The sequence below is a fragment of the Metarhizium acridum genome (assembly GCF_019434415.1).
Source record: "Metarhizium acridum strain ARSEF 324 chromosome Unknown scaffold_13, whole genome shotgun sequence".
NCBI lineage: Eukaryota > Fungi > Ascomycota > Sordariomycetes > Hypocreales > Clavicipitaceae > Metarhizium > Metarhizium acridum.
The window spans coordinates 1,130,175-1,651,474 of NW_027094016.1; the positions used below are offsets into that span (position 1 = coordinate 1,130,175).

A 521,300-nucleotide genomic window follows, 5' to 3' on the forward strand; every position below is an offset into this window, starting at 1 on the left:
CATAAAGGATTCAATTCCCCATGCCTTCTTTTCTTTTTTTGAAATTGGAAAAAAAAGAAAAAAAAAGGCGAAACCAGACGCCCGTTCCATGCACATGTATTAAAAAACAACGCCATCGTGGGCCCTGACGGTTGACGAGGCCACGTGCTATATACAAGACTACGTCTTACCCCGGTGCCCCCCCCAAGAACACAGGGGAGGGAATTACCTCTCTAGCTCGTAAAACAATAAATAAACCTCCCTCTGCATGCTGAGGACCTCACTGGTCTTGGCCTCGCGGACCTTTTCGTCGCTTACGCGCCACCACTTGTCGGCAGCTGGCTTCCGGCGCTTCGGCCTCTTGGGGATGCCATTGGAGGGGGGTTTCCGGAGGTCCGGGGTTTTGGAGGACGCCAGCCTGGAGAGGGCGGATTTCGTAGAGGCCGCGACGGAGCGGAGGCTAGTGGTGTCGGCGTCCTTTTCCCTGGGGGTGCCGGCGGACGAGCCGGGGGAGGAGGTGGGTTCGGCTGGGACGCTGCGAGGCGGCGCGGCCATGGACACCAGCGACGGCGTGGACGAGTTGGTCGCCGGGGACGGCGAGAGCAGGTCGGGTGTCGAGATGGCCGGGCTGAGCGTCGGGCGGGCGGCCATCTCGGGCGTGGACGCGGGCGTGGGCGTCCTGCTGTAGACGTCGGACTGCTGGAAGGTATTCGTGTTGTGGTACGGCAAGGGTTGGTTCTGCCGCCTAAAGGCCTCGTAGTGGCCGCTGTTGTGGCCGCCGCGATGCGTCACGGTGCCGAGGAGCTTGTACCTGTGCTGGTCCGCGAGGCCTCCCAGGGGCAGCTCTTCGGGAAACGCCACCTTGGCCGAGTTCTTCTGCGTCATTTGACCGATGCCGTAGATGGACCGTGACAGGTGGATGGCCAGGATTTTGGGAAAGATGGACATGCGCGTCGTTTTTGCTATTCTGCGCTTCGGCGCATAACGAATGTCGCCAAGGTCCACGCCCTCGGGGGGCTGTTCGGGATCCGTGTCGATGGCCGCTTGCAGCTTTTCGATGCTGTCCTTGGCCTGGGCTATAAAGCTCTCCGAGTTGGATCGGCCCACCTCGTGCTCCAGGTTGGCTTTGACGCGCATCAGCCGACACATTTCGCACTTGAAGTCGTCAATGTACTCCGTCTTGAAGATGCCGTCGAAGCACGAGTTTAGTGATGTCGACGAGACTTGCGGAACGGCGAGGGTCAAGGTGCAAAACGTCTCCTCCCTGGGCTTTGTCTTGTACCTGCACGTCTGGCACTCCAGATGCGACTCGTATTTGCCTTCCATGGGGAACCCTTCTTCCAGCTCCAGCGGGATTTGCAGCCGTATTTGGGGACCAGGTGCCTCTTGTGAGCTCGGCGAACATGTCCCAGACTCGCCATCATGGTTCCCATTGACGTCGCTTGCGCCGCGTTTGGTAGCATCCTCGTCTCGGTCCTGGGCGCCGCCATCGAGGGGGCTACCCGTGCCACCCGTAGCCGCGCGCAAGAGCCCGTTCTTGCGCGCGTGAAACCTCGCCCGCTGGCCGGCGTGGTACTCGTCCTTGAGACGCTCGGCGACAATCTGCAGAAACTCCTGGGCGTCCTGTTGCTGCCTGCTGATGCGCTGCTTGAAGGCAACCTCGAGCACCTTGACAAAGGGGAAGGGCGACACCGACTTCTTGTAGATGGGCCGCTCGTTGAGGGCATCCAGCATCTCCTTCAGACCCTGGGTCACCAGGCCGTCCTGCAGACCCTGCAGCTTCCACTGCTCCAGCCTGGCCGTGCCTTCGGGTTGTACGAGATTGGCGTACACGGCGGCGTCTTCGATGCGGCGGCGGTGGGTTTCGCGGATGAGATAGACGCGGAGGTCGCCAAGGCCGGCGAGGGCCTGGAGAACAGAGTTGATGAAGCAGTCGTTGGCCTGGTTCCGCAGACCTACGACGGTCTTCTTCTTGGGGCTCGATTCATGGTCGATGGTGAAGTTGGGCCCGAAGACGTAGATGAGGGCAACGGCGGCGAGAGAAGCTCCGGCAGCATACGATACGACCGTCGACGACTTGTCGGGCATGGTTCGCAGGTAGGCGGCGGGAGCCCGGCGTGGCAGCTCTTGGTGTACGCGCGCCTTTTTTGTGTTCTTTTCAGTCGGAGTTTCGGATTCCTCGGCTTAGGGATGTATACTGCACGGCCGGGGCGAAGGCTTAGTAGGGAGGGGAAGAAAAAAAGGAGAACAAAGAAAAGAAAAGAAGATGAATGAAGCAATCAAGCAATGCCCAATGTCATATGCTGCTCAAAACAAAAAAAGAGTGGCCAAGTGCAATATCAGATCTGCGAGGGAGTCGTCGACGTTGGATGCAGATTCATCGCGCGGCGCAAACCGGAGAGTTTTTTTTATTGTGCTGCCTAGAACCACTCGATGACGGAGGAGCGAGCCGAGGAGAAAAGGGAAAAAAAAAAGCAGAAAGGTGAGCGCCAGAGAAGGAAGGATGATGGTTGGACGCCTCCGATCCAACTGGCAGGACACTGCTTCGAGGCTGGCTGGGGGTTGACGAGGGTTTGACGGGGGTTGTCGGGTGTGGAGATGAGGCCGAAGATACTTTAAAATCTGGACTCGGTCGACGTGGCCATGCTCGGCTTATAAGCAGGCTCTAGTTAGTAGCGGATGGCTCGACGAGGGGATGAGTTCAATCGAGGTCCTCCGCCCCGAGCCATGTGGAGAGAACGGCTTTGTTCTCGTCCCGACGCAGCGGGTCATGGGTCGGTCGAATGTTGGCGCTCAACTTTCTCCCGTCTGCGTGGCCATGGTCCATCTCTCCATACAGAGTACCACATAACCTTCACATCGCCATGTAGTAGACGTGGTATGAACAATGTTCCAGATCTTCTAGAAAATAACGGCCGTGTTCTGTACACCCACAACGCCTGCCTGCGCCATCCGCACGCCCCATTGGCTCAACCGCGATGCAAAGCGCCTTGTCGACGGCGAAAGAGGGTGCTTCTCCTCCGGATTTTGTTCTTGACGCCGACACGGCGGGGTAAGCAGTGCATAACTTGACCGACTGGTCTGCCACTCATCGTCGTCTTTCGAGATCGGCTGCGCGACCCCCCCACGGCCCGCAGATTCAACATTGACCACCGACCGACCGACCCATGGTTGAACAGTGCGTTGCATGGGTTGACATGATTTAAATTAGTAAACTACTATGCGTGTGACGTGACATGCTGCTTTTGCTCCCGGGCCAAACGATGGCTCTGTCCGTCTATACACGTTATGTATACTCCGTATATACCTAGGTATATATATATCCATCGGGCATGAGCATCCAAACCACTGCCCCCAAAGTCAAACACATGCCCTATATACTCAAGCTTCGTCATCCCCCGTCAACTCACCTTGTCTCCCTTCCACTCCCACAACGTACCATCCAAAGCCCCCTTCCTCACCCACTCTGTGACCAACTCCCCATCACTCTCGTCCCCGTAAAACGGCCTCGGAACCTCGTACGTTTCCACCTCCATCTTTGCCTCGGGATCAACTTCTTTCCACCTCGCCGTTCTCACTGTCCCAATCTTGTACGCCGCATCCAAGAGTACAATGCGAATCTTCCTCCCCAGCCGCGGGTCGTCCCTGGGCAGCTTGTGAAAATACTCATCCTTGATATCCGCCGCGTCCACCCTCTGCGGCTGCGCCAACACCACGTGCCTCAGTTCCGGGAGCGTAGCTATATCCCACCAAAGCCAGTGATTGTCAAGCGGCACTCCAAACAGCGTGAGGCGTTTGAGGTCCGGCCACAGACGCCATACGTCGGTGTGTGCATCGGGCACGCTCAGGGCCGGGTATTCCGCCAGACACGTGAACTCTTCCACCTTGGTGAGTTGTTCAAAGCCCTCGCGCAGCGTCCTCCGCACGTTGAGATGGTCGTCGAGAGGGTCGAGGCTGGCAAAGGGCATGTGGACGACCAGCCGGCGGAGGGAATCGCACACTTCGCAGAAGAGCTCGCGCACCCATTCGGCCGTGGGCTGGTCGTCGAGCGAAGGCCCAAACGGCGCCAGGTAGAGAGACGTGATGTTCCGAAGGGACAGGACAGGCGGCAGCGTCGGTACCAGGCGCGGGATACAGACGAGATAGGTGGCGAGACGCTGGCTGGAGTCGATGTGCACGCAACGCTGGCGGAGAAGTCGGGAGGCGTGTATGTAGGTGGCGCGGCAGACGGTGGTGAGTGAGACCAAGGTCTTGGTGGACGGGTGTTTTGGGGGAAGAATCATGTGCGGCGTGCATGGGAGTAGACAGTCGATGATGTGCAAAATGAGCTCCGGGGGGAGATTTGCGTGCTGCACCTCAATGGCGGAAGTTGGAGGTGCTTCAGGCACGGGCTCCATGACATGAAGCATAGAGTCTAGACGACAAGCATCAACATCAATCTCATTTTTGCTTGCTCCTGTAGGAAAGAGATGGCCTCTCGGTTGGGGAGGACCACCGAGTCGAAAACCCCCGACCGAGTGTGCGATTATCCTCGCAATCTGAGCAAAATATCCTTGCTAAGCATAGTTGGTTGATGCGAGTGAAGGAGCCTATTGTCAACTTGGGTGAAAGTGAAGTGAGAAGTGAGAGACGTGGGTGCTTAAGCTACACAGTGTGGATTGAGCTGACCTGAACTATAAATCAACGTGTTGCACTGTCTCAGTCAGACCCTGATGATCCTCCAATTGCTGGCCCAGCATGAAAAACAAAAACAACAAGGCGAACAGGGCTCAAAGCTACGTTGGCTTGCCTTCTACAACTATACCAACCAAGACTTCGTACCAAAGCGTCTTTCCAATACATCAAATCCTGGAGCACGCGTTGCTCCTCCACGATCCGCAATTACATCGCCAAACTGAACGTCGAGCGGAAAACACACCCCTTCATAAATAAATTTTCGCATAATTGGCATCTGAAGCTTCTATACTAAACACAATCTACTCCTTACTACCTGCTATCGATGATGCAACTGGGCAACCAGGGAACAAGAATATCCGCCCAATCTGCTCACTTGCCAACATGGAACAGCCATCCCTAGGACTGTACACATGATTAAAACAAGAACCAAAAGGTAATAAAGAGCTCCAACATATTAGGTAGGAAAGCAGGAAACGCCTTTCCCAATGCAGCTTGACCATGACTGAGCTATGACCCCGAGGCAAAATGCCCAATGACCCCAACACCATCCCAGGAGCTTTATTTTACAGCAGTTGTAGTCTAAATGCACCTCTTTGTATTCCAACCAGTACTGACTCTTTCACGGCGAACCACCACCCCCGTCTCGCTATTTCCTCAATGGACCTTCGTATGAATAGTCCATACTCCACAGGGAATCCCACAACACCGATTTCTTGGACTGGCTTCCTGCTGAGTCTTCCCGTCGCACACTCATTCGGGCCTGCGTACATGGCGATCAGCAATATTTACGGGCCTAGCAGGGAGTCGACATTTCGTACCTCGGAAGAACTTCCTGCGGCTCCCTGTGCTGACGACTCTCTAGGCTGTAGACCGCCTCCCTCATTGCCAGACGTGTCCTTTTGTGTCTCCGTGCTCGTCATATTTTCAGAGCTGCTGGCTTGAAATGGGCCGTTTGACAATGGTCCAGCTCCTGCTTGCACGGGACTCGTTCCGGCTGGGGAATCTGGTGCAACGGCTCGGAGGGAGTTTGTTTCACTGGCCAAGGCACTACTCTTCAGCAATGCTGTCCCGCCAGCTGTTGGGAACGGCAGAGCCTTCTTCGATCCAGAGCTGCTACGTCTGCTCTCCAAACTCTTTGAAAGGCTCTTATTGATCCCCTCAATGCTCGCGATGCTGTCTCGATTCTTGCCCTTGGCCTTCATCGGAAGGGACTGAATGTCGGCCGTTGCTTCAACTTTATTGGAAGCAACGGTTGATTTGCCCATTCCGGGTGTTGATGGTGCGCCAGGCTTATCTTCCTGTGCATCGATGAGATACCATCGTAGGCCATCTGATAGCTGGAAGGGGTTGTCATTCTCATCGTCGTTGATAGACTCGGAATCGTTCGCTGGCTGAAGACTCTTGGACAGGTCAACTACACGTTCCTGAATACGAGAGATCCTTGCCACAAGCCACTCTCGATGGCGAAGACGGTGCGCATCAGTTTCACGGAGGAAGTAGTGCGGGAATCCAACATTGAAAGCTGCCCATGCCCCTGCCTGCTGGTTACGCGTAGGCAGGAACAGGGCTAGATCGCCCTCTTTGAAGTTCTTAAATGCAATCTTCTCGTGCGCATCTTTCTGCTGAGTATGCGCGCGATCCCTGTAGGCTCTGGCTTCTCGTTGCCACTTCCGAGCCTTGTGCTCTGCTTCCTTGATTCTCATGTAAATTGTTTCGGAGAAGACTTCTATGTCAAAGGACCCAAGTTTTTCTACGAATGCGCAGTATTTCTCCGACTCAGCAGCTGCGTCGCTCGCATTCATCCAATACATCAATTCCAGATCCGCACTATCCACCATCGACTTAGTGCCCAGGCTGATGGAACGACGTATGGAATTCCCAGGATCCGAAGAATCGTTGGGGTTCTGAGTAGTCCGGTCCGATCGTACAACTTTGGTGATGGTCATCTCCCCTGGCTTTCTCGCAACAACGTATCCGCAACGTTCGAGAAGGCGTGTGAGACGTTCGCTCTGAGCGTAGAGTCTCTGTGTGAGGTCCTTGGTTCGCGTATCTCTTGCATCATAGTGCGCGGTCAAGTCCGAAGACTTGGTTTGCATGTCTTCCATTCTTTGCTTGATGGAGTGGAGTTCTTCCTCCAGACTGCCAACTTGGGACTGACGAGATGCCAGGTCTTCAGTCAGTTGGCTAACCTTCTTCTCCGCTGATTCAAGCTTTTTCTGTAGCGTTTCAGAACCTGTTTCGCCGGCGGACAACTTCGCTCGTAGTTGACTGAGGTCATCCCGGGCGGCTGTGAGCTCATTCTCAAGAGCAACCACCCTAGATTTCTCCTCCGACACAACCTCGCGCAATTGCACCGCGCCGTCTTCTTCCGTGGCGAGCTTCGCCTTTGTGTCACTTATCTCTGCCTTCAACCCCTTGACGGATGTCAACGCATGCTCTAGATCCGCCTTGGCCATAGCCGAATCACTTTCAGTGTCCCGCAATTGTGCTGCCAGGTTTGCAATGCGGGACAGAGACGACTCCGTCAGATCTGACAAATCAGTAGGAGCAGCTTCTTCGGGACATAATTCGACGTGGATCTTGTGGAGTGAATCTAGTTGACTTTGGTTGAGTTCTTCTGCTTCCCGGAGCTTCTTTGATAGTGTGGCTATTTCCTCATTGGCTTCTTGTGCCTGCCGTATCGATGTGTCTAGCTGTTCACGATGCTTTTGCGCTTCTTTCCGAAGGTACTCGACCTGACCCTGAGCTTTCAAAGCCTCATCTGTCCTCTCCTTGGCCAACTTTTCGATTTTTGATTCGAACTCTTGAATCTTCCCGTCGAATGCAGCCTTCTCATTCTCGCGAGACGCGTCAAAGTGTTCCATCTCATCTTCATTTTCTTCCAGACGAGCCTTTAGCATCTTGATTTCGTCCTCTAAAGATTTTCTTTCCTCCATGAACTCGCGCTTCAAAGCCTCCATGTTTCCAAGCAGGTCTTTTTTGGTAGAATTAGCTTCTTGGATCTGGTCCTTCATGTCGTCGTGCTCTGTTGCTCGGCTGCTGAGATCTTTCTGGATGCGCGTCGACTTCTGCTTCTCCTCTCGAAGCTCATTCTCTAGCTGGGTAATTCTTCGTAGAAGAGGGTCAGCTCCATCGGAGGATCGCCGACGATCATCTAGTCGATTCGACCTGACAGACGAACTTGAATCTCGCCGCTCGTGCGGCTGCTGATTCTGAGGCTGAAACAAGTTACTGGGCCGGGATGCTTGGCTTTGCCTATGGAGCAAGTCCTCCAGACGTCTGACTCTGCTTTCGGCCGTCCTCAGCTTGCTTTCCATCTTGCACTTGTCGTCTTGCAAGGAGCGAAGAAGATCATCATCCCCACGAATCATAAGCCCACTTCTGCCTAGAGCCGCTTCGTGGACACTGCCATTCTTAAATGCCTTGAGCCGTCTTGACTGCTGCTTTGTGGGACTGTTGAGTTCTTGAACGAGCTTTTCGATGTCTTTGAGAATGGCTTGATCTGTTTCTTGTTCTTGGAGGGTCTGGAGGAACGTGTTCAAATCATCCTTGTTTATTGACGGCCAGGGCAAGTCTTCTCCCAGAAGGTTCACCTCAAGGCCAATGACGTGCGAATCCAAGGCCGGTCCGTACATGCTTCCCACCATCTTATGCCATTTCCTTCGCCTTTTTGACTCCTCATCCTGGAACAGCGCCATTTCGTTGGCAAGTGTGGAAGAGTCGGTTTTGACCTTGTCAACCCATTCACGTCGACGAATAGCCTCGACAACGAACGATGCATACATATATGGGAGCTGATGAATAAGTCGGAGGTAATCAAAGGTGGTCATGTCGTCTTCGGACTGGTTTAGAACGTTGATCTGGCTTCGCAAATTGCTATGTAGGGAGGTTACATCGGTAATAGTCCGCATGCAGCTAACTGATTCCGAGGCAATAGAATTTCGAGCCAGTGTGGCGTACTGTACCAAGTCGTCCATTTCCTTAGCTCTCTTCTTCAGAGATGGGACAAGTCGTTCGGTATGATTTGATGCTGTTTTGGATGCCTGTGCGAGGTCTCTCTGGGAGCCGCTATACCCCAGGGCTGTGCGATAGTCTGAGTCAATCTGGTTAACCACGGCTTCGATATCATCGAGTAGTTGAGCCGTGTCAGTGCTGTGACCCAAAGCCGAACGATTCATAATCTTGTCAAAGTCTGCAATGAGCTCCTCTAAACCCTGATACATTTGAGACGCCAGTTTGTCCAACGTGGCAGCCTTCTCGACAAACCTACGGCGAGCCGTAGGTGCAAGTTTTGCAGCCTTCCTAGCCGTCTCTGGCTCAATAAGGTCCTCCAAGGTGACGCTCCCCTTGGTCACTTTCCCTTGAGTCATGAACTTGACCATGACGGGCGAGATAGGGGTGTTTCGAGCAAGCCGAATATGTGGTTCCCACATGGAAGCCAGGTTCTCGTGTTCTGCCAAGGCGGGTTCTACCCATTTCTTCAGCTCGTGGTACTTGGGCTCAATCTGCTTGACACTGATCTCGAGGTTTGCAACGGCGGCGTCCAAGCACTTGATCATGACATCCATCTCATCGTATCGAGCCATAGCCTCGGAATTGAGGCGAGCACATTCCTCCGCCAACTTGATTGCCCATGCGCGGCGTTCTTGATACAAACCCTGCCATGACGAAATAGCTTGCACATCGTCTATAGAGTTCGGGGCGTTTGGTATTGATAACCGCGGAGGTAGTGGCGTGTCAGGAACCAGTGAGGTCGAGGTGCTGGAGGATGAATCGTGCGTTACTCGAATATCATACACATACAACTCCTTCTGTGATGTAAACCACATTAGCAATCGGCATTTCCCATGCTGCCTCCATTTGAGCATCCTTTCTCATGTAGTACCGACCTCGACGTGGAGACTAGCTGACTTGACGCTGCGACCTTGGGGAGTCAGGGCAACCATGTGCTGGGGTGGCACGGAGCTGTGTCGAGAGACCCATGATTTCAGCTCATCGATGCTGTGAATTGGTGCGATTAGTCAGAGGCTGTAAGGAAGGCAAGCCGCACCGGGACAGCTCCAGAAGTCTAGGGAATACATACGTCGAGAACTGTGAAGCATCTACCTCGAGGCGTTGGCCCGTATGGGCAATCAACACCTGCGTAGCCATTCCCGAGACATTCTCCCGTGGCAGGCGGAGCGGCCGAGGCGGAGAGTGACGGTGACGGGGACGGTGACGGTGACGGGGACGGTGACGGGGACGGGGTGAAACGGGCAGACGGCGATGCGTGCTGTTTGTTGTTGTTGTTTGTTAATGTATGTGCTGTGTTGTGCAAGGTCTAAAAATGGCAGGGGCGAAAAGACAACGGACGAGTGACGTCTGAAACCCGACTGTCCAGCGTCGCCCCGAGAGGTGTCGAGTCTGGTATGACGAAGATGCACATACAGTAAACCATGTCTATAACGATCCTGTATCTTAGCGATATTCGGGTTTTTACGATAATTCACGGTCATTTAAGGTTTTTCCCTAGTAAATCGTTAATAGTCGGGTTACTTACGATATCGTTAACCTCAGGCTTAGTCACCATACATTTTAGTATTTTTATCGTTATTAGGCCTCCACTGTAAGGGCTGAATTTCGCAGCCTTCAACGCGTTTTTCTTCCTTCAACACCACATGCACGCACCCATTGGCAGGGAAAATTAAAGCTGCGTAGCAACATTTAAAGCTGTAAACGCCAGCTCAAGGATTGGGATGACCGCCGCGAGGCTCTTTTAGCTGTGGCACGCGATACGTATTAAATTGAGGCCTTTTTTGCCCGCGTTGACGGGCGTGTTGACGGGCGCGTTGACGAGGGCCGCGATAAGCTTCAACAGCAGCTTCAACAGCAGCTTTAACAGCGGCTTTAGCACGATTGGCAGGAAGCTCGTGACGCGGCGAAAAAAAACACGATCTCTGTATATGTACCTTATAATACTATTATATATATTTACCTAGTAAATTTGGTCAAAGGTACAAGCCCCATAATAGTCGCACCTTAACGATAGTCGCCTTATAACGATGAAAAAAGCCTCACGAAGGATATCGTTATAGACCTGGTTTACTGTAGAGGCCAAGACAGAATACAATGCCAGATTATGAACCAGACTTGTGTGCAGGCCACTGCTAGATCCGGCTAGGCACACCAGCCGAAGCACTCAAGTGCTCCCAATTTGGCACGGCTTGGCGCTAAAACACGGCAAGCTATATACCCTGAAGCAAGATGCCATTCAGTGGCCCTGGGGACCCTGCAGCTGACTTGCCCATCAACTGGCACTGGGGGCCCTTGTGACATGCTTGCAGTGGATCCCACCCCATTCGATGTTATCCATCGACATCCAATCGTCTCTACAGGCCACGGTCAACCGACGCAAATCAAGTCGTCCAAAATCGCGTCGTCTTATCATGGGCCCAACGTGACTAGTGAGAACCTGCATCATCTGACATTGACATGAACGCATCGATGCCTGTTCTACTCGGAAACATCCGTCTACCGGTTTCCAGGTAAAATCAAAAGCAACTACTTACTCGTGATGCAACATGGAGGCTCAAGACATATCCATGGTCGATGAAGATGAACAACGCGACGAGGTTGAAGCCCGCTTACCTCTTTCCGAAGATGAGCAGCGAGTATTGGATTTATACGACCAGCTGCAGCAGTTGAGGCTAGAGATTGCAATCATAAATACTCAATCATCTTATGAACCAAGTATATCTGTCCGACTGCCCTTCGTGTTGACAAAACAGCATTAACATACATATAGAAACATCTCACAATGATGAAGCGGTATCAGAAGAAACTCAGCAAGCTCTCCTCGAAGCTAGAGCCAACTTCCGCCTGCGCAACGACGTGGTTGAATCTGTCATGACGGCCAATCCCATCCTCAAAGCCGTCCACAACGGCACTAATGCAGCTCCTGCAGAAAAGTAAGGAACAACAAACAAAAAAAAAAAGGAGGAGGCTCAGTACCTTCCGACTACTTTCTCACAAAGGCTCACGTACTTCACAGAGATCTTCTCCCACTTATAGAACAGCGCGACCAATCCGCCATAAACGTCGCGAAGCACGCCACAGAGGTAGCCTTTATCCGGAACGACCTCACCCAAGTCCAAAGCGACACAGCCCGCGTGATTCGAAGGAACGTTGGTCTCACGTCGACGCTGTTCGAACTAGCGGAGGAGGTGAAGCAGAAGCAGGCCAGCCGACTTGATGATGAGGAGACGCAGAGCGAGATTCGGCAGCTGGAGGTGGCGATGATGGCGAGTAGGCAGCGGTGGAGGGTGATCAAGGGCGTGGCGAGTGGCATTGTTGCGGGCAGTGGAGTGGACTGGGCGAGGGATGCCAAGTTGCGCGAGGTTGTTCTTGATCTTGACGGTGATGAATGATAGGTGTCGGTTGGGAACGGGGACCATTGAATACATATGGTCTACTGTGGGGAGATTACAGGAGTTGAATATTGTTTGCCCATCTGATATACGGAACCTCTGCTCTTGAACCCAGTCTCTCATGCTCGACGTCGGGGGATTTGTTCTCATGCCTACCTAATTGGTACTGAATCCCGATTGTGTTTTCCCACTACCTACGTACTTTGATCGCAGTGTCCCCTGGCAACATACGTCCGCACCAGTTCTCGGCGATATCATCGCTTGAGACTGCCTTTTTTTTTCTCGGCTCCTAGTGTTCAAGCCCTACTAGCCACGAAATTAGTTTAAATACCCGCCCAAAATAGAATATCATACGTGCCTCTCTGTGCCGTCATCTCATCGCAGGGAGATTAAACACACAAGGCCAAATTTTGGCATCTACTGCCTCATGCAATTAACGCTACGTGTAGATGTAGAGTTAGCCTTGCGACCCCCATGTTCAGCAAAATGTAAACTGGCAGACAAACCGGGGAGGACAGGATGTTTAATACTTTTCGTTAGGGAGCTTTACATCTCACCGCAAGATGTTTACGTGAAAGTTGCGTTTTGAAATCATATTTTACCACTTCTACCAAATGGGAAGCGTTTTCTGAAGATAAGAAAAAGGATGATACGTATCTGTGGCACTGGCGGAATAGATACATCTCGACAGAAAGTAAGTTTTACTTTGATTGCATCAATGCTATCTGCGGCTAGACGCGGCCACGATGTTCAGTTTCCTCTTGAATATTGCTGCGTAACCCTCTGTTAGTGATTGTATTGGTGTCATGTTGTGTCATCCTTGAGGAGGCCAAAACATCATGATATAAGCCATTTGTGATGCTTGCGTTGAGATACCAAGACACAGACTTTATACTGCATTACTCGTCTCTGCATCGCTGCATGCTCAACATCTGCTAACGGGGCAAAACAGTTCCGAAACTGGCATAGCAATGCCAACAGGCACAAGTTCCCGAACCACGATTTCGGGACAACATAACTCGGAATTTGTTCCGTGATTGAAGCCGATGTGGCCGTACTGAGCACAACTCTCATGTTGCGACTCTCGCTGCATGATACGCGGTGGGTCGTTGCCGCCATTCATGCCAGTCTGCAGTGCTGCCTTGTCATGCAGCGACGACGCCTTAGTGCCGGCTTTGCCAAGCAAGCTGCCGTCGTCGATCGCCACACAGAGTACCAAGTAAAACATTTTCGTGGCCGTATATGTATATCCTGTGGCCCTGCGGCCTTGCACAGGGCAAAATGCTGAATGTGACTCAATGTCCGCCCGTATCTCGATCTGATTAGGGTCAATTATTTGAAGACCGGGAGTTGCGGTCGTATGCCCTGGCTAGCTCAAAAGCTGGACGAGCAATGCTCTTCTGTATGCTACCAACTTTGAATGCTTTATCCCGCAGGGCAGTGAGTGTATTCGCAGCCAGCCAGAATACACGAACAGTAATATCGGGCGCGATCAGCCGTAAATAGTCCACACCAAAAGAATCGAGCAGCTGTCCGTCCGGCTGAGTTGAACACGTCATTCGGATACTCTTCTAAGCACCTCATGATATTTTTCTGCGCGGACATGGACAGACTCCAAGGTGAGCAATCTACTCAGAGTACGACATTTATTCCGTATGCGACCACCGCGCCCGATATATCTCATCGACTGGGCGGTGACCGTACCCCACGTGGCTGAGCAACACCCAGGAAAGCCACGAACTATCCCACGAGAAGCCAGAGGTTTGGATTGGATTATGTACGTAGCCAAAAGTTGAGATTTGCTAGCTTAGATCTGTCTGGGGAGGAGCCACCCTGACGCGGGGAGCTATGACCACGAAGAGGGAGCTGTTATGCACGTGATACGCCTTGGTGATTTGGAGTTAAGGACGCGGAACTGGTCCATTGACGCCATGGTAAGACGTGTTGTTCGCGTGAAAACCAATGAGGATCCGTTGAGAATGTTACTCTGTTAAGCCGTAGAGCTCACAGAGTTTTCTGCAAGTCAAGGACGATGAGTGAAGCGCCTGTCGGTCTGGTTGTTTGTTTGAATCCCGCAATTATTGACGACCAAGGCAACTAGTAACCCATCAGTTAGGCCCCGTCAATGTGAGCGGATTGAAAACGGGCCGGACGGTCGGTTCATCCGCGGCAAATATGGCAGGTTGGTGGGGGAATGAAGAGCGAGTCGACTTGGAACTGGACTTCTGGTTGAGAGTTGGGGGACGCAGAGTGTCGGAAACATTAGAGCCAGCCCAGGCCCCTTTGGCTGGGCGACCAGGTACAACACAGTATCAGCAAGAAAAGCCGCTACATCAGCAACATAGATTTGGTGTGTCGCGTACCCGCCTAAAGTCGCTGCGTGTACCTTCTGACTGTGGCTCTTGGCCCAAGCCTTGTCTGGCCTCCAAAAATTTGCTTGGGTCCAGCTGCTGGCAAAGGAATGGTGCGGGAGATGGAACGCCACACCTTTCGACGTCGACGCGCAACGCCGCAAAGGCTCCTGCTCCTGCTCCTGCTCCTGCTCCTGCTTCTTGTCCCTCTTCGGCTAGGACGTGGAGGTGGAGATGGACGGGGACGAGAACCATGGCGACGGAATAGAACTCTCATGAATGTTACATGGCCTCTCGCCGGGTTGTCCTGGTCTGACTAGGTCTTGGTTGGGCTAGCACAGGTCGGTTGCTCGTGTCTCTGAAGGCATTGAGATCGACTTCGTCTCCGTTTCCCTATCCCGCCCGTGTTTCTTGTGCCTCTTAGGTGCCACACGAGTTTCCAAGGCGCCTTGTTCCACAATGCTGCTCTCACCGTCTCGCTTTCTGCCTCCTCGGCATGTAGTACGGAGTACTCCGTTTCCGTACACCTCCGGGTATTACAATGCAAGTACTCCGTACATAAAGTACGGACTCAAATGCTCCAGATTGCGCTGTATTCAATGAGGCAACAGCGCCTTGAATTTCTGTGCGGCATGCTATTCATGTCAGCCTGGTACCAGCTGGACCGTGTTGAACTAGGCAGCAAGGCAGTTATTACACTTGTGAGCTTCACATCTCAAAGAATCAAAAGCTTTCACAACATTGGAATAGAACCTATTTGAGGTTCAGTGGATAGGCAGGCGGAGCTTCCAAAACACCAGCCTCGTCAGCTTCCTTCTCCTCCGGCCCTCTATGATCCAAGGGTCGAGGCGGGGTTGGTATGTCTATTACGGGTTGGCAAGCTGGGACACAGCTCAAAGCGTGCCACCAGGATGTGGCTTTCTTAGGATACTAAGGGTCATGTACCGGTACAAGAAATAGTCGTATGACGATACATTTCGTCATGTGCGCCGCAAAGTGCCCCGCTCTGTCACCTCGAGCTCTGAAATCAGATTAGGAAACGCAGCACGGAGTATTGGAGACTGTCGTTTCCATGGCTCATAATTTATTGTGCTGTACCCAACTAGCGCCACTTGCCAGACTCACTACCTGCTAGATATTATCATTAGAAAAAGAACATGGTAAACCCTGTCGTCCTTGTTGGAGTAATACTTCAGCTAAGCAGACGTAGCTACATTGGCACCTTACTGTACCTAGGTATGTCTTCCGTCACAGGATAACTTGTCAAATTGCTTTTCAGAGCGATGAATAGGGCAATATTGAGGGTACGTCAACTTGGTGCCACACGCAAAAGACTACCTGTAGTTACTCGCGCATGGCTTCTTTGGGTCGGGCTACGCAAGGATGGAAGGGCCAGAGATTGTAGCGGCAGTAGTTGTACATATGCGCACAGCTGAAATGGAAGAGAATGGGCCGGCGCTTCATGGGGCGAAACCTACGGAGGAACCGAGATATTTCATATCCGGCAAATTGATTGTCCTTCAAATAGCGACAAGTCTCGCAGGGTGGTATTAGTTTTGTAGGTTGTTATCTGATCTTGATGTCAGAAAAGATTTTGTACTTTGGCAACATGAAGTCCAAAACTTTGCTTGTCAAAGGAATACGAGATATTGTCAAAGCTATACGAATCTCACTTTCTGAGAGAGACCCTTGGCCATTTTGAGGCTGCTGGGTGCTGGATGCGTCTACTCCGTAGTGGTGCGCGCTTCATTTGCGCCGGAACTCCTGCATCCCGATCCATGCATGGGCAGCGTCTGACTCTGACCCCATCAACCCATGAGCAACAGTGTGTCGTGTCTTGCTCATAGTTCCATTATCCGAGCAGCGCTATTTTAAACTCTTACTCCTTATTATAGACGCAAGTTGAGGGATGGGCCCGCTGATTGAAACGTTTGGTGAACTGCGCAATAATCACAGGTGTGCATTGAATCCAGCCACCGTCTTGATCGCGTTCTTCCAAATATCATTATAGCGAGCCAAAAGCCCGGTGTTGCGGTCCATGCCATGCCATGGAGAGAAAAAAAAAGAGCTGTGCTCATGCCAAGTGACAATCTTGCTTGTCTCGATGGCATTAGTGACGTTTCAACCAGCCACCCGCAGAGGTGTTTTAGTCAACAATAAGACATGAAAGACGAAGCACAGCATGTGCAAGAAGCGGTTCGATAATAGCAAAGAAGCAATACCGATATCAATTATGAGGAGGGGATGGACGTAAGTAACTCCGTAGTACGTATTCAGTTGTTAGCTTGAGACTTGGATATCATACTCTACAAAAAGAGTCATGACTACTGAGTGCACACCTACCTAGGTAGGTATTAGTCTGCGGCTTGGACACTTTAGTTAATGTTCATGTATTTGAAGAGAGAGAAAAGGTCATGACAACTGCCGTTATGTGGTTTTGGGGGCTACGTTTTGGCTGGGTCGAGAGGCAGTTGCACTTGCAAATGCAAGGCAAAGAGCAAGAGCGGCCAAGAGCAGCTAGGAACAGCCAATGTTCAGCATTACCGTCATCAGGTTGCCTCGAGATCACCAATGTATACAGTGCGAATACAACAAAAGGAGACGTGGTACAGCGCCCTTGTACACTACATCGGCGCGACCGTCGGGGACACGCATGTATCTTTACAGTACCACGCGAAATTATTAGCCGTCGTCGGCGCGCGCATGGGCATCACCGCCCAGTCCCTTCGATGACCCCCGTCGGTCCCCAAGCCCACACACCTGAACTTGAGCAGGCAGCGCAGCCATTCAACAGCACGAGACCAGTCATGACCCCCCCTGGATCCCTGGACCAGCCTAACACCCGCCCGGCGAAGGGAGAAGGCGGCAGGAGTGTGTGATGCAGGCCAGTGGGAGTGTGAGAAGGAGAGGAAGGGCGGAGGAAGCAAGAGCTAAGCAGGGAGCAGGGAGTACAATCCCCCTACAGCAGTGGTACGACTGCGCGCGGTACCAACTGTACCTAGTGTCTTGTAACTGGCGTAGCCACGAGAGACCTGCGCTGCGGGTTGCGCGAGGCGTTCCATCATTTCAAAGTTCTGAGCGTTGACATCTGGCCGCTTACGGAGTATTGCCCCTTTAACATTCCCGTACTCCACACGGCGTGAAGTGAAGTACGGAGCACTGGCGTTATTTCCTGGTTTCTGGTCACTCTTGCCGAGCTGGATCATTACAAAATTTGGCCCGCCTCCCACGCTCCGCTCGTGGTCCCCTCTTTCCCTGACGTGCACGGCGCGTGGGCGCAGCAGAGTAGTAAGAGGCGCCCACAACTGGCAGGCGTGGTTTCCATGTCCGGTTCCGATGTTATTCTTAGCTTGGCTGGCTGGCCGGTACGGAGAATTGACCCCATGTACCTACTAGGCGAGCTGGTACGTGTACCTACTTAAGTACCTAGTAGTATCGTGTACGGAGCGTGCTCACTCCAGAAGTCATTAAACGCAGTACTTGAGTACTCAAGTACCCCTAGAAAATTGTACGTATGTAGCTGAGAAATGGAGTTCACCTGCGACATTTGCAGTCCATGGCCCTTCTGTATCAATGTACGGAGTACGGAGTACTCGACGTGGTGTCGAGTGTGTCGAGAGTGTCGATTTTAGAATGTCGAGGTGTGTACGCACTTGAGCAAGCAGGCAGCTTGAGGAGCGGGCTGGCGGGTAGCGGTGGCCTGGCACTGGGTGTTTGTTTGCTCAGGCGGATGGGCTGGCGGTCTAGATATTAAGCCGGGTCCAAATGCTAGCTGGGCAGGTTGGCAGGCAAGCAGGGTGCAAGTGCGCAAGTGCGCAATATTGAAGTGTGCTTGGCTGGCAAGCTGGGTTCTCGCCTCGACCTTGGACAGACCTGGGTGACTGGGGGAGTGAGGACTCAGGAGTTGAGTGAGGGCTGTGGACTTGGAACTGCGGACTGCGAGACGGGGACTCACCTCGACTTCTGGACTGTGTGTCAAGTCAATCAAAGTCCACTCAAGCATGTGTGTGGCCAGCCGCGTTCCTCCACACACGCACCCACGCTTCCCACATTGACCACTTTCAACACACACACGGTCGCGCCCACACAATCACTCGCCCTCTGCCCGCCGGGCCCGCCCATAGTAAAAAGGCTCTCTCTCCCCTCTTCCTCTCCCATACAAATCTCCCACCCAAATTCTCCCATACAATCTCTTCGCGCGTCTTCCTCACAACACACAACGCGACCTTTGGTGAGTACCTCGCTATTGCCCTGCATCGCCGCCAACCCCAGGTCACTCGCATCAAGAGCATCATTGGCATTGTTTTGCTGCCGCGCATTTTGGCACTTCTTCCGCGCTTCGGATTGCATTTTTGGATCTGTTGCGGCTCCAATTTCGCCTCCAGAGCCGTGTGCATCTTTGCATCGTGGTGCTTTGTTCGAGTCCTTGGCTTTCATCCTTCAACCCTCACAACGCATACCCCAACGTTGGATCCATCGATAGGGCTGACCAGCGACGGTGAGAATTAGACCATCCAGTCAACACCATTCTCTCGTTTTCACGCAAACGGCCTTCAGGTAGGTCAATTCAGCTTTTGCGACACTTTTCCCCTCAGAAATGGCTCATCTTGAGCTGTGGCGATTGCGCAATTGGCTTTGCGCCTCACCTCGGACTCACAATCAATCTCATCACTTACACGCGCTTTCTCTCCACCAACACTTCCCTTCTGCCCATCTCATCGCGCCCCCTTCAAGGATTGTTTACCCGTCTCCATTTGGCCACTGCGTGCCACTTGGCAACACCCACACACCCGGCCATTGGATGCACGCATCAGAGTTTCACCAAACCCGAAATTTTATCACTAACACCACCGCCTCAGTTAACCACTTCTCAAAATGCCTAAGGTTAAGCGCGGCAAGAAGGACGATGGCAAGAAGAGTAAGTCTCATTTTTTATTCATGTTAATCTACAACGTGGCTGACCAGTACCAGAGCGCGGCCCCAAGCGTGGTCTGTCTGCTTACATGTTCTTCGCCAATGAGCAGCGCGAGAACGTCCGTGCTGAGAACCCCAACATCACCTTCGGCCAGGTTGGCAAGGTTCTTGGTGAGCGCTGGAAGGCCTTGAACGACAAGCAGCGTGCTCCTTACGAGGCCAAGGCTGCCGCCGATAAGAAACGGTATGAGGACGAGAAGGCCGCTTTCCAGGTAAGACTTCCTTTTTTCGCGAAGAGGCGTGCCTAGATTTTTTTGCTAATTTACTCTGCAGGCCGAGGATGACTCTAACTAAGCAACATAATGAAGGCTGGGGTTGAGTCAAGACGTATCATTGTACTCTAGTCCCATCCTTTGGCAAACCTTTTTTTCCTTGTATTTTGGGCTGGGCGGTGTTGTATGATGCGCCGGATGGACCGCGCGCTCTTTTTTGTTTTTTCCGGGGAAACTAAATGGAACTGGGTCTCAATTTTGTGATCATCAAAGACGGCGAAATTACGTCGCAGGCTTTACGTGTCGGCGTGAGTCTCTGATCATGATCATATTTAATGTCTATGAGGCCACGCAATGATAAATCTTGTACGAATATAAGAGTACTCTGTGCACCTGTCACAAAACGCATGTAACAGTGGGCATGATTGAATTTTGTGTGCTCATGAATGTCTGACTGCGTGAGGGAGTGCCCTACTCAATTGCTACTATTTGAGGTTCTCGGCCGATGAGGGAGAGACAGCTAGAGCCGCCATGTCTTGTGATATATGGCGGGCGAATGGCCTCGCGATACTGCCCAGGTGTTTCGACAATGTTTGTTTTCACCAGCCGGCTTCGATCTGCCTCGGATACCGACCGATCAATCTTGCAGTCGAGAGCCGCCTCATCGCCATCATTGAGCACGGCTGCCACCAGGGAAGCGTCATTTGCGGGCCCAATGCAGCAGTCGACTATTTCGCAGAACCGACTAGTTAACTATGCATGCTGCAAGTGCCGGTCCAGTCTAGCCCGTCCAACTGTCATGCATGAAGCACAAGCTTGGCTGGGTCCGGACATGGCTGGCTTGCTTTCGTGGCAGTCTGTGAGCAGTTGGAGTCGAACACTCGGCTCCGACTGCACTTCGCACTTGGCGGTTGTGGTCGCAGTCTGGCTGTGGGTGCCATTGCCATTGCTGGCATTATCGGTGTAAAGGCATGTAAAGGCACGCAGTCTTACGGACACTCACACTCACAAATCGCGGATGCTAATGCTGATGCCAAGTGGAGTATAGTATCACGATAGTCGGGGGGTGTTTGAGAACAGAGAGGGCGGTTCTGGCTCTCGCAGACACGGTAGGGTTTTTGGTTGCTGAGATGGCTGAAACTTGCAAAGGAATTCATGATAGCACGTCGTCTTGTTCAACGAAGGGATTCGGTTGTTGTGCAGAACGTACAGTGGTCAGACGAATGTGTATGGCGTTTACACGCGAGACTGATCAAATGATTATCACCACGCCTCTGACTTGGCACCAGTCACGATCTTCTGCAGGCAAAGCCAGCGTCGACACTTGTGCCAGTCTCTCCAGTCCAGAGCCAGATCGTACGTGTCTGGCACATAGCGTATGGGGGACTATGCCATCAGGATCTGTGCCTCTGTGCGCCATGCTGCCGTGTCGTGTCCTGGTCGACGAATGGAACCCCAGGCCATCGGGAACAAGAAAAGGGGAAGCAAAAGAAAAAAAAAAGATTGTCTGATCAGTCAAGTCTGGCTTTAGCAGCCCATCCCGTTGGACTACTAAAGCGGCCAAGCAGTCATGCCCTCCTGGTGGCCATGCGGCTCTTGCCAAATGGTGCAGCGCGAAGTCGGGGGTGGACACTGGAAACCTGCCCAGTTCCTTCCCCAGACCCTCGACCTTGCATTTCCCTCCCGGCTCCCGACATACTTCGTGTCGCCGTGGACCAACTCGAAAAAGCATTGTGCACCGTGATAGAGGCCCAATTCCTTCTTGTTCGTGTCGCTCGTTTTCCAATGGCCAGTCGTTCGGGAAAGCGTCTATAACAAATCAACATCCCCGTTTCCATTTGCTCTTGCCCCCCAACTCTGCCATTGTATATTCATACGAGATCCGTGCCCAACCACGGCCATGGGCACAACCAAACGCTTCAAGATCAAATACGCACTCCTCATCGAATTTCTAACATCCTCGAGAATGGCATTTTAGTTGCAGAGTTTCGGTTGAACCTTTTCCAGGCGAGTCCCCAGTGATGAGAGACAAGGGCCTTTGGGTTTGCAAGAGTGTAACCGAGGAGAGCCGCTCCATGTCCGATAATCCAAAGTTTGGAAAATGGACATGCCCGAGACCGACGACGTCATCTTGCTGAAGGGGTGCTATTTGGAGGCATACCGATCTGATGACATTGCTCTCAAGTTAGAGGGCTTGCGTATTGCATTGAACGAACCCAGCACTTCTTATTTGGCCGTTACCGTCAGGGAAATCGGTAGCGTTGCTCGTCGTCTTCGCGAATTAGCCGACATTGCTCAGGTGAACCGAGACTGCCTGGCCTATGTGCTGGACCCCCTGAACATTGTGTTGCCCTGTCTGTCCAAGTCCTTGAGGGATATCAAGACCCATTATGATCGGTGTTCGCTGTCAAAGGAAAATCGATGGAGGAATATGTATCATTGCATGAAGGATGAAGTCAATGGCCTGTCGTTGCCCGAGAGATTCAACATCTATTATCAATACGCTACGCATCTACGGAATTTTCTTAGAAGGTTGGCTTTTCATCTTTACGTGTGGCGGCGCTGGCTAAGATTCGTCCTAACAATGTAATTCAGAACACCCTCTTCAAGGTACAAGATGAAAAGTCTCGAGCGTCGAATACTCCGTTTACGAGAGGCCAGGGGAATTGGTAGGTAAAGACAAACTTGGATAGCTCTGCTTTGAATCAAGGCCTGATATCGCTCTAACTTTAGTTCAGGCCCGCCGTGTGTACTTCAAGCAGGCCCGCTTGTTCTCCATTCAGGATATCCATATCGATTGGACCCGGTCTGTTCGGCCAGTATTGATAATAAACATCCGAGTCATGCTGACCATTATATCAGATAACCCACTGGGCTGAACATATCTTCTCTTCTCCCTGGCCGCGGACGCCAATTAAAAATGCGGCACAGTAAGTCTAGCAAGAGACGTCAGTTGCCAAGCTGGCATTGTGTTCTAAAATAGAGGGTTAGGACCATATCTTTGGGACCACATCATGAGCTAGGTCACTACGACATCCCGATGTATTCGAAAGTTCTCTTGCGACAGTAAACTCCCCTCCCTTTCAGTCAAACATATATGTTTAGGCCGTCAACCCATTTGACTAACTCCAACAGGTCCTTCGACGGTGATAAAGTATCGCTTATCGTGTTCTTGAACTCGCAAGACGACTGTGCATATCTACTCCTCCGAATGTTCAAAGATGAGAAGCCGTGGTTTTCACTTCGCGGTGCCCACGAACTTTGCATCAAGAGACGCGGCAACTCATTGCAATTTCGTCGTTGGAGTATGAATGCCAATAACTCCAAGATTTGGGCCAGATTATGTTTCAACGCATGGGAAGGTATGGCTTGGTGTAGTCTACCAGTAACAACCGTATCACCGAGCATTCTGCAAAACACATTGCTGACTGCAGCTATAGATATAGTCCTCATGTACTGCACCTTCGTATCCCTCAAGGCAAGGAACCATCGTACCCTCCAATGCGGCCGCAAGGAGCTGGCACTGGGCAAGGAGAAAAGGCTCTTCCAAGCGTATGGACCTAGGGCTTTCACTTTCTCGACACGGAAGTATACTAACCAATTCCGTAAGGCGTATATTTGACGATGGCTTCGACCATTCCCTGATTGTATATCAAGACGGTGCCACGGGTGGTCTTCGACTTCACGCAGCAGTTTGGGAAGGCGAACTGCGCCAATGTCCTGTCTGGACTGCATTTGGTAATAAGCCCATTGACAGCTGTGATTGACATCAAAAATGCCACATTATATTAACAAGAAGCTCAGTAACCGAACAAGCCAGATACACAAACTGGATTAGGCGAGGCTCCTCTCGTCGCAAAGTCTGGCTATCGGAGATCCGACTCTTTGTATTCTGCAAGCAGTATCGAGAACATAGTCAGCGCAAAGGACCAGCTGGCGAGTTTCAAATCAACTTTGTCAGCGATCGCGGTACGTCTTGCTTATAATAACTATTATTTGGAGGACTCGTGTCGCAGCATTTGACTCCTTGCTGATATACCTTTAGCTGCTGAACACTTTGAAAGCCTCTTTTACCCATTTCAACTGGTAGCTTCACGACTGAAATGATAATGAAACGATGATCCCTGGCGCCCGGAATCCAAAAAGATTGAATTTTAGGTCCTACTTTGGCGTTATTGGAACAGGGAGGCAGGGAGGTCATGTTCCCCGTCCCCATTTTTTTTTCTCTCACTTTTTTTTGCACGCATTTGATACCAAGTTGACTTTCCTGATGAATAAGTTTGCAAACATAGCGAGCGGGACGACTATCTCATCTCAATTTTTATTACGTTTCAAGCTATATTATAACCGTATTTTATTATTTTCTTGGAAAACGCTAGAATGCAATCATCTGTCATCGCATGTGAGCGGGATGTTATGAAACATAAGACTCATAATCAACATCCCATCTCAAATCTCCATGTCATTCTGAGCACAAAGGAACAAAAACTCTTTGAAGTGTCATTTAGGTCTTGACATCAGGCTCATCACGGCCAACATGCTCCTTGAACTTGAGCAATTCCGTAGCGAACTTGACTTCGGCCTTGAGGAAATCCTGGGCGTCCATGTCATATGTTGACGGGTCACTACTGTGCTGCTCAATGTACAAACGGATAGTGGCGCCGGAAGAGCCTGTCCCGGAGAGACGTACAACGATGCGGCTGCCAGTGGAGAAACACGCGTAGAGGCCTTGGTTGGAGGACACGGAACCGTCGAGGTCGGTATAGGAGAAGTTGCCTGCATTTGTGACGGTGCGTTCTGTAAAACAAAGCCAAATTCGTCAGTATATCTTTCTGCATGAGGGAGTGGGTTGTGAACTTGCCTCCGATCTTGCTACCGACAAACTTGGGGTCAGCAACCAGATCCTTCAGCACACCAACAACCTTATTGGCACCATCTGAATCGACATTCTCGTAGTCATAACGGGTGAAGAATGTACGGCCATACTGGGTCCAAAAATCCTTCTGGATCTGCTTGATAGAGGGTGTGACTGCAGGGTTTTGAACACCAATGCCAGCAATGATATTGAGCCAAGCGACAATAGCCCAGAGGCCATCCTTTTCACGGATATGGTCGCTGCCTGTTCCAAAACTCTCCTCGCCGCAAATAGATAGCTTCTTGGCGTCAAATAGGGCACAAAAGAACTTCCAGCCGGTGGGGACCTCGTAGCAATCTAGTTTCTGGGCTTGAGCTACGCGGTCGACGGCGCCAGAAGTGGGCATGGAGCGAGCGAGGCCGTTGACGCCATTCTTCTGAAAGTAAGGAATTAACTTGGCGTGATGGGCGATGATGGCGAGCGAATCACCGGGAGATACGAAGGCGTTGGCGCCGTAGATCATGTTGCGGTCGCCATCGCCATCTGAAGCGGCTCCAAAGGGGATGTTGTTCTTATCGACGACCTCGACGAGGGAGTGGGCGTATGTGAGGTTGGGGTCTGGATGGCCGCCGTTGAAGTCGGGGCTGGGCTCGCAGTTTTGTGTAGCGCCAGTGAGGCCGAGCTCCTTTTCGAAGATGGCCTTTCCGTAGGGCCCAGTGACACCACTGAGGCCATCGAAGAGCACTTTAAAGTCGGGGTGGGAGCTGAAGAATTTCTTGATGGTGGGGAAGTCGAAGATGTCCTTGAGCATGGTGACGTAGTCGGCGGTGCTGTCGATGATTTCGACTTCGAGAGAACCATAGGTGCGAGTGCCAACGGTGGAGATGTCGATTTCAGGGATGGAAGCTAGCTTGTATGAAGTGAGGGTCTTGGAGGTTTCGTAGATCTTGTTTGTTACGGACTCGGGGGCAGGGCCGCCGTTGGCAAGGTTGTACTTGATGCCGAAATCGTTCTTGGGCCCTGCAAAGAAGTCACCAGGAGAGGTCAGCCTCTAATCAACATCGTGTGTTGCATCTTTTAGAGGAGGGGAGCAAAGTATACCGCCTGGGTTGTGGCTAGCGGTGAGCAAGATACCGCCAGTGGCCTTTCGGAGTCGAATGACATGGCTCGCCGCCGGCGTCGACAGAATACCGTTTTGTCCGATGAGAAGCTTTTTAACACCGTAGGCAGCGCTGATTTTGGCAATCAGTTGAATCACTTCGGGGTTCCAGTATCGACCATCACCGCCGATGACGAGGAATGAGTCTGGCAAGCACGGATATTAGCTCTGGCGAGCTTGCAGGGGCTTGGCAAGCCTGTGCTTCGATGCACCAAATTCGAACTAACCTTTGACTCCTTCAGGGATCGACAACAAAATACTCGTGACGAAGGCCTCGCTGTAATGAGGCTTCTGGAAAACAGTAACCTTCTTGCGAAGGCCGGACCTGAATATCAATTGTGTTAACCTCATGTGATGGAGGGGCCAAAGCCAGCGACAGGGGGAACTTACGTGCCAGGCTTCTGGTCCTGGAAGGGCTCAAACTCGACAGTCTTGATATCCATTATGGCTATGTCTCAGAGACGGGTTTTATTTTGGAAATTGAGAAAATAGAGAAGAAGACAAATTGGCTAGAATGGCCAACGGCAGATTAGAGGAGCTCAAGCCGTTGGGAGACAAGAGATCGGGAGGGGGAGGGGAAGCTCGTTGGAGCTGGGTTGACGTAGTGGGGATATCATGGATTGTGAGAGGGGCTGTTTTCGCCAGGGTTGATCGACGTGTCAAATCGACACTGTGGGATTGGCGGCTCATCAGAGTTTACTGTACAGTGTGTGGACATTGGCGGGATTTTGCGATATGCATGGGTTCAGCTGTGTAATAAGAGTCGATCTGAACGACCAGTGTGTGGACACTATTGAAACGCGGTGCTCAACGTGGCGGCGGCGGTATTTCTCTTCCATTGGGGGGTTGGGGATTGCGATGAGGACATCCACGTTAAATGGGGGATATTATCGCATATCATTGTACCTAAAGACATTCAATGGGATCCCGTACGGGGCAGTTAAGTTGGATGGGGACTGTTGACGGTAGTACTGAGTGAATTTGGGCTCATAATAAGCCGTCTAGTCAATGTTGGATTATTGGATCGTCGGACGGTCTCCAACCACCAAAAACCACCCAGTCACACCACAACTACATACTTATCACATCAGCCCCAGCCACCTTTACGACACTCGCTGAAAAATTGCCTGCCGATAATACCTGGCCTCTTCGATGCTCTCCAGAATATCATCTCTAGCCAGGTGCCTTCCCTTCTTGGCCGGTGCTTGAGCCATAATCTCCCGCGAACACCATCTTCTGCCAGCCTCCTTGATGGCACTAATGTCCAAGATGCGGTAGTGCAAGTGGTCAATGACCTTGGCATAAGGCTCTCTTCGCAGGAACGCCCTATCTGCATGGACGCTGTTCCCGGCCAGTAAAGCCTTGCGCTTCTCGGGTATAAAGCTCGTGATATAATTGTACAGTCCCCCGGCAGCTTGCTCGGGTGTGGTCGACGATGCCAGGACGGCAGCGGTTAAACCAGAGTTGCCGTGTGTTTGAGTACACCATTCATCCATCTGATCTAATCGGGAGGCAGGACAGTGAATGACAGCGTGGTATCCTCCTTGATCTATGATTTCTAGATTGCCAGTCGTGATGATGCAATATATCTCAATGATCTCCTCCGTGTCAGGGTTCAGCCCTGTCATCTAGTATCATGACCATGTGAGTACAATGTCCGGGCTGAGCTACACCGACATGTAGCCGGTAGGGTTCCCGCCCGCGAGCAAGCCTCGCGGTCCCAAATCGAGACAAGACCGGAGAACTTACCTCGCAATCAATCCAGACAAGGGGATCATCCGTCGTTGCACCCGAAGGCGGGGCACCACCGGCTCCGGGTGCCATGGCCGTTGGTTGAAGGTTGCCTGTCGCCCCTGCACTGAGCAGCCAAGCTTTTGTTGGAGCGGAAAGTATTGGCCAATTAAACGCTATACGAAGCCACGAGGAAGCAGTTGACTGGCTTGACCTGTCAGCAATGGATTGAATCCAGGGGCGAAGCTTCCTACTTAAGTTTGGCTGGTAGCGGAGGTAATGGATGCTGAAGTTCCATGTGTCCCAACTGAATTCTACGATGTGTGGAGGTGATCCACTTTGGGCAGAGTTGTCCAGCTTTGTGAAGTGGGCCGATTGTGACATGTCGGATGTGTACAATGATATATGTATGACCTTTGGCCGACGGAAACAGACGCCGCCTTCCACTCGGAAAGCTTGTAATCTCCCAAGTAGTAGACTCACGCCGGCCAAAATTGCAAAACGTTATTCGGTGAACGCCAGGTATGAGTGACGAACGGGCCAGCGTACTCGTGGAGATGAATGTGGTCAACTGGTCTGTTGTGGTCTTGTTTGGAGGGAGACAAGGGACTCCCTCAATTTGCACGTGTTCAATGTTCAGCGCAAAGGGTGCCCCATCTGTCGCGTCAGTCACCTTCTATTGGCCCGCTTTGTCCCCGAAACGCCCCAGCTAGGGCCGCATAGTGCTGAAACGTTACGTGGGGTGTCCTCAAGTCCACTGATTCTCAATAGCTTACCTATGATTGGCAGTCTCCGCGGGCCTTGTTACCTACCATCCCCCACCCTCCCCGTTCGGGAAGCTCCAATCTTGAACTAAGATCGTCACCTTGTCTTTCGTGATATATTTAGGTTTATCAGCCTGCATATTGTATCCCCTCCTTTTCCGTTGCCGGAGGCCTTGTGGATCTTCGTTTCAACCACCTACATAAATGAAGCATCCCATCATGCTTCTTGCACCCCATCATTGCTTACAAGAGCTCAAGTCGATCCGAACCACTTTCGGCATCAAATACTCCATGTGCGGCGTGAATTTGCATCCTTAAGACATATAGAAGGTATTTTAAGGCGCAGATATATCCCCAATTTTCTTCCCATTATGGCTGGCGTCGTCGACCCAGAGTTTGCCAACACGGCGACCACGACTCTCGACAAACCTGAGATGTCCCAAACTCCACCCCGCTTCATCATCATCGGCGCCGGCTCGCGAGGTAACGCCTACGCCAACGCCATTGAAAAGGTCACCAATGGAGTGGTGGCTGCAGTTTGCGAGCCCCTTAAATTCAAACGAGAGACACTTGGTCAGAAATACATCTGGGGCAGCGGCGGCCCCCAAGAAGGGCAATCCTTTACCAGCTGGAACGAGTTTGTCGACTACGAAAAGGACCGCCGAAAGCGTGCTGCCGTGGGTGAAGAGGTCCCCGAGGGCGTCGACGGTGCCTTTGTCTGTGTCCTTGATGATATGCACAGAAAAGTTGTCGTAGCTCTTGCCGAGCTGGATCTGCACATCATGTGTGAGAAGCCGCTGGCGACCAACATGGACGACTGCCTGGCAATGTACAAGGCTGTCAAGCCCTTGAAAGGCTCCAAGATTTTCTCCATCGGACACGTCTTAAGATACAGCCCTCACAATATCATGTTGCGAAAGTTACTCGTCGATGAGCAAGTGATTGGTGACGTGAATAGTGTTGTCCACACGGAACCTGTGGGATGGTGGCACTTTGCCCATTCTTTCGTCCGAGGAAACTGGAGGAATGATAAGACCTCTGCGCCATCTCTACTGACCAAGAGTTGTCACGACATCGATCTCTTGCTCTGGCTCGTCTCAGCACCCGCAAAAGCTGGCCAAGGAGAGCCACATCTCCCCGACTACATCACTTCGACCGGCGGAGTGCAATTCTTTAAAAAGAGCCGCAAGCCCGCCGCCGCCGGAAATGCCACCAACTGTATGAAGTGTCCCCTCGGAGACTCCGGCTGCAAGTTTTCCGCCAAAAACATCTACCTGGGCGACAGAATCGGGCTTGCGCGCGGAAACACCAAGTGGCCCGTTGACATCGTCGTCCACGACATTGAGGACTACAAGACGGACGAAGAGCGCCGCCAGGTCATGGTCAAGACCCTTAGCGAAGACTGGGACGAATCGACTCCTGAGGAAGAGGTCAGCAAACGCCAATGGTATGGTCGCTGCGTCTACGAAACAGACAACAATGTCTGTGACGAACAGTTCGTCACCATCACTTGGCCCGAGTCCGTACGCCCTGCCAAGCGTGTCACCTTCCATATGTCCGCACAGACCAAGCGACAGTGCGAACGAGTAAGCACATTCTACGGTGAGCATGGCGAGATTCACGCCGACTCGAGGAAGATTGTTGTGGAGAACTTTGCCACAGGAGAGACTAAGACATACGAGCCTACTGTTACTGATCTTGGACACGGTGGCGGTGATACGGGTCTTGCGCAACAGTTTGTGCTGGCATGCGACAAGGTCAAGAACCATGGGTGGGGTGGGGAGAAGGCCCAGAATGAGGTTGTGGGATGTACTCTTGAAGATGTCATTCGTAGTCACGCGCTGGTGTTTGCAGCCGAAGACGCCAGAGTCAACAAGAGGATTGTCGACTGGCGACAGTGGTGGGATGACAATGTTACCAAAGCTATTAGTGCTTGATATGAGAGTGCGTTTGAGGTAAGTCAATGGCAGGTAAAGTGTATCCCCTAAAAGCAGCGAAGACTACAATTATGTAGCTGCGGGGATAAGCAACCAATTGAAAGCTTAAGTTTACATGGTACCTTAATCCCTTAACATTTTATATAATAATATAAGTGCCCATAAAAATCTAGGTTATAAAACGCTACATCATAAACGCTATAATCTTCACTATTATTAATGTCACTTGACGTCACCAGCTGCTACCCAGGGCCCTGTGGATACTGTGACCTAGTTGTAGTCTTCGCTGCTTTTAGGGGATAACGCGTGACGAATGCATGAACGTCGAATTGTGGTAGCACGAGAAATATATCAGAATTTTTACTGAGGTACGAGTCTACATAAGAGACACTGCAACCCCTTGCCCACATGAATTAATTCAGGAGCTTACCAGAGTGTTTTGTCTAATTAAACATGTGGAATGAGCAAAAAAAAAAAAGAAAAAAAAAAAAAAAGAAGAAGAAGAAGAAGAAGAAGACGCGCACAAAATGCAACTGTCCTAGTCCGGCCGTAGGGAGGCAAGTACCCAGTATATTTTGCTTCAGTGATCCAAGAAGACTCTTGACGTCGCCTTCGATCTCTCTCTCGAGGGAAACAAAACAGACAAAAAGACGAAACATGTTCAAAACGCAAGTCGCATACTCTCCGTAAGAAGTAATGACCTTTCGAGGAGCACCCATCCGTGGCCCGAAATGGCCATCAAAGACAGTGGTTGGGCTAGAGATGTAGAGTCTAGAGGGTTCTCCCGATGCACAAGCAAACCCGATACTCCGAATCAATTGCAATCGAAACCGACAATTTCATACTCTAGGATGGAGTTTAAAACAGTCCAGCTTCAACTTTTCTCCATTTCCAAGAAGACCCTTTTCCTCGAGAAAGCTGAGCATCACGAGTGCAGAATTAGGCTTCCAGTCTCCTGCCTTCAAAGACCTTTTCACTTCATCAACCGAAAGAAGCTGGAAGCCTTCGATGGCATCGGGCTCGCATGGCTTTGGCTCAAACCACTCAGGCACATGGAGGTCGAAAGTGTAGCGAACCCCCGGTTCCAGCTGCCCACTTTCCGAGCCAGCGATTTTAGTTTTCCTGTCGTAAAACGAAATCAAACGACCGGCAACAAGAGTCCCCAAGCGCTCGCCTTGCCTTGTCGCTACTTGGCAGGTTTCCACGTCGACCATCAAGCCAGCTTCCTCCATAGCCTCCCTGGCCATGGTTTTAATCGGGATATTTCCATCGCTGGGCGCCACAGCACCGGCAGCAAGCTGATCGTATTTTCCGGCATAAGTAACGTGTGGCGACCTCTTGGCGACCCAGATGTGCGGAATGCTGTTGCCGCTCTTGAAGGTGTACATGGTCATATGGGCTCCCGCAGTAACGATTCCGAATACTCCACGTACTGGCGAAGGAACCTTTAGCCAGGCAATTCGGGGTGGAAGGCCGAGGATAGGGTGGTATTCTGGGGAGTCATTTTCGTAGTATTGTTGAAGCCAGGAGTCGAGTCGGTCGATCTTGTCCATGTTTTCTGCACAGAAATCCACAAATGCTCTGTCGCAAGCGTGTGCCATGCACTCGCCGGGTCTAGGCTCTATGTTCAAGAGCACGGTCTTTTTGTCTAGATCGATTTCGAACCCGCGGACATTCCAGTTCATCTCCGTGATGAAGCTTGAAAGAATATATCCCACAGGCTTGTCATGGTCTAAAACGAAGAACCGGAATAACGAGTCCTGTTCTTTGTTGAAACAGAACTTGTTGCAGTTCTGCACTACCTGAGCGAATTCCATTGTTTCCGAGTCAAGGCTATATGATGTGCTTGATGGTGAGGGACCGAGAGTTGAAGAAGGCGTTGATACGAGAGACTTATATGCTAACGACTGGCGAATTGTGACAGTTTGCACTGCCATCGGTGCCATTTTCAACCCTTTGCTGAAGATTCACACGATTCATAAAGGGCGATTGTTTCTCATGCGCTTGTTCACTCAAATTCCCCACCACGTCTTGAAGATGGGCCCTGATCTTTTGTTTAGAAGCTGCATTGACCACGATCTGTGATGAGCACTCTTTTCCCTGGCCCGCATCAAGGTGTGGAAGCCGTGTTAGTGCCGTGAGCCGTGAATTATGCTATGGTCTTCTCCTTTGGTAAGAAAACCAAGTCATGGGACTGGCCAATGATGCTGCTGGTACCGGAACGGCATATCTGACATCTGTCCAGTTGGATTGCAAAAATACAACGAAAAAGAAAGAGCCGTTTTATACGAATACAGTCCGAGTTGCTAGCCTCGACTTCTGAGCACAAGAGGCCTTCCCCTTTTGCTCTGCCCAGCTCAACAACCGTACGCTAAAACACAATTTCCGTCTCGAGCTCGTCACAAATAGTCGTGTTACACATGCAGGAACGCAATGATCCTTCATAGGAGGGGTGGACGAATTCTCTCCACAATCATTCACAGAGTATCGTGGCTTTTTTTTTCCTTCTTTGTTGCGAATGGTATTCACATTCCGGGTTTCTGGGATCAGTAGCAGTCTCTCTCCGGTATAAGACTCCTAAAAGTCCAAGGATGCTGGCCTATAGGGAGAGTTTGCATTGGCTGCCATATGCAGGCTGCTCATCGACTGCAAGACGGGAAGAGGGCTTTCCTTAGGATTGTCCGATTGGGCGTGAGGAAAACAAGTTGATGCAGCCATGCTCACCGTTGCGGAGAAAGAGGAGGCCACTCGCCGCCACAGTGTTGTACTTTACAGACACATCGCTCTCATCGGTCTCTCATCGGTATTTGCTTTTTGAGACATGGCTTTCGGCCAACGACGCTTGTATATTGCCACGTTGACATTCTTGGCGATTAGGCGTCGGCACATGGCTTTCTCGCTAGAAAGCTCTCTGCAGGGTCCCAGAAGGGCGAGGAACTTTACCCGGGGGGCAGCATTCTCCAGAGGCCTCTATACAGGTTCGGTGCATCGTTGGTGTTTTGGTACAACATTGTGCTACGTCTTACCACTCGGCGCGATACCCTTATGTGGTCATGTACACAGAACGCAATGAAACCGAGATTGGTAAGACGTCTCGTGAGAAAAGATATTGTGAAGGCAACCGCGGGGATTGCATCGCCGATTGCACCCGTGTTAAGTCTAAGATTGTGAAAGTTGATATCGTGTAAGTCCTCCGTGTAACGCTCTAGGTTGGGATAAATGTAAGCCGACACTCTGATTGGCCGGCGCCCGCTTACCTAAACGGAAGTGGATTGCAACACCATACAACCTCACCTTTTGGCCCCGTCGCCTCTTCTGCTCGTCCCCTCCACGACCAGCAACAATTGACGTCGTCAGGTCCGCCAAAATGTTCGCCGCACGACAAAGGGCAGGCCATATTGCCCGTCAGCTTCCGCGGACAGCTCGCACCTACGCATCCGACGCCCATGGCCACCACAAGGCCGCCGAGGTCAACGAGTCTTTCGGGGTACGTTTTCTGGGGGAGAAGGGCGCTCCCGCACCAGCCGCACCGCCCCCCCCATTGCGAAGCATTGAATCTGGCTAACCGGAGGAATTCTTGTGCGCCGTTGCAGAAAGGATCCATCGCCACCGTTGCCGCCTTCTTCGGAGGTGTCTTGTTATATCAGTTTGCCCCCAAGCAGGGCGAGGACTCATCCGTCTCCAGCCTGATCCATAAGTATCTCTCGCGAAAGGAGGACTGGGAGGAGACCAATGCTCTGCACACCAAGGCTATGGAACAGGCTGGTTTCGACCGAAACCTCTTCGAGAACGCCTCCAACAAGCACAGATTCGTTGACGTTGCGTACCCTGAGTATGTTTCCTTGGCCCTGTCAACCAGCGGCACACTTCTGCCCCTCTGGATCATTGGGACTAGCAACGTTGGCTGACGTTCCTAATTTCAGGGCTTTCCAATCTCACGCTCCCAGGAATATCCAAGCTGGTCACCTTGTGAACCTTGACCATGTGGTGGAGCACTATAAGCAGAAGCACCTCGAGGACGAGGACAGGAAAGCGAAGAAATTGGCCGAGCAGAAGGTATAGAACCGTGGGAAGCAAACTGTATAGTTAATCGCGATAGAGAGGAAATCGTGTCATGTCCATATAGAAGAGACGTCTTCTTCTTATTCTTTTTATAAAGTATTCGTTCCTGGTAATGGGCCATGTGCGGTTGTTTTAGGTTCCGTCTTCGTGCAACTGCCACGTTGATATTCACTATAGCCATTTATGTTTGATGACTGGACTCCCTCATGCTACCGGTATTCCCTTGGCCACTATATTTGTGAGACGGTCCAAAAGTGTAGAGGCATGATCCCCGCGGGGCAGGTAATGTCAATCCGTGGTATCCACGGGAATAGATGGCTATGGCTTGATGCTATGGTGATGCTGTGGCTCACAGACTCTTATTCTTGCTTCGATGTCCCAAGGCTATGCGATGGTTCACAGCAATCTCAAAGCGACATTTGAGTGGCTCGTCCGTACGGTACTATGCGTCACAATCAGGGATACAATTTCACACGAACCTAAGCCCAAATTGCGAGACACAGAGATATGCAAAAAGCGACGATGCATCCTTATTGTACTATCATGGTACTCATAGTCATCACAGCAACCTTCGATAGAGCCATCGCCACTCTACCAAGCCCAGTCCATTTTCGCCCATAAATGTCCGTGAATGCAAAAACCACCCAAGACCACCACCAAAACGACCTTCTTATTTGAGGGGAATGAAGCGAGAAGAGTTGGTGGCACCAATACCGGGTCGGCCGTGCTTGACAGGCTTGCTGCAAAGGTTGTTAGGAAACGTGCTCATAATGGCCTTTGTCCAATCCACATCATTCCTGCTCGAATGTGCTTGAATGGGAAATAAACATACTATGAGATGGAGAACTCAGCAAGGTAGTGGCCAACCATCTCAGGCTTGATCTCCACCTGGTTGAACTCCTTGCCGGAGTAGATACCAATGACGCTACCAATCATCTCGGGAACGACAATCATGTCGCGAAGGTGAGTCTTGACCAAGTCAGGCTTCTCGTTGGGCTTAGCCTCCTGCTTAGCCTTGCGGAGCTTCTTGATCAAACCCATAGGGCGGCGCTTCAGGCCACGGTTGATCCTGCGGCGAGCACGGGCGTGAACAACATCACGCAGCTGGTCTGAGGTGAGGTCCAGGAGGCTGAAGAAAAGAAAATTAGCATCATGCTATTCTTGAACGACGATGTGAAAAGAGAGATCGGGGTCGTTTCGCATGGCGTAAAGGATTGGTGCATGTGTAATAAATAGTCTATTTGGCGTTGTGGCTGTATGAAGCAACATACTTGTCAAGGTCGATTCCTCGGTAGGAAAACTTGCGGAACGCTCTTCTCTTCTTGAGCTCGGCGGCCTCCTCGGCGTTCTGCAGAACAAACCATGGTCAGTACCTATGCCACTAACAATATCGGGATAATTGCACGTCTATCTCCAGCACGGCCGCCGCGTCGTCGGCGCCCCGGAAAGTGTTCGAGGACATCGAGGAATTGAACATACGTATTCGTCAGCCATGATCGCGGTTGTGTTGATTTCGGATTCGCCTATCGATGCACGGTATCGACGAGCGAATGTGGTGGCCGGGATGGAGTCGTTTTAGAAGGCTGTTGAGTCGCTTGCGGATTGACGAACTATCCACTTCCAAAATTTGCTCGTAGGGTTTTCATGCCCTTCACCCCTCACATCACGTGGTATGGGGGACAGGCGACGACCCTCTTTCCTCTTTCCCTCACACAGATTTCAATTTGTGGGAGCTCGTCTTACATAACCAGACAAATCACATGACCCGACCCCAGGAATTCACTCTGTTGCAAGTCTGAGTGTTTCAGTTGTCATCCGCCTCCCGGGCCAGAGACCCTCGACGTACTGCGGCTTTGTTTTGTGAGTGATGTTGGTCATAACATTCGATTTTTACAAGACGGAGCATATTCAGCTGAATGTCTCTTGCTTTTCTGATGCGCGGGTGGTTTTGCCATGATTTTTTTTTCGACAGCACATTCTTCTGAGACTGCAACCGTGAATGTGACGAGACCAGTCTGTATATCTTGGCAAGTGAGGAATTCACCAGGGACGGATTTGTTAAAACATAACGCTCCACCCACCTGTATGATATGTCTCGCCCCCAAAACTCCGTGCTCCCTGGAGCATTCGGTAATATATTACCGAGCAGGTCAAGCCAAGCGAAAGTCAAGCGAAAGGAGGACTGGAAAACCGCCACGGAGGATTACATGTCACTGGATGGCTTGGTTCCCCCGTGTTGGTCCAACCAGAAAATGGCCAAGCCCTGGGAATTTCCATAATCGACGCTTGGTACTACTCCGTGTTGTACCCCGTATGTCGGTTCCTGTGCCAGTTCCCTTGGCGAGAACAGCACATACGTACTTCGTGTCATATCACCGCCAAGTGTACCCGGTAGACCAGTGACTATTCAGAACGCGTCCCCGCACGCGCATATAGAGTTTTGTATTCTCCCTCATCAGACAGATTGAATGCAGGGCGACGGCGGGCAGTACCGGTGCCAGCCTCAGTCGGCTCCGACCAACGAGTCTGGTGTACATGCAACAAATGTAACGAGTAATTTACTACTGGGCAGTACGGCGTAACACCAAGCTTGTGCGCGTCTTGGCAAGCCTAGTGCTCCACGAAATGCATTACGCTGTCATTATTCACAAACGCGAACTACAGCAGCATGCACGTTGCCGGGCAGAGGTGCGAACGCTGGACCGCTGGACCGCTGGGCCAAAGAGCGCGACGGCTTCCATTTACCATTCATGGGGAGTTGCGAGGCACTAGCCCAGATTGCCACATGAAGCAATTTTATTTTGATACACGGCCCGGCTTGTAATCAGAGCCATGGGACAGCTTGGCACCGATTGCTGTGAGATGAAGACAAGGGACGCCTTGGGTTCGTCGGCATCGCCATGTCGGGGAGGCGGGTTTGAGTTTTGAGATTCGAAAAGCTGGACTGCCGAGCCACTTGGGCAGCGCACTTGGCAGCCTGGCGCTCAATGTTGTTGGGCTTGGCAGTCTCGGCGTCGTCTTCATTTCGCCCTCATGAGATAACTGCCAAGCCTTGAAGCTCCAGCCCAAGCCCCAAACTACTTTTCATGCTGAGCCGGCGTCCCCCCCCAGCAATTCCAGCAGAGCAATGTGCTGCGATATGTTGCATTCATATACGGCCTTGTCCTTCCTCGTCGGATTTCATCTAGATACCGCCCTGGTTGGCCATTCATGCGTGCCGTGTCCAAGGCTCCCGGTTCATCAAGTCAGCTATCCCGAAGAACCTCGCCTGTCCAACCATCCCTCCGACTGTGAGCTGTCGCTTGGTGTTGGTCCAAGCACCGCCCTTTGTGTGTCTGGCCTCGTCATCAGTCTAGCTACAGACTCTGTCGGATAGAGGGCACCGCGTATATGTCGTCAATCGAGCTGCTGAATCCTCGCAGCCTAGTTTAGAAGACCATCTTCGGAAGACGTCTTGAAGGCCATGTGTTCCCGCGCATGCGGAAAAGCATTTCCAGCTGTTGACAAATGACCATATTGTCACTTCGAGAAACCTTGTCCGTAAACAACGAGCTACGTCTGGGTCGACTGCAAAGACATATCACATCACCAGCGGGACGGCTGCACTGTTGGTGTCGATCGCCGCAGAATGGCGTCTCCTCAACCAGCACTTGGTTCTACTTCGACTCAACCGTCTCCTCTCACATCAACAACATCGACCTTGCTATCTGTCACACGTACGAGTCCTACCTCAACAACCGCAACCCTTCCAGCATTGACGACGCCATGGGGAAGTCCTCAGAGCTGCACCTGGACATATGTTGTCAGTCACCCCGAAGAGACTGCCTCGCCAGGCGCCGTCGCATTTCTGGACCTCGAGCCCATGCCCGGAGCCAGCACTTTGTCGTGTTATCCTAATGGCATGTTCTCATATGGTCGCACAGGCATATTCAGTCCAGGTACATGCCCTGGTGGGTGGACGACTGCATCAGTCCAATCGAATACAGATAGAACTACGGCTATTTGCTGCTCCTAGTAAGTCTTGACCAAATGATTGCTGTTGTCGATTTTCACGCTGACCTACGTAAGTGGATATACTTTTCGTGGATCAGACTGTAGACGCTCCGTGGCGACAGGCCTGGCCGTGCCCATCACCTACGACACGATAGCAGGTACATACGATGTTCTTACCCAATACACAACAACATTGTATAGTGCCATGTTGGCAGTCAGCACCATTCAGGTGCAATTTACAGCTGAGGACAAGAAGGAACTGGGAATCGGCTCAGATCAAGATGACGTATCTCGCACCTTGTCCATGGGTGCCCGTATTGGCATCGCCGTGGGTGCTTGCGCATTCGTATTGCTCTGCCTTTGCCTAATCTATTACCTCCTTGCCATGAGGCGACGGTCTCGAGAGGGCTTGACCAAGGACCGCCTGATGCGGGACTTGAAAACTATGCACCGTCGCGGGCCATCGCATGTCGATGGCCCGTACGCGGGAGATTTGAGCATGTCTTCCACCATCTCTAGTACACAAACAGCGTACGAACGACGTGAGCCACCACCCGCATACGATCCGGGTCGCGCGAGGAGGATTCCCGAAAGCCGTGATGCTGATAGTGGCAGACAGCGAGACGGACAAATTAGAGCGCTCAACGAGCAGAAGGCGGTGATAGAGCAACGCATCGAAGAACTGCAAATGCAGGAGACTGCGCGACATGAGCCCTTGGCGCCTAGAAATTGAAAGCACCAACGGAACGGTTATGAATTGAGGAATAGGCTTTGTTACTTGTTTCATACGATACCTTTTGGGGCGTTTGGCGTATACCTGAGTCGGAACATTTGAGGATGGATTTGCATGGCATTATTCGGCGTATAAACACGAGGCATTGGACAAGTACCTAGGTATTCACATGTCGTAACTAGAATCAAATCGCGCAGTCGCATGGATGCGAAATATTTACATAAAGGTTTGCACTGACTCAACATGTTCAACAGCACGCTAATTTCGCAGTGACTGTCCATGCTCTCGGCCAAGGGCAGAGGCACTTCCCCTTGTACGTATGGAAAAGATAGCTGGTGAGGGAATGACACACCAACGTTGCGCCGTTCAAGGCTGTGATGATTTGTTGTGCGTACGAATGATACCTTCTATAGCTCGAGTTCTTAGGTGCCATGGATAGATAGCATAACGTCGGACTGGCCGGAGTATTTTCTTTCTTTCTTTCTTTCTTTTTTTGTTTTCCTTTTTTTTTTTTTTTTTTTTTTTTTTTAGCATGGCAAGAGGACGACGCCGTGGTTCTGCGGCATATCGACTTGGCCTTAAAGCTTTAAACAATAACGATAGTGAATATAGTAACTCCGTACAGTCTCGGAAATGATTGTAGATCAGTGGTCACACCGTCCGATTGGCAGAAACTTGAGCAGCCCAATGTTGTCGTTGGTGCCCGTCTCCATGTTGCTGGAAATCAATGCGCTAATGGAAATGTAGAGATGACATGACCGTTTGCGAGATATCTTGGCCGGTCGTTATCTGATGATGCGGCTGGACAAGCACGCATCTGACCGTCCAGCTGGGGGCATCAATCACCGTTGAAAACGTCAAGTTGACTGCACATGTGGCTGGGGCAGTCAATCTCAATTGTTGCGCTAGGCTGCTAGGTACTTAAGTAGCTAGGCTCTAGCGCAAGCCACAGCCCCTGCATTCTGGAGACATTGGGCCCCTCACCACTTTCACTGGAGGCTTGGAGCGCTCTGGTCGGCTGCCAATGAGCGGTGAGCGGTCGAGGTGACCTTGCAGCTCACCGGGATTCACGGTTTGCCGCAGGTACCGGGTACTACTGTGCAATCTGTCTCTCCACTCCAGCACCCGCTGCCCCTGTGGCGCCGTGTGCTCAATTGCTGACGTCGACCCCGCCATATGCCCACAGCATGTCCCAGGTATGTAGAGTCTGGTGCGGCCTGGCAAATCATCGTCACCACCTCCTGTCTACTCAAGTGGTCCCTTTTCTCCTACCACAGCGCTGTGCGCCTAGTTCGTCCAACCGTCTCTAAGCATCTCGAGATAGCTTTGCCGTTGACAGGTTCTACGACTGCGTATACGAAAAATGAAGGGCGAGGTAAGGATTTGATATAGTCGTGAGCTGCCGCTGTGCTCGCGTTGCTACATGTCCGTCACTCAATGGGCCAGCACCACGTCCACCACAGCTATTCAATGTGCCCCTTATCTCTCTCTCTCTCTCTCTCTCTCTCTCTCTCTCTCTCTCTCTCTCTCTCTCTCTCTCTCTCTCTCTCTCTCTCTCTCTCTGGCTCGCTCGCTGCCGTTGCTGCCTTTTTGCATAGCTGAGCTTCTGCTAATCGCCTTGCCTATAACTAGATTCTTCACCTTCATCTGGGCCAAGCTGGTGTCCAGCTGGGTAACTCTGCTTGGGAGCTGTACGTCGTGTCTTCGTAGTTACATGCCATCTGTACACTCCGCTCTGGCTAGAAACAATGTTTATAACGTTTGTCGATATAGCTACCTTCTCGAACACGGCCTTGGTCCTGATGGCCGCCCCGACCCCAATGCCAAGGATGTCGGCGATCCAGGCTCTTTCGAGACTTTCTTCACAGAGACGAGCAATGGCAAGCACGTTCCTCGATCCATCTTCATGGATCTTGACCCCTCTCCCATCGACGAGATCCGAACTGGTCCTTACCGTCAGCTCTTCCACCCCGAACTGTTGATCAGCGGAAAGGAGGATGCGGCCAACAACTATGCTCGTGGCCACTACACCATTGGAAAGGAGATGGTTGACACTGTCATGGAGCGCGTTCGCCGCGTTACTGGTGAGTAAATACAACCCGAGGCGGACTTTCCACATTATCGTCAACGTGGAGGGGGAGATTGTCCATCTCCTAGTCTGGTAGTGGGTTTTTGAAATTAATTCGAGATAACTTGGGATAGACAACTGCAACTCTCTTCAGGGCTTCCTGATCTTCCACTCCTTTGGTGGCGGCACCGGCTCTGGTTTCGGTGCTCTCATGCTGGAACGCCTTGCCACTGAGTACGGCAAGAAGACCAAGCTCGAGTTCGCCGTTTACCCTTCGCCTCGTACCAATACTTCGGTTGTTGAGCCTTACAATGCCGTCCTCTCCACGCACAGCACTATTGAAAACTCGGACTGTACTTTCCTCGTCGATAACGAAGCTGTCTACGATATTTGCCGCCGCAACCTGGATATTACCCGGCCCTCGCACGAGCATCTCAATCGTTTGATCGCCCAGGTTGTGAGCTCCATAACTTCGTCTCTGCGATTTGACGGTGCTCTCAACGTCGATCTCAACGAGTTCCAGACCAACCTGGTTCCTTACCCACGTATCCATTACCCATTGATCAGCTATGCTCCCGTTGTTTCTGCTTCCAAGAGCAAGCACGAAAGCTTCAAGGTTGCCGACCTCACTTTCCAGTGTACGTTTATAAACCCAACAAACTTTAACTTCTTCCCCTGGATCCCTGGGTATTTGTCTAACATGGTGGCCGAAACAGGTTTCGAGCCTAACAATCAGATGGTTGTCTGCGACCCTCGCAACGGCAAGTACATGGCTGTCGCTCTCTTGTACCGTGGCGACGTTGTCCCCCGCGACTGCACCGCCGCCATTGCACAAGTCAAGGCCAAGGCCTCCTTTAACTTGGTCGAGTGGTGTCCTACCGGTTTCAAGCTCGGAATCAACTACCAGAAGCCCATGGCTGTCCCCGCCCCCGCCGAAGACGGCGCTCTTGCCTCTGTTGAGCGATCCGTCTCCATGCTCTCCAACACCACCGCAATTGCTGAGGCCTGGTCCCGACTTGACCACAAGTTCGACCTCATGCACAGCAAGCGCGCCTTCGTGCACTGGTATGTTGGTGAAGGTATGGAGGAGGGTGAATTTACCGAGGCTCGTGAAGATTTGGCTGCCCTTGAGAAGGATTATGAGGAGGTTGCTGCCGATGGCATCGAAGCCGAGGAGGAGCTCGAGTACTAAGGATGATGATTCATTCACTACACTTCTGCATCTTTACAGAGCTGGAGTCTTGATTGTCGTTTGAGCCTTTGGGCTGTCAAGCAGTAAAAGACTCCTAGTATGCTCGGTATACTTTGTTGAACGGAGATTTCGATCCTAACGGCCTTGGTATCAAGTAATATCGAGATGAGCAAAGTAACGATGGAAATTACTGGAATGAATATAGGATCCTTTGGGAAATGGGAAAAAGCCTTTTCATTTTATTAATTGAGCGCCATGCCTAATATATAGGCAGTCTGCCTCGTTTCTTTGGCAGGCAGGCGAAGTTGATGTTGAGATATCCCCTTAACTCATTTATTTTATGCGTAATTATCTTGTGTCATGTTCTGGTTCGCGGGAAGATGTATTTTTCGCCAGAAGCTGATCTACTCTTTTCGGGGAACACGAGCAGTCATATGAAAGTGTTTGAGACATGACGAGACGAATCTTCGTATCTAATGTGCTTATGCTTTTTAGCTAGCTATGCCTATAAATGTACGTAAACGCCAGAAAAAAAAGAAGAAAAAAAGACCATGAAGTCCACCCTCTATGAAGACTTCTTCCTCCACTCGGCTGCTCTCCTTGTCGCCCTATTCTGAGGCCTCCCCTTGCCCTTCTTCTTGCCTAACTTCAAATCCTTCGGTTTCCCATCTTTGGACGATGCGCGATTGCCCTCGAACACAACCTTTTGGTTCGGCATGGTGTTGAGACTGTCACTGCCTGATTTCTTGCGATGCATGAAGCCTCCTGCACGGCCGAGGAGCCTGTTTGCTCGTCCGGCGGCAGCTTGCTGCTCGGGTGTGAGTTTCTGCGAGTACTCTGTGTTGCGGGACTTGCTGTCGGCCGCGACGGCCTTCGCCAGAGCGCGCTCCTGTGTGCGAGCGGTCTTGCGAGGGTCCTTGGCTCTGGTTACGCGAAGTTTGCGGGGTAGCATGGGGGGGAATTTTTTGCCGTCAGAAAGGAGAGCCGCTTCGACATCGTTGGCGTCCTGTAATGTCTGGGTCAACTATGGGTGAAAGACATTTGGCGGGTGCGTTAGGGTCCAAAAAAAAAAAAAAAAACGGAAAAAAGTATTACATAGAAACTTACGTAGAATTGGACGTATGCGAAACCTTTGCCAACTCTTGTCTTGGGATCGCGAACGACACGGACATTCTCGACTTTGCCCGTCTTGCTGAATGTTCGCCAGAGGCCTTCTTCGATATCGGAGGGAACCTTGGTACGCTTTTTTTCAACATTTTCACCCCCCTCGTTGGTGTTAACGACGGTTTCGTCGTCAACGAAGCCCAAGTTGCCGACGAATATGCACCGACGGTGATCTGTGGGACTGGGGTGCGCAACGCTGTCTACACGAATGTGACGGCCGAGAATTTCGGTGCCGTTGAGCTTGGAGGCGACGAGTCTGGCGGCGGCCGGGGTAGAGAAGACAGCGTAGGCGTTGGCGGACTTGGTCGTGGCTCCCATGAGAGACTTTGTGATGTAAGCCGCTCTTTTGGGCATGGAGCCCGTAGAGAAGGCGACGGATCGGAAGCGGATGGATTCGAGTTTTTGGGCGGGCATGCCCTGCGGATCCAGGACGGAGGAGAGATGGGTGAGAAGGGCCTTCTTGGCAGCTTTGGAGGAAATGGCTTCTGTTGAGACATTGGCTAGGAAGACTGTTCGTGACGCCTTTTCGATATCCGAGTCTGTAGATTTCTGTGCCAAGCTTTCGTGGACTGGAACCACATCTTCCTCGTCCTTATCGTCTTTCTCCTCTGCTTTTTGTCGCTTGCCCGAGGGTTCCTCTTCGTCATCCTTTGTCAAATCGGCCATGTACTTTGCTTCTAGGTCCTCGTTGTCATCCTTCCTCTTCCGTTTTCTCTCACGTCTGGGTTGATTCCCATCTTTATCTGCCTCCGCAACTTGGTCTCCACCTTCAGCCATGGAAATATCCTCCCCTTTCTCTACCAGGTCTTCTTCACCATTTTCATCCTCTGCCACATCGTCACCACTGTCCTCATTGGTTGAGGAATTGTCTTTGCTATCCTCATCGTCGTCGTAGTCTAGTTCTTCGCTAATTTCTGACAGCTCCTCAACATTCTCTGCCGAGTCCTCATCTTCGTTGTTTTCGGTCTCAGTTGCTGACTTGAGGGTTTCGCGGGGCTCCCTCTCCAGCAACGCAGAGTAGCGAGACGCCGAGGGAGCTTGTACAGGACCCGACTGTCAGGCGTTAGTTGCATTTAAGCTGATAACAGATAGAATAATAATAAGTCAAGTGCATTCATGTACGTACACTGCTGGCAAACAAGGCGTCGAGGGTGGGGTCAATTGCTTTGGATGAAGCCTGCAACAGTGAGCTTCTGAGCCTTGTTAGTCAAATGATTATTGGACATGAGTGGAAAAAGAAACAGCAATGATAACCAAAGGATAATCAATTGCAGCTTCAACATACTTCTTAGCCATATTTGGGGAGGATTGGCTGTGCGGCCAAAGTGTCGTTGTTTGAGAGGGCTCGGTTTGCAGGTTTCCCTGCTAGCTAGTCGACCTTATCTGCAGCCAAAGAAAAAAAAAAATTCGATAAATATTCCCCAACTTCGTTGGACCCCAAGTCGAAGAGCTGGTGCACTTGGCACACAAATGAGGCCAGGCCAAGTGGGCCACAACCACAGCCACTAGCTAGAGCCTTGCGGCCGGAAGAATGCGTCATTGGCTTCAGGCTCGCGGCTGGATGTGCAAGGTCCCCATGACCTCGTTTGTGCCGCGATTCACCGCCGGAAGTCCCACCATTTGCCTGCCCGCTGTCGGTGTTACTACATGCGCTGTACGAAATGCCATTCATTGCCATGTACAGCGATCGAATGGGCAGGTGCGAGTTGGTGGTCCGCCAACCACGGGCTTGGTCACCACATGGTGCACTGTCATCCACCGCTGTCGCCCACCCTTGAGCATCCACGCCGCGCACACACAGCACACAGCGCTACTCCGTACAGAGTAACCAAGGTTGTAGTTTATTTGCCCAGAGACGGAACTGTCACAGACGCCGATTCTGCGCGAAAGCCGCCCGCCCTCTCGGTCCATGTCTTCCTCTTCTTTCGTCACCACACCTTCGCTCCTCCCCCCTCCAATACTACCATTGTTCTGTGAATGCTTCTTCTACATCCTGTTTATGCCGTCTTTGCCAATTCTATTGCTAGGCCGACCCGACCACCAGGTTGCAAACTGCAGATTCTGCCGCATCACCCACCCGTCCTCGTTTCTCCGCCAGATCTTGGGCTTGTGTGGTGCTGCCCAGCAGAGCTCCCCGAAAGACCTTGTTCCTGCTCGCACCGCCAAAGATTCCGTCTGTCCTCCGGCCAGGACTGTACTTTCGGCCCTGCTGCGTCGATAATCTGTCAGAAGCACACTCTCAACGCGATCGAGCGTCCACCCAAGGAGCCCGAGTAGTCATGGTGGCCACCACTTCTGTGCGCGGCACTGTGACGCCTCCAGGGCCCGGTGAAGCTGATCTTGAGGAAAGCAATGTTTCTAGTCCTCTGAGTGAGGTCGAAGACGGCGAAGCCAATGATGAGGACATCGAGCACATGCATATGGACGCCCGCAACAAAGACGCCGACAACTCGAATGCCAGTGGGGATGACCAGCCAGAAGCGGACACCAAGACTGGCGCATCTGACTCCGAAAGCGCTCTGTCCGATGCCCGTTCTGACGAAAATTCAGAGGCCAATGATACCGAGGCTGAAACAGAAAGGCTTTACGACACACCGCGGAACCAACGACGACGAGACGTGGTAGTTGACCAGTACAACCAAGGCCAGATTTTCGAACACACCCCTAGCAAGCTAAGAAGCGCCTCTGGGTTGATTGGCGATGATGATAACAACCTTGACGACGACTCATTGTCGGCCGACGATGCGTCAGTGGCCTCTGGCGACGATTCTCCTACGAAACCCTCTGCTAGCAAAGACACTAGTGTCGACGGCGACGCCAAACGAGACTCACAAGAGAGGAAAAGAAAGCGTTCGCCCATGGCAGACCAGTCCGAGTCAGATCAGCCGTTGCGAAAGCGAATCACTTCACTCGGGGCCGCCGAGACTAGTGCGGACGTGGATACCTCCATTGACGACGACACAACGCCGGCAATTCCCCAAAGCGGTGATCAATCTGCCGGTGAAGAGGACGACATCTCCGCAGCAAATCAAGACGCGCCCACCGACGGTGAACGCCCGGAGAAGGAAAATCGAGTCCCTAAAAAGCTTACGCGAAACGGTTCAAAGAGGAAGGGAGGCTCTGGTGATAACTCTCCTAGTGACACGCCTGGGCCCGACACCAATGGCGAACAATTAGACGTTGTGGAAGATGAAGACACGGAGCAGAGAAATCAAGACGTTGAGGGCGACACAGACGAAGCTGATCTGGCGGCCAAAAGCATTGAGGAGGGTACGTTACGGCCTAGCTCTGCCAATCAGCTCTTAATTTGATTGCCATGTTGCTAATCTGATCACAGCCGAGAAGAAGAACGCCGCTTTCAAGGATTGGTCTCATATTGAGGAAATGTTTGGCTTATTTAGAGACAGGTTCGTGCTCTCCTTTGCTTTCGAGCGCTCAGGATATTAATTCACACCATTCCAGACTATACAAAGACCGTCTACAACGACTTGAGGAGGAAGAGCAATCATTGCTTGCACCCGTTCCGACCCACCCCGAGTATCTAAATATGAAGCAATGCTTAGATGACCGGTTAGACAAGAGAGTACGCGAGATAAACCACGAACTCGTCTTTCGAATCGAGGCCCACGAACGACGTGCTGTGGCAATACGAGCTCAAGTCTGGAGTCAGTATTTTCAGGCCGTTCGAGAAAAACGCGAGGCTGCGCTGGAGTCGCTCAACCGCCAATGGTACGAGGTTCAAACAGCGAGAAGGACTGCGCATAGTCTGCCAGATTATGGGCTACTCTTCCCCAAGGACCACGTGCAACGAGTACGAAATGCGGTTGCGTACAACACCGAAGTCTCCACTCTGGCGGGACTTGCCAAATATGAGGGCTTCCCGGCAGGCCCTGAACTAAAAGGGGCTTCGGCCGCGGAGGTTGACGCTGATTTTGGCGCTATCGAGGTAAGTAAATGACCACTTATCATCTGCTACCGCCTGCAAACCATTTGAATCACATCTGACTATCTTTCCAACTGTAGCAAGTCCGACGGAGCCGGCAGAGAGGGATAGCTCAATTGCGAGATGATTACCCGAACCCCACATTCAGTCGTTTAGGTCCCGCGGGAGAGCAGTTCATCAAGGACACGCCATGGGCGAACCCGAATCACTCTTCCCACAAAGCGCACCAGCAATCAGCAGCTCATACTAACAGCCGACAAGCAGTGACGGCCTCATTTAGTCGGCCGAATCAACACGCAGCTCATGCGTCAACTTCGCATGCAGAGGTGAAAACGATGATTGATAGCCAGACGCCAATTCGCAAGTCGCCTGCTGTGCTTCATCAGATGTCAGAATCACCTGAGCTATCGCGATCCGTATTGAGCCCCGCAGCACACCAGATGAAGCGAGTTGCAAGTATACCAAATATTGGCAGAAGCTCAAAAGCTGCAGCTGTTTAGGTGCTAAGCTCTGAAGCCCCAAGGTGTAGTCGGGGAGGCGGCCTTGCTTTTATTTTGGACTTGTGCCGGCGAAATGCTTTCAAAACGGATAAATGATACCCAGAATATTATGTTGGCTTTGGTTTGGTATATGTGGTGTTTATTTCTTTGGACAAAACTTGACATGGACCAGAACCTAGTCGGAAAAAGTTTTGCATGGGTGGCGCGGCTTGCGTTTGTCGTTCGGATGGATTATTGTTATGGCACGAATCAGCGGCTTAGGAACAAGTGAGAATTGTGCAATGGGATTACGCAGCCTGCCTTCCGTTTATTCATACATGGCACTAAAAGATGGTGATGGTGGTGTATCTTGCTATTATACAAAGGGGTGGGTGGTCTCATGTCATGGGAGGCGTTTATGGTTAGCAAAGCAGCTGCATAAAGACAGTCATACTTTTGCATTCACACATAAAATATCAATCTCCCGATTCGATATCTCCCGATGCAACCATTGTCAATCCATATTGGGTTTCTTTGCCGCAATGTTGACGGTGTCTGTCATCGTCCGTGGCATAAAATTCCTTAAACTCGTAATTACTTTCTCTATTTTGCGGGTACGGGCCTTTGCGGCGCATCGGGGACCTTAACATCGTCAAAATCGTCTTGTCCGACAGCCTTTAGAGTATACCAATCTATGTTGATGAGTTAGACGATTGATGCTGATCTAGGCAACGTGTGGACCAGTTCCTTACATATGCCCCCCACGACGGCAAGAAGACCCAGGCCGGTCAATGCATTCTTGAACAAGTAGGGTCGGCGCGCGCGAATAAGCGCCGGGCCCTGGCGATACCGGCGATCGTAGTATGTTGAGTGTCCGCTGCGTCTCATGTTAAGTTAGCATATGGTTTGCGCCGGGCACGGAAATTTGGAGGGATTGCGAACCCAGCCATGTTGATTCGATATCGGTATTCAGAGGCCCAAGGGTTTCAGCGTGCTTCAAAAGAGCCCCAAGTTAAGCAGAACAAGATGTGGACACAATGCACGGTGAATTCAGCCTTGCAAAAATGTCGAGAAGTGTGTATGGCATGATCTATAATCCGAAGTTGAAGGTGCCGGGCCGGTTCATTATCGGTTAAATGTACTCATGTAGTTACAGGGGAGCTGAGGTCAGGCACGGCGACATCAGTAAAGACTGAAGCTGGGCTCCATGACAAGGGTGGGTCAACCCGCGTCTCATGTCTGTTGCCAAAACCTTGACTGCACCTTCAACGAAAGGCACTTATACCCAGACAACATCACGGGGCCGTGGCGGCGCGACTTTTGCTTGAACCTCACATTGACGGGCAGTACGAGAGTCAACGATTGGAACACAGAGCATGGGGGATGGTGGAAGGTAGCTGATTCAGCACCCCGAGGCTTTGTCGCGCGACCACAAAGCTGCCTCACGACGTCCCAAGACCACGACCTAGCCCATGCTTATGTAGCGCCTTTTCGTCGCACGACATCTCACAAACGCGCGCCTTCATCAGAGCCGGGCCTGGGCATTGATTTCATCTTTGCGGAGCAACACCAAACGACGACGAGAGGCTGCGGCCTGAAGACATTGCAAGAATGAGCTCCAACCTATCGGTGCCGGAGCAGATCCGCCAGCTTAATGACGCGCGAAAGCTCGTTCTGGGGGATGTAAAGTACTATCCGAATGTGGTGAGAGGTCTTCTTCCGATCATTGGACCCAATGCGCAGGTTGAATTGCGACGATGGGGAGCGGAATTCCTGGCCGAGGCTTTTTCAACGCCCGCACTCCCCAACGGCGAGAAGGAAACGATGCAGCTCTATGTTCTGGCGACGGTGGAATCCCTGTTGCAGAATGAGAGAGAGGACCCGCAAGTGCTGCGGAGTGTTATTCTGACGGCGGCGAGTATTTATCCGCTGGCTTTGCGATGGATGTAAGTTGGCCGGACACGCCTTCGTGTCAGGGAAGTTGACTCAGCATAACATAGCCTCGAGAATATGTGCTAATCCGTGCTATGTCGCAGTATAAATAATGGGTACGATACGGTCACATGGGATAAAATGTTGAGTATCAAGCAGAAAATATTGCGATTGTGGGAGAGTGCTGTCCCAACCGTAAGGATTAGCTGCATTAAGTTCGCCCAGAGGGTGGTTCTTGCGCAGACCGTCTCAACGGGGGCGGAATTTAGAGTGCGTATTGTCTTTTATTTCTGAGCTACATTTACACGCATCTGATGTGGATTATAGCACGCCGGTACTCTCGATATCTCACTAGACAAGGTTCCGCCTAACCATCAGTCACTCGATCCTAGAAACCTCGAGGCTGAGGCGTCAGGACTTTTGGATCGTATGCTTGTCGTTTTGCAAGAGAGCACGTAAGTATGATGGAAACCCAAATGTCATCAATGAGGCTAATTTGAACACAGTGATGCTCTTCTTGTCGATGCGACACTAAATAGTCTGTCAATCCTTGTACGGACCAGACCCGCGACGTCAAGCCGAATTCTAAACGCATTACTTAGCTTCAACCCTCTTCAATTAGCAAACTCGCCCCTGACACCGAAGAGTAAAGTCATGATCAAGTCCATGGAGAAAACTGCGAGATTACTACTCCTTCATCTTACTAAACGAGATCCTCATAATCCAATGGTACCAAGAATCCATCAGCATATTGAACGCATGATGCATATGGTGATGGAGGTTCTGGACGACTCCGGCAGGAAGCGACCACGGGAAGCACAGCAACACGATGGTTATGATGCCAAACGTCAGCGAGTGGCTGAGTCATATATACCACAAATTCCGCCCCTTGGCTCTGGGCCTCACAGCTTGGCCGATATGTTTACCCTTGTTGGCCACGATGGTTTGAAGTCATTTGACCTGTCACAAGTCCCAGCCGCCATGATAGCCAAGGTCACAGTCACAGCATTATCACGTATAGACTCTCAATTACTGTCAAAGGCTGTTGACGGAGTGCGTGGACGACTCACTACGTTGGCTAATGCGCCTGCTCCGGAATTGAATCCTAATACTGCACCGCTTGGCGTTGACGAGGACGACGATGACTACGAACCCGATTTCTATCAAGCAGAAGATACCGAGCAAATTTTGAACAAGCTAGATGGAGCATCGGCGCCCCTTTCTGCTGAACTCACGGCTCTGGACAGTTCATTGGCTCTGGCATCATTCAGCTTACCTCAGCCTGCTCAACTTACACCCGAAATGGCACTTAGCGCTGGAAGTGGAACAGTAGCAAAGGTGGTCGATATGATGAAATCACTGGAGGAACCCGCGGCCAAGAAGCATAAGGCTGGATTTATCCGTCTGGCAGCAAGCTCGGGAAGCAAGGACGCCTGGATGACAATACTGACCCGACTCGCCACGCGGGCGTCCACTGGATTAGAGGAAATTTCCGTAAAAGGCGAAGAAGACGAATCGTCGCGGCAACCGTCTCTTGGCAACAATATTCGCGAAGTTATATACAACTATGTTATGGAGGACTTCCGAAAACATATCGATGTCGCTGTGTCATGGCTCTGCGAGGAATGGTACAATGACAAAATGCAGGCTCGATTGGGCGGGGATTACCCCAGAAACTACGAGAAAAACACACTACGACTGATAAACGGCTTTCTTCCCTACCTGCACCCACAAGACAAGGTTTTGACCAGGTTTTTAAGCGAAATACCCGAGTTGAATCGCACCATGCTGTCAAGAGTCAAAGACATGTGTCGGGACCCTAGCGTTACGCAATTAGCTCTGACGAGTTTGTTGTATTTGGCTATGATGCGACCTCCTGTGAAAGAACTGGCTCTCGACACCGTTCAGGACATCTGGACAGAATGTGAGTTATCATTTATCCTTTTTTTTTTTTTCTTTTTTCCACTCATAGTCTCTCCTGGGCCTCTTGCTAACCTCGATTAGTTGAGGATGCCAGGCCAATGGCAAGCAAGTATCTGTCCAAGTATCGGCCTGGATTCGTGGAAGCTGCCGAGGCCAAGGCGAACAGAGACAGCGCTTGTCTAGAATCGTCAGGAACAGCCATTGCGACATGAGGAGAGATTTAGAGGATATTCGCCTTTGTAATTGTGGTCGTGCATAGCGGGTGTCCTGGTCTGCTTGCCAAGAGGTGGGAATTGTTCCCGGGAGAGAGCTCGCACAGACGACGTTGTAGATCATTTTGTGGTATCATACAAGGCATTTCACAGGCGTTCACTCGGGAATGAGACAGGTATCTTGGGATTCTGGACGTTATCCCATCAATGATGAGTTTGACACTTGACAGTTTTGTCCACGGAGGCGGGTTGATAAAGGCAATAGAGGCACAAAGGGGCCGATAGAGGATATGAGAAGGAAGGAGGGGGCATCAGACACCGGGTTGAGACTCAAGAAAGCGTCTGTCTATATTCGTTCACGGGGCATGGTACAGTTCAGATAATTAGTTGTGATGGCTGTAGCTGAGATGTACGTTTTGCCGAGCTCTGCCAGATCGCGTGATGGTGCGGATGGCCAAGCTGAGTCGCAGACGTGGTTGCCCTGACAATGGCATTGGAATGAATTTGGTCAAAGCATTGATCGGATCGGAATTGGCTTTGCGCCACCCACAATGCCCACCGCAAGCTAGTGGCAGCCTGATGTCCCGGACCCGCTCAGGACCAGGCTGGGTGGGTGTCCTGCATTATGCATGCAGAGCCCCTGGCAATAATAATAATAATAATAATAGTAGTACTCCATATTTGTTGTTTGGACGGAGAGACAAAGACCTCAGACAGAGGGCTGTTGTACATATTGTTGGGGCCGCGTCAGAACCGACAAATGACAGCCGGACGAGACGCTCGGCGGGAGCATTGATGTGCTTGCGGATGAGTTCATGGTTCTAATGTTTTCTTCTTCCCGGGAATAGGCTGCCTGGATGGGCTTTCGTCGGGAGTTTGGCGATGGCTTGTTGCAGAACATTGTCCTTTTTATTACAAGAGTGACTGTTTGCAGGACTCTGCAGTCACTAGTACCATCGTCCGGTTGAGCAGCGTCCATGTCAGTCCCGGGTGCTGCTTGCATTCGACAGCTCCGCCCCTTTTGACGGCCTCCTCCTCCAAGAGTCGGGCCCTTTCCAACTGCCTGGCCTGTCCGTAACTCCAAAGTAAAGCGAAGATTATACAGTGGGAGGCAGAAAGTATTTAACCAGGCCAGGTACCTAGCTATCGATCTCTCCAGCGTGGTTTATTATGATATGCTGTAGTATATCGGTGCATACTTTTTGGTGGGCAAATATCGTCTGCCACAGACTGTCAAGTCTGGTATTACAGACGATGACGGCACTGCTGTGCCTGACAGCCAGCACCGCGAGCATCCGCCGCTAACTCGCCTGTTCTCCTGACTCCACACACACATCCACCGGCCCTTGGACCGTCAATCACTCGAGCCGGGATCGTGCAACAAGACACGGCGACTTGTGCCCTCGACTACTCTTCTGCGCAATGCTCAGGAAGCGCCTACAGAAGCGAGACTTTGCTATCCATCGGGACGCTGCGCATGGTATGATGAATTCCCCCTTCCCCTTGTACTGTACATTTGCTCGCAAGGACCCTGATATCCGTGGTGCCCGGCCTGGCCTTCTTGAGAGTGCTCGTCTCGGCCTGTCACCCTCACATCAGTCGGCCTCAGTCTTACCTCCTCGCAAAGGGGACAGCGCTTTGAGCACAGTCCGCTTTGCTTTCCCTTTCATTCAGTCTTTTCAAAAGGGCGAAACGACCTTGTTGCTAATACATACGTGATTTCTCTCAGCTCTGAAACCTGCACATGACCAAGCACAACTAGATGCTTCAGCAAAGACCCTTGCGCCAGCGTCGACCGGCACGATAAACAGTATGACGACGCCACGTCCGGCGAACAACGCTGCAAAACACGCTCTTGCGAGGTCAGCCACTATTCGAAGCGTTCCCAGTGTCGACGGCTTCCGAGTCCAGTTCCGACAGCAGGCGCAGTGCCCTTTCAAGCAGCGTCAGTTCCGCTGCCGGTACCGCCTCAATCATGCCGGGCACAGATGCCGAACAAGACAAGACACCTTCGACGACCAGGTTAAAGCAGGATGGTGCACCTGAGACGACGTCTTCAAGGTGGCACGGTAATGGCGTACGAGCGGTTGAGCCGTACCTCGCACATGATCCATCGATGCTGCCGGAAGAAATCGACAATGGGCAGTGGGATTCAACAATTGGAAAAGCTGGCCTAGGAAAGACGGGACGCGTCATCAATAAGCTTGTTAGCGACAATGACGCCCTGAAGCGAGACATCAAAATTGAGCGGTTACGGGCAGAGGAGGCCAAGCAGGCTGCTAAATTGCTGGAAGACAAGATGGAGCGGATGATGAACGAGTACGAGGGTCGCTTGCTGGAAGCAAATGTAACAAAGACGCTGTTGGCTCGGAAAGAACGTCAGGTAGAGTCGCTTACGGGTGCGGTGGAGCTGGAGAAGAGGAAAACACAGGCAGCAATGGCGAGCGAAAGAGGCTGGAAAGACGAACTAGACAAGGTGAAGAACGAGTCAAAGGTCCGCGTAGAAGAGGCAACAAGCTATGCGCAGTTGATGGAGGGCCGATATAACGCAATCTCCTCTCACTGGCGAGACCAAGGCGAGGAGGTCAAACGTGCTGTGTCCAAAATGAGGGGGGAGATCACAACCATTGTCGACGAACGGAGGTCTGACGACGAGAAGATCACCACACTGAGGGACTTGTGCGAACAACAGGACAACAATATCAAGGAGCTAAGGCGGGAAAAGGAAGAGATCGCTCGTCTATTTGAGGAGTATAAGAGGACTCAAGAAGAGGACCTGAAAGACATCAAGACCAACGCGAAGAAGAGACAAGCCGAACAGGAGAAGCAGCTAGACGAGGCGAGAGAAGCCCTTCATAAGCTGAAATGGGCCTTGAACGTTAAAGAGAACGTCAGAGGCGCGCAATGAGGGAACACCATGTTTCCCCTGCAACAATTCCTCAACGAGCTGTTGCTAACTACCTACCGACACGCTTAGCCGCTACGCTACCTTCCGATTCCGTCATCAGGCTCCTATAGCTTCGGGGACATTGCAGCTTCACAGCGTCAATCTCAACAATAGAACACTTGCTTTTTACACCTCTCATTGCATTTACGTCACCACCAGCATAGACGAACACGTCAACAACAATAGGATGACCACTACGGAATAGGATACGACGTCTCCCGCAGTCTCGGTCCCCGTTAAATCTATAGAGGGGGGATTATAATGAGGCGCTTGGGGGCGTTTTTGGTCTCTTTTCTTGGCTTTTCTCATCCAGACCAACCTAGTATCCTTGCACATGTCAAACTGACCACATATTATTATTATTTTGCGTCGTACTTGGTGGACTTGGCTCATCTGAGTCTTGGGCTTTTGGTATCGCTTTGTTTTTCAAGGACCGGTGCCTTGTGAAGAGAAAAGGGAGTACACTATACAGAAGGATTAGTAGGCGGCAGGAAGAATGCATTGATGATACAACAGACATGGGATGGCATGTATACGTCTTTTTCTTCACTTTCTGAACTACTTGGTAACACGCCAGATACCCCCTAGTTGATTACCAATAAATTGTGTGTGCTTGTTTCGGTAATACTTACGATCTAGAGGTTTCCGAATCCGACTTGGTGCGAGCGTGCCTGCAGTCAGTGCATGAGGGTGTTGTCGGGCAGGTACAGCCAGCTGGCAGCTGGCACTGTCTCTGTTTGACATGCATAACACTCGCGTGTTTTTCTTCCCCCAATGTTTTTTTCTCTCTTCTTCATATTTCCGCAGCCCGTGGCGGCGAGAAAGGGACTTTCGGACGCCGGTTTCCTGGTGAGCAGGTGAGTTTTCTGCGTTATATTAGCATGATGCTCGTGCTGACTCTTTGCATACATACGCCACAAATGAAACGGAGATAAATTTCTACTTCTCTCATTTTCTCTTTGCATCCGGTTTTGCTTTCTCTCGTCGCCTCTTCATAGGTTCTGGCCATTTTCCCTCTCCTCAGCACTGTACTACCTAAGCACCAAGGTATTCAACGGACCTGCCAACCTTGTCACTTTTTGTTCCATCCGCTAACTTCAACCATGGACAACCTAGTCTTGGTCACTTAGATGTATGTATTTTACTTAGGATGGAATATGTCAAACTGATTCTGACGATAACTGCTTATGACTTTCAGTCACTGTCGCAATTCTACCTGCAAGCTTTCGGAGCAACTTACCTTACTTTTGTTGGTAAGGCGTGCCATGTGCTACCTCGCGGATTGATTGAGTCACGATTGAGACCTCTCAAAGCCATATCTTTCTTCCGCGCTACGTGTCTGACCTCCTTGTTTTGAGTTTTGCTAAGACAATGGTAGACGAACAGATCCCTTTTCAGTCCACCGGCCGATCGTGGCAAGAAGAAACCATGGATTCTTTCCAGTGCGTTGAATTTTACATTGCTTCGAACCCCCCCTTGAAGCCGAGCGGTGTCAAACAGGTCATGACTTGGGCTGAAAAATGGGACGCAGAGGCAAGTTTTCTTATTAGATGTTGAGAATAAACCATCTTTGCAAGTGAAAACTAATCAGGAGCAGAATCAGCGTATTATAGAAATCCTCTATGAGCCTGAAGTTCCATGGTTCAAGGTTCTCACGCTTACTCTTTGGCAAGTCGAAGTTGCGGACATGATTGAAGGCTGTTTGTCGAAACTTGTCGATGAACGTCGTGTCGCTGACAGAGCCTTGGGAGACGCAACCAGTGAGCTACGACATGACATTATGTCTTCTCCACATGCTATCCCCTGGGCCGCGGTCCTAGCCTCACAGGAAGACTATGAGCGGGCTTTTGATGACTATAGATACCCAGCGAACATGCAAGCATTATCGTATAAGCAGGCATGGACCAGACTAGTGATGGAGGAAGGATATACCTTCGAAACACTGACACAACTACCTGATGGATGGCATCATCTAGGCTTTCCTGATTCCTTTGTGGGCCTTCAGCAGCTGCTGGGCTGCTATACGTCTCATAATTTAGGAAGGACAATGCTCTATATCGGTACCAACACAGGCGAACATGCCATAACGAAAGCAGTCGCCATTCTCAATAACCTCTTACAGTGTGCAGTAAGTATATAGGATATTCAAGGCGAAGTTATTTATATTGCTAACTTGTTTATTTCTAGTTAATTACCGCCGACCACCAGCATCATCTCATCTATAATGAGAGCGAGGACAGAACAAAGTTTGTCTATAAGTATCTGTCTCAAATTGGTCTTCTACGAACTACGTACGCTTCCAGCCAGGATACGAAAACTGAATATCGTTTGCTGAGATCGGCCGTGACGATCAGGACTGCTATGAAAAGAAAAGATGGCTGGAAATCTGACTCGACAAGTTATCACTGCAAGGCAGGCATTGAACCAAAAAAAATCAAGCCATTTAGCGTCTTCACTGGCTATAGGTACAAGAGCAAAGAGGCCAGTGCCATCTCAAACCTGTTAAAGGAAGCAGAAGTGCTTATCCTTCAAGATCCACAAGCAACACAGCAAGGTCCAGGTGCAGATCTTTCGACTGCATGTGAAGATGGTTCTTCGTCTCTAGGAATGGGCACAGCTCCTACAGAAGGGTTCTCTCATACCATGCTTCTAGAGACTAATATTTCAGGCCGTTCTTCGCCTCGATTCCCCATCCGGCACGCATCTTATGACTCCCTAAAGTCAGAGAATCTCATTTGCTTTGACGGGGATATTGACTACTCCCAAGGACAGCCGTCAAGCAAACAACAGCAAAGTCTCTTAGATGACTCTGCACCAATTGAGCTAATGGAAATTATACCCATGTCATCCACTAGCACAACACTATCGTTAGAGGTAATACATATTCCCAAGCCTTGTTTCCCCACGAGCTTGGACTAATCATTACATGCAGTCTGGGCGGAATTACAACCAGTCCTTGCCGAGCTCTCAGATTACTTGTCCTGTTCCGCCTGGAGAATGCAGTATGGAGAAAACAATCAGCCCAGGCGGTCGTCCACGCGTGGACACAGAAACAGCCAAGCCTTTGGAAGAGCGCATCAAATCATTAGCATCCATGATGCAGTTTGCCCCTGGTCACGCCACAGTTCGTCTTAAGTTTGGTCGATTTTACATAGTAAACTCCGCCGCCGAACAAGTTGATGTTACCAGTGGCTTCAGTGGCCCCTACCGGAGAATGGTCAACCTTCTTGCCGATTTGGAAGATGCGACGCCATCTGGCAACCTTCGGTTTTCTACAGTCCTTTCTACAATTGGACCAGATGCCGACGCAATAGCCGGGACATTAACACCAATACCGATGTGGACAAAGCCAGTTATTGAGGTAATACTCCGAGTTACGTGCAACTTCAAAGGGGAGACATTCTTCGTAGAAATCAATGCGGACACATTCGATTATACGTGTCAAGGCCCAGTCATCGAGCTGGGCTCCGTCCTGGTCCACTGCCCTCGACACCCATGGGACATGAAAGTGTGCGGAGAGAGTTCCAAGAAGTTGGACGCGTCTAAAATTCATCGAATTTTTGGCCAGATTATTGTGAAATCTCTCCACATTATGTAAGTTGAAGCGAATGACAACTTTGAAAGTGCGTGAGCGAGCTACTGACCTGTCCTTCTAGTCCTGGTTCGAATGGGATCACGGCCTTTGAGCTTACAGCCAATGAGAAACTGGGTCTTGTAATCGAAGGAGTCGCGGTACGCCATGTGGCAAAATATTCGAACACCAAGACGATGGATAGCAATCTTTCTATTGTAATGACACAGAAGCTGTCGCCGGGTGATGCACGGGACGGTCGTCGACGGTGGAGTGTTTTTAAGCGCCAGGGCGACTCCAACCCTAAAATGTGGTTCGAGGCATACCTAACCTCATCAAGAATGGAGAAAATTATGCAAGAAAACATCGGGTTGTCTGTTGGTGGTAGATCATCGTGGAGTTCTGAAGATCTTTCATCCCAAGGTCTTTTCTTTAGCCTATATGGCCCGGCTCTGAAGATGATTCCAAGCCTAGATAAGATCGGGCGTTACAATGACAACGGACAGTCAAACGAAGGTGGGCTGACTTTTGGAGACTCTCTCGCAGAGGAGGACGCGCGGAAAGGTCCAATGCGGTTTTGGTGACGTGGCGAAATACAATGCAAGTGTGCAGATATTGGCCAGACACAATGAGGATTGACATCAGGAGATAGCTGAATGAAGCTGTGCGGGGTGGTGGTGCCCTGAGATAGCCCGAGGTTAGAGGAAGTTCTGCTAATTATCCTCAAGCAAGAGAATTATAAGATGCACCTACAGGTTGGCGCGGCATTACTGTCCAATTTCACGTGTCTGTGTCAGTGCGAACATAGCTATGTAATTACATGTCCAGCAAGGTTGCTTCCGACATTGTCGGGTGCTAGGAGTGGCAGGTGTATCGAAATCGAGGGTTCGGAAGTTGCCATGCTTAAGCGACGTTGCTAGCGCTTAAATGCCATTGATGGATGAAGCGGCCTGATCCAAACTTGCTAAGATGTGCATAAGATGGGCCAAGGACGAGTTAAAGGCACGTCGGCGGCTGTCCAACAGTGATTGCCTATGCCGGCGTCATTCGATCATCACCATGATTCTATTATCGCTGCTTGTGCTACTTGGAGTGGTGGTATTCGTTGTGCGGCTGAACAATGTTATGACGCGGACTCCAGAACTGTCGTCAGGTGTATCTATTTGCAAAGCAGAAGCATTGACCCGAGAATACGTTCGCAGAGTGGACGCAAAGATTAAAGCTGGAGGGATTGACTTTCGCAAGCATCACCCGCCAAGGCTGAACAGAAGATATACCGTTGTTGGTGGTTCCGGTTGGCCACCCTGTCTCTTGGATCTATTGGATTCTGTCTGTTGACGCGCATTGACTGACTTGCTAAACCCCAGGTCTTGTTGGAGCTCAGATTATTCTTGACCTCTTGGACGGCGGAACACCACCATCGGCAATTCGACTGGTAGACATTCGGGCCCCGACCCGCGACGAGTTCAGCATCTCTGGGCGAGCATCCCAGGTATTGTTTGCCCGAGCGGACATTACATCCGACGCATCGACGGCGGCGGCCTTTGAAATACCATGGCCATCATCAGTCGCCTGCTTGCCACTGACAGTCTTCCACACGGCAGCCGTGATCCGGCCCTATGAGCGACACCCGCTGTTCTACGCGCGCTGTTCGCGGGTCAACGTGGTCGGGACGGCAAACTCCATCTCTGCTGCGAAGAAAGCCGGTGCCGACATCTTCATCTTCACCTCGAGCTCCCACGTGGCCGCCCGCGCCGTGCACTGGCTCTCGCTCCCGTGGCGCCGTCACCCGCGCAACCTAATCCAGTGCCTCTCCGACAGGGACTTTTCCCAGCCGTCCAGGTCGCCGTCTGAGTTCCCGAGCAACTATGCGCGGAGCAAGGCCGAGGCCGAGCGCGTCGTGTGCGCCGCAAGCACCCCCGGCTTCCGGACCGGGTGTATTCGTCCCGGCAACGGCGTTTACGGCCACAGGGACGACCACATTGTCGGGCGGATGCTGCGGCGCCGTCGGGTGCCTACTTTTTCGGCGCCCTGGGTCCAGAGCTGGGTCAGCGCGAGGAACGTCTCGCTCGCGCATCTGCTCCTCCAGGAGGCGCTGGTGGGTGACTCCGGCGCGGCCGTGTCCGGGCGGCCGTTTACGGTGACGGACGAGGGCCCGCCGATGCGCTTTGATGAGCTGTATCTCTTGCTGGATGAGCTGAGCGTCACAGGGCTCAAGGTAGACTACCCCCCGCCGGCGGTGTTGCTGCTGGTGGCGTTTGCGATTGAGGCCTACTGCGTGCTTTTGAAGAAGGTGCCGGCTTTAGGAAGGCTAGGGCTGAGGGAGCCGCCGGAACCCGTGTGTCTGTTCCAGCCGGGCATTGTGGACTCGGCGGTCACGCAGATTGCTGATGATGGGGATGCGAGGAGGCCGGTTGGCGAGGGCGGGTTGGGCTACGAGGGGGTTTGTAGCACGGTTGAAGGGCTTTGTGTCTTGGTTGGCGAGTGGAATTCCTGGATTGAGGAACAGAGGAAGAGGGACTTGTGATGAAGACGAATAGTCTGTCGAGGACGGAATTCACGCTTGGTATGTTGTCGCTGCTTATTCTGTTGGTTGGACACTGCGAGGCCTCGGTAGGCATGTCGATTGGGGGCTTCGAGGTCTTACGATGAGCACCCATTCTTCATTGGCTCCAGGTGAAAGATATGATCGTGAGTCTCCAGCTATAATGCACCATGTACGTAGTGAGCACATGATGACCCGTCTTTTGTTTCACACCGTTGGTAGCTTCGCAGATCTTATTCTCTCCACGTCAATAAATGACTTTTTTTTCATCAGAGCCGCGAAAGGACACTGAAAACTTTTGTAATATAAGTCGTAGTTATGGAGCAAACAGCATCATGTGAAGGCCTCGGCGGGGTAACCAGTGATGTATTACACGGTGCGCGTATAATCAGCTGAATGTGCCGGCTGCCGACAGGACCGTTTGACACATTCACGACGAATTCAGTACCACATCTGAGGGACTGGATGCTAGCAAGGCAAGCCACCTTTGCTGATCGGTATCTCACGAGATGTTTCACGTATACTTGCATCACTTGACGATACGGAGTAGGCTTGTGCTACTGGCTTCGCGGACCTTTCTCAGACCAAGTTACTCCCGAGGTCCGTAGGAAACGAAACACATTTGAGCACTCCGTACTACCCCACAAATGGAATCAAGGCTGGGCAGCGGATGCAGCTGTGGTCCCGATGCGCCACGGCCATAACTCTGGGTGAGACCCTGGTCCGCAATTCCAGCTGATCCAGCAGGTGTAGGCCTCGACATGAGTGTGTGCTTTTGCTGACTCTTGGACTAGATGACGGGTCACGCAGGCTGTTGAGCAAGTGACGGAAGATGCCTGGAAGTGTAGCAACCAGTACTCTTCATGAGCAGAGTGCTGGTGTTGGCGAGTTCCCTTGTTCTTGGAGTAACCCAATTCGGACAGTAGCTTCCCCTGCTCCTTCCCAAGTCAACGCCCCAATAACGCCTCCCTGGAGCTGGCGCGTCGACTGGTAGTTATTAGCCCCTGTCAAATTGTCGCAGTTGACACTTTAAACATGGCCGGACCCAGATTTTAGTCCGCTCCCTGCATCTGCTCCGTAACCTTGATCCCATCTCACATCCTCCGCGTCCCCTCCACCTCCCTAGACGTCTCCCTCGCGCTCCCTACTTAATCGCCATGCGCTCCTTGTCTTCTCGCTGACAACCAGAACTCGACTGTTCAAGGACACGGGCGGTAGAGCATCATACGGGCACGCATCGTCAAAGATGGGCCTCGGAATTCTCGAAGCTCATGGCCAAGAAAGGGTCCCAGGTATGCACACCCGCCCACGTCGCACGGCAAGTTACAGAAGATGACGACAACAACCTGGACCAACACCAACACACCGATCACTTACTAAATTCGATTTACTCAGGTACCACAAGATACTTCGACGACCCAAATCGCCCACAAGAGGCTACCGAAAATGAACAACACTTGAAATCCGATCCAATTTCCACCATCATCCTCGTATGTCCCGCCTCCCACGTCCTGCCAGCGATGGACATTAAAGTCGTCTCCAAATTGCAATCCGAGAGTCTCTGAATGCAGCTGACGCCATTTTGCAACCCGCATAGGTTCCTCAACCTTCTGATGACCCCAACGATCCCCTCAATTGGCCAATATGGAAGCGTGATCTAATCACCTTCACCCTGTGCTTTGCTGCCATCTTGGCCACCGCCCTCGGCGCCATTCTAGCTTCAAATACACTTGTTATTTCCGCCTACTTCAGCGCCACTCTGCCGGATACCGCCGCGTTAACGGGTTACTATCTGCTTGGCGCTGGTTGCGCTGCAATCTTCTTCGTTCCCTCTGGTCGCATTTGGGGCAAGCGCCATCTGTTCCTGATTGGCATCATCTTTGTCATCTTTTCCAGCGCCTGGGGTGGAGCTACCGGAAACTTCCCTCCAAAGGCTAGAGATGCGCCGTTTGGCCAATCGCGGGATCAAAAATCTCATTATAACAGCCTCGCCGCGGCCCGCGCCTTCCAGGGCATCGGTGCCGCTCCATTCGAAAGTTTGCTCAATGCCGCTGTTGGTGACTTGTACTGCGTCCACCAGCGTGGTGTCCGCATGGCCTTCACCAATTTAGCCGTCTTTGGAGGCGCGTTCTTTACCCCTGTTGTTGTTGGCAAAATCACACACACCATTGGTTGGCAGTGGACCTTCTATCTGGTAGCCATCTTCTCGGCCGTCACATTCCCTGCAGTGTTCCTTTTCTGTCCGGAGACTGCCTACAGACGCGAGGCGAAACTCAACATCGATAGCGTGTTCGAAGAGGAGAAACTGAACCCTTCCACAAGTTCTCCTAGCTCTACCACTCCTCAACCTGTCGAACCTCCTCGCCCCCATGGATTTATCCTCTTTCCGAAGTCGTCGGCGATGCAGCCAATCGGTCACGCGAATACACCGGTGAAGACCTTTGTCGAGTCAATGTCGTTGTTCGACGGCAGAAAGACTCATGAGCGCTATTGGGTCCTATTTCTCCGGCCATTCCCCCTTGTCTTGAACCCTGCCTTTGTTTGGGGCTGCCTCATCCAGGGTGCTATGATTGGATGGACCATCTTCATTGGTGTTATTATTGCTGTAGTCTTTATTGGACCACCATTCTTTTGGGGCGAGGAAAAGGCCGGTTACACTTACACCGCGCCTTTTCTAGGAGCCTTGTTGGGTTTTATTATTTCTGGTCTTTTGGCCGATACAACGGCGAAGGCGCTCACAAAGCGTAACAATGGCATTTACGAGCCCGAATTTCGACTTATCCTCGTCATTCCTATGCTCATTGCAGCAGGAATCGGGTTATACGGATTCGGCATTACATCCAACGACCTGCTGTCGGGCAAGTACTCGTACATTGTTCCTTTGATTTTCTTTGCCTTTGAAGTCGGCGGCATGGTTATTGGCACTGTTGCTAGTTCGCTGTACATTGTGGACGCGTACCGTAAGTCTTGCTGACATGGGTACATCCGTACATCCTAGTCTTTCTTTTCCACACTGACACCCAATTACAGGCGACTTGACAATCGAAGGGTTCACCTTGATGATTATCTTCAAGAACATTTTCAGTTTCGTTCTCACCTTTTATGCATACGACTGGGTGATTGGCGGTGGATTCCAAACAGTGTTTCTCATTGTAGCATCTATCCAAATGGGGATCTGTTTGCTCAGCCTACCGCTGTGTAAGTATTCTCATCCTCCTCTACGTGAAGGCAGTCATTCTAACTAGAACAGACATATTCGGGAAGCGTATCAGAGCATTCTATGCCCGCAATGACCTTTTAGCCTTGACTCGTCTTCGATAATCATAATACCCCTTGCCGGAGTGTCGTTTGTTTGATGCAATTTGGAAAAAACAAGTCAGTGTCGGATTACTGCGAGGGAGTGGGTGCAGCTAATACCAATGGTTTTATACATATACAGCCAGAATATGATGGCGTGAATTACAGGCTTACAGGGGTTCATGTTCAGGTCGTGGTCGAAAGTAACATTAACAGCTTACGGCCCAGTTGACATCTACCTAAACGAGGGCTAACTGTGTTGTGTAGGAATTTACATTCAAGACTTCAAATCAACACCAGAGTGATGTTGTGCAACTATCACTGTTCGCATATTTTTGTTTCATTACCCAATCATGTGGTATCTGACTATGTACAAACTCTCCAGGCACTGCATTGCCTCAACTGTGTGACCTTCCTTCCTACAACCATGGGTATGCACTTTCGTTGTTGGCTGTAAAATCATTTACACGATGTACAGTTGCATTATGTACATGATCTTTTTTTTTTTTCGGAAATTTTCCGACACTTCAGGTATCCTGCTCCATTCCAAACTTGTGAAGCCAAAAAATATCATGACGAACGGTGACATCGACAAGATACTACTGACCCTTGATGCCAGCGGTCTCGGGGCCATTGTTGGCTCTAGCCAAGGCAGACTTTTTGACGAGGCGGAGACCGCCCAAGAGCATGACGGCGGCCTGAATGCCGAGGATGACAACAAGGGTGACGAGAGCGCCAATGACGCCGGCGACGGGCTTCGAGACGCCGTTGTCAGAAGATGCGTTGGACTGGGTGGAAGGGTCGTCGCTGCCAGAGGTGGTGGAGTTGGCCGCACAGGTGCTACTGGTGCTGCCGCAGAGTGTGCACCAGTGCTTAGTGTCAGCGATGGCGAACCTGGCCATGGCAGACTTGAAGTCGTTCCAGGGGAGAGAGGTTTTGTCCTGGCCGAAGAGAGGGAAAGCCTTCAGTTCGTTGTTGGCGGCAGTGCCATTGGCGAAGAGGAAGCGGACATTGATATCGTCAGCGCTGGGCTTGGCGGCAGTGCTGGTGGTGAACAGCTCGAAGGTCATGGAGGAGGCGTAGTCGACAATGCCGTAGAAGTCCTGGCTAACTTTGGGGAGCTGCGCGAGACCAAAGAATGCCATGAAGGTGCCGTAGGCGCCGAACTGGGCATTGAGTTTGGCGGCCCCTTTGGTGCCGTCGACAATGGCCTGTAAAGAATCCAGGACTTGGCCGGCCAGGACGGAACCAGCAATCGCACGCACGGGTTCGCTGGCGTTGTAGGCAAGGTTCCACTCATGGACGGAGGCAAGGTTGAAGAGACGGTCAAAAGTTTGGCTATTGATGAGATTGCCAGAGGGAATAGAGGAGTTGTGGATCTTGGCGACGTTGATGTAATCCCAAACTTGTGTCTATTAGCATCTATCATCATACCTCTCGGGCGCTGTTTGTGTGTCTGAACGAAAAAATGCGGGAAATAGCGGAGGTACATACTAGTGTAGCCGTTCTTGAAGTTGGCAGCATCCTTGTTATAGGTGGTGTTGATAACAGGCAGAATGCTCTGGTACAAGTCCAAGGACTCATCATACGTCTTCTGGTACTCAACGGAGGTGAAGTAGGCGTTGGAGCTCTTCACGCCATTGTCGCAGCCGCTGGCGCCCTGGAGCCAACCCTGGTTTTCAGCCTTGTTTGCCGTGGCAGCATTGCTGATGGCGTTGATAGGAATATACTGGTACCCGCCAAGAGGACCCTCGACCTTGGTTCCGTTGGCGAGAGTCTCACTCTGCCCAGTAGGAGGGTACAATCCTTGGAGGAAAGTCAGGGCCGAATTGTACAAAACGGCATCCTGGGGTGCAACAACGGAGAGCTGAGACAGGATGGGGTTGTTGCTGCTGACACCGGCAATGCGGACCGAGGCGTCGGTCTGGACGTAGCGTTTGCGATAGAAGGATCCGGACGAGTGAACCTCTTCGGCTCCGAGAGCAGTCAGGTTCACAGGAGCCCAAGCCTTGGCGGTGCGGTCACCATGGCGGTGAAAGATGTAGACGCCCAGAACACGCTCGTCGGCAGCCGAGACGAGTGTTGTGGCGGCGGCAGCCGACAAGGCAACAAGGAGCTTGGATTGCATTGCCCTCTTGGTGGGGGTCCAGGTTGTATGCTCAAGTGTGGTGGTGTGTGTTGTGATTTCCCAAGGTCCGGTCGAGGTCCAATTGAGGACCTGCAAGAGCCAATGAACACAACAGAGGATAGCAGAGCACGAAGCTTCAGCGATGTCAAAAAGGGATGTCAAAAAGAAATAGTTTAAAAAAGTTCCTGGCGGGACCAGCTCCTCATATAGCCCGGGGCTGAAGGTGTGAATCGGAGGATACTCGCAGCCATCCATCTAGTGAGGGGGGCTAGATGCCCCGCGGGACGGGCGAGCTAGGGAAGGCTCAATGGAGCATTTCGACCAGCAACAGAGCATGACAGGTTGGCAGGGTCGTACTTGCCCAACTTGCCCGCTGCCGTCGACATCCTTCAACTCCAGCTCATTCCCCATCCGTAACTTCTGCTCCATACAGCATACTCCAGTGCTGCAGTGCTGAGCAATCAATCCTTGGCACATACATGGAGCGGGCCAATATTTGAACCGTATTAACCTGTTTGCAAACATTCGAGGTCAACAGGCCAGTGGCAACGACCGGATGGGTGCAAACGCCAGAATCAGAGTTGATTAGTTATTTCTCAAGCTCTTTTCCTCACCTCGTACACCCCCGTCGAGCGATGGTCCGAAGCTGTCATCTCTTGTGTAGTGCCCGCGGGCTGTTGTATCCTTTCAGCCTGGAACTTCTTTTCATTGACCACTTGCGACGGCTTCCTATGTTCTCTCTTGTATGGAACTAACCCCCCACCCCCAAATGCAAGCGTTGGGTAAGCTTGGATCTTTACTCTACGGACTAATTCGGTCACATTTCAGCCGTAGTTAAAGTGGCTCATTTTTCCAAGCTAATGCAAATGCAAGCTCACATGCATGTACTCCGTAAAGAACTTCTTTCTCGTCTCCACCATGCCAAAAGGCGCACCTCGACGGTATGTGCCAGTGGAAATGCAGAAAACAATATTCCCAAGTCAAGACTGAACCGATTCAGAAAGCGAGCATGGGAGATACGAGCTGATCAGGGATTGGCTTCTTAGCACTACCGTTCTAGTTACATCCCAGCAAGCCCAAGGGCGACGAACAAAACGAATCAGAACGCCACGCCGGTCCAGATAGTTTGCGAAACGTGCGTCTCCGGCCGTTCCCAACTATCCGCCGATATGAAATACTGAATTCTTAGATAACGGATAGCGTCCCGATATGACACCCCCACAATGAAGCCACAACGTCCCGATGTCCCTGACAAGATACGCCGAAGCATTTTTGGAAGAGAACCCAGCCGTCACTACGTGCTTCTTATTATGCGGAAACTTCCCCCATGCTTGGTAGAGAATATCCTGATTTTTCATCGTCGGAAGAGGCTCGCCTGTCCTAGGAGAACGGCGGCTGTGCGGGCCGGGGTATCGTCAATAAATCGGGGCAATACCATCAACCCGCAAGTTCCCAGTTCATCAGCGAGATGCGTCGTTCCTGTATGCATTTCAACTTGATCTTCCATGTGTGGCCAATGTACTTTCGCCTAATTCGTTTTAGCTACTATATAAATCAGACGAGTCTCAAATGATGCCCGTTCCCACACCATCCTTGAGGACGGTAACGGAACAATACGTGGAGAAATGACCGCATAACCGTTTTGCCGGCATGAATGGATTATGCACATCCGTAGTAAACTGGAGAAAATTTACATCTCGGGTATGTATGCCGGATGCAGCTTCACTAACAAAAAGCTTGTCATGTGCTGGAGTTGAAGAGTTGCCTCGTCTCGAGACTGTTTTTTATTCACTTCATAATTGCGGCCAATCAATCTCAACGCAGCTTTATGTTAGTCTACTATAGACGGCACGTTTCTTTTGCAGTACGCAGCAAGCTTTAGTCGGGTTGCTCGAATGTTCTTTCTTGTCACCCGTCCCCATATGCGGCGTGCATAATGGGGACATTGGGGTCTCCAGCCGGCAAACAGACAGGTCGACTTTTATTCGTCTGAAGGAATATGGCTCTCCACAAACTCCATCGTTGACATTTCTGTCAGATTTATATTCATTGGTGAAGCATGCACTGATGTCCCTGTGTCTCCTAACGTCTTACACAAACGAAACATGTCGCGTAGCTGGGAAAGCTTGATTACACTGGCTCCTTCTTCAACTATAGCATGACACAAAGCACGACTATTTTACAGTTTCACCTTGGGCTCCTCACCCTCTGGGAGTAAGAAATCAGGGTACTTCACATCATCTCCGCCCATGGCAAGTGAGCCCTGTCTTCTCCACGAACCACCGTCAACGACCAAGACGTGCCCGTTTACGTGAGAGCCAGCAGAGCTGAACAAGTACACCGTAGCATCAGCAATATCCTTGACGGTTCCTAGACGACCAGTGGGGATAGATCTAGCGCGGTGCTTGAGGGCAGCTGCGTCACTTGTCAAAAGCCGGGCAGCACCTTCAGTATCGGCAATGGCGCCGGGAGAGATGACGTTGCTCGTGACGCCACGCGGACCGTATTCCAGAGCTACAGATGCCATGAGGGAGTCAACAGACGCCTTGGCAGCTGCGACGTGGCCTTGCATAGGCATACCGGTGTAGTGGAAGGTGGCGGAGACGTAGATGATGCGTGCGTCGGGGCTTTTGAGGAGGTAGGGCATGGTGGACTTGATGGTGTTGAAGGTGCCGAGGACATCGATGTCCATGACGGCCTTGAACGCGTTGGGGCTCATGGCTTCCATAGAGACGAGGAAGTTGCCCGCTGCTCCGGCACTATTCATGTGTTAGATGAGCTTGTATACATAAATTGCGCTAGAGAGCACGGCACATAAGGGCTGTTGAGAGTGTCGCCGCTATAGCTGGATCGAGACTGATTTATAAGGCTCATACCAGACCAGCTGAAATCTTATATCGGAAGTTCGCTTGTGCCAGCCTCTCTATGTTCACCGTGTTGATATGTAAGTATACTCACATGACAAAGTCGATACCGCCTAGTTCCTCTGCACAGCGGGCAGCAGCCTCCTTCAAGCTCTCAAACTAAGGCAAAGGGTCAGCACGGGAACTTACCAGATACAAACCTAGTCTACGATCAGAAGTCCAAAAGTAGAGCAGTGCAGCAAAATCAATCCCCATCATGAATTAACATCAAGATGGCAGACACCTGTAATGCAACAGAGACACTCTCGGGACATCTCCCCCACGCGTGCTTACCTTGCGGACATCGCACCCTCCGATGCCGATAACCTTGGCGCCGGGACGAACAGTGGCGATATCCCTAGCGGCCTCTTCTGTCTTCTCCGCGTTACGTCCAATGATGCAGGCGTTGGCACCCAGACGCACAAGCGCCCTCGTCTGCATACTGCAGATGGTGCCAGCACCACCCGTCACAAAGGCGACGCGACCCTCTGTTGCACAGATTCCGTTAGCAAAAGAACATGAGCAGAAATTCTCCTTCTTTGGACCCAGAACAAGTCGTTCAAGGTGAAACTCGGGGCGAAGACTTTGACAACCCAATTGGCCAAGGGCAGCAGCCAATGGACTCACTGAATAGGTCATCTCGCCAGATGGGGCTGAGATAATGCGACTCGGGGTAGGGCATTGTATGTACGGAACAACGGCGATGCAAACGACTGAAATCGTGCGACGAGCGCGAGAGATGTAATTTGTAGATGAGGCAAGCGGTGTCAGTGACAGGTGATGTCTTTCCGGGTGATTGGTTGCCGCCAGATGGCCCCTTTCCAAACCGCGGCGAGGCTAGCTACTCTGTTGAAGCTGTTGAAACGTCTTTGCTGTCCTCCAAGTGACAATTGAAATTCAGTCAGCAGGCAAATATATATTCGGCAGAGCGCCGTATTTATGTACTGTATGTTTCTAACCCAAGCAACGGAGATTCGCTTTTTGGAGTTTGGCCGCTGGATGCGATCGTGATGAGCCTCGGCCCGCTCGAGGGTGGGGACGATTTTCCTGAGGAGGAGGAGTTGTGGCCAGCCCATCCTATTGGTTGCCATGGACGTCGGAGAGCTTGGAGCACTCAATTGCTCTGCCATATCAACGGCAGGCATTGCGGAAGGACCAAGGTTTGTACGGAGTACTGGGTGCGCCAGCCAGTATTCATTCGAGCTTTCCGGATGGAAGGTGCGATTGAGCAAACGCTGTTCTAGCTCCATGGTCCGGGGAATGAGTGATTTTCTGCTGCAAATGCTCTCGGGGGATCTCCAAGGAACACTTGGAGTCGTATCATCTCTTCCCTTTGCAATGCACAAGCGCACCTGTCGAGTCGGACAGAGCCGAGAGTATCATGTAATCACTGCCGGACTCGGCCCAGCGGCTGTGCCAAGGACCTCTGAGCACCGAGTACCGGCATCTCAAGCTAGCACGGCCCAATTGTCACCACCGTCGGTACTGAGTACTACTGACTCCGTCGTGAGCCACAGTGATCGTCCTTCACGAGTGGGACACCAGGCCGAGAAGAGTGGTTGCTCCTTAAACACGGCCATCTGCCCCTGCAACATACCGCCACAGGCACGACACGATCGTATTGGACATCCATGGCGAGGCTGAGAGTATTTGACCTGACAGGAAACGTGGCCATCGCGACGCCACACTATAGAATAATGCAGTGTTGCAGTATAGTGGTCTTTCTTCGTGTCGGGGACAGGTAAATATACTCTGCCATAAATGTACTCAAACCAAGACTGGGACTGACCTTGGCTATCGTGAGTCGTGCATATCCTTTTCTTTCCTTTTCCATTTTAAGCGGTTTTGGCAGACGTACCATGCGTGCGCAATTCATTTCCCAATGGGACTTTCCGCTGTCGGCGTCGAGAGCCTCTCTTAACTTCCAGGGAATAGACTTCACGCCATGGCTGGGTTCCGGCACACAGACATCTTAGCGTAATACCAGATCGCTTGCTAACTAGATCTCCTCCGACGGGAAACCGACGGAGATTATCACTGTTAACTGCCTCTTGCAAGAGGCCACGTACAGCACGTTGGCCAACTGGGTACAAAATAGTGAGCCAAAAACCGTCTGGCCTTAATCTAAAATGTCTTGCCGGTGTCATAACGGCCGCCATCAGACGACAGTCACCATTCCGAACTTAATTTATGCTATTTTATTGCAACTCAGATGCGGGATGTCTCCCTTTACTGGTGCAATTACGAGCACTCGGACGTCTTGCTTCATCACAGAAAATGTTTGTTGGTTCCATAAGTGTGGCTACACAGGAGCCTCACTAATCACTGGCATCGGCATTTGCGAATCGTTCTCTGTCATCAACTGCTGCCTCCTTATCTTGGCCGGATGAACCCCTGCAAACCTCCTAGTGTCCTAATAGACAAAGACATGGACCTTCGCCACCACTGCGACCAGGCAGTTTTGGGGGCTATGAGTAAGGGTACAACGACAACCCGTCACCCAGGTATCTTGGTGTTATTAGTGGTGGCCTTTAATTAACCGGCTGTGAAGGCCAAGCTTTCAGACCACGGACCGTTGCAACATTATACAGCGCACGGCCATTATCCGTCCCAGAGCCTCTCCTGCTCAGTTCCCTATTTCCACTCCGGGTTTGGACAACTGGCAAGTAACAACCACCCCCTGGGGTTGAGGTTGTTGTTGCCGCTCGTGGACAAGAAAACGGTCAACCACTTCGCTTACTTGTTACGGATAATAGTGGCGATTCAGGCTGGTCGAGGGCTCATACAGTGTTGACCGCTTTGCTCTCCGGACGAAGACTCGTACTCTCCGCACCACGGAGGAGCAGAAATAGAGACAGCCTCTGGCCATGCAAGCCATACAATATCGGCCATCAGATCTTCACGGCGTTCCCATCGGAGCGGGTGCGGGATGATGCAATCAATCTCTCAGATTTTCGGCATTTGTCTGGTCTCTTCGTCATCCACATGGCCGATGTGTTCCTCGTTATACGACCTGGGTTATCCCTGACGCACTGTTGCCGGCATCCCACAAGGCAAAATGGTTAACCTCCGGATGCAAGACAACGTCATATGATCTGCCTTGCTGACACACAGGCACCTGCTTTTACTGGTTGACGCTCGGATCCAGGCACGTCGCAGGAGTGTTGGAAACCCTCCCTCAAACCTATCACAGAGCTAGTTTCGACAAACACGTGAGGTATTTGCGTCTGGAGTGCCAAGCGTGGGCATAATTTGGGACATGCGGGGGTTTTTGGCCGGAGTAATTTGATACAACTCAACTGTTTATCAGGGTCATTTGCCACTTCAGAGCAAATCTGCACAGCGTAAGGGTCCGACATCACCATCATTTCACGAGCACATGCAGCAGCTGGATACCCGGTTAGTTTGTGAGCCTAAAGTTCCTACGGCGAGTCCTTCCAGACGAATCTCATGCTGATCCGCAAGTCACACCTGTTTGCAGTCATTGCGCAGGATTGCTCTTGTGGCAATCCCCGTTTTGTCAACTGGACCACTGGTTCAGGGCACGATCAAAATACGAAACAGCTATTACAATTCAGTTCTTGTTCACGACTCCTTCAACGGCTTTCAACAAGTTTTGTGTCATCTACCAATAATTATACACTGGCAGTAGTGCTCTAACAGACGCCCGGCAATATATAGGTGATACTCGAGAGCCGCACGGTTACAGACGAGACAAACCCTCCCTCGTACGGCCTGCCAGCATTCGACACGTGGGATTGGCCATGTGTCTCCGCTAAAGTTATGAAGATGCGTCGTTCTGGCTAGGTGGGCTTGATATTCCCGTAAGCGGAGCGAAGCTTTAGTCCACCTTCAAAAGCAAAAATTGCCGCTTACCACCACCAACACGCAACCCTTGGTCGACGTGTACGGCCAAGACTACATGTATCCCCTGCCATCACGTGGAGAACAAGGGTTTTCCAATTGCCATGTCGCATGCTTGATTGAGCGGTCAGTTGTGCAAACCGAAGAAAAAAAAGGAAGCGATTCCCCTGAGCCACGCAACTCTGGTTTCTCATTGTATGAATGAACCCAGAACTTGTCACCCGCCAACAACCTCCGCAACTCTGGTCTTCAACCCTGGCAGTCTTGGAGAACCGCAACCGCGATTCGGCAATGCGTACGGGGTAGAGCAGTTGGGTAGTGCCGGATCAGCCGCGGCCCAGGGACGGAAATGAAAGGAGTCCAGCAGTTGAAGGCATTGCGCATTGCGCATCGAGTCGCCTTCTCTTGATGAGAAGCAACTACTGACTCGTTTGGTCCCTTCATAATAACGCTTGTGATGGAACGCAACGTGTGCGTAGTACTACAGATTGCTTTCTTCAGCACTCGGTAAATTACAACTGATGCTAGGCTGGCCCACATGCGCCCATGAACATGGGGTAGAAAAGCAACCCAAGTGACTAACCCGGCGTCTCGCATTTCTCGCTCATGGAGACTTGGGGTGGCTCCATGGACCGTGCCCTGGAGCGTCTCGTAACATTGAGGTCTGGCGCCACTTGGGCTTGGTCGGGTGTTGAAACCGACGGGACGCTATTCTCCACCTTTTCCTTGCCGTCCAGTGTTCGCCGTCGGCCATGTTAACTGCTTTGAGTATTTGTATCCTGGGGATATTTTTGAATTGCCGCTGGTCCGGCGTAGTTGCGTCACGGCACAGAGTACAGACGGGATCAAACTGTAAATCGGGCAATCTAGGACGTTGAATCGGGTGTAAAACGGCGCGCAAAAGAAACCATCGTGATGCTTAATCGATTGGCGCGTCAAAACAAAGCTGTCACGTTTTGGCATTGCGCTTTGGTCCGAGAACACGAGGTCAATGAGTCGGCTGCATCATGTGCGTCGGAGTAAAAAAAAAATGAACAGACGCTTTCCGGTACACAGAATTACTAGTATGCTACCTAATGCCTGGCTGCCTTGGTCGGGCTGCCTTTCCCAAACTCCAGCAAAACCCCATATGCTTGCTAGTGTAAAAGCCTAAATGACAGTAAAATGAATTTCATGCTGGTGCTCACATGGAAAATGAAGTTGCAATATGTCCTGTTGCTCAGTTAATTTCCGCTCTCAAGTACTACCGCAAAAGTTGCTGTCTTCTTTTTTTTTTTGGTCATGTCTTTCGCTGCTTTGGTCGAGACCGCTTGCGGGGCTGTGGTGTTGTGGTGCAAAGTGTAACTCATGGGCAAACCCGTGCGCTGCATTGTGTGTGTGTGTGCTCGATCCATCACCATCAAGACAAGACCTGTGGTTGCCCGAAGCCTGTCCCAACCCCAAATCAAATGCGTCGTCTTGCGATATCAACACTCCACCGTCCTTGTAAATGCCGTATCATGAAGCAAAATGTTGGGTATGGTACCTCTCAGGGCTGTACGACACGTGGTTGGATCATCTTGAGCCCACGTCAGGCGATTGTTTGACCACCATGTATAATGGTCCCCCAGGACGCAACCCATGCTGCTCATCCGCAACACAACGGGCAGCTCTCAGGGATGACAATGTACCGTTCATGAGGCCCCATGGGGCATGAGCGGTCCTTGCTTCCATCAGTCGAGGTACTGCAGAAGTGGGCACCGGGATCCGTGCAAGACGTATAGATGTAATAGTTCTTGGTAAAGTTGCACATGGTGAGGACTTGGCCGGAGAGGACAAAAGGAACGTCAGGATCGATAACGAAAAGGACAAGGACTTGGAAGATGAGGTTGCCTTCTCATGTGCCCATGCGAGTGGTGTTGTGGTTGTAGAACCAGTGCGAGAGGAATCCGGGCGAGTGACTGAGGAGGTGCAGCGTCCGTTATATAATAGAAAAAATTCGACGATCAATCGAGGTAACGGCCAAAGAAGTCGGACCAGACCAGAGAAGGTGGATCAAGCAACTTGCATGAATATATCGACTCGGTAGGATGCTTGTTGATATTAAAGCAGGCTCTGCTATGATGGTCGTCCAGCAAGAACCTTCAACCTAGACGAGGAGTATGCAAGCTTGGGGTGGGGCGAGTAGGGAAGACGGGAGGGCTTGGGACGGGGGTTTCTATTGCGGAGGGCGAGATAAGTTTGGATGAGAGGAGCGGGTGTGTGGATGTTATATCATAGAACCCTACGGGTCGTAGGACCGTTGGGGGGGGAAGGATGATGGATGTTGTGATGACGGCCGCTTTGGTGGGCGGAATGGGCATCCGGGGGGGCCATAAGACGGGGGATTTGCTTTTTGAGACGCTTTTATGCCATGTCTGAGAATGATAATGTGGCTGTTCTGGCCGCAGGGAGGGGTGTGTAGGTGTCATTCAGGAAAAGAAGCAAAAAAAAAAAGAAAAGAAAAGAAAAGTAAAGGACGGTAATGTCCTCCTGGGGGCGGAAAGAAGCACATACTCCCTCCATACAGAATAAAACAGCCAGACAGCGCCGGTCATGGACCGCCTCGTCCCGCTCCTTTGGTGGGACACAAAATCTTCGCTCCCAGGTCCCAGGTGAGAGTGTACCTACCTACCTAGGTACTTAAGTAGGTATCTACCTCCTTTAGGTAGGTAGGTACTTGAGTACTTAAGTAGTTTATGCAACATGTACATATCCAAGCTCAATACTCCGTAGGTTGCCAATTTCGAGGGACTTTGTTGTATTGGGAACGCTGACGTCGTAAATGGTCCAGAGTCCAGACAGCAAACTTGACTGCAAGGGGACCGGGTGGGCGCTTAGGTTGCGGTCTGGTACCAGATACCTAGTACCTAGACGTCCCATACATACATACGAAAGTACTCGGTAACGAGTGCCATAACCGGCTCCTGTGCTTTCCCGTAAATGTGCAACTGGGTGCCGTGGCTATCCATCGTCAAAGATGGAGTGCATGCCTGCAAGCCACCCCGTCCTCCACGCAGTAATTTGTAAAGGATCCGTACGCATGTACCAATATGGTCTATTGCCGTTCGAGTGAGTGATGATATTAGTCGGCGATCATGCTCCCAGGGCTAACGCCAACCGGTGTCAAAGCAAAAGTAACTTGGCCCTTGCGGAGGAGTGTGGGGGTGTGGGAGTATGGGAGTGTGTGTGGTCTGGTGGGCGTGAACGGATCGAACAGCTTCAATGTTCTGCCACGCTCACTTGACCGGGCCCAGCTCTTTTGTGGGCGCAGCTCATTCGTAGGCGGCAGGGAGAGAACATCACCATCTCCTGGTTCAATGTCGTGCGTGAGGCTGGCCCGGAGCTCCAGGAATTCCCCCTACTTGTTAGTACCAACTTTCGATGCTGCAGCCAAGCGTGACCGGGACATTTGCAGGCTGCGCAAAGAGGCTCAACGACGGTGCGACAATCCCTGGCTTGCCATGTCAGTGGTGTATGTGCAAATTACGTACTCCCAGCCGTACAGAGCTCGGTATTGGGCACCACGACCAAGCCTAATCAATCGTTTGTGCGCCACAGAGCCTTACCATTTGCTCCTCTCCAACGAGTCTGTGGGTGCCATGACCAGTTGGTACCATCCCCAGACAGAATCAAACTGCCTTGCCCAGGTGTTCTCTTAGTCCCTGTTCCATGTTGCTTTCAGTCCCATAATCTTCCGTGTCGAGGATTTCGAGACAACAAGGCATGATCTAGCATCCCTACTCCGTACTATCGTACATATAACAGAGGCAGGTATGGACCTATTGTACATATGTCAAGGAGTACGGAGTACTCTGTAACTAATACATGCTCCCACAAAGTACCGCCGCCTGTGCCAGGGGGGGCCACTCACTCATTCATCATCGACGACATGGGTCAAGGATGCAGCAAGTGCTACGCGCATTCCCTGGTGAAGAGACGCAGACGACGCAGACGCACCAGCCTCATTACCTTCAAGATCAAACAGGGACAACGTCCACCACCACGATCTCAGACCTGATCATATCAGGGCCACACATCACCACAATGTCGGTCCGAAGTGGGATTTCGGAAGCGGCTGCGTGACAGGGAGCGGCCCGGTAGACAGAATTTCTGAAACTTATCACATCACTATGGCATGATTGCTTCTTCGGGAGCACGGCAAAGCTTTGTTGGCAAACTTTAAACAGCAACTTCTTTGCCCGGCGTCAATGTGAGCGTGACAACTTGTCCATGAAGCGAGACGCTAATAAGTGCCCGTTGTCGGAGTGTACTTCCGTACCACGCCACGACTTATTAGACAATGGGCCAATGGCTCAAGGCTCCAAGTCGTTACTGAGTACTTGGTAGGGCTTCGTTTTTCAACAAGTGGTGGAAACTGACATCGATCAGAGGCCCGAGTTGGAATAATTCGAGTCGAGAGAGAGGCGGTCGGAAATCGTCCGTGCTCCCCAGTGAACCTTGGTTATAGTAGTACATATGTACCTACTTAAGTATGTACCTTTCCTCTAGCCGTCATGGGCCCAGATGTCCCCGTAGCATCGTAGCATCCTTTGATCTGGAAGGCGCGGCCCAGGAACGTTACGAGTGGGAAGGGGTTGGGGAGAAGAAGGGGACGCGGTTTACTTCAACGTCGGACTTTGAACATAGCTACACCTAAACACTGTGCCTTGCCTCCATCAATAAACAATGACTCCAAAATCATCTAGATCCCCGTACGTCAACCACTGGAGATTTCAGGTACTAAACTCCAGCGAGAACCGGAAGCGGAAACAGACAGGTTTGTCAATTTCGTGGGACTTGGCAAAAGAAAGTGCAGACGGCACAGATCCAAGACGTGATCCAAGACGTGATGTTGCGGCCGCGAAACACATCGCCAATCGCGAACACAACCAAACGAGGGTCCTTGTACAGTACGACGCTGCTTGTATGCATATGGAGTAGCTTTGCTCCAGCTTGCCATGCTGCCGCGATGCTATTGCAGCATACCATGTACTGGGATTCCCCCAAGGATAGAAGCCGTCTGGTGGGCGATCTGATGCAGCTACTCCGTACTGCACCGCTCCCTACGCCTCGCGTGCGGACCTGCCATCTCAAGCATCAGACCACACAGACAGGCTTCACGGAGTACAGCCCCAGCCTTCAAGCTCAGCGGCAAAAAGCGAATAATTCGCTGAAGAAGATGCAGTTGGCGGGCTACTTGAATGTAAGACTCCCTAGGACGAAAGCCATAATGCCCGAAGCCATAATGCCCGAGATCAAATGTGGTGCGCACTCTTCGAATTGACCTTCACCAGGAACAATGATGAGCTAGTTATAAGATGGTTATCAAAAACGCGATGATTGCTCCATTACTCACAGCCCAGAGCATGCTCCACTTGAGGGCACGGCCCAGGAGAACCGACGGGGTGGGCTTCATCGTGCCTTGCAGCTCGCCTGGGTCCTTGAGATCATCAACGGAGACCACAACATCAGGGGCCAATATATGGAGATGCCTTCATCTAGCTAGCGAGACACAGAACGCCCCAGTGATTCTAAATTTCACACCCGGTATGTCCGCTGTCCTCATTTGTATCACTTGTGCGCATAGATATTAACAATGGACAGTCTTGAGTCGGCGAAGGCTACTTTGCACCTGCACGCATGTTAACCGTGGAGATCAATCGTACGAAAGTGAATCGGGTAAAGCCATCCTCCCCCTGGCTCTGCAGAATCTCCCCAAATCCGCCAAATGCAATTGTGATTTTTCGGTCCACGAAAATAGTAAATGAATACCGACCAGTTGACCTTAGCTAGGGCTCTGTGCGAATTTTAAGGAATAGGTTACGGAGTACGGAGTATACCCGACGTCAATCGATTCTCCCCATGCCATCCAGTCCATAAAGGGGGTCCAAGCGCACCTCTCGAGACCAGCATGTCAGACTCTGCCCCAAATCCTTGGGTTCGAAATGCTTGGTCGCCGTAGGTGATTGTCGCGATCGCGGCCGCATCAGCGGGATTCCTTCTTTTCTTTTTTTTAGTCCCTCCGTCCCGCGTTGGAGTCGCAGACGGCGGGCCCAATGCTGGTCCATACCAAAACCCTACAACAGTGGAGTGGTCACACGTCAGTCAGTTCTCAGTTTCCCCTCGTGTTGCTCGTGTCTGACCCAGACACGGAGCCTGTGTCTGTGATGCGGCTGAAACCACTTCCCTTCTGGGGAAAGCTTTTCGTGCACTCCACTGATAGATAAAGCGGCGTTGGGATGACAATGACGTCTTGGGAACGAGACCTTACGCTCAAGGCGTATCATGTAACGAAACTGTGAGGACCTCCTTCTAGACCAAGCTTCAGGGTGGTTGTCACATGAGCCACCAACTCCAATGCCCAAGCATCAACGTCTCCGAAGACCATTGCGGCAGTATTTGAATTTGCGGCCACCGTTTTCATCTCCACGCTAGAGAAACCAAACTTCACTATGAAGAATACCTGGAGATGTTGTGACCAACCACCGGAGCCAGTTTTATGTAAGAATTCTCGATCGGGCGACGTGCAGCTTAACCCAGGCCTTTGACGACAATCATTACTTATTCGAGCCACCATGTCAGTTTGCTTTTTGCCATGGGTGATGAACAGCTGCCAGAAACGGTCCGTGGGGGTCGTCTTGGCATTATATTTTTGAGAACTGGCATCTACAACTAACTTACAAGTCTCTGTTTCCATGCGCAGCTCAGGCTCGAATCATACTATGGCAAGTACAAAGGGTCCTAGTTTCAGCCTGAAAAGCACACCATTCCGCGAACCTTTCTTTACTTTAGACTTCAAGGTATTGGGGAAACAGCCTTCATCCTACCTTTACCTTCAAGGGGCCAAAGTAAAGGTTATTGCAGCAGTCCCTCAGGCACCACAAGACGGGAGACGAAGTACTTACATACAGTTGGCCACAACTAACAGACTGACAGCGCAATTAACCATGGATTCATTATTTCGAAGACTAATAGGTACGCAAAGCCACTAAAAACCAAGATAGGAGATGATGTTGCGCAGGCACGACTGCTCTGGTTATTAATAGCCTTAACAACTCCCAGCTCGTTTACATGCCGGATCGGCTCGCTACCCAACTCTTGTAGTGTTGCAGGGTTCAAGGATGTGCAGCACGATATCCTGGGTGCGGAGGTTTCCAGCAATAAATGTCACTGTAGCAATGTGATATAGCAGCCAATCCTAGCACTGGCGCAGTCTGTGTCAGGGATCTGACCATTTCATCCGAGGCAAGTCAAGAATGAATGATGGCATTAGGATTGCAAATACGGCTGACATCATCACACGCCTGGCAGCCTTGCTATTATTACCTTCCCAATAGCCTACCAAAGTCTTGCAGGTATGGTCCTGTTACTTTGATACTACTCCTGCCAAGTCCTACCAAAAGCAGCCTTTTGCAAAGTATAGTGTTACTAAGGAGTATTGCAAGGATGCTTCTTTCCCACGGCCAAGTAACTGTTAAACCTCGGTGTTCATGCTACTCTGTACACGTTCCCCATCCTTATCGTAAAGGCATAACGAAATATCGAGCTTCGGTATAGGACCAATGAGATTCGACCTTTGGAAACAAAGCCGAACTTCCCGGATGTAACTAGTGAAGGCAGGGGAATAGACCATCCGGAATGAACATGTATGTGGAATCGGGGCTCCTTTAGCGGAGAGGTTTGAGATTGTTGATGGTGCTAGTACCTTGATAACCACCATTCGTCCTTCAAACTGCACCTTGATCAATACCTAGTCGTTTTGTTACCCACCCCGGGATGTCATCCGATGAATGCAAATGTGAGCAGGGGCTGTGCCACGAGACTTTCTCATGGCCCTACTCAACACCCTCTTGCGACATTTCAAGGATCCAGCTGTAATGTGTCAATATCCGGCTCTGTGGATCTATATGTCCATCCCGTTTTATGGCATCAAAACAGCTTTGCTTTTATCTGTCTGGGAAACCTATGATAGGGCTTTCCTACAACGAGGTCAATAAGTTTAGATGACTTGTAGAAGAATTGGATACTGCCATAGCAAACGCAAGGGCTCACGATCTCGTATTGAAATGGGCGCCAGGAAAACAGACGATCGGGGGTGGTCATAAATAGCAACATAGGTACTATTCCGTAGGCACTGTAGAATTGAGTATTACACGGATTGGTACACGTTAGTCTGCGCCTCTCTCGCCTCCCCCGAATATTGAATATTGTATGTATATCCCCGCGGCCTCAGCAAGCCAGCAGTCCGGTGGACAAAGATCACACTGCTTTTGTGGCTGGCTGGTTGTGCAATAATCTGCAGGTCTGAACAGTCAAAGCGTAACGCCCCAAGTTTCATGAACAAGCTTGCTCCTCTCCACTACGGGCCGAAGAGATGGAGTTCTCCTTGGATCTAGGTCTGCATCATTGATTAATACCGGATCCTTTATTCGCCGTGACGTTTGGCGGCGTGATTTGTAATTGTCGGTGAAACCAACGTGCATTCGCTGCGTGTTTGTTGGTTGAGCTAAAGCAGCACGCGAAATACGACTTGGTGGACTGTCTAACATGGATGACATATAATACTAGCCGAGTATTCGCATGTTTCCAAACAGTATGCGCGGCAAACTAAGAAAACATCAACGCTTTGACGGCGAATTAGATGCGGTGTCATATTACTTTCTATTGTTTGGCCACCACCGTGCTCTGTCTTATTACCTTGCGCGTTTGGCCGACTAGTGAAGGTTTTCAACCACAGAAGATTTGTCATGTCAGGATTTCATTTCACCGAGTATGCTGCTCCGGTGAATCAAAGAATGCCCAACGTATGGCATGGTTGATGACGAGCACACCATGAAGTAAACAGGGAATCCTCGCCCGGTGAACACTTATTAAAGGGGAAATTCGACAGCCCACCAGCCACACTCGCAGCACGTGCGCCACACCTTGCAAGTCGCGCCAGCCAATCAGAATGCGGTTAGACAACCAGGTGCCACCTCTATCCTCGAGCTTGCCACTTTGCGTGTCGCGCGGTCCATCACGATGTGTTCGGACGACAAGCTCAAGGAGGGCATGGAAGATCGGATAAGCAACCCATCCAACAACGGCTCTTACAATATCACCAACCCCAACCATCCACGTACACCAGTTGTCGCCGACGCAAAATAGTCAACAGCGACACTTATGCTGCGTTTTGACTACCACCCTTAATTGACTGTTGGCCATCGGGCTCCTCTTAGGTGTTGAGCAGGGTTTTCTGTTTGAGCCCGAGGGGCTCCCCGTTAAGCCCTGCCCCTGAGGCACTCGAGGTCGCCGTCATGTCGGACCCGTCTCCTCGGGCTGTCCGCTTTTCTGGCGGCGAGGATGAGCTGCAGCAGGAGAGACCTAAGCCACGAAGACCGTCGGTAGTCGTCAGCCCTGATGCTGTGAACTCGTCACCCGGGTCGGAGGATGAACCCAACGCTATAGAGGGGCACAACGAAATCAACGACTTGAAAAGATATATTGACACTCCCGCGCATGCCAACTCTCTTGCGTCAATACCCGCCAAGACTGTTGTCAATGGTGTTGGTGTTAGCTCGAAGACGCAGTGGAACAATGAAAATGATGACGGCACTGCGTATGCCAATAGCGGCCGACCCCAGCGACCGCTTGCCCCAGCCAGAACTCCGTCCAATACATACAACCCGGCCACATCTCGAAAACCGCGGCCATCGCAGCAGATCCAGCTGTTCGTGGAGTCCATGCGGTCGTCGTCGAAGACCCGAACCCGGCAGAGCGAGAGTAGATTTCGAGCACAAGAACGAGCCTATATCCAGAAGCTTCGGCATGATGACTCGGGAGAATACTTTTCATCATTTCAAGGAATGAACGGGGACGACTCCGACTCCGAGGGCGAGACACCGAATTCGGAAGGACCGTTTGAAGACCAAGAAACCATCATGTTTTACGGAAACGATAATCTACTACCAACCGAGGAGGACATGAAAGACCCGAACAACAGGGAGAGGCTTGAGTGGTACGGCATGCTTGAGGCTGTCTTGACTGGCGACGTTGTTCGTCAAGAAAAGAAGCGACTTATTGGTACTTCAGACCAACAGGCCAGTAAAACGGCCCACAAGTCAGAACTGTGGCTCGGCATTCGGGCCAAATGTTGCGGCAGACAGCTTCCTGTCCAGAAACGCATGGTCGAAGAGGCTCGGAGCACGGTTGATCGGCTCTTGGACGACATCATCAATTTTGAGGTCAAGGGCGAGAGCGAGGCTGGGAAACCACCTTACGAGCAGGTCAAGGATATTGTGAAGAAGATCGAGAAGTGCGAGAGTCTTTATCCTTCATGGCAATCCCTGGCAGCGGAACACAAAACGGCTGCCTCGCCTCAATTCCAAGAGGCCTATGAGGCCATCTTTTCATGGTACAACACGAACAAGATGATCAATACGGAACTGTCCATCTTGAAGAAGTGGGTTGGAAATGAGGAGCTAGACTTTTCTCGCACCAAACAAAGGTCACCTGCTGTAGACGGCATCACTACTGATGAGACGTCTTTCCTCGATAGATTGATGAAAGAGGATGGCTTGCAATCCCTTTATGACGACGATGAGCGGACTCCCCAGAAGGGTATGCTCTGGCCTATTTCTTCCATCATTAGCAAAGCCAAAGAGACGCTTATTCGCAACTCTGCGCCCTTCCGAAAACGCCACCTACCGCCATATCTAGAGGAACTGTTGACCCTCATCAGTTTCCCGTCTCGGCTCATTGAGGAAATCACGAAAACGCGTCTCGAGTACGCTAAGAGAGTTAAAGAGGCCGCTCAGCAGAATCCAATGATGCAAGAACAGATGACTTCACAGTTTCAACTTCTCCTCAAGTTTGCCATTAGAATCAAGGAGGAGTATCTTTCTATTGAAAGCCCTGAGCCCGGCTGGGACCTACCACCGTGTATCGATGAGTCATTCGATCAGGTTGTGTTGGAAGCGCTCAAGTACTATTTCAAGATGTTGAATTGGAAACTGAGCGGAAACAAGAATTCGTTCAAAGAAGCAGAATTACTGTTTCAGGAATGGGACTTTGCCAACTACATTGGAAGTCACTTACAGGGTGGCCATATCGAAGTAGCTGAGCAATTCAGCTCCCTAACATTCAAGGCTCTACACCGTTTGAGTCAAACGTTTGAAAAGGAGCTGCAGGCGAAACCCAAAGAAAGCGCCGCCGACATGAGCAAGCGATACAAGGCTTGTCTCGATTCCGTGCGTATTCGCCAACGGATGCTGCAAAGATTCTGGAGACTGCTAAGCGACAACTATGAGCATGTTTCTGATTTCAGCCTTTTCTTCCTGCCAGAGACCATGCAAAAGTTTTACGATCAACTAGTAGCGTCCGGCCACTTCCTTCTACAAACCGGAGTGTTTGAAGAGCAAGGTGCTTATGTTATTGCATCCCCGGAGCTTCATGGCAAGTTGGATGACATGCAAGCAATGATGGCTGTGACCTCGATAGATCGGTTTCCAGACCTGGGCGAGCAATACCTCCTCATCCTGCGACCAGAAGACAGTTTCCACTGGTTTGGAGAAAAGGCTACTGTGCCTCTGCGAGAGCAGAGTATCGATTTGAGACGGGGTCAGGCTCGTTTGTGCGCAACAGGGTCGCGGGCACTGCCAGAAGCAAGAAAAGCCTTCCTTGACGCAGTGGATATGCATGTGGATTTAATCCAGGAGTCTAGGTCCAATATTCCGAAAGTCAACTCCAGACTTGCGGAGATTCGACGGGTAGCCTACAGGCTGTCCAACACGTTCATGGACAGTGTCGAGGTGATCCGCAAACAGGCTGAAGGGAAGGACTGCCAGGAACTGATTCAAACATGTTTTGTCTTTGCTACCGAGTTCGGCCAACGGTCGCTACTCTTCATGGATAACAATAGACGGCCTTTGAACAATTTGAAGCTCACCAAGCTTGCTCTTGATTGGGTGAGCTTCATCTGTGACGACTGCATTGCTTCAGATCGAAAGACGTTCAGATGGGCCGTGCTGGCTCTGGAATTTGCCATGGGCATGACCAGGGGACGACATATTCTTGCACTTGGCGATGATGAGTATGAGAGGCTCAGAACAAAGGTGGGTGGCTGCATGTCACTCTTGATCTCCCATTTCGATATCATGGGTGCCAGATCCAATCTGGCCGCGCAAGCAGAAAAGGAACGGGTGGAAGCTCTTCTGGGACAATTCAGGAAACTGGACAAGAACAGAATGCTTGACGACGAGGAGGCCTCGCGCTGCACCACAGAGCAGCGTTTGATTCGGTTGGATGTTGTGGATGAACTCAGGCACGAGAAGGAAGGGGAGAGACGCGCACTGGGTCGTGTACTGGAGGCCAACAATGAAGCTGATCGATCGCTTGCCTATTTGTCCTCGTCGGCAACCAATGTCACGAAGAGATGGCAGCAGGGACACTTTGTTGGCGGTGGCACCTTTGGCAATGTGTACGCGGCCATGGACCTAGACACTGGTTTGCTGATGGCTGTCAAAGAGATCAGACTGCAAGATCCAAAGCTGATTCCAACCATTGCCGAGCAAATCAGAGAGGAGATGGGTGTCTTGGAAGTATTGGACCATCCCAATATCGTGCAATACCACGGCATTGAAGTCCATCGAGACCGTGTGTACATCTTTATGGAATATTGCTCTGGCGGATCGCTTGCGAACCTGCTCGAGCATGGACGAATCGAGGATGAGCAGGTCATTACCTTTTACGCCCTGCAGCTTCTAGAGGGATTGGTGTATCTACATGAGAGTGGCATTGCTCATCGAGATATCAAGCCAGAGAGTACGTGTCTACCGTGTTTAAGTTTCTTTATACGTATACTACGTTTTGCGCTAACATTATGCATTTGCAGACATCCTGCTCAACCATAACGGCATCATCAAGTATGTGGATTTTGGGGCTGCCAAGGTCATTGCCCGCCAAGGACGTACGCTGGCGGCGGATTTACATGCCACAAAGCCCAACAAATCCATGACGGGCACTCCCATGTACATGTCGCCGGAAGTTATCAAAGGAGAGAACCCGGGACGAGCGGGCTCTGTGGACATATGGTCGCTCGGCTGCGTCGTTTTAGAAATGGCCACTGGTCGACGGCCATGGGCCAATCTGGATAACGAATGGGCCATCATGTACAACATTGCACAGGGTAACCCGCCACAGCTACCAACAGCTGACCAAGTGAGCCCTGCAGGGCTTGATTTTCTGTCCAAGTGCTTCACACGAAACCCAAAGGAACGACCATCGGCCGTGGAGCTTCTGCAACACGAATGGATCATGGCTGTTCGAAGCCAGGTGGTCGAACCCATGACCCCGAGCGACAGCAGCTCATCGGCGCAGACGACTCCGCTGACAGCGAGCTCTAGCAAAGGCAGTTACATGCTGGATGGATCATAGTGGCGATGGGGCATGTTGCTGCCTGAACTGATACATGGCATTGTATTACCTGGATGAACGATTCTGCTGCCTTGTTTTCTTTTCGTCTTTTTCTCCCTTCTTCTTTATTTGTATCCAAACCAAGGGTGGGAGAGGCATATTTTCTATAGTCACGACGCAGCTGAATGCAGTTTCTGGGGTGTATATCTATGACGGGGATAAGATGATTCAATTGTCTTTATCATACCTAGTTGAGGCATGGCCGGGGAAACGTGTCGGGCGGAATTTATGAGATACCATTTGATGTAATGGCGTGGCTTAGCTTAGCTTATAGCGTGAGGTCGATGCGTGCAGAGAAGTAATGAAAGCGGCAAATTTTCGAGGCACTGATTTCGCCTGGACGAACCATGAATGATATGTATAACTATACATATATATATATATATATCATGAATACCCTGCAGACAGCCGTGGCAAAAGCTGCGTTGCATTGCTCATCCCAGCAACGGTCCCGTTTCCGCACCTCAGCAACAACCATGTCCAGTGTCCAATTCTGGGTAGAAAACGTCCACGGTCAGGCAAAACCGCAGCTCCCGCGGCAGGGCCCCTCTCGACAGCAGGTTGCCCAAAACGGGCTTGCTAACCGCCTACGGAAGAGTCCTCCGAGCGCCACCTCCGACGACCAAGATGCAGATTCCCCGCATGACAGCCAAAAATGTGGGGGAGCTTCCGGGCAAGCAGGCCGGAAAGAGTAGGCAGGTACTCCACTCCCGTACCCAGGCACAGCAAGACAACAGTACCGAGTACAAAACTCCATGAGAACCATCTTGCATCTCCTTGCCCTCCTCCCCTTCTCCTCCCGCCTCTCTGGAGCTCCGTCTCCGACCTCTTTCAGCAAATACGTGGACCGCCAACATACTTTTGTCCTGTTTTCCCCGGACCCCCTCCCCCGCCGCGTTGTGTCTTCCCGCCGCGCCAAGAATAAAAAACAAGAGCCATGTCCCGCCCGCCGCCGACCGTCCACGCCTCCTCGTCAGCCGACTCCATCGCGGCGACATGCGAAGCGCACGGCCTCACGCGGGAGCAGTTCGCCGCGCTGCGCGAGCAGGCGTCGGCCGCCAAGAGCACGGCCTACTGCCCCTACAGCAGGTTCCGGGTGGGCGCGGCGCTCCTGGGCGACGACGGCTCCGTCACCACGGGGGCCAACGTCGAGAACGCCTCGTACCCCGTGGGCACGTGTGCCGAGCGCGTGGCCCTTGGCAAGGCCGTTACCGACCGCGGCCTGAGGGCCTTCAAGGCCGTGGCCGTGGCGACGGATGTCGCTCCGCCCGCTAGCCCCTGCGGCATGTGTAGGCAGTTGTGAGCCTTCCCGGATATAACCCCCCGTGAGGAAGGGGCTGGTTTGGAGCTAATGCTGGCGCGGCAGTATTCGCGAGTTTTGCAGGCTGGATATGCCCGTCATCATGTTTGACAAGGATGAGAACTTTGTGGTTCTGACGCTGGAAGAGGTACGTCGTTTGCTTTGAAAAAAGAAGGGGGGGGGAAGGGCGTCGTTGGGGGGATTTTACTGACTGACGCGCCGGTTTGATAGCTACTGCCTTTGTCTTTTGGGCCCGAGAAGCTGGGTATGTGATGGGCGGTTTAGGTTGTGAGTTGGGAGTTGGGGCTGTGGAAGAGCGCTTTTTTTTTTTTTTTTTTTTTTTTTTTTTTTTTTTTTTTGCGTTGATGAAATCGAGAATCAGCATTGGATGGGGATTGTGGTCACGATTTCTTGAGAGAAATCCTTTACGACAATGCACACTAAAAACCTGACATGGAAACCCTTCTTTAGGACTATCATGGCTACCCTAAGCGTCTGGTATTACACTTCCTCCCTGTACGTGCCACTAGACAGAATAGCTTAGCCCGTGGAAATAGCTAATACAAGTACTACATCCACGACCTACATTTGAGACTGTTTTTGCGACTTCACACACCATTTGTCGTATAGGCCGCGTTGGCCGTTTGCACCAAGGCCAAATTTCTAGCAGCTGAAATGGCGCCGGCGCAGACCGATGATATCCATGTCTCATTTCCATGCGGACTCGGGAGGACCCTCGTCAATGTATCGTACATGAGTTTGCGTACTGCAGCTACAGGGGCAATTAATGAGTTGTGCACAGCTTGAACCGAACCACATCCACCACCTCAGCGTCATCTATGTAGCAATCAATAACCAGCCTGTAGGAACATCGTCGGAGTGCGTAGCTATGGCGAGTCCATTCAACAGTTATCCTTGATTTAGTTTCTAAGAGGTGCACGGTCTTCGGTCCGAAAAAGAGCCTGCTCTACCTGCAAATCGACGTCTGCGCGCCGTATTTAACAACTATGGTCTCTTAAAAACACCTGCGAGACCTTCCCTTCTCGCATATTCTACACACATCATGAGTTCCCTTCCCATCTTCCTCCACCAGCCACACCATGCAATCGCGTGAATGCGTTGGGTATCAAAGACAAGGTGACGTACTAAGCCCTCCAAACACGCCCTCACCAAAATGGACGGGCCCAGTCAAAAAGAAACATAACAATGACGCCAAAAAAAAAAAAACCACCAAGCCTGTGCAAGCCATAGGGGAAAAACCCTTCCGCTGTTCATAATGATTCATATCGGGTAATGCAAAGAAAGCTCGCCTTGCTCTGTTGTGTGTATCATGCAACGCCGTGATGCCATTCACGATTCATTTGATGTCCTTAGTCCTCCCAAATTGTCTCCAGATCTAAATCGCCGCGCCGTTCGGCTCCACAGACACTCCATCGCTTGCGTTTGTCCCTCGGTCCATAGCTAAGAGTTCTGCCCCTTGGAGGTGCGTCCATAGGTGGTCGACCTTTAGAGTCGGACGAATCGCCGCCATCCGCTCCTTCTGCGGCAACCTTCAGCTGAGTTGATTTCTCAGCTTCCAAGGCGGCCTCTTCTGCATCCGGGGAGTCAGGAATGGTTTCCAAACTTGAGATGCTGGGGCTGCGTGATCGAGCTGACGTTGGTGTAGATGGGATGGAAGATAGGCTGCCCCCATAACTGGCCGACAGAGCATCGTAGCCTCGTAAAGAGGAAGCTGACGAAACAGAAGACGGTGGCGAGGGTAGCAAGGAAAGAGCGCTGGAACTCGGCGGTGGCACACTTCGAAAAGGAGACGAGGATCTCCTAAGTCGACTCGATGACACAATTGCTCCTCCAAGAACCGGTGAGCTGCTTCGGTCGGGTTGCTTCTTGTCTTGTTCGAGAACACTCGTCCGGACCGGGGATGTCGCGGGGAAAGCTTCATCGACAGGCTTTTTCGGCGTTCGAACACGACTTGGGGAGCCAGAGTTGGAGGGACTTGCGGGTCGTAACCCGGGTGAGTACAAAATACGCCCCGAGCCGCTGACTCCAGGCATAGACTGGGTTCGTGACATGGGAGAAGCGAGGCTAGCGGCAGACCGCGAGCGTGAATGGCCTCCTGATAGAGGGGATGCAGTTCGTGGTCTATATGGCAAGGCAACAGAAGGTGACGGACTCCATGATGGCGAAACTGGCGAGGTTGGATTCGGGTCGGTACTGCGACGTATGGTGGGCGGTTTTCTGACCATGTCCAGGTCCAACGGTGGAATAGCGTTCGGATTGCTACTAAGACGAAGGGAGGGCACAGGTGAGGACTTGAACGCCTCCATACGCTCCGTCTCAGGAACGGGCTCCATGAGTTCTGGTTAGGAGAAACTGCATGCGCGTCAGGGCAAGCTAGCGTGGCTAGCAAAAGATATATGTCAGTCTTTAGGGACAGGAGGAGGGGGAAATGTTTTCTGTAGCGTCAAGAAGAGGAGTCGGGAAGTCGCTTGTTGTTGCTCCAGGAAGTGCAGGTCGCGGTCGCCAGGAACGCAGGAGTCGGAGCCGGTTGGAGTGACAAGCGCGACCCTGCAACTGGGGCACGAGGGTGGACGCTGGCGGTTTTAAGTAGTTGAGTTGGTTGGTGGATCTTCTTCACAACGCTCGCGCTGACGAAACGGACAATGCCAAGCAGACCAAGACAGGCGGCGGCAGCAGCAAAGACAGAATATAAAGGTCAAAAGATAAAGTAAGTGGCGCGGAGTGAAAACAAGAACAACCAAGAGGTGTGGTGATGGCTTATGTTCCCCTGATGAACCAGCAAAACAATCCGACGCCGCCAGGATGCAGACAGCCAGTAAAGTTTGGCTCAGCCCAGACCATCCGAGTCAGCTTTAGATTCGTGCGATTCGTGTGCTATGCAACCTTGTTGGTGGGCCGCGGAACATTCCTGTCGTGGGCAATTGAGCTCTGGGGCAGGTTATGGGCCAAAAATAAACACTAGAGGGCGGATTTGGGCTGTTCCGTTCAGTCTCAGTTGTTCGGGACGTCTTCCAGCTTTCTGCCACTGACAGCGTCGCGAAATCGACGACGAGACGTAACAGTAGTTGGGCTGGGTCTGCTTGGTGTCTTGGCTGCAATGCCAAAAATCTAGTCTGGCACAGACGCTGAGGTGCTGCTACCGGTGCTGAGGCTGATGCCACTTGTTGCGACAAATATGGTCCAAGGCTGCAAGACTGACAAACAGGGGGGTCAAGCGAGGTAGTTGTTGAGTCTGATTGATTGGCCGGCCCGACAAATCGCTAAGTCGCGAGTGCACTCGTCCTTATGGACTCCGTACGGGTTGAAAACCGAGTTGACGTGAGAGCGAATCGGACCTAAAGCCTGTGAACGTTGTCAAAGGTGTGCGTGGGTGAGTGAGAGACGCGACGGTGACCGCGTATGCTGCCTTGACCAGCAGGTGACATGCGCTCCTTCCCTCTGTTCGTCTTGTGGGGGAAAGAACGGGCTAGTGTTCGCCGCGGGGTCTTGCACTCCCTTCCGTCCATAAAAGGCGTCTGGGCGTCTGGGCGTCAATAGGCGCCCCATGCATCAGCACTGCTCTTGGAATTGTTTCATTTGTGCCGAGTGAATGCTACTCAATCACCGCGTTTGAATTACGCCATTCTGTTCAATTTGAATTCGCCAACATTGATTGTCATCAATTTTGCAGGGTTCCTGAATGACCACGCAGCATGGAGTACTAACTAGTACTCCGTACATAGATGGTTCGCAGATCCCAAGGGTCCTCTTCCGCATGTCCCACCGTCCGTACGCACGCACCAACGCACGATTACTCCGAGGCTCTGTTGGACTTGCGAAACGAGGACGTGACAAAGCACCGCGGCTGAACTAGGGCTTACGCGGGAAACCAATAGAAGGAAGAAGTGGCAAACATCACGGACACTCATGAAGATCCGAACCTGGACACTCGGTCATGACAAACAAAGGCGTCGGCAACACCGCAGAGCTCAGACACGTGTATACATCTATTATGGACCAATGACACGTCTTTGACCTGGCCAACAGCCTTGCGATGTCGACTACCCCTCCTAGCGTGTCGTTCCCCAGCTTCTAGCCCATGTGGCCCTCCCGAGATGGAGACTGTGGGTGCTGATCGTCCTCGTCTCCAAGCACCAGCCGACATTTCTTAGTCTACGCGGTCTCTCTCAGTCGCTGTTTCTAATCTCGTGGACCTCGACGAACTTCTGTGGTCCACTGGATGTATTGGATCTCATCCAAGGCACGACACACGCCTTTGCTCTTGACGCCGTTAGTGCCTCATCTTCTCGCCCAAACATGCTTTGCGCCTCTTGAGCCACCCATCCCACCATCTCTCCAGCAATCGGTCCCGGCCAATCAGTCTTGTCACTGTGCGGTTGGGCCTGGGTGAGCCAGTGGGTTCCTGACTCGCTCTAGATCTACTGCGTTTGCCGTCCACACCGTCCATCGAACGGTTCCACGGCGTATTCTCCTGCTCCTACGAATCATTGGACCACCAGCCCAATCGTCCTGATTCAATAGTCTGCGTTCGTTACTGGATTCAGAAATTTAAGGCGTTTTCACTGCTCCGTATTGCCTAGTCCTGGCTTCTGATATTTTCCATCCCATTACCATACACCACAATATCTACAAGAAACATACACCCTACTGCACCCAAGTTTCACCACCAGTCAAAGAGCAGCATTTGAACACTGCAAGAATCCCTTCTCTACACCAGGGCAGAACACTAGAATGTACTGTATTAGCATAAATTCGACCCTGTAACACGGTCGTGACAAACACCCTGTCTCGGGCCGCAACGCCCTACGAAGTATTCGTGTCAAACATGTTTTAGCAGCAGCATACGGAGCAAATCAGCCCTTATTGTTCCCATATTCAGAGCCTGCCTACAATGTCGGTGTCATGTTTCGTCTAGGAAGCAGCCACTGCTCTATCTTCCATTTCATTCAGCCGCGTTAACTGTAAATGGCCAATGAGACGAACCTGTTATCCTTGCTCAAAATAGTTGCCCCCTTTGGCTATTGGAGGGGCATATCCGGCAGGTTTGGGGTGTGGCTCGCGTTGCATCTAATGCAGCGCGTTCACTTCTTCACTACTTCCGAATCTCGTGTGTTCTGTGGCATGCGACCTTGGCCGCGCCATGAGGTATAGGGCGTGTTTTTTTTTTGGCCTCATCAGCTATGGCAGATTATATCTCTGTGCAAAAATGCAGTCAAGTATCCGGGCAGCTCCATTATACCATTCCCTCCCGCGGGCGAATAGTTGTTCTCATGTGAACATACTAATTCATGCCCATAATCACAACCCAGATCCCAATTTCGCAAAAACACAACGAAAATCATCAAATCCAGAGGAGCTCACTGTATGGTACCTTCCTGAGTCTGAACAGGTTCTGCACTCCCTTGACTAGACCCATTAGCCACAACAACATCACCCTTAACAAGCACAATCTGAGACTCGTAGTTCGTCCCTCTCGCATTCCCTTTCTTCAAAAGTATAGGGGTAACGCTTAACGTCAATCCCACGTTCTCTCCGGGCTCTCTATCTCCCTCTACCAGCTCCATATAAGATTCGCAATAGGCTGTGTGAATCCCAGCATTAAGCTCGGGTATCTCATTGGGCCATACCACGGTAACCATGGCTCGTGAGGTCATGATCATATCATCCAGCTCCAAAGCGAGAGAGAGTATATCTCGGAGCTCTTCGCGTGACTCTGCCCGACTGTCTGAGCGCTCTCTGCCATCCTTGCCATGAATCATTTGGTAAATTTTTTCACAGTCCTTTCGTAAGAGCTCATTGACAGAGTCGGGTGTTACGGGCTTTGCGATAGGCCAGCCTGACTGTAACCAGTCATAGACAGCCGCGATTTGAGACGAATCTCCAATTTTCAACTCTGTTTAAAAAGAATGCATATTAATACCCAAAATACCGTACCCTAGTGAATGCCAAGTACTTACTGGCATATTCTTTTCTATGCCTCTTGAAGGTTCTCCCCGTTTTAGCGGCATCAATTCTGCTTTTCGAGTCAAAAACTACTTCCGAGATGAAATTCCAGAGATATGCTTCCAGGACACGTCGTCTAGTGCCTGGCTCCTGGAATTCCTGGAATGAGGAACTGTCATGTAACTCATTCCCTTTACTGTTTCTGAAAGATTTCATAATTGTGGCGAAATCCCTCGCTTGTAAGGTAACAGCAGGATTATTGTCAAGTATATGCGCAGAGAGCATTCTCACATTAAACTTGAGTTGTCTCCATTTTGACTTGAATTCACAATCTGGTATCTTATTTCCGTTCGCTCGCGGCTTCGCGTTTGTGCCCCATTTGACTGCTTTTTCCGCGTGCTCTTGGACCACACGAAGGATCTCCCTAGTTCGATGATTTTCTAACCTCAGATTGTCATTCTCTGCGCACAAGTCCGCGTTTTGCTTCCTGAGGCTGCGAATTTCTTTTCTTTGACTCAGGACCTCGTCGCTCAGGCTGCTATATACACTCTCATACCATTTGAACTCAGATCTGGTCTCATCAATTAGCCATTCAAACATGGGGACTCTGCGTTGATACAGCTGATTATCAGTTCGCTCAGTTCCCATTGGTGTTGAGAGCATATCATGATTCCCGCAGGGTGCTTCGTCGCATTTGAGGCTCCATGGAGTTCCTGAAGTTTGAACAGTACCCAGGTGGGATGAATTTTGCCAAAGAGGCAGTTCGCCCATGATGGGCTCATTGCAAGGTGATGCCGATGGTATAAGCGGAGGGGGCTCCTCTGTCCCCGAGGAGCCGCAAGAAATCAGTTTGACTTCTTCTGGGTGCTCTGGGTTGCAATACTCCGTTTCAAGTGGCTGGTCCATTTCAAGAGTTAATGGGACAGAATTTGATTCGTAGTTCCTCCTTGGGAGCCACCGTCGAGGTTGCTCTAATAGACGATTCAATTCGAGGCCCATACCAATCATTGGTCATATAGTTAGCGAACGACTCAAGAATTGTTGGTGGGCTTGGCGTGCTTAGTTGCCAGGACTAAAACGTTGAAAGCTACGACCCAGCCGGCGCCCGAATATGAGAAACAAGAAGCCGTGAGCAACTGTCACCAACTGGCAAGCTCTGTGGGTGAACCTACCGCGCTCCGACCAAACGAGTGAATTGAAACTGAGTCTTCTCACAACTCAACTACATACCTAGGTACCTACCTAGATACACACTTGGGTAACCTGCACACAACTCTTGCTCCTTGGAACTAAATCCCTCTCCCTCTCCTCGCACATCATCCAGCCTTCGAATACCTTGCAAGGTTGCGTCCCTTACCGTACTTCTATCCGCCATCATCAGGTTGCATCATGGATGAATACATTATCATCGGAATCGACTTTGGCACCACGTAAGATTCTTAATGCGCATCTTGTTCATCAATATTTACTGATCGGACGCCTCTGACTGTCATGACAGATACTCTGGTGTGGCATGGGCATACTCAAATGAGCCCGAGGATATCGAGGTAGTGACTACATGGGAGTCTGAGCTTAATCATTGTTCGGACCTCGAAAAAACACCAACTCATCTTTATTTCGGCAAAGGTGATGGCAATATCAAATGGGGGTATAACATTCCTGAAAACGGAGAAGCCCTTGAATGGTTCAAATTGCTTCTGCTCAAAGAGAAAGATCTACCCTTGGATGTGCGCCACTCGCCCAAACTGGATGAGGCCCGTCGCCTCCAGGAATTATCCAAGAGAGACGTCGTCGATATTGTAGCATGTTTCCTAACCCGGCTTTGGAAGCACGCATTGCGATCCATCAAGGAAGCGAACGGTGACAACCTGCTTGAAAAGTGCCGTTTACATGTTGTGATGACGCTACCTGCTATTTGGCCCCATTATGCTCAAGAAAAGATGAGAAATGCCGCTGAAAAAGCCGGGTTCTTCAGGAAAAGGTACGCTGGCGAGACAACTCTAAAGTTCGTCTCGGAACCGGAGGCAGCGGCGCTGGCTACAATTAAAGATCATTCCAAGAAATCAACTATCCAGGTGAGTGATAAGTCTTCTATTAAGCCATCCAAATCTTAGTTATATGCTCATTTTTTCTTTCTCCAGTCGGGGGATCACATTGTGGTTTGTGATGCGGGGGGTGGCACAGTGGTAGGCTACGCAGTGTTTGACGTCGACGTCTCTCCCAATTCTTGAATCTCATACGTGAAGCAGGATCTCATTAGCTATCGAGTGGAAAGCAAAGAACCATTTGTCTTGAAAGAATGCGTTCAAGGACAAGGCAAGTAATGGAATGGAAATTAATCGTCGCAACTAACTACGAAAATAATGCTTGTCTAACAAAGTGCGCTTCCAGGTGGCTTATGTGGTGGGATATTCCTAGACGAAGAATTCAAGAAGCTTATAATGTCAAGAACCTCTAGTTCTCTAGCCAATATAGGCAAGGGACAGATCAAGAAGTTTCTCAACGACAATTGGGAGCACGGCATTAAACCACAATTCCGAGGTCAGAATCGTTCCTGGGGTGTTGAACTTCCCAACTCGGTGCTTGCAAAAGGGAAAGGCAAAAAGAGACCGTCAACGCTGGAAATCAGCACGTTAGTTTGTGAGGTACTCTGTTTTTACCCAGAATATAAGCTAATATCATGAATAGTTCCGAGCTAATTGACGTATTCAGCCCAATTGTTGGCAAGGTTGAGTCGCTTGTCACTCATCAATCAATGTCTATCGTGGGGAAGTATGGAAGAGAACCGAAGGTATGACACTGACAAGAATACAAAATAACCCTAACTCTCTGTTCCAATATATTCTAAACATGAACATTAGTTTGTAATTCTTGTCGGTGGGTTTGGACGAAGCCCATACCTATTTGAGCGACTCAAGTTGTTAGTTGGAGAGAACACTACGGTCCTTCAATCCCGAGGTTCTAAACCGTAAGTTGTTTTATTACTACATTAAATTAGTTCAAATTCATTCACATTTTACTCGCGAACATTTACTAACGATGTTTATCAGCTGGGTCGCAATATGTCGTGGAGCAGTGATTCATGCAATCACATCCTTGGGCTTGTCTAAATGCCTCGACGTGAAAGTTGAAACCAGGATAGCTAGGATGAGTTACGGCATCAGAGTCTCGCTTCCTTTCAACCCTAAATTCCACTCTGCTGAAGACTGGTTCATTGATCCTTGTACATTGGAACCGCGGGCAGATAACCAAATGCACTGGTTATTACGAAAGGTATGGACTGCAATTCGCACAACCCCATTTCAAATCTGCCCTGATACTTGGACCATTTCCCGCCACGCCAAACAATTCAGATTCCCTCAGCTAACATTTATTAGGGCCAGGACTTATCAGCCACCACATCAAAACGACACAGGTTCTGTCACATATTCAAAGGCGCCATTGGCCAAGTTTCTCAGGAATTCCACGTATCGGCTTCTTCAGAACCACCTTCAAGAGCAGATCAGTCGGTATCTGTATTGTGCGCGGTCAACTGGAGTAAGACTATAAAACGACACACTTTACCAATTGGAATCAACCGTCACGGAGAGCCCTATCGCATCCTAGATTTTGAAATAGAAATGACCTGCGACGGTACCTCCGTTGATTTCGCGGTATACCATAACGGAGAACGAGTCGCGCAGCACAGTGTTCAAGTAGAATACACCTGATTCGACCCGAAGCTCTGGCGGTCCGCCATTAAGCAACGGATGTGGCATTAAGGAGACCATGACAAGTTGGCGGGAACCAACACAAGGTGGGTTTCAGGTCTATCATTCACGAGAGTAATGGACCAGCGTTAATGGAGGATACACATTATCGGTTTTTTCCCTTTTTGCAGTAGCGGCTTGGTAACAAATGAGGGCATGAGACGTGGATATTGAGAAGTCAGGTTTACACAACTTACGCAATTGCTACCAGAGACACAAGGGACATATACTTGCTCTTGACAAAGATCAAAAAGATTTCATGGCTTGCCAATAATTTTCATAATCGTTTCATGCATCCTCCAACTTGATATCCTCCTGCCGAATAGGCAGCTCACCCTGCAAGTTGTTCGCCATCTCCACCTCGGACCTCATACTCCCATTTGTGACGCCGCCCTCCCTTACGTGTTTGTACACCCTAATAGTGTGGTCCTGTCCCGCACTCGCCAATATTTCGCCATTGACATCGACCCAGAAACAAACACCTTTGTGACCCGTGGAAACCCTCTGTAGTATCTCCTTGTTCCTCACATTCCACAGTATCACATCACCGTCTTCGCTTGCAGATGCGATGAAAGGTTCGCCGTCCAAAACACCAAAGCAGCCACCTATGGCGAATTTCTCGTTCCGGTGGCCCTGGTAGGTCTTTTTCACGGTCCCAGCCACATAGTCCCATAGACGTATGCAGTTGTCGAGATTAAAGGCCAGGACGAAGCGGCCGTTGGGCGAGAAGCAGACGTTTGTGACGGCGGGGTTGTCTTCATGCACGAGCGTTCGGAGACACTGTCCGGTCGAGGTGTCCCATACTCGACTGGGATTCGTTAGCTCTGGTCCATCGGTGGTATCAATGTCAATGAGGCGTGCCTACATTAGCCCATCCGTCGAACAGCTCACGACCAGTGTGCCGTCTCGACAAAAGTCGATCCCACTGACGGGATCGCTGTGAGCTGGTAAGCTTCTCATTAGCCGTCCCGCCCTGACGTCCCACAAGAACACAGCTTCGTCATATGACCCGCTGGCGAGGATGTTCCCTTTGGGCGAGAACGCCAGGCAGTGGATGTAGTTGTGATGTCCGCGCAGCGCGGCCATTTCCTGACCCGCGATTGCTTTGCGGGTCGTCGTTTTCGGTCGTCCCGTCACGCGATCCCACAGGCGGATGGCCTTGTCGTCGGAACCGCTCGCCAGAGTGTTGCTATCCGGCGTCCAAGCGACACAGCTCACGCCGGCCATGTGGCCGACCAGCGTGTCCATGTGCGCGCCCGTGGCCGCATCCCACAGTTTCAAGGTCCCGTCCGCGGACGCTGAAGCGATGAATTTGCCATTGGGCGATATCCTCACCTGCGAAACAGGGCCCGTGTGGCCGTGGAGCACTAGACGTGGTCTGTAGTTGGGTTTCGAGGGCTCCCGAGCAGGTGTGTGCTGTCGCGGCCGGGGCGAGTAGGACTCGGTTCGCGTGCGGTCAGAGGACGTGTGTGACCCGGACCGCCGGCGAGAACGCGTCCGGGAAAGAGGCGGTGACTCTGAGCGTGTGCTTGACCCTGAGCTGGAGATGGATCTCGACCGTCTTCTTGAGCGAGATCGCGACGAATAGCGCTTGTTTGAGCCTGCAGCACTGGGGCTTCTCGTCACGTCGTACCTGAATTGTGAGGGGTCGCGAGGCCCCCGGGACCTGGGCTCTGAGTGTTTCCTGGCGTTGGGGGACGTGCCCCGCGAACTCAACCGCTGCGATGAGTCGTCGTGAGTCTTGCGCCGCTTGATAGGAGGCGTACCGGGCGTGAGATCGTCTGCCGAATCCATTGCTGAGGTTGGGCTGCTTTGGTAGGGACAAGGCTGAGGATCAAGGGCAGGTGCTCGTAAGGCTCGAGATTATTGTGGGGGCGGTGGCGGTCTAGTCTAATTGGCTGAGCGAGGTACACCACGTGTGTTTGTTCTAAGCGTGAGCGACAGCTTCAACCTCACCAGTGATGAGGGGTACCCTATACCCATGGAACATTGGGATATCTGCGCAGAAAGAGAACTCTGGCAGTTTGAGCCTCGAGTGACGGTATGCAGAGGCGAACAATTATAACCCAGGTATTTGCGGCTCTCGAGCTGCTCAGTGCCGCCGTTCGTGTGCATATTTCATGTCAACGTATCTCTTGAATGCTCGTGAACTGCAGAGAAGACAGTCTGGGGCAAGGAGCCAATCAGGCCGTAGTATTTACCAGATACTAGTATCTAATTCGAGAGCGTCCCCGCAAGCTCGCGAGCACATCAAAGAGATTCTACGTCACACGTGCGCCAAGCATTTGAAGATTTCGTGCGTCTACCTAACTGTACTGCCCTACGAGCCCACGCCCACCCATAAAGTCACGGCGCAATTACACCAACGACAAGCTGTCAACTGGTACGTAGTACTTGTTCTCAGCCGCGGTGTAACCAAGTTCACACCGTCCAGGCTTCACATCTGTTTACTGTTTCTAGCATGGGCCTGGACACACCTGCGACCACGTCGTCTCTTTTTATCGTCGACGCTGTCACACCAGCGCTCGGACTGGCGGGGAATGGAAGAGATCATGGCCTGAGCATCCAAGCACAACGGTATCCAGCTGCCCAGATATCGTGTGCTCAGCCCTGCTGGTACGTAGCTCAACATGTCAACTAGTACGCCGTTGACTTTATTTCTCATCTTCCTAAATAGACAGATGAGAACAAGTATCCTCAATGGCATCATTTCCTGGTAATTAAGGGGGATTCACGGCCAAGCCTCCAAGACATCAATGGCTTGATCTGACGGTCAAATATTTACGGAATACGGAGTACACAGAGGGAACACTGATTTATCCGTAACATGGCCTCCTCCCGGCAACAGACGATGGGCTTGGGTCGCCGACTCAGACTCGTGGGTGCGTGTGGTCAATTTACCTGAATGCAGTCGATAAAGATGCCAGGTTCCCCCTGTTCGAATCGCGCCATGCTGCATGTTAATTGCGCTCATCTTTTTTGACGAAAAGCAACTCAACAACATCGTCTCTTTGTCGACTGAGTTTAGGGCTGACTGGTGAATTGTCTTCAACGCGGCATGGGTAAATTCAATATTGTCCTGCCGGCGTGACAAGCACTGCCGCCGCCATTCAGATGGGAGAGCACGCAATTACTACCCATGGGCCCAGGGGTTTGCCGCTGGCGTTTGCGGCTGAAAGTCCATGGCATGAGGGCGTCGACTATTCCCGCGCCGCTTTGGGTAGTGCCTGGAGTCCTGGACAGCGGCTTGCGCCCTCGAGCATGCTTACCATGTATTATATTATTGCGACATCCCACACCGGCCCAGGGAGTCCGCAGCCGGCGGTATGCTATTTGGGGGAACAGGAAATTGCGAGACTTTGCCATGAACTGGCGCAAAGCTGGCAGAAGGCTTGCATGAGCAGGGAGAAGATAATATATGGGAAATGGCAACTATCCACTTGGCCATTGTAGCATCGCAGCATTGTAATACTATTTGAGGATGAGCTGCAAACAGTTTCCACAGCGGCTGAGGGGCCAAGGGCATTGTACGATGATTTTTTCTTCCCCGTCTCCCTTCTTCATCTCCTCGTTATTAGCTGCAGCTCGGCCACTTCGCCATGCAGACTAGCTTCTTTCTTCAGAACCCACGATGTCAATCGCGCGACCCTTGACTGCCACTACCAACCCGTCAAAGGATGCATGCTCAGCCCCGCGCAGGCCCTGCACTGGCCAATAGCAGGCCCCCATTCTTGGGTGTAATTTGCTTTTCCCCTGACACGGGCTCCACCCCAGTGACATTTTTGGCCCGCCAAGAACCGTCATGACTTGACGTGCTGTGGGTGGGTGGTGCAGCGGGTGGTGCCTGCTGCCTATGTCTGGTGGCACTCCCGAATCAGCAGCCACCGAGCAAGCCCGCTGATGAAATGGTCCAGGAACCAACGGTCGGGCGCCATTGTTGGCAAGGCACGCCCCGTCAACCTATGGGTCCACGGCCAACAAGCTTGATGTCGACTACGTGCTGCGACGGAGAATACCCCAGTGCCTCCCCAAACTATTATTGCACTTCACCTCTTCGTTTCGGTCACGACTCGCACCTTCCTTTCTTCAACCACTGTCGCTCCTTTATCTAGGCATCTTTGTGCCACCCACGCTCTTTAAAACACTCTCCCAGTCGCTCTTTCGCTCCGGTCAATATTTGACCTCTCGACATTTGACATAATACGTTTGTATTTGTTGACCCATCAACATGCGTTTCTCTGTCGCCGCTGTTCTGGCTTTTGCCGCCACTGCCTTTGCCCAGGCCGCCGACTTCGACCCCATCTACACCCCCAAGTCTGGCGAGACTATTGTTGCTGGCTCTCCTTATACTATCACCTGGGACGCTCCCGCCAAATACCTTGATGGTACCGTCAAAATTGAGCTGATCGGTGGCGCTACCCAGAATACTCAGGTCAAGCTTGCTGATATCGCTTGTAAGTTGGCGCAAAATGACAATGATCGACATGGCCAAGACGAGACTGTTTCCTAACACGATGTTATAGCCGGTGTCAAGAACAGCGCCAAGACCTACACATGGACGGTCGGCGCTTCTCTCGGTGACAAGGCTGTATATGGTCTTGTCTTCCGCCTCGAGAGCCAGCCCGACACCATCTTCCAGTACTCCAACCCTTTCCATATCAAGGCATCTGGCAGCCAGCCCTCTGGCAGCTCGAGCGGCAGCATCACCATTACCACGTCTTACGGCACCAAGACTGTGACTTTGTCTACTACCAGCACTCCAGTCACTAGCACTGCCGCCGCCAGCACTTCCGTCGCGACGACTTCTGCTCCCGCCACAACCAGCACTCAGTCCAAGACCACCAAGTACAACACCACCCTTCCTGCCAACACCACCACCACTTTGGTTTTCAAGACCTCATCCAGCCAGTCTGCTCCCGTTGTCATTTCCAGCACTGCTGTTTTCAAGCCCACTACCACTGCTCCCAGTACTATTGCTACCCCTACTGCTGCTGCCAACGCCGTTCGCGTCGGCTCACTCACCATTCTGGGCGTTGTTGCCGCCGTTCTTGCTCTGTAAGCAAAGAATCGGTAACAGTGGGTGGTTACGCGTGTTTTTTTTTTTAAAATCTGGTCGTGGGCTTCTCTTACACATATACGATACGATACATGGTGCGCTCTGCTAATGGGCACCGGTACATGGGTTGATATTGGCACTGATTGGAAAGTTTCGGGTCATTCTTGCTAGTGATGCGCGGAACCCATTCTGTTTGGCTACATTAGTTGATGGCTTGATGAACGTTTCCGTTAATGCTAAGCCCGGATCGAGGTGCTACGTACACACAATTTCATCACATTAATTGACCACTGCGTGCATCTTTAAGAGCCCCTCTAGTGTTGTGTGTCTCTGAATCCCACATGGAATCTACGGTGTACTGTCTTATCCATTTCGTCAGCTACGCCCTGCCGTGGTTACGCAAAGCGTGCGACTTTGACTACATACGTTCAGCCTCAATCAACCTTGACCCAGTTGCCATCGGCCTCGCCTGACCATGTTATTCATGATCAGTACGGAGTACTAGTGCTACACCGCGCTGGAATGTAAGACATGTCTGTGGGTGATGCAGAGACAAACAGGTGTCAGGAAGACCCGCTCTTGGCTCGTGCTAGGGTTTCATCCAATATTCTGACAAGCAAGTGTAATTTCCCGAGTACATACGCACATACGTACGTACGGAGTACAGTCACGGGAGAAACGGCCGGCGGAAGCCCATTCTAAGCGTCAAGTCCAATGTCAGATTGCACACGGCTGGTTACAGGGCCGAGCCCAAACAAACAGTCTCTTTAACTGCAAAATGGCTTGTGGAGTTTCCCTCTTGCCTCACAACGCGCTAACTGATTGAGTCTCCGCAAGCCAATTCGCAGTTAAGGAGAGATCTCGGCGATCAAGGCTTGGCTCTGTATCGGATCTGCAAACGCCTTTTGGCGGGGTGGCACTCGGGATCGGCTGTGTTTCACAAGGCAGTTCACAAGCCAAGGGCTGCGACAAGGCGGGAAGAGTTCACCATTGTTCGGTTATTTGTCTCAGCACGTGAGGACAGTGTGTCTGACCTTCGTCACGTTGGGGGGGTTGGTCAGGCGACTGAATGCTTGAGACCGAGTGACGTTTGACGAGTCAAGAGCACTGCAAGCAGGCAACGCTGGAAAAAAAATAGAAGAATTAAAAAAAAAGAAAATGGCATTGTTTGGAAGAAATGGCCCAGGCCAATGAAAACTCGCTACTCGCTAGGTGAAAACTTTCAAATCCAATATATACATGATGCGATTTTGGGACCCTGACTGAGAGTATGCTTACTGCCCGCCGACTTGGCCCTTTGGCAGCGGCGGAATCCGACAGACTGCCAAGTTGACGGCAATATGAATGACGCCGATGACCCAGCAGGCAGTGGCGTAGCCGCTGCCGTGATCGATGAACCTGAAGATGATGGCGAATACCACGCCGCCCAGGTTGCCGCCGCCGCCGGTGCACCCGGATAAGACGCCGTTGGCGGCAGGATAGACGTGAGGCACGAGGGCGAAATTGGCACCGTTGCCTGCCTCTATGAAGAAGGCGGCGACGGTGACGAGGCCTACCATTGTGCCGATGTCGCGGCCATTGGCTTCCGAAGGATCAACCTTTCCAACGATGATGAGCAACGCCCCGCTCAGGAGGCCGGCCATGGTGATCCAGGCCTTTTTCGTCCACAGGTTTTGTCCGGACATTCTGTACAGGATGTCTGCCACGACGCCGCCGAGCGGCCGTGTGACAAAGTTGAGGAAGCCGAAGATGGCGGCGTAGTTGCTGGCTTTGGTCTGGTCCAAGTGTGGAAAGTTGGCCTTGTAGTAGGAGCTGAGGATGGAGTTGACGGCCAGCTCGCCGCCGAATGAACACGAGTACGTGGCGACATGGAAGAGGGTCTGTAGGGAGAGCATGACGGGTAGAGAGTCCTTGAAGCTGGGCTTGACCACGGTTTCCGCCTGGGCAATGGCCACGGCTTCCGACAAGGAGATGGCAGACGGTTGCTTGTAGAATTTCGAGTCTTCGTCGAATTCTTCCGCCTTTTCTACGTCTCGACTCGGCGGCTCGCTGAGGATGTGAGGCGTGTTGACGTCCGTGGTGCTCGTGGGGCTGTATTGGTCCAGGTTTTCTTGGAGCTTTTGCGACCTCTCTTCCCAGCTGCCCAGGGGGGTGTCCGGGCAGAGGAATAGCATGCCGAGAGCACAGGCGATCAGGCAAATGAGGGGGACAACAAAGGGGACTCGCCATGCCTTGGACGGAGCCATGCCCTGGGAAGCAACCAGGGAGTCGAAGACGGCCGGCATGATGAAGTAGGTGATGCCGCCGCCGGCGTTGCCCCATCCTCCAGAGAGAGCATTGGCCGTGCCGACAATGTTCTTGTCGAAGAAGCCGGTGCACCAGACTTGGCATGGGACAAACGTGGCTCCGAGAATACCAATGAAGAATCGGGAGACGTAGAGGCCGTTGGCGGTCTTGACGAGGGGCGCGAGGCCGACCGGTAGACAGCCCAGGAGGAGGAGTGAGGCATAGACTCTCCGGGAGCCGAACTGGTCGCAGAGGGGTCCGGCGACGAATCGTAGAAGTAGAGTAGCACAGAGGGATACAATGTTGGAGTTGGCTACCTCGGCGGCGCTGAGGTGCAGGTCCTTTTTAATCGTGACTGTCAACAATGGAGGAAACGTGTACCTGTGCAGACGACATTAGCCTGGAAGGAAGGGAAAAAGAGAGGTAAGGGAAAGAAAGGTCATCGTACCATGCCCAAAACCCAAGCATGAACCCCATCCAAGAGAAGAAAAATACTCGTCCATACGGATCAACTACGTTCAGAACAGGTATACTTCGAGCTTTCTTGTTGATGGGGTTGACCATCGGGGTCTTCCATAACAAAGATATATTGAAGCCCATTTTTTGGAAAGTTGTCAAATAGCTTTGAAAAGCAGTGCTCGAAATCACCTTACAGTGGAATTTCGCTATTCGATACGATATTGATTTGAGTTGTTGGCGTCGTGACCTCTAAATACTCTGGTTCATTGCGATAATAATCAACTTCAAAAAGACATCCAGCCAGGGTCCGATTTAAGCATCTCCAGGCATCTCCGGGCTGAATGCTTATCTAGATTCGATAGCCAACCAGCAAAGATCTTGGGTCCCGATTTGTTGGGACTGCGAATGGACCAGTCCTTCGACACTAGGGCGTTAAGGCCGTCTCATTCAATTGCCGGATACACCCGGCGTTTTCAGGGTACATATGATAACAAGGCCCATCGTACAGTACGCCCAGATCGACATCGTACCCAACTACCTCTGGCGGCGCTGATACGCTTGGGTTCTGACAATTGTCGCGGCCACTGATAAGAAATGAGCCAGCTAGCCCGGGCAAGATCCCAACCGCATCACACACTTACAATAAAAAGATTTTTGTTGATACTCCTACATATGCTATCTCTTTTCGTTTTTGCGGTCTCTTGTCGTTGATTCACCGCTCAATTCATCAGAAAGACACGTCTTACAATACCGCATAGTCGTGGTCCTATTTATTGACCAAGTAACCCTCAAAGGGGGCGGGTAATGTCTCCTGTAGCTTGGAAGGTTCACGTGATGAAAATTATCTCCCTCAAAGGTGTTTGAAATGTTAATCGAACTTGCCATTGCAGGCATGTTATCGACGGATTCGAGCGAATATCCGATCCAATGAATTCTATTGGACAATTATCCTATCAGAAAAGGGGTGTTCAAAGCGGTGATGTTGGTTGGTCTGACCTTATCTGGACGAGTTGGACACCGGCGCCAGTGCGACTCCACACTGCAAAGATAACCGACTGACCTGGGGAAGCTTATCAACTTGTACACCCGCGGAGAAGAACGCTTCGGCAGATGAGATAAAAACCCGGGGTATGCGAGATAAAATGTTACTCTATGAGTATATATCAGAGAGACCGACTCTGCGCGTGACGTGTTGGCAATGGCATTGTTCTGTTGATTGCTGTCAGGACGAACTCGGGATGCAGAACTTGGCCCGCCAGAGGAGGTATCCGGTGTATAGTGTTGAGCTTGACGTAAACCTCGATCGTCCAACTGAAGATGAGAATCACATGAAGGACTCAGTCCACAAGTATGACTTGCATCACATGGATTCTGTTCCGCGATCTGAACGGAGAGCTTGGCCACCGATGAACTCCGCGCACATCAATCGGTCGCAAGAGCAGCGCGCGACACCACATATTGTCGAAATGAAGAATACCTTCTTGGTGGCGTTGAAGCTTCTCAAAAACCATAAGGCTATGACATCGGCTGTAAAATTTTATAAGTTGAAGCTGCTCGACTGCGGATTTTCTGCGGATTTGGGCCTTTTTTCTCACCATTGGTGATGACTCCAGACTCTGGTTTTCCACGAACAATGATGGGCATCATGCGGAATTGTTCAATCCCCAACACGTGGTTCTAATAGACAAACGAACAAGACCGATTTCTTCAAAATTGGTGAAAAGGAAGGATTTATAAGTCGTGCACCCGCCAGCGAGTCTAGATGCAACGTTGTTGAGGCTCAAGGCCGAACGTCAAAAGTTGGTTCAAGCAAGGGAAGGTGCATTGGCTCGTCTCCACCATTTACTACTTGCTTACTGGCGCTAGTCCATGGTTAGTAAGAGGGGCAACTGCGGCATCAAAGGTTTTGGAGGGGCATATTTTTTTTTCCTCAGCGATTCGACGTAATCATGCATCTCCAATAGACAGTTGAAGCTTCACGAGTGAGAGCATTGTTGACCTGGCCTGTTGATTATAGGACGTGCAGGGAATCACAACCTGAATTGTTCGTCTACTGCCCCCATGACCCAATCCGCCTTATTCACTGACCAGTGACGATGTAGAGCTTCGACTTGTTCAAGGCTACATTGGCGGGGTTCTTAATCAAGACTTACTCCTCATCCGACTGTTGTCTGCCCAGCTGGATGGTAAACAATTCGACGCAAATACGGACTTGGTGCTCAGATAATGGCTTCGCCAGAAGTTCCCAAGACCTGCAAGGTCATTACTGCAGAGACCATTGCTAAGAATCTCTTGACCGAAGTCAAAGAGACGCTGGCCAAAGTCCAGGGAGGCAACCCCAAAGCACCGACGCTTGTTGCCTTCTTGGCAAACGGTGATCCCGCTGCGGTTCAGTACGCCCAGTGGTCAAAAAAGACTTGCGAGGAGAAGTGAGTAGAGCAGGATATGTTTTGCATCCCAAGGTGATGACCTGTAGACGCTGACGTCCTTCAACAGTGGTTTCAACTTTGACCTTCGCACTGTTGAAAAAGATCTCCTCGAGGAGGAGATCACGAAAGCCAATGAAGATGACGTTGTTGACGGCATCATCGTTTACTATCCTATCTTCCCCCAGAACCCCACACATGACAAGTACGTCCAGGAGACTGTAGAGCTTGCCAAAGATGTCGAGGGTATGCGCCACAAGTATCTTTACAACATGTATCACAATATCCGATTCCTGGATCCCCCGGAGAACCGGAAGAAGTCTATTTTGCCATGCACTCCACTGGCTGTTGTTAAGATCTTGGAATATCTTCAGATTTACAACCCCATTTTGGCAGCCGGGAATCGCCTGTTTGGCAAAACTATCACCGTCATTAACCGCTCCGAAGTAAACGGCCGACCTCTCGCTGCTTTGCTAGCCAATGATGGTGCTACTGTATACTCTGTTGATATTACCGGAGTTCAGTTATTCACCCGTGGTCAGGGTATCAAGAGCCCGCGACACCAGGTCGAGGACAAGGAGGGCTGGGGATTGAAGGACTGCCTGCCTCTTAGCGACGTTGTCATTGGAGGTGTTCCTGTGGAATCATTCAAGGTTCCTACAGACCTTATTCGCGATGGTGCTGTGTGCATCAACTTTTCTTCGTACAGGAACTTTGACGGACCCGCAATCAAGGAGAAGGCCTCGATCTATGTTCCTTCTGTTGGCAAGGTGACGATTGCCATTTTGCTCCGTAACCTCGTGGTAAGCAATATTTCGCAAAAATTGAGGACCACAACCCAAACTAATTAACATTTGTAGCGTTTGGTTGCCAATCGTCCCGCCAAGGATGACTCCGACAAGGTTTTGATCCAAGCCAAGACCGAGGCATTTGCTGATGATTAGTTTAATATCCCATTGGAGTGGACGTGGAGAGAGAGGGAGTTTGAAAAAAAAGGAAAATAGAGAGAGAAAGAGAGAGAGAGAGAGAGAGAGAGGAGATGGGCCATTTACATTTCCTGACGCAGTTACGAAAAATAAAAAGGAGAAGGTTGGATTCCATGATAACTCAAAATACAGCCGGCAAACCTTGTATGAACCTGACGGATTTTCAGATATATACAAAAACGGGCGACATGCTAATACTGAATTGATGCGAAATTAACCGTGACATGGCTATTTCTTCCATGTCTCGATGTCCTTGGTTACGTGCTCGTTATTGCTGAGCTAGACGGGACGCAAAAATGCGTCCCAATGCAATGGCCCTAGCTCCGAGATCGTGGGCTAAGCGCACTTACTCATTCTCTTTGCCCCTATTGTTTCGCGCTGCCGGTTCTTTCGGATCGAATCTCACATGGGGTTTCAGCACATATATCAACTTGTACTTGAAGCCGTGATCATACGGGTAAATACATCTCCATGCCATTTACTCTGTTGATGAGCCCGTGTTTATGTGTTTTCTGTATCACACATGATGCTGTTGGTGAAATCTAGTGATGGTTGGTTATTGCTCCAAAAATGAAGACAGCCACACATTAACGAGAAATCATTTGGGTCGGTATGTCCCGTCGGTTGCGCCGGTGCCTGGACGTAAAAGAAGACTGTGCGCCTTTTTTCCGTTTATGCGCAAGCGACACGCGGCATACGACATGAAAAGGTGCATTTTTGCGTTGATGCTGAGAATGGGCGCATTATGACATAGCCTCAGCTCTCTCGGGGGATGATGTGGAAACACACCACTAAAGGCGGGATGGAACTTGGCTTGGAGGCGTACAAGATAGGACGAACGGTCATGCTTGAAGTGTTTGCGGCCACAATTGCACCACCATTATTGTCAAGTACAGGCATATGTACATATTGTACGATGCTGTCGGGACGTGGAGGTGAATGGACGCTCAGACGGCGGCGGCGGCGGTGGTGGGTGGATGCCCGAGTGAACAAAGCCACGACTTGTGCCAGTTGCGGGCGTGGCACGGTCGTCCATTTCTTTTATGTACTCGGATGATGATGTCGTACCCCGTGCAATACGGGAGGAGAGATGATGTACAGAGTATCCCCAAGATTCGAAACCCGGCCCGACGTCGGGATCCATGTCTGGAAGAGTTCTTGGCTTTGGCGCATTTCCAGGGGCGGCAGCCAAAGCCTGCAGGGGTCAGTTGATGGGGAGTGTGGCATGGCGGAATATTAAATATAGTGCCGTGCTTAAAATCATGCAGTATTAGTAAGTAGTACATACATATGTTCGTACATATGCATTCTCTCGTGTTTGGCCAAATTGAGCCGTTGATGCAGCGACAAATAGATGGAGCGAGGTCTGCATTGGATGCGTGGCTCATGTGGACTTGGGGATGGCGGGATTGACTTTTGTGGCTGGCGCATTCGGTGACTCGCGGCTCAGACTGACTATCTGGCCCAGCAAGTACCGTCGTCAATCAGGTCTGGGCTCGTTATTAGACTTTGGAGGAAAAGACCCGAGCGCTTCCATGGTATTAGCCTGCTTGTCAAAGCTGTGGGTTCCGGCGGAGGCGAAGGCCGAGGACAAAGCTGCAGGATGGTAGTAAATACGGACCAGTTGACCACATGTGCAGTTGACTTGTTTGTGACTGCGGCGTATTATGTAAGTGATGAATGCTGCCCGGGGTGTTTCAGAGAAACATGCAAACAGTGAACGGCCTTTGTAGCTGCCTCTGCCTCTGTCCTACTCCGTACCCCGTGGAAAACCACCCCGTGCGCTTCGTTTGGCCTCATCTCATCGTCTCTTTTGGCTGCCGGCCCCCCTTCGGACGCCACCAAGATTCGTTTCTTCAACCCCTGTCAGATTCTTGTTCGATGTTGCGCCGACACATTCGATCCACTCCTTCCAAGGTGACCCAAGCGGTACATGGGGCGGGGCGTTTTGGTCTGATGAAGGCCAACTGGGAACTAAGAACCGGGCCCCCCTAAACTCTTCCCTTTCCGTCCCTAGTTCTCGTCTAGCTACTCCGTAGAGGCGACGGACCCTCTTTGCTTGTCCAGGTCGCCAAGGACTCCGGGGACCCAAGCTTAGCACAGGTCAACTGGTTGCAAAGGCACTTGGACTGGCCAGGACACACCATTCGACATTTGGCTGGGCTTTTGGTCCGTCTTGAGTGCTTCTAGTACAATAGTAGTAATAAATACTACCTACGTACTCGGCATTGACGCTGCTCAAGGTGGTGTGGCGGCTTGACCCCGATGGTTTGAACGGAGAAAGAAAAAGAACCACCAGACTTCTCGGTCTTCTGCAGCAACCTCACCACCGCCTTCCGATTTCCCACCTTCTCTTCTCCCATCATGATCTTTTGCTCTGGCTGCATCTGTCCTCAAACTTGACATTTTCGGGGACGGACATTGGGCCATCTACCCTGGCGGCCCGTCGAACACCCTTAACCACCCTTCATTTCGACATCAACTGGGAACACCCTTTAGGAGACCGTGGCCTGTCACCGAGCTCACTTTTCTCCCACCTGTCGCAAATCGCAAAACCTTTCCAAAGTTCCCAACTTGCTCCGATAGCGAACTCGAACTCTCAAAACCGCTTGTGCGATTTTGTCTCATGGTGTCTGGCATTCAAGACCTGCAGTCGCGCTTGTGGCCAGTGTAACCGGCCCTGGTGCAGGTGACCGCAGACTTTCCCGACAGTTTGCCCCGGTCCTCTGGCCGTTTTACTTCTCGTGTCTCCTTTGGGTACCTTCGACGTTCGTTATTGAGACCTTCAGAGCTTGCGTCGTATAAGAGCATCGCTTCACCGAGGTACCCGAGTAGTTGGAGGCACCTGGCTGCTGTGCTCATGCTTGGCCCGGCAAAATCCAACCCATTTAGACTTTAATCGGCCTTGGAAGCTCAACTGACTCAACCGGCGCCACTCCTTGTCGCGCATTCACTCCGTAATACCTAGGTAGTCAACCATGACCGCCCACACAATGGTCCACGCGGGCCGTGACAGTCGCTACGATGCCTTCGCAGCTGCGAATTTATCCTACCGACCTCAGCCAGGTTCGCCGACGTTGACGAATCCAGACATGATTCTCCCAGACTACGACGAACCGGAGCATCTCGACGACCGATCCCACTCACCACTGGTGACGTGGAATAATGCGCATCCCCCCCATGACTTTCACGATTTCTCGCAGGCTGGCTATGTCTCTGGACCACTCCCCCCCACGACGCCCATCATATACGGCAATGGCACGATGCTCTCGGATATTGGTGAGGTGACTGAAGTCGAAAGTACGGTTGGCCACCCGTCGAGTCGCAATTCTTCCGGCTTGTCTGGTACCCCATGCACCAGTAGCGGCACACCTCTACGCTCCTCCCCGACAATGGGAAAGAGAACGCTCAAGAAGAAACAGAATATTGCGAGGCGCGACCGCCGACTCTCAATTGAATCCACGAGCACCGTTCACACCATCGACAGCCCAGAAGCTACCTTTGACGACATTGATGACTCGGTTAGTGTCGATGATAGCGATTTCCAAGGAGATGATGAGGAGAGTTTGGCAAGCGAATTCGTGGATGAAACGTCCGTTCAACCCCCCAGTGCTGCGATAATGCCATCTGGACACGGACCGAATGAGCATAGACTTTCTACCAACTCGATCAGCAAACGAGCTGAACAGATTCTTGCCAATGCCAAGCATCGCCTTCTGGTATGTAGGCCTTTCCAAAAAAAAAGAAAGAAAGAAAGAAAAGAGAGGAGAAGAGAAGAGAAAAGGAATATTGGCACAAAACACTTCCAACTTTCCATCCCTTGAGTGTGAAGGTGACTTGCTAATTTGGTCTCTAGACTATGGAAGGCAACCTTAATAGGGCCATGACGTTTAGTTATTCATCTATGTCTGAATGTTTTTCCCCCCCTCCCGGTGCTCACCCGAATGGCTCGATTCACGACAGACCGCAGACCATTACTCCAACACACTCGAGGAATGTGAGCGAGAACAGCTTGCAGGGGGCTGCGCGCACGGCTACGCTCCCTCAACGATCTGCCAGTGCCCTCGGTGCAGCTGGTGGCTATCGCCAACACTTGACCTTGTCCAGGAGTGCCGACGGTTTAGGGTCCAAGCACAGTTCGAGTTCCCTCAAGTCTCCTCTCTCCTCTATTGGCTCAGCTCTAGAGCCACTCGACGAAGATGAAAGCCCACAAGACAAGGACAACTGTCGCTCTGGTAGCCGGGCTGTAGCTCTAGGCAGCCCAACCTATGGATCGCCTATGGAAGCTAGTGTGACGACGCGGTCCGCCTCGGCCGCGCAAATGCGAGACCTGCAGGATCAAATGCAAGGACTCAAAGGCAAGATCTCCAGTTTGAAGCAGCAGGCACAGGCAGACAGCATGAAAAGGCGTAGCTTGCAGAGTTTAAGGGCGCCAAGTCCGTTTACACATGCTAGGTGGGACCAAGATTATACAAGTCCCAAACAAGCAGATACGCCAGAGATCGGAAATGATAGGATTCCAGAAGAGATAAAAAAGGAAGAAACGGAAGCACAGCTGACGGGCAGTGCGGAGGCCGCTTCTTCCCCGCATGCATCGCACAAGGATGAGGAAACACAGAGCGTAGACCACCATCAAGTGATGAGGTCAGCAGACGCAGCTGCATTGAATGGCGAACCAAATACCACTTGCCACAGTCACCACGAGCGGGATGAGGCTCACCTTCCAAATGATGGCGTGCCCGAGAAGGACCAGGAAGACCAAGACCAAGACGAGTTCGCAGACTATGCTAGCGAAAGCGGCGAATCGCTCTATCATGATACACATCAGGAGCCTACTGATATCTCTCATGAAGATCGAGAAGACGCGTTTGATTATGAACATTTCTTCCTACACTCTGCCATGGGTACTCTTAGCCGGCAGCGGATGGCTAGACGTGACAGCGTGAGTAGTGAGGGATCTCAAGACTCTGTGGAAACCACACGCGGTCCGACAATGACGCACGCACGACGACCCAGCATTGATACCCTGGCTTCCGTCGACTCTTTTGCAACTGCCATGGAGGGCAGAGAGAGCCGCAGCTCCGTAAGCCGCTCGACGAGAACTGACGATGGGTTTGTCACGCCTACGGCCAATTACGAGGATGAAGACAGCCCATCGGCCACAACCACCGGGTCGACTTTTGGCGGGCTCAGCCAGGACAGTCCAAGTTGTAGCGGTAGCGGTAGCGGTAGCGGCAGTGATTCTACCAGATATTACCGAAAGCACGCTCGCTACAACTCAGTCATTCATCGACCCGTTAGTGCGAACACGTCATCCACCCTGCACCGTCCGTCCGTCTCATCGTTTGAGTCCACAGGGACAAATAGGAGCTTTCCCCTTGTCAACAAAGCCAGGCTGAGCCAGGGAGCCTTGACTCCGAGCGGATCGCCGGACAGCCCGCTCAAGCAGGTCGCCGAGTCGCTCATGAACGAGACAAGAAGCATATGTGACAAGGACAGCGCTGGAAGCGGACCGCAGTCTCCTGCGATACAAACACTCTCACGAGAAGACCAAGTCTTGGTGGAACAAGTCGTGGCAAATCTGGGACGATGCGTTTTGGGTCTGAGTGAAGCTACGCGGCTTGGTACCGGAAACCATGCTGAATACAGAGAGAGAATAGAAGCGGCTAGCAAGCTGCTCGAGAGCATTGGCGACCGAGCACCAGTGTCTCCGTAATACTAATCATATGTTCTATACCTACGACGCTGATGAAATGATTTTGCGGGAGTTGAGACGGGACAAATGATTACGGGGTGGCAAATATATATATATGTCGATTTTCGTTGAAATGGCTGACTGGAAACCATGTTTGTTTCTTTTTGACGATGAATGTACATTTTCTTTTGTTTTGCGACATGTTCGATACCCTTTCTGTATTTGCGTCTGGCTGGGGGGGCAGCAATTCTTGCCTATTTGCCTACAGTAGAATAGCGCACATATTTGTAGCAGAATTCAATGATTTATGATGAATGGAAATTTCAGAACCACCATGGGTTCGAACTCCACCGACGACGCGGGAACGTGCGGAAGCTCCATTTGTAGTTGCCAGCACGCCGATTGGCGTTGTGCAACGCGGTGCCACATTATCCACGGTCAGGCCTTGCCGCAACGCCAACCAAGCACATGGCAAAACAAGCTTCCTCCAGCCCCCCCCCCCCCCCCCCCCCCCCCCCCCAAACCAACCAACCACACCGCATCCACGCTTATCGATGGCGGGAAAAGGGTCTGGTCTTCTCTCCAAAATGATAACGTATACACTCCCTAAAAAAAAAGCCATACCAAACACAAAGCACACCGGCTTCCCGCCAAACACCCTCCCGTCTGAAAAAGAAATCGAAAACTCACCCTACTCCCTTTCGTCTCGACTTGCTTGAAGAAAAGAAGAAACAAAGAAAAATAATAATAATGGACGCGTCGCTAACGTCCCGCCTCCTAACGGAACTGCTGCCGCCGGACCTCGCGCTCTCTGTGCGCACGCACCTGCTCAACCCCCGCGCCCCCTTCCAGATATACAAGCAGGCGGCGGCCGCGCAGGTGCAGACGTGGCTCGCGTCGCTGGCGCCCGTCGTGCGGCCGCTCGCGGACAAGGTGCTGGCCGTGGCCGTCGAGAACGAGGGCGTGACGGGGCTCGTGGCGCTGCTGTGCGTGGTGACGGCCACGGTGGTGGTGATGAATTGGATACGGAGGCTGGTCCTGTGGTGGACGCGGCTGGTGGTGCGGGTCGTGTTTTGGAGCGCGGCCGCGGTGCTGCTGGCCTGGGTGTGGAACAGGGGCGTCATGGAGAGCGCGAGGGACGCCGCCGTGCTCGGGGGCAGGGTCGTCGGGTATCTGGCCGTCTTGAGGGACTTTTGGTGGCAGGAGTATGAGCGGTACGAGGCGAGGGAGGGGAGGAGTAGCGGTCACGGCGCGAGGACGGGGAGGGGGAGGTGATGATGGACGGAAACGGGGGTGGGTTTTGAGTGGAAATATAACTTGTTGGGGATGTGACGGGACGTTTTGGCGCTAATCTTTGTATGTAGAAATGGGAATGATGCCGATATTGGATGGTGTTTTTGATTTTCTTGTTTGTGCTTGCATGGGCGGCATCTTCTGGGCCTTTTGGTCACGCTTACGGTTTGATACTGGCGCAAAATATCATGACTTTGTTTTCTTGCTATCAACTTTGGGTTTGTGAGGAACCTAAACGCCGTCGCTATGCTGGTACTCCAAAAAGAAAAAACTGAAAAAAAGGGGGACAATAAGCAGCGGTCACTCTTCGACTTCGACCTCATCGTCCTCGTCGTTGGGTTCGTGGGGATCCTGGGCTTCGTGGAACTGGATACAATCATCAATATAGCTCAGAATGGCGCCTACGCTGTCCTCGTTTGTCACATCCAGCTTCAGGTAGTTAATCATGCTGAAGCTCTCAATCAAGCCTGCCACAGCACGATTCAACCGCCGGAAACTCGCGCCCTTCATAATCTGTTCACTATCGTCGGGTCTCTGTGACTCGTCGTCGCCCTCGGGACCCTCGGTGACTCGCCTGGCGCGCTCCACGGGGTCGTCCTCCAGCAAACCCACGTCGGGTGTGAGGAAGCGCTTCAAATCCTTCTTCTTGACTTGGTCTTTGACGAGATCCATTTTGGAGAGGACGTTGATGTGGGGGACCTCGAGCATCAGCATGGCACTCATGGCGCTCAGAGTTCCGGCGAAGAATTTGGCCCGGTCGACCACAAAGGTGGCCTCGAGGAGATACACGGCGGCCATGCGAATATCCAGCGATCCAGGTTGCGACAGATATTTCACTAGGGTCGGCAGGATGGGGATGTGCGTGTAGAGCTCAATCTGGCCGGGCATGTCGATGATGATGAGATATTCTTCTGTCAGGTTGTCCAGTGCCTCGGTGAGCCAGTCCAGATTCTCCATGAGGAACTCGAAGCAATAGATTAGGCCGCCGTTGGGGCCGAGGCCGACTTCCTCCATGGCATCCTTGAGTGAGATGAGCTCCTTAATGTCGAGGTCGGGCGTGTGCTCGAAAGTCTCGGCCGCGGGGTCGAGGTTGACGTAGAAGGCGGAACGGCGGTTGAGCTGGAGATGGGTAATGAGGGCGGCGCAAAAGGTGGACTGCGTGCGTGTGAGCGGAGGGCTTAGAATCCGGTGTTTTCGAAAAGGCGACGTCTATCTGGCAGCTAGCCGACTGTTGCTTATTCGTCTTACCTTGCCTGCCCCCGCGGGGCCCATGATCATGGCGCCAAACTTGCTCATGGTGGTGAAGCGCTACCGCCTAATCGACAGACAGCAGCGAGAAGCCTACCAATGTTTCCCTTTGTCTGAGGCGAGATGAGGCCGTGTAGAGCCGGCGGTTATTCTTGCTGCTAGTATTCTGGTTGTCTGTGGTAGCTCACAATTTTTTTTCTGGAGCTGCAGCCCACAGGCCACTTGACAACTTGACGTCAAGTGCATGTGGGGGGCGCTTTTGACTTGCCAAGTACTACTACTACGGAATACTAGCCTGGCGAAATACAAGTTGAGAGCGCCTTGACCTCAAAAGTCGGTCGGGCGGGCTGGCGCCATCGTCTATTGGTCTGCAATGTGCCAAAATCAGAGACACGCGGCGTCACATTTCGCAGACGCTACTCCGTACAGAGCACCTCGATATTTTATTGCAAGTTAGTCTCCGAAGTTTGTATGTAGTAGGTTAAGTCTCCGAAGTGTCTGCCAAGCATACCAGGCACATCAACCCTGCGAGACCGGATTCTAAACTTGAGCTCAAGCACCCGATGTCTCGGACAAAATTCCAATCTTTCTGATTCCCGCCGAAAGCAGTGTGGTGCCGCGAAAACGAAAGCGCCGACCATGCTATGCCAGCGACAGTTCGTCGGAGCGGCTGTCGGAGCTCAAACAAGTCGGAGAAACTATTGCGCCAAAACTGACCAGTAGACACGTTGTCCATCTGCGAGAACAGACTGGGGGGACATATGCGGCTGGCCTGGGCTGGAGCGCAACGGAGAAGAATGGCGTTGGTCGGGGTCTCAGAGGTGCTCGAGGGGAGGGGGCCAAATTACGGCAACCGAGCGAGATTGATCATGCAACACCGACACAATTGCTACTAGTCGTAAAAGTAGTTTCGCGGCCAGTACGGAGTACTTGGGACAAAACTCACAAGAATAGGGTACTTGCGTGCATTTATATCATATACGTGTAACTGTACATGTGCCATCTCCAGCCAGGGGTGACGTGCAACAACTGGGTTTTGCTGGACGCCGCCCACGCTTACTGGCTCCGAGATGGCGCAATTTGGTCCGAAAAGGTGGCGGCCGTCGCTGCCCCTCATCGCATCCGGCCAGCGCCCAGCAATCTGTTAGCAGTCGTATTCGGGGGTACCTGCACATGCGTGTGGCCTAATGTAAAGTCTCATGTACATCGCAGCCCAGACCCTAGCTCCTCCTTTGTGCCGATAACATCCCGCCCTGCCAATTTTTTTTGCTGGGCTGCCCCTCCAACCACCATTTCGGCTCGCAGCGCATGCAACTGCGAGCGGCCCCCCTCAGAAAATTGTCGGCATAAAATCTCTCCACCTTTCCCTTCTCTTCCTTCTCCCATCCTGTCTTACACCAGTTTCCCCCTCCGCCTGTCAGCTCCTGAGTGTCACCTCGTAGTGGTATGCGAACCCGTCAATTGCACTGCTGCCTAACATATTGCGGCTTGCGCTTCCCAAGAGAATAATCAATTGCTGACTTTGAAACTTGCTCTTCGCAGTTATTTCCTTCGGGCCCGCTGTCGAAGTCACACAGACCTTTCGTCTCGGCCAACTCTTGGATTTTGTTTGCCCTCTCATTCTTTCCTCATCTTCTCCTACAACATACACAAAATGCCTGGCGTCAACGGCACCAACGGATCTAGCCCTCAGGGTACCTTCCTGTTCACCGTAAGTGAATGGCCCGTGCTCAAATCGTTTGGCAACCTATTTGCCCCTCCTCTTGCAAGGAGAAATGAAGAAAGAGAAAGAAAAAAAAGACGCAAACACTGTTGATATGGCGCCCGAGGCTGGTAACTAACACAACCTATAGTCCGAGTCTGTCGGTGAGGGTCACCCCGACAAGATCGCTGATCAGGTCTCTGATGCTATCCTCGATGCCTGCCTGGCTGAGGATCCCCTGTCCAAGGTCGCTTGCGAGACCGCCACCAAGACTGGTATGATCATGGTGTTTGGTGAGATCACCACCAAGGCCAAGCTGGATTACCAGAAGATTGTCCGCGACGCCATCAGGGACATTGGCTATGACCACTCTGAGAAGGGTTTCGACTACAAGACCCTCAACTTGCTTGTTGCCATTGAGCAGCAGTCTCCCGATATCGCCCAGGGCCTGCATTACGAGGAGGCCCTCGAGAAGCTCGGTGCCGGTGACCAGGGTATCATGTTCGGTTATGCCACCGACGAGACCCCTGAGCTCTTCCCCCTCACCCTCCAGCTCGCCCACAAGCTCAACGCTGCCATGTCTGCTGCCCGCCGCGACGGCTCTCTCCCCTGGCTGCGCCCCGATACCAAGACCCAGGTCACTGTTGAGTACAAGCACGACAACGGCGCCGTTGTCCCCGTCCGTGTCCACACCGTGGTGGTGTCTGCCCAGCACTCTGCCGACATTACCACTGAGGAGCTCCGCAAGCAGATTCTTGAAAACATCATTAAGAAGACTATCCCTGCCAAGTACCTCGACGACAACACCATTTACCACGTAAGTTTTCTCATCGCAAAACAGCTCAAGATGTTTTGAGTCGCTGGCTGACCAACTATCCCCAGATCCAACCCTCTGGTCTCTTCATCATTGGCGGCCCCCAGGGTGACGCCGGTCTGACTGGCCGTAAGATCATTGTCGACACCTACGGTGGTTGGGGTGCCCACGGTGGCGGGGCCTTCTCCGGCAAGGATTTCTCCAAGGTCGATCGTTCTGCTGCCTATGTCGGTCGCTGGATTGCCAAGTCCCTGGTCAATGCCGGTCTCGCCCGCCGCGCTCTTGTCCAGCTTTCCTACGCCATTGGTGTTGCGGAGCCTCTATCCATCTACGTCGACACCTACGGCACCTCCGAGAAGACCTCTGACCAGCTCGTTGAGATCATCCGCAACAACTTTGACCTGCGCCCCGGTGTTATTGTCCGCAAGCTTAATCTGGACCGCCCCATCTACCTGCAGACCGCCAAGAACGGCCACTTCGGCACCAACCAGTCATTCAGCTGGGAGCAGCCCAAGCAGCTCAAGTTCTAAGTTGCACCTTTTTGCATCCTAGGACAATGTATGGAAGGAATTCAACAAGCCTTCTATTTATCACTTATCCAATCTTACGATGTGTTATAATTGGCATTTTTATGCACACTCTGGCGGCGTACGGTTCTCAACGAAACCATGTAATCTCCCCCCACGGGACGTGGGGACGGGCGGTTTCTGGCATCTGAAATTTTATTTTTGTTTTCCAGCTCTTCGTTTCTGAAAACCTATTTTTTTGTTGTTACGAAGACCACTCTCATGACGTTTTATTTTGGGAATGGAGTGGCGGCGTCTTTCAACAAAGACACTTTTGGGACACCTGCATTTGTGAGGCGAAAGCAAATCGTCAAAAAGAGACTTGCATTATGATACCCCTACCAGGGCAAAAACTTTAGAGAAGCGTGCTTACCGGCGTTTGGGGGACTGAAGAAGAACTTCAACATCTTTTTATTCCCCGTGTTTCTCTGGCCGAGCTTGTGCAAGTCAGTCAGTCGTACGGGAAGCAATGGAAAAGCGGAGGGGGTTAGCCATTTACCATTGAATTTGGGGATATTAGACCAGCAAGTATGACTTGCTACGGCTGTGATAGATAGCAGCTAGAGACCAAAGAAACACCTGATGAGGGAATATGTGCTTCATATTGGCAAGTGACATGTGCGACGTGCTGTGCGTAGTTGTATATTCCAGCCGAACATGTATGGGTGGGCCGTGTGCTCTACATGTGCTACATCATGATGGGGCCATACGTATGAAATTTGCCATTGGAAATTATGTAGAACGATGCACTCGTCCTTTTGATAAGTTGAGGCATGTGTCATGTGTCGTGTGTTTGATGGTGGGACATGTCTTTGGCCAAGTCCACTTGGCGCCACATGGAAGAACATTTTGGACCGAGAAATTGCTTGAAGCCTTTTTCGTCTTGGTTAGACGTCAAAATGCATTTCAGGTCAAGGTTTTGGTTGTATCAACAAGGAATGGACAAAGGCAGGCCAGAACCGCAGAGTATGAATTTATTGTGGATTTGGAGCGTGAAAACCGCTTGCCTCCTTGGGCCACTCACTTCATTGGATGTCAAGTATCTGCAACTTGGAACAACCCATTGTCTGGTGCGGCCTACAATGGATGGGAGGTATATTTGATTCCGAGGTTGCAAAACGACACTGTACTCCATCACACCCGAGAGGCTTCCCGCTCGGGGGTTTCCTGGAATGGGCATAATCAACTACGCTGAGTGCTTTTTTTTAACTGTGATTGGGTATCGGTGTTGGGAGTCGGGTTTGGTTTCGGGCATCGCTTGTTCTCACTCGTAACTACAATGTACGTTGGCTTTGTTGCAATTCCATGCGGGTATCTTTTTGCCATTTGTGATATACGTGTGTTTTGGATCATCTTTTGGATCGTCTCAAAGTGGCAAGTTGGGAATGGTGGGATGTGCAGGGTGAGCCGAGCGTATATATGTTTTGCGGCGAAGGATATGAGGATGCTGTGCGTGCAACGGGAAATTGAATGCCTCGAGCGCCATAAAGGGCGGCGGCGGTGTTTCCATCTTCTAGTGTTGATGACTTGTTGGGCAGTGTTGGTCTTGTGTGTAGATGCTATTGCTGACGCGTATTAATGTAGTGCTAGATGAATATGACTGGTGACTTCACCTGGAAGGTCTTTGACGACGAAGCATTGCAAAGGGTGTATTCTTGGACATGTTTCCTGATACGCAGACTGGTTGTATGTGTAGCAGGGTGCAGGAATATTGATGACTGTGCTGGTCATGGTAGATGCTCAGCTGTATCTTTTGAAAGCATCGAGTTGTACAGGGTACGATGGTGCCATGTTTACCTTTTTCTTATCCCTTTTTTTGGCCCCTTCATATGTATACAATGGACCTGAACGTTGGCAATTGTGTCTGCTTCTTTGGAAATGAGAAGCTTGCGAGAATATTGGCCCCCCCGGTCCATATTACCCACGAGCTTTGTCCACCTCGCTTGACGAGATCACCACGGTGAGTAAAAAAGCAAAATATGTTATGCGGAAAGGCCCCTTTTCAAGGCCCAAACATGCCAGGATCATTTCTTTCCCCATGTCTCTCCGTCGGAAGTCAAGTCCTACCCACACCGGCCGTTGGACAGAAGTGTCCGCATGATAGTGCCGCCTCACGACACTCCCATCAAACAACATCCCAGCTTTCCGCAATGCACCTCGACGATAAGCGTAGCGATCTTTGTTTCTTCTTTTGCATCCCCCATTCACACAATACGACAATCATTTCCCAGCTCTCATATGGATCTGCGTGCAGACCTTCCTCTGGACGACGCAGTGGGACCCCCTAAAAGCAAGACAATAAGAACCACGCCCAGGTTTATGCAGCAAAGAAGGTTCGGCGTGCTTGATGCACATAAATTCAGCAGATGCAAACTGCAGCACGACGAAGGAAAAAAAAAAAAAAAGAGGGCTGAGCAGACAATGAGGCCGCCTCCCCCCGCCTTCCGTCTCCGCCACGGACACGCACCGATCTATGCCCGTGTGTACAATAGAAAAAAGAACCATGCGCAGAAGGCAGAGCCTCAAAGATGTTGAAACACTCCTCGGCGGCCCTTCCCCATCGATCCCATTGTACAAGAGAGCAACACCAAAACGCATTCCTGCACCTCGCCGGGCCTCAAGCTCTGGTTGCCAACAATAGGCCCGTGTCGGCTGCTCCAATGTCACGAGGGTGACGTGATGTGTCCATCCGGCGCTCCGCTCGCCTCGGAAACAGGAAAGGGCGTAAACGAGCTTCTTTGGCACAACAGATCAACAATACAAGGTCATATTGCGCGTCGGCAAAGCCCGTCGTGTGCTTTGCAGGTTGCATGCATATGCCCTGTTGGCAGAGCAGGCGCCAAGACGCACATACGTTTTTTTAGTAGTAGTTATTTCTTAATTTCTCAGCCATGATACGGCGAGAGAAACAAGAGTACATACGCGGTAAAAAAAGAAGAAAAGAAAATGACGGGGGGAGAGAGAGGAGTATCGGCCCGTCTGCCCATGTGTTGTGGCAGATGGAGCAAGAAAAAAAAAGGAAGCAAAAGTAGATGCTCGTATGCAAGCTGTCGGCGGGTGTTTTAGATTGCGTGTTACACACAAGACCTTTTGACCAGTTGCTCGCACGCATCGGACTGCCCTGTGCTCTGGGCGGAGAGTTGAGATGCGACTAATCTCATGCCAACGGCGTTGTGAACGAGGGAGAGAGCATTGTCGTGATGATGGCCCTTGCGCCTGAGAGAAAGAGACAGAAAGAAAGGCACAAGATGACGACGGAGCGGGAAGAAGGAAGAAAAGAAGGCTATACGTACATACAGCCCGGGGGCCAAACAACGTTGGGTCAATGTGAGAGACGGTGCGTCTGTCGTCCACCTTGCTCGTCACAACACGTGGCACGACGAGGGTTAGGATTTGCTTCTTCTTTGGTTTGTTGCCCAATTCGGCAAGGCATGTAGATTCTGCCCCCAAGGTCCTAGACTCTCCTTTTGCACAGGGCTTGGCGGCGGCCCCCATCATCATATAAGGGGCCAAAGAAGACTGTTGGTTGCACACGAGAAACCAAGTGTTGCATGCATGCATGCATGAGCGAGATCTAAAGTTTGGGGGGCAGCGAGCATCAGCACAGAAAGAGAGCTCCCCTGCTGAGCCTTTCACCGCCCACACTACCCCCCCTTCACCCTTTGTTGTGCTGGCGATATCTGATGACTGGTGATGATGAGCGCCCCCCTTTTTTTGGTGGTTTTGTTGGTTTTCGGGCCAACGTGGGAAGAGTGGGTGTTGGTCGCAAAGATCATCACCAGCACCCCTGAACCGGTGAAGGAAAGAGCAAAAAAAAAAGATGAGCAAGTTAACGTTTCATTACTTGTCGTTGGAGCGTGCGAATCGTGAACCTGGACGCTGACCTCGCCACGTTACTTTGTAGTAGCAGGGGTTTTTTTCTTTTTCCTTTTTTCTGTACACACTTCCACCGGCAATCTGACCGACATCCGGTCACGGGACCAAGGAAGACAACCTTCCTTCTTCTATCTCGTCGCCAAGCCGCGACAGTGGACGCGCAAGACAATAGCTTGTTGGGAACCAAAACTTCCCATGGCAAGTGTATATTCAGTTTGCATTCGCACGGGGGCCGCCCGTCCCTATCCCCATGTAAATCAGAAAAAAAACAAAGTCATCATGCCCTCCACAGCAAGTCACAGTATCAGAAGACTAAAAACGATGAATCTTGGATGGACCTGGCCTCTGCGATCTTCAGCATTGACGAATAAAACCCGCCTTTCTTTCAGCCACGACTTATAGTATATACCCTTGGCAACCAAGGCAATTCTCACACCTCGATGAATATGACAGCGTGGTCGTTCGCAGCACGCGCCAGCAGCACAATGCAATGGTCTCTTGCAGATCCCAGCGTGCCCCTTATAAGCAGCGCGTAACACGAAGCCGTCGTCCCGGGCGGCTCGAGCCAGACCGGTCAATCGAATAATGTGAAGCTCGGCAGCTGAAAAAGAGTGGAAACGGGGCCCTTTTTATTCTTTCCTGTTCCATGCACGCATTGTGTGCGTGCAGAACCCAAAATGCATAGGGCGCCCGTGATGGTTTTCCCAAGACAATAACAAAAAGGCAAGGTAGCGTGTGGAGAAGGAAAGAAGAATCAAACAAGGCGAGTGGTTTCTTATTTTCCATGTCTTTGATTACCGGAAAAAAAAAATTAAACAAAAACTAACAATATTTACTGCCGAGCGGAGATGAGAAATTGAGCCTGGCTGGGCAAAGCACCAATTCTAAGTTTAGACAGCCGAGAGACGCTGTTGGGCAGGGGAATATACGGAAAACGGAGTCACTGCAGTTTATACATGGGCTAAGCGACATGATGCGTCGTGTTTCTGGTCTGGGGGTTCGTTGGTTCTCCGCCTCGGTGTGACGAAGAGTGAAGAGTGCCTTGTACGTGGCCGCCACGGGCAACTTATGGCAGTGCTCAAGGGGTGATGAAAGCTTAACTTGCTCCCCAACACGGCTCTGTCAGACGTCAACACATGAGAGACAGTTATTGGGGGTGTGTGCGCGATGCCGCTCACGCCGGCGCTGGGGCGTGGCACCCTTCCCAGCCAAATGGGTATTATTGTTGCAACAGCTATTGTTGCTTGCTGTCCGACGGATCGTGGGGGCAAAAGGATAGCGAGAAGGACCTGCCTGCGTCCGAGATCGTGGACACATGGCGAATCTCTGCAGTTCAGCATGGACTCCGGGCTTGTTGTGCGTGCATGTATAAGCAGCGGCTGCAGCATGTTTGGCAAGTCGCGACGTCGATAATGGGCCATGTATAGCGGTATGGTTGAAACCCACCCTTCCCCTTCTTCACCCCCCCTTGGCAGAGTTGATAGCAGAAGGATGGAGGCGGCGGATGGCTGATGGCGGATGAGCTAGCGGATATTTGCGAAGCCTTGTACCACGTCGTCGGGTACGCAACAGAGGAGTTGGGCATGGGGAAGAGAGAGGGAAAAAAAAAACGAATGGCGTGGGAGCATACATTGAAATGGGGCGTTGCTAATGCTCTTTTCCCTCTCTTTTTCGTGCCGTGGGTGTGTGAACACGCCTCGTGTGGTGATGATGGTAATGGTGGTGGTGTGTTCTTTGTGTGCTCAACGGTCAAGAGTCATCAGCCCATGCAGCACCCTATGCCTTTACACGGGCGGCATGCTAAAAGGTGACGCTTCCAAGAGCAAACTCGTCACGATGTGGCACTTGTAACCCGGCTTGGAGGTTCCATTCCGGCCTCGCGGCCAGGATTTCGGAGCACGATAAATGCGAGGACGAACGACAGATTGGACAAGCCATTTGCGTCCCCAGCACAAGTATTATCCAAAAGTCATTTTTCTCCCTCTCTCCCGAGGAGTCAAAAGAGGAAAAACTGATGATCCCAACCACGGGCAACATCACAACGGAAAAAAAAAAAAAAATACACGCCGTCGCAGTGCCCAAGGGGCTCCGACGGCCCCGTCATGTCGCATCGACTTGGCCATGCTGGAAAACTCTAGTTTGGCTTTTCCTTCTCTCACTTTGATAACAGACCGACATGACAGCTCAGCAGCATGATTCCGTCTTTGCCAATGTTTGCGCCTGTGGCCCCCTTTTGCCCCCTTCAGCCTCAAGGACAAGTAAGCACATACATTACAGCACAATACAACACAATCGCAGGGTGACGCCTCTTTTTTTTTTTTTTCCCTTCTATTTTGCAGGTGACATCATGACCAAGGGAGGCGACGCTTGGCGTTTAAGGACCGCCACTCGGAGGCAGATGGTATCCAATAGAGCGAGCTCCGGCGTCCCATCAGTCTGGTCGCACAATCCGACAGTCTGGCCGACTACTTTAGTGCCGTGCGTGGCGCTCAGAGAGAGTATCATTAGCGCGGGCGCCTCAATACACGACTGTTCATGCCGTGTTGAATGTCAAATAGCAAGCCACGGGTTTGTGTGGCCCCCGGGTTCTACACGGGTATTACGTCGTGGGAAACGAAAGGGACGACAAAACCAAGCACAACATGTTTCGGCAGAAGGACATGAACAAGGAGAAAAAGGGTAAAACATGCTGAAGGATCTCGACGATTCGCTTGGTCGTTTTTACGGCATGTGTCATATGTACATACAAGCCCTTGCCTGTTGTTGGTTCGCAGACTGGCCGCTTTCGGTACCGGTCAGAGTTTGATCACAAACAGCAAGAACAGGGCCAAAAAGTGAGTTTGCTTTCGAGGATGTCGTCGTCATATCGGCCAACGGGAATGTCCGAACCAACAGGTGATAAAAGTTGTAAAACAAAAACACGGAATGAGGCTTGGCAAAACGACTTGGGCCATTCCACCCTCCCCATCCCCTTTACCTTTTTTTCGTTCTTTCGGAGTGGCTTGCTTTGGGTTACCGCTGACGCGGATAATTAGAAGACAGCCTTTGGAGGATAAAAAAATAGTCGAGCAACCTCCGCCCTTTTGCATTGGCTCGAATCATGATCATGCCGTGGAATGTCATGAAAGTCAAAGGCATCAGGGCTACGGGTTGCGAAGCTGTCAGCTTTTGTTCTGGGAAGGGGGGGCCGATCAGCCGCTGACCAATCATGTTGGCTTTTGAGGTTTGGATGCCGAAGCGGGACCCAGTGGGACGGGTCAATGGTGCCCGGAACACGGACGCTAAGCCTGATCGGGGAGTCAATGGGCCGGTGGGCCAGCCCCGATTTCGACAACAATAGCAACTGTGGAGACGGACAATAGGAAGTCTAAAACTCATTGAAAGAGAGAGCGTCTCTGGTCACATCTGGCCATGTTTCCCGCCCGCGTCTCTGCAGGCAAACCGGGCGCTGTATGACGCACGCCAGCCGTCGCGTCTCGCTGGCCCATCAGTTTTACCCGGACCGCGAGGACAATATGAATGCCGGTGTGACGCCTCTATTTGCCTCCGCTTGCGCTGGCCGCAGCAGTGCTGAGCCGTCTCGCTCGCCAACCACCAAGTTGTCGACAGTAGGACTGTTATGTATGTAGAGTGTCGGTCCATTTTCACTTACATACCAAGCCGCGGCCACTACGCGCCTACTCGGGCCATGATCCTCTTCCCTTCCCCCCAGCCGGTGGGCGGTGTCGCCAAACACACGCTCTTTTCCTCCCCTGGGCCATGGACATGCCTGCTACGGAAATAAGTCAGCACCCATTGATGAGCAATGAGGCGTCGCTGCCAGCTAGGACTTTGTTCCGTCGACAATACCATGCCACTCCCACTCATACCCGTGAATAGCACATGCAATCTCGCTCCCCCCCCCCCCCCCCCCCCCCCCCCCTTTTCTTCTTTCGAAACAAATTGGAGGCGTAAGAAAATAGTAAGAGATGTATAAATCAAAAAGCCCTCAAATTCATAATAGGAAAAAAAGCCAATTAAAAAATTGGGAAAAACACAAAAACAATACGCCATGTCCCGACGCTCCGGAGTATACCCCGTGTCTCATAGCTTCGACCCGCCGAGCGGGTTACACGAGCAGTATGGGGTTCCGGCGGCTCGGAGGGACGTAGTTCTTCCATTCAGGCAAAAAGAATAAGCAGCCTCGTTTTGCCTGACAGATGCGGTGTAACCACTCTGCAGTGCAACGTCGGGTGGTTTCCACCCTTTGCACGCGACCTTTGGCCTCGGATACACGCCCCCCTTTTCCCGTATCGGAAAGGAAAAGAAGGTCAGTTCCAAACAGCTGAATGAATGGGAAGAAGGAAGTCGGTCCTGGGTTGCTGTTTTGGCCCCCAGTTGTGCGGGGTGGCTCCAGGTAGAGACGACGGAGAGCATCTGGCATTTGAGCTCGCTTGATGGATTGTCTCTGAAGCACCACACGGCCCTCCTCTCCGTGTAAGCACGTGAAGACAGCAATTGTGACCACGGCCAAGGACGGGGGGGGATAATACCAATGAGAATAGTAAACGCTTGCAAAAACAATAAGCCGAAATAAAACGGAAAAACTAAATAGTGTCCCCATTCTCCCGATTGGGCTTCAGGCGCTCCAAGGGAAAGCGAAAACGAGGAAAAGAGGCAGAATGCCCAGTGTGCGATTGGTGAGCGGGAACAGGTAGCTAGTAGACGGCACGTCACATTGGACAAGTTGAAACACCTTTGCCAGAGCCAGCAAGTAAGAAGAGCGGATGAGGCTGGCGAGGGCCCATGCTGGACAACCTTCGGTCCGTGATGTATTGTTTGTCAAGGCGTGTGGAGAAGAGAGGGCGATAATTCCAAGGGCAAAAGGGGTGGTCCATTCTTCCCTACACACACACACACACACTCATTCACACGCCCTCTCCTCTCCCATCCGTTCCCGGGGCGTGTGACTCTGCTGTGGAAAAAAGCCATGCGACCTGCCCGCCCCCATTCAAAATCGGTTGGACCTTGCCGTGCAGCGACGAGAACGGGGCGTGTGTGCGAGGCCTGTCTGTAGAATAATAGTGTTTTTCTCCCCCTTCTTTTTTTAGACCCAAGGGAGGGGTGTGCGTGCCGTGTGTCTGTGTGTCGGAGAGACATGATGTTTCTCAAACCCCAGCCGCCCCCCCGGAAGAACAAGTCACTGTTTTTTCTAGTCATTGATTCTCCTGATCTGACACGTAGGTGACCCGTGCTTCCTGCGAGCCCGTTGACAGGATAGAAGGGGAAAAAAAAAAAAGACCCAAAATAAAATAGAGAGAAAAAAAAGACCGGAGATATAATAGACCACCACGAGCACATATCGTCCACGGCCGTCAGGGAATTTCAATAATATTAAAGACGGCAAGCTTTCCACCGTCTTCTTCTTACTCAAAAGTATATTGGTTCCCCTTGGATACGCTTTTATCGACATTTTTGCTCCTCCATCTGTTTTTCTATTGAGTCTTATCACGCCACTCGTCCAAGACTGGTTGCCGTATACGGTCCGCCATCCATCATCCCATCAGTCTGGGCCGCTTGCGCCGTTCCGTCCAGTACATTTATTAGAACCCAAGCCAGTATCCTTATCAGGCCCTGCTGCGGAGCTACGGCCGAGAGAAGTCATACCCTTGTGGCGCTAGACTCGGGTCTGTTGGACGTCGAGCCTTGGGACGCCGTTTGACTGGGCCGGGCTCATCATCGCCGACGGAAGCCAAAAAAGCCCCCAGACAAGACGTTTCGGAACCCAAAAAGGGCGTGTTGGCGAAAAAAACCGACTCGGTCTTTTCTTCGGCGAAGCTGGGTGCCAACTACATATGCAGGCGTTTTTGAAGGTCGTGTGGCGGTTGGAAACACTATAAACACAATACCTGGCGTCCCGTCTGCCTCCCTTTTCAACCTGGACAGACTTGCAACATATTTTCTCGTCATTCAGACAGTTTCTCCAAGCTCCTCGAAACATCACCTCTGCAATAATTTTACATAACTGCAGCTCTGTCTCTAGACGTCAACCCTCTCACAACTTCACCACCATGGAGGCTGCCATCGCAACAATCCTTGACCCCCAGGGAGTACTCTTAAAAGAAGCTGCCAACGGCGTTTCTCCCCCACCGGCATATTCTCCCCAGCCACGACGACTCAGTCTCCCGAGAGTGCCTGCTGTGGAAGCACCATACTACCACAACATGCCTCAGGAGCCCGTCGTGCTGGGCCGGGAACCCATCACCGCCGTCGTCACCGGCGAGGACGAAGGCGATGCCGAAGAGGGCCAGTCACCCATAAGCCTGCGAATCAATACCTCTGTCAGAATCTCAAGCAACAACAATCTGGTCTGCTGTAATACCAGTCCGGCCGACAATGCCAAGGCTATTGCTCGTGCTGTGGTGGTTGCCCTGCAGGAGAATAGCTCTGGTCAGTGTGGCATCCCCATGATCGATGAGGACGGTCGACCTAGACCTGTCAAAATCGAGGTCGATGCTGGTGTCGAGGTACAAGGGACGGGCAATGTCATTGGTGATGAAAAGGTCATCAACGAAGTCTTGAGACAAAGGGGCCGGCTTCGTCGTCAACGAGATGCCGTAGAAGATGGCGACGACGGAGAAGAAGAGCCTACGAAGCGCAGGAGGACTGAGTAATCGAGCGCTTGGGTGATGTTGGCTTCCCGTCTATTACTTTACTTGTCTCTGTTCTGGTTATGGTTGCATATACATGAGGTTGTGGGATACCCCCCTGGCCGCTGCTAATAGGAGCAGTGTGAGCCCAATGTCTATTTTGGCGTTAGTAATCGGCTTAAATTTATCACATCTCTCTTAGTATTTCACTCAATTCTCATCTTCGTGACTTTTCTGTCGGATGTCCTCATGCTCTCGCCTCTGTGACCTGGACCTAGGCTTGGAGCGTCGAACGGTGTGAAGACACTGCACCTGGTACCCCAAGGGTATCGCTCGTCTGACTAGTCTTCTCATGCATTCCCAGGAATATGGTGCGGCTTCCCACATCCCGTAGCCTGTTCCAAATCGTCGGGACCCATCAACTCTGCCAAGGAGAGCTTGCCTTCGTCATAGCCGGTGGCTTGGATCTTTACCGCCAACCATGGCCAGCCTCCTCAGACCGTACCAGCCGGCTGGGTACGCTAGTGTCCATATCGCGTCCCGGCAATCAGTTTCCATGGCGTCCCGGCCTCAGCCAGCCTGTCCCAGCAATGTGGCCACGCTATTCAAGTTGATCCGGACATATTCTTCCTAGAGCGAGAATTACCGAAGGCTTCCAACCATTGATAGTACCATCAGCCAGACCAAAGCACTAGTGGCAGAGAGGAGGCCCTGGACTGCTGCGTGGCGAGCATCATGGTAAGCCCCAATAGCGCTAGCTGAATCGTTGCTCTGTTGTGGTCTTTAGTTGACACTATGTCGTGCTTTTTGATGAATACTATCCTCCTGTTAGCGGTCGCTTTTGCAGTTGCAAATGAGCCCACCTGTTCATTCTACCTGATTGAAATCTGGGTTGCCGGCTCACGTAGTCTGTTTTGCTCATTCTCCTTTACTTATCGAAGACCACACTTGGCTTTGAGGTGGTCTTAGATTGGTGTTCTGAAGATGAACCAACCAGACAGTTCTAGGAAAACGTCACCACTTTCCGCGGGAACTGACCTGGTTCTCCGGCTTCGGCCGTGCTTCCCTCCAATCGAGCGCTTATCAGGCTTATCAACCAGCGCTACATGATCCCAACAGTAATCCGCTTGGCTGCCAGTTGGTCGTCCGTCCCGCTTCGTCAAAGCTTGTGAATGGTCTGCGGGATGCTTCTTCAGCTTGCCCCTCATGTTCTGCCCTGCCCCCTCTTTCCAAGGAACTGTCCGCATTCGTATGGCCCACAACCATAGCCACATCCGCATAGGAAAATGCAAGCTGTCACTGGTTAGACTGTAAATTTTGCAAAGAATCGTAGGCTTCACGTATGTTCTCAAAGTCGTCTTCTTCGGGTCTTCCTCGTCTTCGCTTTTGATCCCAGGTGTCCTATCGTGATTGATAAGCCGGAGGCCCCCGTCACAACCAACATTATTTCGCGACAATGGCCAACTTCACCATTCGCAACCTAACAATTCATCCAATTGAGCTCGTCCATGTCCAACGATTTGAGAGCGAGAAAGTCAAGCAGGGCAGTGTTCTTCAAAATGTGACGAGCGCCATTTCTGGCTTCCTTAATGCTACCGAGAGCATCTCCCATGAGATCCATCCGAGAGGGGATTCAATCAAGAACGACGATGTTTCCGTCCACGTCGAGCCGTTTCAAATTGCTGAGACAGACATCAGGGCGGCGGATCCAGGAAACGAAGTGGTTCGTTTGACTTTCAAGACGGAAGACCATCGCTATGAGACCGACATTCCGAGCCCCAGCACGAAATCGGCCGTCATGAAAAAGCTGGATGACGGGCCTCATGATCTGACTGTCGTATACGTTCCAAATGGCGCTCTGGTTGCAATATTCTCGTCCGCCAAACTCAATGCCTGGATGCATGAACTTCAGGACGAGTGGCCTCTTACCGTCCTCTCCATTCCCGGCACTCACAATTCGCCGACTTGCTACACGGCACTTCCCTCGGTTCGCTGCCAAGCTGTTGGCATTCCACAACAGCTCCAGAATGGTGTCCGGTTTCTGGATATTCGGGTGTCAGCTAATACGGACGACGACGTCCTCACTCTGGTTCACAGCGCATTTCCAATTTCCCTCACCGGGAATAAATACTTCGCTGATATGCTTGAGGATATCTACAAGTTCCTAGAAGAGAATCCTAGCGAGGCCATCATTATGAGTGTCAAGCGCGAAGGTACTGGCAAAGGTACCGATGCTCAGATGTCCAAGTATCTCAAGGATGGATATGTTGACAAGCGGGCTGACCGCTGGTGGACCGATCCCAGGGCTCCTACCCTCGGCGAGGCTCGTGGCAAGATTGTCCTTGTACGCCGGTTTGCTCTGGGTGATGAAATGAGAGACGGAGGCTATGGTGTGGATGCCCAAGAGTGGCCTGATAACTGCGAGGATGGCGTTGGAGGAGGAGGTGGCTTCCGCATCCAAGATTTCTATGAAGTCACTGAGAGCCAAAACATTGAAAAGCAGATTGAGTACAGTCGCGGTCAACTCGAACGAGCTGCAGAACAGGCTTTCGCGCTCGCCGGAATGCCAGATTACAACGCGGAAGCCCATCCTCCACCATTCTTCATCAACTTCCTCAGTGCCAGCAACTTCTTCAACGCAACATGCTGGCCTGAAAGAATTGCTGCCAAGGTAAATCCAGCTGTGATTGAGTATCTCTGCGGGAAGCATGGTCAGGAAGGTAAGGGCCCGAAGCAGCTCAGAGTTGGCACTGCCGGAACTGGCATAGTGATTACTGACTGGGTTGGTGCGAATGATAACTGGGACCTTATCCGCTGCATTGTGGGCATGAACGCTCGTCTTCAGCTTCGAAAGTAGAGAGCGCAATCTCATCCATAAAAATCTCCAAACGAATCGATGTGCGGTAACTATATATGTATTTCACGGATGTAGAGACTAGATAAGATAGTACAGTAGAAATTTATATTGAATATCTTACGAAGCGGCCAAGAATTCACTTGTGTCTGTACGGGTGTTGTGGTTAGCAATTATATTTGCAATGCCGGCGGAAGGTGACAGAAAGGTAACAAAAGCCAAGATCAGTTCTCCAAGGTGAAAAAGGATGCTCATCACGATGAACTCAGCTATTAGCTAAACAAGTAGAAGTCATCCTGATGGCTGGGTAGTGAAATATCGTGTATGAAATGTGCTCACCATTACTGTCGGATATCTGACGCTACGATGGAATAGTTGTTCTATTTGAGGCAGGGTCAGTCTCGTGCAGTGATGTGGAATAGTATATTTAAGTGCATCGTCATATCTGCGCCTCGTTAGTTACATGCGCTGTGAGGAACAGCTGACTGGTACATACCGACTATATCAGATGTTGCAGTTGTGTTCATGCTCCAACGATCGAAAACGAAAGTGGATCAAACAGTGTGAATACTTGATGAACTCATCACAGTTGTCTTGACAAACAGCGGAAGTCAATTGGAATTACCTAGTTTCAGATACATGTCAGTTAAATGCACCAGTCTCCTAGAAACACACGAGCATGTTGCAAGCCAGCCAGTCAGGTGACGAAGTGTCATCCAGAGGTCCTGCCAATCTCCCACCACAAGGGTTGTACGACCTTGCTTTCAAGGATGAGAGGTGGCAGGGCTCAATATGTCCGCCCGTTCGTTCAAATCTTCATCATATGCTAGCAATTATCATAGGATCGGAGAGTGTTCAAGTACCTATCGGAACAAATGTTAGCCACTGCAACTTGTACCACCGAGACAGAAAAAAGCGTGCAATGATGATGGTGTCCAATCAGACAAGGCTGAAACTTATACAACGGTATCCACATTATGTATTAAGCATGAGGAATCCCTAAGGTGTCGTTTTGATCATCACTTGGAGAGAATTTGGGTGAAGGCGAAAGCAAGCTGTCAAGTTTCACCAACCTTTTGAGCAATAAATTTTTCGGCATCGGGGGTGATTTGACGCAAGCGGAATCTATACCTTGAGCTGTGTCAGCAGAGGCCTCAACGGTCAAGACTGAAAAAATATTGATAAGATCCAAAGCTTCTCAGTGTAATTCTAGAGTTTGCTAAGTCACCATGGTGTGGTATGAATTGGATTGTTCGTGTAAAGAATTCATCACAGATAATTGTGGGTTGAGAAAGAAGTGAGGAAGGGGAGTCTTACCAATAATTACGAGCACAGGCCAATGGTAGCCCAAGGAAGGTGAAAGCACTTGCTCTCCCAACTTGAGGCGGTGGGTGCGATGAATGTTTGGCATAAAAAAAACAGAGTTGCAGAGCGACGCAGGATTTTTTTTTATCTGAGGAAAGTTGGAATGGGGCAGCTAAAATCACGCTAACCGAACCCGGCTAGCGCAATTAGGCTTTCACCAGCCCAACTGTGGCCAATGGTGTGGCGGTGCACCCGGTCCCACCCGGCTGCGGCTTGCGTGGCAAACCAAGTGAATCTCGGTACGGAGTACTCCGTAGTTACCATCTTATAATAAGTAGGATGTCACCCAAGGCCAAAAGCCAGGCACACAGGCTGCTCCAACAAACCAACTCTCCTCTGTTTTCATCGTAAGAGGAGCGACAACAAACACCAACATGGCGTCCCCAGGGGCAATGTGGGGTTTCACGACCCTGCGATTCCTTAGGTTCGCTGTGGCTAAAACAACAAAAGCGGTTCGCATCAAGATCACGGACGCTACGAGGCCTCTCCAAGGCCAAGCACAAGCCATTCCAGTGCGAAGCGGATATACCGGTCGCCAGCCTATTCACCCAGCGGCGCTATTGAAACAGCAGAAACGTGGCTCAAGGTGGTTCTCCAGCACTACTACGCAGAATATCAATCATCTCGTCCGGCGATATATTAGCTCGGAGCGCACAGGAGCCTCTCGATTCGACAGGTCTAAGCTTCCTTCCTCAAACACATCCCGGCGAGTTGCCTCGTTCTCTGGACGGGCTCCGTTTGCAAACACGCTACGACCTAACCTCACTGGTGGTGCCATGCCACGAACTGCCGGCGGATACAGCATCGGTGGCGGAGCGAGATACTTTTCCCACACTCCTGCGGCTCCAGCCCAGGTCGTCCAGAACGTTTCTCAGGCAATGAGAGGATTCCTCCTTTCCGGCAAGAAGCTCCGGTATGATGGTGTCGGGCCTCATGGGGAGCGCCGATACCGTGCCGTATCGATGCTCGAAGACGAAGCTATGAACAGAATGGCTGCTATTCCCAGCTTCACTCCTGGCTCTTTCATCGACTTCCAAATGAGCCCCGTCATCTCAGCCCTTAGCCCCCTTGCCGCCGCTGTTGTCCGTGCCTCTAGAAATTCGATCTTCCAGACTGAGGCAGTTGTTGAGCCCACGGTTCTCGATACGGAAGGATTCCTCGAAGTCCTGTCTGCAGACTTACGTCGAGCACGGAAGCATTTGAAGGCAGTCATGTCCGACCTGCAACGGCTCAAAGCTTTGGGCGGCCTACCTGTTTCGTTGGAACTAGGCGGCAAGCTCCGCGTTCACTTCCCAGGTACAGACGCCGTGTCTGTTGAGCGGCTCTGTGACGACATGGGGATTGAACGAGGCATCATAGGCCAGGACCCTGACTTTGATTCCGCTGCCGGGGCTCGGCTAGCTCTCAAATTCCCATTCGCACCAGAATCCGAGCGAGCGATAAGCTCACCTGGCGGATCAGCCCGGTCACTTACTGGTTACGAGCTCGATGACGTGGAATCATCACTGGAGGATGATTCTTTCGTGAGAGAGGCATTTGCCTGCGAAATGGCCGAGAGCCCATGGGTTTCCGAGCCTGAAGGCTACGAGAGCATGTCACCACCAGTCCGGCCTCGAGAGCGTGTATCGAGTGAATTTCAACGCTATGACGAAATATACCGATTCTTGGCGGAATGCGACCGAGGTAGGGGACGACTGGGTTGAGACTGGCGAGAGTTCTTGGACGGATTTTGAGACCGAATGTGCATTTCAACTACTATATGATATGACTTAAAGCGTATCTACGCTCTTTAGCACCAGTATGTTGTGCCGTGGCGCACAAAGCTAGCCTTGTCAGGCACAGAAATTCCTATAGTTTTCATCGAGTCGCGTACCTGGAAAAGCTGTCCAATGCATGCATGTGCTTGTTGCAATGGTATTGTTTGCTCGAGTTATAGCCGTGAAAGGACTGAATGTCTTGTAGAAGGTTTCTGACGCCGGTCCTTTGTTACCTCGCCAGTCCCATTTGGCGGTAGAGTTTTCGAGCCCAGCAGGCTGGTTGCGGTAGCAAGATGCTGCAGGAGTATCCCGAATGAGATCAGTTCGGCGCATATGAGTTCACAGTGGTTGTCGGAGGGTGGCATGGTTACATGTACGGGCTGGCGCAAGTGTGTTACAGATGGCGTGTACTGATGTCTGGTCCGGTTACTTACGATGTTCGTTGCGGATGAAAAGGGATCAAAAAGTGGCTGTTTGTGTAGGGGTTCCATCCGTGGAGCCCTGTTACTGTACATGTCCACAGCAATAGCGCAGACGTACCCCGCTACAGGAGTATAGACGTGACGAGACCGGTATCATTTAAATCGTCGCCCAGAATATATCCCGATAGCACCAACACTTCGACGGAAAACTAGACCATTGTAGAAAAGAATCAAGCCGAATTTTGTAGGCCAATGTTTCGCCGGTCAAGGCACAAGACGGTGACTGGTGTCGCTTCGGAGCTATGTACATGCCTCGGTACCTACGCCGAACCAAGCCTCAGCAAGCTACTCCATACCCAGTCAGTATATCAAGAAGTCAAATGGTGCGGAAGGATTCAGACGACTACCTAGGTAGTCATCTAGTATGGAAGCTTTGACAAGGCGTTTTTCAAACGTTCTCTAGCCTCTAGAACCCTGAAGGGAAATCTGGGGTATACCTGCCTAGCTCGGGATTATCTTGGAAGGTTCACGCATCCGGTCCGACCACCACATAGCCGTTACCCCCACCACAGGTGCCTCGGCTCAAGGCAAGCTCCCTCGATAATGCCGCCGCGAAGTGTATATCTCTAGATTCCCTCACCCGCTTCCTGCGCCAGCTGCCTCGTGGTTTATGCGAACCCCCCGTCTTTGAAACGCCCACATCCACCAAGAATTTAAGCTCGGTTTCTCACAATGTCTGGCCCTGGTGTTGGTTTCGAATATCCTCCTCAGGAGGTCACTTGGCTGAAGCGAGATGTTTTGCTGTTCGCAAACAGCATCGGCGCGACGGCCGACGAGCTTCACTTCCTCTACGTATGAAAGGACCCAGGCCGTTCAGGCGAGGATAACCACAGCTGACTTTATCAATTTCCAGGAACTTCACCCCAAGTTTGCCGTCTTCCCTACATACCCCATCGTCCTGAGTGAGTGAGCCTGCGGCGCTCCAATGCCGCAAAACGTCACCCGCAAAGTTTGCACTAATTCCTGCCGCGCAGCATTCAAGGGAAAGACCCAGGAAGTCATCGACTTCTATGCCTCCTCCAAGGCCGTCAAGATCCCTGGCGTCCCCGAATTCGACTACCGCCGCGTCGTCGACGGCCAGCGAAAGATGGAGTTCTTCAAGGCCCTGCCCACCTCCTCCGAGGGCAGGAAGTTCGAATCCAGAACCAAGGTCCTCGGCGTCTACGACAAGGGCCGGCCAGGCACCGTCCTTGACGTCCAGACCGACCTCGTCGACACTGCCACCGGCGAGATTTACACCCGCGTGACCACGAGTTCATTCTTCGTCGGCCAGGGTGGCTGGCACGGCCCCAAGGGTCCTGCGACCAAGAATTTCCCCCCTCCCAAGGGCAAGAAGCCCGATGCCGTTCTGGAGCACCAGACCACGACCGAGTCAGCTCTGCTGTACCGCCTCAACGGTGACTACAATCCCCTCCATGCCACTCCGGAGCCTGGCCAGAAGATGGGCTTCGGGGGGGCCATTATGCACGGGCTGTACTCATGGAACACCACCTGCCATTTGATCCTGAAGACCCTTGGCGGCAGCGACCCCGCCAATATCAAGGAATACCAGGCCCGTTTTGCTAGTCCGGTCAAGCCCGGTGACAAGCTGGTCACTAGTGTCTGGCGCACCGGCGAGAAGCAGGGTGACTTTGAGGAGATTCGATTCGTTACTGAAGTTGCAGGTGGTAAGGTGTGTTTGAGCAATGGCCGTGCCTTGGTGAAGGTAGTTGAAGGCGCTGCTAGCAAGCTGTGAGACCGAGGTCCTTAGTCATAATACTAGCTAGTTGGCCATTTGAAACGCACAATGCAAATATGTCACGAATGAGAAAAAATTCACAATCCATCACAAAACCTTCCTCCACCATTTTTGTCTCCAGGAGTATAAAGCATGTTGTGGTGAGCGGCCGTCGTTGACATATTGGTTTTGCCAATGGCTGCGGAACTGGGGCTTCCCAAATTCTGCTGCTGCCTTGGCTCGTACTCTCACTCATCACAACATCCAATGCATCGAGACACCCCGCAACACACCCAACTTCACAGCAGGTCAAATGCTGTCCCTCGCTAGAGCTCGTCAATAATGAACCAAGAACCACACGTGGGCCAGCGAATTTCCTACGGCGGCGCACTCTGCACGGTCCGCTATGTCGGTGAAGTTGCGGGAACCACTGGTTCATGGCTGGGCGTGGAATGGGACGACTCGACCCGCGGGAAGCACGACGGCTCGCACAAGGGCGTGCGCTACTTCACATGTATGCTGCTCATAGTCTTCCAAGAATGGCTTTTCCCCTAACGGCATGAATTTAGGCCTTTCAAGGTCGTCCACGGCTGCATCCTTTGTCCGCCCCACGCGGCCCAAGGACGACGTCCAGGGCTTCCTATCCGCCCTCAAGGAGAAGTATCTCTCTGACCCGGAGCAGGATAAGAATGGCCAGCCGAATGCTCAAATTGCCATTTCGGGTAGAAAGGTTGCCGAGGAAGTGGGCTTTGACAAGGTCTGGAAGAAGCTTGCACAAGTCAAAGACCTGAAGATTGTGATTTTAGACGGCATGCGAATGGCTGTTGCTCGACAAGATGGAGATGGTTCTATAGCAGAGTCGTGCCCGAGCATTGAACATCTCGATCTGAGCCGGAATTTGTTCGAGACGATTGGACCAGTGGTGGAAATTTGTGCAGAGCTGAAGAAACTGCGAAAGCTTAGTATCAAGTGAGTATTGTCTTCGTGCTTCAAATGGATATTCGCGGCAGCGGCTAACCCTCCTCAAAGTGGCAATCGGTTTCAGAAGCTCTTGCAAGACGCGGCCCTGGACAGAATCGGCTCTGCATTTCAAGGCGTTGTGGAATTATCACTAGAAGAGACGTTGCTCACATGGGAGGAGTTATGCGCCATCGCCGCCCGATGTCCCAGCTTGAAGGAATTTAATGCTGGTTCGAATCAACTCACTTGCCTTCCAAAGATAGACCAGGTCCCTCTACCATCCACTTTAACCTCCATCAACCTCGAGTTCAACGAGTTTGCAGGCCTATCTGACCTTGCGAGCCTCGCGTCCCTGACGTCCCTGCGAAACCTGCACCTCAAAGGCAACAACATCACTGCCATCTCATCCCACGGCGGCCCCGGTCCTATCTTCCCCCCATCTCTGCAATATCTCGACATATCGTATAACAGCATATCTGCCTGGTCTTTTGTTGACCTTTTGCCCACCCACTTCCCGGGTCTCAACGCGCTCCGCCTATCCCACAACCCCGTCTACGACGCGGCCAAAGACGACGACAAAAGGGCATCGTCGTCGGAAGAATCGCACATGTTCACCATCGGACGCCTGGCCAACTTGCGTAGTCTTAATTTCGCACAAGTCAAGGCCGCGGACCGAACAAACGCCGAAATGTTTTACTTGTCGCGGATAGCGAAGCAGTTGGCTACAGTCCCCGAGTCCGCAGAACATATCATCTTGGTTCAACACCCGCGGTACAGAGAGCTTTGCGATATCTACGGAGAACCGGATGTCATTCGGAGGAATGAGATTAACCCCTCGTTCCTAGAAGCACGCCTCATCTCAGTGACGTTTCACCTTGAGGGGGGGCAGACAAAGACGTGCAGGATACCCAGGTCATTTGATATTTATGCTGTCAAGGGCATTGCGGGGAAGTTGTTCGATTTGCCACCATTGAGAGTGAAGCTGGTTTGGGAGACCGGGGAGTGGGATCCCGTGGCGGGATACGATGATCGCGATGGGGACAGTAGTGATGACGAGGAGCTGCTTGGTGTTGAGACCGTTGAGAAGGCCCAAGAAACTGGTGGGATGAATGGCAAGTCTGGGCGGTGGATAGAGAGGGAGGTCGAATTGAAGGATGGGCCTAGGCAGTTGGGGTACTGTGTGGATGGGCTGGATGTGTCTATTCGGATTGAGAAGCCTTGAAATGATAGACTGGTCGCATAGATTACTTGGATGATGGGCAAGTGTTTTGGCCAGGGTCCTCATTCCGAGAAGAGGAGAAGGACGAAGCACAAGTGATGGATGCATCTAGCATTATCTAACCCCATGATGATACGTTGCTTCCATTCGCCCGCGGAAGAGGCGTGCCATATTCCATGGGACTATATCGTTGTAGAATTTCGTCGGCATAACGCGTCGTCATGTTTGCAACGCTCGACTTGGTGCAATCTGATGATACGATCCGACCCTTCAGCACCACCCAAAGAACATATCTCTAACTCCATTGATTTTGTTTCTTCAAGCGCAACAGGGCAACAATTATGATACCCACTTCCACGCATTCTAGAGAACCAGCTCGATACGATTAAAAGATCAGTCATCATAGACAGAGTGACGTCATCACAGACAATTCAAAACTTCACCAACCCAACTGAGCCACCAGAGCACAACTGCAGGGCGGTCTCGCTGGACAAAAAAATATTGATTATTCCCACTCGCAAGGTAGATTAGAAATCTGGATTATACCAAAGTAGCATTACGTGTACCCTCTATGATGGGGGATAGACATTGCTCCGTGAAACAGGGTCATCGGAATAAGGGGCAGTTCAGAGCCTAATTCCGACAGTGTGTCTGGCTGTGCAGATAGCGGGGTTTAGTATCGGAGAGCTCGCAAGGTTAACGGAGATGGCGCACGGCGTCGTGTGAACCGCGGCGTACACCCCACTGACTCAACACGGAGGGGGCGAGAAATCCCATTTTTTTAGGGAGAAGCGTCCTCGATGTAAAGTATAAAGACGAAGGGTGTTCGGGGGCTGCTTAGAAGGGGGGGGGGGTCTCATCATCGTCTTTGGTACGATACATTCAGTTTTACAATCAAAGATTCCTTCAACTAACGCTGCGGCTCAAGAAAACCGTCAACATGCCTCGGGTCATCGGCAAGGACGTTGGACCCATTGGATACGGCCTCATGGGTATGTATGTCACCAGTTGAGCACGTTTCCCATTGCCCGATTGTTTGCTTACAAGGATAGGCTTCACCTGGCGCCCTGAACCTACGCCCATCGATCAGGCCATCGAGGCACTCAAAGCAGCTTTGGAGAGCGGCCTCACTCTGTGGAACGGTGCTGAGTTCTACGGTACTCCCGATTGCAACTCCATGACCTTGATGAAGGCCTACTTCACCAAATATCCCGAGGATGCCGATAAGGTTACGCTGGTCATCAAAGGCAGCATGGATATCACTACGCACAAACTGGATGGCAGCCCCGAGGGCACTCGCCGCAGTCTGGATAACATCATCAAGCAGCTCGGCGGAACTAAGAAGCTCGATGGGTTTGCTCCCTCAAGACGCGATCCCAACACGCCGCTAGAAGTTACTTTTGGCGTCATACAGAAGGAGTACATCAATACTGGAAAACTCGGTGCCGTCTACTTATCAGAGTGCAGCGCTGAGACTGTTCACAAGGCAGCCAAGCTCGCCAAGATTGGCGCTGCTGAAGTTGAACTGAGCATGTTCTCCCCCGACATTCTTACCAACGGTGTTGCTGAAGCCTGTGCTCAGCACGGCATTCCCATCTTGGCCTACTCGCCCATGGGCAGGGGCGTACGTCTTTTGCCAACATAAACATGCACCATTATCGAATTCAAATAGCTAACAGGCCGTCAAGATCCTCACCGGTAGATTCAGGAGTGTTGCGGATATGCAGGATCGCGGAATCACATCCAGTTTTCCACGATTCCAGCCTGGCGCCTTCGAGCATAATCTCAAGCTTGTTCATCAGGTCGAGGAGATTGCAAAGGCAAAAAGATGCACACCCGGCCAGTTGGCTATCGCGTGGGTGCGCAAACACAGCAACCGCCCTGGACTGCCTACCATCATTCCTATCCCTGGAGCTACCGCAGCCTCAAGAGTCAGGGAGAATGCGAAGCTGGTGGACATTACCGAGGACGAATTCACCAGGATCAGTGACATGGTCAAGAACTTTGAGACTGCAGGAAAGAGATATCCAGATTCTGTCCCTACCAACACCTGAAAAGGGGGGATCCTATCTTTGTTGTCAGCATTTGTTTATATGTCCATAATAGATGATGGCGTGTATTTTAGTGGGAAGTGACTATGAATCAGGGAATTTTGTCCACAGACAGGCCACAAATGGCCTTCAGAATTGCAGAATTCAATAACATTGAATGCATCATTTTCGAGCAAGAAAAGCGTTTGCTTCAAGTTGGAACTTACCCAGGTGGCCCCAGCAACAGCGCGATAGCGTGTACGGCGACAATGGTAATTTCGCGACGGTTCCGAAGCCCAGAATCATATGAGCCATAAAATCAGTCAATTCCCCGTACTACTCGGCGAGTCCATTGCGTGTAATGGCACTGGAGATGGTTGAAATCGAAGTGGAGGTCGCCGAAATATTTTCATTTCCACCACGCCCCCACGTGACCAGGTCTGGCATCATGGCAGAAAAACAATTTGAGCATGAACTAAGGCTGTGACACAATGAGGAGTTGGTGAGAACATTATAGAAACCTCCGCTATGCTTTACAGCTCTATCGTGTATCGAATGGGGTTCTGCATGTCAACCTTCATTGTCAATGCTGACTCGAGGGCTGCATATACAACAAGATCAAGAAACATTGAACCTCTGATCTTACAAGGCGTCTATTACGACTCTAGCGTTGTTGGGGTATACAGAATAAGCCTTTGTTGCCAATACTTCCAACAGGCGAGATACTTCCAGCCGAGTCATGCCCACCGTACATGCCTGCTTACACCATCATCGCCCCATTCAAGCCAACTGCTTCAACTCGATTGACCAACTTTTTGACATTGGTCCATTCCTCATTCTTCAATCCCTCCTTGCCACCCAAGCCACTACCTACTTCAAACACTGTCAACGAACCATCTATGCCGCCAGTAGCCAACCGCTTGCCATCGTTTGGCTCCCATGCCAGCTTGTTCAAGCTCTTGGAGAGCATCGTTCTTCCGTCTTGGCGCTGACTGGGGGAGATTCGCGAGATGGGCTCTTCAGTTTCCACCGCAATATCCCAGAGTTCTAACCATCCGGCGCCATCGACAAGAGCAAAGACGCTTGGCTTCACTGGCGACCACCTGGCATCATATACAACATCTTCCCGGACGAAGTCGATAAGTGGTGTAACACTGCCGTCCCCGGCCCCAATTGTAGAAGTGGCGGCTGGCGCACGAACCTTCCAAAGCTTCACACTCCAGTCAAGCGAGGATGAAATAATTAGGTCGCCCAAGTCAATGGGGCCACGGGACGGGTGGAAATCAACAGACATGACGGGAGCTGTGTGACCCTTGTAGCTGATCTTCTTATCCACTCCAGCCTTGGCGCCAGCCCGGTCGTATCTATGGCATGGAAAGATTGTACCTTCTTCACTTCCAACAAGAAAGAACGTAGGGTCTGTTTGAGGAAAAGAAACACATGTTGGGCTGACATCCTCCACAGCCACTTTGGCCTGGCTGGGATTCTTCAGTTCCAGAAGCTCTTGCGGCTGCGCAAAGACATCCATACTCCACCCACAGACGACGCCGTCCGTTGAGCAGGAAATGATGTTGTTCGCATTCTGCGTTCCGACAATGTTGACAGAGTAAATGGGATGCGCGTGGCCGTATCCTGTTAGTGGAGTCTTTTGCACAGGAGCAGCTTTCGCTCTCGTATCCCACAGAAGAACTTGTCCGCTGTAGGATCCGCCAATGATTAAGTTTGGATGATAGGGAGAGAATTTCGCAGTGAGAATATCAGACTGGGCGGTGAAAACATATTCGGGGCGGTCGTGCATATGCGTGTTCCAAACTTGAACAAGGCCGTCGGGTTCGTGAGGCGCCGTGGGATTCTTGGTATACGATGCGAGCAATAACTCGCTAAACTTCGGTGAGAAATCAATGCCGCTAATCATTCGCTTTTTTGACCATCGATCGTCGAAGAACTGAGCGACTTCTTTTATCCTATGCGAGCCACGGCCGCCAGTGTTGCCGCTTTTTTCGTCGTCTTCATCCTGATCCTTGCCCTGCAAGGCATAATCTGTCAAAATATCGTAGGTTTCCTGGTCAATGGCTCGTTCGATGACCTTGGTAGATTGGTCGAGGAAGTCAACAAATGCCTCAGACCGTGTAACAGCCTCCAACTCCTCTGCAGTCAACTCTCTGGATGGGTAGTTGGTGGATGACGCTGGTAATGCCGTGGCGGTGCCGTCGGCAAGCGACTCTTTGGCTGCTCGCAGCTCGTCCTCTACTTCCTCGCGAATCTTCTGGCGTAACTCCTCCTCCCTATCCCTTTCCCTCCTACTTTGCCTCTTATTTGGCGAGTCCGTGGTCCCCGTCAAGTCATCGCTAACTGACACGGTTGACTGCGCTCGGTGTCTCGCTGGTGGGGGCCATTCGTCTGAAGTCTGAACGCCCTTGCTGTAGGAAAAGACCTCCTTGACCGGAGATGGTGGACACTCATACACCGTCGTCAAAGGTGCTGTGCTGAGTTGTGGTGGCGGAGGAGCAGCAACTGAGGCTGCTGCGGACTCGGATGTCTCGTTGCTGAGTTCTCCTGCACTGAGGACGCTGTTCGGTCTGCTGGCACGATGGCCACCAGGGGATGCGGCGCCTCCCGTTGTTGTTGAGCCAGGCCGACTCTCGCCAACTAGACTGTTGATGAGAGATTCGATTTCACGGCGGTTGTCTGCTCTACTAGGAGTCGGCGATATTAACTGGAGACGGCTTGTTAGTAGCGAGGCGCAAAAGAGTACGCAGAAGCCAGGAATAGACCAACGTCACCGCCGCCTAGGCTTGGGCGGCCAGCACTGGCCTGGCTGGCTCGAAGTTCTCTCTGTCGCTTGAGTTCCGCAAGCTTGGCTTTTTTCGCAAGGATTTCATCTCGACGTTGTTGCATCTTGATGGCTTCTTGACTGTCCCATAGCGGGACAGGCAAATCAGGGGAGCCCCCAGGGAGTCGGGCAGCGAAGCAAGTCAAAGGGGGACAAAGAGAAGTCACTTGAGTGGTAGTGATGCGTCAAACCCGCCCAGAGGAGAAGTAAATAATAAAGAAGGACAGCTAAGCTCTGAAGTGTCAGCGTCAGGCAAACTGCTGTGCAAGTCTCTGGCGATTCGCGCGCTCCAAGACGATGTCGCATGAAACCAGACTCGACAACATTCGAATATCCTGGAGCCTTCAATGAACGACTGGCTGCAAGGCCCCTGTCGGCCAGTGCAGTCTCAGTGAGGTCAACCTTGTGCTAGGTGCCGACACTAGCGCCAAGACGCGTCTCGTAGGCAGAATACAGCCCCTGTACGGAGTATCTGGGGGCTGCGAGACACGCCAAATGCAGTGCACACATGCACAAAAGGCACAAAAGCACCAGTGCTTCACGTGATTGACCCAGCCTCTTCGGCCTTGTGGCGCCCAAAGAAGCGGAGAGCCACACTCTCCGACGACCTACCGCCTTGCCGCCCAACCACGAGCAACGAGCAAGAGCCATGCGCCATGGGCGATGAGCTCCCCTGTTATGGGCCAGTGGCGGGCCGTTGCCGCCTGTTCTGGCAAAACTGCGACTTTTCCCGAGCAACTTTCAAATCTTCTTCACCTTGCAGCCGACGCATCAATTCCCTCGAACCTCCACGACAGGGCCCCATTGACACCCATTGTCAGCCCTCGAGTTACGTCCTCACCTCCGGATCGCTTCTCGCATCTGCCGCGCACCTTGCGATCGTAATTTCCAATGGCCTCGACTGGCGTCAACGTTGGTTTCCCGCCCTCAGTCGTCTCCTATTGTGCAGCCGCTTCAGGTCGCTCATAGCCGCCCGATCATCGCCTGCAACACCGCGACATGCAATTGGGACGGCAAATTTTAACAGATTCACATGGTCGAATACTGACTGGGCTGTAAATAGGTTCTCCGGTGGTCCGCGCTCGCCGTGGGCGTCTTCTACGGATTTTCTCATCAGAGAACGATTACTGCTACACAACGGGCCGAGCATGCTAAGCACGAATGGGAGAGCAAGCAGAAGTTGATAGATCGGGCCAAGGCCGAGTACGCGAAAAAGAACAATCCTGCTCCCGCAGCTGCTTCCAAGGATGATGGTACGTTGGCTTTTCAAGATATGCGGCCACTCCCTGGGGCTCATCTTCCGGGTCCAAAACCCCGGCGTCTATACCGAGCTGAAGACTAACCTCCGTGCGCAGTTGTCACCGATGTCAACGACCCCAAGTTCGATCTTGAGAAGCTGCTGCTGAAGGTGTCCCAGGAGAGCCCTTAAAGCGATTAATTCGGAGACAGGACCGACAGAGGAGATGGATAGCTGATAACAAAACGGATTGGGAGGAATGATGGATCTGCTACTTGTTAAGGACTGAGAGTCTGCCAACGCCTCTATAGGGTCCAAATTATAGCAGAATCTCTGTATGATGGAGACAACGCGAGGCGCTACTGCATAGAGGTTTCCTTGCGTTCCTGTTTACTCAAGTGTACAGGTGTAAAAATACACAAAATTTAGACGGCAACATTGAAATGTTTCCACACAACAACCGCCTCCAAATACTTAAAGGTCAGCAACAACTTCACAAGGTTCACGTGTCTCATGATGGTGTAGTTCGAAGTGCAACTATTTACAACTTCAAGTGAAAATGCCATCTTGTCGAGCTCTCATGCTTTGCACATCTCGTGCGCAAATCCCTTGAGCCAGCCACCGTTATCGTAGCCATAAGGCCTTGGCAATCAATTGCAGATTCAAATATTGATTAAGCCTGTAATTGAGTACGTGAAATGCTGGTAGTCCATTGATCACTCGTCACAGCCTCGCAGACTACCGAACAAGTCGTGTCAGGAAAAGAAACGGGACCAATGAGAGGCGGCTTCGATGGTGACGACGGCCCCACATTTCACTCGACCACGCTCAATGCTGCCAGAAGCTCCAAGCTGTCCTCAGTCCAAAGTGTGTGGTGTCAAGTGGTCGTCGTCGCATCAAGACCAGAGAACCTACCTCTCCATCAACCCTCAGGGCAACCATTGCCAGTAGTCGTCGCCAACATGACGACCGAAGCCCAACCACGCCTTGATGGCGTCAACACAAAAAGCACAAGGACTCTCTTGAGAGTTGTCATTCTTCTTTTCATTGCCGGCGCTGCCATCTCAAGTCGATTGTTCTCTGTGATTCGTAAGTCCCGTCCATCTCGAGCAGCAACTTCTCTGGAGCTGCTCCCAGAGACAGCTACCCCAATGCGTGTCACACAGATGCTAACCTGTTTCAACAAGGATTTGAAAGTATTATTCACGAATGTCGGTTCCCTCGTTCATCCCCAATCAAAACATTGCCGTCGTATAGGACTGACTGAAACTAGTCGACCCCTGGTTCAACTTCCGAGCGACCAAGTATCTTGTTGCGAACGGATTCTACAAGTTCTGGGACTGGTTCGATGACCGAACATGGCATCCTCTTGGCCGTGTCACAGGAGGTACTCTGTACCCAGGTCTCATGGTTACCAGCGGCGCCATCTACCACGGCCTCAAGGCGCTGACTATTCCCGTCGATATTCGTAACATTTGTGTTCTGCTTGCTCCCGCTTTCTCCGGGCTTACGGCCTACGCGGCATACCTCCTGACCAATGAGATGACCACGTCTCCATCTGCTGGACTTCTTGCTGCTGTATTTATGGGCATAGCGCCCGGCTACATCTCACGATCAGTCGCCGGGAGTTACGACAACGAGGCCATCGCCATTTTCCTTCTCGTCTTTACCTTCTACTTGTGGATCAAGGCCTTGAAGCTTGGCTCTATGCTCTGGGGCGCGCTGTGCGCTCTGTTCTACGGCTACATGGTGGCATCCTGGGGTGGTTACGCCTTCATCACCTGTCTTTTGCCCCTCCATGCCTTTGTTCTTATCTGCATGGGACGCTACAGCACTCGGCTTTACGTCAGCTATACCACATGGTATACTCTGGGAACTATTGCCAGTACGCAGATTCCCTTTGTTGGTTTCCTCCCGGTGAAAACCAGCGAGCACATGCCCGCGCTAGGTATGAACGTCAACGTGTTGGAGTTAGCCCCAAATTACAGCTTGCTAATTTTTGGCCAGGCATCTTCGGCTTCCTCCAGTTGATTGCCTTCATTGAATATGTACGATCTGCCATTCCCAGCCGCCAGTTCCAGACCTTCCTTGTTACCATCCTTGTCGCCACCTTTGGTGTTGGCTTGATTGCTCTGGTTGGTCTTACCTCCTTGGGCTATATTGCGCCATGGAATGGTCGCTTCTACTCCCTGTGGGATACCGGGTATGCCAAGATTCATATTCCTATCATTGCCTCTGTATCCGAGCATCAGCCTACTGCCTGGCCCGCTTTCTTTTTTGATCTCAATTTCCTCATCTGGCTCTTCCCCGCCGGTGTCTACATGTGCTTTCAGGACCTCCGCGATGAGCATGTCTTCGTTGTCGTCTACGCTTTGTTCGGCAGCTACTTCGCGGGTGTCATGGTTCGGCTGATGCTCACTCTGACCCCTATTGTCTGCGTTGCCGCGGCCATGGCCTTGTCGAGCCTGCTCGATACCTATATTTCCGCCAAGTCACCTGACCCCAAGGAGGTGGAGAGTGCTACCGAAGCAGCTTCCAAGAAGCCACCGAAGCCCATCACTGGTCTCAGAGGCAGCGAGAAGCCAACCGTCGGCATTTTCCACTCATCATCCAAACTTGTCGTCGTGGCCTCTGTCATTGTGTACCTTCTCATGTTTGTTACGCACTGCACTTGGGTCACATCCAACGCCTACTCCTCTCCTTCGGTTGTCTTGGCAAGCCGACTGCCGGATGGAAGCCAGCACATTATTGATGATTACCGAGAGGCGTACCAGTGGCTGCGACAGAACACCAAGAAGGATGCCAAGGTTATGTCTTGGTGGGATTACGGCTACCAAATTGGTGGTATGGCCGACCGTCCTACGCTTGTTGACAACAACACGTGGAACAATACCCACATCGCGACTGTTGGCAAAGCCATGAGCTCAAGGGAAGAAGTAAGCTATCCTATCATGCGACAGCACGAGGTCGACTATGTTCTTGTCGTCTTTGGTGCCCTCCTGGGCTACTCTGGTGACGATATCAACAAATTTCTCTGGATGGTCCGTATCGCTGAGGGTATCTGGCCCGATGAGGTCAAGGAGCGTGATTTCTTCACGGCCCGTGGCGAGTACCGTGTTGACGGAGAGGCTACTGAGACTATGAAGAATAGTTTGATGTAAGTTCGCACAACATTGACGACGTACGAGATCGTCTTGGCTAAAAAACGAAAACCAGGTACAAAATGTCATACTACAACTACCACTCTCTGTTCCCGCCTGGCCAAGCCGCTGACCGTGTTCGTGGTGTGCGTCTCCCTGACCAAGGCCCAGTCCTCAACACTCTGGAGGAGGCTTTTACCAGTGAGAATTGGATCATCCGCATTTACAAGGTCAAGGATCTTGACAACGTTGGACGAGACCACGCCGCTGTTGCCGCATTTGAAAAGGGACATAAGAAGAAGAAGGCCAGCAAGAAAAGAGGCCCCCGGGTTCTTCGGGTAGATTAATTGCTTATCACGGCTATATAGAGGATTTGGGAAGTAGGGGATACAATAAAAGAGAATGGCCATATAGGTCCTGGAGAGATGTATGGTACGTGCAATGTATATCACTGTATGAATTGAACAGAAATTAGAGAAAGACAAAGCGACCGTATTTGCCATGACGCACCAGATACATGCCCAGCAACCAATGGGCATCTATGGAGTCGACAGGTCAGTGACTCGGCTGGTTGTGTGAATGCAGGCAGCTGCAACAGCCCGTGACAGCTGCCACTTGGGCGCAATTGAAAAATTCACAGTCTGGCACAATCCCTTCACTGCCTGCTGCGTTCGCGTCTTCATTAAATTCCTAACTACACGCCAACTTCACACTTTTGTCCACGCGCTCTCTCTGCAGCCATGATAATTTGCAACACTTTCCCCTTGCTCTCCATTCATCAACGCCATATTACTGGTACTACTGCACACGGCCTCTCTTCGGTCTGTTATAATGGGTCATAGATGGAAGCGATGGTATGCATCGACCTCGGCCGAACCGGAAATTGATCTATTATCAACGGCGTTTGGGCTACCTTCTCGGAGGGATCTCGAGCGTGCCTCCCAAACGGTCGGACCGAAACCATCACCTAGCTACGACTCGGACTCCGATACCACGAGTGATAATGCCCAGGTTGAAGAGCCCTATGATAGCTCCGACTCATCGTCCATACACGGAACCACCAGAAAATCTAAGAATAAAGGACTAGATCACTTAGTCACGCCGATACCCAAGCCGGTGTCGAGGAAGAGACAGCACACCCAGAGCCAAAGTTCGTCTTTAAAATCTCAGCGAAGCACCTTGTCCAAGAAGATCAAGGGCTCTCGGAAACTCAGAATTGCGACTCGAGCTTGCAAACAGCCTTCTCCCACGTTGACACTCGAAGACGAAGAACCTATTTCCACTTCAACATCTCCTTCGACGTATTTGTCAACAGCGAATGGGCTACAAGGAAGCCAGAAATCATCCTCTTCCCCCAGCTGGATCAATTCAAATGCTCAACAGGCTGTACCCAACAAGACACCTCAGCCACCGCTTCTATATTCGCAGCAACAGTTTCGGACTTTCGTGCCACATTATGTGCCAACATATTTTTTCCACCAGAGAAAAAAACCCCTCGCAACTCCAACCCCGAAAAGGAATCAGGACGAGTCGTCTTACTCTCTAGGTTCTAATTTCCAAGAGCTTCAAGAGCTTCAACTGAAGTTGGATCGTCTTCAACGAGAGCTTCTGAAATGGCCCACAGACTCACGGCTTCACAAAGACCATCAAAGTACGCGAAGCCAGCTCAATAATCTTTTAGACTCGGTAGTGGCAGGATAAAACAAAAGGCGTGCAGCAGACCTCATTGAATACAGCAAAAATACCCGCCGATGCAATGAAATCTACAAAACCAAGTGTGGATAAAGAGAATGCGGCCCCTGCCGCAGTCGACGAAGTCGTCTCAATAGAGGCTCACCTTCCTTCTGTGCCTCAAGGTGGCAGAGATGGAACTTTGTCGATTGCCCATATGAGAGAGAAAAGCCCATCTTGTACAATATGGCACCATCTGTGTTCCGGTTGTGGCAGTGTTCGATCGCGAAAATTCCATGAAAAGTACCCCATTGACACGTGGCCTAAACCTGTTTTAAATTTTTGCTCATCATGTCGAGAGATAACGCTTAAGAAAGGACAAATGGATAAACATCACTTTTGCTTTGGTTGTGGAAAAGTTCGATCCAAGGCTTTCCAGAACAAACACAAACCCAAACCTGGGCTCCCCCTTCTACCAAACTACTGCGGAAAGTGTACTGCCGAAGTAAGGGTAAACGAAGGGTTGGACGAGATTTCAGTTCTCGGACTGGTAAGTCAGCCAATGTTTACTAAAGGAAAACCAATCTCACAACGTGGCAGACGACAGCACAGTCGATCAGACCATCGGAACACGATGACAGTGTTGCAGATACTGCTTCCTCCACTGTTGCTGACTTATTTAGACATGGCTTACCACATTGCGATTCAGACTTACCAACAGAGGAACTTGGTGCCAAAACATCGAAGCCAAGAAATGCAGCGAAGCTCCGCCTTGACCATGCATCGATTACAAAAAGTTCACCTCCTCCGGTCAGCCCTGCTGAATCGTCCCCTTTTTACCCTGGACGTAGATTAGGCTCGGCCCAGCGTCGTGCCCAAAGAGAATCGGGACCACATTTCAACGGCGAGCACCGACGGAAAACTCATGATTCGGTTGTTCAAGGGGAGTATCATGCTCCGTATGTCGAGGAGGCAGACTCTGTTTCTGAAAACATAATGTCTCGCCCGAACCACAGCAGTGTTGAAAGTTTAGATGATGAAGCTTTCTCGGAGGAATACCGGAAAAAGAATGGCAGAAAGAGTAATAGGAAAAATATTGAAAAGGAGGACCAGAAATTGGCTCCGATGCAGAGTCCTGGTGTCGTCTATGAACGTACTGCAGCTTTACATTCCACCAGCTCGTCGGGTGAGAGAACTATACGATGCGATCCCCATGTCGACAGCGGCGGACAACACTCTAAGAAGACAAGGGAGAATCCCCAGCACAATCCACAAGATCTTCCTCACCAAAGCTCCTTTTATGAACCGTCCAGGTTCTCAAAAGGCGTCTTCAGAAAGAGAAACAAGGATAGTGGCTGTGGTTCTGGCCAGCCGATTCGGCGAAAGTCGCCACTTGCCGACATTGAATGCTCTCAGTATACAACATTCAGCAAGAGAGAAGATAAGAAAACTGAAACTCGCACTGCTGCTACTGAAAAGTCTGAAGCGCCCCCATTTCGATCATCTCGAGGGGCGTTTGGGCCAGACTACAGTCCCAAACAGTCTCACTTCAGTATGTATCAATTTGGCCGGACAGGCTCTAAACAGTCAAGAACCAGGAGTCCAGATGTGATAGAGAAGAGGCCGCCGCCGAGCGCCGAGTGGGAAGAAGACAACTCGCAAAGCGGTACGGGGGGATACTCCCAGCCAGGACATAAAAATACAACCACCGCGTCCTTCTCTTCAGGTTCAAACGCCGGCAAGCCTACAAACAAGTTCAAATCACACATGCCCAACGAGACAACGTACGCCCGCTCCGTATTCACAGATTATTCCCGCTCTACCGACAATCCATACTACAAGCCCCGAAGTCGCTCAATCCACAATGCCACCAACAGCGAGTTTTGCAGCACATGGGGCTGGAAGAGCAACAGGGGGCCGAGTACCCAGAATTCAAGACCCTTACGACCACTTTCACGATGGTGTACCGGAGCCTATTATCGAGGAGCCCGTTTCGCCGCCTTCGTCGCCTGTCCAGCCAACAAAACTGCTTGGTGAGTTCCCTACACCCTTTGCGCCATAGCACTATCTGACAATCTTGTAGAGTTTCACATTTCAAACGACGACTCCTCATCGTGGGAGCCCGAGACCGAAGAGGATAATTGCTTTGCAGAACGTATCGATCTTAACCCTACTGTGTCGTTTTCGGAAGTCACAGAGCCTATGAGCGCAATCAGGCAATAATGGCAAGTCTTGGTCACGGCGTTTTATTTCAGACCTGTTGGACGCTTAGCTCGCAATCGCCAAATGTAGGGTGTTTGTTTATCAAGTTGCTTCTGTCGGGTGTATAAACCACGAATAATCCCGGTTGCTTTAGCATTCGAACATATATAGCAGGAGTAATCCCGTAGACTCGTGCATCAGAAGAGTGGCATTGAAGCAATAGTGAGAGAGACACCTTGGCGGGGCTCCGAACGCCCAGCATTCTTGGGCACACCATTCAACCACGACGCCCAAAGTTGGTGTCCTAAATTGTTTGTATTCAAATTTTAGATTTCTATAATCCAGATTTGTCTTTTGTTCATAATGCTATTTAATCATCATATCTTCGCATACATCCCTCCTAGAATAAAAAATGAAAAAGTAAAATATTGATTCGCCACACATGGCTCAGCTCCAACATGGTATAGAGTATAAATGAAAGTAATAGCCTCGCGAACCCTTCCCTGGGATCCTTTCTTGCCGTTCCGCAAAGTCCTGGTGTTTTGTCGAGACTTGAGTCAGCATTCGCCGCCTAGTATATCCTCGTTGAGATACTAGCAGGCCCAGTAGCAGGAGAACCCTTCCTGGAAAGAGCCTGTCTCGCGGCCCAAAATTCAACGGCCGCCAGTCGCTTCTGTTCAAACAGACGGCTACGTTCTCGCTCGCGATCCACCTGCCGCGATCGCTCGACAATATCCGCACTGGCCTCATCAGACTTGCGCTTTCGTTCTACGGCGTCCCGAACTCGCTTCTCAGTTCGCTGACACACAGCGTCTAGCTTCGCGGCTACTTGGGGACTGGCCAGCTCCAACTGTTGTCTGCATGCGGGTCTTACAGTCGAAGATCCTCCCCAGAAACATCTGAATGTAAGTCTGGTTTGATTCATGGGATCCTGTCCGCCCCAAATCATGAGAGAGTCGCCATCGTAAATCTTGGCCCAGTATTGGGAGGGACCACTGGGGTTCTTGGGGTCTGACGATGCCAAGTTGTACCCATTGATCTTGAGGCCCAGAGTAGCCTTTGTAGATATCCAAAAGTGATATTGGGCATCTCCTTGCGAAGCTTCCTTGCACCATGGCTGGTCTCCTGCTGAAGAATGCCTTGATGGATCGAAGCCATCTTTCCACAACATGATTTTGAAGGCGTACTTTGGCACTCGGGGTTCTTGCTTTTGCTTGAAGCTCTCCGTGTTTTCTGGACCTCTGCCAAACGACACAAATGAGCCGGTGATTGGGAATGTGATTCCTTGGACACAAGAAGAGGCATCAGTGTCCACTAATGCAATCGCTCTGTTCGTTGATAGGCTCTCTTGAACTGGCACAACGATTTTCGTATCAGGAGGGCAGGTATCGGGTATTGAGGACGACTCAATTGGCGCCGCTGTTGGTGGGAATTCCACCGTATCTTCAACCATCCTACTATCCTCTCGCCTTAGTCCGACGGGTAGGGATATTGCTGAGTGGCCGTTTCTGCCCTCTAGCCTAGGTTCGGGAGCAAAGTATTTCATTGCCAGATCCCAGAGGGGCGTCTTTCCAGGGCCAAATTCCTCGCCTCCTTCCCTTGCCGCTTGTCTGAAAGCGTCGTGCTGGCGCTGTGTCATTTCGGGATACCGCAAATGCCAAGTCTTCTTGTCTTGCTGCCACCACACCATCTTGCTAACAGGGTAGTCAATCTGCCTACCAGAATTAAGTCTTGTTACTTGCGGCATTCGTGCCAAAAGTCTATATTCCTCGAGGATTTCAGGGGATGGATCTTCAAGCCTTCCTTCCGACTTCAATCTCTTTATGATGGGCTTCCCGGGAGGTGTATTCTCGTCATATTCCTCGCTAGTACCGGGAGATGGCGGCTTTCTCTTGCTCGAACTGGGGTCTACGGCAAAGGACAACCGTTGCGATGCACCCGGTTCTTGAATGACTGGAGCATTACCTCCAAGACTCTGTGAAGCTACGTTTTCTACCAGACTTTGGAGCTGGTCTGCGGACTGGTTTGGGTATATCGACGTGATGTTATGTTGATACGCACGCCGAGTCTTGGCCTTGATCGTGTCCGAGTCTCCTGAATCGTAAGCTTCGTCCTCGTGAGAGTCCAGTATGTCTGTCGCACCCGTGCTGTTCTCGTGGGGCAGGATTAAGATAATCTTCAGGAATAACACCAGAGGATCCTATGGCAGATACACCAACCTCTCCAAACAAGCGTGGTTGTTGTGCACCATGATCCATGTAACTATTTTCCTTGTCCGAAATATCGCTCATTGAGTCGCTCACTCTATCATTATCATACGCAACTAGTTGTTCAAGTTGCGACGGATACTCTTCATCATCCGTGATCTCATCATAAGACTGGGAAGCCTGTACAGTGGAGCCGAAGCCACAAAGCCAGGGATGACTTTCAAGCTCGACTATAGTTGAGCGATTCTCGGGCCGTCTCTGGAGCATTCGCTGAATAAAGTCAATGCCGGCCTCAGATACGGCAAATCTTTGGAGGGGCAGGGTGTCCAGATTCGTTGTCATAATCTTGTGCAGTAATTCTGAGTAGCTGATGCCAGATTTGACGGGGTAAGGTGGTGCACCAGTCAGTGAGTAAAACAGCACACCTCCAAGAGACCAGATGTCCACAGCATGGTTATATCTCTGTCCAGGCATGCGGCGCATCTTCTTGCCTCGGCTTCGGACCCCATTGTCATCATACTCGGCATACTCTGTGTACACTTCTGGTGCACAATACAGGAGAGTTCCGCAAAACGTGCGCAAAAATGTCTCTGCCGTATCAACCATTTTAGATAATCCAAAGTCGGTGAGCTTAACCACCAGGGGATCCATAGATTGGATAAGAATATTATCTGGCTTAACATCGCGATGGGTAATATTATTGGCGTGCAAATAGCCCAAGGCACTGAGTAATTGCCTTGACATGGTTTGTGTCATTTCCACAGTAAATGCGCCCAAGTCGGGGATAGTCTTGCCGAGATCACCGTGAGGTATGTACTCCATGATAATGATCAGCAGGCGATCCTCCCAATCAAGATTCTCAATATAACGCACAATATTGGGCTAACAAGTTGCCATTAGCTCATTCTCTGACGAGACACAAAGAGTCGGCAGACTTACATGATTCACGCGCTGCATAATCTTCATCTCATTCTCAACTTTTTGATCAAGGACGCCATTTTTGACAAATCGACGCTTCTCAATCTCCTTTGCAGCATAAGGCAGTCCGTCATATTTTGACGTCACCTTATACACCACTGCAAAAGCTCCCTTGCCAATCATGCCTATGCGGTTGTATTTCCCAGAGCCCTTCCACTCATTGCGCATCACACCATGAGAGTCCTTTAGCTTAGGAGACAGGTGAGGGGATGGACTCGCCTCGAAGGCTACCCTGTTTGCCTGCGGCCCGCCAGGCGCTTTGAAGAGATCAACGGGCCCAGGGTTGGTATTGGTATAAAGATTGATACCCGGTATTTCACCGCTCGCAGGGTGCAAACCATGGTGGATAAAATACTCATTGACCTTGTTGAGGTATGCACGGTCATAATCGTCATCGCGACGAGGTATCCTAACACGGAAAGTCAAGTCCAGAGTCTCGTTATGCAAGACAATGCGGATGAGATTCCCAGAACCCAGCACCCACTTGTTTGCCGGTGCCGACTTGTCCTTGGGGTGGCGTGTAAGGAGTTGTCTATCGACAAAAGTGCCGTTGGTTGATTGGTCCTCAATCATGACACTTCCGTACTCGTTGACGTAAATGCGGAAATGGACGTTGCTAATCCGGCGCAAGGGATCGTTGACAAAAACAATATCGCACCTAGCACTGTTTCTGCCAAAAGCGAATCCAGCAGAGGGGCTCTTGACGGGAGACGAAAGCCTCAAGATGATGGCGTAGTTTCCGTGGCTGACGGGATGTGACTCGAACCGACTCGCATGATCCTCCAATTCATAGTCTGGCTCGACATCATCCGCCTGGTTCTTGCCAATAATATACGGAGAGTCTTCTTTAGCTAGTCTCTGGACTTCTTCTCGTGCCGACTCGGAGTGCGGGTACAGAACGCAAATGATGTCAGATACGTCTTCGTCGGAGAAGCCAGAGTTCTGCTTCCCTATGCGTCGCGGATCGAGGACATTCTGGGTCGCTAGGAAATGAAGAAGGGAGGTCAAGCTGTCAGCCAAAGATGTGCTCCCTACTGGGCCCAGGAATAGGTCTCCGATTGACTCGCATCAACCATACCTTGTGTAGGCTCATCGCCGTCCATTGGAAGCGACCCTACTCGGGACCGACCGCAAAAGCAGCGTCAACTTTTTTGTTTGAGGAGTGGAAATCGGGCTGTGTAGGGTTGTGCAGCTGCCGGCGAAGGCAAGGTGAAGATGGCAGCTACAACCTCAACTTTGTGAGACGTCAAGGTCGCAGGGCAAGATGCAACAGTGACGTTGTCCAACAGGCCTCCAAGGGTCCCAAACAGCCAGGCGAGAGTATCGGCAACTACAGGCGTAGGGAATACGTATAGTTGTCGTCGCGAGAGAGAATAAGGACAGAACTCTGCATGGCCTGGCACTAGTTTTCTTTACGAAATGAAAAGAGGTAGCTGGATCGGAGCAAGGCGAAGGGGGACAAAAAAAGAAAAGAAGAAAATCGCAGCCATCGATATGCCTACATGGGGACATAAAAAATGTAGAAAAGCAGGGATCATCAATGCCGGATGTTACCAACGCGTTGGACGTATGACAAGCTGCAACAGCAAAAAAGCTGGGCTGTCAACTTTGGGACTGTTGCCTTTTGCTTGGCGGGGTCGACCTGGTCCGCCAGGGCAACCACCAGTCGGCGGACTCCATAGCGGGGGATTTGAAGTGCAAGGAGCGACTGGACACATCCATGTTGCAGCAACCAGCGTCCAAGAACATCAAGCTCCGATCCGGTTACCAGCTTTGGCCAGTCAGGCGCAAAACACCATCACAATGACTGGAGTCTAATGTTCCCACAAACCACCTCGAATGAGAATTCAAAGCCCAGTCAACCAACAGGTCAAGTGTCTGTTCTGGTCCTCCAGTCCGGAATCGGGTGGCACGAGACAGTCCCTTGGCCAGCAACTCGCTGGGGTGTGTGACCGCTCAAGTGCTGCGTGCCCAAACTTGGAAGCACTGGACAGTGTCGATTGGCGGTTCGGACCCCTCCCGCCTCCCTGTTGCCCCTCTCCACACACGACGACGAGGCTCGTCTGATCCATCATCACCAATTCGTGGCCAATCCATGTGCCCAAGTTGCATCGTTGTGCAGCAGAGCTAGGTGTTTTGTACGCCAACTGTTCGTCCATCTGGCCGGCGAGCTCTGACATCATGCAGAGCATCTCTGTATTTTCTACCAAATAACTATACGCCCGCAAAGTGGCATTTCATTATTCCCAGTAGCTTAAGCTGATTTCTTTCCATCCAACGCAGTACTGCCAGTACATACCTAAAGACATCAATGTCTTCAACAAGATGTGGTCACAACCAAGCATTAGAATTCACTCTTGCGATCGTACGATACTTCTTTTTTTTTTTCTTACTTTTGATCTTTTTTCTTTTTTGGTAAGTTATCCGGAGAGGTCCTCCCGGGTCAACGTCTATTTCCAAGTAGTTTCTATGAAAATGAGATAAAGATGCCTAATGAGTGCCAGCTTTTGGTCCTCCATGCTCCCGGATTGGTTATTTGGGCTTTGTTAACAACAACACCATATTCTCCCTTCTCCTCCTACTTTTTGTTCCTAATCTTTGAAGAAAGGTGACAGATAGGAGGCTGCTCGTTTCGCCATGTCAGTCTAGCAAAGCCTTCAATTTCAATCAATCCTCTCCACGTCAAACCAAGAATAGACAGAGAATAGTAAAACTATACAAACAAGAAGTACAGTGTCAGCCCCTACAAACAGGCCGGAATGTGGTAAACGCCTTTTCCCAACGCGCTAGTTTGCATTGTTGCCAATGCTAAAATCGACCCAATCCTCCAAATTCATGAACAAAGAAAACGCCCCGTCTTGTGGTATGCATCCAATGGCGCATTTCGCATCGCCCATTAATTTTATGTAACACACTGGATAAAGCAGTAACCGCCAAACAAGAAAAGCTCATCAGCATGCTCACGCAACATTTCGTTATTCGCTGTCTCTTTCCTCATTTCAGCTCTGCGATACTGGCCAACTTAAAAGGCCTGACCCTGGTATGGAGCATAATTGGGGACTTGACCATGGTTGTATTGTCCCTGTGGAGGTAAGCCGGATGACGGAGGGCCAAGAGGTCGAGAAGGGTTGCCTCCAGGGCCTCCATGTGGAGGTGGAGGCGGGCCACTGCCTCCGCGTCCAGCGCCAGGATACGGCGGATGGGGGCTAGGAGTCCTGACACCCATCGCTCCAGGTCCTCCCACTCCAAGATTACCGCCGTACTGTGGCGAGTTTGCTGCGGCTCGATGGACGTACTGATCTGGTGTCAGCGCTCTTGCTCCGGATCCTGGTCCTGATCCTGATCCCGACGTAGTATAGGTACCCGCGGGCTGCCAAGCCATAGTTCTTTGGCCGGAGTCCACGGGTTCCTGTCTCCCATGACCTGGCCGGGGTGCGTGAGCATTCGAGTTCGACTCCGGGTAGTAACCTGGCGGTTGACTACGCATTGAAGGTTCGACAGGTCCTGGGACTTGTTTCCGCGGCACCGCCGACGCACCGTAATTAACGGTAGGGCCAAAATTTACTTCTGGGATATTGAATTCCGAATTCTGTAACGGAGGTTCTCCACCTCCTACAGTCTTCAACACGCCGGCACGAGGTCGATCTTCGTCGCGAGTACCATGTGAACCGTCAAATCCGGGGCCTTGGTTGTGAGATGGCGGGGCTGGCCTTGCATCATATCCAGGTACGGGGCCGCGATACGGGTCAGAGGTATAGTGATCAATGATGTGATCGGGAGTGATGCTGTTGGTCTGTCGTGGAACTGGTTTTCGATGGGGATTGCCGGGAGGGCCACCCCGGCCGCCCCCGGGACCACCAGGCGGCGGCGGCCCGCCTGGTGCAGGTCGATAGTTACCATACTGGCCAGGGGGACCGTTTGGTGGTCCTTGACCTGGATGGGGCCGTCCGCGCCCATAAGGCCCAGGCGGTCCGGGGGGACCAGGTGGAGATCGAGCTTGGTCTGGTCGAAAGCCTTGCTGCGGAGGATTAGGTGATCGTGGCGGGCCTGATCCTGGAGGATAGGGAGATCGACGCCCTTCCGAGGTGCCAGGACGTGAATTGGGATTCTGGCCGTGGGGACTGGGAGGCCCCATGGGTCCCACGGGGCCTCTTGATCGCTGGTTTGGAATGTCTAGGTTTGGAAGGGTTGGGGCCGGCAGGTTCGTGGCAGGTGGTTGTCCCGGGTCTCCTGAGTTGGGGGCTTCATGAAGATTGCCCGAATTAGCGTAAGTTCCTAGTGAGTGGTCATGCGAGTATACCGCGGGTCCACGGAGCGCACCATCCTCACCATCTCTGTAGCTGGCGGGTGTACGACCGCCTTGCATGTCGGTTTCCATGCCACCAGCCGTGGCCATTTGGGCAAGTGTCGAGCTTGACAGCCGACTATTCGCTCGCCGGAGCTCAGGGGAGTGATACGGGTTGCTGGTGGGTCTAGCTTGCGATCCATGATTGAAGGCTGGAGGGCTTGAAACTGGCTCAGGAGTCTGAAGACTTCTCATGGCTTCCAGATTATGCATGGGAGGAGGCGGAGATGCACCTAGCTCTTCATCAGAGCTTGCAGGCTCGTGAGACATTTGACCGGCAGGGCCTCCACCATGGAAAGGCTGGTGCCGTGGTGGTGAGCCATCAGCTCGGGCATCATGTTGTTGCGTGCCACCAAGATTTGGGTCTGATACGTTACGCATATGGTTAGGCTCACGACCCGGCTGCAGCTGCTTGCCTACGTTAGTATGAAAGACCCGTAGAAGCAGGGGTAACAATGCGCGCTAATGACGGTGCATGAGATTCAAGGCATACCGAGTTGCCATCATCAGCAAACCCAACCCTGGGTCTACCTCCACTGCCAAAGCTAAGTCTTGCACTGGAACGACTCGCACTACGAGAATGAGATCTAGAACCGTCTTCCAATGCATTCATCCGTGTGCCGGTAGCGTCCTTGAGTCGCTTGCGCCACTCTCGTTCTGACCATGACGTACTGCCTTCTTCCAGAATCAGCGTCGAAACGTCGAGGATCTCAAGATATCCGTAGCGCTTGTGTTTGGGCATGGCAAACATGAGCGATCGCGGATCAAGAACGCTTGCGACCAATCTGCCGGGTCGGCCATACAGACCAAAGGAGTCCCAGGTAGGGAATAAGAAACGAAGCAGCATCTCAAAGCCGCTGACGGCCGGATGAACCTCGGGCATGATGAAGATGAAGCCTTCAGTAGCTGAGGGCGGGTCAGAGTGGACGGTAACGCGGCCTTCAATTTTGAGCAGGGTTGAAGCGTCAATCAAAGATTTTGCCTGGGGGATAAATCGCATAGGCCGAGTATGCATCGGTAACGGTGGCAATCGGTTGAGCCTTCTTCTGCTTTTTCCCGTCCTTTCTGGAATCATAGAATTTGATATCTCCCTTGAGAACAGGGACGTGAGACCGGTCATAGGCAGACCTCTTTTTGAGTTCCTTCTGTTGCTTCTGGTATTCCTTCTCATCCGGGGGTGAAATAACACACCAGCAGCGACGCCACGGCACACCGGCACCGAAGCGGACTCTGACCCACTGCTCCGACTTCATACGTGATCTCTCCATGATAACATTGATGTTGTTGAGTGATTTTCCCTTGGCCGCAATCAAGGCGCCGGTGTAAGCCTCCTGTAACGTTGAGTGCTCGAACATGGCAAGACGAATTCCTGCCGTCCACTGTATCAGAGAGTGGTGTGAGTTGAAGTGGAGAAGATATCGATTTCTGCCCGCAGTAGATATGCTCAGAATGTTTTGTAATGGCTGCTCATCGTTGGAACGAGTAGGAAGTGATTCGATCTACAACGCAGCGTACAGGTTAGACTAGACAATTGGGTAGTCGGGATGGGTTTGAAACTTGGGCATTCCCACAGCCGAGGCCAACGTACCATCTTGATTGAAGCGTCCGTGAGATTGATAAACTTTGGCAGGACCTCGCCGTCCTCGCCGGCCGCATCAAGTTCGGCGGCATCCCACAACGACAAGACTGTGCCGACAAGCTGTGCAAAACATTCGGTCCAAGTTCGGTCCAAGTTTGGTTTGCCCTCTGTGCAACAATTAGTTAGTCAACCGTTCTGGTCTTGGCGCCACCAAGCCTGTCCAATGTGTTGGTGAGAGAGCATGGTTATTGGGCAAGGGGGCCGGAGAGAGGAGATGTGTTCCCGTACGTGTGTTTTGATCGTCGAGTTTCAAAAAGTAGCCTTCCTGATACAGTTTGTTGGAGTGGCTGTTGAGCAGCGTGAAGATGGGCTGGAGCTCAGGAATAGTGTCTTCGTTGATGTCCATGACGGGCGGCTGGTAGGTCTGAACCATGGACAGTGGTCGCGATGAACTGCGCTGACGTCGGGGAGGAGTGTCGTTTGGGGAGCCTTCTGGCGGAGTTCCATAGTCCGGCCGTGACGGCGGCGTGACAGGTCGGCGGACAGCGTCGATGTTGCGATCTAGTTGAGGGAAGGGATCGGAAACGTGGTGCTGCTTCTTCTTGAGGCCCACGGAGAGGTCGTTGGGGGGCGACGATGATGGCGATGGGGTCTTGGCGCCAGCGGAGAAGTGGGACATAAAAGACAAAACTGTTCAGCGGCGACGTCGATGGACGCAGGAGTCAGCACACACAACATTGGACATTGAATGGGAGGATGGGATGTGATGAAGGAGACGGGCGAGAGGAGGGCAAGCGGCTAGGTACAAGTAATAGCAGTACCAGGGGTGGATGAAGCACAGCCAACATTGGACTCAATACTGCAAGTGGACTGGTCCTCCGTACTCCGTACTACATGCACATGTGTGCTTGGGATGGGACGGTCCCTGGGTGACGATTGATTCTCGGGCCTCCGTCGTGTGCTAAAGTGCGGTGCATTCGCGACGCCTCAATGAATGGCCAGCGATCAGACGGACATGGAACACAAGCAACATTGATGGACTGTCAAGTGCAGGAAGCCCGTGTTCCGCCAGGCCCAGAGGGGGAAAGGGGTCTGGCCAACTGGTATTATTGGCATATTGGCCGCAGCTCGCCGAAGCGACCAAGCCAACTAGCGGCTGGGCCTGGCTCGGATGCCGTCAACTGGTAGCACTGAAATTGCGCCCCCCCAGTCCTGGGCGTCACTGGGCGGGCTCTGGGCATACGGCTGACGTCTGTTCCGGTGGGACAAGACGCCGAACCAGGACAATACCCGACAGGAACAGAATGCTCGCATGCTCAATCAACGTGAACAAGGTGACCAGCATGCTCCAGACTGCGCCAGATTGGGCATCATGCGCGGGGGCAAGGGTAGGGGTGCACTGCAGACAGCGTCCTTGCGCCCAGCCCTGGCCGTCGTGCCCGTCATGGCCCGTCATGGGCGTCATGGTCGGGAACAAGTGACAAATTCGGGGCCACAATGCGAGCGATGTGGGCTGAAGAACTACTACCTAGGTGGTAGGTAGGTATGTATGTACTGTAGCCAGCCCTTGGCTTGCTGAAAATACTCGACATGTAATAATTTGGACTGTTTGGGATTGGGCTCTGTGGGCTCGGGCTTGAGACTATAGACTAATACCGACTGAGACTGCGGCGCACTGCACTGCAGATTGCCCTCGCCGGGCCTTGGCTCCATGGCTGGCGCTGTCGACTTGGCGACTTGGCGACTTGTGGATATTGGCTGGAATGGAGAGACAAAATAGGGAGAGAGTGTACAAACCTCGATTGCGCCCCATCTTGATTGATTGCTGCCCCTACCCAGGCTTGTCGTAAATCACCAACGGGGAGAGAAGCGGGAAATACCCTGGAGGTGGACCGGTCAACTCGGTCAAGTTGCGCACTTGTGAATGCGCCGGACCCTTCGGGCAGTGCAGTGCAGTGCAGAGCAAATTTGTTTGGCGATAGAGCAAATGACAGCCGTCCAGATAATAAAACGAAAACGCCGCAGTGAATTCCAATGCCGCTAGGAATTGCTCTTTGAAAAAGGCCCTCGTTGCTGCCGTCGTCGTCAGTGGCTGCGTCGCCAAGTCCGAGCTGTTATTTGCCTTCAAATGTTGTATGGGATTTTGGTGGTCTGGGCCTGGCAGGGTCTTCAGTCTTGGTCTCAGGTCCGTCCAGGTCCGGGGATTATTACTTTGGAAACAAAGCTCGGCAGCGTTCCAGGACAACGAAAACAAACACAGCAATGAAAAAAGAAAAAAGAAATCAAAGCCAACCCAAACAGGGCGGTGGGCGTTTCTTGGAGGTAGTGGGAGTAGTAGTAGTCGTCCTTTGAAGCGTGGAACCAAGGCGGTCGAAAACCAAGGCTTAGAAGTGAGAGAAAAATCCGCTCACTTTCCGTAGGCCGAGTCGTCTTTCACAACGGCAATAAGTAGCTAGAGCTCGGTAGAGTGGTGTGCGCGGAACAGTCGGAGGCCACTTGAGTAGCTTGCAGGCATGACAGGCCCGAGGTGAAGCCCAAGACTTTTTTTTTGTCTTGTTGTTTTTACGTTGTCGTCGTCGTCGTCGTCGTCGTCTGGTGCTCGAAGCAACCGCCACTTGCTCGATGTAAGTATTGGTGCGAAGAAGAGGGTGCGAAATATCCAAGGGTAAAGGGGAGGGGAGAAAAGACATGGGAAAGGACAGCAGAATAAAAAGAATGGACAATGAAACCAGACGTCCTGGCACTTACCAAAAGAGAAGCCAAAGAATGTATGCTGGGCTGTAGCTTCGCTTTTAACAGGTTTTCTTTTTGTTGAGCTTTTTCTTTTTTTAACTGCATCCAAGGCAATAGGAGGCAATGGAGTCAAGCCAAAAGGCACGTATAGCAAGATGAAAGCAATATCCAAAATTAGCCTGCACCTAGACGAAAGACTCAAATTTCGCTTTGTTTAAGCCGTTGCACTTGGGCGAAAGAAAATGCGACGGGCTTGCACGCTACTATGCAGGTTATTTAGCTCGGGGCCGCCGGCGCCAAATGCGGTTGTTATGACTTGGGCTTTTGGTCTCAAAGAAGATTTCAAAGGCCCGAGTGAATAACCTGGCAACAGTGAATCGTCAAGGAAAAGTCATGCACGTCAAATACATGCAGCCGGGGTTGCGATGGTGCTTCCGCCACACAAAAGGATGTCAAGCCAACGACGTAATTAATGAAAGGCCCGCCAAACAGGGTTTTTGGTTGTATTCCACGCGATGCAATTGTCGATCATCCGAGTTCGATCTGGCGGGCGGGCGGCACAGCCTGTTGGTCCTAGATTCCTAGATTCCCAGATTCCTAGACACACCGAGGAAATCGTTGAGGCTCCGGCCGAGCCTATTGGTTTGAACCTTGTTGAAGCGTCGCAGCCAACGGCACCCAGAACGTCCGAGAGGAGAGAGGTTAGGCGTGCAACTTTAAAAATGGGAGGCTGTTGGTGTATATAATGGCAGCAATGACTACTCTGGCCTGCAGCGGGTGATGTGCGAGGGAAGGATGCGGTGAATGGGATGGAATCGTATCGGAACCTATATCCGAGCGACGGCCCTTGGGAAACAAAATGCACATAAATGAACCATCTCGAAACGAGAAAGTTCAAAACGACATGCCGTCTCCATGGGGAGGGGCCAGGCGCTTCTAAATAAACGCGCATATCTATCCCCCATCTTCGCCCCCATCCCATCATCCCATCCTATCCGTTGTCGCCCAGCGATGCCAGTTGACCGTGTCGTGTCTGAGGCGTCTCATGATCCCCCCTTCCCGACGAGACCGAGTCACGGCCATCCTACACCCTGCCGTGGGCGTTGTCTCCTCCAAGGCTCAAGGCTCCAGGCGAGCTGCACACACCACGCAGACTCGTCGCCAATCCATCCAAATGCAGTCGGCGGCTGGGCTTCGACAAAGCCACCACCCATCTGCTGGGTCCGCGTGCCTATCAGATGCACCTCGGCGGGTTTCCTGCTCTCACTCGTCCGCGAGAGGGTTGAGAGGGTACGAACCATCAAGCTCTCGGCGCCAATGGTGCATGATTACACCGGCTGGGCCAAGACATGGGGCCTCTTGGTGACGGTGGGTTTAATAATAGCGTACCGCTTCGCAGATGGTGCGAATCCAAGTTCCACCAGCGGTTGTTTCCAACATACAACATATCTGAACTGATTCATCAGTCTAATCCGTCCACTTGTATTAGTTTAGGTATTTCCGGTGTCTCCGTCGGTTTTCATCTCCTCCGTACTACATGCGCAGACGATGAGACCATGATGACACGACGCCGGCTTATTGGGTGTTCCGTAACCACTTTAACCAGCCATAGCACCACGGAGTAGCCGCCAACTTGTCCATGACCAAAGAGAACGGTGCTCTGTGTTACGACGAGGTCAGCGGCATGCAATGAATTAATTGGCTCAAGCAAGTGTGGTTGAGTTCCGGCGGTAGGCCATGGGTGAGGGCAACTCAGCCACACCTCTTGTCAATATTCGCTCTAGGTTACGGAGCACCCAATCCGCTTGGCATGTGTTGAATCGTTCGCGGTGCAATGCTGGGCAATCAATCGACCTGCCAAGTCCAAAACTGTGACATTGCGTGGACTAATCCCCAAACCAACCCCCTTCTAACATGCTTACCACCTAGCGTAGCTCGGAAACAAACACAGTGTCCAGATATGCGTATGCCGACGACTTCGCCTGGCCGCCCCGGCCGGAATTGTCTGGATATTGCAACTTACATCCATACACTGCCGTGAGCCGGCCAAGCCAAGAGCCAAGCGCCAAGCGCACCAGACCATTGTGCCCCAGCCTGCTGGGGTAAGCTCTCCTCACTAGGGCGATACGCCTGCAGTCTGGTTCAGCTTAGCAGCGGTGCGCAGAGCCATGACTCCAGCACGCATTGCGGATACGAGAGGCCGGACAGAAGCAGGGGGGCTGAAGGGCTGCCCAGGCGGTCAAGTCCTACAAAGATAGGGCGGAGACATGTTGCAGAGCTTGCGCGGCACTTCCATTCATCCAAATCGACGACAACGGAGCCGGCAAGGCGGGGAAAGACACCATGCGCTTGGCATTTGGCCAAGGCCGTTCGTTGCTGAGACACATGACGATAAGTCAAGTTCTTGTCATGCTCGATACAATCCATGGTGGTGGGAATACTACGTACTACCAGACACTCTGCACTGCATTAGCGCCATGCCCAGGAACAGGTAATTCTCGAATCTTAGGCTTTGGTGCTGCCAAGTCTGCCTGTTGTGCATGTGGACGGCAAATACGGAGTACGGGCTACAGAGTACTCTCTGGCGCGTCCTCGAACACCAACACCGGCCTGTCGCAATCTTGATTTGCTGTCAGCCCACCGAGTACGGAGTACGGGGTAGATTACAGTCCGTACAAGGTGGAAGGGAAGGGAAGGGGCGGGCGGTTGGTGCCGGAGATGGACCAACCACTCTGAGTACTCATTTGACGTCATCGCCACATGCACCTCATGAGGGTTGAGCAAATGGACGACGGTCCTGCCGTGCAATGTCGGCGCCTATGTCAAGTTGGTGAATTGCCCGTCATCGCCATCATACGCTCAATACGCTATGAGCTGCATCATGTCGCCTTCTGGCCTTGTGCTAGTTGCCAGTCTGAGATGGCTGCCGTCCTTGCCTGCACAATCTGACTGTGTAGAATGATGGCTAGCATTGGACCACGCCGGGTATGGGGTCCGCGTCACCTAGTTATTAACCGGTATTGCGACGAACCGATGCTGAATATTTCGGTGTGTAGTCTCAGTGGGCTGCTGTGTGGCTCTCCAGACTTTGATACACGAACATCGCCTATCGCAAATACCGCCACACGTCGGAGCAATACTCTCGCAATTCAACATGGAATTAGTAGGGACCATGCCCAATGAAAACATAGCGATGCTAATCGTGACAGAATCCTGGCTTATTTGCATGGCTCTTGAAACATAGGTCCATCATGGGATAGGGTAGCCTCCTTTTTTTTCACCCATCATGTACCTAGATAATTACTTATGTGTAGTGTGGTTCTTTCTTCGCCAGCGGGGGGGGGAGGGAAAAGGGGAGTTGTCGGTCTTACACCAATCCCATGTGTATGCGTGTTGTAGTTGGGAGTCGGGAACATCGTATTGTCAAGTCGCTGCATCGAAGCTGCACATTTCAGAGGTGCACCTGATAATCGTGCCACTCGGAAAACTCCGCTAGTAATGCGGGCACTTTTGATCTGAGCAGGACAGGACAAATTGTCGGACAAGCCCAGCTGGTAACTTCCCCTCAACAAACCTAGCGTGGAACGTGCTGTGTTCCACTCGACACTGAAAGCACATTTCCAAGACCTTCCTGAGGCTGACGGGAGGCCCGACTCGACCAATCGCGGCGTCACGTGCAGACATTCTACATCCTTCAACACCACGACGAAGCACCAGACGAATACTAATTCCTGGATGTGTCAACACATCGACATCAACCGAGAGAGATTGCCGCAGAGGCCGCGGTGAGCGACCCGACCGGGTCAACGCCCGAGTTCCATAGTTGGAATGCGCACGTCACACTTTCCAACGCCCGTCGCCATTTCGAGATCTTTATCGCGACCGCGACAGCGCCAGCTTCAGGACCCGCTATGGCGGGGCCGTTACGAAAGACGATATTCGGCAGACTCATCTCCAGAGACGTCTGGTCGAAAAAAGAAGCTATCGAAATTGCCCTTTCGATTCGAAACGGGCATTGGGCTATTCGCTAAGCGGCAACCGAGACCCTTTCCCCCGCCCTTCACGTCGCCTCCGTCGGCGTCCTTCTCCGATCCTCTAAGCACCCATCATCGAAGTCGCGATCGACGGGGGGCATTTGTAAATGGAGAACTCATAAAGGGCCTAACAAATGGGGATGATGCGGTCTATGCAAGCGATTTCTTTATCTGCGCGAACGATGGGGTCGGGGCCTGGGCGATGCGACCACGCGGCCATGCTGGGTAAGATCCTTGCCCTGCACTCACCGTGTTCATGACAACTAACATACTGCGGCAGTCTGTGGTCGCGATTAATCTTACACTTTTGGGTGGCAGCTGTTGAAGAAGATGTCCTTCGATCCTTATCCTCCGATACACCGCATATGCCCGATCCCAAGTCTATGCTTCAGTCGGCGTATGAGCGGACACTTGATGCCACGGTCCCTCTCGATTGGCAAGGAACTACCACTGTATGCGGTGCCCAATTGCACTATAGAGCCTCGGGCGACAACCCATCAGTAAATCCATTGCCGCTGCTGCTCGTTACAAACCTCGGAGACTGCCAAGTGATGGTCCTTCGCCCGCGAAACAAGGAGGTCATTTTCAAGACCAAGGAACAGTGGCATTGGTTCGACTGTCCCAGGCAGCTTGGAACCAACAGCCCTGATACACCCAAGGACAATGCTGTCGTGGATACTATAGACTTGGAAGTCGGAGATGTGGTACTAGCGATGAGCGACGGCGTCATTGATAATTTATGGGAGCATGAAATCGTTGAGTCGGTTGTAAAGAGCATTAAAAGCTGGGAGTCGGGAAAAGGAGGAGAGTTGAAAGAAGATAGAAAAGGTGGCCGTAATGGCGGGATGAAGGTGGCAGCGGATGAGCTCGTCGCTGCAGCTAGAGTGATCGCGATGGATCCATTTGCAGAGAGTCCATTTATGGAGCAGGCTATTGAAGAAGGCTTGGCCAGTGAAGGAGGTATGTTTCTTTATTAAACCTTTTATTCCGACACCCCTAGCGATACATGTACTTACGATATATTACCTGCAGGGAAACTGGATGACATTAGTGTGGTTGCTGCCTTGTGCGTTGAGAACAAGTGACGACGGAACTATCTGCATTGGATTTTGTCTGGTTAATGCATGCAACCAATGATTGAGTCATTGTGACCAACTCTGGCGTCTGTCTATCTAGTCGGCGAGAGTTGTTCTCTTAGTTATGGATTTGAACTTGAGCGATGTTGGTACTGCTACTTTTCGAATTATTCAAAGCTTCTGGCCTGGACTACAGTTTTCATTGTTCATAGTACCAGACCACTTGTAGCAAGTAACAATGGGGTGCACCAACTCCCCTGGACTTCCACATGTCCATTAGTGTGGGGCTGAAATTGATCTCGGATGGCTTTTGCGCTTGGCCAGGATTGGGGGGTTGGCGGCTCCTACCTTATCGCACGTGCAGACCCTGGGTCCGCCGCCGATAAGAAATTTATTTTGGAGAGCTTACGAAGAGAGTCTCTTTAGCAGGGTCTAGATATATATGCTTTAGATTTCATCGCACTAGCCCATATCGCCATTCCCAATCGTGTCTCTTGTATCCGTCAAACATGAGGGGGAAACGATCCAAACAGTATCGCAAGCTCATGGAGCGATATTGTATGACCTTTGGTTTTCGGGAGCCGTACCAAGTTCTAGGTAGGTATCCGTGGTTCAGCTTCTTGCCTCAACGACTTGCTAACATTGTGCCCAGTGGACGCCGAAATGGTCCAAGATTCCTGCCGGTTCAAGATGGAATTGGAGCCGGCCTTGCAAAGAACAGCCCATGGAAAAGTCAAGCCAAGTATGCGCCCTCTTTTCGCTAATCTTTAGGCCACTCGTTTCAGCTCCCTGACCGAAATTCAGTGATTACACAATGCGAAATTAGGAAGCTCTACGCGCGGAAGAATGAACCTGGTATCAGCGAAGCCATAGAGGTAGCCAAGACTTGCGAGAGACGACGTTGCGGCCATCATCCCGATGAGTACCCCGAGCCGTTGAGTACGCTGGAGTGCCTTCAGTCTGTCATAGATCCCAAGGATACGGGCGAGAATAAGCACCGGTATGTTGTGGCAAGCCAGAACCTGGATTTACGGCGCATGTTGCGCGGAGTCCGAGGAGTGCCTTTAATATACATCAAGAGAAGTGTCATGATTATGGAGCCAATGTCCGATGAGAGCGTTCGACTCCGAGCCCGAGAAGAGCGTAGCAAGTTTAGGGCGGGACTGAAACCAACAATCGGGAAGAGAAAGAGAGCAGAAAGGGACGATGGCGGCGAAGAAGATGACGACGATGGAAATGTGATGGCAACTGACAAAGGCACCGAGCCGAAGCCGCCGGCGAAGAAGTCCAAGCGCCCTGGTCCGAAGGGGCCCAATCCCCTGTCGGTGAAGAAGAAAGCTAAAAAGCAGACTGACGGGACGAGCAAACCAAAGAAGACGGCCAAGACGGCCGAGACGGAGGAAAAGTCGGGTGAAGCGCCGGCTAAGCGGAAGAGAAAGAGAAAGTCCAAGTCGACGAATGCTGACTCGGCAGGCGAAGGCGGCTCGGGCGAGACCAATGCGCCTCAGACTGTCTCAAATACCGATGAAGGCTGAAATTATGGAAGACACTGAAAAAGGGAGTTATATTGCGTGGCTATGGTTTACAGTGTTGATAAGGACTGGTGTGGGAAGACGGTTTCGTGCATTTGGCTTAGACATGCCAACATATGAGTGAGCATTTTGCAGGCGAGGCCAGTCAAAATTGAAAAATGGTTTCTCTATGTCCATGGGATCCGATGACTTTAATCAAATACTTCCCCCCGCCCCCCGCAAAAGAAGTGCAGTACACATACTGCTGCGGTTATGAAAGGTCGGTATGTTGAATACAACCTCACTGTTGAGACTTCACAGCATGCATTTCGATGGTGGAAAATTTCGAATTTTTTTTTGTGCAAAATGGTGATTGGTTATTAAACAAATGAAGTAATATATCCGGTTTGTAGTACGGAGTAATGCGTGCAGCCCCTAGTTCGGCTGGACCTCTGGCGATGATGAGCAGCGGTCCGGTGGTGGTGTAAAAGGGGGGCAGATTGCGTTGGACACCACTTGAGCAGTTGACAGGCGGCAGGATACCCCCATCATCCCCAGTCAGTTTGAGAAGAGGAGGCGCATTTGGAGTTGCTGCGAACTACTGCTGTTGACCCAAAATGCGGCTGGTTTTCACACTCGTACTCTGAAGCTGGTTTGGAAGAGATACTCCTGTCAGTCTCGTCTGCCCATGTCAGCCAGTGCAGGTGCGCGATGTGGTGTCACAGTGGTTGAATGCGGCCCCAATTTCCGGCACCCACATCAAATTTGGTTCTCAAGGGTCAACCGGTGCCGTCACCTTGCAGCAGCTAGTGCATTCCTGGCAGCATCATCTCATTTTGATGACCAGACACCAACAGTCCCAGACCGGGGGCAGCGCGTCCCTGGGGCCCGCCTATTGCACTTGACCGTACAGTCATTTGACGCGCCCCGCAGTGAGCAGCCGATGGCCTGCGAGCTTCAGTCAGAGGTCTGGTGGAATGGAAAGGGGACCTCTGGATTTTTTTTTAATCTTCTTGACAACCTGGCGCAATTGGCATCAATTGATATGTACGGAGTATTACGGTACGGAATACATACCAAGTCTGTCCCTTATGTTAGTACCTTCGAGGCCTGCAACCCGGCCCTGTCACTGACTGCGTGGACCTCCATTTTCCTCCCTGCCAACCCGCCTTTCAAATTTATATGCCACCAACGTCTGATCTCAGCCAACTCCGCCACCGCCTTCTTGCCAAACGGGGCTCCTACAAAAGACGTCACACCTTATCTTTATCACGTCCCATCCGTCCCCCAAGGAGCCTTGAAGTGTTGGATGTGGACGTGGTACGGAGTAGAGAGACAAACGAGATTCGGTCTCTTTGTTCTGTTTCTGTTTGTGGGACAACGCAACAATGGTTAGCAACAAGGACGTTGTGCCTGACGACGCTACCGCCCAAAAGGCGTCACAAGCTCCTGTCCCTACGCCGGCCCAGCTTGAAACCGACGATTTTGGCCTGCCGATTCGACGTTATATAGCCCCGACTAACGATGCGACACTGCCGAAGCCTGACGTGGGGGTCGGCAATGTGACAACCACCTCGGAAACAGCAGACAAAGTGAATAATCAGACAAGGGATCCAGACTCGCCTACTCCTGAGCCGGAACTGAAGGACCAAAAGCCATCCACCTCATCCGCAGGCTCAAAGGATAGCAACCGCGCAGCGGAGAGTGGTAGTGAGAGCGACGATGCTCCCTTTGTGGATGCTCAGAGTGCGATGTTTGCAACTCCATCTATTGCGTCTACTCCCAAGCCTGCAGTTTTGACGTCCAGAGCACAAGCCCAAACTGCGGAGCCGGAGAAAGACGTCGAAGAGAAGCATCATATTTCGATGTCCACCCCTGCCGCGGGCCCGGACGAAACCGCTGCACGCGGTACGCAAACCCCAAAACCCGAGTCCGAAAAGGCCGACCCCGTTGCCAATGGCACAAAATCTTCTGTACCAGATGAGAAACAGGCTGAAGAAACTGCTACTAGATCGGAGCAGACTGACGAGAATCCCAAGATTTCACATACCCGAGATGTCAGTGCTGTTAGCATTGGTAGCGGCCCTCAACCCGGCCTCTCAGAGTTCTCACATCAGCAACTTTCCACGCAGCATCAAGATGAAAAGGAAGAGGACGATGGTGGTTGGCAAACTATGCCAGCGTTCGCTCCGTACGATATTTATGACGACGACAATCGGCTGATTGCGCGAGAACACAATGAGGAGGATGACGAGAAGTATGGTTATAGTGGCCTTGGAGGAGCTGGAAAGGGATACACTCGTGTTATAATGGATGAGGATGCCGAGTCTGCTACTAGCTTGGACGACAATACGCAATATCTGTTCCAGGAATCACGGAAAGGCACGGGTCTTGCGGATGACGAGGGCCGTGATGCTGTCGCTCAAATGCAAGCAACTAAGGACCTGTTGACCGAGGGCCAGAGAATAGCTTACGTTGGAGTGGTGCGCCTGGAGATTGCCAAAATGGTCAAGGAGGCGGAAGATTTGGAGGTTACCAAGAAGATAAAAAGGTTGGTCAATATGAGTGCCGAATCTGAGAAGATGTGGGGTCAGAAGATGATGATTCGCCTCTACTCTCACATGGATATCAGCGAGGCAGAACAGGTCATGATTGAGCAACTTGCTGAGCATGGTGTCATGCCCAAGGACCTGACACCAGCACTGCATGCCAACTCCAGAGTCCACAACCCCATGGCCGAGGACCGGACATCGGTCGACAGGAGCACCAGGTCAATTTCCAAGTCCCCTGGACCCCCGACTCCCAATGACGAGAAGCCAGCTGAGATGCCGCCACCGTACGAAAGCATCGACCATAGCGAAGTCCCAGACGCGCAGACACCCTCTCAGCTTCCCACAACCGAAAAAATTGATATTGACTTGCGTTGGACCGTTCTCTGCGATTTGTTTCTCATCTTGATTGCTGATTCAATATACGACGCCCGCTCCCGGGTGCTTCTGGAGCGTGTAGCCGACAGTCTGGAAATTTCCTGGATCGATATATGCAAATTTGAGAAGCGGGTCACCGATGCCTTGGAAATGCAACAAGCTGCTGAAAAGGAGAACTGGAACGAAGATCAACATATGGAATCTCGGAGGAAACAAGCACAAAAGAGAAGATACATGATGATGGGCCTCGCAACCGTTGGAGGTGGGTTGGTTATTGGATTGTCAGCTGGGTTGCTTGCACCTGTCATTGGAGCTGGCCTTGCTGCTGGTTTCACTACCATTGGCGTCACCGGCACGAGTAGTTTTCTGGCCGGAGCAGGTGGAGCTGCCATTATTACTTCATCCGCTGCTGCTTCAGGTAGTTTGATTGGCGGTCGAGCTGCCAATCGACGAACAGGTGCGGTAAAGACGTTCGAGTACCGGCCGTTGCACAACAACAAGCGAGTCAATCTCATCGTGACGGTATCTGGTTGGCTGACAGGAAAAGTGGACGACGTTCGCTTACCCTTCAGTACTGTGGATTCTGTCATGGGGGACATCTATTCCGTGTTGTGGGAGCCGGAAATGCTGCGAAGCATGGGTGACACGATTAATATTTTAGCTACAGAGGTATGTATAGAAATTGCTCATACTCATCAATGGACGGGACACACGGGTGCTAATATGTACTCCCCAGGCCCTCACCCAAGGTTTACAGCAGATTTTGGGTAGCACCATTCTTATGAGTTTGATGGCCGCCTTGCAGCTCCCTATTGTCTTGACAAAGTTGTCATATCTAATCGACAACCCGTGGGCTGTCTCTCTTGATAGAGCCACGGCCGCGGGCCTGATTCTGGCTGACTCACTCATGGACCGCAGTCTGGGGACGCGACCAATCACCCTTGTTGGATATTCTCTAGGCGCTAGGGTCATCTTCTCCTGCCTGCAGGAGCTCGCCAAGCGCGGCGCGTACGGGCTGGTACAAAATATCTACCTCTTTGGCTCGCCCATCGTTGTTAAGAAAGAAGAATTTATCCGTGCAAGGACTGTTGTATCAGGACGCTTTGTAAATGGCTATAATCGCAACGACTGGATTCTTGGATACCTTTTCCGACTAACCAACGGCGGCATTCGTAGAGTCGCCGGACTGGCTCCCGTCGAGGCGCCTTGGGTGGAGAACATAGATGTTACAGAAGAGGTACCGGGCCATATGCAATATCGAACAGCGATGCCTACCCTCTTGATAAAATGTGGTTGGATAGTAGAGAGCGAAGAGTTCACTGAAATAGAGGACCCTGATCCTGACAATCACGAGGAGCGACAACGAGAACTTATCAACGAAATCGAAGAAGCTCGGAAGGAGCTAGAAAGGGAAGGGAAGGCCAAAAAGGGTAGTCGTTTCAGTCTCTTTGGACGCCGCAAGAAGGCCGATCGCCAGGAGTGGGAAGTGTACGAAGAGTCAGCTGCCAAGGGGGGCAAGGAAGACAGTAATAGCGGGAAAGTAGAAGACAAGATTGGCAACAATCACGGTGTTCTCTTCGATGTTGATGCTATTCGCGCTGAGTTGGCAAAAGAATCCCATGGAGACACCGACGTGGGGACGGCTCTTCAAGTCAAGGAGATTGAGTCGACTCTACCGCCTATGAAACTTGACTTTTCTCCTACTACACCGTCGCTTTCATCCCCAATAGCAGATGGTCGAAGTTCTCTGCGGGAGACGAGGAGCGCTGACATTCTCACTGTTGGGACGATGGGCTTTGGAAGCCCTCATGGATCGCGTGACCTGTCCCCATATCACACGAATATGCACGAGGAAGAAGTTCAGATGACGTTTGATACGTCATTTGACGACTCCGCACACACACATACGCAGGCTGCCTCATCAACCAACGGCGAGAGCAGGCTCACCCGTCCGGAAATGAAGAGTTCACAAACATTACCGAATATGACCATTTCAGATCCATGGGCAGATCCAGAGCACGAAGACTTTGGGAAAGAAAAGGAGATTTCAATGACTTTTGCATAATACAAGGACAACGGCCAGAGAAGGTTGGACCTACAACCTTGCGAGGAGTTTTTTCTTCTTCTTTTTTTCGTGTTTCCGGCGATCTATTGACCCAGCGACAACTGATTGCTTGATTGCCCTGGCGTTGGCATGGATAGATGTAACCGTCCACAGTCGGTTCGCGTTTATATTCGAATTATTTGCTTCTTTCATTGTGAGCTTTCTTGTTAATGGCTTCAGGCCGCATGAATGACATGGCATTTGCACACGAGAACATTAGATAATTATTCTGGCGGCGGACAAACTGATTGGATGGAAAGAATAGGGAGGGGAAGGAGTAGGACACCATATTAATCCTTGGAAGCATGAGTCGGATGAGAAGATAATGGGAATGACGGAGTTGATGATTGAAGAAGGCGTAGTTTCTAACATCTTTTCTTCTTTCACTGTATTATTTGGGGAGACAAATATATAAAGGTTGGCAACGTGATGTTTGAAATCCAAGCCCTTTACAGATGTGATGGTGGTCCATGCTTGCCTTGATGCAGACACTCGTGTAAGCGGTCTGAGGCTGAACAGGCGGGAGAGGCGGCAGGGAGACATGGGATATGTGACGCCGGATTACTTGGGACATTGTAGCAGTATGTACCAGGTATGTAATGGGGTTTTGGTGGCTCGAGATGATTTTTAAAGGAACACTGTCAGCTGGACAGGCGCAAGGGGATATGTGCACTGTATCGCCAACTGATTGACCACGTGATTGCAGTCTGCATCTGCATCCGGACGGGGATGAAAGAGCGGTTGACGAGCCAAGAGCCCCAGGATGGGAACCAGACCACCTCAAGCTTTCCCAAGCAGTGTGCGTTTTTTTCTACTCTACACGTCGCTTTGATGCAAAGGGCAATCTGTTTCCGCACAGGATTAAGTGTCTCTCATTCTTTTTTCTCGTGTTTATGAACCAGCCTCGCACAAAAGGCAAAGGCCACCAGTTGGACACAACACAACGCCGTGTTGTGTCTTTCTTGGGCTGGGTGGCTGGACTCATCCCTGTCAGCGGCAGTGGAGACATGCTGGTGTGTGGAGGGAGGCCATCACCAGTCTCATAGGCAGGTGAAGCACAGCCTGGTCATGCCATCCCACTCTGGCTGTCGTCTTTTTTTAGAGCACCGAAAGTGGATGGATGGAGACAACGTTGGGCGATGGATAATACGGAGTACTACGCAGAGTCGCCGAGTGGTTGATATTGTGCTTTGCAGGTGAGGAGTATCTCCTCGTCACATTGATGGTTCTTGAGGATCAAACCACTGATTTTGGGACACATGGACCCTAGATTTGCGAATATTGGCTGTACGTACTGTTGCGGAGTACTTTCGTGACTGGAATAGTATTTGCCTGCTGAGGCACTAGTGTCCTCCCTCAGCTTAACGGGATTTCTATCCTGGCGCCTGGATGGCGTTGGCCAGAATTGGAATTGCGCATCAATACGTCTGAGTCGTTTCTCGGTCTGGCCAACCAACTAGCCTCCTCCTCACTCGGACCCCAGGGAGGTATGCTCTCTGATCTGAATTTGGTATCCCTCTTTGTGGATGCCGAGGACTCACAACACAGCACAGCATGTGGCCCGTCATGCCTTACTACTCTGTGGAAGGACTCGTGTTTGTCTCTCGAAAACCAGCCAAATGGAACGCCTGACGAACCAGGGCGTTGATCGTCCCGTCTTACGCTTTTACAAGCCGCCCACCTCTTAGTTGGCGTTCTTTTCAGTCTGTTCTTTCTTTTCCTTCAATTCCTACACTTCACAAGGTGCAGTGTCCGCTTCCTCAACTGAGCATTGCTGTGGATGTTGGTTTTTCTTGGTGCTTTGCTCTGTTGTGGCAAATATCATTTGGACAAGTGTTGGAACAAGGCAAAAAGACGACGAGACACTTCATACATACATTATATGTATGTATGTACGATTAGCCCTCCAACAGCAACCTTCACCACTGGCCACATAAGCGCCCGAACCTGTCTGAGCCTTGGAACCGGCCTGTAACGCACGGAGAGCAAATCAACAATTTTGAGTTTCGAGTGACGAAAGCGACTTTCATTGGCCGGGTTTGAAGAGTCGGGAACATGGACATTCTTCCACACGGTGGAGGATCTCAAGACGGAGGCAGCAAAGAAAGTGACCTCAGGAGGGAGGCGGAGGCTTCCTTCAACTCTGCTACGCCGGTCGTAACCCAAACATTGGCAACCCCAAGCCCGTTGACGAGTTTAGAGCCTGGAGGAGCCCGCGGCCCTGACCAGGAGATTTTGTTCGGAGACTTCCTCTCGCAGCGGCCCATGTCGTTGCGCACTTTGTCCTCCCTTGATGGCAATCCCGAAAGCTTCTTCCTCTCATGGACCATGAACAACGACAGCGGGACCAGTGCCGACATCAACTGGATTGCATGGGTTGCTAGATCTACCATGATCTCAAGTGAAGCTGACCAAGTTATCGTCGACAACATCATAATCAACCCAAATATGTCTGCCGTGAACCGCGAGCGCAAATTCTTATCCGACGACTGTAAGTTTTGTATCTCTGCCAATCCAACCTTCAACCGATTTGTCTGTTATCACATCTACACAATCTGTCTGCCCGTCTCATGATCGTGAGACATATTTGTACAACGCTCCCTCCCTCCCTCTTCTTCCTGCCCCTGCCAACACGAAGAATGGGCAACTTGAAACACACGCTGACAGGAGGCCTACAGCTAATGGCCAGAAGGGAGTCACCATTCATTATGGACGTTGGTTAGATTCATTAAAGAATGGCAAGGACACAGGCCAAACGCTGGAAGGCGTCGCATTGCCAGCGGGCAAACGCCTAGCTTCTGACACCGACTTCATGAGGCTCCAGATATCGTGGACTAAACGCAGCACCCGAGAGAGCAAGATATCAAACTCCGGTGTTTTTTTTATGAAACCCCCAGTTGGGCTAGGCCTTGAGCCTTTTTGGCGTGATAATGTCACCGGCTATGAGGAGAAGGCGGGAACAAACGGAGGCGTGGCTACGAGCATGACGCATATCAGTAGCTCACCCACTTCCACCGATCCTCCAGACACAAACGGCGGACCAACATCGGCCGGGAATCCAGATAGCAGGGGGCTCTCGACCGGAGCTATTGCGGGCATAGTCATCGCTAGTGCCATAGCCGTAGCTCTCGTTGCCGGCCTCGCATGGTTCTTCCTCCGCCGACGCCGTAACCGTAACGAGCCTCAATTTGATCCCCAGTACAAGAACGCTCCGTTCATGGAGCACAAGGCTGCCTCTGCAACACAAGTCGTGGACTCTCACCGGTCTGGGCTTTCCGGAGACAGCGGACGCCAGGATTATATCACGCACAACAACAACACCAGCCCGGTCGGCATTGCGTATGGTGGGCAAGACCAGTCATCGCATGACCACACCGGCAGTTTCACCAACCTTCACGATACTGGTATATCCAACGGCCCTGAAAACTATCCAGGCCACAATCCCGACCCTACCGCAACCGCTGCCGCCCGCGGCATGCAAGAACACCAGCACGGCGCGGATACAGACTCGGGCAGAGAGGACCCGGCACATCCTCACATCACGCTGCCCATACCCTCCCGAATTCGTCATCTTGTGGAACCACATCACACAAACGACGATCTCCGCCGCCTCCTTGCCGAAGAAGATCATCTTGATGAAGAGATTGCGCGTGGGTCCTAGAAATACCTTTGGCAATATCTATAAAATGCTCGAGTTCGACTTGATTCGGTGCTGTTTTTATTTTTTTTTATTGCAAATTACAATGAAAGCCATATATAGCGGAGAAATCCCACTTTCCACTACACGGAGGTCACGGGATGAGATGTTCTCGTTGCCTTCAGTAGGCACCGTCTCATTTTTGTAAGTCATGCAAGGTGGATGCGCCGGGAGTTGAGGTTGGGTGTGCGATATGAAATGAAACGAAACGAAACGGAATAAAAATCTGTTGAGGAATTTTCGGCCTGAGCGCAGTCATCGCAATTGATGCCATTCGTTAAAGATATGTATGTAGTGTAACTTACCGGTGGGCTTTACCTTTACAAGTGCTGTCTGTGGATGTGATGCGTTGGATTGGACGGGAAACGTGTGCGGAAGTGGCGTTTTGAGCCCTTTGCCATGCTACTATACGGTCCAGAGGAATTGAGCAGGAATACTCGGGGTCTGACTGGAGACTTTGGCTTTGCAATGTGAGCGGATCCAAGGAACCCACGATGCTGTTGTATATTGTAGCAGTAGGTGCGGTGGCACAGGAAGAGATGTGAAAGATGCATCATGGGATTCCACCCTGTTGATGCGGTTCCTACTCGGGCCTTTCTTCATCGTTGTATTGACATTACCCGTGTAACCGTGATGCGTAGCATGAACAAGTCCTGTATTCCAGCCACTACAGAGAACACCACGCACCAAGAAGCGGCGCTGCAATTTCATCCATTCCTATAATACACCTCATCCAGCCAGTTGAACATGCCGGCTCCCAAACCAGTCACGTATAGGCAATGCGACAAGTCCCCTTGCGCCTCCTCCCCCCGTTCCAAGTCCGCCTCACATCGAATTTACCACGTACACTCTGTACTCGCCCCTTCCTACGCACCTCAGTTTCGCGAAAACCACCGTCCGGCCAGGTTTGTCGCAATGCTGCCGGCCAAATTCGTGGTGCCCAATGCACTGCCCGCCAAGTTGGAAGCCTGGCTGAACTTGTCGCATCTCGAAAAGGCAAGAGTGTTCATAATTGTCAAAACAAGGGCGATGACTGTAATGCCGTGTCAGCCATGATACTATTTTTCTCTGTCTCCCTCCATGCGTCGACCACGGAGGTAGTTGAAAAAAAAAAGCCAAGCTACAGAGAGAAAGAAGCGGGCGAAGGATAAAAGGACAGCACTTACTAACAAGAGGCAGCCACAAGAACTGCAACCTAACAATGGCCAAGACGGCCAGCAGAATCCACAGCAGAGGCTGCACGTACAGCGACAGCCAGAAGAACCTGCTGTCGGTGGCGTTGACAACCTTTGTGCCGGGCTCGCTCGACTCAAAGACCCATTTGGACTCGCCGGTCTGGGGGTCGACTTCGTTCCACCACCGGAGGCCGACGAGGCGCCGGCCGGCGATGTTCTTGAGGTAGTAGAAGTCTGCGGCGAGGAGGAGGATGGTGATGATGAAGATCATGATCCTGAGAAATGGCAGCGTTAGCCTCCACGTCCTGTCGCAGACAAGCGGTTGGCCGAGCCCCGGGGGGGAAGGGGGTGCGTTGGATTTCAGACGTACATGCTTGCCGTGACCCAGAGACCAAAGAAATACACCAGCACGCTCGCTGCCAATTCGTAAGCCTACATGGTGATCTGTCATGGGGCGAAGGGAGGACCCGACGTACATATTCGAAAGGCCAAGAAGGTCAGTAGTGTTATGGGGTGCGAACTCAACCGCCAGCTGAGTGTTCCTGGTAACAGCTGCTGCTGCTGCTGCCGCTCCACATCCATGGTGCCGGTATTACAGTCTGTAGCGGGGAGGATGGTAGGTGTAAGGGGGGGGATGTTGCGCTTTGGATGCGCAAGAGGTGTTGGCTTCTCACGGGAGCGAGAGTAGGTGGGTGCGGACGATGCGAGCAGATAGCTTCGGTGGAGGTTGCGATGTGGCGATGGCAGAGGAGGCCGGGTATGCGGCGCGTACGGCTTGATGGTGGAGGGCAGTCGTGTTGGTTACGACCGCATGCCTGGAGCTTGCGTACGAATTCGTGGTGTTGACAGGCGACATGTGGCATTTGCCTTGGGCCAGCCAGCCAGGCACAAGTCAGAGGATCCCAATGTACGGACCCACGCCAGCTTTGGACGAGCGGTGCCAGGGGCTGCAAGCACTCTGGGCTGTCGACCCCAGGAGATGAGTTGATCCGGCCCGCAGACCCAAAAAGGTACAAGCTTCATGTACCCCGTTACCTTGTTCAATTGATCGACAGGCAAAGCATCTTGATGATTCCAGGTTCTGGATGGCGGTAATAACGCCGTCTTCTCAATACACCTCCAACTACGGAGTATGCTGGCTTCCTCCCCAGATATGTGGAACCGGGCCCCAGGAATAACTTACGCTATATTGAAATGCAAGACTGAGCTTTAGTTTCCATGCTGTCTGCTGCTGTTTCAACACCTGCTCACTTACATCAAGTAACCGCCGGCTATCCAGACTCAAACGTCTCATCATCATGGCCGCCGCGGCAGCGAGGTCAACGACCATCCTCCGCCGGTCTCTTCTCTACGGTCAGCCCGCCTACCATCTACCAGACCCCGTCGTCGTCGTCGTATTAAAACTAATTTCTCATAGTCCCCGCCTCATCGCAAAAGATGCTCACCAAGTCCCTGGGCCTCACCTCGGACAACGTGACCTACGACCTAGAGGACTCGGTCACACCGTCTCTCAAACCACAGGCCCGTCAACAGCTCAAAGCGCACATTTCGTCCCTGAAATCCCGCCCTTGGTCCATTTCCGAGCTCGCAGTCCGCGTCAACGCCGTCTCCACCGCCTCTGCCCTCGACGACCTGACGGCTCTCTCCGCAGCGCCGCTCGTCGATGCCATTGTCGTGCCCAAAGTTGAGTCGGCCGCCGACCTGACGTTTGTCTCCGACGTCCTGCGCCACGTCGCCCCGGAGAGGCACGCCGCCGACTCGAGCAACCCCATCAAGATTATTGCCCTGATCGAGTCGGCCCGCGCCGTCATGGACCTCGCCAGCATCTGCCGTGCCTCCCCCTATCTGAGCGGCCTGATATTCGCAGCCGAGGATTTCGCCCTCGACCTGTCCATCACGAGGACACCGTCTCTGACCGAGTTTCTGTATGCGCGCTCCGCAATTGTCACTGCCGCCAGGGCCGCCGCCCTGCCCAGCGCCATCGATCTGGTGTGCACGTCGTACCGCGGCGAGGAGGGCATCAGGAGACTTGCCGAGGAATGCGCGGGGGGCAAGTCGATGGGGTTCAACGGCAAGCAGTGCATACACCCTGACCAAGTGGGAACGGTGCAGAAGCTGTTTGCGCCGAGCCAGGATGAGGTCGACTGGGCGATGCGCGTGGTTATTGCGGACGAGAAAGCCGCAGCCGGGGGGAGGGGAGCCTGGACGTTGGATGGCAAGATGATTGATGCTCCGGTTGTTGGAAAGGCTCGAGCCGTCGTTGCCAAAGCCGAGCGGTGCGGATTCGACGTTCCTGGTCTGAGGAGCAAGTGGAATAACCAGGAACCCGAATAAATGAAACAAACGCACCCAAGTACAGCAAACGAAATTCAACACAACAAAGTTTTCATCCTTTTTTTTTTTCCCCACATGGCCCAGCGTATGCTAAATCATGGGCGACTCTTGGAAGAGAGGGACATCAGACCAAGCACACACATTGACCCCGGGTCCGTACCTGGGGCGCGGAAAGCTCGTGTGTGAAGTTGAGGTTGAGGTTGAACTCAACTACCCAAGTCGTAGGCTCGGCATATACCGGGTAACGACCCCGTAATAGGCTCAGCATGACCCCATCGCAACACTCAGAACCCGATTGAAAATCGTTTCGTGCCCTCTTGTATTGCACCAGTTGCGTCAGATGCCCCAATGAGAAAAGGCGGCCTGGTAACTCATCCATCAACGCCACGTCGGAGTCCAGAGCCCCAGTGAATCGTCTTAGTCGAACGATAATCAGAAAAGCAGAACCCTCTATTCGCATCCCATGATACCATTAGATTGCGATACGTAGAAGCCCAGTACCATATTGACAGTGTAGCTTCCCATCCCGACAAAAGATAAAAATCGTACAAATGGATATCGGTAGCCGACTAGGTGAGCTGAAATTGTTGAGTCACTGTAGCTTCAGGGCCATTGGCACGTATTAAGTTGCTTGAACATGATAATCCGACATTGTGCTCCAATGATGTTCAACTACCGTATTACGAGTGCCAAGACTCTTGAATTCAACACGAAATGGAAGCTCGAAATGCAAACTTGTTTTAAAAAACCGCTGTTTTATTTCATTTGCTATACTCTAAGGGTACCTTACTGGGGGGACCTGCTAGTAGAGAGTTGATGGAAAACATGCGGAAACCAGATCAGTCCTGTGTCCGCCTATGGAAAGAGATAAAGCCCGTCTAAATGAACACTATTATAGTCCGGCATCATGACTATACTTTGTATCATGGTCCTCTGATGGCCGCAACACTCTGGGAAGGCTGTGACCTTGTCACTTATTCAAAAATAGAAGCGGCATCGGAAACAGCCGCTATTGAAATCGCCCAGCAGGGCTGTACACTATAGCACCTGTGTTACGTCAAACCGCCAAAGTAATCCATTCAGTGGCTGAGGTGATGGTTTCACGTCTTGCCGGGGGTTAGGATGCACCTGTCAAGCTGCCCGCGGTTCGATAGATGTAGAAACGAGTTATGGACACCAGAACTATCTGGCTATTTTCAGGGCCCCAGAGCTAGGACTGAAATATATGTCTCAGGTTGCGGCTGACCGGGTCGAGTCATCCTTTGCAACGGAACATCGAAATAATATTCTCCAGGATGGTATACTCGTAGAAAAGGCATTTCATAATATGAGAATGCGGAGTAATCTGCGCAAAGTGTGCATTAAAACAGCTTAAATGTTGAGCCGTACGGTAGCTCATGTGTTGTACCAAGCCCCGGGGCGTCGATTGTCTGCCTTGACGGACCAAATTTGGCTTGTTGCATGTCACTCCCTCGCGTCTGAATATCAAAGTCCCTCCAACTCTCAACGTCTGGGTATTTGTTCACTTCTCTATCATGTACACCGTGCAGGAAGCGTAAATCTTCGGTACTTCGAACAGTGTGCAAATCCTGGTCAAAAAATCGGGCGCGCTTATCGTGAAGATGATCGTTGGGGTCCCGCGAGCAGATTGATTCTTCATTTTGCAAAAGCCCCATTTCGTTTGGCAAGCGTCGTCTTGATAGATCGAATGTATCAAACGCTCTATCCCGGGCCCATTCGCTATCAGAAGCATGAGGCAACATCCCCTGATCTATTACGGTCTCAGAGCTCCCAAACCTATGCAACTCGGGCGTTTGCCCCGTTAGGAGCTGCGCCTCTGTTCTGGAGCCAGGGTTACGACAGGTCTGCCCGCGTGTTGGCCCAATACATGGGAAAACACTCTCCGCCCAGCTCGTTGGGCTGACGGGGATGGTCTGAAATGGCGGTGCAGAGGCTTTTGTAACCTCGTGTCCGCTGCCCCATTGGCTGTCTTGGTATGCAAGGTGTCGCGAAGAGCGCTAATCGAGGTCGACACTGCCCCGGGTTACTGGAGACTGGTATAATATTGGGGACCGTACTCCCGAATTCTGATGTACCGTAACGTCACCGGTTGGATCCCGTGGTGGGCGTTGGAATTGACAGCTCACTGGTTCTTCCGCTATGAGGCCGTCGCAAGGAGGCATACCATGATCATATTGTGCCGGATCGTCCTTGTAAGGCCGGCTAAGAATATTGCGGCCAACTTCCGAAGAGCGCCATTGCGGGATATATACATCGTCGAAAATACCAGGCCGCAGCATCCATTTACTATCCTGGTCTGTGACATGTTGCAGAGAGATCTGCCGCAACTCAAGTTGTTCTGGTGCATTCATTGATGGCGAGTGATAGAACTTGTGTTGCCGATGATTGGTGGCTCGTATAACCGGCCTAGGCTGATTCTTCTGCCACAGGAAGTCTGTATCCTGAGTGATTTGATTGTCTAACGTCAGAGGCACTGTTCCGATTAAGCTGGTTGCAGATTCCATATGAACCTCCTTTTTTCCCCTGGGAATTTGACCTATGTTAGACATCCCAGGGAACTGCTCTGGTGCACTAGAGAAATCTTTGGGATTCACTTTCGAGCTATCATGAGCATTTTGCTGATTCGCTCTCTCCATCTGTGATAATGCATCCGACTCCGGAAGTATATTAGATCTTCTACTAGTGCTATCGATATCTGCGGCGCTAAATGTACTCAATTTTGTCTTTGAGAGACTCAAGTCAAAGTTGTGAAATGAGAGGTCCGCTACTAGAAGAAATCAAAATAAGTCGGCTCTATGTTCCTGGAAAGAAAAAGAAAAAAAAGAACAACATGTTAACCAGGGACTTTGACATACAAGTAGTGTTACTCAAAGGTCTCTCTTCGGACAGCAAGTCCTCTGCGACATGAGGTCTCATCTTTCTACGGTTAGAAGCTAAAGCAGAATTCTCCGAAGCCAACTTACGGTCACGTGTTCTTTTTTTACCGCATCAGATGCGAAGTTCTTCATTAATTCCTTTCCAGAACGTAATCTGCGTTTCCGACGCATTCTGTGATTATTTTGGAGACGGGCTGGCCTATCCGTGCCATCTTGGTCCTCTGTTATCGGGGGTTTTGTGTCGTATCTGTCTTCTCGAGTCTTGCGGCGTGGTTGACGATGAAATTTCTCACATAAATGATGGTTCTCGGGTCTTGGGGGAGGAGGAATGAAGCAATGTCTTGAGCTCTCGGATCTAAATCTGCCCCCTGTCCGTAACAACTCAAGTTCTGGTCCCCCAAGCATCTGTCGATTAAGTGAATCCGGGTCGTCCTGAAGGCAAGGGCTGAGGGGTATAAACAGTTCCGAGCTGCATACTGGTATATGAGTCTTGTGCAAAATCTTGTCAGATTCATCGGCGGATTGGAGATAAGACGTTTGTCGTGACCTGGTTTTGTCCCATGACGTGTCTGCGGGATCATCGTTCTGAGGGCCATTGCTTGAACATTTCGATCGAACACTTTCCAACCATGTCTCCACAAGGGTAGGTCTCGTGCTCGAAGATCGGACTGCTTTTTGACTGCTGGGGGGATAGGAACCGTTGTTGTCGTCATTTGGAGCCTTGTCATCAACACGATCTGTTGAATCTAGGTGAGGGTGATTCGACATGCTGAAGTTCGATCCGTCAACTCGTTTGCAGTGTCATGGACTGGCAGCTCGAATCTTACCTACGCATCGACAGAGGGAGTACGGTCGAGATGCTCAAATCGGCGGGAAGCAACAGTACAACAACACCTGCCGCGCCGGCTATGACAGCTCAATGGCGCGCTTCTCAACCCTAGTAGACGGCAATGGAACCACGGTAATGCCGCTGCAGGGCTATGAGAGGGTGGAGGAAAAAGGACACTGCCCAAGGTTCCCGCATTTTAGCAGTGAGTTGCTGCTTGTCTTTAATGTTCCAGATGCTGAGGCAACTGCCGGCTTATCAAGGGGAGAAAAGCACTACCAGTTGACCCTTGGACAGACTTTTGTGCTTGCTTAGAATTCCTATCAGGAGGTGTTTCCTTCTTTCCGTACCTACTCTGATACGTGTTCCCCAACCTTACGACAACAGAGGGAAGGAGCGAACAGACGAGTAGACATGGCCAATTCATCAAAACGTCCGCCAGCTCTCTCAGAAGTGAGTACCTGCGGGCTTTCAAAAAGCAGCCCCGATGTAATAGCCACCGTCAACAAGCTCAGGGGAGGCCTTTTGATGTCGCTGCGATACCCAATATCCCAGCGCACTGCCGCCCCCGACAACGCATGTCAAAACGCGGCCATTGGGCGACAATGTGTGCGCATCTTAGCCAAGACACATCATCCCCGGATTTGCGTCATGAACCCTGGACGTGTATTGAACGTTTTGCACACCGACAGGGAACGGCATGACGGCGTTGACGGCGTCGGAGCACTGCATCAGGGCCCTGAAGTCAAAACGTTGAATGAATCAAGTCGGTTGTCAGCACGACTCCGATGCTCGCTTCGAACAAAGCTGTTTGTCTCGAGCTTGGCCAAGACGCTCACTCCATGTAAGTACTCGGTACTCCATAGGGCATCCCAGGACCCAGACCACACTAATGCAAATCAAAGTCCCACAACCGGTATTGGTAGACTGATCGTGTAACACAAGGCATGGAGCTCGGACCCTTGCTTCTTCTTGCTGGACCACGCCTCAGGCTGTCGTAGCAGAGTATTTTTGGAATACTGCAGATTAGATTGTGCATGAGACGGTGAGCACATGACCGACCATTGATACCCACGGTCGCACTCCATGCATGCAGTGATGTGTTTTGATACCATGCTTGAAAACAATGGTGGCAGAGTGGTGAATTTCTCATCCTTTGTTTCTCCCTTTGAATTCAGAGGTTTATGGGGAGTCTTCTCGTGTATGCGTCGTCTGAGATAAGCTTTTATACATGCAATGAATAAATCAGGCCAGGCCACGGGGTACTCCCTAGGTGGGCCCGTGAAGGTGGGCTTTCCGCCTCGGGGACATGAATAGAGTGACAATTAGGTAGGTCAACTGGTCTGCTGCCGTCCCAAGGCCACATGTGCCCAAGGCAATACGTAGCCGTCAAGATCACCACGACAAGACGGCTCAGGAAGCGCATTCCACGTATGTGGCAATCCAAACACAGTACGGAGTAATAACGCACTTCTCCCCTAACTTCCGGTGAGACTGGGGCGTCTCCCGGGGGCTGGTCAATTGAGCTTTTTGGTCGTGGCTTGCTCCATGTGGGAATTGACACGCGTCGACCGCAGGATGCTTGCTGGGCGTGACTCACTGCTCTCACTGCTCAGAGACAGTTGGACTTTGATACGTCTCCCTCCCTTGCAGGCCCAAGGAAACTACCGAGTATGTATTAGGCAATATTATGTACGTATACTGGCCCAGCCTCCCATCCCTGGATATCTTGGTTCCTCCGGGGTTTAAGGCGAAGGATCGTCCTACTCCCATTCATTGACAAATCCACAACCATGAGCCCCTGTGCAAGAATCACCGTGGCGATTCCTAAAAGTGACATCAAATGCCAGGAAGCTGAAGTCTGGCGTAAATTATTCCGCCGAAACCTGCCTCTTCAGACTTGCCAGCCGGGCTGGTGGTCTCTCCAGATCTTGGTCGGCAACGGGATGGCACTCATTCCAGCACTCTATATTTGTCCAAAGGATGTGTGTGGACTAATAACTCCTGCCTGGACAAGAGTATCACCAACCCTTGTCGCCCAGAACGGGCCCTCGTGTCTCGATTCTGGTTGGTTGCTGATGGCATTATTCAACCTGCTGATGCAGGCGAAGCACCCATTATTGCTTTGCCCCGACCTGAGCAGGGGGCTTCCTCCACCTGTCCAGAGGCAGTTGTGCTGCGACCACGTTTTATAAAACGTGTCAAAACTTCATTCTAGTGGTTCTGGCTGTTTGCTTACTGTACATATATATTGATGCGTCCAGCTCTTCCGAGAATCAATGTCGGTTGTTCGCGTCATTCCGCCCAGCCCATGTTCTCGTCCACAAACGAAGTCTATACTGGCCAACGCTGATTTTGTCTTTGACTGGCTGGCTCTGATTGCCCTCGCCTTGACGTACGAATAGCAGCCGTTTATTAGACAAGCCATCCCACCTTGCTGCCGCTGTTTCACGAACAGGCCGAACCGCACCATCCGCCGCCGCCCACGTGTGTGTGTGTGCTCAACTCGAAGAGCCAAGCTTGAGAGCTCGAGTCGCCTTGGACCCCACGTTGGCCCGAACCTTGCTTCCCATCGGTGCAAGTCAAGCCAGCAACAAATAAAGTAGTAAGTTCCGAGTCGGCAATACGGCGTGTCGAGCTAGTCCAACCCTTCGGCCACAGGCTAGAGGTTTCAGCGTCCATAATTTGCCCTGGAAGCAACCAGCTGTCTCGTTCTAGAAAGCCCGGCGGAAGTTGACGTTGCAAAAAGGGCTCGTTCCTTAACTCGCCCCGTTGTGGGAACTTCCATCCAGTCAAAAACCCTTGAGGCTGGCGTTGGCGCAATAGATTGTCCCGCTTCATTCGGCGGCGATCCCCAAGACTGGTGAGATCAGCAGAACCCAGCATCAAACCTCTGAACACATTGCCCTCTGCTCTGCAAGTTATTGCAATCCGGCATTGTGCTGTGCTGTCCACCAAAGAAGTGGACCTGGGGCACTTCATCCCAGAATAGACTCCATGTCCCAGGAGCGAAGCAACACACTGAACGGCGCTTGGCTTGGCTTTCTTGTTATACACGGATCTGCCAGGCAACTTCGCTGCCACATCCATAAGCTCATCTTCCATTGGAAATCCTACCCCATTTCGCCCTCGAGCTCGAGGTACGCTGAGGTAAGTTCAAACTTCGCTGCCACTCCCCGCGACACTTAGCGCAGTATTCCGGATGCTAGACCCTGTCCACGCAATGACAAACGCCTCCTATTAGCCATGGCAGCTGGCAGGCGGGGGAGGCAGCCAACTTTGGTTCAGAGCTCAGGCGCTGGTACGGAGCACATTGTGTGAATATGGTCTGTAGGGGTCCATATCTCCGACTAGTAGTTGTCGCATGTTCTTCCATCTTGCAAACGGGCGGACAACGCACCCTACCTAGAGAAAACACGTACCCTTCCTCCCCTACCTTTGGCTTCGCATCGCCCCCAAGTTTCTCCCAATATCAATCCCTACATCCGCGGCTGTGCGTTTGCGTCTGTTGCAGAACAGTCATACCACCGCCATTCGCATTCCTTGATCCCGTCGTCTGACTTTGTCATATAGGACTGAGACGAGGAATAGGCAGTAACATACTAGCCATGTCGAAGCTCTTCATAGGGTGAGCACTGATCAACTCATCACAATTCCCCTCTCCGTCATGAACCGTCCCCACAGCGCCGTATCGCTGGCGCAAGCAGCCACGAACTGACAATGCAAAAAGCGGCCTAGCATGGCATACCGAAGAGGCCACTCTCCGTCAGAAATTCGAAGAGTTTGGCGCTGTTGAAGAAGCGGTATGTTTGGTTAATTTCCTTGTTGTGTTTCAGAATCGTTAACACGTGTTTGTGTGTGTGTGAATCGTTGTCGCTCTTCCCACCGCTCGATGGCATCTCCTTCTGTTTAAAGTGCGTGAATATGATCTTCTAATATTGAGTTTGCTCTGCGCAAAGGTGGTGGTCAAGGATCGAGATACTGGTCGCAGCCGCGGCTTTGGCTTTGTGCGCTACACCCAAGAGAATGATGCCCAGAACGCTATAGCTGCAATGAACAACGTCGAGTACGAGCCCCTTTCGCTTCTTTGTTGTCACGGACCGAGTGCTTGATTGGTCGCTTGGGTTGGGCTTCTTTCTGATATTGCTTTAGATTTGACGGTCGAGCGATTCGTGTGGACAAAGCTTGTGACAATAGCCCTCGCGGAGGGTATGGGGGTGGTCGAGGAGGAGGCTCAGGATTTGGAGGACGGGGAGGTTATGCAGCGCCAATGCCTTATGGTTTTCCGCAGCAGCATCCTGCTTATCCAGTCGTCGCCGCTCCTCAGATGTACGCGCCAGTAGCATACGGCCGACCTTACCATCAACAGCCGGGATATGGCATGCCTCCTCAGGGTAAGTCGATCCAATCTTCCGACCAATTATTCCTCCTCCTGCGGCGAATACGCTGACAATGAGTGCAGGATACGGCGTTCCGCAATATGGATATGGAGACCTTTCTCAGCAGCAACCAGCTCCCATGCCTCAGCATCAGCCTCCCCCTCAACCACCCCCTCAAAGTGGAAGAGGATACTAATGTTGGTGTCTGGACAAAGCGCGTATGATCCCATGTTGCTGGCATAAGAGTTCGCCAATGAAGGGCTAAATAGTGTTTCGTACCTTCGACTCTCTCTCGACATGCGATCTTCACAAGGAGTTTTGGGTGTGGTGTAACGGCAAGGGTAAAGGACGAGGGCTTGGAGAAACCGGGCAAACCCCCGGTCAAATGTCCCGATATCTGGACTGGCCGGCCATCCAGGCATTTTGGTTAGCTTTCTGTACATTGGCGCCAGCTCAATTAGAGCTGCATGTTCACTTCGTTACCGTGTTTTAGTGCATCTTTTCGTCTTATTTGTCTAAGGACAGTGTCCCTTTCCTGCCTATACTTTGAGCATCCGAAGAGGATTGAATTTGTGCACTGAGAAAGAAACGACGGCAATGCGATAATGGTCTATAACTACCTGCCAAATGCGACATAAAAAAAGTGACGGCCAACAAATTCGATAGTGACGATGATAAACAAACGATGCTGAGGTACAGGTTGCATCTATTGGGCTGAGGGGAAGGAATAATATTTGAGAGGGAAGGGCTAGTCTTTATTAACTGTTCGAAGAAAGTGAAAGGTTAGGATTCAAAGAGGTGTTCCTCGCTCCGTGGGGTTGTTTGTAAAAATCATGCCATGTCCAAATGTATGCGTCTATTCCAAGTCAGTAGGCCCCCTGTATCCCTATTGCCGAGAGAGAAGAAGACGACGTCCTGAGGTAAGTTCCGATTCGTTCGGGTCTAGGACGAAGTTCCATTGACCGAGTGCTCGAGTGCTCGAACGCGCTGTGCCAAGTCGCTGACATGATAATCTCCGCTATCCGGGGACAATTCATTGAGGGCAGTGTCGAGGCCGTAAAGGTAGTCTTTGTTCAGACCGCTTGGTCCTTTGCTGTTGAGAATGTGCTGTGCCAGCTTCTGGGGATCTTGAGGGCCGACAAACTGCTCATTATCAGGAGTGCCAATGTACACTAGAGTCTGCATTGGCGTGGACCCGTCGGCGGGATAAAAAGGTGTATAGTGGATGGAGTAGCCGTTGATCTCTCTAATATCCAGATATTCCTTGACTTCAGACACCTTTTCCGGCACGATACGATATGCAACGCCCCAGACTTTTTCTGGCGCAGAATCATGGTGGTCTGTTAACTTCTCCCAGTAGGAGCGCTCGATCAGAGTGACAACTCGACCGGGTGCCTCTGGCGTACCACGGTGGTCCTCGCTAAGAATAAGCCAAAAGATTAAAATCAAACAGTCGTCGCCATGATGTAGGACAAGGCGAAGTATGAAACCAACCTTGCCTGGTGGAGGAGGATATGTATGTGTAAGCAGAGACTCAAAGGCGGGGGGTGATTTGGACAACGAGAGGGAGTGTTTCTTCGAACATACCTGCCAGAATCTCCTGACATAACCATTGACCCAGCCCGGAACCCTTCTATCTGGTGTCGCATATAGAAGATACGGTTAGTCGACATTGGTGCAGATGCACGGGGTTGTTATGGGAGGGATGGAGGGGCACGGCATGTACATACCAAAATGTGGCGGTGGTTTCCATATGAGACTCCTGCAATCAATTGATAGTCGGCGCAATTAGCTGTAGGAGCAGACGAAGCAGATAGGACCGAAGTGGCTTACCCGTAGCCGTAGAGCCAAAACTCGGATGCAGCGTCGTCATTTGTCGTGTTGGCTGTGGCGGGCATAGTGGTCTTTGCTACAGCCAGAGAAGATTGGATATGACGAGATGTCGAAGTACGGAGTTGATGAAGCGCCGGACCAGGCTCAATGTTGGGTACTGTTGCCGACCGCGTGGGCCGTGGCAGATCTGTTAGTCAGGGCCGGCGGCGTTTCGGCGGCACCAAACAATGTCGAGTCTCGTGGGGCAGCGACTTCGATACGCGGTGGGAAGGGGGGGAAAGCACGACCCATGGTCCATCATCGTCCACGTCGCCAATATCAGCACCACCACACCAGTCATGATGGTGAAATTATGATGATTGATGCATACATCGACGGTCCTGCGCGTAAATTGGTGTAATATGAGGCGAGGGAGGAAGCGGCGTTGTTGTTCGCCGTCTGCCGCGCTCAACTGATGCCTTGATTAGTTGGGCAAACATAGAACCGTTTCTTGATTCAATTCAATTGGTGAACCAACCACCCGTCGACACGTGCTGGGAACCTGGGGCTACCGTGATGGTACTGTTGTGAGACGTCAACATGGTGTCCTGGCAGCCTCCGTCCGAGAATACTAGGTCCAAGTACTAGGTACCTACCCTTTGGCACTCTAGGTGACGCAGGTGCTCCATACTGTTCGGAGCAATAGTAGCTGGGGCTGACAATGACATTTCGATTCAAACCGTTGACATCTCAGCCTCAAACCTCCAGCCTGAATCAGCCGTGCCGCTTGTCCATTTGTATAAACTCCATTCGGCACCTCGCCATCTCCCTCATTTCTGCCCCGGCGCTGGCCATCTTCGTACCGCACCAACCAGTGGACTGCATCATGGCATACAACAGACCCTTCGACCCTGATGCCTTGCCCAGGTACGCATTCGACCCCTCATCGCCACTTCGCCCTGCCGCACCACAACATCAGGACCAGACATCGAAATTTAGGATAGTTTGTTAACGCTCTCTTTCTCCTTTGCGCAAGGTTTGCCGAGCCCGAACGAGTAAGTCATTCACTCTATTCGATCTTCTCTTCGTTCAGTTTTTTTCCCCCTTGAAACAGTCTGCCTATGCACGCGTAGAGAAGAAGCTCTCTACATCGTGCTCTACGCGTTGGAAGCCCTCATGTTAACAGAACCCCTCTTCACAACATCTCTAGAAGTCTGCATCCTCGCCGCCGCAGACATATCAGCAAAACCGCTACGAAAAGAAACCTCCTCCCGCAACCCCGAGAGACAATTACCCTCCACCACATCCCCAGCCTACTCATAGTCAAACCTTTCACACCAGCAGTAGCCATGGACCTGGGCCGGCCGCACCTCGACCTGCTTCCCAGCCTCAAAGTCGCCCACCACAACAACAGAATTACTCGGCGGCCCCGCCAACTCCAGATGCTGCATCCTCAGGCTCTGACTCGACACTGCTACCGCTCTTCCGAGCTGTGGATAAAGATGGTAAGTTTTCCTTACGGGAAGAATAGATACGTCGACACGTAACCCCTGTTGGTTTTTCTGAAGGACCATTCGACAAACCCCCCCCCCCCCCCCCCCCCAAAAAAAAAAAGCCTCTTTTCATGACATTATTCGGCTGACATGTAGCTAGGGACTGGCCAGCTCTCTGAAAGGAGCTCTCGGCAGCTCTCGTGAATGGTGACTGGACAGCGTTTGACATACAAACTGTCCGAATGATGATCCGCATGTTTGACTCTGATCGCAGTGGCACCATCAACTTTGAAGAGTTCTGTGGATTATGGTCCTTCCTTGCCTCTTGGCGCACTCTATTTGATCGCTTCGATGTCGACCGCAGCGGAAACATATCTCTCCAGGAGTTCACCGATGCTCTCATCGCATTCCGCTACCGCCTCAGCCCCCAGTTTGTCGAATTACTCTTCCGCACCTATGATAAGCGCAACGAGGGCGTCATGAGTTTCGATCTATTCGTACAGAGCTGCATCTCGCTCAAGCGCATGACGGACGTTTTTAAAAAGTACGATGACGATCGAGATGGATTCATCACGCTGAGTTTCGAAGACTTTCTGAGCGAAATCTTGAGGCAGCTGAAGTAGAGGGTATCTGAGCAAAGCGGTAGTATTGAGGTGGTTAAGTGGGAATATACCATTAAACGCAATGATTGGAATTGGGATGTCTACATAGCTAGATAGTTTGCATTGGGCGGGTGGTTGGTTAATGATCAAGCTTTTGGGTTGGATGATACTCACGAACCGAGAGATGAACCGTTCTGAAAACTAAAGGATGTGGCGTAGTGAGATAATATCGCTCTCGCTTTTTTTTTTTTTTTTTTTTTTCTTATCTTACGGGAGGAAAATATTTCCAATACCTGCATGGATTTAGAGGGAGGTGAAAGCCACAATTTGATACTAATAGTATTGGGTACTAAATGCCATGAGTAAATTCAAGCTTCTGGCTAAAAACATAAAGTACGGCCGAGTATGTGTGGCATGAAGACGCAAGGTGTAAAGGAGTATCGCATCATGAATTCCGCGGGCGATGGCAACGCCAACGAAACGCACTCCAGGGAGACATATCAGGGCAACACAGGCTGAATAGTAGGGCAGCCTTGTATATTTCAAGCCAGAAACCTACTCGGCCAGAGTTTACTCACCCTAAACGGCGAGCCTATACTTTCTCCGGTGGCATTGGCATAAAGCAAATGGGGAATAGTCAGATGACGACGATTCAGGCAGCCTGGTCCTAGGGGAGACGGCGCTTCAGTGGTCCACACCCCGTCACTCGTCAGAGAGACTTGCTCGCCAATATTCAACGTCATTATTTCCGTGGGCCTGTCCATCTTTCCGCAGCGTCTGGAACTCGGTCTGCGGGTGTTGTGGAGGCCAGCCGTCGCACCGTGGACAAAGTTGCGCACCTCGTGTGTCTTGTACTTCTTCCTCCGGGTCAACCGCCTAGCTAGGCCTCTAAGGAGTTTGTCTCCGTCATATGTGCTGACCCAGGCTCTTGCGCCAAGCTTGGCTATAATCTCCTGGCCGTGATGAAAGCCACTCGTGACCTTGCCGCCGAGCCACCAGGGCTGGGAGACGGCATCGAAGCAGTGTAGAAGGGCTGTGAGCGGCAGCGCAGCCTCGGAGACAAGGTGTGACGTTGCGTATCCCTCGATGGCGCCGTAGGAGATGCCGTGGGGGGAAAATATCACGGATAGCCCAGACACCCTCCTGTTCTGGGGGTGGGAGAGAGTGGTCAAAGACCGGCCTGCCTTTGACGGGTGAGGGACCGGGCTTTCGGTGTGTGTAAGGCGTGGAAAAGCCGGGAGAGGCGGTAAAATAGGCGTCTCGAGGGGCTCAGGAGTGCATAGCTCAACTGGGCTCGTTGTGCGCGAGGCAAAATCCAGCGAAGGGGTTGAGAGGGGAGTGGAAGCCGTGGTCACCGGCGGTTGGGAGATTGATAATGGTGCTGGCCTGTACGTTATCCCTATTGCCGAATCAAGCCCTTTCCTACTTCTTCCTCGGGAGATGAGAGAAACAGTCACGAGCCCTTTGTCCCCTCCAGCGGCACCAGGGCGTATTGGTATTCGGATGACGGTGTCTCGACCGCTTTGTCGGGGGTCCTGCCATCGCTGAAGGGTCAAAATTTTCCTGTCATCGAAATACCTCCAGCTTCGGATCTGTTTCGCAGCAGTAGGCTCCGCTAATATAATCGTCTTCGTGCTGCGAGGAGCAAGTTGCCGAAGAGTAGCCTCATTGCAATGGTCGCTGCGACCGTTACTGACAATAACTAAATCAGGCTCAGGTAGGTCTCGCAGCGTTGAGACGCAGGCTCCCTGAACATGCGTCGTCGAAGAAAATCTGGAGTGCAAGATATTTGACGGCCCTACAAGCCACGGATCGAGGAGAATTCGGAACAGTCCGGGCATACTTGCACCATCGGGAAAGTCAGACTGAACGGGTTCAAACGTAAGCAAAAACGATGCATCTCCATTGAGCTGTCTAATGTTCAGTGCCATGTTCGGGGTTTGTAGGTAGGCTTGATTCGAGGCCCGAGGAGGCTCTTGCCAGGGCTGAGAAAGGGCCAGAGAATGACAGTTGCGCGTAGGCAGATCTTATGAGTCTGGGATTTGGCACATACTGCCTGGGCTGTCAAAACATTGATAAAGACTTGTGCAGTGTGTTTCACAATTGGCATTACGGACAACATTGACTCTGTGCGTGAAGCAAGTTCTGTCAGTATATTGGTATGGGAGGGTCGATCCGGCCACCGAAGAGACAGGTCTCGTTTGGAACCGCTAGAGAACCATGGCCAACACTCTTCACAACGTTCATCAGACTCGCCTAACCACCAAATGAACGTTTGATTCCTATTTCGAGCCACGCTGTGAGATGCGCCACCTGAAGTGTTTCCTAAATCAGCCCTCTTGATGATCCGATCAAGACAGTACGCGCAACACGCTCGTCCCGACAGTCAAGGAATTCAACGTGGGAGCTGCAACAAGAGGCTTTGATGATGACGAGAAAATAACTGCAAATGACATGGCAACACATTCACATACCAGAGTAGCTAGTTGCATTTTGGTCAGCAACATACCAGTCGGACTCCCAGACCTACTTTGTCCTAGGAACTCCATTGCCTCTCTCGCCCTCCAAGTTGGGCTCATGTCAACGAGCAGGAGACATGCAAATTATATAAAAATGATATCATTGTGCAATGCCGTTAGGCCTGAATGTATGTATAGCCTGGGGGTTTGCAAATGAGGTTGTGTAAGCTGGTTGCTGCGATGGTTGACGAGAAGGCTTCCAGCTGTCCGTCCCTGCATCAACATTTGCAGCACTGGCATCTGCTCACGGAAAATGTACTTGACGGCAAAAATATGTAAGGATTCGGACTCGAAACCTTGGCGCGCTGAATGTGGTCAAGTCAACTGCGCCTAGTTGACCGCCCAGGCTTCAATGCCGTATCCCAGGCTGGCGATTATGAACATTGAAGGAATGATGAAGTAGTTTAGGAACGTCACACAATCACTTGAGCTCCCGAAGGATGCCCCACCTGGCCTGGAGGGGCGGGGCTGCATTGGTGTCATCAGCCGGGCTTCAATGCTCCGACCAAGGGCCCTGCTTGCACCCCCGGGCCCATGCAGCCTCCTCCCCCCATCCACAAGTCACACACGCGGGGTCACCGCCTGGCAGTTCAACTTGCGATAAAGCTGTCAGCTGGGCTTATCTATTCTGGCCTGCGTACTTGGCGGAGAGACCGTCCAAGGCTGCTTGGTTCACAATACCGAGCACTGCTTCTGACTGACGAGGACAAACGATTAATGACGGCGGTGACGAGCCCCGAAAACATACCCATAGCATCTTGGGTTCAGGGAACAACTTGTTTACCGGACCCAGATCTCCTCTAGATGTCGTAAAGAGCGGCAGCTTGTGTCCATGCCTCTGAGTTGTCAAATGCGACACACCACGGTGATAATAGCGGTGGGCAGCTGGAGACATCAACTGCCTAGAACAAGGTCTGGTTGGCAGGCACTGGAGGCCCTAGCGAGGTCCAGCACTGGGTCTGGTGCCTCGTAGCCGCATAGCCTCGCTATCGATGGATGAAAAAGTGATATCAGCGGTGCTGGACAGTGTGACTGGCAACATTGAACACTCTGAGCGTTGAGCTCTCGAGTGAACTTGGCAGCTTCGACCCAATCCAGCCAGCCCAGCCCCTTGCACCACCCCCATCCATCCATCATCCATCCCGACGCCCTGGAACGCCGCGGCGATTGGGTTGAACTCGAGACAAGCCATCCCTCCTTCACAATGATCCAGGGGTAGTGGCAGAGGGTGATTGCCATTGTGTCGCGGTGAAACACTAACTGAGAAGAACAGACGAGAAGTACGACGCAGTGCCAGCACCGATAATAGTCAGCGTAACCCATTATCGGCCTGCGAAGCTTAATACTCGACAAATCTGCCCAAACCGACGCCTTACCAGCCAGGGAACCAATGGCTATGGACTTGCCCTTGTGCACCACCAACCAGCCAGCCGGAAGTACTCTAGCCGTTGAGTCGGAAAGTCTGCTTGAGCTTTGGCTGTTGATTCTGTCTGGTCGGACCCGCCGGTTGATGACCTGCTTTAAGCCCAAAAAGGCATGCCATGTTGGTCTTCGATTGCCGGAAGCTGTTTGGTACTACTCGTGCCACGCCCCACCATTAGGTAATTCAGCTACAGAAGCTCTCACCACCTTTGGTGGTGCTTATCACCAAGGCGGGCACATCAGCAAGGAAGAGGACGAGGAAAAAGAAAAGAAGAGGAAAGAAAAGAGAGAAAAGGAGAAAAGAAAGGAGAGAAAGAGAGGAAAGAAGAGGAGAGAAGAAAAAAGGAGAAGGAGAAGGGGAGAGAGGGGAAGGAAGGAAAGAGAAGGGGGCGGAAAGGGGAAAGAAGAAAGGAAAGAAAAAGAGAAGAGGAAAGGAGAAGAGAAAAAAAGAGAGGGGAGAGAGGGGGGAAGAGGAGGAGAGGAGGGAGAAGGGAAAGGAGGGGAGAAGGGAAAGGAAGGGAGAAAGGAGAAGAAGGGAGAGGGGGAAGGGAAGGGAAAAGAAGAAGAGGGGAGAAGAAAAAAAGGGAAAAAAGAAGAAGAAGAGGGGAGAAGAAGGGAAAAGGAAGAGAGAAAAGAGAGAGAAAAGAGGAGAGAAAGGAGAAAAGAGGGAAAGAAAAGGAGGAGAAGAGAAAAAGAAGGGGAAGGAGGGGAGGGAAGGGGGAAGGAAAAGGAAGAGAAAGGAGAGAAAGAGAAAGGAAGGAAGGAGGAAGGAGGGGGAGAGGAGAGAGAGAGAAGGGGAAAAGAGAGGGGAAGGAAGAAGAGAGAGAGAAGATAGAGAGAAAAGGAGAGACGGAAGAGGAGGAGGAGCGAAAGGAGAAAAAAGAGTCTGGAAGGCTGGGAGGTGGAAAAAAGTAAAAAAAATATATATAATTTTAATTATATTATATTTATTTTAAGTATTTTTTAAAAAATAAAATTATTATAATAATAATTATAATATTTATTAATTTATTAAATTTTATATATATTTAAATATAATATATTTATTTAAATATTTAAATGTTTACATATTATAAGCCCTAACCTGCCCGCCTTGCTGATGTGCCCGCCTTGCTGATAAGCACCACCAAAGGTGGTGAGAGCTTCTGTAGCTGAATTACCTAATGGTGGGGCGTGGCACGAGTAGAGACGAGAAGTAGAGCTGTTCTGTTGGCTCTGCTGGCCCACCATTTGTCGGGACCACATGCTAAGTACCTAGGTACTTACTCTGGTCTCTGCATGACAGCAAAGGGTCCTCTCGAATTTGACCAGGATCGAAGGTTGGCAGGGGCAGTTGGGAGCAACTGGAAAACATGAGGACTCGCCCTACTGCGGTTCTTTGACACAGGTTGTCAATGCCGGCATCAACTGCGCCGTCGCGCTTCAGATGGTGGTCCCAATGAAAGCCGCCAGTGCATAGACCATGCGCTCGCGTGCTCGAGTAAGGTAGGGAAGGGAACATGACCCGACAAGTCTGACCGCGGGCTGGCTGATCTTCTTGAACCGTTCGTTGGCTTCTTTGCCGCTCTCGGTTCTTGGTTCTCTCACTCCGCTGCTGAGCCTCGAGATGCTAACACAGGACGACTCGGTGCTCTGCAATACATAACTACCTACCTAGGTAGGTACTTTACCAAGGTACGTACTCCGTACATGCATATCTCTCAACTGCCCTTGCCCCACGCAGGTCCACCAGTTGTCGCCACCGCAAAGTCGCAGCTCCAGCATTAGTATTGCTTGTCTAAAGCATCCTGTGACGTAGAATTCGAATTGACAGGGTACATGATGTACTGCTGCCCGTCATTTGCCGCCCACATGCATCTTGGGACTCCAGACTGATGGAGCATTGCGACGGACCCGTAGACGCTGAAGCTGCTAAGGAGCTTGGGGGAGCTGGTCATCAGCTCTTGATGAGGAAGCTAGGGCAAGCTCCATCGAGAGCTCGGCAAACTGGGGTATTTATTCATGGCTTGATAACAATTCATTTGTTCTCTGCCATGCGCTCAGCAGCCATTGCCGAGGATGTTGAAGGCGGAAGACAGCGCAGCCAACGACCTGTAAGCTAACAGCGACTCGAGAATAATAAATAGGTAGGGATCAAAACTTATTCTTTTGATGGCTTTCGGCGGCTCCAAATGGACTAGGCGCGGAATTCGACGTCGGGACCCGCCACCATCAGCATGTCCGAGTCAGTCCGAGTGTACGGAGCACGGAACATTGAATAGATGGAAATCTAGACGTATTGTAGCGCTGATGAATAGCAGAACGGAGGGCTGTACAATGTGTCCGTAGACTCGGAGTAGACGTTTTGCGATTTGCTAGCATTGATGTTCAGGGCGCTTCAAGTGTTTGCGCCAGACGCCTCCTGGACGCCTTGACCATCCACAAGTTTCATCAGAGCGTCCTGTCCGTCTGGTCTTGTCTTCAGTTGCACTGGCGGGCTCTGGCCATGGGCAAAGGCAGCGAGAAGACGAGAGCTTGTGGCGGATTCTGGGCTGACCGGCCGGGTGAAGCTCCATCCCGCTGCCCACGCACCAGTCAACCCATTCGCCATTCAACCACCGCTTGGCTCTTATTCGGCGGACATTTTACTGGTCTTTTCCATATGGAGTTTGGTATCAAGGAGCTTCCTATTGGCCACACGAGCCCAACATCCACCCTCCCCAGCTGGATCTGGACCCTCCGTCTCCTTCCTTGACCCTGAGGAGGGCAACTGGCTGCATCGAAGACGCAGCTCGCCGTCGGTACTAGCTCCCCTTCATTACTCGAGCATAAGGGGCGGGGGGGTTGAGGGCCAAACGGAGGAGTGAGAGAAAACCTCGAGCCTCCAGCGCTTTGCCCACTAACTCGGAACTACACGACTTAATTGCGGCGCTACTTGTCAGAAGGTCAATTGGCGCGGGCTGGTCTTTGACGCTGGTCTTCGACACTGGTCTTGACGACGGGCCCAAGCTTCACGCTGAGACGCCAGGACGCTGGCCACTGGGACGCCGAGACGAGACCGCAGGGCCGGCCAGACCGCAGCTGTGCAGCAGGCCAAGCTACCAGACGGAGTACATACAAGGTCGACGGACGGCGGACGACAGTCGACATTCGCAGCTCGGCCACTAGCTTGGCCACCTCGATCCATGTCGAATGCTCCCACTTCGCACCTCGACCGGCCCTCGCAACTTCCACCTCCATCTTCTAAAGTTCGCCTGCGCCCGAAGCGATCAAATTTGCCTGCTCCCGCACAAACTCTCCCTCCTCCCCGCGGTTATGGGTTAACACCCATCTGAAGTAGATCGCCCACCACCACCCCAGGCAGGGACCGAGGGCCAGGGCAATTCCTTCATCGCCCATCGCCCGTCGACTTCATCAGCGTCCCCACCTGCTTGCTCTCAGCTGCTTCCTCCTCCCCTCACGAGCTCGTCTTGCTCTCAAGTTGCCCTTTATATTCTAAAGTTCCCTAACTCGCCCTTCTCACCGAAGCCACCCTCCCAGCTCAGCCTAGTATTGTTGCGGTTCATATACTTGCCTGGCACCGGCAGGAGCTTCCTCGAACCTTCTTGGCAGCCACAACCACAACCTGCAACCTGCAACCTGCAACTTACGGACCTGCGACCTGCCATCTTCACCTTCTACCTGGTCCTTGCTGATTTTCTACTATCATACCTACCGAACCTCGAGATTGTATTTGCCACCACTCGACACTCATCCGGGGGCCTGACTGCTGTCAACATTGAAGGGTTTAGACGCCAAGGTTCCTTCTGCACATATTGTCACTTTGCAAAACTGCATTTCGGCATTCCGAAGCTGCATCCATCTGGTCAGAGCCTCCGTGGGCTCAAGCTCTACATCATTGTCAACACCGCTCAACCGTCCAAGGAAATACTACTTGGTCCGCCAATTCATTTACTCTTTTGACTTTTGCCACCGACATACGTTCAATTTACTAGCTTCCGATATCCGCTTTATCTTGAGACATCCGATCCACGTTCCAGCTCCCACGCCCACTCTTACAAGCTGCACCTTCACAAGGGTCAAGGTTGGCCAACCAAAAGCTTACTGCGCGAGCCTAAAATCCTCGCAGTATTGAATTGTTTTCCCTTTCAGACCTTTTTCCCTCGTCTCCCACTTCAATACTTAATTTCTCTGTCGTTTCAAGCAGTTGCAGAGCTCTGATCACGCAGTTCATCGTCATCAGACTTGCCGGCTTGGCTCTGCATTGACGGAGACTCTCTCAATAAGCTGCCGCCTCTGTCGGCCACGTTGATTTTTTTTTAACAAGCCGCTATTGGTATCTGCAGTAGCTTTGACTCGAATCATCTATTCATAACCCTGCGATGCCAAAGCTTGGCATAGTTTCTATTTTGTCAATTGACAGACTTTAGAGCTCTAATTATTTGGCTTCTCGCACCAGCTTTTTGTTCCCCACGGCGAACCTGCTCCAGGCGCATGGTGGGGTCAATCAAGATGCCGCCTCGAACGTCGTTGACATCGTCCTTTTCAATCACTGACGCCAATAATGAGGTTATCTGCCCGCTTCGCAATCAAGATGGTTCAAGCTGTCGCAAGCGATGCATTGGCGTAAGTACTCACTCCCCGCTGCCCTGGCCCCATCCTGATCCCTCGTTGCAATCTATCCCGAGGGTGCCGTGAACCTCATTACAGACGCCAAGCAGCCATCGTTTTGAGGCACACTCCGTCCAACGTCTCATCCTCAGCTTCAAACGTGCCCCTTTCTGGGCTGTGTGTTTCTCCAGATTTGACATGTCTTGTCTTGGCTTAGGAGAAACGTTACCGCTCAATGCAGGAGCACATTCGCCGGGCTCACCCGGAGCATTACATTCCTAAGCTTCCTGCCACAGAAGAAAGCTTCCTGCTCATGATCAACTCTCCGCCCTCGGAACATCGAGCTGACCAAGCTCCTACTTCAACTCCGCAGAGTTTGTCTCTCCTGTCTTGCCTGATTTTACAAACGACGGACCGCAAGTTGCTAATACCCACCACCGCACAGGTGCCCATGACCGACGAAATTACTACCGCGATGGCTCTAGCAACCCCGGTACCCCTCGCCACAGTGATGAATATACGACGAGCGGCGGTGGCTCAATGCTTGGGGCTGCAAATGCCGCAGCAGCTCTAGCAGAACTGCATGGCGTTAAGTCGGAGAGAGATGTGGAAGTGGATGTAAGTCATTCTGTGCTCGCTTCCAAATCCCCCTGATCGATTGCTTGGCTCCACAAGGGCGAACTGACATTTTTGGCCACTATCGCCTGGTTGTACTAGGGCTACTATTCAGATTCCGATGGCCGCCGCATTCCTCGGACATCGATTGAACTGCCCCCGCTGCATTTGTCTAATAACGATGTTACGAGCGATCCGTATACGTCCAATGTAAATCGACAGCGAGAAATCCTTCCGTCGCTGCTTGCAAACTCGCCTCCAGGCCGATCTTCCACCCTCCCTCCTCTTCAGAGGCCATTAGGCCCCAATCGCCCACGAAAGCAATCAATAACGAAGCGTGGACGCGAGTCCAATCACAAAAAGAAGAGCTCGCGCGGATCTGCTGCTGATTGGATTCGGCGCTTCCAAAACGAAGATCGATTCAGACCTGCCAACGACCGCAAAGCCTTGTCGGCAGAGCCATCGGCGGACTTTGGTAAACGATGGGAGGATCTGATCGACGCTGCGGACCAAGCTGCATCTGCTGCCGGTGACTTGGACGAAGATCGCACTCCAGTAAGCCTGACAATTATAAATGCCTACAGGGACTGGCGAAGCCACTAACACTACCGAAGGTACCGCAGTCTCCAGTATCAATTCATCGAGCGTCCTTGCCACCATTCTCTCACCAATTTCAACCTGGGAGCTACCAAGCATCCCCATTGCAGCAAGCTCTGACACCGCCCTCGTATAATCAAGATAGTATCGATCCCTTTCCGTCCGTCGAGAGTGGCGAGAGCGGCGAGAATTTCCACATCGGATCCCGTGGTCTGAACGATTCATCGCCCACCTACTCGTCGCAGAACACGCAGATTTACTGTGCAGCTTGCCAAAATGCGTCGCTGCTTAAGAGCTCCTACGCCTGTACCGAATGCATTTGTGGCTTATGTTCAGCATGTGTTGAGGTGCTCATGGCAGAACTTGGAGCCCGGAGGAAGTGCCCACGCTGTGCTACCATCGGCGGCCGGTTCAAGCCTTTCCAGCTCGACATCAGATGAATGACTCTGTGACGGTTAAGACCTTTTATGATTCTGATTATTTTGTTGTTGTTTTACCCGCCCTCTCTATCTTGCGTGCGCCTTAAAATTGAGGATGAAGATGGAGCAAATGTCTGCACTGATGCCTCGGCGTATAATGGGGGATCATAACCACCATACAGGTTTTTCATCTAACATTGATTGTTCCTCTCGGGAGTCTATCATTCATTTCTTTTTATCCTGGGTTGCTTGGTTTCTTTTCGACACATTTGGCTTGTCACAATCACAAAGTTGTCCAGGGTTCATGGCACCTGCCGATACAACCGCCAGTGCCCCGCTTCAAAGGACTTCATTTTTTTTGCCCCGTAAGTTTCTGTTACAATGGATGTTGGCGTTTAGCAACGGGATAAAACGGACCGTTGGATATCGGATACCGGTTGGGTGGCTTTTTCGTTTGATATCTGACGATCTATGTTGGCTCATTGCAAAGTCATGGGTATGATTTTACTGTTAATGCTAAGACGATGCCCCGATCATTCATGCTAGGTTCTGTCGTACTTGAATACACTTTTTCTTGGTATAAACCACTTTTTGCACGTGGAAAACTGATTAAACGTGGGTTTTGATTACGTCGCCAACGTTTGTGTAGCAAATCCACCTGTACCGATACCAAACCCTGCCAACTCCTGTGCCGCTGCCGTGTGGAAAATACATGTATCCAAATTCAAATCGGACTGCAAACCATGACATGTTCATGGCCGCCTCCCAGCTTTCTCTTGTTTCTCTCTCTCCTGCTTCTGCTTGAGTAATATATCCCTCGCAGCGGCCCTCACATTCCGACTGCCCCCCAACTTTGGGCCCCGGAGCACGTCGGCTTGCTGCTGCTGCTGCTGCTGCTGCTGCTGCTTTGCCGTCAGTGCCGGGCGCCTCTTCAGCCGCCGCGCGGCCACCTCTTCTATGTACCGTTGGCGAAATTCATCTGCCATGCGGTCGTCGGCGGAACGACCATCGCCCCCGTTCACGGGGCTATTCTGTACAGGAACGTCGTATACATCCACTATATACATTTTTTTTTTCAATTGCAAGTCAGCACTCCTTGTTTTTTCCTCCCATATACTTTATGATGACCGTTGTAAGAGGCAAAGTTGGGGAAGGGGGTACAGAAAGAGGAACGTACGTTTATTTTCGTGCAAAAACGCCTCGACGAGCTGATCCCGCTTCATGTCGTCGCTCCCACGGCGGTTGCGCCCGCGCCTGGGCCGCGCAGGTTCCGAGTCCGGTGGGCGTTTCCGGGCGTCGCGGCGCGCGTCTGCCGGCACGTCCACCTCGAGGAGCTTACCGTGCTTGGTGGGCTGGTCGTGTGTGCGGTGGGCGTGCGCGCCGGCGGGCGGTCTCGCCGATGCTTCTTCCGGGGCCGCGGGCTGTGAGGGCCCGGGGGCGGCGTGGGCGGACAGGCGGGACTCTATGTATTCGTTCCTGAATGATTAGCTCTTGCCGTGGTTTTCCGGGCCTGCCCTGCCGTCGGGGCGCGCCTGGGATTCGCACGACATACATGTGCCTGTCGTTTAGGGTGGCAACGAGACCTGTTTGGTGGGTGAAGCGGTCTGGGATTCCCTTCGCGGGGGCCCTTTCTCGGTCTGTCGGTGCGGTGGGAGCGGGCGCGTCGTGTTGGTCGTCGGAGGTGAATCCCACGCCGCGGAGGCGGGCTCTGCGGGAGTTGCGGGCGCGCATTGCGGCTGTGACGGCGGATTCCGCGTCGCTTGCTTGCTGCTCTCGGCTTGTTTGTTCGGGCGGCCGGGTGTCTTTGGGGGTCGTTGGCGGCGGGGAGTCGTCGGCGCGTTGGCGGTAGGCTTTGCGCTTCTTGGAGGGCCGGAATCGTATGGCTGCGGCGGGGTCGTCCTGGGACGGCTCCATGGTGAGGAAGCTGTCGTGGGGGAATGGGCGCAGGGCTGATTGAGGATGATGATGAGTGTGGTCGCGGGTGATGATGGTTGGAAGATGGGTTGGTATTTGAGGTTGATCGGTTGGCGGGTCGTGCCGATATCGATAACGCTTGCGGAACGGGCGAGGGACGTCATTTGGCGGGACGCGAAACGGGGTGCAGGACATGCGCGCTCTTTCAGGTGTTGTGGCGAGAGAGCAAGTTTCGGCAGCAAAAGGGGGACGGTTCCGCTTGCCAGGCGGCTTATTTGTCGTGTTTTCGTCTGCGCAAGGCTCGTGGAAGCATCATTGCTCTCTGCATGGCTGATTCTCGGAGAGTCTAAGCGGCGACGGTGTCTACAAGGGACGGGGAGCCCAAGTGCTCGCCGTGTTGATGACCGCTGCTTTCATCAAAAGGACAATGGTAGTGGTGTCAAACACTGGTTGTAAAAAAAAAAAATGAAAAATGAAGAAAAAAAATAACAAACAAAATCTAAAACCTACGTGCTTGAAATTCGGCAGCTTATGGCGGCTCCACCAGTCACACACCATCATCGTCTCTCAAGCTGCGCCGGTGCAAGCTCGACTTGGAAAACCCCCCTCAACACTCGTCCACTTGCGACACATTATCGTCCATAACCAATATACAAATGGCAAAGCGGGTAAGCGGCAATTGCAAATATACACCCCACATGCTCAAAATAACCCCCAAATGCCGCAGGTTTTTTTCGTCGCACACGGCGGCGTCGTGCAAGGTACGTCGGACTCCTCACAGCCAAGTTGAGGGTGAAGGGTGGCTTCTTGCTGACAGTTTGGGCGACAAGGTGTCGGATTCAGGTAACTGCCCTTGGAGCGGTAGGGGAGAGAAGGGCGGGAAATCCATACCGGAGTAATGACACTCGAGTACAGGTATTTTGCGAGAAAGAGAGCCGAGGAGTATGGAATCACAGGCTGGTGCAGAAACACGGCAGATAACAAGGTTTGTCACCACCACCGCCGCGCCCCTTCTCCGCTTCCATCGTGAGCCTTGAGAAAATCATTACTAACAGAAACGTACAATCCAGGTAGAGGGAGAAGCACAAGGAGATGAAGACACTCTTTCCAAATTCCTGAAAGATGTCGATCAGGGACCGCGGCATGCCAAGGTTGTACAGCTCACACGGGAGGATCGCGATGTCATTGAAGGGGAGACGAGTTTCTCTATACGTCATTGATATTGGCAGTTGCCTGTGTGTATGTGTGTGTTTGGTATCATTTTTTTTTTAAATCCAAGGATCCCGATCCGCTTTGCATTAGCCATGCACCCATCTATAGTCAATAATTCAAAAAAATACAAAAATACGTCAACTTGAGCTTTCAGAAACCTCGGCCCCTTCTTCTAATGACGGGCTTCTTGACTGCGCCCTGCGTGACAATCTTCTTGGTGTCAGCTGGGGCCTTCTTTTTAGTTGCCTTCTCTTGCTCCGCTTGCTTGCGTTCTTCGTCTCTGCGCTTGTCCTCTGCCATTTTTGCCTCGATTTCCATCTTGCGATTGAACTCAGTCTCTGTAATGCGTTTGTTCCGGATCGAGTATCCCTTCTCCTTGACCGAGTAGAACACCCCACCGAGATCGGCGAGCCAGTGAGGATCCACCGCCGTGACGGTAGAGACGTAGACCTTCGACGTGAGGATGAGTTCGTGGTATACTACATAATCCGGCGGGTGGCCGGCGTATAGAGCGCTCGTCGGATGGAGCTGAACGGCCAAATTCGTCCGCAGATTGATGTACTCGCCCGAACCCTTGTATTTTGCCGCCTGGTGATAGTAGCCCGAACAGATGCATTTTCGGATAATGTCCCAGTCCATGCCGCAGCTGTTGATCTCCATTCCCTGAGCCTTGATAATGTCCACGATTTGCTCACGCACTTTTTTGGCGCGACGCAGTGATTTCGAGTGTAGGAAGTGTTTGATGCACCAGCCGTCTGAGAAGCCGTGAGCTCTCCAGGCTTGGTACACTTGGAGATACGTCAGGTGGTCTGATTCGTGCACCCAGAACTTCTCTCGCTGAGCATCTGCTTCGTCTTGGCGCTCCTTTGGTCTATAGAACACGTTGGGGACCGAGAGCATAGACACAATGGTAATCATTTCCTCGCTGCAGCCATACTGCTCGGCCGTAATCAGAAGCTTGGCCAAGGACGGATCCATGGGAAAGGCGCTCATCTTGCGCCCCAGTTCAGTGAGCTCTCCGAGATTGTCCAACGCACCCAGTGCCCAGAGATCGAACATGGACGTGGAAATGGTGTCCTGCGGTGGCGGGTCCATGAAGTCAAAGTCGAGCAGGTCCTTCACACCCAGGGACTTCAGCATTAGAACCGTATTTGAAAGATTTGTACGCTGGACTTCTGGAATCGTTTGTAGGTATAGCTCCTCCTTGAAAGCCTTTTCCGTGTAGAGACGAAAGGCTTTTCCAGGCCCCGTTCGGCCGGCACGGCCAGAACGTTGCGAAGCATTGGCTTGAGAGATTGGCGTGATCTGAAGCGTATCCATACCCATCTTGGGGTTGTACACCTTCATTTTCGAATAACCCGCATCAACTACGTATTTGATACCATCAACTGTTAAACTGGTTTCTGCAATATTTGTCGCCACAATGCATTTTCGTACCCCTGGCGGAGCTCGGTCAAAGATCTTTGCTTGCAGGTCTGCCGGCATTTGACTGTAAATAGGAAGAATGCTTAGTTTTGGCGCATCATTCAGAGCATCTAACCGCTTCTGTACCAGTTCGCAGGTGATTTCAATGTCTTCCTGTCCAGTCATAAACACCAGGATGTCACCCGGGTCCATTGAAACATGAATGGCCAACACTTGTTGGACTGCCTGGTCCACATAATCCTCAACTGGCGATCGATGAAACATGACATCAACTGGGAATGTTCGCCCAGGGATTGTGAACTCCGGCGCACCTCCAAAGAAATCCGAGAATCGTTTCGCATTCATCGTCGCCGAGGTCACAATGAGCTTGAGGTCCCGTCGCCGCTGAAGAATCTTCTTGAATAATCCGAGTAGGATATCAGTGTTCAATGCACGCTCGTGCGCTTCATCCATGATGATACACGAGTATCTATCCAAATCGGGCTCATTTAGAGATTCTCTGAGCAAGATGCCTTCAGTCAGATATTTAATGACAGTCTCCTTGCTTGTGTGATCTTCAAATCGAATGGCATAACCACAGGTTGTACCTAGCTCGACTTCCATTTCTTCGGCAACTCGTTTCGCTACACTCATGGCAGCAACACGTCGAGGCTGTGTACAACCGATCATGCCGGTCTGCCCGTATCCATCCTCGTACAAAAACTGTGTTAACTGTGTCGTTTTCCCCGAACCCGTCTCGCCAATAACAATGGTAACCTGATTTTCCCTGATGACCCTTAGAAGTTCTTCGCGAACTGCAAATGCCGGCAGATACTGTCGTTGTTCTTGAAGCGTTTTGCTCCTGCTAAAGTCGCTGGCACCTTTGGATTTGTTGATGTGCGCGCTGAACTTGTTGCCCTTGGATTCGCTCTTCTCGACGCCGTCTTCACCAGGTCCAGGTAAAGCACTGTCTTCGTCGTTGTCTTTGGCGCCCATGATATTGCCCAGTGTTGTTCCAGCGATCGAGGTCGCTTGTTGAGCCTGCTTCTGACGCTCACTCTGCTGACGGGCCTCTCTCACGACCTTGCTTCCTTTTCTGCTGAACACAGCCATGTCACTCTGATAGTCCCTGACGGCGGGAACCGGCTCAAGCTGTTTCGTGAAGATCGTCCGCCCATCAAGGAACGGTGGCCGTAGGTCGTGAACCAGCAAATGTACTCGGGTTGCCTCTTCGTCGTCAAAGTCTGATGCCATGTCTCTTCGCTGAGCGACACCTGAGACCAGCATTCTGTTCGTTTCCCATGCGTCATTTTCTCTGCGACGTTGTTCTTGTCTCGCGTCGTACCGACTCGCCATCTTCTCGGCCTTGGCAGACTCCTGTTGTTGGCTTTCCCAGGCGGAAATCTCGTAAGATGCGAAAGGGTTGTGTGTATCGTCACCGAAGGCGTGTCCTCCCAACTCATCGCCTCCGTACCAATCTCGATCCAGTGCTAGCATATCTTCTTCGTCCGGCCCTTGATTCTCAGACTCTCTTGTCGGGGTAGCAGCGTAGCTAGATTGAGCCCGGGGTGTTGAGCCACGCGACCCATCTTGAAACTTGTGTTGTGGTCGCGACGAGTCCAATCTTCTCCTCTTCGGGTTGTACCCATCGTAGTCTCTGTCCCCAGTCATCTCGTGGCCGTATGCTGCCTTGTGCAGCTAATCAATTGTGCGGTCGAGAAGCCAGTTCTGCGCGTGTCGCAAGTAGCTCTGAAGTCACAATCCCGTCGCGGAGTTTTCCCGATCCATGTCTGGCCACGCCAAAGAAGCTTGCTTATCGATAAACCCCACTACCAAAAATTTTGGACTCTGCCAGGCTGATTTTTTGTCCCAGGTCGGGTTGATTTCTGGGTGCACCGCTTGCAAGCCCGGACAATAAATCTGTCAGTTGGCCCAAGATGTCTATGATTACGGCCGCTCAATGGGTGCCTCGAGGCTTTGCGGCCCCGTTTCCCAAAAAGTACACTCTGGACGAAAGTGAGTTCGCGCGCATAGCTGAACTCGCCAAGCTCCAACTGGACGATGCCGAAGAGGACTTGAAGGAGGCGCAAGAGGAGGAGGGCTCTGACGGAGGAAGTAAAAATGCGGACAACGACGAGAGCATGGATGTGGAGGGCGAAAAAGCAACTATCGAGGCCAAGTTCGCCGCCCGATTCGAAAAAAGATCACATAAATCGGGATACTAACCTTGGCACAGATACGACGACGACGACCTGAAAGAGTATGATCTAGAGCATTATGACGACGATGAAGACGAAGCCGAAGCACATGCAGACGGAACGGGAATGGGCATGTTCGGAAGCCTCAAAGCATTGGCGTACCACGGCTCCAACAAAGACGACCCATACATTACTCTAAAAGATGACGATGACGATGACGAAGAGAAAGAAGACCTCCAAATTCTCGCCACCGATAACCTGATTCTCTCCGCCAAGGTGGAAGATGAGCTCGCGCACCTCGAAGTCTATGTATTTGAAGACGAAGGCGACAACCTCTACGTGCATCACGACATCATGTTGCCCGCCATCCCTCTTGCACTCGAGTGGCTCGACATGCCCGTCAGTAATTCTGGCGGCGAGAAGGGGGGGAAGGGGAACTACGTCGCAGTGGGAACCATGGACCCAGACATTGAGATTTGGGATCTCGACACCATCGACTGCATGTACCCGAACGCTATACTCGGACAGGGCGCCAGCGCAGATTCCGGCGAGAAGAAGAATAAGAAGAAGGGCAAGAAGTCCAAAAAGGCCAAGGCAAACGACGCCTACCACGTAGACGCGGTGCTTTCACTGGCTGCCAACAGACAACACCGCAATCTGCTGGCGTCCGCATCCGCCGACAAGACGGTCAAACTCTGGGACCTGAACACGACGCAATGTGCAAAGTCTTACTCTTACCACACGGACAAGGTGTGCTCTCTGGCATGGCACAGTACCGAGGCCACGGTTCTCCTGAGCGGTAGCTACGACCGCACCATCGTGGCCGCTGACATGCGAGCCCCCGACGCAAAGGCGCCGCGCTGGGGTGTAGAAAGCGACGTCGAGAACGTGCGCTGGGATCCCCACGACTCAAATTACTTCTTCGTCTCCACGGAAAGCGGCTGCATACACTACCACGATGTTCGAAATGCGCCTTCCGACCCAACAGCCACCAAATCCGTCTGGACGCTCCAAGCCCACGATGAGTCCGTTTCCTCCTTTGATATCAACAGCGTCATCCCGGGCTTCATGGCCACTGGGTCCACCGACAGAACCGTCAAGCTGTGGAGCATTCAACCCACCGGTCCCTCGATGGTTGTCTCTCGCAACCTGGATGTCGGCAAAGTCTTTGCCACGACGTTTGGACCAGATGCCGAAGTCGGCTTCCGCCTGGCCGTGGCAGGCAGCAATGGAAACATGCAAGTCTGGGACACCAGCACCAATGCTGCGGTTCGCAAGGTCTTTGCGCAAAAGGTTCCAGCTCAAAAGGACGACGTCGCTGAGGACCGTCTAATTGGTGTCGAGGAGGAAGAGAGCAGCTCGTCCGAGGAAGACGGCGAGGACGAGGACGAGGGCGAGGGCGAGGGACAAGAGGATGGAGAGTCCATGGATGAGGATTAAAGTGGAATGAAGTCGCCAGGAGGTTGACAATATTTTTTTTTAGTCTGACAGAACGACCGTGGTACGCCCTTATGAACCAGATGAGTCGTGTTTTGCGACTGGCAATATCCTACATAGTTGATGCCATATTTTGCTTATAGATCAGCGAGATACAAAAAAGTGGCAAAATGGCGTTCAAAAGTGCAATCGATTTCATACGCTTTGAGACCAAAACCACGGTATCTTTTTTTTTTTTTTTTTGCCAGGTATCAGAGCGAGAGAGGCAGTACGCCGTAAGAGACATAAACATTAGCACCAGGGTGAGGATCAATTATCAGGTACTGCCAAGACGTGTCAAACCGGCCAGCGTCCTAACGCATTTAATGGAGTACCGTCAGTCTCTTCTTCACTAGGCACAGGCCCTCAGCAAAGTGGAACTCGTCTGTGGTTGTCGGAATACCTTACCCAAGTTTTGAATGAGCAGGGTTTGCGACCAGTCTCCAGATGCCATTGACATGGGACTGAGTGTCTGTTTACAGGGTGGGCCCAATCCTCGTGGTGCTCCTAATAAACTTGATACTGCATATAGAGGAGTAGAATAAATCAAAAATAGTTACGAAGAAAAAAAAAGCATCGTTGTTCTCGGCCCAGGAATAAAATGCACCCGCACACGCGACATGTAACCATGCTGCAAAAGATACGGGCACATGCATGCTCGGCAAATTAACCCAATCTTACTGGTAGCTGCACAACATACGTACGTATTGCAGATACATGACGCTCGAGTCGTTACAAGCACCACCAGAGCGTCACATTGGACAGTTGGAAATAAAATATTCAAAACTTACGCCCATCAAACCAGTTAGAAACGTCGTTACCATTTTCTGCTGATCCATCAGCTGAGCTCTCGTCTGAGGCGTGCAGGTTGTGCGGCACCTCCCGGGGATGGGGGCAGAACATGAAACCTGTGACGAGATGAAACGCGGCTGGTGGATCGCTCGTGGATGGGCTTGTAGGGACGAAACGCGCGACGAACTAACCGCATAGCCCACGGTAGAAGAAGGAAGGGAGAGTTGAATAAAGATGAAGACAAAAGGGGCCTTTGTCTTTTGTGTCTCCCTCTCGACGTACATACTGAGTATGGTGAGACGTTTTTTTCCCTCTTTTTCGACACTATTTTAGACTGTGGCTTGTTTATGTTGCTGCGGCGTGCAAAAATCTCCTAGTGCCCGACGGAAATAAACTATGCGTCAGTTTGGGACAATTGAACTTGCATAATGTAGAAAAACGTGGAAAACTGGGTGCACAGTGTTGAGATGGGGACAAGGAAGGCTGTAGGGCACGAGATTGGCATCGGCAAGTGTGGGCTCAACACAAGTATCCGTGGTTGCAATAATATTAGGGAGGACGCATCTTGATGAATAGCCTCGACAATCGCTTCCGCCAGGGCAGCAGGCGAGGCGGGCGGGCAATAGGGAGGGCTCTTGACACAGGAGTAGCAATATGAGATGGCAGGTCAATTAATAGCCCCAGCTCGGTTTGTGTGTGACAATCCTCAGGAGTATTGGCAATAAAAAAGGGGGGCTAAAAATAAACTGAAAGAAATATCAGGATGGGCCAGAAGTTGACGCACGAGGACTTGTAAAAGGGAGCATTTGAAGGCAAAGCGCGGAGGCATTACAGGTAGACAAACCAGACCAGACATGTGCAAGATGGGCGGGCGCAAGCCGACGGAAGCGCCCAGGGAGTGGCGCATTGTCATTGGCGGATGGCAGAGCAAACGAGCAACGCTTGTGCAGGCACCGCGCGCCACCCAAGACTCTGAAACGGATCAGACCACCAGCGATCGGCATGCCGAACCAATGGCTGGCCAGGAGGGTGCCGTGAGTGGAAGAATTTAACCAGACATTTGAAGGGTTGCAGTGTTCGCGGCGTCCTGAAGTCGACAGCACCCCATGCTCGCCCTGCTCAGGCACGGAGAAGAAGAACATTGCAGATACTCCTCACGCAGACGAACCTGGCCACCGAGGTTGACTTACTCTGACACACGGCCTTGTCGATATCAAAGACTGCGCATCGTAGCGTCGTGGCTCGGAGAACATTGAAGCTCATTCTGTGCAAAGCGCGCCAAGGGATGCGGAAAGTCCGGAGTACGTGGCCTGCTGTCTTGTTTGTACCGAGTATCGTGCAAGTTGCTATTAGTGTCGACATCCATTTTTTTGTTGTACGGCGCATGCCCTTGTGCTGAACCAAGACGCCACGCGACGAGTGGACCGGTATCGAGTCGGCCACGTACACAGAGTGCTACAGAGACATGTTCGGCACCAAAGCTCGATGTCGTGCTGCCCAAACGGAGGCACGACGCAGCGCCAGGCATCAACTGCGGACTAGAACGTTAGCGGTTCAATGGTACTCCGTAGCAGGTAGCAGTTTACAGCGGTGTGGCGCCCAACGGCAAGGTGGATATCTCAAGGAGCAGGTGTTTTTTGTCCTTAACCAGGGCCAATACTCCGTAGTCAAAAGCTAAAGAGTCGAGTCTTTTTTTTGTGCGTCCCCCTTCATGGTTCCTTGCTTAGCTTTTGGTTGCGTGGCAGGGATGGCCTGCCCCTGGCTAGCAGGTCGCTGTCCGGATTCTATTGGCCAAACTCGGACCATCGGCTCCACGACAGAGGTCCATACAGCCGTCCGACAGGCGCCTCGGCGCAGGTGCACGTTGTGGACCTGGGCACGCCAACTTCCCTGGTTGGCGGAGTATTGCCAGGGGCGAGCCGGTCATATCGTCCGTGCCATCTGAGGCTTGACGTTGGAAAAGGGAACGGCTATGGAGTACTAGTGACTGGACGGAGTACTCCGTCTGGAACTAGCCCACGAACCGCCAGCCCAGGGACGCCCAGGGAAAAGAGGGGGGAATGAGTGGACGCCAACCAACAGGCAGATTGTATTGAGCGGGTGAGAGCCGAATGGGAACAAACTCAAGAGGGGGTGGGGCCAGATGTTGCTTTCCTGCTTGTGCCTGCGTCTCTCCGTCTGTGCTCTGCCGTACAAGTAGTAATATGTACGGAGCACATAATATGGTATTGATTGTGCTAGAGTCTGGTTAGTATGTACCTAGGTTGGCGCCAGAGACTGGTTGGGCGATATCTCTGATTGCCTCCCTTATCCCCCGTGTGCAAACGGTCGAAAGCCTCGACCCCTCCGTCGCCTTCCCGTCGCCTTCGTATTTCCTTTGGTCGACAGACTCGCATCCTCTTTTATTTTCGCTTCTTTTTCTGCGCGTCGGTTCTACGTCCACCTCTCTCTCTCTGCCCTTGTTCATTCCGCGCGTATTTGTTCCTTCCTTTTACAGTCCCGAAACCCACGTTGATTCTTGGGTCGTTCGATTCCACTCCCTATCGCCCAGTGCGAAGTCATTTACACCAGCAAGAGCCTCAGAATACTTTCAAGGCCCTTCTCGAGTCCAACGTTGACCGTTCCTTTCGCATCAGAAGCAGACTGACAGCCCGCGTTTGTCACCTGGTCGCCTCTCTCTCACTCTCACCACACTCTCGGCAAACGGGACAAGCCTTACTCTCACTTTCAGCTTCACTTTCATCTCATCATCATTTTTCTCACCCCCCAGTGGGCGTCGTCGATTCCACCACGCTGGGACTGGATTTTCCCGTGTGTGCCACCAACTTGCGCAACTATTGTGCTCGAGTCCAGTTGAGAAAACGCTTCATCTTGCCCGTCACAGTGCTACTGTGTGCCAATCAGCATTGACGCGCCGAATCATCTTGGTCCCTTTGCAACCCTTTGTGCCCTCCAAGTCAGCGTCATCAGCCAACCGTCGTCGCTCGTCGCCCCGTCTCAACTCTCACAGGACCGAGCATATCCGCATCCACATCTGCCATCCTGCTATCAACCAGACTTGCAACGACCCACCAGCTCACCTCTTTTTTTGTGTAAACCAGGTGCTTTGTCCGACATCTCCCCCGGGCCTTGGATATCTTTTTCTTTGCATTTGGGACGCGGCCAGACTTTATACAATCGGCAGCATTCACTTTACGCGCCGAAGCCGGGATTTGTTCATCGACTCACGACTTGCAGCCCACGACCACCACCTTCCCCGTTCAGTCTAGTGGATGCAACTGTGAACAAGTCGCCCACTCACAGCCGCTGCACCAATTCATCACACCAGACTTGTACCAGACGCCGCACCCTTTGGTCCTTTTGCGCTAGTCACCGCTCCTCGAGCGCCATCAACAGCCCGCGATCCTCTGTAACGTTCCTCAGCCAGACCCATTTGGGCAAGTGTGTTCCGTGTGTTCCTTGGTCACTCGTGGCCGCCGCACTTTACAGGTTGGCCGCTTACAGATCCAAGTCACAAGGTGTCTTGCACGAGAGCCTGTCGGCGCTTCCATCGTGACACCCCCCCAGCAAACCGGCTTATACTGGTCAACCAGGGTCTAATATACAATCCGGTATTCCCTCCCCACAGCATCGAAACCCTTCCACCTTTGCTGTTTGCCAGTCAACCTCCAAACATGTCGTTGTCGCGCGCTTTTACAACTCGCCGGCTGCGAGGTGGCAGTGACCTCGCCGAGAGCGCCAAGATACCTCAGCGAAGCAACACTACCAAGATTCCCTACAACATTCGCGACAAGATTTCAGCCCCGGTACAGCTCCTTCACACTACCAACATGCTGTCCTACAATGCTCCCGATATTCCTCGCTCGTCTCGCAGCAACTCAACTACCAGCAAGTCCGGGTCAGATGTTGAATCCCAGAGCACTGCGGATTCCACACCCCCTACCAGTCCCGATGTATCCTCCTCACCAGAGCCGAATCACTTGTCCTGCTACTTCAAACCTGCCGCATCAGCATCGACGACCTTGCCCGTCGAGCCAGAGCCCCCCGCGATTCCCAAGCGCTCTCCCTCGCACACCAAGAAGAATTCATACGAAGCTATTGCCCGCCAGAGATCTGTCTCGCGCATGTCTCGGGATTCAGACCACTCCATCTCCATCAAGGCTGGCCAACCTTTCTCTCGCCCTCATTCAACTTCCACGAGAGCTTCATCCGCCTCACACGCCTCATCGCCATTTCCCCAGAAGCAGTCCACGCCGGCGGCTCGGCCAACCAACTCAACTGCCTCGACCCAAGCTCAGGCCAAGGATTCTCATCCCTTCGGACATGAGTTGGCCCAGGTCACTGAGCTCGCAGAAGAGTACAGCATCAACAGTCGCCTAGACACCATTGACGAGGAACAGCAGTATCTCGATAACCGAGGCCTCAAGAAGCTAAGCCCAGATGACTACTTGAGCGCTATCCAGGGTATTTCGACAATGTTCTTCCCCGAACGAAATCACACCACACCAGCCGCCCCCCTCTGGATTTGAGCCAATCATTCGCCGAGACACGGACACTACTCTTGGGGTGATTTTTTTTTTAAACTCGCTTTTCGCTGTACATATTCAAGGCACTCATTTTTGGGTATATGAACGAACTGGCTGGTACGCTTCGCTCTACGCGCTTATTTCTCTCGCTCTCTTTCTTGTGTCAAAGCGGTGGAATCTCGCGGCAGAATGAATGGAATTTTCGGACTACAAATACCAGCCTTCTTGGGGGCTGGGCTCCTCGGGCACAAAGATGGAAAATCTTAATGGTAGACGGCGTTTTATAAGAGACCGGACATGGGGTTGATGATTTGAATGCTACGATGTGGATATATATCTCGAGCCAAATATTGAAGTTGGCAGTACATAGCCCTTGGAGCGCACTTGCGATGCCTCTACACACTCACTCAGTCGGGGACACTGTGAATGGATTTCCGTTTTCCGACAAATATCTGCCGCCGTGACGTGTAGCTTGACGAGCCCCTAGCATTACGTGATACACTGCTGCCCCGATGCGCCATACCTCCTTACGGGTGGTGCAGTTTGCATAAGGAAGATCGACAGTCTGCAACAGGTCAAGGAACCACATGCCACGAATGGGGTGGTGTCATCCACCTCCCCTTTCTTCTTCCCCCGCGATCTCCCCGAGCGGCCCTCCAAAACCCTGTACATACTGAGGCGGCGGTAAAGCTTGTATCCAAGACTGATTCATATCACATGTGTACGTAGCTAGTAGGTATTTAGATGCCGGTGGCGTCAAATGTCGCACATGGCAACGACCCAGCCGACTAGTACCCAAGGGACCTAAGTTCGTCGTTATCTACAGTGTGGAAGCGGTGTCTCTGATAGTTTCCCCTATAAAGGACTAGGAAATGTTGGATAGAATAACAGACTCCTGATGTCCAGGTTGTCCTCTGTGAGCATGTATTGTACAGCCCGTTGAATGGTAGCGACGCTGGCTACGCCGCCTGCTTTCATTCTGGCATTTAATTCTGCCTAGCTTCGTTGTATATTTGCGTGGTGGCATGTAGTCTTGTAGCGCAAGTTGCCCACCATTAACTGCGTGTATTTCTTGTCTCGAACAATTTCGGACTTGCGCAGAACCAGCCTGACGATCTATTTTTTCCTTTCTCCTCCAGAATGCTGTAGCTTCCCCCGCCCCAAGCTTGCAATTTATTTGGTGGCAAGGGCATTCTTTGGAACGGCGGTTGCCAGGGCGAGATGTCTCTGTTTCGGGGTTGCTTGCGGGCTTTTCCCCATCCCGCACAGTGGCATGGCCGGCGGGATATTCTTGTCTCGGACGGGGTACGGGAGGGAAGACTTGTGGGAGGTTGCGTCGCGGTGCTTTTGTGTGAAGTCGTCGGTGGGGGGTTGAGGTTTGATGGCCGGGCTGGGTTGTTGGCGACTCCCTCGATGTTTTGGCAGACTCGTACGGGCACCCACGACGAAAGATGGTGCGCAGGTTCGCCGGGTGAGAAACCGACACATGCTGGGGCTCGAATCGGCAACGGCTGGCCACCGAGTGCGCTTGTTTTCCGTGAACAGTCTTGCGCCCGCCGGGCAATCCCAAAAGCAGGACGTCGACCACCATCATGTCTCTCCCCGCCTAGGCATTCCCAACCCTTCCGGTCCCCGCCGCTGGCCCTTCTCGCCTGCCCAACTAGTCAACCGTACGCAGCCGTCACAAGCATCTTGCTGACACTCTCCTCCTCTAGCTCGCTGACTATCCCGCCCTCTCCACGCAGCCTCTGGTACCCCCATCGCCCAGAGGGCACAGCCAGGATGACGAGTGTAGAACTCAGACGGCAGCGAGCTGGCGGCGTCCTCTTCTGGCACGTAGCCGATTTTGTCGGCTGCTGCGCGGCCGGATGCCCGACTTGCTGTCATTCAATTCGAGAAGGAGTGGCGGGAATGAGTACGCGGTGAGTGCCCTGGCCTGGCGTCGTCGAGGATGCCGTGGAGGCCTATGGACGATGCTGCCCGGACGTTGTTGACGCGTGTTGACAACGGCAACGACGGGGAGCATTGTCTAGTGCAGTCTCACACTGATGGGTGTGGACAGGCGGTGACGGGGCTCGTTGAAATTTACGTGATTATGTTCTCTTCTTCATCAACCTTGGCTTGTCATTTCCTGCAAAACGCTACTCTTACGACCACCACTACTACATCAGAAACGCTAATTGCTTGTTGCTCTCTTCTTTCCCAAGGCTGCGCTCTCCTCTGTACAATCTCTGGAAACTCCTGCGCCATGATGGTTCCCTCATGATTGTTCTCTCATCAGCCCGCCCCCGGCCCTGCTCAGCCTAGCCTAGCTGAGTGAATACCAAAGGTGAAAAAGAATGCAAAGTCTGCCTATACTCACAGACATCTAGAATTACACATGTCTGCAATGTGGGGGATATAAATGCCAGTTCAGACGAGTCGAACCCCAGTATCAAAACTCCCTTGTTTGTTTTTGCGCCGCACAATGTGAATAAAAACACACCCAAAGTGTTGGTTTTGTAGAAAGAAAAACGAAAAAAAAAAAAAAAAAAAAAAAAAAAAAAAAAAAAAAAGGCAACCGCCTGTATCACAACGCCTACCGCCCACCCAGCGGCTCAACCGTCTTGACAAGATCGGTTATAGTAACAATTTTGTACCCCCTCTCCTTCAACTCCGGCAAAATCATCTTCAGCATGGGCGCCGTCCACTCCCGCCTGTCGTGGCAAATGATAATGGCGCCCGGGTGCACCATGCTCAGGATGTGCTTGGCGTTCCTCTTGGGGTACGGAATCTGCGGATCGTGAGGGTACACGCTGCCCAGCGTGATGCGGTAGCCCCTGTTGCCCAGCACGTCCCGCATCTTGTAGTTGAAGAAGCCGGAGCCCGGGCGGTAGTAGTTGTTGGGCAGCATCTTGCCCTCGGCCCCGTACGTGGCCACCAGCCTCGCCTTGACCTCGCCGACCTGCCTCTCGAGCTCGTCAATGCCCAGCGCGGACGCGGGCTCGTCGTGCATGCCGTGGTTGGCGAGCTCGTGGCCCTCGCGGATCAGCGACCGCAGCGTCTCCTGCCGGCCGTCGGCCTGCGCCCCGATGACGAAGAAGGTCGCGTGGGCGCCGTGCTCCTTGAGCACGTCCATGATCTCGCCCGTGTGCGCCGACGGCGCGTCGTCGAGCGAGAGGGCCACCACCTTCTCGTCCGTCGTCACCTCGAAGAGCACGTCGGGGTACTTTTGCCGCAGGTAGCCTATCAGCGCCTTGGGCGGCTTGTATATGCAGTATATCGAGTAGATGGGGAAGATGAGGAGGAGCGCGAGGATGCCCAGCAGCGTGAGAGTGGCCATTCTATTGCGGCGTACTTGGCGCCGGAGCTTGGTTGGCAGGCGGAAGAGGGCGAGGCGTGGCATTAGGGCATTTAGATGGAGGCGGAGGCGGAGAGGATGGTTTGTTGATATCGTCGATGATGCGCGCGCCCGGTCGTGATGCCCGCAACGCCGTTTTGATGTGTGGAATCTGGCGGGCTTCACTTCATCGGCATTGATTTGTGAGGCCGATGAGGCGTCGATGGGGTTTCCGTTGGTGGGACAGATGGATCGGAGAAAGAATGTCGATGTCGATGTCGATGTCGCTGTGTACGTGATAAAACTGTTTGATCTCTTCTTTTTTTTTTTTTTTTTCTCGTTGTGTCCCTGGCTGCCACGTTTTTGTCTTGCTGCGCGTACGGAGTAGACCCTTTAGGTGAAGATCCAGGGTCAATGATTCATTTTGATCTTATTGGATGTCAGGTGCGTTAGCCGGGGGCGGAGGGATTGGCGGGTCTTGGTCGAGTTAATTGGGTTTCCATGGAAATAGAAACATACACCGACTGCTGTCATACAATGACAACCCATCCATAGCAGTCCACAAGAGTTTCATTTTTTGAACACTGACACTAGAACATAGCCACGAAGCAAGAACATGGTGTATGGCTCACTATCGCGCCTTCTACTTCGCCAAATACCACATAGGCTCTTCCAAGAAAACTCCTGCCACCGCAGTTCCAACCTCACTCCATCCATAACCTACTTCCTTAAACTTTCAAAAGCCTGCTCAATATCTCTCTTCAAATCCTCAAACCCTTCCACGCCAATGCTCACTCGCAACAATCTCTGGTCAACATGCGGGTCCGTCATGGCCCGCCACTCGATCAAGCTCTCAATGCCCCCCAAGCTAGTCGCATGGTGGAATAATCTCAGTCTACTAGGAAGCTTCTTGGCAAGATCTATTTCCTTCATGACAATAGCGAAAACAGCTCCATACCCAGCAGGCATTTGTTTTCTCAGCCAGCTCCCTTCCTCTGCCGCTTCAGGCTGCAAACTAGCATGGTGAAGCTTCTCGACGAGCTGTCCGGCAACAGTGGACGAGTCGCCGAGCTGACTTGAGAGCCATTTGACGAGTGCTGCGGCGGTCTGGCTCTGCCTGGTGACTCGCAGCTCCAGCGTTCGAAGAGACCTGAGTCCCAGCCAGCCCTCCATGCTGCCCATTACCGAGCCGAGAACAAGACGCTCTTCGCGGAGCTCCTTGGCCCAGCTGCTCCCGGGCCGAACCGTCAGAACGCCGCACAGCATGTCGGAGTGCCCGCCAATGTACTTTGTTCCGCTGTGCATGATGATGTCAGCTCCAAAGTCGAAGGGATTCTGAAGTGGAGGTGGCGCAAATGTAGCGTCCACGGTCAACAAGGCACCGGCTTTGTGCGCCTTGTCGGCGTAGAACTCAAGGTTGCGAGCTTCGCCTGTGGGATTCAACGGCGTTTCCACATGGATGATATCGCCGGGCTCCAATTCGGACGGGTCACAGTCCAGAGGAAGTTTCTGAAGACCAGTTAGGCGGGACACCACCTTGATGACGCCGTGGCACCCGTGGTATCCTTCGCCAATGGCAATGCGCTTGGGATTCAGCCGAATAAGCATGGCATGGAATGCAGCCAGGCCGGAAGCATAAGTGAGTGACGGGCCGCCGAGAATGCTTGAGAGAACAGCCTCGAGACGAGTGGTGTTGGGGTTGGAATCTCGCGAGTAAGTATGCGAGTCCAGCGGAGCGTTGGGCTGGTGAACTATTGTCAATATTCGAGTACACCATTCCTGCCACACTGTGTCTGACGAGATTTTTGGTCGGCTGAGGATGTGGGACAGGTCGTTATGGACTCACATCGGGATTATTCCAGTCCCCCAGCTTGGTGGGATCCGCGATATGCTTCAACTGCTCTGGATCATCACTGTATCGAAACGTCGTGCTGACATGCATAGCAGGTGCTACGGCCCTATGCGCAGAAATAGCATCATCCGCATGGACAGTCTTCGACGACAGTGATAGACGGGCCACCTCCTCAGCCGGAACTCCGCTTGGTACTGATGCCATGTTGGGCAGCCACAAGTGTGCCGATGGTCTGATGAGGTCTCGGTCTTGAGACGTTTGCCAGAGAGCTTTGATATTCGCAGCCTAATAATGAGAAGCCTGGAGGGGATAGTTAAAAACCCCCGAACCAGTTGCGGACTCTGACATATATACGATAAGGCGAAGGGCGTGGACTGGTTGATCACATCAATTGATTACAGAAGGCGTGTCAGGAATGGTGGAGCATTGAGTCATTGACCCAACATTGGCGGGGCCGAAGGCGTATCGGGTGTGTGTAGGGCGCCAACGACAGACGGCCTTATCGTGAGTCGACTTGGCGCGGACTTGGACAGAAAAAGCCGTTTCAAGGTCAGCGGAGGATTAATAAGTGAATAAATCATGATTATTATCGTCAAGTCATTGCATTATGGCAAACGCCAGTTCCCACCCATGCCGATTTCACAATTCTCCCATGAATTGCTACATTATTATATCCCAGGCCACGGCCCTGAATGCGCGCCAGTCGATGTGTAATACTATCAATGCAGCCAGAGCGCCATATCCCCGTTTTCCAGACTAGTTTCGTGTCTCATCAGATACCTTGGGAAAGTCCATGGTCCCAAGTTCCGAGCCTTGGCCACTTTGGCCGCGCTTGCGTCCGGGCATCAGGAACCGGGACACAGTCGGTTGACCGTTTGAATCTTGCGACTCGGTCAGCTTGGAGAAGAAGCCGCGCTTCCGGGGCTGCTGCTTGTAGTCGTCTAAACCGACATCCTCGAATCCTTCCTCGGCGGTGGGAGGCTCGCGCTCAAACTTGCGGTCAATGGCTGCTCTGGGAAGACGACGGAACCGAGCAGAGTCTAGGCTCTGTCGTCCGAGACCGTCGTGGGAAATTACGGGTGACCGAGCTGTAACATCCTAGGGTGAACGAACAGTCGTGTAAGCAGTGGTGCTGAATGTTGAGGAGCGAAGCCATGTCTGAGTCTGGGTGCAAAAAGAGAGACTAACAAATGATCTACGGTAGGAATCAAATGATTCGCGGGAGATGGGGAAGTGCTCAATGTCGCCAAGGCTGCTCCCCGTTTCCGTTGAGGCCCTTGAAGACAGGTACTTGCGAGGCCATTGACCCTTGTCCTCGGTTGGTGACGGCTGTTTTTTTGGCGGACAAGACGGATTCAGTCTGATGGCACAATGAAGCAAGGAACGTGACGGTTGGTACATACCGGAAGATATACGCCACTGTCATTCACAACTAACGAGTTCAAACAGCCAAAACGTTAGACACAAATGGTCCTGTGACGGAGAGCCAAGGCCATGGCCAGGGTCAGCGCCAGCACGAGGCCGTGCAGGCGTGGTCTGATAGTCTGATCTGACGGTCTGGTGGCATCATGTTGCAGGCGGGTAAGAGATCAGGTCACGCACCACTCATCTTGTACTCGCCGGTATCATGGCTCCTTGTGCTCCGAATGCTGAGGGCTGACGAAGCTTTGGATCCGACGGTATCAACACGCTCGAAGCCTAGATGGGGGTTTTCTCGCTCGGGGTGCAGGTTCTCGTCGTGTGCGGTGGCAGTGCCGGTGCGACGAGCAAAAGGATTGCGAATGGGCATCTTGGAGACGGCGACGGCGATTACGGCCGAGCAATGACGATAATGGCCGAGGTTGCGACGAAGAATTGCGTACAGCCAGGCTCTGCAAACGACAAGGAGAAAAGCCGCAGGTGGCGGAATATACAAGTTTAGAATAAATGCCGACAAGGAAAATGCTATGGACGAGGAGGAAAACAGCTAATGGCGTAAACTGTGTAGTGGCTGGTAGTATTTAATAAGGCGAACTGGACTTGCAGCCCGGCGTCGGCAAGGCGATGATGGGGCCTTTTATTGACCTTGCATGTAACATGGCACCGTCTCGGATGGGCATTGACTTTCTACCGTGCACGTAGAGTTTGGAGGCGTTGGGGGCACATGTGCAAACCTCAGGGCTGGCAGCAGGGGGCCAAGACAGTTTTCCAGCGAGCTTGATGTAATTAATCTAGCTGGAGGCACCTTTTGGCTCAAATGCGCTGAAGTGCACACCCAGCGCTCCACTGGCAACGCGCTGCTCGCTGTGGTGGGGCTCGTCAATTGTTTCGCCGGGTCGGACTTGCCTTGGCCGAATGCCGCCGGTCGACAAGTCGGTGCGACTGGATGCGCCTCGACGATGCCCACCCCACCACCGTCGCTCACCGAGTGCACATGAGTGCAATTGTGGAGGCCAAGGCGGCCCAGGAAAGCATGTAACACGCTGAGTCTCGGGCCGTCCTCATCAGCTAATCAACTTTCCCAATTCCAGTTTTTCAGGTGCCCAACTAAGAAGTTAATTGCATCGTTACTCTACAGGGACAGAGGAAAACAATGCGCCGTCCCATCAGATGAACCGGGCGCAACCATGGGGAAATCGGGAAATCCGGGGCAGCATTACCTCTCCAAGCCCAAGCCCGATCCCTGCCAGAAAAGGATGATCTACTACTACCACCAGGCCAATCCCGTTTCGTTCGCATGATGTCAGTGACGAAACAGAACTGGCCAGTCCACAACCCGGCTCAATCCGGCTGTTTCAATGCTGCCTCCTCGTCAAGACGGGATTTATTGACACTGTCGGCCTCCTTTTTGGCCATCAGCATCATCAACCACGCCTGCCAAGCTTGGTGCGCTGCGGAGTGCCCGGTCGGTACAAGAGGCAAGAGGCCAACGAGGAGAACTTGTTGGCGCAATGGACACTGTACCTCACTGTGCAAAAATCACATATCAGCACATTTGGTACAGTGCGCAATCTGGATGCGCGCCCTACTTCCTAAAACGCCTCTTGCAACTATCTGTAAACTATCTATTACTGTCAGCAAAACATAGTCACTGAGAATTCATCCACAGCCTCATATGAATCGAAAACACGTGTTACTAGAGGCAATTACAAGAGTGAGTCACTTGTTCGCCCTAAATACAGAGTTGCTTTGTCCTCGCCACCAACGCGAGCGAAGTGAGCTCGACGACTCTGTTTACTTGTGCCAACATGATGAAACCTAATATGTACTACAGGCCAGAAATAGAGCAACTGTTTAGACACTGTAGATCTCACGGCGTAGGCGGCAAGTATTGACAACACTGTTCATTGACATCGTGAGAGCCAACTGGTTGGTTGGGCAACAACAAAATGCTTCAAACATGGACACTCATCTCATCTCTCAGACAATGCTCCTTTCCTCTCGCTGTGTAAGTAACAGACCTGTCATGATATTGCACAAGCTTCAGAATCTTCATACAGGGAGTGCGAGAGCTGATGGGATCCCGGCATCTTCCCAATTCGTACTAGCTGGTTAACTTGTCACGATAACGACCCGTCAACCTGTTTGTTGATCAAGTCCAGAAAGTAAGCCCCCTTTAAGTGGGAATCCAGGTACGGGATGATTTCGTCTCAAGAATATGGTGAATCTCTTCCAAAAGCCCATTTGACTCTATCGAAACCGGGCGGTGATTCGCTGGCCATGATTTGGTCATGGTCACTACGAAGCATTGTGATCCGCTGCGGACAATCTCAGCCCTACCTACGCCTCTCTAAATAGTGAGTTGACGGGACAGTAGATGGGTTGACCAGGGGCGAGCTGGTCTACTCTGTTTAGCTTCTTGGCCTGGAAAAACAATCCCCTCTGGGCAAATGCCAGAGGAGCTGTTCCGTTTTATGGCATTTTTAGCTTCCAGAATTTGCCGGGTTGTCCTCCCGCTTTGAGTCGTCGGCGGGGTGGTTCAACAAAAAGGAGATCTATATCTAGTCTATCTGCCTCCTACTTTGCTCATACCAAGTTCTTGTGTTTGTAGTACCTTCTGTCGAGGCCTAACGAGCGGGACGCCTCGTTTCGTTGGCGTCAAAATGGTCAAAGCAGCGCTCTCCGTCGCTCTACCCCTTCTCCTAGCAGCAGGCGCGGCTGCATTTGGCTGCCATTCCATCAGTTACACAACTTGCGAAGACCGCATCGTTCACTGGTACGACCCGGATGATGGCCAGATCTGTGATCCCCACGACTGCGGCGGTGGTCGAGCTCCTCCGAGAAAGGCTGTTCCTGTATGCGCATTTGACACGGGGACTGAGACGCTGAAAACTGAGCCATCGTATCTTCCGTGCTGGAAGCCTTCAACTGTCATGGCCGCCGCTACGAGAAGCAGTGTCTATCCCTCGTAGAGTCGACACCCACAAACACAGGCGTGATTGCAAGTCAAGTCCGTTTCAGGTGCTGCTGCTTCTCCGTCGACGACTCTGCCGGCTACCATCTCGACAACGACTCTAAGTGGAACGATCACATCTGGAAATGGCACAGGCAACACTGCTGCCACTTCTACACACGCTGGTGATGCTGGAAGGCTGGTTGGTGCATCCAAGATGATCCTTGTTGCTGGCATCGTTGGTGGTGTTGCTTTGCTGTGACCGGATATGAGATCAACAGGATATAGTCGCAAGATGGCGTCCAGTGTAAGAATATGCCAAGGACATGACATGATAGAAGTTGAACGAGCACCTGCATGCGTGTCGAGTACAATCTGTCAGCCCGTCCGCGTAATTCGTGGCACCTGACCAGTCGCGCACTGATGAAGCAGCCGACCAGCATGTTGCATATCCATGGTTGCACAATGCCTCATCCCCTGCTGATATTGTCCATTCCGGAACATTCTTCTTGCCAGCTGTCTCGGACCAAAATGTACGGAGTACGGCTCTTGTTCACGCCCAACCTCTCTGGCCTACTTGCCTACCAAATGCATGTGCGGGAATTTTGTTTCTCTTTTCTCTCTTTTCTCGGGGGTTTTCAATTTCTGGACCTTGATCTTCGCAGCGCGGCCCATCAACACCGCTCGCTACGTTGCTTGCAATATTTCTGCAGATTGGAATTACGTGGTATCCAAAGTGCTTTACGGCGTTTTTTTTTTTTTCAATCTGACTCGAAGTGAGACGAAAGTGCAAAATTAGCACAATCAAAACGTGTTTGGTTGAAGTTTCGTCAGATACACGGGCTGCTCGCTGGCTCTTGCTGATTCTTACTCTCTTTCACTTGGAACTGCGCCTGGACCCTGCCCTTCGTATTTTTTTATTTTTTCTTTTGGCCGCAGTCATTCAATTCCATCCCGCTACAACATGCTCGCATAAATAATGTGTCTCCTCCAGGACTTTTGCCGAATGTGGTCTCTCATTCTTGTTGTCGCCTGCACCTGAACCAAAGCCGACGGGGGAGGGAGGCTCAAGCATGACGTCCTTCTTTATACAATGGCAGCTATGGCAACAGATGACATTTGTAAGTCTTGCTGATACACGCTGCACCGCCTTGCAAGGGCATTGAGCCCGGAACTGACCTGGTTGTGTGCTACAGGTCCTTGCGTGTTGCATAGCCACAGTCTTTCTTATCGGCCTCGTAAAGCTGTGGCAGAATAATCGAGAGCTTCGAAAGTACGAAGTTATTGACGAGGAACGGCGATGCCGAGTTACAGAGATGAAGCACTGTGGGATCCGCCACTTGAGCTACTCAAATGTTCCGTTTGGCGTGCGAGCAATCGAACGCGGAGTCGAGGTTGAAGGGATATGGATAGCCAGCTCCAGACCAGCGGAGGCTAGTCGGATTGTTCCCTCTGCGCCTTTGGCCACCGGAGGCTCGAAACAGGCCGTCCCTGGTGGAGAAAAGGTATATTACTGCTTGGAAGATGCTCAGGGAAAAGTCGGTGAATCGTCGAATTCAGCATTTACCCTCCCCGGTGCGCCATCCCAAGCACCCGATGCGCACCATGTGGCCGAGAATTCCGACTACGCAGTGGAAAACAACGACGAGAATCGTGTGCCGGCGACAGCGGACGGCACTGTATATAAACCATCCGGCTCAGGCAGAATTTCCTTGCAAGGCTCAGAGAGAAGCTTCACCCTCTCCCCTCAACAGATCGCAAGGCACAGACCGAGGTCTAGGGCGGTATCGCTGGACTCGAGTGTTGTCAACAGCCTGCAGAATACGAGACAGGTTTACGGCTCTGCCCAGGTATTCGTGAACAGGACGCATCGCAGGCTGAACTCTGGATTTGAGGTTCTCCCGGCGGGTACATTGGGCGCTCGATCCGAATTTCCAACTGCAAGGCCTGGTTCAAGTCGAGACCGCCATAGCATAGAACTACAGACACGGCCGCCGCCTGCCAAACTACAGAAGCAAAGACGGTAGTCCTGCTTGCTATGGTGTATATGATGAGTTAGATTTTTTTTTTAGTTTTGGAGGGCTTTTATGACATCCGATCTCGGCTGGGGTAAATATCATTGCATGTAAATTTGGTGCACGGAATATACATTCTTAATGACATAATTGCCAAAGTGGATACGCATGTTTCATCGCATTTGACCAGCCCAAGCCGTACTCCGGGTACCACGCCATAGTATTGCCTACTTCTGTTGCAGAAATTGGAATCTCGTAGTTCGATCGGGTTCTCGGTGATAACGGCGACGGCTTAGTGCTAAATCTATCTTGGAAACGACCGTGATCCAATTGGCCAAGAAACGGCGTACCCGAGTAGCACAGCATTACCCTATCTGGAGAATATAAGTGACACACGCCTGCACTGCCTACAATACAAATAAAGTCGTCAACTCAAACGGAGCCATCTCAAAATGCCGCCTCAGCAAGTCGCCCACGCCGCCGTAACTGGCTTCGACAACGCCTCAGCATATGACGTCCATCGCCCCTCGTACCCACCTGGTGCAGTCCAGGCTCTGCTGCACAACCTCGACGTTGCCGACAGGCCTCGCGCGAAGATAGTCGACCTCGCAGCCGGTACGGGCAAATTCACAGAGCTACTGGCTGCTCGGGAGGAGCAGTATGAGATTGTGGCAGTGGAGCCAGTAGCCAAGATGCGACAGAGTCTCGCGGGCAAGCATTTGAAGAATGTCGAGGTAATAGATGGACTGGCCACGAGCATACATCTAAGCGATGGGTGGGCGGATGCCGTCATTGCAGCCCAGGTATGTTGATGCAATCCAGTCCGTATATTCCCGACACCGCATGCTAATGAGGTCTCTTCCAGTCATTCCACTGGTGAGCTTTGATCCCGCCAGGTACAGCCGTTAAAGCCTACGCTAATAGCAGCGCAGGTTTGCAAATGAGGAAGCACTAAAGGAGATTCGTCGTGTGCTCAAGCCAGGCGGCAGGTTGGGCATCATTTGGAACATTGAGGATTGTACGTGACTCCCCCAGCATGATGGCTTGGCTACAGTGCTAACAGGCGTCAGATAACCAACCGGCGACCTGGACGGCTTCGACCGCCTGGGAAAATAAATTAAAGCAGCTCATCCTTGCCCTATCGCCAGACGGCACAAATCGATTCCGAGACGACAAATGGCGGGACGTGTTTGAGCGGCAAGCTCGTGATCCAGCGCCGCTCTTTGCCACGCCGATTGGTCAAGAAAAGATTTCGTTTACGGTCTGGCTCACCAAGGAGTTGCTGTGGGATCGAATCCAGACGTTGAGTCAGGTTGCGGTGCTTCAAGATGCGGATAAGGATGCGTTCAAGGCCCAGTTTGATGGGATCATGAGCGAGGGGGACCAGGTCTGGAATGAGAAGGGAGAGGCTGAATTTCATGGGTTCACAGTGTATGCGTGGACGAGGAGGCTTTAGGGATGAGAAGCAGCATATTGATGGCGGTGGGAAGACGGACTTTATGGTAACGGGAGCAGGCACGTGGTGGTATCAAGATGATTTGTTCATGTCCTTGGCGTGCTTTATGAGTCTGCTGAGATGTACATTACTATGCGCGAGTTAGTCTCTCCGTCTTCAAGGCGGGAAAAAAGAAGAGACGAAAAGCCAAAAGATGCACTCACCATTGTTTCCTCGCACAAATGCATCTCCGTAATCCCTACGCTTCTTGCCGTTGATAAACTCCTCCGTCTTCTCTAGCGCAATGTTCATGTAGCCGTCCACTGATTGCAATTCGCCTATATCCACGGATTCAGTTAGTCATGTGCGCCATTCACATATTGTTACTGCACAGGCGGCGTTCATGTGCATCGTGGATATGACGTTGCGGCAGCGTCCGAGGGAGTACCTCACCCTTGTAGACAACGCCAGAGTTGAGCTTTACAATTACAGGGTTGCCGATGATATCGCTCAGGAAGCTAGACGGGTCCTTGCCCTCGCCCTGTGAAATGCTGCCGTTCTCTGCCGAAGACATGGTGTGAAGGATTGCGATGACAGGATGCTTCGATGGGCCGATGGATGATGTTGATGAGATTCGGCGCGAGACTTTGCGGGTACGTAGCTTCTGGTAACAAAGTGGGGCGGATTAAGCGACGTTCAAATGCTCGCACTGTGGCGGCGACTTGCTCCAATGAATTTCTTCGCTGGTGCGGACAACTGACAATATCTGAACCCGCCCGGGACAACCACCCGCCAACTGCAATCAATCAAGGCGGCCACTTGCCATTGACGCCGGCCCAAACAAACCAGACAATGAACCGCCCCGCCATCAGACGTTGCCCTGCTTCACATTCGCATACGATCCCGCCAAGCTGTTTAGTACGCGGCATCTCCTGAGCCCCGCGACACGTTGGTTATGCGTAGCACAGAGGCGCGCATGGGCTCCAAGCCTTTCCACCAACGTGTTTGCGAACCCGGCCGCCCCGTTTCCCCTACCACCACCATGATGGGCGAAGAGCCCAGTCCTTCTCGGCCGAAGGCGAAGAAACTTCCCTTCAAGCCGACAGCTTTGCGCAAGTCGGCGTCGCAAAGGCTAGCGACGCCGTCTGATGACACCAACATTGATGATGGCCTTGACTTGTTTCGCAGGTCCAAGGAGATGGAGCCAATCGTGGCTGCCGACCGTGAGAGGAGGATGAAGAAGAAGATGAAGCAGAAGCAGGAAGAAGAAGCGCGGCGAAAGTCGGATGAATCCGCCAAGAGGCCGCTGGACGATGATGAGGAAATAGATACCCAGGCAGCTACGGGACCACACGAGTCCCCTTGGGTAGCTAGGAGAAGTACACCTGTTGGTGGTTGTTCTTCCAGAGATGGGGACGTCATGGCCAGGTTCGTACATACGTGTGCTAAGAGGCCTGTTTTGTTTTGTTTTGTTTGTGTGGCTAACTTGGGTTTTACGAAAAATAATTCAGTGAGTTGGTTACGCCGCCGGCCTCAAAACGAACGCGCCTAGACTCAACCCCGTCAAAGAGTACGAATCTCGATGTCGAAAATATAGACATGCCGCTAGGCGATTCGCCCTCTGCTCGACTACTGCGGTCTCACACTAATCCCACGACGTCGGGCAGCCTGCACCGGGTAACTAGGACGTCAAACCCTACACCCATCGTGCTTGTCGACTCAGATGATGATGATGGCGGTGATGTTCAGGTAGCACGTAGCACTAAACAACGAGAAGCTAGCGTAGAAGTCCACGAGACCAGCTTCATGGCCACCGAGGAGGAGGACGAATTTTCCGAGTACGTCCGCAGGGCGGAGGAGCAGCGAGCTCGAGACCAGGCCATGCTCAGCGTCGGCGAAGATGGCGAAGCGATAAAGGATCGCATTGAGATTCTCGTCACATCGGTTGTCCCGGGCACCAAGCCCTGCTGCTTCAAGTTTCTGTTTGACAAACAACTACGCCTCGCTCGCAACACGTGGCTTACGCTCCAGCATCACAAAGGAATTCTGAAAGACGTCCAAAAGGAAGACGATATTGTGCTTACGTGGCGAAGGCAAAGGGTGTACACGTTTTCTACGCTGCTGACCCTGGGTATCCGGCCTCAAGGGAACGGGCGGGCCGTCGTGGACGGCAATGGCTCAAAGGGGCTAGCCGACGGCCGGACGCGAGTCCACATGGAGGCGTGGACGTTGGATTTATTTCACGAAATGGAACGCGAGGAGGAGCTAAGAAGGAAGCGAGGAGCAGGCGAATTGTCGGACGAGGATGACCGGGCGGCAGCAGAAGAGGCGCCTGCTCCGGAGGTCAAGATTCGCGTCATTCTCAAGTCGCGGGACTTGGAAGACGTCAATCTGACAGTGCGTCCAGAAACGACAGTCGAGACGTTGATCACTGGGTTCCGCACACAGCGATCAATAGGCTCCGATAAAGACGTAGGCCTGTGGTTCGACGGCGACAGGCTAGAGGAGCATGTCACCATGGACGAGGCGGAGATTGATGACATGGACACTTTTGAAGTCCACATCAGGTGAAGGGCATTGGGTCTTGGAAGCACGACTTATGGATATCCATGGACGGTGGTTTTGAGTATGGCTATTTTTCTGCGAGAAACATAAAAAGAACAAAGATACCCAAAATGAAGTACAAGGCTTTTGTTACATGCTCAGAAGCCCCGTGGCGGCGAGGATCCTTAAGAAATGATTGATTCCGCCTGCTCAGCGCCAGTGTTGTATAGCTACCGTAGGTGGCGCATTTTGCCTCAAGAAGCATGGAGCCGCCTCTTGTATAGCTCACGCCGAGAGTTTGGAGCGGCGGAATCCAAGCTCATTACCTTTTTCGACCGGACCTGTTTAACACTGTGCCCTGTGACGTACGCTGGTCCTTGACGCAATGTATTTGAAGTGGACGTCGCACCCTGGTATGTATCCCATCACCAATCACTGTTTCCGGCAATCACAGATACAGACAAGCCGTTGCCACGAGACAAATCTACTCGCCGGATTCCTCCAGAGCCGCTCAGGTACGGAGTCGAGGTTTCGAAAGGTACCAAGCCAAGTCTGTGGCGAAACTTTGGAGGCCCTAGATGAGGTTCATCAGGACAGAGAGGTCGGCAAGCCATAAGATGGAGCTTCAAATGATAAACCCCCCTCCCTGCTCTTCCTCGGCGCCAATTCTTGTCAGACCTGGGCCTTGCTGCAACTCGTGTCCCTGCATGTAGTGTGACCTTGTACTACATGAGCCTGACCGGGGGGGGGGGGCAAGACCACGTCGAGACCATGTCGAGAAGAGTCGCTATAACCGTTTCTTGGGACATCTAGAGATGACCAGATACATCACTCGGGAAAAAAGGGATTCACCCAAGCTCAGCTGCCAGGAGCATTTCATGCCCTGGTGGGACGGTTGAGAAAAAACACTGCAACACGGGGAGACCACCCGCTTACAGAACGCTCTTTTTCTTGGGCAAAATCAGCAGAGTCGACGCGAGTCAAATCACGGCAAGAGCGCATATCGTAACATTAAAAGACCCTCCTTGTAAGTCTATGTACCGTGCGTATCGAGTAAAATGCCTGCACGGTGAACAGGCCATTAAGCAAACCTCCTCACATATGTACAATCGACCACCACGGTTACTTTTTGTCATCTATGTAGCGCGGTCCAACATCCCAATCAACGCCCAAAACACCGGAAGAGCCTCCCGCTCTCTATGAGATATTGACTCCCAATTCAATAGTATATATATCCACAACAACTCCAGTTTCCATAACTATAATTTGATCAACACCTCCGCCCCCCTTTTTCCCCCTTCAGTGGTGTTAAGAGACATCAATTAGGTTGCGCATGTTATTGGGGATGGATTTTGGCGAAATAGTCTCGCCAAGTTGGTGTTCCGGCATCGTCGGACTCGTAGGAGATGCAGTATGGTTGTTAGTAATCCTCTCTGGGGTCTTGCCATCATGACCAGGAGACGGCAGCGATACCACCAAGTTCGGCTCTTCTTTGAAAGGCTTGCGATCTGGCAGCGGCGAACGGCCTCCCAGCTTCTTGGCCGAGGCAGTATCTGATACATTTTTGGATGCTTTGAACGTCTGCAAGAGGGGATTTGTGGGAGGTGGTTGTGGGGCCTTGTTAGGTTGCTTTGGTTTTTTGCCGCGAGGTTTGGCACTCTTGCCTGCTTTGATGAGTGTGGTAGACTTCGGAGTGCCAAAGGGGAGCTTGCTCTGTTTTGCCTCTGGCAAAGGTTTTCTGCCCGAGGACTGCGGCGGCGGCGGCGGCGGCGGCGGGCTTGCACGCGGAGTCGGGATCGCCTGGAGGTCCTCGGCGGGTGTTGTTTTGCCGTCGAGTTGGACTTCGAATTTGGCTGGTGGCGATGAGAGCCTTTCCCGTTCCTGTTCTTTGGATACCAAGTAGTCGTCTCCAATCTCGCAATCCCATGGCGGCAGAGACGCCAACCTGGCAATATTGTCGCACGTTGACTTGACGACGAGATCCCAGCAGTCCTTGAAATCGGGAATCTTTGGCTCCGGGTCGATGTTGAGCCAGGCGGTGAGACCATCTTTGCGGCCTCGCGCAACCTGGCATAATTGCTTCACAAGTCGTCGTGTCCCCGGTACCTTTAGTGTCGTGCCCACCACCAGGACCGCGTCCGGCCGGGCCCTCAGGTCGGCTCGCATAACATTGCCAATGGCGTCCTCGTCGGGGTTGAACTCATTGTACAGCACAAATCGCGGTCTTAAGCGTCCAATTCCATGGCTCCGCTTGCCCGCATGAGCCGTGCGCACTTCATCGAGGTTTTTGCAGGATTCGCACAGCGGTGCCTCGGGCCCGTCAAAAATGTCGCCCTGAAACGGTTGAATATCACCGCACTTGGTGCACACCATCTTGTCCAGACTTCCGTGCAGCTGGATGGTAGTCGGCCAGGGGGCTTTTGGCTCGAGCGGAATCTGGGTCTGCAAAGGCTTCATTGACGTGTCGATGCAGTCGATGTTTTGTGAATAGAGGCGTAGCAAACGTCCTTCTTGAGCAAGGGAAGCCAGCAGGTGGTGGAAGGGCGTAGGCTGGGCATTCTTGCTCATCTCGCTCATTTCTCGAACCATGGTGTGAAATGACGAGGTGGACGACTCGTGTTTGTAAACAGAGGCATCAAACAGATGCTTGCCCGAGGCCTTGAGCTTGTGCTGGCTGCGCTGGGTCGCAAAGAGTCCAGTCGACGACCGGAAGTCGGGAATGCCAGCTGAGACGGAAATGCCAGCTCCGGCCACAACGACAATCTTCTTCTTTTTGCGCAGCGCACTGAGCAGTCTCTCCATGTGGAAGTTGTCCTCATGGCTGAACTCGTCGTGTGACTTCATCAAGTTGAGGTAGGTGGTGATACGCTCGCGGGGGGGCGTAATGCGTCTCTTCTTGGCAGGGCGCGGGCTGTCGTCGACGGGTTCGCCCAACTTGATGGGTGATTGCGTTCCCGAGGTCGATGTAGACGTTGGCGAGGGATATCGGACCCCGGCGTCTGGTTGCGCGTCGGGCGAGCTGGGCAGAGACGGGGTTTTGGAGAGACTTGACAGCGGCGACGACGCCGTCACATTTGACAGCGGACTCGAAGTAATCTCTTCCATGGCTGGCTGGCAGGCAGTCCAAGGCGAATTGCAAATTGGCGACGCGTTGCTCCGGGTGGTTGGAGGTGACAAGGAAGCAGAGGAGCGAAGGAGCAGAGGAACAGGCGAGGCGGCAAGGAGGCAAAGAGGAAACAAAAAATCCCAACACAACACAGAGACCCGAGGCTAAATCATTGCGCGAGCGACCGAGTATGAGGATTGTTGTTGGTGGATCGTCTTGATGCCGAAGGGCAGAGCCAGTCCCAAACGGCCAGGCTATTGATTAGACGGGCGTGTGCAGATGACAGTGCTCCAATTTCCTAGTGAGCGTCCCGTTGAGTGAATACGGTGTTTGCCAGCTGGTGAACAAAGACGCAGGGAGTGTTTTGAGGAAAGTTGAAAGACCGTCGACGAGCGCCAAATCGACACGACAAGCGGAGTCGGTCGGAAACGGGAGAAGCGGGCGTCTGTCTGGTGGGCGTGGGCGGTGGGCGTGGGCGTGTGGATGACGGGGGATGGGGGATGACGGGGGACGATGAGAAGGGTCTGGTGATTGGGGGAGGCAGTGACCTCCAGAGCGCAAGAATGCAAAAGCCAAAAGGAGGCTAAGAAGGCAAGAAGGCGTCAGTCAGTGGGTTTATTTTATTTGGCGTCAATGCGGCTGGGATGCACTGCGGCCACCTTTTTTTTTTTACACCACATTTAACGTTGCTCCATGGTCACAATTATTCATGACCTGGCTGCGCCGGCAAGTGGCCGAAAAAGAAAAAGATTGGAAAAGGACAAGTCTGCCTTCCATTTTACCATCAACATGCGCCAAGATGCACCGCTCCGTCACTCCATCACTCCATCATCATCATCCATCACCATCACCAATATTATATGGAGCCTCAACGACAGCAAACCATCGAGGGGGGGGAATTGCCAAACTCCACACCCCAAAAGCAACATGGAACATGCTTTTCGGTCGAGTGTCCCGTCTCTACATATCACTAGCGTTTGATGTTTCTCTCCCCTTGCAAGCTTTTGCTCCGTGACTAACTGGCTGAACTCCCTGACACAGCACCGCCGTTTCCCAGGAGACGCAACCAGGCCCCTTGGCCCTCCATGCATTTCAGCCCCACCAACTTCCAGAAGTCGCAGCCAAGTCGCCGCTGATTCGCCAGCTCCACACATTCTGCCACAAGAGCACACACAGTTTGGAAATCCCTCTCTGTTGCGGCACCGGCACACGGATCGCGTAATAACTATATGCCACAAGCCGAGTGGTTGAAAAGGCCTTCATCCCCCAATATCATACAAAAGCTGCACGACCTTCAAGTTTTCTCAACTTACTCGGGCGTGCCAAGGCAGACTATGTAGCTTCTTACTCGGCCACCGACGCGTGCAATTTCGGCCCGTCCAAGACGCAGCGCGACCAAATTATCATACCAGACCGGGTGACCTCAGCTTGCGTGTGCTTCTTTCTAGCAATCTAGTAGTTGTAATGTTCCGAGTATCTAGACACCATCATGCTTGCAGTCAGCCACCCAGCGCTGCTCGGCCATTGTCCGTTTCCATTGTCGCGCAACTGTTTCCGGCAAAATCGACTCGATAACTACTGGCCCCATTCCCTCCATCAGACGTAGCCACATGCGCAATAATGGTACTACAGTTGACATATTATATATATATATAATATATATATAATATATACATCACGGGGAGATGAGCAAGTCTATGCCAACGCCAAGTCTATCAATACAAAGATTCATCAAAATCACCTCCCACTCCCGCCAACTGTCTTCATCACGCCGCCGCCGCCTCTGCCATCAGCACCCCAGACATTAATAACCTCCTTCTCCGCATGCGCGCCCTTGCTGCTCGCCCTCGTCCTCCTCGTCCTCCTCCCTCTCGCCGTCCTGCTCAGCATCTCAATGCCCAGAATGCCTGCCGCCATCCCCGACAGGTGCGACGCGATATCCACCCTGAGCGTCCTGGTCCTCCCAAACGCCGCCAACTGCAGCGCCGCCATCAGGGCCAGGAACACGATGCCGTGGACCCCGTCCCGCGGCAGTCCCAACACCTTGAAGCCGTCGGTCCTGTGCTCCCAAAAGTACGCCGAGCACAGGCCCAGGGTCGCGCCCGACGCCCCCAGCGACGTCACCGTCAACCACCCCCTCAGCGTGTACGTGACCAGGCTGCCGAGGAAGCCCGCCGCTCCGCAGCCCAGGTACAGCGTGAGGAAGTCGGCGCGGCCGAGCTCCTCGTGCAGCGCCGTGCCGATGAACCACAGCGGCACCATGTTGACCAGCATGTGGCTCAGCCTGGTGTGGGAGAAGACGGCGGTGAACAGGGTCGGCGGCCTGACCGTGGCCACGACAAAGATCATGTACTTGTTGAACAGGGACCACAGCGGCGGCACGCGCCAGCCCAGGAAGACGAGGGCATTGAGGGCGATCAAGGTGCCGACGGTGGCGTGGGCCGTGGAAACGTCGCGCAGCAGCCGGTACCGCGGCATGGGCTCCTCGTACACCGTGGCCACGGCCGCCATGAAGCCCAGCACCAGCGCGACGACCGTCGCCGACGGGAGCACGCGCTCCCACGTCTTCATCTCCGGCGGCGCCTCCAGGCCCGACTGGGCCTTTTCGTAGTACTCTGCCACTTTGGGGTTGGTGATGGCCCGGCTGCCGTCTTCTCGCCGGGCCAGGGGGACCCGACACCCCGACCTGCTCCTCCGCTTCCCTAGCCAGCCGCTCCTCCTCGGCAATCTTGTCCTTGGCCTTTTGTTTGGCAATGTTGCGCGCCCGAATCCGGTCAAAGGCGCCGCGGCCGTACACCGGGTCCGCCTCGGGGCCTGCGTCCTCACCCTCGCCCTCGATTCTGTCCCCCGACGCCGACGCCGCCCTCTCTTGTGACTCTCGCTCCTCCACGTCCCGGTCCATCTGGTTCAGCTCATCCTCCGCCCTCAGCCCGGCGTTCATAACCTCGTTCACCGGGACCTCCTGCCGCAAATACTCCAGCCCCCTGGCAATCAGCGCCTCCGGAAACTGCGCCGTGTGAGCCGCAAACGCCGGGTCGTCCAAGGTGCCCGCCACCCGCCGCCCGTGCAAGATGCGCAGCAGCCTGTTGCCCGCGGCCGCCGTGAGCCCGGCCCCGAATATCCTGCCGATTTCCTCTTCGGAAAGCTCCCTGGCGCCGAACTGCAAGCCCGCCTGGTCGCGGTAGTCGCGGGGCAGGTCCTCGTAGTTGCGGATAACCTTGGACGAGGAGAAGAGCGAGCGCCGGCCGTGGAACACGCCCAGCGGGCGCGTGTACGCACACAGTCTAGGTGTCTGCCACGACCTCGGGGGCGCGTGTGCAGTCGGCCGCGGATACACGCCGCCCGATAGACATCGTACGCCGACCGAGCTGTCTGCTTTGGGCGGCATCCTCGCCGTAGCCGCGACTCGTCGTCCCGCCGCCCTCAGGAACGCGCAAGGCGCCGGGTAAATAGTGAACACGTTCATCTCGTAGGAGGCAACGAAACCACAGGAGACGCCTGCTGCACGCGGTCGTGCCCTTCGAGCCGCACGTAGCGAGGCTGTTTAAGCATCCAGCCGTGGGAGTTGAGGTCCCGGAAAAAAAAATGGCAAAGAAGCTTCGGCTGTAGCACCCCCTAGTTCGCAACCCCGGCGCCACAGTTGCATGCCACCCCAGCTGCCTGGTCGTTTTGCCCCTCCAACATCCAACATCATCCGCGTAAAACCTGCCGCACACGCACTCTCTCTCCCTCACCTCTCGTCATCTTGAACCCTTTCAACGCCCCCTCTCGGTAAATGTGGAAAATAACAGTATTGCCGTGTCCATCGAATCCGCTCAGTCAGCCATGTCCGCCGACACCCGACCAATATCGCCGGGCCGCTTCGCCACGGCCCTCAAGGACCTCTCCGTCCCCATGCTGCACCTAAAGGTGCTCGAGATTCGCAACTCCATCGCCCACCTGCAATACTCCAACGACCAGCTGAAGCCGTTCGCCGAGGGGTCGGCCACAGCCCTCGGCGACGAGGCCGCCCAGGGCCCGGACCAGGACTGCGTCGACGCCATCAGGGAGAACGAGGTGGTGATTGAGCGCATGGCCGAGCGGATAGCCCTTATTCGGGCCGAGGTGGAGGAGCGAGGCGTGAGCTGGGCCGAGTTTCAGAGCAAGGACGAGGTAGAGGCGGCCGTGGACAAGGCGAAATCAGAAGCGCAGGTGAATGGCCACGGGCACGGGCACGGGCAAGGGCGCGGGACGCACTCGGCGTGGACCGATGGCACATTTCAGACTGGTACGATACGGGATGGACACATCCATATGGATAGTCAGCCTCGTCCAACAGCAGGGAGTGGGGACAATTCAGGTGGGAGGTTGAACGATGAGGAGCTGAGGCAAGCAATCGAGGAGCGGCTGCGAGATCTAGGTAATGATGGCGATGGCGATGGCGGTGGCGACGACGGTGGCATGCACCTGTGAATGGGACATTCCCCCGCACCCCGACTTGCATCGCCGGCGTTGTTTGACAAAGGGAAATGGGTTTGCGCTTCTTTGTACGAATGGGAAATGTTGTTGAGGCAATTGAGATACAGGTTGATTTACGGGCGTAACGGCATCTTCAAATGTCAAAATATCCAGTTTGTTTGTGAGGTGGTTAACGAAATTTGATTGTCAGTCATGGCATTGATATGTGGCAGCCATCAAGACGACGGCTAATAATACAGGCTATCGTGCGCAGCACCATGGACCTCTGTAACGATGTATTAATGCATATACATATATAACTAGTCCATCTTGTTGAAAAGAACATATATACAGGCTAAACGCGCGCCGATCCCATGAAAGTCCCCATGCTGTACAAGGCAATAAAAGTAAAACTCCGGACAATTCGCTCCCTTGATGCAATGAAGGCAACTCGAAATATGAATGCTATGAAACTCCGATATGGTCCAAAACGGGCATCGGTTGACGCCGCAAAACTCGAATGTGTCAAAGGAAAGGCGTCTAGTCCGTGTCATCTCCTACCGGAGAATCTACCCAGACGTTGGTCTTAGTTCTGGTAGACTTTTGTCGCTTGGACTTTCTTGATAGCGTGCGAGGGTTGCCACTCCCGTCTGTGCTGGGTATCGTTTCCAGCTTCGGTCTCTGAGCAGCAACATGTCCCAGCGTGCTGCTGGTGTAGCTGACCGTTTTTGATATTTGTGCTGACGGAACAGTGTCCTCGTCAGCATCAGATTCGATCCCGGGAGGTACTGCCACGGGCATACGAAGACGACTACGGCGTCGCTCAAAGGGGTTGTCAATGGAATCGTCGGAGTCGTTGAATGACAGGCTGCGGCTCCGGGTATGGCCCACTGAGAGGTTACTGCGGGTGGTGAAGAGAGACTCGATAAGCTCGACTTCAGTCGGGTTGCTCTCCTTTCTTATTCTCTCCTTGGCCATCTTCTCTTGCAACTTGCGCCCCAAGTTGCCTTCGTCTCCTATCAATGTCCTCCCACTTGACTTGCTTCCGGAACTGACAGCACGCGAGACAGGAACCTTGCCTTCCATAATCTTGGCTGGTGGGGGGGGTTGCAGCATCCATTTGCGGGCGTCCTTGTGGGGAGGTTTGCTGCTGACCACGGGTGGATGATAATCATTAACAGGGGGGTTCTTGGGAGACAGATAAAAATCGCGGCGTTCCTGTTCCGTTACTTCCTTTTCAATTCCCAAGGTAGACTCGATTAATCTTCCGGCAGAGTCGCGAGCTTTTGAAAAGGCGTCCATCAACTTATGTCCTGATCCGGCTGATCCTGGGCCAGACCACTGGCCCCAAAGTTCCTCGTCTTCGCGTTGGTACCCCCGCCGCCGATTCCAGTCCTCGGACAAAGTGTCATCTTGCGGCATCGCCGTCATACTATCACTGAAATGCGTTCGACTATCACCAATATTTGTGTGTTCAGACATGCTAGGTGCCACACTCTCCCTGCCTGAGCTAGTTAAACCCCGTTGACTGGAATTCTTGCTCACAGACTTTTTTGGCAAGCTCGGACCCATGCTAATTTCCTCTTGCCAGTACGGATTCGTGCTAAAAGGTGACGGATGCCGGTACAAGCCGGGCTGTTCCGTCTCCAACTTGGCCTTGTCTTCCCTCTCCTTCTTCGCCTGGGCCTTTGCTTTTTGTCGATGACGGACTTTGGAGCATGGTGTGCAGGCGAGGAAATAGAAGACGGCCGACTGGAAGGCGACGGGCAAAGACATGACGTCGATTGATCAGGGGATTCCCTTCATCAAGCCTGTTTTCCAGTTAATGTCTGGCGTTGAGTGTACATGAAAGGCCGGACGATCCGTATCGCCAAAAAAGAAAAGAAAAGCGGCGGGTCGCGGTGAGGGCGGTGCAATTACGGAATATCCTGTGATGCGAGGTAGTCGGGGGAAATATAATGATACACAACAGGCGTTGTAGGCGGCAAGCTCGGTTACGGTGCCAGGAGGATGCGCGAAGAAATAAGAAGATTCACAGAATCGAGGAGTAGTAGAATATAATTAGAGCAGGCGGTGTTGTTGGCTTTCAGCTTGACTGGAATGGAAAACGCAAGCGGCGTAATGTCGAAGAGAGGAGGGCAAGGGGGTCCTGAAGTCGAGAAATGAGGTTCGACGTTAAGGGCGTCTTGGTGAGCAAAGGGGGCGAGAGAGAGATTGAGGCCCAAACCTGGATGGACTAGCCAAGTCAGGAAATGGCGCCGAGAAAAGCCAGTGCAAACGGAAGAGTTGAAGTTTAGACAAAGAAGAGAAAATGGGCTTGTTAGGCGGTGAATTGAGGACCAGAAATGGGTAGAAGGAAATGAGGAGATGGAAACTGCCGCCGGAGAGGTAAGGAGGATGGGAAGCAGAGGGGAGATGCGCGCCGAGGTGGGAGGATGGAAAGACGCACCCGGACGGACACAGGCTGTTTCGGATGGGGGAGACCGGCAGGCACAGGAACCGCTAAGCGGCCAGTCCAGTGAGGCAGTCAGCCAGTCACACTTGACCAGACAGACAGACGCGACGCCGCACCACTACACAGCACACATCACGCCTGGATGGGTGAGTGGATGGCTGGGAGGGCTGGGAGGGCTGAAGGGCTGGAAGGCCAGATGTGACGGAACGGGGTGGTGATCAATTTGTGGCATTGACCCGGCAAAAGCCAAGCCCACGCCGCTCTCCAAGCCAGCGAACACGACGATGCGTGTAAAGGGAGGCGAAGCGTCGACGGCGTCAATGGTCCGGACGGAGATGCCAGCCAACATTGAATGAGTGAATGCACCCTGCACGCGAGAGACGCATTTGGCGCACCCAAAGTGCAGAGAGTGCCTTGTCCATCCAGCCTAAGCCCAACTAGGGATCCGTCGATTCTGCAGGTGCGAGATGGCGTCTGAGATACGGAGCATTGGAGACTCAGGGGCGTTTCAGCCGGGCCTTTAGCGTGCGTGGAAACAAACGGGTTTGCAACGAGGCCTCGTGGGCCTGGCTGGGGTTGACGGGTCTGCCGTGCTTAATGTTGTGATGCACCATGCAACATGCAGCAGTTCATAATGATGATGATGATGATGATGATGATGATGATGTTGTCAACGTCCATGTTGGGTCGGTGATTTGCCGCAGCACTTTGCAAGCGCCTAAACCGAGCATTGAAGGGGCCAGGCGGAGCAGCCAGTGCCGAGCACACGGGCAGCGTCTGGGTGCAAGCCCGAGAAATGGCCTAGTAGCTTTGGTGGCTGCCACAGGCGCAGAGTCCACACCTGCGCATCAACGCAGTCGTACGGACCGTCAACTTGGGAGCTTGCATATGCGTTCACCAAAAGCGCGCTGCACATTTAAAAATCAAGACGAGACGGAGCAGCGACAAAAGCAAAGAGTCGTTCACAAGGCAAAACAAGAAAAATCGTCGACTCACTGCAAACGTACTAGTAATACCAGGTACTGAGAAACCTCGACGACGGATGTGATTGGCTGAGCAAAAACCGCAGAATCGCAACAGCCACACGTAGTCTATGCGAGATCCGGCGCCCTGTCCAGATGCTCGCAGCAAAAGGCAGCACGGTACCGAGTACTCCGTACAGCCAGATGATTCTCGACAGGCTGACGCTTTCGAAAAATAAAATGACAGCAAATGCACAATGCGTCTGACGGGAGGAGGGGTGCGGGGGAGCATGCCATCTCTTAAATGCACGGCACAGTCTCGAGTCGACAATCATCCCGTTGGTTGCAACCAGACGGTATCTGAACTTTGAGTGCAGCTGGTGGCACATCACACCGCGTTCTTCCGTCCCCACTGCCCGCCAACTGCCGATTCTTTCTTCTAGAGCGAGCGTGGACGAGGTCAAGTGCTCTCTTCAGAAAAGCCTCGCCTTTTATCTGCTTCATCTTTGCCAGTAGAAATGGCCACGGGCTTGGTTTGCGTTTTCTGCAATGGTCACTCTCCTGAGAGCTGGCCAGACCAACGAAGCCAAACACGTTGGTCATTGTGTGGCCCAGCTGTGGCCCAGCTGTGGCGCTGGGGGTAGTGGATCCCTCTTAGACCAGACTCTCCAATGCTAAGTGGCGTCCACCAGTGTCAGGTGTCAAGTCCATCCGCCAATTCCATCCCACTGACGTCAACTGGTTGATGCACGATCTGAATGCGAAATCAGGTTGTACCTATATCAACGACGCTTGGAATACGTGTCTCCTTCCATGATCCTCCTTGGCTACCTGTAATTGCTGTTGCATCTCTCCGCAGTTCGCGCCAGTCCGAATAAGTACCCAGGACGGAGCATACCGAGTATATTGAAAAGAAACTCAATTTCATGCCGCTTTGCGGAGTACCTGGCCCTAAAATTGCTACATACACGCACAAAGACCCCCTCACCAATGCTCCCTTAATCGCATGTCATGTACCATTGAAGGTCCAGCGACTCATCGTCTCAAATTCCATATTCATCCCCATCGTCTTTTCTTTTTCTTTTTTTTTTTTTTTTGGTTCTTTTTCAATTTTCTTTTTTGGTTGGTCTTATAATTTGGCAGGGCCAAATCGAAGCAGGCTCGGAAGTCGTCAAAAGTTCGAATTCAAACATGCAATATGATGCCCTGCCTGAATCACAGCTTCTGCTAGACGGGGGATTTTCCCAAGGCCTCTGCTTCCATGCAGCGCCCGTCTTCCCTGTACGTAAAAAGATCAATGCGACTTTTTGTGATCCGTCACGTTTCGCTGGTCTGCAGAATACAACCACTTCAAACTAAACAATGAAAACCCGTGAAATGAAAAAAGTTGACAGCTGTTGGGCCAACAGATGGTAGTAATACAGGGTCAGAGTACATCTCGTGATGGCCTGGGCCCAAAGGAGAAGAAAAATGTTTCAAGGAGGCTGCGGTATGCCACTCGACTAGGATTGAATGCCGCAAGGCATTTAGACATCCCACTCCTCTTCTACTTCTTCGGCTGCATCGTCATTGAGTGCCGAGAATGCACCGAAGCTCTGTGAAGCACCAGACTTGGATGTCAGCTTTGGTGCAGGAGCAGGCGCAGGCGCGGGCGTGTCCTTCTTGGACTGAGCAACTGGCTGCTTGGACGTCTCGTCCCCTGACTCGCCGCTCTTCTTGCTCTTCCGTGAAGACTTGGCCGGGACAGTGCTCCACTCGTCAGCCTCGTTCTTTAGCATTTCTAGCTGTTCCTCCTCAGAGGGAAGCGAGGAAATCCACGAGTCCCCGGCCTGTGCCGGTGCCTGCTGGCTCTTGATTTCAGCAGCCGGCTTTTCCATGGTATCCAAGGGCTGGTGGAAAGCCTTTTCATTGTTATCGACGAGCTTGGCACCGGTTCCATTGGGGGCACCTTTGGCCCAGGAGCTATCGCCGTTGGTGGACTTGAACTGGGAGCCATCTTTGGCTGGTCGCCCCTCGGCAATGCGTGCAGTTCTTCGCTGCTTCTCTTCCAAGGCCCTGCGCTCCTTCTCTGCCTCTTCGCGTGCTTGCTTGGCAGCTTCAGCCTTCTTTCTGTTTTGCCGCTGTTTCTTGGTTTCGGTCTTTTGGGGCGCCTTGGTTGCCTTGAGCTTCTCCTTCTGCTTGTCCGTATCAGTGATTCGCAGAACCGAAGGGCCAGCAGCAGCAGGCTCAAGCATATCACTGACGCCCGAGGCATCCACGGCGCGAACCTCGGGGGACTCCTTGGGAGACTCGACGGGGGACTCGACAGGGGAGCGATCATCATCGGCCTCGGCACCAGTGTCCGACGGCTTCTCGTCGACAACTGCGGTATGCATCTGGTTGGCCCTGGACTGCTTAACGGACTTTTCCTTCTGCTTTCCTCCTTCAGCCTTGTTGCTGAACTTCTTGCCTTCTTTGGCCTTGGACAACTGTTTAGCGAATTCGCGGTTATCCACACCGTCGTCTGACGTATCGTCTACGGAGGACTGAGGGCGAGGGGCAGGCTCTGGAGCATGGGCTCGAGCTTTGGCCCTGGAGGCTTCCTGAGCCTCTGAGGTGTAGGTCTCTTGGCGTTGCTTTTTCTTTCTATCCTCCCTGCGTGGCTCATTTTGTTGAGGCCTTGCGTTGCGTGGGTGATTGGCCGCTGCCCTTCTGTTGGCCCTTCTGGTAGAAACATGATAGACGGCAACGCCAAGGCCTAACAAGGCGGCATAGGCGGTAGCAGTATACATGTAGCTCATGTTGTCCGAGTCGGCGGTCATGGTGTGCGATGTGAAACCAGCAGTTTCAGGGCAGCACCGTAGGTATGTTGGGAAAAGAGCTCACAGAATGTAGTAAGCAAGACGATTCCGGCTCGAAAGTCGATGGCCGCCAGGGATCAGAGGCCTGGGAGAGGCGCTCAGAGGAGAGGTCAAGGACCGGGCGCACGATGTAAAGTCGGCCCGATCCAGAGAGTGATGGCAGTAACTGCTTGGGCCCAGGAAAAGTGATGGTTTGGCGATGAAGGGCGATAAAGGACGATGCAAGGTGTCGCAACGGTATCGAGGGGGTAGTTGGTTGATGGCAGAAGTTGTTCTGCTCTGGCAAGGTGATGGAGGAAAGGAGATCAGGGGTGGTGGGGTGCGGCAGTGCGTAGACTAACAAACGAAAACCAACGGGCTATGTATCACAGTAATGTAACACGAACAAGTAGGAAACAAAGGGCCAGAAATCAATTGGGAGGTGCAAAAGGAGGAAGAGAGAGAAGAGAGTCTGAAGAAAAGTTGGGAGATGATAAAGAGGGCAGTGTAGAGAGGAAAGTTGAGAAGGGAAGTCAATCTGGTGGGACAGTCAGTGGAATGGCCAGATGTCAATTGCACTTTAGCCTGCATGTGGATTGGGCCGATCTGGTTGGCCAGCTACTAGTACTAAGCAGCACTTCTCAGGTCCAAGTACGGGAGTACCTTGGGTACCTAGGAACTCAAGTACCCGGGGCCCCCGTGCAACTGTGCACCCAGCTTTAGAAGACATGAGTACGGAGTAGAAGTCTACCTTTTGACAGCACAACATTTACTCAAGTGAACTGCGACACTGCATGTACACGTAAGGAAGCATAAATACCTGGCCAGAATTAAAGGGCATAGTATAACACATAGATGTGAATACCACTCCGTACTTATGTGCCTGGGCACTCCGGAGTACATACATCCGCTTGGCCAAATGTCGAGTTGTGGCGACGTTGCCAAATGGGTCTTGGCAACACTAGAAAGCTGCCAATGCAGGCCCTGAACGTTTTGCCAGCGTGCAGGTAAGTACCTGGAGGTACCTAGGTACCCAGGCACCCCCAAGTACATGTCTCGCGCGGCTCTTGTTTCTACAGCACTACTCAAGTTTAAGAAGAGAGACATTAGTTTTCATAACCTTTCGCAGTGAAAGGCAGGCGAGAGAAAAAGAAAAAGCTATTTTACAACACAATTTAACGAGAAAAAAGGTGTTAAGTATATTTATACGAGGCAGGTCCCAAAGAGCATTCAGGCCGGACCCCGTCCATTTTCATCGCCTAATTCCCCCCTCAAACATGAATCCCGCCCATAAACTTAATTTTGCATGGCGAGACTCTTCGGCACGAGTTCTAGCCAGCAAGGCGCGAATTACCGGCCGATGACCGGTATCGCTCTTACAAACTTACGGACCCAATGCAAGGCGCCCTAGACGCAGCTGCTTCAGACTAACGCATCTTTGCATCCAACGCAAATTGATCATTTGGTCTATTGGCGCATTGTCGCTCACCTTTGTAGCGCGTTACGTAGCCAGCATATACCTACTGGCTTATTCGTCTCGTATGAAAAACACACTTGGCAGAATTGTCCGGCCCATAAGATTCGCCAGCTTAAACCCAGATCAATAACGTTACGTATTATTACTTTTTTTTTTGACCTGCCTGAATAATTGTGCAAGCACTACATCAGGTAAGGCCCAGTGAGTGATAGCAACATAATGTGTCTGGCCGTACCCAAGCCAGAGAACCGCAACAGACCACGTAATTTCTTATTAACGCGATAATGAATCACTGATTCGGCTAGTGTGTCTGACGCATCGCGATGCGTGTACTCGTAGTATATTACGTGATTAGTTACGGTTCCTTAGCCTAGGTACGGCTAAAATACAGTGTTATTAGATGTCTTGCATCTAGCCCTTTTTTTTTAATCAACTTGATATATAAAATTAATGTAAGCTAGCATCGACGCCAGAAATTATCCAGACGACAGTTTTGATAGAGTCTGCATATTGTCCTTAATTTCTTGCTTAGTTTCTCTACTAAATTCCACTGACAATCTACACCTTAACGCCCCCCTTTTTTTCTCCTTTCTTCTTTAGACAGTCTCGTTCTAGATATTCAGTTCATAAAGAGTTCGAGGTACGTGTGCGAGATTTGGAGAGACTTTCACGGGGATTCTGCTACAAGGCCAACACCTTCTCCTAGCGATCAATAGCATCAAATTCATCTTCAGGGTCTACTTACTCTTCTTGCGGCCAATGCGTCCTCGACCTCCACGCACTAGACCGCATGCAGCCCTACACAAGAGAAATTTAAAGTCGGGGGCTGCAATCTACATACGCCGCTTCATCGGGGATTCTTACAGCCACACAGCCTAAATATTCGTACAAGCGCCGTACGTGGGGCCGCCGGCCAGTTCGGTGCCGGATCGGATCATCAGTTGCGGCAGCTGCCGGCTGGCTCCACTCGCGCCGACTGGTAGGCCGTGAGCTCCCGATTACCAATGTTGCTGGGCAGAGACTTGGCAAACCCGTTTGTTTCGGCACACTCGCATTGGTTCTGTACGGCTTACCTTGGGCTGGGGCTGTCCACATGGTCATCTAGCTCCGCCCAACACTGTTTTTGTCGCCAGGGTCGAATCCGAAAGTGACAGCAATTATTGACTGGGGCAGGCCGGGTTGTATCCCGTCCTACTGGGAGTATTTGTAACACGGTTACACGAGGGCTTTGATCACAGGACCTAGGGTAAAGACCCTCACCGACTTATTGTATTTATAGAGACCTTTAGTTCCTCAAGGACTTGGAAAACCAAGGACCATTGATACCAAAGACTGTCATTGGATGAATTGAGCTATTGACTCCAAGCCCTCACAGAGCCCTTATCACAGTATTGACGCTGGACTCTGAATGTGCTGGAACGAGACACAAAACGACTTTGGAACACTGCCGCGATGTGACGTCTTTACGTTTTTCGAGATGCATTGCATCTCCGATTTAACCCGGCATAAATAGCTGCGTCTGTCAACCTGCTGCGCCTGCCGACCAAGGGTCTCTCCGTGCACAGCTACACACACCACACTGCGCTTTTCGGGACCTCGTTTCGGTGGCGGCTGGCAAACGTGAATCTAGAACCGTGTCACGGAATAAGAACGTAAAAGCCAGCAACTTGCATCTCATCCGAGAGATTGAGTGGCTCCACCCGTCCAACTCCAGCCATTCATCCGTCAACGCCGCCGGCCCGACCCGACAGTCCGGATCCGTGCCTTGGCATCATCAACCTCAGAGTCAGCCTCAGCCTCAGTCTGTGACTGTCGACAACACGAGTCTCCTCGCAAGCGCCCAGGATTCCGACTGGGGTGCTTCCTAATCACAGCTTATTAGTTATTTGAGGGCGTCGCGGTTTGTCTCGTGACCAGTCTCTTCCAGTCCCGTGTCTGAACCGGCGCCCGCAACAACAAGCCGAGGCAAGCGGGCAAGTTGTGCAAGCTCAGAAAATACAAGAGACACACTGGTTTTTCTTTTCGATGCTTTGGGCAGACCGAAGTTTAAGGCAATGTAATGGGCTCTTGGCCCGCAAAATGGCCACCAAGCCTAGCTTGCCGTCTGGCTAAGCGGAGGACCGGCATGTTTGCCAAGGAGGAATCAATCAAAGCCCTCATCCCTTGTGCATGGCTTTGGGGACAATCTTTCCTCGCAGTGGGTTTCTCGTCAGGGTGTTTGTAATGATGAAATGTGCTCGGACTAAAGTTTCATTCACGTAGTTGAGTCGGCTGTTGTGTCTGTCTTTCAAGGCCATGGTATTGTTGCTTCTTCTCGTGTTTCTAGGACCTGTATGTACATGCTCAGCGTAGAGATGTCACGATTCCAAGGAAACACCTCATCTTGATAACTCGAGTAGCCCAGGATACGGCTGAACGATACCAATGGCAAATTGCATGATGGCCAGACCCTTGTCCGGCTTACATGTAGCTGGGGACTCAATGCCAGCAGTGCATTTTTGGCTCCGCATCGTCATTTTCTTCTTCACTTTAGAGACCAAGTTTGTGATTTTGTCTCCGGGCAGGCGCTATCTTTACCCAGTTTTCCGGTATCCATCCACAGACTAAACGCTCACTCCACCGAAAGAATCGTGCAATAAGGCTTTAACAATGCTGACCTGAATCTTGTAGCCATGCCGGCAGAGGAGCAAACACGGCCGTTGCGAAGGTGCAGTCAATTCAAGGAAGTCTTCAGGGGAAATCTCCCCGCCAGAAAGAGCAATAATGAAAATAAGCCCCCGCTCACTCAATACTCTCCTTTTCATTAAAACAAAACAACTGTCTACTTCGGGTTCGTTTATTCCAAGATAACATTATAGCTGTAAAGTACCCAAAGTACCCAAATAAAAGAGATGCTATAAAAGTTAATTCACCATTTAAGCCGCTCGATGCGTATTTCAAGTAGTATCCTTTCCTTGAAGCATATCAGAGGCGATTGACGAAGCCTTGAACATTGCTTGCGCAGATACCAAAGACCCCTCGCTGGGCAGGGATCGACTGGGCATGCCTTCTCGAGGCAGTGCAATAGGCAAGCTCCTTGGCACATGTTCCCGGGGCTCAGGGGCTGACAGTGAACATCCTGTAGACAATGGCTCGGTTCTACCGGGCCCTTATCTAAAGTTTCCAATAACCGAAGTTGAGAATTTCGCCCAAGTGTGTGACACATCTCTTGGTCCACCACGCCGGTATTCAACAACCACGGGCGATCACGGCGTACACGAGAATGGTGTACCTCTCAGCCCGTATCCCCAGTATGCAAACGTCTGCAAACAATTATCCTGCAAATAAAGGGGATACGGTCTTGATCTATGCAGCCGGAATTCAATAAGCAATACTGGACGTCATGTGGATGTGGACCGTGTACGGCTTGGAGCGAATCCTTGGCATTCAATAACCACAATTGAAAACTGTACAGACGAGGATAGTGCACCTCTCGGGTAGCGCTCTTCGCCTTCAATGCCGCCGGACAATAAATCCAGTGAAAGACGCTAGGTTGCCGCAGCGCAAATATGATGAGGCGCACTGGACCAGAATCGCTTGCATTGTCAGTTTACGAAGCAGCGCAGTAGTCGCCATCGCCAGTATCATTGGCGGTATTTACCTGCTTATATCAAACCAGCATCAAGTTGTAGTATTCTACATCACCGAAACCCTCGCGCGGCTCCTATTTGATTCAGTGTCCACCATCAGCTCTCTCTGTCCGTCTGGAATGAAAACGTTGCGTGACGCTTCGCATCGGTGCGCACTATGAGAATCAGGAATCAGGCCGCCTGGAATACAATGCCAACATTCCACTCTTTACCAGCTCAACGACTAGCCAGCCAAAAAGATGATACACCCATATGTCGTTCAAGATCTGCTTTACGCTGTCCAAAGGCTGCATAGCTGTAGCCTGTGCAAGTTCTGTTGTTATTGTGCTTCGTCACATTAGATAGAATAGGAACCTGGGTGTTTTTGCATGGAAGATCAACATTTATGCCATTTCGCACCAAGAGTATCAACAGCTAACACAGTTTCGCTCTAACCCAATTATTAACCCTAACCCTACGTTACGCTGTGTACATTCAACAAGATGTCAATACTTGACATACCACTTCCTTTTCGAAGGACGGAAAAAAAAAAATAGGAAAGACGCATGATTGATTGAGTCTAGAGTTTCACCGCATTTTTACAGCCGCTATGTGTGAAGCATTGTTTCTCATGTACGGCGTACCTTGGCCCAGATCATTTATCATCCAAGGCAATTTACTCACCCGCACTTTTGCGATGCATGCCTTCCAAGCAGAGCACCGCTTGTGTTTTTTCTTTATTTATTTTTTTCTTTTTTTTTAATAACACCTCTAATCTAGCCTCAAGTCGCCACCGCCCAGCTGAAGCCGCAAAACACACCCTCAACGCAATCAGGCCCTCAATGCTCAATAGCTCGACGACTTGGAGAGAGCACCCAAAACCCAATCAAGCATCATGAGCGCCTCGGAGGCGGCCGACCCGGCCACTGCCGAAACAAAACGCCGTCGGTGCGGCTCCTTCCTTCAATGTTCCTTTCGGGCCCACTCCACCCTCATGAGCGGATCAATCTGGTGGTGGCATGCATCGACCCGGCCGGGCTTGAAAATCTTGTGCCTGCCCATCCTATCAGCCCGGCACCTTGGCTGGTTTCATCACCCGGCCCGCGACATACACACGTACATACATACAAGACCTCCCGGCGCGGCTATTTCGACCGCAAGTTCCAGATTCAGCTCTCTGGCCGCTAGGATACACTGCAAGGCGAGCACGACGGCACCAAAAAAGAGGGGACGACGGTTCCCACAAGACGTAGGACTGCATTCGTAGGGGCGCCTTTATTCATCTGGCCACTCCGTCTTCCCTTTCGGGCGGTGCTGTATATCTTGGGCTTGGAATAGAAAACCAATCTCATTTTGCAGGCTCACGCTCCTCCCATTCCCCATCGCCGAGAAGAAAAAAGAATACACCGACCGTCCGCATACAACAGCGTGCAGCACAAGATGGCGCCGCAAAAGATCATCATTGACACCGACCCCGGTAGGTGACACAACACCACAGACGCCGAGGTCGTGTAGTTACTTTATTGTTTAATGGGCTAATAGGAGCAATTTCCAGGCGTCGACGACGTCATGGCCATGCTTTTGGCCTTGAGCGCCTCGCCGGAAGAGCTCGAGGTGGCCATGTTGTCCGTCACATATGGAAACGTTCCTCTGCAGAGGTGAGACATTGTCTTGTTATTATTGAGTTTATTCTTCTTATTCCTGTCCTTTTTTTGGTTTAGTGACATGTGAGACAGCGCAAACTAACAGATGCCAAGCTGTCTTCGCAACGTCGTCGCCATGTTCCACGTCTTGGAAAAGGAGATGGAATGGAGAAAATCCACTGGTAGAGCCGAGGGGTTTGAGACCATGAAGAAGAGCAAACCCATCGTTGCTGTTGGACCCGAACACTCCCTCGAAGACGACTGCTTGATGGCAGATTGCTTCCGTGAGTGCTGCGTCAGTCCAGAGACGGGAGACCCTTGTACATACTGACCCTCGGGGTTTGATGTGTCTTCCACCTTGGTGCCTTTATTGCTTAATTTTCTTTTTAATTCTTGTCTAAACTAACTCGACTTATTCATGACAGACGGGCTGGATGGCTTGCACAATGTCCACGAAGCACATCCCCACCTCTCCCCAGCCGAGACTTGGAAATCTCTCTTCCAAGCAGACGCAGTGGCAGAGGCTCACACGCACTCGCCCTTCTTCACACCTTCCAAGGAGCCTGCCCACAAGGAGATTCTGCGAATCCTCCGAGACAACCCCATTGACACTGTGTCCATTTGCGCCGTAGGCCCCCTGACAAATGTTGCCTTGGCAGCCGCCGAAGACCCCGAAACCTTCCTCCGGGTCAGGGAGCTCGTCGTCATGGGCGGGGCCGTCAACGTCGAGGGAAACATCACTCCCGTCGCCGAGTTCAACTGCTACGCCGACACAGTCGCCGCTGCCCGCGTCTATGCACTGACCTCGTACAACCCGACATCTACCATGCCCCCGCTTCCCGAGAAGCTGTCTACTCTCCCCGCATATCCGGAGAAGCTCTCGCGCCAACTGAAGCTGACCCTTGCCCCTCTCGACATCACCACCCCTCACCTCATCACCAAGAACTACTTTGCCGAGCGTATTCAGCCTTACATTGACGCAGGTAGCCCCTTGGCCACCTGGACGTCGCACTTTATCAAGGGAGCCTTCAGCCAGATCGAGAGAATGGAGGGCAATGGAAGCGAGCCTGGGCTCTCTCTACACGATCCCCTCACGATATGGTACATGCTGACTCATGATGACCCCAAATGGAAGTTCCCCGCCAAGTTGGAGGACATTCGTGTCGAAACTTCAGGCCAATGGACCCGCGGCATGCATGTCGTCGACAATCGACTCCGAAGTAAGCCTGCCGAGCTGGCGGCTTTAGCATCTCCGGATCCCCGTGATGATCCCAATGTCATCAACAACGACGAGGCTCCAGGCGACACGTTTGGCTGGCTGAGCGTGCTCAAGGGCAACCGAGTGAACCGTCTCGTCGAGTCTCCTGGCGCGGATATTTTCAAGGATGTATGGATGAAACGCGTGTTTGCGTAAAAAAGAAAGAAGAAGAAGACGAAGACGAAGACGAAAATATTATATAGAGTTTCAAGAGCTGCGTAATCATGCAGCTAAAAGTATAATGACCTGATGTAGCTGTTGGACTTTTTGTCCACGTTGCCGTCAAGCTCGAAAGAAGTAGCAATTTTCTTGCAACAAAAAAAAAAGACCAAATTCTTCAAGGTCGCCCCTTATTGACTCCGAAACGCCGCCTCATGCCGGTAGTTCCAATCATAAACACAAATCGTCGTCCATGTCGTGCCTCGGTACCTACTTGGTGCCGCCTGCTCTCTCTAGACATGTTTGATTCCGCCAATTTCTGATCCGTTCACCTCCGTCCAGTTGATGCTTTCGTCCAGGCCCTCGTCTATTAGGCCAACAGAGCACACGTTGTCGCCCCGTACAAGATATAAGCCAAGTGGGTGGATTTCCGATGGTTCGTGATCGTCCGTCTCGTGGATGACTCGTTCTTCCGTCCCGGTCAAAACCTACCACGCACAATGTTAGAGCTGCGTCATGCCACACCGCAGGGAAGGGCGTAAAAGGGAAAAAGTAAGGTGTCGCATACCAAATTGGTCGATTGGTCGCAGGCTGCGAGCGTACCGACCAAGATTCGCGAATCGGCCGTCACCACGAGGACCTTTTCTGTCGGTTGAGGCACGTCAGTAACGATGGGGTGCGGAAACAAGCTGCGTCGTACAGGAGAAGCACGAACTGTTCAAGTATCCTCCCAGAGTCGCCATATTTGCAGAATCCTCAATGTCGCAACGGGCAGACAGGCCGTGAGTGCGGACGAGGGGAGTGGTTTGGTTTGTGGTGGTGGGGGGGAAATGTATGCACCCTGCTCAGGTATCGTCGGCGCAGGGCAGCTTGGAGGTTTGCTCCCACAGGCACAGAGGCGCTAAGCCAAGTTGGGCGGGGTTTTCCAGTCAGCGCACAAAATTCTGGCGACGAGATTGAAAGTGTAGGGAAACGATGAACTCGAGACGCGCGAGAATCTTTGCTTGGCATTGGATCTCTAACCAGGTGGCACTGAGTGCATTCCATCTTGCGGCACGGGCTCGAAATACGTCGATGGAACGGAAAAAATTTGAGCAGACACTTCGATACAGTCAACCAAATGGCTCAACATCACGATTTTTCGCCCAAAACCCACACTTCCCAGATCCAATTCGACACTGACAATATCTACAGGCAACCCAGACACATGCACGAATCTTCCACCGGGCAGAGTACGTAGACATACTAGCCTAAAACTACACAATTCTGTCTCTGCCATTTTCTACGCCTGCATATCTTCCCATCTATGCCAAACATGAGATCTCCAGTCAGAGTTCCTTCTTCACCACACCAGACAAGCCAGCGCAAGCAATGAAAAAACAACGAGGTTCGCGTCACCTGGAGGCAGTGTAATACCAGGGACACTGTGGGCAGAATCATGTGCAAGCACAGAGGAAACTGCCCGCGGGCCAAAAATAAGAATAATCTAGATTGGTCTCAATAGAGACCTTTCAGAGATTAAACTGAAAAGAACAGATACTACACTTGATCTAAGCCAAAAGGCAAAGAGAGCTAAAGAAGAAAGGAAAGAAAAATTCCAAAAAGCAGGCGGGCAGTCGAGAATTTTATAGCTGATGTGGCGGGCGGTGTGATCTAGCGGGTGGCAGAAAGGCAGCCAATCAGGGGGGAGAGTCGTTGTTGCGGCGTGGCTGCCTGGTTTTGCCCCCCCCCCCTTTTTTTATGATTGATCGTGATTGGAGGGGGGCCTTGTGGCCTGGTCTGGATGGTCCCTACGGAGTAAGCTCTTCTAGTATTCCTCGTGAAGCTACCCTATGTATTCCCTGCTTGTCAACAGTTGCTCGCTTCTGATTCACATTTTGTTCACCACTCAAGTCATATTGAAATAACGGCTACGTACCTGGGTCCATAGACGACTTGTTATTGTTGCGCGTAGGTAACTGCACAAATACACATGTTTGGTGGTTTTATTGTGGCTACCTACCCAAATGCCTTCAACGGTTCCTCAATAGCGCCCATGACCATCCGTGACGCCGTCTCATGCTAGGTTATACATACAAAAAGAGGAAGCCTAAGGCCCTGCCGATATCTCCCGTGTTCAAAGCCAAATAAGTCTAGGGATTCAATTCTGCCCATAACGCCATCCAGGTTCAAGGAAGAAAAAAAAAAAAGACAAAGAACACCTCACTTAATCGAACACTCCAGCGAGGCACCCTAATCCTCCACCAGCTCGCCTTCGTCTTCTGATACCCTGGCACGCTTTTCCGCTCTTCCGCTCTCGACCGCCCCATCAGGTCCAGCATCTTTTCTTTTCATCGGTGACCTTGGCATGCTTCCATCCCCCCGATCAGCGCCATTCACCCTCGGTGCAGGGCTCCTACTGGGACTGGCTCTATCCAATTCCATGGGCGTGCCATTCGAGGAAAGCGTGTCAGGCTGGCTAAGCAGTGTGTCGGCGCGCCTTCGCGTGTTCTCCAAGTCGAATGCGGGCGACGGCAGCGACGGGTTCTGCTTTCTGAGCGGATTCTCCGTGTAGAACTGGCGCATCACCTCGATGGCGTTGGTACAGCGTTCCTCATCTCCATTCAAGTATCTCCACCACGGCTCGCCATTGATATCATCAATTTGTTGGTGCGTATGGACACTGGCGAAGAAAATGGCACTGATCGCCACATCCCGTGCTTCGATTAACAGAGGAATTGCCGTCAAACAGGCGTCGTTGCAGAAAGCCCAGGCAGCTTGTCGAAGATTCTTATTGTGTACAATGTCTAGTTGGCCGAGAAGTTCAAAGAGGTGCCGATACGGATTATCAATCATGAGATCAAAGGTCAACTGCTCCAGCATGATCTCCTCGTAGGTCAGTATGCTGTCTCGCCATCTCCAGTATTCCTTGCTTTGCTCGTCGATTTCAAGCTTTGCGTTCTTCTGGGCCACCTTGGCAACGGCAATGATGATTTCCTTTGTCTTTCGGCAATTCTCCTCAACCTTGTTGGCTAGGAACAGCGCTGTAGCAGCAATATTCTGCAAACCCCAAAATCCCGCCTGGTTAGTAACGAGCCACTGTTTTCAAGGCCATCACAGCTGGCCGCCGAAATTTGGCAGATGGAGCCGACTTACGTAGTGGTGTATACCGCCCTTCTCCTGCATCATGCTGAAGCGCATGAAGAATCTGTGAAAAAATACCCCGGCAACCCACAGGGTGATCTGGGGCAAGTCCAGCATCACGCCAGCTTGGTAGATGAAATTGACACCCTTTGCCCGCCGGAGCCTTTCCTCTGATGGCGGTAATCCGTCGATAATGCTGGGTGTGCTCACGACTTCCTCCGACGTAAATGACCATTGATTCGCCACCGTGCTTTGGCCATTGTGGCCGGACTGCGCGGGCGACTCTTCGTTGGACTGCGGCTGTGTCTGAGGCCGCGGAGGAGACGTCCGCGCACTATTCTGAGGAGGCGTTGGGGCGGCAGGCGGGATTTCTCGTCGAGGTACGGGAGACCGTGATGGTCCGTCGACTCGGGAGCCCCCAGGGAGGGCGGGCGGCTGATAGCCCTCGCGAGGCGGACGGTAGCGGTCTATGCTCGCCATATCCGGCAAGTTCTATGTCGGGAGGGTAATCCAGGAGGCAAGGCGACCTCGAAAAATCATGGAGAACCTCGTGCTTGTGGTCGAGATAGGCTTGCGTGGGCGCGGGGAGGGATCGACTTTTTAGTTGTTTGGTGGAGTGATGGAGGGTTCAGATGCCTCTTGGAAACGACAGGACATGACAGCCAGTCGCCGGTCAACCGGTCTGGGTACGGAGTAAGTTAACTTATCTTATCGGCCAAATTAAGAACGTACCCGGTCACCTGACCCACACCACCATGCACACGCCAAGCGTCTGGTTGTCCATTAACGCTATTTACTTCTATTACAGTGAAAAACTTCTCAGCGAAATAGGACTGGTGGGAAGAGGACGGCATCCATGTCTCATAAACTTCACTCAGCCCCAAGAGGTTTGCCATCCCCCGTCCGTTGTTCCGTTTCCAGTGACCGACAACTCACGCTTGAAGCTCCTGGCTGGAAGGTCATTACTTTTTTGCGTTTTATCATGCCTACCAGCGGAAATCCTGATTCGCATCTTCGAACAGCTTGATCTAATTGACGTAGTTTGCCTCGTCCTTAAGAGCAAACACTTTCTGCAGGTGTCAGCCATGTTGGCAATTAGAGCCCCCTCCGTGGCTAAGCACAGATATATTCCGCCGTCTACTTGCCATGGCATATATGAGCTTCTCTGGCGCTTTGAACCACAAGTTGACGGTGAAAGATGGACCAATAAGAAGTTTGGACTGTGTTGTAACTGTTTGCAGTACCGGCCCAGGAAGAAGATACTACTTTGGAAGCTTTTTGCGAGGAAGCATCGGCGGACAAGGAAGGGGAGTCAAGGCGGAATCATGGAAGCGTGCTGTGAATCATTGGTCCGTCGCATGATCAGCCCCGTGTCCGGATGTTATTGCAAGGAGACGTACGCAATCCTGCCTACCCAGGGCCAATGGCGTGAGGAGATGCGGCACCACTGCTATATGTGATGTCGAGGGAACTTTGCTGGCGTCAGTTGGCCGAACGTATACTCCTTGCGAGTCATGTTGCTATATCTTGACCACGATTTACACCCAGAGACTCAACTCGTTCCTGATATGCCTTTACCTCTTCCTTGAAGCCTGTCCATCATGCGTAACGAGGGGAGTAGTTGTAAGTGAGTGACGCCCCATCTCACGATGACAAGTCTCCCTAACAGTCTCTTCGTATTCGCGGCTTATTCGTTTAGGATCTTCAGGAATGATCACCGTGGAGTTTGTAGCCTCTGACGCAACATTCTCAGACACCCAAACCATAGTCTACCTGGTCAAGTTTGGCAGAACGGAGTAAACCTAGCATTACCCAGGGAAGCGCACCAGGAAGTTGTATGATTAACTGAGTCGCAAAGGCGGTGCTTGTAAAAATAAGGACAGTCATGACAAGGCCACATGGCTACCTTCATCTGTGGATGTATATCGCACCATTAATTCTGTGCACCTGGCCCGAAGACATGGTAGACAACTCCGTCACCAACAATCCACTACCAAATCTCCTATTACCTCTCGCACTTATAGAGGACTCTTGGCGTTATTTCCCCAGATAAACTTCTCCTTCTCTTTTATACATCAACGCTACACGATCCCCCATAGCCGGATCCATCGCCTCGTGTACTCGCCGTGGCAAGGGGTGCGGGCATTGCAACAAGTATCAGACCATGATACAGGACAACAGAACCGCATTGCCATAATCTTCATCGTGCCTCCCTATTGAAATTCTCTGTCGGCAATTCAACGGGATCTCCAGGCGTCTCTTGCTTGACTACATGATCTCCCTCAACCTCAACAATTTCCGGCCCGTCTATCTCTGTAGTCGGACTTTGGGCCTACCATCAAGTTCCGGTTTCTGATAACCCTCTGCAGCTTCAGCTGAAGCATCTTGATTTTGATTGACTTTTCTTCTCCGCCATAGCCAGCCTGCTAGCAGCAAGAGGATGACAGTCATGGCAACCCCAACGCCGATACCTGCCTTGGCACCAGTCGATAGCTGCAGGTCGGGTTCCAGAGTGTCTGTATCGGCGGGACCGATGTTGAAGGGGAGGAAGTAGCGCCGCTAATGCCGGTCAAGGCGATGAGGGATGTCGTAGTGGATGCTACATTCTCTCGAATGGTAAACGGGCTGCTGGTATAACTCCTGCCTTCAGCATCAGTCGTCACATTCTTAATTATTAATCTAAAACTGGTGCTCGAGAAATCCAGGTCCGCAGAAATAGTCCATCATTGATAGAAGGCCGTATTGCCACAGATGTCGAAATTCGTCCAAACGCCGTCACGGCCCTTTCGATCGGACTCGAAAATAAATGCCTTGGAGCCTAGAGTGTTTGGTCAGACAAGTGACTTGGACTAGTTCATCGTGTGCTCCCAGAGAGCTTACTAAATATCTTTTTCTCCCATCGAGGCATATCGGCCGTGTCATTACCATGGGCCAACACAATGTCGAAAATGTCGGTCAGCCTCGCCCCCTTCTGCACCGGTCCGCCACTCCACGTGATATTAAGCGATTTGCCAACATCAAAAGAACCTCCCGGACGGGGTACAATGATTCCCGTAGCTGGCTGGATAGCACATCAGGCACTCCGCCTCCCGGTCCGCCGCTCATCGTTTCGAGTACAGGTTGTGTTGTGGAAGACGTTGGTGCCTTCGCCACCTTACACGTAAGTAGAATTGTCGCGCCGGAGGGGATACAAGTTGGCCGGAAAACGATTTCAGAGCCAACAACACGGGGCGAGTGTGCGGGCCGTTGTTGGAAGCCTCTCACCAGCGGCCGAGGGTTCAGAGGTCATTGGCCGCAGTATTCTGAAAGGGTTGTGGTTTGGCAACAGAAATCTTGGTTTAACCGTTGTGGAACCGCGTGGCAATCACATGATGCTAGGCCAAGTGGTAGCATCTTGTCATAACTCAGATTGAGATACAAAAAGTTCTATATTAAAGATGCCATGAACAATTGAGCAATACAATGAATGAATTGCCTTTCTGGAGTATTCTTTGGCCAAACTTCGTGGCGTTGAGTCATCCACCGCTCGTGGGGTCGGTAGCTTCCGCTCTCAAACAGCAAGGGTTGGGCTGCTATTTTGGGATTAGCGTTGGGCTCTAGCGCAATCATCTCAACGCTAGTCGGGGGTTTGTGGGAAGGCCCAGGATGCCTGTGGAGACTTATCCGACGACCCGACTAAGGGGTTGAAAGTCGAAGCACGACGCTCCTCATCACCCTTGATCCAGAAAGCGGGAAGTTGATATCGGTCTTTCCTATGGTACCATCAGGAAAGGAGACTTCCTAGGAGGTTTTGCTGGACATATTCGGTACCTGCGGCTGCGCACGGTTCTCAGGCTCCATAGCTCTCGGTGTACTCCGTATAATTATGGATTATAGTTTATTACTCATCTTTCACATCGTTATAGTTGCGTTTTCACAGGCTCCCTCCACCATTACAAATGCAGAGATAAATAGGCAATCGTGGTGAGTGCAGATCAGTTTTTGGCGGCTAACCACAGACAATTAATTATGGAGTTTCAGGTAGTAGCGTAATTGGTATCTCTGTAGCTATTTGCCTCCCCGTTATTAAATGTCAATGGAACGAGACGTTTGTCCGCGCTCCTCAGTGTCTGGCGGTCGTGTTGGCGTATGGTATCTGGGTGCGCATCTCTCCACAGCGCTTACTCCTTTGACTCCATGTATACTTGTGAGTCGGGGTCGCCGGCCTCTCCGTGGTGCTTCTTGGTCTTCTCGTAATTTCGTAACGGCATCTTTGGTTCTTGGCTCCCTCACGCCGATATTATGCACTTAAAAGGCGCCGTGCTCATTAGCCACATGGCAATAGCATTCTAGTTAGTGACTACGAGGTCGTCCTAATAGTCGCTAGCGGGTATAGGATTGCTTCATGACTGCCGTATCTGAAAGAGCTATTACAGGGGTATAACAGCCGCAAGGTATAGTCTCGCCATATACATCTTGTTTAGGAATTGAAAACAGTTGGTAAGTTGCGTTTACTATGAACGTGGAAAGGCAGATAAAAATAAGCTCGAAGGCTGAAACCATCAAGGGCTTGCCGGATTAGTACTTCATAATGAGGGACTAGGTCGCGGGCAAATAACTACATCAAACGGGTGCAGGAGAAAGCCTCAACGCGAGGCGACATGATTTTCACAGGCAAGTAATATTGAAACACTTATTTTGGGCCAAGTAGGATGACGGATGCCAGGGAGACATGGAGAAAAGTGGAGGGTATCACATGCTCTATTGTTTTATCTGTACCTGTAACATACAGTGCGACATTCTACAACGGCTCGCTATTGTTTCGACCCCAAAGCTTGACTGTCCGATCATGACCGCCACTCACTATCCATTTGCCGTCTCTGCTATAATCCACACTTGCAACCGGCCCCGTGTGCCCACTCAAGGTCTGTATCAGTGTCCAGTCATCCGCTGAGAAGATCTTGACTTCCTTATCGAAGCCGCACGACAGGAAGAAAGTTCCAGACTTCTTGGGAATCCGGCCTCCCTTTTCATCCACACCAGGTGGAGTTCCATCGAGAGGATCATCGATGCCTTTGAACCATCGCATGTCTGAGACGGCACTGTTGTGGGCGCCGACGCCCCCGGTTCTTTGGACCTTGCGGACATCCCAGCATTTGATCCAGCCATCGGCGGATCCAGACAAGACGCGATGGCCGTCTGAGCCCCAGTCGAGCGCATGGATAGGCTTGATGTGGCCGTCTAGATGGCCGTCTAGAATCATGACTGTTCTTCCAGATCGCAAGTCCCAGATACGACCAATGCTGTCCAGACCGGCGGTAGCCAAGAGCGATCCATCGGTGTTGAAGCTCAGTGCGTAGACGCCTCTTGAATGGCCTTCTTGCAGCAGCACCTCGGCGGTGCTCTCAACATCCCAGAGTCTCCATGATGTATCCTCTGACGCCGAGGCGAGGTAACGACCGGATGGGTGAAACTCTACACGACAGACGCGCTGAGTGTGTCCCTGTAATGTGGACAAAGGGGTGTCCTGATTCAGTGACCACAGCTGCACCAGTCCCTCGGCCCCGCCAGAGGCCAGATTTACAGCGTCCGCTGAGACTGCTTTTTCTGGAAGGGTCGCCCCAGGAAACCAAGATAAACCACTGATTTTGTTGGTGTGGCCTCGTAGATTCATCTTCTCGGTCAGATTGGGAATCTCCACCAACTTGACCTGGCCGCCCCAGTTACCCACGGCCGCTAGCTCCCCGTTGGGCGATATTCTGGTCATGCTTATGTGTCTTTGCCCAACTGTCTGGCTGCCTTGTAGCTCAAACTCTTGCAGCTTTTCCTTGATCTGTTTCCGAAACCTGACCTGGGTACGCAAAGGAATTGTCGCCTCCTGCTTTTGATAGGCGACCCTTTGTTTGGCTCGAGGTAGCGAGTATTCTGCAATGTTAATTCTCGCCTTTAGGAGTTTTTCGCCTCCTCTGGAATAGAATTCCTCTTCCTGTTCCTCGGCGTCTTCTTCGGCCGGGGCATCCTCCATGTCAACGTCGCCCTTTTCGAGACCAGCAAGTTCGGCCTGAATGGTCATCAGCTCTCGTAACCGGTCGCGACGGTCGCCTGGCCCCTCCCCGAAAAATGTGATGGGCTCTCCAATCTCCCTGAGCTTTGCTCGAACGCGGCCATCATCAGTGGGCACAGCAATTGTAGCAGCAAGTCGTTTTCGATTGAACTGGTCAAGGATAGCCGACGTCTTCTCGGGAGGTGCGCCCGGCGCCATGGGCATGTCGTAGTCTGTATCATCCTTCAAATCTTCTAGCGCAATGCCCGCAGGCGAATGCGCCTCCTCGACATATGCCTGACGCGACGGGTGCATCATGATGTGTTGCTGTCGTCAGGGACGAGGCCAAGACTGTTGTCGTTGGGCGGTCGGTCGGATGAGGCAGAATAGGCCAACAATTTGCTATAGAGGCTTCGATGTACGATCCAGATGTTGATTGATGTTCTGCGCAAGAAGGGAGGTCGTGTAAGGAGCTGACCGAGAGCTCTCGGCGGTTGAATCTTTTTGAAGCTTGGTTCGCTAGCGGTGGTTGCGAGCGGCTCTAAAAATCAAACACTTGCAGGGCCGCTCTGCGGGTGGGGCTTCAATGTTGGCAGCATCCAGCATCCAGCATCCAGGCGCAACACACCAACCAAGACCGCCATCTCCATGTAGGCCAGTGTACATGTTCCGCCGAGGGTAGCTTTTTTGTACAAGGCCATTAGCTATCGTGTTTGTGGTGACTCCTTTACATCACAAGCCATGGCTGACTGAACAATGGCTTTACCGGTTCAATTTTTGTCTCTTCGGATGAGGCAGCCAGTGTTGGCGAACAAGGAGAAGCACCGGCTACCCCAAGGTTCAAGGATGCTTGTTCGGTCACGACTAAGGCAATGGACTTGGCCAGCTGAACTTTTTGCAACCAGACATTTGAAACCTAGTCGGCCGATCGCTGGCTGCCTGCAGCGTCGACCCGTGGCCCTGCCATTCTGGCGACAGGGATCTGCAATGAGTGCCTAAGTACCAAGTCCCTCCAAGCAGCACCGATGCCAGGGAATACGGTGGGAAGGAAAGAGTATTCAACCAGATCAGGGACCTTGTCACGCTCCACGCCATATCACAGTACGTTTAATGTATTTTTTGATGGGCAAATATTCTGCCACAGACTGTAGATTGACGAGAGTTGGACGTCTGGTAAGTTACTTTTTACTGGCCGCCCCACGCGCTGACGGTTACCCGATCACTTGCAGCCACAGACATGCCCAATTGAATAGCAGTACGGGTCATACCCATGGCGGGGAATCATTTTTGAGTAAAAAAAAAAAATTATTGACTCGGGATTCCTAGGGCTTTTGTTCTCATGCCGCTGGCCTTGTCCAGGCTGCTGCCACTAGTGGATGGTTGGTACTTGCCCGTGCCTGGCCGTGTCCGTGTCATGTCCGTCCGCCCTTGTCTGGCTGGCGCACTGCCCTATGAACCTATGTTTATGCACCCGTGCCAGTCTTCTGACAAACACGCTGGCGTCTATTGCTTCAGCCGGCTCCTCGCTTTCTTGGCTTCCTTTCTCCCTTAGCCCTGTACACCATCCGGTGAACATCACGACCACACCAAACCCGCCGTATAAACTCACCCTGCAAGCCGTTGTCCAATGCATATACAGAAGCCCTCCCATATGCGAACCTCATTCTTCAAGTACCAGATGCGCTTTGTGAGCCACTACGAGATCGAGCTTCTATTCATCACGGAGCAGCGCGCGGATCCGGAGCGACGCCGGGGCACGACCTGAGCGAGCTCATCAACCTGACCGGCATCGTACGATCCAATACTACACGGCCCCTAGACGACTCTTCTACGAAGCCCTCTTGCTTTTTTCAGGCACCACCATGATAAGCCCTGCCAATCCAGCCCGCACCGTTGTGCGTGGCTTCACGGGCACTCCCGTCACCTCTGGGGACGAAGATTCCGACTATGGTGCCTCGGAGACCCCAACCCTGGCTTCTCGAAGAGGTCGAACCCGGATCGACGACTTTGTCAGCGCCAACTGCAGCCCTGTTTTGAAAGCGGTGCCGTCTCCAGCCGTCTCTGGTATTGCGAAACTGCGAATGCAAATAGACCACTTCAGTCTCGACAAATCGTCGCGCTCAAGCTCTGTAGCCCGAAACGGTGGCCGTCCCGAAGTGAGATCTGGAATTACCACAGAGCTGAACAGTCGCGCCCAAAGCCGAGATGGAGCACGCAGTGAAGCGGGCAGCGAAAGTTCAGAGTGTGGATCGACCAGCTACGAGGTTACCCTGGAGAGTGATTTTGTCAGCGAGAGTGTCTGGGGGCGATCTGGCTTCGTTGAAGGCGGCCTAAACCCGAAGCGCAAGATGACTTCGGAGGAATTCGAGCCTCTCCGCTGCTTGGGCAAGGGAACCTATGGCACTGTTCTCCTCGTTAAGCAGCGTGCAACCGGGAGGCTTTACGCGCAGAAACAGCTCAAGAAGGCGTCGCTAGTCGTGCACAGGAAGCTCATTGAGCAGACCAAGACGGAGCGCCAAGTACTCGAATCCGTGAACCGACATCCCTTTGTCGTGAAGCTCTACTATGCCTTCCAGGACCTCGAGAAACTCTATCTTATTCTGGAGTACGGACAGGGTGGAGAACTGTTTACTCACCTCAACACCGAAAAGATGTTTTCCGAGACGGTGGCTGCCTTTTACATGGCAGAAATGTTGCTCGCCATCTCTCACCTCCACAACAACCTCGGAGTTGTGTATCGTGACCTCAAGCCAGAGAACTGCCTCTTGGACGCCGACGGTCATTTGCTCCTCACAGACTTTGGTCTGTCCAAGGTGGCCGTGGACAAGTCCGAAGATAGCTGCAACTCGATTCTCGGGACGGTTGAGTACATGGCCCCCGAAGTCATTCTTGGCAAGCGGTATGGGAAGGCCGTGGACTGGTGGTCCTTTGGTGCGTTGGGCTACGATCTCATGACGGGCAACCCGCCGTTTCGAGGCCAGAATCACGCCAAGATCCAAGACAACATTGTCAAGCAGAAGCTCGTCATGCCGTACTTTCTCAGTCCCGATGCAAAGGACTTGCTCACGCGGCTTTTGAGAAAGGATCCTCACAAGAGACTGGGATACTGCATGCCCAAAGATCTGCCGACTCTCAAGAAGCACCGGTTCTTTCGCAAGATTGACTGGAAGAAGCTCGAGGCTCGGGAACTGGAACCGCCCATTCAGCCCATGATTACAGACCCGGAGCTTGCTGAGAACTTTGCCCCTGAGTTTACAGACCTGGCTCTCAGCCCGTTGGTGACCTCTAAAGACGCGTGGCCGATGAGCGGATCGACCAAGGACGATGTGTTTGGGGGCTTTAGCTTTGTGGCATCGTCGAGCCTACTTGAAAGCAGCATGTTCTCGGTGGCCAATGGCGTGTAAAGTGTTGGCTTGCGTTGGGAGCCCAAAATCGCAGAACGGGTGTTCCGAGCAACAGGTTTCTTTCCGAGCAGATTTGGCCAGGTCCATGTTTGCATGCGCTTGTGGCAGTGAAGAGTGTACGGGCCATTTCTGTCTTTCGCCTTGGATTGTGGCATGTTTCCCATTATCCGTGGACATTCGTGGGGCAGGGTTGCTTGCGTGTCGCGTTTGTGTGTCTTTGCTCGCCATGGTTATGATACACACGTCTGCAATGGTTTCGATTTCATGCATTCATTCAACTTGAACTTTTAGAGTAGACGTGGCCTACAGACATTTTTGGGGAGAGGATGGGTTTGACCATTGAAAAGCTTAGAGCTTAGACAGATGCGATCAGGGTGTTTTGTCGTCGGGAGATCATGTTTGATACATGGCTAGCGAACGTGAAATTTTATGTATTGTTTAGTTTTTTGCTTTTCTGCCCCGTTTTTGTTTGCGATTGACCGGTTTGGGGGATCAACTTGCCAATTGCAACGAGTCATACGTGGTACTTGGATGTGACGCATCATACGTGAAGCCATGTCACGGGCGTGTTTCTCCTATCCTGCGTCATGGATGGAGGGCCTTTGAGGAGGGTCTCTTGGCTACGCCCATTCCCCTCGATTCTCATACTAATGGGTTGAGAAGACTGGCTCTAGCTGTGCCAACGGTCCCCTGTCAATTCATGCGCCTTGATACACGACAAAGTGTGGTTTCATCTGGTGCGGGCTCGAAACGGGTAAAAAAAGCTATTCGAGTCATCAGCCATGGTGAATTTGACTGCTAGGGATATGTCGATTGAGCCTGTTCGCATTTCCCCCTACGGGTGTGTGCTTGGGTGCTTTTGCGGAAGACATGCAAGATGGGTTTTGTCCTCGGAGGGTGTGTTTTCTTGCCCAAGCTGGGCGCAAGTTGGTTGCATTGACGGGATGAGGCCGTCGGACGAAGTCTGCCCCCGCGGTTGCGCAGAGCTATTAAACTTTGACTGCCAAGATGATGGGTATCATTCGTCTGGAGGCCGCCCTTGCTGCGCTGTCCGCGGAACCGGCGACTAGGTGGAATCTCCTGATTGCATTGGGTGTGCATCGACGATTCAAAAGCTTAAGCAGATATAGATCGTGGCTTATTAGTCGGGATGATCTTGGCCTGGGGAAGGGAGGGCGAGCAGAGCGACGTATGAGAAACACATCCGATGTAATCGTCAGCATTGACACGGACCAATATTGTAGTATACTGATTGGACTGAAGACCAGCAGAGGCCACGCTACCATCTTGCAGCCGGGATCAAAGTGCCGTGTTCCACATCAACATTATGATCATGTGGACTTGGCGAGGTGTAAATCTTGGCACATCATGTTCCTTGAAGCAACTTGCATTGTAGCCACGCCCCAAAACACGTCTAAAACAGGCAAAAAGACACTCCTCTTTGGCACTGATCAGCGACGTTCACTCTACACCGTCGAGTTGTTGAGTGTGTAACTAACTGGTTTACTGCGCAGGACGAATGACGATTCCCGTAGCAGTTGACCCTTCAGGTCGAAAGTTTGCTTCGTTGGAGGCCTTCTGCTTGGCAATCAGTACTAGTGTGATCTGATCTTCAGCATCGTTTCGCAACATCCTCGGCGCACGCTCCAGCCCAGCTATCGAGGCGTGGCATGCCAGAATCGTCATCAATCTTCCCATCGCTGCGGTTCATGCGTGCCATGAGTCCATGACTGTTGTATCCAGCGCCTCGCCGGCCGCGCACTGCTTGTCGAGAGTCGAGACGCAGATGCCATAGCATAGCCCCCAGCCTAAGTCCATGTAACACGTCTGGCCCTCGGCAGGAAAAGAGGGTAGATTGAAGTGCAGAATCAAAAGAGATGTTGGAGCGCTGAAATTTTGGGGTTTCGTATCAAAATAACCGCCGAGGCTGTCGACACCACCACACCAGAGTGTTGCGACCGGATTGTACCAAAAGATGCCCATTTTGCTATGAACATGGCACACCATGGCTGCGATGCATTAGCTGAAACTCCTCCAAACATCTCTTCTCTTCAGGCTGGCCGTCCTCGTCATGGCCTTGACCCTGCTGGAAAATACACCTTGTAGCACAGCGCTTCTTCCCAGACGGTGTCAATCTGACGTGCCCCTCTCAAACATCTTCGTCTATCCCGCTTGCTTGGCAATCCTTGTGTGAAATATCGCTGGCCTCTTTGGCTGCCGCTCTTGGGTCCGGGGTCGTGTGAAGGGGGAGTTTTGAAACCACGCCATGGAGCAAGCATCATCCAGCATGCTAGCCAGACCCCTTGGCTCGTTACGGCTGGCGCGCCTCCATTTTCTGGACTTTCCTTCTGTGAATATATATTAGCTCTGCCTGTCCATTTTCGCCGTTACGTCGAGGCGCTTCAACTACTCGGTGAAACGTCCGTTTGACTTTTCACAGGCTGGCCCTGTACCCAAGGAGTTTCGTGGACATAGAACACCATCCCATCCCCTTTTACCTATCCAGTGAATTCATTTCCCGATTCAACTCTGGAAATCATCTACTCACTTACACATTATTCAAGAAGACCAACATGAAACTTTCAGTGAAGGCAATTGTTGCTGCCACTATCGCAGCGTGTAAGTGCCGTCTGCTCGTTCCAGCAGCTGACAAAATCCACCCTTCAGCCACGAGAATACTGACAAGAAAATACTTTCCCGCCAACAGATGCATCAACCACAGAGGCCGCTCTAGCGGCCACCTGTCCAGGCGATGGGGAAATGTGTTTCCAATGGGGCATACCCGCCGGCAGCAGCAGGGCGAGTCCGGCCAATCTCTACTTCCAGCTTCGAGCCCCTACCTCATTATCATGGTTTGCCTTGGGCACAGGGTCCGCCATGAAGGGATCGAGCATGTTCGTCGTCTATCACAATGGAAGCGGCGTGACCCTCAGCACTAGACAAGGCAAAGGGCACGTCATGCCCGAGTACCAAGCTCGTTCAGACGTTGAACTGCTTCCTGGATCGGGGATCGTCAATGGCAACCTTGTTGCCAATGTACTATGCAAAGATTGTTCCGATATTGATACATCTAGTTCCTCGAGCTGGCTTTATGCCTGGAACATGGGACCGGCCATCGACTCGTCAAGTCTTTCTGAGCCGATTCCGTACCATGATGCCTTTTCAAGCTTCTCGGTCAACCTACAACAAGCCACCATTGCTTCCGACTCGAACCCTTTTCTTACTCCCGCCACGAATGGCGCTACCAAACCCGATGCTAGTGGAGTCGAGACCGATGAGGGCAATGGTATGGCCATGTTGTATGCGCATGGCATCGTCATGGCCGTTGCTTTCCTGATTGGGTACCCAGTTGGATCAGCCCTTATGCCTCTGCTTGGTAGATGGCTTATCCATGCTAGCTGGCAGCTGCTCGCATTTGTCGGAATGTGGGTTGGATTTGCTCTTGGCTATGTTATATCTTCGCGGGCCGGCACGGTACAGCTCTCCCCTCCCTCAATTCCATCCGGGCCTTCACCCAGGTCGATTGTTATTTTGAGGCTGCTAACATCCTGTCTTTAGCTCTTTCAGGATGCACACATGCAACTCGGTATTGCCGTCTCCATCCTAATGACAATACAGCCAATCCTAGGCTGGCTGCACCACAAGTATTTTCTCAAACACGGGAAGCGTGGTCCTGTCAGTCACGTTCACATCTGGTACGGACGTATCATAATGATTCTGGGTATTGTCAATGGAGGCATTGGCCTTCAATTCGCCGGAGCGTCTTCACGATTTGTCGTCACCTACGCCATAGTGGCGACCATGGTCTCTGTCATGTACCTCGCCGGTATGAGTTTCGGTATTATTAAGAGGAAGAGGCAACAAATCCGACATTTTCAGTCATCGTCCCAAACTGAGCTCGCGAAAATGTAAGAGGATGCAGCATCCAGGTCAGGAAGCTTGGAACCGAGAGCTGGGAGAGAGAGTGCAGGCGTTCGTTACAGTAAAATATCCCTTGGCAGCGCGGTTCTCAAGATGCGATATGAAATTGAATGAGTTCCATCTGGACAACAACATGTTAGGCGGGTGAAATGGGAGAAAAAAGGCGGTCCTTTTGCTGAGAATTCTAATGTTCTATATTAGCCGACTTGCAAGATCTGCAGAGTAGTAAATACGCCGTAACAAGATTCTTTTTGCGCAACTCAAGTAGCATATCGAGCCGGTTGTATGACCTGTTATCCTACTAGACTCACTGCTGGTACGCTTCCTGTTCTCTCCCACCAGGTAAAAGTGCACCAGTGGATTCCGCCATGTCTCCGGTTCTGAGCATCCTCGGGTTTGGCCGTACCGGCTCACCTCCGCCTGTTGCAAGTTCGAGGTCCAATCGCAAAAACAGAGTCAAGGACCAAAGCGTAAAAAAAAAGAAAAATTCAAAAGCTTGCTCATTTCAAACCAAGCCAATCACCAAAGTTTTCTTCACCAAGTCACCGATAATAATAAAATGCAAGTCGGCGGCAATCGGACAGACGTGGGAAGTTGAAAGCCAAAAACACACCTGATCACGTGCTGCTAGCTTTGGACCGGCAATGAGGCAGCTCAGCCTGAGGCAGAAATTTACACGGCTGGCCAACTCAGCCGGGGCAAAACGACATCATGATTTTCACAAAAGCCTCAGACCATACCTCTCCATAATAGTCAGGGTTCCCGATTGAGCAACACCCAGCCATTCATAATGCTCAGCCAACTGTCCAGGGCCACGGTAAGCTGATAATCACCATTTTTGCAACGCTGTCGACGGCCGCAACGCCCGAAAGCTCGAGACGGCGTTCATTGCAGGGAGCTTGGAACTGATTCGGTTCACCAGCGCGCCACCTCGGCCGTCCGCGCCGTCGCTCGAGTTACCAGAGGCAATGCTGCCCAGTTCCGAGGCTTCATTGCCCCGACCGTCTCGAGGAAAGGTGAGAAACATGTGTTTGCCCCCCTTTTACCCTCTTCACCCCCAGATTTCGACCAACGTTGTCACTCCGACGAATGAGGAGATGGCGCCTCTCACGGCTATATCCGTCGGCATCATCTGCTTATCCCGAATCCGCCATCTGCCCCCGACAGTCACCCGATACACATGCAGCTCTTCTAGCTGGATTATCTTGGGTGATGGTCGATGCTTGCCGCCAAAGTCCACAAACGACACGACTCAATCACCAGCCAGTCCTCCCTAGCCTCGGCAACATGTTACCAACCTGCGTCCACATACCCACGAACCAAGCGCGGAAGCTACGTGGCTAACCTTCCCGTCTCTTCACAGCCGACTTCGTCCAGGATCTCTACCTGAAGGAGCTCAAGGCCTACAAGACCCCCGCCGTCAAGGAGTCCGACTCTGAAGGCCACGTTCAGGCATTCGCCATGCCCAAGACCCCCGCCTCCCCCGAAGAGTCCGACCTCGCCAGCAACCTGAAGGAGTACGAGAGCATGGCCGTCGAGATTGAAGGCCAGGATGCCACCCAGACCAGCCAGAGTGGCTCCGCCGCGCTCCCCGACTGGCTCGAGGCCGAGGAGGACGACGAGCCCGCCCACTAGACTCCAAAACAACACACACCCTCGGACGCTGATAATAGAACTCGACATTTCGACATTTTTAAAGGTGGAAGCGGAAGGTGTCTGGCGTGTCTGGGGACATGCGCGGCAGAGCAAGGTTTCTTTTGTGCAACAAGCTGACGGCGCTGTCTCGTCTCAACGAGCGGACAGAGCCGGTCACGAAAGACAGGGACACGTTCAGGTGGTGATGGGTGACGATGGAGTCGATAATCCTATTGTACATTTTCCTCTTGACAAGCCTCAATTGGGGCGTAGGACTTTGACCGTTTTGCGAATGCGAAGAGAAGTAAGCAAAGAAATCAAACTTAGCTGTGTACCATCAAACCTGAGTCTACCGTTGCCGTGCCGCGAGAAGTTGGTACCACACCAGCTAGATCCATGTCTTGCAAAGTTTTTGGAGGACCCCGTCCCTGCCGACAGACGGACAAGGTCAACCGTGTTAAGAATGGCTTGTGATAGCCCGGGCAGATGAGTTACGAGCCGCAACCCCCCAACAACATGGTGTGATATCAAATCTAAACCTCCAAACAATCATAACTAGCGCCCAAGTAGGTCGATATAAGAGTACAACCAGTATTCACAAGGGGGGAACACAACTTCTCAAGTCGCCTCGAAAACTCCCTCCCTTTTCATATCCCAACCTGCATCAGTTACATGAATGTATCAAGGACCAGCTGTCTGTAGAAACTGAGCCGCTTGAAAAGCCACACGGAACCGTAGACCGGAACGAGCATGGACGGGCGTCCCCCAACTCGACTCGGAAATGGCCCCCCTTCTATATGTAGAATGGAATCGATTTCCCAAGAAGTGCCATACACGTAAAACTTCACGATATGAGAGGGGACCACGACAGTTTGCCAAACATTTTATTGTGTTTAAACCTTTTTAAATGGCTGCTCTTCATACTCGAGAGCATGACCACACAATGTATGCATTAATGCGCCTGTGCTGCCTTATAATGACTCCATGTGTCTGTCACAAGAGCAGCGGCCGTCTTCAGGCTTTCTTTACCAAACCATTAACCTGCCTTCCCGACTCCCCAAGATCATGCGCACATGTCGACATAAAAACACAGTTTCCCATCTTTCTCTCTTTCTTTTTTTTCCCGCATCCTGACATAACATATGCAGCGCGTTAGACAGTGAAGAAGCCCCTTATTCCCGTTTTTTGGACTTTACTGACTTTCAACAATGGGGCCTCGGTACCGGTATTTACAAGCGAAAAAAGCAAAAAGCAGGTTGCCAGCTCCAGCATCCCACCTCACAACCATAAAACGCCGAGTATCCTCCAGCTCGTTGAGGTCCCATGAGAAGATGCCGATGCAAAAAATGATATAAAAAACACATGGTCAAAGCGACTAAAAACAGCCAAAACGAACCAAAAAAAGAACAGAGAGCCGAACCATCCCCATATGCAGTATGACCGAATAAACCCATTTCATGCTGAAAGAAAAGCCCTCGGAGAGATGGGGTGAGAACAAGATATAACGTACTGGGTAAACTAATTGCCAGCGCTGGATTTTCCGTTTATTTTTCTCTTCGTCCCGAGGCTGTAAAATTTGGTTACACATCAAAGTGAGCACCACCCACCATGTGTTCGTCTGCGGTCGACGTCTTCACAATGCCGCTCATGCGATTTGCTTTACGTAGGTCAATGTCATCCAAATTATCCCAATCATCCTCATCGTGGCGTGTTTGAGTATCGCCCATGTCCTCGTCATCGTTTCTGAACCGATCCCTCATGTGGTCGTCCAAAGCACTCTCGTCGACAAAGGTGAAGCCCTGAAAATTTGCTTGGACAGATGGAGACAGGGGTGTTGAAGCGGCGTAACCACGGGCCAATGCGGCGGCCCGTTCGTTGAGAGAACCGTTTTGTTCAAGGGCCGTGGTGAACTCGGGGTCAAAATAGGAGACATCGGTCTCAGACTTCAACTTGGGCTTGAAGGGAGGCGTAATGAGCTTCTTTGCGAGAATATCCCAGTCAATGTCAGCAAAGAACGGGTGGCGCTTCAGCTCTTCGGCATCATCCGTTGCGCCGAGTCGGTGCTTTGGATTTCTATTAAGCAATCCCTTGACAAAGTTCCGGCCTTCCTGCGAAAGAGTATCGCGAGGGAATCGGACCTTGCCGAAAGCAATGTTCTTGTACATTTGTTGGGTATCTTCTGCATAGAAAGGACTCCAGCCGCAGCACATTTCAAAGACCAAAACACCGAGAGACCAGAAGTCTACCATCTTGGTATATCCAGATTCGTCTAAAAGAACTTCGGGGGCGAGGTACTCCGTCGTGCCGCAAAACGTATTGGTAGTGTCATTCTTGGTCAAATTGGCCTTGGATAAACCAAAGTCGCACAAGGCGATATGACCGTTGGCGTCGAGGAGGATGTTTTCCGGTTTGAGGTCACGATAGACAATATCGTTGTTATGCAAATGCTGAATGGCTAAAATCAACTCGGCAATGTAGAACTTGGCCCGTCTTTCGTCAAATCGACCTTCCTTCTGCAAGTGCCAGAACAGCTCTCCTCCAGACATGTAATCGGTAACCAAGTACAGTTCAGAGGGAGTTTGAAAGGAGAATTTGAGGCCAACGATGAAGGGCGAGTCCGAGGTAGCTGTCCGCACAAGAATATTGCGTTCACCAACAGTGTGGGCCACCTCCTTTTTCTGCACGATTACCTTCTTTTGCAACACCTTCATTGCATAGATTCGTTGTGTATCTCGCTTTCGCACCTGATAGACCTGTCCAAAAGTACCCTTGCCAATAAGCTTCAGGATTTCGAAATCACTGGGTCCAAAATGTTTCTTCTCAGAAGTCTGGTAAAAGGCTTCAACGTATATTTCGCCGGTCGGCGCATTTTCGGCGATGGTATCCGCATGTCCGCGTAATGTGAACCATCCTCTCACGGGACCCTCGCCGTCTTTCACAGCCTGGAAATCAACATGGCCGAGAAATTCCTCTCCGGTAGCAGTGTGATCGTAAACCGAAATGTCGACCAACATGTCAGTGTCCACAACATCGCTGTAATCAGCTCGTTAGCACATTCAAGTGGAGAGAAGAGTGGCGGCATCTCCAGTAGAAAGGGGAAAAAGACCACATACAAGACTGCTTCGGCGTCCCATTTAGGATTGCTGGATGGCGCACGCATAGTTCGATTGCGGAAGGTGTTGTAGTCGTGAATACTCGTATTGCTGCTCTGACGACTTCTCATGGGGATGGCCATTGGCGGGCGACCCGAGTCGCTGCCCTGGCGTTGTATAGGAATGCCACCGAGCCCGGACGGGGTAGCACTTAAAGTCTCCTCCTCTTCGATGGGCCGCGGACCACCCGAAATGAGTTCACTCCGTTGGAATACTGCGACAACGTAGGGATCTCGGCACTTTCGCAATCCACGAGCCTCGACGATTTTGATGGTCAGCTTGCCTTTTTGAGCGGGAGGTTGAACGCCGGCGGTTCGTGGGGTCTGTGTTCCGCTAGCCGTTTCTGCTCCATCATGACTAGTTCTGCTTGGGGTGTCTCTGCCGTCCGATTGAGAAGAGTGGGCAGCAGATAAGGCTCTTGTGGGAGTCGGCGGACCACTCTTGAAGATGACACCACGCGTTAGCTCTTTGAGTCCCTCGAGCGAGAACCACTTGCTTGGAGCAGAGGTTTGGGGTAGATTGGGGGTGGTTTTGGACGGTGAGGATGACGAAGATGACGACGAGGGATGTGTTTGTGATGTGGCAGGGGGGATGACAAGCTCAGCGCCCGCGCCCACTGTGTCTTGCTGGGTCGAGACTGGAGGTGCACGAGAGCTTATCCGTTGGTGAATTTCACGTATGGTTGACGTTCTTCCATTGGAGACCGTCTTGGCAGCTTCTCCGTCTTCGAAGTTTGCGCCTTTACATGAAGAGCTTTCGGAATATGATGGCTGTGAGGAAGGAGGAGTAGGGTATGGATGCGAAGCCATGCTCGATGGTGAGACGTGGCTCGAGGCAAGACCAAGCTTTTCCAAGGGCATTGGAAGACGGCAATCTGATATCCTTCGGGCGCAGCGCAACGAATTCTGGCAAGGACTCGGCTGCTGCTTCTCCGAAGAGGTAGGAGAGTGCCTAGGGTGCCTCTGGGCTGGCAGATCTGGCTGTTGATCCAAGGATGAGGATGTGGAGCCGGAGTCGGAGCCGACAGGCACCAAAGGAACAGGAACACAGGAAGCACAAGCAGAAGTCTCGGTTGCAGAAGGGTCTTGACGAACCTGGCTGAAGTAGCTCATGATTCCCGGCAGACGTTTGTCGTGGAGGTCAGGTTGGGGGGTCGCTACGCCAGACCGTGGTGTGTCAGAGCCGATGTGATCCGCTCCATCTTCGTCGGTAGCGGCGGTCCTGTTGGATGATGGGTCAACAACGGGCATTGTCGATTCAGGCACTCCGGATGGAAGTGCCAATTGTGGAAACAAATGACTGGACGACAAGGAAAAAGATAAGGGAAAAGACGAGATTGCCCAAGGAGCAAGACGGGGGGGGAAGAACGCGGTGAGAGAGATTTGGTGGGAACACTAGTTCATGACTGCGGCCAGGAGCCTACAAGTGGTTTTCCAAAGAGGGGCGCAAAGCCAAGTGTGAATCCCGCGATGCGCAAGAGTGGCTGCGAGGAAAACACGGAACCAGAGAACCAGAGCAGACCAGCCAGGGACCTGTGTATAAGAAAAAGGAAGAAAAACAAAGAGAAATTGCTGCGGTGGTTGCGTGCAAAGGAACAACAACAAAACAACGAAGCAACTGTATGAGGAAGAAGGGGAAAAGAAGAAGAGAGAAAGTTATGCACACAAAGGGGAGGCGTGTGTGGAAGCAATTCCGACAGCGGGTGCGCAGCCAAAAGGTCCAGGTTGCTTAATTCTGCGCCTGACGGCAAGGGCAAAAGAGATGACGAGATGAATTTTTGCGCCGGAGCGACCACGCTGGAGCCACGCTGGAGCCCTGCTGGAGCCCTACTAGAGTGCGCGACGGTGACAAAAAAGTGGAGATGTCGAGGCTTGATTTGAGCTGCCGCCTCAAAGCCAAAGGGGACAAGAAAAAAAAAAAAAGAGGGCAGGCAACTGTGGCTGGCCCGTCGACCACTAGGTGTGGCGCGGCAGCCCGAAAAGTCTCAAGTGCCAGGTTCAATGCTGCACTCCGGTCGTGTTTGTACCCGGTACTCGGTGCTCCCAGCCATGATGGCCTGGGCCAGGAGTCACCGAGATGCCTGGTGTCGCCAGGCCGTCGTGCTCTAGCATGTGCGGTCTTGGCTCCAAGCACCAGCCAATCCATTCCCAGACCAGGCTTTGGGAGTTTCATTGTTCCAAAGTTGGCCACCAATTGGCAGGCTTGAGCTGAGCTCTAGCGGTCGCAGGCTAGCAGAGGGCCGCCAACATCGAACTCGACGGTGCGTGGACATTTTCACGCCTTGAGCCTCCGATGGCGCCATGTACCCTACTAGAGCACACAGTGCTTGTGTCATGAGCGAGTCAGACACTTTCGCAAAGTCCAAGATTGAAAAGTTGTCTGGTACTTGCAACACTGGTGCACCACCCAGCGTTGTGGCGCCGTCTGGCTCAGCACGGCTCGACAATGGCCCTTGCCCACGGACGGCAATGCTGATGAGCCAAAGTCAGCGCGGGGGGTTATTTCGGGGTCATGGATGGAACTGTGGCATCTGCCATGTGCGAGATGAGCCGTTGCAGTGTCGGCATAGCCCGGCATGCTTATCTGAGCACAACAATGCGTCCAGGCAGCAGAATGGCCGGGTAATGCATGCATGCGTCGTAGTATTGTAGGTCCAGTGCCGTGCTGCGTCGTCAAGTAGTACCCGGGGTGCCATGTACCAGACAGCACACACATCGTATTGACGGGGACAGGATGCGGCGATGCGGCACCGCCGGCTGTGTCAGTGGGATGCGGTACTCGGTGTCAGCACGCACGCCGTGCCAGTAATCGGTCGCTGATGGACCATCTGAGGCGATCGATCTGGCAAGATTCCACGAGAAGAGCCCGCCCAGACAATGGTCGAGTGGCGCCGAGTGACTGAGACGCCAGGGCAGTAGCCAGGCGACGAGGACCTCGCCATCAGGACCTGCGTAGAGACCAAGTACTACCAAGCAAGGCTGCTGGGCCTGGGTGCGGCGGCCGCCACTTCAGAAACACACGATGCCGCACTGGCGGGAGACATGCGATGTGTTAATATCCTCCCATGCGTGGCCGACAGCGGGAGGAACCCAGGTCCAAAAAAAGCTGTGCAAATGGACAGGATTCAAATGACAAGAGAAGACATCATTTTCAAAATTCCATCCCAAAAGGATGGCTGCTGATGTGCCGAGCTCCTGCATCTGGCGCAGACAGCTACTCGGTGGTGATATAGCCGCAACAACACGACAGTGGTGCTAATGAATGGACAACCACCACTCGGTAGCCGCATTTTGGCTCCAAAGCCAAGCAAGAAGCGCACGAAATCAACAGGAGGTCCAGCTCCGGACTCCCGGCACCATGGCAAGTTTGACACGAGCTGCAGCGGCCTGTCAGGCTAGAGGCATCAATGATGCATTGAAGGAGCCAACAGTCCGGGACTGAAAGGGCTGGAATGAACGACACTTGCCATGCGGGCAATGGGCTCAATGTTGCTTATGAAGCAGGCAGTCGCGCAAGGAGTCTGATGTGTAAACCGTGGCAAATTGTGCATGCAATAACTATAGCAAACCGCAAACTGGACAAAAGAAGCCGGTGCACATACTTTGACATCATGGCCTGCGTGGCTCGCCTCAGCAGGTCGAAGCCGCCAGCAGAGCCGCCATGGCCGGCGTGGGCGTGGGCGTGAGTGTGGACATGGGCGCTCTCGCTGCCCGGCATGGCTGGAGCGGTATGTATCCCAGCTGGATCAAAAGCGACAAGTCCACGCGGGAGCCTGCCAGGACAGATACGGAGAGGGGGGGTAGATCAGAGACTGGGCGAGCTTCTGGTGAGGCGTCGCGCACGCCACGCGTTCAGGTCGGTCGCTGGAGAGATTTTCGAAGCAGTCCTGGAGCCGTATGTACGGTTCAGGATTCGCGAGATGAAGTCGTGGGTTGTAGGTGCAGCGGAGAAGGATGCTTTGCTCAGGTGGACGGGAAGCATGGAAGACATGGGGAGGAGGCATGACAGGACAAGGAGACCCTTTTTTTGGAAGGGGGGGCGAGGCGAAATGGGAAACGGCGAAAATGTGGAAAAAAAAAAAAAGGCCTGCCAGACTATGCAGAGTCCCGACTCTGGATGGCACCAGACACTTCGCAAAGCAAAGCCTCGCGCTCGGGTGAGGGGAAGGGCAAAGGGCATCTGCACACAGTCACTCGAGCTTATTACTCGGTAGTATGTCCATGGTGATGGATCTGACCATGGAGCTGCGGCCAAGCATCGTCTCCAATCGAGCTCCACGACTCCATTTCCCCCATACCAGTGCCTCAAAGTGCGGGTGACTCCTCAACTCGTCAGCTTTTGTGTTGGGTGCCTCCTCCACTGGTCTTTACGTGGGGAGCAGGGGGGCAATGACGATGTGACGATGTGACGATGTGACAAATTGAGAAACTGGACCATCGACCGGGAGCCATCCTGTCTGAACTCTACTGGCTTTCCAGTTCGTTTGATTTTGGAAACGCTTGTATGGTTTGTAGAAAATCACCATCATTACCAGCCGCCGTCTGAGTCATTCGTTCAATCAAAGGTCCTGCTCAGCTCCAGATCCGTCCAGCACGCCGCCCCAACCAAGCAAAGCGAGATGCCAGAAAGAACACCGACCAGCACCGGTCAGGAAATTGAAGCCACAGGTGCAGCCCAGGCACCCGGGCTGGAGCTTCGACGTCGAGCTTGCTCAAGGCTGATGTCATGGGCAATGGTCAGCTTGGAACATACGTATCCCGGCCTCACCGATTAATTCTTTCTGCAAAGCTTCGTCAGAGCGCGTGCTACAATATTCGCACAAACGGTATTATGCAGCTATATCGGGGCTCCAGTCCTGTTGCCTGCCTACATGTGTACCTAATTAGGTGCCCAGGCTACCGGATTCGACGGTTCAAATTCTTACAGCTTACAGCTCGTATAAATAGCTTGCTCCAGCATTCCGTCATTTGCTTTGATTGGTCTGGTATTTGATCTCGCACGCCACCGAGGGGGCAAACAAGATGCATTTGGATACCTGCGAACGAGATGATACTGCCCAGCCCGCGTGCCAGCTTTCCTGCACATGCGGTCAGAGTTTGCATTTCAGCGCATGCATGGCGCTAGGGTACCGATTCTTGGCCAAGGCCGCAGGCGTCAGCCATCAACGTCTTTGCATCCCACCCAAGCTTATGAGACTCGTCGTCTTTCCTACTTGTCCCTCCAGCTAAAACTCACGAGAGCCTCACTTGAGACCTGCCTTCAATGCTTGACCTAACGAGTGCCGTTGTCATCACCGCACCGGCCTCTCCAACCAGGCCTGCACATGCAAGATTTTTGCCACCTCGAGCTACTCACTCGTCTTTCAACTACAATTGCCCCAGCTGCTACGTACCGGTTTCCTCGAGCCCATCCATGATCCATCAACCCCGCCTCTTTGCCATCGACGCTTCATCCACCCGAACCCCACTGGAGCGTTGCAAGCGTTGCAGGCGTTATAACTAGGTGTTACAGGCAGCTGACGAGCATTCGCGGCGCCCAAACTTGGAACATTGAATCCACTTGATCAACATTGAACCAGACCAGACTCTGTCGCGTCATTTGGACGTCCTGTAAGTTCACCAACAGAGGGGCCGAGACTGGCCCGTGTGTGTGATGGATGCACTTGCCCCTCCCCTCCGGTCATCATTCCACCGACTTCCCACAGAGCTTCGGGTGAGGGACGGCTTCACCCATTTAAACTTTGGCTTATCGATGGCGGGTGCGGCACCTCAGTCTCTCCGAGTCATGGGAGAATCTATCCGGCTTCTGGCATGCCAAAGCGAGCGAGGCGCGTGTGTTTGTTTGACCAATGATCAAGTAGAATTGAGACAGTTGAGAACAGCTTTCGACACTGTAGCCGATTGAGACTCGGCATTTTCACTTCTTTCATCGATACTCCGTACCTTTGCCGCCGAGAAAAGTCGTCTTGTGAGCTGAGCCGTTATATATGGAGTGAGACCGCTCGAGACATCATGGGCCATCAGAAACATCGAACTTGTCATCTTTGGTCGGCCGTGCCGTCATGGCCAGAGAGTACAGATGTACGGGGTACCTAATGGGCTCATCACATCAATGCCGTGTAGCTCCATGGCAGAACAGTGATGCTATTTGCCAAGATATCGGATTAGACTATCTTGGGCCACTATGAAAGATGGAGCGACAATGGAGCCGTTCTATGCTATACATTGCCTCTTTTACAGTGTAATGAATACGCTACTAGTAGTTATGAAGTTATGACAGTGCTTGAGTGTCCTGTCGGCTTGACCTTATACATTAAATGCATATAGTATATCTGGCCTTTTGATAGCATGAAACGAGCTATACGGGCGGCATGCTGCGCTCCATTGGATCATCTTATCCATGAGGTTTGGCTCTCTAAGATCTGATACAGTCAACACTCAAGTACTTGCCTCAAACATACCTCCCTCTCTAGGTAGGTAGGTAGGTAGCAAAACCTATGCATAACCGCTTTCTCCTAGCCTTAGTTTTTAGCCCGTGCACAAGACGTTGGAAAGTACACTTCTGATTATTCATCTTAAAGTTGTAATCCTCGGGTTCTTCAATAATCCTGTAGTTGTGGCGTCTATTTGTACTAGCGGGCTCTGCAAACTGCTTTAGAATCAGTTTACACAGGCTTACCATTCTGTTCTTGCAATCTATAGCGTAGGTCATCACATGCATATGTAGATAGCTAGTACTGGTGGCTACATGGTAGTTTAACTACGAGGTACTCATCTGTTTATATTTGCAAGGCTGCAATCCCTATCCCCGTTTTGTCGAGTTGGTGAGCAAGGAGATGGTAGGTAACTGACATAGGCGGTTGACAGCCCAAATCTGCAAGCAAATTCCAAGGCCCTGCGCCTCTTGACGACGTCAAGTATCCAGCGATACTTGAAATGTAATCAGAAGATGGCAGGTTTGACGCCCTGTCAGTCAACTCTTTGACACCGTTTCTATAATATACCCTCTCTTTTCGAGCGTAGCGTTCAGAGCATGTATAATGTTCTCTTGGCTTTTGTTTAGGTTTTTTTTTTAGAATTTGCATTTTTCCTTGTGCGTCTTGGCGTTTAAACAAATGCCAATTATGGCCTGGTTTATCTCGTCGTTCACACGTGGATTACTTGGGGGCGCGACTGTGAAAATTGCTCACCTGCGTAGGGTGAATTCAACTTTTGCTAGGTGTCTGGTGCGTTAATCCCCAGCACGCCACATATATTTCTTCGAATGCTTGGTGGAAGCCGCCTTCGAGCGCCTTGTTGAGTTGAGAGCTTTAGCTTGATTGAGGGCTTTAGCTTGCCTACTAGCTTGTGTCTTGACCTCATAATTAGTGTTGAGCATATTTTCTATTCATCGCCGCGCGCTGGCGGCAATTGGTTGCGATAAACGCTAGGCCTCGAATTTGAAGATGCTACTACCGAAGGTTTACCAGTGAAAAGTCAGGTGATCTCTATAATACCAAGCAGCGAAATTAACCAGGGACCTACTAGAGGCTTTGTTATAGTGTTTTTCTTGTATTTGAAAGGGGGAAGAGCTTAGAAAACTGCTGCCCTATTTCAAAGTCCGTCGTTCAACCGAATTTCTCGGTGTTTAGCATACATAGCTGTCATGAAGTTGCATACAAAATATCAATTGATACCTGTGGGGGCTGGTAGTAGGTATTAGCGGAGAAAATATGGAGCGCTAGCTTCGTACGTCCGAAGCCAAGAAAAAAAAAAAGAAAAAAAAGGTCGCGTTCCTAATAATCCACTAGTTTACACTCCCGGTACGGAGTAGAGTACTTGAGTGCTATACAATGAAGGCGTTTGTCACTCAAGTCTCTTCTGTCCGCCCAGAAATACAGGCAGCTTATGTATTGGTGACTTGAAGAGTCACGATAGAGTGAGAATAAAAGAAAGGACAAGTATAGAGTGCTTTGCACTTTGAGAACTCAATGAGCAAAAAAAGGAGGCCATGAATGCCACTTCTATATTCCTGAAAGTCTCCATTATCTAGAGGGGGATATTGACCGAGACAGGGGTCGAACCTGCGACCTTCTGATTACATACACAGGTATCACTAGATACTTGTTAATCGTAGTCAGACGCTCTGCCATTGAGCTACACGGCCGGCTTCTTATTGGTGGTCCAGAGACACTATCATTATTTATGCGGCTTCAACAAGTGAGGGCCATTCATACTCCGTAGTTACTCCTCTAGTAGTATGTTTCTAATGACCATGTCGTCTGATGAATATCTGGGAATCTTTTGATGGAAGTTTAGCTGTTGTGGCGGCATTCTTTTATAGATGCTAGTGTGATCATGCAGCGCAGAACTTGATGGCGGATTCTCTGGATGGGTAAATGAGACGGAACATTCCTATTCGACTTCCGGATAGGTTTCGTTTATATGAAGATGTAGGAGGGATCCATGGAGTAAGGAATACGAGAAACTAACGAGTAAAAGGTTCGCCCGGAAAAGAAACATGATATAAAGTGTTGCATTTTGTAAAAATTATTTTATTTAGTTTGGACGGCATTTCGTGCCGCGAGCCGAACAACGTTGCACTGCAGCGTAGGACAGCAAAACGCCCTGCATTATATGATCTACACCTACGGAGTAATCTAGTGATATCTTGGGGCCAAGGGGCAAAGTACATCCATCTCGAGTTTCGCTATTCGTTACGGTCTCAACTAATATCATCGCTGTACAGAGTAGAAGAGTATGCAGATGAAGCATGAATCAACTGAATCGAACGACCCCATCAGACAAGCAACTGCGAAACTTCTCTAGCCACTCCCGTCCCTGACAGCCTTAATCCTCGCCAGCCATTTCCTCTCCATGTCCAGCGTCACACCTTGCGGGTAGAGCTGTGGATCGACACCCTGGCGGACTACCAAGGGATCAGGATACTTTTCTACAAATGTAGTCTGGTCAGCAAGGCCAATTCCATCCGAGGGAATGTCATAATTCCTCGACACAGGTTTACGTGACGAGTTCGTCCCTAATGGACTAGTATGACTGGGACTAACGTGAGTGAAATGCCTGGTCTGACAATCTAGCCATGACCTTTTCGTATTCATCCTTTCTTCTGGAATTGCTCCCTACGGGCGCGACTGGTTCGGCAACCTCATATCGAGGCTGGGACTGGGAGGACGCGGGCACGCCAGCCATGGGAATCTGGTCTGACAAGTCGTCGCGGCTGGAAGGGGACAGTTGGTGTGACGTTTGGCGAACTTGAGCTATGGGATCGTGTGCTGTTGGACATGTACAAGAAACAGAATCACCGATGATGTATCTGGGACAGTCCCCTGCGTTGCTCAAAAATGCAAGGCATCAAGATTATCTCAAAATGAGAACCCGATCCGCCCCACGACGCAGAGGGCCCCTCTCATTGACCCTCTCACCCCCGTCCTTTTGTGGTGCTGGTCCTGTGGGAACTTGGTTGCTGCACCAAAAATGGCACTGGGCCGCAGGTACCAGTCGGCCCATGCAGACACATCCTAGGGCACACAGACTCAGCTAACTACGGAGTAGCGCGGTTTCGCTTGGCTCTGCCTTTGGAACCGTGGACTGACCATGCTCCTCTCGTGGTTCCGACGACAAAGTCTGGATCCCCACCGGGCTGCTGTGCCTTTTTGCAAGCAGAGCATTCTTTGCCGTCCTCCTTGATGCTTCCGTCTTGAGGGAATTGGCGCTGCCTGGTTGTTCTGCTGGATGCACCATCGTTGCTGCCGCCATCACGCCCCCATTCCCATCCACCCCTCCGCTCATCCGCTCAATCGAACTGGGCGTGATACGACAAGGAAGTCGCTGCTCAAAATGAAGAAGTCTGGCATCCCGGATGCCTGGGACGACGATTGGGAAGCCCAGGCGGACAGAAGGGCCGTGGAAGACGACGAGAACCACCAGCAGGGTGGTGTTTCCCTCCAGGCCGCGCAGCCCTTGACGAAAGCCGAGCGCATCACGCGGCATGAAGAGGCGAATCGAAAGATGTGGGAGTCTGCGTATGTCCTTTAGCAGCCTCATCTCCTCCTCTCCTTCCCCAGCCCAGCCATGCCGCTTTTTTTTACCCTGCTCCCACTAACATTGCCATCCAGAGACGCGACTCCCCAGACATTCCACTACCTCGAAGCCAGCAACACTGTCCCCCTAACGTCCACATTCAAGCCCCAAGTCAAGGTGCTTAGCCGCAAACCCATGATTGCCAAACGTGATGCCACAACGGGCATGTCACAGCTCTCAATGGACGACGACGACAGCGAAAAGGACGCAAAACAGCCCCAGCCTACCGCCGAGGAGATCCGGGCCAAGCAGAAGCGTGACCTGGAGGAGAAGCAGAGGCGGTATGACGAGGCGCGTGCCAAGATTTTTGGGGAGTCGAACCCGTCAAGTAGGGGATCCTCTCCGGGGACAGTGACGCCGCCCCGGGGGGAGAGTAGACATTCTGGAAGGGGCCGTGGGCGAGGGGGAGGAGGAGGGCAGCGAAATAATGGTGGTACTACGAATGACGGCGGGAGACTGCCGGATATTAGGAGGGTGAACAATCAAGCCGCATCAGGTAGGGAGCTGTACGACCCAAACTTGTCGCCAAAACCGGATTCAATGGCTCAGCGACGTGGGGGAGGGGATAGCGACGGCGGATCAGGCAGAGGCACGACATTGAGGGATGACCAGTACCAATTTCAAGCACCGCAGCCACAGCCAGCTATTCGAATGCCGAGAGGACCCGACGGAACTGGCCGGGGGGGATTTGGATTTGCACGTCGCGGGGGGGAAGAGAGCTGATGTTTGGCATATGTGCTCGAAAGAAGGAGGAACAAAACATCCTGGTATTTTTTCGGTCCTCTCTTCGTTGCAGAATGAGAGGAAGAGAAGGATGACTACCACCCGCCGCCAACTTTACCAGCCAACTGAACCACTTTTTCGGCTCCAGTTCCCTTTCCGACGTCGCTTATGACCTCGCGATACGTCGTGAATGCAAGTCTATCTATGCTAATGCCCGTTACCTCACACCAGTACGCCAGGGTATCATGTATATACGAGCGAGGGATGCCACCCACCACATCCTCGCTGCTCCGAACATCATCGTCATTACCATTTACTATATCCGCACCACCAACCTCTTGACCTGAAAAATACGCCTCGTCGACTTCCGCCAGCCACTCCTTTTGTTCCTGAGGGCCTGGTCTGTCTGAATATTGTCTCCTCCCCTGATCCACCAGATCATCGGCCTTGAGCTGGCCACCACCGTTGGTGCAACCTCCGGGACACGCCATGACCTCGACGTAGCCGTACTCAAGAGACGCCGACTTGCCTGTCGGTCGTCGGGCGCTGCCAAATGGTTTGCCGCCGGGCATTCGGGACGGGCGAGCAGGTTTCAGCCTCCGGACCAAGTTTTGGATATTCCTGAATCCGTAGTAGCGTGCTGCTTTGAACACAGGCTCGCCATTGGCAGCCACAACAAACTCAACAACATCCGCGTTACGACCGCGTGTCGTTTGAATTTGAGCACCAGGTATTTGTGCAGCTTTGCACTGCAAGATATGATAGAGGAGGCCGCCTGAGGAACCTGCCATGCGTGGGACTCTTGGGGACGCTCGGGCGGGGAATAAGAAGCTGTGTAGTCGTGCGTCGGGAAACGGCACCGCGGGTTCTAGTAGAGAGCTAGTGGTGCCGTCGTTGTCGCGCGGGATATCGAAGAAATTGAGTCCTCTTGATTCAGCGAGCATTAGAATCTCCTTGCTTGTGATGACGCAGTCCACGTCCCTGACGCCTCGTCCCGGAAGCCCTGATCCCGCCCACACCTCATCCGTGAGCTCCTCCCGACTGGCCTCGAGTTTCTTATCGAAGCACGGCATAACCGCCAGGTGCCATATCCTACTCGGCGGGATGCCCAGCTTCCTGCTCAGCGTAGTCTTGAGAATCGTCCCCGTCAGCGCCTGCGGGGACTTGACTCTCGACAAGTGCGGCAGAACATGAGGATGCGTCTTCTCCGCGTAGCACACCCACCCAGGACACGCAGACGACAGTATCGGCCGCGCAGGCGCATTGCCCCCAGGCCTGGTGGTGCGCCCGAGAACCTCATCCGCACCCAGAACAAGAGCCACCTCCCTGGCGACGTTGGTATCAACAACCCACGTAAACCCGTTCCTCCACCTCCCACCGCCCGCCAACCCCCAGCGTTCGCTCCGCAGCAACCTCTCCAGCATGCGTCCTGCCTGCGCCTCGGACACGCCCCTGCCGCAGGCGGCCGCCAGATTCGCCCTCGTCTGCGGGCTCACGCTCGCCACGAACAGCCTGGCATCCTCATTCTCCAGCCCGTCCACCCTGGGCCTCCCTCCCCGGCCACCATCGTCAACGATCCTCAGCCCCGGCGCCGAGTCCAGCGTCGACAGGACCTCGGCGTGGCTCTGTAGACTGACGAGCACCGCCTCCGCGGACGTGACGCACCCCGAGCACGCGAGGCAGTCCGTCAGCGATATCTGCGCGGCGGAAGCGTCGCCGTCGCCGCCGCCGCCGCCCACCCGCGGTTGTTGCCCGTCGAGAATGACCTCTGTCTCGAGCGCCCGACCCTGCTCCTGCCCCTGCGGCGGCGCAGGAGCCGCCGGCAGCGTCTCGATGGGCTTTATGCACGCTACGCCGGGGGAAATAAAGTCGTTCAGGTCGTCGACTGAGAGAATGGCGCTCATGTTTGCGTCGGCGTCATGTGGGGAGTTTCTTTTAAAAAATAAAAGGTGGCGAGTTTGCGACTTTTGCCTTGACTACCTGCTGATTAGAAGAAAGAAAAAAGAGATCCGAAGAAATGAAAAAAAAAAAAGTGCAGATGGAATCGAGGGATTGTTTGCAAAAGACGAAAAATAATCGAGTGGCAAACGGGACTGCTACCAGCTTTGCGTTATCATGTCCATGTCTGGGCAATAAAAAGCCGGGGATTAGAAATGGACGGACGGCGCTGAGACCCCGCCAACCCGAGGTCTTCTAGTTGTGGCGGCTTGCGACATCGGCACCTTTTTTTTTTTTGCCATGGTGGTTGACAATTTCTGCCAACCCAAGGTCTTATCCCTACGCATGGATTCAACTCGGGAAACCGCCTTGTACATGGCGCATTTAGGCTACAGCAAGTGCTTGAATATATCCCATTAAAAAAAAATACGAAAAAACAAAAAATAGATAAAAAACCGCTCGTCCAAGGCATACCAAAGTGACAAATCCCCCTCCCAACTCCCCAACTCCTGTCCTTATAATTAATGCATCCTTCGACCTTCTCCGTGGCAAGCGCCCATGCCATTTCATTAAACACTAGGAAGGCAAACAAGTCTTGTGTCGTCCATCGGCCCATGCAACCTATGACTCTGCGGCTTGGGCCCTCTTGAAGGGCATAGCCACGCCGTTGCCGTTGGTCTGCTCACTGTCCTTGGAGCCCACGACGCCAGAAACCTGAACGTCGGCGGTGCCGTCGAGTATGGCCTTGCGCCTGTCGTGCCAGTCAACCTCGCTCTTGATGACCTGTGACAGCAGCACTTCCTTCTCCAGCCACTCCTTGTAGTATACCTTCTCCCACTCCTTGCATTCCTTCCTGAGAGCCTCGCCGACTTCGTCGGCCCACTTCGACTCCCAGTAGCATTTGCGATACAGCTTGTCCACCGGGAAGGAGAGCTCTTCTGAAGAAAACAGGTCACTGGGCAGGGCGGTAAAGAAGTCCGAGTTGGCAGGGTCCCCGTTTACGGCGTCGCCCGTTTCGTCATCGCCGGTGCCCCCATGTGACTGCGGCGTTTTGATGATAATTTTGAGCTTGTTTGACTTGCCAGCTGTGCCGGATTGCATAGACTTTGGCACCGGATCTGAAGGCCGCAGGGCCTCGGTTTCGTGGACGGTTCGCATGTGCTTCGCCAAGGCATCGGACCTGGTGAAGGAGCGGTCGCATTCTGGGACCACAGTGTTAGCCATTGACCTCTCCAAACGTAGGAGCAGCGGGTATCTTGTCCTACCAGGCAAGTAGCAGTAAAAGGGCTTTTCCCTGGTGTGGCTGCGCATGTGCGCCTTGAGCGCATACCCGCTGGCATGGGGGAGGCCCTTCCTGCTGCACGTCTTCCATTCGCACGTGTACTTCTTCTGGCGATTCTCAATGTGCGAGTTGTGGATGTGCTCGACCAACTTATCCATGTCGCCTTGGTCGCCGGCGGGGCAGCCATCCCAGTCGCAAACAGTCACCTGGTCCTGGAAGTCGTCCTCCTCGAGTCGTGCATTCACGGGTGAGCTGGGGATGTCGCCCGAAGTGTCCGAGGACACATCCGACATGCCATCGAGGGTATCTGGAACCGGCACAGCGTCGTGTTCGACTTCCGGGACAACAGCAGACGACGTGGTGGATTGCGCGTCGACTCGTTGTCGCTTGGACGGGCGGAGGGAAGCCTCGTCTTCCTCATGGCCGTCCTCCTCATAGGCCTCGGAACCGGACCCCATTGATGAAAGAGGCGAGTCGGGGGGCGAGTATCGTCGTGCCATGGCCTGCGCGTCGCGAATGGACCTCGCGACAGCTCGGGGACAAGGTGTAACGAGGGGATTCGAGGATGTTTGACGAGAGTGGATTGCGGTGGCTGCTGTCGTTGGGAATCGCGCCGCCGCTAGGGTGACTGCGAAGGATTGAGAGGATGGAGGGTTGTGGCCACGAGGCTGATGGGATGAGAACTGGCCAGACGAAGCTTGTCGTAGGCGAAAATTGGCTGCCAAGGGGAACAAGGCGACACACAGTGTGGATGCGGCATGAGCTTTTTGTCCTCGGTGGCCGTCTGGTGGCCGTGGCGGCCCTAGTGCCTGGGTGGGGCGGCTTTAAAGGGCGGCAGATGGAGCATACAGTGTGAAAACCATCAGAGGCTCGCTCTTCACACCTCGAGCCGACCAATGCCAATGCATCGTCGGCCAAGCACCACCGAGCACGAGAGAACTCGGGATACTCAACTCCCAAGCGGATCACAAACATGTCAAGCATTCGTCATACCTGTTCCGTTTGGGAGGCTCGTACGTTGAGCCGAGTAGTCTCCAATGAACGGTACGGCTGTCCCCAGGGCACCACTCACGTACAAGGCCGCATCACACGTACTTCCGCATTGCCTTGTTATCTCATCTCGTAATGCTCCAAAACTTTGTGCGGCTTGACCATCGGCAAGATCGAGTCCGGCAGAAGCCGAATTGGTAGTTCAACAGCATGCAGGTTACTCACGACAGGACTCATGTATGATGCTACCTCATCCTTTCGCAACCAGACTTGTCGGGTCTACATGTCGGTTTGCGAAGATGGCGTCTGTTCACTCATGCGAGGACTAGTCAAACTCCTCCGAGAAAAGCCGTCGTTTGAGACCGTGAAACCACAGCCCATGTCTCGCGTTGCTTGGTTGCGCTGTAGTATAGATAGGACGCTTGTTTGCGTTGCACGACGCATGGTAGGTTTACTGTCGGACCCTGGTTCGAGTTATGATAGATGAACATGTGAAATCGTGTAAACGAGAAAATTACAGTCATGTCCATCCATATACAACAAGTTGGGGAAAGCCGGCAAAAGTCTGCAGTGTTCCGCCTCTTCAAGCAGCTGTATCATGTATGTGTTGTAGTGTAAGTGAAGGCTCGAAAAAGCAACAAGGCTTTTGCCCGCCGTATCGCGAAATGCCTTTCTAAAGGACCGTTGCGCATAATCACTACAAATGGCTCTACACGCTTCCCGTATTGAATCCCATCGGCCGAATGCTACCTTTTCGGGACACCAAAGTCTCCCTCCGTAGCTCTTTGCTGATGTCACAGTCTCACTCTGTATCCTGGAATAGGTTTTCCGAAAAAATGCCTCCAATCCGAAATGGTGTCAAACGAGAATGGAAAACAAAGACTCAGGAATTGGTTTCCCTATCCATTGTGTTATCGGCATTGACGACTCGTAATTGGACGGAGAGTTAGACCCTCGCCGACCTGTACGATGTCAGCATACCGACATATCAGGTTGATGGAGACTGATAGGAATGGCTACAGTTAAGGTGACGTATAAATGAACCCCTTTATCCCGCTCGAGGCATCCGAATTTGAAGAGCAACAGGGACCAAATCACTTCTCCTCCCAAAACACCATGCTCACCACCTTCATTCTCGTCGCCCTGACGGGCCTCACAATTGCCAACCCGCTCGATTTGCAACCCCGAAAAGACGTCAAGGGAGATCACTTTGATCTTTGCAGCTTCTTGGGATGCGACACGCCGCCCACTGTCACCAGAACATTGGTATACACCATTACATCTACTGCCATATCTTCAGCCACGGCCACAGCAACAGCAACTGTAACCACCACTCTAGACTGCTCGTCATCTGCAACTAATACGCTCGAGACTACTACTGCAACATCTGACTTTACCTCTACTGAAACCCCGGCTACTACAGCGACTTCAACTGATACCGCGGCTCCGTCTGATACTACCTCTACCGACACGGTGACTTTGCCCGAAACTACAGCTCCCACCACGACAAAAGCCCCGACTAATATCACTGCGTCGACTGACACAACTTTGGCCGACACCACACCTGCTCCCACGACTCTGACTGTTACTTTAACTGCTGTCAATAGCTCAATCGGTGTCACTACTTTGACCGGTGCCATCACCTCGGCTGACATCACCGTTCCGGCTGACACCACTTCAACTGGTGCCACAACTTTGACCAACACAACCACTTCAAGCGACATCTCCATCCCAGCTGGCACGGCTTCAACAACTGATGCCACCACTTCAACTGACGCAACTACTTCAACCGAAGCCGCAACTTCAGACACCACCACAGCGGAAGCCACAGACACCACAACACCCCCAGCAACCCCAACAATAGCCGCCAGCACATCATCATCACCATCATCAACCACGGGCCGCCTATCCCCCCTATCCACACTAGTCCCCTTCAACTGCTCCGCAGACGCCTACTTCATCCGGGACCGCACCCTCCTCAGCGTCAACCTCCAAACGGGCGAGAAAACCACCCTCTCCTCCAGGCTCGGCGGCTCCTCCGCCAGAGTCAACGCCATAGGGTTCAACCCGCTCGACAACTTCGTCTACGGGCTCCGGGGCGAGGAGGTGGTCCGGGTCGGGCACGACGGGGCCCTGCAGACGGTGCTCAAAGGCGACATGGCCGCCAACGCAGGCGACGTCGACGCCGACGGCCAGTTCTACTACAGCGCGGGCGGGAGGGCCTGGGCCCGGGTCGACCTGAAGCCCGGGTCCGCGCGGTACGGGCAGGTCGTGGCCAGGGGCACGTCGGACTCGAGCGCCCTGCCGGGGGGCCTGGCGGCCGCGGACTGGGCCTTCACGCCCGCCGCGCCGGGCTACCTGCACAGCGTGGCCGTCGACGCCGACGGCATCGTGTACCTGGTCAGGTGGGACGTGGGCTCGCACCGGTGGGAGGTGAGGCACAAGGGCTTGCCGAGCTTCGGCATCCGGGGCAGCGTGTTTGGCGCCGTCGTGGCCACGAGCGACGGCGTCCTGTACGCCTCGCACAATCGGAGCGGTGCCGTCTTGAGGATCCCGCTCGATTACCCCGAGGGGACGAGGGAGGTGAAGGTGCTGGTGCCCAGGGCGGGCTTCAGCGACGGCTGTAGGTGTGCTTTGAGGCCGGATGTAGCGGTTTAGATGGGATGGGATGGAGCTGTGATGGAGAGAGAGAGGGAGAGAGACACGACACGGGATAATTTGATGGAGACTGCGAGTTTTCTTTGGCACAGGTTTTCCAGATACGTCATATTTGATTTTCATCTAATCCTCGTTAAGTTTTGCATGTTTTATACTAATATCCACCGCTTACAACTCCAAGCTTCTTCCAGGTGCGGTAAGAAATCCTTCGTCCAACAAAAAACAAAAGGGAGAAATGTCTTGGTGAGAGGGGGAAAAACAAGAGGTATTTCCTTGTTGTACGGCGCTTTTTGGGAAAAGATTAAGAAAACACACGACATGAACCTTTTTGGCTTGCTTTTGGGTATCTAAGCGTGTCCGTTGGTACCAAGAACCTGGCGCCTTTGCTTGACAGCGTCGGCGAGCAAGTCGAGCACAGACTCGGTGTCTTGCCAGTTGATGCAGGCGTCGGTGATGCTGACGCCGTACTTGAGGGCCGACTTGCCCTCGGCGGGGACTTTTTGGTTGCCTTTTTTTAAAGATATTAGTGATATGCTCCCTCTTTTGTTTCTTCTTTTCTATTGCAAAAGAAGAGCTACAAAGAAAAAGAAAAAAAATCCATCACCAAGCAGAAACGTACCCTCGTTGTGATTACTCTCAATCATGACACCCATGATACCAGTCTCCCCCTTGGCAATTTGCTCAGCAATATTAGCAGCAACCTTGGGCTGGTTCCTGTGATCCTTGAGCGAGTTGCCATGGCTGCAGTCAACCATGAGTCTCGGAGAAACGCCCTTCTTCTCCAGGGCAGCCTTGGCCTCGGCAATGCTAGCAGCGTCGTAGTTGGTGCCCCGAGTGCCGCCTCGCAGGATAACAAAGCAGTCCTCGTTTCCAGTGGTGCCGACAATGGCAACGACACCAGGCTTGGTGACGGACAGGAAGTGGTGAGGGTGCTTGACGGCGCCAATGGCGTCAATGGCAACGCCCAGCGAGCCGTCGGTGCCGTTCTTGAATCCCACGGGGAAGCTCAGGCCGCTGGCCAGCTCGCGGTGCAGCTGGCTCTCGGTGGTTCGGGCGCCAATGGCACCGACCGAGAGCAAGTCGGCCAGGAACTGAGGGGAGATGGTGTCCAGCATCTCGCTGGCAATGGGCATGCCCTTGGCGGTCAGGTCGACGAAGAGCTGGCGGGCCAGGCGCAGGCCCTTGTTGATCTTGAAGCTGCCGTCGATGTCGGGGTCGTTGATGAGGCCCTTCCAGCCAACGGTGGTACGCGGCTTCTCGAGGTACGAGCGCATGACGATGAGGAGCTCGTCCTTGTGTTTCTCGCGAGCCTGCAGCAGGAGGTCGCAGTAGGCGAGGGCGGCTTCGGGGTCGTGGATGGAGCAGGGGCCGACGACGACGAGCAGACGTTTTCGCTCGTCCGTGTCGTTTACCACGGCGGCGACTTCATCTCTTGATTCGATGACGGTCCTTTTTGAAGCCGTGGTCTGGGGGATTTCGTGCTGCAGCAGATCGGGCGGCGTGAGAGGGTTGTAGCCTCGAACTGGCGGACAGAGTCAGTCGGCACGACGGCGAAATTGCGAATGTGCAACAGGGCAAAAGGGACAAGAGACTACGAGCGCGTACTTCTCCAATCTTCAGAGTCGGCCTTGTTGCCAACATTTTTGTTTTCAATGTAGAACTGCTGGGCACATGTCATTCGTGAGTCACCCCGCCATACAGGAAGAAAAGTGCCAGGGAGGGGCAGCGCAAAGCGTCAACGTACCGACATTGTGGATGTATACAGGACGAAGCGAAAGGATTGAGGGTTTGAATAGTACAATTGGGCCAGCCGAACTGTATAAATCGACCAAGGAAACTGCTTTGTGCGATGGCAAGAGAGGTGTGATGTGCAGATGCGAACCCGCGAGGTACAAATGGGCGTGTCCAAAAATAAAAAATAAAAATAAAAAAAAATCTGGGCCGCTGTGACAAGCCAGGCACGCAAAGGATGGCCGGCGTCGGCGACAGCTCGAGGCCAAGATGAGTCGCACAGAGACTCCCAGATCCATCACACGGGTCAGCCGGCCCATTCAGCGATGCGACTAGGAGATGTACCGAGTCAAATGAACTCAAGTGCTACTATTGACATGCTTACATGCAAGTGAGCGCCTTTGACCCATCCCATGCATGCTTGCTCCGATGCTCGTAATAAGATGGGAGGCACGGGGTACACAGTACACACGTGCATACGTACATGTACATGCAGTCCAGTGCAGTAAGTTGTGCATAAGGTGTCAGAGACGACAGGTGGTCAATTGCCTCGCTGCTATTGGCCGAGTGGCTCAAGTACATGTACTTGCTTGATCTATAGAGCCTCTCTTCTCGGCGCCGCATCTCGGAGCCCAAGCCTAAACATGCATCAATTAACCTGTTGACATCTTATCCAGCGACATCCACCAAAACTTGCGTCATGGCCCCCTCAAGCCCCCCCTTGCTGGTCCACCTGGCGGCCCGTCATCTCGAACCAGTCAATGCACATGTGCGAGTTCGCTCTCCCCTTAACTCATCGTGTTTTTTGACCGCCAGTAAGCTGGGGAGCGTGGCCAAAAGATTGACTTGTCTGGACCATTCACGCCCTTGGATGACATGACAAGATCCGTCAGCCGAGATCGATCCCAGCAGACAGATGACCTAGCAAGGAGAGGATCTGTTGTGTCAAACTTAAACAGCCATCATGTGTGAACAACGAGTCCAAATCACACCCAACATATCCTTTATACTCGGGTGTTGAAACCCCATCCCACACATGCCCCTCGCCGTATTGATACAGAGTTCCAGCGTGACGAGACAAATAGTCTAAAGAATAGACATCGATGAAAGAAAAAGAAAAGAAACAAGAGAGAGAGAGAGAGAGAGAGAGGGAACAAGAAGCCGAGAAACCATGTACAGTTGTGCTATGTGCGTTGCGCTACAGAGTAGTATCCATTCTAGTTCGTATTCTATCGTGCCAAACAAGCATGCACACGTGTAAAACGACTTCATGCGACAAATTCGTTGTAAATGAGCTCTTCCCACACCTTGCCGGTTGTCCAGACTTGCTGAAGCAGTAGTCGAGTAGAGTGCACCTACAGCGCCACCCCCTCTTGGTCAATAACGTCTTCAACTCCCCGGGACAAACACCAAAGAATATCTCACGTACCTGTCTCATGCCGCTCTTCTCCGCATTGGTTAACCGTCCCAGGAGTTTCGTCTGCTGACGCTCCGTGAGGGCCTCGCAGCCTGCCGTGAATATCGGGAAAAGGTAGCGCGTCTTGGCCACACCCCGAGTTCCAATCTGCTCTAGACACTGCATAATCTTCCGCACACTTCCTTGTACGTCCGGGTGGTCGGTTGCCTTTCCGAGGACTCTGCGGTGCAAATGTATCAGGCCAGCCCAGTGGAAGGCCTCGTTCACACCAGCCATTTCCGCCAAGTCCTTCATGTGAATACTGCCGGCCCTCACATGCGGACAAGGTCTTGAAGATTGCCTCAGACTCTCCATCAGGTGCTTTTCCAGCAATAGTGCTTGTTCCACCATGGTTGGCTGAGGACACCAGCCCTGCAACAACTGGCCGTCCAGCCTGAATCGTTCGCCTTGACATTGCTTGGCCAACTCTGCCACTTGACCAAGCAAGCGAGCGCATTTCACCGATATCCCCATCATGCAGTCAATCTCGTCCAAATCATTGGCACAGATACGAGGCTCAGACAGCTGGAAGTAGACCTGTGACTTACAAGTCAAATCCAAAAGCGGCCCTGCCATGAGACTGCCCATGATGTCTATGTAACCCAACCAACTCTGTATGAACCATATCCCCTCCACCGTGGCGTCTTGGGGAGCTTGGTCCAAACATTTGGCAAGGAGACCTCTCGCATGGGCAACATGCTCGCGCCACGAAACGCCCCGGCCAAATGCACCGGGAGACATGATTTCCAGGGCAATGAGCATGATCGCCATGGCTAGCGCGACATTGGGCATCGGAGAAGATGCACCGAGCAACGACTCTCTCAGAGCTGGGAAAACAGACTGCGCCCACTCTGCCATCCGCATTTGGGGCAAGCCTGTTTCCAAGAGTTGCGACCGATGCGCAGCTTCACTAAATCAGTCTACCTGTGTGTGTGAAGGGTTGAGACGAGAAGATAGGGAAATCATACCAGAATATGCAAGGATCAGACTCATCAACGGCTCGCTTTCGAGGGCCAAAACTACAAGTTGTGTACGCAAAGGGTTTGTATTGTCATCATGGTATGGTACCAGGACTACATCAGCCGCATTAGGAGGGTAACACAATGAACGACATAAAATGTCAAGTATCATACCGTGAGAGGTGTGGTTCAGAAAGTGGTGCTATTGGCACAGTTAGTGTTGCACGACATAATGCAATGCAAGGGCTTGGGTCATCTTACAAAGTACTACAAACGTCCAAAAAATGTTAGCTAACGACTTATCCACTAGGGGGAGGGCTTAATATGAAATCCTCTGCAAGTACGCACCAGCAGGTTCATCTTGTTTCGTTTCAACCTGTTATGCAATTCGATCAACATTTGCTTTTCCAGGCTGGCATCTGAGGGGAGGGGGAGATTGTGCTATTCCCTTACATGTCTGGCAATGGCTCGAGAGCCCAGGGAATCACTACCGGAACCACGTTCTTATAGTAGTATTGATTTAAGCCACTCGTCCTGTCTCGAATTTTCCAGGACATGGCCTCTTCTCCGAAATCTACGACTCCGCTTGCGGAATTGTACGCTGCTGCTGAAGGAGGCAGGACTACGGTATTTGCATCGTCACTCTTCAGCAGATCCTCATCTGCCGCCCCTGAATCATAACCATAAAACGCACCATTTCCGCAAGGGTACACATCTGAGTTGCTTAGAGTCTCCTGAAGACCATGCGCTCCTGGCTCCTCCGATAGATGCCCAGACCGTGATGGTGAATTTTCGGAGAAGCCCTGGCCAGAAAGCCAGGAATCAGGAGACCCAAGGGAGGGAAATTCAGTCCAGTTTGAGCGACTCACAATATCATCACTGTATGATGAAAGTGTTGGAGTAAGCGGACTGTCAAGTACATCGGGGTATGAGGGCCACGGCGTCGATGTGCTCTTCTGTGTATAGCTCGGACAAGGCATTGATTGCGACTGTCCGATATCTAGTTCCGTAAACTCGGTAAAAGACTTGGTTTTATTGTGTCCTGCAGCGCCTAATGCAGGTGAATTTATCAGTGAGCCTCTGCAAGAAGAGCTTACCGACGTAGTCCCTTGTGAGTGTCCAAGCTGCCGCTTTGCAACATAGCCCTCCGAAGGTCCAGCACCACTCAAGTGTTGTTGGGACTCATCAATAAAGACTAGAGTGTTATTAAATGAGTTTCCTTGCTTGTCAGAATCATTGGCTGTTGTCATGTTTTTAAACACCGTTGTCGGGGCAAGGGGTTGCTGAATTCTGCCCTCACTATGAGAGTCTGCACCATCCAGTTCCTGGCCCGAGACCATGAAATGATCTAGAAGTTGGGGATTCTCGGCCGACATCTCATGGGGCATTTGGGCCAGCTTGCTTGCTGGCCAGGAGTTGCCACAGCTGTTTTCCCCAACGAACTGGCTTTTGGTGTGACGGCCGGACCAGTTCAGCCGGACGCTGTAATCGCAGACATCGCCAACTTTGAGACAGCTTTTCGGTTAAAAAGTAGAACAGAACAGTCAGCCTTGGTGTAACACCAGATGTGCCCACCTGGGAGTTCTAGGGCCGCTCGAGGCAGACCAGTTGGATCTCGGCAGAGTTGGAATATTTGCATTTACTGTTTTGACACTTACTTCTTGCAATAGGGATGCTCCTCGCCGCATTTGATTTTTTTCCCCTTGCACGGCCTGGAAAAGGCTCAGTCAGTCATTGTGTATCCCTTGTGTATATCAACGGTATGTGTGTGATACTGACCAACAGCCTTTGCGGCTCCTTCGTTTGGGCTCTCGAGCTCCTGGTCTTTTTTGGCGCGGCATGACTTGACGTACGTTTCATGCCTAGATGGATGTTGAGCTGGCTCCAGCTGGGACATATGAGGTAGATATCACAACGAGGGTGGCGGAATTTGATGATCATGCGCTGACGTATCCAAGTGCAGTGACGGCAATCGCGGCTAGGAAAACAATCAGGCCCAGTGTGATGGCGTGGAGAAAAGAGGTGACGAGAGCTGATATCCATGCCAGCCAAGTTTCAAACCAAGAAAATAGGTTAAGCACAATAGGAACGAGGCCCAGAGACGGAGGTATAGATTCATATACGCAATACCCTCAGCTTTGCTGGGAAGTCAAAATAGGCAATACCGATCGAAATGGTTGGGCGCCCGCACCTAAAAATGTGCGAGACCCGCAGTCAGCCGTATGCACGGCCTAAAAGTTGGCTTGATGCATCTATTAATCTAATTTGAACCTTGGGTTCAAGGTTTTCGATAGATTAACGACTGGGGAAAAGCGTCTTAGATATCACAGGCAGCGTTCAAAAGGCTCTGCGCCATCGCGACGACTAAAGGAGACGCGTTAGAATTTCGCCATGGTATTTGCTTCTACATGATATCAATATTGAGAATTTTAATGTCCTCTTCGGGTTTCTCTTTGTAGGTCCTGACGTTTTCGATGTTCTGAATAACATCGAACCCTTGAGTGGCTCGTCCGAAGATGGTATGCTTGCCATCCAGCCAGGGCTGTCAATGGTTAGTTGAAACCGACAAGGGCCTTAGCCTGGAGAGGTGGAGGGTAGTGTGACCGCTTACCGTCTTTTCCGTAGTGATGAAGAACTGGCTTCCGTTGGTATTGGGCCCGGCATTTGCCATGCTTACAGTAAACGGCTTGTCGTGCTTCAGACTGCTGAATTCATCCTCAAACTCCTTGCCCCAAATACTTTCGCCGCCCGTGCCGTCGCCTAGCGGATCACCCCCCTGGATCATAAATTTCTTGATTACTCGGTGAAATATCGTGTTGTTGTAATAGCCGTTGTTCGCGTGGGTGACGAAATTTTCCACCGTTTTCGGTGCCGCTTCGGGGAAGAGGCGTATGTGGATGTCCCCATAATTGGTATGGAGGACTGCAGCACTCCCTGTCGCTGTGGCCTTAGCATTGCCCTCCTTCTTGTTCCCCAACATGGTTGGTCGCTCATTGTGTATGTCTCTGCTGGCCTTTGGTACGTCATCTTCGTTGGTAAACATGTAGAAGCGAACCTTTCCGACCCCGGTGGCAACGAGGATCGGGTCTCGGGCTTCCGCCTCTTGTAGAAGGGGATTGCTCGACGCGCCCATCTCGACCGAAACGATGCCCTTCTTCTGCGGCTGGCCCTGGTACAGGCCGAGGTTGACTGCACGAAAGTTCTCATCCTTTCCATAAACTTTGATGACTTGATTCGTGTACGTGTTGAGGACCTTGATTCCCAGCATAGAGCCATACACAATGAAATTGCCCGATTCATCAAATATGACGTTTGATTTGTGCCGTAGCAGTTGCGAATCCACCTCTCGTTCCTGCGCGAGCCTCCTGCCGAATTCGACGCTGTCTAGTTTTTGAGACGCTGACCCAGTCTGCTGCATATCTTCGATAGCCTGCAGAGACTCATCATACGTGCGCTGTAGCTTGCCGGAGCCGAAGTCGAAAATGCGAATTTGTCGATCCGGAAATGAAAAGGTGACAAAGCTGTTGCCATTTGGCGACATTGTTAGACATGTCGGGACCGCTTTAGCCTTCTTGAAATCGAACAAATTGGTCGAACTTTTGTATTGAAACACATTATCCGGCTTTTCGTAGTTTCCGCCAGGTCGCCAGTATTCAATCATGCCGTTTTCGTCGGCTGATACAACGCAGTCGTAGGAATCATTGAACGCCATAATATGGACCGGGCTTCGGTGCAGGCTCTTGATGGTATGTATCGGTTCTTCGCTCTCGCCGCGGCCGTCATAAATGTGTAATAAAGGCTTGGATTCCTCTGAAATTGCCAGCAGTGGAAACGATGCTCCTTTCTGATGAACCCAACAGACGCATTTTGGCACGTAGTCTAATGACAGCATAGACAACAGGTCAAATGTGATGACATCAAAGATTTTGACCGTCTCGTCGACACCAGCGGTTGCAAAGCTCCGACCATCCTTGCTCACGGATACGGCTTTGATCTCGCCGTTGTGTGCCTTGAACTCCTTGACAAACTCAATGCCCTGGGCAATCTTCTTCCAGAACTTGACAACGCCGTCAATGGAGGCTGTAATGAGGAATTCGGTCAACGGGGTCCATGTGACGAAGAGCAACTGCTCTTTGTGCATTAAGGACTTTGAATACCGCGCTGACTTTGGTAGCGCGGATACGTAGAGCTTCTCGTACGGCAGGACGCGGCGTTTCTTCTTGGGTGCTTCGGATGGGAGCTGAGGTCCCATATCATCGTCCGACGAGGTATCTATGCCTTTGTTAGCTAACGTGGGCGAAGTCTTGGATGCCGCCAAGGAGTTTCACCAGCTCCATCTTGTTCTGCAAAGTCGGCGTGGCTGCGTTTTTGGGAGCGACTATCGTCGTCGCCAGCATCAGAATCAGGCATTTCCACCTGGTAAAGAGTTGCAAATGCAAAGCGGTAGGAACCTAAATGGGACGAGATCAGGTCGGCAGTAAGCGGTGGCGGTGACCAGCGTTTGCGGTGCAGACAAGTTCAATGCTAGGTTGATTATGCCATTCCCAGGATTGTACTCGATTGCAACCATGCCTCAAGGGTCAAAATTCAAGGTCGCGCTTGCACCTGCCCGATAAGCTCAGAGCAGCTCTTTTTAGTGACGGCCCCCACCACGGGACACCACATGCACTGTGTTACACCAGTTTGGCGCAACCTGCAACCAGAAAATTTCCAACTCTCCTGCTCGCATTATTGCTGATGTGCGTGCCGAGTATTTTTCACCAGAACCCGATGTACGGGCCTCTTGTTTGCCTCCGGCTTGAATATCGACTGTCTTAGTCACTGTCTACTTTCGTTGTGCGGCAATTCGGGTCAGTTCCGCTAGTTACAACGCAGGGATTGAACGTCGCGGGATGCACCCGCGCATCCATAGATTTATACAGCCCGAATGCTACCCCAGACTACTCGGCATCCTGTCCTCACTACTTGCAGTATCCTGCTCGGTTGGTTCAGTAACTTCTTCTTCTTTTCAGATCCAAACGACATGGCTCGGCACCATCTCCAGCGTTTCGCATCTCCGTCGCCTTCAATCTCCCCGGCCATGCACCTGGCTGGCGTTGCAGCTCTGGGTAGGGCGTTCAGTTCTTGTTCAGATGGGACACTCCCTTGGCCGAGTCGCATGGATGGTACTTTCAATTCCTGACCATCATTGGTCTAACACTGTCTCTGGCGGTCTTTGCGCTGGCTGCTGTTGCTGATGTCACGGGGAGCACGGCATTATTCCCGCTTAAGAACCTCATATCAATCGTCGCCACCCCCCTCGAAGTCCTCGTGTCCACCTTGTACTGGGTTATATGCGCAATCGACACTTCCCTAGTTGTCCCGCCTGGGTTTGAATTATCGACCTGGATAAACATTGGCTTTCACTTGGCGCCTGCTGTTCTTTTGACTCTTGACTTGATCTTGTTCAGTCCGCCATGGACAATCTCGGGCTACGGCATGATGTCGGTGAGCACCGTATTCGCCTTTTCGTACTGGTACTGGGTTGAGATATGCTTTAGCAAAAACGGATGGTAGGTACCATTGAACAGCACTCCAAGGCATTTGTTGTAGGATTTCGTTTGCTGACCAGATTCCAAGGTACCCCTATCCCATGTTCGAGCTGCTTACCACTGGCCAGCGTATTTTGCTCATTACGTTTTCAGCTGGTCTTGTGACGGCCTTCTCAGCCTCTTGAAATGGATCTATGGTGTGGTGAATGGCAATGAGCAAGCTCGACGGGAAGCTCTCAAGCCCCTCAAAAAAGTTCAGTGAAGAGCTTTTTGGCGCATCATTAGCAGCAGGGAACATGTGGTGGTTACGGCTGCGGTTGGCCGTGCCGAACAGGCCCTGATGCGCAGCGTAGCCATCATCTTTGCATTTTAACACTTGCGTAAGAGTTGAGTAGACTAATAACTGTAATCTGCACTCTTAGCACGCATCTAGCTATTCACGTGTAAACACACAAGCGCATATGCATCACTGACAACATCACAAATTAGCCTTGACATCCCCAGGATACGAGACCTTTTTCAACAACGACCTCTTAATATCGCCGATAGTCCTCGCCCCGCAAAACCCCATAGTCAGATCGAAATCCGCCAGAATACCAGCAATAACCGCCTCGGCACCAGCAGCACCATCGATACCCAGCCCATACACCACAGGCCGTCCCAGAAACACCCCCTTTGCGCCCAGCGCAACGGCCTTGAGCACGTCTGCGCCTGTCCGTATCCCCGAGTCAATCATGACGGTAATCTTATCACCTACGGCATCCGCAATATCTGGAAGAACATCCAACGTTCCCACGGCGCCATCCAGCTGTCGTCCACCATGCGTACTGACAATCAACCCGTCCATGCCATGCTCCACGGCCAACTTGGCGTCCTCGACGCTCAAGACGCCCTTCAACACAATCGGCCGGTCCCAGTACCTCCTGAGGATCTTCAGGTCCTCCCAGCTGCGGCTGACGCCGGGGAACACCTCGCTGCACCAGTACATGCCCGCCTGGACCTTGCTCTCCTCGGGCGTCTCACCATCTGTGCGCTGGGCAAACTTTCGACGGAAGACGGGATCGCTGAATCCCACGTCGTCGCCTTCTCCCACGATGAACGGGACAGAGGCCGGGTCCAGGTCGTACGGCCGCCATGCGAGCGTCCATGTGTCGAGAGTGACGACGAGGATCTTGAAGCCGCTGGCCTTGGCACGCGTGAGGATGGAAGCTGTGATTTCTTCGTCGAGCGGCCAGTAGAGCTGGAACCACTTGGGGCCCCGAGGCACCTTCTCCACGAGCTCCTCAATGTTGGTGGAGGCCGCCGTGCTGAGGGTAAAGGGGACGCGGAGGTTGGCGCAGGCAGTCGCAGTTCCGACTTCTTTGTCATCGTGATACCACGCCTGAACGCCTATGGGGGCCATGAGGACGGGCGTGTCTGAAGCAGGTCGGTCAGCATGGCCTGTGGCGTTGTGTGCCTGGCGACATTGTTCACAGGGCGGAAATTGGAAACACCAGATTTCTGGAACGAGCGAACCGGTTAGTTAGCGTACCGTATTTCTCTCCAAAAAGAGTCGTGCTCAAATCCCTGGGTGTGGTGGGCGTCAACACCCTGGGCACAATCTTCCACTGCCGAAACGCCAGTCTATCTGCATCCATTGTCGAGCTCTCCCCTGCGCCGCCTTTGATATAGTCCCATCCCTTCTTAGGCATGACCCTCTCTGCTTGCTCCTCAAGTCTGTTTGGATTGGTGGTCACAACGGGCGGGCTGCCTAGGAGGAGGCCCTTCTCGAGGATGGACCTGAGGTACTGAGCGTAGGGAACATGCTCATCGTCGCCGCTTCCAGACATTTTGGCAGGCCTTGGCTTGGGCTTTTGCAATTATATTGGCGAAATAATTGCACTTTTGCTGCACAGCATGTCAGAGTGCCATGAGTCCGTGGGTAGGCGTGAGTTGCGAAACGTGTGTATATCCAGGCTGAGCCGTTGTAAGCCTCGGCTCAAACGGACTTTGAAGGGACCAAATCCGGGGTTATTAATTGCAGCTAGTTACTAGCACTCCGTACCTGTCCACTTACATGGGATGGGCCATTTCAATCTTGGGTCTTCCCCCACATGACAAGCACGGTCGAATCACTGGCGAATTGGACAGCCCAGAGAGACAAGTTGTATTCGCATCAAGAATCGAAACAGCAGCGTAAAGACTCCTGATGTATATACCATCTTTCCGTTCCATGCACTTTCGTCTTCAGCTCCTAAGACCACATGCAACCACTTGAAGCTCCAAGCATCCACCAATCCACCGCCAAGCCCGTCGGCTGCCTGCCTGCCCCTCCACACGCCACGAACTCCAATTCACCCCCACCATCGAAAAAGGCAACATTGCTCAACGACACCACATCAGCCTCGACTCGTTTCGAAAGGAAAAAGAAAAAGAAGGACCGAAACAGAAATAAATATAAAAATTAACCCTCGCACGAACCACATGTCCCATAAACCCTCCCAAGTCTCATAGCAACCATGGATATCGACGACATCCTGCGCGAAGTCGACCCCGCCACCGACTCCATCCCCTCCGGCACACGCGATCTCCAAGCCCTGACGCGTCGATGGGTAGCAGAGCGCTCAGCGCCCGAACTATTAGAGTAAGTCCAACAGCGTCAAATGTGTCGCGCAAACGCCTTCCCCATACACTGGTCTGGATATTGTACTCCCCTGACACGGAGGGAGAGAGCAGCTGGCCGTCCGACGGGCTCTTTGAACGAGTCAACGACCGCATCAAGGCGCAGATTGAAAAAGTCGAAGACATGACGGGCGACATGGATCCCAAGACAAACTTTGCCCTCATTGTATTGCAAACCGAGTTGGAGCGGTACAAATTCCTCGTGAGAAGTTACCTGCGAGTACGAATCTCCAAGGTACTCGCCGCCTCCCTGGACCTGTCAGGGACACACCGTGCTGACTCCTCGACGTGATAGATTGACAAACACACCCTCCATTACCTATCTACCCAGGAGCTCCGGGACAGGCTATCCCCGACGGAGCTTGCCTACGCAACGAGACATCAGGCCCTCCTGCACAATCACTACCTGTCGTCTTTCCTAGGCAGCTTTCCACAGCAGCTGCAGAACTTGAACGATACAGCGGGAAATATCAGCATGATTGATGCGCCGGATCTGGATACGGCCGTCTTCATCCGCATGCTGAAGAGCGCGGACGTTCATGGGGACGGGACGGATGCCGATGTCACGCTGCCGGCGGAGGAGGGTGATGTCTTGATTCTGAGATGGTCCAGCGCGAAGGCGTTGGTGCAGGACGGAGATGCGGAGCTTGTGTGAGAGACGAAGAGCAATGGAGGACGCAGGGACAAGAATAGAAAGAAGAAGTATTTGGAAATCAATCTCGGCTGGTTTAGAAGATACTTTGCGAAAGAAGGGGAGGTATTGCTTGCTTCATGGGCAAGCTACGCGGCCAAACCAGGCCCAAGATAAGGGGGACATGCTGCCGCACACGAGGAATGCTAGCACATAGACAACCGGCGCAAGATGACACGGGGACCGATTTCCATGGACGACAGACGGGCTTCTTGACGAATTTAGGACATGACTTGAAAACATAATAGACAGCAGGGGAGCCAGATATCTCAAGGACACACAAATGCACTCATGCAATTCAGCCTAACTCCTAATGTGCCATAATCTAATTCTCCCAGAAGTCATTACCCACAGCCAACAAATCACTCTCCCTTCCAAACGCCACACAAGTGATTCTACCCAGCGGCGTCTGCTCCGTCGGCCAATTTCGATATACAGTGCAGCTAGGAAGGTGAACCAGCCTCAAGGCGTCCTTCTTCTCCCGACTCCCAAACGCGAGCAGCTGCCCGTCTGGCGAGAACGTTAAAACGGTGATGGGCGTGATGAGCTGCTCAAAGGTTCTGGTCGGCGTGGGGCGCTCCTTGACGACGAGCTGTTCGTCCTGTTGCGAAGCTATCAGCGCGCTTCTGTCGTAAATATTCGTGATGCCGCTGTTCGACCCGACGGCTACCCAGCGGTCTTCTCCGAGGGCTAGGGGCCCTCCATGCCCACCAAGACTGATGACGATGCCGCCGATGCAGCCGTCGTCGTGCCAGATACCGACAAAGGCCCTTGACTCCATGCTGTATTCCCCAACTTGGCCGTCTCGACCAAGAATCGTCATGCCGTTCCCGGTACTCCACCATACGAAATCAGCAATACCGTGTCGGCTGGATAGTCTAGCGGCGGCAATCCATTGCGTGGAAGCTACGCTGACGACGTTGATTATACCGCCGCCCTTTTTTGTCGATGCGACAATGGCCATGTATCGCCCGCAAGGGCTCAGCTTGAACCGCTCCATGGTCTTGTGCTCCAAGCCATGTCCGGTGATTTGCGTCGTCTTCTGCACTATACCGGACGGCAGGTCCCACTGATGAAAGTACCTTCTACGGCCACCAAAGAAGATCTTGTCTCCTTGCGGGTACAGGAATTCCGCTCTCCGCACGTCCACTTGCTTAACCTGGACAGATGTGAGCTGCGGGTTTGGCGTCGGCTGGGCATCGGGCAGCGATGTGGTGCAGGTATAAGATTGATGCTCTGCTGGCAGACAGCAGGACGGGGTATTCGGGGTGGAAGGAGAGACACTCGACTGGGGACCTGTGCTTGTCCGGAATGTCTCTTGTCCTCTGGATGTCGAGAACTTCTGGCCGCAGTCTGCGCCTCTTGGAGGCCCCTAAGCCGGCTAGTTGTTTGACGTCTCGCAGGAACTCCTCCAAAGGCTGCGCGGACGATTCCGAGTCTGAGTCTCCGTCAGAGTCGCTGGTCGAATCTGACGCTGCTGAGGAGCGCCGCCGTCTCTTGGAGGGCGGCCTTCCGGCGTTCTGTTTGGCCCATGCTGGTGCAGGGTTTAGTCGCAGGAATTGTTGGCGTAGCCGCCTCGAGTACTCCAAACCACTGACAAGATCATCCGCCTCAGTCATGCGCAGTTTCCGCAACCTGTTCGTGCCAGCCAAGGAAATAACTAATCGGTCGTCATCGCTATCCTCCCACGCCGGTCTATCGCCCTCTTCGACCTTTGGGGCAGTTGCCAACGGCACTGACGCCCTCCCTGCGCCCGTATCTAGGACGAAGAGGTCGGCATCATCTACGTCTTCTAGGCCGCCAGCATCGGTATCTCCCATCTTTATGTCGCCATCATCATCGTCTGCCTCGTTAGAGATTCCATTCTTGAAAAGGTTTTCCCTAAACCCAGCCTTGTTTCCAAGAACCAATCGCTCGAGCTCCTCTTCGTCGGAGTCCTTTTCGAAAATACCAGCTCTCTTGTTGGCAGTGGGCGGATTACCAGTATCGGCGTCTGAAGAGAGATCGCTTTCGGAACTCTCTTGGTCCGAAGCCCAATGATCCGCTTTGTTCGTCATGTTTACAATGATGTATATGGGCGGCGGGCGAAAAGATAGTTGTGGGCGTTGGCGAAATTTCGAGGTGGTGGATTTTTTTTTTTGGATAAGGATGTCAGCCTTGCAGTGGACCCCGCAGATTTGTGGGTCGAGAAAGCAATTCACCAATGGGAGCTCGAGAAAGTTCGCAAGGCTGAGTGTATCGTCGTCCCTGAGTGAGAATATTTCCAAAAAACAAGAGGGAAGTGAGGACCTTTTAGAAATATTCATGAATGCTTCTGGGACTCTGATTTTACACATCAACTGTGACTCATGCTAAAAAGGTTTGTGGGGGCAACTTGGGTAACAACAATCCATGATGTGAGCCCAACAAACTAACACCAGAAATGGGTAATAGTTGAATTAGAAAATTATCTTAATGACACAGCTTTTGCGAGCTTATCCTCCAATGTCCTCAATTTTGGACTGACGGACTGCGTACTCTTCAATGTCAACACAGCTCCCATCTGAGCCACATCAATCAACTTATCCACACTCCCGCCCTGCGCCAATCCGGAAACAAGAACGCCCAAAAATGTATCTCCAGCCCCATTGACTGACACAATGTTCTCGACTTTTTCCGCAGGTGGGAAAAGTCGCATGTAAATTCCACCCACGGTAGGGTGGTTTGGTGACGCCCTTGCCAGTATGTACTCTTCTGCATCTCTGTCTCGAAGACGCGGGTCATCTCGACCGAGAATACTTGTCAACAAGACGCCATTCGGTCCAAGTTTTGTCAGTAAAGTGGGTATATAAGGTAGCAGATTGACGCATTGCACCGGAACTCCTGCGTCAGTCAAGTCTGCGGATGTGAGCCTTACGAAGCGGTCTCTGGCTCCCGTCATTCCAAAAGCGTCAATGACCTTGAACCAATCTTGGGAGTCGAGGTAACCGTTCTCCTTTGCAATTTCGTACATGCTTGCCAGCTCATATGTGTTTGGGGACGCCATGTCGACGCTGGCATGGGGAAAGATGTCGAGCTTGGGAATGCCGCGCTGGTTTGTAAATAGACTTTTTGATTTGGCAACGGACACTGGCTCAAATGCAACTTTCGCGTTGTGGTCTTTGCCTATGCTGACCCATTCTCTGACGCTGCTGGCATTCCAGTTACCGTCAACTACCAGCCATCTTGGTGAAGTTACCTTCACCGTTGACCGCCATTCCTCGGGGAAAGAGTATTGAGTGAAGATGCCCATGTCAGCCATGGCCATGACAAGATTCCGGTTTGCATCGTTGATGGCGACATATTGAGCCGTTCTGCTGCCAGCGTGTTTTGTGCTTTGAAGCCTCTTGACATGTGCGGTGTCCAGTCCAGATTGACGTAGAGAAGAAATAACTGTCGAGCCGGCCCTATACAACGTGGTTAGAACAGAGATCAGTTGGGAGTGACCCCATGAGGACCGGACTTACATATCGTCAGCAACCATACTGTAGAAGCCTACCTTCGTCTTGCTACTCGCCAAATGCGCAGCCAAAGCTACGTTGTGGCCAACGCCACCAATTGACTGAGTGATGGAGGCGGGATTAGAGGTATGCGCCTGTGGCGAAGCATCTCCAGATTTGGAACCGGTGAAATCACAGCTTAGGTCAACGGCCACGCCTCCAGCAACAAGAACGTCAGTCTTGCTATTGGTTGTTTCTTGCGCTTTAAGAAAGACTGGGCTCGGTGGGGGCATGAATGTATCTTTGCTATCTACAATTAGAGCTAAGCGTCTTTCACGTCGCAACCACGATTCCACTTACGAACTTGTCGCCGGCCGAGGCTCATTCGCCAGCAACCGCGACAACTCAACAGAAATATTAGTGGCTCGTGTAATATTTGCTGTGGCCAAATTCCTGTTTGCCGAAACAACCCTCTCCCCACACAACTCCCGGAGTCTTTGCAGGATATATGGCGTGTTGGCACTTCCAGTAAAGCGTTTCTCATTGGCTTCCGACACCGCCTGCTCGATGGCCGCGTGCATTTCGTCTGAGGGTACGGCAAATTTCTCGGGAATTGGATTGGCAAACATGAGGCCCGACTCGATTCCAAGTCGCTCCTGTGCCAGTATCATTGATGCTGCTTCCTTCTCGGTGTTGACGACCGACGGGCTCTTGACGCCGCTATCTCTGGCCCAGAAAGCAGGGAAATCGACTTTTCCTTCTCGGCCGTCAGCAAATGTTGAAACAACACAGCCCTGCGTCTCTAGATATTCCAATGTTCTGGGAATATCCAGAAATCCCTTGCAGCCGCTGCTAATGACAGCCATGCGTGTACGTCCTAACTCGGTGAGGTCTGCGGAAATATCCATTGAATCTTGACCTCCTCTGTGAACACCACCAAGGCCGCCGGTGCCGAAGACCCTGATACCAGCTAGTCTTGCGAGCAACATGGTCCCCGAGATGGTAGTTCCACCATGCATTCTGCGACCAGCAACACCCTGCACAACCTGTCAGTAAACAGCCACAGCCATGTATGATAATGTCAGGGCGCATCACTGACCATGCCGACGAGGTATGAGATATCCCGGCGTGAAACTTTGGCAGCGTTTCCTCTCTCAACGATGCGCATCATCTCCTTGCCCGACACACCTACTGTCGGCAACCCATCCACAATGGCAATGATTGCCGGTATACCACCGAGACTCCGAACAAGATCCTCATGTTCCAAGGGAAGGTCTTTTGACAGCGCGCCATGCGTGTAAATGGTGGATTCCAGAGCCACCAGAGGCTTATTCTTGGCCACAGCGTCGGCAACTTCGTCTGAGACGCACAGCCAATCCCCCAGGGCCGGCGAACGATTTGATGAAGCATTGCTCGCAAAGCCTCGGCAACCGCTAGACTCCGACGCGCTATTGCGTCCCCGAGAACGCGTAAATGGAAAGCAGACAGAATTTGACAAATGGAAACGGCTCGCCTGATGCATTTCATGTTTGCATAGGGTCGGCGTGGGCCGAACCGCCCGCATTAGAGTGCTTGCCATGCTGAGCACCAGCTCGCAGAGCTGTTGCTGATAGCTGGTTGACGACGGCAGAATAGGAGGAGGGCGTGTGATGTAACCAAACGGGGCTCCGGAAACGAACCAAATGTCACAACAGATGGCTTCGTTTTCTGTTTATTTCGCCTCGAATGACTGTGTGGCGAGGGGGAACGGGAACCGGTGCTGAAGGCGAAGCCAATGTAAGTTAGTTAGCCGTCAACTTTGGCCGAGTAACAATAGCATTTTGGGCTTTGGAGATTGGAGGTGGTCAAAGTGGGTCTGGAGCTTGGAAGCTTGGAGCTCCGCAAGCCAAGTGTCGGAGGTGACCGTTGGGGCGCATGGCCAAATGACCCGACAGACAGCTGGCTGTGCTTATTTATTGTAGGGGCCTTGTCCCGTATAAGAACCTGCTGTCGCTTGCTGCCCCTGTTTCCGGTTAGAGCTGTCAGTGGTCGAGGATGACAGTGAGTTTGAAATGTAAGTCATTTTGAGTTTATCTGGAGTGTTTCGTCACTCTCATGGGCTGTCTTGTGAGGGCTTGTGCGTCCATTTGGCTATGCCCCGGAAACAAAGGCGCAGGTCAAAGAGGTCTCAGCCCTTGGTCTACAAAATGTCTGGTTCCTGGTGTCTGTGCAAGCACGTGCCCCAAGCTCGGCAGTCGCAGGTGCTTCGCCATAATACTCCGTAGTGCCACCAGCTTATGCTCCTCCTTCCCCGCACGCGCGCTCTTGCCAGAAATGGCAAGGACCTCGGCTCCAGCTAGCTCCATCAAATGTCTTTATGCTGGACATGTTGAGGCTCAGGAGGAGTTGTGGTGCCAAAGGACCAGTTGTTCAGCTTGGCCGGGTATATCAATTTCATACAGACTCGGCTACGCTCTTCTACTTGCATTTGATACCATATTCTCGCCATTTGTCTCCTCCAATAGCCTTTTTGCGTCTAGGAAAACCATTTTCACGCCCAACCGAATTCGCAGTCGTCTACACAACTCAACTTGATACTGTTCGAGGCTCAGCTCTGTGCTCCTCGAAACCGCAGATTCTCACATTCACACCATGCCGATGCACCAGGGATTCCTACCCCGCGAGGGCTTTTGCCTTGATGTCGTCCTCAAGCTCTTCCGCAGAACCGCTGGGAACCCAGCCCTTCTCCTCCCCCTCGTCTTGCTTGCGAGATTCTCCAAAAAAGGCCAAGACTGGGCCATCTTGCACCCCAAGGCCGCCCGACGCCTTAGAATTCTATTCTACTTTGCCGTCTTGCGACGCCTGAGCGCTTGGTATTCGGACAAATTGCGCAACAATTGGGTCGACGACAAATATGTCTGGTCGCGGGAAATTGTTCTTGTTACTGGCGGTGCTGCTGGTATTGGAGCAAGCATGGTGCGATACTTTGCCGAGAAGGGCATCACGGTTGTTGTGCTGGATGTTCAGCCCATGACCATGAAGACCAGTGCGTTTTGGCCCGGCAGTACTCCGTGTTTTCTATTTTTCTATCAAAGGGGAGTCCATGGGCTAACTAGTTATACGAATAGATTCGAGAGTACACTACTATCATTGCGACCTTAGATCTCCCGATGCCGTCATTGCGGTGGCAGACAGAATTCGAGCCGAGGTGGGCCATCCTTCTGTTCTTATCCACAACGCCGGCGTCGTCAGAGGCAAGACTATTATGGACTCTGAGCCCGCAGATGTCCGATTCACCTTTGATGTCAACGCTCTGTGTCACTACTGGGTCACCAAGGCATTCTTGCCCAACATGATTTCTCAAAATCACGGCATTATTGTCACCGTATCATCGATCGCTGCATGGACTAGTCTTCCCGACATGGTCGACTACGGTGCTTCAAAGGCTGCCGCCTTGGCTTTCCACGAGGGCCTCTCTGCAGAACTCAAGTTTCGCTACAATGCTCCTAGGGTTCGAACTATTGTGGTCCACCCTGGACACACTCAAACCGCCCTTTTCGCAGGCTTTAATCAGGGCAACTCGTTCGTCGCTCCCATGTTGCATCCCGACTCTATTGCCGAGGCTGTCGTCAAACAGGTCCTCACCGGACGCAGCGGAACGGTCGTCTTGCCCGAGACCACCTCGATGCTGTCATGGCTCCGTGCGCTGCCCGACTGGCATGGCATCCGTATGAGATCCAAGGCCCAGGGAAGCATGAAGAACTGGTCAGGGAGGCAAGTGGTACAGGATGTCGGTGCTCTGCATCAACACGTTGATAGCCAGCATTCAGAACCAAGCGAGAGCACCGTGCTGATTTCATGAGAGTAACGGATCCAAATGGATCAGCCACATTTATATATGGGATTTTGCTCCTGCAAGTTCTGGATATATGAGTCCAATCTCGAATGCGCGTTGAGGAGATTTTGTGATATCAGTTTTTTGTTACTCTCTGTGTGTGTGTCTCTCTCTCTCCCCCCTTCCCACACACACCCACAAGTATCGACACGCGTCTTTGGGAAGGGTTAGTATGTACTTGCCGGCTGTCCGTGCGACTAATATCGGGTTGCCTATTGGTAATGCCCTTCCCGGATATATCGGCCATGCGTCTAGATTATTACATTTGTGGCCGGTGCACTGACACTATTGTTTTCGATTGGATGATCCATTCAAACTGTGAAGCGGTACGGTGGTCTGATCTGTCATGCAAGTAGTTCTCATCCGCCTTGTCCCTGTAAGGACCCCTTGCGGTCGCATAATAGTACCAAGCCTTAGTACTGCTTTGCGTATCTCGGTTCTCGGCGTCTGCATGAGATGATTGTTCGGCTTAGTACAGGACAGGGCTTTGATTCCTACCATCAACGGGCGAACGCAGATATGGATTGGCTTCCGGTTGGTACGATTGCAAAGTCTGAATAATGGCACGCAATGATGTCGAGAGATGCGTATTATGTGCGCTATGCGATGCAAAAGCAAAAGAAGACGGCCATATCGCCAGGGATCTTTTTGTGGACCAATCGTTCTAGTTACTTGCTAGAAGGAAGCATGTCGCATGATGATCGAGCTGAGGATCAGAGCAAATTTCACAGCGCTTGGAGCCCGGGATGTAATATGCGGAAGGATATAGGGTTTGGAAGATCGATCACCGGGAGATATGGCAGGGTGGGACAACACTAGGGGCGCCTGAGCATTCGAGCATGCAAGAGGCACATGAGAATTTGACGACGATGAGGTCAGTTTAGTTTGCGGGGACAGCACCAGAGTAGAACATTTTGAAGTCGCAGGCTCCGGGCAAGCCACCTGCAACTTGACTACTAGCAAGTCTGGGAAAATCGAATCCATATGGTACAAGCTCCTCGAGTGCATATACGACTACTATTAGAAGGGCCGTATGTCTCGCCAAGTGACGGCATCGTCTGCAATGGACACTGCTGACGCGGTGTGAGGGTTGCAGTGTTGGGGAAGGCCGGGACTCATGGGACCCATGACTGAAACCAGGCCGACGGCTCGAGATGTACTCCGGAATACAGGAACTACTGTACGTACAGGTTCAGTCTCAAACTAATAAGTGTGCTTCAACGAGACGTGCATGGTGGCACCACTTTCATCCACGACGATGGCTACGATCTGGAGTTGGACCAATCAAGAGAGGTGTTTGTGCAAGCTTCTGCCAAATGGAGCAGGAGCGGATCAACCAGAAGACACAGATGAAGGAATACATTCTTTCCGTACATAATAACTACGGACCAGATGGACTGGAACATTTGCAAAGAACTGCAGGCTTGTGCCCAGGAGAGAGTGCGCTGCAAGCAGCAACCTGGCATAATAGGGACCTAGTAGTAGCTGCCAGGCATGGAAGTCGCCGGGACTGGCGACGGTCGACGCCTAGCACAAGATTGAGCAGGTAAGTGGCACCAGATTGGCCATCTGGCCATCTACCAATGTGCCAATTCGACCACTCAAGATGGACCAAGTCAAACCAAGTCGAACCCTCTGGCGCTAGCGGCGGGAGCCCCACCGACTTTGTCCGCCAGATCAGCCCATTTTTGCCTCATAAACTCCCAAACCTCACTCAGCACGCCATCAAGTCATGCCACTTTTGCTGCAACGTTGAGACCAGGTGCCAGATGATGCCCGCTGCCTCCGCTCCTCCTCCTCAGCCTCAGCGCCCCGGGGCATGATGTCTCGTGCCCGACTAGGGTTTTGGCTGTTTGACTGACCTCCTGGCAACCGAACGCCGCCGCAGTTGCCCTTCCTTCTACGACTCGACTTTTGCCGGGGCTGTCCGATGAGCCGCTGACCAGCCTTTTCCATGGCGGCCAGAGAAGCCATGGCACTGGTACCGAGTAGTACGGAGAACAGACTACGGGGCAAGAGGCAAGAGGAAAAGGCTTTGAAAAGGCAAAAGGCAAAAGGCACACGGCATAAGCCATGGCCACCGACGACACTCCGTGATTCAAGCTGCCAGCCGTGTGGAAGGTGGAAGCCCGGCGTTGCCCCAAAACTCGTAATTAGAGTATTTTATTCCGGCACCGCCCAGCCACTGCCATCCTTGGTCGCAATTTTCTTCCTTTTCTCCTAGGACGACCGCCAAGATCACCGATTCAAGTCTATCGTACCACCTATTCTCTGCATTGTTTCCGGATCATCTACCCGTGCTCAAGGAGTAACACATCAACTGCTTCCCAGTATCAGTTGGCCCACCTAACTGATGTGGGTTTCAGACTGTGAATCGTTATTCGCCCGCTCTTGACATCGCGTCTGCTATTGATAGGAGCTGGACTCCTCAAAAGTCTAGCAAGTGCCTTGCCGCGGGGGGGTGTGCGAGCAGACCTTGTTTTTCTCCATCATCCCAGAGAACTTAGAAATAGCGACTCTCGTGCCGGCTAGACGACGACTCGCAATCACTTCTGCATTCCGAACCTTGTACTCCACTGAAACATTAGCCACGGTCGCGTTAGCAAAAGCTCAGGCAATTCCACCTGTAAATTGGATCTTTTCCTACTCCCAAGTCGGACGCAATATAGGCAACCGCAGAGGCATGGCGCCGGGAATTTTGTCCAGTCCACAGCGTTCAGCAGATGCGACCCCAATCACCGCGATGGACGTTGAAACTGCGGTGGAACGGCAGATGGAGCCGGTAGATGAGGATGCTGAAGACGCCACTATTGCCGACCTCTCCCAGCTACGAAACTTCCCCGAGCCGCCGTCGGATTGTCAAGTGTGTGTTGTTGGTGCAGGCCCGGCCGGCCTCATGATGGCGGCGACTCTGACGAGATATGGCATTCATGCCGAAGTGGTTGATGATAGAGCCGACCAAACACCAGTAGGAAGGTAAGGGAGAGAACTTTTACGGCTTGTCGTACTGGTAATTTGTAAGTGGCAATGACTTATGGATGGAGAAACTCACGTCTTTATTGCACAGGGCGGACGGTTTACAACCCAAGACGATCGAGACCTTCAGACAGCTACGACTAGCCGATCCTTTACTCCAACGAGGAGTCCGTGTCTATGATATTTCATTCTGGAGAGCCACGAAAGATAAGCCGCTGCACAGACTAGGCCGAGAAATTCATTACCCACCCGTAATTGATGTCATTGATCCGTATATTTTACTGGTTCACCAAGGCATCGTAGAGAGTCTATTCATCGAAGATCTAGCCAAGAGAGGGAAAACGGTGCGCAGAAACGCCGCCTTTGAATCGTATGAGAATATTGCCAAGACCGGCCAGTTGCAAGTAAATTGCCGCACGAATGTAACCCAGGACAAGAAGACTTATACTACGCAATACTTGGTTGGATGTATGCCCCCTCTCAAATTGGCTCATGAGCGCGATCTTTCGCTGACAAGAGTGTAGGCGACGGAGCGCACTCCAAAGTCCGCAAGAGCATTCCCGATGTAGCAGCCATCGGAATGTCCCAGGCCGCAATCTGGGGAGTCTTGGATGGAGAGCTCATCACAGATTTTCCAGACATTTGGTCAAAAACACTAGTATACTCAGAGGAGCACGGTTCTATTCTCATCATCCCCCGTGAGAGAAACATGACAAGGTTTTATATCGAGCTCAAGACATGGGCCACCGAGGATCGTCGCCAGCTCGGCCAGCAATTCGTCACGGAACAAGCCAGGAAGATCATGGCTCCATTCTCCGTCGATTGGAAGTATATTGAATGGTTTGGACGATACCAAGTCGGCCAGCGCGTAGCCAGCCGGTTCTCCGACGCCAACACCAGGGTGTTCCTCGCCGGCGATGCCAGCCACACGCACTCACCCAAAGCCGCCCAGGGTATGAACACGTCCATGCACGACTCCTGGAATCTTTCGTGGAAGCTTAACCTTGCCGTCCGTGGGCTTGCCAAGCCAGTCTTGCTTGAAAGTTATGAAGAGGAGAGACGGAAGATAGCACTCGACCTGGTCAACTTTGACTACGAACACGCCAACCAAATTGCTGGAGGCGATGCGGTTGCCCTGGCCAAAAACTTCAAGGCAAACGTGCGCTTTATCTCTGGAATCGGCGCAGAATATTCCAGCAGCCCTATCAACCGTACCGAGACAGACAGCTTTGCCATTCCCACTGGGGATGCCCGGCCCGGATGTCTCTTGCCTCCAGCGAAAGTCACTCGATACATTGACTCGAACCCCGTGGACATCCAGCTGGACATCCCCATGTTGGGTCAATTCAGGATCTTCCTCCTCATGTGGGATGTCCAACTGGCTGCGCCGTTTCTGTCAACCTTTTGCCACGCCGTTGCTGAAAATTCGTCGTTTGTAAGCCAGCTCTCCGCTGCGGCGAGCAAATCCTACGCCGAGCAACCCAGAAAGGGCTCCGCAGAGGACATTTACATCCGTCCGGAGCGCTATACCGCAGTCAGCCACCTCTTTACTTTTGCATTAATCAGTATGTCGCCCAATTCCCCAACACCAGCCTCTGCATATACACATCATCATTCAGGCATAGCTAACGAAGCAACAGCAACCATGCCCAAGGAGGAAATGGAAATCTTCGATCTCCCAGCCATGCTGCAAGACAGCCGCTGGACTCTGTACCTCGACAACATCCCCGAGCAAGATACCCGCGGCGCCCTGTGCACGAACAAGTGGCTCGGCAACCTGGAGCCAGGCGAGGTGGCCATTGTCAACGTCCGCCCAGATGGGTATGTGGGCTCTGTCGGACGGTGGGACACAAACGACGACGATTCGGGCGAGAGGGCGGCCGAGTGGCTGGACGATTACTTCGGTGGGTTTTTGCAGATTCCCCCAGCAGTAAAGGGTTAAGGATATGCCCAACAAAAGGAATGGTGGGTAAATTTTACACTATTTCATACACAAGCAGGAAAATTTACCACATCTAAACTCGTTCATGTTTGCACGACTATGTATGATTTTCCTCGGGGGGTGAAAAATAGGGTATGGCATGGCAAGGCGTTATCTAGGTTCATACACACGTATAGTATATTATATTTATACAAACCCACGCTACCCAATACACAAGAAAAGGAAAAGAAGCTCTCGCCACCCACGCTACTCATAGTTTTATGCAAAAACATTACATTCACAGCATGGGCCCCTCATATCACACATCATAATCGTCATGGTAAAGTGCTAAAACATCAAAACGGTCACGTCCCCGGCCTCGTCCTCGCCCACAACCCACCGCTCATCACCAACGATGCACCCCTTGCCCATGAGCTGCGCCCACAAACCATCGTCGAGCCGAACCTCGTCGTCATCTGGGGCTGCGTGTCCCCGGTCCCCGCTGCGATACCGCGCGACCCCCTCGACGCACAGCTGCGGCCGCACATGCACCGACAGCGTCTCCATCATGAAGCAGTGTCTCGCCGTGATTCTCACGCCCGCCAGCACGTCATGGGCCTCTGAAACAGTGAGGTACGGGAAGTCGTCGTGGCGCCAGCACGGCGTCCTGCCGGGCCACGTTGAAATATCATCCTCGTCCGCCTCGTCCACCTCGTCCGCGCAGCTGGCCCGGCAGCCGCGGGGGCAAAACTCCATGGCGTGCTCGGCGAAGCTCCCCCGCCCGCCGCAGTCGTCTACCCATCTCGGCCCGTCGCCCACGAGGGGTATCCCCGTGGTGCGCAGGTGGTGCTGCCGCGGAGGCGTGGCGCTGCTATGCGGGCCCGCGCACCAGCGGTGCTCCTCCTCGACGAAGAAGACGTGGCCCGTGGGCGAGCGCGCGTCCGCGTCCCAGGTGTTTCGGTCGAGGGCGAGGCCTCGCAGCCGGGGCGTGTCGGCCTGCCGGACCCCCCAGCTGGACAGGTCGTCGTCGGCGATGCGCCGTATGATTCTCGGCCCCGGGGAGGAGGACGAGCAGGGTGCCGGCCTGCCGGTAGGATCGAGCGACGGCCGGTAGGGGCTCGGCTGGGAAATGTCCCAGGCGACGAGGCGCTCGAGGGGCGCGTACTCGCCCCACGGCGACCGCGTCGGCTGCCAGATGTAGACGACGTAGTGCGTCGCGTTGTGCGTCGAGAAGAAGCGGTCCTGGTGGGAGGGCGGCAGGCCCAGGTGGTGCGTCGTCCACTCGGACCGGAAGGACACCTGCCGCCGGCCGCGACCGCGAGCGGCGACGTCAAAGGCCGTGGCGAAGTGGCGATGCGCGGCCTCGGCGCCGTCCAGCTCGTCGTGTCCCTGCTCCTCGCACCACTCAACCACCAGGATGCCGTGGCTCAGCCGCACCCTCCGGACGACCTTGCCGCCCGTGTCGAAGGGCACCTCGGCCTCGTCGCCGCTCGCCAGGTCCCTCGCCCTGTACACGACGGCGGCGCCCGCGGCGGCGGGATACACCAGGACGCCCTGCCGCGGCGCAAACGCCCACACGGGGTCCCAGTAGTCAAAGGCGGCCGTCTTGTCGTCCAGCCTCAGGAACCTGTTCCACGGCGTGACGCCCCGGAGCCTGGGGCTCCTCGCGACGCGCACCTTGTCGACCCTCCAGGGCGTCGCATGGCCCAGGTGGTGATAGCGTCTCGCCAGCGTCGCAAAGACGCCCGCCCAGTCCTCGTCCTCGAGAGCCCCGTGGCGGCCGGCGCGGAGGTGCCCGCGGAGGGTGCGGCCCTCGAGCGACCGCGGGAAGTGCAAGAGGATGAGGCTGATGCTGAGGTCGGGCCGTACGAGCGCCGAGTGCACGTCACGCGAGATGCGGCGCGACGTGAGGGCCTCGACCGCAGAGAGGTGGGACACGATTTCGAAAAACACCGTGTAGGGGAGGAGAGCGAGGTTCATGGCCGGGGGGTGGCATAGTAGTGTGTTTGGGGGCCGGCGAGGCTGCACTGCTGATGTTGGTCTTCTTGTTGGTTTCGGGGCCGCGTGTGTGTTGTTGCGTTTGAGTTTGTAGTTAGTAGAGTCGGCTGGGCACGGCGATCCACGACATGTTTGCACTTCCTGCCGTGTGTGTAGTCAACATGTGACCTTTTTTTTTTCTCCCTCGTATGTGTTTTGCAACAGCCAAGCAAAGTTCAAAGGGCTAAAAAATAAAACCACGGAACCGACGCACAGCACATATTGATAGTAGCTTACATCCCGTGTTGCGGCATGCGCATCTCGCAGACAAAGGTGTCCGTCATAACTCATCTGCATGTCGAGCACCAGACGTGTCATTCAGCACGGCTTGCCCATCCATGTAATCCCGCACATGAGCCCCTCAAATCAATGGCATTCAAGACAGAAAGTGCCATGTTTCCAATTTTGGGAATGATTCTCGGCTGAAGGGAGGCCGGGTTGGATATGAAGAATAGCAGGTAGGACTTGGTGGTGGCCAGCGGTGCGCTCATGCATGAGCCGTCCATGACCTTTCTGCTTGCTCACAATGGCAGCAGTATGTTTTCTTTTGTTAATGCAAAAATGCCCAGTCCGTTCATGTGCCTACGGAATTCCAAGGGTCAAGTCCAGGCAACCATGTCCAACCCGTCTTCCGCCGGCTACATACATACTCGACACACACGTCACCTCAAAAAGAATCACGCCAACCCAACATGTGGTACGCAAAGCCCTCATGCGGCCCGAGTTTACGCTGCATCTATTCACAAGCACTGCCGAGGACAAGATTTGTAGAACCCTATTATATTTTCTCTTGACAAGTTTTGCTCAGGCCAGGCCAGAAGCCGTACTTCCTCCCACATGCACTCATAAGAACTAATTTTTGAACTGAAAATCAACACTCATCTTCAATTTCTCATCGCCTCCGGCCCCTCCCTCCATTTCTCTCTTCTCTCTCCCTCTCTCTCTCTCTCTCTCTCTCTCTCACACACACACACACCCTTTATTGCAAAGTAGGCATGTGAACAGCGGCCTTCTTAGCAACAGCATCTTGGCTCTGCCACAGCGCCGTGACAGTCTTCAACTGCGTGTAAAAGTTGATACCTGGCTTTCCATAGAAAGTGCTGGCACCGCCACCGGCAACGCTCTTCTTGTTACCAGTGAAGGAGAACATGGGCAGCGGCACGGGGATGGGCACATTGATGCCAACCTGGCCCGATTCAATGTTTCGGCGGAACGTCTCGGCCGTGGGGCCGGAGCGCGTGAAGATGGCCACGCCGTTGCCGTACTCGTTCTTGTTGATCAAGTCGATAGCGTCGTCAATGGTGTCGACGTTGAGGCAGACCAGCACCGGGCCAAAGATCTCCTCCTTGTAACACTTCATGTCAGTGGTGACGTTGGTGATGAGCGTGGGACCGATAAAGTTGCCATTGGGATACTTGGGGTTCTTGTAGTTGCGTCCGTCAAGGAGGATCGTGGCGCCCTCCTTCTCGGCGCTGTCAATGAGGCTCAGGATGCGCTCTCTGCTGTGGGGAGAAATGACAGGGCCAAGGTCAGCACCGGCCTCGAAGCCTCCGTCAACCTTGAGCTTTTTGGCGCTCTTGGCAATGTCAGTCAGCCACTCCTTGGTCTCGCCGACCATGACTAGGGTGCTGAGGGCCATGCAGCGCTGGCCAGCGGCACCAAAGGCAGCCCCGACGACGCTGTTGACAAAGTGGTTCTTGTTGCAGTCGGGCAGGACAGCAGCGTGGTTCTTGGCGCCCAGGTTGGCCTGGACACGCTTGCCATTGGCAGAACCACGGCTGAAGATGTACTCTCCGGCCTTGTTGCCTCCAACAAAGCTGATGGCCTTGATGGCGGGCTCGTCGAGGATGAAGTCGACAGTCTTGTGGGCGCCGTGGATGACGTTGACGACGCCTTCGGGAAAGCCAGCTTTCTGGACCAGCTCAGCGAGGATCATGGCAGCACCGGGGTCACGCTCAGATGGCTTGACAATGATTGTGTTTCCAGTAATGGTAGCAATGGGGATGCACCAAAGAGGAATCATGGCAGGAAAGTCTACAAGGACGGGTCAGCTGTCAGGTCCACACATCCAAGCAAAGCAAATCAATGCTCTTCACAGGAACTTACTAAAGGGGCAAATGGCAGCCACAACGCCCAATGGCTCGCGATAAGTGCGAGTTTCCATATCCCTGGACACCTCGAGAACCTCACCCTTGAGCAGCTCCGGCGCGGCGATAGCCGCCTCAGCGACTTGCAGACCACGCAAAACATCACCCTTGGCGTCGGCAAAGGTCTTGCCCTGCTCCAAAGTGATGCTGGCAGCCAGTCTGTCCCAGTTCTCGCGAATCAGCTGCACAAATCGGAACATAATTTGCTGGCGAGCGAGGACGGTCGTGTTCTTCCAGGACTTGAAAGCCTTCTCGGCGCTAGCCACAGCAGCCTTCATCTCCTCCTCGGTCATCTGGGGGACACGAGTAACGAGGTTGTTTGTAGCCGGGTCAGGCAGGTCAATGAACTTGTCAGTTGTCGAGTTGACAAACTTGTTGTCGATAAAGTACGGCGTGTCCTCGACGGCTTGGATCTTGTCGTGGGTGTTGGGATAGCTGGTGGCCGTAGAGGCCAGAGCAGCCGTGGGCTTGAGCTGCTGGGCAGTCGCATGTATTCTTCTGGCGGCCACGGCCGAGGAAGAAGAGCCGTTGGAAGGCATCTTGGAGGTGGCAATGGTAGATCGGGGTACGGCTGAGGTCACCGGTGACCGCGTGGCGCTTGCAGAGACGCTTCGTGAGATGAGCCGCCGCATGGTTGATGACACCAGGGGGGGAAAGGTAGATATTATGAGGGGATCCAAGGCACTGCTGGCGATGACAAGCAGGCTGGGAGAAGAAAAGGGCAAGAGAGAGAAAAAAAAAGGCAACGTACGGTGGTGGTTACGGAATTTCATACACAAGCCTCCTCTCTCGGAGAGACAGAGGTGTTCTGGTGCCGCCTTCTTAAAAGAGCGGCTACGTGCGGATGTGGGGAGGGGGCCTGGGGCGTTGAGCTCTTAAGCCGGGGGTGGGACAGTGGTTGAGTCGTCAACTGGTCAGTCTAGGAATCAGAACTCCGCACTCTCGACCAAGCCAAGCACTGCTTACTCGGCAATATTAATATTCGTTACGATATAAGTTCATATAACTAGGTTCCCGAGAGCACCGGGGACCGGTTTTGGCTGTTCCAGACTAGTCGTGATAATAAAGCTGTCTGCGGGGTGGCACGGTGCCACCATAGCAACCCCCCGCGATCCCAACGATCCCAACCATGCCAGCAACCCCAGCCCTTGGAGGAAACAGACGACTCGTCGTCCACTTTGCCCCGTCACGAGGCTGAGAGAGCGTGTAAGCATTGGATGGCATATTGCATGCAGTCCGACACTCGCCGTAGGACGCAGACGCCCGGTCCATTCACCCGTGCCGCCCAATTCCGTCATTGCCGACCGTTCCCCCCGACCTCCGACTCACGGAGCCAGGACATCGTTAATCGCCCATCCCTGCATCCATGGTGGTCTCTGCTCTCCGGATACGGCGTACCGCCCTGTCATGTTTCTATCTAAATAGATGCAGCGAGTTGGCGTAATAATAATACTCCGTACAATAAAAATACTACGCACGTGCGGTAGCTAACAAGTTAATTACTAATTCTCCGGAGGGAGTACGCCGCACCCGGACGGAACACTGCTTGCGACGCACCGGCCGGCGCAGCGTGGCCTGGCTGGCCAACTTGAATCAGCAAACAGTAGCAGGAACCTGTCAGGTCTCAACTCCAACATTGTCATATATACACGAACAGCAAAACGCCATACATGGACTTCGTCACACATAATGTCGTGCGGTGAAGCTACCAGGTACTAAACCTCCTCCTGCTTGATATCCTCCTCTCTCCACTCTGCCAATCGTCGGCATCGGAAAGCTTTCCGAACATGCTCTCCCAAACTAGGTTTCACTTTCCAAAGCCAAGCAATCCATGCAACCCAGCAGGCGCTTTTAAACATTTAATCAGATTCATGTCGCCTATTTGTTGTACATGGCAGGGTCCGCCCAAGGCCAGGAACGTCCCCATCTAAATACACGCTCGCCATGTCCTAGAGTCCGTCATCGCTCCCAGGCTTCGTGAAAACGTGGGAGGTAAGGCTGACTAAATTAAAAACCAAAGCATCTCTGAGCAAAACAACAAATAGCAATTAGCAAAGCTTTCTTTTGAACCTTTTTTTTTCTTGCTCCAAATCTGTCGCATACTGTTCTCAAAATTCTTGGTCCATCAAGACGCCAGAGTTCCAGGTTTGTGTTTGTCCAGAATTCATTCATCCCCTTTCCCATTCCCATTCCCATTCCATTCATCCCCTCTCCTTTCTTCCGTCATTTTTAGCAATCGGCTTACGACTGGCTGCGAGTGGCTCGCTTGCTGGCCTCTCCCTTAGCCTTCTCGGCACCAGTCGCAGTAGCCTGAGCAACCTTATCCTTGGCCTCCTTGGCCTTGTCCTTGACAGCGGCTGCAGTGTCCTTGACAGCGGGAGAGGATCCGCCAAGGCCAATGAGACCAACAACAATGGCAGCGAGAGTCACGATAATGGCACCAATGCCACCAGCAACCTCTGGAACAAATTTGATGGCCTCAACAGGATCATTCTTGGCGATGGTGAGGAAGAGATCGAGCTTCTCCTTGATGTAGTGGACAGGGTCATCGAGGAACTTGAGATCAGAGGGAGACTTGGGCTTGTCTTCCTCCTTGGGCTTGTCAGCCTCAGCCAGCGCCTTCTCAACGGGGTGCTTGAGTTTGAAAGTCTCAGCAGCCAGCTTCTCGGCATCCTCGATGGAGTGGCCAATGTAGACGTTGTCGAAGAGGATATCGTTTTGCATCGTCCAGATCTCGAAGCCAATCTAAAGGCAAGTTTAGCAAGTGCTCTCTTTGGTACATCGAATGCCGCTTGGGATTACTTACAGCGCCCATGGGTTCAAAGTTGGCGGGGGTCTTGTCCTCGAAGAAGGCAGGGTTCTTAATCTTGCGAGGAGCCCAAGGTCCCTTGTAGGCAGGATTGTCAATGAACGGGGCAGTCCACTTGCCCTTATAGTCAGGGTTCTTCTTCATGGGCTTGGTCCAGGGGCCACAACCAGAGACATCGGCACACTTGGGGTTAGGGACAGTGGGAGCGACCCAGTCGCCATCCTCTTCGTCGTCCCAGTCCTCAGGTTTCTGGGCCTCAGGGTCGGGGACGGTGAGGGGCTCATTCTCAAGCCAGTCCTCAGGAATGGTGGCCTCCTCGTCAACAATTTCAAAGGGAGCGTCCTCGTCCCAGTCCTCGGGCTTCTTAGCCTCAGGGTCAGGGATACGGGCCTCGTCAACCCAAGTGTCGGGTTTGGAGTCCTTGGGGTCGTCGATCTCGGCGGGGGGGTTGACGGCGGGAGTGAAGTCCTCGAGGAGAGAACCAGACTTGACCTCCTCACCATTCTGCTTGATGGCATAGGTGTTGTTGGGGTGCACAATCAAAGTGTACAGCTCGGTAGTCTTGACGATCTTGGCGGTAGGGGGGGAGGACAGGTGCTTCTCCTCGTACTCGCCAGTCTTGGGGTTCTTGTGGTTGAAGATGAAGTGGACCTTGTTGGTGTGGCCACACTTATCGGGACCAAACATGATGACGTAGGGAGTCGTGTTGCTGAACTCCTCCTGATGAAGAGCCTTGTTGTCGCGCAGCAACTTCATGTAGGCGCCACCGCACTCGAGGCCCTTCTGAAGCTTGACCTCGTACTGAACGACAAGAGTCTTACCCTTGTTGTCAATCTTCTTGGGGAACTTGGCAGAGATGGCGTGGTGGGCAGCCGGATTCTTGACAACAAGGCCTTTGTCGCCAGCCATGCCCTTGTACTGGTAGGGCTCCTCGACAGCCCACTCGCCTACAAAGGCCCATTCCTCCTCATCCTTTCCAGAGCCCTTCATGTCCTTCTTGGCATGAGAAGGCTTCCATCGCTTCTCCCAGTCATCGGTGAACTGCTCGAGGAAGGGAGCTTTCAAGGTGGTGGGCTAGTAAAGCAGGGTGTTAGCTTCTAGATGTTCGGATGAGCTGGCCGGCCTTGACTTGTTGGACAAGTGTCCACATGAGCTGCAAGCACCGAGATGGGCTGCACTGGGCAGAGAGGCCAGTGTGTTCAAGGGCAAAGCTGGGGAGGAAGGAGTTTTGTTCTTTCTTTACTTACAGTAAAGGTGGGAAGTTCGGGGACGACAGGAGACTCCTCAGGCTTGTCAGCGTGAGCAGTGCCAGCCAAGATGGCGGCAGAGACAGCCGCAGCAGCAGCATTGAACTTCATGGTATCGACAGAATACGACCAGCAGGTTGGGGAATGCAAAGACTACGACCAAGAGCGCACAGCGCAAGTCGGTTCAGAATATAGGCAAGGCAGGAAGACAAGCTCCAGAGGGTGTCAATTGGTGCCAATGCCAGGGCTCGAGGAGTGGCTTAGGATTCCAAGAGGAAGTTGAAGAAGAATCGGAAGAGAGATGAGATGAGCGAAGGTAAAGTGGCTCGTGGAGAAGTTTACTTAAGGACAGCAAAGCTGGAGCTGGCAGGGCCTGGGGTGGTTAAGGACACGTCGACTGGTAGAAGCTGCTCGAGCCTGGCAGGGGACAATGAGCCCCAAACTTTTTTGGGGCAGCGCTAGAGTGTGCAAAGTCCAAGTCGGCGGCGCCCCAATGCGCAATGCGGGGGGGGGCCGGCCAGACACACTAGCTTGGCAGGCACGACGCAGTTCGGCATGACTAATCAGTTATTTCGAATATCAATTTGATCAAATTGCCAACCCATCTAGGTAGACAGGCTAGTAGCCAGATGCTCCCACTCTCTCGCTCGATCAGCGGGAACCCAAGATGTCGAATTTGGGATTTAGGCGAGCCATTCTATCGTATGCCGGCCAGCATTTGAACTGCAGACGACGACGCCAGTCTGATCACTCTTATTGCACGCTGCTCCTTCCGATGTGCACTATACATGTCAGGCATTTCCCGGATTAGTTTACTTGAGTACTTCTCTCGGGAGATGAGAAACGCCAGGCCAGGGAACCGGGAACGTACTGGGTGCTGAGAATGTCTGCAAGGCGTGGTTGTCCATTTCCAGCGGAACCTTTGGCTGCCAGTTGGGGTACGCCCGTTCCTGATTTTGTGAAAATAGGTACACGTATTTTGTTCCTTGGAGCATGTCTATAAGCATAATATTAGCGCATGCTTGTTAGCTCAATACAGCACCTCCTGTATAAACAAGTAGTTAACCTGAGACCATCAAGTTGAACGGACGCCTAGCCAAAACGTTTGATCAGGGTGGGGATGGGCGGGCGTGTGGCTGTGGCCGTGGGATTGTGGCTGGGGGAAGCGCGGCCGGCGGGGGAGCTTGCAAATGCATTGCCAGCGAAACAAACAGAGACAAGCGAGGCTGAGCTTCATTTTCCTTTTGGGCTTTTTTTTGGATTTTTGGACTTTTTTTTCCCGGTATAAACCCGTTCTTCTTTGCGTGTTGGCTTTGAGAGTTCCAAGTAGGATTGAAGAAGAAGAAGAGGCTCTGGCAAGGGAGGCTTAGGACTGAATCATGGGGATATACCTCAGTCTTTATAATTTTTCTTCTCTTTCATTCTTCCACAAGATGAACCATCTCGCATAACGCATTTTGTACCTATTGCGCTGGTAAGATGTGGTTACTGTAAGCCGTGAATAATACCACCAGTCGTGATCGCCATCTATTCTTCTCGAGACTATCACAGCTGATGAGACATTTCGGGACATTGTCCTTATTATGATGCTCGGTCATACAATAGTCAAATTGCAGCAACTGCCCAGGCAACCAAGACATACCTAGGTAGCCATGGCCGTGCCAGGTTTTGCTCCCGGGCCAGTAAAATACTTGCTTGGGATGATGTCTCCCGAATATCGCTTTTCCTCTTCCACCCAAATAGTAAGGCGTTCAAATTGAAGCCTGCTGCAGAATAGAGGTGCCTGAACATAATAAAAAATATAAATAGAAAGCTCAGGCACGCAGGGTTCCAATGCTCACGTTGATTGACTAAGCAACTGGCCACTCACAGTTCAGGGTGTTGGAAACTAACTCAAGTGCCTCTCGCCCGTCTTTTCATCCCATACATCCCAAAGAAGCCCGTCACTAGTCAAATGTCACAGCCCCGAAAAATGACTACTAGCACCCAGAAAGAAGCCACGTGTTATTATTCCCCAAAACTAGGCTTGTAGACTTGCTTTCACCGGTCTTCACGCACAGATCGCTCCGTGACCCGTGTGAGGGGCCTAGAAGCCGAAATGGAAACTCAACTACGCTATACTTGCCCTTTCAACAGGATAACAATGCAGCACCTGAATAACTAAGGCACTACTAAGAAAGGACAAGTCGCCTGCTCTGCCATCCGTTCATGGGCCCCTCCCCACGTGGTGCGAGGGATTTCGGCCAATTCGGCCAAGGAGCCCGGCCGGACATGCGGTTGCGAAGACGGTTTGTCATCATGTGCGAGTTGAGAGGACACGTAGAGGCAAGTTTGCAACACCTCTTCAATAATTCCTCGGCGCAATATTTGCCCTTGCTCCTAGCATGCCTCTGATAGCATGCCTCTGATAGCACGTAGGGTAGCCACAGCAAGAGACGATGTGCATGTCGGGGCTCTCTTGAACTTGCTCCCTCAAACTAAGCTGTATGAAGATATCAATGGCTCTGCTAGGAACGGTACCTATTTCTCATGATAACCCAGAAGATTGCCCCATGCCTTGGTCCCACCGAGTGCCGTGGCAAAATAACTATTTCGTAGGCCCCAGAGGGAAGTTGCTGCCAGTCTGTAGGGTAGCTGTAACGTGAGGCGAGACATGCAATCACTATCTTTGATGTTCATCTACCTGCCTACTACGTACCTACCTAGGTAGGTACCAAAGTTACTGAAGTAGGTGGGTATCTACCAGGTAGGTACCTAATAGCGCGCCAAGGGGGTGTCCTCTGGCTATCATCTATCACAAGACAGCTAAACAGAATTTTTTACTTAATACATAAGACTTCTAATAGTTAGTGACAATTGAAGACCTGTCTTGTAATAGTTATGCTGTCACCAGAACCAGGGGCCGCGCGCGTAGGTAGCTAACCGTACAAGTAAAATTTACCCCATGCATGACTTAAGTACTTAAGTACTTACTGACATGACACTCCATGGATGAGTTACCCAGTCAGCGACGAATTAGACAACCCTCGTAATAACTTATCATGCTAGCCCAATAAGCATAGTGTCACACTAAACGAGACTACAGAGTACAAGGCAGGCCTAGTAAGTAGGAGTGCATTAGTACACAGTCGTGACGAATGATGGTATAAAATTCAAGTTGTCTCCAGTATGTGTCATCTATACTACCAAGTATCTACATTGGCCCGCACAGTATCTAATCAGGCAATGGGTTGAGTCGCGCCAGATGCAAACTGAAGTCGTCCGTCAACGCAAGACTTGTCTCATCCGTTCTCAGCACGAGGAAATGAAGCACTGTATTACGGGCAATAATCGTAGGGAGCGGCGCCATGTACGTAACCTGGCAACAAAAGTACCCCAGCCATGACAAGACTAATTTGCATTGCACATTGCCCATGTCACTAGGCCCAAGGCACGTAATGGCAATGTCGCAGAAAGTTTGAAATCGCAGCAGAACTGATTATCATGGACCAACGCTTTGTTTCATTTTGAACCATATCCAGATTATGGGTATTAACTTTCCCCCTCCCCATGATTTACCGCCCACTCACTACATACAATACAAATACAGGTGCTCCCATTACATCCGCATTAATACCGTATTCCAACCAATTTCAGGCAACCAAAAGATGAATATCGAAATGGGATTTACAGAGCAAGAAGGGCAGCAAGGGCGCCGACAAAGGCACCAGACGAGCCAATAGTGAGGCCGGCAGCGGCGCCAGTCTTGGTAGCAGAAGCTCCGGTGCCAGTCTGGGTACCCGATGCAGACCCCGAGCCAGTGGTCCGGGAGCCAGAAGAACCAGTACCAGAGGCAGAGCGAGAAGGAGAAGCGCCAGTGCCGGTGGCAGTGGCAGTGGCAGTGGGCGAGGCGTCAGAGCCAGATGCAGAACCGCCGCTGTTACCGTTGTTACCGGTACCTCCAGTAGCTTGGGGAGTTCCCTCGCTGGAGACGTAGTAGTACTTCTCCTCGCAAGCCTTTTTGCACTCCCCGTATGCCTTGGACTGTTCTGCGCTGCCGTCGCCCTGATTGCATTTTCTGATACACGCATCGGTGTTTGCGATGTTCTGATCATTGGGAGAAGGAACCTGTGGTAATTGCTCCGTCAGCGAATGGTCCAGAAGATGGGCGAGCGACAATCAATTGGCTAGCACAGTTGGGAGACAGAATCACGCGAACACCAAGTGGCCGGCGCGCGACTAACTACCTAGGTAGCCAATAAAACAAAACTGAAAAGTCAACTTACAGGGATGCAGTGAGCCTTGCAGTTTACATCACTTTCCGGGCAGTTCTTCAGACAGGCATCGGCGGATGATTCAGCGACACTGGCAGAAGTGGTGGCAGACTGAGCGACAGCAACGGCAGCGAGAGCGCCAGAAACGAGGAAGGTGGTGAAACGCATCTTGACGATTGAACTCGATGAAAGTGCAGAAACTTGGACAGTATTAGGGCTGCACTGGATTATTAAAAGGCTAAAGAACAGAAAGAGAGATTGACCGAAGCGAGAGACTTATATGTGGAGGACGCACGTGTGAGAGAAAGAGATCGAGGAATAGAATTTCAAGCCTTGATTGAACCGGGGGGGAAGCGAGGTCCTTTATTTACCAGGGGTGACGGGCAGCTGGCGCGGCACGCGCTCCGTATGGTGGGAGCGAAGTAGTTAGTATTCACTTTTTGTTTGTGTCCAGATGTTATTACGCTGTGGTCTCGCCTTGCGCCCTAGCAGCAGCACGGCAGCAAGGGGTCAACGGTCAATTGGTGCCGACAGGAACTTTTCGAACAGGTATTCCGTATCTGGAGTGCTATTGGTGGGACCCGGACGACATGGACCCAATCGCCAGTTGCCAGTTGCCACCAGCCAAGGCAATGTGGGCTCCCCGCTGTCCGTTGGCCGTTTGCGCCACTGGCCACTGGCCAATGTGCCATGGGCCCCGGCCACCCGAGCACCTCAACCCCTGTCGTTTCTCGTGTCGGCCGTTGCTAGTGCCTGTGGTGGTCCTGTTGGTCCTGGTGGTCCTCGAGGGCCAAGTACTGTACATGTCGAGGGCCGAGGGCTCGCGCATTCACAAGCAACCAGGTCCCAAATTGACCGTGATTGGCGCCTGGGGGATCTACAGAGTGACACCATGCACGTCGTACGGAGCGAAGCGGCTTGTACTATACAACACGCCGTCCTCGTCCAAGGTTTTTCTGCCGAGCTCTGCAAGCGGTCTGGTGCATTGTTAATTACACGATGCCACACAGACACCCTTGTCCCCTACAACGTACGTCTGGACGGAGCAGCCCCATGAGCTGACCTTGGACATTGTGTGAAATCTGGCGTTGCTACTCCGTATTTTATCTCAATGTACTCGGTGGTCTGTATGATTGTGCTCAGCGAGAGGGCATGGCCGCATGATGGACTCGGATTGAAATTGAGCTGTCAACGCGCATCACATCCCACCGCCAGACCCCCTGGCCTCATGGCGGCTAGTAGCAGCCTCCTCCGCACTCGGTGGCGGACGGCTTTGTCCATCGTTGCCAAGTTCGTCTTCTCATCCTGTGGAGGCGGCCGATTGTCGCCCGTGTCACTCCAAGACAAGGCAAGACTCGACATTGCAGTGATTCAGGAGGAATTCTGGTTGCCACTCCGGCGCCGAAAACAGTGCCTGGCTTGTAATGACGTCCTTGTTGTTTGTTATGATTGAGCTGGTCCTATTACTCCGTACTGTGACTGTGATTCATCTCCCGGGGAACAGCTCCAGGCCCATTCCGAACGCGAGCAAATTTCCAGATGTCCTCAGACAGCCCTCGTAGAGGGAGCATGTTGACATGGACGCTGAGTCGTTGACGGGGTTGTGCACTGAACAATGCGGCACCTGACATGCTTGTGACGTCGTCTTCCCCCCCCTTTGGGTAACCTTCAGCCCTTTCATGTCCGGAAATTGAGCCAGGCGCTTGTCCCAGGTGCGACATCCCTTTGGCTGTGCTAAGGTGCCAGTCAGGTATCGAATTCTGGTTTTAGCCAATTAAAAACCCTACATTTAAAGATACTTAACCCCGCTAGGAAATAATAAGATGATAGAAGTACTAGCAATGCTGTGAGTTACAAAGAGCTACATCGCACATATTACAGCCGAACCTAGCGTATGGGGCCTTTTTGACGCTAAAAAGGTACCCGTTAGGTATCGCAGAAAAAATGGGGCCGATACCTGACTGGCACCTTAGCACAGCCAAAGGGATGGGCTCACTCAACAAGCCTGTCACCGGGTCCATGCAGTACTGGCCTAATCTGTTGATTTCGGGATTAAAGGGCGGGAGAGTCGATGCATGAGTGGCACAAAGGATATCGAGCATGAAGCTCCGTCGAAAATACGAGATCGGGCCTTTGCTCGTGTTTCTTTGGTAGTCAGTTGCCCAAGATCTGCGGACCGCTTGCTCAAGGTGCTCTCTGGACAATGTCGAGGGACTGGTACGCGGAGTATTAGGTAAAGCTCTCGTGGCCACCATGGAAAGTTCAGCCGTCGCGTCTGTAGCGCGTCGTGGCTGCACATAGCCCACCTTACTCCATAAAAAAAGACAAAGTCCTTACTTTTTTGTACCGCTACGCCCTAGTAAAAAGGCAATAATACAAACGGGCCCGGCGCTGCGACAGCTTGAACTGCTCAGTGCTGACTGCGAGAAATTCGAGACATTTGCTGGAAAGGAGGCATGCCGCGTGTTGAACTTGAAAATGAAATAAAATATAAAATATAATGCGACTCTGTCCTGACTGTCCTGACTCCTGAGTCCTGACACCAGGCCTTGACAAAGGGCGGACTCGTGACGGGTCAAGCCAGCCAACCCTGGCCAACCCGCACTGCGCACACAACCACGAGCATCTATGGAGTAGTACTATTAGAAGCTGCTTGAACCGAGTTCACAAACAGAGTAGATTCTGCTCAAACTCATGGAGCCATTGACCACCCGCAGGCTTGCATGCCATTATCCACGTTTCTACCGTACATGTACAGAGTAGTAATAATAATAGTTGACTCTCTGCGTTCCTCACAAGTCCATGCCACCTCGTTCGTGAAGGTCAGTCAGGCAGCCCCACCCGTGCTTCACCGTTTGCCCAATTCCTCAAACATCACGGCCTCCAGGAAACTCGCCAATTGTGATGAACTACTGACCCAGGGGGTCCCTATACCGAGATTATATCTGAACATATTCGCCGAAACAGTCAGTATGGCAACGCTGCAAGACGTCGAGAAGCCCCGTCTCGACAACGACGCCGCCGACCGGCTCATCACATCTGACAACCCAGAACATCCCGCCAACCTCATCCCCTCGCTGTGCGCCAAGTTTTGGACTCTGGGATGGGTGACGGGCACCGGAGGAGGATGCTCAATCCGCGATGAGTTCGTACCAGACCACCACCCCGCCTCCCCATCGCCATGCAGCTAGCTATTCACGCAATACTCACAATGACGGCCAAACCAGAGACCTCGTCTACATCGCGCCCTCGGGCGTCCAGAAGGAACTCATGAAAAACACAGACATATACGTGCTCTCCCTCTCCGCCCAGGAGCCGACCCTCAAGCAGCGCAGCTACCTCCGCTCGCCGCCGTGCTACAAACCGTCGCAGTGCACGCCCCTCTTCCTGGCCGCCTTCACGCGCCGCAACGCCGGCTGCTGCATCCATACGCACTCGCAGTGGGCTGTCCTCGTCACTCTGCTCCTCGAGGCCCAGGGCCCCGGCAGCGACAAGGTCTTTGAGATCAACAACATTGAGCAGATCAAGGGCTTCGGAAGGGGCACCACCAAGCAGGGCAACCTGGGCTACCATGACACGCTGAGGATTCCCGTCATTGAGAACACCCCGCATGAGGAGGACCTGACCGAGTATCTGGAGGAGGCCATGGACAGGTATCCGGATACGTATGCCGTGCTCGTCAGGAGGCACGGGGTTTATGTATGGGGGGATAACGTGCACAAGGCAAAGACTATGTGTGAGAGGTGAGTGTTTTTTTTTTTTTTTAATATTTTTTTTATTTTTTGGCCTCCCAAATCTCTCGACATGTGTGTGCAGTGAGGAGGAAAACCAAGACCAAAAATGAAAGATAAAGATAGAAAAGCAACGGCTGACTTTTTTTTCTTTTTCTTTTTTGATATAGTCTGGATTATTTGTTCCAGTTGGCGGTGGAGATGAAGAAGCTGGGTATCCCGTGGATCAGTGATATTGCTCGTGTTGCGCCTGATCGATCTTGATTGTTGTTCGCTGTGATATACTTGGTGGCAAGGGAGATATACATGTTTCAACGATCATGAGGCGCATTGAGAATTGAGACCACGGAAGGAGTGCAAAAAGTTCAAGAGCTGTCAATCTTCAACAGAACGAGGAGTATCAGGGAGAAGGTATCGAACTTTTTTATATATAGACGTATGCTTTGTATCATCAACACCTTACAATTCATCGCGTTGCGTGTCCGTCTCCGGCTCCCACACCCTCTTCAAAGGATTTCTCGGCCGATCCTCCGGATTCCCATTTTCATCCTCAACCAGATTCCCCAACTGGTCAGCCTCCGCCACAGCCTGAGCAACCTCTTCAATCATAGAATCCTCACCGGCCCCCGCGTCCCTCTTCTCTCTGACCTGCGCCGTCGGCAAGTCCTCTCTAGGCAGGCCTTCTGCGGAGACCTTTGAATTCTCTCCCACGCCACCAACTTTCCCGGACTCGCCAGCTCCTCGCGGCATCATGGCATTGCCCGCTTTGGAGCCCACTCCAAAGACTATCCGCAGCGGCAACCAAACCAGATACCACATGGGCCCGTACAGAAGCCGCCTGAATAGCAACCACGCCCCCGTCGCCATCAGCATATACATGGCCGTCTGCAAATACCATGTGTCGCTCTTCTGTGACCGCAGCAAAGTCCCCAGCAAGTCCTTTGAACTGGCAAGCATGCTACCCATCGTGGTATACGATTCATTGAGCTGTTTCAGCGTGGCAGAAGACTCGGTGAGAGTCTGGTGTGCATACTCGCTGCGGAAGAGCTCTGCGGCGATGAGGTCGTGCGTGCGGCGAAGCGCATTGGTGACGTTGCTGCTCGCGCCGACGGTTCGCTGCTCGTCTTCACTGAGATTGGAGTGTTGGTGGTGCTGTTGGACGTATCGCTGGGGTCGGGGCATGGGCGCAGGCGCGGATGCTTCGTCGGGTTCGGGCTGGGGGATATCTGGCTCGGAGACGGGCCGGGAGTAGGACTGGACTAGGAGTTGCCGTTCTAGTTTTTGCGCCTTGGCCAGGGATTCTCGTGCTGCTAGTCGTGCTTTTCGAAAGTCGCCTCGACAGCTGTTCAGTCAGTACGCTGGTTGGTGCCTGCATCTTTGGGGGAGAGCAAAGGGTCAAAAATACTTGACTAGTTCGGCACCAAGCCGTTCAACACCATCCCTTAATATTGTTTTGTCGTCGCCATCCGGCCGCACGAACTTGACTTCTTCCCGGAGGAGTTCTTGCTCTTCTAGGCCATTTCGTAACAACAGACTGATTTCTGCGCTCAACTCGCCGCTTACGCTGCTTTCTTCGTCCGTTCCTTGGGGCACGGAGCCGGGTTGGAAATCGAGATGGGCGAGCCGGTCGATCAACTCCCTTAGCTGAGCTGTGGTCTCCTGCAGAGCGGTAAACCGCTCTTGCAGGGCTGCTAGGGACATTGTGAATCGGGGTCTTGGTGGGAACACGTCCTCTTCTTTGTATATTTGGGGGGTTGCAGGACTAGAATGACCATCACCTGGACTGGTTCATAGTCTCAAGACAGCATGGCAGCTCTCGGGAACAGCATAGTTGTGTGGGGCTGTGACGTGGTACGTTTGGGCTGATTGGCGTTTTGGTTTTCGGAGCTTCAAGTTATCACGACGTTCGACAATTCAGGACTCCAACCGGACAAATTCACCGACGCACCACAGCTGGCAACTTGGGAAACAAAACATCCGACATTGACAGTTTTTGTTGCATTCGATATTTAATCATGCGAATGTTCCGAGAATGGATAATGCCAAAATGTACAAAAATGGGAACAAATTTCGCACAGGCGCCAGCCATCCTTTCAAGTCAATGATGCACCACGTAAAGTGAAAAACAAAAGGCACACGATAACAGAACATCAGACTCCATACCGACAGCTTTAGAATTTTATCAATCAACTACCAAACTATCCAAGCCCAGCCAAAATTCAAAAATCAGCCCAATGATTCACCAACTCCTCCCCCAATCCCATCACCACCACCCCGTCACCGGTAGCCCAGACCAAGCCCAGGCACCAAAGTTAGCATCATCCTACCACTGCAAAGGCGCAACATACCTGGGTGAAGGAAAAAAGGTGAAGCATCGCCCTCCAGGAAGAATAATCGGAATCGAATCATGGCTATCAGCCACGCCACGCATCGCACTCAAGTGTCAACACACAATCTGCGCAGCAGCTTCCCAGAGGAGACGACCAAAAATCCCCCCAGAAGAGGACTAAGGCGACCCTGATATTTCTGATGCCAACTGCGGACGTCGATTGACGCCGAGCCCTCACGGGCAGGCCCGTCCTTCTCGTTATAAGAGTGACCGCGGCAAAACAAGTTTCCAAGTTTTTCAGTGTAGAGGCTTCTCCGAATTTCTCACATGCAAATATCTTTCTGCCACTCCCGAAAAAAAAAACAGGGAGCAGAAATTGAGATTTTTTTCTCCTGTCAGATCTAGTGAACCAGATTGCAGGGAGAATCTCCGTTTGTTAGCATGGAAGCGTGGCGTTTCCCAGAGGGCGATGCTTGAGGAAAACAAAAGGAAGAAGAAACAAAGCATCCGCCTTTGCTCGAGCAGTTTTATGTCGCTGCGGGACCTAGTTACATACGCTTTTTTTTTGGCGTGGAGGAAACGTGTAGCACGTGACGTGGAGCCGCAGCGTACTCGTCCAACGAACGAACCGACCGGTTTCTTCTGGGATGGATCAAGATGCCAATTGAGCCTCAATCGCCATTTTCTACCGCCTGGTCCGGTCACCCCGCGCGGTGCGTCCCGTCTTCAAGATGATCACAAAATTTGTGACCGAGATTACGGCCAAGTTCAACCCGTTTTCAGCATGCGCAAAGCCCGCTCGACTGTTCCTCACGTTTCTGCCTCCTAATGCCCGTGCCAACGGTACATCGATAACGACAACTCTTCTTCCTCGAAATTCGACCGAGGCAAGCTCATTAAAAGTCAGGTTCAGTATGTGGCCTATTTGATGTGTGGTACATGGCGACGAAAAAGCTGACAATCTGCAGAGGACGGCAAGGAGCTCAACTTCGACTGTGGAAAGATCAACATCAAGGGACTTGTTGAGGAAGTGAACCGGCAATCTCGTCAGTTGCAAAAGGCAGCCGACTTAACAGAATAAACATGTGTCATAATAGCCTACTGTTTTGCATTTGCGGCGTTTTTGTGTTACAATAGGGGCATACCGAGATGCTGCCCAAATCGCAGGTCTACGCATGTACAGTGAATAGATTTGCTAAAAGCAGAAGACTTTTTTGTATAATCTTGAGGGGGGGTTGCTATGCAGCCTAACTACTCTTTGTTGTATTCATGATACTCATAAATTATTCTGCCCCCCACGCATGCTGTATGCTTAGGCTGAGTTACCGCTGATGAAGTACCATTTCTCAGAGGTGGGATCCACTGCCGCAGGAGGGAGCTCCTCGTGAGGCTTGACTTCGGGCGGCGTAGCCCTGTAGTCACCCTTGCCCACAAGTGTAGTGTTGGTGCTGGAACACGTGTTAGTACAATGGCTACGAAGAATACTCTTTTGTGGAGTCTTACATCTTGATCTTATCGGCGGCCTTCTCTCTCTGGCCCTGTCGGGGTTCCGTCTTGCCATCGAGGAGGCGGCTCCAGGCCTTGTGGCACTCCTTAATAATATCATTGGCAAATCTTCAACACCATGTTAGCATGCAACTAGTAGTCTGAACAATTAGGATGGACAGTACTCTTTGTTCTTGGTCTCGCCAGTGAAAGCGAACTGGTTCTCGGGTTTACCGTGAGGGATCTTGTAGATGCGGAACCACTCGTTGGTGGCACGTAGAAGGCCGGGCAGCTTGGACTCGATGTCTTCGGCGGTGTTGAGTTCAGGAGCCAGGGGGTCGTTGACGTCGATAACAATGACTTTCCAGTCTGTCTCACCCTCGTCGAGAAGAGCCATGATGCCGAGAACCTTGACCTGCTTTACCTGTCCGGTATAACCAACTTGCTCGCCGATTTCGCAAACGTCAAGAGGGTCGTTGTCACCATAGGCCGCGGTGTGTTGGTCTTCATGCGCGGGGTCCTCCCATGTCTGAAGAAGGGCGTCAGTTACCAAAGTCATTACAACAAGATATGCTGGCCTAGGTAATACCACTTACTTGGGGGAAGGCACCGTAGTTCCACAGGTAGCCCCTGTGGGGGAAACAGTTGCGAACAAATCGAAGATTGCCTGCCTTGTCCTTGTCCTGCACGATGGGATTGAGCTCCTGTTCCTTGGAGATCTGGTTGAGACGGGTGATGGTTAGCAAGACTGTCTCCCCTTCGGTTTGAGCGGACGCGCAATGGCCAGCAAGATTATTTGCTTGCGGGAAAAATCGGGCCGTTGCCAACTTCTCTGTCAAGCAAACAGAGCTTCAAAACAGACACACACACACAAAAAAAAGGTTCATACATACCTCGAGCTTGGCATTGGTCCATCGGGGAATCTCAACAACCATGTTGAGAATGCCCTTCTCCTTGTCGGCATAGAGGGGAATATCGTGAAAGGGGGAGATGACCTTGCTGCTGACTTTGGCCCCCTTCTGGTGAACATGCTGCTCAATGTAGAGCTTGAACTCCGGGGTGTTGAGGGCACCATTCTTGCGAACGGCGTAAGTGACTTCGGAAGCCATTTTGGGTGACGTGAATGAGGCAGAGGATGGTGATGACGGGGAGGAAGATGTAGAGGAGAAATATTGGGTAGCAGAGCCCGACAAGTGACGAGCAATTTGCGCAGTTCGTCGTGACGAGACAAAGGATGAGGTGATTCGGTGGGATGGAGAAAGAGGGGGCGGGGCTTGCAGACCCATAGCCATAATCCTGGTATGGAACTTCGCAGACGGCGAGGCAGGGGCAGCGGCCTTCTGTACTGTTTGCCGCGGCCCTGAGGGCGCTGAGAGCGCTGCACCAGTGGTTGTCCCTGGTTGGCGGCACGCACACCTGGCCAGAGTCGCCGTTAGCAGCGTCGGCGGTTGCTGGCCTTGCCGTTTGACCGAAGTCGATGTTGTTGTTGATCTTGTGGCCGGTCCAGTTCGGGATGCTGTGCCTGATCCAACAGTGCCGTGATTGGCCCAGCTCAGTAGCTGCGACAGACTCTGCAGACGCCGCGGGTCTTGGAGTCGAAATCCACGTTGGGAGAGCATCAATTGGGCTTGTTTGTGCTGCGTTGGGCAAGAGGGGCCGTGCCAGTCTTTATTCCTCTGGCAGTCTGGTTCTGTTGGGCTGGCGTGTGCGGATCCGGGAGAGTGGGAATGAGCACTTCAAAACCGAGGTTATTTTCACTCGATGCTTCTGCAGAGCTAGACACTAGGTTCTGGTTTTTAGCAGTTTGGCCGTCGGAGTTGCTGCGACCGACGAAATTAAGGCACGGACGGGCACGGGGAAGCACGGGAGCGAACTTGGGAACGCCGACTGTCCTGGAGCCAATAATTCGATCCCACGGTGGGCCAAATGCCTAGCCGTTCTAGCTCACCCTGCGGCGTCACCTCGGCTCTCATCAAATTCATCAGTCTTTGCCAAGGACCAGTCTTCGCCCGTATGCGGAGTATCACAACGCCTCATTCTATTGCGCCATGTGCCGTTGTCATGCCTTTCTTCTTCTTGCTTTGCGTGACTGAACGTATTTCGTCTTTTCCATTGCATGGACTTGCGCAACGTCCACGATGCCTACCACCCACATCATCACCTGGCCTCGGCAGCACGAAGCGTAACGACAGCATTGTGTCTACGCATTCCAAAACTGTTTGCTTGCCCCCGATAACTGACAAACTGCGCACACAAGACATCATTCTTGGTGACGCAACATTACCACTCGACCATCAGCCAGCCAGTCATCGGTTACAATATTGGGCGGACGCCCTCGAGGTTTCACGACTCTGGCACAACAGCGCGGAACAGACCAGGTTACGGGCCATGTAGCTTTGTAAGCTCGAATTCTATAGGCAGCAGGACGTTGAAGGACGTGGCGCTCTGTATGTCATGTGCAGCCGCGTTATTATGCCGGATACTCCTCATCTGCGTTTCTTCACCTTGTGTGTCGGCAAGTTGTCGAGTAGACATGTGCGGCACGGTTCGCCTTCCATTAAGCATTTGAACTGAGATGAGATCAATTGAACACAAAGCTGTGACAAAAGAAGATCTGCCGAGTAAGGCCAATTTATTAAATACTCGGCTGCAATACTCGACACATAGTAAACCCAGTACAACCTACATCAGAGACGGCCCCTTGCCATAGACATAACACTAGAAGCACCAGAATTCCCAAACCCAACAAAGAAATAGAGTCATACTAGCCTGATAAGCAGTAATCGTTTCAAAAGCCATACAAATTGTTAAGCTGACTCCGGAATCTTCGTTCCAGTCTCAGTCTCCTTTGGGCCATCATCCGCCTCAATGTCGAGAGCTGGTTGCTTCTCTTTGGCAGGGGAAGTCTCCTCGACTGGGGCATCATACGGTTCGACCTCTGGTCGCCAGTCGCGAAGGTCATCCTCGCAGTCGTTGAGGATCTGACGAGCCTGGCTACCCTCGGTATAGTTGGGCCGAGTATCACCCGGGATAACCGGTGTATCGTCGAGAAGGGACAAGAGACGGCGTCCGTGCTTGGCAAGGATGATCTGCTTCTCTGCTCGCTCGATAGTGGCGAGGAACTCGGCATCATAAGCTTCCTTGAGCTTCTGACGAGTCTATTCATTTCATTAGCAGCCTTTTGTAAACGATGCGACATGGGCTATCATCATGGCGCACTCACAATGTTGCTCAATTGGGCTTCGGCAACCAAATTCTCGGCTTCAGCGCGGACAAGCTCCTGCTCCAGGACGACCAATCTAGCACTCTCGGGCTCCTTCATCTTGAGCTTCGCAATCTCGTCGGCAATCTTGGCCTTGCCAACACGGCTAGGCTGGACGCTCTTCTCAGTGTTACGGATGGACTTGAGACGTCCACGAGAGTCGTCCAACGCATGGGCATAAGTGTCTTCCTGCTCGCCAATCTCGCTCAAAACCACACCAACCTTGTCAGAAATGTCGCTTACGGCGTCGTCACCAGTCTGTTCTCCCCACTCGGATAGTTGAGTAGCAATGTTGATGCGCTCGCGACCAGCGGCTTCGTGAGCATTAATCAGGTTATTCTCAGACTTGATGAGCTTGAACAGCTTGCGTGACAGCTCGGGCTGAGACTGGCCACGGAGGGAGCTGAAGGAGAAGCTCGGAAGCTGGCTGCCGGAGCTGGAGCCTTTGCCGGACTTGCCTCCAGAGCGGATAGAAAGCGCGCGATTCCTGTGGGTGGGAGGACTGTTAGTTACCGATTCCCCAGAGTGGTAGCGCAGGTAGGCTGGACCAAGCTGCATAAAGGAGCCGTCGAAGCTTGATCGCGACATGATGAAAGGATGGCAGTGTCACTATAACGCAAAAACTAAAGCTGTCTGCTGTGGTCCGCGTGGTGTTGTAGGACGCGGCATCGTCGGAGTCACTTACATAGCGGCGGCTTCGGGGTATCTTTGGATTCGAGGCAACTGCGATGACGAAGTAGAGGCAAGTACGCCGTCTGTTGCTTCCGAATATGATTCTATGTCAGCTCATGCTCCCAGTGCCCAACAAGCTCCCCGAGGAGCCTAAGTATCCAACCTCCTCAAATCGAGGCAAATCGAGGCAACTCTCCGCCAAGCCCCGATAAAAGATGTATAGACACACTTACAATCAGCGTCGACTAGTTTGCACGTCGGCGTCAGCTTCGATCCTAGTAAGCTGCACAAGATGACCAGCCAGGGATCCCAGTAATAAAACAACAAAATCCCGGGTATACGAAGCGCGAAAGGAAGGAGGGGAAGATCAGCCAAGCCCAGCGGAGCAAGAGGCGCAAGTAGGGTCTGAAGAGGAAGGGAAGGGTAACGGTGATGCAAGTTTGTGTCGGGTGTCAGGGCAAACAGGCTGACCAGGGCACTGGTATAATTTTTCACTCAAGAGAAACGACTTGACGAGACACAAGCCCCGGAAATGAATCTCTGGTCTATTATTCTGGTCGGTATAGGCGCCAAGAGGTGTCTCGGAAAGCTTCCTCGACTGTGGGATGAAGCCTTACATGCTCGTGGTGACGGCATGCGCCATGATGTCATTCACTGGGCGGAAGCGATCTCTTTACGCAATTTGCAGCGACCACCAACCAGACAACACTTCAGCTGATCCCCGATGTCCAGTCCCACCCCCGCCAACACCAGGACACCATCGGTGGCTGCTACTGGACCAGACGTTTAATCGTGCCTCGCCCCACATTTAGTACTGGTTCGCAAGGCCTCACCAACTAAAGTTGGTGCTTATCAGCAACGCGGCCACATTAGCAACGCGGCTACGTATATGTAAAAAATAAAAAATATAATAAATTAAATAATATTTATAATATATATTTATAAAATTATAAAAATTATAATTATAATTATAATATTTTTCTTTTTTTAAATACTTTAATATATAATTAAAAAATATATTAAATATAAAAATATAAATATAAATATAAAAATAAAAAGCTTTTTTTAATATATAAATAAATATAATTAATAAAATATTATTTTATATTCTAATAATAAAAATATAAATATAATATAATATATTTTAAAATTATATATATATAATATAGAAAAAAAAAAAAAAAACTTTTACTCTCGCTCTTATATTATAATGCTAGCTTAAAATCGCCTTTAAAACGGAAAATAACCTAAGATTTAAATTCCTTACACTTAATTACCCTTTATTATAATACTATATTAAAGCTATAATAGGGGTAATATAAAGAATATAATACTAATAGTAATAAATAAAGAAGAAAGAGAGCTTATATAAAGCTATTATTACTTAAATGTAAGTAAAGAATAGTTTACGAAATAAGTACCACGTAACTTTAAGTTAAATATAATTTAAGATAAACTTAATAATAAAAAACGTATTATTTATAATAAATTAGCTAGTTTTATTTTAATAGCTTTATTAAAGCGTGTGTAAAAATTATTTAAAGAGTATATTACTTAAAAAGTAATATAGTATTACGTTAAAGCTATAGCTATTATTAATAATACCTTAATTATAAAAGTATAGCTTTATAATATAATTATAATTATAGTATAAAAAGCACTTTATAATATTACTTAATAAAGGACTTAAGTAAGTATTATAGCTAGCTTAGTTAAGGCGTAAACCTAGAAACCTTTCCCTTTAATTATTCTTAACTATTAGTATTATAAAATTATTATTAAAGGTATTATAAATTAATTAAAAAAAACTTTTCGCTCTCGCTCTCGCACCGCAACGCTAGCTTAAGATCGCCTTTAAAACGGAAAATAACCTAAGATTTGAATTCCTCGCACTTAATTACCTCTTACCGTAATGCCGTATTAAGGCCGCAATAGGGGCGGTGTGAAGAATGTAATGCTAATAGTAATAGACGAAGGAGAAAGGGGGCTTGTATAAAGCTGCTATCACCTAAACGTAAGTAAAGAATAGTTTACGAAATAGGTATTACGTAACCCTAAGTTAAACGCGATTTAAGATAAACTTAATAATAAAAAACGCGCTATTTATAATAAACTAGCTAGTTTTATTCTAATAGCTTCGTTAAAGCGTGTGTAAAAACTATTTAAGGAGTATACCACTTAAAAAGTAGTACGATACTACGTTAAAGCTATAGCTATTATTAATAATACCCTAATAACGAAAGTGTAGCTTTATAATACGATTATAGCCGTAATATAAGAAGCACTTTACAGTACCACTTAATAGAGAACTTAAGTAAGTGTTATAACTAGCTTAGTTAAAGCGTAAACCTAGAAACCTCTTCTCTTAGTTATTCTTAACTATTAATATTATAAAATTATTATTAAAGGTATTATAATTATAAAAGCACTTTAAAACTAAACTATTAAAGACACGGTAAAAACCGTAAATTAAGCTCTAAAAAGCAACGTAATAATAGCTATACGTAGGTTACCTAGTAGAGATATAGTAATTATATTCTAAGATAACGCCTTCTCCTTTAAGAAAAACATAAACTAGATTTAAGCTACCTTTAAGCTAAAAGTAATAATTTACACGAGAATTCTTAGTATTATAATAAAGGCCTTCTTTATTTAACACACTAAAAAAGAAGACCTTATAGCTAACCTTAATAGGGAAAATAACGCGAAGATTATACGCGCTATAACGCGTTACCCTTAAAGTAACGTTATAATATAAACGGTTTTAATTCTAAGAGTTAAAGGGATAAAGTAAGCGAATAGGCTATACTAAATTAAACTTATATATAAGGCTAAGATATTTAATATTAAACCCTATAATAAAACCCTTAACCTATATTAATACTATAATTACTATAAGATAGGTTATATTATTAAGTATTATAAGGTGATATTAAGGTGCGGCTAGTACGCTATTACTTAATATAATAATAGAGAAGAAAGCTACTCTATTATTACATTAAATACTAGAGAAAAGTGCGTTCTTTACTTTAAAGCGTATTTAGCCTAGTCTTACCTTTACCTTATATTAAAGGAATACTAGAATAAAGCTAAAGAAGTATATATAAAACGCCTAATAAGGTTTACTAAGCTATATTATAATAATAAATATCGCCTAAGACTAAGAGCTAAGAGTAACCTATTCTTAGTGGAAAATTAACCCCTTATAAAGAAGAGAGAGCGTTTACTAGAAAGCTATAATTACTATAACGCTACTAACTCTTAATTAAATAAAATACTATAGTATACTAGTTACCTTTTAGCTAGCACCCTTTTAATAGAAGTGCTAATTATAATTATTTAACCCTTTACCTAGTAATAATAAAAATCCTTTATTAGAACGTTAATAAAAAGAATACACTTATATATATAGCACTATAATATAGCTTTAATATTAACCTAATAATAATATAAGAATAAGAAATAATAAGGTATAGCTAGCTCCCTAGCTTAAAGCTTAGTAAATATTACCTAGTATATTATAAAGAAAGAAACGCTATATATATTAATAAAAGGCATAGCCCTAGCACGTAAAAGGCCTAAGAAGAAAAGAATTAAAGCTACGTAACGCTTAAAGGCATTAATATTTTTTCACTTTATTTAAAGCTATTAGGCCTTAACTAGTAAATATTATTAATAAAATTAGAGATAATAAAGCCCTTAAACTAGAGCGTTTTCGTTAGTAATTTTAACTAAAAACACCTATTATAGAACGCTTATAGTAAAATATTTAATAGAGTAAAGAGACTTCTATAAATAATAGAGCGGTAATAACTCGCACTTATTACGCTATATAGGGAATCTACCTAATAATACTACGGCTATAAGAATAGCATTATAAACCTAGCGTAGGTTATAAAAAGCCTTAAAGTAATATACTTAAGCGCGCCTAATATAATTAAATTTAACTATATCTTATAGTTAATTAGTGTTAACCTTAAAGAGAAGGAGCTTATATTAGATACCTTACCATTAAGATATATATAAAAGAAGATAAAAGATAATCTAGTAGCTATAAAGGTATAATACTACTTTAGCTTAAAGATAGCTCTAGCATTAATTTAAAACCGCTAAGAGATTAATAAATATATAAATTAGCTTATTAAGTAATTATAAGAAATCGCTTAATTAATAGCCTTAAAGAAGAGAAAGGGTAAACTTAAAGGGGAATTCTAGTAGATTAGCCGCGTAGCTAAGGTAATAGTAGCTACGCGTAAAGCGAAGAGAGCTTAGGTTAAAAGACGTATAAAGCTAAATTAGCGGCTTTACCGTAAGGTAAAAAAGGCTTAAACCTAAACTATAGTTAAAGAAAGGAGAAGCACGTGGTAAAACGCCTTAAGAAAGGTATTATTAGCTAAAGGAGGCCTTTAAAAATTAAAAAGATAAGCGAGACTTTAAAGCTATACCCCCTTAAAGTAAGCTAACCTCTTACCGTTATATTAAAGTAACTTAAACGATTCTATAAAGCAATTAGCTGTAAAGTATATTAAAAAGGCTAATATTCTTACTAAGAAATTCTTCCCTAAGTTTACGGTTAACCTTAAAGCTATTTTAAACCTAATCTTCCCCTAGCTTAACACTATTTATATTTTAAAAGAAGACCGCGTTAACCCTATTAAAATAAAAATAGCCTTAGCGTTTACGGTAAGTTAAAAGGCCCTTAAAAATAATAAGATACTAGTAGGCCTTTTAAAGGCCTATAAGGGACCTCTTATTAAAGTAATTACTTATCTTCTTAATAGCTCGCTTAAATACGCTTACTTTTTAGCCTAGTTTTATACCTTTAAAGTAGTTATATTATAAAAGCTAGCGAAAAAGCTAAAGGACTATAAATAGGCGGGTAGCTAGAGGCTAATATTACTCTTAAACGTAATAGGTAAAGTTATAAAGGCTATAATTATAAGATAAATTACGCGGGTTATTAAGGTAAAGGTAATACTCTTAGACCTATAAATGGGGAATAAAAGGGATAAGTCTACTAAAACTACGCTTAAGATTGTAATAAAAGTAATTAAAATAGCTTAAAGCTAACACGGTATTACCTTACTTCTTTAACTAAATATTAGTAGCGCCTTTAGTATAATTAGCTACCTTAAACTTATTTAAATACTTTTAAAGGTAAAGCTTCCCTACTAGATAATCGCGTTAATTTAAGCTATAATTAAGTTAAGAATAAGCCGCTTATACTTTAATAAATAAATATCTTAGGTCTATTAAATATTAATAGGTGTTTTATAAGGTTTATTACTCTTATTAATATTATTTTTACTTTATATTACCTTGCTTTATAAGCGACTTTAAAAAGTACTAGGCATTCTTACTATAGGTTTTGCTAATAATATAAATATTCTAGCCTTTAATAAGACACTAAATTAAACGCGATAATACCTTAAAACCGCTTAAAATACGTGCGTAAATTAGGTAGTAAATGCTAGAGTTTACTTTAACCTAGTAAAGAGTAAGCTTATACACTTTAGCCGTATATAAATGCTAATAATAACACGCGTTTACCTTAATAACGCGAAGATATTATTAATAATTATAAAAGTATACTTCTTAAACGTGTAACTTAATTAAAAGCTCACTTAAAATAAATATTAGATAAAGATTAAAGATAAGTTAACCTAGTAATAGCTTGCTCTTACCTCCCTTATAGTATTTGCTTAGGGATACTTTTATAAAGAAGCTAAACACTTATATAAATAGGTAGTTTAATCTATTATTACCTATAAAGTAAGCGTATATTATAAATTAACGGAGATATATAGTAAGCTAAGAGGTATTACGTAATAACTTACTAGTAAATAATTAGAATACCTTTAAGCTATTACTAGAGCGTTTAAAGCTACTTTAATCCCCTAGCTTAAAGTAAAAGTAGCTATTTTACCGCTAAACCTTTATTTAAATTATATAAAAAGGCGCTTTAAATAGTAAAGACTTAGGGATATTAGGCCGAATCTATACGGTATACGTATTCGTAGTAAGGGTACTTAAATAAAGGCGCGAATTATAAAGAAAACCTAATAAAGGAATTATATAATAGCTATAAACCTAAAGCTAAAGCGGTATTACGCGGGAGGCGCTATAGGTAAACTAGTAATATAAATTCTACTATTAGTATTATAAGGCTAAAAATCGCTACCTATAAAGAAACGTTAAGGTAGTAAAGAATGTACCCTAACTTAAACCCGTTAAGTAAAGCGAGAGAATATACTTAAACCTATTAAAACACGAAATAATAACCTTAATATAGCTGCGTATTAGCTATATAAGTCTTAATAAATTTCTTTATAAGTAGCGCGTTCTTAGGGTAAAGTCCCTTTTATACTAATATAAAATAAACGTAAAGAACGTATACTACGTTATTATTAAATACCTACTATATAATAATAGCTAATTATAGAGTTAGCCTAAGGATTACAGGGAATTTCGCTAGGCCCTAGGGAACGCTAGCCTAGTATAAACCTTAACTTAATAGCTATTAAATATAGGTAAGCTTCCCTACTATTACCTTACTATATTACTTATAAAAAGATAGGCTACGCGAGCTAATAATAACGCTAAGGGTAAGCTAAAGCTAAACCTAAGCTCAGACCTCTAAATGTATTGTATTTTTTGTATTTTTTACTATACTGTATTGTATTGTATTGTAATGTAATATATTACAATACATTACAAGATTAGAATACCTATAAATGTATTATAAGGCTATAAAATATTTAATATTATAAATAAATGCTTATATAAGCATATTATATATTAAAATAAAGCTGAAAGTCACGTGATTTTGAATCTTTAAAAATTAACCTTCAAATGTGGATATTAAGCGAGATATTAAGCTTTAAAGTTATGTCTTAAAATAAAAAGTAAGTAAAGCGGGGCGAATTTTCAATTGCTTATAACTTCTTAATGTAGTAACTTATAATAGTAAAAAGTGGGGCGTTTTAAAGAGCTAATTTAGTTCTTTTAAATGATATAAAACTTTTCCTTATAACCCTTATAATTAGCCTTATAATTTTAAGTTAAAAAAACAAGGGTCTTTTTTCCTTAAAATACATTTATAGGTATTTTACTAATGTAATGTAATGTATTTAAATACAATACACGAAAATACAATACAATACAAAATACAATACACAATACACTTGTATTTACTATATTTGTAAGAGCTCTGCTTAAGCTAAGGTAATACTAGGGTTTAACATATAAAAAACGATTAAATAAAAGGAACCTAATCTATTATAATAGTAAACTATAACTTAGAGCTAAACCTAGCCTAATAGCGTAGTAATAGAAAAACCTAGCTAATAATACTAGGTTATATTATTCTCCTTTGAAGTATTCTCCCCATTAAACGATAGATTTAAGCCTAAAGATAAGCGAATAGCGCTCCACTTACTACTTAGTACCTCTATTAGACTACTTACGCTTAAATTATAATTCTTAAGTAAGCATTAACTTTAATAAGGCTATAAACGATAATATAAGAAAATAACGGGAAAGACGCACTAAAAACGAGCTAGCACTATTATTAAATATAATAGTCTCCTTTATAATAACGAGTAATTACTATAATAAATTATTTATTTTCTCTTAGGTAGTACCTAAAGCTAATACTAACTTAATAACGCGCTTTATAGCAGCTAATAACTCCTTCTAATTACTACTACTATAGGTGGCTAAGGCTAGGCTAATAGTAGCCTTACCCTTAAGCTTATTATATAGTTTTTAAAGAATAGTTATATTAGCCTTTAATTAAGCTAAAAACTAGAACTAAATTAAAGCTAAAGTTAAGGGTATAATAGGGGTATACACTTAAGGCTTAGAAGTATTAATAAGCTTAATAAGCTTATTTTAAAGCTAGGGTAAAATTAAACGGGTCTTAGTATTAATAGAAACCTATAAAGTATTAATTAACACATAAAAATAATAAGATTATAGGCTAAAGTTAAGCTAGACTTAACTTATCTTTAGGTAAGAATAATTATAAACCTAGTAATTAAAACAAGTAATAATACTAGATTCTATAAGAGTTAATAAAGCTAGGCTAAAGTTAAGGTATAGGAATAATCTTATTAAAGATAATATAATAAAGATAAGCTTAGCTCTTCTTTATACTAGTAGTAACTTAAGCTATATAAGGTAAATATAGGATTTAGCGCTAAGCGCTAACCTACACGAATATTAACATAACGCTAAGCTAGAGTAAAATAAGGGTACTTATAATAACCTTTTACTTAATAGCCTTTTTCTTTTAGGTAAGCGTAAGTATCTTACCCTTAAAAGAGCTATTCTTTTACAGCTAAGTTAATACCGCTACTAAATTAAAGTTAATTAATTAGTTAAAACGTACCTTAAGGGTAGCGTTAAGTATAACTATTTTAAAAACGATAAGCTTCTATAAAATATTAATAGAAAGATATTAAAACTAGGCTAAAGTTAAGTAAATACACGAAGTAAAATAAACTAATATATAATTAAAAATAGTAAATAAGATAAGAGAGAGGGACGCCTAGTACCGGCCTAATACTAGGTAAGAACTTACCTTAAATTAAAAAAAGCTTATAGGAGCTATAAGAGACGAGAAAAAGCTTAAAAAAAACGACGCGCGTTAATTAAATTCGCCTAGAAAACGCTTAGAAAATAAGCTAATATAAGCATAACTCTAACGAGCTTATAAAGAGAGCTAAAAGCTATTATAAGGCTAGCCTAATATTAAAGGCTATGAAAAGAGGCTATACGTACGAAAATTAAGGGTTTAAAGAAGGAAGAAAGGAAGGAAAATTAGCAGCTTAATTTAAAGCTCTTATAAAGGCTATAGTAGGCCTTAAACAGCTAGCAGCAGCTAGCTAAGCCTAGCTAGGTAGCCCTAAAAGTAAGGATAAAGTAAAGTTTACTATAATACACTAACTATACTAGAAATATCCGGGACATAGCGTTACGCTAGGCCTAGGATAGTGTAGTATAATATAACACCTAAAGAAAATGTTACGAACGTCACTGCACGAGACGCGGGAAGCTAGGCCGCACTAGTAAGGGTAGGCACAGCTACTAACTAACAAGGATAATAGGTTACGTAATAGCTTATTAGATTATATAGATAATCTAATAAGACGGGATTATTAGAATTATTAAGCGATTTAAATAATTCAGGTCTATAATAAAGAGATAAACGGGTACTTAAGGAGAAGGTATTCCCGTAGCCAGACCTCTAAATGTATTGTATTTTTTGTATTTTTTACTATACTGTATTGTATTGTATTGTAATGTAATATATTACAATACATTACAAGATTAGAATACCTATAAATGTATTATAAGGCTATAAAATATTTAATATTATAAATAAATGCTTATATAAGCATATTATATATTAAAATAAAGCTAAAAATCACGTGATTTTAAATCTTTAAAAATTAATCTTAAAATGTGGATATTAAGCGAGATATTAAGCTTTAAAGTTATGTCTTAAAATAAAAAGAAAGTAAAGCGGGGCGGATTTTCAATTGCTTATAACTTCTTAATGTAGTAACTAATAATAGTAAAAAGTAAGGCATTTTAAAGAGCTGATTTAGCTCTTTTAAATGATATAAAACTTTTCCTTATAACCCTTATAATTAGCCTTATAATTTTAAGTTAAAAAAACAAGGGTCTTTTTTCCTTAAAATACATTTATAGGTATTTTACTAATGTAATGTAATGTATTTAAATACAATACACGAAAATACAATACAATACAAAATACAATACACAATACACTTGTATTTACTATATTCGTAAGAGCTCTGCCCGTAGCTAGATAGTTTAGATCTCTATTAATTAATTTAAGTAATAGTCTTACTATTAAGAGTTATACTCTTAATGGCCTTATTATAATACTACTTAAAAGCTACTTTATAGCATTTAACTTAACTTACTTTCTAAGAAATAAACCTATTATACCTTAAAACCTAAGCTATTATTACATTTTAATTAATTCTATTTAATAAGTTACCTTAAAACTTTAAGTAGTAATAACTTCTAAGATATTTACTTTAAGCGGAAAGATTACTAACCTTAGGGAGATAATAAAGTACCTTTATAATAAGATTATTAAGCTTAAAAAGTAGAATTAATAGCTTCTTAACTAATAAAATAATCTCTACGAAAAACTTAAGGTATAAGAAGAGAAACTTATAGTAGTTTAAAATCTTATACCTATATTCTCTATTAATAATAATAATATATTAAAATTCTTTAAGCTTAAATTATATAATAACTATAAGGGTAATATAAGAAACTTTCTTATATAAGCTTAAGCTTACCTATAAGTTAACGAAAAAATCTATATAACACTTAAGTTATAAATTCTTTATATTAATAACCTCTTAACTAGAAAAGTAATGGAATAATAGAAGCTAACCCTTTACGTATATCTTAAATATAGCGTTAAAGTTAAAGTAAAAGTTATTTATATCTTCTTTAATTATAAAACCTTTAAAGAATAACTTCTTATTACATTTAAAAACCCTAATAAGCATAAAAAAGCTTTATAATAGCTTACTTAACTTAAGTAGACTAGATTTATAGCTTATTATACTAGGGAGTTTAAACGTATTATAGTAAAACTTAATTGGAATACTAAACCTAAAATAAAAGTCTTCTATTAAGAACTTAAAGAAGAAGTAAAGGATAATATTTATTAAGAAGATTATTCTAAGTTATTTAATAACTTTATTAAAATAATTATTAAGGTAAATAACCGTTTATATAAGTAATATTACGAAAAAAGTTATAAGAAATTTAAATTATATACTAGGTTTAATAAACCTAATAATAGTAAGTTATACTAAATATTAATAATATATAGGTATTACGCTAAACCTATAGAACTTAACGTTATAAATAAGAAAAGAGGAAAGACTTATTATAATTATAGTAAGACTAAACACTTTATAAATAAATATAAAGCCTTAAAGAAGCTATAAAAGCTAATTTTTAAAGGTAAAAAGCTTTATATTATAAACTAAGAAGACTTACCCACGCGAAATCTTAGTATAATAAGTAATAAAGAAAGCTTTACGTTAATAAATAATATTAGTTTAAATAAAGATTAGGAATTTAAAACCTAACTAATACCTAATAACTTTTAGAAATATTAAATACCCTTATTAAAAAGTGAACCTTTATTAGAATAAATTTAAGAAGAAGAGAATTATTTAATTAAGAAAGATAAACCTAAAATTAAATATAAACTTCTTAATTAAACCTTTTATTATAATAATAATTACTACACGTATCTTAGTAATAAGTAAGGTAATAAATAGTTTCTACGAGAATAAAAGGGAAGAAAAATAACCCTTATAATACAACTAAAATTATAATAAACTAATTTAAAGATATTAAACGAGAAGTTATATTATACTAAGAATAACGTATATACTATCTAAGCTATAACCTTATAATATAAGAAGAAAGGGAACTATATAATTACGAGTAACTTACTTAGCTTAAGTTTAATTAACACAAATAGTAGATTAAGCGATTACTAAGAAAGCTTTAATAATATATTAAAGGATAATTACTAATAATAGCGCCTAAAATAACGCGCTAAAGAATAATATAAGAATAGAATTAATAAATTAAGAAATAATAGCTATTATTATAATTAAAACTAATTTCTTAACGGAGATCTAATAGGTCTTTATATACTATAAATATTAATAATATAGCACACCTTATAATTAATATAATTATAATAGAATAAAAGATTTAGGTAATAATTAATAGTAGAGTATAAGGAAATTTTATCTTACTAAATCTCGTTAATAAATTACAATTACCTTAAACACCTAAAGATAAGCTTTATTAACTTATAATTATAGAAGAAACTATAGTAAAGTATAATTAAGGAGTAGTTAATATAAAAGTTATATAGCTTTTAGTTAATATATAAGGCACGAAACACTAAGTTACATTAAATATTATAGTAATCTTAAAACACGATATTATATTAAGAATACTCTAATTATAAGCAAGTAATCTATAAGTTAATTAAAGAACTAGTTAACTTTAATAGAATTTACTAGAATACGATTATAAAGCTAAGAGTAGCTTATAAAGGGTACCTTATTTAAACTATAATAGGCCTCTAGAAATATACGTAATTATTAGAGAGCTTAAAGCTAAAATAACGGAGATTTCTAAGAAATACTTAAAGTATAGTAAGCTATTTAACGAAGAGCTAAAAATAGGACTACTAAAGTATTTACGCTAGAATTATAAGATTAAACTCTAGCCTAGTATTAAATTAACGTTTAATAAAATTTATTCTTAAAACCTTAAGTAAGATAAGACGCTTAAGGAGTATTTAAAGAATATACTATAAAAGGGATATATATAACTATTAAAGTCTCTAATAGAATACCTAATCTTATAGGTATTAAAGAAGAACGGGAAACTATAACTATATATTAATTACTAACACTTAAATAAGATTATAATTAGGATTTGAACCTATTACCGCTTATAATAGAAATTAGAGATAAAGTTAAAAAAGCTAAATAGTTTACTATACTTAACTTAAAAGAAGCTTATAACCTTATATAAATAAAAGAAGGCTATAAGTAAATAATAGTATTTTAAACTAGTAGAGAATACTATAAATATCTAGTAATACCTTTTAAGCTTATTAATATACTAGTAACCTTTTAAACAATAATTAATATAATCTTACGAAAACAACTAAAAGTATTTATAGTTATATACCTTAATAATATTCTTATTTACTTAAATACCCTTAAGAAACACAAATAACATGTATATAAGGTATTATAAACTCTATAGAATAATAAACTCTTAGTTAAAGCCTTAAAATACTAGTTCCACTAGAATACTATACACTTTTAAGGTATATACTTATATATAAAGAAATATAAATAAGCTTAAATAAGATTAAAACTATTAAGAAATAACCTACACTAAAAAATCTAAAAGAAGTTAAAGAATTTATAGCATTTATAAACTTTTATTATAAGTTCTTAAGCGAGTATAAAGACATTTTATAACCTTTTATAAACCTAATAAAAAAAGAAGTTAGCTTTTAATAGAATAAACTAGAAGCTATAGTATTCTAAAAGATAAAAGATTTAGTTACGTTAAAACTTATATTAAAAGCATTTAATTAAGATAAACCTTATAAGCTTAAAATAAACGCCTTAAACTTTATATTAGGCGAATAGCTTAAATAATAAGATAATTAAAAAAGATTACACCTAATTATATTCTTCTAAAGAAACTCTATAAACCTAAACTTAATTATAGGATTTATAATAAAGAACTTATAGCTATTATTAAGTGCTTTAAAGAATAAAGACACTATCTTATAGGAGTAACGTATTAAATTAAGGTCTATATTAATTACAAGAATCTTATATCGTTCTTAACTATAAAGAATTTAAATAAATAATAGATTAAATAATATAAAACCCTTATAAATTATAACTTTAAAATTATATACTATAAAGAATCTAAAAACGAAAGAGTAAACGCGCTTAACTAAAAAGAGAACTTAAAATTAAATAAGTAAGTAAGTAATACACCCTTACTACGCGCTATTAAAATAGAAATCTTATATTAAGCACCCGAGAAATTAATATAACCTAGTAAGTTAAGCTAAATAAAATATAAATATATTAGATCGCATTATATATTAATAATAATAGCTATTTAAATAATTAAAAAACGAAAACGTATTTATTTAAGAAAGGTAAGACCTTCTTATATAATAAATAGTAGTATATTTCTAATACACTTTAAGAATAGCTTATTAAGGAAATATATAAGCACCTATTATACGAATATTAGGGTGTAAGGAAAACAATTAGTAGGCTAAGAAAATCGTATAACTTCTTAAAAAGCAGAAAGATAGTATAAGAAGTTATTAAGAAATATAACACGTGTAATAAAGTAAAATTAACGCGATACGTATTATACGAAGAATTATAACTAATATTACTACCTAAAAGAGTATAGTAAACTATTATAATAAACTTTATTATTAAACTATTAAAGTTAAAAGAACCTATAATTAGACCTCTAAATGTATTGTATTTTTTGTATTTTTTACTATACTGTATTGTATTGTATTGTAATGTAATATATTACAATACATTACAAGATTAGAATACCTATAAATGTATTATAAGGCTATAAAATATTTAATATTATAAATAAATGCTTATATAAGCATATTATATATTAAAATAAAGCTAAAAGTCACGTGATTTTAAATCTTTAAAAATTAACCTTAAAATGTGGATATTAAGCGAGATATTAAGCTTTAAAGTTATGTCTTAAAATAAAAAGTAAGTAAAGCGGGGCGAATTTTCAATTGCTTATAACTTCTTAATGTAGTAACTTATAATAGTAAAAAGTAGGGCATTTTAAAGAGCTGATTTAGCTCTTTTAAATGATATAAAATTTTTCCTTATAACCCTTATAATTAGCCTTATAATTTTAAGTTAAAAAAACAAGGGTCTTTTTTCCTTAAAATACATTTATAGGTATTTTACTAATGTAATGTAATGTATTTAAATACAATACACGAAAATACAATACAATACAAAATACAATACATAATACACTTGTATTTACTATATTCGTAAGAGCTCTGCCTATAATAGGAGTAGCTTATAATAGTATTCTAGTTATTATAAATAAACTTATAAAATACACCTATTACATTTTATATAAGGAATTAAGTAACACTAAGAACTTAATATATATATTCTTTAAAATAGTTATTATATAATATAAATTACTAATAAAGCTTATATTAGATTATAATAAATTATTTACCTTAAACTTTTAAAAATACCTTATAGAAACTATAAAGATTAAATAAAGCTTATTAATAGCATTCCACCTATAATTAAATAGGCAAATAAAAATCTTAAACTAAATACTTAAATAATATCTATAAAGCTATATTAACTATTAATAGAATAATTAGGTAGAATAGCTACTACTAGTATAATAAGCTTATAATAGCTCTAAGATTAATAATATAAAGATACTACTATTTAGGGTAAATTATAGATTTAACCCTATTATTAAAATATATATAACATAAAATATAAACGCGCTAGTAATTATAACGTATATAATAACTATAATAAAAATATAAAAATACTTATAATAGGAATAAATATTTTTATAGAACTAAATAAAATACTACGCAAATAAAAAGAGATTACTAGTACTAATTCTAAAGAAGGGATATAAAGTATACCTTATTCGTAAAAATATTAAAACTAAGCGACCTAATAATAAACTTAATTAAAAGAAGATTAAATTATTCCTTATTAAACGAAAAATCTTAAATATTAACTATAAATTATTATTATTAAATAAAATAAGAATTCATTCTATATTTTATATATTATTACTAGAGAAAGCACTAGATAAATTTATAATTACTATAAATATTATAATAAAAGATACTAATAAATATAAAGTTAAATAAATACTTAAAGTATAGAAAGATATAAAGAATTATTATTATCTCGTTAAATAAAAGGGATATTTAAACTCTAAAAACACTTAAAAAGTAACTAAAAATCTTATAAACTACTTAACGTTACTTAAATAATTTCATTTTTAAGAAACGCATTCTAATTAATCTCTTAAGTACTATTTAATAACTTAATATTAAATTTAGTATCTAAGAAACGAACTAAAATAGAATCTAGATTCTTAAAAGAAGTAAAAAGAACCCCTATAATCTTTTAAAGCTATTTTACTTTCTCACGTTTTACACGTTTTAACTCTTTAACGTTATTAATACTACGTGTAATTACACGTATTATTTTCTTAAGCTATAATTTCTTTTATTTTTATAAGTAACGCACCTTAACGCTTACCTTTTTAAGTTCTTTCTTAGTAGCTTTTAACTTAAACTTAGCTTTTTAGTATTAGGTACTAATATAACGTAACTACTATAGGGTAAAAGGATTTATATTATAGTAAGATCTATTTAAACGAATACACTTATAATAATAAGATAAGTCCACGTTAAATGCCTAGTAATTCTAAAGGCTTTAATCTTAGTAAAAGGAATAAGTAAGTATATTAACTAGATTCCTAATTATTAACTTAAGAAGAGCGTTTCGCTCGTTTATCTTATAAGAAGGTTTATAAGATTAAACGAAAGGTCTTAGGACACGATTAGCTAATATAATAATACACGAGAAGAATAAAAAAGGGAAAATTACTTAAGCCTCTAGCTAGCCTATTTTAATAGCCTTAAGGATAAGACTAATAAAGGAGAGGTATTATATTATAAACATTACTATACAAGACGCGGGAAGCTAGGCCGTATTAGTAAGGGTAAGCATAGCTATTAACTAATAAGGATAATAGGTCACGTGATAGCTTATTAGATTATATAGATAATCTAATAAGATAGAATTATTAGAATTATTAGGTAATCCAAATAATTCGGGTCTATAATAAAGAGATAAATAGGTACTTAAGAAGAAGGTATTCTTATAGCTAAATAGTTTAGATCTTTATTAATTAATTTAAGTAATAGTTTTACTATTAAGAGTTATACTCTTAATAGCCTTATTATAATACTACTTAAAAGCTACTTCGTAGTATTTAACCTAACTTACTTTCTAAGAAATAAACCTACTATGCCTTAAAACCTAAGCCACCGTTACAGAAAACTACAAGATAGCCTTAAACACCTAGATACTAGCAGAGCTCTTACGAATATAGTAAATACAAGTGTATTGTGTATTGTATTTTGTATTGTATTGTATTTTCGTGTATTGTATTTAAATACATTACATTACATTAGTAAAATACCTATAAATGTATTTTAAGGAAAAAAGACCCTTGTTTTTTTAATTTAAAATTATAAGGCTAATTATAAGGGTTATAAGGAAAAATTTTATATTATTTAAAAGAGCTAAATCAGCTCTTTAAAATGTACCACTTTTTACTATTATAAGTTACTACATTAAGAAGTTATAAGCAATTAAAAATTCGCCCCGCTTTACTTACTTTTTATTTTAAGACATAACTTTAAAGCTTAATATCTCGCTTAACATCCACATTTTAAGGTTAATTTTTAAAGATTTAAAATCACGTGATTTTTAGCTTTATTTTAATATATAATATGCTTATATAAGCATTTATTTATAATATTAAATATTTTATAGCCTTATAATACATTTATAGGTATTCTAATCTTGTAATGTATTGTAATATATTACATTACAATACAATACAATACAGTATAGTAAAAAATACAAAAAATACAATACATTTAGAGGTCTGGATACTAGGACAGCCACCTAACTAGCGCACCGGGGCTAACCCGAACTTAGCCCAGACCTCTACCACACACGCTCCAATAAACCGCTACTAGAATAGCTAGCCTAGTAGGTACCTTTAACCTACACGATCTGGAATACGCTTTATATAATTATAGGTTATAGCGGGGCGGGGACGACCCGAAATAAAAGCGAGGGGGTTTTTCTTCCCATATAAAGGGTTTTCCCACTTAAACTACATGTAGAAGTACTAGAACAGCTATAATAGCTCTAGAGTACCCAAATAAATAAATAAAGGTATTATAATTATAAAAGCACTTTAAAACTAAACTATTAAAGATATGATAAAAGCTATAAATTAAGCCCTAAGAAGTAATATAATAATAGCTACGCGTAAGCTACTTAATAAAGATATAATTATTATATTCTAAGATAATACTTTCTTCTTTAAGGAAAATATAAATTAAACTTAAGTTATCTTTAAGCTAAAAGTAATAATTTATATAAGAATTCTTAGTATTATAATAAAAGCCTTTCTTATTTAATATATTAAAAAAAAAGACCTTATAATTAACTTTAATAGAGAAAATAACGCGAAGATTATACGCGTTATAATATATTACTCTTAAAGTAATATTATAATATAAATAGTTTTAATTTTAAGAGTTAAAGAAATAAAGTAAGTAAATAAGTTATATTAAATTAAACTTATATATAAGGCTAAGATATTTAATATTAAACCTTATAATAAAACTCTTAACTTATACTAATACTATAATTATTATAAGATAAGCTATATTATTAAATACTATAAGATAATATTAAGGTATAGCTAGTATACTATTACTTAATATAAAAATAAAGAAAAAAGCTACTTTATTATTATATTAAATATTAAAGAAAAGTGCGTTCTTTACTTTAAAATACACTTAACTTAATCTTATCTTTACCTTATATTAAAGGAATATTAGAATAAAGTTAAAAAAGTATATATAAAACGCTTAATAAGATTTATTAAGCTATATTATAATAATAAATATTACCTAAGATTAAGAGCTAAGAGTAACTTATTCTTTATAAAAAACTAACCTTTTATAAAGAAGAGAGAGCGTTTACTAGAAAGCTATAATTATTATAATACTATTAACACTTAATTAAACGAAATATTATAATATATTAGCTACTTTTAATTAATACCCCTTTAATAGAAGTATTAATTATAGTTATTTAACCCTTTACTTAATAATAATAAAAATTCTTTATTAAAATATTAATAAGAAAAATACACTTATATATATAGTATTATAATATAGCTTTAATATTAACCTAATAATAATATAAAAATAGGAAATAATAAGATATAATTAGCCTTTTAGCTTAAAGCTTAATAAATATTACCTAGTATATTATAAAGAAAGAAACGCTATATGTATTAATAAAAGGTATAATCTTAGCACGTAAAAGGCTTAAAAAGAAAAGAATTAAAGCTATATAACACTTAAAGGTATTAATATTTTTTCACTTTATTTAAAGCTATTAAGCTTTAACTAGTAAATACTATTAGTAAAATTAAAGATAATAGAGCTCTTAAATTAAAGCGTTTTTATTAGTAATTTTAACTAAAAACACCTATTATAAGACGCTTATAATAGAATATTTAATAGAGTAAAGAGACTTTTATAAATAATAAAGTAATAGTAACTTACACTTATTACACTATATAAAGAACCTACTTAATAATATTATAATTATAAGAATAATATTATAGACCTTATATAAGCTATAAGAAGCCTTAAAGTAATATACTTAAGCGCGCTTAATATAATTAAATTTAATTATATTTTATAATTAATTAATATTAACCTTAAAGAGAAGAAGCTTATATTAAATACCTTATTATTAAGGTATATATAAAAGAAGATAAAAGATAATCTAATAGCTATAAAGATATAATACTACTTTAGCTTAAAGATAGCTTTAATATTAATTTAAAACTATTAAAAGATTAATAAATATATAAATTAGCTTATTAAGTAATTATAAGAAATCACTTAATTAATAGCTTTAAAAAAGAGAAAGGGTAAACTTAAAGAGAAATTTTAATAAACTAGTTATATAATTAAGGTAATAGTAGCTAGACCTTTAAATGTATTGTATTTTTTGTATTTTTTACTATACTATATTGTATTGTATTGTAATGTAATATATTACAATACATTATAAGATAAGAATACCTATAAATGTATTATAAGGCTAAAAAATATCTAATATTATAAATAAATGCTTATATAAGCATATTATATATTAAAATAAAGCTAAAAATCACGTGATTTTAAATCTCTAAAAATTAACTTTAAAATGTGGATATTAAGCGAGATATTAAGCTTTAAAGTTATGTCTTAAAATAAAAAGTAAGTAAAGTGGGGCGAATTTTCAATTGCTTATAACTTTTTAATACAATAGCCTATAATAGTAAAAAGTAGACCATTTTAAAGAGCTAATTTAGCTCTTCTTAACTATATAAAAATATTACTTATAAGCCTTATAATTAGCCTTATAAATCCAAGTTAAAAAAACAAGGGTCTTTTTCACTTAAAATACATTTATATGTATTTTTAAAATGTAATGTATTGTATTTAAATACAATACACGAAAATACAATATAATACAAAATACAATACATAATACACTTGTATTTACTATATTTATAAGAGCTCTAATAGTAGCTACGTGTAAAGTAAAGAGAGCTTAGGTTAAAAGACGTATAAAGTTAAACTAATAACTTTACTATAAGGTAAGAAAGGCTTAGACTTAAATTATAGTTAAAGAAAGAAGAAGTATATAATAAAATGCCTTAAAAAAGGTATTATTAGTTAAAGAAAGCCTTTAAAAATTAAAAAGATAAGCGAGACTTTAAAGCTATACCCCCTTAAAGTAAGCTAATCTCTTACTATTATATTAAGGTAACCTAAATTACCTTATAAAGCAATTAACTATAAAATATACTAATAAGGCTAATATTTTTACTAAGAAATTCTTCTTTAAGTTATAGCTAATCTTAATGCTATCTTAAACCTAACCTTCCCTTAACTTAATACTATTTATATTCTAAAAGAAAACTATATTAACCCTATTAAAATAAAAATAGCTTTAACGTTTATAGTAAGCTAAAAGGCTCTTAGAGATAATAAGATATTAGCTAGCCTTTTAAAGGCTTATAAGAGACCTTTTATTAAAGTAATTACTTATCTTCTTAATAGCTCGCTTAAATACGCTTACTTTTTAGCTTAATTTTATACTATTAAAGTAGTTATATTATAAAAGCTAATAAAAAAGCTAAAGAATTATAAGTAAACGGGTAATTAAAGGCTAATATTACTTTTAAATGTAATAGATAAAGTTATAAAGGCTATAATTATAAGATAAATTACGCGAGTTATTAAGGTAAAGGTAATACTCTTAAACCTATAAATAAAAAATAAGAGAAATAAATTTACTAAAATCGCGCTTAAAATTATAATAAAAGTAATTAAAATAGCTTAAAGCTAGTATAGTATTATCTTACTCTTATAGTTAAATATTAATAATACCTTTAATATAATTAGCTATCTTAAACTTATTTAAATGCTTTTAAAGGTAAGGCTCTCTTACTAGATAATTACGTTTATTTAAGCTATAATTAAGTTAAAAATAAGCTGCTTATACTTTAATAAATAAATATTTTAGGTCTATTAAATATTAATAGGTATCTTATAAGGTTTATTACTATTATTAATATTATTTTTACTTTATATTACTTTACTTTATAAATAACTTTAAAAAGTATTAGATATTTTTATTATAGGTTTTATTAATAATATAAATATTCTAGCCTTTAATAAAATACTAAATTAAACGTAATAATACCTTAAAACTACCTAAAATACGTGCGTAAATTAGGTAATAAACGCTAGAGTTTACTTTAATTTAATAAAGAGTAAGCTTATATACTTTAATTATATATAAATGCTAATAATAATACGCGTTTACCTTAATAACGTAAAGATATTACTAATAACTATAAAAGTACGCTTTTTAAGCGTGTAACTTAATTAAAAGCTTACCTAAAATAAATATTAAATAAAGATTAAGAATAAGTTAACCTAATAATAGCTTACTTTTATCTCTCTTATAGCGTTTATTTAAGAATACTTTTATAAAGAAGCTAAACACTTATATAATTAAGTAATTTAATCTATTATTAGTATTTATTACTTATAAAGTAAGCGTATACTATAAACTAATAAAAATATATAATAAGCTAAGAGGTATTACGTAATAACTTACTAGTAAATAATTAAAATACCTTTAAGCTATTATTAAAGCGTTTAAAGCTACTTTAATCCCTTAGCTTAAAGTAAAAGTAGCTATTCTATTACTAGACTTTTATTTAAATTATATAAAAAGGCGCTTTAAATAATAGCTTAAAGACTTAAAGATATTAGGCTAAATTTATATAATATATATATTTATAGTAAGGGTACTTAAATAAAGGTATAACTTATAAAGAAAACCTAATAAAGAAATTATATAATAGCTATAAACTTAAAGCTAAGGTAATATTACGTGAGAGGTATTATAAGTAAACTAATAATATAAATTCTATTATTAATACTATAAGGCTAGAAATTATTACCTATAAAGAAACGTTAAGATAGTAAAGAATATACCTTAACTTAAACCTGTTAAGTAAGGTAAGAGATTATACTTAAACCTACTAAAACATAAAATAATAACTTTAATATAGCTATATATTAGCTATATAAGTCTTAATAAATTCCTTTATAAGTAGCGTATTTTTAGGGTAAAGTCTCTCTTATACTAATATAAAATAAACGTAAAGAACGTATATTAAATTATTATTAAATACCTACTATATAATAATAATTAATTATAAAACTAGCTTAAAGATTATAAGGAATTTTATTAGGCCTTAAAAAATACTAGCCTAGTATAAACCTTAACTTAATAGCTATTAAATATAGGTAAGCTTTCTTATTATTATCTTATTATATTACTTATAAAAAGATAGGCTATATAAGTTAATAATAACGCTAAAAGTAAGCTAAAGCTAAACTTAAGTTAAGGTAATATTAAGGTTTAATATATAAAAAATAATTAAATAAAAGGAATTTAATTTATTATAATAGCGAATTATAACTTAAAGCTAAACCTAGCTTAATAATATAATAATAAAAGAATCTAATTAATAATACTAGGCTATATTATTCTTCTTTAAGATATTCTTTCCCTTAAATAATAGATTTAAGCTTAAAGATAAGCGAGTAATACTTTACTTATTACTTAATACCTTTATTAGATTACTTATACTTAAATTATAATCTTAAGTAAGTATTAACTTTAATAAGGCTATAAATAATAATATAGAAAAATAATAGGAAAAATATATTAAAGATAAATTAATACTATTATTACATATAATAGCTTTTTTTATAATAATAAGTAATTATTATAATAAATCATTTATTACCTTTTAGGTAATATTTAAAGCTAATATTAACTTAATAATACGCTTTATAATAGCTAGTAACTCCTTATAATTACTATTATTATAAATAGCTAAGGTTAAGCTAATAATAGCTTTACTCTTAATCTTATTATATAATTTTTAAAGAATAATTATATTAGCCTTTAATTAAGCTAAAAACTAGAATTAAATTAAAGTTAAAGTTAAGGGTATAATAGGGGCATATATTTAAGGCTTAAAAGTATTAATAAGCTTAATAAGCTTATTTTAAAGTTAAGGTAAAATTAAATAAGTTTTAACGTTAATAAAAACCTATAAAGTATTAATTAATATATAAGAATAATAAGATTATAAGTTAAAATTAAATTAAACTTAACTTACCTTTAAGTAAAAATAATTATAAATCTAATAATTAAAGTAAGTAATAGTATTAAATTTTATAAAAGTTAATAAAGCTAGGTTAAAGCTAAGATATAAAAATAATCTTATTAAAGATAATATAATAAAGATAAGCTTAGCTCTTCTTTATATTAGTAATAACTTAAGCTATATAAAGTAAATATAAAATTTAGCGTTAAGCGTTAACTTATATAAATATTAATATAATATTAGGTTAAAGTAAAATAAAAGTACTTATAATAACCTTTTACTTAATAGTCTTTTTCTTTTAAGTAAGTGTAAGTATTTTACTCTTAAAAGAGCTATTCTTTTATAATTAAGTTAATATTATTATTAAGCTAAAGTTAATTAATTAATTAAGATATACCTTAAGAGTAATATTAAGTATAATTATTTTAAAAATAATAAGCTTTTATAAAATATTAATAGAAAGATATTAAAGTTAAGTTAAAGTTAAGTAAACGTATAAAGTAAAATAAATTAATATATAATTAAAAATAATAAATAAAACTAAGAAAAAAGACGCTTAATATTAAGCTAATATTAGGTAAGAACTTATCTTAAATTAAAAAAAAGCTTATAAAAGCTATAAGAGATAAGAAAAAGCCTTAAAAAATAACGCGTATTAATTAAATTCGCTTAAAAAACACCTAAAAAATAAGCTAATATAAGTATAGCTTTAATAAGCTTATAAAGAGAGCTAAAAGTTATTATAAAGCTAGCTTAATATTAAAGGCTATAAAAAGAGATTATACGTATAAAACTTAAGGGTTTAAAGAAGAAAGAAAGAAAGGAAAATTAATAGCTTAATTTAAGGCTCTATAAAAGCTATAATAAGCCTTAAATAGCTAATAATAATTAATTAAGCCTAATTAAATAGCCTTAAAAGTAAGAATAAAGTAAAGTTTATTATAATATATTAATTATACTAAAAATATTTAAGATATAATATTACGTTAAGCCTAAAATAATATAATATAATATAATAATTAAAGAAAATTATAAGATAACCTTAAATACTTAAATATTAAAATAATTACTTAATTAATATATTAAAGCTAATTTAAACTTAACTTAAACCTTTATTATATATACTTTAATAAACTACTATTAAAATAGCTAGCTTAATAAATACCTTTAACTTATATAATTTAAAATACGCTTTATATAATTATAGGTTATAATAAAGCGGGAATAACTTAAAATAAAAGTAAGGGGGTTTTTCTTTTTATATAAAGGGTTTTCCCACTTAAATTACATGTAAAAGTACTAGAATAGCTTATAATAGCTCTAGGGTACTTAAATAAATAAATAAATATATAATATAAAAAACCTTTATAATTAATTAATTTATAATTATTATTAAGTTAGTTTTTTAATTTAAAAATTAAAAAAAAATATTTAAAATAAATCTATTATTAAATAATAATAATAATTATATATTATATTATATAAAAGCTATTATATATATTATATATATTTTCTTTAATTTATTATAAAATAATTTAATTTTTTAAGAATTATTTTATATATAAATTTATATTATTTAAAATTTAATAAAAATATATGAGATAATAATATATAAAATATTTTTATCTTATAAAATATATGAAATATATATAATTATTATAAGATTTAATAAATATATAAAATAAAGCGGTGCCCCGCTTACTGCTTAGCACCTCTACTAGACCGCTTACGCTTAGACTGTAATCCTTAAGTAAGCACTAACTTTAATAAGGCTATAAACGATAATATAGGAAAATAACGGGGAAGATATATTAGAGATAAGCTGGTATTACTATTAAATACGGTAGCTTTCTTTATAATAATAAGTAATTACCGTAATAAATTATTTATTACCTTTTAAGTAATACTTAAAGCTAATATTAACTTAATAACGCGCTTTATAATAGCTAATAACTTCTTATAATTATTACTATTATAAATAGCTAAGGTTAAGCTAATAATAGCCTTACCCTTAAGCTTATTACGTAATTTTTAAAGGATAATTATATTAGTTAATTAAGCTAAAAACTAGAATTAAATTAAAGCTAAAGTTAAAGGTATAATAGGGGTATATACTTAAGGCTTAAAAGTATTAATAAGCTTAATAAGCTTATCTTAAAGTTAAGGTAAAATTAAATAAGTTTTAATATTAAAAAAAACCTATAAAGTATTAATTAATATATAAAAATAATAAAATTATAGGTTAAAGTTAAATTAAACTTAACTTACCTTTAAGTAAAAATAATTATAAACCTAATAATTAAAGTAAGTAATAATATTAAATTTTATAAGAGTTAATAAAGCTAGATTAAAGTTAAAGTATAAAAATAATCTTATTAAAGATAATATAATAAAGATAAGCTTAGCTCTTCTTTACGTTAATAATAACTTAAATTATATAAGGTAAATATAAAATTTAACGTTAAGTATTAACCTATATAAATATTAATATAATATTAAGCTAAAGTAAAATAAAGGTACTTATAATAACCTTTTACTTAATAGCCTTTTTCTTTTAAGTAAGTGTAAGTATTTTACCCTTAAAAGAGCTATTCTTTTATAATTAAGTTAATACTATTATTAAGTTAAAGTTAATTAATTAATTAAAATGTATTTTAAGGGTAATATTAAGTATAATTATTTTAAAAATAATAAGCTTTTATAAAATATTAATAAAAGATATTAAAATTAAGTTAAAGTTAAGTAAATATATAAAGTAAAATAAATTAATATATAATTAAAAATAATAAATAAAACTAAGAAAAGAGACGCTTAATATTAGGCTAATATTAGGTAAAAACTTACCTTAAATTAAAAAAAAGCTTATAAAAGCTATAAGAGATAAGAAAAAGCTTAAAAAAATAACGCGTATTAATTAAATTCGCTTAAAAAACGCCTAAAAAATAAGCTAATATAAGTATAGCTTTAATAAGCTTATAAAAAGAGCTAAAAGCTATTATAAGGCTAGCTTAATATTAAAGGCTATAAAAAGAGGTTATACGTACGAAAATTAAGGGTTTAAAGAAGAAAAAAAGAAAGAAAAATTAATAGCTTAATTTAAAGCTCTTATAAAGGTTTTAATAGGCCTTAAATAGCTAGTAATTAGAGCTCTTACGAATATAGTAAATACAAGTGTATTGTGTATTGTATTTTGTATTGTATTGTATTTTCGTGTATTGTATTTAAATACAATACATTATATTCTTAAAATACCTATAAATGTATTATTAGGGAAAAACGCTAGTAAATTTTTTACTTATATATATAAGGCTAATTATAAGGCTTATAAGAAATATTTTTATATAGTTAAATAGAGCTATTTTAGTCCTTTAAAATACATTAATTTATATTATTATAAGTTATATAATAAGAGAGTTATTTATATTTGTATTATTAAAAATATATTATTAAAAATTTAAAATATAAAGTTTAAACTTTAAATATATAAATTTTATAAAATTAAATACTTTAAAGCTATTAACGCGTTAATTAATTATATTACTTAATTATTATTATTTTTAAGTCCTTTTTTCTTAATTCATATAGTATTAAACTTAAATTTTTAAGCTTTATTATTTAATATCTTAATAATTATTAAAAATATAATAGTAAATAATATATTATTATAAACCTTAGAATTATATTAATATAATACTATTTTTTATACAATTAATTCTAAATAATATATCTAAAAATATACTATAAAAAAGACTTAAGAGTAAATGTTAAATTTAAAAAAATATAAATGCAAGTAACTTTTTAAATATATAACTTATAATATTAATATAAATATCTTTATAAAGCTAAAGTTCTTCTTATTATTATAAAATTCAAAAAAAATATTAAAAGCTTTATTTTATACTAATATAAAGCTATTATGCATTATAAATATTACTATCTTCCTCTTCTTCTCTATTTTTAGTACTATTTATAAATTTAACTTTAAAAATAGCCTTATTACTACTAGAAGAAGCTGAATTTTCATTTGATTCAGATTTTTCTGAATTTAAGCTAGAATAAGAGAATAAATTATAATATTTCTTTATTTTAACTCGTTTTTCCTTATTTTTAGCCTAGTTTTTTAATAATAAAATTTTTCGAATATTAGAATGCATTAAAGAGGTTCTTCGCTTACTAATCACGTTACCTCCTTAGTTAAAATTCCCTTCTATAGCTCCTAAAGTAGCTGGAATAGCTAAATATTTTCGTGCTATTATTAAAAGAATCGGAAAAGCTTTAATAGAATTAGCCCACTAAATAAATATATCTTCCTATTAAAAGTTAGTATTTATTTTTATATAATTAAGCTTATAAAGTTAAGGTTATTATAATAAAAGTTAAAAATACCTTATTATCTTTTAAATTAAGCTTATAATAACTAGAAATCTCGTTTTTTTTAGTTTCTTTAATAGCTTTATTTTTTTGCTTAGGAAATAAGTCATTAAATAAACTAGGCTTTAATTTAGGCCTAAAACCTTTATAAGATGTTAATTTCTTAGCTGGTTATTGTAAATCGATTATTACTCGATTATTATTTAAATTAGAACTAGAAGAAGAATCTTCTTCTATTTTTATATTTGAAATAAGCTTGTTTTTAGGGTCTTTTATATATAATTCATATGTTCTAAGATATAATTAGTTATAAGATATTAAAAAAAGGTTATTTTTAATAATTATTTATACTTACTCTTAATATTCTTTTTTTAAATCATTTAATAATAAATGTAAAGTAGTTGAATTTATATTAAATCAAGTTTTAACCGTTTTAATATTAAATCTAGGGTCTAATATAGCAGCAAATAAATAAGGCTTCTAAAAACTATAATTACTATTAATATTTTTTAGAAAATAGTAATTTAGTTTCTTTAAACCTATATTTAAAGCTGAAATAAAAGCTCTAGCTAACGGATTATAAGCGTTTTTCTATAAATAAGTTAGAATAGTTATTATAATTTATTTTAATATAAAAAGCTTAATATAAAAAGTTTAAAAATATAAAAACTTACGTTTTTAAGCTAACTTTCTTGATCTTTTAATATATTTTCAAGAAGAAAGTATATTTTAAAGATATAAAAAGATACTAAGCTTATAGTATTATAAGCTTAGCTTTGTAATTTCTTTATAGGCTCATTAAAAACCTCTAAAATACTTGATAAAGTCTCTAAATCAAGCCATTCTTGCGTTGTTAAATTAGCATCTTTAAAAGCTACTATATTTGTAACGTTTTATAATAATATAATAGCTTTTTTAAGCATAATAGTCGTATTTATCATTCTAAAAGTTGAATTCTATCTCGTTGCGTTTGCTAAGTTAAGTAAAAATAGTTAGTAATAATTATTAATAGTTTTAAATAGATTTTTAAGGTCTTAATAATAGAAATAAAAGCTATTAAATATATTATATAACTTAACTAATAGTATTTTTATAATATTATTATTTTTAGCTATAAAGCCCTTAGATTTAGCTTCTTTTAAAGCTTTAATCCATTGAGAATAAAGTTGTTGGTTATTTTTAAGAAGAATTGCTATTTTTTTAACTTTTCCAATAATTCCTATATAATAATTAGCTTAAAATATATATAAATATAATAAAAAAAACCTTAAAATACCTGGAAGTAAATTAGAAAATTGTTTTTGTTTTTTAGAAGATAATTGGTTAAATTCTTCTATTAAAAAGTATAAAAGCTCGCTATTTTTGTATTTTTCGATATTTTCGGATGTTGTTGATTTGGTAGTAAACGTAAATATAATATCTTTAGCAATAATATTTAAAATATGAGCCGTATAACGAATATTGAAAGGTTTTAGGTTTTTTTTCGTATAAAAGTTTAAAAAAGAGGTAAGAAAAGTGTTATTATTAGAGCTATTATCTCTAGTAAAACTATAATTTAAAATAAGTTAATAAAATATCATAAAATAACCTTATAATTAACTTACCTTAATATTTTTTCTGGTTTTATATTATATTCTAATAATAGTTAATTAAAACAAAGATTAATAGAACTTCTAGTGTGAGTATTAGGTAAATATTTAAATCCTAAATATAATTAGTTTAAAAAGTTAAATAATAATATAATATTATATGATAAAAATAAGAAAAATAAGAAAAATAATAAACTAACCAATTAAATAGTATTCTAAATTAAATTTAAAGTTTAGCTAATTAGCTATAACTCCTAAATAAGATTTAGAATTAATAGAAGTCTAAATATTAAGTTAAATAGATATATAACCTAATTTATTAACTTGATTTTAAATTATATTAATTATATTCTTCTTCATTTTTAGATATAAAATATCTATATAAGAAAGTATATTTTAATAGTGAAAAAAGCTCGTATCTTAACTAAAATAAGTTAATATTATTAAATATATAATATAATATTATAAACTTACTTATTATAATAGCTTATTAGCTTTTTAAAGCTTTTACTAGTAATAGTAGTAAAAGATAGGTTATTTTAAAGCATAAACTTAATAGCTAGTATAAGAGCAGTATCCTTAGAAAATTCACTAATAATAGTATTATTTCTAGGTCTTTTATTGCCTCTTTTACTGCTAGATATACTAGATTGAGCTGATATTTCGGATAATAAAGGTGATTCCGTATAAATAGGCACTATATATTAATAAATTAGTAATTAATATCTTTAAAGTATTATAATATAATATTAATATTATATTAATATGTTAAAAGAATAGTTTAAAGATAATAAGTTAATAACTTACACGTTAATTTAGAATTTTCTTCGTTTTTTAAGGTTATAATAGAAGGATGTTTTTTTTTATAATATGTAACACTATTAAAAGACTAAAAACGCTTTGCTTTACTATAAAAAGTAAATAAACAGTCTTATTAAGTGCAAAAACAATGAATTAATCTTTCTTTATTGAAATTAATCTCTGATAATCGAAAATCAAAGAGATTATGTTAAAAGATATATAATTTTAAACTAAATTAATAGCTCTTATTATTTTTAGGGTCATTTTGATATCGATTTAGCGTTAGAAGACTCGTAGTAGAGTTATTATTCGTAGATAAATTGGGTTCAGAATCAAAGGGATTTTCAGCCATTTTTAATGATAAATAAGATAGGGTTTTAAGGTAAAAAAATAGTTACTATATACCCTAAAAATAGGGTTATTTAGTGAAAAAAAAAGTTTTATTAAAAGTAAGATATTAGTTGAGTTATAGGTGTTAAAGTGTTAGTATAAAAAAAGAGAATTCTAAACTTTAAAGAGAGATAATATAGTTAATATATAGAGTTTAAATACGATGAAAGATGTCATGAAAACCTTAAATTTCAGGCATTTTTTTGATGCCTAACTTACCCCTAAAACGTGTATATTCGTATAGAAACCGGTGAAAAATTTGCAAGATAAAATACAACTATTATAAAATAGTAGAATATACCAGTGTAATTATAATGCATAAAGGGCTTTCTGTTATGTTACGTTAAGGCGTTTCTTCACCTAAAACATACATATATACTACAAGAAGTATTTACATTTTTAAATTTTAAGTTAATATAACTTTCGTAATATTAGACTTATAAAGATACACCTAGTATATAAAGATAGAGCTTTTTAAGAGCTATCAATTAGTTTTATTTTTATCCATTTTAGTCTATTATTAGTAGAGATATTCTAGTTTATATGATGTGGCGTTTTTACTAAAGCGGGGTTACGCGGGGTAACTTAAATACTCTACTTTCTTTACACTACTAAATACCGCATATAATATCTCTATAATTATTAATTAAAAATAAATGAAAATATTATTTTTAAATAGCTGAGATTATAAGCTTTTAAATGATACTAATTTTATAATAAGATTCGTTTTTTTCATAGAGTTATAATAGATTAAATATATAGTATAATAAAAGTTATAGAATTTATTTTTAATGTATATATATATATATATTATAATATATATAAGTATATGTAAATATTTTATAATTATAAAATATATGAATAAGTATAAAAAAAGCTAAAGAATTTTATAATATATAATTTATATATAATTTATATTATATTAATAAAGATATTTAAAATATAAAGTATAATAAATAATTTAAATTAGTAATAAATTAAGGAAAAATAAAAAAAATATATATTATTAAGAATATATTATTATATAATTATCTTATATTATATATATATTTTTATTTATTATTTAATAGTATTTTTAAAATAATTAATATATACTATATATTTTTTTAGTTTTTTATATATAATATAAGTAAAAAAAATTATTTAAAAAATATTTACTTAATTTACATAATATAATATCTTTATAAGGCTTAAAAAAACCTTATTTTTTTATTTATTTTATATAAAAGTTATATAATATTTTTATATTTATTTTATTTTTAAAGTAAAATATTTTATTAATACGTAGACTTTTAAGTATAATTTTTATATTATTATAATGAGAAAAAAATCTATTATTATTATATATTTTTTAAAATTTATTATTATATATTCTAATAATACATTTATAGGTATTTCATTTATGTATTGTATTATATTGTATTACAATACAATACAATATAATATAGTATAGTAAAAAATACAAAAAATACAATACATTTAGAGGTCTGCTAGTAATAGCTAATTAAGCCTAGTTAAGTAGCCTTAAAAGTAAGAATAAAGTAAAGTTTATTATAATATATTAATTATATTAAAAATATTTAAGATATAATATTATATTAAGCTTAAAATAATATAATATAATATAATACTTAAAGAAAACTATAAGATAGCCTTAAATACTTAAATATTAAAATAATTACTTAACTAGTATATTAAAGTTAACTTAAACTTAACTTAAACCTTTATTATATATACTTTAATAAACTATTACTAGAATAGCTAGCCTAATAAATACCTTTAACCTATATAATTTAAAATACACTTTATATAATTATAGGTTATAGTAAGGCGAGAATAACTTAAAATAAAAGTAAGGGGGTTTTTCTTTTTATATAAAGAGTTTTTTTACTTAAATTACATGTAAAAGTACTAGAATAGCTTATAATAGCTCTAGGGTACTTAAATAAATAAATAAATAAATATATAAAATATATTTATTTAATATTTAAATTTAATATTTTATTTTTTATATTAAATTTTATTAAAATTTAAGAAGTTTTATATTTAATTAAATAAAATATATAAATTTATAATTATAATCTTTTATAATAATATATAATTTTACTTATATAATATAATTTATTATATAATTTTATATATTTTATTTAATTTATTATATTTTTTTATTAATATTTTTACATATACGTGGCCGCGTTACTAATGTGGCCGCGTTGCTGATAAGCACCACCTTAGGTGGTGAGAGCTTTGCCAGCCGAACCATTTAAGGTGGGGCGGGCACGATTAATGCCCGTGCCTTGACAGCGCCAGGCCACTGATGACCACCGCCTCACCAGGTTCAGGTGCTTGTCAGATGCCAAGGTTCGAGCTTCAATGCATGTCCTGGCAGGGTCGTCTTGCAATGACGTTTTCCTTCTTTTCATCCACCACAGTCTCCCTCGTCTCGCTACCGGCCAGCAAATACGTTCGCATCATGACCCAGAGTTCATCCATGATTCAAAATAAAACGTAACAGCTCCTTTATATGACATCTGCTACAGCATTAGATACCAGAGTTGCCTGAAAGCCCGCCAACACCACTCTTCCATCTAGATCAAAATGCAATCCCAAACAGAAAACCGCTCATTAGAATCTTGCACCATCCCACTCATACCTCGTCGTCACTTATCGTCGTGTAGCTAAGCCAAGGCACTTCCCATGGCTTCCAGCCTTCCGGCACCGGCCTATCCGGGCGCATTAGGTCACATTAGGCCATCGTGGAGAACTCGGCAATTACCACCTCGTTCAGCCCGCAGGATATCAACATCTCTAGGCCTAGTACCTCGTTCTCTCGTAAACCACGGTCCCTCCTGGCGGAGGTCGATAGTGCGACCCGCTTACCCGCGGACTAGTCCGGTACGACTCCCGCATGACGCTGGAGTAGCTCGCCCTGGGTGAATGGTGGTGGTGATGGTGGTGGCCGTGGTGGTGGTGCCGTCGAGGGGGAATGATTTCCTCCTTGTAGTAGTATCTGGTGTTTGGTTCGCCCCAGAAACACATTGTAGACTGGTTTGCGTTGAATAGTCCCAGGTCGAGTGAGGCGTGGATAAGCCGCCGCGCAATGTAGCTCTGTGGCCTGTCAATCAGCTGAGGCCGTGAAGAAAGTAAAAGTGAGGGTGGTGATGGGGCTCGAAAGCAATGGAGAGAGGGAATCAAGTCTCTTTTTATACAAGAAAACTCATTGTTCCGTCAGGGCTGTGCCGCACGCTGTCAGCATGTTTAGTGCTTGGGAACCCTTGTTGTGAAACCCCTGCCATGTGGTGGGAACATCCCTCACATCCCCCGCCGGGGGCGTCATTGCTCGGCGCATTACAATGCATTACGATGCATTTCCCGGTGCCTCCACTTGTTGGTCGTCGTATGGCGGCTATGCCGGCCTTGCTTGTGAAAGGTGAAATGAGGCTGGATTTGGGCCTCGTTGTGAGACTGCTGATGGTAGGGCTGATGCGCCATTTGATGACGTGATGGTTTGCAACTACCTACTTGCGTACCTACATGGCCAGGTGGAATGAATCGGCTTGCATAATGAACCGAGCCCCATGCTCTGTAAATCCTAGCAGCCTAGGTATAAGACCAGTTACCATACTTCTCTCACACATGTCATCATCCTGATTGAAAATCTATCGTGCAGATTCGCATCTTGCAACGCCCGTATGGTACATTTTTGACTGTTTCCCCCTCTGACACCTCCTTGACTGTAATGTCTATCCACCCCATCCATAAAATTCTCTTTATTTCTTGGTAAAGCCAACCTCCACCTGACCGACTGCCCAAGCAGCTGCGTACACAGCCATCATGCTAGCAAACACAATAAAAGGCTTTCGCAGAGTATCAAACGTTGAAGTCTCGTATGAAATGATGACGTCGCGGTCGCGGAATTCGTCAACCAGGTTCTGTGCCTTGATTATCACCGAGGTGCGGCCCAGGGTGTCGAGGTAAGTCTTGTGAACGCTGACTGAAGTCTCAACAACGGACGATTCGGGGATACCAGTGTAATACTTGACATTGCTACATCTTTCGTTAGTGCTGCTGGCTTCCTGCATGATGGATTTGAGACGCATGGCTTACCGAGCTCCCTCAGGAAGAACCACGCGAATGATAACCTGTCCATACTCAATACCTTCAGCCTGCCTGGGGCCCTCGAGGAAAGGAACCTTTAGAACATAGCCACCAGTTGCAGTCTTGCGGAGAAGGTTGGCAGCATCCGAGTTCCAGCCAATGGTGAAGGGATAGTTCCAGCCACCGAAAAGAGGATACCGGGGCTTGAGCTCAAGCAATGCTTCGCGCTTGTTGCTTCTGAACTTGGACGTTGAAACGTTGCCAATGACATCGGTAAAGTACGGATCAACGCTACCAACCTGCAGAGGGACACGTAGCTCCTTCAGGGCCGTAGAGGCAGGATTGAAGAAGGCGGATTGTGCATATTTGACTCGGTTAAAAGGTGACGACAAATTGGCACCACGGTGGTGCAAGGCATACCGCTCCTCGAAAGCGATGTTACCACCCCAGTGGCTGACTTCGATATCGCGTTCTAGGGTAGAAACATGGGTGACGGGCTTGGTGAACTCGAATCGAACCTGAGCAGGGGAAATGGCTCCAGCAGGCTTCTCACCGAAGGGACCATAAATCAGCTTGGCACCCTGCTTCTGCGGGAGCTCCTCCTTGCCTTCGGTGATCTTGGTATAGTCGGGAATTGTGGATGACGCAGCCTTGACCTCAGTCTTTTGCTTCAAGGTAGGATAGGCGGATGGCGCATAGACGGAGAAATCGTGGACGAGATATTGCTTATCGTCCTGCTTAATGGAGGCGGGAAGAGGTCTATAAGCCTTCAGGTTGTAGAAGGATATGCCGAGGGTTTGTTGGCCACCGGCTTTGAGAGGAGTTGGGAGATGAATACGATAGTACTGAGTATCACTGAGGAATTAAAGCCAATGATTAGCCCTCGTAGGATGTAATGACACACTGACAAGTAGTCGACAAACCTGTTGGGGTCATATTCAACTGCTTCAGAAACAAACGGACCAGCGTTTGCGTTCTTGCGGTCCTTTACTTCGAAGCCACCAACGCGAGCAATTTGTTCCTCTGTGAATGGTATATAATATTCGCTTTGAGGCTCATTGGAAACGTTTTCTATGAGAACATTAATCTGTTCCTTGGCGTAGTTCTTCTCCAAGGAAATGATGTGGACTAAGTTGGCATTTCTGAAGACCTGCGGCGGCTTGAACTGCGCAGGCTGTGAATCCTTGGAAGACGAGGCGGCGGTGGCGGCGAGGGCGCTGGAAGCGACAGCCAGCAACGCTGATGCAATCGATAATGGCTTCATTGTAACAAATGAATGGAAAGGGCGCTCATTGAGTTGCGTGTGCGCCCGATTATGCTGTTGTGAAGGTCCAAGAAGGATGTCGCTCGGATTCTCAAGAGACACCTTGACGCAAGCTCCTTTCCAAACGGCATACGTTTCCTGAGCTTGCAGCTTAGAAGCCAATCATGAACGAGAAGTGGGCCACTCTGCTTGTTTGTCCGCCAGGGCGAAGACGAGGGAACAGAGGAGGACGGAGACGTGACGTGCGACTTGGGCTAGCAATCAAAGATACGCACAACCAGCGGGTGACGGGCGAATCACAAATGCCGTGTTTAGAATATTTGAAAGCAAGGAGTATAGTGTATTGCAAATTATAGACGCAACGTCCACAGTGGGAGGCGAAAAGTATTTGACCACATCAGGCACCCGGATAGCGCGCTCTATATTATATAATGTACTCCGATTTATTAGTGTGCACTTCTTGGTGGGCAAATATATTCTGCCAGAGACTGTATAACCTGAAGATCATGAGGCATCCTATGACAAGGGCTGGTGGTTGCGGATGCGAGGCTGGACCGTGATTTGACACATGGCCATCCTTTGTTAGGCGCACACAATCTCGACAACTTTTGAAGTGACAGGCGACTGGGCCATCTTCCTTCCCATCTGCCCTTTCCACGGGGATGAGGCCACCGAGATGTTATAAGAAAGAATGACCAGGATAGGTACAAGACTACGGAGTAAGCCTTGGTCTTTCAAACCGACGGGCAGCTCTTCTGTCACCATTCTTCGCGTCATCGAGTCGAGACCGACCGTCTTGGTGTGCAAGTGCTGCTTTGTTCTTGCCAGGTCAATCAATCTGCATGCAGGACGCATCACCGTAATCATGGTTGATCCCCGGACTCCTTTTGTTCTCCGTAAGCCATGGCGGCATGGGCACCAACGAGGCGCGCCATGTGGTTGACGGGCTCCTCCATGCCCTGCATTGCGGAATAAGGGTGCTGGAGGGCCCAGTGTGACGGATCATTGGCATGGTTTGTCATGATAACGTTTTGGAAATGTAATAGCGGGTGAGAACTTGGCAATTGCTCGTGTCCACATAACTCTGCACGCCACTGCCATGGTTCAATGTTGGCGGGCTAGGTGGGTGCTGGGCCATCAATGAGCAATCATTGCTCATCCGGCGATTCCTTGGCGGGGTTGCGGCTTCCCCTCCAGCAAGCAGCACTGGCCGGCAGGAGCTCAAGCCAGGCTCGTTAGCTCGGTGCGTAAAACACTTGCATCTGCTTCTGCTGTGTGGTCTTACTTATCACCTGCAGGCCTGTGGTCTCCACGAATACCAGCACCCATCGCAAGCACCACCAGCACCCTCCTCCCTCCCATTTCTCCACGGCTGCACATTTGCATGCTCTCCCCGCTGGCAACTCCTGTGTACCCCGTCTGCATCTTTGTTCCCTCTGCACAGATTCAAAGCGCGCATTCCAAAACGACCAACAACACAGAATCCAAGATTTCGTCGATTGCAGCCAGTGCAGTCGATCGCGCGTCTCCGGTTCAAGCTACCCCTCCACCCCGCTGCCATCGTCATAATCCAAAATGGTCGGTCTTGGGCCTCGTCCGCCTCCCTCTAGGAAGGGTATGTTGAAGTGAATGATTTTTATTTTCCGGCCGTTTTACTGCAATTATCCGTATTATACACGCCCTTGACGAATTTTTTGGTCTCCAGCAGACCTGGTCGTCCACGGACCAAGTGGTTCGAAGCTTCTGGACCAACACGAGATGGGCTGTCTCATGCGACGCATTGGCCAAACGTCCTCAGCCAGCTTGCGGCCCGACCGGTTGGGTAACACCAGATGAGAAACTCGACGGTGATTCGGGCGTTTTAATTTTACCTGTTAGCTTTGCATGTGGCATCAAAAGGCCAGGGATGCCACTGCGGCGCTGTGTTTGTGTCGCTTGAGAGAAACAGGCGGGGTCAGAACACTTGAGCAACAACTTATATATAAGTCCTTCAATGCTGAGCGCTGAGCCTTGCAACATGTCTTCACCATGTACGCATCGTTCATGACACACTTCTGTCTTTGCCCAAACTACATTTGCTAACCTATTCACAAATCGCAATGGCTAACAATCTCGCGGCAGGCTCGAAGGCGGATATTCCCCAGGATCTGCTCAACGAAGTCAAGAGGCTCGAGGATCTCTTCACAGTTGACACACAGACGCTCAAGAAAATTACAGACCATTTCATTTCCGAGTTGGCCAAGGGTATGCTGCTACAACACGCTGAAACAAATTCGATACGAGTGGCTAATGGTAGTTCTCACAGGTCTTAGTGTCGAGGGTGGCAGCATTGTGAGTCTCTCTCATACGAGACCACTTATGCACGAATTAATACCTAATCTTCTTTTAGCCAATGAACCCAACCTGGGTCATGTCATTCCCCGATGGCTATGAAACCGGCACCTTCCTTGCTCTTGACATGGGCGGCACCAACCTCCGTGTGTGCCAGATTACCCTGACCGAACAGAAATCCGAATTTGATATCCTTCAGTCCAAGTATCGCATGCCAGAGGAGCTCAAAACCGGCAACTCGGATGAGCTTTGGGAATATATTGCGGACTGTCTGCAGCAGTTTGTAGAGACTCACCACGGCGGTTGCGCTGGCATTGGCACCCTTCCTCTTGGTTTCACCTTCTCGTATCCAGCAACACAGAACTACATTGACGAGGGTATTCTTCAGAGATGGACCAAGGGGTTCGACATTGCTGGTGTCGAAGGGCAGAATATTGTTCCAATGTTGAACGCTGCTCTCGAGAAGAAGGTATGCGCAATCTCAAAGCTGTCCTGTACCAGGTGCTAATGGCATCCTTGTAGGGAGTGCCCATCAGGCTTACTGCTCTGATCAACGATACGACGGGAACTCTGATAGCTTCCGCATACACTGACCCAAAGATGAAGATTGGCTGTATCTTTGGCACCGGCTGCAATGCTGCCTATATGGAGGATGTTGGCTCTATTCCCAAACTAGCACACATGAAGCTGCCACCAGAGACTCCCATGGCTATCAACTGCGAGTGGGGTGCTTTCGATAACGAGCACAAGGTGCTGCCTAGGACTGAGTTTGACAAGATTATTGACCGTGATTCACCCCGGCCAGGTCAGCAGGCCTTTGAGAAAATGATTGCTGGTCTATATCTTGGCGAAATTTTCCGACTTGTCATGGTTGATTTGCACGACAATCGCGACGTACATGTCTTTGCCGGCCAGGATATTTCCCTGCTGCGCAAAGCTTATTCTCTGGATTCCTCTTTCCTTTCTGCTGTTGAAGAGTAAGCATCCGACACTTTCATTCCGTCGTGATCATTCCTTGCTAATAGTACATTACCGCAGGGATCCTTTTGAGAATTTGCAGGAGACGTTTGACCTATTCAGCTCCAAACTCAACATTACTTGCTCCAGACCAGAATTGGAGCTCATTCGACGGCTCGCCGAGCTTATCGGCACTCGTGCTGCTCGCCTCTCTGCCACTGGTGTTGCTGCCATCTGCAAGAAGAAGGACTTTAAGACCTGCCATGTCGGTGCTGATGGATCCGTTTTCAACAAGTACCCACAGTTCAAGGAACGTGGTGCCCAGGCTCTCCGTGAGATTCTTGACTGGCCTGAAAAGAAGAATCCCAAGGAAGAGGATCCTATTGAGATTCTTGCTGCCGAGGACGGTAGCGGTGTAGGCGCCGCTTTGATTGCGGCGTTGACTCTGAAGAGAGTCAAGGCTGGCAATGTTGCTGGAGTGCTGCATCCAGAGCACTTCAAATAAATTGGCAATAATGAATGTATAGGAAGAGAATATGGAAAAAAATCGGCACGTCGTGATGACTGAAAACCAATCGATCTTTAGTCCATGCGTAGGGGGAAAATGATAAATATATAGACTTGAATAAAGGGTGGTTGACTTGTTGGGTATCATGTTTTCTCCGTTCTGTGTGATTCTGATACGTGATAACATCTCACTCTTCCATCTATCTATTTTGCTTTTTACTTATTTGACGCTCATCCCATGAATGTGCACACAGGCAGACGATACTCTGTTAAAACAGTCAGCAAGCAAGCCGTCAACGACATCGACAACTCAAAAGCAAACGAGGCAACTTACTATCCAGCGTCCAGTACCGCCTCCGCACTCCTTCCCACTCACCCTTTCCATCCTCCTTCAGCCCCTTCATATCAACATCACTCACCTCCCATTCTACATCCAAACCTGCATCTGCGCCATGCATCTCGACCACCTTTGTGTAGACGTCATAGCAGACCTGTCTATCTGCGCCCAGTCCGTTGAAGAAGCTAAATCTGCCCTCCTGATCCATCAACCCGGGTACGTACTCCATAAAGAACATCCTGAGCTGCGAGTAATCCTCGCCGAATGTATCAAAGTAAATTGCATCGTACACCTCGCCTTGCTCCAGTAATTGGGGCACTATTTCCTGCCATTTGCCGGCCCAGACCTTGTAGGCGCCCTCCTCCGCGCCGCACTTCTCCCAGCTTTTGCCGAACTTGGAATCCGGCTGGGAGAGGTGTTGAAGTACAGAGGGGTGGGCTTCAATAATGTGATGCCGTGACGGGTTTGTTTGGGCAAACATGCTATCTATGATGCCCATGCCGAAGCCGATATTGAGGATGCGCTTGCCGGTTTGAACTTCGGGGCCTGGGAGGAGGGCGGATACAGAGCGGGCCATGATGTCGGTTTCCCAGGACATCATAACGCCGTTCAGGTCTGCATCGAGGAGCTTGGAGGAGTCGTAGGTCAGTTCGGAGGATAAGTATTCGTCGCTCGTGATGGTTCTCTCATTGGCGTCGGGGGGAATGAAACGAGGCGGGTCTTGTGGTTGAGCCTGGTCGTCGGTAATGTCCATGGCGTCGCCGTCTTGGTTGACTGGGACTTCTTCGCCCTGAGAAGCATCCTTGGCCTCATCCTCATTGTCTTCAACATCTGAGCCCGACGATAGTTCTTCGTAGCCGTCCATGAGGGAGAAGAGAAGCTCGGCGCGAACACCTGCGTCGACGCACATCTCGTATAAGGCTTTGCGGCCCAATCGATAGGCTACACAGCCAGGAGTCTCGTTGTTGCTGTCGACATCGTTCCATATGGCTCCCGAGAAGAAAAGTTCCTGTGAAACTGCCTTTGCTTCTTCTACGCAGCCATCTTCGCCTTGTTCAGGATCGTTCGAGTCTGGGCCCGCGGGGCCACATGCGCGAATGGCGGCGTGAAGAGGGGTTTCCCCTGTTTTGGGATCTTGGGCGCTGGCTTTGCCTGGGACGTCGAGGAGCTTCTTAAGGCCGGAGAGATCGTGGCCCCAGGCGTGGTATAAGACGTCGCGCGTGTCTTGGGGACAGTCGGAGGATATTCTCATTGGCATGGAGTCATCAATGGCAGCGGACATGGTGATGGTGATGCCGGCCGACAGAGTGGGCTTCGATGGAATGGCCGATTTGACCTGTCGCACTAATTGACTTTGCGACGCGTCAATATCGGCGTGGCGTCCTGGGAATAGCCTCAATTTGATGGCACTGCCTGCATCAGTTTTTTTTTTTGGTTTTTTTTTTTTTCCCTAACAAGGCGGCCCAGACTGAGACTGCCCCGCTACGAGCTAGATCTCGAATGCGGCCCATTTTTGGTGGCGTGGTTCAGATGCCAGACCAATGGCAGCCCTCATTGGCGCCGGCTGGTCGGAAGCTTCAACAAGGGCAGAAGCATTAGCGCTGTGGTTCACCATGGTCCAGCAGCGAGCTGCTGTGGACTTGCTGGGTCAACCCCTCTTTTTGCCCGCACGTTCCTGTCGTCGGAAGTGTGATTTGCCAATGCAATTTCCGTCCTGGCCTCCGCCCATCATCACGAGCTTCAATACTCAGCCAGTGCCCCATCATCGTCGGCTTTCTTCTTCGTTGTCCCAGCTGCAAGCCAGGCCTTGGCTGCATTTCCATTCGCCGTCCGTCCCTAAATTGAAGTGAGCTACTAATTTTCGCCTTCCCCCTTCACCCGGCCCGATCCTGCAGCAGTTGTGCAGTTGTGCGCTTGTGCAGTACCTTCTTTCCTTGCTGCTGTCCCGCCTGGTCGGCGTCGGCTGTGTTTTCCTGCTGTGTCCTCTAAATACTCCCTTGCGATCCATTAACCCCCTTGCGTCGCTCATGCTGATTGTTAAAGACTTCAAGACACAGAACAACTCCTGGAGAGCCTCAACCAAGGGCACGCTCAAACCTCAACCCGGCGTATTCGTCATGAAATTCGGCGAGCAGCTCCGGTCGAGCATTATCCGTGAGTATCAGTGGTATTACATTGACTACAATGGTCTGAAGGCCGAGCTTAAAAATGCCACGGGCCCTTCAAAGGCTGGTGGTGGCTCTGGAAACGAGTGGACCGAGGAGGATGAGATTCGATTTGTTGGCAAGCTCGAGGCTGAGCTGGAGAAGGTGCATACGAAGCAACAGGTCAAGGCCATGGAGATTTCTAGGCGTATTGCAGTCAGCGACCACGAGGTCAAGGATGTCGTCAATCGATTGAATGAGCGTGGCCTGAAAGAGGATGGTCCTAGCGAGGAGGAATTTCTGCTGCTGGAGGAGGACTTGAGCGACATCATTGCCGACGTCCATGATCTTGCCAAGTTTGTGCAGCTCAACTACACGGGCTTCTACAAAATCATCAAGAAGCATGATGTAAGCTTGAAGCGACTCGCCGATTGACTTGATAATGGCTAACCATGGGCAAAGAAACTGACGGGCTGGCATCTTCGTCCTGTTTTTGACACTCGACTCAAGGCAAAGCCGTTTTACAAGGAAAATTACGATGCTTCCGTCATTCAGCTGTCTAAGCTGTACGATGTGGTGCGAACCCGTGGCAACCCTGTCAAAGGTGACAGTGCTGCCGGAGGTGGCCAGGCCAACTTTGTTCGTCAGACAACAAAGTATTGGGTCCATCCTGACAACGTCACCGAGCTGAAGCTCATCATCCTGAAGCACTTACCAGTGCTTGTGTTCAATGCCAGCAAGGAGTTTGAGCAGGCGGATTCGGCTATCACGTCTATCTACTATGACAACCCTGAGAAATGGGACTTGTACGAGGGGCGATTGAAGAAGACCGAGGGAGCCGAAGCCATACGACTAAGATGGTATGGTGGGATGCAAAACGAGACTATTTTCGTCGAGCGAAAGACTCACCGAGAAGATTGGACCGGCGAAAAGTCCGTCAAGGCTCGTTTTTTCCATCAAGGAGAAGAATGTCAACGCATATATGCGTGGTGAACTTCTTCCGGCCGCCATTTTTGAAAAAGCACGCAAGGAAGGCAAGAAGTCGGAGAAGGCTGTCGCAGAAGATGAACGGTTGGCCTCCGAAATCCAGTACTCCGTGTTGAAGCATGGCTATAAGCCTGTGTGCCGCTCATTTTACAACCGAACTGCCTTCCAGCTGCCAGCGGACGCTCGAGTTCGAATTTCTCTGGACACCGAGCTCACTATGGTTCGTGAAGACAATCTCGACGGACGTCAACGAAGCGGTGACAACTGGAGACGCATGGATATTGGGATCGACTGGCCATTCTCACAGTTACCCGCCGAGGATGTTGTCCGATTCCCCTATGCCGTCCTCGAAGTGAAACTGCAGACCCAAATGGGACAGGAGCCTCCCGAATGGGTGCGTCAGCTCATCGCATCGCACTTGGTCGAGGCGGTGCCCAAGTTCTCCAAGTTCATCCACGGTACGGCCTGTTTGTTCCCTGACCGAATCAAGCTTTTGCCTTTCTGGATGCCACAAATGGATGTAGATATCCGCAAGCCTGCTTCACATGACTTTGGTATCCGCAGACCTGGTCTGTCGGGAACAACCAACACCTCGGATGATGATGATGAGGATTTAGACTCCGATGACGAGGAACTGAGGTTGGCAGCTCGTCCAGCAACCTCGAATGGCCAATCTGGCTCACGCTCGCTTCCGGGACCAAGTGATACGGAAGGCCAGACAGCCGACCACGCAGTTGCCAATGATGAGGACTATCTAATATATGATTCCGATGACGAGTATGATCCCAATTACGAGCTGGAAGAAGCAAGACGAGTTGGAGGATGGCACTACTACCATACCCTCTTTACCACTAAAGGACGAGCACTACGTGATGGCACCCTCAACGTTCTGAAGCACTTGGTTCCTGCTCCTCGAAGCACACAGGTTCCGCGTAGTGATAGGCTACAGATGCTCTTCGGCTCCAGCTCCATTCAGCAGAAAAAGTTCAAGGCACCACCTGGCAAAAAAATTTACGTTCCTGTCCGTGTCGAGCCCAAGGTGTACTTTGCCGCAGAACGAACTTTCCTCGGATGGGTATGTGATACAAACCCGCAGTTTCAACATGCATGACTAACACTACTAGCTCGAATACTCAATCTACATTGGCGCTATTGCGATTACCCTCCTCAACTTTGGTGAACATCCAACTCCTACATCGTTCCTGGTCGCAGGCGTATTTACACTCCTTGCGATCCTGAGCTTGTGTTATTCAGTTGGAATTTACTTGTACAGAAGCAGATCGATTCGAAACCGCAAGGCGGCTCGATTCTATGACAAATGGGGACCTAGTGTTCTCTGCGTGTCATTGTTTATTGCCGTGGCATTGAACTTTGGCTTTGAGGGCAGAGAAAGAAATATTTGGTAAGAGGAGGACGAGTATGTATTAACTTATTTTTTAACTTGTTTAAAAAAAATCAAGAAAAGGGCTAGATGGAGGGCATCTAGTAACACTGTATTTTGGCCGTACCTAGGCCAGGAACCGTAACTAACCACGCAAGACACCATGAACGCATGGCGATGCGTCAGACACACTAGCCGAATAGTGATTCATCACAGCGCGCGCCGGCGAAGGCTATCGCGAGATAGCCTCAGCCACTGATTGCGTGGAGCAAATTATAGCTTGTGCCGGTGACTCAAACCGCAAAGTCAAAGGTGGACGCACAACATATAGCAACGAGGTCTGCGCTCGTCGGCCGGACGAATATGTATAAGTTTCTACGGGGCGAACTGGATGATAATGGAGGTTGTTTGTTTGAGTAAGCTTGGTTTGATAAACTGAATAGCTTTGTATATGATTTATCACCTGTCATCAGTGTTGACTGAAGCAATGGATACGGGTGAATAGGACAAAGGAATTATCATGTTATTAAGTTTTCCTCCGTGACGAGGCTAAACTAACAAGGCTGTGTTACTTAGCTGCTTTTTTGGCTGCCTTTTTAGGTGCCTTTTTAGTTGCTGTTCTAGCTGTGTTTTTGGTGCTTTTAGGAGTCACTAATGTTGCTGGTGTGTCTGACGCATCGCGCGCGGCGCGCCGTCCAGAAAGAAGACAAATGCGGTGCCAAGATGAAGAAAGGCACCAAAGATACAGCTAAAACAGCAACTAAAAAGGGCACCTAAAAAGGGAGCCAAAAAAAGCAGCTAAATAACACAGCCTTGTTAGTTTGGCCTCATTCCGGAGAGAGGAATTGTTATGTAACGAAATATTATTCATATAGCACATTGATATCTAACAAACTATCAACGCCAACATGTAAACCTAGACGTGTCCCTTCCTAGTCCTTGATATCCGCATTATTTTTCATCTCGACGTCACACTTGTACAAGACAAAGCTTACACCACAGCTGTTACTCTTCGAACGCTCCTCCTGGCTCCCTCGCCGCTGATCAAGATGAGATTCTCCGTCTCCAAAGCCCTCATGACCTCGTTAAACTCGGCCGCCTCCACGGGTATACTCGCGCCATCGGCCAAGCGCTTCGACACATCGCCCCATCGAACGCTATTCCCACCAGCCGTCATGTCGTCCAGCAATTTCAGAATAGCGTCTCTCAATTCTCCACGGCGCTTGCGGTCGGCCGCGCTCGTGCCCTCGGTTAAGAGAGACATGTCGATACGGCCCTGGGAGTCGGTGGCAGCCGTCTTGAGGGCGCTCTGAATGAGGCGATTGGCCTCGCGGACATCCTCCTTTGTGACGGTATTTGAGAGCCTCATCTTTGCGTGGGCCTCGGAGAGACGAATCATGCTCTCGAGTTGACGCGTCGTGGCGGTGATGCGCTTCTCCGCGGCGCGGACGTCCTGGCCCAGAGCGCGCATGGCAATGTATGCGCTGACGAGCTCCTCGCCGGCCTCACGGGAGATAACGGGCTGGACCTGAGCGCGGGCGTAGGAAATGTAGAGTGTGAGGAACTCGACGGGGAGGATGTCGTCGCTCGTGGGGGCAGAGTGAGGCTTGTCTTCGAGGTAGAGAGAGAGAAGATGCTTGGCGAGACGCTTGTCCGCCTTCTCGTCGACGCGATCGAGTATTAGATAGACGAGGTCGAAACGGGAGAGCAGGGTTGGAGGCAGGTCTATGTTTTGAGGTACGGAGAGGTCAGGGTTGTAGCGGCTGCCGATAGGGTTGGCAGAGGCGAGAATGCTGGTTCGGGCGTTGAGGGTGGTGATGATGCCTGCTTTGGCCACAGAGACGGTCTGCTGCTCCATGACCTCGTGAAGGACGGAGCGCGTTGCGTCAGACATCTTGTCGAATTCGTCGATGCAGCAGACACCACCGTCTGACAGGACCAGGGCACCGGACTCGAGCACGAGCTGTTTGGTTTCGGGGTCGCGGGTCACGTAGGCCGTGAGACCGACGGCTGAGGAGCCCTTGCCGCTGGTGTAGACACCGCGAGGAGCAATCTTGTGGACGTAGGAGAGCATCTGGGACTTTGAAGTGGAAGGGTCACCGCAAAGCAGTATGTTGATGTCGCCCCTGTACTTGGGACTGCCGCCCTTTTGGAACGTCTTGTTTGTGCCGCCAAAGAGTTGTAGGAGTATACCCTTTTTGACGTCGTCCATTTCGTAGATTGAAGGCGCGAGAGACCGGGACAGGAGCTCGTAGATGTCATTACGAGCAGCCGTTTCTCGAATCTTGGCTTCTTCTTCGGGTGTGATGACACGGGTCTGTTCTAGCCCGTTTGCGCCGTTGTCTGCGTCCTCTTCGCCTTCGATGCCAAGTGTGGTGGGATCGGCTCCCATACGCTTCTTGTCGACCTTTTGAACGTGAAGAACATCAACGTAAGTCTTGTATACGCTCTTGACAGCGCGTTGGCGTGGGTTGACTCGCACAGGGCTGACTCGGAATATCCCCGTCAACTGGACTCTGTCACCTGCCTTGCAGAAGTCTACGAGTTCGTTATACACGCAGACTGAGACGCTGTGGGGGGTTTGACCGGCAGGCACGGCATCAGGAGTCTCTTGCAGTTTGATGACTTGCTTGTCTTCAAATGAGCACCTGTTGTGGACGATCTGCATGGAGTTCTTGGAGTTGCAAATTTGTCGAGGACACTCGGTTGGCTCACGAATCTTGCCTCGGTCGAGGCTGACGTTGACAGAGTGGTTGCAAACGTTGCAACGGAAAAAGGCATCCTTCATGTCAGGAATGACGGGCGTTGTCCGAATAACGAGACCCTTTATAGAGATGAGGCGGTCCATGTCTGTGGGATGTGTTAGCACTGGAAACTGCGAGATTGAGGGACAAGGAAAACAAAAATATACCAGATGGGTTCAAATCTCTCAAGTTTATCGTCTTGTCGAGCCCAAAGGGACGGACGACGTACAAGTTCGCAGATACTTGATCCTCCAAAGACGGTTGGTCCTGCGGCGGACGGGGAGTAGCAGGGTCGTCAGGTCTGTCAGAGCTGGGGAAGACCGGTTCCGAGCTCTGGGTGCTGTTCTGGGTGTCGTGTTGACCAGCACTGCTCTGAGATTGCCGGTTTTTGAGAGAATCAGCTCGTGCCAGTTCTACCATCAAATCATGGACGGACTGATCCATGATGGGGACGATTTCCTGAGGATATGCCTGGATTTGGTACCACAGCTTGCGAGTGGGAGGGTACAGATTCAGGTCAGAAATGTCGAGATACAGCCTCGTAGTGCCAAGAAGCAGCATATTTTCCATGGCTTCTAGGTAGGGTTTGGACTCCGCATCTGGCGCGGCCTGCACCTCTGCATCTGAAAAGCCATCCCGGTACATTCTGTACTTTTGGGTGAAGTGGCGTAGGAAGTCTTTGAATGCTGCAAAGGTGTCATCAATGGATACAGTTGTACCCCAGATGAGACTTTGGCCTTGGCCGCCAAGAACATCGGCTTCAGACGTGTTTGGGTCTCGGTTGGCGAAAGACGCAGCATCCGAGCCAGGGGTTTGACCCTCTTGAACAACGCGACCAGTGTCATCCAGGATAATGCGTCGGGGGGCGCGAGGCGTTCGCAAGGCATCCGAGTTGATATCTCCACGCCTGTAAGCGGCAGAGCTACCTCGCTCTGAGCCAACAAACAAGCCGCTGCTCTCGCTGCGTAGCTCGGATCGAAGGCCAAGTGATCGGCCAGGACTGGAGCTCGGTTCGTATCGGATTGGTGAGGACTCTGCGAGGTGTCAGCAATCGCGACAAAGCTGTAGTTATGTGGCGATGGGAGAAGAGCAAATGAAATATTTACCTCCGGCAAAGTTCCCACTTGCTCTAGGCGTTCTCTGAGGATCATCTCGAGGTGTCTGCGACTCGGACATTTGCCGCAACGGAGAGCTAGGAGTAGCAGCATGAGCTTGCGTGCTCTGGCTATCCGTCATCTGCCTCAAAGGGGACGACACGTCTCCGTTCTCCCCATGCTCCTGACCAGCTACGGGGCCAGGAGACGAGGACTGAAAAAAAATTGGGCTTGAGGCCAGCTGCGAAGGCGCATTGCGAGGGGTATTGGCTTCGGACTGGCGAGTAGACCGACGCGGAGTGGCAGACTGGGAACTGCGCTGCCGGCGTTGTGACGGCGACGACATTATGAAATGTTGCAATCAATTCAAAACGTATGGGGTCAGATCCTGCTAAACTTCATACAAGATGTCGATATTGGGGGGGAAAGATGAGAATGAACAATGGCGATGTGAAGGGTGCTTTAGGTCCGAAGTGGTGAAATGGTGAAGTGGTCAAGTGGAGGGGCTTCATTTTACGCGTCTTGGTCGCGTCTTGACGCGTAAAGTGGTTGTCATTTAGTCCAGGTGCACGACGCGGCAGTCCCTGGTGCCAGACCCCCTGTGTGGCTTGTCCTTCACAGGGCAGCGGGTGCCAGGCCCATCGAATTCTTTGACGTATGGTTCTGCCCGACCAGATTTCAATGTGTCTACTTCGAGCGGAGTAAAGAATTTCCCGTCCCAGATTCATCGTACCACATGAAATCGAGTTGGCGGCAGAAATATCTACATCTGTCCCCGACAACGGAATATGTCGACGCTAAGGAATTGTGGTATATACATTGGCACTAAGTCCGTGAGTTGTCAAATCACGTTCCAGCCCGTCCCATGGCAGTAGAGTCCGCCGCTTAGCATCTCTTACCATACGCCGTCTTCACCATTGTCATTGCTATATGAAGACGTTAAAACAACAATATTAACCTGTCAACTTGAAACTGTCAATAGTTGCACAAGTACTCCGTACCTAACTAACAGGTACATTGGTAGTTTCGAATCTGCAAGGCAACCCAAGGACTCGTGCATCCCAGGTTCTCTTTGATGGCAGCTTCAGCCAATCATAATGCAAAATTGTCAATTGAGCCCCACCGTGATTGACCACCGAGACCAACATCGTCTTCTGTATCTCCACGTTACCTCAACGAGGGCATCCATCCCCATCGCAACAGTATCCAACAACCGTCCACGCCGCACTCTCCTCGCAACCATGTCTCCAGGAATGTCCCTTTTCTCGGTGCAAGCCGTCCTCATTCTCGGCACAGAGGACGGCGCCAGAATCCTGGCCAAATACTACTCTCCCCCGCACAGCACCGCCGGTAGTAAGTTCCCTTCCCGGCTAGGGGGTCGATGCCATCAAACCGGGCCAAAATCATATAAACTGACAAACCCCGCCCCCACACAGGCGCCGCAGCTTCCAGCAACCCATATCCTGACCTGAAAGCCCAAAAGGCCTTCGAGAAGGGCCTCATCGAAAAGACGGCCAAGCAGACGGGCGACATCATCCTCTACGATAACAGAATCGTCTTGTACAAGCTCGAGTCCGACGTTATGATTTACGTGGTGGGCAGCCCGGACGAGAACGAAATTCTGCTGTACAACACTGTTCTCGCCATCCGTGACTCACTACACCTCGTCTTCAAGTACATTTGCCTCCTCCCTCCCTAACTCGTGCAGTTTCCATGTAAAGTCCCAGACTAACAGCCACAGACAATCCGTGGACAAGCGCACCATCATCGAAAACTACGACCTCGTCTCCCTTGCCATCGACGAAATCGTCGACGACGGCATCATCCTTGAAACAGACCCTACCATTATTGTCCAGCGCGTCAGCAGAGCTCCGGCGCAAGACGTGCCCATCGGCCGCATCGACCTCAGCGAACAGGGTGTCAATAATCTAGCGCAATTGGGCAAGTCAAAGCTGGCAGACTGGTTACGGCAGGGCTTGTAAAGGCTTTGCAAAATCCACCGTCTTCTGCGTCTCGTAGACTTTGACACGAAAATACCATTGATGATGATGTGGGAAATAATGGACGTTACTTTGTTTTGTTTTGTTTTAAAAAGAATTGTCGTATGACAGAAGGACAACGGTTGTTCATCTTCTGAAAGCGCCGCATGACATGGGAAATGGGCAGGTTTATTGATCTGCTCGGGCCTGGTAGATCTACAAAGTAGGATGGAGAGAAGAGAATACAAAAAAAATTTTTGAAGAAGAAAAAAAAAAGGTTGAAACGCTTCATGGTGTCTATGCTCTAGTTTCAGATGCCGCCTTGCGAAGGCGGTTCATCACAGCAGCTGCTATATCCAGCTCATCGTCTATACCGTCTACAAAAATAACATCTGCGCCCCGTCTATCCAGCTCTCGAAGGGCGGAGAATAAGCCTTGCGCTATACCGCGGTGTTCTTGACCCAGACTTATGTCGAATACTTGGCCGATTGTCTCCCCTTGTTCATTTTGCAATTCCCCAGCATATACATCGTACGGCATCTCGTCGTGCTGGCCGTTCTGCTGACTGTGGCAAATCTGTCTCGCATCCGGATGAAGCCTGCTGCATCGCAGGCCAGCAGCGGGCTTCCACCTCTTGGTCCGTATGACTCCCACCTTCTTCCTCGCGGTGCCATTCATGGTGTGTGTGTCCCCATTCGCGGTCGCCACAACAGCTTCCGCGTCCGCCTTGACAATCCCGGCTCGCCCATTCTCATAGCTCGACTCGTATAGCACGACCCTCGCCCTGGGACTATAGTGCTTGTACTTCATGCCCGGTGCTCGCGGCGCCGCTTTGCCCTCCTCGCTCTGGTCCTTGTACGCCTTCACGACATCTTCCCAGCCGGGACAGCTCCTCAACTCGTCGATGGCCACACCCCCCGGCCTCAGAACAGCCGGCGGATCACACAGGCCATCGACGACTGTGCTTTCAACGCCAACCCGGCAAGAACCCCCGTCGAGGATCATTTCGATCCGCCCATCCAAGTCATCCTTGACGTGTTGCGCCATGGTAGGCGACGGCTTCGTAGAGGCATTCGCAGAGGGGGCAGCCAGCGGCACGCCAGCAAGTTTGATGAGCGTCAGCGCCAACGGCGACGACGGCATGCGCACACCAAACGTCGCGAGTCCGGCAGTGACCTCTGGCGCAAGCGGCGAGGGATCGGGGTTGGGCAGGAGAATGGTCAACGGACCCGGCCAGAACCTCTTCATGAGAGACTGATAGCGCGCCGGGATGGCATCTTCGCCGCGGGAGCCAAGCAGGGTCCGCAGCATATCAAGATCACACACGTGCACTATAAGCGGGTTGTCCGACGGCCTCCCCTTTGCCGAATATATCCCCTTGACGGACGCGCTCCTCGTGGCGTCGGCGCCCAGGCCGTACACCGTCTCCGTGGGGAAAGCAACGGGTGTGTCTTTGGTCCTGAGGTACTCTGCGGCGGGTTCTAGTGTGGTGACTGCATCTCTGGCGTCTTTGTGAATGTGCCAGTGCTCTAATCTGCCCAGGGGGTCCTTGGAGTCGTCAAACGAGCCCAGTGTGCCCTTGTGAGGGACGGCAACCACCCGCGTGTTCATGGCGGGCGGTGCTGAGATTGTGGTGAAGGGTCGAAATGGGGATCTGGTGAGGAGGACCGATATAAGTCGTGATGAGGCGAGACGAGCCAACGTGAATGGTATGAGTGAGAGTTGAGATGAGAGACTGCCTGGTTGGGTGATGACGAGAGATTCAAGACAGGTTCGTTTATAGAGAGACGGAATAAGTCATTAGATTATCACACAAGAGATAAGATAATAATAGGTTGGGTAGTCGGTCGATGTTTGAATGTCTGATATTGGCCATCGAAATTTTCTGGGGTGGCTGCCTGGCCTTGCTCACTCGCCTTGGACCCTCCGATGCGCGCAGAGACATTTTGGTCCGTCACTTGCCACTGGCTGGTTTCTACCAGACCACACCAGGCACCGAGGCCCACTGGAGCCGTGTCCGCCAGCAGTGCTCGACACCCATTGGGCCAGTCCAGTCTGGTCCATTGGGCCAGTCCAGTCTGGTCCATTGGGCCAGTCCAGTCTGGTCCATTGGGCCAGTCCAGTCTGGTCCATTGGGCCAGTCCAGTCTGGTCCATTGGGCCAGTCCAGTCTGGTCGTCAACTCTGGAACTTCACCAGTCGAGTCGCTTCGCGCAAGTCTTGTCCAACACAGAACTTGCAGGCAACACCTCAATCCCTCAATACAGGCATCCCCGCATACTTCGTCATAAATTCTTTACGCTGTCTATGACCATATTTCCGCGAGCCAAACTTAGCCCTTCACCAGCCCCCTCGCCCTTCTCCTCTCCTCCTCCGTCAACACCCATTCAATAGCGTCTTCGTCATTGCCAAGCTCTTCCCACTCGTCGTCCTCCATATTAGCCACCATGAGCAGCTGAGTCACTTTGCCAAACGCCTCCCTGACACGATAATCCCCCTTGGAGACGATGTTTACGATGCCGGTAAAGTCCCTTTCTATGCGGACCGCGCCGAACGGACTCGTCTTCCCGGCATAGCTCAATATCCTCTTCTCCAAGATCCTGGACAGGTATCGAGCTGTGATGTCTAGTAGCGTTCTGAATGTCCCGGGCGTCATTATGCGTGCAATCGGCTTCATTAGCTGATCCCAGCCATGTTCGAATCGTCTCGAAACCTGGTCAAGAATGTCCCCTACGTTTTCGTCATTTTGCTCTGCCACTTCCGCCACGTCTTCTTCGTCCAGAGTGTAATCCACGTCCCGGAAAGTATCGTTGAAAATGGGCCGTAATCGAGGCTTGACGACTTGAGTCAAGAGGACTTGGATACCTTCGTTGAGGAGCTCAGAGGACTTGTTGATGAAGCTGGTCTCCAGGGAGTGTAGCGTGTTGGCGGCAAATGTGTTATCCTTGTCGAATGGGAACGAATCTTTCAAAGACTCGTGTAGTGTTACGCCATTTGCTTGGCCTTCGGCTGTCACGACTCGGCTGCCGATGATTCTGCTCAAGTATTCATTTGCCATATCCAGGCTGTTGATGAGCACAATGAACTGGATGATTTTGTCTTCCGGGGGAAAGCCGCCGTGTACGGCTGGCTTCGGATAAGATTCGTCTCTCATCTTGCGCTGCACCATGCCAATGAAATCAGAGCCCAAGACTCGGCCAATAGTCGGAATGACGGATGCAATAACATCCCGCTGTGATGTCGACATTGATTTCTGTATCACCGCATTGACAATGTACATGACATCATCTACGGCTGTGATAATAATAGGACCATGACCGTCAATCGACCTATTTAGGCGCAAGGACAAACCGGTTGGATACTCATCCAATTGGAATGCTTTTTCTACAGACCGGCGAAAAAAGAACGTCGTCATGACATTATACGGCGTTGTGAGCTTTGCGGAGACCTTCCGATACAAGTTTGACTTGATCAACAGTTCTGGCAATACCAACGGCCTATCTTCATCAGAAGGAACCTGAGCGCGCCCCCTTGTTAGTCCCCGTTCCAACCCCTTGTCATAGTAGAGGGCAGCTTACCATGCATTTACCAGACAGAAACCGCGTATAGAGTGACCATCTTCCAAGCATAAGGGCAATCTCGTTCAGCAGCCCATCCACTTCTTTCATGTTGACACCCTCATCCTCGCTGGAACGGGGATTCCCGCCACCCACAGCTGGGGAATTGACCCGCGGCGCACCACTTCTGGGCGCCTGTGGCAGAAAGCTCTGCACCAAAAACGAAAAGGGATAACTTTTCACATCGGTAATCACCCTGTCAATACCGCGCTCATCGCTCCAAGTATCCATGATAATGCCACCCTGAACATCCGCTTCCATTTGTAGTCGCTCAATCACACGGGCCATCTTGCCAGCACCATAATGCCGCTCCACAAGACCCCCGTGGCTTTCCACGATCTGCGCTATATGTTCAAATAGCCTCGTCAATGCATTGGCGTAGAAGAATCCCTCCTTCCTGCCGTGAGGAGCGCCGACACTGTCCTTCAGTGTGGCGCGAGCCGTCCCTGCTACCCCTTGGCAGACATATCGCCCGTACACGTCCAGCCCAACGTCAGCTCGTCCAATCAAGGGGAACAGCTTAAAGAATCGGGTAACCTTTGTGCCGTCCCCATCTCCAGCCGCCTTTTCAAACTCCCGCAAGAAGAGCCCGCAAAGAGACTCTCTTGCCGTCTCCAGCGTCACCCACGGAGGGTCGGGTACCTCCACGCTGGGAACTATGCTTGAGGCGAAAGCTCCCCGGGCGATTTCTTCTGGAACTTTGCTTGCTCGGTCCAGGTAGGCAGCTGCTGCCTCCCAGTCCTGTGGCGCGCCCATGGAGCCCACCACGCCGTTGACACAGGCTTTGAGCTCGGCAACTTGCTCAACCACGCCGAGTGTGTCTTCTACACGGCTCTTCTCCAGGTCCAGCTCCTTGACCCTGTTGCTGAGCCTACCCGCAGTCTCGGCTGCGGATGAGAGCATGTCATTGCTAATGGATCTCGCAGCGATGACCTGAGCACCCAGACCGGCTCGCAACAGATCCAATCGGCCGAGGTCTCGTGTTAGGTCGGCCTGTGAAGCGATCAAGGAGTCGAGACGGGCTGTTATGTCGGATTCCCGGGCATGCAGCGTTGCCAGTGCGGCGCGCAGTTCGGCCGCGCATGAGACATCGTTGAGGGGCGATGGTGTGGCAGTTTTCGGCTTCATGTCCTTGCCATCGGTGGTGCTGTAGCGATTAAGCACGCCATTGGGGAGAGAGGACATTGGCGACGAGAAGATCCGGCCGGGTGGCACATAGCTCCCGGAGGCTTTGTTGACGAGGTTGCTGACTGTGTGTGTTGTTGACTGAAGAGCTTGTAGGTTGAGTTGTCCGAGACCTCAGGTGGTTGGTGGTTGTGGCACATGCGGGCTGTCGAGCTGGCTAGTAACTATGTCCCAGCCTGTTTCGACCCACCACCAGTGCTTGCTACGGCGGCGCCAACAACTTCCATCATGTAAACCTCAGATTCAGTCAATCAATCCTGCTAGAGAACCCCTTTCTAGAATCCACCAAGTCTTCCATTGCTATGAATTGCTATGCTATGATTTATATGTTGGGACTCCAACTCTATGTAAAACAAAATGTCCGTCAAGCAAGCTGCCGCCGAATATATACCCCTTTGCCATGGAGACATCACACAGCTTGACTATATCCGCTGCCCAAACGCCGCTTTCCGTACTTTAGGTATTTGCGTAATTCATCCGCCCAGAACACTGAGCTACAAAGAACAATGAGCCTGAAAAGATCGCCAAGTCCTATCGCCTCTGTCTGGAACACTTCCTGAAGCCAAGGCATGTATATGACCAATAGCTGGCAGACAACACTGAGTGACACCGCCCAATTAAATAAGGTGTTGGCGAACAGGCCGATTTCGCCTCGGAAAATAGATTTTGACTCCGATCGACAGCTAAGTGCGTTAAACATGTCGAAGAAGACAAAGCACGTAAACGTCATGGTTGTGTCACGTCGTGTTACTTGTCCATCGGCCAACATTTCGTGCCTGTATATTAGCATGGTGCCGATCATGATGATGACAGCAGATGTTAGGACACGCATAAGAACCGCCCTGGTAAGTACCGCGTCGTTGCGTCTTCGTGGGGGCCGATTCATCACATCGGGATCGACCTTCTCAACTCCAAGGGACTGAGCTGGAGGTCCGTCCATGATGATATCTAACATTATGTTAACGTTGAAGTGAGGCCTACATATACCATGAAAACTTACTAATCCACAAAATTTGCATGGCGTTCAAAGGAGTTTTGAAGCCAAAAAAGGTACACAAGAGTACAAGAGACAAGCTGGCAGCACTGGTGCTGAGTTGGAAGGTGAGAAAGTTTTGGATATTGTTGAAAATGCCTTTGCCTTCCTCAATTGCGCGCAGAATCGTCGAAAAGTCATCGTCTGTGAGAATCATATCTGCGGCTTCCTTAGCCACATCAGTTCCGTGGCGGCCCATCGAGATACCAATGTCAGCCTTTTTCAAAGCAGGAGCATCATTGACTCCATCTCCAGTCATAGCAACAATATCGCCACGAGATTGCAAAGCCTTGATAATCTTCATCTTGTGATCCGGGTTCGTTCTAGCAAAAATAGTGGTATGCTGCATGGCCAGGGCCAGGTCCTCCTCCGACATGTTATCGACCTCTTCTCCAAGAAGCACAGGCCGCACAGTACCTTGACTACTCGAATGTTCGCTAGCCACCGCGATATTCATGCCCAGCTGCTTGCCAATGGCAAGGGCTGTGGTTTCAGCATCACCAGTGATCATAATAACCTTGACTCCGCCTCGCATAAGCCTCTTGAGGGAACGACTAACCCCAGGTCTTGGTGGATCACTCATACCCACCAAACCAGCAAATATCAAGTCCCTGTAGACATCCTCATTGGCCTCCTGGGATGAATTTGTGCTGTTTTCGAGATCCGGCGTCCCAGTGCGCGAAGTTCCCTGTGCGGTCCTTCCTCTGAAAGACTTGGACACAGGTCCACTGGCAAAAGCTAGAACACGGAGTCCCTTCATTGCCATTGTTTTGGCTGCTGCTAGAGCCTCTTCACGTCTAGCTGTATCAAGAACAATCTCTCTTCCGTCACTGTCCAGGTAAGTACTGCATGCAGTAAGAACCTTTTCGACTGAACCCTTCATATACGCATACTCTTTTTCTCCTTTGGAATCAGAGCCAATAGTCACGCCCATCCATTTTCTCTCAGAACTGAACGGCGTTTCCGCTACCCGCGGTCCTATGGAGTCGCGAATGTCATGTTCCTTGAACTTATCAAGCATATCCAACATGGCGACATCCGTGGGTTGGCCGACCCATCTCGAATTCGTGGCTACTTGCCCACGCCCCAGCGTAGAGGACAAAACTGCTGAAGCAGCGGCGCCGCTCTCGGTATATTTTTGCGCAAGCCGTGCATTATTGGCGATGTTTCCGATGCGCATAATTCTCAACAGTGTAGGTGTACTCTTATCATCCAGGGAATCGCTGTCAGAGGCAACGTCGATCGGGTCCCCGGCTCCAAAATACCACATCTCAGACGTTGTCATATGATTTGTAGTCAACGTACCTGGACAAATACACTCAGTCTCAATTTAGAACTTTGGCAAAGGGCAAGGCTTACCGGTCTTGTCGGTACAAACTACATTGACAGAGCCAAGAGTCTCGACCTTGGGCATTCTACGAACAATTGCGTTGTGTCGTGCCATTCTGTGGACGCCAAGTGCTAGAGTAACGGTTACGATAATCGGAAGGCCCTCTGGAATCGCCGCTACGGCAAGTGAAATAGAAATTGTGAAAATCTCCAATAACTTCTTGCCTTGCAACCATCCAACTAATGAAATCAGGCCAATGACAACAAAAGAGGCCTTACTGAGTTGGGTACCAAGTTCGTCCATGGACAGTTGAAGTGGCGAACGAGGGCTTTCCGTACCAGATACGCTGGTCGCTATAGTACCAAAGTGTGTGCTCCCACCGGTCGCGAACACAATGCCTCGGCCATGGCCAGATGTTACCAAAGTTCCCATGAATGCGATGTTGTGTGTGTCACTGCCGGGATCTCCTTTATGATGACCCCCGGACCCAAGTGCTGGCGGATGAGGAAGCTGTAGATGGTTCAATCCGTGGGCGCTGACTCGTCTTGTTCGCGCCTCAGCCGTGACTCGAACCGGTTCCGTCTCCCCTGTCAAATTGGAGGCATCTATTGTCAAATCGGTTGCCTTGGTCACACGAATATCGGCCGGGATCCGATCGCCAGTTGTGAACAGCACCAAGTCACCGGGAACAAGCTGTCCGGCCATAACCTTGGTTGATACGGCATCCATAGCATCCTCTACTGGTGTCTTCGATCCAGAGCTGCCAGTCGAGCCAGGGTCGTCGGATGGTGGTGGCCAGGCAGGAGATTTGGGTATAGTCGCTGAAGGTTTGCTGGATCCCCCACGTACCAGATGAGCATGGTTTGGAACCAAGTGGTTAAGAGCTTCAATTGATTGTTCGGACCGATACTCTTGGATAAACCCAACAGTCACTACGATTGTGACGGCGACTGTAATGCTCACTGCGTCGTCTAAGTTGCCCAACAAGACGGACATGCCCGCGGACACAAGTAGGAGAATAATTAGCGGTTCTTGGAATTGCTTCACAAATCGCAACCAAAGAGGCTCTGGTTCATCATGGGGAATCTCGTTTGGGCCATAATCACCCAGTCGGGTCAGGGCATCGGTGGCAGTAAGTCCATGAGTTAACGACGTTCGCAAGCGCGCAGCGGCTTCGCTGGGCGTCATATAGGAAAATTCATCCGCGACATTCTTGACAAAAGTTAGCGATGTGTACTCCGGCAGCCATGGCGATGAGCTACATACTCTGGCGTGCGATGAGGGAGTTCGGGCATGTTGCGATCGAACTGGTTTGCCATTTTCGGACGAGTCGAAGGTGGACAATTCCATGATGGCTGGAGTGCTCGAGGTAGGGAGTAGAGTCTCCTTCCCTGAGCCGTCGCGTGCAAACCATGGCATCTGCATTTTTGTGCTCAGAGAGTCGGCCGTTCTAGTGTAGATATCGCATCGGGATGACTAGATGAATGAGAAACGGATGTGCGTCGTCATAGGGAAATGTTCAGGCAAAAGACGTTGGTCGCTCGCATACACTAATGCGCAAGGCGTAAACAGGCCGCTGGAAATGTGGATTAGAGATGGACTATTAAGTGAGGGCAGAAAAAAGACAAGAAATTAAAAGAAAATTGCCCTTGACGATGGACGAAGAAAGGCAGACAAGTATGCAAAGAGGGTATTACTCCGTGGAGTTTGTCGGAGAGTAGATTTACCAAGTCTAGGAACTTAGAAACAACTTTCCAGGGGCAGTTTCCGCTGAGAACAGATCTGCATGCGACTTGGAGTGTGGATCCCCTTAATGTCAGCCGAAGCCATAATGAGCCAATAATAGCCTGTACTCTCACTACCCGCCAACTCGCTGTCCGTGGCACCATTGCATTATGGTTTGTGCAGGCGCATAAAATAGGAACAACTCTGAGAGCTCGAGAATACATCGGATAGTGGGTCCGCTGCCCATGAACAGGCCGAATATTGAATTAGTATGGCAGGAATATAACGAGGGCAAACAAAGGTATTTCCCGGCCGGGATCCGTGCGGCTATGCCAGGTATGCTCTTGGGTGTACGGGCACGGAGTGTATGCCCACAGTAATGTACTGGTTGGTAGTAAGCATATGAATGACCCAGACCTTCACATTTTCCCCTTTAGTGGTACTTGTATTGATAATAGCTTCGCTCGAAATGGCCATGGATTGGCACAAACGACCGTCCAGTGGCAGTAGCAGAAGTTCCTTGGAGCGGTTTAAGAATGAATGCGGGCCAAAAGTACTCCATACCCTAGGCACAAGTACTCCGACCGGAGTAATAAAAGCTGCTGAATGATGAAGGATGCATGCATCTCAGTTGGGTTAGTGGACCCACTTTTCTGTTGTCCATAGTGATGGTGCGGAAGGAGCGTTCTTCCGTCCTGGGCAGTGGGACGTTGCCTCCCCCCAACCACCTGGATATTTGCACTGGTACCAATCCTGATCTTCCCACCCAGCATCTCGTCACGACCCTCACATCCACGCTCATTTTATCGCTCGGTACGCCATCGCTCTCGGTCGCGGACACGTACCTTTAACTCGCCCGATTATTTCGCTTTGCTATACTGTTTTGCGCGGCCCTTTTTTGCGCGTTGCAAAGCGTCGACACGGTTCATATCCTTGTTTACCCCGACAACGCGCCACCGTGGGTGCTGTTGACACGAAACTTCTCGACACCCCCACTGGCGCTTGCTCTTCAAACATCTCAGCGGGCTCGCATTAAGCCTTCGTGTACTTGCTCGTTTCGAGCCATTCGAGCAGCCGTGTCGCGTCGCGAAGCGCCACCATGTTCTACTCGGAGACTCTCCTCCAGAAGAGCGGGCCCCTGGCTCGCGTCTGGCTGTCGGCAAATCTGGAGCGCAAGCTGTCCAAAAATCATATCCTACAGTCCAATGTCACCGACAGTGTTGAGGCTATCATCACACCGAACCAGGCGCCTATGGCACTGCGTCTGAGTGGCCAGCTTCTGCTTGGTGTTGTGAGAATATACCAACGGAAGACGCGTTATTTGCTAGATGACTGTAATGAAGCTATGATGAAGATCAAAATGGTGAGTCACTCGGAAGCCAGTCTCATTTGTCATAAAGAACACTACTAACGTTGTGATGCTAGGCTTTCCGATCCAGTGGAAACAATGATATGGCCGCTAATTTACAAATGCCGAATCGCGAGGCCTTGCTTTTGCCTGATCGGATCACGCCTTATGACAATTTGGAATTGCCTCCTCCTCCGGATGCCTCATGGCTGTTGTCTCAGGTCGACGACATCACGGCTACTCCAGTCGGCCGCAAAGGCCGTGCCAGCAATAACAGAGATATTAATTTGCAGGAAGATCTTGAAGTCAGTCAATTTCTACACGGCAATGACAACGCAGACGACAGTTTTGCACCAATGGGCGAGTTAGAACTTGAGCTCGACTTCGGCTTCAGCATAGACGACGACTTGAGCCAAAGTATCGAACATGGTCGAGATGCACCGCCAGCACGCGACGTTGAAGATGACATGTTGAGCGACGACTTGGAACTTCGGTCACACAACAAGGACGCGACTGATTTGGGAGAACCCCCTGTGAGAATCGCGGATGGAGAGGGCGATATTGCAATGGGTGATGATGATTTCGCTTTCAACGTTGATGACCAATCTGCCATACCAGGGATGGCTTCCACAACGAATCTTGCCCGTGAGAGAATATCCGAGTCGCCACTTTCCGACATTGACGAGAAACTGGCACTGGAGATTGAAACAGAATACTCGCGCCACAACCATACCGATCTCTATGAACCCACGGAAGACACAGAACACACCATCGTCCGCAGACCTGCCCAACGTGCAAAAAAGCAGAAGATTATGATGCCCGATAATGAGATTGCCCTGTCAAGTAGTCATATTAAACAGCAACAGGCTGATCGACAGAATATCATCAAACCTGCCTCTTATCTTCCTCGAGATCCCTTTCTCCTAGCTCTGATGGATATGCAGAAGACTGGTGGGTTTGTCTCCTCTATCATGACCGAGGGTCGCAGCTCAGCCTGGGCCCCAGAGCTTCGAGGCATGCTCTCATTAGACGCCGTCCGGGGAATGAGCGAGCTCAAGCGAAAGCGAGACAGCGGCATTGCGGATGTGGATAGCGACGCCGGTGCTGCCAAGTCACCGCGCCTGGAACTTGGAGACGATACAGACTTCGGCTTTGATGGCGGCGACGGCGTGGCTAGCCATAGTGTGGCAGCCGATGGCACCATCCTGGAGATCCCTGCCGCTGGCGGCGACGATGATCACTACGAACCTGACGGAAGTGTAATGAACCCTTTCGACGCAACGACGGCTCCTCTTGTGCATCCTCAAGACAGTGGTCCAGTCTCTGTTGGTACCAAGCATGCTGTACACATTCTTCGAGACTTGTTTGGAGCTGAGGCTGCCACAAACGCCGAGAGGAGGAAGAAGAGCTCCGTTGTGTTCCAGAATCTGCTACCCGAGAAGCAAACCACCAAGGCAGAAGCCACCAAGATGTTCTTCGAGTGTCTTGTCCTCGCCACTAAGGATGCGATCAAGGTTGAACAAGGACCAGAATTGGGGGCGCCCATCAGAGTTCGTGGTAAGAGAGGATTGTGGGGAGACTGGGCTGAGCGAGAAGCCGGAGGCGAGATTTCGAACCAGAACGAGCCGGAGCCTGCAGCAGTCAGTTCTACTGCAGTTGCTGTGGAGGCCTAAAATCACAACCTGGCTGTTGTATGACACATCATTTTGATTTCATGACCAAAAAAAAAAAGAATAATTATGGTGTGGTACGCTGTCTGGACTACTATGTTGGCTAGGAAGATTGGTTGTGTGCTCGTGTACTATACTGGATTCGCGCATTCTTGGGCATTGGCTTGTTGGACTACTCTGAAGGCGTTGCAGGCGTTGATGGAAAGATACCATTGATCACGACGGGATACGGTTGGTCAGGGATGTTTATGAAGAGCAAAATGTTGGAGCTTGGAGAGCGAAATGGACCTTATAGAAAGGCCGGTTTTAGCCTCTAAATGTAGGCCTTTTTGTGCGAGGGTGCTGGTTATGGGAAAGCAATGATTCTAATTAGGTAGCCGTTACACTTAAAAATCAATGAAAGGTTTCACCTCAACATTCTGCGCGTGCCTGTTAATGCGTGACAGTGGAGGAAGATGTTACAAGAAGGAAATCGCCCATGTCTGCCTACTCGTACTTGAAAGTACTCCGTACATGACAACCGTGACGCAACAATGGCAGTGGTCTTTTGGCACAACCCCACCATTGCACCCCACGTCCATGGTTCACCCACAGGCACTCGATTAGATTGCTCCCCGACAACAGGCACCAGTATCTTTCAAATCCCAGCCAGCCATATCACAACAAACCATTACAAATAACCTTGTCTATCAGACAGATATTCTACAATCCCTTGAATTCCAAAGCTTACCAACGCCGGGGCACGCGGGAAGAGCCTAAAAGCACGCACGCAACATGCCTCCTCCTTCACAGCTCGCCATCGCAACGGGCGCCGTAACCAGGCTCCTCAAAGAAGAAGCCTCGTACCGCAAGGAACTAGCCGACCAAGAAGCGCAAGTGAAGAAGCTAGAGGAGAGTATCCGTAACGGAGGCGGCGACGGGGATGGCAATGCGGAGTTTATGCTGAAGCAGAATGTGCGTTCCCTCCCCTCTTTCCCTTGATTCCCCGTTTCGATAGTCGCGTCGGAGCATGAGCTCGAATCTGTATCTATGGTGAAGAAAAACTGATACCTTTTTTGTTTAGAAAACCGCTGTTGAGCAGACAAAGGCCGTCTTTGGGCCGCTGAAAGACAGGATTGCTGCGGCGGTGACCAAGTTGGAGGATCAGATTTCTCTGGCGGAAGAAGCTGGTGGTTCGGAAGACCTAGAGAATGCGAAGGACGTGCTAGGGCGGGCGAGGGCCAAGGCTTAAGGCGGAGAGTTGCTTGAGAATTTGGTAGATGGGGATGGGTTCCGAAACCTGTTAATGAAGCATTGAGGCAGGTAACTCGGGGGCCCGACGAGACATGGCATCATGAGGGACTGTGTTCAGTTCTCTAGGTTGTGGTATCACAGTTTTACAGCATTGAAGTACATCATTCAAGGCAAAAAACTCCAAATCCTCTTCTTTACTCATCAACTTCCATTTCATCATCGCCTTCTTCATCTTCCTGTTCTGTCCTTTGGGTCTCCGCTTGGTCTTCCATGTCCACATCTCCAGCACCTCGGTCACCTTGATGTGAAGGTGTTGCACCCCCAGGAACCTGTAGATATTTCTCTGAACCTCGTGGCGCTGAAGATGTTGATTCCGCCGGTGTTGGGGCTGCCCTCGATCCCGCCTTGTCTTGCGCGGGTGTGTCACCGGACGGCGTTCTGTCCCTACTTGAAGCTGCTGCATTTGCAGGCTCGTCTTCATTTTCCACGTCGTTCTCGCCTTTGGACTGACCCTCGCCGTCTGGATGTGGTGTCGCATTGCCGCTCATAACTGGTCTAGGTGTTGTACCCTCCCGCTCTCCGTCAACGTCATCCTCCCCTTCCTCATTCATGCCCTCTCGCCGGTCAACTTCCTCCTTCTCATCACGAATCTGGCGTCTCAGCATCATGCCTTCTTCCATGATCCTGTTGAACTGTTCTCTGCGTTCCTTCCACGTTTCTTTGTATGTCCCACTCTCCCGTTCCAGCTCCCTGCACTCTTCTTCCAGTTTCGCCAGGTTAGCGAGCTGGTCCTCACGCGGACGTAATAATCTATTGGATGTGATCTTTTCTGCTAGTTCGTCGAATTTCTTCCGCTGGTCGAGCGTCGCTTGTGCAGAGCTCAATTGTTCCCTCAGCTGTCCATTATTGGCCCGCACTGCTTGGCATTCTGTCAAAATGCGCTGCTGGTCGGCCGCATATCGTTCGCGCTCGCGTTGATTGGCATCGTGTAAAAATTGTAGACGTGCAATGCTGCTGTCAAAGGCGGCGAAGTCGAGCGTAAGATCTTCTTTTAAGCTGTCTTGGGTGGGGAGCTTCGCGGCATCGGTGCCGTTTTCTGTTGTTCCATTATGCTGTGTAGCTAGGAAGACGACGGAGGAAATGCTAGACAGGCGTTTTGTGATCCGTTTAAAGGGTTTTTCTTCAACGTTGAGAAGGCGAGACTTGTGAAGTTCAGATTCGCTTTTCTCGTCGAGCAAAGCCCAGGATGCCATGGTTGGATAATGGTCAGGTAGGCAGAAGCAATCCTTGCGGGATCGAGCTTGTGCGATGTGATACTCTCTAACCCCGATGTGAATTGCAAAAACAGTATATAGCTGGAATGTCGAAAAGACTTGTGAGAGAAACAATTCGAAGCCGGTCAACTGGTGTTTGTGGACTGGTGTTCTTGTGTTCTTGTGTTCTTGTGGTATTCCATCCAGCCTTGTTTGGAGAAGTCCACTAGCTGCTGCCTTTGTTCATTGGCTGCTGTAAGTAGGTGCGACACGCAGACAGACTTTGCTGACTAAACTGCCTTGCAAGACCCATGCCGTCATTGGAACAAACAGTCCCGTTGGGGTCGCCTTCCCTTCCCCCCATCCACGACCCAATTTCTCACAATCACAGTAAACTGAATTTTGGTTGATCGAGTCTCATCAATGTCGGAAGAAGAAAAAGAGCTTCTGGCTCGCATCGGGCAACTAGCGGGTATGTCTTTTTTCCCTTGTTCCATCACGTCTATTTTGCCACTGACCCCATCCAGGCCAAATCAACAGACACAAAAGTCAACAGGCTGGAGTCGGGGCCACCTCGAGCCGCCAAGCAAGTGACTATCGAAGTCCGTTTGCAGTTAATACAGCGAGTCGTTATGGTGCTGATTTCAGAGAAGGGGGAAATACATATCGCCCACGCAGCGCTTATCATGGCTCGGCATATAGAGTTGGGCGAGCGCAAAACAACCACCGCCATCGGACGCTTCACCTCAACCAATCTCGGCCACCATCTGATTCTAATACTTCAAGTCCGGCTTCAACACCTGGAAGCAGTGGCTGGGTATCTAGAAACGACCGACATCGACAGCTAATCAATGCCAACGTCTATGAGAAAGATACCCAGAACCGCGTCAAAGCGATTGAAGAGACGAGGCAGAAGAAGCTGCAGGATCGGAAGATGCGCGAAAAAATTCAACTGAAGGATTTTTTGCGCCATCAGGCCAGCGCGACTAACGCGGTTGCTAACTCCAAACCCGGTGTAGGCAAAATTGAGATTGTGGTTGAGGGCATTCGTTTCCAAGTAGCCGATGGCGGCAAGAAGCTTGTTAAATCATCAGGTAAGCGGGTACACATGGTATCAGCACAGCTCTCTGTCGAACATTACTAATGGACTGCCTTCTTCTCTTTTTTTTCTCACTCTTTATAGATCAGCATTCTGCCACTCCAAAGACGGCTGTCATCGCCGGTGTCAGATTCCATCGGACGAAAACTGGTAACCTTGTGGCCAACAGAATCGTTCAAGACCAACGGTATGTCGCCAGCGCCATAATGAGCGAAGTGCTGACATTGGACAGTCGATGTGGAGTTCTAAAAAAGGCTCTCCAACCTTGCAAAACATTCTCAACGACCGGTAATAGATATTTCCAAATGGATCGAACCAGCGCTCTCAGCAAACGAAATAGCCCCGAGACGCGGGGCTGGCTATGGGTATACACTAACGACGATACTTTTTGTAGGTTCCTGCCCTAAAGGCCCATCTTGCCGATATCAACATGATCCTACCAGAGTGGCTGTATGCAAAGACCTTTTAAAGGATGGCAAGTGTCCCAACGGCGAGTCGTGCGACCTTTCCCATGATGTTTCTCCCGAACGCGTCCCGAATTGCTTGCACTATGCAAAAGGCCACTGCACAAAGGCCGATTGTCCGTACACGCACTCCAGAGCAGCGCCCGGTGCTTTGGTTTGCGAGGCATTTGGCTTCTACGGCTACTGTGACAAGGGAGCTTCCTGCACTGAGCGTCATGTTTTCGAATGCCCTGACTTTAGCAATACCGGGATCTGCAAGACTAAAGGATGTAAACTCCTCCACCGTGAAAGGGCAAGCGTCCTGCGAAACCAGGCCAAAGCCAACGGCGCTATGGATGAAGATGTTTCCAGCGACGAAGAAGCAGTGGATTCAGATGACGTTGACTCAGATGAGGTTGCAGAATTCATCGAAGCAGAATCAGACGACTCTGACTTTGAGAACCAAAAGGACTTTATACCCCTCTAGATTTGATATGACTTTTAGCACGCTACCCATTTGTGCGAGCTTGGGGCGTTGAGCTCATGCAATCAATGCAACGGAGCGTTATATGCACGCTACCCCTTGTCATTTAACTCGGCTTGGCCTGGTCCTTGCCACACCTAGGTAGACGGGGGAGGGTTGTCGGCCGTGGATGGCACATTGTTGATGACATGGCCACCTTTGAAGCACGCTGTAGCGGAACAGGTGCGAAGAGACGGTGTGATAAAGAAAAGGGTTACGATAGATGATATACTTGTGAATGCGAAAAAAAAAAAGTTCATTTAAATTTAGAATCCACCTAGAGCTTACTCTGCCAAGTCTGGCATGTGCTTTTTGACGTGTCAAGGACCACGTTGAGATGTGTATTGTTCCTTGGCTTGGTATGTTCACTCGCTCGCACACCAATGCGCTTATAAGAGACGTCACGGTCCACATTTGCGTCAAGGTTGATAGACAGCATAATTACCATTTTTACTTGCCAACGCGTGGGACAAGAATTGCATCGGTCCAGATGGGCCGAGCATGAAACATGATGGTCTTTCAACACTACAGACACTTTAAAATACATATAAGGAGCACACCCCACCAGTCGACCCAAAAAGACTGGCCTTTGTCAGCCCAACGTGAAACACCAGTCGCTTGTCCTCAACAGTTGCTGCATACATACGACCCGACCCTTTCTATATCGGCATCAGGTGTTGGGTAAAACAATGCGATTGTGGCACCTGTCGCAAAAGAAACTCATGGCCTGATTGGGGATGCTGCTTTGTTGCATCTGCATTGTACCAGCTCGTGAAGGAACAAGTTCAGCGGTTACTGCCACAGCTCAGCCCCTCGGTGAAGGCTTGCCTGGCAGTGCCTCAGCTTACGACGTAACGGCCCGCGAGCGGCAGACAACGAACGTCACACGGGTGGGAGGAGAATAAATGCGCGCCTACTCCTTGTCAGAAACTACGTGTTCAGCTTTTTTTCCCCTTTCCCCCCCCTTCTTTTTACTTATAAAAAAAGAAGAAGAGGCAGTCGTTGTGCGGACCGTAGAGTCAAATACAACAGCACAACTTGGAGAAGCTCGAGGCAGGGCGGCACCATGGGTCTCCTCGACAAGCTTAAGAAGAAGGATCAGTCCGACGACAACACGGACTCGGCAGGGGAGGATGGCGGGCGCAGGGTGGACGCCACCGAGTTCACATTTATTCGGACAGATACCGCCGGCCAGGAAATCATTCGACCCCCCAATGACGGCCAGGAGCAGAAGAAGCTGCTCTCGCCCAAGACTTCGGTGCGTTCGTCGCCCCGCCGGAGCCTCGACGTCTTTCGATCAAGTCGATCGCGCAGCGAGTCCGTGTCCTCGCAGACGAGCCACTCTTCTAGACGGCGCCTCTCGGAGCGACTGCACCTGAGCAGGCAGGCCGAGTCTTCCGAGAATGTCCCCGAGAACCTGCCCGCGATCACGCGCTCCGACCCGGCCGACGAGTCGCAGTGGGAGCAGCGGGCGACGATGCTGGCGGGACAGAATGAACTCGCCCGTGGAAGGCCCGCGTCGCCTGTCCCCTCCGAGGGCGTGTCGCGGATGAGCCTGGCGCCTGGGAGCACCGGGAGGAAGAGGAGTGCCAGCTCGTCAAAGGCCATAGATGACGATATCCAGCAAGCCATCCGGTTACACGAGGAGGGGGACCTGGAGCAGTCGACCAAGATATTCGGACGGCTGGCCGATCCGCAGGGGCCGAACAACCCGCTGAGCCAGGTTCTGTACGGTCTTGCGTTGCGGTAAGAGCGCCTGTATGCCCTGCATCGTGAAATTTACCAAGACGTCGTGGCAAAAGCTGCTGACGCCCGTGTGTTTTGCCCTTCTCCCGCAGACACGGATGGGGCTGCGACCCTGATCCGGCCAAGGCCATCACCTATCTCACCGCGGCGGCGTCCAACTCGGCCGCCATCGAGCAGCTTGCCCTCCAGGCGGGCATGAAGAAGGGCGGCGCCGCCAAGGGGGAGTTGGTCATGGCGATATTCGAACTCGGCAACTGCTTCCGCCACGGCTGGGGCATCAAGAAGGACTTTGTCGCCGCGAGGCAGGTGAGTCTCGATGAAACCATGCCACAATACCGCCAAAGCACACACAAGGCTAACGTTTCCCCTTTAGTATTACGAAACGGCAGCAAACCTCGGAGATAGCGGCAAGTCTCGCCGCAGCAGTCACTCCCAAGGCCAACCGGTACACTAACAAAAGCTTCAACAGACGCTATGAACGAAGCTGCCTTTTGCTACCTCAATGGAATCGGTGGTGAAAAGGACAAGGTCAGTCACGAATGCCTCCCGCCTCCAGACTTACACATACACGCCCGTTCTTCCGGCACAGCAGTGCATACCGAAAAACAATAAATCATGCACAAGTCGCAACATACGCACACACGCATGCGTACAAGGGGTGGCGGAGAATATTGAAAAAAGGTTGCTGCGGCATTTGCGTGACACAAAACAAAAAGTCCGCATTTTGCACGCCTGACATTGTTTTCTCCCCCGCCTTTGATGCCCAACGTGTCACGCAAAACCGCCGTTGGGTACAAGCGCTCGTGTTTACCCTCACCAAAATACCAGCATCAACTGGAGGCCTAATTATAGTGTTTTTTTTTTCTTGGTTGTGCAAATCGGCATCCTCCCCGCCACATGTCACCGTCACCAGTCATGCCCTCACTCGCAAGCACGAGGCTAATTCTGGACTCTGCACAGTACACCGCGGCCCGGTACTTTCGACAAGCCGAAGAAGCCGGCAACAAGACTATCGGAAATTCATGGTGAGTGTTCCCTACTCCCCTCTTCTTCTTATTCTTCCGGTCTTCTTTTCTATAGTCCCCTCACATGTATCTGCTTCGTATTTGTTCCTTGGGGGAGGGGCCGTGGGGATTGTGGCAGCAGCCTGTTGACCGCGTGAGCAGGATCTGGAAACCCAAGTACGACCCTCCAGAAAAACGAAAGTAGCCCGTCGTATATTTCGTGAAGGCATCAAAGCCACATTTTTGCCCTTCTTTGCATACTAGGCACATGGGGACCTAGGGGGAACATTGTATCTATTTATATTCTTTTCTTCTTCTTCTTTTAAATAGCTAGCTGTTAGCGGGACATGACCTCTCCTTACTCGTGACGAAATACAAATTTGTCAATTCCCAAAACTATTAGGTGCCCGTTTGTCATGTCCTTTGCGTTTGTGGCATTTTCTGCCAGAAGCACGCTTGACCCCCGTTCGTACATCTCTGCGCACGTACGCGAACCCATGTAAAAAGAAGGAAAGAAACCGCATCCAGGGACCAGGCAGCTTGGTGTCTGGTGATGAAGCCTGTTTTCTAAACGTTCACGTTGCGGTGTGCATTGCGTCTCCTCCCTCGCGAATTCAGATACATCGCCAATCAACCAAATCCATCATGCAAACGTGCTGCCCTGTCCGTCTCGCCACCATCCAACTACGTACTCCGTTGCCGGCATCATTTAACGCGCCACCAGCCCAGGAGACCAAAACCCCGAAAAAATCCAGCCAACCCGCACCCGCGCCAAGGTCACGATAGCCCAAGATCGAGGCACATGCGCAAGCGGTGTGAGACCACCCTGTCTAGGACGGTGTCTAAGACAAGCAAACCCCCGTGTCTCACCTCCGGGCCGCGGCCATCACAACGTCCAGAAACTGCCATTTTTAGCTTCCCCCCCACCAGTGGCCGCTGTGGCTGGGCCCAGCGTCTCCGCGCTCATTGGCCTTTGTAACAAAGGTCAACTGGTATGTTTGCCGGCCTGGCAAAAATGGGCTGCGCCTTGCAGAACGACATGACGACGACACTTGACATGCGCAGGTAGCTCTCACGAGAGTCAAGGTTATGGTTTTTTTTTTCTTTTTTTTTTTTTTTTCCCCTTTCCGTTGGGATGGCGGAGCTGGAACCCTTGGCTTCAGATGTCTTAGAGTCTGCATTCGTGCTGTCTGTTTGCTACCAACCACCTTGCTCCGACATGTTGCATTCCCGTCTTTCTGGGAACTTGTATGGGGCTGTAACCTTGCTTATGGTGTGCATCCTGCAGCTACTCGCTTGTCTTCGTCGTCACGTTGTTGCGAACAGATGCTACTCTCCAACTTTCCCCTGCAAGCGAGCTGGCCTGCTCCGTTCCCATGCGTCTCGACGTAAGGCACACTTTGACATTACATTCAAGCACTGCTATCGAGTACGTGAGTCAGCCCTTGAGGACTTGCACCTAGTGCTCAGAGTAAGCTAGACGAGCGTATGAATGTGGTTTATGTTGCTTTGTCATTCATTGATGTCTGTCGTAAACATTTGTATCTCAACATGTTTTCACTATCATGTCATTGTCCACAAAGAAAAATAGAGGTCACCAGCTTGCAAGGCATTAGACGCATCTTGCCTGCTGCAACCCGCCAAGGAAAATGAGTTGATCACCCACCACGCTTGATCGATCGTGGTGATCTCATCAGTCTCCTGGCTTTCAGTGTCCCGTTGCTCTCTCGTATCATGAGCCTCTGTGTGTACCAGATCTGGCCAAGCTGATTTGATACGCCAGTTTCCTCGGAGAAACATGCCTTCCCCCTGTGAATCCATCTCTCTCTGATACCTCGCTTTCCGTAGCCCAGGACTTTCCCGCCCTTCCTCCGATCCAATATACAAGAACCACGGACTGGAGCCTCTCGATAATATCTTATAAAATATAACCAATGCCCCATGATCCCGTAGTCACCAGACAAAACCCAAGGAAAGAGGCGGCGGCGGCGAGTCGCCAAGCCTAGAAATAAACAAGACATTTGCACAAAATATCAATGCTCGCTCGCTTGCTAAAAACAAACAACCCATCAAAGTAAAAGGAAATTTCGTCAAAAGTAATAAACATGAAAACATTCCATCATCAAGTATTCAAGAGGACGGAGTCGGCACAAAAATAACACTTCGTTGCGTGAGCAAATGGTCTGATTGGCTGAGTCATGTCCGCGAAGAAGACAGTCAAGAATAAGTATACTCGTCAAGTAGAAGAAAATAAAATGGCAAAATAAATGATAATCAAGGAAAACCCAGAAAACAGTCATTAAAAAAGTTGCAGGGCTGTCATATTTCGTCATCGTAAGATTCATTTTTGCTGTATCATTTCATGTCGTAATCATTGCGGTTCGTTGCATGGCTGCTCTCCGCAACCATTTTAGCAAAATTTCGAACAACGTCGCTGGGGATTTGGTCCCAGAGAAGGGAGCGTGTGTATACGTCAGCAGCACCGCCTTGTTTGTTGGCTGCACGCATTGCTGTCAGGGCGTCCGCGAGGTTCTTGCGACCCTGGCTTGTAGATCTTTCTGGGGCATGTTGTAGAAATTCTTGATTGCTTACGCCGTCATATTGTGCTGCTGAAAGGGAAAAGATCTGCTCGTTCATCTGATCCTGTGTTGGTTGTGTCAACGAATCGCCCAGCTCTTCAAGCATCGATGGGGCGGTGCCTTCCATGCTAATGTCGGCCATGCCTGTACCAGTGACATGGGGATGAGCCCAACTCGCACCGGATGGTTGGGGAGCGATGGCTTGCATTCCCGCTGACCCCGAGTTGATGCCGGCATCCTTGAGGACATTGTCAAGGAGAGTTGCTGACGCCGCGCGAACATCTTCAGATACGCGCGGGATGGTCGGCATGGACCGGCTGGACATGACAAATGCGCCGACGAGGAAGAGCATGAACAGTAAACCTCCCTGAGAGGCACCTTTCTCACCTTCGAGGGGCGTGATGGTACTGTCGTTCTTCTTGGTCGGTGCAAGCGAGACGTGCGGTCTAACATGTAATGGTTCAGTGGAATAGTCATTGAGGAAGTTCGGGTTGTCCCAAGCCCCAGGCATTCCTATCCCTTCCATGCCAAAGTTATCGGGGATGCCACCGTTTGCCCCAGGGCCCGAAGTAGCCAGGGACTGGCTTTCTAGTCTTTGGACGTGTTCTGTGAGGACGTTGACCTTTTTTCGTAGTTCGCCAGTCTCGAGAGTGTGGGCACGAATCATTTCGTCCTTCTCAAGGCGTAACCCTTCAACAAAGCTCATGAGATCTTGCTTCTCTTGCATGAGTCCCTCAAACTTGTCTTTCAAAGCCGATATCTCCTCCTCCATGTCGGTGATGAGTGCAGTGTATTGCTTCTTCTCATCTTCCAGTCGCTCAGTGTGCTGCTTCTTCCGTTGTCTTGAGTCGAGGCTATCCGAGATATATTAGTAGCTGCAAGGCAAGGGCAAGGACGAGGGTGGACAGGAGACTTACGCTGCTTGGCGATTTCTCAGCAGGCGCTTTTGCTGCTTCAGCTCCTTGATCTCTTGTTCATCGGTGGACTGGGAAATAAGGGAATCGATATTGCTCAGGTTACGTTCAGCCGGAATGTCAAAGCGGGCATTCTTCTTGCGTATACCATCTCCTCGTCTCAGATCGTTATGTGACCGAATTAAAGGGCTTCCGGGTTGCATTTTCTTGTTTATTGTTTGGGCGGGGACCATCCATTCCTTCTGTGGAGAGGTTGGAATAGATTGATCCCCTTGGTGAAGCGATGCGAACATGTTGCCAGTACTGTGGAAGGGGTTATGGTTTTGCACAGGTCGCTGGAAGACAGAGTTACCAGAATCGAATGTAGCAGAGACATTGTTGAACTGCTGCATGGAGTTTTCAGGCCCCGAGTTGCTACTCATACTCCACTGAGTGCCGTGTTGAGAAAAAACTTGGCCCTGTGGATGTATGAAAGGGTTGGGAGGGCCGTTCACATTGTTTCCACCGTTCTGGTCCGGGAAAGGGTTGGATGGCACCGACTGCATATCTACAGACTGCCAATCTTCCGTCTTGGGGGAAAAGAGCGTGCTACCAACAGCGAAGGACTCTCTTCGGCTGTTGGCCATTGGTGGTGAAAGATCCAGGCCGGAGTCAACAGTGTTGTGCTCAATAAGCCCGTCGTCTAATACACCGCTCTTGTCCTCTTCTTCAAAATACTTCTGTTGTGCGTGGTGGGTATCCACTGTCAGAGGCGTGGATCTGTAAAACGGCTGCATAGCAAACTGTGAGGCCATTGCAGCGATAGAATTTGGTCAAACTTCTCGTGACAGAAGCTCCAAAAGACGATAGATGTGTAGAAGGAAGAAGCGGACTGTAGGAGGAAAATTGCGAATGGAAGACTGGCTGTTACGAGACCTCTTGACCTAATAGCGCAGCATTAGTCGTCCGACGTATCATGGCAGTGGGTTGGGCACGCAAGTTCAAGCTCGGAAGACTCCAAAATAAGCAACAGAAGTTCCCAATCATGTTAGGTAGGGAAGCCAAAGGTGAGATTGCTAGATAGTAGGGGAATAAGTCGCAGCAGTGATATCAAATTCGGTGGTGTAGGATGGCTCTGTTGCAGTTGGGTTCGGGCCACACCGTGTTGATGATGGTAAATAGGGTATATTGAGAGTTGAAACATACAAGCTCAAACTCAAGCAGTAAGTATAAATATTGCGGCCTGTGGAAATTTCGCAAAGTCGTGTAATAGACGAGGAGAAGCAAATAGCAGTTTCAATATCGTGCGGCGGTCAGCGTGTAGGTCCGGCGAGAGAAATAAAGGAGCAACAGAAGTAAGAGTTGCGGAGTAAGCAGAAGAGTGTGCTGTCTGCAATAAAGAGGAAAAAAGTCAAGGAGGAGAAGACGAGGGACACCAAGGCTTTGTCGTGAACAGGACGGATGAATATTGGGCTATGAAATAGAGGAACGCTAGAAAGTGGGAGGGGAGGCGGCAGATAGGTTATGTATGTACTTTGTGCGGGCTTTGGACGGCGGGCGGGTGGGCATGACATGGGGTGGTGCGTTGTAGCCGTGGAGGAGGCCATGAGAGCTCGACCATGAGGCGGGTGTGAGGAGCGAGCTGGACCATTGTGGAAAAGAGCTGTACGGAGGTACGGAGGTACATAGGTACTTAAGTACCTAGGTAGGTACCGCTCAACCTGACGAGACCTGAACAGCCACCGAGTTTGCACTGGACGTTAAGTAGAGGGCCACCCGCCCGCCATGTGCGGGACGGACAGAGAATCAGTGAAGCAGGCAGGCCCCGTGAGAGAGGGCAAGTGGGACTGAGCGGCGCGACTTCTTGACTAGTGCAAGCGTGGGCAAGGCACATGTATCTTGTCATCGGAGGCAAGAGCACACAGGCCAGAGCCATGCTCTTGGGCAAGTACAACCAAGAATGTCGTCGACTGACAGGTCCACAAGCCCGACAAACTACAATGTCTGTCCAAGAATCTTGCGAAGCTATGCTCCAACTCCGTAGCCTTGCCTGCACTCCGTACTTCGGTCCATGTTCCTGTGGCCGCAACAGCTTTTCCGCAATCTGCGACGGAAAAGCCAATCAGTCCGTGGACAAGATGTCAATACCACCCACTGTCGCTCAAGACTCTCGACACTCGTGAGACTGTTGGCCCTATTACAGACGACCAAGGACCCTGAGTGGCCTGCACATCATCTTTCATACGTCGGTTCCAACGGACTACACTACATGTGCATGATCACAACATAAACAAGCAACTATTTAGGTGCCCTAGGTGCTGCTCTTAGTTGTAGCTGGCACGACCATAAATGATCCAAACGGATCTCTTCTCACCGTGGCCCGTCGTGGTCCACCGCCAATCCGCCATTGCCAGGGACCAAGGACATACTCAGAAGCCAGCCAGGTCCGCTGACAAGCCTCGCGGGGAGACGAGTCCAGATCGATCCGCGTGCTCAGAACTTGGGCACCCATATGAGTGTTTTTATCTCTCTCGCTAGGACGCTGTTTCGACCGCTGATGCCCAGCGTCTTCTGTAGACAAACCGAAGTCAGCCAGTTGAGTGAGCTACATGGACTTGCCGCTCTACAGGGATTATGACTGACAGAGCATCGCCAGATAGTAAGTACATGTGCTATAAAGTGCATGACTTGCACACCCAACTCAGGTGAAGGTGTACGACTGTTGCTAACCTCGTATATTTTGCCTTGCGGCCAAAATAAAAATGGAAAACAAGGCCAAAAGCAAGGCAGTCAGTACTAGAGGTAGAACGACCAATCCGGAGTACAGTATCAACACGACGTTGCCCATCCCGTTCAAATAGCTTAGACTAGACTCGGGTACGGGAACGGGAGAAGTCTACCTACCTAGGTAGGTTCCTGGGTAGGTAAAGGTATACATGTAACTACATATGAACCCGGGTTGAGTGCTTGATACAGATTTTCTCCCTCCAGGGTCAATGTTGTGCTTCGAGTCACAACGCAAATTTACAAAAGTGGCACATGCAATAAGTTCACACTGGTTCGAATTCTACGCAGTACTCCTTGCTTGGCGCTATCGCTCTACTATTACTTCTGCTTGAGCCATCCTGGGACAAATGAGCAGAGCACCATCTGCCTCCAATTTCCCACCATTCATTCATCCTTCAGCACTTAAAACGCTCATGCATATACATGAACACAGGTTCCATGTACCTTATTGGTGAAGAAGTGTCATCCAACATCGGCCAAGACATTTCGGCAAATACCTTGGACCTTTGGGCACCTTGGAAGCCTTGGCAAATTCAAGTCATCGGTAGCCCCAAACAAAAAAACCAGTCAGTGATCTGATGAAGCGCAAAACGGTGCGCAGGACATTGGTATGTGCGCTTTGAACCCATTACTACCCTCAACAGACCAGACCCGCGAAACCAAGAGAAGTGCTAGGGAGAAGCAATACGACGAAGTCCGAGCCACCATGATCCGAGTAGGAGACATGAGAGAGTTAGAATCAGCGTCAATACAGAGCAGTTAGCAGCAAGTACGGAGTACGTACTTCATATGCCGTCCTACAACACGGGTGAGAGGAGGTTGGGCAGAAACGGCCACTACCTAAGCTCTTAAATCCTCCACTCCTCGCCCATAGCTGCTGAGTTCGTCTCCGTCCGAGGCTTGCCAGGCTGAGCCACAACAACCACAAAGTGGACTAAGAGTCTATCTATGGATGACTAGGGAGAACGAGAGCACATGCGCGTCTTGGGGGTCTGATGCTGAAGTGACAGGCGATGATGCTTTAGTTTTTCCCGACGGCCTCGCTTCCTTTTTGCCCCGGAGGTGGCACAGTTAGCAGGGTCATGTTTTGGTCATCAGAGGAAGGTCTTGTCGTTTCCATCTCATGCCCCTGAGGCCATAGCCGTTGTTGTCGCTGGGCTAGGGACTGCCTCCGGGTCGGTCCATGGCGGCCCTCCAAGATTTTGGCGCTGGGCAGAGGATGTCTCTGGAACAGCAAAAGCGAACATCGATAGGGTAGTCCGTTGAGAGGTCTCAACAGGGGGTGCATGGCGCTCATCAGGCGAGAGGCCGGCCAAGCATCTGCTCATCCACCAGGGCAGCGTGTGGATGAAAGGAACGGCGCGAGAAAGTCGACCTTGCCCCTTCTGAATTGGCTCTCCCGCAGCACAAAAGCAATGGCAGCACCGAGTCCAACGAGTTGCCCAGTCCCACCAGGGTTGGCTCGATCCTCCGAGTACCTAGGCAAAGTATCCTCCCCGCAGACGCTCGCAGCGGCAGTACAAAATGTCTCAACACCCACAGCCATCACCACCACCACCAGCTGACCGACTGCATCTCTCCTCAAAGAAAATGCGACGTGATGGTCCAATTAGTCCGTTCGCATGCCCTCATTCATAGACCGTCAAGACAGCCAAGCGAGCTTCTCTGCGTACAATCGCAACCCTGCCCTCTAGTCTTTGGATCATCCTCTTTGCCCCTACATCGAATGCCTACATCTGCTTCTCTAATCTCCTCCATTCTGCTCGTCTAGTGCCCGTTTATTAATGGCTCGCCCTCGCTCCCGGCCTCTCAGATGCCATTTCGTCTTCTTTCGCCTCAGTCGGTGGCTGCGTACTAATGGCAGCCCTTTTTCTGGATGGGGGCTGGGTTTGTTTGGTCGACACACACTCACACGCCAGGCCGTGATCCAACCACACAACTGTTCTGGTATCAGCAGCTCCACTGTGCCTCATGGCCGCATATTGACCGGCCATGGTGCCCCATATCTCAAAACCGTGTTGTTAGTCGGTGTGTTTCCAGTTTTTGCCCATCTCGTTCCCTATCGTCGCGTCGATCGTGCTCTCACTCTCAGGCCCTCCATCAGCATGGGAAGTTAGGCACCGAGCCTCCCTCCCTTACGATGAGCGATGCGATACCTCGCTGCCAATCGTCGCTGATGGTCACGTCGGGACGGAGCACAACGGATGACTACTTACCGTTCGGATCCTGTTCCGGCGTGGAGGCACAGGACATGGCCGACAAAGCGCCGTTACGTTTTTTATACGGAGTAAAGCGGCAATAATGCTCATGTCACCATGGATCATGGCTGCCAATCGTCCATATGCCTGGCCAATGTTCCGCATCTGGAGCCTGCTTGGACTTTGGCACATCCGTCTCAGAAAAAGCTTAGTGGTGACTGTCCTTTGCCCACCACTTTCGAAAAGAGTCGCCAGCATGTCTCGGGCATAGTTTTCCATGGTTTGCAAGTTGGCCGAACACACCCGCTACCCAGGTTGGCCTGTGTGACGACGAAGTGTTGCCCGTTGTAGTAACAGACAAGAGGAACTATGCTGCAGCGGTGTGTATGCAACCACGCAGTACGGATTACTGAGTTTAACCTGGAGCCCTGCTCCCTCCATCTGTTCGTAGTTTGCAATCACGTCTTTCTACGCTCCTGCTTGGACGTGTCAATCAACTCCTGGGCAAAGTTACTTTCGAAACCACACACACTGCACCCAAACTAACCAGCCAACCAACCCCAGGAAGAGATTGCCGAACCGACGTATGTAGAGCAATGACGATTTCAGGAAGTTAAAAAAAAATCCAACACTCATAGATCCCGCAATATGTCTGTTTTCGGAAAATATCGGTCTGCCTGGCATAACCTATCGTATGTATATCAGAGCCAACGGCATCAAGTCGCTGAAACAGACAGGCCAAGGGCCAAGGGACCAAAAATCTCACCGCAGAAAAAAAAAATCATAATTAGCCAAGATGCATCTGCTGCCAATAACCTCCGGAATTCCATATTTGGGACTTCTGCCCCCCGTACTGGCTCATTTGGAGAAACCTTGGTCCAAAGCGGCGGTCATCTTTCCCCATTCCATGCCCTCCATATGTTAGCGGTCAGCAGAAGCCCTTCCTGACATGACCCTTGTCCTTGTTCCACATGAATGCATAAAATCCACGTTCTATTTCAAGGCCCGAAATATGATGGACGAAGAAGCTTCACAAGGGAGTAGAACAGAAGCAGCCAAAGAGAAGAATAAAAAATAAAATACAAGGTTTTCCACTGGGGGCGTGCAACATGACCCCAGCCACGGAATTCACAGTCTCGTGGTCCCCGGAGGCTGGTTAGTGAGCACGGCATCAATACAGGGTTCGAATACTCCGTATCAAATCAACTATTCTGTTCCCCGTGGCGAGTACATATTCTGTCTATTTTTACAACCTGACGAAGAAGGCGGCCCAGTCCAAGCGGTGGCGATGAGAGACGCACATGGTACCCAAGGCAGTCCTATAATAGATCGTGCCAACAAAAAGACACACCTCAAAAACGAGTTCTGAATTGTCAAATCGCAAAAGTGCAGTCAAAAAAGTAGAGGTTTTGCAGTGTCGCGACGCAAACCATTGTAGCACGGCATGTGGAGAGGGAGACAGGAATGCATCACATGGAGCATGGGAAAGTCGTACTCTGGTTTGGTCAGGCCACGGTGCATAGATAGCATACGTGAGTGCATAGCCCCTGCATCTGGATCGCGCTTCTTCTGGCTCTCGGAAAAAGAAGGGAGGGGGGGGGAGGGGGTGGTCAAAAAAGAGAATAGTCATCTGATGGGGCCTGCATTGGGCTGTTGGGCATCGAGCGAAATTTGTTTGGAGGATATGATCACACAGCATATGTAGACAAGGTGGTTCTAGGATGTGCATTTTGTTGATCGAGATCTTGACGTATGCGTGTAGGGATTGTGTAGGGTATGAATGTTGATGTGAATCATGGTATGACTCTGAATACTTAGGTACCTAAATATGCTGCTGATGGCATTGGAAGATGTGGTACCAACATACACTTCAACTGTCATCCCAAAACATCACGCAAGCTCAACTTCAATTGGACAGGATTCACACGAAGGTGATGACTTTGTTGCCAGTACAGGCAGACTCCTCTATTCATCCACCTTTCGATGATTTCAAAATACATTCCGTCTACTACGCTCCGACATTTCTTGATTGTTCCTATCCTCCTCATGCTCACTAATGCTCTGCCTAACCATCCTGAGAATCGAACTCCATTTCGCAACTCCTCTGGCCTGCAGTGGACACGCCCTCAAACTCAGAGGAAAACGTCATATATTGTCTTCATGTGTATCCATTCGCCCATGCATACGAGGCAATGCTGTTCCTATGGACAGCAGCCGAAGTTGTGTAAATAACTCAAAACAAATGCGATACGCCGAAAGAAAAAAACGACTATACAACTTTACTGAGCACCTGCAAGATGAAGGAGTCGTTCGCCAGCCCGCAGGTTGGCGTACTCGTAAGCCTTAGACTCAGGTGGGAACGTCCCATTTGCTGCCCACAAGTCAATCAGAGCTTGCATCGGCTCCAATTCCTGCGGTTTAAGCATGTCCAGCGCAGTTGCTGTCAGAATAAAGTGGGAGAAACAGCTATTGAGTTGTTTTTCAAGGTTCAGGTGATAGAAAGGCTCGGTGAAATGTGCCCAGTAAAGGTGGGCGTACACACGGAACATTTGGCGGAAAATCATCTGGCAAACTTCGAGAAACTTCTCCGGGAAGCCCGACCTTTTTCCAATGTATTCGGCCTCTCCGGGGTTGGAGAGTTGAGATAAAGGCGTCGTTGTAATGCTGGGGTTGTGGGCGTATGATACACCGGAAGGGTCTGTGGGAAAGATTGCGGTGTCGTCAATTTTACCCGAAATCCATCTCTGCATCAACGTCATGTACTCGTATGCAGGAAGTTCTACCGGCTCTCGTCTGTTGTTGAGCCATGTGAAGGAATGATTTCTATATAACACGTAAGTATTTCCATCTTGGTGAAGTATTGACCGTATTGACACTCACGCTCCAGCAGACATGCGAGGGCAAGTGGTGGGGTTGCAAATGCTTGTGCCGTCATCCTCTTTCTCATGAACCACACGCACAAAATTCCATAGGTTCCGAAAATGCTCGACAACTATCTCGGACAGTCAGCTGGTGGGAAGTTATAACATCATCACGCGGAACGTTTTGCATACCTTGGTGGGCAATCCATTCTCCTTGCTCCACAGTCTTTGGTCGAGCACTCAACGTCATAAAGTTGCCTTTGACAATATGTTTGACATACTGGGCGTTAAGCCATAAAGGTAGCGGCCGGGGAAGGTGGTAGTTATTGATGATATCTTCGGCGTTGGACATTCCGCTACTAGATCCGTCCATTCCGATCGTTTGGGCGAGGGATGGGGAATTTGGCAGAGGCGGAACCTTGGGAGCAAGATTTGTCGAGGACTGACTGCCTTGAGAAGCAGTGTCAGCTGGCAGAGGCTGGCCGCCTGTCGACGGGGATGGGCTCTTTTGGCCGGACGGCTTCGTTGAAGCGCCTCGAAATCGAGCGTTGCTACGGATCCATAGTCAGTAGTAATTCAAGCTTCGTGCCAGCTAACGGCTGTCGCAATGGTGTTTCAAAGCACAACGAGCACACCCTGGGGAACATCTCCTCTGGGGTATGCCGTATTTGTGCTCTTTCAGGTCTCAAAGACAGCTCTGTAATAGGTATTGCGACATGTCTCGTTATCTAGATGCCGAGGGCCAATGCCAGAACTGATGCGCGGCGGGCAAGATGCTATCGGTATTGAATGGAGGGAGAATCTGGCCAACCTGGCCTACCAGGCTATACCTTGCCAAACAATTCTATCTTGAACCACTTGACTCATACGGAGAGGAACGTGGCCGGCCTGCAAGCATGTGGAATTGGCAAACAGGCGGTGGCTGTTAAGGGGTGTCTCTGATATAGGTATCTGGACCGCCTCCTTGAATCTCAATTCAGGCCCTGAGGCGTGATCAAGTATACAGCCTCCGCCTCTAGCTGATCGAACGAATAGAGATGGACCTGCCGAATAGACGCTCAGGGGAATGGGGCTTGGCCTTGGACAATCCAACCTGCTCCTTGACGATGAGGCTCCTCGTGGCTCCTGCTCGAGGGCCTCTTCTGTCTTTTGTGGGAGAAATGCTGACCGCAGAGGAGGTATGTAGTGAGGCAAAAAGAACAAGATCAACCAGAGGAAATAGCACGGTTACTTACATCCCGGAGAAGAGGTTGGACATGATGAATGAAAAGGCGGGGACTGAGATGGAGGGCGGCAATGCAAAGGAAACGAGAGAGGAGCCGAAAGCTCCCGTCACGGGATCTTATGCGAGGCGGCGGACACGGCGGACAAGGCTGTAGGAAGAGAAGCAATGAAAGCAACCGTCGGCGTGAGGCAAGAAGCAGATACCACCCAAGAAAAGCGGCGTGGACAAGTGCCTAGTAACTATGCAAAGGAATTCTATCAGGAGTCCACGTCTGGCGAGCGAAAGAGGGGGACGGGGTTTAGGAGACGGTGACGGCCAAATGTGGGGAGCCGCGCGCTGATTGGTCAATCTGCTCAGGTGCGTCCAAGAGGCGCAGATAGATCCAGATCCCTGCCGCGGTCTGGACACACATCGCGTCAATGCCTCGCGCCAGAAGCTTCCTCTGCTCAACTGGCCTGGGGACGATACTCATCGTGTTGAGACCCGGTGGCCCGAAGATATTTCAAGAGCTTGGGTGAAGTGCCGGAACCCGGAACCCGGAGGTGAATAGTTCGCAGACAATGCTGAAGTAACAAGAAGCCAGCCAGGAATGCCCGGCCTGAACCTCATGTCTATGTCTGGTTTGGCAGCTACAACGCCTCCGAATGAATTGTTCGCCGCACAAGGGTCGAATTAGCTCACGGCTCAATGCTCAAATATATTTGAAACGACGATTTGCACATCTGGCGTCTAATTGTCCAGTCAGGCGGTGTTCGGGTTGTTCCGGTGAGAGGTTGGACCAGCACGGACTGTGTGCAGAAATGCCATTACAGTAGAGAGCTTCTTAAATCATTGAATACATAAAACCAGACCAACGGGCCTATAAGAATCGAATCTTTCAAGAATAGATAATCAATTCTAAATTTTGTTGCATGCAGTGAGCTTTTTGGAGGGAGAGGCTGCTCAAAGGTGCGAGTCGTGAGACTGGTTCGCTCTGCATGTGGCCCGTGCGCAATTTTGACCTCGCCGCTGCGTGCACGCGGATGGCTGCCGGTTCATAATAGTTCTGCGCAACCTTCAAATCTCGCCCTCCAGCTAGCTCAACAACTTTTTGGCCACATTGTTCGGCTCCTATCGACTGCGAACCACAAACTTCAATTTTGCAGTTCGCAACAGCAGCTCTTAGCACCATGTCTGACTCTGAGGACGCTCTCGGTGTTCTCGACGAAACCGCCGGCGATGACCTCTTTGGCGACGAGGGCGACGAAGAGCCGAGAGCGCCACGAGTTCTGGATGATGACGAACTAGCCTCAGACCCCGATGATGATTTTGATGCGAGGCGACGAGAGTATGATGGGGAGGATGGTCTGCCACATGAGACTCGAGATCGGGTTGTCATGGCGGTACAGACGTATCGCCATCAGATCCCCAACCCCAAAGACGGAGTTGTAAGAGCGCTTGAGTTATTCATGACGCGATATCGATTGCAACATAGACTGACTGTGCAAAATAGCTTCGTATTATGAGAGTTCCCAAATTCATCAAATTCATGCCCGAGGAATACGTTGCGGACACCTTCCAACCAAGCGATTTTGACCTTGCCAATGCGAAGTCCGACCGGCCGAAACATGTCGCTCGCATCCGAAAAGATGCAAGCACTGGAGATCTACAGAGCAACACCAATATCTATAGGTGGAGTGATGGTTCAATGACCATCTCTGTTGGTGGCGAGCATTACGAAATACAAAAGAAGGCACTCGCGCCGGGAATGGACCAACCATACAACGAGATTAACGATGGGCACAACTACGCGGCGGCGGCAGAACTCGGCAGCAATCTCCTGCTGACTGTTGGCCACTTGACGGAGCAGTTCAACGTGCGGCCCAATAAGGCAGTTGGAGATGATGCGCTGTCGGTATTGGCAGAGCGGATGGCACAAGCCAGCAAGTCGGTAAACGACGGCGACATGATTATCCGTACCACTAGAGACCCCGAATTGCAGAAGAAACAGGCCGAAATGGCAGAAAAGGAGAGGATGAAGGCTCAGCGTCGACGCGAAAACGCCGCGTTGAAGATGGATGGTGGGCTCGGACGGTCTGGTCGCGGGGGTTTATCGATCGGAGACCTCGAAGGTGGACGTGGCTTTGGATCTGGACGCAAGCGAGGCATGCCAGGATCTACGAAACCCAAAAGACGCCGGCCTGAGTATGACTCTGATGACGACCTCCCACAAGGTGTTGGACGGCGTGAAGACTACGATTTGGACGACGGTTTTCTGGTGGGAAGTGATGAGGAAGAAATGGACAGTGCAGCAGAAGAAGATGACGAGGATTTATTGGATGATGACGAGGAGGAACGACGACCCCGCAACAAGCGACAGAGGACATCTGATCCAGATGATGATGAGGATGCCGAAGGAGATGAAGTCGAACCTGGCGAGCCGTCTGCAAGATCTAGGCGGCGAAACATCATAGAAGAGGATGAGGATGAGTGAGGGAGAGCAACGGGCTTGGGCTCATGCTTGGTTGGGGGGGATTGGAAGTGCAAATCACTGTTTATCATGGAGTGTACTTATTATGTATCATCACTTGTGAGGCGTTGAAGAGCTAGGATGAGAAAATTTCGAACCCAAGCAGCATACCATAGTTGTGTCAACGCAGTCTGAGAGAAGCCATGCTGATTTCTTAAGGTACATCTGTGTAGACTGTTGACGCCGTCATACGGCCGATGGACTCGTCGTCTCGCAAAACACAAGCAGGAACCCTCAGTCCGATCAAGAAGAGAATAATCAAACTAGGCTATCGACAGGGGCGCAGCGGCAGGAGCAAAGATTTTCGTCGGCCTGTCGCATTCGTTGTCAGTCATTGCAACTGATCGACGTGATCCGAAATCTAGTAGCTAAGTGCCGAGGTAGGTACCTACATAGGTATATGGTAGGTTCCAAGGAACGGTTCCGGGTGTGTGGGGGTGTTTTAGCGCCTCCGTCTCCGAAGCTTAGGGAAAGCTAATGCAAATTCATCTCATCCCTGACATCACACTCCATCCATCATCACATGCTCACAGTCCCGAGTCGGAAGCAAGGCTTGACTCGCTGGCTCAGCATGTGCCGCTTGGATCAATTGGACAAACAAGGCAACCACACCTCACAATCTCTCGCACAGCCCTAAGATGCTGCGTCAAGTCACGCAGGCCTCTGTCTGAGAGTAGCAAACCGTCCAGTCTCTCAGGTGACCCCACCTCTCTACGTTGCCCTAGTGTCACTATCGGCCGCATGGCCTGTGATCTCGTCACCCTCGGCACATCATGGGGGCTGTCCTAGCTGTCTGGAGGGTGATTGTGGATGTTGGCATGTTCTGGATCAAGGTGGGTTTTAAGCTCCGTGTTCGCTCCTTTCCAAACATTTTTTTTTTTTTCGCCTGTTGCTCGTTTACCATGAGCCTGGCTGGCTGGCTGGCTGGCTCGTCATGGCTCTTCTACTGACGCCGGTACAGAAGCTCGTGGGCTGGTATACCAGCAAGCATCCTGTGGATTTGTGGCTGGAACTGTTGCGCAATGCAGAGAGCTTCGAGGATTGGGAAGAGGCAGCTCTCCATTTGGATAGCTTGCTAGGCTTAGACTTATGGTAACTCGGCGCCTCACCAACCATGCCGATGCGTTGAGGAACAGCCTTGCTAACCATTTGCTTGGTGCAGGAGGAACAACCCTACGTCCGAATATTATGACTGGCGGCTCATCACCGAACGCTTGCACTCTTTGGCTATTGCTCGTGAAGAGAGCCAGTTTCAGCAATTAGTCAACCTTCTCCGATCCGGCCTCATCCGTAATTTAGGAAACATCACCGTGCCCAAGCTGTACAATCGATCCTTCTCGGGGACCAAATATCTGATTGAGGAGTACATATCACAAGTCGCGGAGACTGTGGATGACATCAGCACACTGCCCACTACATTCATGTCCAACTCACAAGGCGGAGGGAGCGTATTGACGAATCAGATGAAACTCGATTTTATTCATGATACCAGACAGGCATTCGGTCGAAGCACTCTGGTCCTGCAGGGTGGATCCATCTTTGGATTATGCCATCTTGGTATAGTCAAAGCCCTCTTCTTGCGCGGTCTCCTCCCTCGCATCATTACTGGAACAGGAACGGGTGCCCTGATAGCCGCCTTGGTGGCTATACATACAGAAGAAGAACTACCTAGTATCTTGACAGGCGACGGTATTGATGTCTCGGCGTTTGCGTCGAAAGGCGGATCAGAGAGTGGAGTGATACCCCGTGAACAGACGTTCAAATCGAGATGGGCGACGTTGATGCGACGACTGCGGAGGTTTTCTCGCGAAGGATACTTTTTAGATGTTACAGTGCTGGAGGATTGTGTAAGGGCAAACGTGGGCGATTTAACCTTCGAAGAGGCCTACAATCGGAGTAAGAGGGTCCTAAACATTACTGTTGCGACGGAGAGCCAGGGCGGTGTGCCGACTCTTATGAATTATATCACGACCCCAAACGTTGTGAGTTACTCTAACTCCCCGCTTCCCAATCCACGCGTTACATCTGAGCACTCAACTGACAGTGCAAAACCAGTTGATATGGACGGCCGCCGTAGCATCTAATGCCTCGTCACCCTCGCTCTACGGCTCCCGCAAAGTCCAAATCCTCGCTAAAGACGTCCACGGCACCATCGTGCCCTGGGCCGCTGCCAACACTACCAGCTTCCGCCACTGGACACACACCTCTTTCTCGGACCGGGACTCTCCTCTCCAACGCATCGCCGAACTTTTCAATGTAAACCACTTCATCGTTAGCCAAGCCCGCCCCTACCTCATCCCCTTCTTGCAGTCCGACATGCACGGCCCGTCGCTCCTTGAATCCCGCAGCAAAACCACACAACTCTCCGCATTTCTCGTCCGCATGGTCGGTCTCGAAGTCCGTCACCGTCTACGACAACTCGACACGCTGCGACTACTTCCGTCGAGTATTAGGCGATTTTTGGTGGATGAGCGAATACCAGCGGCCTCCATGACGCTAGTACCGGAAGTTACGGCCGGGGACTTCGTACGACTTTTGGAGACGCCGACGAGGGATACGCTGAATTACTGGATCTTGAGGGGCGAGAGGAGTGTGTGGCCCGCGGTGGCGGCGCTGAGGATTCGATGTGCCGTCGAGAATGAGCTCGATAGGTCGTATCAGGTGGTCAGGAAATTGAAGGCGGGTGATTTGAGGAGGAAAGGCAGCATTGCTGGTGTGGAGGCCTGACGGTCTTGTGTGTTTAGTGACATATTTTTGTTTTGTGTATTTGCATATGGGAGGCGTCATTGGAGAGGAGAGGTGGTCTTTTTTTTTTTTTTTTTTTTTTTTTTTTTTTTTTTTTTTTTTGGCAAAGGCATAGTACTCGAGGCGGGACTTGGTTTCAAAGCAGTAAAACGAAATTGTGAACCTGAAACAAGATCACGCAAAGCACGTATTTGAACATGTGTTCACCGCGAATCAGAGTGTGATACAATGGGCATCACTAATGTGGGCGGCCTTCATTCCCAATACAAGATCATATTACTACAAAATATTACCTATGCAGAGAATGTAGCAAGAGGCAAAAGTACCTAGGAATGTTGGCTAGCAAGTGAGTCACTCTCTTCTCGGACGACTTATTATTAGCACTCAGTAATGGAATATCTTCGCGTGTACCGGGTGATAGACCAACGCATCCTTCTACCTAGGCAGTTGGGGGCAGGTCGCCATGGACCTGTAGGAAACTCTTCACCTTCCCCCGTATCACGCTTTGCATGGACAAACAAGCCACTTGCACAGTGTGCTTAATGTGCGTCGCATGATCACCCTGTGACAGTGAATACTAGTGCTCCAAGATGTTACTCGAAAATGTGCCCTGTTGTGCTATAGATTCACCGCTCAAACGGACAACCGTTCAACTGATGAAAATGTCTCAAAACTTGACTCGTATGCATAGACTCCGTACTCCGTACAGAGACATGAATCTAGATTCAGCGCATTTTTACGCCGGTAAAGTTCCATCGTTGCGGGATCAGCCGCGGCAACCTAGTATGCCGTGGGACTGACGTGAGGGAAATAGGCAACGTCCCAATCCGGAAAGGACACTGCGGATGATATGCTGAACGTAGAAGATGATGAGAGTGCTAGACGTAAAAGAAGTGAGCACGAACCACGGGCAAAAGCTATTCGTTGGGCATCCTCAGATGCCAATATGTCTAGGGAATTGAGCCTGAGGGGATGTTGCATCCAGAGAGGAGTTGACACAGGATTGGCAAAAAAAAAAAAAAAAAAAGGTTTGCTCCTGCAGGGAACTTTGGAACCCGGACGTAATAGCATAAAGGAGAATTTCATCAAGGGAGAAGATTTGTGGGCTGTTCTCTTCAGCGTCGTGGAAATGACTCTCGTCTTGTCCTGTTGGTGCTACCGCATGCCCAGGCGTCCGTGGCTGATTTTTGTACCCAAATCAACCAATCCGCTGCCAGCGTATTTCCTGAAACTTATTCATCTCGTTACGCACAAAACTATTTTGTACGCTGTCGTACGGCCACCGGAGCGCATGGGGACACGTGTTACCAATGACCAGGACCATGGGACACGAGCCTTTCCCTAGGATTTTGTGATGCGTACTCAACTGATGAGCAAGGTCTGAAACAGCTTGACTGTTTTCGTCTCTGGTCTAGGTTGGAATACGGAGAAGAAAAAGTATGCATGTCCCCGTACCCCATATTCCGAGCACATGAATTCATGTACCTGTAAGAATAGCCGTTGAAGCTAGTAGTAACTAACTGTTCAAGAGGCAATGGCCCACCAAACTGAGTAGTAACTCTTGACCAGGGCCAGGGATCTGTAGGATCGATACTCCGTAGTTGACTTGGATTGGTCCGATGATCAGGCAACAAGCAATGGGGACGGAATCGGCAGGGATAGTCCCGCATGGGAAACGGCTCATATGAGATTTTAGAGTTGACAGCAAATAGCCCTGTCCTGTCTGTGAATTTTTTCCTGGACACAATTGAAGGGCGTCATCGGCGCTTAGATGCCAGCCAAGAGAGTCCTAGTACCAGCAACCATCGGCCAAGTTGTGGGCAATCGAATTGGTCCTTGTCATCTTGTAGAGTCATTCGGAAGTTCCATTTGTGCCCTGACGAGACTGGGCAAGATCTGGCATGAGCGACCCAAACATCTGGTCTGATGACGGGCTGGTAAGGTTCGCTGCAAGTCCCAAATCAAATGCAGTGGGGGGGATGAGAGAACAAGAAACGGTCATGCATGGTGGCGTACTTTGGGCGGAGGACCCTTCCAGCTGCATCTGGTAAGACATGTTTCTCCAAAAGAATATGCAGTTCCAGATGAGCTGCTATCATTGGGATGGACGGTGGGGGCCAGAAGTTCCCATGATCGGGGCGCGGGTGCGGCACCGGATGTGCGACCAGGGCCAGGGTTGAAAAGTTCAGCTTCCTCGCATAGCCAGGCTGTCCACGGAGTACGGAGAACAATATTGTACAGTCATGAAATAGTCAGCAGGCCTGAACTGAACAGAGGGCATCGAAACAGTTGCGCCTTCACTCCGCACACTACCAGTGGACTGGCTGCAAAAGCAAAACTTGTCAGCCTCGACGACGATTGACCGGTGGTCAGGTTGCCCTGCGTCCCGTGCTCTGTTCCGAGGACAGGCAATTCAAATGAGGCTGCATATCTTGAGGTGAACTCGTCGTCCGCAGAGACATAGGCAACCATAGCGACAGCGCCGCGCATGCATATGCTTGCGGGACGATGCACCGAGTCCCAATTACCAACATGTTGGGCCTGGGCACTTGGGCATGAACAGTTCAACTTCTCCATCTCCGAGATTTGGACATGGGCGGTTCGACAAGGGAGTCCACCCACAATCGACTCGGGTCCTAGCTCCGACTAGCCCTGAGGATGGCTGCACAGCATCATGATTGGGCGCCACTAGCAAGGTCCGGAGTCCCATGTGCTGACTGACAGCTGGAATCCTCGGAAGTTGATGGGCTGCTCTGAAGCTCCAGAGCTGGACCCAGACAGGACCGACGAGAAACATGGAGACAGTGCCGGGTCCATGATGCGCGTACGGGCAATCATTCACCGGCCGTACAAACTAGGAACGGACTGACCCAGAATAAACGCAAATGAACTAGAAAGTGGAAGGCTATAACGGCCGGTCCGTCCGCGTGAGTGACGGAGCAAACATCCTACTCCACACTCTGGGGTTAGACTTGACTTCGTTTCGATTCAAAGCACCATATTACAGCCTTGCTCTCGTTATATCGTGATATCCTCTCTAAGCCTCATCGAGAGGGGATGCGAGGTCGGAATCATGGCCACTACCGCATCTACTAGTGTCCCTGTAGACGATTCCAATCGCGAGACCGGGTACAACCGCTCTGCTTGCACCGAGTGTCAGCGACGAAAGCAAAAGGTGAGTGCATATCGCACCGCGAATGTCAACTCCTGAAAATTCAAAACCAAACAATCATCCGTACACACTGTCGTTTCTTTCCTATCTCACCCAATTGACAAGCCATGCTCCGCGGCGGAGAATGATGGACATGCTGCACAGTCGTGTTAGAGGTAGACTTCACGGATGAAAGAGCGCGCTGCTTCACCTGGATTGTACCCCATGTATGCTGTTGAGCCACAAACAGCAAATCCAACTAATGCTGCCTTTTTTCAGTGCAATCGTGAGTGGCCATGCGATCGGTGCCAACGACGCAAGATAGCCGATGAGTGCCGTTATAATTACTCCAACCCGACGTTGGACACACCAGCCCACGACTTGACAGAGAAGCTGAAGCGTACGCACGATGATTATTCTAATCGAGGCACTGCTGAAGCCGACGATGAAGATGGCACCGGATTCGACGCATTGGCGACCCGTCTATACGCCACGTTGGGAATTGACCATGGAGTGGTATGTTGCGCATAAATGGTTGCTTTTGATCCAGTCGCCAGCTGCTTCAAGTTGTGCACACTCTTTGATGTCAGTCGATCTAATGAGTCGATTTATGATGCTGCACAGTCCGAGAAGCCAGCTCCCAAGCAAGATTTTGTCGCTGCCGACTCGTCTCCCCAGATGCGCCGGGTTTTGCAGCTCCTTCCCCAGCGACAATCCATGGGCAAGTCTTTCCTCTTTCAGCTATCTTGCTGATAACTACTTCTGCGAATTACAATCCGAGATAAATAAATTGATTATCTAATCTTGTGCTTCCTTCATACAGACGTTCTTATGCAACATTTCCTCGGCGACATCAACTATCACTACTACATCATATACCCGCCCGTCTTCTTGCAGGACTATCACATCTGGTGGGATAAGCGCTCGCAAAGCCGACCGCTGTCGCTCCAATATACATGTCTTTTGGCTATCGTCTGCGCGTGTGCTCTCCAGCATGTGGAAAATGCCACCGAAAAGGCACTCGAGAGAGAACTGGGAGACACCATGGACGTGGTGTCTGATCAGCTCCATGCAGCCATGAGAGAACTCGCCAGTGTCATACCCGTTGGACACTATCACTACCTGAATGTCCAGAGGCTCTTACATTCTTGTTACTGGTATAAAGCGGAAGCCAAGTTTCTCGAGGCATGGCACGTTTTAAGTGCTGCCATTTTGGAGGCCAATGAGTTAGGCTATCATAAGGAGCCCGCACCCGGTACCGTCAGTGAATTTGACCTCGAAATGCGCAGAAGATTATGGTGCATTTTGGATACTTGGGATTGGTAAGCTCACTTCTTTTTTCGCGGCTTTTGTTTCTGCCTCATATTGACTATTCAATGCCAGGCAGATATCTTCTGGCCTATCTAGACCCAAGATCATACATCGAGCCGACTGCGATGCCGAACTTCCCGAATTAACACTGGAGGGGCACATTGTGTCTCCCCTGCAACATATGAAGATGCAGTCTGGTTTGACTCGCCAATTAGCCTCGCGGTTCAGCGCCCCCAAGAACGTAATTTCCCCGTGTGAAGTTCAAGAGTACAAAGCCATCATTGAGAAATGGGTGGACGATTTTCCACCTGAATACGCGTTTGAGAATCCTGACACTAGCAAAGATGATAAATGTGCCTGGTTATTTGCACACAGGTTTTATGTCTACACCATGGCGTGCCTCCTAATTTTAAACCCAATCAGGCATTATATGGTAAAACAGTACACCTGGAATTCTGACCCCGACGAACTCAACATCCGATCCGTTGGCGTTTGGTATAGTCTCAAACTGATGAAGACTTTACGACGATGGGTTGATAAGATCTACAACCGAGACGGTCGCTTGCATTTCATTATTTTCTCGATTTTCGACACCGCTGCCATCCTCTGCACCGCAGTTCTCAAAGATACAGAATATACTATATCTAATCGTGCTGATGTCTTGGCATCTATTGGCGACGCCGTCGACATGCTTAAGAAACTGAACACGATCTCAAAAACATCCAAAACTTCTTACGACATTCTTGAAAGACTTGTGAGGCGACTTCCAGAAGCCGTCCCTCGCAGATATTTGGAACGTCAGGTAAAGCGCACGAGGGTTAATAACAGATCACCGCGACCATCTGGTCCTATCCAGCACGAAATGCCTTTAGTTCCCCAAGTGTCTGCACTCGTTGTGCCTACTCCTCCAGCTGCGGTAGCTGCGATAAATCAGGTTGAGAGGCCTCTTGTTGAAGCCATAGCTGCCGCCCCCGTACCAACGGCTCCCATGCCAAACGCCATGGTAGCGCCAATACCCGCCCAATTGGCACCGCAGGCTATGGCAGCTCAGCACGTCAACTACGGTAACAACGGTAATTCCGAGTATGGGAACCAAGAGATGCCGCAGAACGTCAGCTACATCTCATTCAATGACCCAGGCACGTCGATATCCCCGAATACAAACAACTTTGTGGGTGATCCACAAACGTTACAAAGGTGGCCAACCAGCTCTGGGAGCCTACCCGCTCCTATGAACGAGCATACAAGGCCCTCTTTCACCACAATAAATGATCCTACGGGGTTGGACAATGGCATTTACCAACAACAAATTGTTGATCCGGGTCCAGAATTTAACATTGAAAATTTGACGACTGCCCAAATGGGAGAACTGGCTCCTCTTTGGACCTGGCACTCTGAAAACTTGGATTTTGCAAATATGCCCCCACCTACACCAGGACCCAACGGGTACTCAAGGCCAATGTAAAGTAATGAGAATCATGAGCCACGACATGTTAATGGATACTTGATGAACTTGGTCGGACACCCGATTAAGTATTTCTCGGCTTGCTGCTGCCAGTCCCACCCACTATTTGGAACCGTCTCGGGGAGTTACAGTTGGGATAACTTTCAGGTTCCTGCTTGTCAGCAGTTTTGGGGGGCTGACAACCGGTCTTTTATCAAAGCACACTCACTTACTGAAGGCAATTATTTGATACGGGAAGAATAGACGACACAGGATGCCATGCCTACCGAAAAGCAGAGAGGGAGGGATAAGGCAGAAGGCCGTGGGACGTGGAAAGCGGCAGGCTTGGGAAGCGGCGGGCCATTATCTGGCTACGTAGCTTAATAGCCATCTCCTTGATTATAACTCACAGACCTTTGCATTTGGCAATGTTCCCTCAGTTCATCCTGCAATGTAGCGTGACAAACATTTCTCCCTCAGTTGGGATAGCTCCAAAGCCGGTCAAGGCTTCTGACTGAAGCTGTATCTGCCCGTCAATTGCTCGGGGCGCTCATCCATTTTACTCGGGGCGCTCACGCCCTAATTTTTCTGCGGTTAACCCCGCTGCCAGACCCTATAGTACATTCTTAGTATAAATGCATGGTAGCTTTACTTAACACTAAAAAGCTCTATTAAAAATTAATGGATTTTTTAATAAAGCTATAGCCGTACGAATTTTTTAACGAGTAATAGCGTTTTTCCTTCTCTAATACTATAAAGAAAAAGTCTAGTCTAAAAGTGTACAGCAGCTTAAAAAAATCATGTAAATTACACAAGCACCTTATCATTAATTGGGGGCATTTACTGCCATGCATTTGAACTGAAAATGTACTGTGGGGTCTGGAATCAGGGCCGCTAGACTAAAATTGGGGCGTGGTGGGGTATTGAGCGCCCCGAGTAAAATGGATGAGCGCCCCGAGCAATTGACATCTGCCCAGCCACCATTTATCCACGTTTGTAATTCTCGGGGTTGTTCAATACCATGTTGACATGGTTTCGTTCTTGGTGAACCCGACAGACTCTAGCCTGCGTGGCCATGGTCTTTCATAATACTCATCAAGGATACAGTTCACAAATGACATGACTACCCGCAGATACAACATCAGCATCGTTACATTCGCCGCCTTGCGCATTGAACTTGCATTTGAGGGCTCCCTGCACGTATGTGGGAAGCTGGGAGAAGCTGTTTTGCTCCGCTTCGGACGTGCCGAAGCTGTTTTATTGAGGCCACCATGAACAGAATCAGCTGCCAACGTGAATGTACAATAAGCGCAACTTTGGCGCTGAAGGAAGGTCACAGTCCGTTCTCCTGCCGCCATGTGCGGGAAGCATGCCCCGCGATGTATCACGAAATGGGCCGGACATGAGCGATTTTACCACGCTGATGCCAATCCAAAGCGGTCTGACAGGCGAGAAAACCGGGGACCCAGAATCCCGACAGCCGTGCCGTGTTATCCTTTCCTCGACCAGGTCATGATGAAGACGCAGTATCCAATGCTGTGACATCAAGCGGCATGGATAGCGAGAATCGTGGCCCCCATAACAAGCCTTGCATCAAAGATATGCAAGTTCACTCGTCGTTGATCAGCTGGACCCGATGTGGTAGGCTTCGAGAAGCGGCAGAAGAAGTCTGGTGAACGCAGTAGAAACTGGGCGCAGCAGACAAGGCTTTGTGGAGGGTGTCGGAGGCTTTCTAGTGGCCAATGCCTCGTAGACTCTGGGGGTCGCTGGGAACTAAAACGTATAAACGCCAAAATGTAGCGGTGCGTCGTCTCTTGAAAGACAATGTAGTTATCGGCCGCCCAGCATCACAACGATCCCGTCCCGTCTCCATCAACCTGGTTTTGCTAGCTTGTAGAGCCAGAAAGGTGGTGGCACGGCCCTTCATCAGGAACATGAACCCCTTCGTGTGCTCCTGTATTCCTTTACTCTTGCCAGACGAGCTACCAATTGGGGAACGAGGCTCTAGCCATCTTTTCCCTCTTCTCTCGGCGCTTTTGTCAAGTGATGGCTTCTTTGCCAAACTCGCTATGCAACGTGGCGGTTGACGGGTTGCTCTTTGGAAAGGGAGTCAAGATTTCCAAGGATTTTCCAAGGCTGTTTTGGCCCCCCAGCAACCATCCAAGGATAGTTGGACAAAGTGCTGAGCTATTATTATCATCAATTGCATGTGCCTGGGAAATTAGTTGCACATACTTGGCAACAGCGGGGTTTCCCCCCCCCCCCCCCCCTTGATGTGGTTTTTATGGCTTCCTCTTTTTTTTTTTTTTTTTTTTTTTTTTTTTTTTTTTTTTTTTTTTTTTTTTTTTTTTTTTGAGCTCTCTGGTTTAGGACACCGACACCCTCCCGTGAGCGCTGCATGCAGGTATATGTATAATTAGCCACATCGTACTTTGTACCAATGTAACTCAAAATACTCGCATTCGGTACTGCAGCGGCGGTTGGACATACTCTCGTCATACCCGGTACGCTCTAGGGAAAGCGGCATACGACGCGTCTGCATCCAATCGACTGCCTAGGTATCCTATACGCGAAACACGCACAATGAGCCGGGGCATGGCCTGCCTGGAGCCCATGACGTGCATTCAAGAATAATCACTCAGTGTCAAGCCCTTGGCCACGAATCAACTAGGTTGAACTAGGTTTTTCGTTTGCCGTCCGGACAAGTATGCGGGAGCTTGGTCTCTGGTCGAAAACTGGGGGGCCTTTGTTTTCTCTGTTCGGTGAATGCAGTCTAGTCAATTCCAAGGAAAGGGGACTTGGGCTGTCAGCGCTGCATGCCCCTTGTCAAGGCTCGCTACTGGTGTGGCAGGGTTGACTGAGTAGACAAGTTCCAGAAGAACTGGGCCATGAGCTCTCTCTTATTATTGGCAACCTTGAAGCTGCGGAAGGACGTGCTCAATGCGCCTTGCCAGACCCCTGCGATCTTGTCGGAGCTCTCCTATCGGGTCGATGGCATTACTTCAACCATCACGTAAACTACCAAGACTGCCAGGCCGGCAAGCCAAAGGGACAGCTCAGGATAAAGAGATGCAGCCATTTGAGAATTTCTGTGGCGTCCGAATGGGGCGCCGATATTGTGTTCGATCCAAGTTCCGTAGCCGTCAATCGGAGAAGATCCCCTATCTGGTCAATAAGAATATGCCAAAGGCTGCGGACCGGGCATCTTACCCGGCGTGAACGCTTCTTGTTTCTCGAGAAACAAGTCAGATAATACCGCATAATGCCTAAGAGTAAGCTAGAGGTTCTCTTTAAGCACAGCAACGACAGGACATCTATCTTGCACTGCAGGTCGCCGTTGGATCGGCACTGGTCAGAGCTAAGCCTCAGTACTCCAGACAGAAAGTCCCATACTTTGCTGGGGCCTTCGATGCTGTCAGAGCTCCAAGTTTCTTCTTCCCGCAAATGCTAGGATGATTCCCTCAGCCGGAAACATAGTAGTAATGTCTGGTCGACACAGATGGAAATCGTAACGTGGGTCAGCGGTCGACAGGGAACGAAGGGGACGGAGCCAAAGTCCGCCAGGGAGCAAAGTGAGGCGAGATCTTTGGGATCCTGGACGACATGACAGACAGCCAGACCTTACCGGGGTGTTGGCAACAATCACACAACCCCTACCCGCCAGTTCTTGTTGACACTTCTCACTGCTGTTGATGCTCGTTGGTCCAAGATTGGTGGCAGCGATAAAGCCGTCCGCGTGACATACGCCTTCAAGTTTCCCATTGCCGCCGTCCATAGTTTTGGCCCAAGCTCTGGCCGATGCAGGCCGATGGCCACGGGCTCCTTGTTGGCTGCTGCGTCGACGTTCGTGCAGACCATCGCTTTTGCGTCAGCCAGCCTAAAAGCAACACTTGACGATCCATCCCCCCGGTGCCCGACTCGTAGCGACTCGTAGTGACTTGCCTACCAGTGCCTTTCCATGGTGAAGCCGGGTGTCTCGAGCTATTCGTGGCTTGCTGCTTGCTCGTCGTGCCCTGCATGAGCATGTATGTATGTATGTATGAATGTGCATGTCCTGGGTCTGCAAGTCCCTTTCCGTTGTTGACCCTTCCCAGCTATAAAGTCACAGAGCACCCGCCAACTTCTTTCCCCCAAATCATTCGCTTTGGAGCATTCTGTCCTTGACAACCAATTTTCTCCCATGACAAAGCACTTGGAATGTTCAGATTCAAGAAGCTACTCGCACCTTGAGTCCTTGGAAAATCTAACACTCCCTTCGCTTTGTCTTTTTCCTGTTACAGCCAATCTTCCTCAAACAATAGCAAGCAACTTACACTCGTCGCCAACCGACACGATCCAACCGAAAACGTCGTGGGCATTCATTTCGGCCTTGATTGCAAATCGAAGCAGCGATCTACTTCGCTCGAAACTGCAAAATCATACTGCAAACAACTTACCTGGCTTGTGAGAATGCCCTTCCAACGCTCTCGCTGTGCCAACCTAGCTCACCGGCCTCGGCCACCACCGGCCTGCCATGTCACCAAATCTACTGAAGGCAGAGGAGCCGATTGTAAGCGGGACGAAGATGGCTACAACGTCGATGATGCCAACTCCTTTCCGTATGTGAAGACATACCCATCTTCGTCGTCTCCATCTTGCTGTGACGACAGCACGGATTGGGTTATAGTCCAGACAGACGGCGCCCCATGTGGTGACGACCTGCACATCTACGGACCTGCTCAGGAACTGACGGCAACAAACGTCCAACTCTTCGAAAAATTGAACAACAGCTCTCCCAGCATTTGCGCAGCCGGTGATAATGGTGGCCGTCGCCGATGCCACCGCCGACGTCCAAAATGCCGCCCAGGTGTTGGCAGGCCACATGCTTCCATCGCTACGCGGGAGTCTCATCACGCTGAGAGTGAGCAACATCTTGACCCGTGGGCCCCCATCGGTGTCGACTCTTATGAGTTCGATGTCTTTGCGGTTGGAGCGTGGGCAATGGAAGGGGAGACTGGGACAGAGCCAACATACAACTACCCAAGAAGCTTCTAAACTTGGTGACAACGCCCACAATATTTTACGATGTGACGAATACTCGACGATACCACATGTTTGTTTAGTAGCAGGTTCCACCCGTGTTCTCTTTTCCTTTTGTTTTTTCTTCGTCCTTCCAGCTCTGGTGCCTTTTCTGGACATCCCATCTTTGGCAATCAATATCATCTCTTTCCTGAAGTGGCTTTGGTTTGGTCTGGGCGTACCGGATCGTGGCTTCACCTGTGCTTTACTTTTTCCTTCTTTTCTGATTTGTCCTTTTCCTTTGTCGTTAGACATCCCCTGTGCAAACTTGTAAGACGTCTCATGTCCCGGGATAAAACAATGCTTGGGGTGGAAAAGAAGAGCAATGAGGCATCGATTTCAGACAGGGAAAAGGGACGTCGTATCCGAGCTTCATTTGATGCCTGTACCAAGACATGTTTAATATTCAGTTTCAATATGGATTATAACGTTTGCGATTAGCCATAGTACTGTTAAGTGTAATTTACATTCCTCTTGTAGGTCATTGCCGGGCGTCTCTTCGCGGCGTGGCAACTCCACGTCAGGCATGAATGTGCCTCATGAACACGTCGCACCAATCACGGGAGGATGCATCATCACCCAACACGCAACCATGTAAAGTCGCACGTTTTACCCCTAGGGATCGTGTAGCATACACCAGGGTACCATGTTCATGCAGATGTCATAATGCGGAGTGAAACGTCAACCCGTTGACGACATGCCAAAAGAATATGAGTACGCGCCGTTGGGATACTGGACACGCTACTCCGCAGGTCTTTTTTCCTTTTTCCCTCTGTTTCGCCATCAATGAAGTCAGCCATACTCTACATGGCGCATGGAGGATAAAAGATAATGAAGATCAAACTACCGCGATTAAACTTTCCGATGGGAAGGGACCCTGGAAAAAGGACTCGTCTGATCGCAGAGGGAAAACTGGGCAGATAGCTGACATCTGATGCAGTGAGCAGACACTATTCAAAAGATCGGCAAGGAAGATTAATTAGCCCCAGTTTTTACAGATTCGTATTATGTCATTATTGGCAATATGCATAGAACCAAGAGATACATGTAGCGAGGCCATCGTAGCAGTGCAATGGCAGCCAGTTAAGCGTAAAACGAAAAACAGACATTGACAATTCATGCTCGATGCTCCCTCTCGCTCTCAAGTGAGTCGCAACACAATTACGCTGACTGGGAATTAACTACTAAAAAGGCTTGCCGCGTCCAATTACATAACCCATCAGTTTAAAAACAAATACCCATCCCGTTTATTCGTGCAGGCTAACCGAAGTAAGCGAGGGCAGCGACGGCGCCTGCAACGAAAGCCATGGGCGTGGCACGGACACCAGCGTTGGGAACGGTGGTGGTGGCAGAGGTAGTAGATCTGGTGGAAGTGGATGACTGGGCTGTGTAGAAGGGTGGTTAGTGGATAATTCGTCATCCGATTCTAGATTAGGAGTATTTTGCTCACAAGTCGTGGAAGAAGGGGCCGAAGTGGTGGAAGAGCCGCTGGTAGAGGTGGCAGAACTGGTGACAGTAGAAATGGTGGTGCTAGCTGTGCTGCTCGCAGTAGAGCTCTCCGTCCTGCTCGCAGTGATGCTGACAGTGGACGAGGCCTCAGTAGAAGCAGTAGCGGAGCCGGTCGAAGAGCCAGTCGCAGAGCCAGTCGTGCTGGCGCCAGAAGCCGTGACGGTAGCTCCAGTGCCGAGGTAAGAGAACTGCTGAGAATAGTTGAACTCCTTGTTGGCGTTGTTGATGATCTTTATGGCGTAGGTGCCAGACGCAAGGTGCTCGGGGGTCCAGGTGAAAGAGCCGCCAGTCGCGCTAGCTTCAAGGATGTTAGCATACAAGTTCAAACACATCTGCAGAGGCATGGATGTAAACTTACTGGTAATAGTCTTCACGTCCTTAAGGTTGTTTTGAGGACCGTTCTGAAGAACGATGGTGCAGCCGCCTACACAGCCGTCGTACTCCAAAGTGAATTGCTTACCCTCGATAACCTGGAAGTTGCTGTTGAGGAACTTGGGCTTGTCGCTGGCAGCGACCAGAGCAGCCAGAGCTGAGATGACGAGAGCGCACTTCATTTTGAAAGAAACGGTAATCTGCTAACGATTGTGAAGTATGCAAACTGTCAAACGAAAAGCTGGTCAGCAAGAGTGTCTTTGCAATGTCATCGGCCCCTGCCTCAATTTGTTCGTAGCAGACGATCAAACGCGAGCCAGCTTTAAATGTTGGCAGCTGCAGAAGTACGAGCACTTAGAACTGCAGTTGGCTCGCCAAGACGAAGTGGCAAGAGCAACTATGCAGCTGCCTTTACCCAAACTGGGGTGTGGTTCTGAAACCAAGACCAGTGTCGGCCAAGCTGAAGACAGGAGTGTCTCTCCAAACCCTGCTAGGCTCAGGAAATACGAGTGTTGAACGGTTCCCGCTCCGGTCCAACTGAATGTCCAGCAAACGACAACAGTCGGAATATTGAACGCCACAGGACCAGGATACTGCCCCAAAATAGCACTTGCAAATAATGGCCGATGGTTCGACAGAACTAGCCGGTGGTGTGCGGGTATTTCGTGTTTAAACAATGGTTTATTGGCGACGGACAAAGAAAATAAGAAGCGTCAAACGAGGGAAAGGATTGACTGATGTCAAGACTTACATCAGACAAACGGGTGAGTGAATGCTCAGAGTGGACGTGGCCAAACGATGGTACAAGCTGACGGAGGAGTATTACAAAACACAGGATCGAAAAGAGTGAAAGGGGGGACAAGATTTTGTCAACACGATGAGGCGCACCCGGGATTCAAATAGATTTTGCAGCTCAACCAAGCAGGACTTGAGTCGGCGTCCCCATCATGGACAAGACGGCAAATTTCATCCACCCCATCCACCCCATGCTCAAGTGGGCTGCCATGCCCCGTCCGTGTCGTGGTCTGTGGTCTTCAATTCATCACATTCCAGGTCCAGGAACCACTCACAGCTGAAGCCTCTTAGCCTAGCTCGGAACCTTCTCCTTAGGATGCAAGGCCGATGGGCGGTGCTTGGTCGTTTGGTGGGCAATGTCCTAATTGTTGACGGGATACGTACGGAGTAAACGAAGCTCGACCAAGGGCCCCTGTGGCCAAGGCTACCTCGGTACTAGTTATCGTTTCCACACCTCCATTTAACAAGCCTAGAAATGTCCCTGTTAACTACGGTGAGGCAATGCGCTCCAATCCCTTCTCTTACTGGTACGTGTGTACGAGTATAATAAGAAAAGAGAAGACACAGGCCGAAGCACACAAGCCAGCAAGCTGTGACGAGCTGGTCAAGGTCTGTCGGCGTTTGACCTCTCATGTCTCATACCAGGTGCAGCGAACTGCATCTACTACTCCTCCGCATGTATACATGAGCGAGCGCAGTATTACGGCGCAGTGTCACATTCACCAGACCAGCATGATTCATCATTCGTCCGAAGGTGGTTCCACCTGCAGTGCGTTTCCTCGCCTTACGAGTCGCACCATTTATGACTCTGTACACTCGACGGAGATCAGGCCAATTTCACTCTGCGGAACGGCGGAACTGCAGCCTTTAAGTATTTACCCAGGTACCTACCGAGTATGGAGTACTTACCCCATAGGCCTGTTGGTTAGAGTTTGCCTGACGGATCAGGGGAACCTTGGTCACTCACCAAATTTTGCATCACAAAACATGGCGGCGGCCACTTTATTAGATGACCCAAAAATTAGGGTCAACACTAAATCTTATGGCACATTAATAAAAGGTGTCAGCTCAACTACGCAGCACGCCATGCCCAATCAAGTGTCAATCTCTAGTCTTCAAGTGTTTCTGGGGAGACGGACGTTGACGCCTCAATGTATCGGCTGTGCTTTGTCGAGCACTGGGCTCCCAGTTTTGGTAAGTGACACTCGGTGCACCAGGCGCCATGTGCTTGCAAATGTGGTCCGGCTTTTGCAGAACATGCGCAACACTTGGACACCTGAAGACTTGAAGAAATTTCGTCTCAGAGCCAGTCCTGGAGCTGGGCTCGAGCCGCGTATCCTTCTCTCCCCGGTCTTGCTGCGCTGCCCTTTGGCAAGACTAAGCATTGCCCAGCTCCTATCAACAAAGGACGGCGCCACACCAAGTCATATTACGGATTGAGCCGAGAACAATCCATCCATGTCTAATAGTACTAGTATGTACAAGAGCTCTCTAGGGCTGTCCCTGGTAGCGCAGTTGGTCGAGACTTTCGTCCGTGGCAAGTGGGTGTCGCTCCTCTTGTTATGCGGGCCCGTTGGTGGCAAGTGGATCTATTTTGGCGCTCATTTGCTGATGTTTACTGCCAGGTATTGTTACTCCTCTCCACCGAGTGCCGAGTAGCCAAAGCTGAAAGAAGGGGCACATCATCTTGTCGTCACGGTTCTATTCCAGTCAATCGGGCCTGCCCTAGTTCAATTTCCCATTGGCGGCATCGCAAAAAGACACGGCTCTGGAAACAAAATAAATTACAGGATTCTACACGCCGAACAGAGTACTTGTACCAGTTTGCTGCCATCGGTTTTCGTCGTGCCGTCTGTCAGGGACAACATGCACCTCGCTTGAGCGTGTGACACGACGTCCACAGCGCGGGCTCGACACATCATTCATTGTACTCCGCGGGAGCGCCCCGTCAAAAAGAGCCCTAACGAACCAGAACTGGCCGAAATCTCTGTTTCATTGTTTTGTTGTATTAATAGTAGGTGTGCGTGGCTATGAACGGCGTCGGGAATGATCTCTCGCGCTAAAAGAGACCAGTCCCACCTGTGACCAAGTTTTGGAAGCTTTGTGCACATATTACATCTTCATTCCTAATGCTTCGAATTGTTTTGCACAGTCAACACAGTCGCGTCATCGAACCCGCCAAAAGGAAAAAAAAAAACAAATCAAGCCAGACCTCCCGGCTACAGTCATTATTTCGAATTACACTACGTATTGCGTACGCGTTTGCAACTACAATGCCCGGTTCCCACTCCAATCCAAAGAAAAAAATAAAGGCCAAAAGAGCTTCCTTTATCAAGTCACGTCCATATTGTGGCCGGAGAGCGTATCTAATGTATATGTACTATTGTGTGTACTGTGTTGTGCCGGTTGTTACCATCCCACTGGCTGGTAATCCATGCTAGAAACAGGAATAGAAAAGTCCGATGCCGTTCAGGCTTGCCTTAATTGCAGTTCGCCATTCTCTGCGAGACGCCCAGTGACGCCCAATTTTTGCTTCGTTTTTCCCTCTAATACGTCCGACTAGCTTAGTGCTCAAGCAAGCGCAAGCTACCCTGAACAACAACATTCTCGAGGATGGAACCAGGGGGGATGTCGATGGTGCTACCTTCGGTAGCAACAATAATGACAGTTCCCTTCAAGGTAACACCACGGCCCAGGTTGACAGCGCCAGTAATGGTGAGGTGGTCAAGCTCGAGGACCTTGGGGATGGAGGGAATACGCTTCTGGAAATCAGAAACCTTCTTGAAGTCGCCACCGAGCTTGATGAGGGGAGCGTCACCGAATCGAGCGGCGCTCATCTGTAGCTGGCCGTGCTTGAGGGTATATAGATCCGACTTGACGAGCATCAGGTCGGAGCAAGTCTTGACTGGCAAGAAGCGCCTGCGGGGAACATTCACGCCGTGGGCGTTGTTGAAGTGTCGAATGGCAGCACCAACAGCCGTCTCGAGCTGCAGAATGGAAATGTCGGACTCTCCCTTCTTGTCTCCTGGGATAGTCTTGCCGTTGGGGATAATCTCCATCTCCAACTCATCGTTCTCAACTACACGTTTGATAGCCTTGAGATTGAGCCAGATGTTGTTGGTGTTGAAGTACTTGAACTTTTTGATGGACTTGAACTCGTTGACGTGCTCCTTGGGGACCTGAGCAATTTCAAGCAGGCGGACGGACCCCTCGTAGTCAATAATGGTACCACCCTTGACGTCAGCCTTGGTCTTGTTGGTCAGCTCCATAATGTACTCGGCCTTGGTCTCAACCATGTGCTGGAGAATGCGCAGGTCAACGACGGCACCCAGGTTGTCAACGTTGGACAGGAAAACAATCTCGATGCCACGCTCGAGCAACTTCTCGAGAATGCCAGAGTTGTACAAAGACTCGAAGACGTCACCGTGGCCGGGAGGGTACCACTCGGAGATGGGAGAGTTGAAGTCCTTGGGGACTGGCAATAGCGAGTCCTTGTAGATTCGGGGGTATCGAGACTGGTTAAAGGTGAGGATATCGACATTGTGACCCTCGTACTTCTTGATGATGGCGGCAGTATCGTCGTTGGTGTTGAACGAGTTCATGAGGATGAAGGGAACGTTGACACCGTAGGTACGGTTCAAGAACTCGATCTGGCGCACGGAAAGGTCGAGGAAGGACATGCCGTCACGGACCTCAATGACGGACTTGGGGCCGACACAGCCCATAGAGGTACCCAAGCCACCATTGAGTTTCAAGACAGCGAGCTTGTTAAGGAAATTGACAGACTCTGAGTTTGCGAGATCCTCGTAGTCAACGACCTGGCCCTGGGCCGGGGGGGCAATGCGATCCCAGTCACTAGAATGGATTTGTCAGTTTACCGCCTTCTTGTTCCCTCTTGATTCAGCCTCGAGGCAAAAACATACACGGCATTACCCTTGGCCTTGTCGTTCAAGTAGCGGCGGAAAAGAGCAAAGAAGTTGTCCATTTCAGTCTCAAACAGCTAAAAGTGGCAGTGGTAGTCAGTTCGTCGCTCTGTCCATCTGCCGTGTCACATGTGAGCAGGTATGATGATTACCTTCTTGTCGTTAGGGTCCTCGACGGTTTCAGCGAGGTTGGTGAGGGCATTGCGCATCTGAGCAGCGGCAACATTGGTAGAGGTGTTTTCGAAAGCCTGTCGCGACTCAGTTAGCTGGATTCCGCCAGATCGGGACAGCATGTGAGGCATGGTTGGAGAAAAGTCGTTGGAGCCGTGAGTAAGAAGGTGAAGGGGTGTATTGAAAAAGAACTGAGTGGTCAGAAAACCAGCCGCAAGGATAAACAGCTTGCGTCAAGGTCGGGGCATCCGCTATTTGTACTGGTAGTGAAAGGTGAACTGGTCCTGCAAGGATCATGGACAGTCCAACACTGCCATTGCTTCTGTCGAAGCTCAAGCTCGGCGACAACGAGGTGAACTTGGCAGCCCATGGGACCCTCCAAGCTACTGAATCAAACAAGTTTCTGAGCAGCAGGTCCCAGCCACAGCCACACAGCTGTGTTGGGATGGGACGAACAAGCTCTAACAATATCCTTGGACGGCAGCCGGGAGCTCCCATGGGACAATTGCAGTGAATGCGTTGCGTTGTGTTGCGTTTCCGCAGCAAGGGAGCAGGCGACCCCAACAAGGAGAGCAGACAGATAGTCGCAAACGCGCAGACTCATGAGCCAGGATAGCGAGCGGTGTACAGGGTGTGTTTGAGATGAAACGGGTATCGCAAGCTGAAGAGAGCGGAAAAGAGGTCTTTACTAACCATGTGGCTACGGGTCTTGCCATGATGACGTCTCTCGAAGCCATTGTCGTCGACGCCGCCGCTGGCCGCAGGCTTCAGGTGCGAGGGTAAAGCGCTCTTTACGACGCCAGCCATGTTGTATGTATAAGTCTCGTGAATCGGGGTATCAGGTGTGGCTCGAGGTCTCTCGCAGAGTTTTGGGGGGCGGAGCTGTCAAACCGACGCTTTTCACAGCAATGCGGTCAGAGAGTGAATGGGAGATTCAGGAGGAATGAAGGACGATGAAGGTTGGAAATGTCGACAATAAGTGAGGCCAGGGAAGGCGGGGCAGGGGGAGGTGGGAAGTCTGGTGGGGGGGAGGGAGCTAGGTCACTTATTTAAAGAATTGAGTCGCTGGTTGAAGATTGGGAGCTCCAGTCTCGACTCTGGTCCAGGATCCCTTTGGGTGCTCGAGGGTGCCGATTTTGTAGCGAACAAGGATGCTAACCAATCACATATTTTAAATTAAGAGGTACATGATACCACTACGAGTTAATATGATGGTAAAAGTATTGAAACTCATGGATATACGACAAGCTACATTACACCTATCTTAACCCCCAACAAACTACAGTTTTTAGCACTTAATCGTGTTACTAAATAAGTACTCATCAGGTATCGCGAAAAAATGGGGTCATTACAAGAGCGGCACCTTTGAGCACTCTGGCTTTGACTGGTCAAGCCAAGTAACTTCCAAGTTATTGGTCTGGTACTCGACGCCCCTACTCGGTGCTCTGTACGGAGTACTCGGTACACATTGACGGTGCAGAATCAATCAAACAGTTCGTACAGAGTACGTTACTCCCACGGAGCTGGTCAAAAATTGTGGTCCCTCGCTCCCCCCTGGTTGCCTGCCAGCATTTCAGCGTTGGAGGTGTCCACTAACAGTTGAGGCTTTTTGTGGAGAGGCGGTGGCAGCAACGACTGGGAACCGGGAACTAGCGACAGCGTCCAGACCTCCAACTTGCTCCCGAACTGCTGGAAGCAGTGCTGGAGAAGCGCCGGAGGAGCGCTGAGGACCAATGGACCGACGGTATTGACTCCAGCGTGCCGTCTGGTGTGCTCCGTTATGGAGCGTCATCAGTCTGGTTTATCAGAAATCTGGGCAGCCGCAAAGAGGGGCAAAGGTTGACGTCAGAAAAGGGAACACGAAGAGCACAATGATGTGCAGCCCCGGATGATGGTTTCATTGTTGGAGCCAATAGCCATGGGCATTGAACCCTTTACGCCGTGGGCAATGACGAAAAGGGGGCGGCATCTCTTGCCAACGACTGGACATGGAGGTGGTGAGCCGTGCCCTTCAATGTTATTCTAATAAAAGTATCCATGTACTCGAATACTTGTCGAGAATGGCGAGCCATGCCCGTCCGCCCATCCTTGATTCAAAATAAGTTTGCTCCATCAGCAACCAACCCCTTGCTAATGCGAGAAAAACAAAAACCTGAAAAAAAAAAAAGAGTATTGACTTATTTCTATCGCCTGTTCCTTCTTACACGCCACATCACACAATTTTTCCAGCCATCTATCTCATTAAAAACTCCCGGCTTCTGTTTAATCGCCCATCGCCACCACCATGGGGGCAAATAAAACGAATAAAACGGGCCCAGGACGCGACTGATCCCGGTGATATCTCACAGCTCAGCCTTCTGGAGGGACCCTCAACGCCGTCCCTGTGCAAGTGCTGTCCAATTAATGTGCTTTATCTGTGCATCTGCGCTGTGGCTGCTCCAAGGCACGACAAAGGTTGGGCGCGAATCATCGAAAGCCCAACAAATTGCAAACTCGAAGCCATTCACTCAACTGGCTTCGATGTAAGCCGTCGATGGATAGAAAAATTTTACGCAGGCATAGGCCCGACTTGATCACTGCCGTCTTTTTGCCCAACAACTGCTCCGTACACTGCTTCAACTACGCAACTCCAAGTCGTACGTAAGTTGCCTACTCCGTGTGATACCGTTTCAAAACGACTGGTTGGACCCGTTTCCCTGTTCTCACAAGTTGAGCGTACAGGGGAAAAGAACACAAACAGTGACACATCAGCCATCGTCGGCTGCGTCAATTATCACAGATCCGGTGGCGCAGCAAAACATTGGATGCACACTCCGACATTGCTGGCCGAAGAGAAATTGAAAGCCAGGCCTTTTGTGACTGCCGCTTGAGACGAGAATGGAATCAATAATCTCGCGTCACCTCCCAACCTTGCCATATCTGACCATTCTCTCAGGGGCTGAAGCGGACTATTAAAATTGGCAACTGCTTCAAGGTGGCTTGGTTGCCCAGGGGGGTTTATTGAGTACTGGAGAGTAGTACTCCGTAGTACTGCTTCATTGCAGGGCCAGCTTTTGATCAGAGTGTTGCGTCGAGGCCCGTTGGCCATTCTGCAGTGAGACTGTCACGATTTTGACAGACACTTGACTTTCATTTTCACCAGTGTACTCCGTCCATCTCATCGACCGAGTACGGAGTACTCAAAGACATTTAAATCCAGTCTCGATTCTAGAAGCCGAGTCACCGGAAGCTGATCCCCGGACACGTGGGGGCTGCATTGGTCAGGGTCAAATCGCCCGAGTCTTCCATGTAGTGTACGGAGTAGTGTGTATCGACAATGTTTAAAAGAGCCATGAGATCCGGCATGGGGGAGTAAATGAGCACAGGTTCATTGAATTCGCAGCGAGTGGTAACGTCACGGTCTCGCCAGGAACAGGACGTTATTCTACTCAAAGCCAAGACCAGCACGGAGTAGGCAGACCGTAGTCTGTTCGTAGCGGAAATGCGGGAATATGTACGGTTACTCTTTTGATCAAAATTGCTTTCTGTTTTCATACCTTGGTACTTCTGCATGAACACGTCGACATTCTGTCAATTGAGCATCGGCTCTGGCCACTGGCTGATCAGGCTTAGTCAGCCCTGGTCCCGATCGACAACGACGTTGCATCCGTCTTCTCCATTGGCCACTCCATCAAACAACCAACATGTCTCCGGTATGCAGATGGTCCCAGATGGTCTCATAACTTGTTTAAAAAGAGGCATCCTCGCCCATCGCCAACTTCTCGTTGCCGGGCCATGACTCAGTGGGGCATCTTTTGTTCACAGTCCCGCGATGCGTAATTGTGGCATCGACGTCCGCGTCATGTGGAGATTTGGGCCATCTGCGTCTTTCCCCAAGGGCCAGACATGAATGACTCCAGACCGTATCTCTTCTGCTCTCTGGAGCTCATCTTGGTCTTGTTTTCTTATCCCTTTTTTTCTCACCCTCTTGATCTCGCTGCCCCATTGATCAGCACAACGCTCTCGGCCTGTATTTGCGGAAACGATCAGCATCAACGTCGTTGCATATCCGCATAACCTAGCCGGCATCCGTATCCACTTCGACAGACGTCCTCCCTTCACAGATCAGGTCTACTCCGTACAGTTGTGACAACTTGGCCCGACACTCAACTATTTACCTTTTTTTGCCTGGAGATCTGACCATACAGCCCGTCCAAACAGACAGACAGACAGTCTCATCGTCATGGGCTCTTTCCATGTCGTTCCCTTTTGGCAGGTCAACTGTCCTCCTCATGAGTTGACCGCTGAATGCCCTCCGTTTCTCGCCCTTCTCAACGAAAAGGACCGCCGTATTATTGGTATGCCGGATTCCGCCTTTAGGGTCCTCACATGGGAACAGGTCTGCAGGATTATTCACGAGAACCGTCTCGAGGCCTTCCAGAGAAGGCCCTCGGATTTAAGACGCTACAAGGCCTTCACTTTCAAACTGGCCAGGCAATATGGCAGCGTTGCTAGCTTCATTCTGCAAGAACGATTGCGGTGGCAAGCTCCTCTCCAGCCACGAGGAAACCCTTTCCAGTACGCAGAAGACGTAAAGATTCTGTGGAACGACTGGCCCTACGGATTGGACAAGCGAGTCGTTCATCTTGTTGTGTGGACCAAATTTGAGCTCGAGGCCAATCAAGCCACCGGTGACTTGACCGACAAGGCGAGAGCAGAGATTGACGGGTTTGTAACCAGGACATTCCGAACACGGGTCCCAGCAGAGAACGTACGTATCAAGGTCGAGCAACATCCAAACCCCGCCCGGCCCGGGGGCTGCAAATGATACTCCCGAGCGCTAACTCCTTTCGTCCTTTGACAGGTTGTGTGGTTCAGGAATTGGGCTGCGCTCAAGTCCATTCACGCTGTGGAACACTTCCACGTCATGATGTATGATCCTGACCCTGAGTTTGTTCGCCAGGTGACCAACGGCGACGTGCCCCCCTCTGCAAAGGCCGACTTGTGAGGTGGCGAGGGGCCTATCAAAGGGGGGGTGGTTGCCGCTCCTTGCGTTTGTCCTTTGAAGACATTTAACGGGCACCGCAGGATGGATTATGACGCGTAGAGCGATGTTTGATATGATTTAGACCGGAAGGCATGCCAGAGACTTGGGCTATGTATTACCCTAGAACAAGTGAAGCATATAGATACCCCACAGCATTAGAAGACATGTTTAGACTGTGCATAGGTTTGGCATATATATATACGGTACTACGACGGCGTCATCATCCGGGCCATGTAGTTCAGTATATTTTACTATTTTTTTTTTTTACTCACTTTACTTTCAAAGTATATACTCACCGCGCAACCACGTCCTTTCCGAGCAAGACGTCATTTGTATTTATGCGCAACTCCACACACGGGGCATCCGCAAACACCACAGCAATGGGCTTCTCAACCGCAATCCTGAGCTGCCAGCCCTCCCCATCCGCCGGCGGGTCGTGATTCTGGACCAAGTACGTCGTGATACGCAGGGCCATATCCGCCAGCAGTGCCTCGATAGTCTCAAAGGACGAGTTCGTCATTGCCTTGAGCGCCCAAAACACGTCAGCTAGCAGGCCCGGCTTTCCACGGTGTTCCTCCCGAACGTACCTTGGCTATCACGTCTTCCAGGGGGCAGTAGCAATCACGGGCTTCGTCGAGCCGCTCCACCTCGACGTTGGCAACGACACCCTGCTTGGCGCGCCTCTCGTTGGGGTTCACCCCGATGAGAATGGGGATGCGCAGGTCGCAGAGCGCCAGCTTCATGCCGCGCATCGCCATGGCCCCGCGGGCAAACACGGCCGCGGCCGTCAGGCACACGCCGGCCCCCTGCAGCGTGGCCTTTGGCAGGCGAAGCTCGACCTCGAGGCTCTTTACGGACCCGAGCCTCAGGAACGGCGGGCCCTGCGCGTCGCCGCCGGGCGAGCCGGGCCGGCCGGACGTGTCGACGCCCGTGAGGTCGGCCCATATGGCGGCGAGGATGCTCGGCAGCGTGAGCGGCCGGCCGCTGCTCCCTTGGGCGCCGAGGCGTGCGAGCGTCGCGAGGACGGCTTTGCTCAAGAGGCCGTAGTGCACCGTGTCGGGGGCGAGGGCGTCCGACGTCGACGTCGGCCCAAAGGACTGGGCCATGCCGACTGTGACGGATATGGAGATGGGCTGGGGGCGGTCTTGTCGCCCCCAGGCGTCGCTGGGGCCTTGGACGGTGGATTGGATGTTTTGGACGCGGACTGTGGCGGGCGCTTCGCCCGTGGCGAGGAGCAGAGAGTGCGAGGTTTTGATGGGTATTGGCATGGTGGTGGTGAATCTGGTGATGGGGTCGGCGTGTCGGTTTTGTGAGTTGAGGTTGTGGGGTTTCTGCTGAAGATTGTTGTTGATGCGAGAGAAATGGAACGTTTGATGGGATATCACGAGTTATCAAGAAATATATATATATATATATTTGTGAATCGGCGTGGAGCGGTGATGAGGCCACTGAAGTTGTTGTCATGAGTGAGAATGGAGTCATAATTCCATGTCTGCTAGTGGGGCACTTTGTGGTGTCGCTCATTCACACGGATCCGTCCGGTGTACGGAATTCAAGGCAACTAGCCCCAATTATGCCACAGGCTGAGGTCTGGCACTGGATTTATATTTCTTTGCAATCATACCTGCTGCGTTGGCCATTTTACATCGGAAGGGTGTACGGTTGGAGATGGGTAGGTAGTTGCATGTAGAATGGCCTACCCTATAACATGTCGGGTCGCGACTCGCAAGGCAATGTTGGAGGTACTTGGAAAACCGAGACTTTTACTGTCTGGGGAATACAAACATGTTGCTTACAACGTAGAGGGACTTGATCTGATGTACATTTACAATATACTGCGGCCGGATGTATGCAAACAGTGGTGACAGGTGAAGGAAAGTCGGTCTTGTAAGTAGAAGGCATGGTAACGTTGGTACGAGAAAGTTACTACTGTATTACTCCGTATACTGTCTCTATGCATACGGAATACGTGGACAAGTCACTGCAGACGTTGGTACGACAGTGACCGACACCAAAACGATGTTTTGTTTTTTAATTTTTAAATTCCAGCATTCTCCGCCACTGCAGAGTCGGGACCCTCCATCACGACAAAACCAGAACTGCTACACCAGGCAAACATAATGGCAACTCTCCTTCGCACAATTTGGACATTCTCGGCATCTTGACCATTTGAAACCGTTCATCGACGTCGGAACAGGGGAGCGCCGACCGCAACGTCGCAACGCCGACGGAACGGGCTCAGGTCGTGATCGGCACGGCTGCAACATGGCGCTCCGTGTGATTTGCGCTTGATTTGCGCTTGATGATGATGATGATGATGTTCAACGATACGCACGTGGTTTATGCCATCCACACAGCGCAGACTAGGTTCCCGCTTGTTAGATGTATCGAGCAAGGATGCTGGATATGAAAGGTTGCTGCCGTTATGCGCTCCTCCAACTCGCGCAGCACCAGATAAAATCCTGCACGAAAGCAATCGCACTTCAAGTAGACTCATCATGATGCCATTCCCGAGCTCAACCTGTCCCAAACCACCCCTACCCATGAGCCACCCCCTCTCTCAGTGGAGAAAAGCCATCGATTGTCTCGCCTCGGACATGATGCCCAAGTGAGCCAAGGTCGCCGTCTCTCCCAAATTGTTGCACCCTTTCTTCTTCTTCTTGCATTTGGACATGTTGCAGCTTCCAAATCGTTCGCTGTTCGTCCGCGCAAACAAGCAAATAGAAAAAATTATGCAAGGCTAACCCACCGGCACGGCCCCCTTGTCACCCTTGACTCCGTCCCAACTCCACGGGCCATCGGCGCAAACGACAACCATGTACGTAATTCCATCACTCTCATCCTAGGCAGGTGCCAAAAGGTCGGCGTGTGGTCTCTTTCGGATGAAGAAGCTCAGGCTGCCATCCCCGTTCTCGAAGCCTGTTGCCCCCAAGTTGACGATCGGCACAGCAAGCTAACCACACAGGTCGATAGTTCGGGCATGTAGCTGTCGCCGTCGCTACCTCAAGCATCCAAAGGCCCTTGTTTCGGCACGCCCAAGTAGGAACGTCTGCGTGGTCCAGGTACATGGTGTCGGGCCCTGATATTCAGACGGATCATCACAATAAATACGGAGTACTAACTGTTGAGACACGGCAGCAAACGTCGTAGATACGACTACCAGACGCCGAGCACTTCCGTATGCGGTCAACCGTGTTTTAAATTCGGCCTCTGCCCAAATGCAGGTCGATATGGAATATTCTACCACGTGCAATAAGCCACGGCGTCCAGGTCCAGGAACGCATTTGCTCATTCCTGATTCGGGGTCACACCCTTGTGTGGTCAAGTGGTTCAAAGCGGTACAAGAGGAGCAGTGTAAGCTATCAATACCACCATGGTAATATTGCCAAACTGGACCAAGTTTATCGGTGTCACTTTGCGGAAATAATGCCTCGCCTTGTTTAGGAAAAGAAAACTTCACACGGGTTCCTTCGATTCGATTCACCGAGCAACACACGGCCCCGAGAACATGCCGTACATGGTGGCAAAGGCGGCGAGGTCCAGTCTTGACGCTGAGCCCGCATCAGGACAACTCGTAGTGAGCGGCAACCATAGCTCCCAGGACAGACTTGACATCGCTGAATTGCTCTTCGCTTTCGCCGTTGTAGACACCAGCAAGGAGTGTGCAGTGCCGACCAGCTCTGGAGTCGCCATGACGGCTCCGTTAAAGTATCGTTCTGCCTGGCGGCGCTTGAACCACTCCTCTGCAACCGTGGATTGCGAGGGGGAGCCGTTGGTGAGATTGACAACTGTCTTCCCGGCAAACGATGGAACCTTGTCGAGGGCGTTGTAGATGGTGTCGTAGTCGAGCACGCAGATCATGACTAGCCTTCCACTGCGGCTGAAGGCAATCTCGGCATCTTGTTTAAATTTGGCTCTGAGTTCAATGAGATTGTCGATTTGGAGACGATGCCTTGTTCTGTTCCAGATAGTCACTGGATGGCCGGCTTCGTGCAACGTCTGCACGAGCGCATTGCCCATGTTGCCGATGCCAACGAAAGTGATATGTTGGGGAGCCATTTGCCGTTTGATTGAATCTTGTGGTAGGATTAGCTGTCATATTTTTCCTTCTTTTTATCTTATTGTAAAACCTGTGATTTTGATTGCCATCATTGTCAACTTTGTCGTCAGGACTCTCCTATTTATTCTCAATCACAAGTCACATAGAAAATCAGGTGGTGCCTTGTTTCCTTCGACTTTTCCACGGAACAAACGTTTGTAAGCGAGCGAGCTGAGACTCTAGATGAACGATTGCCAATTCTCTTGCCGTTTTCGTCCTGTTCATAGCTCGGGCCAAACGGCACGAGCAAATTCACAATGTTATTGAAAGTACCGAGACCATCCAGTCACACCGTAAAGCAATAGGGCTCCGATATACACGCAACTTAATCGCCATAACCACGGCAGATACTATCAAAGTCTGCACTGCGGAGTCATGGCAGTTGCTGAAGTCGAGAGCTAACACTGCGGGGTGCTTAGAAATTTGTGGCTGCAAACCGCAAGTTATCGTATACGAGAAATGCGATTGGGAATTCCGCATAATTTGAACTTTCTATCAATGTAACAACTCAAAAGGACGGAATTGTTGGGGACGTGCCCTCCTCCGGCAGCGACTAGTTACAACGAGCTTGGCTTTGGTGTGACTGCGGCATGAGGTTGAACTATCCTCAAACGGTTCGTGAGAGGCCGAACCGAGCTTTTTACCACGGTGCGAACCGTCACACTAGCCTCGAAAGAACAGTTTGCATAGGAAATTATAGTAATAAAGCTCAGGTGGGTCTCTGGTGTTGCCGCGTCCGAAATTTTTGTTTATTGTGAGCATATATTAATGACAACTACTCGGTCAATTTGCCGTGTTCTTGAAGTCTAAATATTCACGAGACTGAGGGCTGTCCAAGGCATCGACACCACAGTGACAAACTATCCTTGGCAATGTTCGTCCTCGTCTGGGGGAACATTATACCCTAAATGAAGGCTGACAGATCTTCCCTGAACCAGGGCCAGGGCTCAAGTTCCACTCGAGTGTGAAGACTTCGGCCAGTGTCCCAAACAGCTGGTTCAGCGGGGAGAGCTGCATGTTCGTTACTCTGGTGGTAGATTCGCTGCCTCGTCGAACGAATAGGAGCGTAGGTGAGAACGGGTGAAAGACCATTAGAGATGTTATTGTGCTAATGCCGAAATTAGCACTTTCTGGATTTATAACTCGAGATTTTATTGAATACCTAGTATGGTCAACGCTTCTCAAGGATGGGTACGGTCCAAAACGAAAGTCGGTATGGGGCTATGATAGACATTAGGTAAACGCCACTTTCCTGGCACCCTTGTGCTTGAACCAGGATATCATCAGAGAGAAACACAAAATGCCTCCCCTTTTATTGACAGAGGGCTAGTGAGACGACCGGTCAACGACAACAGAATCAGCTACGTAGGAGAAATGCCCAGAAAAAAAAATGAAACCTGGAAGCTTCTGCGCACAAGCCCCCTCAACACATGCAGAACTGAGGCATGTTTGAACCGTTTGAGACGGGAAGGCTCTAGTCAGCACCAACGTGTTGACAGGCAAGGGCCTTTCACACGCCCTGCGGGTGGACTACTTAACACCACATCATTGTATTAACCGGGATACTAATGGCGTGCGAGATTTCCACCATGCCGTTCCAGATGGCAAGGCGAGCACTTGGTCTCCTCACAGAGTACACCACTTAGGCGACAATGCGCAGGAAATGGTCCGCTGTCGCCCCAGCTCAGCCGGAGGAACACCGAGAGGAGCATTGCTTTGAAACGCAAACCTGAGACCTGGCACCATGCGAAACGACCTGTTCGACTCTTCGAATGTTGTGTGCTTCTTCACGGCGTAAAACACAACCGAACTTCTGCTACAAAAAGCCACAAAATGCCAGCTAAACTGGTATTGCCAAGAAGAGAATATCGGTCAACAAGTGACAAGCTGTGATCAGGTTTGTGCCATCTTCCTGTAACCCAGTTGGGTTAGCCGCTGCAGAGCATATGGGGTTTGACATTCAATAGCCTTCATAGTCCTTAAGAGGTATGCGAGCAAGTCACTGCGGTGTGATTTCTGCAGCATCAGACTCATATGCTAAAGCGAACAGAAAAGTCCCGAATTGAGGTGACCAGTGTGCAATTTAACGAGAGCTGTTGTAATCAAGCCATGTCCAAAGGGCTGTGAAGAGCGGGGAACCGATATGATCCTCTGGTTTCTACAGTAGTAGCAGGTTAGTAAAATAGTTTTTGCATAAAAAACTTCGAATATGATTTGCAATTTGGCGGCACCTTGATTGTCGTATCGCAATGAGGTGTTTGTTGTAATATATGTTGTAAGGGTGGGTTGTATGAGTAACTGTAGTTGGGTTTCAACCAATGTGGTAAAGATGTTCCCCGAATCGTCTCAAAACGTGACAGGCTTCTGGAAAAAAGCCCTCTTTCAAAATTCACCTGACCCAAATCATGATATTATCCCAGTCGTAAAAAACCCGGGGTAAACTAGGGATCTGTCACCACACTCGCGTTGCATTCTTGGAGAAGTGGACTTGGACGCAAGGTTGTTGAAGATAGCATGGATGTCGTACGCCATCTCATGAAGACTCGCCTCATGATTTGGATGTTGAAGAAAGTGGAGCAGTGGCTTGCAGACACTAGAATATTGAAATGCCCAAGCCTAGCATTTTCACGCGCACCGAGGCAAATGAGCGGAAGTTGCGGGAGCGAAGAGTGGTGCAAAGCATGTGCCAGTGTCCGTAGATCAAGCTGTCAGAGGTCAGAAGCCTCTGGACCCGGGATGAAGAACTGCAAGTTGGCCATGGTAAACGAGAGTCGCCGGTGATGCAGCCTGCTTTTGGAAGACACACCCATGTACAGAACAGCAATGATTAGGACGAATTGACAGGTTGAAAGTTCGGTAGCGGGCTGATATTAGCCAGCCCAATCGCTTGACTTGGCCGCAACACGTAGTTCCTTGTTTCGAAATTATGGCGCTTCAGACGAGCTGATGGGCGGCTTGGTCCCGAAACCTTTGCCGTGTGGCATGATCCCGTCTCGTCTGAAGAAGAATCGAGCCCTAGGGCAAGCGTCAATGGGGACATTCGAAACAATGCCATGGTCCCGAGTCACTGGCGAGGCCAGGTGTGGTTGCCGGAAGGAGCGCTTCCCCAGATTAATTGGTGTACACACCCTGCAAAACGACCTCTCACAGTTTTTTGCCGTGAGGTGACATGATTGTGATATCGAACGATGCTAGCCCGCTAGGTAAGATGTGCATGGCCGAAATTGACTGGCCCCAACCAAATAGAGAACTGCCCTCACAGTTTCTCACCCCTTCACAGAGCAGCTGAGCGTTGAACCAATGGATATTGAGCAGAATATATCCACAACTCTGTCGTTGTGGACGAGAGCCAATTGCAATCATGGCATGGACACGAGCGTTGTTTTGAATGACCCGGGTTGGATATCTTGAACCAGACGGCATGGGAGTTGAAGGACGCGATAAAGTGATGTGTAAAAAATCAAATCAGATTTGCAGACTCGTCGCTCCTTTCTATAGGCAGATGCTCCTTCCCAGAACCCAGCTCGCGCACCAGAGACCCTCAATGGAGGGAAAGCACCAATGCGGCCGACCAGTTAGCGCCAACGGTCAACTTGTCTGGTTCAACTTGCAGTTTTTGACCAGTGGCAGGTTCTGCCTGGGCACCTTAGTGCCTTCAATGTTAGCCGCTGGGCACTCGTGGTAGCTTGGAAATGCTGAACCTGACTGGACAAAAACTACCGCGTTCTATCCTACGACACTGGCCTATGAAGAGAGCAATGGCAGCCTTCCTTTGCCACATCCTCGTAGTCCTTCATGGATCAGTATCGCCGCCTTGTATATTTTGCGAATGAAGTTGGGGGAATGGGAGACCCTCCCCGCTTGGGAAGCAAGGAAACATGCCAAACTGGGTGTCCCTTGTCTTGAGGCAACACTAAAGGGACTTGCAATACAATAGTTGCAGTCTTTTCAAGAAACATCGACAATGGAATGGGACCTGACTGGGAAAACTAGCAGCACCGCCAAATGCAAATTTGGGCCCAGGAATGCCCCTTTTCCCCCATCAAGGTTCCCATGTCTCTGCGAGTATGTGGGAGAGCGAGGGGCATTGAGTGGATGGCGAGGGAAACGGAATATAAGAACCTCTGGCATACGAAGTAGTACAGACAAGACAATAGAGTTGCTGCTAGTTAACATTCCGGGTGGAACTCAAGCCATGTTGGTGCTGATCCGGATCTGAGATACCAAGACTTGATCGCGGTTATTGAACTTTGTTTCTCGCGGGCTGTTTCAACCCCATTCGAGGGCCAAAGCGCGCCCGCCAATTTTCTAGCTAGGGAGCACCCGCACTGCGATGACACAAGGAAGAAAAACCCAAAAGCAAATTGCAAGGGACATCTCTCGGCCGGAAGCTGATACTATCAAGCCCCGTCTCCGCATTTGAAATTGGGACAAAGTCCCCGGAGCACAGGATGAAGTAGAGTCTGGTAGGTAGTACAGAGGAACACGAAGCTAGGTCATCACGCAGATGTCTCACAAATAGTCTACACGCGTACCTAGGTATTACTCGGTGGTCTCCAGCGGCTCTCGACTCGCGGCTGAGTTGATCAGACACCCAAATAACTAGGTTAGTAGTTACATTGTTTGGGACGGGGCATATGGAACTTGAGCAGTGGTCGTCGGACAAAGCAATCAAGTATTGACAACACGGGCTGCCAACCTCTGTCCAGGAAGTAGCCAAGAAATGGTCAAAGGGCGCTGAAGAATTGTCATGTTTTGCTCAGGATAATGATTGCCCTTTGGGCATAGCGGCTCGCATATTCTATCATGCATGGATTACCATCATCCCTTCGAATGTGTCAAGGTGCCAGCAAGGTCCCTTACCGGGCTAATATCCAATGAGAATTAAGTGTTAAGTAAGTACATATATTCTCACGTATTGATCATAATGATAAAAGTACCCTTAATCATCCCTGGTACATGCCTCTTGGCAGTATTTGATTAGGCTTAATAGGCCTAGCTAGTATAAGTACCTAGGTACTTAAGTAGAGAAATACTCGACAAGGGTATTCTGGAGTAGATACAAAGGCGGCACCTTAATACATTCAAAGGGATAGCACCGCCGAGCCATAACTGACTACGATTACTTACCTGCCTGGCAGCAATTGATGACGACCCGTGTACGGAATAGCCACCATGGTATCTACTATTGGATAGTTTCCAACCAACAACGGTTTTTTTGTTGTCGTACCAGCACAGGCCTTGACGGCTGCGACCCCATGTTTGCCACTTCTGCTGGGTCTTGATAAAGCCAGCCATTTATTGTCAATCCACAGATTGCCGTGTCAGTTGTACAGAAACGAAGCGGAGACTTTGGACGTTGAAGGTTTGCTGGATGAGGACTGGTGCTCATCGACACAGGCCACAACTGTCGTCCAACACACCCTACACCAATTGACCAATGTACGACATGGGCCGCGTGGTTACACTGCACTGCGCACGAATGCCATGCACGAATGTTGTGGCGGCGTCCCAGTTTGGCCTAGGCGTAAAGACACCCGAGCTGCCGCCCTCTATCTATCGAGCCAGATGAGGCTTCAACTGGTGCTTGGCAGACTTGGCACCTTCCTGCTAGCTCCAACTTCACGACATCCGATTTCTCGAAATTCGTCTCGATGGCCTTGCAAGACGAGCTTAAATCCTTCCAGTCTGCTCTCCGGCTGTTTGCACAATGCTGATTGCCTGCTGCCAATATTTGTTGGTTCTTGGATGTTGACGCTATACGGAATACGATAGTATTTACTACCGCGCCATGCTCGTGTACATTGTATTTATTGAAATGCGGGCATGCGTCTCCTTGTTCCTTGTCCTACAACCCAATACACATGGTATTCCATTCTTTGCGGCTAAAACACGCGATTAGCTGCTGAAGGAAGCATCGGCCTTTTAATTCGACTGAGGCTACCAAGTCTGTCAGGGCACCTCCCCAGATGGCGTCGCGCCTCATCGTCACTCCATGGCAAGCTTGGTTTCGCCATGGAATGTTGCACCGCGATTGGAGGCGCGATTGCAGGCGCGTTTGGAGCACAAGCCATGTGCGGCCTTGTGCTTCCACCAGACTCTTCTGTCCTGCCTTGTCCTGTCAGGGGCTTGGAGCTGCAGCCGGCTTGTTGCTTGTTTGGAGGTCATGCTGCCCCTCGGCCCGCCTCGATCAGTTCAATCAATCGCCTACGGAGTATTCCTCTCGTTCGGCTCCATCAAAAGCTCCTCCAATCCAAACTGGCCATCCATGGCGATTTTATTGCACTGACAAAGCTTGTCGTGTTGGCATGCCCGCAACCTGTGTGCCCGAGAGACGAGCAAGACGAGCATTGGTACGGAGTAACTTAGTTGGCGCATAAACGGGGGCGCTGGAGCATCTTCAAGACAGCATCTCTCCAGTGGATATGAAGACTTTTTGGCGGGGTGGCAGGTCAAGCCTCCCCATGTTATTCGTCACCTCAGCCAGGACGCCCAGGACCCATTGCCCCCCCATCACATCCGCCCAGGCACGTAAATAGCCCCTGCAGGAGCCCATGAAGACTGCCTGCCAGGGGTTGGTCACCCAAGGTGTTCAAGTGCATGGCCTCGTGTACGCTAAACCAAACCGACCCGAGGGCTCCAATTATTCAGGGATCAAGTCCACCACCTGCAGACAAGTCGATCCAGACAATGTTCCCGCCATGGTCACCAAAAGTCTACTAGCCCGCATCGCCAATTCGACTGGCTACTTCGAGCACCGTCTTGAGCCCCCCGGGCTGCGACGCCCAGTGAGAGTGTGAGAGGGGGAGAGAGAGAGAGAGCACTTGAGAGAAAGAGGGAAAAAAAGAGTCCAGGCTGGTCGACCAGGGGGGCAAGAGACGGGGAACTAGGGACCGGGATATTTGCAAGTGCCCGCCCACACAACACCAGTTGACTCTTGACACCTCAAAGATTCACGCCCGCGGCCGCCCACTTTGATGTCGAGCAGCCAAAAGTTGTGGGAGTCTGTCTCCCACAGACGGAGTAAACGTCCGAGTACTTTATAACTAGTCCTATGTCGCCCTCCACCCATCACACCTGTTGCTTACCAGACTTCACCAGGCCCGAGTTGCTTTACCTTGTCCTATTTCTATATTGTTACTACACTTCTTTTACAACGAATACTTGCCCTTCGAAGTCGAAGCTCTTGTCACCTTGGCCCAGTGTCCACATAACCGTATATCAAAGGAGCCATGTCTGTGACTATAGGGTTGTAAACACCCTCGTGGTTTCTTCGGCGTTTATATATGTGCTACTCTCAGCACATTCTGGCTGTACTTCTTACTTTTGTTTTCTTTTTACATATCAAGGGCTGTCTGATAATTGTTCTGGAATACTTGCACCCAAATTTGTCGAAATTTCGCCGCCAGCTACTGAACACGTTGCGGGCGTACGCATAGTACAATATCGCTAGTGCTATGATACATCACGTCTGGGACCGCGACCAATATCTATCACTGCACTCCAATTAATATAAGCCGCCAACCTTGCCCCAGCCAATTTACTTATATCAAGACTTCAAAGGTCCTCTAGGAGAGAATTGAAACCTGTCAAGATGGTCAATCTAACGGGCGTGAATTTGTGCCCACCGCCATTTGTCGACTCAAACCTCTATTTACACAGCAAAGGATGTATGCAACTCGGACCACTTGCTACCAGCCTGTACTTCTCTTGTATACTCGCTAACATGGAATAGACCTTGAAGGCCGGCTGTGTCAGAGGGTTGCAGATGACCTGAAATGCTGCCTTCCTTGTCCGATGACGGACTGGATTTATCCAGATAGCTTCAAATCTATGACCGTGGCAGCCAACTGGGTAGCGGCTGTGAGCGCCATATGTTGCGTGTATCTGCTTGCTTCTTGGGCAGCTCTTCCCGTGGACAAGACCAATAGACATTATCTGAGTGTCTGTTTAACTCTTGGAGTTCTGCTGATGAATGTGAGTTCGAGCGTCATTCACATGCCTGACATCCGATATCGTGTCAGATACTGATTAGACTTTCTCAGCTTGGATTCGTGATTCCTCTGGCTGCTCGTCCCGACCAGTGTTACGATGAGATTACTCCCCATAGCATGTCAAGCAATAAGGTGTGCGGTGCCTCTGGTAGTTTCCTCCTCTTGGGAGGCTGGTGTGGTGTTATGTGGGCTTTCTTACGATCACTTTCCCTCCACCTTCAGATTTGTTGGCAGGTTCTTGTTGGACGAAGCTTCATGATCTTTGCTCAGGCTGCCGGCTGGGGCATTCCCTTACTCGGCATCACCCTGGCGCTCGTCTTCAGCGGTGTTTCTTTTCGATTTGGTCCAATGTGCCACCTCAATCACAAGAATAGTCTCGCCGATGTGTGGATCCCGCTCCTCATCTTTGCTGGCGCAACTGTGATTATTACGTTCGCTACATTTGGCTACTGTGTCAAAGTGTACCTGGCCTCCTTATACGACAACTCTGCCTCAACCGAAGGGTCAAGCCTCCCGGCATACACTAGCAGCGTCAGAACGGTGTCCCCTCGCCAAGCTTATCGTCGTGTGAAACGTGTTATCGCTTTACAATGGCGCGGTATTGCCATCGTCCTAATCATCATTGCTGATGTCATCTTCTTCTCGGTCATCTTCGTGTTCCAAGACAACGTTGTGCAATCGGTAACAAACGACCCCAGCGTGGCAAAAGACTGGGTAACTTGCCTCATTGGTACAGGGGGTGACAAAAATCAATGTCTCAAATATGCGGGCTCCATTATCGTTAACGAAGCCACGGTTACGGCCGTGTTACTGTTATTGGGGGTTCGTTGGCTCCCTTGTCTATCACCGTACCCATTTGTTATTTCCTTTTCCGGCAAATTTGGCGTATTAGCCAGACTCAGATTTTTGCATTTTGACTAACATGTTGGGGTAGTTGAACGGCATTTGGCTCATGTTCTTATTGGGTCGCTTTTCCATGTTTACCGGCTGGTACGAATTGTTCATATCGTTCCTACCGAGCAGCCGCAGACAGAAAGAGTTTGTATCCGTGGACGCTCGCCATGATGCTAAGAAAGACCTACGCAATTCACATTCGTACGAAATGCTCTCGAGGGACTCTAGCGCTGTGGTAACACCACTTTCTCCAGTAAAATCGCCACCGCCTGGACGGCGAACCCCCGACTATTTCGGCCAGACGGCACGGTACAACGCTCCCGTGAGATCATTTTCAAGTCCTCGAGCGCCGCAGACAGCCTCGTGGGATCACCAGGAAAAGTTTGCGCGACCTGAGCGACCCGAAAGACCCGACCATCAAGACATGAACCCGCTCGGCATGAACAAAATCTAATGTCCATACAATTTAGTTCTCTTTGTTGCGTCGTTTATGCCTATGAAAGAGAACTTTTGATGAATTAACGGACCGTTACGAGAGAGACAACGCAAGCGGCACCGTCACCTAGAGACGCATGCGGACGCATTGTCTGTCCACTCGAACAAACACTATCCCGGAATGATATCCGGAGAGCGCCGAAATTGGTGCCTAGAGATCAAGACTTTACTGGGCCAAGTCCTAATACGTAAGGTCTTGATGCCCCCTTTGCAGTAGAACAGAGGGGAGACATGACTTGGTCCAGTCAAGATAAAATGCTACTTGCTGTAAGAACCTATTGCAATGGAAAGCGTGACGTCATGGTCGTTACGCTTCTTTCTTACGCAAAGTCCACGACCCGAGACTGATGAGCAAGCCAAGAAACCATCTTGTTCAATATCACTTGATGGCCACAGGGTAGGGGTGGCTGCACCGGGGATCTTGATGCATAGATTAGAGAGGTGCGGTGGGCAAAGAAACCGGCGATTCAAGGGGCGGGCACACATCTCTGCCGTGTAAATAACGGCACGCCGATTCAGATTGGTATCTAGCCCTTGCCCCACTATGTAGATGGAATTGAACAAAAAGTCAAATAGTATACAAGTCGATTCAATGTCCTGTTGGCATTTTCGTCCAATCTTGGATCGGCTTGCCGACAAAGGCAAGCGCCGACCTGACCATGACTGAATTGTGCACCAATACGGCGGCTTCTCGCGCTTTGCAACATGAATTTAATGCCAGATATAGCAAGAGCGTACAAGGACGATGACATCAATGTCTGCTCGCCAGCATCTGGCATCGTGAGCAAAAAGACAAGTCGTGCTAAATGCTGGGTCGATGCTCGCGTGACTGGAGCCAGGTCATGCTAGGAATATGAGCCCACCAGACGCAAGTCGGCGGTAGTTCCTTAACAGGAGAATGTAAGCCCGGCAGTAAAGGACAGATGACACGCAATCTTTCGCAAGTGCTTGCATCAGATCCCTCGCCTACCTCAGGAGTCAGCCACACAACAATAGACAAGCAACAAAAACGGGATTATCGCAATGGTCGGGTGGTATGCATTCTCTCTTTTGGGGCCTCAGACTCATATTCATTTGGTACGGTTGAGTAAATATAAATCCTGCCTGAGAGTGGTTTCTGTTTCTCTGCCTTGTCTATTCTTACGCGGGACTGGATTGCGAGCCGATGTACTCGCACATACGTAAATGTCTATTTTCTTTCATTTTCGTCAGCAAAAAAAAAAAAAAAAAAAAAAAAAAAGGCGTCATGGTTCGTGCCGTGGTAGCAATTGATTGATCGACAACGGCGGCACGGGAGCGCCGGATCCGGATGGGCCTGGAGGAATGCGACTCGCAACGTTTGAGACTCGATTCCCAGACGTAAAGGTTATTGAATTGATCAATTTGACTTTTAGAACCATCTCTCCTTCTTTCCGCCATTGACGATTTGGCGTCGTATTTGGCAGCAACTGGCTTTGCCCTACGCCATTTGAGTGTCGCGTGCCCAACTACCCTGCTTGAGATTGATACTACACACTGTCTACCCGCTAGAATGGGCCGGGGGTTAAGGCTACCTGGGCCGTATTCTGGACATGCGGCATGGGCAGCGAACCGATTCTCTCAAGATGGCCATGGCGACAGAAGGACGCAGCCGGAGCTACATTGTTCTCGTTGCCTGCAACCAGAGCCGCGGCGAGGATTGAAGCTCTAGGTATTGGCGAAGTTGGTGACGACGCCATTGTGTGGATGAAACGGAAGCAGAGGGTATGGCCACTATTGCGACTTGTGTCACGGAGACCACGAAGATGGATATTCTTGGCCGTCGTCGTCCTCCTGGGCTGCCTTGTTGGATACTTTTACAGATCAGAAGTAGCTATAAGTGCGACTTGGATCCCGGACATGGAGTCGATATCATTTGGCAAGAAACCTTTACCGCCACCCCTGGAACGCACCCAGATTACAAACTACACGTTGCCTCTTGGCACCAAGGGCCGGCATATCGTTGACGCAGAGGGGAGGAGGTTCAAGCTGGCGTCGATAAATTGGTACGGCGCAAGCGACGAGCTGTTCGTCCCGGGAGGGTTGGACATGCAGCACCGCAAAGTAATTGCTCAAACAATCAAGAAACTAGGCTTCAACAGCGTCCGACTCCCCTACGCAGATGAGCTGGTTTCCAAAAACCCAGTCATCGACGCCAAGTTGGTCGGGGCCAACGCGGACCTCGTGGGGCTTAGGGCGTTGGATGTCCTCGAGGCCGTCACGACAACGCTGACAGAGGAAGGCATCGCTGTGATTGTCAATAATCACATCACGAGGGCGACGTGGTGCTGCGGTGCGAACCCGTGCGACGCGGCGTGGGCGAATGACTATCTCCTGGGCATTTGCAGGGTGACACAATCCGAGGATGAGTGGATACGGAACTGGGAGACGGTCATGACGAGATTCACCAACAACCCGCTCGTCATTGGCGTTGATCTACGCAACGAGGTGCGAGGCCTCTGGGGTACGATGCCGTGGCACAAGTGGGCAGAGGCGGCAGAGCGCTGTGGGAATCGCTTGCTGGCCATGAATCCGGACTGGCTCGTGGTGGTTGAAGGGACGGAATCTGCAAACGACTTGCGCGGGGCGCGGAGGAGGCCGGTGAAGCTGGACATTGCCGACAGGCTCGTGTACTCGGCGCATGTGTACGCCTGGTCGGGATGGGGGAGTCTGGGAGGTCGCTTCTCCAAACGGACATACGAATCGTTTCGTGAGAGCATGCGCGAGCACTGGGGGTATCTGCTCGAGGGGGACGTGGCGCCCGTCTGGGTGGGCGAGATTGGCGCACCGAGGGTGCCGGCGAGTGTGGGCGACGTGCGATACTGGAAGAACTTGTGGAGGTATCTGGGCGAGGTGGATGCCGATTTTGGCTATTGGGCGTTGAATCCGAGGAAGCCCAGCGGGAACGAGAGCGAGGGCTATTCGTTGGTGGACGATGACTGGGTTGGTGTTGTGCTTGATTATCGGATGATGAGTATGGTGCAGGCTATGAGGCGGGAGTGAGGAGACGGGGTTATTTGAAAGAACTAACTAGCGCTTGATGTCTATGTACGTGAATCTTTGTCAGAGTTTGCAAGTCTTTTGGTTCCTCGCGGCGTCACAAATCGCCAGCCCCTCGGCGGACCTTGTCAATGCCGCCTTCATAGCCCCTCCTCTCTCTGGTTCGAGCTAATGTTCAAGTGCGGGCAGTGACAGCTCAGACCCACCCCGCCGCCCGCCACCCGCCATGGCCATCTCGCACAAGGCCATGTGACGACAACCTCCGACTTTGAACCTCGAACCACGTTTCGAACCGACCATCATCACCCAAAAAATAGACAACGTTTTATACCCGTGCCTTTCCCAAAAATTCTCGATCTGAATTATACCAAATCGATATTTGGCAGAGCCCGACACTGTATCCTGGACGGACTCCCTCCCTATTTTGCTGTCGCCACCTGCCCCTTGGTGATAGCAGCAATCAAGACACAAATACGTCCCGCTTTGGGCCACCATCCCCGGCGACGGCCGTCCGTCTCCCCACGCATACATGTGCTATTTCTCCTACGGCCCAGCAGCGGCCACCGCTAGCCCTCCTCCATGGAAAGCTCAGAGGCAAAGCATCGCCTGTTTCGACCTGCTACGGTAGGAACATGCCATGCGCAGACGGCGACGGATCGGGTATGTAGTTCATTAAAGCAGATAACCTGATGACTGACACCCGACACCTGGTTCCCCCCCCCGTCTTGACCATGACGCTGACTGATGGACGTAGTTTGGCGACGAGGCCAAGCGAGCCATTCTCGACCGCGAGCGCACTTCGTTGGGTCTACATCCTGCAGGGATGGAATGGCCAACCAACTGGCCTGGTTCGGAGGGCGACCAACACGAAGATCATCCGGTACCTGCAAACTCGATTTATAAGTTGGTGCCTACCATGCAGGCCTACAGAAATAATCTGACTGCCTTGTCGCAGAAATATAATGTTGGCCGACACCCGTGACTTACAAACTAGTACCCAAGTCGTCAGAAGAAGCTGACCTGGCGTCGTTTAGTTGTATTTTTCTGCATACCGCGGCAGGGTCTTTGTCTACGTGCCACGAAGCGTTCCGAAACAAACGATACCCCAACATCCTGATGTCCAACTTGTCACGTCTCCGAGTCAGGCAGCGTTGAAGATTAGAGGCTATCTCGATCCCACGTCTCCCCACTCCATCAATCATATGATTGTTGGGTCGCTGGGACAGGAGGAAGTCGTGCTCACATGTCACGACGATGGCGATGTTATTGCATTTTATACCAAGGACGTTGTCGAGTACATTCTCGCCAAGTCCGAGATACCCAGCTCTGCAACGCCAAAGCAACGTCGAGCTTCAGTGTCATCTCTGAACGCAGGGAATGCACCAAAGCCCTTCTTTCACGAAAACGTTGGCATCTCAGCCTGGGGATTGGCGCTGCATCAAAAGTCTCGCCTTATAGCTGTCAGCTCGAACCGGTACGAAGTAACTGTGTTTGCGCCGGCCTTGGCCACCAACGGATCTAGGTCGAGTCGGAATTGCGACTGTGAGGCGTGCTGCGATGGCGTGGAATCGCATGTGCGTCGTCGCGCTCGTAATTGGCGCATAGTCGTGTCATTGGGACCCTTGGCGGATAACATCCCAAATATCAGCTTCGTTGATGACAAGTATGGCTATGCGGAGAAGATCAGTGCTATCGATATCAAGGGTGCCATGTGGCTAGCCGATATTTGGAAAGCATTCCAAGCCGCCATCAGAGTCATGCCGTCGACTAGCCCACTTTTAAAGAGTGAGGAGTTCTGGCCGGCAACATCCCGGTACGTTGGTCGCTTTCCATAACTTGATGGTCACAGTTCTGTCTAACACGTATGGTGCATGTAGAGGCTGGGGGATTCTCGCGCTTCCAAACACTAGCTTTCTAGCAGTCCGTTCTGAAGAGGAGCTTCTAGGTGCCGAACTCAAGGACCTGGAAATGGTGCCCAAACTCCAAGCTGGTCCTCATCCAATGGTCAACTTGGCCAAAACTATTCGGGACCTCCCTGACAACCCGTGCACGCAACCTCCGTTGCGAAATGCCATTATTCGTGTGGACGACCCCCCCCAAAATGTGCAATTGGCCGCAGACATGGGCGACGATGAGTTTGCCTTTGACGATGTGAGTGATGATGAGGCCTTTGAGCCTGGCGAATCGGAACCTGGTGAAGGCGCCGAGGCAGACGACGGCCAAAACGCAGAAACCAACTCTGACGACGAGCTTGAGCCTGGTGAAGATTTGGAAATTGGGGGAGACGACGGAAATGATGATGAAATGCTCTACGATATCACTTATGCCACAGAATACGCAGCACAGAGCGATATCCCATCAACATTGGCAAACCAGGCTGAGGAAATACAAGCTCCGCATACGTCAAATGTTGCGCTGCCGGTTGGCCAGCCCGTGTTGACCGCCCTCCCAAACCCCACAGAGAGTTCTCTACCTGTGCAGCATCTCTTTACAGATCCATTTGCTTCCCTGATTCCGTCAGAGCCTGAAAGTGAAGGCTTTTTACATGACCACGCTCGTTTCCCGCCCCCATCTTCACGGTGTCTGAAATTACGGCCGAGAAATGCTCCTGTGCGGCTCGACATGATTTACATGCCACACAGTGGCAAAGTCCTCGAGGCACCTCGACGCATAGGCAAACTCACAGACTTCCTCCGGAGAGGCACAGAGTATAATGAAAACACGGCCGGCTATGTCACCGGATTAGGGAAGTTCGCAGAACGATATCACATGCTACGATTGTATGAAAAGGATGTCGAAATGCGTACCCTTGACAAACCTCGCCAGAGAGGGCTACCAGAATTAGGAATCCTATGTCCATACGCCCTGACCATGGGCTTGACACCCGGCCGAGCCATGAGGCCGCATTTCCGCGCAACAAGCCGACTCAACATGGTGGCCCACATCCCCGAACTATGTCTAGTGGTTATCGGCTCCCCAATTGGCAGAGTGCTACTTGTTACTCCCACGCGACTCGTAAACCCGATTGAGAAATTAGCAGGTGTACTTCATTACGGTCTGCGAGTCGACTGGGTCCTGCCCAGGCAATCGGACGAGGCGGTATTCAGGGTCAGCAAACGTCCCCTCCATGGCATGGCCATAGGGCCGGTCCAAGAAGATGGTGTGCTGGGAGGTGTGGATGAGACGCGACGAGTGGCAGTTCCACGCCGGTACAGACTGATGCTGCATTATAGAAATCATGATATCTTGACGTACGAGATTAGTAGGGAGGAACAGACGGGAAAGCTGTGTATCTTTTGAGGTGCTGGGGCAAAACGGAATCTGTGCATACGCAGGGGGGCGGGGGCCGCGTAGTGAGCACAATTGCTTCCATGGGCGTTGCCAGGATGCTTTATTCGCAGCATGACGCATATTATGGGAGGTTTGGCTGGATATCAATACCTCTACTATAAGACGTTGGAGGGTCTGGTGACAGTTTGGGCTGCTAGGAAGGGCCGTGAAATGGGCCCATGCAGGACGCTTTTGGTGTCGTCGAGTTTCAAAGCTTACTTATTCTCTCACCTTTGACGCACCCTTTGCTGTGTTCGCGTACCAACGGAACTCGGGACTTTCCCCAGATCTCGCCCGTCTTAACTAGGAGATAGGCGTGCGTTGGCACCTGCCAGACTCGGTCATTCCCCAGACCTTGTAATCTGTCAAAGTTGCAGCGTTCAGTCCAAAGGGTCACCTGCCTCTGTAGAGCTCCCGTGATGATTAAGGTTGTCGGGGAGCTTGTATCGACTGCACGATGGAGAGGAGATGAGAGTTCCGTGAAGGACGCATGGACGCTTGGTGGTCGTGGGGTCTTCCCACATGGCAGATCCGGTTTGGGGCGGTTTCCCAAGTCCGGGCTCGGCATGTTTGTTTTTTTGACGGGGGACGATGGCCTGGGATATCATTGGGCGATAAGGATGGCAATATTACCTGGCGCCCGCGCCCTTGGGACGGAGTAGAGTAAGGGGGGTTTTGCGGGCTGGACGACATTTTCTCGGGATCAATGTGATGTCGGATGTTACGGGGTGAGAAACGGCTTTTCTTCTTCTTTTTTTTTGTAAAAGCCGTTGCCGTTGTTCCTTTCCGGCGAACAATTTGGTCTGTTCTGCGGGATGGGGAATTCTTTGACGCAGCTCTTTTCTGGAACGGGGCAGGGCAGGTTCTGCAGCACCAGGCCGTGCTTTGCTTGGAGAACAGAGTTTGTGGAGGGCCATTGGGACGAATGGCGGCAGAGTATAGAGTTTTTGTTGCCGAAACAACTTTGCCGTGCCCTCTTGGTGGTGGGCGTGCAGTTGCGACTCTAAATGTTTTTTTTTTTTTCCCTTTTTTGGTTCGTATCTTGGACGGCTTTATGTCTGACGAGGAAGAAGAATGCCATGTGACACTGGATGGGGTGTGCCGGCGGTCGTATTGCAGGAACATTGAACGCCGTTGCGGTGGACGGCTGTTCGTCATTGCGCATGACTGGCAGGAATTAGCCAGACTAGCAAAGAACAAACAAGATGAGCAAGACAAGCTAGACGAGATGAATGCCGCAAGTATTCTGGGGCTGCGAAGACCGGAGTCTCCGCCAGTGTGAAGGAAACCTGAAAGAGGTAGATCGTACTCCGTAGTCGTCGTGACTCGTGGATATCTTGATAGCTACCCAACGTCCAAGGACAGGGGGTGCGGCATGAGAGTGGCCGATTCACAAACCCCATGGTCTAGGCGGCATGTCAAAGGACGACGCATTTTGCCCACCTAAAGTTTCATTAATTTAAAGGGCGCTGGTTCTTCGTCGATGGATTTGGCATGCGCAGCTGAAGCTACTACAGATAGATAGCCTGGTGGTATACGGAGTATTATCCAGCAAACTCAAACGTCGGGGTGTGTTGACGGGCGATTGGCCAGAGCGCGGCTGCAGATAGCGATAAAGGCCGGCCTCGACGCGTTATGTAAAAACCTGGGGCACGCCAAGATGGGCCCTTGCTCCAGGGCTAGAAGCCAAGCTTTGGCGCAGCGGGAGTGCAGAAGGAGTGATGACCAAGGAGGGCCAGTAATAGATTGTGATGCCTATTGTCAGAGATTCGTGGGCAGTGGACGCGTGTGATTGGCCGGGCGTACTGAGTCAGCACCAAGTACCGAGGGGGGCGAACCAATCAGGGCGCGCCGGGCGATGCTTATCAGCAGCCTTTGTGCACTGGGGGCTGACGGCGGCTGTGGGGCTGGTCGCCACGCTGCTTGGTTTCTCACATGTAAAAAAAAAAAAAAAGAAATGTAAATCAACCCGTTGCCGTCTCCCGAGACATGGACGCGAAGAATGGGACTGTGCGGAAAGACATTGTCGCATTGCGAGAGCTGGACGTCGTTGTATTGGCCAAGGGTTTTTTTTTTTTTTGCGCAATGGTTGGGCTTATCACCTGGTTGTCTCCGTGGTGCCGGGACGGAGGAACGGAGTGCATATACATACGATATGTACGGACGGGTCTTGAGGTGCAAGGTTCACGCCCCCAAATAGATAAGACCCCAGAGACCCTTTAGCTTCTGACTGTGTTCTTGATATTGGACAAGGCTTGGTCGCGGACGTTTTCGGGATCGCAAGTCGACGTCCAGGGGTGTGAGACAGGCGTCGATCTCTCGATACTCGACTGACAGTCAACACTTGTTGTCAATGATTGCTTTGGGCTGAGGCAAAAGCAAATCCGGCATCCGAGTTATCAATGGGCCCAAGGACATCGGAACAGAGGGAAAATTAAGCATAACATTTCAGACGCTGGACAATCATGTCATGCGCACCGATGCAGTGCAATGTCCAAGTTGGGATGGTTGGGATGGCAACGACAGAAACCGGAGACTGTGGTGTCACCAAAAAAGTATTGTCATAAATCACACGTCCCTTGACCCTTGTTCTCAATCACGTCCAAAGCACTCTCACAATTTGTAAAAGCTTCACTCGCAACAGATGCGTTCCCCGGAATCCCAAGCGTGAGCAGGAGCAATGAAGCAGCACCTTCCACTGCGCGCACTCCCCCTCCGCTTTCGGCACCCCACGATAAGGCCGTGTCCTCGTCTCCAATACCCAACCTACTCCGTACATGCGCCGCCGAGAAGAAAATAGAAAATGCTCGCGCCGATAGCCCGAGGCTAATTGGCCCTGCCGAGGAAGCGGGTCCTTGGAACGCCTTTTAGTTGCCTTCTTGGCTCCCCATTCATCGGATTTGTCCCCCGAGCAGGGATACGCGCCGCCAGCTTGGGTAACTTTCATGTCCTTATCTATACCTCGCCGTCTATGGCCAACTTGCCCATTCTGCCATGTACTTGCTTGTCCCCAGAACCCAATATCGACTAAGCTAGGTTATCTTGTCAGACAGCACTTCCGATGACTCTCCAGCAATAGAGATTAAAGAAAAGATTAGCCTAAGCCCTTTACTTGTACCGAGTAGTAGGCCGTAGTTATCTTATATAGATGGGAGTATTCCCTCCCTTCCCTCCGGTGGCTGATTTGTGGTTCTGTTCCTGGTTTTTGGTTATTTGCCTCGCCTTTACAAAACCTCCCTGCTCGCTTTAACAACTCTACAAACTTCGATATACGTAACTTGTTGTTGGAGGCCATTGGGTGTGCTCCTCATCGTCAGTAAAGCGAAAATCCGGACGCGGCGGTTCTCAATCAGCGGTTTTGATATTTTGGTGCCCTGGGGAAGAAAACGGGAAACTCGGGGCCGGGAAAGAAAGACGACTTTTCTGATTCACGTCTGATTTTGAGACGGGATAACGAGCGCAAGGCGTAGAAATTCTTCTGCTGGTTGAAGGTTTTGAATCTCTCTCGACATCCTTTCCCCTTTTTTCGTTCCAACATGTCATACGCCCATCTCGGGGCGCCCGCCGTGTTCAATGGCACAAACGATGAGATTGGCGGTGATTCAAGTATGTACCGACTTGTCGTTTCGCAGCATCCTTTTCCGAAGCCGTTTCTTGTAACAGAAAAGGATGAGGAAAAAAATTTGATGGAACAAATCCTAACCATGTTTTCGTGAATAAATAGGGACCGAAAACCTTAACCAGTGGTATCAGGCGGGCGACCAGGCCTTCATCATCATCTCATCATGTCTCGTGCTCCTCATGGTCCCCGGCATCGCATTTCTCTACTCGGGCCTCGCGCGGAGAAAATCGGCCCTCTCCATGCTCTGGGTCGTCATGATGTCCTTTAGCGTCATCGTGTTCCAGTGGTACTTCTGGGGATACTCGCTCGCCTTTGGCCAGACGTCCAACAACGGCTTCATCGGCGACCTCAAGCACTTTGGCCTCATCAACGTCTGGGCCACGCCGTCGGTCGGGTCGCCGCTCATCCCCGCGCTGCTCTTCTCCTTTTACGAGATGATGTTTTGCGCCGTCACCGCAGCCCTGACCGTCGGCGCCGTCGCCGAGAGAGGGCGCGTCATCCCCGGCATGGTCTTCACCTTCTTCTGGGCCACGCTGGTCTACTGCCCTCTTGCGTACTGGGTGTGGAACGCCCACGGCTGGGGTTACAAGAACGGCGTGCTCGACTACGCCGGCGGCGTCCCCGTCGAGATTGGGTCCGGCGTGTCGGCCCTCGCCTACTCGTGGGTGCTGGGCCGCCGCAACGAGAGGATGATGATGAACTTTCGTCCGCACAACATCTCGCTCATCACCCTCGGCACCATGTTTCTGTGGTTCGGCTGGCTGGGCTTCAACGGCGGCTCGGCCTTTGGCGCCAACCTGCGTGCCGTCATGGCCTGCTGGAACTCGTGTCTGACCGCCATGTTTGCCGCCATGACTTGGTGCTTGCTTGACTTTAGGCTGGCCAAGAAGTGGTCCATGGTTGGCTGGTGCTCGGGCACGATTTCTGGCCTTGTTGCTGCTACGCCTGCCTCCGGATTCATTGACCCCTGGGCAAGCATTGCCCTGGGCGTTGTTGCTGGCATCTGCTGCAACTTTGGCACAAAGAGTATGTTGGAGACAAAATTTTTGCATGTTTACCTTTTCAAAAAAAAAAAAAAAAAGACTGTGGACCACAGCTGACAAACCTTTCTCTTTTTCCGCCAAATAGTCAAGTTCCTTGTTCGTATCGACGACTCACTTGATGTCTTTGCCGAGCACGGCATTGGCGGCATGGTTGGCCTCATTTTTAACGCCTTCTTCGCCACTGGCAAGGTCATCGGCCTCGATGGCGTCAACACTGGAGCCAGCGGCGGCTTCATCGACGGCAACTACAAGCTTCTCGGGTGGCAGATTGCCGCCATCGTCGCTGCCTCTGCTTACGCCTTTGTCATGTCCGCTATTATTGCCAAGATTATCGACGTCGTCCCTGGTCTGAAGCTTCGTGCCTCGGAGGAAGCTGAGCTCCTCGGTATGGATGACGACCAGCATGGCGAATTTTCATACGACTATGTTGAGGTTCGTCGGGACTTCTTGGCTTGGAGTCCTCCCAGTGGGGAGCCTGCTCATGATGGCGGAATGATTGAGCCTCAACACGGCATTCAGGAACATGCCAGTATGGTGCGTCCCATGAGTGTTTCTGATGGTCCTGTCGAGAAGAAGTCGTCGGCTTCATCTGTGCAGTTTGATAGAGACGACCACGCGGTATCGGACAATGAGAAGAGAGAGTAAATTGTGTCTCGGTCTGGAGTTTGCATACGGGAAGGCGTTTTTCTTTTCTCCTCTTTCTTTTGGGTTTTAGGCTTTGTCAACATGTGAGTTTGATAGCAGGCATCGGAGTATGGTTTGATTTTTATTATCAGCTGTAGGATATCAGCATTATAGATGAGCACAGGCAAAAGCGGTCTGCATGTATGTACATGAACAGCACATACCATTGATCTATTAAGTATGCCTACGGATTGATTTAAGTCGAAAAGTGAAGACTCCAAATAGTGATAAGCTACAACCAATTCCACCCATGGGCCGTGTCCTGCATATATTAAAAGAAGAAACGTTTGAAACTAATCAAGACAGTAGGGGAAAGTAGTGTGCATATACTGACTAGGCCACTTCTTCAGCCAGAGAAGTCCAAGCTGTATAGTACATTACGGCGGAACACCGTCAGTCGCCTCCCCATACTTTACGGCAGGGTAATCTCCGAAGCAAGCGTGATCAAAGTTGGCCCTGGCTGCCATGCCGTCTTGAATTTTAATGAAGGTATCTAACTCGCACCACCCATCCCTCCTGCTTGCATCACATTCGGGGAAGCTCTTGCCCAAGGGTAGCGTCCGCTGATTCAGGACAAAGTGGATATATTTTGTCTTCACACCTCGGAGATAGCCATCTCGATTGGGAGACAGCGGCTTGGGGGTTTGAATGATTTCCATATCGAGCCGTGCTCCAAACGGCGTCACATGTGAGATGGTGAAGTTGTGGTCTCCGGGATAGTCATTGGCAGGCAGCTCCTCGGCAAATTGCCTGAGTCCAAAGGCTGTCAAAATTGACACTATGTTTGTATCATGGGAAAAGTCAAAGTAAAGGCTCTGGTTCAAGGGAAATGTTTCGGTATTGTTGTCGAGCGTGACGTTGATCTGTGAGCCAGAGTATCCCAGAGTATGGTTTTTAAGTCGTGCCATGATTTCTTGCTGATAGCCGAGGCCAACAGCTCTCTACGCCTCCGTCAGCAAAAGCTCAAGTATTGACAATGTTGATGAATCAAAGCAGTACATACCCCCGTTGGGCTGTGGAATCCGCTTATAGAAGAAAAAAATAGATCAGTAGAGTATCCAAAGTCTCGCCACTCCTTATACGTAAAGAGGTCGCAAAATTTGCTGAAGCCATAAGCAACAGTTTCATATGGGCACATGGTCTGAGCAGCATAAACATCTTCAATAGTCCATGTAAACCCTTCTGTCATGGACTGGAATCGTGTCTGGGCTACATCGTGCGTCAGGCCGGTGTGTTTGCGAATAGCTTATCGATGAGAGAGCCTTACCATCTTTGAGGTACTCGTGTATCCATGTATTGACAGCTTCATTTCCTGGAGACTTGGTGTTGGCGTTTGGGCAGTTTAATGACCCGGCTAACGAATTGTTGAATCCCTTCTGTTCTATGATGACTTCAATGGTTGCATTTCTGGGCCTATGCGAGATTAGCATGAGAACTTGAGAACAAAATTGATCCAAAGCGCACCACTCCAGTCCAAAAAACCCAGCCATCCAATTCTCGGCAGACTTTAGCATTCTGTCTTGCGTCTACGATCATCAGCCCAAGGCAGCGTGAATACTATGACACAGTCAAGCACCTACAGTTGTGCGAACAATAATCTTGCTGTTCGGGTTATACAGACTTCCGTACATGTAGCTGTGTAGAACACCTGTAGAGTGAGACCAGGTCAGCCTAACGACAAGGCTCCCGATACCCATATCAACTTCTTACCTGATTGAAAGAGCTCCTCGCGACCCTTTGGCACAAGAATTTCTGCACCGAGTTGGTATTTCCAGTCCCTGAGAAACGAGAGCTGGCCTCTTGGACTGAATGTCTCCGAGGCATTGGCAATCTTCTGCCCAAGCTGGGCAACCGAGGATCCAGTCGTAGGATATCGTGATCCATGACGAGAGAGCATCTGAAGTTGAAGAATCTCTGCGCCAGTAGGAAGTGGAAACTCGTCTACGCCAAACCCTGGAGAAGGCGTGTAGGGGGATAAGTAGCCCATCATCTTGAAGATGCTGTCATTCCCCGAGCCCATCCCCTCGATAGGAATGGAGGTCTGCAATGGCTCATTTGGCACGTAGGTAGCGGTTGGGTCGAAAGTTCGTGTCTGTGCCATGAAAGCAGGTCGTCCTGTTGGCGTAGGGCCGGCCCATAGTTCGGGGGAAGTCTGAAAGTATTGAGGTACATCTTTTGTGCGGCAGGGACAAGAGCCGTTCCTTCCCTTGAAGGCGAACGGCAGCGCCATGAAGGCGTTGACCCCAACTAAAATAACTAGCAGCGCGGCAAGAACAAACGTTGCAACTCGGAAGCGATTCTCAGATCGTGAAGGCCGCGAGAGAAAATCTCCTTCTCGATATGCCTCTCGAACATCCTGGCCTTGGCCAATATTGCCGCCGTCACTGGGGGAAGCATCACCATCGCCGACACCACCCTCCGATCCGTCATGGTCGTCATCTTGATACACTGGCCGGTACTCCCCTGATTCATTCCCTGGCTGTTTGGGCCGCGTTATGGACGCCATTATGACACTCCCACCGTTGGTTGTGCCGCCAGGTGCTGCACGATGTTGGTAGAGAAGGACGGCCCCCCCCCCAGCTTGAACGTATGCGCGTGTCTGAGAGTTTAGGGGCAAGATACACAATCTAGACCTGTGAAGTAAGTGCCCACGTCCTCAAGGCTGAACACAAGCCACAGTTGTTTCGATTGAGCTGACTTGGCATGCTACAATGCGAGGCGCGAGACGGAGGCTTCCGTGGAGTAAGGGGTCCGATACAGTGTTCTTTACGAAGCTCGCTATCCAGCAAGATCCAGGTGGTCTCGGGTGGAGTTGGATCCTGGCAGACGGTTGGCTGTGGCGTCCCAAACTTACAGTAGCTCCGCATGCGTGCATCGATCTCCACGCCAACGGGTACTCTCCATATTCCAGGCAAAGTCGGGTAACTTGACCCCCGCCGCATGGCTCGCCTAGACATATTGAGCTGGCTCGAGCTTGCGCCCAGCATTCCGACCTCTTGGTACCAAAGCAGGCCTCGTACATATGGAACAGGACGCCGCAGGCACGGACTAGCTTTTGATATCATAATAGGGACTCCAGGATCTTTTATGCCTCTCAACTCTTTGAAGTACAAGGAATTGGTTAAAACTTGGCCACAGTCAGTTTTGTCTCACCGCCATTACTTGACATCCAGTAGTGCCTTTTGGCGTCGCTGCCAATGAATGGGTGGTTGCAAGGGATGCACGACAGCACAGCAAAAAAAGCAAGTCCTAAGCTGGCTGCCCGCGGCAAGACATACGGAGGATTCTCCCTGAAATACCCTAGTATATCTGTTCAGCTAGGAAAATTGGATACTACAAAGAGCTGCTTTTCGGTTAGTTGGGATGGGGTCTGTCGAAGCTTCGAGACTTTTGAAGAGTCACTGGTTCAAGAGTTCTTACCTACCATGGGGGGTCATGAATACGCTGAGCTCTTCAGAACGTGGCCAGGCAGCATATGGCGTGAGTCAACATATCGTGGACGCAAACCATAGTAGCCACAGGCGCATCAAAACAGTCCCGAATATGTGGTCAAACCTGGTCAGGGTAACACAACGTTTCAGAAATTGGTGAACCATTTTCGGAACCTGCTTGCAACACAGAACCTGGTAGCACCAATTGGTACTCACTATTACGACCACTAATGCCACGGCCACTCAAGTCGATTTCTTGTGTTCCAGGACCTCTGCATACTCTGTCACATGATAGTCCTAGTCTATGCATTTAAGACAAGGAAATGCAACAGTAATGAGCGGGCTGCCAACATTCATGATGCAGCCGACTAATGCCCATCACACCTAGTACTCATTGGCCATTTGGCTGGCATTCTTGGTAAGACCTCCGAATACAATACGGAATACTCCGTATAGGGTTATCCTGCACGAAATTATGGTTTGTTTCCACACCGCGTCATAGCTCAAATATGTGAAGTAGGCTCGCGACAGCCAGCAATATAAAGGTTGGACAACACACATATTCTATTCATTTTGACATATACCTTGCTGATTCTATCTTAGTCACCTGTTGCCAGGCAGTTCTAATTCTACCGCACCGTACAATGAGTATGCGTGTGCAAGGTGTCTGACTTGATGGTAGCAATGAAAGACAAAAGAAAAGACACACCTTCTTGGGTACACCAATACGCCTCAGTACAAACACACTCAACAAGACGCTTATGCAGCTTTTGCTCCAGTTTTATGCAAGCCCACAATCAAACAATTTCGAAACCTTGCTCCAAGGTCGCAGAAACGAATTCTCCTCACATCTGGGATTGCCATTCTGTTATGCGCAATACATCATGTGACTAAGTTGCTAGATGACTAAATCTGGGAAGATGCCGTTGGTCAAAACAGCGTCTTCGCAAACGTCATCATTTCAGTTTGCTTGCGATCGCAAGGGAAAGAAGCCGTCCGGCATCGACTCAAGATGCCACATGCGGTTTAGTTTTGGGTCAAAGGTCTCAACCCATTCGTCCTTTAGGTCGTTCGGGATACTCCATCCCATCTCAGAATCACGAAGCCTCATTCGTACTAGATGGCGCTTCTCTGTCGTGGAGCTCCCGTTGACAAAACCTTCGCGCCGGTGAAGAACAGCTAAATTGTTAATAAAGTGAATGTCTCCGGCCTGCGTAGTGATTTCGAGTTGCGTCGCTCGCGCAATTTTCTCAATAGCATCTAGAGCCTCGATTTGGATGCTGTTGAGCTTGGGAAGCCGGTCTGGTCGAACGTGGCTTGCACTGCCCAGCAAGGCGGCTCTACCAAAGTTGGAGATAATCCTACGGTCATGGTAGAATAGGACGGGGCGGCATTGAAACCGTGGCCTATCATCACTGAGTGTAAGTTTTCTGCTAATGGGATTTGTAGCCGCTTCAGGTACTTACAATGCAAATGGCCAGTCAGACCGTGCAAGGACGCGCACCAAGTCAGGGCGCGATGCTGCAAGTGCATTGTAAACGGTATATACGGAAGCAAGAATACACTTTCCGCCAGACGCCGCAGTACTTCTGGTAAGCCAGCTTATAATGTCTCCAGCTTCTTCGTTGTGAAAGGTCTACAGCCGAGATAAGTCAATAAGTCTTTCTGAAGAAGCAACTCAAATCTTATTACACTTACAATAGGTTCAGTCGAATGGCGATGGTGCGAGGCTTTCATTTTGGTTGAATTGTCCGCTATGATGTGAACTTGTGATAGAGTCTAAGCACTACTGCCAATGATCCCTCAATGCAGCGAAATTCACTTACCGAGCATGTTTCCCTTCTTGTCTTGTCTTCCTTGAAGGTTTGCTATGTAGCACTGGATACCCAGATAGACGGTGGTCAAATCTTCAACCGAATATCGCTGAGGATCCAAACCACGGACAAGGCCGAACCCTTTACCACAATAGATATCCCGTCGCAAGTCAAGGAGCTTTGGGCCAAGAGTGGGTAGGGCAAAGTTTTGAGTCGAAACCAAGTCTCCGTCCAAGCCAAGTTCTGCCAACTTCTTGTCAGTTATCACGATTCAATTTTCCATTTTCCTCGATTGGACGATAGGTTCTCTCGGCTTACTCTTGAACTCCTGGAGGGCATGGTCGATCTCATTCAAGTGTGCCTCTTCAAGGCGGAACACATAGTCCGAATCGCTCTCGAGCTGTCTTCCTGACCATGCTAAAGGCGAGTCAAGCATGGCAGGAAATCCATTTGGAAGTCCTGAAGCCTCGACCAAAGGAGCTGGGAACGCAACATCGTGGATGGGGGCGATTCGCGGTCCGACCACCGGTCCGTTTACTTCAGGCGCCATTGGTGCTTGATTCAGTCACACTATAAGGATAGTTAGCAGACTGTTCTTAGGTACGTGATATGACAACTTCATTATACCTGTCCGAAAATATAGCCCGTCGATTGAATTTTATCAAGTTCCGTCAATGAATGGCAAAATTGGAAGAGAAAAACGGAAGATGCTTCAATCTCAATAAAGATATCGAGTCTCGCAAAACCAAGGGGCCGAACGGACATATACACATATATATATGTTTGTGTGTGTGTGTGTGGGTGTACGTATCTATGTCTATATATTTGTATCTTCATGTGTACGGGGACAGTCCGAATCATACGGGTTTGTCTGCATAAAACATACATACCCCCTTTTCCTACGTTCAGTCACTTACTACTCACAAAAAAAAATAGCATTTGCTTGAGCTTACAGACCCAGTATTAGAGGGAATTCGACGGGTGCGCGCATATGTATCGCAAGCCGGCATGTACTCATATTGTGGCGGGCGGGTAAGTACCTACGGCCCGCTTCGAGCATCACGATGTCCTCAGCCTTGATTCACCGTCTTAAAATAACACACAACCAATCATATTCGGGACTCGATGGTATAGAGGGCGTTTATTGAAAAGGGAACCCGACTACGAGGCGGCAAAGAAAACGGCACAACGGACGGAGTGGTGAAGTCGGCGTCCGTGGTTGGTATAAGATCTCCCGCTTCATTCAGTAGAGAAGCACCCTCGTTCGAAGAGGGCTTGTGGCGTCTCAAGCGGCTGGAAATTGATCATATTGCGTTGAGGCCTTCCAGGGAATCCTTACTACTTAGCCACGGACAACTTACATGTGGATCTTGCTTTATGGAGATGTTTAGGAAAGACTGGGGGGGGTTTAAATACATCTAGTCAAGGGGAGGCAAGATGTTTGACCCGAGCCTAGGGGACGGAACGCGGCGTAATGCAATGCACGAGGATGGAGTATGGCGCTAGAGGTTGGATTACATGGTTGGAGTGCCGACGATTCAATGTTGCGAAAATGCTAGGTACCCGGCCACCAGACGAAGTATTTGGGCCACGGACAGGGACTGGCTGGATAGACCACGCAACATCCCAAGGCAGGCTGATCACACCTGGTCCCTGGTCCAACACCCCAGACTGTCAAGCGCCAAAAACAAGTTTCGGCTGACCTCGGGAGCCGCATAGCCCTCTCTTGAAAACGACGTTCACGGCCGGGGGCGCAAACAACGACAAGCCGCCGGCGGGCGCAGTTTTTTTTTTTTTTTTTTTTCCCCTCCCTCTCTCTCTCTTTCAATGCTCAAGCTCATGTGGAGCTCCTCACCGTTCTCTTTCCTCTGTCTTCATTTCCCTTTTCTTCACACAAGAGCCCAGGGTTGTATTTCCATCCTTCCCCGGTAAATGGGACAACCCCCACGGAGACACATGGAGATGTGATCAGTAGATAAGACGAGAAGCGAGTCTGTCACACGACGTGTTACGAGATTCGCGATCGAAATACGGCGACATGTGGTGTCCCGTAACTCAGGGCCCATTTTACGCCGCATATTCAGTCATTGTGTAGATACAGGGCGTACGAAAATGATCGGCAATGCATCTTCATCCAGTCTTCCGTCCCATGTCTAACAGCTCCCAGCATATCGGGAATAGAACAAGGTCTGGACATCCCAAGATTCAAGGTCAGGTGGCCAGATGTAGGGAATATGGATGCTGTTAGCCGGAAGGCTGCAGATAGACAGACAACATAAGACGACAGTCAAGACGGAAACGAGAGAAGAGATAAGAAACAAGGCTTCTTTTTTTTTCTCGCTACCGGAAATTAACTGTCCATCAATACAATACGATCTCTCACTCCCTGCCCCGGTCCGGAGCCCTAAATCAGGTAGTGTCAACATGTGTCATATGCCGCTCACTCTGCTTTCTTTCCCGCCGAGTCCTGTGCGTGTACTTGGATGCATCTTTGCAATTCAATCCGTCATATCCAGTAGAAAATGGCTGAATGAAGACGACTTCTGGCTTGTATGTTGGGTAAGCGGCGAAAGTAGCCATAGGAAAAGAATTTTTGCCAAGGCAAGGAGTACTTTGTTCTTCCATTTTGGGCTTGCTGCATGTCTGCCTGTCTGCAAGTATCCTCCTCTAGCGCTTCACTCGCTTCATCAAATTGCAACGTACGGAGAGTACTTGCAAAAAGTGCTCGCTCGCTCCCTCACCGCTTCCACGCCAAACGCGGGAACAGCTATGCACCAGACCGGGGATGCCAGTTCTCCTCAAACAGTTGGCTAACAAAAAAGTAATCATCTTCCCAAGCTCCTTGTTCACGCAGTTTGTCCCATTCTCGTTCTATGTATCACAACGCGCATTAGCGCCGCCCCAGCAGTCTGGTTCACCGGCATTATACACGGCCTTGGGGGTAGAAGTGGGACTCACTGTGCTCCCTGGCAAACTTCCTCGTCGCATGCACAAACCGAATCTTGTCGTCATTTAGATCTGCAAGTGTCCGCAGATCCTGGTCCTTGCAATCCTCCGAGAATGGATACCAACCCTTGTTACAGTAGTGGAAATGAGCCAGAAGAATGTTTGCGCCTACGACAGCTCAACAAAATGGCCTTTCGTCAGCAACTGTCACGAAAAAAGTTCCAAGGCGGACATGGGTGGAAAGAGACGGCATCTCATGTCTTACCAAGATGGTACTCCTTAACTTTGTCCTCGCGTGCAAATCGACGCTGTGTGTCAATCGTTAGCAAAGTCTCGGCTATGTTCGACAGTCTGATCAGGCACTTGCGAAAGGCGCCCGGGGTCCAAAAAGACGACCTCCCGTCGTGGGCTGAGGGAGACTCCTTCTCTCTAGAATCTCCCTCTTTCCCTTTTTACTTACTTTAATTCCATGCTTCCGAGCATATGCGGCGTCATGCGCCGTAATTAGTGCTGCATTGTGCAGCAACATGAGGGTCACCAGATACGTGACAAACCATGTACTTTGCTTGTTCTTCAGAATCATTTTTTGTAACTTGTCCAGCAACTCGCGCCTGAGCTTTGTTTGGATATGATGAATCAAGACAAGGTCCAACTGTGCACCAAGGACTGGCGGAACGGGAATCTTGCCACTATGAGGACTCGTGCTGTCTAGAATGTTGTCTGGCATGCCTAGCTTTTCTTCGCCGACAATAAACTCTGAGGTTGTTGAAAGTCGAACAGCGACCCATAGTCTGAAGGTCCAATCGAAAAGTTGTCTCCAGTCCTCTGGAATTGATGGATCCTGGTACATTCGGAACGCCTGGATATACGTCTTCTTTAACAAACCACAGGAGCGCTCAGCCACATATTGCAGAGTATCGCCCATAGCATCTCGAATATGCGGCATATATGCTGACTTTCCGTCATCTAGATCCATCAAAGCATAAGGCGGGATTTTCACCGACCTCTTTCTTCCTTCAAAATCCCACGTTCGTTCCAATTTGTCGCCCTCTTGTGGCACAAATTTCCGGACTTTCAATTCGATACACTTTGTAGAAAAGCCCGTTGAGATGCGGATAAACTTGACATCAGGTGATGCCCATTTTTGAATCGGATCAGATATGTTATTGTTCCACCGCCGTGTCCATTCATATCCTGGAACTTGCCCGGGTTTGAAAAGTCGAATGTCGGTAATTTTGTATCTCAGACATGGAAACCTGCCTGCTTTTGTGTTGGAAACTTTCTTGCAGGTTAGACATGCTCCTCCTGGTTCATCTGGGTTATGTTCGCACTAAAGATTCGAGCACCATTGTTGGTAAGTTATTCATATCTGGATTTCGTCCCGCACTACCACGCAATACCCGTTTGCAAGATGGGAGATAGGCGATGACAGAGATACTTACTCTTATTCGCTGCATTCTGCACCGGATACAAGATCCTATTTTTCTTGTTTGAGCTGTCTGCTCCCGAAGGTTAGGATCACGGAATGGGCCTCGCTTTCCGCCACGTTGGTTCGGCATCAGAATATCAAAGTTCGACTGTTGAACATGCATATTCGTGTTCGCCCAAGACCCTTGATGTAGAGGATCGATGAGACTTCCAGGCGACACTATCAAGAAGGGGGGGATGTCTGCCTGTTGTATCGATTGTGCAACAGATGGATTTAGTGGGTTTAATCCATAGCTGGCATGGACTTGTTCGCTCCGTACCAAGGTGCCTTGTCCGAACACAGGCGAACTGAGAAGATCCTGTTCTTGCTTCACAAGTTGATTTGCGAAAATACTAGGAAATATAGTATTGTGGGTGTAGATGAAACCATCCTGAATAAGCTCTGGCGTGGTTTGCAGCTGAATTTCTTGAGCAAATGTTGCATGCATTGAAGTGGCGTGCACTGAATCCTCGCTAAAGATTCCATGACTGAAGTCTTTCGCGTCGATCAAAGGAAACGCAGTGGTTTCCGGTAGCACTTGAGCTCCATTCATCGAATGCGTTTCCGTAGAGTATGGTTTTCTTGATTCATACATTTCAGGCTGCGCATGAGGCAAAGAGAAGTAGTCTTTTTATCATAACAGTAAGAGTCAGGATCTAATGAGTTTGCACATTCAAACGGCCACGTGGGTAAATAGGACACAGAAAAAGGGGGGAATATCTCATACCATCAGGCTGATCATCGCCGCCACAGCCACCACACATCAATTCGGCCATTCGCCTGGGAAATTGAGCCAAGCTCTGGGAAGTGGGTATCACTGGTTGGGCCCATCTCGGCAAGATGGATTGGGGTTCATTACCGCTCGCTTCATAAGAGTTCACGGGTAAGGCTTTCTGAGAGACACCCTGATACTCTGTGGAGGAGCATCTCAGCGGCATGGTGCTGGTGTTGGCGTCAAGTTTTCGACGCTTTGCTGGTGCCTGTTCCAACTGGGGTGTATAACGACTTTCAAAGCTAGAACTTTGGCCATGTGACAGGCTGTCCTGGTCAAATGGAGGTTTGTAGTCAAAAGGAAGCTGTTGAAAAGGGTCGACTGAGAAAAAAAGCGTCGGTTGATGTGCAAGCGGCGACGTCCCAATGCCAGCATGTCGCTGTGGACGCTTGTGAATTATAGACCGTGTGAGCTCCTATATCTTGAGTCAACCAAGTGCTTCTGGTATAAGACAAAAGAAATACAACATGGTCGATTATGAGATATACGATTGGATCACAAGGGATAACGCTATGATACTTTCCACCTCACCGAGTGGAGTACAAGAGCAGGAGGGCAGACAAGGAATTGGAACACCCAAATGATAATTAGGTAACGCAGTGTACAATATGAGAAACGGAGAAGGAGAGAAAATAATAGTGATATATCTCATGCGGGTTGCCGTGAACTTGGACACAGACCAGAAAGGGCTCCTTACCATGGTAGTCGTCCAGCGTGACGGGGTGTGTTGGACAAGACTAGCATCAGTTGTGCAAGAATGGGCCAAGACTCAGGTACTAGCACGTGGAAAGTCAAGTATCGTCTTTGCCTCAGAGACACAAAGAGCAGATGAGGCGCGGCAAGGCCGCAAAGCATTGTAGGCTGATCAAATGTTGTGTTGCAACTCGCCCAGGGAGGGGGTTCGATTTGCTAAGGGTCCACAAGGACCATCGTCATGAAAAGCCTGAGTACTAGTATACTAGTATCCAACTATGCATCCGCGAGAGGGGTGTAGCGCGGGCAGAACCCAGCCGGCGTCCACGGTGTCCAGGCAAAGGGCAAGAGGCTTCACAATCGGCGGCGCTTTGAATGGGCGACAAGAAGAAGGCGGCCAGGGGTCCCAAGGCGGAGATGGGATGGATGTGAGAATGGAGTCAAGCTAGCGTTGGATCCAAGTTTGGAAGAGGAGGTCGAAGCTCGGCAGTGGCGTGTCGCGTAAGATGCTTTGTGGGCTGTGGTCCAACGGTCCAAAGGTCTAAAGGTCCAAGAGGGCGCAAAGGCGCAGAGATACAGAGGCTTGAAAGGGCTGATGCTGGCCGGTGCGGCAAGAAACGCGGAAGCTGATGCTGCTGATTACTGATTGCTGATTGTTGATGCTGCTTTCTTGGCTAGTTGTCGTCGAGGTATGCCCGTTCTGTTCATCGGGCAAGGATGGCGGATAGCGCGGACCAATACGTGATGCGTGGTGCCGATGTGCATGGGCAATGAGGCAGTCGTTGTTCCAGTGGCTGCGGAAAATCTTGCCTGGCAGGTCAAGAAGGTGACGATGGTCAAGTCGTGGGAGAGCAGAGATGGCTCGGTGAGGAGGGCAAAGTCATGGCACCGTGCTGGATTGTATTTCAGCAGACTGAGGGGTACGGAGTACGGAGTACCACTCAACTCAGACCCGAGCCCAGGGTTGAATTTCCTTTTGGCACCGGACGCTCATTCTGATGGGAACAAAGACACAACGTGGGCTACCCGATCGGACCGCTGACTGTGGCCAACAGCATGACGAGATGCTGCAAGGGGGTGGGCAAGGTACGTAGCTCGGTCGGCGAGATCAATCACATACAATATGCTGCGTAAAGTACACCGTACAGAATGAAAAATGGCAAAATAAGTGCGCTTCCCCGTATCTCATCCCCAGGCCCCATGTTGTTGGACCGACATATGTGTGTGTGTGGTGTGCGTGTGTGTGTGTGTGTGTGTCTGCAACCCTTTTTTGTTTTCTTCTCACCGTCACACCACTTGTGCATCTCTGGCTGGCTTCTGTGACTATGTGTTGAACTATGTAGCTTTTGGATCATGGCAGAGCACCTGTCCAATGATGCTAACATTTCCTTGCTTTTGGCGTTTTTGTTCCGCTTCTTTGCCTGATGGTACGGAGTAGTTTTCATGCAACGCGAGACGAGTAGCATATGCAGACCAGGGGTGCAGAGACATTCTTGGCTAAATGTGTGTCTGCCGGAATTACTTGGCTGAGTTTTGTTGGCCTGGGTGCTCGGGTACCGAGAAACAACGTAATCCACCCGGACCGCCAACAGAGTTTTTTTCGTGATACCAAATCTCAGCCCTGGAGTCTGCAGGTAGTAGTAGTGGGCGGTTTTCCCATTGCCAATAGTAGTTACTCCGCGCAAGCTTTCTATTTTCGCGTGTTCCGAAAATATGTTAATGAAGTTCGCGTGACTACTCCGACATGATCGCCACATTTCGATCGGGGGATATCAAATTGCAGCTGTTGTTGGCATCTGAACACAACCACTGTGCTCGACAGACCCCGAACGCGACAATATTCTGCCAATTCTGCCAATTCTGATGATGCTGATGCTGCTGCTGTGTTGTCGTTGTTGTTGTTGTAGTAGTCATGGTTATTGCCCGTTCAATACTACCAAGCACGGAAATTTCAAGGTATGCTCTCATGCTCGAGAGTATTGATCTGGATAGGTATCAAGACACACTCCCTAATGCGAATACCACTGTATCGTGCCACACTACAAACCCTCACCAGGCTGGCCATGTGATGTGACGGGACCAAAGACAAAGGCCCTTCCCGCCATGTAGGGAGTGGGACCGGTGAGTAAGAAGGACCAATGCGAACATGGTGTCAACTTCAACGGCCGCTGGGCGAGTTGGCGAGACCTGAGAATCAGGATCATCATTACCCGACGCCTGCTAGCTGGTGACCAGGGTTTAAGAGTTGTCGGGGATGCCAGATGCGCAAGCCTGCGCCCCGCCAATGGCATCGGCATCAGCGCTGGTGCTTCGTACGGAGTACTGGGATTGGCACTAGCATCGTGCGATGCTACCACCCCCAGCGCCATCATTCTGCTTGTCCATTCACGTTGAGTGCTGAGGTTACGCCGAGCTCAGGCACTGTCGAAGCTTCAGCATAGGCAGGTCGGTTATTTAGGTTGTCAGCAGTGGATACATGCTTACTTTGGAGAAAACACAGCCTCACAAATCACATGGATGGACGGAAGCAAAGGACATGGCCAAGCTGGGCTGGGATGCAAGCCTCGGCGTCGCAAGCAAGGGGTCGGGTGAAGTATTCTGTGGCAGCAGACGATCGCCCTTTGATCGGAATCAAACCAAGCCCGTGCGACCAGCTGCATGATACGGAATAAAGAGGTTGGAAGTAAAACATTGTGGCTGCTGGGACGTGACAGGAGTTTAGCCGTAGCGCAACGCGATGCGGTCGACCTTGAACGAAGTTGAACAGAGTTTAATACTCCGTAAGTATGGAATATCGATCTGGAGGGCCACGGTGGAGCTCGGCCATAGCGTGGCCAACAACAGCCGCAAGCGCGACCGGCAAGTGGGCAACTTCAGTCCCGCGGCCGGGACCGTGAACGGCAGGAGCAAGTGGCTGGCGGGAAAGACTGGAGAACGGCGTGATTCTCCGTCGGACTAGGTCACTGGCGCACTAGCTCCTTCCTTTTCCAACTTCATATCTCGCTCCCTCTCTCCATTCCAGCACGACGGCAGCAGCGCCCGCGTTTGCGTTGGTGAGATTAGCGACTTGGCGACTTGGCAACGACCTCAACTGTGTCCCAACCCTCGTTGCTCTCTCGCCACATCCTCTCCATGGTTCAAGTGCCTCCCCACATGTCCCACGTTGCCTTCTACGCCCACTCGATGCCATGTCTTTCTTTGTCTTTGAGACCGGATAATACCGAGCACGAAGTAACATGCAAAAATGTAAGAAACTCGGGCCATATTGCATGGCCCTGCTAGGTTGCGCTGCGCATGCCGTCTTAGCTGAACTCTGGCACGCATGTTCAGATCGTTTATGTCTGACTGCCACATTTTGACGTAAACCCATGCCACGATTAGCGTCGTGACTTGTCACTCTCAACAGTCTAATGAACTCTAGTTCGCCACCTCACGTCGCAGCGGTTCGATCGTGGCTCCCCACATTGTGGACAAACCACTACAGCTGTTGCACATGAATGTACACATGGTCAATGGCGTGTGCGTGTCAGCCGAAATCTGCGTTGCTTAATACCGCATCGTACATTACATATGTACTCCGTACAGAGCACCTGCTTTAAAGTATGTGATTCGACGCTGGGGCCGATTGATGGCTTGCTCCAAGGCTATAACTGATGATGCTTTGCTATTGCAAAGAAGCACAACAATGGTTGTCCTGCAGTCTAGAGATAACAGTAACACAACCGGTGAGCAACTATCGCATTACTGCCCATCAACTAGCCCTTTGCTTGATTTGATGTGCCAGTATCACCACCACCTAATATCGATGAAATTGTGGATGCTTCGTCTTCTCATGACAATCAGGTCAAGTCGGTCAGTGGTAGTGATTGTCCCACTACAGCATGTTTGGATCAACGAGGCTTGAGACGCATGGAATGGGTTCGTGGCGGAAGATACGCGCCCAACATCAACGCCGACAGCTCCTTTTCCTGTAGGTATCACCGGTGGCAAGGGTACATGATGATTGTTCTGGAGGTACTCATCAAGATATCTCAGAATTGAGGTTTGCTCAAGTCGTGCGCCCCATGGGCCACATTTTGGGAACTATTGATTTTCATACGGCCAGGCCGGATTGGTGTTGAGGACTGGAACCTGTAACGAGATTTCCTTTTCCCCCCAACTCTGGATGCGTGTTTGACTGCTTTTTGTTTTCCAGGCCGTGTCTTGGTTTCCCTTTCAACAATAGTAACTTGGTTGTCTGTCCTTTCTTCTGTTGCTGGTGGTTGCACATGATTGCCAATTTCCATTTCTGCGTCAGTTGCATCTTTGCTGTTTCTTGGCGACATGAACCTGGCTCCCTTGGGTGACATAGCACGTGGGAGCTGTCTTGCGAGTTGCTTGACGAGTACTCGGTGCGTTCTCTTGAATTCCATTTACTTAGGTTAACGAGGTAATGCGTGAATCGCGACTGTTTCCAAGTATTACGGTGCCAATATTCTTCCAACACCCAGGCTCTTTCTCTCCCCTCTGCAGTGATACATTCTCAGAACAACCATTTCTTCCCAGAGCTTCTCAGAGCTCATGCAATACATTGCCTCTATTTATCTACTTGATACACTACATATTCTGTCGCCTCTCACCAGTTATGATTGCTCCAACGAAATCCAAGACTGCATCTCAAGTCACGGCCTATCCTATATTCTGATTGACGACTGCGCCGGCCTTGTGCTGTAGTGTCACCAAATACTAAATACAATATAGTGAAGGAAGGGTGCTGCACACACCTCGTCTCTCATCGATCAACGCCACAGGTGGTCCAGCATCTCATCATTTGAGCACCTCAAGCCCAGGGTGGTGCTGGGGAAACGAGGCCAGGGTTTTCTGTGTTTGTATACGTTCGGTGAAGGAGAGCAGGCACATTGCCTGTCCTTCATGCACAAGTTGCAATCTATTGAAGGAAAGATGCTTTGCTCAAAGGAATCTATTGGATCCGATTCCCGACGACGGCATCGACGCGGGCACTACGGGATAAGTCAACTCTGCCACGGAGTAATACCATCGTATCGGTTGCCTACGACGGCGTAGGGCCATGCGTTTGCCTTATTGATGGCAGGCTCAATGCAACCAGCCTCACAAAGACGCTTGGACAATTTTGAACAAGGCAGAAGTATGTGTGCGTGGTCCCAATTGAACGTGTCGACATCGGCCGGGCGTCGAAACAATAGTTTCTTCCGAGGGGCTGATGCCAACGCGATGACAACGGCTGGAAAAACGGCCGAGAAGAGAGCAAACAAGTTGGCGTCGAAACTCATGACTCGAGACTATCCTTGCCTGGGCTTAGCCGGCCGTCCACTCCGTAATGTCGGGTCAATTTGGTGTGGGTAAGACTAACCAGATGGGTAAAGTATGAACTAGCACAGTTGACAGCGGACGCGGGAGAGGCGGGAGAGAACTGCGGCCATTTACCGAGTACTTCGTTCAGTCGATGCCGCTATGCGGGACTCGGCAAACTGCACACCACATACATCCATCTCCAACTCCTGTCTGTCAGATTTTGAGATTCTTCAACTTGCCGTCATACCATGCTCGATCCCAGCCAGCATATGGTCTAATCATGTGATCCATCACGTCTGTCGAATCAAGGCCGTGGCAGGGCTGCTCCTGCCCCCTCTCCCACGGGACATGACCAAGTCGTGTATCCAGTCACGTTTTGTGCAACATGTCAGTTGGAGCCAGCATGGTCTTCACTTTGTAGCCCCAATAAAATCCGGTCAGAGTTTCGTGGAAACGGCTATCTGGGTCAACTGGTTCTTTCAGACTCTGAGCTTGGCATCGTCCGGTGTGTGGCCAGATGCTACACTGATGATTTTTATAAAATACTACGCCACCCCTTGCACGTTAGAGCTGTGGGTGCAAGGGGTACGATCATCCGAAGGCTGGGAGTCCTTGGGCCAAGCAACTATTAAGCCATTACATTTAGCTAGCTATCTAGTTATGCAGAGCCGTGGTCTGACCTATATGGATTCCGTGTAAGGACCTGTCGTCTTCTATGCCGCTCATCCCTCATCTTCATCTTCATACCCTCTGGTGGAGACTCGTAAAACAGGTGACCACGATCAAAGGGCGCATCCAGCATCAAGCCCTGGAGCGTTTTTACGCGAGAGACAGCTACGTAGCTTAAACCAGTCTGAAAGTCCCGACAGGAGAGATCTGTCACGATGACATCTTCAGTGATGCTCTGCGACTTGTGAACCGTAATGGCGTAGCATACGATCAGGGGAAACTGCGTGCGAGTGCAGAGAGTGCTTCCGATGAGGAAGTCCCTGTCTACTGGGAGAATCGGGACAATCTTTCTGCCATCAGCGGTGGTCAGGAACACAGGTCCACTGTACTTGTCAAACTCCATCATGATAACACAGGGAGGGTCTTGGACTGGGTCAGCCCCCGGTGCCCAGCCGATATCGTAAACGGTACCGCGAGCGCCGTTGCAGAGACCAACTGGCTGCCAAAGGTTAGATGTCAGCATCAGACGGGCGCCAATGCATATAGGGATCTGCTTCGCAAGGTTGCCCGCCTTGTCATCAGGCGCCGCAGCCGCGCCAAGGCCGACATTCTTAGCCTTGACCTGAATGACTGGCCGGCCGAGGCGGTCGAGGTGGTAGTGGTTATATTCGTTCACCCTATCTTTCGTGGCGTATACTCGCAAGGCGTTGGCGAACCTGGCGACCTCCAGATCATCTAGCTTCGCCTGTACTCGACCGGAAAGGAGTTTCCAGGACTCGACTGACAGTTGGAGGAGCCGCAATTCCTCGAGAGCTGTGCGAAACGCCTTCTGATCGTCGCCCCGTTGCCGTTGGACAACCTTCAAGAAGACTGATTTATCGAAGCGTCTATATGCGTTCCTGCCTTTGATCTCCACTCCCTGCACCTCTTTATCGTAATAGAGCGGCTTCTGTAGCACGGGTGGAAGCTGGAAGAAGTCGCCAACCAGAAGGATGTTAAGACTACCAAAGAACTCCTCATTCCTACTCGGGAACGCCTCGCGCAGGCGGTCATCGATCCAAGAAAGCTGTCGCAGTCCCAGCATGCTCTTCTCATCGATGATCAGGTAGTTGATGTCCTTCAGCTTCTTCTGGAGCTGGGCCATGTCAGTGGGCGAGAGGGGCTTGAAGTCCTTGTTGATTGGAAGGTGTAACAGGGAGTGCAAAGTAGTGCCCGATATCTGATTTCCCGCGACGCCAGTGGGCGCGGCACGCCAAACAGGTGTCCCTCTCCCGGCAGCAGCGGCTTGGAGGTGCGCGGAGAGCAAATTAATGAGGTATGACTTCCCGGTACCACCTCCACCATCCACATGGAGCAGCAACTGAGAGGGTTCCTGATTCAGGAAGTGGTCCATCACGGTATCGTATACTAAGCGCTGATCCCGGTTTAGGGAATCTCGAGCTTCCAAGGGCTGATGATCCACATCAAGGTCAAGGCGGTTTGCCGCCTTGCGTTGCTTCCAGTAGTCGCCCTTGAGAATACCGTCATCAGTATACCGTCCAACGTGAGGGGTCCAATCATAATTGATGTCGATGTCTCGGCGGCCGAGCATGTCGATATCCTCTTCCTCCAGCGGGCGGTCGGGAAGCATGCGGGCGAGTTCATGCCAGTCTTCATCCACAATGGGCTCTTCATGGACCTCAAGCTCAAATTCGTCGTCCTCAGCCCTCAATTCATTTGTATCTGGCTCCCCATAATGATCGTCCGCATGGGTGTCACGGTGCTGCTCTCTGCAAAACCTGTACGCAGCCGCGAAGGAATCGAACCGCTGCCCGCCCACGGTGAGCAACTCCTCTGGAGAGCGATGCGGATGAGCCATCATCAATTTAACACGGCAGAAGTCACCAAACTGGGGAGATGCCTCCACGGACCTGTATCGAGGAAAGTAAGACAGGACTCTCTTCTTCGCGTTGGCAGCGAGTCTCCTCCACGTCTTGAGATTATACGATTGCAGGTACTCGAGGTAAGTTGCATCCTCGTGCTGGTCATTTCTCTCGAGATACCTCCTGTAGCTGCCGACGGTCTCGTTGACATCTTCATCCACGCGATACGAACGTGCATGTTGCTCCAAAGGACGGCAGTCGACAGAGACCACCATCCGCGTGCCTTCCTGCAGAGGAATGTTAAGGAGAAGATGGGAAATCTCCTGCGCCGAGTAATCTCTCTCGGCAATCAGCTTATTCATCAGGCGAGAGGAGAAGGATAATAGCGGCTGAAGGTGTGCCGTGTGCGGCAAAACCTGGTCTGCAAGCTTACAGTAAGGCTCAGTCTTCTTCTCAGATTTGCTGCAATACTTGGCAGCGTACGTAATAACCGCCTGTAGGCTGGTGCAAGGAGATATGTCGATATTGGCTAGCCAGCCTAGTATAATGGCGGGATTGAAGTGATTCATGAGGTTGTCATTCCGCGCCGCCTCGAAGACATAGTACGACTTGCCTTCCTTCCTGATCACTGCGGCCAGCTCCCGCAAGGCACGAGGAAAGTCAAAACGACACTCCCGCTCTGGATTGGCCGCATTGGCCGCCTCGATATCTGCAGCAGCGCCTTCCATATCCCTCGCCAGATCAACGGTTCTCTTCCTTACGCGTAAGCAGTATGTGGTATTGCATCTGTGGCGCTGGCAGCGGTTGACGATTTGTGAGAGACGCAGGAATGTCAGTTCTGTACTCAGTGGATCTACGCTCAGGGGGTTACCCTCACCCTGGGGCATAGTCCTAGTCGGCTCAGGATTAATGGCAGTGATGTGGAATCCCCACGTGCGTGCAAAAACATCACGAGCGGCTTCATCCACCATGTCGACTCTTGGGCAATTCTCCATCCAGTACAGGCCATGGTTGTGCGGACTGCCACGCCCTTGCCATTCATACCGATCCCAGTAATCCGTAATGTTGAACTTCTTGCTTAACACGATATCTCGAAAGAAACAGTATCGGCGGTAGAAATGGAAAGCAGCAATGTGAGGATTCTGACGCAAAAGTTGGCGCGAGAGACCCATCCTCTCGGACTCGGACGCAGCCAGCCATTCATCATATCGGGGCATGTGCTGGTAGAGACTCCGCCAGTGTAAATCTGCCGGGCTGAATGTGATGAATGCACCAGGACATCCAAGGTTGTAGGCATAGGCCTCGAGGTCCTGCCTCTTCCTGTTCCAGAAGGGGCGCGTGCCGCGAATAGGTACCGCATGTCTTGTGATTGAGTTGATTAGCACCTGCGCCTCAGGGTCCTCGCTGTGCTCCAGTGCCTGAACAAGCTGCTCCCGTGTGAGCGGTTCATGACTACCATCGTGTTGCTTCACGAAGAATTTGGACCGTGCACGGGCCTGTGACCGCATCAGAGTATTGAAGGCGACGAAGCGGAAGGTCGGGTGGCGTGCAAAACGCCCGTCATGCCAGCGCATCGCGTGCTCGATGTAGTCCTTGTAGTCGATTGACCGTAGCCGAGGCTCAACAAAGTCGGCTCTCCCGTCAGGAAAGAGGCAGGGAAAAGCTAAGGAGAGTAGGGCATGAGAGCGATTGAACTCATTAATGGGTGTGCGCCGTATATTCGGAAGCTGCAGCTCGTGCTGCACCTGCTCCTGGAAGCTTGTGGAAAGCCTTGGTTCAGCTTCTGGTTCTCCGGCAAGAATAGACCGCAGAGCATCGAGCTCCGTGTCCTTGGCCAAAAGGTCCGGCACCGCAGCCTCGTCCTCCAGGTCCGGTTCTGCCTCCTCATCTTCCTCGGGTCCAACTTCGGCAGCCTCCACCTGGCTCTGGGGGATGTCGTCCAGGACATTGCCATCTTGAGGCAATTGACTCAGCCGCTCTTCGTCGATGACGATGCATCGATAGCCAGGATGATGGCGCCGGAGGTAGTTAAGCCATATGGCAACTGGCTGGCGGCGTACACGGAACTGGCGGGTGAATTGCCGGCTAAGGTTTGCATGGGACGACGTATTGGAAGGACGGAGTAATACAGTGTTCAACTCCCGCGGCAAAAGCGGGAGTTGGTTGTACACCAAGCCAACCTCGCGGAGAAAGTGAACAACATGTCCCCGATATTTGTACTGCTGGCCCCGCACAAGCATAATATTCACGTGGACGTGAACACGGCCTATTAAAGACTCTTCAGTAGGTGTAAGCTGAGGCAATTGAGTCGGTACGGAGCCAAAATCCAACTGGTTGTCCACAGAGAAGAAGTACGGCTCTTCAGGGCCGCGTTTATCATCCTTTCGACAGCAACGCGCACAAATGCCATCAGAATCGATCTTCATCTGGAACCAACGCTCTTGACATCGACCACAAAATTGCATTTGGTCATTGTCCAGCTTTGTCCAGAACTCACGGAGGATTGCTTTATCACGACAGGTCAAGGCGCAAGCGTCCAGGTCCCCATTCCACACCGGATCTTGTGCGTGAAATACGGCCGATTCTTCAGGTGGAATCATCACTGGACTCCGGTACCGTCGTGGCGGCCCCGACGATCGAGTTTGCCTTTGAGATTTTTTTGGCCGCCCTCCTGTACCAGGGGCAGGACCACGGCGAGCACGGCGACGAGGCCCTGACTTTCTGGAAGGCTGCCGCGAGCAATAGCGAAGAGGGCTTTCGTCCAAGGCATTGCTATTATCGTTCCCGTCTTCGTCCCCTAGATCGGAATCAGACTCTACCCCTAGGTGTTCGAGGTACTTCCGTGGTCGAGCAGGTGAAAGCAGCAAGTTGAAATAGTCCTCGACGTCAACATCAGATTCAGAGAACTGTCCCCTGTCATCCGCTTCCTTGGTCATTCCATCCCCATCTGGGAGCTCATTTGCCTGTAGTCGATCTTGACTCCCAGCTACGTTCCGTGGTTAGCTTGAACAAACTGCCGGGACCACAGCACAAGGATACCTTCTCCAGGACCATCAGAACCTTCAAAGACGCCGAGTTGAGAGATTGTGGGAGTTAGTGACACAGCCTCCCCTGCACGGCGTCGTGAACGATGGTCGCGCCGAATAGTGGCCTGCTTGGCCCTGGCGCCGGCCTTGGAGGCATCATCTTGCGAGTCCTTCCCGCCCTTGTGGAACCTAACAGCCAGGTAAGAGTAGTCCACACCAGTCGTGCTGCTTCGGACAGTAGATGGATCAGAATGTGAGGCGACAGGATCGGTCGAGGGCGGCACAGGCGGTGAGGGAGCTAGAGCCCGGAAGAGCCGCGAGCTCGCTTGGGTTGGTGGGATCGGCGTCCCCAGCACTATCTGCGGCTGGCTGCCTGGCTCTCCGAACAAACTCCTAGCTGTATGTTGTTGCCGTAGCTTCTCTGGCGATGTAGGTTGGGTTCCAGATCTCTGGTTAGGAGGCGATAGGCCAGCGTCTCTGTCGGTTCTTTTCGGGGCAGATCTCTCAGCTGAGGTAGGACGGACAGCCAGCTTTCTCAATGCAAGGACGGCACCTTTGGACCTGGCACGCTTGATCAGGTTAGGGAGGCATATATAGTATATCAATGGTGTCAGTTACCTCGGAATTGCGGTGGTCCCGGCATTCCAGACAGGTTGTAGTTGGATTGGCAGATTTCCTCCTGCTAACGAAATTACTTGGTGATTTTGTTCGGTCGCAAGACGGGCAATGGACTGCCAATTCAGATCTAGGACTAATATTACCCCTAGAATCATAATCCATACCCAACCATGCGGTACATCTGTTTCAATAATGGAAGAAAGGCTGCTGGCCAAGCAAACGAACAGATCGCTGGGCAAATTTAGCGATTGTAAACGATTGTAAACGATTGTAAACGATTGTAAACAGAGAAGTAAACAAAGAAGCACCGACAGACGGTGGCTGTCCTTTACCCACTTTTCTAGAGCCACCAACCAATCCAGCCTTCTTTCGCGATTTCCCATACAAAATTTGGACCAATAGAAACTTATTTGTCAAGCCTGCACCAAACCCTCATTATTCGGAAAACTTATGGATTAATGTAGAGTCAGCCTTCGGCTGAACAATTCTGTCCAACTCTTGTAACCATTAAGAGCAATCGGCGGATTCTGCAGACCGAATCTTCACACGACAAGGAGTCCGGGTAGGTGGCTAGGCCAAACACGCCGATGTCGTTGTGCACGAGAAAATTGTCAGAATCTCCAGCGGCTAACTCGGCCACTTGGCCTCTAGGACGTCCACGAGCTAGTTCGAGATGGATCTGAGCCAGCAGTCCATACATGATGTGATACACCCCACAGCAGCATTCTCGACATATAGTCAGGATACTCCTGTCGGAGCAACGCCATTGTCAAATGGAAGTGTTTCGTGGGCTGATTCATTCTTGAATCCTAAAAACCGCATTGACAGTCTTTGCCCGCCAAAGAACCCTCTGTGGCGTATCGACGGATGTACGGCCTTTGGAACACAGCTATATGCCGTGCCACTGTTTGTGGATAAGATCCCTCCGCTTCGGGTAGATGTCTTTATTCCCGAGCCCGCAACACTTCCAGCAGACGTCCGCGATCCTCTCGACCTTGACGTGACCTTTTATACCAGGGACCGCACCCGAATTTCCTCGCTAGGCATCACCAGTCATGTCATACGCTGTCTACAGCATTGGAGCTCAGCCCAGGAGAACATGATGAGCATCTACGAAAATCTGCCCTTCGGCTCACGTATTGTGTTTGAGAATTTGCCCAAGAACGTTTCAAAAGCTCGCATTTGCGTTGTTCCTACGCATTACCTCGAAAGACAACTCCTCTCCGTCCCAACGCTGACCAAGTATTGGGGGGAGGAGATCAACCTACCACGCACCGTCGACATCAACGATGTTGTGTATCTATCTCAGTTACACGACAGTGTCTGTCTTGTGGAAATAGAAGGCAAAACATGGATATTCAAAGCTTTGACAAGTTACACCAAATATCTCTACCACGAGCTCAGACAGCTCCTCAGAATGCCACCACACCCCAACGTCGTTTCCCGGCCAGTTCATCTTGTCACAAAGAAGTGCAGTTTCGGTAGCAAGACGGCAGTCATAGGGTTCACCCTGGAATATCACGTCTACGGAAGCCTGCGTGACCTGATCCCATTCATGCAGCTCCACGGTCAGGTGTCGCTTGCCGAGAAAACGAAATGGTCCCTGCAACTTTCCTCCGCCTTGCTACATCTCCACAACGTCGCACATTTCTTCTATCCAGATCTCAGGTTGGACAACATTGTTCTGTCCGAGTCCCGTGATGCCATCATGGTGGACTTTGAGCAGCGTGGCGTTTGGTGCGAGTTCGCGGCGCCGGAAGTCAATGCTATCGAGTATGTCCGGTTGCTGGCCATTGATGATGAAATTGATCCAGACATTCGTGACAAATACGCCGGTATTCTGTCAGAAATGCTCCCTGGATGGGAGCAGATGGGTCAAGGAGAGGACTACATCTGGCCCTCCCAAGGCTACAATGTGCCTTGGGCATGCTTAACACGCACTGAAGAGGAAGCCTGTGAGGTTTACATGCTTGGAAGGGTCCTCTGGTGCATCTTCGAGGCTAGCAGTGCTCCCCAGCGAGCTGCTGTGTGGCTATCGTACCCGTGGGAGCCACTAGTAGAGTTCCCGGGTTTCACTACAACGCCGGAACCCATCAGGCAGCTCATTGATGCCTGCACGCGAGGAAGACAGGTAGGTCTAAGCAAATATATAGTCAGAAAGCAGAAAAAGTTGGTGATACGGGAGCTGGAGAACACGGAGGAATCTACTCCTGAGCAGGTTCAACAGGTGGCAAGTGACTGGTGGACTAGGGAGATTGCCTTTTCAGAGAAATGGTTGAGTGAGCGTGCAGAAGGTATGAAGAGGGGCGATTGGAATGAAAACTACTACAACCGCCCCAAGCTGCAAGAAGTTCACGACGCTCTCAATGCTTACAAGCAGCAGAGTGGATATGCATTCTAGAACAGCATTGAGTTTAGCTCATCACCTGTTCCTGCAGGTGATTTGAAGCACGACGACTAGATAGAATGTTCAATGGAATTTGCCCCCTCCTTCCTTCCTTGCTCCCTCTTTTTTTCAACTTTTTTTTTTTTTTTTTCATTTTCTTTGCCCTCCTAACATAATCTCTGGAGTCTCAGGAAGCCACTAACAGCGCAAATGTCGAATTTCTAAACCAAGCAAAGGGGGGTACACATAAAGAAAGCTGCGATGGGAGATGTACGACGACACTCGACATTATAATAAACCAAAGCCACAACGCTATTAGGATACTAAAGTGTGGCAGTATTTTGATATATGTGGATGGTATGATGCCGGTGAGATCCAAACAATAACGAAAGCCTTTTAAGGAGGCGACGTAGCTCCCTCGACAGGACTCCCATCATTTCATCCGCTTAGAGTCACGTCCATGTCCCTGGCCAGGTACATGGCGCTTCAAGCCAGCCCCAGCAGAGGACGTTCGCAACCGTCCAACTAGAACGCGAAACCTGACGACATAAGCCGTCGGGGCTCCCTGAAGTTCAACCTGATCCAGAATTGCCTCCAGGCTATCAACGAGATGGCTAGCAGCCTCGGGCAATAAGTCTAACTCTGCAATTACAAATCCGTCCTCGCCCCGATCACCAACTAATCGTAGGTATAGATTGCGATCAACCCGACTTTGTCCGGAGCAGGCGTCACGGTTGCGGGCCACGACCGAGGCGAGAATCTGCACCAGCGTGCGGGCGGCGCTTAGAGCCTCGTAGGATTGCAAGGGACAATCGCGATTATATATGGAGGAGCGTATTAGGCCGACGATTCCAAGGAGATGCCTTGCGGCCCATGTTACATCCCGAGCGGTCGTTTGGTCGGCGGTGCCACGCGTTTCCGCACAGTTGCTCGTGGGTGATGGTGAGCAGGAGGAGAGTGAGAAAGAATCCAGTTCGCGTAGAACATGATCGACCCGCTTCGAAAGTTTGCGGAAGACATCACATACGGGATCGCTGGGGCGTGAAAGTGACAGGAAGTACTGAAAAAAGTTGGAGTTGTCGAGAAGCATGCGGAGGACAGTGTAGTCTAGATCATTCCGTCGTATAATACGGTCATCATCCATTGCAGGATGAGTGAAAATGTCCGGACGAAAGAGTTCGGGGGGTGTTGAGTACACCGAGGCAAGAAGCTCTCTGGCCTCCGTGATGCGATGATTGTTGAGGTCGTCATGCTCATCTGCGTAGGAATACGGCTTCACTACAGGGCAATGCAGCCCATCAGCCAGTATATCTAAATGGAAGTCGCAAATAGCCTGAAACGGATCACCCATTTCTTCCGCATATCCGTATTTGTTCAAATTCAAAGGTTTAGAACCGTCGTGGTTGTACAGAGTCTGTTTGAGGACTTGGTCAAGAAGCCAAAGCAGGTGGCCACATGGGGCATCCGGGGCCTCATCACCTTGGCGGCATGAGCATGAGAGACGGGGAGATGTCTCGGTGATCTCTGGAGCTCGAATTCGAATAGATCGCGTAACCAACTCTGTCATTTGAAAGGCATACGTGTTTCCGATGCGTCGGCATCGTTGTAGTGCAATCTCGGGAGGCTCGTTGAAGACATCCCGTACTGCAGCTTTTCTTATGTCTGAAAGTTGGTCAAGATTGTACAAGAGCCGTGAAGGAGACTGGGCAATGGCAGGGTGTTCATTCCCGTCAACGTTTGTATAGTCGTCGTCACCGCTATCGGTGTCCGATGCATTCGAATCTTGGCCGTCCCGGTAACTTGACGAAGCGGCTCTTGAAGCAACTCCCGCTATTGAACCGGTCAATGGTGGCATCTCTTGGAGTGATAGCCTGCCAAGCCGATTTAGAGGAGAAGACATGGGTGTTCTCTATGTTGATGGTCTTGTTGCCTGGGGAATTCAGCACCATGTCAGAAAATTACGAGGCGTGTACTTCGTAGGTGGTGAGCAATGGAGGAAAAAATGATGCAAGTAATGTTTGTCTTTTCTCTCTCCTTCTTCTTCTTCCTCTTCTATTCCTCTTCTTGCTTAGGCACGTGTAAACCATGGTGGACGGTCGCGGCGATTATATACGATGAACGGTAGTAGATGTCCGCTCACGGATTTGCAAGAGAAAAGGGTAAATGTGGTTAGCGAGACGCCAACCTTGGTGCCGAGAACCCCCGAGGTGTTGGCTCGCAGGGCGTTTTTTTCTCTCTCGCTGCAGCAGGACAGAGTAAAATGGGGTCTGGAGGTCTGGGGTGTAACAATCACGAACAGCAGTGCTGTTGAAAAACCGTGCGGCAGATGAGCTTGATCGAAAGCGGCCAAAGCTGTTGGCCGAAAGCGACGGGAAGGCACGACCAACATGTCTGGTGCATGTATGTATGTACATATAACTCCGTACAGACATATCGCGGGTTGTGGCTTTGGCTCTTTCTTGGGTCGAGTTCCTTGGGTTGCTCTGAGTTGCTCTGGGTCGCTGATCTTCCGCCCTGAAGGAGGATACCGTGAAGGTAACATCCCATGAGATCCAGAGAATTGGGGGAGGGATCCAGCGACATGGTACACAGCCTCGCCGCCGGCAAATACGATGGATGTTTCCAGTGCGATGGATTGACCCCGGAAGACAGCAGGGGCAGCAGGGACAACAGGGACAACAGGGGGAATATTGCTAAACGGAAAGTGGTTTGGCGCTCGTCATGGCCATCGTGGAAAGTCGCATCAGAGTTGGACGTCAACCACCATCGCCATCACCACCATCAGCAACACCGAACTAGCAGTATCTATCTATCTCTTGTAGGCCTGCCACTAGCATCGACGCCGTCACCATGGCCATTGTTGATAGACCGAGTATTCAAACTTTGCCCTCTGTTTCTCCTCGGACTCTGCTGAAGCCACCAACTGGTCCACCAGGCTATCGTGTTGGTCGTCGCCGGCACTAGCCAGAAACTCGCTGGCATCATGGATTGACTCCCTCACCCCCCTTTTGCCTTCAACGTCGCTGTCGTTGATGGATGCGACTCTGATGCTAATAGACTCGGACACTAGGACACCGAGGTCGAACATTCAACGTTGGCCATCCGTTCATGGCACAACATGATCGGAGCTCCCGGGAACTGAGCCAGCGCCGGCCTTAACGCCGAGGAAAACAAAAACTTGTCATGTTTTCTGCCTGTGACAACGGCCAACCCGTCCAACCGTCCAACAAACCGGGGCATCTTTCTTTAAACAGGCGCATCATGTCCCACAGAGGCGCTATTCACGTTGCATCAACCACTCTGCATCGCCATTACTAATGTCCGGCGCCGATTTAATTTCTATTCAGGTTGACGATTTCTTGTGGCTGTCAGTTTTCCTGCTTCGTATGGATTGGGCCAGACTAACATGCATCATCCTCGGTCGGCCATCTCGGTGGTGTTGGCCGGCGGCTACCGGCAAGAGAACGCCTCAGGTTGGGCAACATCGCCATTAGCTGCAAATGAATACCGGACGTCTAGCACATGTAGTGAGAATGGTGCGGCTGAAGGAGACTAGTCTATACAATTTTTGTTTTTATTTTTATTTTTACTTGTTTGCTGATTCATGCTATTTCGCCAGCAGTGTTGACTTGCGTGTTCGTTCGTTTCAAGCCCCGAATGATGGCTGTAAGATCCCCAACATGCTGCGAACGCAAAATCGCTCGCTTAAGATGATGGAGCACACGCGACTCAGATAGCAGCCTTAAGCGCGCTGATGTGCAACCAGACGATTAAGCGGCATGCCTGAGGCGGATTGATTGCAGGCGGGTGACCGAGCCCGATGTCCTTCGATTCGCGGCAGGTACTTCAATGTCGGCAGCTTCTGGGTAATGTCAAGGGATGCTCTCTCACCCCGTCGCAGCACCAGCATCCCACGTCATGATTGTATCGCCGTATCGGTCCTCCCACAAAAACGAAGCCAACAACCAACTACGGGTGAAATTCCACGTCGCCTGTCCCCCCGTCCCGCCACGCCACGCCCGACGCCGAAGTGGCCCAGCGGCCCCAAAATCCGGCCCGGCAGACAGGCACCGCCTCACCCGACACCAGGCCAGGCACCCTCGCGCTTCTGCCAGTCAGAAAGGGCATCACGGCAATCCAAACTCCTCGGCGGCTTTCACCAGCATCATGTCATCATGTCATCATGTCTTGCGGACCCCCAATTTCCGGCATACCCGGCCTTCGGGCTCGGTTCCAGATTACCAAGACGGCGGCATGTGGCTGCCACTGCCCACTGGGGCGGAAAACAAGGAGGAACAAAAAGGGTGTAAAAGAGCCAGTTGTCTATATTATGTTTATGTAAGACTGTCTGGAGCTTCCTTAGGGCTCCGTGCGTACCGTCAGATGGGGCGGTTTATTTTTAAAAATAGGCGCGAGAAAGCGCGAATCGTAGAGCGAGCGACTGTCATGGGCGGCTGAAGGTCGCTCACACTCGCTCATCATCAGGTCATTTGCCGTGGGCTGTGAAATAGACGCTTGCCGACGTTGTGGAACTCGCAAGAGTGCAGGTCATGCGATATAGTTTTATTTCCTCGGAGCTGATACAACACCAGCAGTGCCAGACTTGGATTCCCCGAACGAAGAGCTTCTCTCTTCACCCTCGCCTTGCACCCTCGTCGTTTGCGCTCCGTTCTAACACTAGCATGCCCCTGCATGCACAACGCATTCCTCATTTCGCGAAGGCACTGGGTGCCTGAAGGGCATGCTTCTCATGCGCTATGATGCGACGTTGGATACGCAAGGGCCAGCAAATGACATGGCCATCTTGCTCCGAAGGCACGGCACCTGCCACGAGGACAGATCGATCTTGCATAAGCCCTACACCAGGATGGTGACGTAGTCTTTGTGGAACTTTGGCCTTCCTGCCCATGTAAACAAAATTTCTGACATTCACCGTTGGTTCTCACAAAAGACAAAAGGAAATCATGTCTGGTCAGCGCCTAGTCAGGACACTAGGTAGTCAGCTGCTGAGTAACGCAAATTCCTAGGTAATCATCTTTATTGAGAGCGAGAGAACAAGGTCGAGACGGATTGCACATCACCAGGGTTGAAATCAACGTAGTCTGCCAGTAAAGCCAGTAAAAACCAGTCGTTTCGCCGTCTTTGCCAGGGTTTCTAAAATGCCCTCTGCAACAGAATACACTTCGTAGTGACCTTGCCATATCGTCACTTCCGCTTGAACGAAACCTTAATTTCCCTGTTCACCGTTCCGAATTTCCCTTTCAAAGCAAAAAGTACATTGCAAGGAGTGGTGAATCAGTAAGAAAATAATCACACCGCCATCATCGAATAAAAAAACGCAATAAAATAAATAATGATCAGCCAGGCTGGAATGGGACTCGATTACGCCGTTGAACCCTCCTCCTCATAGTCGTCAGAAATGGGAGGAGACCGTCGTCGTCCAAGAGGCACGCAGGCAACTATCACGCGCAAGATCGTAGAGCAGTTGGTGCTCCATCGACAAAGCGGACTGCTCGCGAGCCGACATGCCCCTTGTTCATGGTGCCGTCAAGTGGCGTGCCCTTTCGAAGGATCGTCTTGTGATCCGGCGAAGCAGACTTTGGAGGTGACAAAGACCGGCCTGAAGACATTGAGGGTCTCTTGTCTTGCAGGCTGTCTACAGGCCGGTCGGATTGTCAATCTATACCATGCTGTTTCTTCAGCTGAGCTAAAGATTCCCGACGCGCCTCCAGGTCCTCTTTTGACTTCATCATCTTCTCTGGCTGATGATACAGAACTGTCGGGAGTTGGTTAGTACACGCGCCGATACATGATGGACAATTGAAGGGGTAGGGAGAGGCGACAAAGTGCACTGGGGGTCCGTCGTTTTGGTTATCAGTTTGTCACGTACCGACAAGATAACGATTCTGGAAGTTGAAGCCGTTGAGCTTGTCGCAGGCTTGCTTCGCATCCATTACGTCCTCATAGACCACGAAGGCCGTTCCCTTGGTACTAGTGGATATGCCCTGGCGAACTTGGCTACGAAAGGGGAAAAAAAAAGTTAGTAGCTGATTTCCAGAACTGGTTTTAATAGGATATCGATGGAATATCGAGGTCGGGGGGGGCATACCGGATTGGACCGAATTTTCCAAAGAGGTCGAAAAGCTCCTCTGGAGTTACGCTGTAGCTATATCGATTGCTGTCAGTTCGGGCGTTCGGAGATATGAATTTGAACGTCGAGTCTAGTTACCTCAGATTCTTGACGAACAGAGCTCTGTGATGGTAGTTAGCCAAGCCCAACGCGATTGTCTCGTGGCCAGCGAAGGCAACTCGGCAGTCCCAACAGATTGGGGTCTGTGATGCCGGAAAAAAACCGTGGAGCTACTCTCCACGCGCCAAAACAAGATATAAAAAATTAAAAACAAACACTCACCTGTTGACTTCGGGTGCGAGTTTCCCGCCGCGACTACTCATCCTTTGGATGATTTTGTTGTAATGAATCGAGGACTCGATAAGGGTCGGGGGCGGCTCCGTTCAGGCTCGAGGATGTTGGAAGGATGGATTGCGAGACCGATCCGAGCGGAGGCGCAAGGCGGGCTAGGGTGACTGGCCTCTTGCGATGGAACGAGGCCGGTCACGTGAGGGGTGGTTTGTGCTGTGGCCTTCGGTGAGGAAGTGAGTGGAAGTGTGGAGTGGAGATCAACGGTCTATCGCAACATTTGAACGCTAATAGACGCTATCGCACGCAATCTTACAAAGTACCATTGAGGCTGACAATACGCAATGCCCTATTTTCGTGGTACTACGGAGGAGCCGCCGATTGAATTGCAGCGTGATGCAAAGCTATAGAAAATTGAAGCTTTAGCTTCCGTGATACCTGCCTCCTACGCAACTCCTACATCACGACTCTCTCACTACTCGGCCCTTGCCTACATCGGCGCACATGACCTGGGCTCCGATAGGAGTCTCGGAATGCATGGCAGCATTGGATTCGAGAGAGCGACGCGGGAACTGTTTTGGAGTCTGAGACACAGCATTCTGTGACATTCCGAAGCACTCATGTATCACAGGGTCCTGGCGAGCATCAAATACCATTTGTTGATGGCAGTTCCCTCAATCCGCGAGTGACATGGTGTGGTGCACCAACTTCTTCTTACCAATGGCTTCTGCGACATGCGTCTCCGATTTGACCACCATACCTGATTAATGTTTGTATTGGTTCTCTTTCCTTCTGGCCTTTCTCGTCCTCCCCAGTGGCACCCAGCAATGCATCCGGGTGACTTCTGAAGTCATCTTAAGTGCTAGCAATGGTGTTCCAACATCCAACAAACAGACTTGGAAGAGTCACCTTGATCACAGCGAGATCCGCCATTGACAATACTAGTTACCCAGGCCCAGGCACCCAGGCACTGTCCCACTTTACCAGCTGGTGAACTATGACAGTGTGTCGTAAATATGGGGCGCACAGTCCTCGACACAGGAGAGGCAGTTTACTTCTATGCATTTCCCAGGAGAAGCACAGTGTTTATAAACCTGTATGAATGCTACTTGTACGGTACGACCAAACTTCTTGTTCACGGCTCGCTCAGTTGATGCCGACGAACCAGACAGATTCAAGGCCATTCTTTATCAATCGTCCCGACAGTGAATTGTCCCCCCGATTAGAAGTTCAGCCAACAGTCGCAAACTGTTGATCTTTATGGATTTGTGCATTCTGTCGTTGCATAGCCGGTCCTTCTTTCTGTTTTCCAGCTGTACTTGCCTTTTCCCGATTCTCAATTCAGCGATATCAGATGTCAACCTCTTTCGGAGCTTCCGTTCTGTCAACTTTCGATTTCTGGGAAGATGGAAGGGAATTTCTTTCGCAGCTAATCGAATCACCGGATACACCTGCACATGAAACGAGGCAATTGGTGGACACGAGTATCCTGGCCAATTCAGATGACTTTCATTACCTGATTGAATGTGCGAGGTCTATACAACAATCCAAGCATCTACCCTGTGAAAACTTAAACGGTAACGATGTGCTATCATTTGTATGGCGTGTCCTTACCAGCGAGCCCACTGTTCCCTACCTAGAAGAAAAGCCCTGGGCGGAGACGGACCGACTGATACTTCTTGCCAAAGAGCTCGCCAAAGACCCCGATATTCGAGGCCCAAGTGCTCGTCAAATAGCAAGCTATGTGAGTCCAACCAGACGGGCTCGTCGGCAAGTCAAATCGGTCAGTCAAAGTACTACCTCTCATTATTGGTCTACCGAGACAAGAACGCAAAACAAAACGTCAAATGGCAGGATAGCGCTTTCGGATAGCTACCCACGACAGCCTAGTCTCACAAAAGGGACTTTACAAACAGCTGTGGCCAATGTTAGACAAGACATACAACTCAGGGACAAAAAGGGTACCAGGTCATCAAGCACTGCCACCACATCCCAACCGCAAAACATCGAATCCGTCTATCCACAATGTCAGTCAGCCATAGGCAGTAATGTTTCTCTCTGTCCCACGGCTCAAATTTCTCCATTCTTCCCACGGAAAACTCGAGAGAAAAAGTCGCCCCATCGCCCTCCGGCAGGTGTCGTGTCGAGTGTCCCCTTCCCACCACTTTCAGCGTCTCAATTCGGGCTGATTCAGGAGAGGCTGGCGCATGAGCCATTCTGGTTATTAATAGCGGTAACTTTTTTAATCAAGACAAGCGGCCGGGCAGCTATACCCGTCTTCTACAAAGTGAAGGAAAGGTTTCCTTCACCTACAGAACTGCGAGATCCCAACAATGCCGAGGAACGCTTCAACATGATACGTCACCTAGGCTTAGCTGCTAATCGACTTGCTTTCATTCAAACATACGCCGAGGCCTTTATTAGCAACCCACCGGCACCCGGGAAGCAATACAAAGTCAGAAACTACGAAAGGAGAGACTTTTTACCATTTGCCATGAGCACGGAGAGCCTGGACACCAATGACGATTTAAAGTGCTTCAGCCCAGGTGATTACGATGAAGAAGCAAATGCAATGGCCTGGGAAATTGGGCATATGACCCAAGGAAAGTATACGCTGGATAGCTGGAGGATATTCTGCCGAGACGAGCTACTCGGGAGAGCCCAGGATTGGAATGGCAAAGGGCAGCCGCCAGAATTTCAACCCGAATGGATGAGGGTTCTGCCACACGATAAAGAACTTCGAGCATATCTACGATGGATGTGGATGCGGGAAGGTTGGGAATGGAATCCAGAAACGGGAGAACGGCAAGTGCTGCGGCCGGAACTGGAAGCAGCTGTCAATGAAGGAAGAGTCGAGTATGATAATGCAGGAGGGTTACGGATTCTGTCAACGGCGAAGCGATAAATGGGCAGAGGGGTGTGAATACTATGGAGAATGCCATGGGAACGTTTTGGTGTCGCTAGCCTCTGGATAATAACCAAGAACAGGTGTTCGAGCAACCAGCAACTGCGAAATGCTTCTAGAACACCCACTTATTTATTATGCGTTTCTGTTCGAATCTGTCTATACTTGGGTATTCTGTAGGGTACATTAAAAGGACTTGCTGAAAGGCATTGCGGAAGGGCTAGTTGGTGGGGAATACTCGAGTATTGGACTCGTACCGAGTATTCCGCGATGCAAAAAATAGAGTAACTACATGTCTGCGACCTAGGGTTTTGACAGGTAAGTAAGGCATAAGGCAGGTCAAACAGGCGGCTGCAACCTCGACGGGTTGAACAGGTGATTGATACAGCTGTGGCTGGTGCGCGCCAACAGAAGGTGCAGGACACTGTCCAAGTGATTCCAGGTGGGCATGATCGGGAGCTTGGGACAAGGAGGAAGACCGAGACGCCGAGAATGAGGACACGCAGGCCTCACTGGCTAAGACGTCGTCGTCCTCCCTTGAGGCTTGGACGAGGAGCCGCGTGCTCGGGGCGGAGCGTCTTATTAGAGTCAGACATTGTGGAAAGCGCGTCGTGAAAAGCAAGTTTAGAGGACAATAGAGCCATAGGAAAGTGTCGAATTTATTGTGTAGATGAAAGCCATGGACGTGATGATGCTGCCTCCTTTACCAGGAACCGAGTTTCGATTGTTCTTTTGTATGTCCGCTTGTCCATGACTCCACGGACCATCTGCAGATGCGTGGGTATCGTACATCAATCAGCTCACGGTGGGCGAGTGCGTGCGGGTCTCTCGGACTTGTCAGGAACCTGCAATGGCAGAAACAAAGAAGTTGCAAAGCCTCGGCGTTGAAAGTGGCGGTAGCTGGTTGGAAGGGGTTTTCGTCCCACTAGGCAGTAGGTACAGTCTCCATGGTCGGTCACTGCTCGTTGGTGCTACAATCGACTTGAGCTTCTTGATATCAAACTCAATCTCAAATACAGATTGACTCGACACGCTTGCCCACGCGGAAGACGCAAGGAAGGGACGCCTGGCAGAGTGGGCAGGGCAGTAAGTTACGGCTAGAGCCACCAGAGCCACTAGAGCCAGAAGCGGACACCCCGGCATAACTTGGCTAAAGGACACAGTTGTAAGTTATGTAGCCTGGGCGCGCCGGTCCAGGGTCTGAAGTCATAGCTCGTCCTGCCCTAATTGGGAACGGCACCTTGTCATGGTCGCGCCGTCGCCGACGTGGTGGTGGACTTGTGGTGGGCTTGTGGTTGTGGTCAGATCGACCGACCGGTCGAGTCTATCCGTCTGGTCTAGACGGCCTCAACCCGGGCTCTGGACACATGTGCATTTTTTGCCAATTCCCAACCCCTCCTGGACATGTTGACAGAGTTTCCTTCAACACTTCAACACCCCGACCCAATCCAACTCACCTGCCATCGTGGTGCATCGCCTTCCTTTGTTTGAATTGAAGCTTTTGCAGCCCTGTGCTTCGTGCTCTTTGCTCTTTGCTCATCCTGCTATCTAACTCTTCTCTGCTCCCTTCCGTCTCTGCTCTCTACCGGCGCGACCACTTACTTCTTCTTCCACTTGGACAACTCAACCTCCTCGGTCCATCACCCCACGCCACAACCACGTCTGTCGCTTCTTCCAAATCCAACCTCCTCTATCTCGTCTAATCCGAAACTCCCTTCGCGGACACCTTGATCGTCAGCAGGCCTCGTCTGCAACTGTCGCAAGCTTCCGCATCGAACCTTACGACTGGTAGAATCCACACAGCTTCCGCAGGCGCCCGCCGACCCTCCCTTCATCCCAAGCAACTGTCCCCAGCACAGCAGCTCTTTCGTCATGCAGCGCGGTCCCTCTGGATATGGCCTTAGCGGCCCTCCGCAGTACGGCGGCCCTTCCAACGCCGAGGAATCCAATGGCAACATTCTCGACCAGATTCGCCCCTACACTAGCAAGGTTGAGGATATGCTCGACACCCTGAGCGAGCCCATCAAGCCGTACGTGGCCACTTGGTTCCCATCTGCCCCAACTAGCTACAACTCCCTCGATCGTCTACCGTGACAATTGCTAACCCGGAGCGCTTGTTCTAATACAGGTACCTACCCGCCATTGGCCGCTTCCTGATTGTCGTCACTTTCCTGGAAGATGCCCTTCGTATCATCATGCAGTGGAGCGACCAGCTTTTGTACCTTCACGACTACCGACATAGTAAGTACATGCAATAATAAGCCGCAGGCGAACAAGAAGAAAAAAACAATTGGCCTCGGTGGAGGCGTACCAGCCTGTGCAAAAGCCATCTAACATAGTCGCAGTTCCCAATGGTATCACCCATGTTTTCCTTCTCGCCAACGTCGTCGCCATGGTCGCATGCTCCACCCTCATCATCGCCCGAAAGCAATCTGACTACGCCGTCGCCGGTCTCATGGGCGTCGTTATCACCCAAGCTCTCGGCTATGGCTTGATCTTCGATCTCAACTTCTTCCTCCGAAACCTGTCGGTCATTGGTGGCCTTCTCATGGTCCTTTCCGACTCGTGGGTGCGCAAGACCAAGGCTTTCGCCGGACTGCCCACCCTCGACGAGAAGGACCGCAAGATGTACTTCCAGCTAGCCGGTCGTGTTCTACTCATCTTCCTCTTTATTGGATTTGTCTTTACTGGCCAATGGTCCATTTGGCGCGTTCTGGTGTCTCTCCTCGGAGCCGGCGCTTGTATCATGGTGGTTGTCGGTTTCAAGGCCAAGTTTAGCGCCACGCTTCTCGTTGTTATTCTGAGCATCTTTAACCTGTTTGTCAACAACTTCTGGACCGTAAGTTTCTTTTCCTTTTCGTTTCCTTTTTTCTATCTAGTGCGCTAGACTTGTCTCTTCGCCGAGCCGCCACAGCTAACATACAGTACTAGCTCCACGAGCACCACCCACACAAGGACTTTGCCAAGTACGATTTTTTCCAGATCCTCTCGATCGTCGGTGGTCTGCTCCTGCTGGTCAACAGTGGCCCTGGTCAGTTCAGTATTGATGAGAAGAAGAAGGTCTACTAGACGACCTAGATGGCACATGGGTCTCACGGATCTCACGGATCTCACGGATCTCACGGGTCTCGGGAAGTGGGCCGCCATGGATGAAAATAAACCCCGCGGCTCTCATTTTTGACGATTAGCTTTTTCCTGCTACGGGACAGCTTGTTTTTACGAGGCGCTTTGTTGGTTTCAAGGACACTGCATTGAAAAAAAAAGTTCCTCGTGGTCACCACCACGAGCATGGCTGTCATGAAATATGCTCAGCTGTTTGCAGTATATAGAGAGAAGTATGGACAGTGATGTAGGAGGTACACATGCTGAAGCACAATATCAATCTGATTTACGTTTTAAAGAATGCTCCTTGTCTGTTGAATTTATGGCTACTGCGTCGGTGGTTGGCTGAGAAGGCTCTCTATCTTGATGCATACATGTGCGGCTCCGTTGGCCGAGGCGGGCCGAGCCTTGGCATTAACAGTCGGATCGGTTGGCGCATTCTTCATCCGTTCAAAAATGCCGTCAGGACACGATGCGGATCAGCAAGAGATGACATGATGACGTGATGCGTCATTTGGTATAGGCGGGTCAGAGGCGGTGGGTGTCCGTACAATGCTCCTCACGATGCCTCCTGCTCTTTCTCTCAGGCGAGCCACCTTTGCTGACCACAACGTGTGAGCGACATGCTCTGCCGCGACTGGACAAGTGAGGAGGGACCTATACATTGGGAATATGTCTCGAGCTGGCGGTTCACAGTGGCAATTCTGCTTGTGCAGGGGAGCAGGCTGGTGGGGTTGGGTTTTGGACTAACAATTTCAGACAGCTCGGCCGAGTTGCTACTTGACACTATACGCATACACACGCGTACCAAAAAAAAAAGCCCCTGTCAGAGAGGGCGTTGGGAACTGCTGGTTTCCGCCTCGCAATCTCCTCCAGGGACTCTCCATTGACAGGAATACATGTTCACCTTTCCCACCCATGGCGGCCGAGCTCATCGGCACCACTATTGGCGTGGTGGTCTTCATGGGCCAGCTCTTTGACGGCTGCGAGAGCAGGCGACGCAGATACTGCAAGAGCTGCATGGGACCGTGACTCATTTCGGGAAGCTTCAGGAGCGGTATGGGCTTAGAGAGGAGAATGAACGGGGCCGGACATGGACACGGACTCGGACACGGGCGTGCGGTTGAGGCCAGGGCTGGGAGGAAGGAATCGTCTAGGGATGAGGGCAAAACGTCCAAGGCGGAGGGGAGCTGGAGACGGGAATGGAGTTTGGGGACCAAGTGGGTTATTGCGGGCGAGTTGCCTGGGTTTCATGGGATTGCCTTGTGTGTTTTGTTGGGCGGCGATGGTGATGCGTGGTGTTTTACGGACAAGTTTGCGAATTTGCAGGGATCTGAAAGGTACTGCTTGATATCTTGTCTCTCTCTGTGTCTCTGTTACTCGACACACATAAAACACATTCGCTCTCATTCTTCCTCGACCCATGCCGCATGTCAGATGGCCGACAAGATGCAGACTTCAACGACGGCCTCGAGCGCCTCTTCCCAGCATCACAGCTGCCCCTCCTTCCAACGGACATGGACACCTGCCGAGCGAGACCTTACGCAGCAGTCTCTCCTGGACACGCACCCGCAGCTCCGGGCCTCGGCAAAGCTCAAGTCTCTCCGCATCAACCTCGACAGCAAGCCGCGGGCAGCATTCAAGCCCCCGTTTGCGCTCAAGGTGCCGTTTGCCGCGCTGGCGCTGCCCGACGACGACGACGACGACGATGACGACGACGACGGCCCACGCTCACCGGCAGCAAACAGCCAGAAACGGAGACAAGCCCGCCACGACACAGCAGGCGACGTGGTGGTGGAATGGGTCGCCCTGGTCCGCCGCATGGACGACCGCGTGCGCCTCGCTGGACTAGCTGCACAAGTCAATCTGCAGCTCCAGCGTTGCCTTCTTCTTCTCCCCGGCCGCCCTCGTGCCGGACATCTCGAGCCCCTATCTGACGGGGTTGACGGGGTTCGACGCCTCGCGGCCAGACATGGACACGGCGCTGTCCGTGGTGGCCCGGAACCCGTCCATCGAGGACCTCCACCGCCACCCGGCCTCGCTGCGCGGCATGGGCTACTGCAAGGCCTTTGACGTCTACTCGCTGGGCCTGGTGCTCCTCGAGATCGGCCTGCGCAAGGTCCTCCAGACGTACCACAAGCCGCACTAGTCGCCCGAGCGGTGGAGGGACAAGGTCGGCAAGCGCTGCAGGGACACGGTCGACATGTGCCTGCGCGTAGGGGAGCATGTGTCGAGCCGCGAGGCCGCCGACATCATGGAGACGGTCGTGTCCACGCTGGAGAGCATCCGCGTGTAAAGGCGTCAATTGCTCGGGGCGCTCATCCATTTTACTCGGGGCGCTCAATACCCCACCACGCCCTAATTTTGGTCTAGCGGCCCCGATTCCAGACCCCACAGTACATTTTCAGTTCAAATGCATGGCAGTAAATGCCCTTAATTAAATGATAAGGTGCTTGTGTAATTTACATGATTTTTTTTAAGCCGCTGTACACTTTCAGGCCGAGGTGGTGTTAAAGCAGGAAAAACGCTGCTGCCCGCTGAAAAATTCATACGGCTGCAGCTTTATTAAAAAACCCGTTAATTTTTAATAGAGCTTTTTAGTGTTGAGTAAAACTGCCATGCATTTTTACTGAGAATGTACTATGGGGTCTGGCAGCGGGGTTGACCGCAGAAAAATTGGGGCGTCAGCGCCCCGAGTAAAA

At 50.1% G+C, this 521,300-nt stretch overlaps 172 protein-coding genes and 1 non-coding gene across 185 annotated transcripts; 87 read left to right on the forward strand and 86 right to left on the reverse strand.

The window, feature by feature from the left end:
- Positions 1-204: 204 nt before the first annotated feature.
- On the reverse strand, positions 205-2,067 carry J3458_002938 (uncharacterized protein; the record flags this gene model as incomplete). Its single annotated transcript, XM_007811369.1, has 1 exon — positions 205-2,067. The coding sequence occupies one exon, from the start codon at positions 2,065-2,067 to the stop codon at positions 205-207; it is 1,863 nt and encodes a 620-aa protein (XP_007809560.1).
- Positions 2,068-3,380: 1,313 nt separating this feature from the next.
- Positions 3,381-4,388, reverse strand: J3458_002939 (uncharacterized protein; the record flags this gene model as incomplete). Its single annotated transcript, XM_007811368.2, has 1 exon — positions 3,381-4,388. The coding sequence occupies one exon, from the start codon at positions 4,386-4,388 to the stop codon at positions 3,381-3,383; it is 1,008 nt and encodes a 335-aa protein (XP_007809559.2).
- Positions 4,389-4,897: 509 nt separating this feature from the next.
- On the reverse strand, positions 4,898-10,029 carry ATG11_1 (oligomeric, coiled-coil, peripheral membrane protein). The gene is made up of 3 exons (XM_066117488.1): positions 9,740-10,029; positions 9,546-9,657; positions 4,898-9,467 (listed from the first exon to the last, which is right to left on the reverse strand). Exons 1-3 carry the CDS (start codon positions 9,805-9,807, stop codon positions 5,442-5,444), a joined length of 4,206 nt encoding a protein of 1,401 aa, XP_065977274.1. The 5' UTR covers positions 9,808-10,029; the 3' UTR covers positions 4,898-5,441.
- A 1,187-nt stretch (positions 10,030-11,216) lies between these two features.
- Positions 11,217-12,062, forward strand: J3458_002941 (uncharacterized protein; the record flags this gene model as incomplete). The annotated part of the gene is made up of 3 exons (XM_007811366.1): positions 11,217-11,385; positions 11,441-11,603; positions 11,687-12,062. 3 exons carry the CDS (start codon positions 11,217-11,219, stop codon positions 12,060-12,062), a joined length of 708 nt encoding a protein of 235 aa, XP_007809557.1.
- A 7,226-nt stretch (positions 12,063-19,288) lies between these two features.
- NHP6_1 (Non-histone chromosomal protein 6) lies at positions 19,289-19,681 on the forward strand (the record flags this gene model as incomplete). Its single annotated transcript, XM_007811364.1, has 3 exons — positions 19,289-19,331; positions 19,385-19,599; positions 19,661-19,681. The coding sequence occupies 3 exons, from the start codon at positions 19,289-19,291 to the stop codon at positions 19,679-19,681; spliced, it is 279 nt and encodes a 92-aa protein (XP_007809555.1).
- Positions 19,682-20,104: 423 nt separating this feature from the next.
- Positions 20,105-20,566, forward strand: J3458_002943 (uncharacterized protein; the record flags this gene model as incomplete). Its single annotated transcript, XM_066117489.1, has 1 exon — positions 20,105-20,566. The coding sequence occupies one exon, from the start codon at positions 20,105-20,107 to the stop codon at positions 20,564-20,566; it is 462 nt and encodes a 153-aa protein (XP_065977275.1).
- Positions 20,567-21,566: 1,000 nt separating this feature from the next.
- Positions 21,567-23,875, forward strand: J3458_002944 (uncharacterized protein). The gene is made up of 10 exons (XM_066117490.1): positions 21,567-22,131; positions 22,195-22,268; positions 22,338-22,405; positions 22,462-22,529; positions 22,591-22,665; positions 22,735-22,961; positions 23,040-23,151; positions 23,210-23,337; positions 23,404-23,568; positions 23,645-23,875. Exons 1-10 carry the CDS (start codon positions 21,701-21,703, stop codon positions 23,704-23,706), a joined length of 1,410 nt encoding a protein of 469 aa, XP_065977276.1. The 5' UTR covers positions 21,567-21,700; the 3' UTR covers positions 23,707-23,875.
- Positions 23,876-24,103: 228 nt separating this feature from the next.
- PGM2 (Phosphoglucomutase-2) lies at positions 24,104-26,056 on the reverse strand (the record flags this gene model as incomplete). Its single annotated transcript, XM_066117491.1, has 5 exons — positions 24,104-24,396; positions 24,461-25,474; positions 25,556-25,759; positions 25,841-25,938; positions 26,004-26,056. 5 exons carry the CDS (start codon positions 26,054-26,056, stop codon positions 24,104-24,106), a joined length of 1,662 nt encoding a protein of 553 aa, XP_065977277.1.
- Positions 26,057-26,716: 660 nt separating this feature from the next.
- rex2 (rna exonuclease) lies at positions 26,717-27,437 on the reverse strand (the record flags this gene model as incomplete). Its single annotated transcript, XM_007811361.1, has 2 exons — positions 26,717-27,241; positions 27,363-27,437. 2 exons carry the CDS (start codon positions 27,435-27,437, stop codon positions 26,717-26,719), a joined length of 600 nt encoding a protein of 199 aa, XP_007809552.1.
- Positions 27,438-28,284: 847 nt separating this feature from the next.
- J3458_002947 (uncharacterized protein) lies at positions 28,285-30,226 on the forward strand. The gene has a single exon (XM_007811360.2). The coding sequence runs from the start codon at positions 28,480-28,482 to the stop codon at positions 30,043-30,045; it is 1,566 nt and encodes a 521-aa protein (XP_007809551.1). The 5' UTR covers positions 28,285-28,479; the 3' UTR covers positions 30,046-30,226.
- A 658-nt stretch (positions 30,227-30,884) lies between these two features.
- J3458_002948 (uncharacterized protein) lies at positions 30,885-31,862 on the reverse strand (the record flags this gene model as incomplete). Its single annotated transcript, XM_007811359.2, has 1 exon — positions 30,885-31,862. The coding sequence occupies one exon, from the start codon at positions 31,860-31,862 to the stop codon at positions 30,885-30,887; it is 978 nt and encodes a 325-aa protein (XP_007809550.2).
- Positions 31,863-33,412: 1,550 nt separating this feature from the next.
- J3458_002949 (uncharacterized protein) lies at positions 33,413-34,107 on the forward strand (the record flags this gene model as incomplete). Its single annotated transcript, XM_066117492.1, has 3 exons — positions 33,413-33,532; positions 33,639-33,877; positions 33,969-34,107. The coding sequence occupies 3 exons, from the start codon at positions 33,413-33,415 to the stop codon at positions 34,105-34,107; spliced, it is 498 nt and encodes a 165-aa protein (XP_065977278.1).
- A 507-nt stretch (positions 34,108-34,614) lies between these two features.
- RPS15 (40S ribosomal protein uS19) lies at positions 34,615-35,767 on the reverse strand. Its single transcript, XM_007811357.2, has 4 exons — positions 35,587-35,767; positions 35,379-35,455; positions 34,940-35,236; positions 34,615-34,847 (listed from the first exon to the last, which is right to left on the reverse strand). The coding sequence occupies exons 1-4, from the start codon at positions 35,599-35,601 to the stop codon at positions 34,778-34,780; spliced, it is 459 nt and encodes a 152-aa protein (XP_007809548.1). The 5' UTR covers positions 35,602-35,767; the 3' UTR covers positions 34,615-34,777.
- A 1,968-nt stretch (positions 35,768-37,735) lies between these two features.
- Positions 37,736-38,833, forward strand: J3458_002951 (uncharacterized protein; the record flags this gene model as incomplete). The annotated part of the gene is made up of 2 exons (XM_066117493.1): positions 37,736-38,121; positions 38,176-38,833. The coding sequence occupies 2 exons, from the start codon at positions 37,736-37,738 to the stop codon at positions 38,831-38,833; spliced, it is 1,044 nt and encodes a 347-aa protein (XP_065977279.1).
- A 1,363-nt stretch (positions 38,834-40,196) lies between these two features.
- Positions 40,197-42,093, forward strand: TUB1_3 (alpha-tubulin; the record flags this gene model as incomplete). Its single annotated transcript, XM_066117494.1, has 5 exons — positions 40,197-40,208; positions 40,466-40,524; positions 40,607-40,917; positions 41,036-41,539; positions 41,618-42,093. The coding sequence occupies 5 exons, from the start codon at positions 40,197-40,199 to the stop codon at positions 42,091-42,093; spliced, it is 1,362 nt and encodes a 453-aa protein (XP_065977280.1).
- A 565-nt stretch (positions 42,094-42,658) lies between these two features.
- On the reverse strand, positions 42,659-44,757 carry NOP12 (Nucleolar protein 12; the record flags this gene model as incomplete). The annotated part of the gene is made up of 4 exons (XM_007811354.2): positions 44,543-44,757; positions 44,384-44,450; positions 43,201-44,310; positions 42,659-43,117 (listed from the first exon to the last, which is right to left on the reverse strand). Exons 1-4 carry the CDS (start codon positions 44,551-44,553, stop codon positions 42,659-42,661), a joined length of 1,647 nt encoding a protein of 548 aa, XP_007809545.1. The 5' UTR covers positions 44,554-44,757.
- Positions 44,758-45,137: 380 nt separating this feature from the next.
- J3458_002954 (uncharacterized protein) lies at positions 45,138-48,031 on the forward strand. Its single transcript, XM_007811353.2, has 4 exons — positions 45,138-46,527; positions 46,595-46,664; positions 46,720-47,203; positions 47,281-48,031. The coding sequence occupies exons 1-4, from the start codon at positions 45,537-45,539 to the stop codon at positions 47,698-47,700; spliced, it is 1,965 nt and encodes a 654-aa protein (XP_007809544.2). The 5' UTR covers positions 45,138-45,536; the 3' UTR covers positions 47,701-48,031.
- On the reverse strand, positions 48,032-48,735 carry J3458_002955 (uncharacterized protein). Its single transcript, XM_007811352.2, has 3 exons — positions 48,622-48,735; positions 48,432-48,556; positions 48,032-48,371 (listed from the first exon to the last, which is right to left on the reverse strand). Exons 1-3 carry the CDS (start codon positions 48,627-48,629, stop codon positions 48,283-48,285), a joined length of 222 nt encoding a protein of 73 aa, XP_007809543.1. The 5' UTR covers positions 48,630-48,735; the 3' UTR covers positions 48,032-48,282.
- Positions 48,736-48,918: 183 nt separating this feature from the next.
- Positions 48,919-52,454, forward strand: J3458_002956 (uncharacterized protein). The gene is made up of 5 exons (XM_066117495.1): positions 48,919-49,625; positions 49,716-49,881; positions 49,939-50,066; positions 50,118-51,535; positions 51,616-52,454. Exons 1-5 carry the CDS (start codon positions 49,291-49,293, stop codon positions 51,744-51,746), a joined length of 2,178 nt encoding a protein of 725 aa, XP_065977281.1. The 5' UTR covers positions 48,919-49,290; the 3' UTR covers positions 51,747-52,454.
- A 939-nt stretch (positions 52,455-53,393) lies between these two features.
- On the forward strand, positions 53,394-55,306 carry SHE3 (mother-specific HO expression). The gene has a single exon (XM_007811350.2). The coding sequence runs from the start codon at positions 53,722-53,724 to the stop codon at positions 54,652-54,654; it is 933 nt and encodes a 310-aa protein (XP_007809541.2). The 5' UTR covers positions 53,394-53,721; the 3' UTR covers positions 54,655-55,306.
- A 361-nt stretch (positions 55,307-55,667) lies between these two features.
- On the forward strand, positions 55,668-58,291 carry J3458_002958 (uncharacterized protein; the record flags this gene model as incomplete). The annotated part of the gene is made up of 6 exons (XM_066117496.1): positions 55,668-55,740; positions 55,810-55,946; positions 56,072-56,226; positions 56,291-56,821; positions 56,881-57,567; positions 57,626-58,291. Exons 2-6 carry the CDS (start codon positions 55,844-55,846, stop codon positions 58,289-58,291), a joined length of 2,142 nt encoding a protein of 713 aa, XP_065977282.1. The 5' UTR covers positions 55,668-55,740; positions 55,810-55,843.
- Positions 58,292-59,238: 947 nt separating this feature from the next.
- J3458_002959 (uncharacterized protein) lies at positions 59,239-61,049 on the forward strand. Its single transcript, XM_007811349.2, has 2 exons — positions 59,239-59,558; positions 59,632-61,049. Exons 1-2 carry the CDS (start codon positions 59,324-59,326, stop codon positions 60,789-60,791), a joined length of 1,395 nt encoding a protein of 464 aa, XP_007809540.2. The 5' UTR covers positions 59,239-59,323; the 3' UTR covers positions 60,792-61,049.
- An 871-nt stretch (positions 61,050-61,920) lies between these two features.
- On the forward strand, positions 61,921-66,427 carry J3458_002960 (uncharacterized protein). The gene is made up of 5 exons (XM_007811348.2): positions 61,921-62,101; positions 62,205-62,299; positions 62,407-63,769; positions 63,840-64,007; positions 64,060-66,427. The coding sequence occupies exons 1-5, from the start codon at positions 62,056-62,058 to the stop codon at positions 64,128-64,130; spliced, it is 1,743 nt and encodes a 580-aa protein (XP_007809539.2). The 5' UTR covers positions 61,921-62,055; the 3' UTR covers positions 64,131-66,427.
- On the reverse strand, positions 64,706-66,234 carry J3458_002961 (uncharacterized protein; the record flags this gene model as incomplete). The annotated part of the gene is made up of 2 exons (XM_007811347.2): positions 64,706-65,511; positions 65,601-66,234. 2 exons carry the CDS (start codon positions 66,232-66,234, stop codon positions 64,706-64,708), a joined length of 1,440 nt encoding a protein of 479 aa, XP_007809538.1.
- A 495-nt stretch (positions 66,428-66,922) lies between the features above and the next one.
- On the forward strand, positions 66,923-68,348 carry J3458_002962 (uncharacterized protein). The gene is made up of 2 exons (XM_066117497.1): positions 66,923-67,016; positions 67,108-68,348. Exon 2 carries the CDS (start codon positions 67,458-67,460, stop codon positions 67,731-67,733), a length of 276 nt encoding a protein of 91 aa, XP_065977283.1. The 5' UTR covers positions 66,923-67,016; positions 67,108-67,457; the 3' UTR covers positions 67,734-68,348.
- A 65-nt stretch (positions 68,349-68,413) lies between these two features.
- On the reverse strand, positions 68,414-69,819 carry SPS19 (peroxisomal 2 4-dienoyl-CoA reductase sps19; the record flags this gene model as incomplete). Its single annotated transcript, XM_007811346.2, has 4 exons — positions 68,414-68,993; positions 69,193-69,257; positions 69,432-69,625; positions 69,765-69,819. 4 exons carry the CDS (start codon positions 69,817-69,819, stop codon positions 68,414-68,416), a joined length of 894 nt encoding a protein of 297 aa, XP_007809537.2.
- An 85-nt stretch (positions 69,820-69,904) lies between these two features.
- Positions 69,905-70,387, reverse strand: J3458_002964 (uncharacterized protein; the record flags this gene model as incomplete). Its single annotated transcript, XM_066117498.1, has 1 exon — positions 69,905-70,387. The coding sequence occupies one exon, from the start codon at positions 70,385-70,387 to the stop codon at positions 69,905-69,907; it is 483 nt and encodes a 160-aa protein (XP_065977284.1).
- Positions 70,388-82,045: 11,658 nt separating this feature from the next.
- On the forward strand, positions 82,046-86,797 carry SSK2 (Suppressor of Sensor Kinase (SLN1)). Its single transcript, XM_007811345.2, has 2 exons — positions 82,046-85,823; positions 85,894-86,797. The coding sequence occupies exons 1-2, from the start codon at positions 82,319-82,321 to the stop codon at positions 86,433-86,435; spliced, it is 4,047 nt and encodes a 1,348-aa protein (XP_007809536.2). The 5' UTR covers positions 82,046-82,318; the 3' UTR covers positions 86,436-86,797.
- A 347-nt stretch (positions 86,798-87,144) lies between these two features.
- J3458_002966 (uncharacterized protein) lies at positions 87,145-88,406 on the forward strand. The gene is made up of 3 exons (XM_066117499.1): positions 87,145-87,773; positions 87,841-87,922; positions 88,006-88,406. The coding sequence occupies exons 1-3, from the start codon at positions 87,412-87,414 to the stop codon at positions 88,045-88,047; spliced, it is 486 nt and encodes a 161-aa protein (XP_065977285.1). The 5' UTR covers positions 87,145-87,411; the 3' UTR covers positions 88,048-88,406.
- Positions 88,407-89,144: 738 nt separating this feature from the next.
- J3458_002967 (uncharacterized protein) lies at positions 89,145-90,128 on the reverse strand (the record flags this gene model as incomplete). Its single annotated transcript, XM_007811343.1, has 1 exon — positions 89,145-90,128. The coding sequence occupies one exon, from the start codon at positions 90,126-90,128 to the stop codon at positions 89,145-89,147; it is 984 nt and encodes a 327-aa protein (XP_007809534.1).
- Positions 90,129-93,152: 3,024 nt separating this feature from the next.
- On the reverse strand, positions 93,153-94,509 carry J3458_002968 (uncharacterized protein; the record flags this gene model as incomplete). The annotated part of the gene is made up of 2 exons (XM_007811342.1): positions 93,153-93,688; positions 93,753-94,509. The coding sequence occupies 2 exons, from the start codon at positions 94,507-94,509 to the stop codon at positions 93,153-93,155; spliced, it is 1,293 nt and encodes a 430-aa protein (XP_007809533.1).
- Positions 94,510-95,127: 618 nt separating this feature from the next.
- Positions 95,128-95,969, forward strand: J3458_002969 (uncharacterized protein; the record flags this gene model as incomplete). The annotated part of the gene is made up of 3 exons (XM_066117500.1): positions 95,128-95,168; positions 95,237-95,813; positions 95,880-95,969. 3 exons carry the CDS (start codon positions 95,128-95,130, stop codon positions 95,967-95,969), a joined length of 708 nt encoding a protein of 235 aa, XP_065977286.1.
- Positions 95,970-96,179: 210 nt separating this feature from the next.
- Positions 96,180-96,535, forward strand: J3458_002970 (uncharacterized protein; the record flags this gene model as incomplete). Its single annotated transcript, XM_066117501.1, has 2 exons — positions 96,180-96,370; positions 96,427-96,535. The coding sequence occupies 2 exons, from the start codon at positions 96,180-96,182 to the stop codon at positions 96,533-96,535; spliced, it is 300 nt and encodes a 99-aa protein (XP_065977287.1).
- Positions 96,536-97,568: 1,033 nt separating this feature from the next.
- SWD3_1 (WD domain protein) lies at positions 97,569-99,615 on the reverse strand. Its single transcript, XM_007811340.2, has 2 exons — positions 98,353-99,615; positions 97,569-98,295 (listed from the first exon to the last, which is right to left on the reverse strand). Exons 1-2 carry the CDS (start codon positions 99,279-99,281, stop codon positions 97,776-97,778), a joined length of 1,449 nt encoding a protein of 482 aa, XP_007809531.2. The 5' UTR covers positions 99,282-99,615; the 3' UTR covers positions 97,569-97,775.
- Positions 99,616-101,715: 2,100 nt separating this feature from the next.
- On the forward strand, positions 101,716-102,546 carry J3458_002972 (uncharacterized protein; the record flags this gene model as incomplete). Its single annotated transcript, XM_007811339.1, has 2 exons — positions 101,716-101,941; positions 102,011-102,546. 2 exons carry the CDS (start codon positions 101,716-101,718, stop codon positions 102,544-102,546), a joined length of 762 nt encoding a protein of 253 aa, XP_007809530.1.
- A 315-nt stretch (positions 102,547-102,861) lies between these two features.
- J3458_002973 (uncharacterized protein) lies at positions 102,862-105,396 on the reverse strand. The gene is made up of 2 exons (XM_007811338.2): positions 105,278-105,396; positions 102,862-105,210 (listed from the first exon to the last, which is right to left on the reverse strand). Exons 1-2 carry the CDS (start codon positions 105,391-105,393, stop codon positions 103,818-103,820), a joined length of 1,509 nt encoding a protein of 502 aa, XP_007809529.2. The 5' UTR covers positions 105,394-105,396; the 3' UTR covers positions 102,862-103,817.
- A 1,022-nt stretch (positions 105,397-106,418) lies between these two features.
- Positions 106,419-106,892, forward strand: J3458_002974 (uncharacterized protein; the record flags this gene model as incomplete). The annotated part of the gene is made up of 1 exon (XM_066117502.1): positions 106,419-106,892. The coding sequence occupies one exon, from the start codon at positions 106,419-106,421 to the stop codon at positions 106,890-106,892; it is 474 nt and encodes a 157-aa protein (XP_065977288.1).
- A 622-nt stretch (positions 106,893-107,514) lies between these two features.
- mtd1_1 (Methylenetetrahydrofolate dehydrogenase [NAD(+)]) lies at positions 107,515-108,565 on the forward strand (the record flags this gene model as incomplete). The annotated part of the gene is made up of 2 exons (XM_007811337.2): positions 107,515-107,717; positions 107,785-108,565. 2 exons carry the CDS (start codon positions 107,515-107,517, stop codon positions 108,563-108,565), a joined length of 984 nt encoding a protein of 327 aa, XP_007809528.2.
- A 2,254-nt stretch (positions 108,566-110,819) lies between these two features.
- J3458_002976 (uncharacterized protein) lies at positions 110,820-114,831 on the forward strand. 2 transcript variants are annotated; one of them, XM_007811336.2, is made up of 2 exons: positions 110,820-112,419; positions 112,557-114,831. In XM_007811336.2, exons 1-2 carry the CDS (start codon positions 111,679-111,681, stop codon positions 114,414-114,416), a joined length of 2,601 nt encoding a protein of 866 aa, XP_007809527.2. In that variant the 5' UTR covers positions 110,820-111,678; the 3' UTR covers positions 114,417-114,831. The 2 variants fall into 2 exon arrangements, with proteins under 2 accessions (XP_007809527.2, XP_065977289.1); XM_066117503.1 differs by having other exon boundaries at positions 111,935-114,831.
- An 83-nt stretch (positions 114,832-114,914) lies between these two features.
- On the reverse strand, positions 114,915-117,111 carry J3458_002978 (uncharacterized protein). Its single transcript, XM_007811334.2, has 2 exons — positions 116,937-117,111; positions 114,915-116,843 (listed from the first exon to the last, which is right to left on the reverse strand). The coding sequence occupies exons 1-2, from the start codon at positions 116,982-116,984 to the stop codon at positions 115,989-115,991; spliced, it is 903 nt and encodes a 300-aa protein (XP_007809525.2). The 5' UTR covers positions 116,985-117,111; the 3' UTR covers positions 114,915-115,988.
- On the forward strand, positions 115,146-115,670 carry J3458_002977 (uncharacterized protein; the record flags this gene model as incomplete). Its single annotated transcript, XM_066117504.1, has 2 exons — positions 115,146-115,208; positions 115,248-115,670. The coding sequence occupies 2 exons, from the start codon at positions 115,146-115,148 to the stop codon at positions 115,668-115,670; spliced, it is 486 nt and encodes a 161-aa protein (XP_065977290.1).
- Positions 117,112-118,268: 1,157 nt separating the features above from the next.
- SAM2_1 (methionine adenosyltransferase sam2) lies at positions 118,269-120,609 on the forward strand. The gene is made up of 4 exons (XM_007811333.2): positions 118,269-118,380; positions 118,479-118,647; positions 118,790-119,455; positions 119,521-120,609. The coding sequence occupies exons 2-4, from the start codon at positions 118,591-118,593 to the stop codon at positions 119,980-119,982; spliced, it is 1,185 nt and encodes a 394-aa protein (XP_007809524.2). The 5' UTR covers positions 118,269-118,380; positions 118,479-118,590; the 3' UTR covers positions 119,983-120,609.
- Positions 120,610-121,563: 954 nt separating this feature from the next.
- Positions 121,564-123,669, reverse strand: J3458_002980 (uncharacterized protein). Its single transcript, XM_066117505.1, has one exon. The coding sequence runs from the start codon at positions 123,577-123,579 to the stop codon at positions 122,896-122,898; it is 684 nt and encodes a 227-aa protein (XP_065977291.1). The 5' UTR covers positions 123,580-123,669; the 3' UTR covers positions 121,564-122,895.
- Positions 123,670-125,405: 1,736 nt separating this feature from the next.
- J3458_002981 (uncharacterized protein) lies at positions 125,406-125,705 on the forward strand (the record flags this gene model as incomplete). The annotated part of the gene is made up of 1 exon (XM_066117506.1): positions 125,406-125,705. The coding sequence occupies one exon, from the start codon at positions 125,406-125,408 to the stop codon at positions 125,703-125,705; it is 300 nt and encodes a 99-aa protein (XP_065977292.1).
- A 4,239-nt stretch (positions 125,706-129,944) lies between these two features.
- On the forward strand, positions 129,945-130,547 carry J3458_002982 (uncharacterized protein; the record flags this gene model as incomplete). Its single annotated transcript, XM_007811332.2, has 1 exon — positions 129,945-130,547. One exon carries the CDS (start codon positions 129,945-129,947, stop codon positions 130,545-130,547), a length of 603 nt encoding a protein of 200 aa, XP_007809523.2.
- A 1,179-nt stretch (positions 130,548-131,726) lies between these two features.
- Positions 131,727-133,496, forward strand: J3458_002983 (uncharacterized protein). The gene has a single exon (XM_007811331.2). The coding sequence runs from the start codon at positions 131,980-131,982 to the stop codon at positions 133,378-133,380; it is 1,401 nt and encodes a 466-aa protein (XP_007809522.2). The 5' UTR covers positions 131,727-131,979; the 3' UTR covers positions 133,381-133,496.
- A 1,620-nt stretch (positions 133,497-135,116) lies between these two features.
- J3458_002984 (uncharacterized protein) lies at positions 135,117-136,445 on the forward strand (the record flags this gene model as incomplete). Its single annotated transcript, XM_007811330.2, has 1 exon — positions 135,117-136,445. The coding sequence occupies one exon, from the start codon at positions 135,117-135,119 to the stop codon at positions 136,443-136,445; it is 1,329 nt and encodes a 442-aa protein (XP_007809521.2).
- Positions 136,446-137,362: 917 nt separating this feature from the next.
- On the forward strand, positions 137,363-138,808 carry J3458_002985 (uncharacterized protein). Its single transcript, XM_066117507.1, has 2 exons — positions 137,363-137,773; positions 137,835-138,808. The coding sequence occupies exon 2, from the start codon at positions 137,907-137,909 to the stop codon at positions 138,714-138,716; it is 810 nt and encodes a 269-aa protein (XP_065977293.1). The 5' UTR covers positions 137,363-137,773; positions 137,835-137,906; the 3' UTR covers positions 138,717-138,808.
- A 232-nt stretch (positions 138,809-139,040) lies between these two features.
- Positions 139,041-140,880, forward strand: J3458_002986 (uncharacterized protein; the record flags this gene model as incomplete). Its single annotated transcript, XM_007811328.2, has 3 exons — positions 139,041-139,212; positions 139,268-139,667; positions 139,728-140,880. 3 exons carry the CDS (start codon positions 139,041-139,043, stop codon positions 140,878-140,880), a joined length of 1,725 nt encoding a protein of 574 aa, XP_007809519.2.
- A 937-nt stretch (positions 140,881-141,817) lies between these two features.
- On the forward strand, positions 141,818-142,931 carry J3458_002987 (uncharacterized protein; the record flags this gene model as incomplete). The annotated part of the gene is made up of 3 exons (XM_066117508.1): positions 141,818-141,869; positions 141,930-142,501; positions 142,566-142,931. The coding sequence occupies 3 exons, from the start codon at positions 141,818-141,820 to the stop codon at positions 142,929-142,931; spliced, it is 990 nt and encodes a 329-aa protein (XP_065977294.1).
- Positions 142,932-143,428: 497 nt separating this feature from the next.
- Positions 143,429-146,133, reverse strand: J3458_002988 (uncharacterized protein). Its single transcript, XM_007811326.2, has 2 exons — positions 145,686-146,133; positions 143,429-145,623 (listed from the first exon to the last, which is right to left on the reverse strand). Exons 1-2 carry the CDS (start codon positions 145,803-145,805, stop codon positions 143,668-143,670), a joined length of 2,076 nt encoding a protein of 691 aa, XP_007809517.1. The 5' UTR covers positions 145,806-146,133; the 3' UTR covers positions 143,429-143,667.
- A 498-nt stretch (positions 146,134-146,631) lies between these two features.
- On the forward strand, positions 146,632-147,169 carry TIM11 (F1F0 ATP synthase subunit e, mitochondrial; the record flags this gene model as incomplete). Its single annotated transcript, XM_066117509.1, has 3 exons — positions 146,632-146,652; positions 146,804-146,993; positions 147,096-147,169. The coding sequence occupies 3 exons, from the start codon at positions 146,632-146,634 to the stop codon at positions 147,167-147,169; spliced, it is 285 nt and encodes a 94-aa protein (XP_065977295.1).
- A 647-nt stretch (positions 147,170-147,816) lies between these two features.
- STT3 (oligosaccharyl transferase stt3 subunit) lies at positions 147,817-150,609 on the forward strand. The gene is made up of 5 exons (XM_066117510.1): positions 147,817-148,066; positions 148,165-148,188; positions 148,251-148,925; positions 148,985-150,134; positions 150,194-150,609. Exons 1-5 carry the CDS (start codon positions 147,940-147,942, stop codon positions 150,462-150,464), a joined length of 2,247 nt encoding a protein of 748 aa, XP_065977296.1. The 5' UTR covers positions 147,817-147,939; the 3' UTR covers positions 150,465-150,609.
- A 3,043-nt stretch (positions 150,610-153,652) lies between these two features.
- On the forward strand, positions 153,653-154,011 carry J3458_002992 (uncharacterized protein; the record flags this gene model as incomplete). The annotated part of the gene is made up of 2 exons (XM_066117511.1): positions 153,653-153,821; positions 153,872-154,011. The coding sequence occupies 2 exons, from the start codon at positions 153,653-153,655 to the stop codon at positions 154,009-154,011; spliced, it is 309 nt and encodes a 102-aa protein (XP_065977297.1).
- A 550-nt stretch (positions 154,012-154,561) lies between these two features.
- On the reverse strand, positions 154,562-155,737 carry RAD53_1 (Protein kinase protein rad53; the record flags this gene model as incomplete). Its single annotated transcript, XM_066117512.1, has 1 exon — positions 154,562-155,737. One exon carries the CDS (start codon positions 155,735-155,737, stop codon positions 154,562-154,564), a length of 1,176 nt encoding a protein of 391 aa, XP_065977298.1.
- A 298-nt stretch (positions 155,738-156,035) lies between these two features.
- On the reverse strand, positions 156,036-158,278 carry RAD53_2 (Protein kinase protein rad53; the record flags this gene model as incomplete). The annotated part of the gene is made up of 3 exons (XM_007811323.2): positions 156,036-157,079; positions 157,137-158,158; positions 158,254-158,278. 3 exons carry the CDS (start codon positions 158,276-158,278, stop codon positions 156,036-156,038), a joined length of 2,091 nt encoding a protein of 696 aa, XP_007809514.2.
- Positions 158,279-160,197: 1,919 nt separating this feature from the next.
- Positions 160,198-161,901, reverse strand: J3458_002995 (uncharacterized protein; the record flags this gene model as incomplete). The annotated part of the gene is made up of 1 exon (XM_066117513.1): positions 160,198-161,901. The coding sequence occupies one exon, from the start codon at positions 161,899-161,901 to the stop codon at positions 160,198-160,200; it is 1,704 nt and encodes a 567-aa protein (XP_065977299.1).
- A 40-nt stretch (positions 161,902-161,941) lies between these two features.
- Positions 161,942-162,403, reverse strand: J3458_002996 (uncharacterized protein; the record flags this gene model as incomplete). Its single annotated transcript, XM_066117514.1, has 1 exon — positions 161,942-162,403. The coding sequence occupies one exon, from the start codon at positions 162,401-162,403 to the stop codon at positions 161,942-161,944; it is 462 nt and encodes a 153-aa protein (XP_065977300.1).
- Positions 162,404-162,485: 82 nt separating this feature from the next.
- On the reverse strand, positions 162,486-163,778 carry J3458_002997 (uncharacterized protein; the record flags this gene model as incomplete). Its single annotated transcript, XM_007811322.2, has 3 exons — positions 162,486-163,019; positions 163,109-163,266; positions 163,388-163,778. 3 exons carry the CDS (start codon positions 163,776-163,778, stop codon positions 162,486-162,488), a joined length of 1,083 nt encoding a protein of 360 aa, XP_007809513.2.
- A 4,816-nt stretch (positions 163,779-168,594) lies between these two features.
- On the forward strand, positions 168,595-171,413 carry J3458_002998 (uncharacterized protein). Of its 2 annotated transcripts, XM_066117515.1 has the most exons (3): positions 168,595-170,091; positions 170,147-170,826; positions 170,899-171,413. In XM_066117515.1, the coding sequence occupies exons 1-3, from the start codon at positions 169,661-169,663 to the stop codon at positions 170,949-170,951; spliced, it is 1,164 nt and encodes a 387-aa protein (XP_065977301.1). In that variant the 5' UTR covers positions 168,595-169,660; the 3' UTR covers positions 170,952-171,413. The 2 variants fall into 2 exon arrangements, with proteins under 2 accessions (XP_065977301.1, XP_065977302.1); XM_066117516.1 differs by having other exon boundaries at positions 170,147-171,413.
- J3458_002999 (uncharacterized protein) lies at positions 170,799-173,160 on the forward strand. Its single transcript, XM_066117517.1, has 4 exons — positions 170,799-170,826; positions 170,899-171,539; positions 171,595-171,684; positions 171,747-173,160. The coding sequence occupies exons 2-4, from the start codon at positions 171,452-171,454 to the stop codon at positions 172,475-172,477; spliced, it is 909 nt and encodes a 302-aa protein (XP_065977303.1). The 5' UTR covers positions 170,799-170,826; positions 170,899-171,451; the 3' UTR covers positions 172,478-173,160.
- A 304-nt stretch (positions 173,161-173,464) lies between these two features.
- On the forward strand, positions 173,465-178,042 carry J3458_003000 (uncharacterized protein). Its single transcript, XM_007811897.2, has 2 exons — positions 173,465-176,049; positions 176,117-178,042. The coding sequence occupies exons 1-2, from the start codon at positions 173,842-173,844 to the stop codon at positions 177,443-177,445; spliced, it is 3,537 nt and encodes a 1,178-aa protein (XP_007810088.2). The 5' UTR covers positions 173,465-173,841; the 3' UTR covers positions 177,446-178,042.
- Positions 178,043-179,539: 1,497 nt separating this feature from the next.
- Positions 179,540-181,145, forward strand: J3458_003001 (uncharacterized protein; the record flags this gene model as incomplete). The annotated part of the gene is made up of 2 exons (XM_007811898.2): positions 179,540-179,975; positions 180,163-181,145. 2 exons carry the CDS (start codon positions 179,540-179,542, stop codon positions 181,143-181,145), a joined length of 1,419 nt encoding a protein of 472 aa, XP_007810089.2.
- A 911-nt stretch (positions 181,146-182,056) lies between these two features.
- On the reverse strand, positions 182,057-182,938 carry TVP23_1 (Golgi apparatus membrane protein tvp23; the record flags this gene model as incomplete). The annotated part of the gene is made up of 4 exons (XM_066117518.1): positions 182,057-182,214; positions 182,348-182,631; positions 182,727-182,772; positions 182,833-182,938. 4 exons carry the CDS (start codon positions 182,936-182,938, stop codon positions 182,057-182,059), a joined length of 594 nt encoding a protein of 197 aa, XP_065977304.1.
- A 515-nt stretch (positions 182,939-183,453) lies between these two features.
- Positions 183,454-185,002, forward strand: J3458_003003 (uncharacterized protein). Its single transcript, XM_007811900.2, has 2 exons — positions 183,454-183,709; positions 183,774-185,002. The coding sequence occupies exons 1-2, from the start codon at positions 183,655-183,657 to the stop codon at positions 184,688-184,690; spliced, it is 972 nt and encodes a 323-aa protein (XP_007810091.2). The 5' UTR covers positions 183,454-183,654; the 3' UTR covers positions 184,691-185,002.
- Positions 185,003-186,051: 1,049 nt separating this feature from the next.
- On the reverse strand, positions 186,052-186,366 carry J3458_003004 (uncharacterized protein; the record flags this gene model as incomplete). The annotated part of the gene is made up of 1 exon (XM_066117519.1): positions 186,052-186,366. The coding sequence occupies one exon, from the start codon at positions 186,364-186,366 to the stop codon at positions 186,052-186,054; it is 315 nt and encodes a 104-aa protein (XP_065977305.1).
- Positions 186,367-187,398: 1,032 nt separating this feature from the next.
- Positions 187,399-188,730, reverse strand: J3458_003005 (uncharacterized protein). Of its 2 annotated transcripts, XM_066117520.1 has the most exons (3): positions 188,415-188,730; positions 187,675-188,356; positions 187,399-187,627 (listed from the first exon to the last, which is right to left on the reverse strand). In XM_066117520.1, exons 1-3 carry the CDS (start codon positions 188,420-188,422, stop codon positions 187,505-187,507), a joined length of 813 nt encoding a protein of 270 aa, XP_065977306.1. In that variant the 5' UTR covers positions 188,423-188,730; the 3' UTR covers positions 187,399-187,504. The 2 variants fall into 2 exon arrangements, with proteins under 2 accessions (XP_065977306.1, XP_065977307.1); XM_066117521.1 differs by having other exon boundaries at positions 187,675-188,730.
- A 1,928-nt stretch (positions 188,731-190,658) lies between these two features.
- J3458_003006 (uncharacterized protein) lies at positions 190,659-193,444 on the forward strand. Its single transcript, XM_066117522.1, has 6 exons — positions 190,659-191,563; positions 191,987-192,041; positions 192,144-192,216; positions 192,373-192,479; positions 192,566-192,807; positions 192,876-193,444. The coding sequence occupies exons 2-6, from the start codon at positions 192,022-192,024 to the stop codon at positions 192,986-192,988; spliced, it is 555 nt and encodes a 184-aa protein (XP_065977308.1). The 5' UTR covers positions 190,659-191,563; positions 191,987-192,021; the 3' UTR covers positions 192,989-193,444.
- Positions 193,445-193,734: 290 nt separating this feature from the next.
- On the reverse strand, positions 193,735-194,690 carry J3458_003007 (uncharacterized protein; the record flags this gene model as incomplete). The annotated part of the gene is made up of 3 exons (XM_007811901.2): positions 193,735-194,429; positions 194,523-194,554; positions 194,626-194,690. 3 exons carry the CDS (start codon positions 194,688-194,690, stop codon positions 193,735-193,737), a joined length of 792 nt encoding a protein of 263 aa, XP_007810092.2.
- Positions 194,691-195,481: 791 nt separating this feature from the next.
- Positions 195,482-197,023, forward strand: J3458_003008 (uncharacterized protein). Its single transcript, XM_066117523.1, has 4 exons — positions 195,482-195,531; positions 195,641-195,659; positions 195,815-196,109; positions 196,293-197,023. Exons 1-4 carry the CDS (start codon positions 195,491-195,493, stop codon positions 196,718-196,720), a joined length of 783 nt encoding a protein of 260 aa, XP_065977309.1. The 5' UTR covers positions 195,482-195,490; the 3' UTR covers positions 196,721-197,023.
- Positions 197,002-199,591, reverse strand: J3458_003009 (uncharacterized protein). Its single transcript, XM_007811903.2, has 2 exons — positions 199,174-199,591; positions 197,002-199,012 (listed from the first exon to the last, which is right to left on the reverse strand). The coding sequence occupies exon 2, from the start codon at positions 198,628-198,630 to the stop codon at positions 197,242-197,244; it is 1,389 nt and encodes a 462-aa protein (XP_007810094.2). The 5' UTR covers positions 198,631-199,012; positions 199,174-199,591; the 3' UTR covers positions 197,002-197,241.
- Positions 199,592-203,806: 4,215 nt separating this feature from the next.
- J3458_003010 (uncharacterized protein) lies at positions 203,807-207,571 on the forward strand. Its single transcript, XM_007811904.2, has 6 exons — positions 203,807-205,245; positions 205,448-205,604; positions 205,676-205,848; positions 205,948-206,400; positions 206,460-207,226; positions 207,408-207,571. The coding sequence occupies exons 1-5, from the start codon at positions 205,114-205,116 to the stop codon at positions 206,880-206,882; spliced, it is 1,338 nt and encodes a 445-aa protein (XP_007810095.2). The 5' UTR covers positions 203,807-205,113; the 3' UTR covers positions 206,883-207,226; positions 207,408-207,571.
- J3458_003011 (uncharacterized protein) lies at positions 207,391-209,209 on the reverse strand. The gene is made up of 3 exons (XM_066117524.1): positions 208,414-209,209; positions 208,039-208,337; positions 207,391-207,918 (listed from the first exon to the last, which is right to left on the reverse strand). Exons 1-3 carry the CDS (start codon positions 208,968-208,970, stop codon positions 207,614-207,616), a joined length of 1,161 nt encoding a protein of 386 aa, XP_065977310.1. The 5' UTR covers positions 208,971-209,209; the 3' UTR covers positions 207,391-207,613.
- Positions 209,210-209,673: 464 nt separating this feature from the next.
- On the forward strand, positions 209,674-209,995 carry J3458_003012 (uncharacterized protein; the record flags this gene model as incomplete). The annotated part of the gene is made up of 2 exons (XM_066117525.1): positions 209,674-209,760; positions 209,846-209,995. 2 exons carry the CDS (start codon positions 209,674-209,676, stop codon positions 209,993-209,995), a joined length of 237 nt encoding a protein of 78 aa, XP_065977311.1.
- Positions 209,996-210,137: 142 nt separating this feature from the next.
- J3458_003013 (uncharacterized protein) lies at positions 210,138-213,123 on the reverse strand (the record flags this gene model as incomplete). Its single annotated transcript, XM_007811906.2, has 1 exon — positions 210,138-213,123. The coding sequence occupies exon 1, from the start codon at positions 213,060-213,062 to the stop codon at positions 210,138-210,140; it is 2,925 nt and encodes a 974-aa protein (XP_007810097.2). The 5' UTR covers positions 213,063-213,123.
- Positions 213,124-213,272: 149 nt separating this feature from the next.
- PWP1_1 (rRNA-processing protein) lies at positions 213,273-215,586 on the forward strand. The gene is made up of 2 exons (XM_007811907.2): positions 213,273-213,570; positions 213,628-215,586. The coding sequence occupies exons 1-2, from the start codon at positions 213,329-213,331 to the stop codon at positions 215,027-215,029; spliced, it is 1,644 nt and encodes a 547-aa protein (XP_007810098.1). The 5' UTR covers positions 213,273-213,328; the 3' UTR covers positions 215,030-215,586.
- A 3,945-nt stretch (positions 215,587-219,531) lies between these two features.
- On the forward strand, positions 219,532-220,386 carry J3458_003015 (uncharacterized protein; the record flags this gene model as incomplete). The annotated part of the gene is made up of 1 exon (XM_007811908.2): positions 219,532-220,386. One exon carries the CDS (start codon positions 219,532-219,534, stop codon positions 220,384-220,386), a length of 855 nt encoding a protein of 284 aa, XP_007810099.2.
- Positions 220,387-221,556: 1,170 nt separating this feature from the next.
- On the reverse strand, positions 221,557-221,871 carry J3458_003016 (uncharacterized protein; the record flags this gene model as incomplete). Its single annotated transcript, XM_066117526.1, has 1 exon — positions 221,557-221,871. One exon carries the CDS (start codon positions 221,869-221,871, stop codon positions 221,557-221,559), a length of 315 nt encoding a protein of 104 aa, XP_065977312.1.
- Positions 221,872-222,961: 1,090 nt separating this feature from the next.
- On the reverse strand, positions 222,962-223,768 carry J3458_003017 (uncharacterized protein; the record flags this gene model as incomplete). Its single annotated transcript, XM_007811909.1, has 1 exon — positions 222,962-223,768. The coding sequence occupies one exon, from the start codon at positions 223,766-223,768 to the stop codon at positions 222,962-222,964; it is 807 nt and encodes a 268-aa protein (XP_007810100.1).
- Positions 223,769-224,422: 654 nt separating this feature from the next.
- On the reverse strand, positions 224,423-225,758 carry J3458_003018 (uncharacterized protein; the record flags this gene model as incomplete). The annotated part of the gene is made up of 2 exons (XM_007811910.2): positions 224,423-225,445; positions 225,549-225,758. 2 exons carry the CDS (start codon positions 225,756-225,758, stop codon positions 224,423-224,425), a joined length of 1,233 nt encoding a protein of 410 aa, XP_007810101.2.
- Positions 225,759-226,310: 552 nt separating this feature from the next.
- J3458_003019 (uncharacterized protein) lies at positions 226,311-227,343 on the reverse strand (the record flags this gene model as incomplete). Its single annotated transcript, XM_066117527.1, has 4 exons — positions 226,311-226,652; positions 226,743-226,883; positions 226,958-226,986; positions 227,157-227,343. The coding sequence occupies 4 exons, from the start codon at positions 227,341-227,343 to the stop codon at positions 226,311-226,313; spliced, it is 699 nt and encodes a 232-aa protein (XP_065977313.1).
- Positions 227,344-229,440: 2,097 nt separating this feature from the next.
- Positions 229,441-230,004, forward strand: J3458_003020 (uncharacterized protein). Its single transcript, XM_066117528.1, has one exon. The coding sequence runs from the start codon at positions 229,637-229,639 to the stop codon at positions 229,943-229,945; it is 309 nt and encodes a 102-aa protein (XP_065977314.1). The 5' UTR covers positions 229,441-229,636; the 3' UTR covers positions 229,946-230,004.
- A 995-nt stretch (positions 230,005-230,999) lies between these two features.
- On the forward strand, positions 231,000-231,953 carry J3458_003021 (uncharacterized protein; the record flags this gene model as incomplete). The annotated part of the gene is made up of 2 exons (XM_066117529.1): positions 231,000-231,047; positions 231,123-231,953. The coding sequence occupies 2 exons, from the start codon at positions 231,000-231,002 to the stop codon at positions 231,951-231,953; spliced, it is 879 nt and encodes a 292-aa protein (XP_065977315.1).
- Positions 231,954-232,393: 440 nt separating this feature from the next.
- J3458_003022 (uncharacterized protein) lies at positions 232,394-233,397 on the forward strand (the record flags this gene model as incomplete). Its single annotated transcript, XM_007811913.1, has 4 exons — positions 232,394-232,744; positions 232,807-232,817; positions 232,874-232,959; positions 233,012-233,397. 4 exons carry the CDS (start codon positions 232,394-232,396, stop codon positions 233,395-233,397), a joined length of 834 nt encoding a protein of 277 aa, XP_007810104.1.
- Positions 233,398-233,501: 104 nt separating this feature from the next.
- Positions 233,502-233,950, reverse strand: LSM6 (U4/U6-U5 snRNP complex subunit lsm6; the record flags this gene model as incomplete). The annotated part of the gene is made up of 3 exons (XM_007811914.1): positions 233,502-233,527; positions 233,601-233,714; positions 233,830-233,950. 3 exons carry the CDS (start codon positions 233,948-233,950, stop codon positions 233,502-233,504), a joined length of 261 nt encoding a protein of 86 aa, XP_007810105.1.
- Positions 233,951-234,141: 191 nt separating this feature from the next.
- J3458_003024 (uncharacterized protein) lies at positions 234,142-236,229 on the forward strand. Its single transcript, XM_066117530.1, has 2 exons — positions 234,142-234,804; positions 234,888-236,229. Exons 1-2 carry the CDS (start codon positions 234,332-234,334, stop codon positions 235,945-235,947), a joined length of 1,533 nt encoding a protein of 510 aa, XP_065977316.1. The 5' UTR covers positions 234,142-234,331; the 3' UTR covers positions 235,948-236,229.
- A 677-nt stretch (positions 236,230-236,906) lies between these two features.
- On the reverse strand, positions 236,907-239,492 carry J3458_003025 (uncharacterized protein). Its single transcript, XM_066117531.1, has one exon. The coding sequence runs from the start codon at positions 239,023-239,025 to the stop codon at positions 237,229-237,231; it is 1,797 nt and encodes a 598-aa protein (XP_065977317.1). The 5' UTR covers positions 239,026-239,492; the 3' UTR covers positions 236,907-237,228.
- Positions 239,493-240,917: 1,425 nt separating this feature from the next.
- On the reverse strand, positions 240,918-242,492 carry J3458_003026 (uncharacterized protein; the record flags this gene model as incomplete). The annotated part of the gene is made up of 1 exon (XM_007811917.2): positions 240,918-242,492. The coding sequence occupies one exon, from the start codon at positions 242,490-242,492 to the stop codon at positions 240,918-240,920; it is 1,575 nt and encodes a 524-aa protein (XP_007810108.2).
- A 249-nt stretch (positions 242,493-242,741) lies between these two features.
- J3458_003027 (uncharacterized protein) lies at positions 242,742-243,743 on the forward strand. Its single transcript, XM_007811918.2, has one exon. The coding sequence runs from the start codon at positions 242,852-242,854 to the stop codon at positions 243,476-243,478; it is 627 nt and encodes a 208-aa protein (XP_007810109.2). The 5' UTR covers positions 242,742-242,851; the 3' UTR covers positions 243,479-243,743.
- Positions 243,744-244,003: 260 nt separating this feature from the next.
- Positions 244,004-245,239, reverse strand: J3458_003028 (uncharacterized protein; the record flags this gene model as incomplete). Its single annotated transcript, XM_007811919.2, has 1 exon — positions 244,004-245,239. One exon carries the CDS (start codon positions 245,237-245,239, stop codon positions 244,004-244,006), a length of 1,236 nt encoding a protein of 411 aa, XP_007810110.2.
- Positions 245,240-245,830: 591 nt separating this feature from the next.
- Positions 245,831-246,136, forward strand: J3458_003029 (uncharacterized protein; the record flags this gene model as incomplete). Its single annotated transcript, XM_066117532.1, has 1 exon — positions 245,831-246,136. One exon carries the CDS (start codon positions 245,831-245,833, stop codon positions 246,134-246,136), a length of 306 nt encoding a protein of 101 aa, XP_065977318.1.
- A 1,535-nt stretch (positions 246,137-247,671) lies between these two features.
- J3458_003030 (uncharacterized protein) lies at positions 247,672-250,215 on the reverse strand. Its single transcript, XM_007811920.2, has one exon. It carries the CDS (start codon positions 249,679-249,681, stop codon positions 248,407-248,409), a length of 1,275 nt encoding a protein of 424 aa, XP_007810111.2. The 5' UTR covers positions 249,682-250,215; the 3' UTR covers positions 247,672-248,406.
- A 5,633-nt stretch (positions 250,216-255,848) lies between these two features.
- J3458_003031 (uncharacterized protein) lies at positions 255,849-258,847 on the forward strand. The gene is made up of 2 exons (XM_066117533.1): positions 255,849-256,442; positions 256,542-258,847. The coding sequence occupies exon 2, from the start codon at positions 256,846-256,848 to the stop codon at positions 257,839-257,841; it is 996 nt and encodes a 331-aa protein (XP_065977319.1). The 5' UTR covers positions 255,849-256,442; positions 256,542-256,845; the 3' UTR covers positions 257,842-258,847.
- Positions 258,138-258,587, reverse strand: J3458_003032 (uncharacterized protein; the record flags this gene model as incomplete). The annotated part of the gene is made up of 3 exons (XM_066117534.1): positions 258,138-258,332; positions 258,413-258,489; positions 258,560-258,587. 3 exons carry the CDS (start codon positions 258,585-258,587, stop codon positions 258,138-258,140), a joined length of 300 nt encoding a protein of 99 aa, XP_065977320.1.
- Positions 258,848-259,804: 957 nt separating the features above from the next.
- J3458_003033 (uncharacterized protein) lies at positions 259,805-261,622 on the reverse strand. Its single transcript, XM_066117535.1, has 2 exons — positions 260,980-261,622; positions 259,805-260,883 (listed from the first exon to the last, which is right to left on the reverse strand). The coding sequence occupies exons 1-2, from the start codon at positions 261,445-261,447 to the stop codon at positions 260,077-260,079; spliced, it is 1,275 nt and encodes a 424-aa protein (XP_065977321.1). The 5' UTR covers positions 261,448-261,622; the 3' UTR covers positions 259,805-260,076.
- A 4,045-nt stretch (positions 261,623-265,667) lies between these two features.
- On the reverse strand, positions 265,668-267,600 carry J3458_003034 (uncharacterized protein). The gene has a single exon (XM_007811923.2). The coding sequence runs from the start codon at positions 267,305-267,307 to the stop codon at positions 265,748-265,750; it is 1,560 nt and encodes a 519-aa protein (XP_007810114.1). The 5' UTR covers positions 267,308-267,600; the 3' UTR covers positions 265,668-265,747.
- A 732-nt stretch (positions 267,601-268,332) lies between these two features.
- On the forward strand, positions 268,333-271,554 carry J3458_003035 (uncharacterized protein). Its single transcript, XM_007811924.2, has one exon. The coding sequence runs from the start codon at positions 268,852-268,854 to the stop codon at positions 270,391-270,393; it is 1,542 nt and encodes a 513-aa protein (XP_007810115.2). The 5' UTR covers positions 268,333-268,851; the 3' UTR covers positions 270,394-271,554.
- A 546-nt stretch (positions 271,555-272,100) lies between these two features.
- On the reverse strand, positions 272,101-272,400 carry J3458_003036 (uncharacterized protein; the record flags this gene model as incomplete). The annotated part of the gene is made up of 1 exon (XM_066117536.1): positions 272,101-272,400. One exon carries the CDS (start codon positions 272,398-272,400, stop codon positions 272,101-272,103), a length of 300 nt encoding a protein of 99 aa, XP_065977322.1.
- A 566-nt stretch (positions 272,401-272,966) lies between these two features.
- Positions 272,967-274,305, forward strand: J3458_003037 (uncharacterized protein; the record flags this gene model as incomplete). Its single annotated transcript, XM_007811925.2, has 3 exons — positions 272,967-273,012; positions 273,101-273,867; positions 273,952-274,305. The coding sequence occupies 3 exons, from the start codon at positions 272,967-272,969 to the stop codon at positions 274,303-274,305; spliced, it is 1,167 nt and encodes a 388-aa protein (XP_007810116.2).
- Positions 274,306-275,047: 742 nt separating this feature from the next.
- Positions 275,048-276,288, forward strand: ATP14_1 (ATP synthase F0 subcomplex subunit H atp14). Its single transcript, XM_066117537.1, has 3 exons — positions 275,048-275,131; positions 275,237-275,330; positions 275,678-276,288. The coding sequence occupies exons 1-3, from the start codon at positions 275,105-275,107 to the stop codon at positions 275,947-275,949; spliced, it is 393 nt and encodes a 130-aa protein (XP_065977323.1). The 5' UTR covers positions 275,048-275,104; the 3' UTR covers positions 275,950-276,288.
- A 532-nt stretch (positions 276,289-276,820) lies between these two features.
- Positions 276,821-283,245, reverse strand: SCH9_1 (Serine/threonine-protein kinase). Of its 2 annotated transcripts, XM_066117538.1 has the most exons (4): positions 282,703-283,245; positions 280,196-280,322; positions 279,063-279,541; positions 276,821-278,982 (listed from the first exon to the last, which is right to left on the reverse strand). In XM_066117538.1, the coding sequence occupies exons 1-4, from the start codon at positions 282,816-282,818 to the stop codon at positions 277,530-277,532; spliced, it is 2,175 nt and encodes a 724-aa protein (XP_065977324.1). In that variant the 5' UTR covers positions 282,819-283,245; the 3' UTR covers positions 276,821-277,529. The 2 variants fall into 2 exon arrangements, with proteins under 2 accessions (XP_065977324.1, XP_065977325.1); XM_066117539.1 differs by lacking the exon at positions 282,703-283,245 and having other exon boundaries at positions 280,196-281,451.
- Positions 283,246-287,142: 3,897 nt separating this feature from the next.
- J3458_003040 lies at positions 287,143-287,246 on the reverse strand. Its single transcript has one exon. It is a non-coding gene; the product is annotated as a tRNA-Arg (tRNA).
- A 356-nt stretch (positions 287,247-287,602) lies between these two features.
- Positions 287,603-288,446, reverse strand: J3458_003041 (uncharacterized protein). The gene is made up of 2 exons (XM_066117540.1): positions 288,148-288,446; positions 287,603-288,032 (listed from the first exon to the last, which is right to left on the reverse strand). Exons 1-2 carry the CDS (start codon positions 288,287-288,289, stop codon positions 287,905-287,907), a joined length of 270 nt encoding a protein of 89 aa, XP_065977326.1. The 5' UTR covers positions 288,290-288,446; the 3' UTR covers positions 287,603-287,904.
- A 142-nt stretch (positions 288,447-288,588) lies between these two features.
- On the forward strand, positions 288,589-290,783 carry J3458_003042 (uncharacterized protein). 2 transcript variants are annotated; one of them, XM_007811928.2, is made up of 2 exons: positions 288,589-289,122; positions 289,216-290,783. In XM_007811928.2, the coding sequence occupies exons 1-2, from the start codon at positions 288,833-288,835 to the stop codon at positions 289,901-289,903; spliced, it is 978 nt and encodes a 325-aa protein (XP_007810119.2). In that variant the 5' UTR covers positions 288,589-288,832; the 3' UTR covers positions 289,904-290,783. The 2 variants fall into 2 exon arrangements, with proteins under 2 accessions (XP_007810119.2, XP_065977327.1); XM_066117541.1 differs by having other exon boundaries at positions 288,589-290,122.
- Positions 289,999-291,807, reverse strand: NAR1_1 (Cytosolic Fe-S cluster assembly factor nar1; the record flags this gene model as incomplete). Its single annotated transcript, XM_007811929.2, has 1 exon — positions 289,999-291,807. The coding sequence occupies one exon, from the start codon at positions 291,805-291,807 to the stop codon at positions 289,999-290,001; it is 1,809 nt and encodes a 602-aa protein (XP_007810120.2).
- Positions 291,808-292,462: 655 nt separating this feature from the next.
- Positions 292,463-293,623, reverse strand: J3458_003044 (uncharacterized protein; the record flags this gene model as incomplete). Its single annotated transcript, XM_066117542.1, has 2 exons — positions 292,463-293,043; positions 293,107-293,623. 2 exons carry the CDS (start codon positions 293,621-293,623, stop codon positions 292,463-292,465), a joined length of 1,098 nt encoding a protein of 365 aa, XP_065977328.1.
- Positions 293,624-295,151: 1,528 nt separating this feature from the next.
- Positions 295,152-296,866, forward strand: J3458_003045 (uncharacterized protein; the record flags this gene model as incomplete). Its single annotated transcript, XM_007811931.2, has 1 exon — positions 295,152-296,866. One exon carries the CDS (start codon positions 295,152-295,154, stop codon positions 296,769-296,771), a length of 1,620 nt encoding a protein of 539 aa, XP_007810122.2. The 3' UTR covers positions 296,772-296,866.
- Positions 296,864-298,818, reverse strand: ARO3 (3-deoxy-7-phosphoheptulonate synthase). Its single transcript, XM_007811932.2, has 4 exons — positions 298,516-298,818; positions 298,377-298,434; positions 297,391-298,293; positions 296,864-297,279 (listed from the first exon to the last, which is right to left on the reverse strand). Exons 1-4 carry the CDS (start codon positions 298,519-298,521, stop codon positions 297,119-297,121), a joined length of 1,128 nt encoding a protein of 375 aa, XP_007810123.1. The 5' UTR covers positions 298,522-298,818; the 3' UTR covers positions 296,864-297,118.
- Positions 298,819-299,700: 882 nt separating this feature from the next.
- On the reverse strand, positions 299,701-300,729 carry J3458_003047 (uncharacterized protein; the record flags this gene model as incomplete). Its single annotated transcript, XM_066117543.1, has 1 exon — positions 299,701-300,729. One exon carries the CDS (start codon positions 300,727-300,729, stop codon positions 299,701-299,703), a length of 1,029 nt encoding a protein of 342 aa, XP_065977329.1.
- Positions 300,730-301,223: 494 nt separating this feature from the next.
- J3458_003048 (uncharacterized protein) lies at positions 301,224-302,758 on the reverse strand (the record flags this gene model as incomplete). Its single annotated transcript, XM_066117544.1, has 4 exons — positions 301,224-301,293; positions 301,371-302,432; positions 302,576-302,629; positions 302,697-302,758. 4 exons carry the CDS (start codon positions 302,756-302,758, stop codon positions 301,224-301,226), a joined length of 1,248 nt encoding a protein of 415 aa, XP_065977330.1.
- Positions 302,759-303,321: 563 nt separating this feature from the next.
- On the reverse strand, positions 303,322-305,327 carry cyp15 (Peptidyl-prolyl cis-trans isomerase cyp15; the record flags this gene model as incomplete). Its single annotated transcript, XM_007811934.2, has 3 exons — positions 303,322-303,459; positions 303,529-305,189; positions 305,246-305,327. 3 exons carry the CDS (start codon positions 305,325-305,327, stop codon positions 303,322-303,324), a joined length of 1,881 nt encoding a protein of 626 aa, XP_007810125.1.
- A 1,599-nt stretch (positions 305,328-306,926) lies between these two features.
- On the reverse strand, positions 306,927-308,277 carry J3458_003050 (uncharacterized protein; the record flags this gene model as incomplete). The annotated part of the gene is made up of 2 exons (XM_066117545.1): positions 306,927-307,864; positions 307,980-308,277. 2 exons carry the CDS (start codon positions 308,275-308,277, stop codon positions 306,927-306,929), a joined length of 1,236 nt encoding a protein of 411 aa, XP_065977331.1.
- Positions 308,278-308,946: 669 nt separating this feature from the next.
- Positions 308,947-309,764, forward strand: SLD5 (GINS complex subunit; the record flags this gene model as incomplete). Its single annotated transcript, XM_066117546.1, has 3 exons — positions 308,947-309,071; positions 309,164-309,344; positions 309,405-309,764. The coding sequence occupies 3 exons, from the start codon at positions 308,947-308,949 to the stop codon at positions 309,762-309,764; spliced, it is 666 nt and encodes a 221-aa protein (XP_065977332.1).
- A 361-nt stretch (positions 309,765-310,125) lies between these two features.
- UTP18 (U3 snoRNP protein) lies at positions 310,126-311,857 on the reverse strand (the record flags this gene model as incomplete). The annotated part of the gene is made up of 2 exons (XM_066117547.1): positions 310,126-310,959; positions 311,057-311,857. 2 exons carry the CDS (start codon positions 311,855-311,857, stop codon positions 310,126-310,128), a joined length of 1,635 nt encoding a protein of 544 aa, XP_065977333.1.
- Positions 311,858-312,086: 229 nt separating this feature from the next.
- On the reverse strand, positions 312,087-315,163 carry J3458_003053 (uncharacterized protein). Its single transcript, XM_066117548.1, has 4 exons — positions 314,358-315,163; positions 313,619-314,295; positions 313,286-313,564; positions 312,087-313,225 (listed from the first exon to the last, which is right to left on the reverse strand). The coding sequence occupies exons 1-4, from the start codon at positions 314,835-314,837 to the stop codon at positions 312,247-312,249; spliced, it is 2,415 nt and encodes an 804-aa protein (XP_065977334.1). The 5' UTR covers positions 314,838-315,163; the 3' UTR covers positions 312,087-312,246.
- A 726-nt stretch (positions 315,164-315,889) lies between these two features.
- Positions 315,890-317,099, forward strand: J3458_003054 (uncharacterized protein; the record flags this gene model as incomplete). Its single annotated transcript, XM_007811939.2, has 2 exons — positions 315,890-316,283; positions 316,366-317,099. The coding sequence occupies 2 exons, from the start codon at positions 315,890-315,892 to the stop codon at positions 317,097-317,099; spliced, it is 1,128 nt and encodes a 375-aa protein (XP_007810130.2).
- A 209-nt stretch (positions 317,100-317,308) lies between these two features.
- J3458_003055 (uncharacterized protein) lies at positions 317,309-318,400 on the reverse strand. The gene has a single exon (XM_066117549.1). The coding sequence runs from the start codon at positions 318,138-318,140 to the stop codon at positions 317,808-317,810; it is 333 nt and encodes a 110-aa protein (XP_065977335.1). The 5' UTR covers positions 318,141-318,400; the 3' UTR covers positions 317,309-317,807.
- Positions 318,401-319,815: 1,415 nt separating this feature from the next.
- On the forward strand, positions 319,816-322,050 carry J3458_003056 (uncharacterized protein; the record flags this gene model as incomplete). The annotated part of the gene is made up of 4 exons (XM_066117550.1): positions 319,816-320,108; positions 320,200-320,576; positions 320,633-321,673; positions 321,749-322,050. The coding sequence occupies 4 exons, from the start codon at positions 319,816-319,818 to the stop codon at positions 322,048-322,050; spliced, it is 2,013 nt and encodes a 670-aa protein (XP_065977336.1).
- Positions 322,051-322,278: 228 nt separating this feature from the next.
- On the reverse strand, positions 322,279-324,437 carry J3458_003057 (uncharacterized protein). Its single transcript, XM_066117551.1, has one exon. The coding sequence runs from the start codon at positions 324,007-324,009 to the stop codon at positions 322,378-322,380; it is 1,632 nt and encodes a 543-aa protein (XP_065977337.1). The 5' UTR covers positions 324,010-324,437; the 3' UTR covers positions 322,279-322,377.
- A 394-nt stretch (positions 324,438-324,831) lies between these two features.
- ALD6_1 (aldehyde dehydrogenase (NADP(+)) ald6) lies at positions 324,832-327,198 on the reverse strand. Of its 2 annotated transcripts, XM_066117552.1 has the most exons (3): positions 326,965-327,198; positions 326,173-326,810; positions 324,832-326,100 (listed from the first exon to the last, which is right to left on the reverse strand). In XM_066117552.1, exons 2-3 carry the CDS (start codon positions 326,750-326,752, stop codon positions 325,046-325,048), a joined length of 1,635 nt encoding a protein of 544 aa, XP_065977338.1. In that variant the 5' UTR covers positions 326,753-326,810; positions 326,965-327,198; the 3' UTR covers positions 324,832-325,045. The 2 variants fall into 2 exon arrangements, with proteins under 2 accessions (XP_065977338.1, XP_007810133.2); XM_007811942.2 differs by having other exon boundaries at positions 326,173-327,198.
- A 443-nt stretch (positions 327,199-327,641) lies between these two features.
- J3458_003059 (uncharacterized protein) lies at positions 327,642-330,777 on the reverse strand. The gene is made up of 3 exons (XM_007811943.2): positions 330,270-330,777; positions 329,020-330,096; positions 327,642-328,958 (listed from the first exon to the last, which is right to left on the reverse strand). Exons 1-3 carry the CDS (start codon positions 330,378-330,380, stop codon positions 328,455-328,457), a joined length of 1,692 nt encoding a protein of 563 aa, XP_007810134.1. The 5' UTR covers positions 330,381-330,777; the 3' UTR covers positions 327,642-328,454.
- A 2,636-nt stretch (positions 330,778-333,413) lies between these two features.
- Positions 333,414-334,965, reverse strand: J3458_003060 (uncharacterized protein). Its single transcript, XM_066117553.1, has 2 exons — positions 334,535-334,965; positions 333,414-334,376 (listed from the first exon to the last, which is right to left on the reverse strand). Exons 1-2 carry the CDS (start codon positions 334,688-334,690, stop codon positions 333,936-333,938), a joined length of 597 nt encoding a protein of 198 aa, XP_065977339.1. The 5' UTR covers positions 334,691-334,965; the 3' UTR covers positions 333,414-333,935.
- Positions 334,966-335,597: 632 nt separating this feature from the next.
- Positions 335,598-336,080, forward strand: J3458_022443 (uncharacterized protein). Its single transcript, XM_066123025.1, has one exon. The coding sequence runs from the start codon at positions 335,634-335,636 to the stop codon at positions 335,973-335,975; it is 342 nt and encodes a 113-aa protein (XP_065977340.1). The 5' UTR covers positions 335,598-335,633; the 3' UTR covers positions 335,976-336,080.
- Positions 336,081-337,245: 1,165 nt separating this feature from the next.
- MDE1_1 (Methylthioribulose-1-phosphate dehydratase) lies at positions 337,246-338,517 on the forward strand (the record flags this gene model as incomplete). The annotated part of the gene is made up of 3 exons (XM_066117554.1): positions 337,246-337,667; positions 337,750-338,265; positions 338,424-338,517. 3 exons carry the CDS (start codon positions 337,246-337,248, stop codon positions 338,515-338,517), a joined length of 1,032 nt encoding a protein of 343 aa, XP_065977341.1.
- Positions 338,518-338,683: 166 nt separating this feature from the next.
- SEC20_1 (Protein transport protein sec20) lies at positions 338,684-340,312 on the reverse strand. Its single transcript, XM_066117555.1, has 2 exons — positions 339,659-340,312; positions 338,684-339,595 (listed from the first exon to the last, which is right to left on the reverse strand). The coding sequence occupies exons 1-2, from the start codon at positions 339,952-339,954 to the stop codon at positions 338,713-338,715; spliced, it is 1,179 nt and encodes a 392-aa protein (XP_065977342.1). The 5' UTR covers positions 339,955-340,312; the 3' UTR covers positions 338,684-338,712.
- Positions 340,313-341,096: 784 nt separating this feature from the next.
- Positions 341,097-343,934, reverse strand: IPP1_1 (Inorganic pyrophosphatase). Of its 2 annotated transcripts, XM_066117556.1 has the most exons (5): positions 342,961-343,934; positions 342,664-342,786; positions 342,253-342,596; positions 342,086-342,196; positions 341,097-342,030 (listed from the first exon to the last, which is right to left on the reverse strand). In XM_066117556.1, exons 1-5 carry the CDS (start codon positions 343,684-343,686, stop codon positions 341,895-341,897), a joined length of 1,440 nt encoding a protein of 479 aa, XP_065977343.1. In that variant the 5' UTR covers positions 343,687-343,934; the 3' UTR covers positions 341,097-341,894. The 2 variants fall into 2 exon arrangements, with proteins under 2 accessions (XP_065977343.1, XP_065977344.1); XM_066117557.1 differs by having other exon boundaries at positions 341,551-342,030; positions 342,086-342,596.
- On the forward strand, positions 341,314-341,663 carry MRPL44_1 (mitochondrial 54S ribosomal protein mL53; the record flags this gene model as incomplete). The annotated part of the gene is made up of 2 exons (XM_007811947.2): positions 341,314-341,494; positions 341,551-341,663. The coding sequence occupies 2 exons, from the start codon at positions 341,314-341,316 to the stop codon at positions 341,661-341,663; spliced, it is 294 nt and encodes a 97-aa protein (XP_007810138.2).
- Positions 343,935-344,065: 131 nt separating the features above from the next.
- J3458_003065 (uncharacterized protein) lies at positions 344,066-346,881 on the reverse strand. Its single transcript, XM_066117558.1, has 4 exons — positions 346,235-346,881; positions 346,015-346,090; positions 345,291-345,816; positions 344,066-345,225 (listed from the first exon to the last, which is right to left on the reverse strand). Coding segments are annotated over exons 2-4 (879 nt in total). The 5' UTR covers positions 346,017-346,090; positions 346,235-346,881; the 3' UTR covers positions 344,066-344,874.
- Positions 346,882-378,566: 31,685 nt separating this feature from the next.
- OST1_1 (dolichyl-diphosphooligosaccharide--protein glycosyltransferase subunit 1) lies at positions 378,567-381,973 on the reverse strand. Of its 2 annotated transcripts, XM_007811123.2 has the most exons (3): positions 381,430-381,973; positions 380,516-381,361; positions 378,567-380,455 (listed from the first exon to the last, which is right to left on the reverse strand). In XM_007811123.2, the coding sequence occupies exons 1-3, from the start codon at positions 381,768-381,770 to the stop codon at positions 380,179-380,181; spliced, it is 1,464 nt and encodes a 487-aa protein (XP_007809314.2). In that variant the 5' UTR covers positions 381,771-381,973; the 3' UTR covers positions 378,567-380,178. The 2 variants fall into 2 exon arrangements, with proteins under 2 accessions (XP_007809314.2, XP_065977346.1); XM_066117559.1 differs by having other exon boundaries at positions 378,567-381,361.
- A 1,061-nt stretch (positions 381,974-383,034) lies between these two features.
- hxk1_1 (hexokinase) lies at positions 383,035-385,657 on the forward strand. Of its 2 annotated transcripts, XM_066117561.1 has the most exons (6): positions 383,035-383,385; positions 383,892-384,014; positions 384,076-384,101; positions 384,160-384,570; positions 384,624-385,078; positions 385,140-385,657. In XM_066117561.1, exons 1-6 carry the CDS (start codon positions 383,346-383,348, stop codon positions 385,561-385,563), a joined length of 1,479 nt encoding a protein of 492 aa, XP_065977348.1. In that variant the 5' UTR covers positions 383,035-383,345; the 3' UTR covers positions 385,564-385,657. The 2 variants fall into 2 exon arrangements, with proteins under 2 accessions (XP_065977348.1, XP_065977347.1); XM_066117560.1 differs by having other exon boundaries at positions 383,035-383,800; positions 384,076-384,570.
- On the reverse strand, positions 385,658-387,367 carry RMT2_1 (Arginine N-methyltransferase 2). Of its 2 annotated transcripts, XM_007811125.2 has the most exons (2): positions 385,900-387,367; positions 385,658-385,831 (listed from the first exon to the last, which is right to left on the reverse strand). In XM_007811125.2, the coding sequence occupies exons 1-2, from the start codon at positions 387,182-387,184 to the stop codon at positions 385,797-385,799; spliced, it is 1,320 nt and encodes a 439-aa protein (XP_007809316.2). In that variant the 5' UTR covers positions 387,185-387,367; the 3' UTR covers positions 385,658-385,796. The 2 variants fall into 2 exon arrangements, with proteins under 2 accessions (XP_007809316.2, XP_065977349.1); XM_066117562.1 differs by having other exon boundaries at positions 385,693-387,344.
- Positions 387,368-387,589: 222 nt separating this feature from the next.
- Positions 387,590-390,439, forward strand: VTC4_1 (vacuolar transporter chaperone; the record flags this gene model as incomplete). Its single annotated transcript, XM_066117563.1, has 5 exons — positions 387,590-387,748; positions 387,946-388,454; positions 388,509-388,988; positions 389,086-390,108; positions 390,158-390,439. The coding sequence occupies exons 2-5, from the start codon at positions 388,020-388,022 to the stop codon at positions 390,437-390,439; spliced, it is 2,220 nt and encodes a 739-aa protein (XP_065977350.1). The 5' UTR covers positions 387,590-387,748; positions 387,946-388,019.
- An 841-nt stretch (positions 390,440-391,280) lies between these two features.
- On the reverse strand, positions 391,281-394,715 carry CDC54_1 (MCM DNA helicase complex subunit). The gene is made up of 3 exons (XM_007811127.2): positions 394,265-394,715; positions 393,326-394,192; positions 391,281-393,264 (listed from the first exon to the last, which is right to left on the reverse strand). The coding sequence occupies exons 1-3, from the start codon at positions 394,596-394,598 to the stop codon at positions 391,406-391,408; spliced, it is 3,060 nt and encodes a 1,019-aa protein (XP_007809318.1). The 5' UTR covers positions 394,599-394,715; the 3' UTR covers positions 391,281-391,405.
- A 259-nt stretch (positions 394,716-394,974) lies between these two features.
- Positions 394,975-396,234, forward strand: RET3_1 (Golgi-to-ER vesicle coat component; the record flags this gene model as incomplete). Its single annotated transcript, XM_066117564.1, has 4 exons — positions 394,975-395,085; positions 395,277-395,605; positions 395,689-395,926; positions 395,994-396,234. Exons 2-4 carry the CDS (start codon positions 395,350-395,352, stop codon positions 396,232-396,234), a joined length of 735 nt encoding a protein of 244 aa, XP_065977351.1. The 5' UTR covers positions 394,975-395,085; positions 395,277-395,349.
- Positions 396,235-396,528: 294 nt separating this feature from the next.
- Positions 396,529-397,842, reverse strand: J3458_003072 (uncharacterized protein; the record flags this gene model as incomplete). The annotated part of the gene is made up of 1 exon (XM_007811129.1): positions 396,529-397,842. One exon carries the CDS (start codon positions 397,840-397,842, stop codon positions 396,529-396,531), a length of 1,314 nt encoding a protein of 437 aa, XP_007809320.1.
- Positions 397,843-398,082: 240 nt separating this feature from the next.
- COG4_1 (Golgi transport complex subunit 4) lies at positions 398,083-401,155 on the reverse strand. The gene is made up of 2 exons (XM_066117565.1): positions 399,809-401,155; positions 398,083-399,747 (listed from the first exon to the last, which is right to left on the reverse strand). The coding sequence occupies exons 1-2, from the start codon at positions 401,030-401,032 to the stop codon at positions 398,563-398,565; spliced, it is 2,409 nt and encodes an 802-aa protein (XP_065977352.1). The 5' UTR covers positions 401,033-401,155; the 3' UTR covers positions 398,083-398,562.
- A 286-nt stretch (positions 401,156-401,441) lies between these two features.
- Positions 401,442-401,987, reverse strand: PMR1_1 (High affinity Ca2+/Mn2+ P-type ATPase-like protein; the record flags this gene model as incomplete). Its single annotated transcript, XM_066117566.1, has 1 exon — positions 401,442-401,987. One exon carries the CDS (start codon positions 401,985-401,987, stop codon positions 401,442-401,444), a length of 546 nt encoding a protein of 181 aa, XP_065977353.1.
- A 22-nt stretch (positions 401,988-402,009) lies between these two features.
- PMR1_2 (High affinity Ca2+/Mn2+ P-type ATPase-like protein) lies at positions 402,010-404,820 on the reverse strand (the record flags this gene model as incomplete). The annotated part of the gene is made up of 3 exons (XM_007811130.2): positions 402,010-403,370; positions 403,425-404,607; positions 404,662-404,820. 3 exons carry the CDS (start codon positions 404,818-404,820, stop codon positions 402,010-402,012), a joined length of 2,703 nt encoding a protein of 900 aa, XP_007809321.2.
- Positions 404,821-406,219: 1,399 nt separating this feature from the next.
- On the forward strand, positions 406,220-408,141 carry MCD1_1 (sister chromatid cohesion protein 1; the record flags this gene model as incomplete). The annotated part of the gene is made up of 2 exons (XM_007811131.1): positions 406,220-406,483; positions 406,546-408,141. The coding sequence occupies 2 exons, from the start codon at positions 406,220-406,222 to the stop codon at positions 408,139-408,141; spliced, it is 1,860 nt and encodes a 619-aa protein (XP_007809322.1).
- A 771-nt stretch (positions 408,142-408,912) lies between these two features.
- RBL2_1 (tubulin folding cofactor A) lies at positions 408,913-409,369 on the forward strand (the record flags this gene model as incomplete). Its single annotated transcript, XM_007811132.1, has 2 exons — positions 408,913-409,092; positions 409,202-409,369. The coding sequence occupies 2 exons, from the start codon at positions 408,913-408,915 to the stop codon at positions 409,367-409,369; spliced, it is 348 nt and encodes a 115-aa protein (XP_007809323.1).
- Positions 409,370-409,565: 196 nt separating this feature from the next.
- J3458_003078 (uncharacterized protein) lies at positions 409,566-410,624 on the reverse strand (the record flags this gene model as incomplete). Its single annotated transcript, XM_007811133.1, has 1 exon — positions 409,566-410,624. The coding sequence occupies one exon, from the start codon at positions 410,622-410,624 to the stop codon at positions 409,566-409,568; it is 1,059 nt and encodes a 352-aa protein (XP_007809324.1).
- A 423-nt stretch (positions 410,625-411,047) lies between these two features.
- On the forward strand, positions 411,048-412,130 carry J3458_003079 (uncharacterized protein; the record flags this gene model as incomplete). The annotated part of the gene is made up of 4 exons (XM_066117567.1): positions 411,048-411,096; positions 411,152-411,226; positions 411,278-411,718; positions 411,808-412,130. 4 exons carry the CDS (start codon positions 411,048-411,050, stop codon positions 412,128-412,130), a joined length of 888 nt encoding a protein of 295 aa, XP_065977354.1.
- A 1,625-nt stretch (positions 412,131-413,755) lies between these two features.
- On the forward strand, positions 413,756-414,889 carry J3458_003080 (uncharacterized protein; the record flags this gene model as incomplete). The annotated part of the gene is made up of 3 exons (XM_066117568.1): positions 413,756-414,435; positions 414,528-414,741; positions 414,809-414,889. The coding sequence occupies 3 exons, from the start codon at positions 413,756-413,758 to the stop codon at positions 414,887-414,889; spliced, it is 975 nt and encodes a 324-aa protein (XP_065977355.1).
- A 461-nt stretch (positions 414,890-415,350) lies between these two features.
- J3458_003081 (uncharacterized protein) lies at positions 415,351-415,644 on the forward strand (the record flags this gene model as incomplete). The annotated part of the gene is made up of 2 exons (XM_066117569.1): positions 415,351-415,460; positions 415,602-415,644. The coding sequence occupies 2 exons, from the start codon at positions 415,351-415,353 to the stop codon at positions 415,642-415,644; spliced, it is 153 nt and encodes a 50-aa protein (XP_065977356.1).
- A 1,221-nt stretch (positions 415,645-416,865) lies between these two features.
- Positions 416,866-420,383, reverse strand: J3458_003082 (uncharacterized protein). Its single transcript, XM_066117570.1, has 3 exons — positions 420,118-420,383; positions 418,936-419,855; positions 416,866-418,872 (listed from the first exon to the last, which is right to left on the reverse strand). Exons 2-3 carry the CDS (start codon positions 419,724-419,726, stop codon positions 417,795-417,797), a joined length of 1,869 nt encoding a protein of 622 aa, XP_065977357.1. The 5' UTR covers positions 419,727-419,855; positions 420,118-420,383; the 3' UTR covers positions 416,866-417,794.
- Positions 420,384-425,839: 5,456 nt separating this feature from the next.
- On the reverse strand, positions 425,840-428,419 carry J3458_003083 (uncharacterized protein). Its single transcript, XM_007811137.2, has 4 exons — positions 427,993-428,419; positions 426,950-427,308; positions 426,777-426,888; positions 425,840-426,719 (listed from the first exon to the last, which is right to left on the reverse strand). The coding sequence occupies exons 1-4, from the start codon at positions 428,013-428,015 to the stop codon at positions 426,176-426,178; spliced, it is 1,038 nt and encodes a 345-aa protein (XP_007809328.2). The 5' UTR covers positions 428,016-428,419; the 3' UTR covers positions 425,840-426,175.
- A 618-nt stretch (positions 428,420-429,037) lies between these two features.
- J3458_003084 (uncharacterized protein) lies at positions 429,038-430,639 on the forward strand. Its single transcript, XM_007811138.2, has 2 exons — positions 429,038-429,409; positions 429,475-430,639. The coding sequence occupies exons 1-2, from the start codon at positions 429,152-429,154 to the stop codon at positions 430,453-430,455; spliced, it is 1,239 nt and encodes a 412-aa protein (XP_007809329.1). The 5' UTR covers positions 429,038-429,151; the 3' UTR covers positions 430,456-430,639.
- A 625-nt stretch (positions 430,640-431,264) lies between these two features.
- Positions 431,265-433,218, forward strand: TGL3_1 (triacylglycerol lipase; the record flags this gene model as incomplete). The annotated part of the gene is made up of 4 exons (XM_066117571.1): positions 431,265-431,324; positions 431,453-431,583; positions 431,654-432,473; positions 432,547-433,218. The coding sequence occupies 4 exons, from the start codon at positions 431,265-431,267 to the stop codon at positions 433,216-433,218; spliced, it is 1,683 nt and encodes a 560-aa protein (XP_065977358.1).
- An 868-nt stretch (positions 433,219-434,086) lies between these two features.
- On the forward strand, positions 434,087-434,581 carry J3458_003086 (uncharacterized protein; the record flags this gene model as incomplete). Its single annotated transcript, XM_066117572.1, has 1 exon — positions 434,087-434,581. The coding sequence occupies one exon, from the start codon at positions 434,087-434,089 to the stop codon at positions 434,579-434,581; it is 495 nt and encodes a 164-aa protein (XP_065977359.1).
- Positions 434,582-435,480: 899 nt separating this feature from the next.
- J3458_003087 (uncharacterized protein) lies at positions 435,481-439,673 on the forward strand. Of its 2 annotated transcripts, XM_066117573.1 has the most exons (5): positions 435,481-436,411; positions 436,667-436,903; positions 437,012-437,108; positions 437,211-437,709; positions 437,771-439,673. In XM_066117573.1, exons 1-5 carry the CDS (start codon positions 436,310-436,312, stop codon positions 439,161-439,163), a joined length of 2,328 nt encoding a protein of 775 aa, XP_065977360.1. In that variant the 5' UTR covers positions 435,481-436,309; the 3' UTR covers positions 439,164-439,673. The 2 variants fall into 2 exon arrangements, with proteins under 2 accessions (XP_065977360.1, XP_065977361.1); XM_066117574.1 differs by having other exon boundaries at positions 435,481-436,903.
- A 1,211-nt stretch (positions 439,674-440,884) lies between these two features.
- On the forward strand, positions 440,885-441,229 carry J3458_003088 (uncharacterized protein; the record flags this gene model as incomplete). Its single annotated transcript, XM_066117575.1, has 1 exon — positions 440,885-441,229. One exon carries the CDS (start codon positions 440,885-440,887, stop codon positions 441,227-441,229), a length of 345 nt encoding a protein of 114 aa, XP_065977362.1.
- Positions 441,230-443,291: 2,062 nt separating this feature from the next.
- Positions 443,292-444,627, forward strand: J3458_003089 (uncharacterized protein). The gene has a single exon (XM_007811141.2). It carries the CDS (start codon positions 443,592-443,594, stop codon positions 444,174-444,176), a length of 585 nt encoding a protein of 194 aa, XP_007809332.1. The 5' UTR covers positions 443,292-443,591; the 3' UTR covers positions 444,177-444,627.
- A 557-nt stretch (positions 444,628-445,184) lies between these two features.
- Positions 445,185-446,263, reverse strand: J3458_003090 (uncharacterized protein; the record flags this gene model as incomplete). Its single annotated transcript, XM_066117576.1, has 2 exons — positions 445,185-445,585; positions 445,651-446,263. 2 exons carry the CDS (start codon positions 446,261-446,263, stop codon positions 445,461-445,463), a joined length of 738 nt encoding a protein of 245 aa, XP_065977363.1. The 3' UTR covers positions 445,185-445,460.
- Positions 446,264-449,440: 3,177 nt separating this feature from the next.
- UGP1_1 (UTP-glucose-1-phosphate uridylyltransferase) lies at positions 449,441-451,777 on the reverse strand (the record flags this gene model as incomplete). Its single annotated transcript, XM_007811143.2, has 4 exons — positions 449,441-450,731; positions 450,800-450,876; positions 450,952-451,047; positions 451,664-451,777. The coding sequence occupies 4 exons, from the start codon at positions 451,775-451,777 to the stop codon at positions 449,441-449,443; spliced, it is 1,578 nt and encodes a 525-aa protein (XP_007809334.2).
- A 1,966-nt stretch (positions 451,778-453,743) lies between these two features.
- Positions 453,744-454,058, reverse strand: J3458_003092 (uncharacterized protein; the record flags this gene model as incomplete). The annotated part of the gene is made up of 1 exon (XM_066117577.1): positions 453,744-454,058. The coding sequence occupies one exon, from the start codon at positions 454,056-454,058 to the stop codon at positions 453,744-453,746; it is 315 nt and encodes a 104-aa protein (XP_065977364.1).
- Positions 454,059-455,192: 1,134 nt separating this feature from the next.
- On the forward strand, positions 455,193-455,957 carry J3458_003093 (uncharacterized protein; the record flags this gene model as incomplete). The annotated part of the gene is made up of 2 exons (XM_007811144.2): positions 455,193-455,720; positions 455,814-455,957. 2 exons carry the CDS (start codon positions 455,193-455,195, stop codon positions 455,955-455,957), a joined length of 672 nt encoding a protein of 223 aa, XP_007809335.1.
- Positions 455,958-456,288: 331 nt separating this feature from the next.
- On the reverse strand, positions 456,289-457,453 carry J3458_003094 (uncharacterized protein; the record flags this gene model as incomplete). The annotated part of the gene is made up of 2 exons (XM_066117578.1): positions 456,584-457,453; positions 456,289-456,519 (listed from the first exon to the last, which is right to left on the reverse strand). Exons 1-2 carry the CDS (start codon positions 457,262-457,264, stop codon positions 456,289-456,291), a joined length of 912 nt encoding a protein of 303 aa, XP_065977365.1. The 5' UTR covers positions 457,265-457,453.
- A 505-nt stretch (positions 457,454-457,958) lies between these two features.
- J3458_003095 (uncharacterized protein) lies at positions 457,959-458,574 on the reverse strand. Its single transcript, XM_066117579.1, has one exon. It carries the CDS (start codon positions 458,539-458,541, stop codon positions 458,176-458,178), a length of 366 nt encoding a protein of 121 aa, XP_065977366.1. The 5' UTR covers positions 458,542-458,574; the 3' UTR covers positions 457,959-458,175.
- A 902-nt stretch (positions 458,575-459,476) lies between these two features.
- Positions 459,477-460,016, reverse strand: J3458_003096 (uncharacterized protein; the record flags this gene model as incomplete). The annotated part of the gene is made up of 1 exon (XM_007811146.2): positions 459,477-460,016. One exon carries the CDS (start codon positions 460,014-460,016, stop codon positions 459,477-459,479), a length of 540 nt encoding a protein of 179 aa, XP_007809337.2.
- A 6,813-nt stretch (positions 460,017-466,829) lies between these two features.
- J3458_003097 (uncharacterized protein) lies at positions 466,830-470,278 on the forward strand. The gene is made up of 4 exons (XM_066117580.1): positions 466,830-467,765; positions 467,831-468,072; positions 468,141-468,911; positions 469,024-470,278. Exons 1-4 carry the CDS (start codon positions 467,690-467,692, stop codon positions 469,435-469,437), a joined length of 1,503 nt encoding a protein of 500 aa, XP_065977367.1. The 5' UTR covers positions 466,830-467,689; the 3' UTR covers positions 469,438-470,278.
- A 129-nt stretch (positions 470,279-470,407) lies between these two features.
- On the forward strand, positions 470,408-472,549 carry J3458_003098 (uncharacterized protein). Its single transcript, XM_007811148.2, has one exon. The coding sequence runs from the start codon at positions 471,057-471,059 to the stop codon at positions 472,497-472,499; it is 1,443 nt and encodes a 480-aa protein (XP_007809339.2). The 5' UTR covers positions 470,408-471,056; the 3' UTR covers positions 472,500-472,549.
- A 221-nt stretch (positions 472,550-472,770) lies between these two features.
- On the forward strand, positions 472,771-477,280 carry J3458_003099 (uncharacterized protein). 2 transcript variants are annotated; one of them, XM_066117582.1, is made up of 4 exons: positions 472,771-473,156; positions 473,251-473,460; positions 473,531-474,309; positions 474,374-477,280. In XM_066117582.1, exons 1-4 carry the CDS (start codon positions 473,076-473,078, stop codon positions 475,794-475,796), a joined length of 2,493 nt encoding a protein of 830 aa, XP_065977369.1. In that variant the 5' UTR covers positions 472,771-473,075; the 3' UTR covers positions 475,797-477,280. The 2 variants fall into 2 exon arrangements, with proteins under 2 accessions (XP_065977369.1, XP_065977368.1); XM_066117581.1 differs by having other exon boundaries at positions 472,771-473,460; positions 474,374-477,050.
- Positions 477,281-478,080: 800 nt separating this feature from the next.
- MEP1_1 (low affinity high capacity ammonium permease) lies at positions 478,081-482,111 on the forward strand. The gene is made up of 3 exons (XM_007811150.2): positions 478,081-479,432; positions 479,551-480,474; positions 480,577-482,111. Exons 1-3 carry the CDS (start codon positions 479,363-479,365, stop codon positions 481,134-481,136), a joined length of 1,554 nt encoding a protein of 517 aa, XP_007809341.2. The 5' UTR covers positions 478,081-479,362; the 3' UTR covers positions 481,137-482,111.
- J3458_003101 (uncharacterized protein) lies at positions 480,259-483,907 on the reverse strand. The gene is made up of 6 exons (XM_007811151.2): positions 482,886-483,907; positions 482,756-482,823; positions 482,640-482,701; positions 482,443-482,588; positions 482,179-482,384; positions 480,259-482,116 (listed from the first exon to the last, which is right to left on the reverse strand). Exons 1-6 carry the CDS (start codon positions 483,679-483,681, stop codon positions 481,553-481,555), a joined length of 1,842 nt encoding a protein of 613 aa, XP_007809342.2. The 5' UTR covers positions 483,682-483,907; the 3' UTR covers positions 480,259-481,552.
- A 1,660-nt stretch (positions 483,908-485,567) lies between these two features.
- Positions 485,568-486,970, reverse strand: J3458_003102 (uncharacterized protein; the record flags this gene model as incomplete). Its single annotated transcript, XM_066117583.1, has 5 exons — positions 485,568-486,021; positions 486,073-486,242; positions 486,305-486,360; positions 486,433-486,663; positions 486,739-486,970. The coding sequence occupies 5 exons, from the start codon at positions 486,968-486,970 to the stop codon at positions 485,568-485,570; spliced, it is 1,143 nt and encodes a 380-aa protein (XP_065977370.1).
- An 840-nt stretch (positions 486,971-487,810) lies between these two features.
- On the reverse strand, positions 487,811-492,306 carry J3458_003103 (uncharacterized protein; the record flags this gene model as incomplete). Its single annotated transcript, XM_066117584.1, has 6 exons — positions 487,811-489,291; positions 489,379-489,534; positions 489,632-490,696; positions 490,809-491,461; positions 491,562-492,021; positions 492,304-492,306. 4 exons carry the CDS (start codon positions 492,304-492,306, stop codon positions 489,722-489,724), a joined length of 2,091 nt encoding a protein of 696 aa, XP_065977371.1. The 3' UTR covers positions 487,811-489,291; positions 489,379-489,534; positions 489,632-489,721.
- A 4,024-nt stretch (positions 492,307-496,330) lies between these two features.
- J3458_003104 (uncharacterized protein) lies at positions 496,331-496,711 on the reverse strand (the record flags this gene model as incomplete). The annotated part of the gene is made up of 1 exon (XM_066117585.1): positions 496,331-496,711. The coding sequence occupies one exon, from the start codon at positions 496,709-496,711 to the stop codon at positions 496,331-496,333; it is 381 nt and encodes a 126-aa protein (XP_065977372.1).
- Positions 496,712-504,460: 7,749 nt separating this feature from the next.
- J3458_003105 (uncharacterized protein) lies at positions 504,461-506,188 on the forward strand (the record flags this gene model as incomplete). The annotated part of the gene is made up of 1 exon (XM_007811154.2): positions 504,461-506,188. The coding sequence occupies one exon, from the start codon at positions 504,461-504,463 to the stop codon at positions 506,186-506,188; it is 1,728 nt and encodes a 575-aa protein (XP_007809345.2).
- A 146-nt stretch (positions 506,189-506,334) lies between these two features.
- On the reverse strand, positions 506,335-510,126 carry J3458_003106 (uncharacterized protein). Its single transcript, XM_066117586.1, has one exon. It carries the CDS (start codon positions 508,071-508,073, stop codon positions 506,607-506,609), a length of 1,467 nt encoding a protein of 488 aa, XP_065977373.1. The 5' UTR covers positions 508,074-510,126; the 3' UTR covers positions 506,335-506,606.
- A 1,051-nt stretch (positions 510,127-511,177) lies between these two features.
- J3458_003107 (uncharacterized protein) lies at positions 511,178-512,755 on the reverse strand. The gene is made up of 5 exons (XM_066117587.1): positions 512,586-512,755; positions 512,403-512,426; positions 512,283-512,339; positions 512,064-512,191; positions 511,178-511,949 (listed from the first exon to the last, which is right to left on the reverse strand). The coding sequence occupies exons 1-5, from the start codon at positions 512,624-512,626 to the stop codon at positions 511,849-511,851; spliced, it is 351 nt and encodes a 116-aa protein (XP_065977374.1). The 5' UTR covers positions 512,627-512,755; the 3' UTR covers positions 511,178-511,848.
- A 561-nt stretch (positions 512,756-513,316) lies between these two features.
- J3458_003108 (uncharacterized protein) lies at positions 513,317-516,599 on the forward strand. Its single transcript, XM_007811157.2, has one exon. It carries the CDS (start codon positions 513,946-513,948, stop codon positions 515,494-515,496), a length of 1,551 nt encoding a protein of 516 aa, XP_007809348.2. The 5' UTR covers positions 513,317-513,945; the 3' UTR covers positions 515,497-516,599.
- Positions 516,600-517,368: 769 nt separating this feature from the next.
- On the forward strand, positions 517,369-518,565 carry ERV29_1 (ER-derived vesicles protein erv29; the record flags this gene model as incomplete). Its single annotated transcript, XM_007811158.2, has 4 exons — positions 517,369-517,526; positions 517,625-517,737; positions 517,842-518,335; positions 518,428-518,565. 4 exons carry the CDS (start codon positions 517,369-517,371, stop codon positions 518,563-518,565), a joined length of 903 nt encoding a protein of 300 aa, XP_007809349.2.
- A 1,482-nt stretch (positions 518,566-520,047) lies between these two features.
- Positions 520,048-520,671, forward strand: J3458_003110 (uncharacterized protein; the record flags this gene model as incomplete). The annotated part of the gene is made up of 1 exon (XM_007811159.2): positions 520,048-520,671. One exon carries the CDS (start codon positions 520,048-520,050, stop codon positions 520,669-520,671), a length of 624 nt encoding a protein of 207 aa, XP_007809350.2.
- Between the last annotated feature and the right edge of the window lie 629 nt (positions 520,672-521,300).

Bases quoted from the DNA above. Each gene is read 5' to 3' on its own strand.
- ATG11_1 (XM_066117488.1), bottom strand. From the start codon at position 9,807: ATGGCTACGCAGGTGTTGATTGCCCATACGGGCCAACGCCTCGAGGTA. The intron at 9,658-9,739 runs GTATGTATTCCC...ACCAATTCACAG, and splicing joins GATGCTTCACAGTTCTCGAC to CATCGATGAGCTGAAATCAT. The intron at 9,468-9,545 runs GTCGGTACTACA...TTTACATCACAG, and splicing joins CAGCTAGTCTCCACGTCGAG to AAGGAGTTGTATGTGTATGA.
- J3458_002944 (XM_066117490.1), top strand. From the start codon at position 21,701: ATGGACATGCCCGAGACCGACGACGTCATCTTGCTGAAGGGGTGCTAT. The intron at 22,406-22,461 runs GTCTGTTCGGCC...CCATTATATCAG, and splicing joins ATCCATATCGATTGGACCCG to ATAACCCACTGGGCTGAACA. The intron at 22,530-22,590 runs GTAAGTCTAGCA...ATAGAGGGTTAG, and splicing joins CCAATTAAAAATGCGGCACA to GACCATATCTTTGGGACCAC.
- J3458_002947 (XM_007811360.2), top strand. From the start codon at position 28,480: ATGGCTGGCGTCGTCGACCCAGAGTTTGCCAACACGGCGACCACGACT.
- RPS15 (XM_007811357.2), bottom strand. The intron at 35,237-35,378 runs GTATGTTGCTTC...TCTTTTCTTCAG, and splicing joins CGAGGAATCGACCTTGACAA to CCTCCTGGACCTCACCTCAG. The intron at 34,848-34,939 runs GTATGTTTATTT...CAACCTTTGCAG, and splicing joins GCTGAGTTCTCCATCTCATA to CAAGCCTGTCAAGCACGGCC.
- J3458_002954 (XM_007811353.2), top strand. From the start codon at position 45,537: ATGGTGGCCACCACTTCTGTGCGCGGCACTGTGACGCCTCCAGGGCCC. The intron at 46,528-46,594 runs GTACGTTACGGC...ATCTGATCACAG, and splicing joins GGCCAAAAGCATTGAGGAGG to CCGAGAAGAAGAACGCCGCT. The intron at 46,665-46,719 runs GTTCGTGCTCTC...ACACCATTCCAG, and splicing joins TTTGGCTTATTTAGAGACAG to ACTATACAAAGACCGTCTAC.
- J3458_002955 (XM_007811352.2), bottom strand. The intron at 48,372-48,431 runs GTAAGGAACTGG...TCATCAACATAG, and splicing joins TGCCGTCGTGGGGGGCATAT to ATTGGTATACTCTAAAGGCT.
- J3458_002956 (XM_066117495.1), top strand. From the start codon at position 49,291: ATGAGCTCCAACCTATCGGTGCCGGAGCAGATCCGCCAGCTTAATGAC. The intron at 49,626-49,715 runs GTAAGTTGGCCG...GCTATGTCGCAG, and splicing joins CCGCTGGCTTTGCGATGGAT to TATAAATAATGGGTACGATA. The intron at 49,882-49,938 runs GTGCGTATTGTC...TGTGGATTATAG, and splicing joins CAACGGGGGCGGAATTTAGA to CACGCCGGTACTCTCGATAT.
- SHE3 (XM_007811350.2), top strand. From the start codon at position 53,722: ATGCCGGGCACAGATGCCGAACAAGACAAGACACCTTCGACGACCAGG.
- J3458_002959 (XM_007811349.2), top strand. From the start codon at position 59,324: ATGATTCTATTATCGCTGCTTGTGCTACTTGGAGTGGTGGTATTCGTT. The intron at 59,559-59,631 runs GTTGGCCACCCT...GCTAAACCCCAG, and splicing joins TACCGTTGTTGGTGGTTCCG to GTCTTGTTGGAGCTCAGATT.
- J3458_002960 (XM_007811348.2), top strand. From the start codon at position 62,056: ATGGGCCTCGGAATTCTCGAAGCTCATGGCCAAGAAAGGGTCCCAG. The intron at 62,102-62,204 runs GTATGCACACCC...CGATTTACTCAG, and splicing joins TGGCCAAGAAAGGGTCCCAG to GTACCACAAGATACTTCGAC. The intron at 62,300-62,406 runs GTATGTCCCGCC...CAACCCGCATAG, and splicing joins CAATTTCCACCATCATCCTC to GTTCCTCAACCTTCTGATGA.
- J3458_002962 (XM_066117497.1), top strand. From the start codon at position 67,458: ATGAAGCCACAACGTCCCGATGTCCCTGACAAGATACGCCGAAGCATT.
- SSK2 (XM_007811345.2), top strand. From the start codon at position 82,319: ATGTCGGACCCGTCTCCTCGGGCTGTCCGCTTTTCTGGCGGCGAGGAT. The intron at 85,824-85,893 runs GTACGTGTCTAC...ATGCATTTGCAG, and splicing joins TCGAGATATCAAGCCAGAGA to ACATCCTGCTCAACCATAAC.
- J3458_002966 (XM_066117499.1), top strand. From the start codon at position 87,412: ATGTCCCGCCCGCCGCCGACCGTCCACGCCTCCTCGTCAGCCGACTCC. The intron at 87,774-87,840 runs GTGAGCCTTCCC...CTGGCGCGGCAG, and splicing joins TGCGGCATGTGTAGGCAGTT to TATTCGCGAGTTTTGCAGGC. The intron at 87,923-88,005 runs GTACGTCGTTTG...CCGGTTTGATAG, and splicing joins TGGTTCTGACGCTGGAAGAG to CTACTGCCTTTGTCTTTTGG.
- SWD3_1 (XM_007811340.2), bottom strand. From the start codon at position 99,281: ATGGATTCGGCAGACGATCTCACGCCCGGTACGCCTCCTATCAAGCGG. The intron at 98,296-98,352 runs GTAGGCACGCCT...AACGAATCCCAG, and splicing joins TGTTCGACGGATGGGCTAAT to TCGAGTATGGGACACCTCGA.
- J3458_002973 (XM_007811338.2), bottom strand. From the start codon at position 105,393: ATGGTCAACCCCATCAACAAGAAAGCTCGAAGTATACCTGTTCTGAAC. The intron at 105,211-105,277 runs GTACGATGACCT...TCGTCTGCACAG, and splicing joins ATGCTTGGGTTTTGGGCATG to GTACACGTTTCCTCCATTGT.
- J3458_002976 (XM_007811336.2), top strand. From the start codon at position 111,679: ATGACCGCCCACACAATGGTCCACGCGGGCCGTGACAGTCGCTACGAT. The intron at 112,420-112,556 runs GTATGTAGGCCT...TTTGGTCTCTAG, and splicing joins ATGCCAAGCATCGCCTTCTG to ACTATGGAAGGCAACCTTAA.
- J3458_002978 (XM_007811334.2), bottom strand. From the start codon at position 116,984: ATGAGCAAGTTTGGCGCCATGATCATGGGCCCCGCGGGGGCAGGCAAG. The intron at 116,844-116,936 runs GTAAGACGAATA...ACACGCACGCAG, and splicing joins GCCCCGCGGGGGCAGGCAAG to TCCACCTTTTGCGCCGCCCT.
- SAM2_1 (XM_007811333.2), top strand. From the start codon at position 118,591: ATGCCTGGCGTCAACGGCACCAACGGATCTAGCCCTCAGGGTACCTTC. The intron at 118,648-118,789 runs GTAAGTGAATGG...CACAACCTATAG, and splicing joins AGGGTACCTTCCTGTTCACC to TCCGAGTCTGTCGGTGAGGG. The intron at 119,456-119,520 runs GTAAGTTTTCTC...AACTATCCCCAG, and splicing joins ACGACAACACCATTTACCAC to ATCCAACCCTCTGGTCTCTT.
- J3458_002980 (XM_066117505.1), bottom strand. From the start codon at position 123,579: ATGCATGCATGCAACACTTGGTTTCTCGTGTGCAACCAACAGTCTTCT.
- J3458_002983 (XM_007811331.2), top strand. From the start codon at position 131,980: ATGGCCAACTTCACCATTCGCAACCTAACAATTCATCCAATTGAGCTC.
- J3458_002985 (XM_066117507.1), top strand. From the start codon at position 137,907: ATGCCGCAAAACGTCACCCGCAAAGTTTGCACTAATTCCTGCCGCGCA.
- J3458_002988 (XM_007811326.2), bottom strand. From the start codon at position 145,805: ATGCAACAACGTCGAGATGAAATCCTTGCGAAAAAAGCCAAGCTTGCG. The intron at 145,624-145,685 runs GTTGGTCTATTC...AGCCGTCTCCAG, and splicing joins CAAGCCTAGGCGGCGGTGAC to TTAATATCGCCGACTCCTAG.
- STT3 (XM_066117510.1), top strand. From the start codon at position 147,940: ATGACGACCGAAGCCCAACCACGCCTTGATGGCGTCAACACAAAAAGC. The intron at 148,189-148,250 runs GTCGGTTCCCTC...GACTGAAACTAG, and splicing joins TGAAAGTATTATTCACGAAT to TCGACCCCTGGTTCAACTTC. The intron at 150,135-150,193 runs GTAAGTTCGCAC...AACGAAAACCAG, and splicing joins ACTATGAAGAATAGTTTGAT to GTACAAAATGTCATACTACA.
- J3458_002998 (XM_066117515.1), top strand. From the start codon at position 169,661: ATGCGCACGTCACACTTTCCAACGCCCGTCGCCATTTCGAGATCTTTA. The intron at 170,092-170,146 runs GTAAGATCCTTG...ATACTGCGGCAG, and splicing joins CGACCACGCGGCCATGCTGG to TCTGTGGTCGCGATTAATCT. The intron at 170,827-170,898 runs GTATGTTTCTTT...TATTACCTGCAG, and splicing joins AGGCTTGGCCAGTGAAGGAG to GGAAACTGGATGACATTAGT.
- J3458_002999 (XM_066117517.1), top strand. From the start codon at position 171,452: ATGAGGGGGAAACGATCCAAACAGTATCGCAAGCTCATGGAGCGATAT. The intron at 171,540-171,594 runs GTAGGTATCCGT...CATTGTGCCCAG, and splicing joins GGAGCCGTACCAAGTTCTAG to TGGACGCCGAAATGGTCCAA. The intron at 171,685-171,746 runs GTATGCGCCCTC...ACCGAAATTCAG, and splicing joins CCATGGAAAAGTCAAGCCAA to TGATTACACAATGCGAAATT.
- J3458_003000 (XM_007811897.2), top strand. From the start codon at position 173,842: ATGGTTAGCAACAAGGACGTTGTGCCTGACGACGCTACCGCCCAAAAG. The intron at 176,050-176,116 runs GTATGTATAGAA...TGTACTCCCCAG, and splicing joins TTAATATTTTAGCTACAGAG to GCCCTCACCCAAGGTTTACA.
- J3458_003003 (XM_007811900.2), top strand. From the start codon at position 183,655: ATGGCCGCCGCGGCAGCGAGGTCAACGACCATCCTCCGCCGGTCTCTT. The intron at 183,710-183,773 runs GTCAGCCCGCCT...AATTTCTCATAG, and splicing joins CCGCCGGTCTCTTCTCTACG to TCCCCGCCTCATCGCAAAAG.
- J3458_003005 (XM_066117520.1), bottom strand. The intron at 187,628-187,674 runs GTAAGTTGGCTT...AACCGTAGAAAG, and splicing joins TAAAAAAAGAACACGTGACC to ATGAGACCTCATGTCGCAGA.
- J3458_003006 (XM_066117522.1), top strand. From the start codon at position 192,022: ATGTCGAAGCTCTTCATAGG. The intron at 192,217-192,372 runs GTATGTTTGGTT...CTCTGCGCAAAG, and splicing joins TTGGCGCTGTTGAAGAAGCG to GTGGTGGTCAAGGATCGAGA. The intron at 192,480-192,565 runs GTACGAGCCCCT...ATATTGCTTTAG, and splicing joins GCTGCAATGAACAACGTCGA to ATTTGACGGTCGAGCGATTC.
- J3458_003008 (XM_066117523.1), top strand. From the start codon at position 195,491: ATGGCATACAACAGACCCTTCGACCCTGATGCCTTGCCCAG. The intron at 196,110-196,292 runs GTAAGTTTTCCT...AGCTCTCGGCAG, and splicing joins CCGAGCTGTGGATAAAGATG to CTCTCGTGAATGGTGACTGG.
- J3458_003009 (XM_007811903.2), bottom strand. From the start codon at position 198,630: ATGGCACTGAACATTAGACAGCTCAATGGAGATGCATCGTTTTTGCTT.
- J3458_003010 (XM_007811904.2), top strand. From the start codon at position 205,114: ATGGTGGGGTCAATCAAGATGCCGCCTCGAACGTCGTTGACATCGTCC. The intron at 205,849-205,947 runs GTAAGTCATTCT...TGGTTGTACTAG, and splicing joins AGAGAGATGTGGAAGTGGAT to GGCTACTATTCAGATTCCGA. The intron at 206,401-206,459 runs GTAAGCCTGACA...ACACTACCGAAG, and splicing joins TGGACGAAGATCGCACTCCA to GTACCGCAGTCTCCAGTATC.
- J3458_003011 (XM_066117524.1), bottom strand. From the start codon at position 208,970: ATGTCCTGCACCCCGTTTCGCGTCCCGCCAAATGACGTCCCTCGCCCG. The intron at 208,338-208,413 runs GTATGTCGTGCG...CTAATCATTCAG, and splicing joins ACCCTAAACGACAGGCACAT to GAACGAATACATAGAGTCCC. The intron at 207,919-208,038 runs GTACGTTCCTCT...AAATGTATATAG, and splicing joins GTTTTTGCACGAAAATAAAC to TGGATGTATACGACGTTCCT.
- PWP1_1 (XM_007811907.2), top strand. From the start codon at position 213,329: ATGTCTATGATTACGGCCGCTCAATGGGTGCCTCGAGGCTTTGCGGCC. The intron at 213,571-213,627 runs GTTCGCCGCCCG...ACCTTGGCACAG, and splicing joins AAAGCAACTATCGAGGCCAA to ATACGACGACGACGACCTGA.
- J3458_003020 (XM_066117528.1), top strand. From the start codon at position 229,637: ATGGTCAAAGCAGCGCTCTCCGTCGCTCTACCCCTTCTCCTAGCAGCA.
- J3458_003024 (XM_066117530.1), top strand. From the start codon at position 234,332: ATGCGTAGCACAGAGGCGCGCATGGGCTCCAAGCCTTTCCACCAACGT. The intron at 234,805-234,887 runs GTTCGTACATAC...AAAATAATTCAG, and splicing joins GATGGGGACGTCATGGCCAG to TGAGTTGGTTACGCCGCCGG.
- J3458_003025 (XM_066117531.1), bottom strand. From the start codon at position 239,025: ATGGAAGAGATTACTTCGAGTCCGCTGTCAAATGTGACGGCGTCGTCG.
- J3458_003027 (XM_007811918.2), top strand. From the start codon at position 242,852: ATGTCCGCCGACACCCGACCAATATCGCCGGGCCGCTTCGCCACGGCC.
- J3458_003030 (XM_007811920.2), bottom strand. From the start codon at position 249,681: ATGACCGCCGACTCGGACAACATGAGCTACATGTATACTGCTACCGCC.
- J3458_003031 (XM_066117533.1), top strand. From the start codon at position 256,846: ATGACAGACGGGCTGGATGGCTTGCACAATGTCCACGAAGCACATCCC.
- J3458_003033 (XM_066117535.1), bottom strand. From the start codon at position 261,447: ATGGCGAGCATAGACCGCTACCGTCCGCCTCGCGAGGGCTATCAGCCG. The intron at 260,884-260,979 runs GTAAGTCGGCTC...TGGGGTTTGCAG, and splicing joins AGGGCGGTATACACCACTAC to AATATTGCTGCTACAGCGCT.
- J3458_003034 (XM_007811923.2), bottom strand. From the start codon at position 267,307: ATGATGCACCCGTCGCGTCAGGCATATGTCGAGGAGGCGCATTCGCCT.
- J3458_003035 (XM_007811924.2), top strand. From the start codon at position 268,852: ATGATAAGCCCTGCCAATCCAGCCCGCACCGTTGTGCGTGGCTTCACG.
- ATP14_1 (XM_066117537.1), top strand. From the start codon at position 275,105: ATGCTCAGCCAACTGTCCAGGGCCACG. The intron at 275,132-275,236 runs GTAAGCTGATAA...TCGGTTCACCAG, and splicing joins GCCAACTGTCCAGGGCCACG to CGCGCCACCTCGGCCGTCCG. The intron at 275,331-275,677 runs GTGAGAAACATG...GTCTCTTCACAG, and splicing joins CCCGACCGTCTCGAGGAAAG to CCGACTTCGTCCAGGATCTC.
- SCH9_1 (XM_066117538.1), bottom strand. From the start codon at position 282,818: ATGCCGGGCAGCGAGAGCGCCCATGTCCACACTCACGCCCACGCCCAC. The intron at 280,323-282,702 runs GTATGTGCACCG...ATCATCCAACAG, and splicing joins ACGCAGGCCATGATGTCAAA to GACCGCCGCTACCGACGAAG. The intron at 278,983-279,062 runs GTATGTGGTCTT...AGCTGATTACAG, and splicing joins TGGGACGCCGAAGCAGTCTT to CGATGTTGTGGACACTGACA.
- J3458_003041 (XM_066117540.1), bottom strand. From the start codon at position 288,289: ATGGCTGGCGTGCCCGCGTCCTCCCAGTCCCAGCCTCGATATGAGGTT. The intron at 288,033-288,147 runs GTTAGTCCCAGT...CTACATTTGTAG, and splicing joins AGACCAGGCATTTCACTCAC to AAAAGTATCCTGATCCCTTG.
- J3458_003042 (XM_007811928.2), top strand. From the start codon at position 288,833: ATGCACCATCGTTGCTGCCGCCATCACGCCCCCATTCCCATCCACCCC. The intron at 289,123-289,215 runs GTATGTCCTTTA...ATTGCCATCCAG, and splicing joins CGAAAGATGTGGGAGTCTGC to AGACGCGACTCCCCAGACAT.
- ARO3 (XM_007811932.2), bottom strand. The intron at 298,294-298,376 runs GTACGCGCTCGT...TCTGTCCGCCAG, and splicing joins CGACTCTGAAGATTGGAGAA to TTCGAGGCTACAACCCTCTC. The intron at 297,280-297,390 runs GTACGTTTCTGC...CTTTAAAAAAAG, and splicing joins TGAGAGTAATCACAACGAGG to GCAACCAAAAAGTCCCCGCC.
- J3458_003053 (XM_066117548.1), bottom strand. From the start codon at position 314,837: ATGGCAAGCACTCTAATGCGGGCGGTTCGGCCCACGCCGACCCTATGC. The intron at 313,565-313,618 runs GTAAGTGGAATC...AATTGTAGATAG, and splicing joins CCTCGGCCGGCGACAAGTTC to CAAAGATACATTCATGCCCC. The intron at 313,226-313,285 runs GTAAGTCCGGTC...CACGTTGTATAG, and splicing joins AGTATGGTTGCTGACGATAT to GGCCGGCTCGACAGTTATTT.
- J3458_003055 (XM_066117549.1), bottom strand. From the start codon at position 318,140: ATGCACTCGAGGAGCTTGTACCATATGGATTCGATTTTCCCAGACTTG.
- J3458_003057 (XM_066117551.1), bottom strand. From the start codon at position 324,009: ATGAACCTCGCTCTCCTCCCCTACACGGTGTTTTTCGAAATCGTGTCC.
- ALD6_1 (XM_007811942.2), bottom strand. From the start codon at position 326,986: ATGAAATTCCGTAACCACCACCGTACGTTGCCTTTTTTTTTCTCTCTC. The intron at 326,101-326,172 runs GTAAGTTCCTGT...CCGTCCTTGTAG, and splicing joins GGCTGCCATTTGCCCCTTTA to ACTTTCCTGCCATGATTCCT.
- J3458_003059 (XM_007811943.2), bottom strand. From the start codon at position 330,380: ATGAAGTTCAATGCTGCTGCTGCGGCTGTCTCTGCCGCCATCTTGGCT. The intron at 330,097-330,269 runs GTAAGTAAAGAA...CTGCTTTACTAG, and splicing joins CCGAACTTCCCACCTTTACT to CCCACCACCTTGAAAGCTCC. The intron at 328,959-329,019 runs GTAAGTAATCCC...ACTTGCCTTTAG, and splicing joins ACTTTGAACCCATGGGCGCT to ATTGGCTTCGAGATCTGGAC.
- J3458_003060 (XM_066117553.1), bottom strand. From the start codon at position 334,690: ATGCGTTTCACCACCTTCCTCGTTTCTGGCGCTCTCGCTGCCGTTGCT. The intron at 334,377-334,534 runs GTAAGTTGACTT...CAATTACCACAG, and splicing joins GCAAGGCTCACTGCATCCCT to GTTCCTTCTCCCAATGATCA.
- J3458_022443 (XM_066123025.1), top strand. From the start codon at position 335,634: ATGTACTCGGTGGTCTGTATGATTGTGCTCAGCGAGAGGGCATGGCCG.
- SEC20_1 (XM_066117555.1), bottom strand. From the start codon at position 339,954: ATGTCCCTAGCAGCCCTGCAAGAGCGGTTTACCGCTCTGCAGGAGACC. The intron at 339,596-339,658 runs GTATTTTTGACC...CTGACTGAACAG, and splicing joins CTTGGTGCCGAACTAGTCAA to CTGTCGAGGCGACTTTCGAA.
- IPP1_1 (XM_066117556.1), bottom strand. From the start codon at position 343,686: ATGCTCTCCCAACGTGGATTTCGACTCCAAGACCCGCGGCGTCTGCAG. The intron at 342,597-342,663 runs GTAAGTGGTATT...GCCCTTCTTCAG, and splicing joins ACTACGGTGCCTTCCCCCAA to ACATGGGAGGACCCCGCGCA. The intron at 342,197-342,252 runs GTACTGTCCATC...ATGGTGTTGAAG, and splicing joins GGCGAGACCAAGAACAAAGA to ATTTGCCAATGATATTATTA.
- J3458_003065 (XM_066117558.1), bottom strand. The intron at 345,226-345,290 runs GTGAGTGCGCCA...TGAAATGAATAG, and splicing joins AAGCCCAATTGAGCAACATT to ACTCGTCAGAAGCTCAAGGA.
- OST1_1 (XM_007811123.2), bottom strand. From the start codon at position 381,770: ATGAAGCCATTATCGATTGCATCAGCGTTGCTGGCTGTCGCTTCCAGC. The intron at 381,362-381,429 runs GTTTGTCGACTA...TTAATTCCTCAG, and splicing joins GTTGAATATGACCCCAACAG to TGATACTCAGTACTATCGTA. The intron at 380,456-380,515 runs GTAAGCCATGCG...CGAAAGATGTAG, and splicing joins GTTCTTCCTGAGGGAGCTCG to CAATGTCAAGTATTACACTG.
- hxk1_1 (XM_066117561.1), top strand. From the start codon at position 383,346: ATGGTCGGTCTTGGGCCTCGTCCGCCTCCCTCTAGGAAGG. The intron at 384,015-384,075 runs GTATGCTGCTAC...TAGTTCTCACAG, and splicing joins CATTTCCGAGTTGGCCAAGG to GTCTTAGTGTCGAGGGTGGC. The intron at 384,571-384,623 runs GTATGCGCAATC...GCATCCTTGTAG, and splicing joins ACGCTGCTCTCGAGAAGAAG to GGAGTGCCCATCAGGCTTAC.
- RMT2_1 (XM_066117562.1), bottom strand. From the start codon at position 387,184: ATGTCCGCTGCCATTGATGACTCCATGCCAATGAGAATATCCTCCGAC.
- CDC54_1 (XM_007811127.2), bottom strand. From the start codon at position 394,598: ATGTCGTCGCCGTCACAACGCCGGCAGCGCAGTTCCCAGTCTGCCACT. The intron at 394,193-394,264 runs GTAAATATTTCA...GACACCTCGCAG, and splicing joins AAGTGGGAACTTTGCCGGAG to AGTCCTCACCAATCCGATAC. The intron at 393,265-393,325 runs GTATATTTTTGT...CACATCCCACAG, and splicing joins GAGAGATTTGAACCCATCTG to ACATGGACCGCCTCATCTCT.
- COG4_1 (XM_066117565.1), bottom strand. From the start codon at position 401,032: ATGTCCTCTCTCCCCAATGGCGTGCTTAATCGCTACAGCACCACCGAT. The intron at 399,748-399,808 runs GTAAGCTGCCCT...GGGCGCGCTCAG, and splicing joins TTCTGTCTGGTAAATGCATG to GTTCCTTCTGATGAAGATAG.
- J3458_003082 (XM_066117570.1), bottom strand. From the start codon at position 419,726: ATGGCCTCACAGTTTGCTATGCAGCCGTTTTACAGATCCACGCCTCTG. The intron at 418,873-418,935 runs GTAAGTCTCCTG...TATCTCGGATAG, and splicing joins CTGAGAAATCGCCAAGCAGC to CCTCGACTCAAGACAACGGA.
- J3458_003083 (XM_007811137.2), bottom strand. From the start codon at position 428,015: ATGTCCAACCTCTTCTCCGGGAT. The intron at 427,309-427,992 runs GTAAGTAACCGT...ATGGATCCGTAG, and splicing joins TCCAACCTCTTCTCCGGGAT to CAACGCTCGATTTCGAGGCG. The intron at 426,889-426,949 runs GTATGCAAAACG...TGTCCGAGATAG, and splicing joins AGAATGGATTGCCCACCAAG to TTGTCGAGCATTTTCGGAAC.
- J3458_003084 (XM_007811138.2), top strand. From the start codon at position 429,152: ATGTCTGACTCTGAGGACGCTCTCGGTGTTCTCGACGAAACCGCCGGC. The intron at 429,410-429,474 runs GTAAGAGCGCTT...TGTGCAAAATAG, and splicing joins CCAACCCCAAAGACGGAGTT to CTTCGTATTATGAGAGTTCC.
- J3458_003087 (XM_066117573.1), top strand. From the start codon at position 436,310: ATGGCCACTACCGCATCTACTAGTGTCCCTGTAGACGATTCCAATCGC. The intron at 436,412-436,666 runs GTGAGTGCATAT...GCCTTTTTTCAG, and splicing joins GTCAGCGACGAAAGCAAAAG to TGCAATCGTGAGTGGCCATG. The intron at 437,710-437,770 runs GTAAGCTCACTT...ATTCAATGCCAG, and splicing joins ATTTTGGATACTTGGGATTG to GCAGATATCTTCTGGCCTAT.
- J3458_003089 (XM_007811141.2), top strand. From the start codon at position 443,592: ATGCCCTTCCAACGCTCTCGCTGTGCCAACCTAGCTCACCGGCCTCGG.
- J3458_003095 (XM_066117579.1), bottom strand. From the start codon at position 458,541: ATGGGTAGGGGTGGTTTGGGACAGGTTGAGCTCGGGAATGGCATCATG.
- J3458_003097 (XM_066117580.1), top strand. From the start codon at position 467,690: ATGGTCAATCTAACGGGCGTGAATTTGTGCCCACCGCCATTTGTCGAC. The intron at 467,766-467,830 runs GTATGCAACTCG...AACATGGAATAG, and splicing joins CTATTTACACAGCAAAGGAT to ACCTTGAAGGCCGGCTGTGT. The intron at 468,912-469,023 runs GTTCGTTGGCTC...ATGTTGGGGTAG, and splicing joins CCGTGTTACTGTTATTGGGG to TTGAACGGCATTTGGCTCAT.
- J3458_003098 (XM_007811148.2), top strand. From the start codon at position 471,057: ATGGGCAGCGAACCGATTCTCTCAAGATGGCCATGGCGACAGAAGGAC.
- J3458_003099 (XM_066117582.1), top strand. From the start codon at position 473,076: ATGGAAAGCTCAGAGGCAAAGCATCGCCTGTTTCGACCTGCTACGGTA. The intron at 473,157-473,250 runs GTATGTAGTTCA...TGATGGACGTAG, and splicing joins CGCAGACGGCGACGGATCGG to TTTGGCGACGAGGCCAAGCG. The intron at 473,461-473,530 runs GTTGGCCGACAC...GGCGTCGTTTAG, and splicing joins CCTTGTCGCAGAAATATAAT to TTGTATTTTTCTGCATACCG.
- MEP1_1 (XM_007811150.2), top strand. From the start codon at position 479,363: ATGTCATACGCCCATCTCGGGGCGCCCGCCGTGTTCAATGGCACAAAC. The intron at 479,433-479,550 runs GTATGTACCGAC...GTGAATAAATAG, and splicing joins TGAGATTGGCGGTGATTCAA to GGACCGAAAACCTTAACCAG. The intron at 480,475-480,576 runs GTATGTTGGAGA...TCCGCCAAATAG, and splicing joins CTGCAACTTTGGCACAAAGA to TCAAGTTCCTTGTTCGTATC.
- J3458_003101 (XM_007811151.2), bottom strand. From the start codon at position 483,681: ATGGCGTCCATAACGCGGCCCAAACAGCCAGGGAATGAATCAGGGGAG. The intron at 482,824-482,885 runs GTAAGAAGTTGA...CTCACTCTACAG, and splicing joins CGAGGAGCTCTTTCAATCAG to GTGTTCTACACAGCTACATG. The intron at 482,385-482,442 runs GTAAGGCTCTCT...CGCACGATGTAG, and splicing joins ACACGAGTACCTCAAAGATG to CCCAGACACGATTCCAGTCC.
- J3458_003106 (XM_066117586.1), bottom strand. From the start codon at position 508,073: ATGTCTTCTCCTCTAAATCGGCTTGGCAGGCTATCACTCCAAGAGATG.
- J3458_003107 (XM_066117587.1), bottom strand. From the start codon at position 512,626: ATGAGTAGTCGCGGCGGGAAACTCGCACCCGAAGTCAACAG. The intron at 512,427-512,585 runs GTGAGTGTTTGT...CTACCATCACAG, and splicing joins CTCGCACCCGAAGTCAACAG to AGCTCTGTTCGTCAAGAATC. The intron at 511,950-512,063 runs GTACGTGACAAA...AACTCCCGACAG, and splicing joins CCAGAATCGTTATCTTGTCG to TTCTGTATCATCAGCCAGAG.
- J3458_003108 (XM_007811157.2), top strand. From the start codon at position 513,946: ATGTCAACCTCTTTCGGAGCTTCCGTTCTGTCAACTTTCGATTTCTGG.